The sequence below is a fragment of the Misgurnus anguillicaudatus genome, unplaced genomic scaffold (genome assembly GCF_027580225.2).
Source record: "Misgurnus anguillicaudatus unplaced genomic scaffold, ASM2758022v2 HiC_scaffold_31, whole genome shotgun sequence".
NCBI lineage: Eukaryota > Metazoa > Chordata > Actinopteri > Cypriniformes > Cobitidae > Misgurnus > Misgurnus anguillicaudatus.
Genome location: NW_027395281.1, coordinates 2,965,056 through 3,379,922, shown reverse-complemented (window position 1 = coordinate 3,379,922; position 414,867 = coordinate 2,965,056). Strand labels below are relative to the sequence as shown.

At 37.6% G+C, this 414,867-nt stretch overlaps 13 protein-coding genes, 3 long non-coding RNA genes and 1 pseudogene across 54 annotated transcripts; 7 read left to right on the top strand and 10 right to left on the bottom strand.

Annotated features, from left to right (window-relative positions):
- Positions 1-420: 420 nt before the first annotated feature.
- LOC129453021 (uncharacterized) lies at positions 421-235,240 on the bottom strand. 31 transcript variants are annotated; one of them, XM_073865305.1, is made up of 96 exons: positions 235,140-235,240; positions 226,264-226,359; positions 224,313-224,414; positions 222,723-222,824; positions 221,869-221,985; positions 215,633-215,717; positions 209,068-209,263; positions 206,710-208,510; positions 204,201-204,371; positions 203,256-203,429; positions 202,839-203,012; positions 197,444-197,617; positions 190,326-190,493; positions 188,329-188,499; positions 188,008-188,181; positions 185,933-186,106; positions 184,828-185,001; positions 184,429-184,596; positions 183,367-183,540; positions 181,395-181,568; positions 181,127-181,288; positions 180,712-180,885; positions 171,321-171,491; positions 171,000-171,173; positions 169,577-169,750; positions 168,473-168,646; positions 168,074-168,241; positions 160,792-160,965; positions 160,030-160,203; positions 159,780-159,941; positions 159,374-159,547; positions 159,065-159,238; positions 158,684-158,854; positions 143,714-143,887; positions 134,393-134,566; positions 134,042-134,215; positions 133,694-133,867; positions 120,517-120,690; positions 120,264-120,425; positions 118,852-119,025; positions 118,433-118,606; positions 118,069-118,242; positions 117,592-117,765; positions 116,470-116,643; positions 114,197-114,370; positions 108,730-108,903; positions 103,614-103,787; positions 103,205-103,378; positions 100,761-100,934; positions 100,505-100,666; positions 92,217-92,390; positions 91,782-91,955; positions 89,155-89,328; positions 88,596-88,769; positions 84,711-84,884; positions 82,507-82,680; positions 81,734-81,907; positions 79,657-79,830; positions 79,416-79,577; positions 78,882-79,055; positions 78,446-78,619; positions 76,999-77,172; positions 76,437-76,610; positions 74,874-75,047; positions 74,621-74,782; positions 71,961-72,134; positions 71,155-71,328; positions 70,887-71,048; positions 69,870-70,043; positions 66,837-67,010; positions 60,296-60,466; positions 59,895-60,068; positions 52,997-53,170; positions 52,729-52,890; positions 47,730-47,903; positions 47,336-47,509; positions 46,956-47,129; positions 46,618-46,791; positions 44,491-44,664; positions 40,357-40,530; positions 40,053-40,214; positions 39,477-39,650; positions 28,234-28,407; positions 27,993-28,154; positions 26,879-27,052; positions 26,525-26,698; positions 26,148-26,318; positions 25,750-25,923; positions 25,338-25,511; positions 24,273-24,446; positions 7,375-7,548; positions 4,015-4,188; positions 2,643-2,816; positions 2,320-2,469; positions 1,903-2,012; positions 421-1,709 (listed from the first exon to the last, which is right to left on the bottom strand). In XM_073865305.1, exons 7-96 carry the CDS (start codon positions 209,099-209,101, stop codon positions 1,630-1,632), a joined length of 16,809 nt encoding a protein of 5,602 aa, XP_073721406.1. In that variant the 5' UTR covers positions 209,102-209,263; positions 215,633-215,717; positions 221,869-221,985; positions 222,723-222,824; positions 224,313-224,414; positions 226,264-226,359; positions 235,140-235,240; the 3' UTR covers positions 421-1,629. The 31 variants fall into 31 exon arrangements, with proteins under 31 accessions (XP_073721406.1, XP_073721407.1, XP_073721408.1 ...); XM_073865306.1 differs by having other exon boundaries at positions 190,326-190,490; XM_073865307.1 differs by lacking the exons at positions 39,477-39,650; positions 40,053-40,214; positions 40,357-40,530; positions 44,491-44,664; positions 46,618-46,791 and adding exons at positions 28,908-29,081; positions 31,761-31,934; positions 36,124-36,297; positions 37,275-37,445.
- LOC141362978 (uncharacterized) lies at positions 12,498-16,540 on the top strand. Its single transcript, XM_073865369.1, has 6 exons — positions 12,498-13,320; positions 13,476-13,662; positions 14,787-14,908; positions 15,083-15,311; positions 15,496-15,642; positions 16,123-16,540. Exons 1-6 carry the CDS (start codon positions 12,679-12,681, stop codon positions 16,377-16,379), a joined length of 1,584 nt encoding a protein of 527 aa, XP_073721470.1. The 5' UTR covers positions 12,498-12,678; the 3' UTR covers positions 16,380-16,540.
- LOC141362980 (uncharacterized) lies at positions 16,911-18,071 on the bottom strand. The gene is made up of 2 exons (XM_073865374.1): positions 17,382-18,071; positions 16,911-17,163 (listed from the first exon to the last, which is right to left on the bottom strand). Exons 1-2 carry the CDS (start codon positions 17,826-17,828, stop codon positions 16,981-16,983), a joined length of 630 nt encoding a protein of 209 aa, XP_073721475.1. The 5' UTR covers positions 17,829-18,071; the 3' UTR covers positions 16,911-16,980.
- Positions 75,377-75,493, top strand: LOC141363059 (5S ribosomal RNA; annotated as a pseudogene).
- On the bottom strand, positions 234,487-265,051 carry LOC141362968 (uncharacterized). Its single transcript, XM_073865291.1, has 15 exons — positions 264,928-265,051; positions 263,546-263,620; positions 261,293-261,397; positions 260,958-261,062; positions 252,807-252,911; positions 252,460-252,564; positions 252,115-252,219; positions 240,423-240,527; positions 238,955-239,059; positions 238,605-238,709; positions 235,934-236,038; positions 235,589-235,693; positions 235,365-235,469; positions 235,140-235,244; positions 234,487-234,577 (listed from the first exon to the last, which is right to left on the bottom strand). The coding sequence occupies exons 2-15, from the start codon at positions 263,566-263,568 to the stop codon at positions 234,487-234,489; spliced, it is 1,374 nt and encodes a 457-aa protein (XP_073721392.1). The 5' UTR covers positions 263,569-263,620; positions 264,928-265,051.
- Positions 265,052-270,670: 5,619 nt separating this feature from the next.
- Positions 270,671-278,855, bottom strand: LOC129452682 (uncharacterized). 3 transcript variants are annotated; one of them, XM_055216684.2, is made up of 5 exons: positions 278,468-278,855; positions 272,637-272,996; positions 272,037-272,423; positions 271,297-271,407; positions 270,671-270,896 (listed from the first exon to the last, which is right to left on the bottom strand). In XM_055216684.2, exons 1-5 carry the CDS (start codon positions 278,505-278,507, stop codon positions 270,817-270,819), a joined length of 978 nt encoding a protein of 325 aa, XP_055072659.2. In that variant the 5' UTR covers positions 278,508-278,855; the 3' UTR covers positions 270,671-270,816. The 3 variants fall into 3 exon arrangements, with proteins under 3 accessions (XP_055072659.2, XP_055072660.2, XP_055072661.2); XM_055216685.2 differs by having other exon boundaries at positions 271,297-271,404; XM_055216686.2 differs by having other exon boundaries at positions 272,637-272,981; positions 278,468-278,853.
- A 143-nt stretch (positions 278,856-278,998) lies between these two features.
- Positions 278,999-288,216, bottom strand: LOC129453020 (uncharacterized). The gene is made up of 5 exons (XM_055217083.2): positions 287,883-288,216; positions 281,363-281,689; positions 280,960-281,277; positions 280,741-280,869; positions 278,999-279,933 (listed from the first exon to the last, which is right to left on the bottom strand). The coding sequence occupies exons 1-5, from the start codon at positions 287,920-287,922 to the stop codon at positions 279,884-279,886; spliced, it is 864 nt and encodes a 287-aa protein (XP_055073058.2). The 5' UTR covers positions 287,923-288,216; the 3' UTR covers positions 278,999-279,883.
- LOC141362981 (uncharacterized) lies at positions 283,354-294,408 on the top strand. The gene is made up of 2 exons (XR_012368507.1): positions 283,354-283,638; positions 289,520-294,408. It is a non-coding gene; the product is annotated as an uncharacterized lncRNA (long non-coding RNA).
- A 324-nt stretch (positions 294,409-294,732) lies between these two features.
- LOC129452681 (uncharacterized) lies at positions 294,733-310,351 on the bottom strand. Of its 3 annotated transcripts, none has more exons than XM_073865371.1 (7): positions 310,054-310,351; positions 306,480-306,610; positions 306,119-306,404; positions 303,627-303,956; positions 303,231-303,524; positions 295,181-295,474; positions 294,733-295,093 (listed from the first exon to the last, which is right to left on the bottom strand). In XM_073865371.1, exons 3-7 carry the CDS (start codon positions 306,162-306,164, stop codon positions 294,927-294,929), a joined length of 1,131 nt encoding a protein of 376 aa, XP_073721472.1. In that variant the 5' UTR covers positions 306,165-306,404; positions 306,480-306,610; positions 310,054-310,351; the 3' UTR covers positions 294,733-294,926. The 3 variants fall into 3 exon arrangements, with proteins under 3 accessions (XP_073721472.1, XP_073721473.1, XP_055072658.2); XM_073865372.1 differs by having other exon boundaries at positions 306,119-306,334; XM_055216683.2 differs by having other exon boundaries at positions 306,119-306,610.
- A 9-nt stretch (positions 310,352-310,360) lies between these two features.
- Positions 310,361-312,472, bottom strand: LOC129452680 (SLAM family member 5). Its single transcript, XM_055216682.2, has 4 exons — positions 311,901-312,472; positions 311,483-311,809; positions 310,949-311,239; positions 310,361-310,792 (listed from the first exon to the last, which is right to left on the bottom strand). Exons 1-4 carry the CDS (start codon positions 311,944-311,946, stop codon positions 310,662-310,664), a joined length of 795 nt encoding a protein of 264 aa, XP_055072657.2. The 5' UTR covers positions 311,947-312,472; the 3' UTR covers positions 310,361-310,661.
- An 820-nt stretch (positions 312,473-313,292) lies between these two features.
- LOC141362977 (uncharacterized) lies at positions 313,293-338,085 on the top strand. The gene is made up of 9 exons (XM_073865368.1): positions 313,293-313,432; positions 330,884-331,186; positions 331,292-331,609; positions 331,736-331,852; positions 332,069-332,380; positions 334,494-334,778; positions 334,878-335,183; positions 337,125-337,430; positions 337,586-338,085. Exons 1-9 carry the CDS (start codon positions 313,387-313,389, stop codon positions 337,657-337,659), a joined length of 2,067 nt encoding a protein of 688 aa, XP_073721469.1. The 5' UTR covers positions 313,293-313,386; the 3' UTR covers positions 337,660-338,085.
- On the bottom strand, positions 314,839-321,525 carry LOC129446195 (uncharacterized). 2 transcript variants are annotated; one of them, XR_012368504.1, is made up of 9 exons: positions 321,280-321,525; positions 320,389-320,931; positions 320,109-320,285; positions 318,329-318,388; positions 318,112-318,192; positions 317,892-317,945; positions 317,634-317,720; positions 315,519-315,606; positions 314,839-315,362 (listed from the first exon to the last, which is right to left on the bottom strand). It is a non-coding gene; the product is annotated as an uncharacterized lncRNA (long non-coding RNA). The 2 variants fall into 2 exon arrangements; XR_012368505.1 differs by having other exon boundaries at positions 315,529-315,606.
- A 3,734-nt stretch (positions 338,086-341,819) lies between the features above and the next one.
- On the top strand, positions 341,820-380,830 carry LOC141362976 (uncharacterized). 4 transcript variants are annotated; one of them, XM_073865364.1, is made up of 10 exons: positions 341,820-342,079; positions 342,413-342,472; positions 345,934-346,236; positions 346,341-346,658; positions 346,775-346,903; positions 370,728-371,039; positions 371,165-371,467; positions 379,580-379,891; positions 379,998-380,339; positions 380,539-380,830. In XM_073865364.1, the coding sequence occupies exons 1-10, from the start codon at positions 341,971-341,973 to the stop codon at positions 380,625-380,627; spliced, it is 2,277 nt and encodes a 758-aa protein (XP_073721465.1). In that variant the 5' UTR covers positions 341,820-341,970; the 3' UTR covers positions 380,628-380,830. The 4 variants fall into 4 exon arrangements, with proteins under 4 accessions (XP_073721465.1, XP_073721466.1, XP_073721467.1 ...); XM_073865365.1 differs by lacking the exons at positions 370,728-371,039; positions 371,165-371,467 and adding exons at positions 347,138-347,452; positions 362,597-362,869; XM_073865366.1 differs by lacking the exons at positions 370,728-371,039; positions 371,165-371,467; positions 379,580-379,891; positions 379,998-380,339; positions 380,539-380,830 and adding exons at positions 347,138-347,452; positions 362,597-362,869; positions 362,967-363,284; positions 364,180-364,485; positions 364,605-366,551.
- Positions 355,573-360,175, bottom strand: LOC129453850 (uncharacterized). The gene is made up of 3 exons (XM_073865270.1): positions 359,951-360,175; positions 356,940-359,460; positions 355,573-355,623 (listed from the first exon to the last, which is right to left on the bottom strand). Exons 2-3 carry the CDS (start codon positions 359,310-359,312, stop codon positions 355,573-355,575), a joined length of 2,424 nt encoding a protein of 807 aa, XP_073721371.1. The 5' UTR covers positions 359,313-359,460; positions 359,951-360,175.
- LOC141362982 (uncharacterized) lies at positions 368,813-370,302 on the top strand. The gene is made up of 3 exons (XR_012368508.1): positions 368,813-368,973; positions 369,574-369,876; positions 369,981-370,302. It is a non-coding gene; the product is annotated as an uncharacterized lncRNA (long non-coding RNA).
- Positions 380,831-385,435: 4,605 nt separating the features above from the next.
- On the top strand, positions 385,436-405,697 carry LOC129454074 (uncharacterized). The gene is made up of 8 exons (XM_055218555.2): positions 385,436-385,823; positions 393,230-393,532; positions 393,650-393,967; positions 400,118-400,246; positions 400,467-400,778; positions 403,155-403,433; positions 403,531-403,842; positions 405,348-405,697. Exons 1-8 carry the CDS (start codon positions 385,718-385,720, stop codon positions 405,695-405,697), a joined length of 2,109 nt encoding a protein of 702 aa, XP_055074530.2. The 5' UTR covers positions 385,436-385,717.
- Positions 405,698-406,871: 1,174 nt separating this feature from the next.
- LOC141362979 (uncharacterized) lies at positions 406,872-408,052 on the bottom strand. Its single transcript, XM_073865373.1, has 3 exons — positions 407,732-408,052; positions 407,334-407,624; positions 406,872-407,201 (listed from the first exon to the last, which is right to left on the bottom strand). Exons 1-3 carry the CDS (start codon positions 408,024-408,026, stop codon positions 407,053-407,055), a joined length of 735 nt encoding a protein of 244 aa, XP_073721474.1. The 5' UTR covers positions 408,027-408,052; the 3' UTR covers positions 406,872-407,052.
- Between the last annotated feature and the right edge of the window lie 6,815 nt (positions 408,053-414,867).

The window sequence follows — 414,867 nt, the reverse complement described above, 5'->3', positions numbered from 1 at the left end:
TGGTCCAGGACTGCAAGTAACCAAAGGGAGGACGACTAGTCGACTGCTACGGACCACTTTTCCGCATTGGAGGGAGCCACAGACCCCTGTATCCTGCAAGTTTGTACGAAGAACGACACGAGAGAGCGGCAACAGCTCACAAGGTATTGGAGGACGACTCCAGTATTCTGGGTTTGGTTTGGACACACGCACACGACATCTTTAATGTGGGTAATCGACACGACGCTTGCAGCTTAATAACTGTAATTACAACACCAGCTTTGAGACCTCACATTAATTTAGAAACTAAGATAATTTCATTCAAACAAGAAAGCAGGATAGCTTGGCACAACTGCACCGTGTGGTCCTACCAAACCCGAACCTACAAAGGAAATTAATCAACAAGGGCTCACAACCCCAACTCTAACTGTGCTCAGGGCTCACGACCCCAACTCTAACTGTGCTCAATCCGGAATCATCAAGGGCTCACGACCCCAACTCTAACTGTGCTCAATTTCTTCAAGAAAACTAACTATTTTTCTTCTTTCAAAAATGAGGTTCATGATCATATTATGTGTGTGCATTTTTGCTTTTACAACTGCACAGAACTCTATGTACACTATGGTTAAGGGTAATAACTAGAGCTACGTAACGATGACAGTAAATGAAGTTATGAATAAATCATAAAAAGGGAGGAGTGTAGTGGAGGACTTTTATTATGCTTTTATTTTCATATTATTCATCCTATTTTTCATTTTTTAATTACAATCATAAGCTCATAAATTGTGATTCATATGAAGATCATGTTTTTCTGCTAACGTACAGAATTATGCTCTTTCTGTCTTTTGAGCAAAGTACAATGTCCAAGGACTTAAACATCATGTACTGAGAACAAGACATACGTTTTATGATTTCACTAGATTTGTGTTTAACTGTTTATGTTCTTAATCACTGACAGCTGAAGGCTATCTTCTAAATGACGTAGAAACGGATGATTGTACGTATTTCAGCATCTTACTATAAATGTGTGTTCAACCTTGTGATCGGGGCTCTTGGGTTTAGACTTCTAGCACCAGGGAGTGAGAGCCTATTCTGCAGAATATATAAAATTCAGACAAAGAAAATTCTGTCGACAGTGTGTCTGTGTGATCCTTGACTTTGACTCTTAGTGAGTATTATTTGATGCGGCTAAAATTCCACGACAGTTGAACTAGCAACATATAACATTACAAACTCTACTAGTACATTTTTATCAACACACAGCAAAAAGTGCACTAAAACACACAGACTGTGTATATATCAAATTTAATATAAAAACGTAAAAATAATTAACAGCATGTTACAGGCAACTTAAATACTCCAGTCCTAGTAATGATTTTTTAAACCTCAGTAATATTTATGTGAATGAACTCAACATCGATGTCTGTAAGTATTCAGTGCATGGTTTGTTTCAGCTTTAATGACACAGCAGTAACTCTCTACCTGTTAAATATTCAAGTAATCTAGAGGATCTCAGAATGTTGATGAAGATAATTTAACTATTTACACAGACTCAGTGTCACAAATCTTTATACTGTAGGTTTAATTATTAGCAACTTTAGCAATATGAATGTTCTTTAAATTTTTATAACGTTTTACATTATATATGCATTATACTGGAGTCTCCATATTTTTGTCTACACGTGATTCATCTGTGCTCTGATCAGCTTCTGCTTCATCGTTTGATGTTACTGTAAAGTACAAAATAAGAAAAACAAAATTAATCTGAATCCCATACCAATTTAATTCAATCTTCAATATCAGCCATGTATACACGTGTGTTCCTATTAATGCTTTATATTTGAATAATAAGAAATTCTAGTAACATTTTATTTATTTTTCTGTATTCAAGGGTGTCTTGAATACAAACGCTCAATGACCTACAGTTATTTTGAGATGAAGTGTCCTCCTCTTCTTCATCTGATGATGACTGTTCACCCCAGTTCAACAGAGGCATTTTGAAATTCAATGATAACCAAGCTTTACTTTCTAGACTGTAAGGTTAAACAGAAACAAAATAAAACATTACAGCAATAGAAATAAACATGAGGGTTGATTTACATATTGATCAATCAAAAGTATAACAGTAAAAAATATACAGTAGTGTGTGTTAATTAATATAAGTAAATTATAAGCTGCTATTTTTCCATAAAGACTGCACTACATCTTGCTTCATATGAAACCTTAAATTAGATAACCGTTTTACCCAATATTAACTTTTTGTTTAAGTTTTTGATGATTTAGGTAAATTACGCCTTATAATAATAATAATAATAATAATAATAATAAACCTTTACTCACATGAGTTCACAGTTTAAGCTCTTTAGTACTTCACGAAGCTGATTCAATGATGCGTCTTTTATTTTATTGTTATCCAGATCAAGAAACTTCAAAGTTGTTGTATCAGCCTTAACTAATGAAGCAACATCTGTGATTTTACACTTATTTAGGCTGGAAAGACACAAACAGAGATTTTTTTACTTTCATTAGACCATAAACTATAGAATGATACACAAATATACATGTGAATTCAGCTTTAATCTGAAGAAGCATACAGTGAATTCACTTTCAAAAACAAATCTTCTATTACACATCTGTCAATCAAAGGTTTTTGTTTTACTTACCTCAGTTTCTTCAGTTTGCAGTCTGAATGTTTCAGTAGATTACATAAAAGGTTCAGTCCTGAGTCCTTGATTTTATTCCCACTGAGGTTCAGCTCTCTCAGGTGTGAAGGGTTTGAAGACAAAGCTGAAATCAGTTTATAACGCCTTGTGCTTTTAATACTGCATTTACACAACCTGCAGAGAGAGAGAGAGAGAGAATAAAACTAGTCATGTAGTTATGTCATGTAGTTAACTCTTTACCCTCTGCATATTAAACTTATGTCAGTGTGGATGCACTGGCGCACAGCTGGCTCCGGGGTCTGCGCAAATATGTGTTTCCCCAGTGAGCCTTCTCACACAGACACTTTGCAAAATCAGGGAGGATGAGGACAGCGTGCTTCTAGTTGCACCATATTTGACTTGTTTGTCGACTGGTGTTCTTCTCAATGAGAAAACCCCAGAGAATGCTCTATCAGTGTTATGCTTTCATATCTTCAGCATTGGTTAGAGAGGAGGCGGTCCCCCTCCACCATCAAAGTAGACTGCAATATCTGCATACCACGGTCCGATAAACGGTAGGTCAGTGGGTCAGCACGACCTGTTCATTAGGTTTTTAAGAGGTGCGCAATGGCTAAATCCCGCGGGCCCTCCATCTATTCCTCCTTGGGACCTGTCCATGGTGCTGAAAGCCTTACAGGATGTTCCCTTCAAGCCTCTGCAGTCTGTGTTTCTATTAGTATTAAGTTTCTTACTATGAAAACTGTAACACTCCTCGCATTGGCCTCCGTTAAGAGGGTAGGGGACCTCCACGCATTTTCGGTCGACGATTCGTGCCTTCAGTTGGGGCCTGCTGTATCCAGTGTAACACTGAGACACAGGCACGGCTACATGCCCAAGGTTCCCACCACTCCTTTCAAAGATCAGGTGGTGAACTTGCAAATAATATAGCTGACTTGGTAATGCACCTGCTCTGCATGAAATACCCTGCGCCAGCAGATGCAAATACCTGCATGCCAAGTTCATTGGCGTTTTAATAGTTTCTAAAAGTAGATTGGTCTCTGTGAAGCGGTTTCCAATTTGTAGGTCACAACATGACATCTCTGTTACCTTCCTTCAGGGAATGAGGGTTACATATGTAACCAAGACTTTTTTCCATCTAATACTTTTTTAATTTTGTCAAGTAACTAATTAGATTCTAAGTTTTACTTGAGTACAGATTTTGGGTACTCTACCCAGCTCTGGTATTGATGTTTGAATGATATCTTACTGGTAAAAAGGTGTGTGAACAGCACTTTTTTGTATTTACTTGTAAAGTCAGTCTGGTAAATTCTTACCAAAATTACTGTGTGAAAGAGATCAATAACTTATGTGTAGCATAGTGTATGTTACTAACTCTAGTGTTTCCAGTTTAAGCTGTGAATTTCTCAGTAGATCACAGAGAGGATCAATTCCTGAATTGCCCAGTTTATTTCCACTCAGATCCAGATGTCTCAGGTGTGATGGATTTGAATTTAGAGCTGAAGCCAGAACAGAAAAACCTTCATTTTTGAAATCACACGATCTTAACCTGCATTTAGAGAAAGAGAGAGAGAGAGAGAGAGAATGTTAAAAGAAAATGATACAAAAAGCTGCATCATAAATTAGAAAACCTTTAACAAAATACATTAAAACCCATTTTATCCACCATGAGCCACCACCAGAGCTAATCCTAGACTTCTGGGGGCCCTGGTTAAATATAGTTACATTTATTTGCTGTAAATTATCATTTTGTTCAGGTGATCAGTGTTTATTTCTATGAACCCGGTTCAACACATTTTATTGTATTTCTCTCCACAGCACTGACAATGTCAAAAATACAGTTTTCTGTGGAAAATCTAATTTATTTAATGACTGACTCATAGTAACACCATAGGTGTAGCTTGACATTTGAGCTTGGGAGGCAAACTGGTCTATCATAGAATCTATCCCGGAACATGTGCTATGATTTTACATCGAACTAGATAATTCAAATTAATAACATTTTCGTTGACTACATTAAAATTAAAGCCTGAATGTTAGATAAAAATTAAACATGATAGTGGTTTACAAAGTTTTTTGTAACTGTAACAATGAGGACCATTTTTATTAATAATATTAATAATATAATCAGTGAAATAACTCTCACTGTATCTGTTTTTATTATAAACAGCTATCAAATATTGAGGTATCTTAAAGGAACAGTATGTAAGAAATGTATATCAAGTAATCATAAAATGGCTCTTATATGTCACTAGACATTAGGAAATCATTTTCATTTCAAATACTTATATCACTGACAACAGTGGTCTGGCCAGGATATTGTCATTTAAAAAGTTGCAGCCCTCAACTGATGTTTATGTTGTCATTTTGTGTATTGGCCACAAGTTTTGTGATTGCAATACCGCTTTTGGCCACAATCCTACACACTGTTCCTTTAAATCACAATGAATTACAGTTTGACAGTAAATATAAACAATTTTATTAAAGTTAAGAGGCTTAATACCCTAAATTGCAAGAAAAAAATCCCACGGTTAGTTAATTTTCTTTGATTCTAAAACACAACACTCAGAGTGGCACCCTCTTTATCTACTTTTAAGTTTTTTAAAAAAACCAATTTGTTTGAGCTGGCATATTTTATTTGTATTATCCTGCAGTTGGTTTTAAGTCGGCTGTAATTCCTTTTGTTTTAAATGTTTTTGTTTGTACTTTATATTCTATGGGCCCTATCTTGCACCCAGCGCAATTGACTTTGTCAGTGACGCATGTATCATTTCGTATTTTGCACCGGCGCACAGCGGGTTTTTCCCTCCACAGACGCACGTCGGCAAACTAGGGAATGAACTTGCGCTCCCTGGGCGGTTCAGCGCAAAAAAGTAGGCGTGCTCCGGCGCAAACCATCTCTTATGCTATTTTGCAGTTTCAAAAAACAATTGCGCCACTGACAAAAAAAAACTAGTCTAAAGTCAGTGGCACGTTGCGCGTGGTTCATTATGCTATTTTAAGGGCACATGCTTGACTATAATGTATAGCGTGCACAACGCGCATTGCTTATCTAATCTACACAGATGCAACAGTTATTTTTGCAAATCATAATTTGTTTCCTTAAAAAATATAAGATAAGGGAAATCATTAAATCATAAATTGTTACAATAAAAAATATTAATACATGAGATAAGGGAAATCATTGTGGTGAGCATTGTGGTGATAGTTTTTATTTATTTTGTGTGGCAGCGTTAAACAATTATCATGCAAATAACGATTAAAATATTTTCATAAGTTTGTTGTGTGGCTGTATTAAGTTTATTTTATCTAAATAATAATTAAAATGTTTTCATAAGAAACCTTCATGTATGTGAACTTGATTTGTAAGTGTACTTTGGGGTTGGACCTTGCTTGCGTTTCTTGTGTCCGATTTCAAAGCCCCCAAACCCTTTCAGTGGTGAAGGTGGACGCAGCAATGTCCTCCTGTGTGCCCGGCGTGCCCGTTTTATGCTGGCAAGCTTGGGATCCGCCCGTCTCCTGACATCATTGTAGTGCCTGGCGCAGCTGATGAGACAAGTGCGGCTATTTCCTCTCACGCCTGTTTAACTGACGCTGATTTGGGCGGGTTTCTCCCATCCCCATACAAAACAACTTCTCAGTCTTTGACTGCTCTTACAAGAACGTGGGTCTCCTCGGCTGTGAACCGCTCCTGGCGTGCGCCTGTCAAACCGTCATAATAATAGCAACCCGCCATGGAACTTGCGCCCTTGCGTTTAAAGGGAATGTTGGATAGCGTTCTGATTGGTTTATTTGACGTTACGCCCAAACCACACCTATGAATAATGAACCTACTTCAGACCAACCCCTTATTGATTTGCGCCCGGCGCAAGAGTTATTTCTCCCGCCGGGAAAATAGCAACAGCGCCCAAGATCCACCCACAAAGTCACTTGCGCTTTGCGCTTCGAACTTGCATTTCAGATCGTTAAAATAGGGCCCTATATGTCTATGGTTCTAATGTATTTGATTTTTACTCTTGCTTTATTTTCTATGCTATATTCTTAATGTACGGCACTTTGGTCAGTCTTGTGGCTGTTTTAAATGTGCTTCATAAATAAATTAACTTGAACTTAATTCAAAATGCAAGTATAGGCTATTGGGATTCTATCTTAGTTCTAAAATGTTTTTTCTAAAAATACTTTTTACTACTTTGTTCGCATATTTAATGTAGGCTACAGTTTCCTGTTGCAGATTCAATACCCGTATCTGCAGTGTATCAGATTAAGAGACAGATTTTGATGAATAAGCAATTGTTTGGAGATTGTTTTTGGATGTTTCTCAGTGGTAAGTTTGTGTTTTTTTCAGCATGGAGCTGCAAAACGTAACTGTAACGTCAATAGTAGAGCCAATACTTCAGCCTAAACGTTAGCATATAGCATTAACTAGCATAAAGCGCTAACTCAACAGTCTCAACTTTGTTTTTAGCATTGTAACAACATTGTAATTAATTTACTGTGTAATTTAATATTGGGCTGTACATCTCGACTGTAACGTCACAGTTGGTGTTATGTTAAGATTGGCCTGTTTTCCAGCGGTCTTTTGAGGTTTACATAAGAAGGAGAAAACAATCATGTTTGAGGTGTCATGTCATTACCATGTACACAACTCTTATTATTCAACAAGTCCTAGATGAATACAATTTTACATTCTATGACATTTAAATCACTTTATTGAAATACTGTATATTTGACTCACTTCAGTTTCTCCAGTTTGCAGTCTGAATGTTTCAGTAAATGACACAAGTGTTTCACTCCTGAGTCTTTAAGTTTATTTTCACTAAGGTTCAGCTCTCTCAGGTGTGAAGAGTTTGAAGACAGAGCTGACATCAGTTGAACACACTGTTTCTCTGTAATACTGCAACCACACAACCTGCACAGAGAGAGAGAGAGAGAAGGGCTTTTCACACCTGAAATTGTTAACCCTGGGTTATTCTAAACCCAGGGTTAACGGAATCCTGGGTTATTTTTTTCATGTTTCACACTGTTCAAACTTAACCAGGGGTTAAGAGATAACCCTGGGTATTCATAATTTGACGTTTCACACTGTGCATTCCTAAACCCTGGGTCAGGAGTCTCCAACCCAGATTCAACACACCTGTCTGTAATTATCAAGCCTTGATTAGCTACTTCAGCTGTGTTTAATTTGAATCATAACATTCTAACCCTGCTTCGTTTCACACTGCATGCGTTTGGCACCACAATGCAGGGTTAACACCACAAATGCGGTGCTAACCCTGCTCCAGAGCAGGGTTTCATAACCCTGGGTAAAAAGCGGTGCTAACACCGCTTTCAAATTACAGGTGTGAAACGCTCCTTAACCCAGGGTTAAAAGCGGGGTTTAGAATGAAGATAACCCAGGGTTAAGCGCAGTGTGAAAACCCCTAGAGAGAGAGAGAGAGAGAGAGAGAGAGAGAGAGAGAAAGGAAAATAAAATCAAGTCTGGGGCAAAAATTGACTCTAAAGAAACATTCTGACATTGATTTAACACAATGCATATGGACTAAGATGATGCTTTGAATAATCAGGATAAGCAAATAAACTAAATCACAAAATGAACTTTTATATCCAGTTTTAAATCTTCTGAAGGAATTAACTGACTGCATATATTCACAGATATATATTCACAAAAAATATAAGTGTTTATTTGTGATGTCATGGATGTTTTTATTTAATGCAAGTGACTTACACTGATACAGTAGCTAACTCTGTAGCTATAGAAAAAACTTTAAATTTAAAAAAACTAGATTTGCATTTTTAGCAAGTTATAACTCACCTCAGACTTATCTTATAATCCTGGGTCTCTTTTTACTTTATTTTACGTTTTTATAAACACAAATTATTATTGGCCATTCAGGGGCCTGATCTATAAAACTGTGTGTAGGTTTCTTATTAAAAGTCTACGTACACACGAAAGCCAAAAATGGCATACGCCAAACAATATTCAAATTTATAAAACCATGCGTACGCACATCAACAAGCAATATTCCTTTTATAAATCACAGATCATCTGAAAGTGTGTGTACGTGAATCTGCCTCATATCCCGCCCTGTATATGCCCATTTTTAACCATAAATAATTGATGCAAATCACCTCCTGAATGCTGATCCTTATATTAATGAGACTGGCCAAATCCAATTGTTAGTTCGTAAGCTAAATGCGTCCAGCCAATAAACGCAAGCCATTGTCGTAATCCAGCATTACACATGGGGATCACCGCAGCATTTATATATTTTTACAACAATTATATCGTACACCTTGCCAAAATCACAGCATAAATGATTTAAATTTAAAACATAAATAGTCATTTTCTTTTACCCAACAGACTTGCGTTAACTTGTACACGTGTGAGTAAATATTTATTTTAGTGTAATAGGCGAACACATGTTTTATTTAGGACTATTATAATGATAACATGGAGAGAAATGATTATGGGAGCTTGGCTGTATTTCCACACTTTGACATTTGATGATAAAAATGCACAGTAATTGCACAGTGTTCTGCAGTTATCTAATGGATGTGTATTTGATGCTATCCATCTGTCGGTCCATATCGCGCTCCTGTAGTGGAGAATGTGACCATGAGAAAGCGCTGATTAAATATTTCAAATGATTTTTGATTTAAGATTGAATTTTACAAGATATGAAACAATTATCACCCAGTACAAGCACAAATAACACTGCTGAATTTCATTGTATTGATTACGTGGATCTAATGTGATCGTATGATATAGAGTGAAATTAAATGTGTTTTTGTTATCAATACTTATAATCGTTCTTGTCATATTTACTTTTTTCAATTTGATTTCAGTTCACTTTTTGCCATCCGTGTCGCCAATTCCCATTAATTGTCTCCTGAATGTGCGTACACATGGGTCAGAGTTTGCTTACAGGTGCGCACATTCTGCCATTAAGTTTTCAGCCATGTTTTGTGCGTACGCACGTTCTATAAACGAGGCCCCAGGTCTCTAGACTCATTCTGTTCCAACGAAACTTTCTCAGTTGGTCACAAAGACTTACAATTTAGTCACACCTTTTTAATATTAATCATAATGACCTTGCATATTATACAAAACATTTTAATCTGGTCATTTTCTGTATAAATGCACTCCAGATGTGTTTGACCGCCTGCATCATGCGTCTTTTCCAGCGTCTTGCACATTAAAGAATTTAACTTTTATGTGCAGCTCATCAATGTCCTTTTACAGCAGTGGACCACTCAGAAGTCCCTGAAAGCAGGGCAAGCACTGTAAGCTTTTATTTACAGTAACAAACTGACATGGCAGTATATTTTATTCCAATGAACATAAAGTTGCATTTATGCATTTCCTTTACTATAATATTTGATTCCTGTTCTTTGTTTTCTTTTGTTTGTTCTAAACGTTGTTTGCATGGATCCGACTACTATCTATCTTAAATTTGTAAATGTTTGTTAAATGACACAAATCAGTGCTGCCCTGGCAACTTGGTAATAATTAAATAATTTGTACTGCATGTGTGAAACGTGTCCATCTGTGCGTATCTGCAGTTCAATATACTGAAAGCTGTACGTACATGTGCGTGCATGAGACAGACAAAATAAAGAAAGTATAGACAGCTTCATCGGACCCACGTGCGGTGACGGGATTACATGTGGAGCGGAACTTAACTTCCGGTCTCTGTTTGTTTAATGGTCTGGCTAGTGTCTAAACTGAACTAAAACAAGTCATTGACTTGAACCATCGACTTGTTTTCCGAAAGACGAGGGGAGACGGAGAGCATGGATTACTGCTCTTTGAGGTGAGTTTTGTCAGCCGATCTGTAGTTAATATCGTATAGATTATAACGTACACATTTTACACTGTGTAAGAGCTGTAAGGTGGTGCCAAACCCTGACAGAAGGTATTTCCTGAAGCCAGCAGCAAATGGCTGAATCCACAGGAAACCGCTTCCTAATTCCTGTTGAATTATCATCTGAAACCTTCCTCAAAGAATTCACATCTACCCCCCAAGACAGTTACCCCATGGTGTGGGACAGAGTCACACCCGACCACACTTTCTTGTCCCCCTCTCCTCATGTTCTAAAAGCAATACATTCTACATGTACAAAGAATGTGAAATATGACACATGGTGTTATATGAAGTGTTTTAATGCAAGTGGTACATTTGGGTTTATTAATATGAAACTTAACCTAATGTTGGGAGACAACTCCTAACTTAGACATGTTGACCAATCACCCACTGTATGTATATTAGGCTACACCCCTGATTTTTACAACAACCAATCAGTACCAAACTCCTATATGCTTTGTTCTCTGGTTATTTAAAGGGGAATTGAAGACTAGACAGTCCAGCCTGTTATAATGGGTAATTTATTTCTATTTTGTATTTTACTTGAGAAAAAAATCGAAAATTTGCACGATTTTGATAAATTAGATTGATAGTGTGTTGAAGCGGAATTTTCTTAACGTCTTTTATTGACTCATTTAACCAGAATGCACTGCGCGAAACGGAGTAATTAGCTCCACCCACTAACCGTTGAAGACGCAGCCTTCAGCTTCTTTTGCGCTTTCTACATCGCTAAAATATGACTAGAACCTGCGCATTATGTGGCTGTAAGGACAACAAATCCAGGCCACCGGGAGTTAGTTTTTATAGTTTACCTCAACGCAACCCTCAACTCTGCGCCCAGTGGTTAACTGCAATAAATCTTCCACTTGACACGCCCCCAACACGTTACTCAAAAATTAGAATATGTAGCCAGCACTTTTGTCAGGAGGACTTCGACTACTGTTTTTCAGCTAAGTTTTTGGGAAATGCAGTGTCACATGCAAAAAAATTGAAGCCAGGTGCGTTACCAAGGAACACTACAGTTAGCAGCTCAACCCTGACTGAGTCTCCATCCTTCGACACTGACGTGGAAAGTCTACGCGATGAGCCAACCACCTCCACGCCTCAGAAAGCCCCGCGTACTCAGGTAATGTAAAATGGTCAAAATATCTTAAACATAATTTGGCTTAGTTGTTGTTTGTTTTGTGTAATTACGGTAAACATACTACGTAGAGTAGAGAGGTACAGAGAGCATATTACTGAGAACAGTGTTTCACCAAACATTCGCCACAGATTCAACACCGGTCACCACATATTTTTTATTTTTTTAACGCCATTTAAAACACGTAGCGTATTCGTTCAGCTGCATTTACTTTCCCTGCTCTCCTGTCTCTCTGTCACTCACGCGTTTCACACACACACACACACACACACACACACACACACACACACACACACACACACACGTCACTCACGCGTTTCTTTCTCTCTCTCTCTCACACACACACACACACACACACACACACACACACACATGTCACTCACGCGTTTCTTACACACACACACACACACACACACAAACACACACACACACACACACGTCACTCACGCGTTTCTTACACACACACACACACACACACACACACACACACACACACACACACACACACACACACACACACACACACAACACAAACACACACACACACACACACGTCACTCACGCGTTTCTTACACACACACACACGTTCTCTTGGTGTAAGTCTATGTGTGAGCTCTCTCCCTAGTCGTAACCCTGTGTTACTCTTACATATCTGATTTTTCACTGAATTATCTGCACTTGACATGATATACAATAAAACTATCACTTGTATTTAAAATCAAAACAGCGCTCATAACGCAACAATACATTGATGAGAAAAGCCACCGCAGTAAATGCTGATCACCTCATATATCATATATGTGTGTGTGTGTGTGTGTGTGTGTGTGTGTGTGTGCATGTAATAAATTGACAATGATTTAAATTCATTACCTTCTTTTAGATAAAAATTAAAAGATGTTTACACAGGCTATATCATGTATTATCTGTTTATCACTATATTATCTGTTTGGTATGGAGTGTTTACTGTGTTGTCTTTCTGCAGCAGAGAAACACAGGACCTTCAAGAAACCCAGCAGTGCTACTTTCAGAAGATATGAATATCAGCTTTTCCAGTATTGAGACTTTGGAAGCCACTCAAACCACCTACAAACCAGACACAGACTGTACCTCTTCCGCCAGCAGTGTCACAGACGTGGGGACTGCACAGATAAGCTGGCAGGAGAAAAAAGTTGTAGTGTCAGAGTCCAAGGTACTAGAACTGTTCAGATTCTGCCAAACATGTGCCACCATCATTGAAAAAAGAGAAGTGTCCTATCTTGGGTCCCAGATGAGGGTTAAGTGGGAGTGTGCAGAAGGTCACAGTGGAACTTGGACGTCATGTCCCTCTGAACGTGGAATGCCACAGTCTAACCTCCTTCTTGCTGCTGCCATACTATTTACTGGAAGCACATTCACCAAGTTGGAAGAGTGGGCCAAACTCATTAATCTACAGATCTTTAGCAGCAGCACATTCTACGACATACAAAACTCTTACTTGCATCCAGTCATTCAAGCTGAATTTGAGCTACAGAAAACCATCGTATTGGCGAAGTTGTTCATGGAGCAGCAAGATGGAAAAATGACACACCTTTCTTCTGATGGCCGGTCAGACAGCCCTGGGTTCAACGCAAAATACACATCTTACACTTTCATGGCTGACCCCGGCAGGGAAATTATCCATTCAGAGTTGGTCCAGGTACGTTACATGAATCAAAATTCAATCAATAATAATAATCTTATAATTATTATTTTTATTTTTATTATTACTATAATTTTAAGAAGAAGAATAATATATTTTATTTGTATGTGCTCAAACTTTGTCACTTCTATCCCTTATTATGCCCTTTTTAGGTGACCGAGACCACAAGCTCAGGGGCTATGGAGACTGTTGCGCTCAGGCGTGGATTGGACCATCTACTTGACAACGGCCTACATGTGGAGGTCTTGGCAACTGATCGTTCCACGAGTGTCAAGAAAATAATGCGCGAGGAATATGAAGAGATCGATCATCAATTTGATATTTGGCACACTGCTAAGAGTGAGTACAATCTGCCACTATAAGTTAAAAGCTTGTTATGGGTATGTCGGTATAGCTGTTAACTAGGGATGCACAGATATGGAAATTTTGGCCGATACCGATTTATATTTGGGGGCCGATAACCGATATCTATAGGCCAATAAATATTCATATTATTTTCACAATGAAAAACTCGCAGACCACGGACATCTTGTCTTTGCGCTAGACTAGCATACTCTTCTTAAGCCCACAACACATCATCTTCATGCTATGTCACAGAAAGCACCAATCAAAACTCCACATGGCCAGCAATGAGCAAGTGAAGTGGTTCAACAAACCAAAATAATCCATAATTTATCGGCTTTCATTTATCGGCCTAATTTTGCTATCAGACCAATAACCGATAATATTAAAAATAAGCAGTTATCGGCCGATAACGATATGTCGCCCGATTTATCGTGCATCCCTACTGTTAACCACACTCCTGAATAAAATCCTGACATTAGATGTACAGTACACAACAATTTAATCACAGACTGTAGGCGAGTACTTTCACTACCAGCATGAGCGCATAGTGTGAAATAGGGCTGCAAGATAATTCACATGCGATTGTCACGTGCATCTCCTCAGTAAAGCTGGTTCCTTGATTAGTAGTAAATCGCCATCAGCTGCTTTCAGATGGAGCGGCATTTACTGCACAGAGCCGTAGTTTACTGACAAGCAGGGACATATCGCATTCATAATTGTGGATGAATTGCCTGTCATTATGAACGCAACATTTCCCCGCTTGTCAGTGAACTACTGCTCTGTGTAGTAAAATGCCGCTCCATCTGAAAGCAGCTGATGGCGATTAACTACTAACCAAGGAACCGGCTTTACTGACGAGATGCAGACAATCCCGTGCAATTTATCTCGCAGCCCTAGCGTCAAACAATGTGTCAGAGTAGACATGTACACAAAGGCACTTGTCACTTAGCATCAGGTTAATGCGATTTTTATGCGTTATTGAACTCATAGCCCTTTCATGAGTTCAATAAGTGACAAGATTGTTTGACATTATGCACTTACCCTGGTAGCGAAAGTACCCAGATGTTGGTTGCAAGTGGTCATGTTTTTACTCGTAACATTGTCTTATATTTACCCAGATATCCAAAGCAAATTGATAGCCAAGTCCAAGAAGAGGGCATGTGCCGCGTTGAAACCTTGGATCCGCTCAGTCCGGAACCATTTCTGGTACTCTACTGCCAAGGCAGGAGGAAATGTCAAGGTATGTAGACCACGTTATGGTCTTCTGTACTCTTTATTTCACTCCTCAACTGTCTCACTCTGGAAATGTCAGTCTGAGTAGCTTATATCAGTAGTCCCTTCTCATTGGCAAGGCTAAAGTGTATGTAGTGTTTGGACACGTCCTTGAATATTTTTTTATATTTATTCTTATAAGACACTGAAGTCGACGTGGAATTCAATTCTGCACCACATAATTGATGAACATACATGGACTGAAGGAGGAACTGAGCATAGCTGTCATCACCCACCTCTCACTGATGAAGACCGGGAGAAAAAAATGTGGCTGTGTAAGGATAGTGAAGCATATCAGGAGCTGTCTAGAATAGTCCTCAACACAACACTCCAGAAGGATCTAGAAAACATGGTCCGTTTCAAACACACAGGTCAGTGGTGTTGTCTGCCAAATTTTGTCACAGCTGTTCAATAGTGTAGCTTCCTCCCTCACTTGTCTAAGGGGTGTAACCAGCCCTTATAAACATTGTTGTAGCAAGCTTTGCTATTTTAAGGCTTTTATTTGTTAACAATAAAGGTTATCTAATATATATTACATCTCTGCTGAACAAGCAGGTGCCTTGGAAGTATTCCACAGTTCCCTCTTAAAATATGCTCCAAAGAGACAGTGCTTTTCCTACCAGAGTATGAAGCAGAGAACAAACTTGGCCATCATGCATCACAATGAGAACCTGACTCAGAAACCAAAGCTGGATTCAGAAGGTCAGTGTTAAAATTGCATTTGTGTGTGTGAAAAATATACACTGCCTGTCAAAAGTTTGGGGTCACTCACTCGTTCTTTATTGATATTTTTTTCCATATTGCAGAATAATAATGAACTCGTCCAAACTACGTCATAACACAAATGTGAGAATTATGTTAAAATCAAAAGCATCCAAAATAAATTAAAACTGTTCTTATTGGCTGCTTTTTCTTCAATTTTCAGTGTAAGTCATCTATTTAAAAAAAAAAAAAATTTTAAATACAATTTAAGTTCTCCAATAACAGAAATGAATCTGTTTGGCACAGGTATATTTCTGTCTACAAAAGTAATCTCAAGCTTTTAACCATACACATTCAGATTACGGGTAAATGATTTTTAAGATCATAGTTAACATTTTAGGCAAGTGACACTAAACTTTTGAACAGTAGTGTATATTAAACAGACTATAATTGCTCTCATAATACTTTCATGTCTTACAGGAAAACCTGTGATCATTCAAGAATGGAGCAAGCGTTCAAAAGAATGGTTCACAAGAAAGAGGTATCAGCAAACCACAGTCAACTTCAGAACCAGATTGATGCAGTTGGTGTTGGAGAGGCGGAATGATCCTACTGTCATCTTCAGGGACACATCTTCAACTCTTCTTACACCTGACCTGCCTGCTAACATAGGAACAGTCCCCAAACCATCCAAAGATGATGCAGGCCGTAAACACAAGAGTCGTTTTGCTAAATGATTAACTCATTAACCACCAGTGTCTATTTATAATACAAGCCTCTTGTAAAAATGAGTTGCAATTTGTGTGATTATCTCATTACTGTTTGCTAATGCATCAGTTCATTCATCAGTTTTTTATATAAGCTCTGTATGTGTGGCCATTTAATAAATATTTATTGAACCGGCAATATGTTTCACATATGTTTACAGAAGTGAATATAGCTTAGGTTTACAGTCATGTGTATTTACATGAGTAAAATGGCTTTGGCTTACAGTCATTTGTCCTAGATATAAACATGTGTCCACATTTTCTTATAATTGTATGTAGCGCAAATCCAAAGGTGAATGTGAATTCCTTCAAATTAGAGCTGTGTTGTCAAAAACAAAGGTTTTCACATGTGGGCTAACCTAAAGTTTGTTATGCAGAATGTGTCTTAGTTACTTTTGGGGCTAAAATGACCAGAGATATATAATTAGTGCATTTGCTGACCGATCTCCTGATTATGAAATAACTTTTCAGGTAAGTGTATTAAAGAAAATAAACACAGGGTCCAAAAACAAAATACATTTTTATTAACAGCACCCAAAAAATATTTACATTTGTTGAGCAGTAACTTAGTCTACTCGATTCCTTCTGCTGCCTCTCTCACTTCGAGGAAACCAGTGTATTGGCCGTCAGGGGACGGATACCGTTGCCTTACAGCATCCACGACGCAGGCGGGGAGAACTGCTCGGTTGTGTCTCCCCAAACGCTCGCCTCTTAGCACCCATTCCAGAATTATTCGATAGCCAACCAAACGCAACTGCATAGAAGAAAATGTCTACATTAAACTAGCTTCCTAGCACATTTCCTAGCTGAATTACATTTCATGTCAAAAATTCTGTTTCAGAACATGCATTGTATCACTAGTCTTTGCTCAGGTGGCTCAGCAAGTCGTGTGACGTTAATTGTTTTAATATGGGTTTAGCAGCTAACTACATTACCTATTAGCAATCAGCAGACGAAATATGATTGACTTACTTGTCTATTTGACAGTTGTCCTCCTGGGCCCTGTGATCTTCTCTGTTTCCTCCAATTAATTCTCTCCAAGTGGAAAAACGTTTCCAGGACCCCTCTGTCCAGATGAGCTTGAAAGCTGCTGTGTTGGTTTAGGCAGGACAGCTCGGATCCGTGTTCCATCTCCTCTGCCTCTCTCAGCAAAAACTGACCGCGGTTCCATTCCTGACAACAAAGTGACTCCACTTCTGTTCGTTGTTGTGGGCAATGTTGACAGGAGCACCACCAACTGCTGTCAGCTCGAGAACGTTCAGACGCAACGATGGCGCTACTAGCCAGAGCTGCCTGCTGTTGTTCCCTCCGTTGCCTTATTTCATCGGGAGAATATTCTGGCTCAAATAAATAGCCTTCATATTCTCCGGCATTATTCTCCTCAGCAACCAAAAAACTGCGGTCGGTATCGTCCATCATTTTTTGTGACGCTCACCTGTCAATCATTTCGCTTCAAGACCCGCCCCCATTTAGAACGTTCAGAACTTGTAGTCTTGCATTTTTCTTCCGGTGATTTGATGACGCGTCAAATCACCGTTATTGTAGCAGTTAAAAGCTTTATTTTTTTTATATGGAGTTAGTACATTTGATGGAAGCACAACCAACTATATATATGTGATGAAATATAGTGTTGGAGCATAATGTTGTTTTATGGTGGAGTTCCGCTTTAAGGAGATGTGTAGAAGACTCAGACTGGACTTTCGATATCTAGAAATGCACCCCCATGATGCTGTATCTTTCATATAGCATCATGTATTTCATTTTACTTTGAGGAATCTGTAACCAGATTTCCATCTCCTTACCAGGTATGCAATGGTTTTTCGTTTGTTTCGTATTTGATTTGGAATGAAATTGGCTTCTGAATTATATTTTACCTACCTGGCTAATAAATTGTTAAGTTTGCGTTCATTCTAATTTGCTCTGTATTATTGACTCTTCTAAGTTACTATAAAGTATTACGGTATCCTTTGTTACCACATATCTTTGATCAAGGTTAATTCATGTTAATTAAGTTCTACCTCTAACTAAGTTGTTACGCAGTCTTGTTTATATGTGGGCCATCAGGGTGATGAGTCATAACCTCTAATCCAGTGTTTCCCAACCCTGGTCCTCGGGCACCCCCTCCCAGAAAGTTTTAGATCTCTCCATATTAAGCACACCTGATTTAACTCATCAGCTTGTTAGGGACACGTCTTTACCATTTTGGAAGGAGGTTGATGAGTTGAATCAGGTGTTTTAAATAAGCAGACATCTAAAACTTTCTGGGAGGGGGTGCCCGAGGACCAGGGTTGGGAAACACTGCTCTAATCATTGCCTTTACTTTGATTAAGTTGTATATAGTAATATGATTTAACTATATTCGGCTAGACGGTGCTATGCCCGAACCTCTGGTCATTGTAGAGCTTGAATTAAGTTGTATAGCAGATTGTGTGAGGCTATATGGATACGTTTTAATGAGAGTCCGTACACATGAAGCGGTATTGTTAAAATTGCTTTAGTCATGAACCTCTAGTTATTGCATGGTAGATTAATTATTTAACTTTCACTAAGTTGTTGGGTAATCGTATTTGTATGTGGGCTATCGGAGTGATAAGTCACCGCTGGTCATTATTTCTGCTATAATTAAGTTGTATATAGTAATATGATTTAACTATATTCGGCTAGATGGTGCTAAGCCTGAACCTCTGGTCATAGTGTGAATTTTGTACTAAGTTGTATACAAACGATTGCATGAGGCTATATGTGGACTTTTAGCAAGAGATCGCGGGAGCGGCATTGTTAAATTGTGTTAGTCATAACTTCTAGTACGGTCAAATATGTGTTCGGAATCTGCATAACGGCCGATGTGGACCGATACGACATGGGTAATCGAATGAATGAGTTCAATGTAAACATGAGTAAATAGAATGATCAAATGTTTATCCACATTCCACAATTACATCAATTTTGATTCATATTACAATACGTTTTATATCTTTGGAGTCAGATTATAAAGTTGCATAACGTTAATTTGTCTTTATAAGCGCCGGAAAAGACCGAACGCGCTATAACCCTTCGTTTGGATTCCGTCGTTGGGCCAAACGGATGGATGGGGTCATATTTGTCCCCTTACACACTGTAATGTTAGTTCAGTGTAGTTTTTGATACACTTTACTTATGATTTGAACTAAGGTAATCTACTTCTTGTTAATTTTGCTTGTTATCAGAAATAAACTACTGTAAAAGGACTTTGTTGTTATTGATTCTTAGCCGAGTTTATGGGAAGTTACGTGTGATCCACGAAAACCGTTTGTTTATGTTGTTACTGCTGAAACCGTCTATACAGCATGGAGTACATGTGGCAGCCAGGCATTAAAACAACCTGGGGAACATGACGTAACTCGCTGCTGAATCACCATAGTACGATGCATAGTTAGAGAAACTAACTACCTTGTCAAGACGGTTTCCTGAAAACATAGTAACTTTGTTGCACATTCGTAGTTTGAACCATGTTGGTTTAACAACATAATTGATGATGTCACTACAGCATTATTACTAATAAATCTGTGCAAATTGATTTAATTGATAAATAATGCTGTAAATAACATAAATGGCATCAGAACACTGATTTTGTTACCGTAATTTAGTTCTTTGTTGCGAATGTCTGCATGAACGATGGTTTCAATAAACACCTGAATCGTTGAACAATGTTGAAACGATGGAACTTCTGACCATAGTTGGCTAACAAAGCTTTTTGGAAACACACTGCTGAACATTATGCACTCGCACCAATGCAACTACAAACTGTGTGCATTTATAACATCTACTGTAGAAAAGGCCTTCTTTGTAAACAAGTAACTGCTATAGTAGCAGGGGGAAGGTTATAATCAAGCTTTTAAAATGTAATATTAGTCATCACAAAATGAAAAAGGAATGTTTTTCTTTCAAATCAATTTATTCATATTCAGTTCCATCTGTTTAGGCTGTATTTCAGAAGCGGGAGGAATTATGATAATGTAGGTCATGTCCACATCAACAGGCCCAGTTAGTAAACTGTTGCCTACAATCTGTGTGTTTGTTGTACAAGTCCAAGAAAAGAGATTTGCGTTGAAGACAATAACTTGCTTCATTGTTTACTTTGGGGTTTGTATCTTTTGCATATCTTTAACATGAACTAATACACACTTACACACCAAAGGAAATGTAAAATCCTGAATTGGACCATAGTTGCTCTTTAATACCTTCGCTTTTTCTTGCGTTCCTGCACTTCTCATATGTTGCTGGTACTGTGCCTCTCAGAGTTAAAGCGTCACTGAATGGTTGATCAATAGTAATGACATCACACTACAGGGAGGGGGCACTAAGTGAATTATCAGATTTATCTAAAGTCTATAAGAAGTTTTATTTTTTTCCTAATTTGAAGGGGACCAAGGATGTGTGAGTCAGAACTTCACCAGGATAAAGTAAAAAATGTGTGTGAGCAAATCTGCAACTCAGACAGTGATATTAGTGTGACCATAAGAGGCCAGTACCAGCTGACCCAAATACCTGAGCCGGTTTAAAAAGGTAAACATCTTTTGATCTTAAACATTATGTCGGTGTATGTGCAATAGATTACAAGTGAAATAATTTACCATTAAATGTGATGATACTGTATATCCACAAACTCCTGAGCATGCACGCACGCACACACTGGTTTCCATGTTTTGTGGGGACATTTCATAGACTTAATGGTTTTTATGCTCTACAAACTGTATATTCTATTCCTTAATCCAAACCCCAACCCTTACAGAAATCTTTCTGCTACTTCAGATTTCAAGAAACATCATTCTGTTTGATTTATAAGCTTGTTTCCTCATGGGGACCTCAAAATGTGCACAAGTGATTACTGCAACTTTTTCCCCATTTCAAGCACTGATAATGAGGTTTACAGGACCTTCCCAGAATAAATAACAAAAAGAAGAAGGGGCGGGAGATAGGTGTCAAAACAGTAAGGGTGTCACGATTCGCCAAATCCTCGATTCAATTACATTTTCGATTCTGATGTCACGATTCAATTGATTCTCGATTTTTAAATGCATTTTTTAAGACAAAAAATTATATGCCTTTATTATTATTATTATAGTTTCACATTAACATGCACATTGTGTGCTTTTCCTCGTATGGGGGTTTGTGGGCTTTACTTTACGCGGAGAGCTTGTAGAGAGAGAATTACTTCATGCACGCAGATAGACTTAAGCCGAAAGTATACTAGGGACGTCCGCGTATGCGCGCCGTCAGCATGACGTCATTTTCGTCATCAAGAGGGTCCGCGGACCGTCCGCGTGCAGCCCAAAATTTGAGACCGCGCGGACAGTGCGCGTACGGTCCGCGTACAACAGCGCATGCGCGTGAAAATATTTAGACAGGGCACTCCACTATAAACAATTATACAAAGGAAATAGACAGCATTTGCACACACTATCGTTTTTCTTCTTTAACTTTTACTTCTTCCAAGAACAGAAAGCCCTGGAGCATGTTTGTTTGATTCCTGTTCTTTGTTGTCTTATTGTTTGTTCTAAACTGTGTTTGCAATGGTGGATCAGTTACTTTTCTTCACCTATCCTAATGTTTTAATGTACTGTAAATGTCTCCAAATCAGTGCTGCCCTGACAGCCTGTTAGACTAATAATTTGAATAAGAAATCATTTGTATTGCGTATAGTGTCGAACGCGGCCATCCGCGTGTAGCCGCGGGGACTATACTCGGAAAGCTCGCGCGCGCGAGCCGGACGCGGACGCGGAAAAAAAGTATACCCGGGCCTTTAATGCGTGCGTCTTGACTCCTATTATCTGAAATAAAACCGGTGCGTCATAAGCAGCTGCGCTTCTGTCTCACATGCACTCGCTCTCGCATCTGTCCAAAGTCTAAACATAAACGAAAGTAATAATCCTTACGTATTTGTTCAGTTTTATGCGTTTCATGCGAGCTGAGGCAAACTATACCTTTTGTTTAAAATATAACCCGCTGCATCTTGGCGGCTCTCTCGTGCACGTGCAGAGAGCTGCGCTCTGTCCGAAGGCAGATCACTATAATCCTGTTTATGATATGCATTCAAGGAGTTGTAGCAATACATCCCTCGTGTTTAAAATATAAATCGCCTTCCGCTGGATGGATGTTTTTAAAGGCACTTCTGAGAGTTTATTTTCCCCCGCTTGGCAAGCCGACCGGACGTGAGATGGGGGCGTGGCAGCATCGACGATCCCATTTTTTAATTCGAAGTTCGAGGTTGTGACTTAATTTCGATCGATTTCGATTTAAAATCGAAATCGTGACACCCTTACAAAACAGGAATGTTGACAGGTATGTAAGGATGTCCAAGGCCGCCTTAATGCACGGGCTTACCTGGGCTGAAGCACAGGGGCCTCCCAAGTTCAAGGGCCTCCCAAGTTTGCATTCATGATGAGCTGAAAAGGTCATATTATTTTGTAACTTGACGGGTTTTCTGTCAATCACTCTAATTGGACGTTACGTGGCTGCTGATTGGTCCGTGGTAACTTACCGTGAAATAAAATGTCAGACGTAACAGTCAGATTTTTCTATTCCGTGTAATGTAATTAAGTGCGCGATGTCAACTTGGCATTCCTGTATGTTAGACTGAGTGTGACAGAGAAACGGGAAATAATTTCTGAAATTTCATAATAAGCACCAGTGAGGTGCAGGTCTCTCTCTCTTTCTCGCGCGTGCTCGCTCTCTCTGTGCTCGTGCTGTTGAGAGTCTCTGGCATGCAGAAGTCTCTCCAAACGTGCGCAAGAAACTGTGCCGCTAAATTAAGAAAGGAGTTCCCGCACATAATGCTGTTAGTTGTTATAAAGTTTAAGTTTACTCGCGTTTATATCAGTGACGTGTGCGCAGCTGGAGCGATGTAGTTTGACGCGACGTTAGCTCAGTACACACATCTGTTGGTTTAGAAAGACGAGAAAGAGACGCAACGGTAAAGGTGCAAGTCTAAGAAAGTAAAGAGCGACAAGACCATCTCTAATGATCATCCTCTAATAGCACCATTATAATCTCATTATCTAAAGATCTTATATACATGTATGTTCCCTGTCTGTCTTTTGCATATTCATACTTGGTCGTTTTACATGCTTATGTATGCATAAATACTAAATACAATGCATACTATATCTTCAGTAGCCTACAAAATAAATAACTGATTAAAAAACAAGATTCTGTCTATAACGACTTATCTTTTGTTATCATTAATGCATTTTCACTTTAAAACTAACTTTAACTGTAACTTTAACTTTAACTGTTATATTTTTAAAACTGTGGTGAGCATTTAGTTAGTGAGTGGCAATTTTCTGCAAATTTGTATATTCCAAAAACTACCCTGCTGAAAAATCCAGCATCAAACCAGCATGGACCAGCATGGGAATTATGCTGGTTTGATGCTGGTTTAGCTGGTGTTCACTTGCAAACCAGCACCAAAACACAACATATGGTTTTGCTGGTATGCTGTTTTTTTCAGCAGGGTATATAAACATAAAGCTTATAAACATATATACTTTCACACATTTTGGTTTTATTATCACCACAAGTTGCTGTGTGTGGTTGTTAAATAAAGTGTCTTGTGTTTATGCTCAAGTGGACTCAGTGATATGTTAATGACAATATTATGGTGTTTTCTGGCTCAAAGAGGAAAAACTCACTGTTGTATGTCTCAAAAGAAACTAATGCATTTTGTGATGTAGATTACCTAGATATTACACTTTAAAAAAAAAGAGACTATAAATTGAGGGGAAGGGGGGCCTACAAAACCTCTTAGCCCCGGGGCCTCACATTAGGTTAAGGCGGCCCTGAGGATGTCCGTATACTTTGATCTACATCATGTATGTTACTAACCCAAGTGTTTCCAGCTTGAATTGTTGATTTGCCAGTAGAAAACAGAGAGGCTGAAAATCAGTGTCTGATAGTTTATTTCCACTCAGGTCCAGCTGTCTCAGATGTGAAGGATTTGAACTTAGAGCTGAGATCAGAGTAGGAACAACTTCATCTTTTAAACCACACTGTCCTAACCTATATTGAGAAAGAGAAAGAAAGAAAATATGGAGGGAAAAAACTATTTACTGTGTAAAGTTAAAAGCATAAAGCTGAAGTTCATAACTGAATGAAACACTAAATAAGTTACTGAGTATTAAAGACGGATCAACTGCTCGTGTTAAGTTATAAATCTTTTACACAACTGACTGACACAAATTACAGTAACAGATAATCTGATTTTCATGTATAATTTTATTTATATTTTACATTAAAGTCTGTAAAACAAAGTACAAGTTAAAGCATCAAATCAGACTTTTTATTCAATACTGATGCAGTAGTATTGAAAAAATACCCATTTGAATAGGATTATTTATCTTTTAATAATTATTGCATTTTAAAGATCATCATAAGCCCCAAGAAGCACTGGTTTACAATGAAACAAACTGCAATTTTCTGTCTGGTCAAAATATATTAAAAGAAACAACATTTGCGATTTGTTGCTATTTCTTTTGTACTGAACTGTGACCCCAATACAGAGTTACATACAGAACCATGATTTCTGTACCATAACACCAGTGGCCGGTTGCATAAACTCCTAAAACTAGTCTTAAAAATTAGTCATGTTTATTGTTCTTCCAGACTGATCATAACTGTTTTAAGTATGTTACATAGAAAGGTAGATTGGTCTCATTTAAATCCAAATAATGAGACTGATTAGCTCTAACTTATTGCTAGTTAGTCAGACTCATTCTTAAGATGCAATCTTAATCTTAAGGCTATGTTTATGCAACCAGCCACAGAGCTTGACTTGAGTTGATTTAACCAAAACTAAACTCACTTTTCAGACAACTTAAAAAAGCTACAGTTTAACATAGGCTCTGAATGTGTATGACAGTGTGTTCATTTAAAATCATTTAAAATCCTCACATGAGTTTGTAGAGTCTACAGTGTGTATCCTTCAGTAGATCACAGATCTGTTTCAGTCTTGTGTTGTTTAGTTTATGATCATTCAGATTCAGTTCTCTCTGGAGTAAAATCTCTTTACCAACAACTGTATTCAGATACTGACGAGCTTCTTCTGCTGAACCACTCTGTAATAATCTAGAAACAGAAGTTTATAATATATGATATTATCTGTTTAATAATAATTATTGACTGTCACAACATTATATTGCAAAAATTAAGATTTAAAAAAGTATAAAAGATCTGAACATTAGAAACCTTAAAATGACACATTTAAAGGCTTTATTTAAAGGATTTTTTAAGTTTTTGATATTAAATAGTAAGGAAAACAAACTGATTTAAAACAATTAAACTACATATTATTGAGAATACTCACTTGGCAGTGTTGAGTGCACAGTTTTGATCTTGTATTAAATCATAGATGAGTTTAACTCCTGATTCTCCAGGATCATTTCCACTGAGATCCAGCTCTATCAGGTGTGATGGGTTTGATCTTATAGCTGAACATAAAGCAACATAACCTTCTTCTCCAATACTACAGTCTGAGAGTCTAGAAAACACAAAATAATTATCATCAGTTATTATCTTGCGTGCATTTCTCTTTTAATTCTAGGGCGTGAAAAATAATAAAATTCGTAACTACTGAAAACGAACTGAAAATCTTCTTTCTTTATTTAACTGCATTCATTTACATTGATTTAATTCTCCATCTTTTAAAATCTTAAAATCTTAAATAATCCCACACAGAGTCATATCTTGATGTAATGTTGTTACCTGAGTTTGTGTAGTTGACAGTTTGTATTTTCTAATCCATTGAGAAGTTTCTTGACTCCTGAATCCTGTAGATTATTGTTGCTCATGTCGAGCTCTTTTAGACCGGACTTTGATATTAAAACTGAAGCTAAAGCTGAACAACTTTCTTCTGTTAGACCACAACCACTTAATCTGAAATATTACACAACACAATCATAATTTATACACAACACTCTTATCATGGGTGTGTATTATTTACTTTATTCATAAACTCATTTCAATACAAAAACATCACAACAATAATACACTTCAATTCATCATTTCCTCTTCATTCAAACCCATAATATTAAATGATGTTGTGTTTGTTAAGAGACTTTAAATAAAGATGAAATCCTCACATGAGTGTGTTGAGTCTACAGTGTTTATCCTTCATGAGATCACAGATCTGTAGCAGCATTGAATCTTGTAGTTTATGATCATTCAGATTCAGATCTCTCTGAAGTAAAGGATTTATACTAAGAGTTTCACTCAGATACTTGAAGCCTTCAGCTGCAGCAGAAGTCTGTAAAAATCTTGAGACAGAAGTTTATATTAGCGGATATTATCTGTTATTTACTGTCACAACATTATATTGCAAAAAATATATTGCTTCATTTGAATGCTTTTCAAAAAGCTTTTTTGTAGATTAAATAGTAAGGAAAAACAAACCGATTTAAAACAATTAAACTAAAACAAATATTGAGAATACTCACCTGACTTTCTTCAGTGCACATTTGGGATCTTGTATTAAATCTTGGATGAGTTTAACTCCTGATTCTCCAGGATCATTTCCACTGAGATCCAGCTCTATCAGATGTGATGGGTTTAATCTCACAGCTGAATATAAAGCAACATAACCTTCTTCTCCAATACTACAGTCTGACAGTCTAGAGAAGAGAAATAACACTTTTTATTATTTTAAAAATGTCATTGCTTTTATTATCATCCTGTCAGGATTTACTTTGAAATAACAATTATCTGAACTGGTAAGCATAAATAAATGTTTTAAGAGTGTCTATGGTCAGTGGTACAGTCATCTCTTCGCGTCCCCCCCCCCCCAAAGAAAATGTATTACATTAAACATTCTAAAACTTAAAATTTTATTTTTACAAAACATATTAATTAAAAAACATATTGCAGAGGTTTCTTTTTGATTTGATATGAAGTGTACAGTTGTACAGTTTAATTTTTTCATCTTGAAATAAATATGTTTTATGTTCTGTATTACTCTTTGTTGTGTTTGTTTCCTTTTTAAAAGAAAACTGAGACTTTAAATCTTCTTTACAAAAGCTTTTCACAGCATAAATAGTCCTCACTTTAGATGAGCTCACAAAAAAAGTTAACTGACCACTACTAAATGTTTTATAACTACCTGAATTAATCATGAATTACATAAATGAATGTTTAAATAGTTTATTAATCATTTAATTACACTTCCTAAATTATCTTATGAACAACTGACAACATCTTAATAACTTTTTTGTAAAAAATTTAATGCTTATTTTAGAAATGATGAATTGATCATTAATAAAATATAAAAAACACAATTTTTAAACATATTATATGTGTGCTTATAAATCAAGACTAAAGCATTTGTAAACTACTTACTAATGTCTATTAATGTTTAATTAAGAAATAATTGACTATTTAGTAATGCTTAAATAATGCTTTACTAATGCTTCATAGTGTGCAGTTATTATAAAGTGTTACCAAATTGGGTATTTTGAAGAAACCTACACATATTTGAGTGGTGATAAAAATAGAACAAATGAAGCATATATATTTAGAGTGAGAGTGAGAGAGAGAGAGTGATAGATGTTTCCTCACTTGAGTCTCTGTAGTTGACATTGAGGATTCTTGAGTTTATTACAGATCTGTTTGACTCCTGAATCCATCAGACGACTGTTGTTCATCTCAATCTCTTTCACACAGGAGAGAAGAGCAGCTACAGCTGAACATTGTTTCTCTGTCAGCTCACAATCATTCAGTCTAAACAGAAGAAACAACATCATCATCATCATCATCTGACAGTCTGTACTATACTGTACTGTATGAAGAGTCAACTCACATGATTTTCTTCACTTTACTATGAGAGTCCATCAATAGAGCTGAAAGTTTCTCTCCATCCAGATCTCCCAGTTTATTATCACTCAGATTCAGTTCTTTTACCAGTAATGGATCAACATCAAGAACTTCATTCAGATAATCACAAGCTTCTTCTGCAGCTGGACTCTTCAATAATCTACAAACACAACAACATCACTTTACATCTCAACATCATATTGTTATTGTCTTATACTCTATCTGGTCCAGTGGGGTATGAAGTTAAATTGTTCAATTGTCACTGCAGTAAATGTGTTAATAAGAGTAAAATATTTTCTGTAAAAGTAAATAATTTCAGTTTCATAAGTTCTGTGTTTAAAAGAGTCTGATAGGAGATCGATCTCTGTTTTGTTGAAGATACATTTAAAAATGTAGTTTAAATTAAATCTGTTAAAGAGAAATGTGTCTATTAACTAAAAAAACGTGGAACATGTCAGAGTCAAAACTAATGTCATGAGTTATGTTTGTACTGAGAATTATGTTGTTTCAGTGAAGTTTCTCTGTTCTTTGAATTCAGAAAATTCATTCATCACGACATTTAAAATTCCAGTTCTGGTTCATATATCTCATCTACATACTGTAGTTTCATATGCAGTATCAGACTTTACTGATGTTTCAATATTTAAAAGCTGTGATCACCTGACTTTCTTCAGTGCACAGTTTTGATCTTGTTTTAATTGATAGATGAATTTAACTCCTGATTCTCCAGGATCATTTCCACTGAGATCCAGCTCTGTCAGATGTGAAGGGTTTGATCTCACAGCTGAACATAAAGCAACATAACCTTCTTCTCCAATACTGCAGTCTGATAGTCTGGAAAAAATATTTAGTAGATAAGAAAAATAACAACAGTAACTTTCCAATGCCCGCTTTAGTACTCCCTGCCCAATTCCCCTCAGCTCAGATGGGCAGCTGGCACTCAGCTGGCTATGGGATCTGCACAAGTTTGCCTTTCTGCCAATGAGCCTTACTGCAGAATAATGCTTTTGACAACATCTCCACCCAGCTGATTGCCCAGACATACCCCCAGAAGGGACACAGAGGACCTTGCACGCCTTTCTCCAGCTCAGGTGAACATTATCACTCAGGCTTGAGCTCCCTTTACTATGTCCTGAAGTTTTGCTTTTATGTGTTCTGGTGTTCCTCCTATGGGGAAGACCCACAATGTTGTGCTATCGGGACTATGCTGTCCTTTCTACAGGAGAGACTGGATTACCATCTTTCTACTGTCACTTATAAGGCGTATTTGGCAGCCATCAGCATGCACAGTATAGCTAATAGAACTACATGTTTTGATCCCTTTAGTAGAAATCTCTTGATAGTAGCAGTCGGTTTGGAGTGGTGAGAAAAAATGGGGTAAGGTATGTCATTGGGTTCATCAGGTGGGCACCCGGCTTCATCAACATTTCATTGATTGAAGCCCACAAGTCTCCGTAAGACTCAACGGTGTACCCAGCATCCCAGATACACCCTGCTCCATGCAATACCCTCTATATACCTAATGAGCGGCTTTGCATAGTAAGGGGCCAGTCACACCAAAAGCGTTTATGGCAGTTGCAGGCGCCTTTTTTGAATGATGTTCTATGGGGAGGGCGCGTTTGCGCGCTGTTTATGCGTGGCGAGCGCCTTGCGGTTTTTTGCCGCCTGCCGCGCATGCGTTTTTGAAGGAGCGCTGAAAGCGGAGAAGCGCCCGACGTCATTCGTGTCTTTCCATTGTCCAATCGAATGAGGGGAGAGGCGGGCCTTACGTTGTGGTGAGGGAAGTTTACAGTTGCTTTGAAGAACCGGACTCCACTCGCTCACTCTCTCCTGCGTGTTTGTGCACCTCTCACCCTCAAACAAAGTCAGAGCAAGCGTCCTCTTTTTAAAGTTTCTGCTAATCTGACAGTTAACAGCAAAAGAGCGCTCACGCTTCAATATTTGATTGACAAGACAGCTGACTCGGTGGTTGCTTAGCAATATGAAAAGCCGCGTCACACTGCTCTTTTTTAAAAAAAAGGCAGTGCGTCGCGCCTTGTGTTTGCAAGCGTTTAAAGCGCTTTTGGTGTAACTGGCCCCTAAGGGTGTCCTTCTCCCTGAGTCAGGCTTAAGTCTGTCTGCATACCATCTGTCTCTACCTGGGTCCTTACGCTTGATCCAAAGCCGGTTACTGCTTTTTCAGCAGCACTTGATATGGACTTCATGGCCTGTTGGTAAGAGCCACTTTCCTCCCATTTTTCTCATCAAACTGGTGGTAGATGTTGCAACAAATCCCCTGCATCCCACCTCTACTGGGAAGATGCTGAACTTCCAGTCGTTCTGGGATGCTTCAGCTGCCAAGTCGGAATATTTGTTCTTTTTCCTCTCATAAGCCTAATGCTACAATGTGACCTTTAAGGAAAAAACTCTTGGACAGCAGGACCTGATGGTCAGGTTCCTGAGGGGAGCCAGAAGGCTGAATGATCCTCAACCACACCTCACCCCCTTATGTATTGCTTTGATTTGATTTGATTTGACTTTATTGTCTGTTCAGATTTACTGGACAGAAATTCATCTTTGACACTGGCTTCGACAAACATTCCATAATAACATTACATACCACAATAATAAAAACACATTAGAAATCACACAATACATGATCCAATTAAATTAATACAACATTCACAAAATGGCCCTAGTTAAAAGTTTGGTTTAAAACAGTCACTGCCAATGGAATAAATGATCTTTTAAAAATGTTCTTCTTGGCATATGGTGCGCGTAGCCTACGCCCGGAAGGGAGGACCTCAAAGCAGTAGTGCAGGGGATGAGTCTTGTTTATGGCCGATAATCTTATTTGCTTCATTAATTACTCGTGTTAATTTATTCTTGTGTTTCATTGTTAAATTTCCATACCATGAGACGATGTTGTAAGTTAAAATGCTTTCAATCATTGATCTATATACAGTAATTAAAATGTTCCTTTCAATGTCGAAGTTTCGCAACTTTCTAAGTAGACTTAAACGTTGTCTAGTTTTCTTATGTACATAGTCCACATTATCCTGAACGAGAGTTTGTCATCGATGATTGTGCCTAAATATTTAAAATTTTGGACTTGCTCTATCTTTACACCTTTTATGGTAACTTGTTCATATGGGAGAGCAGTTGTGCATTTCTTATTTTGATTCCCACAACATAATTCCTTTGTCTTTCCAATGTTCAACCGTAGATGACTGTTGTCAAACCATTGTACAAGACTTTCAATATACTCAAAATAAGTGGAACAGTTCCGGTCTGTTTGGCAAGAAATTAAAACCAGATCATCTGCATATTTAATCAGAGCAAGATCATCCCTGTTGCACTGGAGCTCATTGGTATAAACAGAGAAGAGCAAAGGGGATAAAACACATCCCTGTGGTAACCCAGAATGTAAGACTATACAGTCATATATTGCTCTCCCTCCTTACATCAGAATCAGATATCACACAATGCTAGATGAAATAAAAAAATATATAACATAAGCATTGTAATACTTACATGAGTTTGCTGAGGCTACAGTGTTTATCCTTCAGTAAATCACAGATCTGCATCAGTGTTGTCTTGTCTAGGTTATGGTTATTCAGATTCAGATCTCTCTGGAGTAAAGGATTTATACCAAGATTTTCACTCAGATACTCGAGGCCTTCAGCTGCAAAAGAGCTTTTCAAAAACCTGAAGAAAACAGATAGTCAAATTTTATTTCAACTAAACTGAATGCAATTAAAACTATAGAAATAATTAAACACACAGTGCTGATAAGAAACATTTCTTATTTTAAAGCTTAAATTCACTTTGTGAACTTCAATTCAACCAGAGCCGTTCCTGGACTTCTGTGGACCAAAACAAAACTTTGTGGAGGTCACCTAGTCAGTGCATTTATAGAAACTTATGTCTATATATTTTACAAATGTAAACTAAATACACTACTCACATTTATCTTATAGCCGTGTATTATTGCCATATGGACATTACTTTAAAACTCATCTCTACTGATAACAAAATACTTTCATACTATTCATCTGACATTCTTAAAGTAAAGTATACAAACTCTGCCATTTAAAACACAAATTATTTGACATATTATTCAGAATTATTCTCTTATATTTGTATTGAATGTACCACTGGATGACGAATCAAATACAAACCTTAAGATGTCTGTATTGCTTGTTTAGTAACAACATTAATGAAATGATAATGTTTAATAAAGACATATTTAAGAGATTCCGGCCCCCTGTCGGTTCAAACAATAGTGCAACAGCGTGCGGGTCAACTATAAACGCCTCATCCGTTTGTTGAGACGTTGGCGCAATCAGTGGAGGCTCGCAGTGTGAAACAAAGTGCTAGTATACTTGTCTATTTGTGGGGACGGTACTATTATGTATGCCGGGCCAGTGGATGGCCGTGTTGCTTGAATAGGAGAACTACGCGGGAGAGCACAAGCCTATTCTTCTACAGAGCTTTGAATAAACAATCGATACGGAGAACAAATTAGCAGTTTGATGAAGTTGACAATGAGGTAAGTTTCACTACAATTGACCCTGTATTTTAAAGCTCCGATATTTGTAACTTTGGTAGAAAAAAGATTTATAAACACAGAATCGAGGGCAGCACAGTCCTGTAGGCCGCCATTGTTGTTTTGGTCAATCGAACATGCCTAGACTTAACAGATGCGCATTTTCCTAACCCAAACGCGGCATTGACGTGTAAAAGAACATCCGAACTGCATAAAAAGTCGTATACACAGCCACTTAGATCACTACTGCGGTAGTGAGAGCGGGGACTAAATTTACTGATGCTGCAGTGGTATTTAAAATTTTTCCCAGGTTGATGGGGAGAGCTAGAGCTCGTCGTGTGGAGACTTGATTCTGGGAACGGCCGGGGCCAAATGCCAGAAAAAATTGCAGCTGGACGTAGAGGCCTGAAGCCTGCCATATATACATCTATAATGATGATTGACAGGCCTGAATGTTTAGGCTCCTCCCAAACCTACGTTTAGAACTACATATAATGTGGGGGAAAAACAAGTAAATTTTTATGAGTATTGAACGGAATGTTTTAAGTACATTCAAACTTAATAGTCCAAGAGTGTATTGCTAGACAAAAATGTGTTTTTGCGATAACCAAAAGCAGGAAAACCCCTCAAAAATGAAACTGTATATTAATAAAATATTTGTAAGTTCTCACGGGCTAAATAAAATAAAAGGGTGTGCTGGATTTGACCCACAGGCCTTGAGTTTGACATTACTTGTCTACACAGTGATGCCTAGGGGTATCTTTAGTGACTTTTTAGTGACACAAAAGGCATGTCACAATGTGTAATTTTTTGATGCCTTAGAAGTAAGAATGGTTTATGAACAGCTTTAAATAACCATTTACATGTGTATGATGTTTGTGGTAAGAATCTACAGGGAGCAGTGGCAGCCGGTGACTTATGTTCCAAGGGGCGCAAATTCAAAATGTGTTCAGAGCGTGTTGCTTGTCATGTCAAAGTATGTGTTAGTTGCGTCATGTAAAGCGCGTGCATTATGCCTCTTGTCAAATACGTGCCTGCTGCACGCGCGTTTTGTTTATGATAAAAGAGACGCTCACATTAAAAAAATACTTACAAGACACTAACTTAACACTAAACTCTGATTACACATGAGACTAAGCGAGTATCTGGCCAACGTGAGCGTCACTTCTATCATAAACCCCTTCAAAGCCTCTGCAGCAGACACGTATTTTGACATGACACGTGATGCACATAAGTTTACATGAAGCGCAGAACACATATTTTGACATGACGAGCCACATACAACGAACTAAATACATGTTGCGACAAGCTTGCATCGTGCACTCTCGAAAAATAAGTTATCGACCGCCACTGACAGGGATACTTCAGATACAAAACACTGACATGCAGAGGTGTAAAGAGTACCTGAAAGCCATACTTGAGTAAAAGTACAGATTCCTTACTGTAAAAATTACTCCACTACAAGTTACAAGTCACCAATTTAAATACAACTTGAGTAAAAGTATTAAAGTAACCCAATTTAAAAGTACTTAAGTATTTTTACTCGTACTGAATGTTGGCTCAAAGATGCACTAGTCCTCAACACAAAGAGACATTGTAGGTCAGTGAAAACCAAGAAAGTTTATTTATGAGGTTTTACTTCCTAATATAGAAAAGAAATCTAACACCTCAAAATTTTGACCTGGCAGAACAAACACAGATTAAACATAGTCATAGTCTTTTGACTAAAATTTAATTTAGTTTGAGTTATTTTTGTCATCTGAATTCATTTAGTTTTAGTCTAATTTTATTCAACTAAATGCCATGAGATTTTAGTCTACATTAAATTTAATTTAAACCCATATAATTTTAGTCTAGTGTCATTGTGGACTTGAATGTGCCATGCTGACAAATATATAGCCTAACTGTTGTTATATAAATATGGTAACACTTTACAATAAGGTTCATTAGTTAACATTAGTTAGCTACATGAGTTAACATGAACTAATAATGAACTGCACTTATACAGCATTTATTAATCTTTGTTAATGTTAATTTCAACAATTACTAATACTTTATTAAAATCTTGTTAACATTAGTTAATGCACTCTGAACTAACATGAACAAACAATTAAAGCTTAATTTTTTATTAAGTAACATTAACAAAGATGAATAAATACTGTAACAAATGTATTGCTCATGGTTTGTTCAAGTTAGTTAATACATTAGCTAATGTTAACTAATAAACCTTATTGTAAAGTGTTACCAAATATTCTTATAGGCCAATCCTAAAAAAGTTATAATCTAAATATATCAAAAATTCCAGTATTAGAGTCCAGTAGGTTGTTACAGTTAATATACAGTAACAGAAATGTGCATATTAAAAACGTGAAGTTGTTCATTTGAAAGATTAATTGAAAACACATGTAGTAGACGTAACACCACTATCTCACATTAAGTGCACTACATTTCTTCAGTCATGCATTCCTCTTTACAGTAAATACATTACAGCATACTTGAGGACAGTGAAATTGTACACTTATTATCAATCTTAGGCAATCAGTACAGGACATCGCTGGTTTATTTTGGCTTATATAGTAAGTTATATCAACCAGCTCAGGTTAGCTGATAAAGTAGCATCAGAGTATATAAAACATGTGTGCTTGCCTTTGAGTTGCGGGATGACCCTCCTGCAATCGCGCATCACTTTTGTTTTGATTGCAGCATCACATGTTTAACAAAGGGTCCCTTGACAGAAGCAAATGTGATATGCATCCATATGTTTGCGCTTTATCTCTTCTCTCAGATAAGACGCTAACTTTTCTCTACAGTTTATGACATATACGCAGCACGCAGATGTCCCGCTACGGTGGCTCAACGCAAGCCATTCAGCGTTTGACATCAAAGTACCGCGAGACCAGACTTCTCCATATGCATTTGATTCGCTCTCGCAGTACTTTGATTTCATACGATTGCCCTGCGTGGCGCCACATGAGGTCCCTCAGTTGTGTGTGTGCGTCTAACCTCGCGACCACAGACTCTATCCATCATCACCCTCTGACACTTTCGTCTCGTTTTTATTTGACGAATAAACAATGTAGCGAGTAACGTTAAGTGTCATTTCAAATGTAGTGGAGTAAAGAGTACAAATACCCAATCAAAAATGTAATTGAGTAGAGAGTAAAAGTTGCTTATATTTTTGATACTCAGTACAAGTACAAAGTAGCCCAAAAAATACTTAAGTACAGTAACGAAGTACATTTACTTGAGTACTTTACACCTCTGCTGACATGTTAGGTAAAGTTTTCTCAAAATCACATAGTCTCCTATTAATTCAAATAAATGTTTGGGCAACAACACACGACTCACCTGACTTTCTTCAGTGCACATTTTTGATCTTGTATTAAATCATAGATGAGTTTGACTCCTGATTCTCCAGGATCATTTCCACTGAGATCCAGCTCTATCAGATGTGATGGGTTTGATCTCACAGCTGAACATAAAGAAACATAACCTTCTTCTCCAATACTGCAATCTGATAGTCTAGAGAAGACAAGTTTAAATTAATAATAACATCCAGGGCTTGACATTAACACCCACCAAATGCGGGTAGATTTCAGCTGTGGTGGGTAAGACAGCCACTCCTACTAGCCACTTTGGCAGGTTGAATATATTTTTTTGTAGTTTCTTAAAATTCATGTTAAATAATATACAATGCAACACTACAAAACTGCAACTCCCATGAGGCATGGGACACAGTCTGAATTTGGAAAGGGTTTTCAATCTAGCTAAATAATGTAAAATGACTCTAAACCAAGTAAATGTAGCATACCAAAGTCAACATTAATCATATAAAATATATTTTCCCCACAACAAAATTGTGACCAGAGAAAATGCTGACTGACTAGTAACTTTGGAAAAACACTAGGCACTAAAAAAGTCAATGTCAAGCCCTGATCACATCCATTATTTAGCTGATATATTTGGGGAAAAAACAGTATGTGAAAAATAACACAATTCATTTTTAGAATCAAAATATCAGGGTTTTTTTACATTGATTTATTTGTTAAGAAAAGAGAAGGTTTCCTATATTTAAAAAAAAATTTAACTCTTTTGCTGCCATTGGTGATTTATCTCATCAATTAAGAGAAAACGCTTCCCTGCCAAAATTCCTTCACAAACATGAAATTATCTTAGCTTTTTGCTCAAAATTTTGTGTTTTGAGCAAACCTACCCATATTTGAGAGGTGTTAAACCTACCCATATTTGAGAGGTGTTAAATAATGAAGGTAAGATGAACCTTTTATTTTTTTTGAAAGCAGAGGGTCTGTTCTTTCATTTGATATATTGTATGTTTATAAATTTAAAGAAGAACATTTTCTGGAAGGCATTAAACTTTTGTGAAAATCATAAATCATGAAAAATGCGGGCGGTGGCTGGCAACTTTAAAAAAAAAAAACACTGGGGGCGAAAGAGTTAATAATCCCACACAGAGTAATTTCTTGATGTAATGTTGTTACCTGAGTTTGTGTAGTTGACAGTTTGTATTTTGTAATCCGTTGTGAAGTTTCTTGACTCCTGAATCCTGTAGATTATTGTTGCTCATGTCGAGCTCTTTTAGACCGGACTTTGATCTTAAAACTGAAGCTAAAGCTGAACAACTTTCTTCTGTTAGACCACAACCACTTAATCTGAAATATTACACAACACAAACATCATTTATACACAACACTCTTATCATGGGTGTATTGTTATTATTTTACATGATAAAAAATTGTTTTTATTAAATTATTCTTTTATAATAGCTTTTCTTAGGGGTGCTGGAAGCAAGATTTTTGATAGGGGTACATTCAGGAGTTCTTGGGGGTCGTTTACACCAAAAATCAAGGCAAGACTATATTAAAGGTGCAGTGTCTAGATTTTAGCGACATCTAGCAGAGAGAATGTGAATTGCAACAAACGGCTCAGTCCAGCGTTCACCAAAACGCATGGAGAAGCTACAGTAACTTCTTGTCGCCTAAGACAAAATACAGTAGTGACAAAACACACTGTAGAGCAGATTGTTTGTTTAGGGCTACTGAGAAACACAGCGGTGCAAAAAAGTGACTTTCATGTAAGGAGACCCACAATGTATTTATGCGGAAACGCTCATTCTAAGATAATAAAATCAATACAGTTGTTGTATATAAATGCCTTTATACACCACTAATAATATTGTTATGTAGATTATATTGCATTTCTGTTAATAGATCCTTCTACAAGTTACACAATACACCTTTAACCACCAGGGGTCGATGTTATTGCCAGTGATAATATCTATAATAATGTCATTGTAAAAAAATAAAAAAGTTTTAATGTAGCTAGCAACTTTTTGTCCGATTCCTGACCTGAAGGTGTCACGGCTAGTCCGTGACATGTTTTGTGTGTTGCACTTATCCGTTTCACCTCGACTCTCATTGACTCATTACGCCAACACACAACACCTGTCATATGTTTAATTGTCTTTGTATTTATATGCCTTTGTTCTGTCAGCCTGTGCCGGATTATTGTCATTGCCACCCTGTCTGTTACCTGTATTGATGTTCCTGTGTTCCTGTATTCACCATGTCAGCCCTCGTGTTTTTATTATTAAATGTTATTTATTTTGAACTTTGCGTTTGCGACCTGTCACTCCTACCCAGTCATGACAGAAGGACCCAATTCTATAATCGGTATCCATTTTTGATTCCCAACACTAATGACGACTGAATTGTGACAATGATAAATTTCTTGTATGGTTTTGCTACAAATTCCATAGTTTATTTTTGTAAGGGTGCCTAGCTTTTTCAAAAGCTCATGGCAGACTGTCATATGCTGCAATTGCAGTTGCAAGCAGCACGTCCTAATTTCCAGCTTGCCTTGTTGGCAAATTCTTTGAAACTTGTTTTTACATTTGTGACCAATGCAATAACTTCCTCCCTTTTGATATCTTCTGAGCCCTGTTGCTTTAAGTTTTTTCACTTTCTCTGTCATTCACTGTCTGTTTTATCCACGTCTGACCATTGTATCTACTGAGCTTAGACAATACAACCAACTCTGTGATGCCACCGGCTGCAATACTGCAAGATGGCAGTGCCCTTGTAACAAAACCTTATTTTATCCAGTAAATGGTTACATTTAGAGTATTTGTTATTTATGTCTTACTAGAGTATACGTCCATGCACAACAAAACATATTAACTTGTCTTCATTTCACTTTAAATCCATCATTTCCAGTTAATCAATATCTCGAGACTTACAACCCATTAAAACCCATGAAATTATAATTTTAAATAATGTCCTGTGTAAGAGACTTTAAATAAAGATTTAAATCCTCACATGAGTGTGTTGAGTCTACAGTGTTTATCCTTCAGTAGATCACAGATCTGTAGCAGTCTTGAATCTTGTAGTTTATGATCATTCAGATTCAGATCTCTCTGGAGTAAAATCTCTTTACCAACAACTTTATTCAGATACAGATGAGCTGCTTCTGCTGAAGAGCTTTTCAAAAACCTGAAGAAAGAAATTTTCTGTCAGACACCTTGTCTTGTTGTATAACAAACTAAACTACTTGCTTACATGTTTGAAAAACTCAAAAAGAAGTATAAAGAATTTTATAATATCTGTTTGTAAAAATGAATTATTACAAACAAGTATCATATTAAAATTTAATGAGGAAACATTTTTTTTCAATTCACAACTCACCTGACTTTCTTCAGTGCACATTTGGGATCTTGTATTAAATCATAGATGAGTTTAACTCCTGATTCTCCAGGATCATTTCCACTGAGATCCAGCTCTATCAGATGTGAAGGGTTTGCTCTCAAAGCTGAATATAAAGTTTTATAACCCCTTTCTGATATAATGCAGTCTGACAGTCTGGGGAAATTACAAATACTTTTTTATTAGTCTCTTTAAAAAATAATTGAAAAAAATGATGATTAACATTTAAAAGGTTTAACACAATCATGCAAATTATTTATTTACAAGAAAGATTGATGTTTTGATTATTTGACCACTTATTGGACCAGATTCACCAATAACAATATAATTGTGTTGAGACACTTTTACATAATTGCAAAATATATTTTATATTGGCCATATACATACATACATGCATACATACACATATGCATAAAAAGTTTGTCAAATATTATGTCAAATTATTTGAAAATAAAGATATTATTGTTAATAATAGTAACATTTATTTCTTGAGATTTATTATGACTCCTAAGCAGATTCTGACTGTAGAAGATGATGTAATGATGGATGTTTCCTCACCTGAGTATCTGTAGTTGACATTGATGATTCTTGAGTTTATCACAGATCTGTTTGACTCCTGAATCCATCAGACGACTGTTGTTCATCTCAATCTCTTTCACACAGGAGAGAAGAGCAGCTACAGCTGAACATTGTTTCTCTGTCAGCTCACAATCATTCAGTCTAAACAGAGGAAACAACATCATCATCATCATCATCATCATCATCATCATCATCATCATCATCATCATCATCATCATCATCATCATCTACTAATACATCTGACAGTCTGTACTATACTGTACTGTATGAAGAGTCAACTCACATGATTTTCTTCACTTTACTATGAGAGTCCATCAATAGAGCTGAGAGTTTCTCTCCATCCAGATCTCCCAGTTTATTATCACTCAGATTCAGTTCTTTTAACAGTAATGGATGAACATCAAGAACTTTATTCAGATGAACACAAGCTTCTTCTGCAGCATCACTCTTCACAAATCTACAAACACAACAACATCACTTTACATCATACTGTTATTGTTTTGTCATGTTATATAACTTCACATCGAGGCGTCAGTTTGTTTTAAAAAGTGGTGGGGACAAAAGTTCAGATATAAAAAACATTACAGCAGGACGGTAAAAATATTGAATAACGGCGCATCAAAGATGGGCATAGCGTAGGCCAGTCAACAACACAAAAATACTCAGCATAAAACTCTCAACAATGTCGACTGTTGACAATGTCAACAGAACAGTGCCAAAGCACCATACTGTATAAAACAGCAGCACGTTAAGTCAATGATTAGAATAAAAATTCATTACATATGTAAAAAAACACACCATAAGCATACAACGCAACATATGTGACCCTGGACCACAAAACTAGTCGTACACTGCAAAAAAATGACTTTATTTTCAGTAGAAATAACTAAAAATGATCTGCCAATGGGGTGAGAAAATTTTGCTTAAATTAAGTGTTTAAAAAAAAATAAATCTTTTTTTCTCACTCCATTGCAGAGCCGGCGCCAGACCATAACTAACAGGGGGGCACTGGCTTCCAAAGGGGGGGCACACAATAGCAACAATAACTTGCAAAAACAAGACATTAAAACAACAAATACAGTGCAAGCACACACTCATACAACTGGTACGGACTTGTCAGCTCATTTCATATCTAAAGTGCAAAAGACCACAAACTATGCGCTATAGTTTATATAAAACTATTGAACTTTGACCGCAGTGTGTGCGCAAGCTGAGCTCCGCTGCGCTCGCGCTTTGCTCGACGCAACAACAAACGGCCCTCGCGCGGAGCAAGCCATTGAAATGAATGGGTTTCATAGCGCAGCGCATACCGCGTCCCAGCTTTAAAAAAAGCCGCTTTACCATAATCATGTCGTATTGCCTGCGAATGCCCCCCCTTGACGCCGGCCCTGCTCCATTGGCAGATATTTTTGCTTGTTTTAATCACAAATTTACTTAAACTGTATTTTTTTGGTCTAAAAACTAGACTTATTTTCTTAGGTCATTTTGTTCATCAAGAAAAAGCATCTGAATTTTTTTTATATATATTTATACTGAAAATAAGACAAAAATACTAAATAAGAAAGTCATTTTTTGCAGTATAAGTCGCACAGGTATCGCTTGATTTTTCACAACATTTTAACCAAATGCTTTCAAAAAGTGGTGGGAACAAAATCAGCCATTTCAAAAAGTGGTGGGGATATGTCCCCACCGTCCCCAGTGTAAATGACATCTATGCTTCACATACTTCTTACTGATCCAATGTAGTATAAAGGGTATGCACGTGACGTCACCTTTGGCGAAAGTGACTGCAGTTACGCCCACTGAGTGGCAAAAGACAGATCGTCAGCATTTGTGTACAGTGTGAAATCAGCAAAAACACGGTGAAAACGTGTCGAAATGGGAAAAAGCTGTTGTGCGATAGACTGTACTAACAGATTAACAAGAATTCGGAGCTATCATTTACAGACTGCAAAAATATATTATATATTATAAATATATATATTATATATATTAGGGATGTCCCAATCCGATCCGATCACGTGGTTTCAGACTCGATCGGAATCGGTCGTTACCTTCCGATCAGGACTCGGATACATATGCAGGATTTAAATTGGCCCAGGACCGTCCGGGGCTAAGCCCCGGCACACAGACTGAAGGTCTCGCTCTGCTCCGCGCCAGTGTATGCGCTGCGCTGGTGCATGTGAACTGACGCGAATAATGACGTGTTTTCATTTATAGGCTTCACACACTCGTGCATGTGGTGCACCCACAACAAAACCGGGTTTTTACCGCTCATTTAAACGAAACGTTGATCGTTTTGTCACTATATGCTCAGTTAATCTACATCAGTACGCAGCTCCGTGTCTCTCTCAGAACCTCAAGAACGCGCATTCGCGCAGGAGGATCACATTACACATTGTAGAGATGAGAGATAGAGAGAGAGGTAAGAATGGTACACAATGGAAAAAACTTTATAGAAGTCTAGAAACAAAGTATTAAAGTATGTATAACCATGTCAATCATCTTATTACAATATGTTAACTAGATAACTGGATACAACTTATTGTATAGTTTAATAAAATGATGTATTTTGATTATACAAATCAATTACGACCTAACTATAGTGATTGTTTAACTGCTGACCAGCTTAGGGAATCTCTATGGCTAAATTATAAGACATATTGCTGAATCAGTATGTTGTTATTAATAATCGAGTATTTTTGGGTAGCCTATCTTATGCCTAGAATTAGTCAAGGAGGTTAAGTCTTATAACTTCCTTCAAAATTTGATCAATTGTGCATAATGACATGTGCAATGCATATAGGGCGTCAGACTCATAATTTAAAGTTCAGGTTTTAAAGTTTGGGTCAACATGTGGCACAGCTTTAAAGCTGAAACTTATAAAATCTTATCAGAGGTCCAAAATGTCATTGAAACACAACATTGGCTTTGCTGTCATCAGAATAATAATAATAATAATACCTTTATTTTATAGAGCGCCTTTAAAAGTGGCTTTCTCAAAGCGCTTTACAAAGAATACAACACATTAAAAATACAAAAAATATAGATAACGAAAATAATAAGGAAAATAAAATAATCAAGTAAAAGCAATCCTAAAATAAAACTTTTTAAGACGCGATTAAAAAGTCTCTAAAGTATTTGCTTCCCTTATGTCAGCTGGAAGAGAGTTCCAAAGCTTAGGAGCATAGGATGAAAATGCTCTATCACCCCTGGAGCGAAGCCGTGTCTTAGGCACAACTAAGAGTCCACTTTGAGAGGAACGCAGATTACGACAAGGAGTATAAGGCATTAAAAGATCAGTTAAGTAGTGAGGAGCCAGATCATGCAAAGCCTTATAGGTTAACATAAGGACTTTAAAATTAATACGGTACCTGACTGGGAGCCAGTGCAAAGACTTCAAGACAGGGGTAATATGATCTCCAGCCCTGACCCCAGACAGTACTCTAGCAGCCGAATTTTGTAAATATTGGAGTTTGTTGAGTAATGATCTAGATACTCCAACTAAAAGACCAATAAAACTAACCCTAACCCAATTTAACCCCTGAACATATATACTATATTTTCATTCTTTTTTAACACATCAATAGTTAGACTCTTTTGACTCCACACAGAAACAGCAATGCGTGCGGCATGACATAAGGAACATTCTGGATCTGTTTTTTTCCGCTCTTCTTTATTCTTTTTTTATGTATTAGTAGAAGTATCGGATCGGGACTCAGTATCGGCATGACAAATGACTCAGACTCGAGGGCAAAAAACCCTGATCGGGACATCCCTAATATATATCTCCCAAGGGTTTTTTCCTACTAGGACTTTTTGTTCCTCCCTGAGGTTTTTCTCCTAGGGGTTTTTTCAACCCGGCATTAGCTTAACTTAGCAACCTTTTGTATACGAGATATTATTAATACACTCGCTTTTAAAGTTTATTCATAACCACTGTATTTTGCTACTTATATTGTGTGTCGATTTTTCTGTGTTTCCCCTGCTTCTTTTAATGTAAAACTGCTTTGAAACAATTATCAATTGTGAAATGCGCTATATAAATAAAATTGAATTGAATTATTAAATAAATTTGAATATGAAATATTAAATAATGCACAGTATGATTCTATGCTTTAGAATGTAGTGAAGTAATTTTTTTCCAATCCAAACACCCTAATAAAGCACAGATGCCAGGAAAATATAACTAATGTAACTTAGTATTGTCCACCTCTGCTATCAAGTCCAACTAAATTTAATTTAAGCTGATAATAGCCAGTTTTAATGGCATTTTCGCAGCAGCTGCTAGGAAAACCAGCCATTTGTTGAACGTTTGCCACTCAACAGTTCCAACAGACCAAGTTCGAAATACCAGACTTTACATTTGGGTCATGTTAATATTTGTGAAGTGTTAATATTTTAAAGCTGTGATCACCTGACTTTCTTCAGTGCACAGTCTTGATCTTGTATTAAATCATAGATGTGTTTGACTCCTGATTCTCCAGGATCATTTCCACTGAGATCCAGCTCTATCAGATGTGATGGGTTTGATCTCACAGCTGAACATAAAGAAACATAACCTTCTTCTCCAATACTGCATTCAGAGAGTCTAGAAATAAATGAAAAATAAAAGGTATTTACTAATTCTTACATTTAATATAGTTTAATAGAAGTTAAAGGGTCATGAAACCCTGCTGTTTCAGCTCCAGTCTACCTCACTATTGTTTTAAAAAATGCAACTTAAATGGCCACGAATGATCTGAGAAGACAGCAAGGAGTGGGCAGGACACATGATATAATAGGCAATCTAGTGTAACAAATATTAAGATTTACTAAGAGTAGCGGTATTACAGAAATAATTTAATATTTCATTAAAAAAATGGTCAAGTAAAACTGTTATAGTTGAAATAAAAGCATGCTTGAAGATAAGGAAAAGTCCTCAGGACATGGTACTGCATGCTTGCCTAGACACAAACTGCCTTCATAAGCTAGGTCAAGGTCCATCTGCCTCTTGAAGCTTTTCCAAACAAAAAAGTAAGTTATGGCAAACCAGACACAAGCAGACAAGCCGACTCTCCCGCTGGCACATGCATGCACACAGGTGAAACATCTTCTCATTGGATAGGAACACGCAAGCTTAAACAATAATGAGACACAGACGTTGTACTATAGTACTCTGCATCGTCACAGCATGTAATGTTGACACAATATGGAGTTTAAACCGGAAGACAAAAATATCACAAAAAAGCTAAACTATTTTTCTTCTACTGTTTTAACAGATGCCAACATTATCTTCTATGATTGATGTGCAACACAACTAACTATGTTAAAATAAAATAAAAATGTTGGTTAGTGTTTCATGATGCTTTGAGGCCACTTTCATCATATAGTAAAATGATGACAACAACAAGCCTTCAACCTTTTCACTACACTAAAAGTAATTCATGGGTTCATTGGGGAATCACATGGAAACCACTATAAGTTGCTATACACTGTAAAAAGTTGGTTTAACTTAAAAAAGTAAGTTAACTTAAAAATATTTGCTTTTTTTCAACTATCTGTCAACTGTCAACAATTTTTTATTGAAATGAACTTAAAATTTTGAATTAACTCAAAACTTACTTTTTTTACATTAAACCAACAAAAAAGTGTAGGGGCACTGAAGTCTTTAACTTAACTTCTAGAAGGGCAAACAGAACTTTCAAATCTTTGCTTTTTGACTTATGCCATATACCTGTTGCAAACGAACTTGTGCACTTGTAAACTCAGAGGTGAGAGAGAGAACGGGGTTTGATGACATTCAAATTGTTGACATGACATTATTTTCAGTATTTGCCATGTTATAAATAAAAGTACAAGTATTGTAAATTTAAGGCTTTTATCTTATTATTTACAGCAATAATCACAAATTGCATGTCAGTTGTACATTCATGACTATTTTGACGCTCTATAGCAGGGATGGGCAACTTCGGTCCTGGAGGGCCGGTGTCCTGCAGAGTTTAGCTCCAACCTTAATTAAACACACCTGAAGCAGCCAATTAAGGTCTTACTAGGCATACTAGAAACTTTAACGCACGTGTGCTGAGGCAAGTTGGAGCTAAACTCTGCAGGACATTGGCCCTCCAGGACCGAAGTTGCCCATCCCTGCTCTATAGACTGTTTCATTGGACTCTGGAACAAGTACCTCATCGAAAATAACAAATAGTTAAGATAGTAGTTAAGATTGTATACATTATATAGTAAACATTTTACACAATAACATTAGCTTAGTGTAGTTTTTATCCGCTTTAGCTATTTGAACTAAGGTAATCTACTTGTTATTAATTTAGCTAGTTATCAAAATTAAACTACTCTAAAATTACTTTTTGTTATTGATTCTTTGTGGAAATTTACCGGAAGTTATGTTTGTTCCACGAAAGCCATTTGTTTATGTTGTAACTGCTGAAACATCTATATCTCAAAATTAAATTACTTGACTTTAGCTGGGGTTTCACAGATGGTGTTACATTTATATAAGCAGAAATTTACAATAATTTATTTGACCTAAATAATACATATGTACCTGAGTTTCTGTAGTGTACATAGTGGATTTCTCAACATATCAGAGATCTCCTTAATTTCTGAGTCTTCAAGTTTATTTCCACTCAGATCCAGATGTCTCAGGTGTGAAGGATTTGAATTAAAACATGATATCAGATCAGCACAACCTTCTGCTGTAATACAGTTCTTAGTCAATCTATAGAGAAAGAAATCAAAATAAACATTTCTCAATTTATTTCAGACAAAACAAACATCTACATGGGCAGAAGAACAAACATCTTCAACATCTTTCAGTGTCTTCATGAGAATCAGATGTCACACAATGTTAAATGAAATATAAGACAGTATTGTAATCCTTACATGAGTGTGTTGAGTCTACAGTGTTTATCCTTCAGTAGATCACAGATCTGTTTCACTCTTGTGTTGTTTAGTTTATGATCATTCAGATTCAGATCTCTCTGGAGTAAAGGATTTATACCAAGAGTTTTAGTCAGATGCTTGAAGACTTCAACTGCAGAAGAGCTTTTCAATAACCTGAAGAAAACAGAAATTAAATTAAATTAAATTAAACTTGTGGGATGTCTATGATACACAAAAAATGCCTCTGTGTAGCAGAAAAAAAACCATTGATTTTTTCAACCTTGAATTCGCTTTAATTGTGTTTATTATGATGACGTCAAGACTATAATAATGTCTGTATAAAATTATTCTGCATATGTTGTATTTGCATTACAGCTCACCTGACTTTCTTCAGTGCACATTTTTGATCTTGTATTAAATCATAGATAAGTTTGACTCCTGATTCTCCAGGATCATTTCCACTGAGATCCAGCTCTATCAGATGTGAAGGGTTTGATTTCAGAGCTGAATATAAAGCAACATAACCTTCTTCTCCAATACTGCAGTCTGAGAGTCTGTAGAAGAGAAGTCAAATAGGTCATTACAACATACAGTAAACGTTATGAACAGATTTTTATTTAAGAACTCTTTTAATTTAGGATTCATCTTTCAAATAGTCTAACCTAAAATGTTTCATTTATTTGATATTCATACATTTGCAAAGTCATGATAACAGAAGAGGAAGATTCAGTAAAAATTATGTTGCTGGTGTTAAATGTTAATGTTACAGCTCACCTCAGTATTTTCAGTCCACATTTAAAATTCATCAGTCCACCAGAGAGCAGCTTAACTCCTGAATCCTGTAGATTATTATTACTCAGATCAAGCTCCTTTAAACTGATGGAGTCTGAACTGAGAACTGTAGATAGACCTGAACAACTTTCCTCTGTTAGCTCACATTTATTCAGCCTGAAAGACAAGCAACATATAAATATAACTGTGCTATTATCTATGCCAAATAGAGATACAAAGGGTCAGCAGATTACCATGAATTACACACAATGTAGATACTCTCAGTGTTTAATAAATTCTTGAGTATACAGTAATTGACTTTGCCCAAGCCACACCTAATTGCCTGACACATTTTTCATGAGCTGAACTCAAAGACCTAAGACTTTTTCTATGAACACAAAGTCCTATTTCTCTACAATATTGTTCACAAATCTGTCTAAATCTGTGTTAGTGAGCACAGAGATAATCCATTCACCTCCCAGGTGTGGCATGTTAAGATGCTAAAAAGACAGCATGATTATTGCACAGGCATGCCTTAGGCTGGCCACAATAAAAGGCCACTCTAAAATGTGCAGTTTTACTGGACATCTCCTTCTTACAAAGTTGATCAAGTTGTTGTTTGTGGCTTGTGGATTGTTGGTCCACTCCTCTTCAATGACTGTGTGAAGTTGCTGCTTATTGGATGCAGAGTATCCCAAACATGCTTAATGGGTGACATGTCCAGTGAGTATGCTGACCATGCAAGAACTGGGATGTTTTCAGCTTCCAGGAATTGTGTAGATACTTGCAACATGCATCATCCGTGCATCATCATGCTGCAACCTGAGGTGATGGTTGTGGATGAATGGCACAACAATGGGCCTGAGGATCTCGTCACAGTATCTCTGTGCATTTAAAATGCCATCAATAAAATGCAACTGTGTTCCTTGTCCACAGGAACACACTGTGGTTACACATGGTCTGTGGTTGTGAGGCCGGTTGGATGTACTACAAAAATCTCTGAAAAGACTTTGAAGACAACACTGCCTCAAAACTTGTGATCTGTCTCCTCCCCTTACTGAGTGAACGCTGGCGTGTTTGACTGCCGCTGCTCTTTTGGGTCCTTAAGCTGAAATTTTAATATAGTTTCTACAGATTTATCTTCATGGATTAATGACTTTTAAATGTGCCGAAATTTATGTCATACCTCACATTGGATTGGATTGCTTAAAGGAGATTAACATCGCTGCACTCATCGTGACATGAATCTAGGCCGTATGTTTTATTGTGAACATCAACGTGGGACCGGCGTGTGTGGAATTTAAGTGCGACTTTCTGGAGGATTCGGTGAGAATGATCTGTCTCCTGCTGCTTCTTTTGGCCCTTTGGAATTTTACTACCTGTTCCCGCTATTCTCAACATAGATCTCTTTGTTTCTCTGATATGGTCCGATCCTACTCATTTTCGGAGTTGCGGAGCATACTCCTCGCATCGTTTGTCAGATGGAATATACAATCATTGCGCTGCACTTGGAATTGCGCGTCGCCGCTATATTCATCGAGGGTCAAAGCGTCAATATTTTTGCAGCTGGCAGACTGACCAGTCTGATAACAACAAAATACCAGTCATCTGGTCATCATACCGGCGCTCATCTGCTGGCGACAGAAGTTTGAAGAGGGACAATGGCAACATCTGCGTACTAAACCGCACATCTCTTCCTCAGGAAAACACCGATAGCATCAACATTAAAATGGCTCTTATTAATACTCGTTCAATAGCAAACAAGTCTTTTATTCTCAACAACTTTTTTACATCACAATCCTTGGACTTTTTATTTATTACTGAGACGTGGGTTAATCCTGGTGAACAAATGGCCTTGGGGGATCTGACACCACCAGGCTGCAACTTTTTAAATTCCCCGCGAATTTCAGGACGTGGAGGCGGTGTTGCTACTGTTTTTAAAAACTCTTTTAAATGTAAAAGACTGCCTATGGATACGTATTCTAGCTTTGAGGCCCAGCTGTTAAAAATTGAAATGATGATCCCTGTTTTCTGCGTACTTGTTTACAGACCTCCTAAATTTAATAAGGATTTCATACAACAATTTTCGGATTTCCTCTCTGGACTGGTATCTCGTGGTGACAGACTCCTTATTATTGGGGACTTTAATATCCATGTATGCTGTCCATTAAAACACTTGGTAAATGATTTTCTTTTGCTCACTGAGTCGTTAAATCTTGTACAATATGTTACTGATCCTACTCACAACAAGGGTCATACTTTAGACCTTGTATTTTCATATGGTTTCTCTGTGTTTAATTTGGAGATTCTAGATTCGGGAATTTCTGACCATTATTCATTAATATTTGAGTCTGTGTTTACCTGTTCCCGCCCTACATACGTTCAGCCCTCATGTAAATTAAGGTCTATCCACTCGTCTACTGCCAATCTTTTCTCAGAATTCTATCAAATGCATTTTTCGAATGATGTATCAATTGGGCTTGGTAGAGAATCTTTGGTAGAAGCTTTTAATGAGTCTTGTACATTCACACTTGATAATGTTGCTCCTTTTAAAATCAAGAAGATTAAGAGTGTCTCTCAGCCTTGGTTAAATGATGAAACTTGCGCTCTCAGGCAAGAATGCAGAATAGCTGAGCGAAAATGGAAACGAGACAAGGTTCCAGTCTCTTATGGCATTCTAAAAGAATGTTTGACAACATATCAGAAAACTGTTAAGGATGCAAAAGCCAACTATTTTTCTACACTGATCTCTGAAAATGCAAATAGCCCGAAAGTTTTGTTTAAGACAATTAATTCGGTTTTAAATCCAACAGAAAACATTGTTCTGGAAGCTTCTGAAGAGAACTGTCAATTATTTCTACACTTTTTTACTCATAAAATTGAGCAAATAAAATGTGGGATTATACCTGTTCCATTTGATCAACCTCAAACTACTCCAGTTACCAGTTCTCTGACTAATTTCGAACTAGTTACATCAGAACAAATAGCAGACATAGTCGCTAAGTTGAAGTGTTCAAGCTATAAGCTGGATTCACTTCCTACACGTCTTTTTAAAGAAGTTTTTATGACACTTAATGCCAGTGTGACAGCTATAGTCAACAGCTCATTAGCAAGTGGCATTGTGCCCAGTAGCTTTAAGCATGCTATTATACATCCCCTTTTGAAGAAAGCTTATCTGCATCGGCGATACATGATAATTCAGACCGATCTCCAAATTGCCTTTTATGTCAAAGATTTTGGAGAGAGTCGTCTACTCTCAGCTCTACTCCTACTTAAACGCATTTAACATTTTGGATACATTTCAATCCGGTTTCAGATGTTTGCACAGCACTGAATCTGCATTACTTAGGGTCACAAACGATATCTTATTATCTATGGATTCAGGTTCGCCGGTGGTCCTAGTTTTGTTAGATATCAGTGCTGCGTTTGACACAATTGATCATGATATTCTTCTGAAACGTTTAGAATGCATGGTGGGCATCCATGGGACAACCCTTTAGTGGTTTTCTTCACATTTAAAAGAAAGGACTTTCTCTGTGAACATGGCCAATTTATCTTCTGCTTCGTCCCAGTTAAAATGTGGTGTTCCTCAGGGGTCAATTTTGGGACCCCTGTTATTTTCATTGTCCATGCTTCCTCTGAGTTCCATCTTTCAGAAGTATAGCATATCCTATCACTGCTATGCCGATGACTCCCAATTTTATTTTCCTATGAGTATAGACAAGAACCGTGCATCTAACAATGCATTAAATTGTTTTAAAGATATAAAACAGTGGCTGGCAAATAACTTTTTACAATTAAATGAGAGCAAAACGGAAGTCCTGATTCTTTGATCCTCCTTGTCCAGTCAGCCTGGACTAGTTGTCGAACTAGGCCCATTAGCATTGAAATATACAAGACAATGTGAGGAACCTTGGAGTAATTTTTGACTCTTCCCTTCTTTTCAACAACAGATTAGTGCCGTTGTAAAAAGCAGTTTTTACCAACTGAGACAAATTGCTAAAATTAAATCCTTGCTTTCCCCTTCTAACTTGGAAATTGTAATCCATTCATTTATTACATCTAGGTTAGATTATTGTAATTCACTGTAAAGTGGCTTGCCCCAAAATGCATTATCTCGTTTACAACTTGTTCAGAATGCTGCAGCCAGACTGTTACTTGGTTTAAGGAAAAGGGATCACATTACCCCAGCTCTGAGAAACTTACACAATATAGAGTGGATTTCAAAATTCTGATGTTTGTTTACAAAGCATTAGCTGGGCTCGCTCCCAAGTACATCAGTGATCTCTTACATCCTTACTCTCCGACCAGAGCACTAAGGTCCTCTGACCAACTGTTACTGACGGTTCCTTGCTGCCGTTATAAATCCAAGGGTGACCACGCTTTTTCGGTGAGGGGTCCAAAATTGTGGAATAGCCTTCCTCTCTATGTGAGGTCATCTTCATCTTTAGCCATTTTTAAGTCGTCCTTGAAGACATATCTGTTCTCTGTAGCCTTTGAATAGACTACAAATTATGTGTTGATGTTGATAGAATTATGTGTTGTTGTTTTTTAAACTGTTTTTAATATTTTTATTAATTTGTAAAGCACTTTGGCTCAACCTTTGTTGTTTTAAATGTGCTATAAAAATAAAGGTTGACTTGACTTGACTTGTTGCATTTTCCTGTGTGATAAAACTGCACATTTTAGAGTTGCCTTTTATTGTGGCCAGCCTAAGGCACACCTGTGCAATAATCATGCGGTTTAATTAGCATCTTGATATGCCATCTCACGGATTATCTCGGCAAAGGAGAAGTGAGACAAAGATTTAGACAGATTTGTGAACAAGATTTGAGAGAAATAGGCTTTTGTGTACATAGAAAAAAGTCTTTGATCTTTGAGTTCAGCTCATGAAAAATGGGGGCAAAAACAAAATTGTTGCATTTATATTTTTGTTCAGTATATTAATTCATTGTTGTATTTGAGAGTGTAGATGATAATGTGATGATAGATGTTTCCTCACCTGAGTATCTGTAGTTGACATTGAGGTTTCTTGAGTTGATCACAGATCTGTTTGACTCCTGAATCCATCAGACGACTGTTGTTCATCTCAATCTCTTTCACACAGAAGAGAAGAGCAGCTACAGCTGAACATTGTTTCTCTGTCAGCTCACAATCATTCAGTCTAAACAGAAGAAACATCATCATCATCATCATCATCATCATCATCATCATCATCATCATCATCTGACAGTCTGTACTATACTGTACTGTATGAAGAGTCAACTCACATGATTTTCTTCACTTTACTATGAGAGTCCATCAATAGAGCTGAGAGTTTCTCTCCATCCAGATCTCCCAGTTTATTATCACTCAGATTCAGTTCTTTAACCAGTAATGGATGAACATCAAGAACTTTATTCAGATGAACACAAGCTTCTTCTGCAGCTGGACTCTTCAATAATCTACAGACACAACAACATCACTTTACATCTCAACATCATATTGTTATTGTCATGTTATATCACTTTACATGTTTCTCACTGATCTAATGTAGTATTGAGATAAATTATGACAAAAGGTTCCAGTATTCAGGTGAATTTATACCTCAGTTAAATGGTCCAGTCTTAAAAAATGTGTGTCAGTAAGAATGCCAGTTACAAATCAGATAAGTAAATCGTTTAAAAAAGAAAGTGAGATGACACTGAATGATGGCTAAAGTAGCCAAAAGTAATCCAATTCATAGTTTGTAGAAAACGTATGCAGCTTGAACAAGTTTTTTATATATCTAACATTTGTGTCTGATGTGTTACCCATTTATTTAACTATGGCTGAATACCACAGTTTAAATCAGTGTTTCTCAACTCCGTTCCTGGAGGCCCACTGCTCTGCACATTTTGTATGTCTCTCTTATCTGCCGGCCTCAGTTCAGTTCATGGAGATCTCTGCTAATGAGCTGATGATTTGAATCAGGTGTGTTAAATAAGGGAGACATACAAAATGTGCAGAGCAGTGGGCCTCCAGGAATAACGTTGAGAACCACTGGTCTAATTTGTTCAGCCATAGGGCTCTATCTTACACCCGGCGCAATGCAGCGCAATGCGCAACGCAAGTGTCTTTCGCTAGTTTCCACCCTAATTTTCACGTTTAGCGCTGCATTGTTTAAATAGCAAATGCATTTGCGCCTCCTTATGCGCCCATGGGCATTCTGGTCTGAAAACGAGGTGTGTTCAGGCGCATTGTTGGCGCTTTGCTATTTTTAAAGCAACTAAAATAGACTACGCCATTGTCCAACAAAAACCTGCTCTAAAGTCTAAAGTCAATGGCGCAATGTGTTTTATGTTGTCAGGATTTTTAAAGACAGAACCCAAACGCAGGCAGCTCTCAACAAAATGATTTAATAAATAACAGAAAGCCCTCGAGGGAGCAAACAAGACAAAACTTAACATGACAAACATAACCAAAGTACTGAAGACATTGAAAACAATGAACGAGCACAAGACTGAAAACACCAGGACATTAAATAGGGAAACTAATCAAGGTAAACAGGTAACAGGAGTAACTAATAATGAATCATTAATTAGATAACAAGGGGGCGGGGCCACACTCCAAAACTGGGAAACACACATAGCACACACAACTGAGGTCAAAATAGATCCCCCACAAGACATCATAACACAGATAGCAATGCCACGATCCTGTCACAATGAACAAGACACAAAAATACATGAAAGCTGCCAGGATCGTGACATTACCCCCCTCTTAAGGTTTTGTTTGCTCCCTCGAGGGCTTTCTGTTATTTATTAAAACTCATTTTTGTTAAAGAGCTGTCTGCATTTGGGTTCTGTCTTTGAAAATCCTGACATATGTTATTTAAAGAGCGCATTAGTAATATGAGCCTATAAACGGGAGGACAACGCGGGTTTGCTTATCACAAAGTACATGAATGCCCAGCAGCACAAAAATGCTTTTAAATATGAAAGATTAAAGGATTGAATGTAAAAGATTATTATTTAGTCTCTTGGATATAAATGAGGACTAATTATGAGACGTTAGAAGGCGCAAAGAGCTGCTTCACCTGCAGCCTGGTAAGTAAATAAATGCTTTGCTTTAAACAAATGCATCTATTTTTAAATGTTTTTTTTTTTAATGCTACCTCACGGATTTAGTGTATATGATGACTCTGTACCTGTGGATATGGTGAGATGAGAAACATTTGTAAGTAATGCTTAAAAAAACTCTTTGCTAAAAAAACCGCTGTCCAAAGTGCTGAAATGTGAGGAGAGCCGTTTGTAAATTCTTTATCTCCTGTTTGTTACAAATAAAGTATTTTTACAGTACAAACCTTTTCTTACATACTTGTAAATTATTTTTGATGATATTGGATAGCCATACATTTAAAGCAATTACAAGCCTGCTTTTTTACTTCCATGACTAAAAGAAAACGGGTTTTAAAGGTTTTAATAAAAAAATAACAATTTCAATACAAGTGAAAAACAACACAATTATTTAACATTAATCTTAAACTGGGGATCTTTTCAACCTCCGCTTAGTTTTTCAGTTAAGTTCGTCATCTAAATAGGGATTAGACATAGCGCCAGCGCAACTGACTTTTAAAGGGGATGAGAGCTGTGACTCTCATTGGTTTACTGGATGTTACGCCCAAAATACTCCCATTACAATAGGACCAACCCTTTTCGACCATGCGCTCGACGCACAAACCATTTTTCCCGTCGTTAAATTAGCAAAAGTGGATTTGGACACGCCCATTTAGATGTTGCGCTGTGCGCTTTAGACAATGCGTTTAGATCGTTAAAATAGGGCCCATAGTTTCAAAACGAACTGAAAATATTTGTACCCTTCTCATAGGGTGGGTTGCACCAACAAATCTGGTTTAAATCAAAGCTTATTTAATAAATCTGTTCCACTGAACTTTAAACCTGTTTAAAAATAATCCGATTTACATCTAAACTGTGATTTGATCCTTCATGACCAACACGTCTGCACATCTTTTGCATTATTTCATAATATCTGAGCTTCACAATATTTCCTGCAACATCGCTCCATTAATCAACACAATGGATTGCTTTAAAAGATCGTCAAATGTTTTTAAACTAAGTTTTGTTAATCTGTGGTGCAACACAACTCAAATTAAACTCTGCTTAATTTAATCCTTGTTGGTACATCCCACCCATAATAACATAAATATCTCTAAAGTTATGTTTGAGTTGAACATACTTTGGCTCCTCGTTTGTTTTAAATTAAAAAAAATATATTTTGTTTGAATATATGAACAGTTCAGTGAGTGGAAATGAAACCAATTCAAAGTACCACTGCACAAATACAAAATAATGCCACAAAGCGGCTAATTAGCATATAGCATCATACAGAATTCTGTGGAAAATTGGTTGTCCTTTAGACAAGTAAATTTGTCATTAACTTGTCAGGGTAAAAAAGTTACTAGCCCAGAGATAAATGAGGTTTCATACGTGTGAATTTGATTTGTTATAGAACAAAGACTATCACAAATAAAAGCAGTTATTATAATATTGTTTTACACACCATCATTTATTTGATTTTGTTTCTGCCACAACATAAAAATTGACCATCAAAGAGAGATATCTGCACACCATGTTTTTCACTACAGTACATTCACATGACAGGATCTGTACACTTACACTATGATGCATTGCTCACAGGAACTCGCAGGTCGGGTCATTAAATCATTAACTTTTGTTTTATAAATGCATTTAAAAGCAACATGCATTCATCTCTAACATCACATATCTGCAGTTTAAATACCATCTATTGATCATCATTTTTAAAACTAGAAAAACGGACAGAGACACTTTTACATATTCTTCAAATCTATATAACTAAATATTAATTTACAGTATCATAAGTATTTTGCATAAAACAAAGTACGTTGTAGGCTTCTTGTTGTAGGGGAACATTGCATGCATTGCTCTCCCCCCCCCCATCCAAACATTTACTTGTCCCTGACTAGTCAATCCCTGACCAGTGTCTAATGTGTTAATATTTAAAAGAAGAACGCTTCATTTCATTTTTTGTAAGCAATCCTTTAAGTGTCTTTCCTGGATTTAATAGAAGCTGAAAAGGTTTATAAAGAATCTGACTGTGTATTATTATGAGAATACTCACCTGACTTTCTTCAGTGCACATTTGTGATCTTGTATTAAATCATAGATGAGTTTGACTCCTGATTCTCCAGGATCATTTCCACTGAGATCCAGCTCTATCAGATGTAAAGGGTTTGATCTCAAAGCTTTAGACAAAGCAACATAACCTTCTTCTAAAATACTGCAGTCTGACAGTCTAGACATAAATAATAAAGCTTCTGATTAGTTATTTCATTTGTTTAGTTTTCATTTCAATACTAAGATTATAAAAACTGGAATAGATAAACGATGTACTGTAGAGTACTAATATTATTGCATTGTTAATATTTCAGATACTACTTAAAAACTGCCAATATTAAACCTCAACCACATAGTATCTTAAACAAGATTTGTGCATTAATGATTTAATGATTTCATTATAATGGAAAAACACACATCAATATAAATACTTTTTTCTACCTGAGTGTCTGTAGTTTGCATAGTGGATTTCTCAACAGATCAGAGATCATGTTCATTCCTGAGTCTTCAAGTTTATTTCCACTCAGATCCAGATGTCTTATATGTGAAGGATTTAACCTAAAAACTGATATCAGATCAGCACAACCTTCTGTTGTTATACAGCTGTTATTCAACCTAAAGAGAAAGAAAACAAAAAAAGGCACAACAAACGTCTACACGAGCAGAAGAACAAACAACTTCAACTTTCAGTGTCTTTATCAGAATCAGATGTCACACAATGTTAGATGAAAGATGAAATCTAAAAAAAGTATTGTACTTACATGAGTTTGTTGAGTCTGCAATGTTTATCCTTCAGTAGATCAGAGATCTGTTTCACTCTTGTGTTGTTTAGTTTATGATCATTCAGATTCAGTTCTCTCTGGAGTAAAGGATTTATACCAAGAGCTTTACTCAGATACTTGACGCCTTCAACTGCACAAGAACTTTTCAAAAACCTAAAGAAAACAAAAGTCAAATTTAATTTAACTTAATTTGTAGGAAAAACACAGATAATGATAAATATTGAAAATGGTGCAGTGCTGTTTGACATTTTTACTTTTTATTATTTTATCATTATTTACTCACTATACATTGTTCAATTTAACAGAAAGAGGTATTTTGTGTTTTCTGGTTCCAATGAGAGTAGATGGGAATCGCCATTATAGTGCAGGGACTTTAAACTCCTCAGAATCGTGTAAAGATGCAATAGAACTACAAATTTAAGGCAAATAAAAAAAATCTGGATTCATTTAAGTTCAAGCAGATGAGCTTCAGTTTTGCTTTGCGTTTGCATTATGAGTGTTCCAGAATATTTTAATGTTAAAGTGAACTATAATGTCACAGTTCTGTTCTGTGTATCCCTGTCTCATGCCCTGATTTTGAAGTTCTGTCTGTGTCAGCCATGTCTGTAGTTCTTTGTAGTTCTTTTGTTCATTGGTCCGTGTGCTTATTGTTCCCCAGGTATGTCTTGTTATCCCCGATTACTCTGTGTATTTTGCCTTGTCTTGTCGGATTAATCATCAGGATTTTGGTGGTTTGTTTATTCTGTTTTATGTTATTATAATAAACACTGCTGCATGTGGATCCACTGCCTCTGCCTGCTTCATCTCCAACATGTTAGTATGGTACCAGTGGTGTACAAAATTCAAATGAGATCTTTTAGGTCATTGGAAGCTCCTCCCAAAAAGAAAAACTGGAGCCTATATGAACTTAAAGAGTAACTAAACCCAACACCAACTTTTTTAGTTAATGATCTGTAAGAATGGGGCTTTATTAGTCCTGTTCATTAATTTGAGTAACTTTTGGACCTTTGGGTAAAAAGTGTTTCAATGGTACAATAAATACATGGTGTAAAAACATCTTTGTGTGAAGAGTGCTGCCCTCTTCAGGTTGAACGGTGGCTACTACAGTTGAATTTTCCTATTGGTTGTTATAGTACTATGTGACGTACGAGCTCACCCCGCCCTTGGTACGAGCTCAACCCCCCCTTGGTACGAGCTCAACCCGCCCTTGGTACGAGCTATGGTACTTTAGCTGTGTGTAATGTAAGTTTTGTTATTTCTACCTGATTGTTTGAAATATTTTGTTCTTTGCTTATTGTTAAATAATATTAATTTATCTAATTGTTTATTATTGTTTGCATTTAAGTTAAACAACCACAGCACAACCACAGCCATGACCACAGCTGTTTACTCATGATATATGACACGACACCCCATTTGGGATGCTCTACCTACAAACTAGCAAAAACTAAGAGTCTTTTACAAGTGGGGCCTATGCTCATACAAGCAGGTATACTTATTAACCATTTAATGCTTTAAAAACTTTTACAGGGGTAAAAAAAAGAAAAAAAAAAGGTTTCACAGATGTCTACTAGTTTTATACAGCAGATGCTTTTTGATGACAATGTGTATGTTAGAAAATAATGAAAGTACGTCTAGCAATTTTCGTTGTTTTATCTTTAGAATGCAGGTACTATAATCTATGTAGTCTTTTCTACTTGTAATAAAAGCTCAGTTTTGTTATTTATAAATGCTAATTCAGCTGGTGTCAGTCATCTAATGTTGTGTATATATGCATCTATGTTTAACCAGTTGTTTTTATCAAGTTTAATTGTTTGTCTTGTGACTGAGGATGATGTTCATCAGCAAATGCTCAGACAACAGCTGCTAAACCTCTCACCAACAAACACCATTTTATACCTAATATATAAATGTAAAAAATATTAAATGGCAATGCTTTTATATTATTATTTTATATTGATATTGAACTTTATTCATTAACTAGAGAACTGTGAAGTTTAACTGGTATTCGTACAGACTACTGAAATTTTTAGTACGGTCAACTTTATGAAAAACTATGAGAAGGATAATGGCATCATCTCCATGCTACACTTATAATAATAGTAAAGCTTTCCTTTGTGTACACATACAGTATCCTTATAGTATAATTTTAGCAACATTATTTGTTTCCGCTTTGAAAATGATGTTTATTGTCCCCCCAACTGTTAGATTAAATTTAGGCCCATATATCCTTATTCAACATGACTCACCTGATTCTCTTCAGTGCACAGTTTTGATCTTGTATTAAATCATAGATGAGTTTGACTCCTGATTCTCCAGGATCATTTCCACTGAGATCCAGCTCTGTCAGATGTGATGGGTTTGATCTCACAGCTGAACATAAAGCAACATAACCTTCTTCTTCAATACTGCAGTCTGAGAGACTAGAGAAAAGAAAATAATTATCATAAATTATTATCTTGCATGGATTTTTCTTCAAATTCTATAGCGTGAAAAATAATACAATTCATTATTACTGAAAACAGAATCAAATCTTCTTTCTTAAGGTTACTACAGTAGTTTACAGTGATTTTTTTGTTACGAAAAAAGACAGTTTTCTATCTTTTAAAATAATCCCACACAGAGTAATTTCTTGATGTAATGTTTTTACCTGAGTATGTTTAGTTGACAGTTTGTATTTTTTAATCCGTCCTGAAGTTTCTTGACTCCTGAATCCTGTAGATAATTGTTGCTCATGTAGAGCTTTTTTAGACCGGTCTTTGATCTTAAAACTGAAGCTAAAGCTGAACAACTTTCTTTTGTTAGACCACAACCACTCAATCTGAAATATTACACAACATAAACATCAATTATACACAACACTCTTATGGTTCCCTTTCAAGGGAACTTCTATGCTGCTTCAGGAAATGACACTATGGGAACATGAAATCTTAGTACAACTATACGAAGCCCTTATAAAGGTGTGGAGTGATGACGTCATAAGTGACTCCAGAACCAGAAGGTATAAAAGGAAAGTGTAAACATAGCATGTTAGCTTCTGCCATTTCAGTAGGGGTGGAACAATACATGTATTCGTTTTGAACCGAATCGGTACGGGGGTCACGGTTCGGTGCATGAATTTAAACGGAGAATACACGTATGAAAATAAAAAAAACTTGCGTGCAAAATAATTAATGTAATGCGGAACTACTGTTAGATACGCGGGTTCTTTATGGACAGCTAATCTGTTGCCCCGCTTTAGCTCTGAAGCTCTGATTGGCGCCGATGCATCCGAGCTCTGCCTATGTATGCACTCTATCAGAGACCGTCTACATTCTCTAGCACTTCTCTAGCACTTCTCTTGCATTTTTTTGTCATGTCGACGCCGGTCCAGTCAGTTAGTGAGCAGCGATAGCGAGGATGGCAAGTGGTGTTCCACAAGAGTTAGACACTCCGCCAGCCTCTTTAAGATCGCAAGTTTGGCAAAACTTCAGTTTTCCAGTCAGTTACAATAGTACAGGCGAGAGAGTGGTGGGAAAGACGAGGACTTTACGTCGGCGTTGTTCAGCAGTTGTTAGGTATGTGAGTGGAAATACATCTAATCAGGGCTCTCAAGTCTCACGCATTCACCTTGACACGCATTTCAGTCAGTTCAAACGCCACACTTTGTATTTCTCACGCTGAGAAGTAGGAGATAAAATGTCCTGCTATATACAACAGGCATACGCAGGGCAGTTCTGTCGAGTTCAGCTGCTTTCAGTTTTTTAAGCGTGCTCAACTTTACGCAGCGCCATCAGCGTCAGAGTACCGCGAGAAATCTTGCGGAGGAGGCTGATTTCAAATCGCTCTCGCGTTACTCTGACGTCATCCACTTGTCGTTTCTTGCAGCGCCTCGTGAAGTCGTACACACCTATTAATTCATCCTACAAGCCTATTTTTTGTTCTTTAATACATTAATATGAAATAAGGCCAAAATGTCATTTTAAAATGTATTTAGGTAACACTTGTAATACATTTGAACCCATATTTGTATGAAAGATGAGTACAAGATTACTTAAAGTGGTATACATTTTTGAAATACGAGATAGTATGTTAAATGCATTTCAGTTCATAATCATGATATCTCAGAATAACACTGATAAGGACACCTATGTTTTTAAGATTAGCTTAAGTACTAAAAAAAAATGCCGCCTTCATTTTTGTTTTGCTTTTCCCTCCATTGTACCGAAAGTGAATCGAACCGTGGCGCCTGAACCGAGGTACAAACCGAACCGGGACTTCTGTGTACCGTTCCACCCCTACATTTTAGCAAACCTTATTTGTTATTTGTTTGTCTAAATATTGTTTGTCTGTCTTACAAATATGGGTAGTCAGTCATTAGAATGTGTTAGGGGGTGTGCACACCAAAGCTTTTAAACACAGCTGAAAACGCCAGGCGGACACCGTCTGTCAGCTTTCTTCAGCTGAGTGCTTTGATTGCTATGATACTTCTGCTTTGTTTATCATTTGTTGTACGATGCGCCGGTTGCTTGTTGTGATATTTGTCCCGCCCTTCCTCTGTGATTGGGTAAAAAGCTCAGCTCGTCAATGTCAGTTCTTACACGGCCGTCTAAAGTTGAATATTTTAGCACCAAGCATAGAAAAACTGGCAAGCGCCGGCTTTCAGTGTGGAAAAAACTCAGCTGCTGGCTTTTTTGAAAAACAAATATAGGCATGCGGCAAGCATGCTCATAATAGAAGTGGCGCGCCTCTGTTCATGACAGACACCACAGGAGAAAGAAGCTTGTGGAAAGGAGAAAGCGGTAAGAACTGGGCTAATCACAAACAGACCTTTTCTATGTTTAAAGCATTAAACATACTGTTAGGCTGCATTTTTTAATCACCAAGCAGAAAGACGTGTTCTGATAACTTTCACATCTCTGATGATGAAACGAACGGTCGCTGAGGCACACTTTAATAAAATAGGTTAGCTACATTAATATTGAGGAAGGTCTGACTGTGACGTTAGCTCCAGCAACACTGAAATCTCTTCAATGCTTTTATTTGTAGCTAAAGACAGACCTGAGGAATAGGCTACAAGGACAGCGGCCGTTTCTCAATCGGAAGGCTGCAGCCTCCGAAGGTTGCATACCTCATCCAGCTTGGTCTATTTCAGTTAATGAGAATTACATTCGCAAATCATAAGCATATTACAACAATTTACAATTAACTAAACATAATAGTCAACTTTATAATTGTTAATATTCTGAAATATGCAGTCTGCAAATGCGACCTTTGGAAGCTGTAGCCTTCGGATTGAGAAACGTCCAGCATCTGGCCATGTGCATGCGTGTCAGCATTAATGCCCCCCCCCACAATAGCATTCCATTACCAAAGCGCTTTAAAGATCTTTTACGAAATGCCCAGAAAAATTAAGTTTGGGTGTGGCCTTTGCCATTAAGATAACTTTTTTAATAAAATGTAAATAATCATTTTCTGGGTTGTGGAATTTCATTTTCCCCCTAACTTCTACCTTAAAGGGACACCATGAAACCTTTGGCCACTAGGGGGTGCTAGACACGTATTTTTCACTTCTAGCGCCCCTAGAGCCCACAAGCGCCGCAGCACTGTCGCAAAGGAAAGGAACTGGCCAACCTTAAAACTAAACTAAAAACTAAACATTTAAAATGCTAAACGATCAACATTTTGAGACAACAGGGAGAAACGCAGTCATGTTACAACTTTCTGATGAGGAACTCGTCGTGGCAGAAGCCATTTCTCAATCTGAAGGTTGCAGCCTCCGGATGTCTTATTTCTAATACGTCATCAAGACTGTCTTATTTCACAATATTAACAATTACAAAGTTGACTATTATACTTAGTTAATCGTAAATTGTTGCAGTATGCTTATGACTTGCGAATGTAATGCTCAGTTTACCTTAATAAACCAGGCTTGATGACGTATGCAGCCTGCATATTTGACCTCCGGAGGCTGCAGCCTTCCAATTCAGAAACGACCAGACGTATTTCCTTGCCTTTTTCCAAACAAATATTGTTGCATCCTCTCTCTCTCCCTCGCCACCAGGATTTTCCGCAATGGCGCTCGTTATTCCTCTTTTTTGTGTGAAAATCGCTCCAAATCCAAGTAAACCGATGCGTTTAGGTCTGCCGCTTTGTAATACGTCACGCGAGTGACAGCGGAACGCAGCAAATGAGGAAGAGAGAAGAGAGAAACGCTCGGATCTGATTGGTGAATGAATAGGGTTTGGTTTTACACTGTGAGCAAGTTTGAGTGCTATAGCATCCTGGATTGTAATGTAAATATCATAGACACAGTAAAAAGAAAGGTAAATACGTGAACACAGCATCTGAATACAGGGAACTATATGCAATATAATCGCCGTAATTTATAAAGAACATCGCATTTATGTATGAATCAACAGTTTATATAATAAATTGCCTTAAAGGGGAATCGAACCCGGGTCGCCCGTGTCATAGGTCCGTGACACTAAAGACTGTGCCACAGAGTCACATAATAGAAACTGCTCTCTACACTCCTTAAGTAGCCTCCAGCAAAATTCACGTTAAAAACAAATTGTGTGGAGGAAGTGACGTATGCCGTAAAGCAGTCGAATTTTGTAGTTTTTTTTGTGCTCTGGTTACTACCACAAACCCTAAGTTTTAAAATACGAGTAAAAGTGATACAGACCCCGTCAGGCTATGGTAGACATGTCATTCAACCTATTTAAAGTCGATGTACTATCACAAGGGTCTTGAAAATGTATTATGAAGGTTGAAAAATTACATGGTGTCACTTTAAAGCTGAAAATTGACACAAAAGAAAAACATGACTAATCCTGTCTAAAATTATAAAATGAAGGTTTCTGTTTGTGACCAGTTCAAGGTACGTGCTGCAATAATCATGCCTTGAATCTGTTGATGGTATGTCACAATTGTATGTCTCAAAATGTCCATTTATACCCACCGAACTTGCCGGAGATCATGGTTTTAGGGGGTAATTTTTTTTATCTATAATACAACCAGCAATTCTCAAGCTCCATCCACAAGGAAACTTTATACAATAAATAGAGGGCTTACACTCTTCGGTGTAGTGATAGACATCGATCCAGTTAACTGCCCCGTGGGCTTCAGTTTTTGGAATTTCTTCAAAAAAAAAATCACACCAGGTCTTGCACCCTCTACTTTAAAGGTTGCAGTTATTTCAGCCTTTCATGTACCTCTATCTGAGGGCTCCTTAGGAAAGCTCCCTCTGGTTTTATGTTCCCGCTTTAAGGATGAGGCCTTCATCTATGCTAGAGTTCCAAACTAGGACTTGGCAGTAGTTTTAGAATGGCTTTCTTTAGCTCCCTTCAAACCTTTACAGTCAGCTTCAGACAAACGTGTATCCTTAAGCTGACTTTTTTGCTTGCCATTACCTCTCTGAGAAGGAGATTAACAGGCACTTTCTATATCCCCATCTTGTTTGGGGTTTGCTCTGAAAAATATTAAAATCATTCTTCACCTGATATTGGGTTAAATTCCAAAGGTTCCGACCTGAACAAATAAGACCCTTAGTTCTACAGGCCTTTAATCTTCCTCCTCACAAGTTGTTGTACCATGAAAAACTTGCATGTTATGTCTAGTTAGGGCTTTTCAGAAATATATTAATAGGTCTTCTTCGTGGAGAAAAGGCAGATTTCTTTGACCATGGCAACACATGATGTCAGCCGCTGGGTAAAATATGATTGGATAAATGCTCTATCATAAATATACACCACTGGAAGCAGTGCAACCAAGACAAAAGCTATGAAATAAAGATAATAGACATTATGGTATTTATTTAATACACATTCATGGAAAAATATATTAAAATATAAATCAGTGATTGAGATAGTGTTTAGGCAGCTTGCTGGCATGTCCCCATAGTGTCATTTCATGATGCAGCATCTCTTTCCCTTTCTCAGGGAACCAAGGTTACATACGTAATCGAGATGTTTACTTCATTCACAAACTCATTTCAATACAAGACAAATAATAAAACCAGCAATCACATTACAATAATAATACACTTAAATTAATCATTTCCTCTTCATTTAAACCCTTTATATAAAAAATTTCCTTTTTGTTTAGAGACTTTAAAGAGCCACACAGATCTAAAATCGAAACTGACCTGTATTGCAGTGTGTCATGTAGCTGTCCATCAATGTAAACAATGTGCAAAGTAGTTAAACCAAAAAGTGCACGATTAATAAAGTTATTGGCTTCTAAAGTAGGGATTCGACTCTGAATCGCTGAAACAAGTCGTTAAATGGACTGAATCTCCTGCTTGACATTTCCACGTCACACGAACGCATCCACGTCACACGAGATACTAATCTCCGCCTACTGTACAGCCCTGCCCGCGGGAGAAATAAAAACTATGACCTGCCCACAGCTAGTAAGTGTGTAAACATCATATCACGCTGTATTTTCAGTTTGTGTTGTTTTCACTACCAAAGGAGACTTTTTCAAGGAGGGATATACTAAACGTGTCTGGCTGTGAAGAATCAGTGGTTAAAATTAATTTTTAACGGAGGGATTTAGATGTTTGGCAATGAAAGATGGTTCAGTACCCACTTTATTTGGAACAACATGCGTCTCCTAACCACAACCTGTAAGTATGATTATAGCTACATACTTGCTTAAATGAGTGTACAATGTCTATCGTCGTTTTTATTGCTTGGATTAATGATGAATGATATTGTTGTTTAAACTCTTATGCCGACCAATAATATACTGTCATATATTATTCCGGTCAGCATAACAGGCCCGGTCACAATAATATACTGTCATATATTAGCTGACAGTATATAACAATAATATACTGTCAGAGAGTCACGTTAGCAAGCGTTTTTCTATGACCCGGTTAGTTTACATTAATGCTTAAATGGGTGTAAAATGTTAGTTTCTGTTGTCGTATTTATCGCTTGGATTAATGATGAATGATGTGTATTGATGTCGATTATGTCTTCTCAGTAAATCATGTTAGCACTAGGTCAATAAATGTTGCACTATTGTTGGTCTGTGCCACTGACCTCTGAGAAATGGGGTAATTTTAAATTTATATTTTGCGAAAATTACAGTGTTTTTTGACCTTGCATGCATTTAAACCTGTTGTCCGGGACTTATAAACAGTGATAGGACGCTTAAAATTGTCATCTTACTGGCTCTTTAAATAAAGATTTAATACTCACATGAGTGTGTTGAGTCTACAGTGTTTATCCTTCAGTAGATCACAGATCTGTAGCAGTCTTGAATCTTGTAGTATATGATCATTCAGATTCAGATCTCTCTGGAGTAAAATCTCTTTACCAACAACTTTATTCAGATACTGATGAGCTTCTTCTGCTGAACGACTGTGTAATATTCTGGAAACAGAAGTTTGATTATCTGTCACAACATAATATAGTAGATTCTTTGAAAATGGTAATATTTATTTATTTATTAACCCAATTCCAGGGCACCCAGGGCTATTTTCATGGCAAGAACTAATTCATTCATAAGGTGATTGATGAACAAGTTAGAAGAAGCACAATTGGCTCTCCAATTCACCTGCATGTCTTTAGACTGTGGGAGAAAACCTGAGTACCTGGGGCCTCATTTATCAACAGTGCATAGAAAATGTTCTATATTATGTGCATAAGTACAAAAAAATCGGGATTTATCAAACGTGCGCACGAGGTTCATATGCACATCAGTAAGTAATCCTTGATGATAAATCCCACTTGTTCTTAAGCACCATGCTCGTGCACGTTCATGTTCATTTGCATTCCGAAACGCCTCCAATGAACCATATATGGTGACAACACCTCCCTTTATATGTCACGTGGTTGTGCTTTTTCCCTCACCGCAATAATGGCAGAGAGAGAAAAAGAGGAACTTTACAGACACAGAAATTAGTTGTTGGTGGATGAGGTTGAATCCTAATAACACATCCTGTTTGGTTCACTTAGTGCGGGAGGAATGACTAACAACAGAAAAAAATCTGAATGGGAACACTTACAGAAATAAAAAAATGGTTTGAAATGAAATGATCAGTCAAAAAAAACCTGCGTCACAGCACACCGACGTGAAATCAGTGCAACTGGAGGAGAACAGACAACGACAGTAGGCTACTTTCCACATTGGACAGCTGCATATAGCCAGCATCATCGGCGCGATCTTTGAAAACGCGCTCTCGGCGGAATGGATAATTTGCCAAGTCTTCTAATAACACAAAATAAGCCATTGCACTGTGCCAAGCATTTGTCGCAGAGCTTTCATTTATAGGGGTAGACACCAATTTGAGGACAAATCACAAATAAACCATTAACTTCAACACTGGTTTGCTGTTACTATATTGACACGAATGATTTTAATACCTGCTTGTGGATAATCAATACACACTTCTTTACACACTGGGGGCGATCCTGTGTAGTATCGCTATTCTACCACTGGACTCTGTGCGTAAGTATGCTCCGAGGTGTGAATATATTTACACACATTTCTACGTATACATGCAATTTGATAAATTCCACACTTTGCGTAAAACTGTTCCTACGTACACTTTACGCACACTTCTGTTCGTACGCACGCTTGATAAATGAGGCCCCTGGAGTAAACCCACTATGACACTTTATCATTTCAAAGCCTTTTAAAGCAGCAGTTCACCAGAATATGAAAATAATTCTTCACTCAACTATGTGTTAATGTAGTTGTATATGACTTCATGTCTTTACATGAACACAATCCCATCCATTCATTATAAAATAAATATTTACAATAGGTTGATTAATGTTTTCTGAAATTAGGTCTAATATTAATATTTTTAGCTTGTTTAGAAATATATACAATGTGTGTTAATGTAAACAGACAATATGAGTGAAATACACTCCTATGGCACATTTGTACAAAAATGAACAATGCAGTAGAGGTCTTCACGGGTCCACTTAGATCCGAAAACCCGAGGTCCGACCCGAGACCCGATCTGGTTCGGGTCTAAAAGTTTCACATGTGCCTCGGACACGGGTCGGGTACAATAATAGCGGCATCGGGTCTCGGGTAATTTAAAAATGAATGTGTTTTTTCTGAACGGACCCGAGAAGACCCGAACTCTCTCGCCTGTGTGCCTCAATGTCCTTTTCAAACCTCTCATCTGTTTGCCAAGAGCGCTTGCGACATTGTGTGGTTGTCGGAAGGTTCATTTTCGTTGAGACAAACATGTCAGTCAATTATAAATGTACATTTTAGCGGTTACGTTGGTGTCGTCGTCAGATAACAAAGTAAAACGAATGGAGCAGCTCGCCAAATTGGTTGCAAGGCCACCGGAGTTTCTTTCTATCTGACTGCTGCGCGTGGGTCTGCAGAATGCACACACGTCAGTGCCGTTTACATTCGGTTCCAGTCGGGTTAAAACATTTTTTCACTAGTTCGGGTCGGACTCGGGTCTAATTTTCTCGGGTTTGCCTCGGGTCGGGTCTTTCTTTAAAAAAAAATGATTTATGCACGTCGGGTTCGGGTATGAAGTGATTCGGATCATTTCGGGTCAGGTACATTTCTTTGGACCCGAGAAGACCTCTACAATGCAGGTCTATGGAGACTTGTCGTCCATCAAGTATCCCCAAAATGGCAGCTGTAACGATGAGGTATCAAGGCCCCGCCTATTTTCCCATTTGACTCAATTACAGACACACAAATCATGTTGTCAAATAGCATCTAACTAACATAAACCAAACTTAGAAAAAACAATCCTTCAAAGGCACTTGTGTTTATCAGTCTAATAGGTAATAACTAAAAAAACAGAAACCATCTTTGAAAAAAAAAAGATTTGATGTTTAATTTGATTCACCTCACATGCGTTTACATGGAGAGGGTGAGGTTTATGACCTATACAGCAGCCAGCCACCAGGGGGAAATCAAAAAGTTTTGTCTTCACTTTGCAGGATGTGTGTAGCATGACTGGTCAGTTCTCATCAGTTCTTGTGTGCCTTGTGACTAGTTGTAATAGTCCCGTTTCATCACATGACACACAAGAACCAATGAGATAATAAGTGTATCTACATGTGGAGGCTGTGGTAGGATAATATTTAATATAACTCCTATTGTGTTCAGCTGATGATTTTGATTTTTAAGAGAAAACTATAAGATAATTTTCATTTTTTGTAAACAATCATTTAGGTGTCTTCCCTGGATAGAAGCTGAAAAGGTTTACAAAGAGTCTGACTGTATATCATTATCAGAATACTCACCTGACTTTTTTCAGTGCACATTTGGGATCTTGTATTAAATCATGGATGAGTTTAACTCCTGATTCTCCAGGATCATTTCCTCTGAGATCCAGCTCTGTCAGGTGTGAAGGGTTTGATCTCACAGCTTTAGACAAAGCAACATAACCTTCTTCTCCAATACTACAGCATGAGAGTCTAGAGAAGAGAAATAAACACTTTTTATTATTTTACAAATAACATTGCTTTTATTATCATCCTGTCAGGGGATACAAGACCCTCCGCTTCGCTTCGGGTTCTGATCACACTGTCGGGGCTTATTTCCCGATAACTACCGGCTGCCTCTACATTATCCCTTACATATAAACATATACTGTATAACATTGATGTATTGCATATACAGTACGTTGTGACAATAAAATTAATCTTTAACTAAATGCATAGCATAGATCAATAAAATAATAATAATAATGTGATATTTATATTGCTCAAGCTCCAGAGCTCAATGTCGATTTACATTGCAATGACATAGAAAAGGAAAGCACAAACATTAAAACGTTAGTCAAATTTTATAGACAAAATGACAAGATGTTAAGTATTGCTTTAGCCTACATAATTGCTTATCGCTTTAATGTAGTGAGCTCCTCTTATGGTTATAAAAGTTAATTTTTCATAGTTCATATTGCATGGTGATCTTATAGTCCACTTGAAAATATGATACAGTGTTCAGTTTTTTAGTTGCAAGCCTCTATATCATACTGTATTATAAGTTAACAGTTAAATTTAGTCCTGACATCCATCCTGCTGTAAATAAATGTACAGTACACTCACCTGTGAACATGTGCAACAAAATCTTGGAGTACGTTAATATCATTAACATATAACACAATAAAATTGCTTATATATATACTGTAGGTTTACAGTACATGTGATCGGCTGCACAACCACAATGAGCTAAAACACAAATCAATGTCAAAGATAGACTTATTGCAGAATCATTATCTGTAAAAGAAGATGATGTGATGCTAGATGTTTTCTTACTTGAGTATCTGTAGTTGACATTGAGGATTCTTGAGTTGATCACAGATCTGTTTGACTCCTGAATCCATCAGACGACTGTTGTTCATCTCAATCTCTTTCACACAGGAGAGAAGAGCAGCTACAGCTGAACATTGTTTCTCTGTCAGCATACAATCATTCAGTCTAAACAGAACAAACAACATCATCATCATCATCATCACCATCATCATCATCATCATCATCATCTGACAGTCTGTACTATACTGTACTGTATGAAAAGTCAACTCACATGATTTTCTTCACTTTACTATGAGAGTCCATCAATAGAGCTGATAGTTTTTCTCCATCCAGATCTCCCAGTTTATTATCACTCAGATTCAGTTCTTTTACCAGTAATGGATCAACATCAAGAACTTGATTCAGATAAACACAAGCTTCTTCTGCAGCATCACTCTTCAATAATCTACAGACAGAAAAGAAAGTCACATTAGTCTGTTTTTCCTGCCTTTCTTGTTTTATAGTCAAGGTGCATTCCAAATATATTGATACATATATATATATATATATATATATATATATATATATATATATATATATATATATATATATATATATATATATATATATACATACACAATAAAAACAAATTTTTATTATTTGTGATCAGCACAATAAAGAAACTTTATAAATGTAAATGAAGAAAAAAAGTGTATGTTAACTGTTATTATACTATTGATGGTAAAAAATATATTAAATTAATATTCCACTTTCATAAAAAATCCAGATAATTTTCTCACCCCCATGTGAGGTCCAATAAAGTCTATTGAGAAAGTGAGAAAAATCTTGAAATGTTTTCCCCCAAAAAACGTAATTTCTTCTCAACTGAACAAAGAAAGACATCAACATCTTTGATGGCATAGGGGTGAGTAAATTATCTGATTTTTTTTTTGAAAGTGAAAGTAATCCTTTTATATTATTGATACAATCTGAAAGTAAATCTTAAACTTTTGAGAATGATGTGGTACTAATAAAATTCCTCTGATCTTTTAAGTGCATTTCAGTGTCTGATGTTTCAATATTTAAAGCTGTGATCACCTGACTTTCTTCAGTGCACATTTGGGATTCTGTGATAAATCATAGATGTGTTTGACTCCTGATTCTCCAGGATCATTTCCACTGAGATCCAGCTCTATCAGATGTGATGGGTTTGATCTTATAGCTCTAGACAAAGCAACATAACCTGCTTCTCCAATACTGCAGTCTGAGAGTCTAGAGAAAGTACAAAAACATTTGTTATTTTAAAATGATCTTTATAAACATTGCTCTATTCTTTAGAGGTAAAATGGTGTTCAAAACTTTTATCAATTTAAAAAGTCAATATCAGGGCCGTGCAGAGACGTTTGGAGGGGCAGGTGCTTAAAGTATAAAAAGGCACATACCTTACTAACACACATGCACACAATGCAAACAAATACAAAGGCAAAACAGAAAGGAAAAGACAATTTTAAGTGTTATAATAGTAATTTAAAGTATGAATAGTTTTTTAGTCAAATAACAAAGACTGGACTCCTCAAAGCCTGTGAATTGCCTCCCCCCCCTCAAACAACAAGAAGTGAGTGAACATGTATGCATCATTGCTTATATTGTATGTTTTGTATAAACATTTTCTGTAGCTAAAGTTACTTGCATCTAACGTTCTAGAGAGGTTACACACTGCAATATAATCCAAAGCTGTGCATGCTCTCGTTACATCATTCTTGTAAAATAATATGTAGCATACCTCTTCGGTCAATGCGGACTCGAGTGTATCCTCCTGTACTGTGCACTGTGCTGTGGTAAGAGGTCAATAAATCATCCTGTGACTCATTTTTTTTACGGCTAAATTATTATTAATTAATATGACTAATAATTAGATTAAATGGCCTTTTGTAAAGAAAGTGCCAAAAATGCCACTTTGGCCCTCCAGGTTCAAAGGGACAGGAGCTCAGGACCCCCCCTCACATGCCTGGCCCATATATATGGTAATCTTTATATACTAAAGGTACAATTAATCAATAATTATTATGTAAGTTAAATACAATCATGCACATTCTTAAATTACAAAGTTCACTAATTACTGTGTACAAGTTTTAAGACACGTTTAAGTTTTCACCTGACATAAATGCAGCAAGATCTCAAAAATGTATGACATTAGAAACCTTTTATATAAGCCATACAAAACAGGCCTCATCTGTACAGACTCTATTCAACATCAAACAAACTATAACACACATTACATAGAGGTTTAAAGGTCAATTATAAAATCATTTTACATTTATGTTAAATGAAAACAGCAGTCATGGCCTAGTGGTTAGAGAGTTCCCAGTTTGAGGCTCCTGACCGGCAGGTTGCGACTGTGGTGCCTTGAGCAAGCTTAGCCCTAATTGCTCCATGTGCACTGGTATAGCTGTCTACTGCTCTGTGCGTGCACCCACTACTCACTGAGATGGGTTAAATGCACAAGTCACATCGATCTGGATTTTTTTCATCACAAAATCTGGATTTCCGTGCAAGCCAACTGCTCTTGCTCATCTCCACACTGGATCTACTCACCATTTATTAGTGGTTAAATGCGTCATAAAACTCAAAGTTTGGTTCATATAATGTTTTTCCAGTTACAGATTGGATATTTTTTCTATCAGAAAAATAGGGGCTACTGTCGCATTAAGAGCGAGTTCTGCAGGGAGCCTCATATAGACTAATGTCACAAATCCAATTCCAACATGGTAATCCAAGAATACACGTCGAGATTGTTTTGTGTCTATGTGTCATAAAACAACATGAAAAGACATGGACATTTTGTGTGCATTGTCATAAATGCGACCCTCTGTATGCAAGCTTCTTAGTGTGTGCTTCTGTACGTAGCCTGGGAGTATAGAAATACTCAGTCCATACCTCTAATGTTGGGGATATATTTTGTCATAGCAATCCTTGACAATGATATATAAGTTACCATGAGCTTCAGTAAGCTTTGTAACAGCATAGCATCTCCTCCATTAGCTTTCCCCTCCTATCTCCTCTTCTCTGCCTTTTCTGACTTGTTCTTGTCGAGGGTTTAAGACATCACATTTAAGGTTACCGTATTTTTCGGTCTATAGGCCATGTTTGTTTTCATAACTTGGCTGGTGCTGCGTTTTACAGTCAGGTGCGCCTTGTAAGTCAGCATGAATTAATTTTGACATTAATGAGGCAAGAGACATCCGCCATATGCTGCTCCTGTATTTATGTAATTCAATGGATTCAGTAATGTGGAATGATGAGTATGCGAACTTCATGCTAGTTGGCTTGTTCTGTTAATTTAGCCTATTCAACCTTTCAGGTAAGTTCTGTATGCTGGTTTATCATTTAAATAACTGATAATAATACTTTAACGTACAGATATCTATTCAGCCTGCTGTTCTGTCTGCTATTGTTTAGTTGAATAACTTACCTTTCCAGATTAAATGTCTGTTCTTCGGCTTGGATTTTGTGAAATAATTTTCTAAATAAACGTGACGTATAGTCCACTGTGACTTATATATGTTATTTCGTCTTAATGACACATTTTTGAATGATGCGGCTTACTCCGGTGCGGCTTATAGTCCGGAAAGTACGGAAAGCGAGCGTGCATTCAAATGCTATTTAAATAACTGATGCCCAAATTACAAACAACATAAATACCAAACCTGTATGATTGAAAATGAGTGTAGATAATGTGATGCTAGATGTTTCCTTACTTGAGTATCTGTAGTTGACATTGACGATTCTTGAGTTTATCACAGATCTGTTTGACTCCTGAATCCATCAGACGACTGTTGTTCATCTCAATCTCTTTCACACAGGAGAGAAGAGCAGCTACAGCTGAACATTGTTTCTCTGTCAGCTCACAATCATTCAGTCTAAACAGAAGAAACATCATCATCATCATCATCATCTACTAATACATCTGACAGTCTGTACTATACTGTACTGTATGAAGAGTCAACTCACATGATTTTCTTCACTTTACTATGAGAGTCCATCAATAGAGCTGAGAGTTTCTCTCCATCCAGATCTCCCAGTTTATTATCACTCAGATTCAGTTCTTTTACCAGTAATGGATGAACATCAAGAACTTGATTCAGATGAGCACAAGCTTCTTCTGCAGCACGACTCTTCACAAATCTACAGACACAACAACATCACTTTACATCACATCATATTGTTATTGTGTTATACTCCATCTATTGGTCCAGTGATGTATTATGTTTAATGACTAAGGGGTGATTTCCCAGACAGGGCTTATCCTAGTCCCAGACTATAATGCATGTTTGAGCTGCCTAATTTAAAAACATCTTGCAAATACCAGTGTCATTGCCATGCCAGTGTCATTGTTTTGTCTCAAGATGCACAATGGTATTGTTTACTGGGAAAAACTACTTAAATGTCCTAATAAAACTAAGACCTAGTCCTGGATTAATCTAAACCATGTCTGGGAAACTGTGCCAAACTGTTTCAGCAGCCATATCACCCTGTAGCCCAATACAGCTTGCCCACTGAAGCTAAGCAGGGTTGAGCCTGGGCAGTACTTGGATGGGAGACCACCTGGGAAAACCAGGTTGCTGCTGGTAGAGGTGCTCACCCTGTGGTCTGTGTGAGTCCTAACACCCCAGTATAGTGATGGGGACACTATAATGTCAAAAGGCACCGTCTTTTGAATGAGATGTTAAACTGAGGTCCTGACTCTCTGTGGTCATTAAAAATAACAGGATGTCATTCGGAAAAAAAAGAGTAGGGGTGTGCCCCGGCATCCTGGCCAAACTTGCCCATTGGCCTACTTATCATCCCCATATATACTAAATGGTGATATCACTCTATCTCCTCTCCACTAATAAGCTGGTGTGTGGTGGGTGTTCTGGCGCAATATGGCTGCCGTCACATCATCCAGGTGGATGCTGCACATTGGTGGTGGTTGAGGAGATTCCCCATTCATATGTAAAGCGCTATATAAATGTAACAAATTATAAGTTTCACTGCAGTAAATGTGTTAGGGTTCACATTTGTGTCTTAATTGTTTAATTGTGACCCCCTCCTGGCAAATTGAGTAAAGTTCTGTACTTTATTTTCTCATTCCTGCATTCCTAAAACTGAAAGCAAAACATCAGAGGCATGCCCAATGTACTCGCATACTTTGTATTAGGTTTAGAATTTAGCCTGGTACACCTCTCAGAAAATAAGATAAAAAAATTGATAATTTTAGATGTTTAATTACCATTTGAAGCATTTGGGATAGCTAGACAGGGGCTTAATGTACTTATTTCTATGAAAACAGCAAATACAACCAAAATTGACTTTTGCCTATAGCTCATAATTAGACCAAGTGCATTTATATTCTTTTAGACATGATGGGTCACAATTTATTTTCTTTATAAAACATAACTTGTTGTAAGTGATCCCTGCATTCTAATTGAAATTTTCATTCTATAAAAAATCTTTTTTGTCAGCTTGACCAAGTTTCATATACCTGACATCACTTTTGTGTCTGATGTGTTAACATTTTAAAGCTGTGATCACCTGACAGTGTTGAGTGTACATTTTGGATCTTGTATTAAATCATAGATGAGTTTGACTCCTGATTCTCCAGGATCATTTCCACTGAGATCCAGCTCTGTCAGATGTGATGGGTTTGATCTCACAGCTGAACATAGAGCAACATAACCTTCTTCTCCAATACTGCAGTCTGAGAGACTAGGAAATGAAGAAAAGGTTCGTCATTAGCCATGGAATTGGTGGAGAAACATTTTTTCCAACCCTAAAGTTCAAAAGTTAAAAACACAAACATAAGTAAAACTTTGAACACTTGTTGGCAGTAGAGGAGTTTAAGATCTCTGGTGTTAATCAAATGGTCTCTTCATCTGTGTGCCACGTTTCATTATTTTTTTAAATTAAGTGGTTTCAAAGCCAGTGCATAGCATACAACAGAGGTCAAAACGTGAATTAATTTTTTTTACGAAGTCAGAATGTGCCAACCGTCAAATAAGAATGAAAATGCTGCATCAACATCAACAGATTTTATTTCTCATGAAAATTATTATAATTAATTAGATATTTGCACATTTATATAAAAAAGCAGTACCTGAGTGTCTGTAGTTTGCATAGTGAATTTGTCAACAGATGAGAGATCTTCTTCATTCCTGAATCTTCAAGTTTATTTCCACTCAGATCCAGATGTCTTATATGTGAAGGATTTGAATTAAAACCTAACATCAGGTCAGCACAACCCTCAGATGTAATACAGCTGTTATTCAACCTAAACAGAAAGAAAACAAACGACAAAATAAACATCTACTGATCACAGTCAACTAAAGCCCTATTTGGACGGGATAAGTTTTTGTAATGATCAGTCTTGTCTTGGATTTCCCCTGACCATGTGTCTCATTTTGAAGTTCTGTATTTATTGGTCCTTGTTCTTAATTGTAGGTGTATCTTGTTAACTCATGTGTATGTAGAGGGTATGCATTGACTTCACGTTTCCACATGACCATGCCTGAGCTCGCTGGTTGAGTGGCAAAACATTTAGCAAAATGGCTGCAAAAGGCACGGTTTAAACATTTAAAACATTGTGATACACGTAGCACAAAACATGCAACAGCATCTCAACGCATCCAAAACAACCCCAGATAACAGAGGTGTGTTTGACATCATGTGCGCTGTGATGACTGTTCGGTTTATGACATTAACTCATTCCCCACCATTTTTTTAAGTTGCCCGCTAGCATTTGTTGTGCGTCATTGGCAGGGAAATCTTTTCTCTTAATTGATGAGATGACTCATCAATGGCAGGGAATGAGTTAATAACTGCAAGGAAGATTTAAAAGCAAATTAGTAGTTCTGTCTAGGCAAGGTTTAGTTGGAGGTGATGATCCTTCATCCATAGTGAGATGTCCCTCAAGCATGCTGAGATTCAGGCAGAAACTGTTGGACTGTTTGATCATCCGACAAATGTGTGTCATCCGCAGTGGTAAGAAAAGCCATGTTTCCAAATGATAGAACCCAGGGATGTCATGTATATAAAAAAGAGCAGTGGTCCAAGCACTGAGCCTTGAGGTACCCTGGGACTGAGACAATGGGGTTCGGAGACGTCACCTCTTCAGGATACTCTAAATAACCTGTCTGAGAGGTATAGTAGCTCCGTTCCAGGAACACCCATAGCTTTGTGGGGGATGAGGTGAGTATGTGATATTAGGAGCAGTCTGCTCTCCAGTTGCTCTCTGCTTATTGACCTATGCGATGGGAATGATTTCAAACACACCAAAACAGCCATAAACCCATAATACAATGAACTCTAGTACGCATATATTCCAGTTTTCTTCAAAACAATCAGATCTTTTAATGACGTAAGTGTACTCAGGTAAAGATCAAAAAGCATGCTGGATTTTCAGACCTCTACAATCGTACTTGGGTACAGTTAGATCCAGTTTAGTATAATGCGAGTAAGCCCTAAATCTTCATCATGAGAGTCTTCATCAGAATCAGATGTCACACAATGTAAGATGAAATGTAAAAGAGTATTGTAATACTTACATGAGTGTGTTGAGTCTACAGTGTTTATCCTTCAATAGATCACAGATCTGTTTCACTCTTGTGTTGTTTAGTTTATGATCATTCAGATTCAGTTCTCTCTGGAGTAAAGGATTTATACCAAGAGTTTTAGTCAGATACTCAACAGCTTTCACTGCAGAAGAACTTTTCAATAACCTGAAAAAAACAGAAAGTGAAATTTAATTTAATTAAACGTGATTCAAATACAATACAATTAAAATGCAAAAAAAAAAATGTTGCTTTAGGGTACAAGAGCATTGGTGATGAAAAATATTTAGAAATAAACTATTAAAAAATATATTGAATCACTTTGTCAATTTTGGTGTAACAATAGATTATGTTAATATTTTACCAAAATAATAACTATATAATTGTTGTATATACATGTTTTATTTTGTATTGTTTTAACATGACTCACCTGACAGTCTTCAGTGCACATTTGGAATCTTGTATTAAATCATAGATGTGTTTGACTCCTGATTCTCCAGGATCATTTCCACTGAGATCCAGCTCTATCAGATGTGATGGGTTTGATCTCACAGCTGAACATAAAGCAACATAACCTTCTTCTCCAATACTGCAATCAGATAGTCTAGAGAAAAAAAATCAAGGATGCTTTTTTGAATTGCGCCCTCACAACAATTTGGCAAAGAAGTTTAATATATTCACAGTAGGAAATTTATCATGGAACATGATCTTTACATAATATCCTAATGATTTTTGGCACAAAATACAAATCTATAATTTTGACCCACAATATATTTTTGGCTATTGCTACAAATATACAAGTGCAACTTATGATTGGTTTTGTGGTTCAGGGTCACATTTGAACTAACAGTACTGATGAGATATGATTTTCAATGTAAAGACACAAATACAAACTGTTAGTATATACTTATTCTTATGATTGTTGTATTTGATGATGTATATGTGCTGATAGATGTTTCCTTACTTGAGTATCTGTAGTTGACATTGAGGTTTCTTGAGTTCATCACAGATCTGTTTAACTCCTGAATCCATCAGACGACTGTTGTTCATCTCAATCTCTTTCACACAGGAGAGAAGAGCAGCTACAGCTGAACATTGTTTCTCTGTCAGCTCACAATCATTCAGTCTAAACAGAGGAAACAACATCATCATCATCATCATCTGACAGTCTGTACTATACTGTACTGTATGAAGAGTCAACTCACATGATTTTCTTCACTTTACTATGAGAGTCCATCAATAGAGCTGAGAGTTTCTCTCCATCCAGATCTCCCAGTTTATTATCACTCAGATTCAGTTCTTTAACCAGTAATGGATGAACATCAAGAACTTCATTCAGATAAACACAAGCTTCTTCTGCAGCATCACTCTTCACAAATCTACAAACACAACAACATCACTTTACATCTCAACATCATATTGTTTTTGTGTTATACTCAATATATTGGTCCAGTGGTGTATGAAGTTAAATGGTTCAAGTGTCAATGCAATAAATGAAGAATGAAGAAAACTGCTGGATGTTTAAAAGAGAGTCTGATGGCAAATCAATCTCTGAGGTCTGGATTGTCCCCAATTCTAATCCTAAGTATGGGATCCGTGCACCCCTACTGTTAAACAGTATTAAATCTAGTTTAGAGAAATGTGTCTGAATAACTAAGAAAAAAATGTCTTACACATGTCAGAAGCAAAATTAGTCAAAACCATTGACTGTAAAAAAAAAATATGGACTTGATGTCTGTGAGATCACCCATAGATGTGAAAAAAGCTTATTTGAAGCCCAAAGCTGGCAAAGCAGGGTGTCACTCGCGTATAACCAAAAATGGGCAAAAAGACATGCCGTGGGTAAAGCTAATGTGCCTGTTTGCTGAAACCAACCTGCCTAGCTCGCCCCAAAAAATTATGCAGAAATTTAAGGCTTAATATAATTTAATGGGATGTGTTACAAAAAATATAAACATGTATTTCCGCTGTGAAATCGGGCATTTCAACATGGGGGGTCTATGGGATTGACTCCCTTTTGGAGCCAGCATCTAGCAGCCAGTCGATGAATTGCAGTTTAAGGGCCAGATTTACTAAACGGGGCAAATTAGTGTGAGAGCTCAATTCCAAAAAAGTGCAAATGGGAGTTGTAATATATGTGTGTTATTTACTAAAAAGGCACACAGACAAACAGCTGATTTTCAAAATGATCAATGCAATATACCAAGAGCAGAGCAAATTAGTTCAGGGTCACAAATAAGCAGAGCTGATGAGGTTCCAGTTGCATAAAGCACCTTAAGTGTAATTTTCCCTTAAGGAAATAATTTTCTATTTCCAGCTCTGGTTCTTTTGTCTGATTTATATATTGTATTTTCATATATATATATATATATATATATTTTTTTTTTTTTTCAGCTATAAGACTCTTTCAGACAGTTATTTTGGTAAATTAACACGAATTTACCAGAATGACTTTAGTAGTGAATATAAAAATGTGCTGTTCACACAAAAAATGTTGTTTTTTTCGTTATACCAGTAAGATAACATTCACACATCAGTACACATCAAGCTGTTAGCAAGTTCTGATGCCATACATGCTGAAACCAGTAATCCTATTCTATTCTATTGTGTGCGTGTGTGTGTGTGTGTGTGTGTGCGTGTGTGTGTTTGCGTGTGTGTGTGTGTACCTGGTAATTATCACGTTGTGGGGACCAATTGTCCCCATAAAGATAGGAATACCAGTGTTTTTGTGACCTTGTGGGGACATTTTGATGTCCGCATGAGGAAACATGCTTATAAATCAAACAGAATGATGTTTATTGAAAATGTGAAGTAGTAGAAGGGTTTCTGTGATGGTTGGGGTTAGGGAATGGGGTAGGTAAGGGGAATAGAATATACAGTTTATGTGGTATAAAATGCATTACGTCTATGGAATGTCCCCACAAAACATGGAAACCAGAATGTGTGTGAGTGTGTGTGTGTGTGTGTGTGTGTGTGTGTGTGTGTGTGTGTGTGTGTGTGTGTGTGTGTGTGTGTGTGTGTGTGTGTGTGTGTGTGTGTGTGTGTGAAAGACTATAGACCTGATGATGGCTTAGGCCGAAACGCGTCTGTGTGGACATGTGATAAATTAATCGTTGAAATTATATTTTGAGAGTGCAGTTTTTCCTTTTTTATCTTGACACTTTTTTATTACTCGCACCCATAAACTACTAGGGAGTTGAGCGTGTCTGTTCTCAATATTATTTAAAGACTATAGACCTCACATTTGTGTCTGTTGTGTTAATATTTTAAAGCTGTGGTCACCTGACTTTCTTCAGTGCACAGTTTTGATCTTGTATTAAATCATGGATGAGTTTGACTCCTGATTCTCCAGGATCATTTCCACTGAGATCCAGCTCTGTCAGATGTGATGGGTTTGATTTCACAGCTTTAGACAAAGATTCATAACCACCTTCTTCAATACTACAGTCTGAGAGTCTGGAAATAATAAAAAAACTTTTTAAAGGGTTTTGTTTTATTCATGCCAAAATTAACATTATAAATAAACACTGAAATCAAAACCTATTTAGAAATAAATGATGTCAAGTACTATTGTTAATATTAACCTTTTAAGCATCACCCCACCCTACTGAGTTAAATCTACACTCTTGGAGCTTTCAAACAATATACAGTTTGTCACGATTAGATAAGAATTCATTTGTAAACATTGAAGTAAATGTAGTTGTCCGGCTGGTGGGACAGTGACATTTAGCAGAAAATAAATTTTTTGAGGCACACTGTCTTCATAAATGAATCAATTACTCTCCCTACATATTTATTTTATAAAACACTGTTGAAATGTCTATTCTGGAGGCTTAGACCTTTCCAACAATACATAGTTTGTAGTGATAGATTAAAATTTACATTAACAATATTAATGCAAACTTAGGTGTCCCGTATTCGGGACGGTGAGGCTTAACAGTTTTTTAAACATACTGGCAATATAAAATCTCAACCTAAAACAATCTAACAGAAGATCATAAATTATTTTATTATTATTTTATTTCATTGTAAAGTACAATAATGTAAACACATACTTTAGTTTTTCCAGTCTACATTGTGGATTTGTCAACAGATCAGAGATCATCTTCATTCCTGAGTCTTCAAGTTTATTTCCACTCAGATCCAGATGTCTTATATGTGAAGGATTTGAATTAAAAGCTGACATCAGATCAGCACAAACTTCTGCTGTAATACAGCTGTTATTCAACCTAAAGAGAAAGAAAACAAAATAAATATTAGGGCTGCACGATTTGGGTAATTTTTCCCATTGCGATTATTGATGCTAATATTGCGGTGTGCGGTTGCGATTATAATAAAAGGTATCATGAGTCAACTTGATGGGTTTTAAAGAAAATCCACACAGAGTTTAGTGATAATGATAAAATGTGTAAAACTAGAAATGTTTTCGAATTGCCACGTGATGTAGCAACTGCTCAGTGTCAGTAATCCTAAATACATCCTTACAACAGACGTAGAGGTTTTTTTTAGCTACTAGATCACTGTCAATCTCCTCTGCATCCATCTTCGCTCTGGTATTTCCGCGCTGTGCACACACAAGTGACGACGCAAGCCACACACTTGCATGCCACACGTGCACTGCCTTTTTTGTTCGTTTTTCTTTCTTTTTTTAAACAGCAAGGAAAATCATCAAACTGTTATCAGAAAGTTTGTGTAAACAAGTCCACACATTTATTTATTTAATATAATTGCAACATTTTGCTGTCACATAATCGCACAGGCTGACATCGCGATTGCAATGCGATTAATTGTGCAGCACTAATAAATATAAATGTTTTTTCCCAGTAAATTCAGACAACAAACATTGTCTATGAAAAAGAGAATCATCTATGACACATGATAATTATTCCCACACACATGTGCCCATGCACATCATGAACAGACAGAGAGACACAACGCTGCGCTTGCTGTAGTTTTTATCTCTCCATGCCTCATCTATGCTAACCCCCCAGTCACATTAGCTACAAGAGACAGAGCGACAGGCTACCATTAATTTTAATGGAAGTGGCCGTTTGCCAGCGACGAGCTCGCTGCTGCGTGAGCAAGAAGGGGCCAAAATAGACAAGCAGGCTATTGTATGCAAATGCTGAGCGATGTGACAAAGCGACTGCAAATCGGAGTGAAGGAGCAGCGTGACGTAGGTCTGTGGTCGAGTCTGAGAAAATAATTCAAGATGGCGGAAAATGCGTATTTATGTATCTGATAAGTTTGGCATTTTATCTAATATATTTTGTTACTTTTATCAAGAAATAAATACTTTAAAATCCAAAAACACCGTTCTTGTAACTTAACAATACCTCTAAAGTGACTTTTGATACCGCTTTTAGAAACTAGCCAAGGAACGCCCATCAAGGGAGTGCGTGTCGCTCGGTGTCGTTCACTTTTGTAGCTAATGTGACTTTAGGTTAAGTGCTAACACAGATTACTTCAACTCTTACACTCAGTGCTGAATATTTAATTCATACGGAGCCGTCTCATGACATGGTAAAACTTTTTATTTAAATCGTGCCCACGAATTAGCAATTCGTTCTCACGAATTGTTAAATCGTGCCCACGTTTTAGTAATTCGTTCCCTCGTTTAAGCTAAATCGTGCCCACGTTTTATTAATTCGTTCCCTCGTTTAAGCTAAATCGTGCCCACGTTTTAGTAATTCGTTCCCTCGATTAAGCTAAATCGTGCCCACGTTTTATTAATTCGTTCCCTCGTTTAAGCTAAATCGTGCCCACGTTTTAGTAATTCGTTCCCTCGTTTAAGCTAAATCGTGCCCACGTTTTATTAATTCGTTCCCTCGTTTAAGCTAAATCGTGCCCACGTTTTAGTAATTCGTTCCCTCGATTAAGCTAAATCGTGCCCACGTTTTATTAATTCGTTCCCTCGTTTAAGCTAAATCATGCCCACGTTTTAGTAATTCGTTACCTCGTTTAAGCTAAATCGTGGTCAAGTTTTATTAACTCGTTCCCTCGTTTAAGTTAAATCGAGGCCACGTTTTATTAATTAGTGCCCAGAATTTCATTTAAACCATCGGGACATTAACACAATGCTAACACATCTATTAAAAGATCAGATTCACTTTAGACATTATTAATGACGCATACTAAATGCAGTTTTATAAATTCCTGCCAAGAATTTCATTAAAATCATCGGAACAGTGACGCTTATCGCAGCTCAAGGCATTAATACATTGCTATTAAGGATCTAAAAGAGTATTGTAATACTTACATGAGTGTATTGAGTCTACAGTGTTTATCCATCAGTAGATCACAGATCTGTTTCACTCTTGTGTTGTTTAGTTTATGATCATTCAGATTCAGTTCTCTCTGGAGTAAAGGATTTATACCAAGAGTTTCACTCAGATACTTGAAGACTTCAGCTGCAGAAGAACTTTTCAATAACCTGAAGAAAACACAAAGTGAAATTAGACTAAACTTGATTTATGATAAATATTGAAAATTCCACAAGCTGCAATCTGTAACTCTTTATCGCCATCTCTGTTTAAAACACAAAGCTCAGATACTTGTGAAGTTACCTTACATAATAATAGTAATAATAATAATAATAATAACTAGGTGGGTACATTTTCTGAAGAAAATGTGAAGTGGTGCTCGCCATGGTAACATCCACCAGTGAGTCTGAGTCACAAGTAAAACAATCCAATGTCTCTACGATGTTCTAATGCAGACATACAGGCTTTGTTTATTCTGTTGCTGTGGTACTGTATTTGGTTGCTAGGGAGTGAAGTGGCATTGACCAGTGATTATACTCCAAGCCACAAGTAAACAATCCAACCCCCATGTCTATACAAAGTTCTGATACAGAGATATTGGTTTTGGTAATTCTGTTGCTAGGGTACTGTCTTTGGTTGCTAGGGAGTGGCTTGGCAATGGCCAGTGATAATACTCCAAGGTTACTTGCCAGCATGGATGATATAAACCAACCCCAGCGGCGTCGCTAGACCCTTTTTACTGGGGCACGTGCCCCAGTGTAAATCTTTCGTGCCCCTGTGTAAATCTCAAGTTTACATTTTAGCAGTTAACTAGTATATTCCTTTACAAAGACAATCGCGGCAAAACGGATCTATATGCAATATAGACGCATGCACGCCCCAATTCAAGTCCACGCCCCCATTCATGTCCGTACGCTACTGTTTTGCCGTGCGCAGCCGCATACAAAGTACACGCGATTGAGTTGGTTTATGAAAACATGACGAGACTAAAGTAAGTTTATTATTTTCACCCGATCATTGACGCATGTGATGGACATCAGAAATGTTTTGTGCAAAGCAGGAAAAGGGAAGCAAAAATGAGAGATGATGAGTTTAAGGGAGTAAAGACACATAACATCTTACCCTGTCAGGGCGCAAACATTCGAGGAAAAATCTCAGGAAAACCTCTGTCAATAGTCTATAAAGTTGCATTGTTCACATACAAAAACTGTGTTATACTGTATTTTCAGATATGAAATTAATATTTAGTTCACTAGCTCACAGTTAGCAGTAACTAAGATAGATTTTTTAGTAGCAGTCATAAAATGAAAATATTCTTAAAAATAAGCTATTAATCATTGTTATGTAAAATGCAAATGTGCCCAATACAGCTTGCCCACTGAAGCTAAGCAGGGTTGAGCCTAGTCAGTACTTGGATGGGAGACCACCTGGGAAAACCAGGTTGCTGCTGGTAGAGGTGCTCACCCTGTGGTCTGTGTGAGTCCTAACACCCCAGTATAGTGATGGGGACACTATAATGTCAAAAAGCACCGTTTTTGAAATGAGATGTTAAACTGAGGTCCTGACTCTCTGTGGTCATTAAAAATAACAGGATGTCATTCGGAAAAAAAGAGTAGGGGTGTGCCCCGGCATCCTGGCCAAACTTGCCCATTGGCCTACTTATCATCCCCATATATACTAAATGGTGATATCACTCTATCTCCTCTCCACTAATAAGTTGGTGTGTGGTGGGTGTAGGACAGGTGGACAAGTTTTGTTTTTGGAGCTGGACCATAAAACAATAAAAAACACATTCTGTGTCTATTTTTGAGAGACCTGTTGTCTCTCTCCACAGGGGTCACGGATACCCAGGAACTGATCTGTATTTCACCCCCTCTCTCTTCTACTTTAAGGTTTTGGTTACTGGAAATATACTAAACACATGTAACATTGGGTATATCATATGTTGTGATGCTACAAAGGGTTCATCTTCATGTTTGGTGTTGTTTTAAAGGTCATGGTGCGATGGTTAAAAAGGTCTAATTTCTATAATGCTAAGAGAAAGTATATCAAAGTTTAAAACTTAAGACATAATCTGTACTCCTGTGATGGGTGTCAACTCATGAGGAGATCTAGATCACAGATGGTTAACAGTCCCATTTGGTGCTCCTTTAGGTCACGAGAACCGACCAACCAAATCCTGATTTGAGATGTTACTATTCTTTGTCTCATTCTGTGTATATAAGGTGGCTTGGCAAGAGACTCTGGGAAGTATTCTTTAGCAAGAATCTTCCCCACACTTTGGGTGTGTGTATTCAGACATTATGGAAGTATTCTTTAGTAAGAAACTTCCCCACACTTTGTGTGTGTGTATTCAAACATTATGGGAGAAATCTTTAACAGAATCTTCTTACACCATTTTGGGTATATTATATTCATGATGGAAGTACTCTGTAGCCAGAGTGTCTATTGCCAGGTATGACTTTGTAACTTTTGCAACTGTTGATCATTTTAATTAATTGGAATTGAATCAAATTCTGTATGATATTGTTTAATTTATGTTTGAAGCTGAAACCTGCCTGGTATAATAAATTGTTACATTTGATTCATCTGAATTCTTCAGAAATTGTATTGATTTATTTTAATTCTTTCAGAAATTATTATTTCCAGTAGATTAGAAGGAGTCTGGTATTACCGCAAAATAAGTATGTCAGGATATGATCACACTGGTGTTTTGATGTTGAATGGAGCATGGAGCGCATTCACCAGGACTCTCAGATTTATGTCTATCACCTGCCTTAGCAAGTTGCATGATCGTGACTAAAGTAACTATTTTTATGATCGGAGCAAGCATGGGGCGGCCAGACATAAAAATATTAGTTTACCCGGTAACCTCTGACTAAGATCAGAACTGGCAATTTTGTGTCCGTGAGATGTACGCAAACGGCCGGCGTATGCTCTGTGCGATACCGGGTCCCTAATGAACGAATAACTAAGACTATGGGAATGAATAAATAATCAAACATCTAAATTATGATCAACAGATAATTGGAATAATGCACAAAATTCTTAGTATATTAAATTGGAGTCAGATTATAATTTAAACACAGAGATCAAAGACATTAATTTAATCATGATATGGAATTATTCTTCTAGAAGCGCTGAGGAAGGAACGAACACGAGACCCCTTCACCCACTCCACTTGTATCTGTCGTTGGGCTTGTGGGTGGTACCTTACAGGGTGTTCTGGCGCAATATGGCTGCTGTCACATCATCCAGGTGGATGCTTCACATTGGTGGTGGTTGAGGAGATTCCCCCATTCATATGTAAAACGCTTTGAGTGCTTCAGAAAAGCGCTATATAAATGTAACAAATTATAAGTTTCACTGCAGTAAATGTGTTAGGGTTCACATTTGTGTCTTAATTGTTTAATTGTGACCCCCTCCTGGCAAATTGAGTAAAGTTCTGCACTTTATTTTCTCATTCCTGCATTCCTAAAACTGAAAGCAAAACATCAGAGGCATGCCCAATGTACTCGCATACTTTGTATTAGGTTTAGAATTTAGCCTGGTACACCTCTCAGAAAATAAGATAAAAATTGATAATTTTAGATGTTTAATTACCATTTGAAGCATTTGGGATAGCTAGACAGGGGCTTAATGTACTTATTTCTATGAAAACAGCAAATACAACCAAAATTGACTTTTGCCTATAGCTCATAATTAGACCAAGTGCATTTATGTTCTTTTAGACATGATGGGTCACAATTTATTTTCTTTATAAAACATAACTTGTAAGTGATCCCTGCATTCTAATTAAATTTTTTGTCAGCTTGACCAAGTTTCATATACCTGACATCACTTTTGTGTCTGATGTGTTAACATTTTAAAGCTGTGATCACCTGACAGTGTTGAGTGCACATTTTGGATCTTGTATTAAATCATAGATGAGTTTGACTCCTGATTCTCCAGGATCATTTCCACTGAGATCCAGCTCTGTCAGATGTGATGGGTTTGATCTCACAGCTGAACATAAAGCAACATAACCTTCTTCTCCAATACTGCAGTCTGAGAGACTAGGAAATGAAGAAAAGGTTCGTCATTAGCCATGGAATTTGTGGAGAAACATTTTTTCCAACCCTAAAGTTCAAAAGTTGAAAACACAAACATAAGTAAAACTTTGAACACTTGTTGGCAGTAGAGGAGTTTAAGATCTCTGGTGTTAATCAAACGGTCTCTTCATCTGTGTGCCACGTCTCATTATTTTTTTAAATTAAGTGGTTTCAAAGCCAGTGCATAGCATACAACAGAGGTCAAAACGTGAATTAATTTTTTTTACGAAGTCAGAATGTGCCAACCGTCAAATAAGAATGAAAATGCATCAACATCAACAGATTTTATTTCTCATGAAAATTATTATAATTAATTAGATATTTGCACATTTATATAAAAAAGCAGTACCTGAGTTTCTGTAGTTTGCATAGTGAATTTGTCAACAGATGAGAGATCTTCTTCATTCCTGAGTCTTCAAGTTTATTTCCACTCAGATCCAGATGTCTTATATGTGAAGGATTTGAATTAAAACCTAACATCAGGTCAGCACAACCCTCAGATGTAATACAGCTGTTATTCAACCTAAACAGAAAGAAAACAAACGACAAAATAAACATCTACTGATCACAGTCAACTAAAGCCCTATTTGGACGGGATAAGTTTTTGTAATGATCAGTCTTGTCTTGGATTTCCCCTGACCATGTGTCTCATTTTGAAGTTCTGTATTTATTGGTCCTTGTTCTTAATTGTAGGTGTATCTTGTTAACTCATGTGTATGTAGAGCAGGGGTCTTCAACGTTTGTTGTGTCAGGGACCCCTTAAATGAGAGAGGCATGGAGCAGGGACCCCCTAATACTAAATGTGTAAAACAGAGATATTTAAGTAAGCAGTAAGGTACGAGAGGCTGCCTTTTTCGTATTAGGCACAACGCAAAGTGTAATAAAGTACAACTGATGACCAATCAGAATCAAGGACTGGAACTGTTTTATAAATAGAAACAAACCATATTGTCACACAGCCATACTATATTAACATGCATATTTTTTTGTTAAAATAGATTTTGTTTTTGTATTAATATAATAATAACAATAATAATAATAACAATAATGATAATAATATAATAATATTTTAAGGTATTTGCAGTGTAATATATTTTCATTTTACTGTGAATTGGACAAGGGCTTTCAGTTTATAAAGATGAATGATCATGGTGAATAGCACAAAGACTCTCTATTCTGGTGGGGATAGAGGTTGTGCTACTTTATAATTCTGAGGTCTGTTGCTTTTCTCGTGTATCATCATTGTCATGAGTTTGAGTAACGCAGGTTTATTTTCTGCATAGCTTCATATCAGACTCAGGAGAACAACATGCAATGAGTCCGAGCGCATCTCTTTGGGGCAACTTTTTGAAAGACGGATTTCAACCTGACTATGAATCTGGCACAAAGCACCATCACGGCACGCGCTTCATTCATTTTTAAAATCGAGCAATAGTTTTGTCACAGTTTAAAATGCAGACGCGGTGTGGTGTCATTTGCCTGTTGAATTAGCGCTTTAAATTTGAACCGCGTGAAACAGCCGTCCAAGTTCAGAAATATAGATGACACATCATGTCGCAATGATTCTAAAATGACATTCTGAAAGAAAGACACACATAAGATTTACCTGTTTTATGTTGACTTTTCTGTCGTTACTGCTGCTTCCTGAGTGGACATTTATAATCTTTATATATTTTATTTTGGTCCGCTGGCTAAACTGAACGTGCGCCTTCAAACCTATGCGGCCACGCACGTGCACAACTTAAAGGGGACATGTAACGTTTTGTACATATAATTTACGTTTTTAACCAAAAAAATAGCCTGTCGTTAAACATCATTTGGCGGACCCCCTGAAGTTCCGTCACGGACCCCCTTGGGGCCGCGGACCCCCGGTTGAAGACCCATGATGTAGAGGGTATGCATTGACTTCACGTTTCCACATGACCATGCCTGAGCTCGCTGGATGAGTGGCAAAACATTTAGCAAAATAGCTGCAAAAGGCACGGTTTAAACATTTAAAACATTCTGATACACGTAGCACAAAACATGCAACAGCATCTCAACGCATCCCAAACAACCCCAGATAACAGAAGTGTGTTTGACATCATGTGCGCTGTGATGACTGTTCGGTTTATGACATTAACTCATTCCCCACCATTTTTTTAAGTTGCCCGCTAGCATTTGTTGTGCGTCATTGGCAGGGAAATCTTTTCTCTTAATTGATGAGATGACTCATCAATGGCAGGGAATGAGTTAATAACTGCAAGGAAGATTTAAAAGCAAATTAGTAGTTCTGTCTAGGCAAGGTTTAGTTGGAGGTGATGATCCTTCATCCATAGTGAGATGTCCTTCAGGCATGCTGAGATTCAGGCAGAAACTGTTGGACTGTTTGATCATCCGACAAATGTGTGTCATCCGCAGTGGTAAGAAAAGCCATGTTTCCAAATGATAGAACCCAGGGATGTCATGTATTTAAAAAAGAGCAGTGGTCCAAGCACTGAGCCTTGAGGTACCCTGGTACTGAGACAATGGGGTTCAAAGACGTCACCTCTTCAGGATACTCTAAATAACCTACCTGAGAGGTAAGACCTCACCAAAGTAGCACCGTTCCAGGAACACCCATAGCCTTGTGGGGGATGAGGTGAGTATGTGATATTAGGAGCAGTCTGCTCTCCAGTTGCTCTCTGCTTATTGACCTATGCGATGGGTATGATTTCAAACAGACCAAAACAGCCATAAACCCATAATACAATGAACTCTAGTACGCATATATTCCAGTTTTCTTCAAAACAATCAGATCTTTTAATGACGTAAGTGTACTCAGGTAAAGATCAAAAAGCATGCTGGATTTTCAGACCTCTACAATCGTACTTGGATACAGTTAGATCCAGTTTAGTATAATGTGAGTAAGCCCTAAATCTTCATCATGAGAGTCTTCATCAGAATCAGATGTCACACAATGTAAGATGAAATGTAAAAGAGTATTGTAATACTTACATGAGTGTGTTGAGTCTACAGTGTTTATCCTTCAATAGATCACAGATCTGTTTCACTCTTGTGTTGTTTAGTTTATGATCATTCAGATTCAGATCTCTCTGGAGTAAAGGATTTATACCAAGAGTTTTAGTCAGATACTCAACAGCTTTCACTGCAGAAGAACTTTTCAATAACCTGAAGAAAACAGAAAGTGAAATTTAATTTAATTAAACGTGATTCAAATACAATACAATTAAAATGCAAAAAAAAAATGTTGCTTTAGGGTACAAGAGCATTGGTGATGAAAAATATTTAGAAATAAACTATTAAAAAAAATATTGAATCACTTTGTCAATTTTGGTGTAACAATAGATTATGTTAATATTTTACCAAAATAATAACTATATAATTGTTGTATATACATGTTTTATTTTGTATTGTTTTAACATGACTCACCTGACAGTCTTCAGTGCACATTTGGAATCTTGTATTAAATCATATATGAGTTTAACTCCTGATTCTCCAGGATCATTTCCACTAAGATCGAGCTCTATCAGATGTGATGGGTTTGATCTCACAGCTGAACATAAAGCAACATAACCTTCTTCTCCAATACTGCAATCAGATAGTCTAGAGAAAAAAAATCAAGCATGCTTTTTTGAATTGCGCCCTCACAACAATTTGGCAAAGAAGTTTAATATATTCACAGTAGGAAATTTATCATGGAACATAATCTTTACATAATATCCTAATGATTTTTGGCACAAAATACAAATCTATAATTTTGACCCATACAATATATTTTTGGCTATTGCTACAAATATACAAGTGCAACTTTTTTGATTGGTTTTGTGGTTCCAGGTCACATTTGAACTAACAGTACAGATGTGGCCTTTAAAAATGCGCGTCTCTGAGACCAGAATGCCGCGAGCACTTCCGAAATTCTGCGAGATCCCGCAGAAGGGGGGTTCGGTGGGGGACGCAGGAAATACAAAAACCTGTAGATGGCAGTCGTGTTTCATGTAGGCCATACTGACGACAATTTGTGTGCTTGACTTCATGCTGAGCGTATACTGTATGATATTGAAGTAACATGACACGGAATTTCTGTGTTTAGGCGATAGACTTTGATGTCATACAAATGCAGGCTTTTTTGGCAAACATTTCGTTTTTGGCGAAGTTGTCTTTGCCTGTTACATAAACAGCCACATATGCTTCATAAAAATCCGACCCAAACGCGCATCATTTGTCTTATTTTTTTCCGTGTCCTTACAGTACAAGAGACGTGATGTATGATAACTGAGTCTTATAACAAAATAACTCGCGAAGACCTTTCAAGAGACCGAGCGCATTTACCCAATATCATTAACTAGTTTATCTAATTTTACATTTAGTTCATTTTTGCATCTGAACGTTTTACAAGCTTAACATGGTTGTGTTGCGCTTTTCTGCATTACCGAACAGTAGGAATATAAGTAGAAATATAAGAAAATATAAGGTAAGCGTGTTGAGTGTATTTCCTAATTATAAGCTTTTGGGAAATTGCACCAAAACTAAACGTGCATAAAAACATAAACAAGTCATTTAAATAAGCGAAAAATCTTTTTTTATGAGCTCAAAATTTTGAATATAATGTGCTATTGCAAAAATTGCCCATCTCTAATGAGAATATTCATCTTTAAAGTTGAAGAAACAAAAAAGTAATGTACTGATAAGCATTCGTCAAATATATATATATATATATATATATATATATATAAGGGCACGGATAATGGCTTTAAAACGAATAACGAATTCATCCGAATAGCAGAAAAAATATTCGGCCAGACATAATCAAGTGTTTACAGCTAAATTATAAAGCCCTTAAAGCACGCATAATATGTGTGTGAAGTGAATGAGTGTAATCTATAAAATTACATGAATGAATGACATTTTCTGCGCGTCCCTTATTTAGAAACTCGAGATGTTTTGGAATTAGTTTTAAAACGCTCCTAATATCAAGCTTCTTTTAATCCAACTGTAAAAAATTACCATTTTAGTTTTTTTGTTTTATTTAATTACACAAGACCAGAAAACCTTGATAAAATGCTGCACTCTGATAATAAAATATTCGTTAATAACTCCGTGTCTCCGTGACTTCGGTCACAGATGATCTTTTAATTACTTCAAGTTAAAGCCAGATTCATTGTCAATCTAGGTGAATATAAAATAAACAAGTAAATAGATAAAAATATGAAAATGTAACATTTTAAAAGCAAAATGTATACTGAAGATTATTATGACATGAATTGCAATTAACATAAAAAAAGTTAGTAAATAACAGCTGAAACATTTGAATTACATCTTTCTAATTACCTTGTTTAAAATAATTTTGCTTGTTTTGAACTAAGTCAAAACTGACTTTTAAATAATAGAGCATACTGTTATTTGAAATTATAAACGAATATCTGATTATTTATTAATTTAGATGAAGAATAATGAGAGAGTTTTTTTTAAACAATTCGTTCTGTTCGCGCAAACGCTGTAGGCTATGGACATATTTAATAATGAGCTTAACAAGTTTTTTGTAATGCTTAATATGCTTTCGTAAATTCTTGCCAAAACAGATTTTTTTTACTATTCTGTCAGTGCAGGTACTTGCGTGTCTGTGCGTTGCGTTTCGGATCTGTCAGTCAGTACGAGTCTTGTTGATCTTAATAACTTTTTAACATAAATCAGTCCCGAACTTTATCTCTCTTAATAACTTTTTAAACATCAAGAAAGTCCTGCATTTTATTTTCAAATTCCTGCATGTTTTTAAACCGAAACCAAGATGTCAGACATGACATGCATCTTAGTATTAATCATTTCACTCTCAGAAAACGTATTAGATGTTTAATTAATAGAGTATTTGAAAACATCCCACTCATTTAGACAGAATGGGTCACATATGTAATGTGCTGAAAGACACAATAAACGCTTAAAGCGCTCTCAAGTTCAACGCAGATAGGCACAAGCTGTATGAGGGTTTGAAAATTAGAAGTTTGTTTTCCATGCCTATTATTAATGAGAATCAAGTTATTTGTCTTTTTGATAAAAATGTGTAATATTATTTTTAGTAAATATTTACAGTTATTTAAGTTATAATTATAATAAAAGCAAAAATTCATTTAAAATTGTAAAACATATTTAATGCTAACTTTACTTACAAATTCAGAAAATATTTTTTACAGTGTATAAATAAAACGACATTAAGGAAGTTCATTCCAAATTGTAATGCGTCTAGTAGCAGCTACCAGTGACACAGAAAGTCAAGAAATTAAAAACCACCCACCCCCAGGTCTGCCAATTCTTTGCCAACCCCCAATTCTAATCGCCTCTCAGCGAGCGAATCAAAAGAAAACCGGTTTTTCAAGTTTTGACCAGCGTGTGGCGTTTTAATTCCCAACCTTGCAGTTCCTTTGCTTAAACGCAAATCTAGGCCTACTACGCTGTAAGTTATTTTAAATGAATTTTTATAACTAAAATTAAGTGGATATCGGGTAACTTAATTTGACATATGTCAGTTCACACGCCAAACCAAGCTATTTTTTACGCTGAGAAGTAAAATAGAAGTTTTCCTGCTATACAATTAATAAAGGAGGTGCTGGTATACACAGAGAATTCCTGTCGAGTTTAGCAGTACGGTTTTTAGGTGTGGTCAACTTTACGCAGCGCCGCAAGAGCAGACAAGCAGATGACATCAGAGTACCGCAAGAAATAAGGCGGAGGAGGTTGGTTTCAATCGCTCTCGCGGTACTCTGATGTCATCCACTCATGTTTGAGTCTGTATCAGATGAAAATACAGATTTTGAGGAACAACTTATTGTTTGGAGATTGTCAATGGACGTTTCTTAGTGGTAAGTTTGTTTTTCAGTATGGACCAAAAAGTACCGCGAGAGCAAGTCGAAATGTTACAAAATGGTCCGACTTTACCTTTGCTCTCGCGGTACTCTGATGTCAAACGCCGACCAGTCAGCGCCCCACCATTTAAAGTCGAACACACAAAGCGTCAAGGCCTGGGCCCGGTTTCCCAAAAGTACTATGAATGAACGATTACTCCAGAGCACTCGTAGATCTACGATGATTTTCAAGTGCAACTTAAGTTACGAAGCTTTTGGGAAACAGCCCGTAATTCTAAGATGATTCGTACGATCGTTTTTACGATCTACTTAGCCTTAGGATGCTTTTGGGAAACCCGGCCATGGTCATGACTTGCACATTGTGTGTTGCTTTAGTGTAATATAAAGTGCTCATTTGGTTTGGTGTATTTTGAATGTGGCAGTCATTCTATTAGCCCCAATCAATCACAAATCATCGCTTCTCCTATTTCTTAGTAGGTGAACTTAATCTAATCTGCTGTCATCTGCAGTTATATTTGCAGAGACCAGTTTTCATTAGATTTTAAGAACTTTTTTGCCACTTTTAAAACTGTAAAACTAAATAAAAAATATCATATTATATGCCGAATAAGCATATAAACATATGTTTTCTTGTTCGCTCCACGGGTTTAAACGCCGTTTTTTTCCTAAAGAATAATGTTAAAACTTTATTGGTGGTGGTTGAGAATAATTTATATGGCAAAATAATTTTACCGCAATATAAATGTATCATATTGTTATTCTTAATATAAGAGAATACTCATATATTTTTACAACACTTTTAACTTTAAAACATACATATAAAGATGCTTAGTACAATAGCTTTGCTTCTGACAACAAGTTTCTGTAATAAATCAGTAAATCAATCACAAAATGTTTTGACAGTGCCGAATAAAATTCTTGTCAATTCAAACAAAGCTGAAAGGTGTATAAAACCGCTTGAATTAACAATATCTGAACTGTGCTCTTTTGCATACCTCTACTTTTCTCATGTCTTTCGTTATACCACATTTATCTCTTTAAAATATTGCTACTTTTAGAAATAATTTGTTTGCATTTTTTTGTATACTGCACACTTTATACACTTTATATTTTACCAAACCCTGTTGCTGAAGGAGACAGACCGGAGCTCCGGCAAGGTGTGTTGTGGACCCGAGGAGGCGGAGCTGTGCTCCGGCCCAATTTAACCTATCTTTCTGGTACTTCCACTAACTGAGGTATCCGTACTCCTTTGCTGTCTGCCTGGTATGATTTTATTGGTCATCTAGGAATAATTTTCACTTTATTTTACCTAATGGGGCGCAGCGCAAACCCGTTGGCCTGTGACATCACACTACCGCGAGATCTATTCAAAAGCATACTGTAGGCCTACTGTCTCGCGGTGCTAAGACGTCACATGCCATCCGATCGGTCTGCGTGGCGCCGCAAGATCGTCAAACGAGCGCTGAGCATTGAGTCAAATAAGACAAGCGTCAGAAAATTACCGAGGTCCGGACGGCCATGCCCTTTGTTTTGCCTCCAAATGCAGACAAATAATGTTTTTAGTAAGGCATGTTTGTTAAAACTAATTTTATATTCTATTTAAACTAAGGCTTAGTCCTGGCTTACGCTTATAAAAAACCATCCTACAGCTCCTGAGGGGGTGCTCTCACTATTCACATGTAAATAAAATGGTTAGAAACCGGTTTTTCTGGTTCTCATTGCAGGACTGTGCGGGGGGAGGGCATTCCGTTTTCATGTGGAGACACTTAACAAACACATTTGAAATACACCAAGTTCCAGATTACAACAAACACCAAAACACATCACGTTTGGGAGCAGTGCATGTAGGCCCTACTTGAGTATAATGGTAGAGTATTGTGTTGGACACTATTTCAAATTGTCCTTTTCTCCACACAAATAAAACACTGATGTGCATGTCTATAGATCTTAGAGTCATCATTGCTATCATTTTCACTTTTGTGTTGGGTTAATTCCCTGACCAGACCTCGATCATTTTCTTACGCTTGTCTTATAATTTGACTCAACGCTCAGCGCTCGTGTGGCTTCTTCCTGCACGGCGCAGACCGATCAGCATGTGACGTCTTAGCAGAGGTGGGACAAAGTCATTGTTATGCAAGTCACAAGTTTGCTCTAAGCAGAGACCTCTTGGTGATGTCAAAGTACCGCGAGAGCGATTCAAAGCGGATTTCTCCACGTGATAACTGGAATCGCTCTCGCGGTACTTTGCTGTCACTGGGCTGTGGGGTTTTGTAGCGCCACACCAGTCTGCTCCCCAGTCACTTTCGCGGCGCTATAGTAATTTCATATGCCGATTGGATCGCGCAGTTCGGCAGAAAGTCAAACACACCAAATATATAGCCTAATATGTATATGCATTTCAACCCGCTAAAGTAGCAAGTGTAGCATGCTAATGGAGCGGCGCGGCCGTGTGAATTTTTTGTGAAATGGGTCAGTTGCTGCTGATTCTTGCCATAGCTCCGTTGCCCAAATGTGCACGCATACGGTGCCATGTCATCATTGTGTACAAACAGTTAAAGGATCTATTAAGTTTTAAGATAAAGTCAAAATGAAACCGAGATGACCAATAAAATCAAACCAGTCAGACAGCGGTGCAACACAGAGGTCAGATGCGCAGTTAGTGGTAGTGCAAGAAAGATGTAGCCTAAGTAATCAAACGCTGACTATTATATACAGCAGTTTAATGACGAGAAATGTGAAACCGCAGTGACTGTCAAGGTGACAGGACAAGAAACATTACTGAAGTTGAGCACATATGGGTGTCCAGATTTAATGCGCTGCTTTCACTCCCTCCAATCACTTTCCGTTATTCAGCGTGTTTATTAACAAAATTCAATGCCACCCTTTAATTCTTGAAGATATGTTTTTTTTTTACTGTATAATGATTAGATTCACTGTGTTGTACTGGACTGCTGCTAAGCTTGAACTTGAAAACGATGCATCAGGTGCGCGGTACAACGCTTCATCCACCCGTAGTGCGCGTGCACGGAGTTTAAATGTTCATATTTTGGCTTGAACATTTTATTGCATTTAGTCCTAAGGCCTACCTGTTGAAGTCATTAAAGTTAATTAAATAACAAAAGAAGAGAAAGTGTGCAGCAGTGTGCCCAGGATGGTAAAATAATTATTACAATGTATTCCTAATGACCAACAAAAGTTTTCTGCATACTAATATGGTTTGAAATCTATAGGTATTTGATTCTTTGGTTTTCTGATTTATTAAAGTATATGTAGAGCAGGGAAATAAGAAGTTTTTTTCCTGGGGTGCATGCCCTAGAAAATACTTATATGGACCTCGGTATTTATAAAATCATGCAACGCGGCGTGTTTGTCTTTACATACACATGTTATGAAATTTATTATTTTAAACACACATTTCACAAAGTATATATTGTAAGTGTAAATATTCATAAACTCAACACTTCCGAGGCGTTTTTCTAAAGAATAATGTTTAAACTTTATTGGTGGTGGTTGAGAATAATTCCTCTTTCCATATGTAACGCATTTTAGCGCAATATAAATGTATCATATTTTTATTCTTAATATATAAGAATACTAATATATTTTTTACAACATTTATAACATTATATATATATATATATTTATTTATATATATATTTATATATATAGAGATGCTTAGTACAATAGCTTTGCTTCATAGAAGTTGCTGTAATAAATCATTAAATCAATCACAAAACGTGTTGACAGTGGCAAATAAAATTCTTGTTAATTTAAACAAGGCAGAAAGGTGTATAAAACCGCTTTAATTAACAATATCTGAACTGTGCTCTTTTGCACACTTCTAATTTTCTCATGTCATAATTTATAATTATTCATTAGATTTAATAAATACGTTTTGAAAAGTGTTGAATGCGAACGTGTAAGATATCTGAAAGGCGACGCAGCGTGTTTGTCTCTACAGCCACATGTTATAAAATTGATTATTTTACACACACATTTCACAAAGTACATATTGTAAGTGTAAATATTCATAAACTCAATATTTCAGCGGTGTTTTTCGTCCGCAAAAGGCACAGTTTCTCTGTCGCTATCTTATTAGATGTAGCCTACGTCTTAATAATAACATAAAAATATCTGTTATGAGAAGAATTCCTCTTTCCATATGTAAAGCATTTTAGCGGAGTATAAATGTATCATATTGTTATTCTTAAAATATAAGAATACTACTATATTTTTACAACATTTTAAACTTTAAAACATGTCTTTTTTATACCACATTAATCTCTTTAAAATATTGATACTTTTTGAAAAACTGACAATTATAAATATTATGAACAAACAATGAAACGGTGTCAAAATTCGACAACACAAATAATTAAGATATTTATTGTAAATAGAGTCGCGTTTATTAGGCTCACACTAAATTATCTGTTGCACTTACTATAAATGCGCATTGCACGTACAGTCATCTTAATATTTGTATGCGCTGTTATGCTGGCAAGAAGGGGTTGACATATCACTTTGCTGTTTTCAATGTAAAATATTCAGCAATGCCCTTATTAACTTCTGGAAACAACGGCAATGACAATGTTTTTATACGCCACCTGGTGGATATTCTTTGAAGCGAAACACATTAAGGGAAAGGGAAAAGCAGCCCCCCCGAAAGCACTTGCAGAATGCTGCGGGACTCTGCGAGACGAATTGGCGAATGCCGCGGGAGAAAACGCGCGTTTTTAAAGGCCACATCTGTGCTGATGAGATATGATTTTCAATGTAAAGACACAAATACAAACTGTTAGTATATACATATTCATATGATTGTTGTATTTGAGAATGTAGATGTGCTGATAGATGTTTCCTCACTTGAGTATCTGTAGTTGACATTGAGGATTGTAGAGTTCATTACAGATCTGTTTGACTCCTGAATCCATCAGACGACTGTTGTTCATCTCAATCTCTTTCACACAGGAGAGAAGAGCAGCTACAGCTGAACATTGTTTCTCTGTCAGCTCACAATCATTCAGTCTAAACAGAAGAAACAACATCATCATCATCATCATCATCATCATCATCATCTGACAGTCTGTACTATACTGTACTGTATGAAGAGTCAACTCACATGATTTTCTTCACTTTACTATGAGAGTCCATCAATAGAGCTGAGAGTTTCTCTCCATCCAGATCTCCCAGTTTATTATCACTCAGATTCAGTTCTTTTACCAGTAATGGATGAACATCAAGAACTTCATTCAGATAAACACAAGCTTCTTCTGCAGCATCACTCTTCAATAATCTACAAACACAACAACATCACTTTACATCTCAACATCATATTGTTATTGTGTTATACTCCATCTATTGGTCCAGTGATGTATGAAGTTAAATGGTTCAAGTGTCACTGCAAATCAATCTCTGCTCTGTTTAAAATATCTCAGTATAATGGAATTTTTTGCAGTAAAACAGCGTTTAACATTTAAATCAAAACTTAGTTGAAATTTTATACATTCACATAATTGCAATAATGTAGTTTTTAAACTAATTTCATTGCAAAGATTACCTATATATATATATATACATATATGTTTATGTGTTTATATATGTTCATAATGTACTGCATCCATCTAATGTTTTACTTAGACTTGTTTAATCAGATGATTTAAAATACAGTAATTGTATGTGAATGACTTTAACCCAGTAGCGAGTACCGCTTTATTCTGTGAAGTGAAATATATTTATATATACGTTTGTTCTTCACATAAAGCTATTGAGTGTATTAAGAAGACTTGAAATAAAATCAATTAAAATGTTTATGGTGCATTTATAACAGTTTGACATTATTATATAGCTTGACAGTAACAACCCTGGATACTACACAGTATAAGATCTGGATCTGCCCCATTATTTTGATACCCTGATCCAGCAAAAGAGGTCTGGATGGTCCCCGATTCTAATCCTAAGTATGGGATCCGTGTACCCCTACTGTTAAACAGTATTAAATCTAGTTTAGAGAAATGTGTCTGAATAACTAAGAAAAAAATGTCTACACATGTCAGAAGCAAAATTAGTCAAAACCATTGACTGTAAAAAAAATATGGACTTGATGTCTGTGAGATCACCCATAGGTGTGAAAAAAGCTTATTTGAAGCCCAAAGCTGGCAGAGCAGGGCGTCACTCGCGGATAACCAAAAAATGGGCAAAAAGACATGCCGTGGGTAAAGCTAATGTGCCTGTTTGCTGAAACCAACCTGCCTAGCTCGCCCCAAAAAATTATGCAGAAACTGAAGGCTTAATAAAATTTAATGGGATGTGTTACAAAAAATATAAACATGTATTTCCGCTGTGAAATCGGGCATTTTAACATGGGGGGGTCTATGGGATTGACTCCCTTTTGGAGCCAGCATCTAGCAGCCAGACGATGAATTGCAGTTTAAGGGCCAGATTTACTAAACGGGGCAAATTAGTGTGAGAGCTCAATTCCAAAAAAGTGCAAATGGGAGTTGTAATATATGTGTGTTATTTACTAAAAAGGCACACAGACAAACAGCTGATTTTCAAAATGATCAATGCAATATACCAAGAGCAGAGCAAATTAGTTCAGGGTCACAAATAAGCAGAGCTGATGAGGTTCCAGTTGCATAAAGCACCTTAAGTGTAATTTTCCCTTATAGCTCTGGTTCTTTTGTCTGATTTATACATTGTATTTTCATATACAGCTATATCTTTCAGACAGTTATTTTGGTAAATTAACACAAATTTACCAGAATGACTTTACTAGCGAATATAAAAATGTGCTGTTTACACAAACAATGTTGTTTTTTTCGTTATACCAGTAAGATAACATGCACACATCAGTACACATCAAGCTGTTAGCAAGTTCTGATGCCATACATGCTGAAACCAGTAATCCTATTCTATTCTATTGTGTGCGTGTGTGTGTGTGTGCGTGTGTGTGTTTGCGTGTGTGTGTGTGTGTGTGTGTGTGTGTACCTGGTAATTATCACGTTGTGGGGACCAATTGTCCCCACAAAGATAGTAATACCAGTGTTTTTGTGACCTTGTGGGGACATTTTGATGTCCCCATGAGGAAACATGCTTATAAATCAAACAGAATGATGTTTATTGAGAATGTGAAGTAGTAGAAGGGTTTCTGTGATGGTTGGGGTTAGGGAATGGGGTAGGTAAGGGGAATAGAATATACAGTTTATGTGGTATAAAATGCATTACGTCTATGGAATGTCCCCACAAAACATGGAAACCAGAATGTGTGTGAGTGTGTGTGTGTGTGTGTGTGTGTGTGTGTGTGTGTGTGTGTGTGTGTGTGTGTGTGAAAGACTATAGACCTGATGATGGCTTAGGCCGAAACGCGTCTGTGTGGACATGTGATAAATTAATCGTTGAAATTATATTTTAAGAGTGCAGTTTTTCATTTTTTATCTTGACACTTTTTTATTACTCGCACCCATAAACTACTAGGGAGTTGAGCGTGTCTGTTCTCAATATTATTTAAAGACTATAGACCTCAAATTTGTGTCTGTTTTGTTAATATTTTAAAGCTGTGGTCACCTGACTTTCTTCAGTGCACAGTTTTGATCTTGTATTAAATCATAGATGAGTTTAACTCCTGATTCTCCAGGATCATTTCCACTGAGATCCAGCTCTGTCAGATGTGATGGGTTTGATCTCACAGCTGAACATAAAGCTTCATAACCTTCTGCTCCAATACTGCAGTCTGACAGTCTGGAAATAATAAAAAAAACTTTTTAAAGGGTTTTGTTTTATTCATGCCAAAATTAACATTATAAATAAACACTGAAATCAAAACCTATTTAGAAATAAATGATTTCAAGTACTATTGTTAATAATAAACGTACTGGCAATATAAAATCTCAACCTAAAACAATCTAACAGAAGATCATAAATTATATTATTGTTATTTTATTTCATTGTAAAGTACAATAATGTAAACACATACTTTAGTTTTTCCAGTCTACATTGTGGATTTGTCAACAGATCAGAGATCATCTTCATTCCTGAGTCTTCAAGTTTATTTCCACTCAGATCCAGATGTCTTATATGTGAAGGATTTAAATTAAAACCTGACATCAGATCAGCACAAACTTCTGCTGTAATACAGCTGTTATTCAACCTAAAGAGAAAGAAAACAAAATAAATATAAAAGTTTTTTTCCCAGTAAATTCAGACAACAAACATTGTCTATGAAAAAGAAAATCCTCTATGACACATGATAATTATTCCCACACACATGTGGCCATGCACATCATGAACAGACAGAGAGACACAACGCTGCGCTTGCTGTAGTTTTTATCTCTCCATGCCTCATCTATGCTAACCCCCCAGTCACATTAGCTACAAGAGATAAAGACAGAGCGACAAGCTACCATTAATTTTCAATGGAAGTGGCCGTTTGCCAGCGACAAGCGACAAGCTTGCTGCTGCGCGAGCAAGAAGGGGCCAAAATAGACAAGCAGGCTATTTTATGCTAAAGCTGAGCGATGTGACAAAGCAACTGCCAATCGGACTGAAGGAGCAGCGTGACGTAGGTCTGTGGTCGAGTCTGAGAAAATAATTCAAGATGGCGGAAAATGCGGAGGATCCAAGTGCAGTGTTTATTTAACTCAAAGTAAAACAACAGGCAAACATAATCCAAACTAAGGACAAGGATACAAGACCAGGAACAAAGCAAACATATTTAACGACCGACATCAGACAAGGCACACACTGGGATTAAATACACTGGGTAATGAGGGATAACAAGAGACACCTGGGAAACGATCAACACACAGACCAAATACAAAAGAACTACTCAAAACTACAAACATGAACGACCCAGACAAAACTTCGAAATAAGAGTCATTAAATGAGAGACACAGAACGGAATCATAAGACTCGTTCTCTCGTTTAAGTTAAATCGAGGCCATGTTTTAGTAATTAGTGCCCAGAATTTAATTTAAACCATCGGGACATTAACACAATGCTAACACATCAATTAAAAGATCAGATTCACTTTAGACATTATTAATGACGCATACTAAATGCAGTTTTATAAATTCCTGCCAAGAATTTTATTAAAATCATCGAAATAGTGACGCTTATCGCAGCTCAATGCATTAATACATTGCTATTAAGGATAAAATTCATACACCTTATGGGTCGTATATATACAGTTTTATTAACTCCTACCCAGAATTTCATAAAAAACATTGCAGGGACATAACGCATTGATACAGTGCTATATAAGGATCAAATTCATACATCTTGGGTCTTAAACCGTTTTATTCATTCCTGCCCGGAATAATATAAAAAAATCATCGGGACATTAACATGACGCTTAACGCATAAATACAGTGCTATTTAAAGATCAAGTTTGCTATATACCTTATTAATGACTCATACTTCATATACAGTTTTATTAATTCCTATGCAGAATAAAAAAAAAACTTAACACAACCTTAGGGACATTAACATGACGCTTAATGCATGCTAATGCATAAATACAGTGCTATTAAGATCAAAATTACTATATACCTTATTAATAAGTCATATACATATTCTGTTTTATTTATTCCTGCCCAGAATTAAAAAACATATTGGGACATTAACGTGACACAGTAATTAATTAAACTAAATAATTTAGTGGCTTAAATATCACTAAAATAAAATAACTTAATAAAATCTCTTTATGTCACTTGGGTGATTTTTTAGTTAGACAAAACAAAATAAATGACTAAAAAATAAACAGAAAGTTTGTGTAAAATGTACAGATATTTTTTAGGTGTATACATCAAATAAAATAAGTATTTAACTCACAGATTATTTCTAATAAATATCCTTAATATTTGTTGTAAATTGACGCATATTAAATGCAGTTTTATAAATTCCTGCCCAGAATTTCATTAAAATCATTGGAACATGCTTATCGCAGCTCAATGAATCAATATAAAATTCATACACCTTATGGGTCGTGTATATACAATTTTACTAACTCCTGCCCAGAATATCATAAAAAACATTGGGACATTAACGTAAGCTGACTCATTGATACAGTTCTATCTAAGGATCAAATTCATACACCTTGGGTCTTATACAGTTTTAGTAATTCGTGCCCAGTAGGCCATTAAAAAGTAGGGACATTAACATGACGCTTAACGCATTAATACAGTGCTATTTAAAGATCAAGTTTACTATATACCTTATTAATGAGTCATATTACATATAGCCTAGTTTTATTAATTCCTGCGCAGAATTTAAAAAATATAGCTTAATGCATGCTACATTAAATACAGTGCTATTAAAAGATCAAAATCACTATAAACCTTATTAAAGAGTCATATACATATACAGTTCTATTAATTCCTGCCCAGAATAAAAAAATATTGGGACATTAAAGTGAAAAACTTATTAATAAAGTGAGTTGTCCGAGAAATGTTTTTTATTAATATATATATATTAACTTGAAATGAGCAATTATTACAGTTTTAAAAACAAAAAATATATAAGTGTGACATTTTTAAATATATTGATTTAATTTTTCAACATATATTAAGGGTATTTATTGATGTATACACTTAAATAATACCTGTACATTTTACACAGACTTTCTGTTTATTTTTTAGTCGTTTATTTTGTTTTGTCCAACCAAAAAATTCACCCAAGTGACAAAGAGATTTTATTAAGTTATTTTATTTTAGTGATATTTTAGTTTAATTAATTACGTTAATGTCCCAATATGTTTTTTAATTCTGGGCAGGAATAAATAAAACAGAATATGTATATGACTTATTAATAAGGTATATAGTGATTTTTGATCTTAATAGCACTGTATTTATGCATTAGCATGCATTAAGCGTCATGTTAATGTCCCTAAGGTTGTGTTAAGGTTTTTTTTTTTACTCTGCACAGGAATGAATAAAACTGTATATGAAGTATGAGTCATTAATAAGGTATATAGCAAACTTGATCTTTAAATAGCACTGTATTTATGCGTTAAGCATCATGTTAATGTCCGGATGATTTTTTTATAATATTCCGGGCAGGAATGAATAAAACGGTTTAAGACCCAAGATGTATGAATTTGATCCTTATATAGCACTGTATCAATGATTTATGTCCCTGCAATGTTTTTTATGAAATTCTGGGAAGGAGTTAATAAAACTGTATATATACGACCCATAAGGTGTATGAATTTTATCCTTAATAGCAATGTATTAATGCATTGAGCTGCGATAAGCGTCACTATTCTGATGATTTTAATGAAATTATAAAACTGCATTTAGTATGCATCATTAATAATGTCTAAAGTGAATCTGATCTTTTAATTGATGTGTTAGCATTGTGTTAATGTCCCGATGGTTTAAATGAAAATCTGGGCACTAATTAATAAAACGTGGCCACGATTTAACTTAATCGAGGGAACAAGTTAATAAAACGTGACCACGATTTAGCTTAAACGAGGGAACAAATTACTAAAACGTGGGCACGATTTAGCTTAAACGAGGGAACAAATTACTAAAACGTGGTCACGATTTAGCTTAATCGAGGGAACGAATTACTAAAACGTGGGCACGATTTAGCTTAAACGAGGGAACAAATTACTAAAACGTGGGCATGATTTAGCTTAAACGAGGGAACAGATTACTAAAACGTGGGCACGATTTAGCTTAAACGAGGGAACGAATTACTAAAACGTGGGCATGATTTAGCTTAAACGAGGGAACAGATTACTAAAACGTGGGCACGATTTAGCTTAAACGAGGGAACGAATTACTAAAACGTGGGCACGATTTAGCTTAAACGAGGGAACAAATTACTAAAACGTGGGCATGATTTAGCTTAAACGAGGGAACAGATTACTAAAACGTGGGCACGATTTAGCTTAAACGAGGGAACAAATTACTAAAACGTGGGCATGATTTAGCTTAATCGAGGGAACGGATTACTAAAACGTGGGCACGATTTAGCTTAAACGAGGGAACAAATTACTAAAACGTGGGCACGATTTAGCTTAATCGAGGGAACGGATTACTAAAACGTGGGCACGATTTAGCTTAATCGAGGGAACAGATTACTAAAACGTGGGCACGATTTAGCTTAAACGAGGGAACAAATTACTAAAACGTGGGCACGATTAAGCTTAATCGAGGGAACGGATTACTAAAACGTGGGCACGATTTAGCTTAAACGAGGCAACAAATTACTAAAACGTGGCCATGACCTTCCGGTAGCGCCGCCATCTTAGAGTCCTCTGTATTCAGGAGAGAGTATTAGCGTAGTGTACGCACTTTTCTTAGTGACGTATGACAAATTCGGAGGGTGGGGGCACAGAGCAGCAGCAGAGTAACCTCCGTACGCTGCGTAAAGTCTGATCTTGAATGCGGACGCGACTAAGACGGCGGCATTACCGGATGCTAGTTATTTTGGTTTATAAAGTTTTAAATGTGGATATTTCTACAACGAAACTGCGTGGATTACCCTCAGAAGGACTTTGTTTATCATCGTTTGGCTTTATTTTTTGAAGGATGGATGCACACTTTTTGGACTTGAAGGTCGTGGACCCCGTAACTTCACATTTGATTAACTGAAAGATCTAAAATTTTAGTTTTCTAAAATAACTGAAAATGTCATTGTCTGGAAAATGATGGACATATGCCTCTCGGACGGCTTTGGGGTGAGTAAATCATGGGTTTAATATCATTTTTGGCCGAACTATCCCTTTAAAACAATAACCTAAGAGTAAGAATATAAATGCAAAATATTGCTGGTGGTAAATTATTGTTTACTTGTGACCCTGTCTGTGAAACCCAGGCTAAAGTCTCAAAATCAATTTCTGAGATAACAAGCATGCTTGTTATCTCAGAAATTGATTTTGAGACTTCAGCCTGGGTTTCACAAACAGGGTCACAACAAGTAAACAATAAGTTTAGGGTTCCAGCTTTAAGCCAAATGTCAAATTCCTTGACTTTCCCAGAATAAAAGCTGCATTTTCATGACCTATATCTGAGATGTCTTGAGCCTGGATAAAGTAGTCACATCACACAATGATAGATCTAAAAGAGTATTGTAATACTTACATGAGTGTGTTGAGTCTACAGTGTTTATCCTCCAGTAGATCACAGATCTGTAGCAGTCTTGTGTTGTTTAGTTTATGATCATTCAGATTCAGATCTCTCTGGAGTAAAGGATTTATACCAAGAGTTTCACTCAGATACTTGAAGACTTCAGCTGCAGAAGAACTTTTCAATAACCTGAAGAAAACACAAAGTGAAATTAGACTAAACTTGATTTATGATAAATATTGAAAATTCCACAAGCTGCAATCTGTAACTCTTTATCGCCATCTCTGTTTAAAACACAAAGCTCAGACACTTGTGAAGTTACCTTACATAATAATAATAGTAATAATAATAATAATAATAACTAGGTGGGTACATTTTCTGAAGAAAATGTGAAGTGGTGCTCGCCATGGTATCATCCACCAGCAGGGGCGTCATGCACCAATTCTTTTTAAGGGGGCACAGTGTCAACAGCTCACAGAAATTTGTGCATACACAGACATCAAACAAAATATTATAGAGCTTTCAGTCTTTTTTTTCTGAAAACCCCTGCTTTCATGCAAAAACCTCCAAAATAAAAGTGATGACTAACTTTAATATCAAATACTATTCAATCGGAATAATGACACATTTGCATCGAATTTACATCTGAAACGGCATGTTTTATTTATTTAAGTCTTAATGGCTTGTTTAATTGTGTCATTAATGCATTTTGCACAACAACTGCATTATCATATAAAATTAATGCAATTTTAAATCCATAAAGTATATAAACAACGAAAATGACATAAGCTATAGCCACGTGATTGATTTTAATGTTCATCAATGATTTTAAAAAATATTTTTAGATAAAATTATCAGAGGAACAAATTTTTGCATTCAATTTTACCTCATATGTGAGCATGTGAGATTCCGCGCCCGTGTGAACTCTGGCGAACTTTGGCGTTGTGCCAAGAAGATGAATCTCTACTAATATAACGTTGAGACGGTCACATTTAAAACCATACATTTTTTACACAGAGGAGGTTAACTGCACATTACTGTACTGGGGTTTGGAAATGTTGTGAGTGTTTCTAACACGTTTTAATTGTTCAGATGCCAAATGCAGCAGCAAGCCAGCAACAGGAGAGAGCTTGTGAGTGCGCCCAGACACTGATGATGTCTGTGACTGCGCTGACTGTAGCGCCAGCTGCCGGCAGAATAAAAGTAATGTAACATGATCAAACACTATCAAAACGGCGAAAATCTCCGAAAAGTGACAAGGATGCAGCACAGAATGTGTAATATTGTGCATATTAAACAGATTTAAAGTCAAATAACAGATTAATGGACGCTTATTTGATTTTGAGGTTGGATGCAAAATCCATTGGCTCAAAAAAACCAAGGGGGCACGTGCCCCCTCAGTTTGAATGTGCATGACGCCTCTGTCCACCAGTGAGTATACTCCGAGTCACAAGTAAAACAATCCAAGTCTCTACGATGTTCTGATGCAGACATACAGGCTTTGTTTATTCTGTTGCTGTGGTACTGTATTTGGTTGCTAGGGAGTGAAGTGGCATTGACCAGTGATTATACTCCAAGCCACAAGTAAACAATCTAACCCCCATATACAAAGTTCTGATACAGAGATATTGGTTTTGTGCCTCTGGCCTAATCACAGCCGTGATGATATAGAGCAGGGGTCTTCAACGTTTTTTGTGTCAGGGACCCCTTAAATGAGAGAGGCATGGAGCAGGGACCCCCTAATACTAAATGTGTAAAACAGAGATATTTAAGTAAGCAGTAAGGTACGAGAGGCTGCCTTTTTCGTATTAGGCACAACGCAAAGTGTAATAAAGTACAACTGATGACCAATCAGAATCAAGGACTGGAACTGTTTTATAAATAGAAACAAACCATATTGTCACACAGCCATACTATATTAACATGCATATTTTTTTGTTAAAATAGATTTTGTTTTTGTATTAATATAATAATAACAATAATAATAATAACAATAATGATAATAATATAATAATATTTTAAGGTATTTGCAGTGTAATATATTTTCATTTTACTGTGAATTGGACAAGGGCTTTCAGTTTATAAAGATGAATGATCATGGTGAATAGCACAAAGACTCTCTATTCTGGTGGGGATAGAGGTTGTGCTACTTTATAATTCTGAGGTCTGTTGCTTTTCTCGTGTATCATCATTGTCATGAGTTTGAGTAACGCAGGTTTATTTTCTGCATAGCTTCATATCAGACTCAGGAGAACAACATGCAATGAGTCCGAGCGCATCTCTTTGGGGCAACTTTTTGAAAGACGGATTTCAACCTGACTATGAATCTGGCACAAAGCACCATCACGGCACGCGCTTCATTCATTTTTAAAATCGAGCAATAGTTTTGTCACAGTTTAAAATGCAGACGCGGTGTGGTGTCATTTGCCTGTTGAATTAGCGCTTTAAATTTGAACCGCGTGAAACAGCCGTCCAAGTTCAGAAATATAGATGACACATCATGTCGCAATGATTCTAAAATGACATTCTGAAAGAAAGACACACATAAGATTTACCTGTTTTATGTTGACTTTTCTGTCGTTACTGCTGCTTCCTGAGTGGACATTTATAATCTTTATATATTTTATTTTGGTCCGCTGGCTAAACTGAACGTGCGCCTTCAAACCTATGCGGCCACGCACGTGCACAACTTAAAGGGGACATGTAACGTTTTGTACATATAATTTACGTTTTTAACCAAAAAAATAGCCTGTCGTTAAACATCATTTGGCGGACCCCCTGAAGTTCCGTCACGGACCCCCTTGGGGCCGCGGACCCCCGGTTGAAGACCCATGATATAGAGCTATATCACACGACTCCGAGAGCGATATTGCTTTTATACAACAGTTTGACGCACACGTTTGAAAAACGAAAACTAGAAAACAACAACAGAGTTATTTTAAAAGCCTCTTTGTTTGAGAACTACTTCTTTCGCCACGGATTTGAGGGCGGCCAGAATGACAGGTAAAACTTTCGGCTGCTTTGAAGCTCATAACAACTCAATGGACGGAAAAGCCGTTACTTTATATTACCGTTTCTTGGTCACAAAGTGTAGTTTTAAGATTAGTTCAGTCGAGAATGTATATGTATTATATTTAAATCTGCAGTCGATTAGTAAAGATAGCGCCTGTTTGAACGTTTGCTTAGTGAGATTCGGTACGTATGAGAACCAAAGCATGAGCGGACATCAGTGTTCACTCGCCCCGCTGACCACCGCCCTCTCTGGGCTACATCTCTGACAGGGATTCCCTGGCTCTCATGTTGGCCTTGTTTGTTTTTGATCGTCAAAATGAGATCAAATCAGCAGTATTTGGTGTCATGATCAAACAATTACTTGTTTTTTATTCATATTTAGTGTCTTTTGTGTTGTTATTGTTTTGGCGCGAGGTAAAAGTTAATAAAACTATACTTATATAATGTTACTATTGGTTTACCATTTATTCTTAACGTGATACGAGCACTCGGTTATTATTAAACTTCGTGCTTGTCAGTACTATATAAAACTGTTTTTTATAAGTGTCAGAGAGATGTTTTTACATGCTGCTTATAAATATACCAGTGGCGATATCTCATAACATGTTTTAATAGTCATGTCTAGATAAAATAAATGATCAATGTCCACATTCAAAAGCTGCGGTGCTTACCTGCAGTTCCACGGTGTTTTCGCGTTCTGAGAAGAGATATAGCTCCAAAAAAAATGAGTGTTTATATTCCTCTTTCCAAGTGTTAATCGTCCACACGATGTGACAAGACATTAATCCCATTAAGTTTAACGTAACATCCAAAAGCGCTGATCTTTGACGGAATAATAACTTCCGATTGGGGATTCACAGACTGATTTATGAGCTAGTAAACTAATGAGACACACGGAGAATGATTCAAAATAGCGCGTTGTGTGTGTGCGTGTGTGCCTGCAGTTTTCCACTCAGAGATGAGCCTGTTTAGAGGACTTCCATTCACTAGGTGGCGTAATGATACGAAAGGTGAAGCGGTTACTGTGCCGTTATCAGTAGAATATTGCACGCCTCTTAGCCAATCAGATTTGAGAACCAGAAAGAACTGTTGTATAATATTAATGATTACATTTAATTAATCCATTATTAAATAATCATCTAGTTTTAAAACATACAGGGGAGATTATGCCATATTACTTTACATTTGATTACTTCCTTTTTGATTACTACCAATTTCTGTACTTGAAAATTACATTTAGATTAATCTGATAAACCTGAACAGGTCTGTTTATGTAATTTGTGTGTTTGTTCTGTTGTATTTATTTGTGCTGTTGCTCATAATTTGATTATTTGTTCTTATTGTTACTAACAATTTATTTGTCTTTTAATTTGTGACCCTGGACCTCAAAACCAATCTTAAAGGGATAGTTTAAATTCTGTCATTATTTTCTTATCTTCATGTTGTTTTTAACCTGTATGATTTTTGGAAGTCAATGGTTACAATCAGCTGTGTGCTTATCATCATTTTAAAATATATTTTGTGTTTATCAGGAAATAAAATAAATGCATTAAGGTCTAGAACAACGTGAGGATGAGAAAATGACAGAATTTTCTCATCCTACCCTTTAAGTCGGGTATATTTGTAGAAAAAGCCAAAATGATAAATTTTTCTTTTATGGCAAAAATCATTTGTATATTATGTAAAGATCATGTTCCATGAATATATTATCATAAATGTATTTAAACTTCATTTTTGTGAGTGGATGCAGCAAAATCAATAACCTTATTTATCTCACTTTCAGATGATGTATAAACCTAAAAAAAATTACCCTTTTGTGGTCCAGTGCCCGGTTGAATGTTGAATAAAAGTCCTTAAGCTAAGAAATCCCTTAGATATAAGGTTAAGGGTACACTTAATAAAAATGGGTTGCAAGAAAAAAACCTTAGTATTTACTTAAGGAACAATAATCTTTCAATATGTTACCTTAAATGCTAAAGTAACCTATTCCCTTAAGTTCTCCTATGCTTTGGTACAAAGTCCTTAGTAGCCTACCCATTTTGCTTTAAAAACTTAAGGGATTATAACAGGTCCCTTAACGTCACACGTAATGGCTGATTTTATGGTTATTTAAGAAAATTAAGTATTAACGCACATTTCTAATGATCACAATAATACGTTTGAAAAAAGTAATGCACATTTATTAGGAGAATAACAGTTTGATTGTCACTTTTTTTTATAAGTGGGGTAGTAGTTTTGGTGTCATAACCTTATTCATTTCATGGGTTACATAGGTTCTAAAAATAAAAACAATCATCACCAATCATATTATTTTTTTATGCTTTTTGTGATGGAGCCAATTACATTTTTGGCAGGGCTAGTAAAAATCTGAACCAGAAAAAAAACTTAACATTCAGCCTTGAATACTGAAAGAACTTTATACAAATAATAATTCTAAGTATTTATTTTGTAATATTTCAACAATACTCACCTGACTTTCTTCAGTGCACAGTTTTGATCTTGTATTAAATCATAGATGTGTTTGACTCCTGATTCTCCAGGATCATTTCCACTGAGATCCAGCTCTATCATATGTGATGGGTTTGATCTCAGAGCTGAACATAAAGCAATATAACCTTCTTCTCTGATATTGCAGTCTGAGAGACTAGAGAAGAAAAGATTGAAGATAAAATGATATAAACCGATTACAAAAAACAGAAACGTGTTGTTAGTCTCATCTGCTCATCAGTCACTTACACTCTTCATAACAATAACTTATTTCTCATTTTTATGTTTATTTCTAAAGGGGGTGCAAACTTGACGCGGAGCTCAGTGCCGCGCAGCACCTCGCCCTTCTAAAAAAAACCAGAACACACTGTTTTTATGAGTATACGCACACCGGCGCAGACAGGTTGTAAGGACAATTTCTTGAATAATGATAGCTCCTCTCCAAAGAACACAGCATGGGTGCACAAAGGGATGGGATGAAAATTTCACATCATGATTATAGTGACCAAAGTTATCACGGTTATCCGAGGACAAAGAGACAAACAGACCCAGTTCCGGTAAATGTGAAAGTCGGCACACCTCTGATCTACTTCAACGTGATGCCCAGCTGATGCTTGACCAACGATCACCGGCAGAACCCGCTTAGTCTCCTCTAAATTTCCGCTTAATCTCCTTATCCGTTTATATGTGTGTGTATATATATATATCTCCCAAGGGTTTTTTCCCCCTAGGACTTTTTTTATTTCCCCGGCTAAAAAGCCCGGGGTTTTTTTTCTCCTAGGGGTTTTTTTAACCCAGGGAGGCAGCCTTTTTGGGCTTAACTTAGCTTCCTCTTCTAGATGTTACATTAGTAATACGCTCGCTTATAATGTTGAGTCATAGCCGCAGCAAATTTAACTGCTTATGCTGTCGTGTATTATGTTTTGCTATCTGTCGTTTTTATGTGCTTTTCACTGCTTCTATTAATGTAAAGCTGCTTTGAAACAATTAACTATTGTGAAAAGCGCTGTATAAATAACACTGAATTGAATTGAATCAATATTATCATGGTTTTGTTAGAATGAGATGGAAATGTTTAAAAAGAACTGATACACACTGAAAACATTTTTTTTTTTTATTGAAAATCACAATTTAATATTTAATTTCCCTGATATTATTTCTGTGGTAATAAAATAAAATAAATCTGTCTTATAAGTTTACCGTGAATGAATACAATACATTATCCCTTGAATACCTTTTTGTGCAAAAACTAAGTTGCATGTGCGCGCCTGCGTCAAACTGATTCTGGCTGGACAGGTTAACTCATGGTAATCAAACATGGTTGTAATGATAATTACATTTTAAACGATAATACTAACCATCAGGACATTTTATCTTGGTTAATCGTGAAACCGGTAATCGTCCCATCCCTAGGTGCACAGTGAGTGACCGGGAAAACAACTCTCTACGATTCAGGTGGATATAATTAGTGGTCGTTAATCAGCTCCGATGTTTTTCAAGCCAACATAATGGGTATCGTCGTGGATGAAGTTCACAACTTACAAATGGTAAGAGATAGTCTGACTGCATGACTTAGTAAATAACTCACAATGTTGTGATATGAATCAAATGTTGTAAACATAGTAGGTGTTGATAAATGTTTGCTAACTCTGACTTATGCTGCCTTCACGTGCTATGGAAAGATGATAATTTCCGTTTATGAACTGGTATTTACCAGTGTGTTGTGTACTTTTGTTGTCGTACTTTAGGGAAAATGCATTGACGTGAGTAAATTGCTTGACCGCCCATTACAAGGAGATTTCTATTGACTGTAAGCTAGCATCTGCTAACCAAACCAAACGGTATTTGTAAAACTACTTCTTCCAGCATGCGTGCAGTTGAGTTCTGTTGACAACAAATAAGCGTCACTAAACATACGTCACACACTCCATTGCTGACTGGTTGTAGGTCTATCCAATTGAGTGTAGATGCATTTTTTTGTCCTGGTTCGGTAAAACACACCCCAAAATCACAGCCCAATGATGCGATATCAGACTCAAATTCTGACTAGAATTTTGAGCATGACAATGTCAGGCTAAGTATTTCTGAATGACCTAATGTAGGTAGATTTAAATTGAAAGTATTTAATAAACATAGAGAGCATTTGGTTTCAATTTTTTAGAAAAGTGGTGTTTAATGATTTTTGCATCCGAGCTTCTGAATTGCACAAAAAGCATTAACTTGTTTTGGAAACAACAGAGTTCGTATTAGCTTTACCTCAGTGTCTTTAGTTTAGAGTGTGTATTTTCCAGTGCAGTAGAGAGCTGCTTTACTCCTGAATCCTGCAGATGATTGTTGCTCATGTCCAACTCTATCAGACAGCTGGAGTCTGAACTGAGAACTGTGGAGAAAACTGAGCAGCTTTCCTCTGTCAGCTCACACTTACTGACCCTGAATGTGATGAAAAATATATGTGCATTATTTCAAGACATTTTAAATAATCCTTTAAATTATTATTTTACACTAAGACAAGGCAAAAGAAAACAAGCCTAGATATCTTACAGTAGAATTTTGTTAACCCGTTACAAATGTCTATATAACTTGATAGACCAGGGGTGCCCAACCCTGTTCCTGGAGGGCTACCATCCTGCAGATTTTAGCTCCAACCCCAATCAAACACAGCTGAAGCAGCTTATCAAGGTGTTCAGGATTGCTTGATAATTACAGACAGGTGTTTTGGAGCTGTGTTGGAACTGAAGTCAGCAGGACGGTAGCCCTCCAGGAGCAGGGTTGGGCACCCCTGTGATAGACTAATAAAAATGGTGCTGATAGCTTCATGTACTGTACTGTTAATTAAGGGAAAAAATATTTTAGCGGGGAAACAAAGTTAGTAACAGTTATACCACAGGCCTGCACACCTGCTTTGCGTCATGCCACATTACATCCGTGGGTGTGCATTATTTTCGAATAATTCAACTGCCCATCGTCAATGATACCTTCCTTGTTACATTAAAGAGGGATTAATGCAATGCAATGAAAACTACTGTATATGGCACTCTCCTGTCTAGGTAGCAATGAAGCAAATAAAGATGGCTTCTGTAACTAATGGCTCATGCACCCTCAGGACAAAGTGCTGATGATCTTCTGCTTTACTATCCAAAAGCTTGCTGAAGCCACACTTCCTATCTGGCAAATCTGCTAGAACTTTCCTCTCAAAACCTGCTTTGTTTATCAACTACCTTTCAGTATTGGTACACCCATTTGAAAATATCTCAAAGTACTTAAGTCAAATTAGATGATGAGGATATTGGCAAAAGTAGATTTTCAACCTTAAGCTTAAATGTAGATCAAACAAACGTGTTGTAGTAAATATTTGTAAATTTATTCACCAGTGCCCACCTCAGTATTTCTAGTTTGCAGTCTGAATTATTTAACAGAGAACGGAGATGATTGACTCCTGAGTCTCCCAGTTTATTTTCACTTAAGTCCAGCTCCTTTAAGTGTGAAGGATTTGAATTCAGAGCTGAAGTCAGAGCTTCACAGTCATTCTCTGTAACACTGCAACTTTTCAACCTGTACAAAGACAAAATTAATCATATATATATACATACATAGTAATAGTACATAGTCATAGTAGTACAAACTATTAAATATATATATACAAATCACAAAAACTGTATAAAATTGTTAAATTAAACTGGTTTAACAGGTATTGTCATATTAACTTCCAAAACTTTTAAATATATATATCATTCAGGTCTTATTATAGATCACAATGTATTATACAAATAATCTATCAATAGATAAGTGTTAGTGATCAAAGCACACATTTAATAATCAATTTCTCAACTCTTCTATCACAATATATTGACTGACTTGAGTTCCATCAGTTTGCATTGTGAATCTCTCAACAGATGAGAGATCTTCTTCATTCCTGAGTTTTCAAGTTTATTTCCACTCAGATCCACATGTCTTATATGTGAAGGATTTGAATTAAAAGCTGACATCAGATCAGCACAACCTTTTGCTGTAATACAACTGTTATTCAACCTAAAGAGAAAGAAAACAAAAGAAAAAAAAGATATCTTTGTGTATAAAGAAGAATAAATGTCTACATGAAAAGAAGAACAAACGTCTACACGATCAGAAGAACAAACGTCTACACAATGCTATACTGATCACAGTCATCAGAATCAGATGTCACACAATGTTAGATGTAAAAGAGTATTATAATCCTCACCTGAGTTTGTTGAGTCTACAGTGTTTATCCTTCAGTAGATCACAGATCTGTTTCACTCTTGTGTTGTTTAGTTTATGATCATTCAGATTCAGATCTCTCTGGAGTAAAGGATTTATACCAAGAGTTTCACTCAGATACTTGAAGCCTTCAACTGCAGAAGAACTTTTCAATAACCTGAAGAAAACACAAAATCAAATTCAATTAAACTGAACTTGGTGTAAAAAAACCGAAATATTGCTTAGTGAAAATCCCAGTTCTGATGAAAAACATTTACATTATTTTTTCTTTATAAATATTGATAAATACACGTTAAATACACAATATTAGGCAAGTGGTCATAATGTTATGCCTGATCGGTCTATTTATATAAACAATTATCCTGTCTATGATTAATTTTGTATTACTTCAACACAACTCACCTGACAGTCTTCAGTGCACAGTTTTGATCTTGTATTAAATCATAGATGAGTTTGACTCCTGATTCTCCAGGATCATTTCCACTGAGATCCAGCTCTGTCAGATGTGAAGGGTTTGATCTCACAGCTGAACATAAAGCAACATAACCTTCTTCTCCAATACTGCAGTCTGAAAGTCTAGAGAAGAGATTTAACACTTTTTATTATTTAGCAAATAACATAACATTTACAAACTGTAAAAATCGAAATCTACACCATATTCATAAACTTTGCTGTTGTTAATGCTTCTACTGATCAGTTTTTGTAGACCCACAAATGAGGGTTGAAATAACTATCTTGTTAAGGATCTTGTTGTTGCTTTCCTTTGGCAATTGGACTTAACTGGGTATTCAAACATTGGATGAAAAGGCAATCCAAAAAGTGGTGACATTCTGAAATCTGTTATTCCCAGATAAGAACAGTTACAATTATTAACACACCATTAAATTAGTGTGAGTCATCTTAACAGATTCTACCTGTATGTTTAAGTCTTTCATCTCTGAGATTTGGATACCATAACTGACCCCCACATTGTGTTCAGTTTCATCTAAAAATCTACTTTACTGATCTTCCGAAGAAAAATGTCATATACATCTTGGATCGCATGAGGGTAAGAAAATTCAAAACAAATGTTCACCTTCCTGTGAACTTAAGTATCCCTTTTACAAACAAATAAACAAAAGTTGTAAGTATTCTGGGTAAGTGTTAATTATTCAATACATTTTTATACTATGATCATTATGTAAATCCTAAACAGAAGAATTTTACTTAGTTTTTTTCACCCATACTGTTAATTTCAAAAACAATACAGACTGCTAATCCTACATTCATACATCTCCTACCCCTGAGGGTAAATGTTAAACTACATTAATATTCATATTGTTGTTTTTAGGGGGGTTCACACTAACATCAGGGTCAGTTCAGTTAGATGAAGTTAACACTGTTTTCCAAGCTCAAGTGCATACCCCGCAAACCGAGTTCACAAAAAAAAAGGGGGGGGGGTACCATTTCTTGTGAACTGCGGACCTGCGGTACGGTTCGCTGCAGATAGGAACACAATCGAACTAAATTGCAGAAAGCAAATCACTAGTAATGACGCGCGTGGTAATATTTTTGCTCATTACCATTGATGATAAGTACTAGCAGATGTCTGCAGATCTTGCAGTTTATTGCTATCTGGAGCGAGAGTGATGCCCTGCAAAATAATTTCTGTTTGTTTTCTGCTGGCCTTTACAAATGCTAGGAGACAGCCTGCTTTCTTTGGTGCTATTTTTGCTGCAGACAGATGCAAGTGGGTTTCTGTTTTTATTCTTTGATAACAAAACCAAAGGTTCAAATAAAGAACAACTCTGAATATGTGATCAGTGTTTTCTTACCCGAGTATCGTTAGTTGACATTGAGTATTCTTGAGTTTGCCACAGATCTGTTTGACTCCTGAATTCATCAGACGACTGTTGTTCATCTCAATCTCTTTCACACAGAAGAGAAGAGCAGCTACAGCTGAACATTGTTTCTCTGTCAGCTCACAATCATTCAGTCTAAACAGAAGAAACATCATCATCATCATCATCATCTACTAATACATCTGACAGTCTGTACTATACTGTACTGTATGAAGAGTCAACTCACATGATTTTCTTCACTTTACTATGAGAGTCCATCAATAGAGCTGAGAGTTTCTCTCCATCCAGATCTCCCAGTTTATTATCACTCAGATTCAGTTCTTTTAACAGTAATGGATGAACATCAAGAACTTCATTCAGATAAACACAAGCTTCTTCTGCAGCATCACTCTTCACAAATCTACAGGCACAACATCATCACTTTACATCACATCATACTGTAATTATGTTATACTCAATATATTGGTGTAGTAATTTAAATGGTTCAATTGTCACTGCAGTAAATGTGTTAATAAGAGTAAAATATCTTCTGTGAATCATTTCAGTGTAACATTTGGCCACACTCAAAAATTGAGTTCTTGTCATCTGGGTCGTTATCAGCGTCACGTTGTGACCTTAGATTGAGTTTAACACCAGGCCACCACAAGGGTCTGGTCATAACACTTTCATCAGAGATCTTAATCTCCTGATACCACACACTTTCAGACCAAGCCTCTCTCTCAGATCGTAAACTAGGTGACAATCTAATTAAAAAGTCGCATGTCAAACAAGCTTCAAAGAATTCCATTAAAGAGACTAGAGGTCTGGCTTCTGTGAGACAATAGCCAGACCTGACAGAATGTTGACAAAGCCTGTGTCGATCTCAATTCTTTAGTTCAAAGATCATAAGCTGTTTTAAATGTATATATTATATATCCTTGTATGGCATGTATCTATCTGTAATGTACCACCCTCTTGTAACACTATAGGGATGTTTGTTTATCTTGGCATGTCTTATAATTCACATTTATTCGCTTGTTACTTTGTTGGTGTATAAGCTTATATTACCCCTTTTAATTTAAGCGATTCTTAGAGTTCTGATGGTTTGTGCAGATGTTAAACCATAGTGCTATTGCCATTGTGTTACGCTCTCTCTTATTTTTCCATGCTTTCTCTCTCTCTCTCTCTCTCTCTCTCTCTCTCTCTCTCTCTCTCTCTCTCTCTCTCTTTTACGTTTTATTTTTGTTTGTATGTGTAGTTAGTATTTTGTGTTTTCGTAGAGTAACGTTAGATTTTCAAACCGGTTTTGCATTTCACAATTAAATCGTTTCTGTGTTCAATGCTCAGCAAAGTAAAGTCCCTTAATCCACTTTAGATCTTGTTACATGCTCTGAAGTAATAATGTATAGCAGTAAAAACATTATTTTCTAAAGACCATGGAATTAACCTCTTAGAGGCGGAGTCCACGATGTTTGAAAAACGCGTTGGAAAAGGAGACGGGCCGACTACCAAAACACACTTATAGCCAATCAAATCAAATCAAATGCCGGGTTGCGTATGTGTGGGGCGGGTCTATCAACAGAAGGTCCAGATTCTATTGGGGTAGGGGCGTGTTTGTTTAGGTGATTTCAAATATCAACATTGGCTTTCAAACATCGTGGACTCTGCCTTTAAGGTACAATTATGAGTATATTTGCTTTACGAATGCATAAATTAATTGTTATTAATTCTGCTAAATCAGGTAAAACCTTAGCAATTTGTATAATTAATTACCGTTAATTATACTTATTTATTCCCTTTGAGCTAAGTCTGGAAATTCCCGTAGTGTGTTTTGGTGGGAGGTTCAATAAATAAATAAATAACCTTTATTTATTTATTACTTTCCTTCCGCTGAATCGCTATATCAGTTGTATGAGTTCTGTGTTTAAAAGAGTCTGATAGCAGATCGATCTCTGCTCTGTTAAATACACTTTACAGTATGGGGATGTGTGAGGTACAGTAAAACAGCATTGACAAATTAATCAACTAATTCCTGTTTTAATAGTATTAAAGTCTGTGCAAAGTCCAATATTAAACATGTTCTCAGTTTGTTACACCACAATAATAATTAGTTATTGACCACCCAGACAAATTTGAATGACAAAAAAAGCAGCCAAATAAATAACATAAGTTTTTATTTAAAATCCTGGAAAAAATTTGCAGGATTCTCTTCTCAATCACTGGGAAGGGTGTCCACTGTTCGTGCTGAAACCACACCCACTTACTGGAAAGCTGCCGTCTTACTCAACTTTCACATTTTAAATGTGGCTCAGGTGCATCATCAAGGAACCCTTTTAGCCCTGCCCAAATAATCCTTAACTTGGAAATGAAAGTCCACAATCCAAAACTCCAATTCCCAATCTTTGTAACGTGTTTCAGCAATACATTTTTAACATTTAGAATGTATGCAGAAGCAATTCTCTAAAATGACTTTACACGGACTTTAAAGCTAGTTTTGAGAAATGTGTCTAAATAACTGAAAAAAATAAAGGCCAACATTTTTTTTATTCTCACAATGACACTACTGTTTATGTTGTATTAGTGAAATTCTTCTGTTCTCATTCATCACTACATTTAAAGGGCGCCTATTATGCAAAATCCACATTTACAAGGGGATTGGACATAAATGTGTGTTGGCAGTGTGTCACCAGATCCACCCCTCTGATGAAAAAAATCCATCCCCTCCTTGTTTTTAATCCCCATTAAACCAAAGCAGTCTTATTAGACATGCAGTTTTGATTCTCTTATCAATGAGAGGTCACATTAATAAAGACCCACCCACTTACAGTCCTGCAATTCCATAGTTTCCACCTTAAGTAAGTTGTACTCTGTCTACTAGACACTATTGTCTCAGACTGTATTAATCAGATCTATTTGAACTGAAAGCGCTCACTGTTTGTTTGTAAGGAAGCGAGGAGCTGTAGCTCATTTGCATTTAAAGGTTCAGACATTAAAACAACGCGTTTTTGCTCAAACCCAAATAGAGGCTTTTTGGACACGTTATAATAAATGATCTGTGGGTTTTTTTGAGCAGAAACGTCACAGGCACATTCTGGGCACACCTGAGACTTATTACATCTTGTAACAAGGCCATAATAGGTGCCCTTTAAAATTCCAAGTCTGGTTCATTTATCTCATCTACATACTGTAGTTTCATATACAGTATCAGACTTTACATTTGTGTCTGATGTCAGGGCCGGAGTGGGTCCACTTTTCAGCCCGGGAGTTTCAGGCCCAAGACCGGCCCACTTTTTCCATAGTGTTATTCCAAATTAGCACTTTTTCAAATTGGATAAATAAAGTAACAGTCCAGCTCTTACTATAGTTTCTATTAATATCATGGTTAAACAAATAAGGTAAACGTTAAATAATATTTCACTGATGAGAAGTTAACAAAAATATTCCTCTACACTCTAAAAAAGGCTGGGTTATTTTTTACCCATAATGGGTAAATATTGGACAGAACACATGCTGGGTTAAAAAATAACCCAATGTTGGATTGTTGTTATGCAACCATGGATTATAATAACCCAACAGTTGGGTTAAAACAACCCAGCATTGGGTCAATTTTAACCCAGCAGCGTGTTCTGTCCAATATTTACCCATTATGGGTCAAAAATAATCCAGCCCTTTTTGGAGTCTATTCCACAAGAAAAGGTTGATAAATTATTAGCATTGCTAATGCTATGAGGGCTACGATTAATCAGATGCAAACAGAAATATAAAACCCAGTCCTAATTAAAAAAGAAAACAATTTGACAAAAATATTGAATCCAATATTGGGTAAATATATAGCATAACAAGTGATTTATAAGCTTTTTTTTCGGGTGGTCATTTTTGACTGGGAACACAAAAGGTGTTATAGGGTTCTGAACACAACCTGAGGGTTAAATAACTTGAATTCATATTGTTTTCTCATGGCCTCCTCATTTTCAGCGGGGAAATGAAAGCGTCAGCGTAAGTTCTACCAGGAAGCTCTAATACCACGTCATTCATTCATAAAATCGGCTTACCAATCACAGCTCAATGCCGACTATTTAAACGCTGAACTAACACTCTCTCCTGCTGCCCGTAGGTGTCGTAGCTGAAGTTCGTTTGCTCGATGCTTAGTGCAAACCAAACGTTTTCAAAGCGATTGTTACTCGTACCAAGCAGAATCGGATGTCAAAACGCTCGCCTTTCCTCTGCTTATTTGTGAATTCGGTATGTTTACTCGGCCCGCAATGTTTTCGTGCCAATTTAACCTTTTCCCAGGATCTCTCATCCACGATATGCTACTCGTCTCATTTGCCGCTCGTTCTCACAGACTGCAACACAAGGTTACGGTAGGCGTGTTTGACCAGTCCCTTCGAACGCAACTCATCTTTGCCAAAGACCCTTATTTAGGGAAGCTCGCAAACTTGGCACAAAAACGCAAGGAATGAGGCCGTTTCATTTCAATGAACAGATTAAAATGCAATGCAGTCCTGTTAAGCGTAAACTGTAATCGACCATAGCAACTCACTGGACGCTTACACAGGTGTCACTGATGATTGCCTGAGAAGTTCGGTCGCAACAGGTGTCACTGATCATATTGATTGCCTGATGAGTTACGGTTCATGGTAAACACCGAAGGGTGATGTCTTCCTAACTAAAATATCTTTGTCTTCTCATCTAAACGAGAGTCACCACACGAAGGCTCTGTAAAGCAAAGATATATTTTTTTACGGCATTATTCCTCCTGAAAGGCGATCGCGTTTCAACAGCACGGCATTAACGCGTGAGTAAGTTAACGTCAAAAAGACCCGAACGCAACTGTCTTAATTATCTGTGCGTGTTTGTTGTAAACAAATGGTGAAAAATGCGTAAACGACAAAATGGTGTAAAATCATATGTGTCTGCCTAAGAAACAAGGTAAGGTCACTGCTTTACAATATTTCCTGAATATGTCTGTCCTATACAACCTTCCCGATATGTGCCTACCTGTTCCTACCAATTTAAGGGACATATTAAATGTTACCTACTGTATTTGTCAGTTATTGCAGTCTTTGACCAAAATATACAGGATGTCTTATTTTAGTTGTTAATGTCATTGTTAATGTCACTGTTAACATCACTATGCAGCCTGCTCAATACTGACGATAGGCCACATTGGCATACTAACACAGGATAGGGCTGGGACAACGCGTCGACGTAATCGACGACGTCGACGCAAAAAATACGTTGACGCAAAATATGCGCGTCAATTCGTCAGACCCAAAAAGGCGGCGCCGTAGAATACGTCATACCCAAAAAGGCGGCGCCGTAGAATAGTAGCAATGCGAGTGGCTTCAGTCCAAGCCGGTTTCACACAGCAAGTGTGAGCAGTACGTGCGGCGCGTGTTGCAACAGTGCTGCAATCGTTTCTGCGTCGGTTCTGCTGCGCTTCTCATGCCCAATTAAAGTGAAAGTGCTTTGTTTATGGTTTAAATGCTCGTGGATTGATGCGAAAAAGTGTCATTTTACCTTAAAATCATGAATGTGAAGTGTGGTTTAAACAGCCATGACTTTGAGCAATTTAACAGAAAGCAATGAAATATGTCACTGTTGCCAGAAGACTGCGCTTTCATTCACTCTCTGTACAGCAGTAAATGAGTCCTAGTCTATCTTAACAAACTTAAGAGAAAGAGATTTAATAATATATGTGCTTCTTAAGTCTATAATTGTGTTTATATCTGTCATTAAATGGACTAGAACAGCACGAAAACAATGTGGATTAAACAAATCAAGTTATAAAAGTTACACTGACCATCAAAAGGCACATTGAAGAGGTTTTGCTCATAAATGCATGTAAAATAAAGTAATTTGAACTTGAGATTTTTATACTGTTACTACACTGCACAGTATGAGCTGCAAACGCTTTATTGAATGCTACCTCTGACTAAGAATGCAGTATTTTGCACTTGTAAAGTCTTTTTTATTTTAAAATTTTAAGAGCAATGAACATATATTGAAATGTTTACATTCAGATATGTAAATCTACATGTATAAATTGCTATTAGTTAATTAATGGGGAAATAATCGAGAATCGAATCGAATCGAAGTCGAATCGGACTGATAAAATGAATCGTTAGATTAATCGATGCATCGAAAAAATAATCGCTAGATTAATCGTTTAAAAAATTATCGTTTATCCCAGCCCTAACACAGGAATAAGCACGCAGTCGTAACGCTCAACTTGCATTTCTTGCGTAAATTGTGAGTGATTGTCTGGTTATGTCGGTCAAATGTACAATTCAATGTTTCGTCCGACGACCGTCGGAAACGCTGTCACACAGTTGAAATCAATTGATTGCATTTCATAAGAATTGTGGCATTAAATGTACTGTCATTTTAATTTGGTGTGAGGTAAGTTACATCATTAAATTATTATTTTTTTATCATTATATCGCAGCCCGTGAGATTGCCGACACGATAGTACTGGGAATGTGACAATTTATTTCTTCTATTTAATATAGCAATGCTGACATCGCGGGTACGCGCATCAAATAAAATCTGCTTCCGCCCGCGCGGTACTTTTACAATGCGTCTCATGCAATATTCAGTTATCGTCGCAAGGTTGTAGTATGTTTTCACTAAATACGACAATAAATACGTCAAGTCCGAACAACGGAAGCGTTTGATATTGAGTATTCAATTCGGAGGTGTTTTTAGTTCACAGCAACGGTTTAAAACTGAGTGTCACTTTCAACCGGTCGATGTGCTTCCACTAAACTCTGGACAATAATGAAACGTAAATGGACCACAATATATATCTTTTATCTTGGTGCTGAAACATGGTAATGGTATGGAGGAGATTGTATTTAAATAAATCGCGAACATTTGCATATTACGTTTCTTGTTTTAGACTACAGTGAACGTCATGTCAGAACGTCCACTGCAGGCATCATTCTAAAAATAATAACATGGGTCCGATGCCCATTCTGACTAAAACAGCAAATGTTTATAATTTAATTTGAAAGTACTAACAAAGTTTTACCTTCTGTTAAAATTTCATGAACATATCTGATAAAATGAGAAAGTTATAAGCAAAAACATGTAAATAAGCAGCATTTCGGTCACACACATTCCATAGACATCCATATAACTTTCCTCTGATTTCTAATAATAAAAATATCATAACTTTCTCAATCTACAACGGATTTTTCGTCTGCAAACCTCTTAAAACTTTGTTGCACATCACTGATACCTTAGCGATTTGAAAATTACCTTGTAACAGGGAATGGAACTCTCTCTCATTGATTTTAAACCCAGTGTGCATTTTAACCACCCTAGTGCGAAGTCCACGCTACATGCATTACAAGTTCAGGTGCAACGAAGTCAAAGCATTACTCGTTTATTGAAAAGTTTCTTATGAGGCAAATCATGCTATGCATATTGGTGTTGCAACTGCAGGTTATGTAAGAATAGTATGTGAAAATGTTCAGCATAATTAAGTTAAACTTTAATGGATAAACAAGTCAATCGCATGTTGTCAAAGACTTTAGGTGAAGTCTGACTCGCAGTATGGTCTAAAATATGTTCTCTAAAATTGTTTGAGGCTACCGTGTCAACACAATCACATCCCGTAAATGTTCTGGGATCGCTCCCGTAAAGAGAACCTAGTAAAATTGCCGAAAGATGCACGTTGAAAGGTCTCTGTGTGAAACGATGCGTGCTCATTATACGTGCTGCTAAAGCTGAGATCATTCACCTGCATGACAGAGCAGCGCATCACGCGCTCCTCATGATCTCATTTAAAATATGAGTTACGAATAACTGGCGAACTTCAGAAGCGCTTAAAATTCAAGCATGTGCAGGACTTTACATGTATCACATGTCTTTACGGGTTTTCGCAGTAATCATGACTCTGAAAAATAATCGGCAGAATAAATGACCCAAAAGTCTAATGATTCCGGACAAATCCTGGAAGCATTTTCTGTGTAGTATTCATAATCTCTGCGTGAGAAGGGCAATTGATGGTGTCGGCTATCATTGATCGTGGTCTATTGACATAACCTGATCCCGCACCTTCTAGTAGTTTCAGGATTTTAATAACACTCCAGTCAAGACACTAAGCATTCAATTGCGTATTGTTCGTTCACATTTAGTTCATACAGTTTAGATTAATTTACTTCCATATTTTCTAATCTTTCTAGTCTATAATTCAATAACCTTAATTTCTTTGTTTTATCAATTTCATGTTAATGTTATGATTCTGTTTCCTAGGTAATTTTTTTTTCTGCCACCAATACACTTGAAATTTAAAGCCATAGCCAAAATCCCATCTTTTACTACATAAATACTTTGAAAAGTGAATACACTTGAAATGCAACGTTTCATCAGTTTCTATAGCTTTAACTTGTTTGACTCTGTGGACCCTGTACCGGGTCCAGAATTATCTTATTTTGACTTAATATAAAATATTCCTTTCATTTTTAATGGTCTGTCGTGGACCCAGTACCACATATGAGATACTGTTTGAAAGCTTAGACTCTCTAGTTTCTGCAGATATGCATCACTTTGAGATATGTTTTACTGTAAGAAAGTTAGTTACACTTAATTTACACTATCACCCCCCCCCATAATTTTTAATATCATTTAATATTCACATATTTCATATTTTTCAAGTATGACAAACATGGGCAAGTCTTATATCAAATGAAAGCTCTCATTCTCAGGAATAAAACTGCAGTGTTATTTTCGTCCTATTATTATCACATATCCTACAATCGTCGAATGAATAATGAGGTAAAAAATCGTCTTTTGTAAACATATGGGAAACTTGGGTGTGGACTGCCTCAGATAGCACATATAGCCACAAATGATACATCATCTTTTCTCTTAGGTCCTACACTAAAAAATTAGTCCATTCACAGCATTTTCTTTGGTTGTGTGCATGAATAATCCCTTGCTATTTATTATATGTGCAAAACAAAAAATTAATATTTATATGAAAAATGTATTTTCGCACACTTCAGTAAAATGAGAATAACTTTTGAATGCAACATGCTAAAGAGTTCATTCTTTTTTTGGGTGTTTACTGTCTGCTGCTGGTAACAACCAGAACTGTCTGCAGTCTGCTAGAGCACCCACAACCAGAGTTATACACTATCAGAGACAGTATTTATGACATAAAAAAATAAAATTTGGTGTTTTATCATATGAAAAACAACATAAATAACACTATTTGTCACAAACAGCAGCTTTTTATGTAACTTCAAAGTGTTTTCTTTAAAATGATATAAAGCAATTGCATTTATTCCACTGTATGTGGTTATGGGAGCACTTCAAATATTTTTAGGCAGAAATATATATACAAAGTATACAAAAAGCGTATTATTCCTCCCATCAGTTGGAGTAAAATAACTTTTGCATTTATAATGATAGAGAAAAAAATCCTTTTTCCTCTGTAAGCTGGCAATTTCTGGAATCAAACAAAACTGTCTGCAGGTTTCGTTCCCACTCAGGGCCAGAGTTATACACTTTTAAATACAGACTTTAGAAAAAAAACACCAAAAAGCGCCTATTTATTTTTGTGTTTATTAGAGGACTGACAACACATACAACCATGTTGAGCACTTTTAACAGTGTTTGGTGTAATTTCAAAGGGTTTCCTGTAAAATGATACCAAACTTTTGTATGTGCACCTCTGCTTGTGGGTATGAGAAGCTTTTGAAATTGGGTAGGCCAAATCCAGGCGAAAATCCCCAAAATAGCCTCAGAGTGTGATCAAAGTACGATCCAGCAGATACTGGTGGTGGTGTAGGTTACTCAACCATGTCTCATTTCTCGCTAAACTTGTCTGTGGCATAGCGCGCTTTATAGGAATATTGTCGCTTTCCATCACAGCCTCCGACATAGCATACGCAGCCTTTCTCACTATAGGGTATATTGTTGCCCCATTGCATGGCTCTCGTGACCTCCTTGCTGCGTGGCATATCATTGCCTGTATCCAGCATTCGCAGTCATACAGCTATACTGCAAATTGTTGATGTGTATCATGGCCTTCTCGCTAATCAGCATATGGTTACATTGTGTCATGGATACCACAACCGACTTATTACATTGCATATGGTGCCCCGCATCTATCCTCCGCAGCCTTAATTATGATTCAGCATATCGTTGCCCCGCATCATTGCCTTCGCGGTCTTCATGCTACATGGGAAGTCGTTGCCCCGTAACCGTCTTTGTTGCATACAGCATATCATTGTCCCGTATCTTGCCCTTTGCGGTCTTCGCACTAAATTGCAAAACGTTGCCCTGTAAGTGTTCTCCACGGCCTTCTCGCCTATCGGGGCTATCGATCGATGTGGCCTATCGTGGCTTTACACATCACCTATCGGGGCTATCGATCGACGTGGCTTTACATATCGCTTATCGTGGTTTTACACATCACCTATTGGGGCTATCGATCGACGTGGCTTTACACATCGCCTATCGGGGCTATCAATCGACGTGGCCTATCGTGGCTTTACACATTGCCTATCGAGGCTGTCGATCAAGTGGCCTATCATGGCTTTACGTATCGCCATCGGGGCTATCGATCGACGTGGCTTTACATATCGCCTATCGTGGTTTTACACATCACCTAACGGGGCTATCAATCGACGTGGCTTTACACATCGCCTATCGGGGCTATCAATCGACGTGGCCTATCGTGGCTTTACACATCGCCTATCGGGGCTATCAATCGACGTGGCCTATCGTGGCTTTACACATTGCCTATCGAGGCTGTCGATCAAGTGGCCTATCGTGGCTTTACGTATCGCCATCGGGGCTATCGATCGACGTGGCTTTACATATCGCCTATCGTGGTTTTACACATCACCTAACGGGGCTATCGATCGACGTGGCTTTACACATCACCTATCGGGGCTATCAATCGACGTGGCCTATCGTGGCTTTACACATTGCCTATCGAGGTTGTCGATCAAGTGGCCTATCGTGGCTTTACGTATCGCCTATCGGGGCTATCGATCGACGTGGCTTTACATATCGCCTATCGAGGCTATCGATCGACGTGGCCAATCGTGGCTTTACACATCGCCTATCGGGGCTATCGATCAACGTGGCCTATCGTGGCTTTACACATTGCCTATCGGGGCTATCAATCAACGTGGCCTATCATGGCTTTACACATTGCCTATCGAGGCTATCGATTGCTGTGGCCTATTGTGGCTTTACATATCGCCTTTTGGGGCTATCAATCCACGTGGCTTTACACATCGCATATCAGGGCTATCGATTGCTGTGGCCAATCGTGGCTTTACACATCGCCTATCGGGGCTATCGATCAATGTGGCTTTACATATCGCCTATCGTGGTTTTACACATCACCTATCGGGGCTATCAATCAACGTGGCCTATCGTGGCTTTACACATTGCCTATCGGGGCTATCAATCAATGTGGCCTATCGTGGCTTTACACATTGCCTATCGAGGCTATTAATCAACGTGGCCTATAGTGGCTTTACACATTGCCTATCGAGGCTGTCTATCAAGTGGCCTATCGTGGCCAATCGTGGCTTTACATATCGGCTATCGGGGCCATTGATCTATGTGGCCTACCGTGGTGTTACACATCGCCTATCGGGGCTATTGATCGACGTGGCTTTACACATCGCCTATCAGGGCTATCGATTGCTGTGGCCTATTGTGGCTTTACATATCGCCTTTTGGGGCTATCAATCCACGTGGCTTTACACATCGCATATCAGGGCTATCGATTGCTGTGGCCTATCGTGGCTTTACATATCGCCTATCGGGGCTATCAATCCATGTGGCTTTACGCATCGCCTACCTGGGCTATCGATCGTTTTGGCCTATCGTGGCTTTACACATTGCCTATCGGGGCTATCGATCATTGTGGCCTATCGTGGCTTTACATATCACCTATCGGGGCTACCTATCCATGTAAAGCCTACCGTGGCACTTTACGACGAAGCATATTGTAATTCTTATCCTATTCCTTTTGTGTGAATCGGATATTAAAGTGAATGCCTATGCCTATCGTGGCTTTATTTTTGGGGGGTTCCAATAAATAGCTGTTGTAGCTTAAGAAGTCTGATTCCTTCTTAACATTTTTCTTTTGTTTCAGGATTGACATCTCTTTGATATCCTAGCAATCAAGCCAGTTGATCTATTTCACTTTTGGGGGTACGCTCCGCCCCTGCCTTCAACATCAGGCAGGATCTGCCGGACTACAGCTAGACCCGGACGAAAGGCGGGGCATATGCCAAAATCTTATGAGACTCAAGCATCTCTTTTATTTTGAGACTGATTCGAATTTCTGTCTTTTAATTTAACATGGAATAAATGTAATTCAAACGTTCACTTGCCTTCTGAGTCTTTATGGTAGAAATGAAAGCGTCAGCGTAAGTTCTACCAGGAAGACTCTAATACCACGTCATTCATTCATAAAATCGGCTTACCAATCACAGCTCAATGCCGACTATTTAAACGCTGAACTAACACTCTCTCCTGCTGCCCGTAGGTGTCGTAGCTGAAGTTCACCTCCATCCTCCCCACCACCACCAGGTTGTTCCCTGTTCTTTTGTCCGGGGGTAGGCTCCGCCCCTGCCTTCAACATCAGGCAGGATCTGCCGAACTACAGCTAGACCCGGACGAAAGGCGGGGCATATGCCAAAATCTTATGAGACTCAAGCATCTCTTTTATTCTGAGACTGATTCGAATTTCTGTCTTTTAATTTAACATGGAATAAATGTAATTCAAACGTTCACTTGCCTTCTGAGTCTTTATGGTAGAACTGGCTTATCTGCTGCTCAGAAGCTGCTTGCATAATATTTGCAAAGTCTATGAATCGCCATGTACACACAAAAGGCTAATATTTTAACTAAAAAAAAGTTGGCTTGTAAATAGTTTGACAACGGTATTAGCTGAATAATTACGTTGCTAATGCTAATCATTACTAGGCTTATTTCTCTTTAAGTTACCTGTTGTTGTCCTCTTGAAAATAAATCTGTAAGTTTGTCACATTTGGCAGCATCATCCTCCAATGAATTTTTTCTTCAACCTGTTTTTTACGCCCTCCTCCTCTCAGACGCGTATTGTTACGGTAGGGCCGGCCCAGCCTACCGGAGAAAAGTTTGGACGCGCTATGGACCGAACCAACTCTATGAGAGGGGAGGGGGAAACTCCCTCACATGGTACAACCCATGCAGAGGCTGCGCGCTGCAGTGTCAATGCGAAACGTGTGAAGTGTCATTTAAGAGAAGATAGACTCACTAACGTGACAAAAGTAAAAAAAACTAAAAAAAAACTCGACCGGCCCAAAAGTGAAACGGCCCACCGGGAATTCTCCCGGTTCTCCCGATTACCCACCCCGGGCCTGTCTGATGTGTTAATATTTGAAAGCTGTGCTCACCTGACTTTCTTCAGTGCACATTTGGGATCTTGTATTAACTGATAGATGAGTTTGACTCCTGATTCTCCAGGATCATTTCCTCTGAGATCCAGCTCTATCAGATGTGATGGGTTTGATCTCAAAGCTTTAGACAAAGCAATATAACCTTCTTCTCCAATACTGCAGTCTGAAAGGCTAAGAAATAATTAAAAAAATGTATTAGTTATTTTTTATTTATGCCAAAATAAAGATTATGAATGCACTGTAAAAAGTAAAAGTTGGATAAACAGATGATAATCTAACAGAAGATAAATGTATTAATGATATATTGATTATTTTATTTCATTGAACAATAATGTAAACACATACTTTAGTTTTTTGAGTGTCCATCGTGGATTTGTTAACAGATGAGAGATCTTCTTCATTCCTGAGTCTTCAAGTTTATTTCCACTCAGATCCAGATGTCTTATATGTGAAGGATTTAAATTAAAACCTGACATCAGATCAGTACAACCTTCTGCAGTAATACAACTGTTATTCAACCTAAAGAAAAAGAAAACAAAAGAAATGTTTCTCATTTTAATTCAGACAAAACAAACATCTACATGATCAAACATCTTTACTGATCCCAGTCCTCTAAATGTTTTTCATAAGAGTCTTCATCAGAATCAGATGTCACACAATGTAAGATGAAATGTAAAAGAGTATTATAATCCTTACCTGAGTGTATTGAGTCTACAGTGTTTATCCTTCAGTAGTTCAGATATCTGTTTCACTCTTGTGTTGTCAAGTTTATGATCATTCAGATTCAGATCTCTCTGGAGTAAAGGATTTATACCAAGAGTTTCACTCAGATACTTGAAGACTTCAGCTGCAGAAGAACTTTTCAAAAACCTGAAGAAAACACAAAGTGAAAATTTTATCAACCCAAACATTCATAAATAAAATAGGAAAATGCTGCTTAATGAAAACCCTAAAACATTTTACAACAAATTGTTTGGTAAATATTATAATTAGGACTGTCAAAATGAATGCTTTAATAATGCATTAACATAATTTAATTTTAGCGAAACAAACTTTACTAATGATTAATGCAGCATGCAACTGTTTGACCCTTGGCCTAGCCCAATGTTGAATAAATTGAGACGCAAGCCTTAGACTGTAAATAGTCATCAAACATTTAAAATGATCTTCCAAGAGGTGTACTGTCCTAAATGTTAATCTAATACAAATGATGTGTGTCCATTAACTTGCACATCTGAGATTTAGTGCAGAACTTGGTTGATGTTAAAATAGTTATTAAAAAGATAAAGTTATTAAGAGTGAAAAGACTCAAATATGATCTTTCTCATGCTAACTGACACATCTGAAGCATGTACACAGGCATGTGACCCTGATATATGCTCACACATAGGGGCTGTTTACACTTGGTATTAAGATGTGTTTTCATCGATCGGATCACAAGTGGACGAGAGAGACACATTACGTTTACGCCTGGTATTTAAATCCGTCTCTTTGTCCACTTTCGACCGCTTCTGTGCTGAATACTATGAGGGGGGTGGTCTGTGAGACGGTGGGCGAGTCTCTCTGCTGTCATTCAAACCCGAGCGGGAGTAATTATGAGTATAGATGGACGCAAACTAATATTATGTCGGAGTGCACTGCTTGTTTAGCAAGTAAAGATGCTGCACAGTGTTTTGTACATGAGTATGTAAGAGCTTTCTTTGAATTTTCAGCGCAATTGATGAAATAGGATCGTGCAACTTTCACACGCTTTTAAAATGAAACTACGGAGATCAGCCGCTTAGTTTTATCAATGAAAGGCTAAAAATAGCGCTGTTCACCGAATGTTCACGCCAGAAGTCAAAAAAGACGTAAAACTTGTGTTTAATACCTCAGATTAGATAAATGGGCGGAGAGAAGGCGGTCGCGTGTGGCTGTTCAAACACATTCAACCACATGTGCGTTCCGCAACTCCAAAGCGATCCGATCGAAAGTGGTTTCGACCACCTCTGGATGTGGTTGAAAGTGGTCGAAAGTGGACGAGCTCAAAACGTTTTGAACACCGTTTACACCTGCCATTAACGTCGTCCACTTGTGATCCGATCGACGAAAACACATGTTAATGCCAAGTGTAAACAGCCTCATAGACAGAATTACAGTTTAAAAAAAAATGAATTTACACAGATAATCTGTTATCTGTCTTAAATAAATGTTTAGTTAACTTTTGGGAAAAATATCTGATGTGTATAATATTAGTCCTTACATTATACAGTAGATCTTAAAGCTGTATGTCTCAATGTTAATCAAACTATAAAAACGAAAAAAGTTGAACATATATGCATGGCCGGACTTACCATTGGGCTTGAGTGGGCTTGAGCCCAGGGGCCCCGGCCAATAGGGGCCTCCGTGCCGGCTTGCGTTCGTTTGATTTGTTCAGTCGTTTTCATTTTTTATTTTACAGCCTATTGGTTGGTGCTGCATTTAATTTGTTAATATATGTCAGTCATCTTGGTGCTGCATATGACGCGCTGAGTTTACTGCTTTTGAAACCCATAGATGCTAGTATAATAGCGAATACGCGAAATGAGAATCATAAATGAGCTTTACTGATAACGAGAAAGAGCAACGCGAAAATGAAGCGCTGCGAATGAAAGATTACTAGAGTAGGTCTTGTACAGGGCCGGATTATCCAATGGGCATTATGGGCACGTGCCCAGGGGCCCACGCGCAGTCAGGGCCCAAGCGACGGGGGAAAATAAAATGTAAAATCTAATTGTTAATTATTTAGATTAACTATTTAAGCGCAAATAATCCCGCGCTGAATCGAGGCTGAATCGCGCTGGCGGGGATGAAACTTTTGCTGCCGAATACGTCACTCTCATTTGTTGCGAGATGCCGCCAGCATGCAGCCGGCGGACCGACTGCTTAATTTAGCAAAAGCGGCTGCCGCGGCGGTCCTCCGTCAGACCTGTTTGCGATTACGCCCTTATGACGCTTACTGCCGCCAGAGCACCGCCGGTGGTCCGCCGACTCATTGCTATCTGGGGTGGGTGGCAGTAGTCTTCATAGTTTAAATTCGTAATGAGTGAGAAAAGCAGCAGTGCACAGTTGATTTATCAGACAATCCATTACTTTTCTTCATTTATCCTCAATATGTGAATGTCCTGTAAATGACGCGAATCAGTGCTGCTCTGACATCCTGGTAAAATAATCATTTGTATAAGAAATCATTTGTAGTGCGTATGTGTCGAACGGAGCCGTCCACGCTTGTCTGTGGTTTGGAAGCTGCGCGGGAACGCGCGCGCGCGACAAAGACAGACGGGGAAGTTTTTGTCGTATTTGCCCAGATTGCCCTTCCTCCTCTGCATCTGTGCGCAACAGTGAAACACACATCGCCAACAGACAGACAGGTAGGCAGGAGCTCTTCACACAGGTCGTATTCCAGCTGGGTTTTTCTTGACTTGTGGGGAAGTCAGTGGAGATCAAATGACATAACTACCAGTACCTCAGTTTTACAGCTCCAAAAGACAATTGTTGTCTTGCTAACATGACTCATAATACGTTTTCTAAAGTGTAGATAAGCCAATAGTAACAGGTTTTAGTTTAAAGTTCAATACTTTTTGAAACAGTTTCAGTTGCTTTATTTTTTATTTTGTCAATCTATCTGTAGTTTTTTCCCCCACTTTTTTGCAGCATTTTTCCTGTGAAATTAATAATATAGCAGCAACCCTCCTTTTTTAGTTTAGTGTAAAGATGTGTTATTTTAACAGCAAAAGAATTTAAAAGATTTACTACCACGTGCAAAATAAACATACACATTATTAGTGAAACTGTACCCTCTCCTTGGCGCAGTCATTTATTCTAAATATATTTGAAACTAGTAGAACAGAAAACATGCACATTGTTGGCAGTATCATTTGCTGTCTTCTGTTCTTGTGATAAACACTTTGTGTGAACTGATTATTTTGTATTTTGTAGAAATCTGTAGAGTATGAAACAGTTGGGTGTGTGTGAAGGAATTAAAATAAGGAAGTTGTGTCAATATATTTAATCTTTTGTTTAAAAAAGAATTAGGCCTAAGAGAAGTGCCCTTTTTTCACTTGAGCATCTGCCCCCTGTGCAGGTCTCTGTGCAGGTCCCTGCTTGCAACAAAAATATCTACATGTATTGTCCTACAGGTGATCACCGGCTGTAATGTGTCAGTGTAAATCCTGTAAAAGTAGAGGTGTTTCTAACAAAAAGAACCATATAATATATATATATATATATATAGTTTGATTGTGTGAGTGGGGGGGCCTACAAGAAATTGTGCCCAGGGGCCTCCGAATTCTTAATCCGGGCCTGGTCTTGTAACTCTGTTTTTTCTTGTTTGTTTGTAATCTAACGTGATACGCAGCAGGTATACGCAGTATACCCACTAGGAAAGGTCAAGGATTTCCGTATACCCATTTAAAAAAGCGTGAAAATACTTAACAGTGTGTGACAAACCTTTGACACTTTCATTCATAAATTGACATATGAATCACTCACCATTCGCATGCTCCACTTGCTACTTTGGCGGGTTGAACCTCATATACAGTCGGCTATTTGATATTTGGTACATTTAACTTCATGCGGCACTGCGCGATCCGATCATCATATGAAATCAAACTATCACGGCGCAAAAGTGACTGTAAAGCAGACGGGTGTATTCATGTGGTTCAACAACAGCCAAAAAAATGACATCAGAGTACCGCGAGAGCGATTCGAGAAATGACACGGAGAAGTCTGCTTTCTAATCGCTCTCGCGGTACTTTGACATCATCACCAAGCGGTCTGCGTAGCGCCAAATGAAATCCAATCTGCTCGCAGTCTGCAGCTCACACGACACTGTAACCAAACTGTGAACGAGTGAAGCAGAGCTACGAAACATAACACAATCCGGAGAGTTAACACGCACATATGATTATGTCAACATTTAAATCATCAGTCCAGTTTATTACTTCATCTGGAGGTGAGGATTCACTAAATCATGGCCATGTTGATGTCCTGATGGTTTTTGATATAATCCACTAGCTAGCCTAACTTTCCTGTAGTTTCTCTTTCAGCATGTTTGCTTTTGCTTAAAGGGGGGGTTTAATGGTATTTCAAGCATTCTGACTTATTAACACAGTTATAGAGTTGTTTCCTCATGCTAAACGTAGACAAAGTGTCAAAAATGCAGTTGGGCGTGTTTCAGAGTATTTCTGTGCCGAATGCACTTCGCCAGGGTTCGTACAAGTTTCGGCTAATTTTTTTTGATTACGGTTCTAACTGACGTTTCAGGGGTTTTCGATACGTATCACTTCTTTATATGGGCTTCCGCCGGAAAACTTCCCCCGGAAAACCCCGCCCAGCCGTCAGTCAGCGGGAGACGCTAGAGCTTGCTAACAGCTTATCACGCCACTCAGCTTTGTTTAATTTCAAAAGTCAACAATGGCACAACAAGAAGTGTGTTTTTGGATGTAAGGAGAAGACATCCAGCCTTATGGAAACAATGGATATAGTTTATTATCCGGATTAGCAGCGGAGTTTTGCGTGTGTGTTTGATGCGGTGGATTTTCAGAACCGGGTCATGACGAGTGTGGGATTTTAATGTCATATGTTTTATTAATATTGTATTTAGAAGTGTTTTCAATAATCATTATAGTATGCTAAAGTAAAAGATTGTTTGTGTTTGTCTGTGAGAGTGGAAAGCTACCAGCTTGGGTGTGTGTGTGGAACTGCAAGAAGGATTAGCTGAGGAATGTATGTCTGGAAATTGTCAGAGATAAGAGAGAGACCAGAGAAGGAAAAGCAAACAGAAAACCATGTATTAACTAATGCTTTAATATTCACAGGATAAAATATGCAATATATTTCTTACTTAATCAGTATTAATCATTGAATAATTGATGTAATAAAGATATGATGTTGTCTTTGATAAATGTGTATTAACCAATGAAATGAAGGTTGCATACAGAATAACCTAATGGGGGGATGGCAGCTTAACCTTGAAGAACAGAATCTCCTGGGCTTGTTCTTTGTGTGTGTGTATTCTTCCCTAACAGATGGTTTTTTAATAATGATTAAAGTGTTTGCTTAGAAGTAGTATTGCAGTAAAAGATTTAATATGTGTTTATCTATCTAAAGAAGTTAATGTGTGCCTTATTCATATAACCAATTTTACGAATAATGAAATGATGTCATGATATTGAAATGTGTTTTACATAATAATCACTTTTATTTTACAGCTTATGTTTTCTGATGAATAAATGAATGTTTTATTAATGATTTGTTTTTAAGAAAGCATTATTATATTCTATGTGAAGTCAATCATATGTGAAGTGGAGTACTAGGGAGGAGGTGACGGACTGCATGGATCTCAGGGTTGTGTGGAGAACAGTTGGTTTTTTCTTTGTTCGTGTGTGTTTATCTTCGTCTACAGGCTAAAACTGTGTGGTGATGGAGTCAGATGTACGAGGGGAACGGCCTTTGTGGGTGGAGATTCTAAGAAGAAGATCGACGTCACATACTTTATAAATAACTGTTTTCCCCAAATGCTGGCTGTTAGTCGATTGCCTATTGTGGCCTTGAGACTGCCCAGCGCTGTAAAACTTTTTCATATCTGATCAATAAATAGTTTAATTTTAATACTGTGCCTCTCCTCTAATTATGAACATGCAATGGACACCTTAAAGTCCAACACGAGTTACACGTGGTAAGTAAGACTTCTGTCTTATGTTGGAAATAGGCGCGTGTATATTTTATAAATGACACGAACATGTAGTGAATCATAAGTTAAAACAGTGTTGTATAGTGTTGTATGACTCGTACTCGCTCCTCCCGTGTTATAACTCCTCCTTCTTCATTTTTTCGTATGTTATCGGAAAGATTCGGTAAAGCTAATCTTTCTTTTATAAATCTGATTAAACTAAAGACTCTTCAGAGATATAAAGGATGTCATACTACTCTATAGGTACTCCAGATTAATATCAGAAATGCAGAAACAACGTGTGTTACGTGAGCTTTAACAGAATCACAGTTTAAACTTCTGAAAAGTGTTCATTTTTATATCAACGTTCAAGGTTTTAATGTATTACGTTCATATCAGACGCAAAAATTAATTAATGATCATCTTCTCCACTTTGGTTTTTGGTGTCTAATATTACATGATGGTCTTGTCATAATTATTTAATAACATCCTAAAATCTTTTCTTTTGACTGCACAACTTAGGCTATATGCACAAAATACACTTGTTGATTATGTTTATAACATTATATGGTGTGTAATAAGGTGAATGTTAATCAAAACATATCATTCTCTTCTTAAGCTAAGTCTAACACAATGATTTTAAATGTTGTTATGGGGTATTTTTTAATGTGCATGATTAATTTGGATTTGTGACATCCCTAAAATACATGATTTAATTTTAGACTGGGCTTATGTTCTGCTATAAAGATATAGGGGCAGTTTCCTAGTCAGGTCTTATCCTAGTCCAAGACTAAAATGCATGTTTGATCTGTCTTAATTTAAACACAGCTTGCACTGATATATCTTAACATATATCATTGCCATTGTTTTGTCTCAAGACGCACACCAGTGATGTTTTTTGTAAGGTTTGTTTGTAAAAAATAATTGAATGCCCTAATATAACCTATAGCAATAGGCCTAGTGCTAGATTAATCTAAACCCTGTCGGGAAACTTCCCTAAAATGTAGTTCTATGACATTTTTTTTTATTTTAGGTTGTTTACTGTATGTGCACTCTCAGAAGATAATTTACACAAGCTGTCACTGGGTGGTACCCTTTGAAATAGTACACCTTTGTACCTAAAGAGTGCATATAATGGGTACAAATGTACCTATATATGTACCTAAATGGTAAATATTAGGACCCATTTAAAGGGTACCGTCCCAGTGACAGCTTTTGTACCTTTTGTTCTGATAGTGTAGGGCCCAAAATGTATTCAAGCCCAGGGGCCTCCACCCTGTTAAGTCCTGCCCTGCATATATGTTTCCTAAAGATATTGTTTTTGACTTTGTGTGTGTCAAATCTATTAGTTTTACCAGTGACTTAAGGTATGGATGGGATGTTTTTGAACCTTAAAAAAATCATAAACCCATGTTGATTACAGTAATATAAAAGATAAAATACAGTAATATATATAATATAAAATATAGAGCAGATAAAATTTGTGATTAAGTTGCGATTGACAATCATCTGATTAATCTAAATTAAATATTTTAATCTATTGACAACCCTAATAATTATATAAAAATTATTTAAAAAAAGACAATTCTTAATTATTATTATTACTATTATTATTATTATTTAAACAGAGATTGGTAGGTCTATTACTAAAGACGACTTTCTCAATCCTTTTGCATGGCTGTAAAAGTAAAAATATTATTTTTAGGTTCTTAAAAAGCTTGTCTTTTGTCATTTTAAATTTGAAGGCCTATAATGTTCAATGCCAACAATATGGGGATCTCAGTAGCTACGCTTACATGCAACCAAATAATCCGTTTGTAATCGTATAAGTGCCTCAATCAGTTCGAAAAGACTTCAAGTAAACACATTAATCAATAGGACTGAGGTCGATCGGATGCAAATTTCGATTGTATTGTAAGGTGTGCTGTAATAATAATAATAATGATAATACATTTTATTTTAATTCACATACAGTACAGAAGGTTAGGGGACTGACAAAAAAGTGAAGCCAAAGAGATGTGTTTTTAATTTGGTTTTAAAAGTGGATACACTTGTGCTTTGGTGCAACTCAAGTGGCAAGGCATTCCACAGTTTTGGGCCTGCCACACTAAATGCCCTGTCACTCATGGAGCGAAGCCGAGATGTGTGGACTGTTAAGAGGCATGTATCAGTAGAGCGAAGGGTGTGAGAAGTCATAAATGGGGTGAGAAGATCTGATAGGTAGGATGGGGCTAGATTATGTAAGGATTTATAAACCAATAGAAGGTTTTTTTAGTGGATGCGATAGCGGACAGGAAGCCAATGTAACTGCTGAAAAATAGGAGTGATATGATCCCAGGGCCTTGCACTAGTGAGTAGCCTTGCAGCAGAGTTTTGGACAACTGCAGGCAAAACTGCTTGCTGGGCAATGTGGCTCTAAGTGCAACAATGGTCAAAAATGAAATCTGGGTCATCTTGCATGCAGCGCATATTTACTGTATTTAAAGACGAATTTGTATTTAAAGACAAAAAAATTATTTTGAAACCAGAATTTTGAAGAATTGTACGTACTCTCCTTTTGTCAAAACAACCACACTGAGCATAGTGCATTTTAACAATAACTCTCTAAGTCAAATACACTGAAATGGTTAAACTTAGGCACAAGCTCTCAATAATAATATCCATAAGATTCAATACAGTATATGTGTGAGTTTTAAAATAAATTGGATAAAGGGATTTTATAGGACTTGAGCACTGATGGTATGATTACACTACTGGAACAACTTTTCCATTTTACACAGAAAACGACCAGTCTATGTGTACAAATAGTAATCCTGCCATCATTTTAAAGTCGTTATCAGCCCCTTTTGGCTCCATATTTTAGGTGAAATATGTCATTTTAACCCCACATCTTTACAAATCACTGGATTCCTCAGTCAATGTTCATCTATGGCATTTAATATTTTGGCTTTCTTTATCATTTTAGTGTTTGATTAAAATAAAACCCTCAAAATCAAAACAGAAAAGTTTCCAAAATGCGATAGTTCCAGTCCTTGATTCTGATTGGTTGAGACACTTTTGAAGCCGTTGTAAATCATTTTAGGACAGCCGTAATTTACACACACGTAAATTACATTAACATTATTGCAACACTGCATCAGTGTGTTGCTTGTCAAACATCTCACCTCTAATAACTTACACTGCTTGGCTGGAGAATAATATTTTTTATCAATATTATGACATTTTGGTCAATATTATGACATTTTGGTTGCTAAAAACTAAATATATACTCACAATACAACGGTCTTCTGTAGTTTATTGCTTAATTATTTGAATTCACAGCTCACCTGACTTTCTTCAGTGCACAGTCTTGATCTTGTATTAAATCATGGATGAGTTTAACTCCTGATTCTCCAGGATCATTTCCACTGAGATCCAGCTCTATCAGATGTGATGGGTTTGATCTCACAGCTCTAGACAAAGCAACATAACCTTCTTCTCCAATACTGCAGTCTGATAATCTAGAGAAGAGAAGTTTAAATGAATAATCACATCCATTATTTTATTAATATACAGTTGAAGACAAAAATATGTACCCTTGGTAAATATGCTAAAAATATAGAATCCTGTGAAAATAAATATATAATGTTTATCTGTTTCTCTTTTTAAGCACAATGTTTTATTGAAGTAAAACAATTGAAAGTGAGGGGAAAATTACATTATGAAACCTAAATGACCTACCTAAATGAAAATTAGAAACACCATATTTATACTGTGTTTGACCCCCTTTCACCTTCAGAACTGCCTTAATTCTACGTGGCATTGATTCAACAAGGTGCTGAAAGCATTCTTTAGAAATGTAGGCCCATATTGATAGGATAGCATCTTGCAGTTGATGGAGATTTGTGGGATGCACATCCAGGGCACTAAGCTCCCGTTCCACCACATCCCAAAGATGCTCTATTGGATTGAGATCTGGTGACTGTGGAGGCCATTTTAGTACAGTGAACTCATTGTCATGTTCAAGAAACCAATTTGAAATGATTCCAGCTTTGTGACATGGTGCCTTATCCTGCTGGAAGTAGCCATCAGAGGATGGGTACATGGTGGTCATAAAGGGATTGACATGGTCAGAAACAATGGCACTAAGGAGCCTAAAGTGTGCCAAGAAAACATCCCCCACACCATTACACCACCACCACCGCACTGTCCAATTGTAACGAGTGGTTATTTCAGTCAACGTTGCTCTATTATCTTTTTTTTTTTTTTTTGATCAAAGTTTTTATTGTTAGAGAGTTTCACCGTACAAAAGGATTGCCAAGATACAGATAATACTCTGAACAATTTTCCCATTTTCCTTTCCCAAATTGCCCTCCCATATTCCCAGGCGACCAAACCCACCCCATCTCTCAGTGGTTAAATAAAACAATATACAGTATATATAATATATATATTTATATGTAAAATAATTTCTAGGTAGTGCAAGATAAAAGGCATATACAACTGCATGCATAAAGAAAGAAATTGAGCAGTCCTAGACCACCAGGACAAGGTTAAAGTTTTACAGCTGCTCTTTAATTTTTAAAATAACTTCTAACCAGGCTGAAATTGACTTTTGAGAAGCACCATGTAGTCTTGCCACTGAAAGTTCCATATTGGCAATATCCAAGAAGGATTGCATCCAATGGGTCCAATTTAAAGAATGTGGGGGTTTCCAATGTAAAGCAAGCATTTTCTTGGCAGCCGTAAGACCACAGAAGAGCATTTTTTTCTGGGTTAACGTTGCTCTATTATCAGCTTCAATTAGTTGGCTCATTCTCCTCTGACCTCTAGCAAATCATCTTTCTTTTCCATTCTGAGTTTGTAGTTCAGGAGATTGTCTTGAACAGGACCACACCCATAAATGCATTGAAGCTACTGCCATGTGATTGGTTGATTAGATAATTGCATTAATGAGAAATTGAACAGGTGTTCCTAATAATACTTTAGGTGAGTGTAAATGCTTTCTCAAATACACATTAGACAAAATTTTTAGCCCCCCCCCCCCCCCACAACATTTTATGAGTAAAAAAAATTCTGAAGTATATTCCTATTTATATTAATATTTTCTTGCCACACCAAGGTGTCTAAACACATAATGTCGTTCAGTCATGAGTTCCTGTTTCACGAGAGAATAAATATTAAAGGGACACTTCACTTTTAATATGAAGTGTCATATTAAAGTTTCCTCTGAGACGGGAGAAATACTGATTTCAGTGTTGCACTTCCTTCGTTTAATGATGTAAAAATCTTAATTATGTGTCCTTGAAGGAAGGAAATGCTGTATCTTTGTCGAGTGTGTAAGACTGCAGACACTCATTCCTCATTTTTCCAGGAGCGGGCTATTGGTGGGACCCACTCACACTACAGACCTATTACAGATAAGTGGGTGGGACTTACGAAAATATATGAACACAGACGAAAAAGCCGCCATCTTTATGATAAGCTAAGCTAACAGACGTTGTGGAGCAATATGGAAGAGGGTGATTTCACAAGCGTGATGCTCTAATCCGCTGTTCATGATACCTTTATGAGCCACAATACAGCAAAGAGCTGAGGCAGATGTAGGAACAGAAAGCAGAGAAGCCCGGGGAGGAGGCTGCAGTCTCGGCCTCTGCTGTGTAGAAAAGCCCAGACTGGCTTGGGCGGACTAGTAGTGCCTGTACTCTTGCTGTGTGTCTTCTGAACAAAATTTCTGCATCAGATCAGGATATGGACATTTGTGTGGTGAATGGTCCCGGAGAAGAGAGGTACTTTGCGTATGGGAGAGTTTTTTGGATTCAAAAGTGCTCTATATCTACAGTTAAATTAACCTCTGAATCTTTATTGTTGTGAACCTAATTTTGTAACAGAGGTCCTGGATACCTTATTCAGACACATGGCTTCATGGATTATATGAAGCCATGTGTCAGAGTGAGCATCGTGCATCAGAGCTCCGTCGAGTTTATCATCCAAATCCTATTTTCTGACTACCTTGTTCCTATTTATATAATATAACATATTCGTTTATCTCAAGAATACTTTGCCGTGACGACTATTGAGCAGTACTACCACGTGAAACGATTTATCACTGCTAAACACCCAGTGTTAGCATATAGCCCGCTAGCATCAACAAACAGCCGATCTAATGGCGGACTCATCCACTGTATGCTATTCAGACCTGTCCTCACCTGAGCGGGAAGCTGTGGAGCAGTTGATACCCGGTTATCGCAGATCCTACGCGAAGTACAGCGCCCAGTTCACCCAGGCTCCAGACATCCACAAGCGACCGAGAAGTGCAAAAAGCGAACACCCTACGCGGTGCAGCTTCACGGACCGCGCTCGAGGGAACGGAGACGCCATCGCCCAGAATGAAAGCGATCGGGAAGCCGTGGAGGAGCCGCTGCCCGGCCGTCGCAGATTCAGCTTGCCTCACATCACACTGGCTACAGACGTCCGCAGGCGATCGGGGCGTGCTGCGAGTGAGCTTCCCTCGCGATGTAGCTTCACGGACCGCGTCCAGGTGACCGAAGACGCCATCAGCCAACATGAAAGCGGTAAGACTCCGCTTGTTATTGTAACTTGCATTACTTGCCACATGTACAGTTTAGCTTCTTCCATCAGCACAGAGGGGTTTACTTGTGCTAAGTGTATTGAAGTATTAAGGCTGACGGAGAAGATTGCAGAACTAGAAGCGCGCATCCAAACGCTAGTTGATGACAGCAATACCGCTAATGCTACAAACGCTAATACCGCTAATGCTACAAACGCTAATACCGCTTATGCTACAAACGCTAATACCGCTAATGCTACAAATGCTAATACCGCTAATGCTACAAACGTTAATACCACTAATGCTACAAACGCTAATACCGCTAATGCTACAAACACTGTTTCGGGTGCGCCTAGTGTTAAACGTAATACACATAGCTCGGTTCCATCATCTGAGTCAAGGGGGCCGACTAACTGGGTGACTGTCAGGCGGCAAAGTCGTTTCCGGTGCCCACCCAAGACCCCCCTGGTAATTTCAAACAGGTTCGATATTCTAAGCAACACACCGACTGAGACGTCTGTTAAAAGTGCCTTGGTCATTGGAGATTCGATACTTAGGAACGCAAACATTGAGGCACCAGCCACCATAGTCGATTGTATACCGGGAGCCAGGTCTTCAGACATTAGATCAAAACTTAAAGTGCTGGCTAATGCTAAGCGTAAGTTTTCTAAAATTGTTATTCACGCCGGCACGAATGACACCAGACTCCGCCAGTCGGAGATCACCAAAGATAATATTAAAGAGATATGTGAAATTGCTAAAACAATGTCAGACAATGTAATATGCTCTGGTCCCCTCCCCGCCTACCGGGGGGATGAAACTTACAGTAGATTATTGTCTCTTCACGACTGGATGTCAAAATGGTGCCCTCAGCATAACGTAGGGTTTATAGACAATTGGAAGCATTTTCGGGGGAGACCTGACCTGCTAAAGAGAGATGGCCTTCATCCATCTCAGGAAGGAAGTGCGATTCTCTCTATAAATCTGACCAATAGTCTTACTTCGAATACAGTCTGACTATCCAGGGTACAAGTCAGACAACAGACGGATCGGCTTAACCGTCCATCTGTTAGCTGCCGTGATATGTCAAGATCACTTATATCCCAGCACTTCGAGTCAATCTTACCAGAATATCAACACATTTCAACTGTATCTGTTCCCCGAACAAATAAATACAGAGCACCGCTTGCCACATCTGGTACAAATCTGATTAATATAAAATTAGACAACAATACTTTAACAGATGAACCTCGAATGTTAAAATTCGGCCTTCTTAACATTAGATCGCTTACCAATAAAGAACCTATTGTCAATGAAATAGTTACAGACCAAAACTTAGATGCACTCTGTTTAACAGAAACCTGGCTTAAAGCAGACGACTACATTAGTTTAAACGAATCCACCCCACAAGACTATTATTATAAACATGAACCTCGATTAAAGGGGAGAGGGGGTGGTGTAGCTACAATATACAACAAAATTTTTAAAGTAAACCAAAAATCTGAAGTAAAATTTAAATCATTCGAACTAATGTTGTTAAATATGGAAATAACCGATCGTAACCACAAACAGCTCTCTTTTGCCTTAGCTACAATATATAGACCTCCGGGCCACCATGCAGATTTCCTTAAAGAAATAGCAGATTTCCTGTCTGAGCTTGTAGTCACTGTAGATAAAGCTCTTATCGTTGGTGATTTTAATATTCATGTGGATAACCCAAAAGATGCACTAGGACGTGCATTTATGGATGTTCTAAATTCTCTCAATATTAGACAAAACGTGACAGGGCCAACGCATACTCGTAAGCACACATTAGACTTAATTCTGTCACTCGGGCTCAATATTAATGACATCAAAATATCACCTCAGAGTGATGCAGTTTCTGACCATTACCTTGTGTCATACACTGTACTTCTAGATAGGATCAGTCAATCCACAACATGCTACAGATTAGCCAGAACAATAATTTCCACCACTAAAGATAGCTTTATTAGCACTCTTCCAGACCTGTCTCAAATTAAACATGTAGCAGATAACTCTGACGATCTAGATATTGTAATAGAAAACCTAAACAATGTCTGTTCTAACACACTGGATGCCGTTGCTCCCATTCGAAAAAAGAGAATCAAAGAAAAACCGCCAGCTCCATGGTATGATCATCACACCGCAGCACTCAAAAAGGCAACTAGGAAAATGGAAAGAAATTATAGAAGCACAAAGTTAGAGGTATGGCGTGCAGCATGGAAAGAGAGTGTTAAACAATACAGACAGGCTATTAAAACCGCCAGATCTACCTATCTTAGCAGGCTTATAAATGAGAATCATAATAACCCTCGTTTCCTCTTCAGCACGGTTGCAAAACTGACTAGAAATATAGAAATAACAGAAACCAATAGTAAACTTCAACACAATAGTAACGACTTCATGAACTTCTTTTCTAACAAAATTACGTCTATAAGGGAAAACATCGTAGCTACCCAGGCAGCCACCACTCAACCCGTTAGTTCACTTAACACTAGACTACCATACGAACATCTTGATTCATTTAAACCTACTACAATAGATGAGCTCTCTAGACTAGTTACATCATCCAAATCATCATCCTGTATATTAGACCTCGTTCCCACAAAACTGCTTAAAGAGGTATTCCCTGTAGTGTCAACCCCGGTTCTAAATATCTTTAACTCATCGCTAGAAATAGGATATGTGACCAGTCACGGAAAGTAGGGACACAAGTCGGATCTGGGGCATTTTGAGTTATTCATAGATTCTGAAAGTGCAGATTCTAAGCTTTCCAACGATGTGTAACACATGGAAATCTGATAAGATGTGGAGAAGTTGTGGCCATTTGAATGTAACACATTCAAGAAAGAGAATGCTGAGAAATTTGAGAAAGAAAAAAGTTAACACTTTCCCTTTTCCCTGGCTGGAGAGACAATAGGGCTCATTTACATCTCATTTAGCTAAGCCATACCCCCTGTAAAGCCGTTTTGAGATACAGAGGTTCTACCATCATATGTAGTATTTTATTACAGAAGTCCGAATGACAAAATGCAAACATAAACAGGACTTTTAACGTTACCTTTGCGGGGATCACAAGTCGAATCCAGTCTGTTTCAGATGTGTGAATCATCCAATGATTTTTGTCCACAAATGCGTATAATCCGTGAAATATAGATATATAGTCTATTTCGCATGAACTTCTGGTAATACAATATAATATACAATCTGAGGACTATTTACATCGTAACATGTAAGGGTATATCAGATTACACTCCGGTATTTACGTTCCGTTAAACACATGAACCCGCCTTCAAAGTTTGTATTTAAAATAGATAATCCAAAAACAGCACCGTCGAAAACGTGAAGTCCTTAAGAGATGTTACCAATCGCTCGCTCGTTCCTCCATCAGACAATGACTTCATGGAAAATATTGATAGACAAAACATGTAGCCAATTATATAAAGAATACAACGATCTCTGTGTAACTTCTGTGTGTTTGGACAAATAACAGTCAGCCGCATCACTGACTTTATGGGGCGCCGCAGTCGGATGACGTCAGAGTACCGCGAGAGCGAGTCGAAATTAAACTACTCCGTAAGATTTCTTAAAGAGCTCTCGCGGTACTTTGACGTCATCCGGCTGCGGCGCCCCATAAAGTCAGTGACGCGGCTGACGTATATGCGGTTGACTGTTATTTGTTCCGCCCCAGCTTCTTTTATATTTCTTTTGTTTTGTGCGCCCGAGCTTCATTTACAGTCTGGGGAGACGCACGCTATAAGTTTGAAAAAAATAAATAAAACTCAGCAAACATGTCTTAAGGGACAGAGCAGCCACGTCACTACAGTCACGTGACTTCACGCTCGAGCCGGAAGAGAAGACAATAGGGCTGCGTCCGAAACCGCATACTGTATAGTAGGTACTGAATTAGATGAAGTACCTACTTACTTGGCGTTAAAACAGTAGGTACTGTATAGTATGAATCCTGGTAGTATGAATGAGATTCGGACGTACTACATCCGCCATGTTGCTACATCACGTGACATACGTCGTCATCACGTCATGTCATTTCTCACGCGAAAACAGCAGCGTGCCTCTTCTTCGTTGGATAACTCCTCGTCCGGGGCATCATGGGATAGTGAAGCGTCCATCGTATGCACACTGCAAAATCTAACCGGAAGTAGTAGGTCATCCGGGTACTTTTCGCATACTGTTTTTCGAATACTATGTATTCGGACATACTACTCGCCTCGCCTACTGCTTTTCGCGTACTATATAGTATGTAGTAGGCGGTTTCGGACGCAGCATAGGTGTGTTCGACTTCATGCGGCGCTGCGCAGACCGATCGGTGGCTGACTTGAAGCAGTGCATTCCGGTTAGTAATTTTGTCCGACTTAAGCTGGCGCTGCAGGCACGTGACTGTGTCATATGGTTTTTAAGTACCGCGAGAGCGATTCGAGATCAGCCGCCGGAGTCAGCCAGCGCAGCTTGCGAAGAGGAGCTGCACGGGCTGTAATGACGACACAGATGTTTCACGATTGGTCGGATTCACCACATGACAACAATCACGTGTGTTTCGTGTTTCTTTTCACGCCCTCAGTTCCACAAATGCTCACAAATCTGTATTTTTATAACAGTTAAAGCTATTTTCATGTAGTCGCGATGTTATATTGTGTCATCTTCATCAAAATAAAATGGATAAAAAACGTAGACCCCACAACATTGTTATTTAAATAATATATGCTTATGTTGAACTTTATTATTGTAAAAACAGATGCTGTAAGCCTCTTCAGTTCCACTCATGCTCATAGACGGACATTCAAAACAGTATAATTCACTTTTTATGTAGTTTACATCTTACAAATCATGTTTAATGCGATTAAGCAAGCAAACGACACGTGATCAGCCATGCTTGACGTAAATGCCGCGAACTACGTATTTGTAAGATGTAAACTACATAAAAAGTGAATTATACTCTTTTGAATGTCCGTGTATGAGCATGAGTGGAACTGAAGAGGCTTACAGCAGTGTTTTACAAGAATAAAGAGTTCAACATAAGCATATATTATTTAAATACCAATGTAGTGGGCTCTACGTTTTTTATCCATTTTATTTTGATGAAGATGACACAATATAACATCGCGACTACATGAAAATAGCTTTAACTGTTATAAAAATACAGATTTGTGAGCATTTGTGGAACTGAGGGCGTGAAAATAAACACAAAATACACGTGATTGTTGTCATGTGGTGAATCCGACCAATCGTGAAACAGCTGTGTCGTCATTACAGCCAGTGCAGCTCCTCTTCGCGAACTGCGCTGGCTTACTCAGGCGGCTGATCTCGAACCGGTTCGAGATCAGCCGCCTGAGTTAGCCAGCGCAGTTCCCGAAGAGGAGCTGCACGGGCTGTAATGACGACACAGCTGTTTCACGATTGGTCGGATTCACCACATGACAACAATCACGTGTGTTTCGTGTGTATTTTCACGACCTCAGTTCCACAAATGCTCACAAATCTGTATTTTTATAACAGTTAAAGCTCTTTTCATGTAGTCGCGATGTTATATTGTGTCATCTTCATCAAAATAAAATGGATAAAAAACGTAGACCCCACTACATTGGTATTTAAATAATATATGCTTATGTTAAACTTTATTCTTGTAAAAACAGATGCTGTAAGCCTCTTCAGTTCCACTCATGCTCATACACGGACATTCAAAACAGTACAATTCACTTTTTATGCAGTTTACATCTTACAAATCATGTTTAATGCGATTAAGCAAGCAAACGGCACGTGATCAGCCATGCCTGACGTAAATGCAGCAAACTACGGGAACCACAGCGCGTCCGACTTCACGTCTCCGTTTTCAGCTCCTCCCCGCCTGCACGCGGCTAATCTCGCCGATCGGTTACATCCAGCCACAGCCGATGTCGAAAACACCTAACAGGTGTGTTCGAGATCATCTGGCGCTGCGCAGTAGGGGTGGGCGGATCGATCTAAATATCGATAGTATCGATGCCAACACTGGTATTGGTATCAGATCGATACAATTGTAATTGAATCGATACTTCAATTTAAATATCTCTCCTCTACGTTCATTATACTTTGCTCGTGTCTTCTACCTCTAAAATCCTGAGCAAACGCTGCTTTCACATCCTGTCCCACTTTGCTACTCCTCCCCCTCCTGCTGCTCTGCTGTGATTCGTTGTTGTGTCGTCACGTGACTCACTGACACAACGTGCCGAGAAGTAGCGTACTGAGTGAGAGATCAGGATGACAGAGAGGAAGAGAAGCGTTGTGTGGAGCTATTTTACGGCTATAATAATAATACTGTAACTTCATGCGTGTAAAAAGTAAAAATTGTGTGCACTTTATTTGCTTTTAAAACCAGAAAAAAGAGAGAATTTTGTTATTCTTTATTTTTTTTTAAAAAAGATTGTAACAACTTAATTCTACAGTTTCTAATAACTAATAATTTTGTGGACTTAAATACTTTAATAAAAAAAAGTCTAAAGAATTTATCATTCATTCACCTCAGAAATAATGACATAATGCTCTCCCCTACACAAAAGTATTTTTTTAAGTAAAAAGTATCGGATTGGTATCGGAATCGGCAATACTGACCCTTTATGTATTTGGTATCGGATCGATACCAAATTTTGCAGTATCGCCCACCACTACTGCGCAGACCGATCGGCGAGGTTTGCCGCTTGCAGTCGAGGGAGGAACTGAAGACGGAGCCGTCAAGCCGGACACCTGCTGCTTGCCGTAGTGACGTGTGCGCCGTGTTTCCTTGTTTGTAATCGCAAATGAAGTGACTTAGATGCTGAATTTGATAAAAACAAACCTTTTAATAAAAAGTTGCAACCAGAAACATTTTATATCGAATATTTTAATTGCTGCTTATACTGTATACCCGAAAATAACGGGAAACAAGCATATATTATTAAAATACCAATAGAGTTTGTTATTTTCATTTTTATTTTATTACATGACACAATATAACATATTTAAGGATATTAAAGTGTTTTTTCCTGTTTTAAAACATGAAATTATAATGTTTATTAGTGAAACTAAAGGTTGGATTAAACTTGAAACGCACGTGATCGTTGTCATCAATGAGGCGACCAATCAAGTAAAGCTGTTACGTCATCACAACTCCGGGCAGCCGCTCTGGAGGAGCTGCACCGGCTGAGCTAGCCGGCTACTCTCGAAACGCTCTCGCGGTACTTAAAAACCATATGACACAGTCACGTGCCTGCAGCGCCAGCTGAAGTCGGACAAAAGTACTAACCAAAATGCACTGCTTCAAGTCAGCCGCCGATCGGTCTGCCCAGCGCCGCATGAAGTCGAACACACCTAATGCTGAATAAAGTCGTAATTCTTGCTATTTTTGGACCAAACTGTATTTTCGATGCATCAACACAATTTTACTGACCCACTGATGTCACATGGACTACTTTGATAATGTTTTTATTACCTTTCTGGACATGGAAACCGTACATAGATTTTCAATGGAGAAGACAGAAAGCTCTCGGACTAAATCTAATGTTAAAACATCTTAAACTGTGTTCCGAAGATGAACGGAGGTCTTCCGAGTTTAGAACGACATAATGGTAAGTCATTAATGACATTATTTTCAGTTTTGGGCGAACTATCCCTATTCAGTAGTCACGCTGTTCCCTTTGGGGGCGGAGGCGAAAACACAAGCTTATACAGTATGTAAATATACACACAGACAATGACGCCCCCCGCTGCACGCTAGAATCTCCGGAAAACAAGCCTATTTTAACCGCAAAATGTACGCTTTTAAATATACATAAACTGCTATCTCAAACATGGAGAGGCTTCTTCGTGATCTCAACTAACAGATTCTGCAATAAAACGAAAATCACAAATTTTGAAAAAAAAAAACCTTGTTTATCATTTTCTCGAAACTTGTGCTGCCGACTTGTGTCCCTGGTTTCCGTGACGGGTCACATATGTTCCAACAGCTTTCAAACTAGCAGTTATTAAACCGCTGATTAAAAAACTGCAGCTTGATCAGGGAGAGCTTAATAACTTTAGACCAATCTCAAATCTCCCTTTTCTTTCGAAAATATTAGAAAAGGTAGTGGCAAGCCAGTTACGCACATTCTTGACAAATAATAGTACATATGAAAAGTTCCAATCAGGATTCAGGCCCCACCATAGCACAGAGACAGCGTTGCTTAGAGTTACAAATGACCTCCTATTAACATCCGATCGTGGTGAAATCTCAATTCTTATATTATTAGACCTTAGTGCAGCCTTTGACACAATAGATCACACAATCTTACTTAATAGGCTAGAAAACTATGTTGGTATCAGTGGTCAGGCGCTAGCCTGGTTTAGGTCGTATCTAACCAATCGCTATCACTTTGTTTATGTAAACGAGGAAGAGTCATATCACTCCCTGGTTAAATACGGTGTACCGCAGGGATCGGTTTTAGGTCCTATCCTGTTCTCGTTATACATGTTACCTCTAGGAGACATTATCAGGAAACATAACATAAGTTTTCACTGCTATGCGGATGATACCCAGCTTTACATCTCCTCACATCCCAGCGAAACACACACGTTTTCTAAGCTAACAGACTGCCTTAGCGATGTTAGTGACTGGATGGCACATAACTTTCTTAAGCTGAACTCCAATAAGACAGAGATACTTATTATTGAACCGAATCGCTACAAACATAATATGTCAGATTACAAGTTGCACATAGATGGCTGCACTGTGGTGCCATCTTCCACGATTAGGAACTTAGGTGTGATGTTCGACAGCAACTTATCCTTCGATAGTCATATCGCCAACGTCTGCCGCACAGCATTCTTCCATCTTAGAAATATCTCGAAAATACGCCATATACTGTCTACATCTGACGCAGAGAAGCTTATCCATGCTTTTATGACCTCTAGAATAGACTATTGTAACTCACTACTCGGGGGATGCCATGCAAATCAAGTAAACAAGCTTCAGCTAGTTCAAAACGCTTCCGCAAGGGTACTTACTCGATCTAAAAAGTACGACCACATAAGCCCAATTCTGGCATCTTTACACTGGCTACCAGTTAAATATCGCATACAATTTAAAATATCACTAATCACCTACAAAGCTTTAAATGGCCTAGCACCCTCATATCTTAGAGAATTACTATCAGAATACAATCCATCACGCACACTACGGTCGCAAAATTCTGGTCTCTTGATTATCCCTAGACTATCAAAAGTGTCTAAAAGTGGAAGGTCATTTTCCTACTTAGCCCCTAAGCTCTGGAATGATTTACCAACCGATGTCCGAGAATCAGACACAGTCGATAATTTTAAATCTAGACTTAAAACTTTTCTCTTCAACAAAGCATTCGCATAATTTGTCTAGTAAAAGTACTTAACTCGAAATAGTTATCTGTACGGAACAAAGCACTCGCGGTCATAACACAGATCAACCAAATAAATAAATAAAAATCTTATCTTAACCTATAGTCGGATTGCGATTTTGGAACTTTCGTGTTCTTGTGAATAGTATGCCATACAAACCCGTTTGCCACTGAACCTGCATTAACGACGACAGTGGGGCCTCCAGCCTTAGTCAAACGGGTTGGCACGTATGGTTGGGTTGTGATTTTGGCGCTTTCTTTGTATTGCAAATAGTATGCCATACAGACCCGTTTGCCACTGAACCTGCATTAACGACGACAGTGGGGCTTTTGGCCTTAGTCAAACGGGTTGGCACGTATGGTTGGGTTGTGATTTTGGCGCTTTCTTTCTATTGCGAATAGTATGCCATACAGACCCGTTTGCCACTGAACCTGCATTAACGACGACAGTGGGGCCTCCAGCCTTAGTCAAACGGGTTGACACGTATGGTCAGGTTGAGATGTTGGCGTTTTTTCGTGATCTTGTAAATAGTATGCAATATAGACCCGTTTGCCACTGAACGTGCATTAACGACGACAGTGGGGTTACAGGCCTTCAAACGGGTCGACAGGTTTCATTTTCTCTTAAAAATCGGAAGGTGACCCTTAGTTACCATATATATCGTCGCAGTGGGCCCCCAATTTGCAAAATCCTCAACTGTGGATAAAACAATTATGCCTCAATAGTTAGTCTGTCTGAAACTAAGCTGATTAAACCACATCACTGTGTGACACTTGCATTACATGTGAACGGCCCCTACGCTAATATGATTTTGTTTTTCTCTCCCTGTCTCGTCCCTGGGTCCCATTGACCCTGAGGACAAACAGACCCAGTTCCGGTAGATGTGAAAGTCGGCACACCTCTGATCTACTGGTCGTCCTTCAATGTGATGCCCAGCTGATGCCTGACCAACGACCACCGGCAGGACCCGCTTAATATCCGCTTAATATCCGCTTAATCTCTGCTTAATCTCTGCTTAAGCTCCTTATCCGTTAATATGTGTGTATATACATGTATATCTCCCAAGGGTTTTTCCCTCCTAGGACTTTTATTTTTATTTCCTCGGCTAAACAACCCGGGGTTTTTGTTTTTTTTCTCCTAGGGGTTTTTTTACCCCGGGGAGGTAGCCTGCTTGGGCTTAACTTAGCTTCTTCTTCTCGACGTTACATTAGTAATATGCTCGCTCATAATGTCGCGTCATAGCCGCAGCAAATTTGACTGCTTATGCTATTGTGTATTATGTTATGCTATCTGTCGTTTTTCTGTGCTTTTACTGCTTTTATTAATGTAAAGCTGCTTTGAAACAATTGAGTATTGTGAAAAGCGCTATATAAATAAAATTGAATTGAATTGAATTGAAAATTGAAATACCAACAGATATTAAAGTCAAAATCTGATTTGCTCTGCTAGAAATCTTACAATGGGTCATGGTAAAATCTTTTATCAAGACATTGGTTCAAAACAAACATCAAAATCAATAAAAAAGGGGTCCCTGACACAAAATCTGCCATAGCCATCCCAGTTCCCTGACCTGAACCATACAGAAAATGACCGAAGAGGAGAGTAGCGACATATAAAGGGTCTGGAGAAATAATCTAACATCACTTGACATGAATTCTTCAACCTCATCAGGCATTATAAGACAAGACTCCAAGCTGTTATCCTTGAAACTGGAGGTGGCAAAGAGGATTAAATAAAGCATTCACAGCATTCTTTGCTCGTATTTACCAAGGGTGTTAATATTTTTGTATCTGTAAAAACTGTAAGTGACATTTAACACAAATTGTTATTATTGAATTAATTTTTTTACACATTTTTGTGTTATACCATTTAACACATAATCCTTACATAATGGTTTCACAGACCAGGCTTAAGGTTAGTCCTAGATTAAAACAGTTGAAAATAACTTGCACGTACATATCTTAAAATATGCCAGTGCCATTGAATTGTCTTAAGATGCACACAAATGAAGTATTTTTCTAAGGCATGTTTATAAAAAATACTTGAACGTCTTAATTTATCTAAGGCCAAGTCCAGACCTTAGTTTGTGAAACTGGGCATATGTGTCATTTTATCATATTATGTGTCATTTTGTGTGGATTTTGAGTTAAAATAAATAAAAATGGCAACACATGTTGAGTTAAAAGTAACAAAAAGTTTGGTGTCCAAAAAATAACATTGATTCTGCTGTTTTTAACATATTAGTTTTTCGTGTAGTTTACAACATTGATTTATTTGAGAAAAAAAAGTTTATCTATCTTTTTAAATCTTTAATAATCCCACACATTTCTTGATGTAATGTTGTTACCTGAGTTTGTGTAGTTGACAGTTTGTATTTTCTAATCCGTTGTGAAGTTTCTTGACTCCTGAATCCTGTAGATTATTGTTGCTCATGTCGAGCTCTTTTAGACCGGACTTTGATATTAAAACTGAAGTTAAAGCTGAACAACTTTCTTCTGTTAGACCACAACCACTCAATCTGAAATATTACACAACACAAACATCATTTATACACAACACTCTTATCATGGGTGTACTGTAGTTATTTACTTTATTCATAAACTCATTTCAATACAAAAACATCACAACAATAATACACTTTAATTTATAATTTCCTCTTCATTCAAACCCATGATATTAAATTATGTTGTGTTTGTTAAGAGACTTTAAATAAAGATGAAATCCTCACATGAGTGTGTTGAGTCTACAGTGTTTATCCTTCAGTAGATCACAGATCTGTTTCACTCTTGTGTTGTTTAGTTTATGATCATTCAGATTCAGATCCCTCTGGAGTAAAATCTCTTTACCAACAACTCCATTAAGATACTGACGAGCAGCTTCTGCTGAAGAGCTTTTCAAAAACCTGAAGAAAAGAAGAAGTTTACATTATCCATATAATAATTATTTGATAATTATGTGTTAATCTTATATTATCATTATGAAATTTAATAAGAAATAAAATGGTTTAAAACAAACCGTATTTTATCAGAATACTCACCTGACAGTCTTGAGTGCACATTTCGGATCTTGTATTAAATCATGGATGAGTTTGACTCCTGATTCTCCAGGATCATTTCCACTGAGATCCAGCTCTATCAGATGTGAAGGATTTGATCTCATAGCTCTAGACAAAGCAACATAACCTGCTTCTCCAATACTACAGTCTGATAGTCTAGAGAAGAGAAGTTTGTTTTTAATTACTTAAAAAAATATCTGATCTTCAGAGGTAAAATCACTTCATGCAAAATTTTGAATAATTTACCAATGGAAAAATTAATAAAAAAAAAAAAATTATAAAGAAAATAATATTATTTTGATTATTTAAACACTTGGATTTAAACTATACACAGTAATAGTCTTATAATTTGAAAGTATAGATGATGTGATGCTAGATGTTTCCTCACTTGAGTATCTGTAGTTGACATTGAGGTTTCTTGAGTTTGTCACAGATCTGTTTGACTCCTGAATCCATCAGACGACTGTTGTTCATCTCAATCTCTTTCACACAGGAGAGAAGAGCAGCTACAGCTGAACATTGTTTCTCTGTCAGCTCACAATTATTCAGTCTAAACAGAAGAAACAACATCATCATCATCATCATCATCATCATCTGACAGTCTGTACTATACTGTACTGTATGAAGAGTCAACTCACATGATTTTCTTCACTTTACTATGAGAGTCCATCAATAGAGCTGAGAGTTTCTCTCCATCCAGATCTCCTAGTTTATTATCACTCAGATTCAGTTCTTTTAACAGTAATGGATGAACACCAAGAACTTTATTCAGACAATCACAAGCTTCTTCTGCAGCACGACTCTTCAAAAATCTACAAACACAACAACATCACTTTAAATCTCAAAATATTATTATAATTATTTAAAAAGACTAATAAAGTAAAATTTTTAAAGAGTGAAATATCTTTTATACTAGTGGGTCATCTGACATTTGAATTATTGCCATAGTCATTAAGTTTTTTGTCATAATTTGTTTTCCAGTTTTTTACTAAAATGGCAGAATCTTTTTCAATATTAAACATCATTTTGGTTGATGAGAAAGAACAAAATTAATCCAAAATATTTCTACAAACATTAAATACTGTAATTATGATAATGTCGGTCTTTACTACATCACCAATCCCAGGAAGTAAATTGTTGCCTACAATCTGTGTGTTTGTTGTAGTCCAAGAAAAGAGATTTACATTGGAGATAACTTGTGTCATTGTTTCCTTTGGGGTTTGTAACTTTTGCATATCATTAACATGAACTAATACAAACTTGCACACCAAAGGAAATGAAAAAAAAAAATGTGAATCAGACAATAGGTGCTCTAAGTATTTACATATCTCTACATACAGTTTCATATATCACACTTCACACTAATGCCTGATGTGTTAATATTTTAAAATTGTAATCACCTGACTTTCTTCAGTGCACATTTGGGATCTTGAATTAAATCATAGATGTGTTTGACTCCTGATTCTCCAGGATCATTTCCACTGAGATCCAGCTCTATCAGATGTGAAGGGTTTGATCTCACAGCTGAACATAAAGCAACATAACCTTCTTCTCCAATACTGCAGTCTGAAAGTCTAGAAAATAAAAAGTTTTTTTAGTTGAAACAATTTATTGAAGTTATAAGACTTTTTTAAATATGAAAAAAAACAACAACAAAAAAAATAAACAAATAAATATTATTAAGCCAAATAAAAACCCATGTTTTAATGGTAATTTTCTGTTTTTTTCTAGATTTAGGTATGTGTTTAGGAAAAAACATTTTTGTTTCATTCTGTCTACCAACAACATTTCTGCCAAATTCCTAGTAAAAACAATGTTTTTATTTGCATTTATTTACTGAAAATAGAAATGGAGAAAGCATTGTCAAAATAACAAAAAAAGATGCAGTGTTTTTTTTGTGATCTTGAATACTGCAGAGAAAATAATTTCAAATTAATTTCATAACAACAAAATATTAATTTTTTTACACCTGTTTCAGGAAAAAATATTTTGGGAAAAACGTCTCGGTTACGTATGTAACCCTCGTTCCCTGAAGGAAGGGAACGGAGACGTCACGTCGTGACCGACGAATTGGGAACCGCTTCGCGGGTGACCTATCTACTTCGAGAACTATCAGAAACGCCAATGAACTTGGCATGCAGGTATTTGCATAATGCCGGCGCCGCCCCGCCAGGTGCGTATATAAGGCGCAGGTGCATAATACCAAATCAGCTATATTATTGCTGAGAAGCCGAGCAACAGTGCCCGGCCTGAAAACAGCAATGGAATAGCAAACTGTGGCGACGGGACGTGACGTCTCCGTTCCCTTCCTTCAGGGAACGAGGGTTACATACGTAACCGAGACGTTCCCTTTCAGTCGGTCACTACGACGTCACGTCGTGACCGACGAATTGGGGATCCCTACCAAAACGCCACTGCAGCTGAACCCTTCCAGTGCCTGCAAAAGCCCTCCGCCCTCCACATAAAGGGGCGGAACCTAAGGCAAAATGCAGAAGGCCGGTCACTACCTGTTCCTTAACCCACGATAGTGAAGCAGCGAACTAGGGGAAGCGTCTAAACTGAGCGGAGCTAGAACACTGCGGAAGCCATCCCCTAAGAAGGTTAAATGGATGACATAAAAATATATGAAACAACCGACAGGTTGCTCAAAATAAGTCTCTGAACAATACATGGTATGTTGAGAGGTGCAGAGCAGGCTCTGCTAAGGAAAAACGTGGAGGATTAGAACCCCACGGACTATACACACAAATGAACCCCACGTAGGGGACAAATGTGGACGCCTAGCCTACACAGGTTTACAGAGAATACATCAGTGATAGGTTGACAGCGGGTGCTCCGCAACACCAGCTATCAGGGCGGTGGAGGAGAGGCAAAAACAGTTTTTGTGACGTTTTTGCCCCGATTGCCTTCCATATTGGTGCAACTGTACAACACCAAAATAGAGGCTCCAAGCCGACACACGAGCCGACCCTCGGCATTCTTAACTAGTTAGTAGAAAGAACCCGAGTGGAAACCGGTTCGACACGAACACTATAGAATCTTGTGAACGTATTAGGTGTCGCCCAGCCTGCAGCTCTACAAATATCTGTTAGCGAGGAACCGCGAGCCAGTGCCCAAGATGATGCCACACTGCGTGTAGAGTGGGCACGTAAATTAAATGGACAAGGCACATTCTGCTTTTGATATGCAAGGGCTATAGTATCCACAATCCAATGGGACATCCTCTGCTTGGTGACAGCTTTTCCTTTCTGCTGACCACCGTAACAAACAAAGAGCTGATCTGAGGTCCTAAAACTTTGCGTCCTGTCTATATACACACGTAGTGCACGAACAGGGCATAACAAAGCCATGGCTGGGTCTGCCTCCTCCAAAGGCAGTGCTTGGAGATTCACCACTTGATCTCTAAAAGGAGTGGTGGGAACTTTGGGCACAAAGCCGGGCCGGGGTCTCAGAGTTACGCTGGATGCAGCCGGCCCGAACTGAAGGCACGATTCATCGACCGAAAATGCATGAATATCCCCTATCCTCTTAACAGAAGCCAAAGCAAGGAGAGTTAATGTTTTCATTGTAAGAAATGTAACACTCACACTATGCAGAGGCTCAAATGGGGCTTCCTGGAGTGATTTCAGCACCAAGGACAGGTCCCAAGGAGGAATAGAGGGGGGACGCGAAGGATTCAGTCTTCGAGCGCCTCTGAGAAATCTAATGACTAGATCGTGCTGACCCACTGTTCTACCGTTTACGGGTGAATGGTGAGCTGATATCGCAGCGATATCGACCTTAATAGTGGATGGTGACAGCCTATTCTCCAAACGACGCTGGAGATATAAAAGCACAACACTAATCGGGCATTCTCGGGGGTTTTCGTCTCGTAGACGGCGCTCGCGCAGCAGCAATAGTGTTAGATACCTCTTGCGGTAAATCACTCATATCCTCCGTGCCCCGTCCAGAGACCACACATGGAGGTTCCACAGGTCGGGGCGCGGGTGCCATAATGTGCCCTCTTGTTGAGAAAGAAGGTCCTTCCTCAGGGGAATCTTCCACGGAGGGGCTGTCGCGAGGAGAGAGAGTTCTGGAAACCAACTCCTGGTTGTCCAATACGGTGCCACCAACAGCACGCTCTCCTCGTCCTCCCGGATTTTGCATAAGGTTTGCGCAATGAGGCTCACCGGAGGGAACGCGTATTTGCGCATGTTTCGCGGCCAGCTGTGTGCCAATGCATCCACGCCGAGCGAGTCGTCGGCTAGTGAATAGAACAGGCGACAATGGGTCGTCTCTGGGGAAGCAAACAGATCTATCTGCGCTTTGCCGAAACGTCTCCAGATTTGCTGAACCGCAATGGGGTGGAGTCGCCATTCGCCGGGACGCGCAGCCCGAGAGAGCGCATCCACCTCTACATTGAGCGTGCCCGGGATGTAAATGGCACGAAGAGACCTCAAATTCTTCTGACTCCAAGTGAGGAGGTGACGGGCGAGATGCGACAGGTGACGCGAGCGTAAACCGCCTTGACGATTGATGTACGCCACAGTCGCAGTGTTGTCTGTTCGAACTAATACATCTTTGCCCCGTAACTCGTTGCTGAAACGGACGAGCGCAAGATATACAGCCCACATTTCCCGGCAGTTTATGTGCCAATGCAGCTGGGGTGTCGTCCAGACCCCCGAAGCCGCAAGCCCATCGTACGTGGCCCCCCACCCCGTGTCTGACGCATCTGTGCATACTATCGCATGCCTGGAGACCTGTCTCAGAGGCACACCGGCTCGGAGAAACGCACGGTCTAACCACGGAGTGAAAGTGCGACGACACGCAGGTGTAATGATAACACGGTGAATGCCGCGCAGCCACGCTCTCCTCGGGACTCGATCGTGAAGCCAATGCTGAAGCGGTCGCATATGAAGCAGTCCGAGTGGAGTTACAGCTGCGGCTGCTGCCATATGCCCCAAAAGCTTCTGAAATTGTTTCAGCGGGACCGCGCTCTTGCTCTTGAATGTATTCAGGCAAGTCAGAATCGACTGTACACGCGCTTCTGTTAGACGAGCTGTCAAATCGATCGAGTCCAGTTCCATACCGAGAAAAGAGATTCTCTGCACGGGGCAAAGCTTGCTCTTTTCCCAGTTGACCCGAAGACCCAAACGAGCGAGGTGTTTTAAAGTTAAATCTCTGTGATCGCACAGCGTCTGACGTGTTTGAGCTATTATTAGCCAATCGTCCAGATACGCGAGAATGCGCACACCTCTCTCTCTCAGGGGTTTTAAAGCCCCCTCCACTACTTTGGCGAATACACAGGGCGACAGAGAGAGCCTGAATGGGAGGACTTTGTACTGGTATGCTCGCCCCTCGAACGCAAAGCGGAGAAACGGCCTGTGTCGGGGGAGAATCGATACGTGAAAGTACGCGTCCTTCAGGTCGATAGATGCGAACCAATCGTTTGGACAAATGCATGGAAATATGCGTTTGGGCGTCAGCATTTTGAACGGCATTCTGTGAAGTGCACGGTTCAGCGAACGCAGGTCCAGGATCGGTCGCAAGCCGCCGCTTTTCTTGGGTACAATAAAGTAAGGGCTGTAAAACCCCGACCTCATCTCTGCTGGAGGGACCGGCTGGATCGCGTCTTTCGCCAATAAGACAGCGATCTCCGCACGGAGGACGTGCGCATCGGCAGCTCTCACCGTAGTGAAACGAACGCCGGAGAATTTGGGGGGACGGCGGGCAAATTGGATCGCATAGCCGAGACGAATCGTGCGTAAAAGCCAACGCGACGGGCTGGGAAGCTGTTCCCACGCCCCCTGATACCGTGCGAGGGGGACTAAAGGCACGATCGGTGTACCCGCGGCGGGCGCAACGGAGGTGATCGCCGGTGTGTGCGTAACGGCCGCACCGACAGCAGTGTTGTGTGTGATAACACTCACCTGAGTCCGTTGCTGGGTGGTTGAGTAAGGGAGGCTCTGCTGAAGACACCTCACACCACTCGATGCACCCTCTGGCGAAGGAGGAGGGAGACGATGGGTTATGAGCCCGTAGCTGTCTCCTACCGGCTGAGAGCGCGGTGGGGTTATGAGCCCGTGCGTCGCTCTAGTTCTCCTCTGATGAGTCGGAGAACGAGGGGGGGTTATGAGCCCGCTCGTGTCTCCGGCGCTCATCTGAAGACCTAGAGATGGAAGTGGAATTCGCTCTTTTTGTGGATTTGTGGGTGCCGACTGAAAAGTCGGCGAAACAGAAAAATGAAACAAAAGATTCCCCAACCGGCCCTCCTCCGGTGGGGGGAGTGGTGCCTTCACCATCTCCCAAAGAGCGATCCCCTCCATCTCTAGGTCGCCAGTCTCAGGGCCGCTTAGATCTTCTTTTACCACCCTTTGAAGCGGGCTGAGCGGGCGGGGCGGGCTGCTGACGACCGGTTCCTCGCTTCTTAGAAGAGCCCCGGGGAGGAACGGAGGCGGCCGCCGCAGGAAGCCCTCGGCGAGGAGCAGGCTGAGGCGCCGACGTGGATGGGGCAGGCGCAGGACGCTTCCGACGTGGCATGATCTGAGCGATGGCCTCAGTCTGCTTCTTGGCCGCGGAGAATTGCTGCGCAAACTCCTCGACCGTCTCGCCGAACAGGCCGGTCTGGGAAACCGGAGCATTCAGGAGCCGGGTTTTATCGGCGTCCTTCATGTCCGCCAGACACAGCCAGAGATGGCGTTCCTGGACTACCAGGGTAGACATCGCACGCCCGACGGCGCGTGCGGTGACCTTGGTCGCACGAAGCGCCAGATCTGTAGCCGCACGTAGTTCAGAGAACTCCGCCGAGTCGTGACCTCCCGCGTGCAGATCCCTCAGAGCCTTAGCCTGGTGAACCTGCAGCAATGTCATGGCATGCAGGGCAGAGGCTGCCTCCCCACAAGCCTTGTAAGCAGCACCGGACAGCGCCGAAGACTGCTTACAGGCCCGTGAGGGGAGAGTAGGCTGGTCCCGCCAGGAGGAAGCGACACCGGCCGGACACAACTGCATCGCGACCGGGCGCTCCACTGACGGGATACCAGTGTACCCCTTGGCATCTCCACCCTCGAGAGAGGTGAGAGGTGAAGGCTGATACGGCCGGTTCCGGGCGGAAAACGGGGTTTTCCACGACCGCGTCAGCTCTTCATGCACCTCGGGGAAGAAAGGCACCGGGGGCGAGGACTGAGAAGCCCTGGCACCCCCGAAGAACCAATCATCGAGGCGTGACGGTTCAGGTGGGGGAGGTTTAGTCCACTCCAAGCCGACCGCCTCCGCCGCCCGAGCGAGCATGGCTGCCATCTCGGGGTCGAACGCGGAACCCGCAACCTGGCCCGAAGGCGGGAGCGGATCCGGATCGACGTCCGAGGCTGACAACCCCCCCTCCGACGTTACGGTGGACATCGCGTCAGGTGGAGGCTCGACAGAGCGCGAGGACACCGTAGAACACGGGCCGCTCGTCTCCATCGGGACCTCCGCTGGCAACGGATCAGGGCGCTGGGAGCTACTGGACGAACCAGCAGACCGACCCAGCACCGTTATACGGAGGTCATCCTTCGCAAGTTTGGTAGCTGCGCCCTTAGCAGCACCAGACTGGGAAGGCGGGGGCCGTTGCCGGAGGAACGACACCCGTCTCCGCAAATCCGCCATAGTCATACCCTCGCAGATGGGGCATGAGCTATCACGCAACGCTGCCTCTGCGTGCTGGAGCCCCAGACACGAAAGACAACGCGTGTGGCCATCCTGGGGGGCGATGAACACACCGCATCCAGAAACGGAGCACGGACGGAAATCCATCTTTAAAAAGACGACCCCGACCGTGACACGAATGAGTGGCTGTCTTTAAAAAGACACAAAGCTCAAACGTGCTGCTCTTTCAGGGAAATCACTCTTTTGTGCGAGCTGGTGAAACACACAGGGAGAGGCAAACGCACTCACTCGAACTCAAGTCCTAAAAAAAGAGACAGAGAGAGAGAGAAAGGGTGGAGAAAACCTTGCGAGCCTCCGCTGAGGTGTCTTTGCCCAACCAACTTCAGCAAGCTGAGACTTTTCTTCCCAGAACAGGATCTACGAAGATCAGTTTTTAGAAAGCTTCTCGTGAGCAGATGTCTGCTGGCTTCGAAGCAATAAAGCTGATTTGGTATTATGCACCTGCGCCTTATATACGCACCTGGCGGGGCGGCGCCGGCATTATGCAAATACCTGCATGCCAAGTTCATTGGCGTTTCTGATAGTTCTCGAAGTAGATAGGTCACCCGCGAAGCGGTTCCCAATTCGTCGGTCACGACGTGACGTCGTAGTGACCGACTGAAAGGGAAACCCTGATGCTCTCAAGTCTTTTACAGTGCTATTAAGTGAAATTCAACAGACACTGTACTGTAATGATCACAATATATCTAGAAATGATGATTCAAGTCAAAACTGAAGTGATGTCTTATTTTTTTTTAACAGCTGTATGTACATCAAATTGTTAATGTTTGCCATGAAACAGTCTATATTTGGCCAATACATTTTATACGGTAGGTGCTGGGTTAAAATGACAGACTTTTCTAGTTAGACTGTAATAAAAATCATGAAAAAACATCTGCATGTAAAACCATTTAAACTGCATGTCTCCCTGTTTACTGTCCCAGGGTTGGTTTACAGAGTCCTGTTATCTAACCACATACCAATTTTCTTTTATTTATGTTTAGATAACCACATTCAAACCTCAATTCCTGTAGTCCACACTTTCTCAACAGATGAGAGATCTTCTTAATTCCTGAATCTTCAAGTTTATTTCCACTCAGATCCAGATGTCTTATATGTGAAGGATTTAAATGAAAACCTGACATCAGATCAGCACAACCTTCTGCTGTAATAGAGCTGTTAGTCAACCTGTAGAAAGTGAAAAACGTTAAAAACTATTATTATTCAAACCCTTTGCACAGATACACTAAAAGTGTGAAGGGGAAGTGATGCATTGACAATCAAAATAGTTTAACTCATAATTACACACAGCAGGTGAATATTGTGAAAGCCACTGACATTTCTTTTTAATCATGAGAGAATCAGGATTTCTATTCTCAGCAACAAACAAACAAACAAACAAACAAACAAACAACATACTTTAGATCAATCAATTTGCATTGTGGATTTCTCAACAGATCAGAGATCTTCTTCATTCCTGAATCTTCAAGTTTATTTCCGCTCAGATCCAGATGTCTCAGGTGTGAAGGATTTAAAATAAAACCTGACATCAGATCAGCACAACCTTCTGGTGTTATACAGCTGTCTCTTAGGCTGCGTAAACAAAACACAAAGTTACAATTGTATCTAAATATATTTCAAGTGTAAAAGTATCAATGATGTAAAAGTATCATCTGGTGTTGACATATGAACCAAAATCAATATATAGTCATAAAATACAAATACACTGTCACATAAGGGCATGGATTTGGGTAGGGACATGACCCTACCAATATTCAGGGAAGACTGAAATGTCACTAGCAAAAATTTTAACCAAACAATTGATCTTTATTTAATGTCTGTCTGTTTCTTGTGTTTTTTACTAATGACTTATTTAATTTAACATGAATTTATTTAGGAATCATTTAAATGAGATTAAAACTCTTTTCAAATCACGTTCTGTGGTAACAGATCTCATTCTCTGCAATGAGTCCAGCCTCCATAACTCACATCACTAATATGATTGGCTTCGCCTTTCTTGAGTCCCGCCTCTTTAACTTACATCGCTTCATGATTGGTTTACTCGCTAAACGTGCGATGCAGGTGTGATGTAAACAATTTTTTGTTTGTGTTTTTTGTAATGGCTGTTAAATAAATATAATGTGTAATATTTTTTATGCTGGAGCAGATTGGGAGGAAATCTGATGGTTCAGTGTTTTAGTTGCCAGGTCAAAATGTTCACTGGCATCACAAAAAGTAAAAAATAAAATACAAATAAAATAGGCCAATTCTATATCTGTTGTTTTTGACACAAGTATCCTTAATAAATATGACACATAAGATTAATCCTGTTACTGATGTCAGTGTTAACGCCCCGGTTGCTCAGTACTCTCATTCCCCCGAATTCTAACCTGGACTTCATTTCGTTTATTACAATAAAGAGTTGCAAATGGATCCCGATCTCTCTGAGTCATTACAAATACATCATTTACGTCCCCACCAATGTCAAAATCAAAATTACGCCCTCGCTGTCATAATACTTACATAAATGTGTTGAATCGACAGTGTTTATCCTTCAGTAGATTGCAGAACTGTTTCACACTTGAGTCATCAATTTTTTTATCGCTCAGATTCAGCTTTGTCAAGAGTAAAGGATTTTCACTCAGAACACCAGACAACCACTCAAAGGACTTCCCTGCATCTTCAGTTTTCAAAAATCTAAAAAAAAAACAAAAAAAAAAACAAGAGAGTTATACAGACACTTTGCACTTATTATCCACAGATCATTGTTGATCATGTGCAAAATTGTTTTTAATTTAGAGATCACAGTCAATTTCTTTCTAGTTTGGAGTTATTATACATCCTATGTAACATGAGATGTGATGTTTAAAGTTGATTATTTTTGTTCTTATTTTCACTCTTAAAGCGATACTCCAGTGAAAAAATACACATTGATTTACTCACCCTCAAGTCATCCTCAATGTACATGATTTTTTTTAGATGAACACATTCAGAGTTATATTAGTAAATGTCTTTGATCTTCCAACCTTTATAATGATAGTAAACAGGAAACATAGAACAACTTCTGACCCAACGAAGTGCATCCAATCCTCACAGAAGTAATCCACACGGCTCCAATGGGTTAATAAAGGACCTCTCATGGTAATTGACATGATTTTGTAGGAAAATATCCACATTTAAAAGCTTTATAAACCACAATAACTAGCTTCTGGTATCAGCCAAGGTGTATATATATATATATATATTTTGGGCTATTTTGCTTTTATTTTGACAGTGATTAAGGAGAGGACAGGAAAGTAGGAGGAGAGAGGGCCACGGGATCGGCAAATGACCACGAGCCGGAATCGAACTTGGGTCGCTGAAAGTGCGAAAACACCACATGTCATGTTCAACCACACACACTACTTTCCTCCCATGATATGATGTTTCACTCTAAAATACGTCATAACACTAAAGTAAAGTCAATCACGTCTGTGTTGAAGTGGCTTGGGTACTCTTTGACAAGAGTGAGTTAGGTGGTGATAATGCACCTTAATGTTGCTAATCGTGCTACCCGCCATGAAACTAAAAAGCAGCTCAGTGAATGTGCCTTGGCCGATACCTGAAGCTATTTATTGTGTTTTCTAAAGTTTTAAATTGGGATATTTTTCTTACAAAATCGCATTGATTATACCCAAAAGGCTTTATTTAGCCACTGGGGCCGTTTGGATTACTTCTGGGATTGATACACTTTGTTGGGCTTCAAAGTCAGAAGTTGTTGCCTGATCACTGTTTATTATCATTATAAAGTTTGAAAGAGCAAAGACATTTACTAATATAACTCCAAATGTGTTTGTCTGAAAAAAGATAATTATGTACATCGAGGATGGCTTGAGGGTGAGTAAATTATGGTGTAATATTGATTTGACTATCCCTTTAAGGAACTTAATTTATTTGCATATTTCACCTGACAGTCTTCAGTGCACAGTTTTGATCTTGTATTAAATCATGGATGAGTTTGACTCCTGATTCTCCAGGATCATTTCCACAGAGATCCAGCTCTATCAGATGTGATGGGTTTGATCTCACAGCTGAACATAAAGCAACATAACCTTCTTCTCTGATATTGCACTCGGGCAGTCTACAGAAGAGAAACGATGACAAATGAATTAGTTTCTCAATTGCATTTTATGTACAAATGAATTACAGAAATAAGCAGTTTAAAAAAAGAATAATGAATATAAAGAAACCATCTCTAATAGCTTGAATATGACAGACATCAGTTCACCTGAGTATCTGTAGCTTGCAGTTCTTCATCAATCCATCAGAGAGCAGCTTAACTCCTGAATCCTTTAGATTATTATTGCTCAGATTAAGCTCCTTTAGACTGATGGAGTCTAAACTGAGAACTTTAGATAGAGCTAAACAACTTTCCTCTGTCAGCTTACAGCTACTGAGCCTGAAAATAAAATATATTTACATAACTGTTACAGCTCCCATAACACACTGTTTATCTGATGTTAATCTGGAGTACCTATAGAGTAGTATTACATCCTTTATATCTCTGAATAGTCTTTAGTTTTATCAAATTTATAAAAGACAGATCAGCTCTAGCAATTCTTTCTGAAAAGCACAGAAATATTCTGAAAGAGGAGTCATAAGCTGCAAGAGGAGCGAGTCACCAGCCAAGCAACAATACAACATTGGATTACTTATGATTCACTACATGTTCAAGCCATTTACATTATATGAACTTACGCGCCAACATAACACAGAAGTCTTACCGCATGAAACTAATGACTCAGTCGGGACAAACACATACGCAAAACTCTGCTGCTACCCCAGATAAACAAACTATATCCATTGTTTCCATGAGGCTGGCTTCCTTCTCCTTACATTTAAAAACACACTTCTTTTTTCGTGCCATTGTTGAGTTTTGATATACGGGTACATGGATATATTTTGATATATGGGTACATGGTGGTCATAAAGGGATGGACATGGTCAGAAACAATAGCTACGTTTACATGCACACATTTTGCCTCCATCAGATTAAAATCCTTCCGATTAATAAATCCTATCATAGCTTTTACATGAACACTTAATAATGTGATCGGATTGATGTGCATGTTTATATGACACAAGATTTACATCAGATTTGATCATTTGACATGCACAAATTGCACAAATATAGTTTCACGCTGTTTCAAGATTTGCTTTGTGCCTCACTGATTATAAAGCAGCAGCAAAAACACCCATTCACGTGTGCCCAAAAAGCGTATTTTACTTCAGGCGGTGCTGCAGAGACCGTTCGCAAGAGCGAGTCCAAACACACGCGTTTGTGGATCAGAGAATAAATCATGGACTGACCGGACAACGCTGTCTTGTATCACTTTATGGCGAATTGGAAGGATAATAGGAACAAGATTAACAAGACAATCACTTCTTGTGACTTCCTTCAACAAAACAAACTCGAGTTATTTGCATCACATGTCATTACGGCAATTCTACGTCATTGCACGTGTGCATATGCTCCACACTCCCGTCCTGTAGGTGGCGGAAATGCGCCTTTCAGTGGGTTTGCCAACCGCCATTAAAAAAAGAAAAGATGGCACATGCGCAGAGCATCCCAGTTTCAGTTATCCATCCGATCAAGTGTATACATGTCATTTTGAGCGGATTACAAACGGTATAAACCACCCCTAACATGCAGATTAGATTTTTAATCAGATTGGCACTTTTTAGTCCGATTGAGGTGTTTACATGGAGCATTTTTATTCAGATTGATCATTTAAACGGATTACAAATCTCCATGTAAACACAGCTAATGGCACTAAGGGGCCTAAAGGGAGCCAAGAAAACATCCCCCACACCATTACACCACCAGCCTGCACAGTGGTAACAAGGCATGATGGATCCATGTTCTCATTCTGTTTACGCCAAATTCTGACTCTATCATCTGAATATCTCAACAGAAATCGAGACTCATCAGACCAGGCAACATTTTTCCAGTCAAAGTTGCTCTTCTATCAGCTTGAATCAGTCTGCCCATTCTCCTCTGACCTCTAGCATCAACAAGGCATTTGCGTGATAATCCCAGTAACTGGGCAGATGGTGAAATACCATCGTTTCGCTAGATAAGACCCTTATGCCTCATTTGGGATCGTTTATAGTCCTTTGAAACTCCGTTGAAAAAAACTGTTAAGTGTTGAGTTAAGTATTAAATGTTGGGTTCTATTAAAGTCCATTAAAATGAGAAAAATCCTGCAACGTTTTCCTCAAAAAACATTATTTCTTCTCGACTGAACAAAGAAAGACATCAACATTTTGGATGACATGGTGGTGAGTAAATTATCTGGATTTTTCTTTTAAGAAAATGGACTAATCCTTTAAGATCGACAGCCCGAATTCCTGACAAGTTCACCCTACTGTAAAAGCCAGCTTAAGCTGGTGAGTTGGTTTTAGCTGGTCTCCCAGCTTGGTTTTTGTTGGTATTGCTGGTGTTGCAAGCTGGTCTAGCTGTGTTTTGGTCACTTTTTAAGCTGGTCTAGCTGTGTTTTGATCACTTTTAAGCTGGTCTAGCTGTGTTTTGATCACTTTTAAGCTGGGGCCTATACCATAAAGCCGGTTTAAGTGGATAGCCAGGTAAGTTTAAGATTAGTTTGCGCCAACCCTGGGTTTTAGGTGCCATGAAAGTAGCGCGGCTTTAATCGGTGTTCATCGCCATGGTATCTTACGCTGCACGACGAACCTGCCCCGGGGCAGGCTATGTTCTGGATACGAGTTCTGAGACTGCAGTTTGACCAATCAGCTGCGAGCAAAGAAATATATAGGTGACGTAACTACTATAGCGTATCCGCGCAAACTTTATGTATTTGTATTTTTTTATTGAACATATTCAAATTCAAACATTAAGGCATATTCAACAATCACTATTTTCCGTGTTGATTCCGCATTTAAAGAAAAAAATAGGAAAAAACTAAGAAAAAACAAAAAGAAAAGGAGGGTGAGGGACTTAATATTAAACATCCAAAGCAGAAAGAAGTCAGGGGTCTCCACGCAAATTGTTAGAGCACTTCGTAGAAAGAGTTTTTAGTTTTCCCTTGCCCAGTTATTTGTATGAAATACCTAGATTTTCCACGGAAGGAATCTCTTATCTTTGCAAACTTCTAGCCTCACATAAGAAATGTATTACGTTGAATCAGAGCCCTTACTGTACCGTAAATGATGTGTATTGCGTTGCGCTTTTTTGCAAGTGGTACATACTTGTATGTGGTCGATGGGGAAAACACGGTTTGTCGAACCATGCGCAAGGACAGGTGGTCCTCGCACTAGAAAGCCTACATTAAGAGCTTCATAGTGTTCCACGGACATTTCCCGACCATGTCTTTAAAAGAGGGCTATTATAAAATTCCCTGTAAGATTATTAACAAATTTAACAATGTACATTAACTTAAAAAAGCATGTTTCACTTTGGGTACCTAAATATATTATACAATGAAATACATGTTAATGTACATGTTATATTAAAAAGAGCAGAGGCAGTATTATTTCGCTCTTGAAATTAATCTTCATTCTTTTGTATAATTAGCTAATGCTCCTCTGCTAAAAAAATACACTGCTCGTACGTGCTCTCTCTATTTCTATTCCGATTGGTTGTTCGGTGCCGACATCACTCTTTTATGTGCACGCGCGGGTGGAGTAATCATAGCCTAAAGATCAAAGCCTGAGTTGACAGAGAAAGTTGATAAGCCGCTTAATGGGACCAATAAAGCCTGATTGCATCGGTTTGGTTTTTTCAACTCAAAACCAATCCTGTAACCCCGAGTTTGTTCAGCTACCTTCATGGTATAGGCCCCTGGTCTAGCTGTGTTTTGGTCACTTTTTAAGTTGGTCTACACTGTAAAATCAAATAGAATACCTTACGTTAAAAATGCTAGTATGTTTACTTGTTTTTAACTAAAATGTTGAGTTTACTTAAAATTGCTAATTGTTGTTTAAATGTTAAAATATAAAATTCACACAACTGAAGCAATTTAAGTAAAATGACACAAAATATCCAAGACGTTCTATTGAGCATGCGCATTTGATCACAATTCCCCTCCTCCACACCTGTTTCTAAATGGACATTTACCACAAAATGTATCACATTAAATCTCCAGTTTGTGTTTGTTATGGGTTCATTTGAAGTCACCATTTTCGTGATTACTGTTGCCTTTAGTTAGACATTTGTCCCTTGACATTCATTGAACTAACTCTCCTCTTTTAGCAATTGCAACAGTGTTTTAATAAAACCATTTGTTGATTGCTTGATGTAGGAGATAAGCCTGTCAGATCATCTGGTGTTAATTTAAATATATTGTACGAAGTTGTTAATTAAACATTTGTTTATAAATAAATGGTAAAGAAAATAAAGCACATAAAAATGCTGCTCATATGGCACTTTTCCAAAATAACACCACTTTATGGTGTTTTATTGATGCTTAAATGAGACATCATGATTTCTGATACAAATCACAATGATAGTGAAGATAAATGGTAAGAAAGTTGCACAATTTTGTCAAGTTGCAATGCATGATGGGAGCTATGAATGAGAGAGTTAACCTTCATTTTCCTTTTAAGTTTGCTTTGGAAAAATAAGGGCAATCGGTTTCCTTAGTTTTTTTAAGTAAAGTGAACATGTTAGAATTTACAGTGTAGCTGGACTTATCTGGTCATGCTGGAAGACCAGCTGACCCACCAGTTTGACCAGCTTTGCCAGGCTGGTTGGACCAGCTTACACCAGCTACTGCCACCTTAAACCAGCTAAAACCAGCTACCAGCTTATGCTGGTCTTTGCTGGATTTTTCAGTAGGAGTAATCTTTTTTTAGGTTTTGCTGAGGAGATTATTTTCATAGTTAGACACCACACTAGCCAGCAGTGCTAGCTTCATAGTTCCTGATATTAAGAGGCAAGCACTAAGATAAAAAAACCCCAGAAAAAACGAACTAACCTATCCTACCCAAAAAAGTGTGTTACATTAAGTTATGATTGTTATGTCAAAATGTAAACATGTGAAAGGTTGTTAAAGCAGTTACCTCAGTATTAAAATGATTTCAGAATGATTGTAGCCTGTAGCTGCTCAACCCTGCTGAAAAATCCAGCAAAGACCAGCATAAGCTGGTAGCTGGTTTTAGCTGGTTTAAGGTGGCAGTAGCTAAGTCCAGCTAGACCAGCTTAAAAAGTGACAAACACAGCTAGACCAGCTTACTACACCAGCAATACCTGCTAAAACCAAGCTGGGAGACCAGCTAAAACCAAGTTTTGAGACCAGCTAAAACCAGCTCACCAGCTTACTGTATGTTGGTCTTAGCTGGATTTTTCAGTAGGGAATAGTATAACATGCTAAAACAAAATTGTCTATTTTGTAATGAACCCAACATATACAGGAGGATGGTAGAGAAATATGTTTGGCAGCTGGTTCGCTTCGTTATTAGGCGGTACACCAGCTGTCTCTGTTTCCCAGCGGCTTGCACCATCACCCGTGAGTGAATTATACTATTTCACCATTGTGGATTACATTGACTCTATTGACTGTGATTGTCTCTCGAAACAGCTGGTTCGCTTCGTTATTAGGCGGTATACCAGTTACTTCCGGGTGGCTTCATCTACATCAGGATTCCACAGTGGATTACTTTGTCTGAGAACGTTGGAAATACCATCTTCCATCTCCGCCTGTCATCCGCCTTCAGTGAGGCGTGATTCATCCCTCTGTCGCGTGTGGTGATCGTGCTGGTGTTCTCGACGGAGAGCGTGGGTGGCTCTCTCTCTTCAGATCTGTACTGGACTATCTTGTAGTGCCGACTCACTCTCTCCTACTGTTGGGTGTGCTTCACTCCCACTGTAGTGATTACATCCAGAGTGAGTCGAGGGTGTTTGCCGTGTGTGGATCTTACCATTGACTTTGCACTCCAGCTCTCAATATCTCTATTTCTCAATAAACTCTGTTAACTTGCAATTGACTCCGAAGTCTTTCCTGACAGATGAGAGCTGTGACTCTCATTGGTTTACTGGACGTTACGCCCAAAATACTCCAATTACAATAGGACCAACCCTTTTCGACCATGCGCTCAGCACACAAACCATTTTTCCCGTCGTTAAATTAGCAAGAGTGGATTCGGACACGCCCATTTAAACGTTGCACTGTGCGCTTTAGACAATGCGCTTAGATCGTTAAAATAGGGCCCAATATCTCAAAACTGCCCAGAACGCAGATAGAACACTATAATTCCAAGGGGACGATATGGGAGAGTTTTTTGGATTCAAAAGTGCTCTATATCTACAGTTAAATTAACCTCTGAATCTTTATTGTTGTGAACCTAATTTTGTAACAGAGGTCCTGGATTTCTTATTCAGACACATGGCTTCATGGATTATATGAAATACCAACAGATATAAAAGTCAAAATCTGATTTGCTCTGCTAGAAATCTTATAATGGGTCATGGTAAAATCTTTCATCAAGACATTGGTTCAAAACAAACATCAAAATCAACAAAATCACAAAATCTGCCATAGCCATCCCAGTTCCCTGACCTGAACCATACAGAAAATGACCGAAGAGGAGAGCAGCGACATATGAAGAGTCTGGAGAAATAATCTAACATCACTTGACATGAATTCTTCAACCTCATCAGACATTATAAGACAAGACTCTGAGCTGTTATCTTTGCAACTGGAGGTGGTATAGAGGATTAAATGAAGCATTCACAGCATTCTTTGCTCGTATTTACAAAGGGTGTTAATATTTTTGTATCTGTAAAAACTGTAAGTGACATTTAACACAAACTGTTATTACTGAATTAATTTTTTACACATTTTTGTGTTATACCATTTAACACATAATCCTTACATAATGGTTTCACAGACCAGGCTTAAGGTTAGTCCTAGATTAAAACAGTTGTTTAAGATGTCTTATTTAAGCAATATCGCTCGAGTAGGAGTGTGATATAGCTCTATATCATCACGGCTGTGATTAGGCCAGAGGCACGAGGCCGTAGGCAATCACAGCCGTGATGATATAGAGCTATATCACACGACTCCGAGAGCGATATTGCTTTTATACAACAGTTCGACGGCACACGTTTGAAAAACGAAAACTAGAAAACAACAACGGAGTTATTTTAAAAGCCTCTTTGTTTGGGAACTACTTTCTTCCGCCACGGATTTGAGGGCGGCCAGAATGACAGGTAAAACTTTCGGCTGCTTTGAATCTCATAACAACTCAATGGACGGAAAAGCCGTTACTTTATATTACCGTTTCTTGGTCACAAAGTGTAGTTTTAAGATTAGTTCAGTCAAAAATGTATCTGTATTATATTTAAATCTGCAGTCGATTAGTAAAGATAGCGCCTGTTTGAACGTTTGCTTAGTGAGATTCGGTACGTATGACAACCAAAGCATGAGCGGACGTCAGTGTTCACTCGCCCCGCTGACCACCGCCCTCTCTGGGCTACATCTCTGACAGAGATACCCTGGCTCTCGTGTTGGCCTTGTTTGTTTATGATCGTCAAAATGAGATCAAATCAGCAGTATTTGGTGTCATGATCAAACTATTACTTGTTTTTTTATTCATATTTAGTGTCTTTTGTGTTGTTATTGTTTTGGCGCGAGGTAAAAGTTAATAAAACTATACTTGTGTAACGTTACTATTGCATTTATTCTTAACGCGATACGAGCACTCGATTATTATTATTAAACTTTGTTCTTGTCAGTACTATATAAAACGGTTTTTATAAGTGTCAGAGATGTTTTTGCATGCTGCTTATAAATATATCAGTGGCGATATCTCATAACATGTTTTAATAGTCATGTCACGATAAAGTAAATGATCAATGTCCACATTTAAAAGCTGCGGTGCTTACCTGCAGTTTCACGGTGTTTTCGCGTTCTGATAAGAGATATAGCTCCAGAAAAAAAAAAACGAGTGTTTATATTCCTCTTTCCAAGTGTTAATCGTCCACACGATGTGACAAGACATTTCTCCCATTAACTTTAACGTATCATCCAAGAGCGCTGATCTTTGACGGAATAATAACTTCCGATTGGGGATTCACGGACTGATTTATGAGCTAGTAAACTAATGAGAGTGATTCAAAACAGCGCGTCTGTGTTTTTCCATTCAGAGATGAGCCTGCTTAGGACCTCCATTCACTAGGTGGCGGATTGATACGAAAGGTGAAGCGGTTACAGTGCCGATATCAGCACAATATCGCATAGCTCTTAGCCAATCAGATTCGAGAACCAGAAAGAACTGTTGTGTAATTGAAAATAACTTGCACATATCTTAAAATATGCAAGTGCCATTGATTTGTCTTAAGATGCACACAAATGAAGTATTTTTCTAAGGCCTGTTTATTAAAAATACTTGAACGTCTTAAAGGAACACAAGGCAAGTCTGAGTATTATTTCTCTACTAGCTCCCCCTAGTGTCTGGGAGTAAATGCTTTCTATATCTGAGACTTTACGAGACTGAAGGACACCGGGTTGGATACAGCGAACTTGCAAGTGGGGTATTCTTCCTACAGACGGTAGGGAGGGCGAGAGAGTCTTCATTCGTCATGTAACCATTTAACCATATACCGACTTACGAAGATGATTTATTAACATAAAAATGCTGCCTTGTGTCCCTTTAATTTATCTAAGGCCAAGTCAAGACCTTAGTTTGTGAAACTGGGCATGTGTGTCATTTTATCATATTATGTGTCATTTGTGTGGATTTTGAGTTAAAATAAATAAAAATGGCAACACATGTTAAGTTAAAAGTAACAAGAAGTTTGTTGTCCCAAAAATAACACTGATTCTGCTGTTTTTAACATGTTAGTTTTTAGTTTAGTTTACAACATTGATTTATTTGTTAATAAATAGAAAGTTGATCTATCTTTTAAACTCTTTAATAATCCCACACATTTCCAGACATTTCTTGATGTAATGTTGTTACCTGAGTTTGTGTAGTTGACAGTTTGTATTTTCTAATCCGTTGTGAAGTTTCTTGACTCCTGAATCCTTTAGATTATTGTTGCTCATGTCGAGCTCTTTTAGACCGGACTTTGATCTTAAAACTGAAGCCAAAACTGAACAACTTTCTTCTGTTAGACCACAACCACTCAATCTGAAATATAACACAACACAAACATCATTTATACACAACACTCTTATCATGGGTGTACTGTATTAATTTACTTCATTCATAAACTCATTACAATGCAAGACAAATAATAAAACATCACAACAATAACACACTTCAATTCATAATTTCCCCTTCATTCAAATACATAATATTAAATGATGTTGTGTTTGTTAAGAGACTTTAAATAAAGATGAAATCCTCACATGAGTGTGTTGAGTCTACAGTGTTTATCCTTCAGTAGATCACAGATCTGTTTCAGTATTGAATCTTGTAGTTTATGATAATTCAGATTCAGATCTTTCTGGAGTAAAATCTCTTTATCAACAACTTTATTAAGATACTGACGAGCTGCTTCTGCTGAAGAGCTTTTCAAAAACCTAAAGAAAAGAAGAAGTTTACATTATCCATATAATAATTATTTGATAATTATGTGTTAATCTTATATTATCATTATGAAATTTAATAAGAAATAAAATGGTTTAAAACAAACCGTATTTTATCAGAATACTCACCTGACAGTCTTTAGTGCACATTTCGGATCTTGTATTAAATCATAGATGAGTTTGACTCCTGATTCTCCAGGATCATTTCCACTGAGATCCAGCTCTATCAGATGTGATGGGTTTGATCTCAAAGCTTCAGACAAAGCAACATAACCTTCTTCTCCAATACTACAGTCTGATAGTCTAGAGAAGAGAAGTTTGTTTTTAATTACTTAAAAAAAGTATCTGATCTTCAGAGGTAAAATCACTTCATGCAAAATTTTGAATAATTTACCAATGGAAAAATTAATAAAAAAAACTAAATTATAAAGAAAATAATATTATTTTGATTATTTAAACACTTGGATTTAAACTATACACAGTAATAGTCTTATAATAATTGTATTTGAAAGTATAGATGATGTGATACTAGATTTTTCCTCACTTGAGTATCTGTAGTTGACATTGAGGTTTCTTGAGTTCATTACAGATCTGTTTGACTCCTGAATCCATCAGACGACTGTTGTTCATCTCAATCTCTTTCACACAGGAGAGAAGAGCAGCTACAGCTGAACATTGTTTCTCTGTCAGCTCACAATCATTCAGTCTAAACAGAAGAAACAACATCATCATCATCATCATCATCATCATCATCATCATCATCATCATCTGACAGTCTGTACTATACTGTACTGTATGAAGAGTCAACTCACATGATTTTCTTCACTTTACTATGAGAGTCCATCAATAGAGCTGAGAGTTTCTCTCCATCCAGATCTCCCAGTTTATTATCACTTAGATTCAGTTCGTTTACCAGTAATGGATGAACACCAAGAACTTTATTCAGATAAACACAAGCTTCTTCTGCAGCACGACTCTTCAAAAATCTACAAACACAACAACATTACTTTACATCTCAACATATTATTATAATTATTTTATATCTATTTAAAAAGACTAATAAAGCAAAAATTTTAAAGAGTGAAATATCTTTTATACTAGTGGATCATCTCACATTTGAAATATTGCCATAGTCATTAAGTTTTTGTGATAATTTGTTTTCCAGTTTTTTACTAAAATGGCAGAATCTTATTCAATATTAAACACCATTTTGGTTGATGAGAAAGAACAAAATGAATCCAAAATATTTCTACAAACATTAAATACTGTAATTATGATAATGTTTACTACATCACCAATCCCAGGAAGTAAATTGTTGCCTACCATCTGTGTGTTTGTACATACAGTTTCATATACCACGCTTCACACCAGAGCCGGACTTAAGCATCTGGTGGCCCGTTTCAATAACTAATACCCACATAAAACATAAGCATAAGAGAGCAAAAAGCAAGGATTCCTGTTGGTTTGCATCAATGGTATATTATTTTATTACGTGCACTTTCAGCTTCACAAACAGGTAGCTCAACAGAAATGATCCAACCTTATTTAATTAACTATACAATTAAATTTGGAATAAGCCTCACCCTTACTTTTCATGGACGCTAACTTCTCTGCTTAATTGATTTATATTTTATAATCAATTTTCCAAGCCAGTAAAAAATCACACCTCATTTATCTAAAGTTGTTGGTCATTACTTGTATGTTCATTTAATGGAACATTGTGTGGATGTTGCGTTAGAGGAAAATGCAGTCATGCACAAAATATATTAAAGGCAGTCAGTAAATGCAGCACACATGTTATACACATATTTTTTTATACAATTAAATACTGCATTAAGGTTAGAATAAAATCCAATCATATTATTAAAAAAAACATTGAAACCAGCCCCTAAAAAAACTATTATTAAAAAGAATCGCACTTGCACAGCCAAGCCTGATGAGAGAGAGCATGGTCGAATTCAAAACTGCGTTTTTGCACCCTTGAAGGGCACTTCGGGAAGGGAACGCCGCTTAAACTCACTCCAGATAAAATGAAAATGACTTTGTTTTCATTGCTCTATTATCCAAGTATATTTTAGCGGTCACAGTCACGCAATGAGACACAATTGCGCAACTCTCTGCACAGCTCTAATCTTCAAAGGGAATAAATAGGGCATAGGGATAAGTACTTACAATTGGTATTCTCTCCATTTGTGACGGAAAGTTTGTTGGAATGAATGCGCACAGACTAACTACGACAGGTAACACAATTAAGAAATGTCGGTTTTCACAAAAATAAGGCTATTAAGCTCTCGTCTAGTGATCCCAATGCTAAAGAATAATTAAACCTTTAGAATTATCCACATGCTTTTATGTTTTTTATGAAGCACTGTGATGCTGCTGTAAACAATTCTACATTGATTTAAAAATAATTTAAATGACATATATTAAATATTAATGCAGTTCCACAGTTTTATTGTAGACTAAATAAAATACATTCATTTCATATAAATAATCCGATTTCTATCGTAGGCTAAAGCGCGTATGAACATCCGAGAGAAAACAAAGAGCAGACATTAATTGATTTAAAATGAAAGATATGTGATTGCTTAACATCCACTGGCACTGACACTGTAAGCTTCCCCGTGCTGGAATCATAGCCCCCCCGTTCAAACATTCTTGCGCCAGGCTGGGGCCCTCCTTGGAGGGCGGGGGCCATTTCAATTGAAACGGTTGAAACATAGCTAAGGCCGCCTCTGCTTCACACTAATGTCTGATGTGTTAATATTTTAAAGTTGTAATCACCTGACTTTCTTCAGTGCACAGTCTTGATCTTGTATTAAATCATAGATGTGTTTGACTCCTGATTCTCCAGGATCATTTCCTCTGAGATCCAGCTCTGTCAGATGTGAAGGGTTTGATCTCAAAGCTTCAGACAAAGCAACATAACCTTCTTCTCCAATACTACAGTCTGAGAGTCTAGAAAATGAAAAGTTTTTTTAGTTGAAACAATTTATTGAAGTTATAAGACTTTAAATATGAAAAAAACTAAATAAATAAATGAATAATATTAAGACAAATAAAACCCAGGTTTTAATGGTCCTGTTCAGTTTTTTTCTAGATTTAGGTATGTGTTTAGGAAAAAAAATGTTTTTGTTTCATTCTGTCTACCAACAACATTTCTGCCAAATTCCTAATAAAACAATGTTTTTATTTGCATTTATTTACTGAAAATTGAAATGGAGAAAGCATTGTCAAAATAACAAAAAAAAGATGCAGTGTTTTCGAATCTTGAATACTGCAGAGAAAATAATTTCAAATTAATTTCATAACAACAAAATATTAATTTTTTTACACCTGTTTCAGGAAAAAATATTTTGGGAAAAACCCTGATGCTCTCAAGTCTTTTACATTGCTATTAAGTGAAATTCAACAGATACTGGACTGTAATGATCACAATATATCTAGAAATGATGATTCAAGTCAAAACTGAAGTGATGTCTTATTTTTTTAACAGCTGTATGTACATCAAATTGTTAATGTTTGCCATGAAACAGTCTATATTTGGCCTATACATTTTAATCGGTAGGTGCTGGGTTAAAATGACAGACTTTTATAGTTAGACTGTAATAAAAATCATGATCTAGCATTAAAAAAACATCTGCATGTAAAACCATTTAAACTGCATGTCCCACTATTTACTGTAATGACTCAATAATTACTGTAATCATTTAAATTAAAATGTGGGACTTGCATTTCTACAGCACTATATTGAGCATTTTAAGTCCCAGGGTTGGTTTACAGAGTCCTGTTGTCTAACCACATACCAATTTTCTTTTATTTATGTTTAGATAACCACATTCAAACCTCAGTTCCTGTAGTCCACTCTTTCTCAACAGATGAGAGATCTTCTTAATTCCTGAATCTTCAAGTTTATTTCCACTCAGATCCAGATGTCTTATATGTGAAGCATTTAAATTAAAACCTGACATCAGATCAGCACAACCTTCTGCTGTAATACAGCTCTTAGTCAACCTGTAGAAAGTGAAAAACGTTAAAAACTATTATTATTCAAACCCTTTGCACAGATACACTAAAAGTGTGAAGGGGAAGTGATGCATTGACAATCAAAATAGTTTAACTCATAATTACACACAGCAGGTGAATATTGTGAAAGCCACTGACATTTCTTTTTAATCATGAGAGAATCAGGATTTCTATTCTCAGCAACAAACAAACAAACAAACAAACAAACAAACAACATACTTTAGATCAATCAATTTGCATTGTGGATTTCTCAACAGATGAGAGATCGTCTTCATTCCTGAATCTTCAAGTTTATTTCCGCTCAGATCCAGATGTCTCAGGTGTGAAGGATTTAAAATAAAACCTGACATCAGATCAGCACAACCTTCTGGTGTTATACAGCTGTCTCTTAGGCTGCGTAAACAAAACACAAAGTTACAATTGTATCTAAATATTTTTCAAGTGTAAAAGTATCAATGATGTAAAAGTATCATCTGGTGTTGACATATGAACCAAAATCAATATATAGTCATAAAATACAAATACACTGTCACATAAGGGCATGGATTTGGGTAGGGACATGTCCCAACCAATATTCAGGGAAGACTGAAATGTCCCTAGCAAAAATTTTAACCAAACAATTGATCTTTATTTAATGTCTGTCTGTTTCTTGTGTTTTTTACTAATGACTTATTTAATTTAACATGAATTTATTTAGGAATCATTTAAATGAGATTAAAACTCTTTTCAAATCACGTTCTGTGGTAACAGATCTCATTCTCTGCAATGAGTCCAGCCTCCATAACTCACATCACTAATATGATTGGCTTCGCCTTTTTTTGAGTCCCGCCTCTTTAACTTACATCGCTTCATGATTGGTTTACTCGCTAAACGTGCGATGCAGGTGTGATGTAAACAATTTTTTGTTTGTGTTTTTTGTAATGGCTGTTAAATAAATATAATGTGTAATATTTTTTATGCTGGAGCAGATTGGGAGGAAATCTGATGGTTCAGTGTTTTAGTTGCCAGGTCAAAATGTTCACTGGCATCACAAAAAGTAAAAAATAAAATACAAATAAAATAGGCCAATTCTATATCTGTTGTTTTTGACACAAGTATCCTTAATAAATATGACACATAAGATTAATCCTGTTACTGATGTCAGTGTTAACGCCCCGGTTGCTCAGTACTCTCATTCCCCCGAATTCTAACCTGGACTTCATTTCGTTTATTACAATAAAGAGTTGCAAATGGATCCCGATCTCTCTGAGTCATTACAAATACATCATTTACGTCCCCACCAATGTCAAAATCAAAATTACGCCCTCGCTGTCATAATACTTACATAAATGTGTTGAATCGACAGTGTTTATCCTTCAGTAGATTGCAGAACTGTTTCACACTTGAGTCATCAATTTTTTTATCGCTCAGATTCAGCTTTGTCAAGAGTAAAGGATTTTCACTCAGAACACCAGACAACCACTCAAAGGACTTCCCTGCATCTTCAGTTTTCAAAAATCTAAAAAAAAAAACAAGAGAGTTATACAGACACTTTGCACTTATTATCCACAGATCATTGATCATGTGCAAAATTATATTTAATTTAGAGATCACAGTCAATTTCTTTCTAGTTTGGAGTTATTATACATCCTGTGTAACATGAGATGTAATGTTTAAAGTTGATTATTTTTGTTCTTATTTTCACTCTTAAAGCGATACTCCAGTGAAAAAATACACATTGATTTACTCACCCTCAAGTCATCCTCAATGTACACAAATATCTTTTTTAGATGAACACATTCAGAGTAATATTAGTAAATGTCTTTGATCTTCCAACATTTATAATGATAGTAAACAGAAATCATAGAAGAACTTCTGACCCAACGAAGGGCATCCAATCCTCACAGAAGTAATCCACATGGCTCCAATGGGTTAATAAAGGACCTCTAATTGACATGATTTTGTAGGAAAATATCCACATTTAAAAGCTTTATAAACCATAATAACTAGCTTCCGGTATCAGCCAAAGCGTATTCACAGAGCTGCTGCTTCTTCGTTATATATATATATATATATATATATATATATATATATATATATATTTGGTCTATTTCGCTTTTATGTTGACAGTGATTGAGAAGAGGACAGGAAAGTACAGGGAGGAGAGAGGGCCACGAGATCTGCAAATGACCACGAGCCGGAATCGAACTTGGGCCGCTGAAAGTGCGAAAAACACCACATGTCAGAGCGCTGCCCACTACACCATCGGCTCCTTCTGCTTCTTAGTTTTTTTTAATGGCGGGTAGCACCAACGTTAAAGTGCCAATGAAATCAAACTAACAATTCTTATTTTTTTAAAGGAAAACGACAACATTTTTCAGTATTTTACTATGTTCTAACCTCAACTTAACAAATTAATTAATACATACCTATCTTTTTTTAATATGTGCACTTCATCTTTGTACAGCATGTTGTGAATGTGTGCGCATTTAGCCTAGCATCCTTCATTCCTTAGGATCCAAACAGGGATGAATTTAGAAGCCACCAAACACTTCCATGTTTTCCCTTTTTAAAGACTGTTACATGAGTAAGTATATGGTGGCACAAAATAAAACGTGGTGATTTTAGGCGGATATTTTCTGCTTAAAACATTGCCACATTTTATTTTGTGCCACTATACTTACTTATGTAACTACTCATGTAACAGTCTTTAAACAGGGAAAACATGGAAGTGTTTGGTGGCTTCTAAATTCATCCCTGTTTAGATCCTAAGAAATTAATGGGGCTAATCATCCTTTAACCCTGATCCCTCCAACTGTCAGTCTGCTGCCAGTTCCACTTCGCCTACTTTTTATATCCAAGCAAATCACAGTAAAAAACACAAGCCACACACACTATTTTCCTCGAATCATATGGTGTTTCACTCTGAAATACGTCACAACACTAAAGTAAAGTCAATCACGTCTGTGTTGAAGTGGCTTGGGTACTCTTTGACAAGAGTGAGTTAGGTGGTGATAATGCACCTTAATGTTGCTAATCGTGCTACCCACCATGAAACTAAAAAGCAGCTCAGTGAATGTGCCTTGGCCGATACCTGAAGCTTGTGTTTTCTAAAAGTTTACATTTGGATATTTTTCTTACAAAATCGCAAAAGGCTTTATTTAGCCACTGGGGCCGTTTGGATTACTTCTGGGATTGATACACTTTGTTGGGCTTCAAAGTCAGAAGTTGTTGCCTGATCACTGTTTATTATCATTATAAAGTTTGAAAGAGCAAAGACATTTACTAATATAACTCCAAATGTGTTTGTCTGAAAAAAGATAATTATGTACATCGAGGATGGCTTGAGGGTGAGTAAATTATGGTGTAATATTGATTTGACTATCCCTTTAAGGAACTTAATTTATTTGCATATTTCACCTGACTTTCTCCAGTGCACAGTTTTGATCTTGTATTAAATCATAGATGAGTTTGACTCCTGATTCTCCAGGATCATTTCCACTGAGATCCAGCTCTGTCAGATGTGATGGGTTTGATCTCACAGCTGAACATAAAGCAACATAACCTTCTTCTCTGATATTGCACTCGGGCAGTCTACAGAAGAGAAATGATGACAAATGAATTAGTTTCTCAATTGCATTTTATGTACAAATGAATTACAGAAATAAGCAGTTTAAAATAAGAATAATAAATATAAAGTAACCATCTCTAATAGCTTGAATATGACAGACATCAGTTCACCTGAGTATCTGTAGCTTGCAGTTCTTCATCAGTCCATCAGAGAGCATCTTAACTCCTGAATCCTTTAGATTATTATTGCTCAGATTAAGCTCCTTTAGACTGATGGAGTCTAAACTGAGAACTTTAGATAGAGCTGAACAACTTTCCTCTGTGAGCTCACAGCTACTGAGCCTGAAAATAAAATATATTTACATAACTGTTACAGCTCCCATAACACACTGTTTATCTGATGTTAATCTGGAGTACCTATAGAGTAGTATTACATCCTTTATATCTCTGAATAGTCTTTAGTTTAATCAGATTTATAAAAGACAGATCAGCTCTAGCAATTCTTTCTGAAAACGCACAGAAGTATTCGGAAAGAGGAGTCACAAGCTGCGGGAGGAGCGAATCACCAGCCAAGCAACAATACAACATTGGATTACTTATGATTCACTATATGTTCATGCCATTTACATTATATGAACTTACGCGCCGATTTCCAACATAACACAGAAGTCTTACCGCACGCAACTAATGACCCAGTCGGGACAAACACATACGCAAAACTCTGCTGCTACCCCAGATAAACAAACTATATCCATTGTTTCCATGAGGCTGGCTTCCTTCTCCTTACACTGAAAAAAAATGATTCATTGAATTTAATCAATTTTTTTAAGGTAAGTGTTTGCAATCAATTTATTTGAGCTACATTTAAACAAAAGTTTAATATTTTATTTTACTTTACTAATCTTTTTGTTTAAATGTAGCTTAAATAAATTGATTGCAACCACTTACCTTAAAAAAATTGATTAAATTCAATGAATCATTTTTTCAGTGTACATTTAAAAACACACTTTTTCGTGCCATTGTTGAGTTTTGATATAAAACAAAGCTGTCGCGTGAAGTGATGCCTGTGACTTCTAGCGTCCTCAGATCTCGCTCTCCCACTGATTGACGTGTGGGCGTGGTTTTCCGGGGGAAGTGCCCAAAAGAAATTATAAATATGGCCTACCCCTGATTTGTAAGATCTAGTTGTATTTTAGTCGAAAAAACTTTCCAAAACTTGTATTAACCCTGGCGAAGTGCAGCACAGAAATAGTCTGTCACAGGTCCTATTGCTTTTTTGACACTTCGTCTATAGTTTAGCATGAGGAAACAACTCTTAAACTGTATTAGAATGCATGAAATACCGTTGAACCCCCTTTAACTCTAGAAAACAAATATAGCTATAGAAAGTCTGATTCTGAAATCAGCAACTGCTATGACTTTTCGATAAATTATGTTTTAACATGTAAAAATAAGCTAATCAATTGTCACCAGCTGTCTACAATCAGTAATCAACATATCTGCACAATCAGCACGAAGGCAAGCCCATATGTAAACACAGTCAAGCTCACCTAAGCATTCTCCCCAGTCTTCAAAATCCCTCTACCACCCCGGCTCCTCTCACACACCAGCTTACTTCCTAAACCTAGTGGGGATACTCTGCGTTTGGGCCAATTACTAAGCTCAGAGCTCTCTCCCAGGACAACACGCCAAATACGTTTACGTTTTATCTATCCGACTTATTTGTGTGAACTCGTGAAATGTAACATGCTGCATCATTATATTATACTTTTATTCACAGTCTAATATTTTGTGATTCCCTATGGATTCCATGTGACATTTTGCAAAAAGAAGCATTAAATATAGACCAAATATAGCAAGAATATAGAATTAATGCATGCAAACATGTTCAAAAATTGAATTACCAATTTTAATCATCACAACATTAGAGTCTATAATAGAGAAAACCTACTGTGCAAACAGCATATTAGAAGCTTAGATGCAAAAGCTGTATTTTTACATTCTAAATGCAATTATATAGAATAGTCAAGTAAGGATTTTATATGAAAAAGAACCCATACAACAAATCAAATCTGGTTATTTGCCACGTTACAGTAGGTCTTCTTTGAATCGAGTCTGAAAAAACAATAGTCAATAACATATTTTCCAATAGAAATGAAAATAGTAACCTGAGTTTCTTCAGTTTGCAGTGTGAATCACCCAGTATATCTGAGAGCAGCTTCACTTCTGAATCTCTGAAACTAATTTGGCTAAGATCCTGGAATAATGGGTCTGTTTTATCAGTTAGAGGTAATGAATAAAACTCATCTGGTGCTTCATGTGGGTTCATTAATCTGCTGACAGAAAGAACACATTAAACAGTTATGGCAATGACATTTAAAAACAGCTTAGGGGCTGATCACACCAAAAGCGTTTATGGCAATTGCAGGCGCCTTTTTTGAATAATATTCTATGGGCAGGGAGCGTTTGTGCACCTTGAACCTTGCGGTTTTTGCCACCGGCCGTAGCACTCGCTTTTGAAGGAGCGCTGAGAGCGGAGTAGCACCCGACGTCATTCGGGTCTTTCCATTGTCCAATCGAATGAGGGGAGAGGCGGGCCTTACGTTGTGATGAGTGAAGTTTACAGTTGCTTTGAAGAACCGGACTCCACTCGCTCACTCTCTCCTGCGTGTTTGTGCACCTCTAATCCTCAAACAAGGTCAGAGCAAGCGTCCTCTTTTTAAAGTTTCTGCTAATATGACAGTTAACAGCAAAAGAGCGCTCACGCCTCAATATTTGATTGACAAGACAGCTGACTCGGTGGTTGCTTAGCAATATAAAAAGGCAGTGCGTCGCGCCTTGCGTTTCCAAGCGTTTAAAGCACGTTTGGTGTGATTAGCCCCTTAAACAGTCCTATTGTGCTCATAAGAATATGCTTTCCTTGAAGAACATTTTTACAATTTTTTATTGTAATATTTGAGCATATTTTTCTCTTATAAATATGTATTTGCTGTTTATGGTAAAATTTTTGCATGGGGAAAATAAGACATTTAACTTCTTTACAGTGGCTATACGGTGTGGAAATCTATCTCAAATTAATAGATAAATCTGCAGTAAATCTGAGTAATATAAATAGTGCACTGTTCTCTGCACCCTTGCAATTCATTGTATTTAAAAAAAATACAATTTCCAATTCAATGCAAATACAGTAGCTTAAACAATTATAATTTTTGGCATAATTGTGCAGCCTTACCATAAGGTATCTTAATATTATTCAAAAACTATTGATAGGGAACAAATGTTTTTGTCTTTTCCCCTATATTTCTCTAAAAAAAGGTGGGTTTTGAGATTACCTTTTGGGTTAAAAAAGTTCAATCCACTGATATACAATACACAAGCAAGATTTATCAAGTATGCAGGGGAAACAGATGAAAAAATAAAAATCCTTATCTTAATGTTTTAGTACTTAGATCATGTATATTTTGCCAAATAATGTATGGTAGGCATACTTTGTGTCAAAAAATAACAAATATATAAATGGACTTTAAAAATTTCGTTTTACTTGAGAAAACAAGTAATTCATCGAAGACAGGGGTCGGGAACCTATGGCTCGCGAGCAATTTATGGCTCTCTTCCGAATTTTATATGGCTCTCCAATTTAAATGTTGACTTAAACACCCTCGAACAAGATGACAAAATTATTTTTAAACTATTAGCATATTCCATTAATGTATAATTATGAATGTGTAAAATTAAATAAAATATAGGGGTGGGAATCGCTTGGACCCTCATGAATCGATTCAGAATCGATTCTTAGGGTCCCGATTAGAATCAGAATCGAATCTTGACGTACTAATTTGCATATCTGTGACGTCATTACATCACATTTGCTCTCAAAGCCAGGTTAATGTTTGCGCTTTGGCTACTAGTCTCTGAACTGTCATATACTGTACTTTAATGCAACTAAGGGATAAATAATGTCGTTCTTATATATACATATATGTCCTGTTTCTGTTGTAAGACATTAAAACCAGTAAAAATAGTAATTAAATGTGACATATTAATTCTATATGTTAACTGTCATTAACTTTCATAAACTGACTAACGTTAAGCGTCTAGCATCATCATTATACAAAGTGATCGGCAGTATTACTGTATTTATATAATGCAGCGCACCCAGCGACTGAATAACAAACTATCTGCATATTTTTACAGAAGTAACAGTCAGCGGATGGTTTAGGGAAAAGCTATTAGCACAGTCAGAAGAGACATTAAATTTAATGCGCTGTTTCTCCCTGCTGCTTACTCAACAGAGAAAAGGCAGAGAAAGACTATCCCAAAGTGTATCTTGTTTTCTTGCAGTTTAGAATGAGTCAAACAGGGCTGTTATAGATTTTATTTCTTTCTCTTCTGCTCTTGTAAGCTCCGCTACGTGCTCGTGCAGTGCGCGCTCTCTTAAGTTGTCCGTGTGCAGCACCGCTCCCCCAGTTGAGTTCCGCCTTTTGGTTCTGTTAACGTCACGTTATTATTTTGTAAACTAACATTTAAGTATCGATTCATGTCATTTGTGAATTGATTCAGAATCGGCCACGTCCGAATCGCGATTCATCTAAGAATTGATTTTTTGTCCCACCCCTAATAAAATTCAAATTATTTAGGTAAGAGACTCGCAGCTTAATATGATTGACAGTGGCGTTTGGCCTGTAGCTAGCCTACCTGTCAGAGAGCTGAATTTTAATTGGACGACGTGCCTGTGTCATGTACAAATCAAGTGCTGCTAGCATGCACTAACAAAAGCGGGAATTTGAATTCTGCGAGCTTTGCTGGTGCTCTGGAGATTGTGTGGAGTGGGAAACCCTTTACAGATGGAGCTAGGGTTGCCAACCGTTCCGTATAATACGGAATCGTCCCGTATTTGACACATACAATTCTTGTTCCGTATTGAACTGATACGGAACGCAGTTTGTTCCGTATTTTATGAAAATTAATTCAGTGCAAATACATGACAGACACATATAATATGTCAGCCATGAACGAAGACCGCGTCATTTGTATAAGAAAACCCTGAGGGTGCGGTAATTTCTCCATCTGTTTGTCTATGATCAGCGTAGCGTTTTAACATTGCAGCCCCATCAGCTTTTAATTGATCGTTTCAGTCATTGTGATGTCACGTATCATAGCAACGATGACGACAAGTGACAACAGCGGGAAATGTAAAAATGACTGCATCCGAGCAGCCGGCGAAAAAGAAAGGAGCACAAAAATATAGAATTGAATGGGAAAATGACTACCCGTGGCTGAAATGCATGAGGGACAATGAATACAAGGCCAATTGTACCATATGCCGTCGCGTTTTTTCCGTTTGTCACGGCGGAGTTTGTGATATAAAGCAGCACGCATGAGGAGATAATCACAAGAGGAGCGAAAATCTGCGGGCACAGGATGGAGCAATGTCAAGGTTCATTGTCCGTCAGTCGTCTCCAGAGGCTCATATGGTATGTAATTATGCGGATTTTTAAAACTCAAATATAGTTGATAAGAAAGTGTGCTCTCTCTGTTTCTGTGTCCCGCTCCCTCCCGTCTCATAATGTGTCAATCATTTCTGATGGGTTTCTTATTAAATAATTATGGATTTAGATAGCTCAAGGTTTAAAAAGTGGTGGGGTCTTTGAAGAGGGCGTATTATAAACTTAACAAAACCATGGTTCATTGTTGGCAAAATGATCATGATAGCCTTTATATTTCACATCTATGTGGTTCAGTCTTGTATACTTATTAGGCATACTTTGCTGTTCACTAAATATTTAGGCCTAAGAAGTTGTATGAAATATATTTATCTAAATTTATGAATTAGTTTCCACTATTTTCACCAGTAGTCTTCATTTCAGGGGTTATTTTTTTCAAAATTCTCATCCGTGGGGGCATGTCATCAGACCCTGAGCTCTCCAAACTGAGAACAACTTGCACTTACATATCTTAAAATACATCAGTGCCCTTTGTTTTACCTCAAAATGCACACAGGTAATGTTTTTAGTGAGGCATGTTTGTTAAAACTAGTTATATTTCCTAATTAAACTAAGGCCTAGTCTGGATTAAGCTAATCCTGGTCCGGGAAACCACCCCTACAAGTCATATGAACCACCTCAATGTGAAAAAGGCATTGGAAACACAATCTTGTCCCTGCAACAGGCAGTGTTTGCATTTGAAACAAAGCTGGGGCTGTTTATCAGGGACATTGAAAGTGGCCATCTCCTGCACTTCGAAGCATTGCGAGCATACAGAGAGGATGGCTTAGTGAGGGACCCTCCTCATCATTTCAACCTCAGACAGCTCGCAGCCTTCACATCTGATTTACTGATGTCATTCAAATTATGTTTTGCGGACTTCCGCAGACATGTCGAATTTGTTCATGTCGCTCGTCAGCGGGCAGAACTGGCAAAGCAACATAAGTGGGCAAATATGAGAAAACTACAACGCGAAGACAATCTCCTCCTGAAAACCTGGAACGAACTTCCAGCCACTTTCAGCACTTCTGGATAAAAAGGTTCCCGACCTTTTTCCTTTTAGAGGCCGTTCGTATTAAGTTGGGCTCAAGTATATTTTAACTCTAGATGCACTCAAATACGTCGTCTAAAACAAAAAATAATGTTCAACTTCACAGGTGATCCTTTGAAAAGAAGAAAGTGGTGTATCCTGCGTTTTAGATGTTAATGGACCCTATTGCAAGAATTCTTTAAATAAGTGGTTGGGACACAATCATCTTGGGCATAAAGCAGCGGGGACATCTCCCACACTCAAATTACGTGAGTGAGGCTGGCCGCCTAGGGACAGCAACCTTCAACCCAGTGGCATGACAACACCGGCCCTTGTGGCCAAAAAAACAGACCGGGCCACTGGGATTTCTCTTGGTCCTCTCAATGGCCAATCCGGGCCTGCTAGGGGCATCCATCTCCAGCAAAACTTAAAGCAGACACACAAACTAGTGGGCACTCCTGAGAGAGACGGGCTTGCATCAAGCCTGAGTCAGAACCCCAACCACGCACATGTCGTATAGCTGGTGTGCAGACTGTCCTCCTATACCCACACACACAGGTAAAATCCCTCTAAGAAAAAGAGCGCGCCTGTGGCTGGTCAGAACACTCTCCAACCAGACAATATCCAGGAGTAAGATGCGCAGCTGCCCAGTCTTCGATGAGATAGCGATGTGGCCTGTGAACATATGCAGGGCCAAACAAACCCCATCATAAAGCACCGCCATAAGTGTGCAAAACCGCACATGTAGGGTTTCGATGCCAATGGGAACTGTCGCCCTAGGATGAGATAGTAGCAGCTGTACAAGTCATTCCATCCCTCTCGTCAGGCACGTACTTCGATGCACAGTCCCAATATCTGGAATCGCTGCTGACGCACTGGGCCAACTTTGGTGGTCTGACATCAAATAAAAGCGCAATCTTGTAATATAGTAATAAGATTCAGAAATACCCGTACGGCAAGGCTAAAAGGGGATTAAACATTGCAAGGGACCCAAAAGAACAGGTCTAGCAATGGCTCGCCTCACACATGTGGGTGTCCATTACATGCTGTCTGCTGTGAAAGAACCCGCTGCTAAACACAGGCGTGCAGGGTGGGCACTCCGAACATAAAGGGATGCTACGAACCCATGGCAGACTGCAACTTGTGCTGAGCCCGGCACATGTCTAGCACACCACTTGGGAAGACTGGATGCAGGATACAAACGTAGAAAGATCGATTCCATGCACACAGTAACACGTTAGCAATGGACCGCAGCGCACATGCAAGGCGCCACTTGTAAAGTGTGTGAGGAGAAACCATGCTGCTGTGTAACACAGGTATAGACATGTTCTTATGGCAGCACCTGGTCACTTGGACTGAGCCGTGCGCAGAACCTGAGCAGAAAGGAGTGACATATCCTTATGCATTGAAAAACGTAGTAACGGCTCGCAACGCTTGCACCGGGTGCCAGTTACATACTTTAGTGCTGTGAACTAGGAACTATTAGCAATGTGTAACATTTCAAGTACATTAAACATTTTATGCTTAAATAAATAGCTTTTCTTTGTAAACTGACACATTTAACAACAAAATATTTTTTGTATAAACATTTCTAATTTTACCAGCCCATCAAGGGTATAAAAGCATATGGACTAATCTCTTCAGACTAGTTAATGTTAGTTCACGTTTTCCTCACTCCAATCATTTATGTGTTAAGCGCCACCCAAAGGACCCATGAAGAAATGACGCTGGAAAATCTGTTTATAGCATCTATTCATTTATTTATCGATATTTGATGCCAGCATATCAATTCTTGTATCACCAGAGACAAACAACGATACATCGCCATATCGTTGTATTCTCCCCACCCCTAGGGCCTTATGTATAAAGCGTGCAGTTCCCACGCAAAGGTTGTGATTCATAAAAAAACAAACTTGATGGGAGAATGGGCTTGCAGGGTGGGATATTAAGATGATTCATGTGTGCACACTTGCAGGTGATCTGTTTTTTATAAAGGGAACATTGCTTTGTTTTAGAAGTCTTCATAATTTTTGGTGTATGCCATTTTTGACTTTTGTGCGTACGTAGACTTTTAGTAAGGATCCTACGCACAGTTTTATACATGAGGCCCCTAATGTCCAACTGCACTCTAAATTCTGCTGGGTGGTTTTAACCCATGTCTGGGTAAATATTGCATAGAGCACATGTTGGGTTAATGAATAAACATATGATCTGCCTAATCAGGAAGTGTCACTAAGAAATGTTGAAACTTGTAAGCTTAAAGGGATAGTTCACCAAAAAATGAAAATTCTGTCATCATTTACTCATCCTCATCCTCTGATGACCACAGAAGATGATATTTTGAGAAATGATGGTTAAAAACACAGAGGATTGACACCATTAACTTCCATAGTAGGAATAAAAAAATGATGTAATTTAAGGGGTACCGTCAACTGTGTGCTTTTCATCATTTATCAAAATATTTTCTTCATCATTTATCACAATAATTTCAAAATATTTTTTTCCTACTATGGAAGTCAATAAACACTTACTGCTCTGTGTTTATTATAATTTCTCAAATTATCTTATTTTGTGTTCATCAGAAAAAATAAATACATACAGGTTTAGAACAACATGAGGATGAGAAAATGATGACAGAATTTTCATTTTTGGGTGAACTATCACTTTAAACTAACCGTATAGCACTTTTCAAACTATTGTTTCATTAAGACAAATCACAATTAATTTAATAAAACATTGTCTATCCTCAGTATTGCTGTAAAATAATTCATACCCAAGTGTCATCAGGTTACAGGTGAGATCCTTTTCAAAACTAGAAAGAAGCTTCAATCCTGATTGTTGTTCATCATTCGCTATGAGATTTATCTCTGACAGGAACAAGGGATTAATACCCAGAACTGAAGTCAGTGATTCACAGGCTCTCTCTGCACTTTCATGTTTAAACACCCTACAGAAACAAAAAAATTATTACATCACCAAATACAACATCTTTATAACAATATGAAAGAATATGACTAGTCATCAAATTAGTTACAAATTAGTTTTAATGCACAGTGTAATATAAAATCTGAAACCTTTACAAATTAAATATGAAAAAGCCACACAAGCAACGCAGGATTTTTTATCCAAGCGTACTTTGTACGAGTAGGTCCTGTAAGCAGGTACAGGAGAATGTACATAGCCCAGGAGATTAATTGCATTTTTCCCCAATATGAGGTGTGGAAATTATAGAAATCATAGATATTTTTGGCGCTTTTCCACTGCAAAGTACCCCACGGGTCAGGTCGGGTCCGCTCACTTCACTTTGGCTTGGTTCCTTTTTCTGTTGAGTTTAGTATTACTTCGGAGTGAGAGGGATTATAGGCGTGTCGTTATATTTGCGCTGCCTACTGGTGTGACAAAGGATTATTAGGAACACCATACTAATACTGTGTTTGACCCCCTTTCGCCTTCAGAACTGCCACTTAGAATGAAATTGATTCAACAAGGTGCTGAAAGCATTCTTTAGAAATGTTGGCCCATATTGATGGCATCTTGCAGTTGATGGATATTTGTGGGATGCACATCCAGGGCATGAAGCTCCCGTTCCACCACATCCCAAAGATGCTCTATTGGATTGAGATCTGGTGACTGTGGGGACCATTTTAATACAGTGAACTCATTGTCATGTTCAAGAAACCAATTTGAAATGATTTGAGCTTTGTGACATGGTGCATTATCCTGCTAGAAGTAGCCATCAGAGGATCAGTACATGGTGGTCATAAAGGGATGGACATGGTCAGAAACAATGCTCAGGTAGGCCGTGGCATTTAAACGATGCCCAATTGGCATCAAGGGGCCTAAAGTGTGCCAAGAAAACATCCCCCACACCATTATACCACCACCACCAGCCTGCACAGTGGTAACAAGGCATGATGGATCCATGTTCTCATTCTGTTTACGCCAAATTCTGACTCTATCATCTGAATGTCTCAACAGAAATTGAGACTCATTAAACCTGGCAACATTTTTCTAGTCTTCAACTGTCCCATTTTGGTGAACGTGTGCAAATTGTAGCCTCTTTTTCCTATTTGTAGTGGAGATGAGTGGTACTCGGTGGGTCTTCTGCTGTTGTAGCCCATCCGCCTCAAAGTTGAGCGTGTTGTGGCTTCACAAATGCTTTGCTGCATACCTCGGTTGTAACGAGTGGTTATTTCAGTCAAAGTTGCTCTTCTATCAGCTTGAATCAGTCGGCTCATTCTCCTCTGACCTCTAACATCAACAAGGCATTTTCGCCCACAGGACTGCCACATACCAGATGTTTTTCCGTTTTCACACCATTCTTTCTGAACCCTAGAAATGGTTGTGCATGAAAATCCCAGTAACTGAGCAGATTGTGAAATACTCAGACCGGCCCGTCTGGCACCAACAATCATGCCACGCTCAAAATTGCTTAAATCACCTTTCTTTCCCATTCTGACATTCAGTTTGGAGTTCAGGAGATTGTCTTGACCAGGACCACACCCCTAAATGCATTGAAGCCACTGCCATGTGATTGGTTGATTAGATAATTGCATTAGTGAGAAATTGAACAGGTGTTTCTAATAATCCTTTAGGTTAGTGTATTTCTCAGTCCGCCACAAAATTATAATTTAAGTTGCAAAATATGGAATACATGCAGACATTTGCATCGTGAAAGTGCCAGCACAAACCGCAAGTCTGGAAAACACTCGGGGCCTATACCATGAAGCCGGTTTAAGTGGATAGCCAGGTAAGTTTAAGATTAGTTTGCGCCAACCCTGGGTTTTAGGTACCATGAAAGTAGCGCGGCTTTAATCGGTGTTCATCGCCATGGTATCTTACGCTGCACGGCTAACCTGCCCCGGGACAGGTTATGTTCTGGATCCAAGATCTGAGACTGCAGTTTGACTAATCAGCCGCTAGCAAAGAAATATATAGCTGACGTAACTACTAGCGTCTCCACGCAAATTTTATTTATTTGTATTTTTTTATTGAACATATTAAAATACAAACATTAAGGCATATTCAACAATCACTATTTCCGCGTTGATACCGCATTTTAAAAAAAGAAGAAAAAAAACAACATGATCCCACAAAGAAAGAGGGTGAGGGTCTTAATCTTAAACATCCAAAGCAGAAAGAAGTCTCAGGGGTCTCCACGCAAATTGTTAGAAGAGCACTTCGTAGAGAGAGTTTTTAGTTTTCCCTTGCCCAGTTATTTGTATGAACTATCTAGATTTTCCACGGAAGGAATCTCTTATCTTTGCAAACTTCTAGCCTCATATAAGAAATGTATCACGTTGAATCCGTGCCCTTACTGTACCGTAAATGATGTGTATTGCGTTGCGCTTTTTTGCAAGTGGTACATATTTGTATGCGGTCGATGGGGAAAACACGGTTTGTGGAACCATGTGCAAGGTTGTACTCGCACTGTAAGAAAGTCTACATTAACAGCTTCATAGTGTTCCACGGACATTTCCTGACCATGTTTTTAAAAAGGGCTTTTATAAAATTCCCTGTAAGATTATTAACAAATGTACCAATGTAAATTAACTTAAAAAATGTTTCACTTTGGGTACCTAAATAAATTATACAATGAAGTACATGTTAATGTACATGTTATATTAAAAAGAGCAGAGGCAGTATTATTTCACTCTTGAAATACATTTTTTAAGCTTCATAATTTTGTATAATTAGCTCATGCTCCTCCGCTAAAAAATACACTGCTCGAACGTGCTCTCTCTATTTTCTATTCCGATTGGTTGTTCGGTGCCGACATCACTCTTTTATGTGCACACGCGGGTGGAGTAATCATAGCCTAAAGATCAAAGCCTGAGTTGACAGAGAAAGTTGATAAACCGCTTCATGGGACCACTAAAGCCTGATTGCATCGGTTTGGTTTTGTCAACTCAAAACCAATCCTGTAACCCCCGAGTTTGTTCAGCTACCTTCATGGTATAGGCCCCTGGTATGGTGTTCATGAAGCTCAACCAGTGGATGTTTTTCACTGCAAAAGGGAGTTTGGGAACTTACAACAAAGCACAGATTACAACAGGTTTGCTCGCATGAAGGTAAAGCTAATCTTGCGTTTACCAATTAGCATAACGCTCATCAAAATTCTCTCAGACCAATCAGTGATCTACAGTGTTTTCACGTCAGTTTTAGTATCAGCTCAGCTCGCTTGGAAACCCAACCGAGGTGGTACTAAAAAAGTATTGGGTACTATGTACTGTACCCAGTGAAAAAACACCTCAAAAGTAAGCCAACCCAACCCAAACTGTGGGGTACTATGCAATGGAAAAGTGCCATTATGGTCAGAGTTATTAACTGATACCACCAGCGCAAACCATCATTTTGGCTTTATAAAAATAAATGCCAGGATTCATTTAGTGAATCCCAACATTCGTTATTTAACGCCAAAATGGCTTTCATAATTTTCATAATTATCGCTGAAAGGTGTGGTCCAGTCAAGCCAAGAATGGATGAAGACCCCTTTTGAAATTGTTAGTTGTTGTCTTTTACGCCATTGCATCTATGGCTGCTTATAGAAGCGTAAGAAAGTTATGAAATTTGGCACACAAACAGAGGACAGTCTGTATTGTTAACACACCAAATTCTCCACGTCAAACCCTCTAGTGCCACCAACAGTCCAAAGTTTCACTTACGTTTTTGCTTCTGATGTGTACATTGTAGTAACTAAATGTTTTCCTCTGAATTCTTGGCTCAAGACGATTCAATTACACCCTATGTTGTCATTTTCCATATAGAAAATTTTTCAGCCATTTTGAATTATAAAAACCTACTTTTTCAAACTCCTCCTAGAGCTTTTGTCGATTTGTGTGTAGCCTCGAGAGACACTCAGTTATGGAATTTGTGTTGGTTGGCCAATCTGTTGTCGTGTATCTTCACCGAACATATGCATATTGGCACGAAACGTGGTACGTGTAATCACAGTCATCACCTTAAGGTCCATGGAAAGTTTCTTCATAGCACCACCTAGTGGTCTCGATATGTCATAGATACGAAAATGGCTATTTTTGCTTATATCTGCTGCAAATTTAAGTGTAAAATCATGAGCATGATCTTGTTAGTCTTTGACTAACAAAAAACCCACTTTTTTAAACTCTTCCTACAGTTTTTTTGTCAGATTTGAACAAAAATCAGTATGTAGCATAAAGAGACGCTGTCAACGAATTTGACAGAGTGTGCAAAAAAGCAGCATCTTCAGCCATTTTTGCTTATATCTACTACAAATATAAGTCTAAAATCAAGAGAGTGATCTTGTTAGATCCTTGATGCATACAGAGTCAAACAATACTAAATGGTTTTCTGTCTGCCATTTTGCATGTTGGCCATTTTGGGTGTTGGCCATTTTAAAAACCTACTTCCTGTCCGCCATTTTGAATTATTTGAATTATATTATATTTATTATACTACTTTTTAAAATCCTATAGAGTTGAGTTATCTGATTTTCATGAATTTTGGTATGAATCATCTAGAGCCACTACAGACAAGAAGTTATAAAAAGCTTTTTGGTAGATTAATCGTTCTTGATTAACAAATCCATGAATTAGATGGTGAGCACGCCTATAAATGGTTTAAGGCTGTATCTTTGCAAAACCTTTGTGTATTGACATGAAACTTGGTATTGTCGTTATAGTCATTACTTGAGTGTGCTTAAAACTACTGCAAACTTAGATCTATAATCATCCTTGTCATCATGGATGATTCCTTGATGCATGTACAGTCAAACAGTACCCAATGTCGGTCATTTGGCGTCACATAACAAATGGATATGAGGCTGTATCTTTGCCAAATATTTGTGCATTGACATGAAAATTGTAACATGTCATTCCAGTCATGCCCACACATGTTGCATAAACTGTTTCATCACAGCACCGCCTTGTGGTCTTGAAATATGAAAAATGTTGAATATTGTTTCGTTGCTTTCCCAAAGTCATTTTTTATGCATTTGTGTCCTTGTTGGGCTTGACCCCATAATTGCTGCTTGCAGCTTTGTTTCATAGACCCAGTGAGTTTATTCTCAAAATGCAGATGCCTTAACTAAAAAATGCACAAAGGTTTCTTATGGGAAGATCCCCCCAATACTTCACAAAATTCTATAGCAAACACTAAATAAGCAAATGCTACTAATTTTAACTTTTCACCTGACTTTCTTCAGTGCACAGTTTTGATCTTGTATTAATTGATAGATGAGTTTGACTCCTGATTCTCCAGGATCATTTCCACTGAGATCCAGCTCTATCAGATGTGATGGGTTTGATCTCACAGCTGAACATAAAGTAACATAACCTTCTTCTCCAATACTACAGTCTGACAGTCTAGAGAAGAGAAGTCACAAATTATGTACAATAACACATTTTTGAACAGAAGTTCACAATTTTTTTTTTTTTAATTACATTTTTGTAATAGTCTTGTCTTAAATTGTTTCATTTCCTTGATATTCATACATTAGCAAAGTGGTAGAACATGTGAAACACTAGTGCTAGTTTAGTTCACTCAGAAAGCAAACTACAGAAGAGTTAAGAGCTGGATTGGTGTAAAATGTTAATGTTATGGCTCACCTCAGTATTTCCAGTCTACAATTAACATTCATCAGTCCATCAGAGAGCAGCTTAACTCCTGAATCCTGTAGTTTATTATTGTTCAGATCAAGCTCCTTTAGACTGATGGAGTCTGAACTGAGAACTGTAGATAGAGCTGAACAACTTTCCTCTGTCAGCTCACAGCTACTGAGCCTGAAAATAAAATAAAAGCACATCATGAATTCATTACATTCCACACTTTCCTACAACAAATGTACCCCAAACAACTCCAGAAGATTCAAACTTCACCAGCTTGACGGATGTTCCAGGAGCAAAAAAGAGCTTGAAACACCTTTCCATGCTGAAAAAAACAGCATACCAGCAAGACCAGCATATGTTGTGTTTTGGTGCTGGTTTGCTAGTGTACACCAGCTAAACCAGCATCAGCACAGGCATTTGCACCAGCTAAACCAGCACCAAATCAGCATTAGCACCAGCATCCCATGCTAGTCATACCAGCAAGACCAGCATATGTTGGGTTTGGTGCTGGTAAGCTGGTGACCACGAGATAAACCAGCATAATTCCCATGCTGGTTTGATGCTGGTTTTTTCAGCAGGGTTCTCCATCTCTCTATTTCCTACTAATCAGTGTATCAACATCAACTATGCACAACAGTCCCTTTTACAATCTATAACCCAAACATAACTCTGTTGTCATCGTATGAATTACTTTCACTCAAGGACACAAAATCAATTTCCTGATCATTCACTATCACTGTTTCTAACTGGTTTATTACTCTTCCATTTGATCAGCTGCATCCCTCACAACAGTCACTAAAACAAATCTTTTTCACGAGACTTCACAGAAACATACTGAATGATCTATCTACATAAAAAACAATTTCTTCTCTCTTTCTGCTAAAAGCAGTTTTTATGAATCATTTTACTGTGTATGAATGATTTTGTGTTTAGTTTCACACTTACCTCAGGATCTCTAATTCACACTTTGTGTTCATGAGTCCATCACAGATCAGCTTGACTCCTGAATCCTTTAGATTATTATTGCTCATATTGAGCTCTTTTAGACGGCTATCTGACCCCAGAACATTAGCCAGAGCTGGACATCCTTTATCTGTTAGATTACAATCATTTAGCCTACAAAGAAATAAATAACAAAGAATTTTACGTAATAAATACAGTACCATGTAGTTTTTAAAAATGTTTTTAGCTTAGATGCACAAAAAAGGACAAGATGTTGTGTGTCTTTGCTTAAGAAGTATTTTCATATAACTTTTCAATATATTTCATTATAAGCAATACATGCATATAACTCTATAAAAATACTTTTACATTTGAATTGCTCTTCATTGAGCCCTACATTGTAACTGAACCAATTAAAGTTGAAATAACCTGTAAGACACTTTTTAATTTAGCGTGTGCATAAAAAAACGCATTTTAACATCATTTACTAACTCTCATGTCATTTAATATCAATATGAATTACTTTTTCAAACAGGAAAATGAATGAATATATTCATCGGGGTGAATTTAATACAGTGCACATTATAACAAAAGACGACTACCTCGGGGACGGGCAACTTCGGTCCTGGAGGGCCAGTGTCCTGCAGGCTTAAGCTCCAACCATAATAAAACACACCTGAAGCAGCCAATTAAGGTCTTACTAGGCATACTGTACTAGAAACTTTAGGCAGGTGTGCTGAGGCAAGTTGGAGCTAAACTTTGCAGGAGACCGGCCCTCCAGGACCGAAGTTGCCCATCCCTGCTCTACCTGCTCCAGAGAGGGAACGTCTATTAAATGGGTGCACACAAGAGAGAGGGAGAGGGAGAGGGAGAGAGAGACAGAGAGAGAGAGAGAGAGAGAGAGAGAGAGAGCACATGCAGGAGCCCAGTTCTTCTCTTCGCTCTGTTTACAAGTTCCTGTTGGCATGTTTACCGTGTCTGCGCGGTTTGTGACTTGTGCCAGGGCTAGCATTGCTAATCATAGCTTACATCAACTTTTACTAGCAGTGATTTTAAATGGATTTCTCCAAATAGCATGACAAACTTTACCTGTCGAGTAGAAACTTCACGTAGGAAGCCCAACCTGTGCTTTTAGCGCATGCCAGCGTGTGAAATAGTCTACCAAAAACACTCTGGTCTTGTTTCTTTCTTCAAATGCCTTTCTCTTCTTGTCATACAATGCAAAGACACTTTGAAAAAAAACTAGGTGAGAACGCGAGCTTCAATGAATGGTTGAAACGTAGCCCACCACACATATACACGTCAGTTGACGTGCTCCGCTTAGCCTCATTTAAGTTGCATATACATATATAATGCGCACATGCATTGCAACTTATGCCGCTACAAACTGCAAGTCTGGAAAAAATTCTCCTGATTCTCAACCTGTGGATGTTTTTCATCGCTAAACTCATGGGGAACTCATAGCAGAGCACAGACGACAACATGTTTGCTCGAGACAGCGCAAGCTAGCACCAAGGTAAAGCTAATCTTTTACATTATAGCGATGATGCTGGTAGTGATGATTCTCTCAGACCAATCAGTGATCTACTGTGTTTTCGCGTCATGTTTGGTATTAGCTCGGATCGCTTGGAACCCCAACCGAGGTGGTACGAAAAAAGTATTAGATACTACATACTGCACCCAATGAAAAGCTCACAAAAGTAAGCTGACCCGACCCAAACTAAACCACACCGTCCTATGCAATGGAAAAGTGGCCATTATGTGGTGCTAAAACAACACTCTTTGGTGCATCGTATGTTCACATGATGATTTGAGTTCATGTCATGAATATTGTGGCAATTTTACAGTCAGATCTGAGTAAAAACGGTCTAAATATAATCAATTAACTAAACACACATTTAACTTTTTACAGGCTTGGAAGTAAATCAGCATGAATTGGCACTGTATTGAATTCACCCAACCAGATATTCATGAAATTATCTTCTTTTGTGCTCTGCAAGTCATAGATGTCAGTTATGAAACTTACAAGTTTAAAATAAAAGTAAATGAATGATAAAAATTAATTGAAGAAAATAGAAGACTATCAAAAAATTTATTTTAAACAATGTAAAATCATTACTTTAAACCATGGGCATCGGAAGCAAAAAATATGCTATTTTCTTATATTTTGGTGCCTTTTAATTAAACAATTGCTTTCATAGCCTAAAAGCTTTGTTACCTTGCTGTGTTACAGGCGTGCAGCAGACAAAAGTACTAAAACAAGATTACTTTATATGGACTCTAAATGAGGAAGTCAGGGCTGTAGCTAAAACGTGAAACAGAGTTTAATTTATTAGTGCATTCTTCTAATGGAATGGATTTGACTGATGGCGCTCTAACAAGTGAACAGACATATGAGCTAAATTTGAGAAAAAGTGGGTGGGTTAAATATTATTAGTCTAAAAAGGGGGTGGGTCATGTTACACCCACATATAATGGTTCCGACACCCATGCTTTACATTAGATTACTTACAAAGCCTTTTTGGCGGTTTTGACAACTGGTGATAATCTAATGAGACATTCATCTGATTTCTTGAATTTCTGAAGCTCAAATTCCTCCACTTCCTCTTCTAATGTCAGCAACACAAAGACCAGAGCAGACCACTGAGCAGGTGAAAGGTCAGCAGATGAGAGACTTCCTTCTCTAAGATGCTTTTGAATCTCCTTAACCAGAGATTGATCATTCAGTTCATTCAGACAGTAAAACAGATTGATGGATCTCTCTGCTGATGAATTATCATTAAATTTCTGCTTGATATACTCGACTATCTCCTTGTTGCTCCATTCATTGCTCTCTTCTTGTTGTAAGAGACCTCGTAAGAGCGGCTGATTAGACTCAAGCGACAAACCGAGAAGAAAGCGAAGGAAAAGATCCAGGTGTCCATTTTCACTCTCAAGTGCTTTATCCACTGCAGTCTTTAGTAACCCAATCATTGTATTATTGCTGTTTTCTTTGTGCTCTTGAACAAAAGCATTTTTCTTTGTGATGTCCAGAAACAGATGTGCATACAGAGCTGCAGTAAACTCCTGAATGCTCATGTGAACAAAACAGTACATGGTACCAGTAATGATCCCTGTTTCCTGTTTAAAGATCTGTGTGCACATCCCTGAGTAAACTGATGCTTTAGTTATATCAATGCCACAGGCCTCCAAGTCTGTGTCATAGAAGATCAAGTTGTTTCTTTCCAGGTTTTGAAATGCCAGTTTTCCCAGTGAAAGGATTGAATCTTTATCCCATGAAATATCAGGAGAATATTTTCCTTCATACTTTCTTCTGCTCTGTTGAATCTGAAAGCGAAAGAAATGTGTGTACATTTGTGTCAGAGTTTTAGGAGTATCTTCAGATGTTGTGGTTGTGTCATCAGACTGATCGTTTTTCTTCTTCTCCAGAATGTTCTGGAGCACAGTGGCTGAAATCCAGCAGAAGACTGGGATGTGACACATGATGAAGAGACTCTTTGAGTTTTTAACATGATCAATTATTGTGTTTGCCATATTCTCATCAGTGAATCTTTTTCTGAAGTACTCCACCTTCTGTGTATCATTGAATCCTCGTACCTCTGTCACACGGTCAATAAATTCAGGTGGTATCTTACCGGCCGCTGCTGGTCTGGTGGTTATCCAGATTAGAGCAGAAGGAAGCAGATATCCTTTGATGAGGTTTGTTAGGAGAACATCCAGAGAAGCAGGAGATGTGACATCACGCAATATCTCATTACTTCCAAACTTCAGAGGAAGACGACATTCATCCAATCCATCAAAGATGAACAGCACTTTAAATTTGTCATTTCTTGTAAGGTTCAGTCCTTTAATCTCTGGAAAAAACTGACTTATAAGGTCCATCAGACTTTGTTTTACTTTCTCCTTTAAGTTCATCTCTCGAAAAGGAAGAGGGAATATGAAGTTGATATCTTGATTTTCCTTTCCTTCAGCCCAGTCCAGAACAAACTTTTGAGCCGAGACAGATTTTCCAATGCCAGCAACTCCTTTTGTTAACACAGTTCTGATGTACTGGTCTTGTCCAGGTGTCTTGAATAAATGCGTACATTCAATCTGAATCTCTGGTGTTTCTAGACGCCTGGAAGCGGCCTCAATTTGTCTTACCTCATGTTCAGTATTGATTTGTTGACCTTCACCCTGAGTGATGTAGAGATCTGTGTAGATCTTATTTAGAAGCGTAAAGTCACCGTGCTTTGCAATTCCCTCAAATACACGTTCATATTTTTTCATCAGGTTTGATTTTAGTTGTCGTTGGTGAATGAAGACCAGCTCATCTAAACAAACACAGGAACAAATATACAGATATTAATCCTACTTTGTAAATGACTTAGACCTTGTTCACACTGTCAGTCCAAATCCGATTTTGGTGCATATCCAATTGGAATCAAATTACATTTAGAACGTGTGAATGGCCAAAAACCACATGAAATCTGTTTTTTCTAATCCTTTCCAGGCTACATCCAGAGGTGGTTTGAAATCAGTTACAAATCGCATTTCCAGAAATCAATTTCAGTCTGACCGCTCTGATCACATTTGTGTAGCTTTTTGGTAATGCCATGCTGTCACTTCAAGTAACACAACCCCAGTGAGAACTTTGGAACAGTCCATTTCTGGCTAAATGATCCGGGTGTTAGGGAAAGTCCATGTATTGGGGAATATAGTTTCTACAGTGTCAGACATCGAGGCAGATTGTCATAGGATCTGAACAGTTGTGATACACCATATGGACAGTGAGTCTGTCAAATCGGATATGCACCAACATCAGATATAGACTGACAGTGTGATAATGATAAGGTAATAATGAGAGATGATGTTGTCATGAGGTTTTTACCTTCCAGCATATCAGCAAGTTCATCATGCTTCATACTTCTGAGAAAGTAGAGCGTGATATCAAGAAATGCTTCTCTGATGTTGTTTCTCTCCTCTTGAAAGTCCTTCACAAAGTATTGTGTGTTTTCTTTTTTCAATATCTTCTTAAACCTTTTCAACTCATTCTTCAGAAAAATTATTATTTTATTCTCAAGATCCTAAAAGTAAAAAAGTACAAGTTTTGTTCCTAAATCTGGTTCCCACTCATTTTTAGAGATCATTTTCCAGGACAATAAGTAATGTATTCCTTTCTACAAAAGTCTATAAAAAGTCTATTAAGTCAGAAGAACGTCTCGGTTACGTATGTAACCCTCGTTCCCTGAAGGAAGGGAACGGAGACGTGACGTCGTGACCGACGAATTGGGGAACCGCTTCGCAGGTGACCTATCTACTTCGAGAACTATCAGAAACGCCAATGAACTTGGCATGCAGGTAGGTATTTGCATAGTGCCGGCGCCGCCCCGCCAGGTGCGTATATAAGGCGCAGGTGCATAATACCAAATCAGCTATATTATTGCTGAGAAGCCGAGCAACAGTGCCCGGCCTGAAAACAGCAATGGAACAGCAAACTGTGGCGACGGGACGTGACGTCTCCGTTCCCTTCCTTCAGAGAACGAGGGTTACATACGTAACCGAGACATTCCCTTTCAGTCGGTCACTACGACGTCACATCGTGACCGACGAATTGGGAATCCCTACCAAAACGCCACTGCAGCTGAACCCTTCCAGTGCCTGCAAAGCCCTCCGCCCTCCACATAAAGGGGCGGAACCTAAGGCGAAATGCAGAAGGCCGGTCACTACCTGTTCCTTAACTCACGATAGTGAAGCAGCGAACTGGGGAAGCGTCTAAACTGAGCGGAGCTAGAACACTGCGGAAGCCATCCCCTAAGAAGGTTAAATGGATGACATAAAAATATATGAAACAACCGCCAGGTTGCTCAAAAAAGTCTCTGAACAATACATGGTATGCCGAGAGATGCAGAGCAGGCTCTGCTAAGGAAAAACGTGGAGGATTAGAACCCCACGGACTATACACACAAATGAACCCCACGTAGGGGACAAATGTGGACGCCTAGCCTACACAGGTTTACAGAAAATACATCAGTGATAGGTTGACAGCGGATGCTCCGCAACACCAGCTATCAGGGCGGTGGAGGAGAGGCAAAAACAGTTTTTGTGACATTTTTGCCCCGATGGCCTTCCATATTGGTGCAAATGTACAGCACCAAAATAGAGGCTCCAAGCCGACACACGAGCCGACCCTCGGCATTCTTAACTAATTAGTAGAAAGATCCCGAGTGGAAACCGGCTCGACACGAACACTATAGAATCTTGTGAACGTATTAGGTGTCGCCCAGCCTGCAGCTCTACAAATATCTGTTAGCGAGGAACCGCGAGCCAGTGCCCAAGATGATGCCACACTGCGTGTAGAGTGGGCACGTAAATTAAATGGACAAGGCACATTCTGCTTTTGATATGCAAGGGCTATAGTATCCACAATCCAATGGGACATCCTCTGCTTGGTGACAGCTTTCCCTTTCTGCTGACCACCGTAACAAACAAAGAGCTGATCTGAGGTCCTAAAACTTTGCGTCCTGTCTATATACACACGTAGTGCACGAACAGGGCAAAACAAAGCCATGGCTGGGTCTGCCTCCTCCAAAGGCAGCACTTGCAGGTTCACCACTTGATCTCTGAAAGGAGTGGTGGGAACTTTGGGCACAAAGCCGGGCCGGGGTCTCAGTGTTACGCTGGATGCAGCCGGCCCGAACTGAAGGCACGAATCATCGACCGAAAATGCATGAATATCCCCTATCCTCTTACAAGAAGCCAAAGCAAGGAGAGTTAATGTTTTCATAGTAAGAAATTTGACACTCACACTATGCAGAGGCTGGAATGGGGCTTCCTGGAGTGATTTCAGCACCAAGGACAGGTCCCAAGGAGGAATAGAGGGAGGACGCGAAGGATTCAGTCTTCGAGCGCCTCTGAGAAATCTAATGACCAGGTCGTGCTGACCCACTGTCCTACCGTTTACGGGTGAATGGTGAGCTGATATTGCAGCGATATCGACTTTAATAGTGGATGGTGACAGCCTATTCTCCAAACGATGCTGGAGATACAAAAGCACAACACTAATCGGGCATTCTCGGGGGTTTTCACTTTGGGAAGAACACCAGTCGACAAACAGGTTCCATTTAAGCGCGTAAGCCTGTCTCGTAGACGGCGCTCGCGCAGCAGCAATAGTGTTAGATACCTCTTGCGGTAAATCACTCACATCCTCCGTGCCCCGTCCAGAGACCACACATGGAGGTTCCACAGGTCGGGGCGCGGGTGCCATAATGTGCCCTCTTGTTGAGAAAGAAGGTCCTTCCTCAGGAGAATCTTCCAGGGAGGGGCTGTCGCGAGGAGAGAGAGTTCTGGAAACCAACTCCTGGTTGTCCAATACGGTGCCACCAACAGCACGCTCTCCTCGTCCTCCCGGATTTTGCATAAGGTTTGCGCAATGAGGCTCACCGGAGGGAACGCGTATTTGCGCATGTTTCGCGGCCAGCTGTGTGCCAATGCATCCACGCCGAGCGAGTCGTCGGCTAGTGAATAGAACAGGCGACAATGGGTCGTCTCTGGGGAAGCAAACAGATCTATCTGCGCTTTGCCGAGACGTCTCCAAATCTGCTGAACCGCAATGGGGTGGAGCCGCCATTCGCCGGGACGCGCAGCCCGAGAGAGCGCATCCGCCTCTACATTGAGCGTGCCCGGGATGTAAATGGCACGAAGAGACCTCAAATTCTTCTGACTCCAAGTGAGAAGGTGACGGGCGAGATGCGACAGGTGACGCGAGCGTAAACCGCCTTGACGATTGATGTACGCCACGGTCACAGTGTTGTCTGTGCGAACTAATACGTCTTTGCCCCGTAACTCGTTGCTGAAACGGACGAGCGCAAGATATACAGCCCACATTTCCCGGCAGTTTATGTGCCAATGCAGCTGGGGTGTCGTCCAGACCCCCAAAGCCGCAAGCCCATCGTACGTGGCCCCCCACCCCGTGTCTGAAGCATCTGTGCATACTATTGCATGCCTGGAGACCTGTCTCAGAGGCACACCGGCTCGGAGAAACGCACGGTCTAACCACGGAGTGAAAGTGCGACGACACGCAGGTGTAATGATAACACGGTGAATGCTGCGCAGCCACGCTCTCCTCGGGACTCGATCGTGAAGCCAATGCTGAAGCGGTCGCATATGAAGCAGTCCGAGTGGAGTTACAGCTGCGGCTGCTGACATATGCCCCAAAAGCTTCTGAAATTGTTTCAGCGGGACCGCGCTCTTGCTCTTGAATGCATTCAGGCAAGTCAGAATCGACTGTACTCACGCTTCTGTTAGACGAGCTGTCAAATCGATCGAGTCCAGTTCCATCCCGAGAAAAGAGATTCTCTACACGGGGCAAAGCTTGCTCTTTTCCCAGTTGACCCGAAGACCCAAACGAGCGAGGTGTTTTAAAGTTAAATCTCTGTGATCGCACAGCGTCTGACGTGTTTGAGCTATTATTAGCCAATCGTCCAGATACGCGAGAATGCGCACACCTTTCTCTCTCAGGGGTTTTAAAGCCCCCTCCACTACTTTGGTGAATACGCGGGGTGACAGAGAGAGCCCGAATGGGAGGACTTTGTACTGGTATGCTCGCCCCTCGAACGCAAAGCGGAGAAACGGCCTGTGCCGGGGGAGAATCGATACGTGGAAGTACGCGTCCTTCAGGTCGATAGATGCGAACCAATCGTTTGGACGAATGCATGGAAATATGCGTTTGGGTGTCAGCATTTTGAACGGCATTCTGTGAAGTGCACGGTTCAGCGAACGCAGGTCCAGGATCGGTCGCAAACCGCCGCTTTTCTTGGGTACAATAAAGTAAGGGCTGTAAAACCCCGACCTCATCTCGGCTGGAGGGACCGGCTCGATCGCGTCCTTCGATAATAAGACAGCGATCTTCGCACGGAGGACGTGCGCATCGGCAGCTCTCACCGCAGTGAAGCGAACGCCAGAGAATTTGGGGGGACGCCGGGCAAATTGGATCGCATAGCCGAGACGAATCGTGCGTAAAAGCCAACGCGACGGGCTGGGAAGCTGTTCCCACGCCCCCAGATACCGTGCGAGGGGGACTAAATGCACGATCGGTGTACCCGCGGCGGGCGCAACGGAGGTGATCGCCGGTGTGTGCGTAATGGCCGCACCGACAGCAGTGTTGTGTGTGATAACACTCACCTGAGTCCGTTGCTGGGTGGGTGAGTAAGGGAGGCTCTGCTGAAGACACCTCACACCACTCGATGCACCCTCTGGCGAAGGAGGAGGGAGACGATGGGTTATGAGCCCGTAGCTGTCTCCTACCGCCTGAGAAGTTGGAGAGCGCGGTGGGGTTATGAGCCCATGCGTCGCTCTCGTTCTCCTCTGATGAGTTGGAGAACAAGGGGGGGTTATGAGCCCGCTCGTGTCTCCGGCGCTCATCTGAAGACCTAGAGATGGAAGTGGAATTCGCTCTTTTTGTGAAATTGTGGGTGCCGACTGAAAAGTCGGCGGAACAGAAAATTGAAACAAAAGATTCCCCAACCGGCCCTCCTCCAGTGGGGGGAGTGGTGCCTTCACCATCTCCCGAAGAGCGATCCCCTCCATCTCTAGGTCGCCCGTCTCAGGGCCGCTTCGATCTCCTCTTTCCACCCTTCGAAGCGGGCTGAGCGGGCGGGGCGGGCTGCTGACGACCGGTTTCTCGCTTCTTAGAAGAGCCCCAGGGAGGAACGGAGGCGGCCGCTGCAGGACGCCCTCGGCGAGTCGTGACCTCCCGCGTGCAGGTCCCTCAGAGCCTTAGCCTGGTGAACCTGCAGCAATGCCATGGCATGCAGGGCAGAGGCTGCCTCCCCACAAGCCTTGTAAGCAGCACCGGTCAGCGCCGATGAGTGCTTACAGGCCCGTGAGGGGAGAGTAGGCTGGTCCCGCCAGGAGGAAGCGACACCGGCCGGACACAACTGCATCGCGACCGGGAGCTCCACTGACGGGATACCAGTGTACCCCTTGGCATCTCCACCCTCGAGAGAGGTGAGGGGTGAAGGCTGATACGGCCGGTTCCGGGCGGAAAACGGGGTTTTCCACGGCCGGTTCCGGGCGGAAAACGGGGTTTTCCACGGCCGCGTCAGCTCTTCATGCACCTCGGGGAAGAAAGGCACCGGGGGCGAGGACTGAGAAGCCCTGGCAACCCCGAAGAACCAATCATCGAGGCGGGACGGTTCAGGTGGGGGAGGTTTAGTCCACTCCAAGCCGACCGCCTCCGCCGCCCGAGCGAGCATGGCTGCCATCTCGGGGTCGAACGCAGAACCCGCAACCTGGCCCGAAGGCGGGAGCGGATCCGGATCGACGTCCGAGGCTGACAACCCCCCCTCCGACGTTACGGTGGACATCGCGTCAGGTGGAGGCTCGACAGAGCGCGAGGACACCGTAGAACACGGGCCGCTCGTCTCCATCGGGACCTCCGCTGGCAACGGATCAGGGCGCTGGGAGCTGCTGGACGACCCAGCAGACCGACCCAGCACCGTTATACGGAGGTCATCCTTCGCAAGTCTGGTAACTGCGCCCTTAGCAGTACCAGACTTGGAAGGCGGGGGCCGTTGCCGGAGGAACGACACCCGTCTCCGCAAATCCGCCATAGTCATGCCCTCGCAGACGGAGCATGAACTATCACGCAACGCTGCCTCTGCGTGCTGGAGCCCCAGACACGAAAGACAACGCTTGTGGCCATCCTGGGGGGTGATGAACACACCGCATCCAGAAACGGAGCACGGACGGAAATCCATCTTTAAAAAGACGACCCCGACCGTGACACGAATGAGTGGCTGTCTTTAAAAAGACACAAAGCTCAAACGTGCTGCTCTTTTAGGGAAATCACTCTTTGTGCAAGCTGGTGAAACACACAGGGAGAGGCAACACACTCACTCGAACTCAAGTCCTAAATTAAAGAGACAGAGAGAGAGAGAAAGGGTGGAGAAAAAACACTGCGAGCCTCCGCTGAGGTGTCTTTGCCCAACCAACTTCAGCAAGCTGAGATCTTATTTTCTTCCCTTCAGAACAGGATCTACGAAGATCAGTTTGGAAAGCTTCTCGAGAGCAGATGTCTGCCGGCTTCGAAGCAATAAAGCTGATTTGGTATTATGCACCTGCGCCTTATATACGCACCTCGCGGGGCGGCGCCGGCATTATGCAAATACCTGCATGCCAAGTTCATTGGCGTTTCTGATAATTCTCGAAGTAGATAGGTCACCTGCGAAGCGGTTCCCCAATTCGTCGGTCACGACGTGACGTCGTAGTGACCGACTGAAAGGGAACTATAAAGTCAAAAATACATCAAATACCCTGAGCTTCTAGAACTGGTTCCAACAACTGCATGTAAGAGTAGAGAAGTGTAATATATATTTGTAGTTTATTTCAAAGGTATGGGGGGAAAAATTATACTGTGGCAAGACATCAAACTCTAAAGGGTTTACACATCTTACCTGGAAGATCCATAAAAGATTTTCTCTGAAATATTTGTGAAACCTGTAACTCTGGATGCCTGCATCTGATGTCTCAATCTGAACCCTGTTGGCAAAAGATAAAAATAAAAACTTGCCACTAAGACAAAATATAAAAATATCGAGATTTTACTTTTGAAAACTGGTATTTTAAGAGATAAGAATAATCAAATTTATATTGGGTTCTGTAGTCCTACAAAGTTTGCTATAGACCCTTTTACTGTCTATACACAATGATGACGTGGCAACGCATGCGCGCGCATATTGGCAACGGAAGTACGGTAGGAATCAGCAGCGAAGCAACACAGACAGAGAAAGTTATTTTAAAAAGTTGAATTATTAACTTTTTCAACTCAGCCACCAGATCCGTGTACTATAGTGGAGTGGCTAGAAGATGTTAGCAGATGGTCAAATATAAAGTTGCAAGATACATATATACATATATTAGTATATTATATTAGTGCAACCAAACGCAACAACCAGACCATTTGATGCTGGGAAACAGTTTTTATAAAGAGTTACTAACACGTTAGAACTGATGGGGAATAACACCACTTCTGTTGTCAGAATGCGCGGACAGGCTATTTGATCATGTGGGCTGTAAAAGGGTCTATAAACTGCTTCACACAAATCTGAAATATACTTATGGTGGTAGCCGGTGAAAAAAGTTAGTCATAACCCACCGACAAAAAAAAGATCTACTAATTGTAACAAATAACCAGTAATGTGTGACCTAACACAATATTTAGATTTATTGAACATTTACAATAATTTTACATATTTCACAAATCCAACCTCCCCAAAACCTCTTTGCCTTTCTTTAGCTGTACAAAGCTAGCACTGTTTGTCTGATTACCCAGATGAGGTATGTGAGTGCTTTGTTCCGTAAAAAATAACTATTGCGAGATAAGTAGGCTACCTCTACTAGACCAATTATGTGAATGCTTTGTTGAAAAGAAAAGTTTTAAGTCTAGATTTAAAGTTATCTACTGTGTCTGATTCTCAGACATCGGTTGGTAAATAATTCCAGAGCTTAGGGGCTAAGTAGGAAAAGGATATACCACCTTTAGGCACTTTTGATATTCTAGGGATAATCAAGTGACCAGAATTTTGCGACCGTAGTGTGCGTGATGGATTGTATTCTGATAGTAATTCTCTAAGATATGAGGGTGCTAGGCCATTTAAGGCTTTGTAGGTGATTAGTAATATTTTAAATTGTATGCGATATTTAACTGGTAATCAGTGTAAAGATGCCAGAATTAGGCTTATGTGGTCATACTTCTTAGATCGAGTGATGATAGCGATTGGTTAGATACGATCTAAACCAGGCTAACGCCTGACCACTTATGCCAACATAGTTTACTAGTCTATTGAGTAAGATTGTATAATCTATTGTGTCAAAGGCTGCACTAAGGTCTAATAATATACGGATTATGCTACAACATGCTACAGATTAGCCAGAACAATAATTTCCACCACTAAAGATAGCTTTATTAGCACTCTTCCAGACCTGTCTCAAATGAAACATGTAGCAGATAACTGTGAAGATCTAGATATTATAATAGAAAACATGAACAACGTCTGCTCTAGCACGTTGGATGCCGTTGCTCCGATTCGAAAAAAGAGAATCAAAGAAAAACCGCCAGCTCCATGGTATGACCATCATACTGCAGCCCTTAAAAAAGTATCTAGAAAAATGGAAAGAAACTACCGAAGCACAAAGTTAGAGGTATGGCGTTCAGCATGGAAAGAGAGTGTTCAACACTACAGACAGGCTATTAAAACTGCCAGATCTACCTATCTCAGTACGCTTATTAAAGAAAATCATAACAACCCTTGTTTTCTATTTAGCACAGTTGCGAAACTGACTAGAAACAAAGAACAAACAGAAACCAATAGTAAACTCCAACACAATAGTGATGACTTCATGAACTTCTTTACTAACAAAATTATGTTTATTAGGGAAAACATAGAAACTACGCAAGCAGCCACCACTCTACCCAATAGTACATTTTCCACTAGATTACCAAACGAACATCTTGAGTCATTTAATCCTACTACAATAGAAGAGCTCTCTAAACTAGTAACGTCATCCAAATCATCGTCCTGTATACTAGACCCCGTTCCCACAAAATTACTAAAAGAGGTATTTCATGTAGTGTCAGACACGGTACTTAATATCTTTAACTCATCTCTAGAATTAGGATACGTTCCAACAGCTTTCAAACTAGCAGTTATTAGACCGCTCATTAAAAAACCAAACCTTGACCAGGGAGATCTTAATAACTTTAGACCAATCTCAAATCTACCTTTTCTTTCTAATATATTAGAAAAAGTAGTGGCAAGCCAGCTACGCACATTCGTAGAAAATAATAATACATATGAAAAGTTCCAATCAGGATTCAGGCCCCACCATAGCACAGAGACAGCGCTGCTTAGAGTTACAAATGACCTCCTATTAACATCCGATCGTGGTGAAATCTCAATCCTTATATTACTAGACCTTAGTGCAGCCTTCGACACAATAGATCACACAATCTTACTCAATAGACTAGAAAACTATGTTGGCATCAGTGGTCAGGCGTTAGCCTGGTTCAGATCGTATCTAACCAATCGATATCACTTTGTTTATGTAAATGAGGAAGAGTCATGTCACTCCCCCGTTAAATACGGCATACCTCAGGGATCAGTTCTAGGCCCTATCCTATTCTCGTTATATATGTTACCTCTAGGAGACATTATCAGGAAACATAAAATAAGTTTTCACAGCTATGCGGATGATACCCAGCTTTACATCTCGTCACATCCTAGCGAAACCCACCAGTTTTCTAAGCTAACAGACTGCATTAGTGATATTAGGGACTGGATGGCACAAAACTTTCTTATGCTAAACTCTAATAAGACAGAGATACTTATTATTGAACCGAATCGCTACAAACATAATATGTCAGATTACAAGTTGCCCATAGATGGCTGCACGGTGGTGCCATCTTCCACGGTTAAGAATTTAGGCGTAATGTTCGACAGCAATCTATCTTTCGATAGTCATATCGCCAACATCTGCCGCACAGCATTCTTCCATCTTAGAAATATCTCAAAAATATGCCATATGCTGTCTGCATCAGACGCAGAAAAGCTTATACATGCTTTTATGACCTCTAGAATAGACTATTGTAACTCGTTACTCGGGGGATGCCATGCAAATCAGGTAAACAAGCTACAGCTGGTTCAAAACGCCGCCGCAAGAGTGCTTACTCGATCTAAAAAGTATGACCACATCAGTCCAATTCTGGCATCTTTACACTGGCTACCAGTTAAATATCGCATACAATTTAAAATATTTCAAATCACCTACAAAGCCTTAAATGGCCTAGCGCCTTCGTATATTAAAGAACTACTATCAGAATACAATCCATCACGTAAACTACGCTCACAAAATTCTGGTCACTTAATTATCCCTAGAATATCAAAAGTGTCTAAAGGTGGTAGATCCTTTTCCTACTTAGCCCCTAAGCTCTGGAATGATTTACCAAATAATGTTCGAGTATCAGACACAGTCGATCAATTTAAATCTAAACTTAAGACATTCTTCTTTAACAAAGCATTCACATAACATGTCCAATAAATGTACATTTCCCGCAGTAGTTAGTTTGTCTAGAACAAAGCACTCACATACCTCATATGGGTAATATACTATTGCCGCAATAGTTAGCCTGTCTGGAACCGAGCTGACTTGAACCACTATAATGTTTGACACTTGCATTGCATGCGAACGGCCCCTACGCTAATAGAATTCTGTTTTTCTCTCCCTGTCTCGTCCTCGACCACGAGGACCATGAGACAAACAGACCCAGTTCCGGTTGCTGTGAAGATCATTGCATCACTGATCCACTGGCTGTCCTTCAACGTGATGACCAGCCGATGCCCGACCAACGACCACCGGCTAAACCAGTTTAATTCGCTTACCCGCCTCCTATCCCTACCGTTTCTATATATATATATATATATATATATAAATATATATTAATTCCTCCCAAGGGTTTTTGTCCTTCTAGGACTTTTTCCCATTGGGTTTTTTTTCCTAGAGGGTTTTTAGTCCCAGGGAGAGTCAGCCAACTTTGGCTTAACTTAGCACTTTACTGTATACGTTACATTATTAATATGCTCGCTTGTACGGTTTAACCGCTTTCTCTACTTCTTATATTATCTATTGATTTTCTGTGTTCTCCTCTACATCTTCTCATGTAAAGCTGCTTTGCAACAATTAACACTTGTGAAAAGCGCTATATAAATAAAATTGAATTGAATTGAATTGGATTGAGATTTCACCACGACTGGATGTTAATAGGAGGTCATTTGTAACTCTAAGCAGTGCTGTCTCTGTGCTATGGTGGGGCCTGAATCCTGATTGGAACTTTTCATACATACTATTATTCACTAAGAATGTGCGTATTTTAGAAAGAAAAGGGAGATTAGAGATTGGTCTAAAGTTATTAAGATCTCCCTGGTCAAGGTTTGTTTTTTTAATGAGCGGTTTAATAATAACTGCTAGTTTGAAAGCTGTTGGAACATATCCTAATTCTAGCGATGAGTTAAAGATATTTAGTACTGGGTCTGACACTACAGGGAATACCTCTTTAAGTAATTTTGTGGGAACGGAGTCTAATATACAGGATTAGCATTAAACCGTGATTGTTATGGATCCAGTGTTCTGTCGAAGTCCGATTCCCCTATGTTTCCCTTTAGTGCAATGTTTCTTATAGCATTTTAATCGCGTTACGTTTATTTTTTAAATAAATAAAACGTTTAAATGGCTTGATATGCATGTATGTAATGTATATGTATTGTTCTTTTTTGCTAAATCAATTATTTTTTACAGTCTGAATCGCTAAAGTACATATAAAGCAATACTATCATGTATTTTATATAATAACGTTTATTAAATATTTCCTCATTTTCCTGTTTTCTATTATTTTTTCCTTATATTTATAGTGTTTGTTCTAAAACTATTATAAAAGTATTATGTTTACACACAAATTAGGCCTGTTTATATATACATTTCCAGATGATTTCATTGCTCTAGTCTGTCCGTTTAAGGGCTTATTGCAAACATAAACACCTACGTTTATCTTCAAATGTGTCTTCGACGATGGTATTCTATAAAAATGAAAGCCAGCTTTTTTGGCATTCCTATTTGGCACTCAACAGCACAACAGGACATTTTCTAGAGAGTTATCTTGCTCGTTTCACTCGTGTGTAATTAATTTCCACTGTTTTTCTGCAACCACATTGCACGCAGCTTGCAGTGATGTAACTGTGACGTCTACTCGAAATTGGTCTAAGTGTAGCCAAATATCTGTCGCCAGAACAGCCTATTTTGAAAACAAACCATGGCTTTACTATAGTGGCTTTATTACAGCATTTAGCTATAAGAGCAGGGTTGTTGTAGGCGATCCAGACATTTGCTGTAGTTTTTTTAAAAGCAATTTCTGTTGAAGCAAATATCTTCCGTTGCATTGAACTTTGAGCATTGTAACTTTATAGATCTGCTATTTAGCATAAGTGAAGCGTTATTTGTTGCAACCTTTTAAACATTGACACGTTCATAACTTAAATACGAAGAAGATACTTTAGATATTTTCTTATCTTTCTTCTCAAATGTGTTGTTGTACTATAAGCATACGCCCCCGGCAAAGCAACAGCAAACAACAGCATGCAAAGCCGAGTTGTGTGCACTAATACTATATGAGGTCTATGATGAAAGTATCACCTGCACTTCAAATTAAAGTCAGAAATATGGAAGAATACAATGTGATATTGTAATGAACTCTCTCTGTGTCTGCCCAGTCTATGTCCCTTATTTTGATGTCTTGTCATTGTCAGTCATGTTTTCTAGTCTTTTGTAGTTCTTTTGTTCATTGGTCCTTGTGTTGATTGTTTCCCAGGTGTGTCGTTATCTTGTTAACCCATGTGTATAAAGCCCCAGTGTTTCAGTTGTCTGGTGTCAGTCATTGAATGTTAATGTCTTTGTCATGGTTTGTCATAGTTACCGCATCTTAAATAATTGTCAGTGTTACAAATTATGTTACATTTGTTATTTTCAGCATTTCAGCAATAGAAATTTGTGCACAAAAAAATTGAGGAACAAATTATTCTTCTAAGTTTCAACTTAGGATGGTAAATTATTTATGGTCATAAAAACTAAAAATCGTACTCACCTGTTCAGAAGAAAAGATGCCAGTTCTTCATCACTATTTATTTTCTTTTGTTGTTTTAGAGCTTTCCACCGAGTAATCTCTGCACCAATATTTATTAAGATCTCCTGCCCCTGGTTACTGATAAACAAACACAAATCAATAAATCATATGGAAACTAATCCAGTAAAAGCATGTTTATAATTAGCAGACAGAAGGTGGACAGTAGCGTCATCAGTGGGGGTTTAAGGATGACCGAGTACATTGAGCACTGGCATGTGAGGGGCCCTCGACGACCATTTTATAATTATTATGTTTTATTATGTAATAATGTTATTATTTTATATCTGTGCGATCTGTGCACTACTTCTAGTTATCCGTTCGTTTGACACCCATCTAGACGTTGATTCCTTCCACCACGAGTGCAGCATGCACCGATGCACACACTGGACATGATTTGATTGGTTTTCTAGAAACAATGCAAAGCGTGCATTGGCTGTGAGGGAGAGTAGAGAGTGTGCGGGCTCTGTGCAGGGGAGTTTGTGAGTGTTCTGCTGTTGAGAGACGCAATACTCGCACAGCCACTGCACATGATGTCAAAACTAAAATATCTTTAGGTGGCTGCATATATGAAAAAACCCCATCTAACCCTAAAAAATTCTTACAAAAGGTTTCTCAGCTATTTTTTTTAGTATAAGGTGTCCCTAAAAACATACTAAAAGTTTACCAAAGTTTGACCACTAGAAAGGTGTAATTTTCAAGATGGCGTCCAAGACAGGCAGGAAGCCCTTAAAATATCCTAACTCCAAAATTGGAATCGAAATTCGATTCCCAACCCTAGTGACCAGTTATAAGAAAATAAGAAACGCCTGAAATACCTTTTGGTAGCTGTTGATGTTTTCTCATTGACGTTTGCTCCTTTACCTCTGGAGTAGTCACTCTTCACAGACACAGAGCTGGATTCAGATCCTGATCTGTTTCTAATGACACAATAAACAAACAGAAATAAAAATATTTTACTACATAATAATCTGTGCAGAAATTTTAACCAGACAACAGTTAAACTGCAATTTTTATGGCATAAGATATCGCCATACTAGTGGCAGTCTGAGTCATGTGAATTGCCCAGGCGTCACGCGAGTTCTCTGCACTTCTTATTTCTGCTAAAGGGTTAGAATCTGAGTCCCATGAGCTTCCCGTCTTGACTAAGTCTGCTGAGCCTAAGTTTCCTGAATTTCCTGTCATGACCATAAGGCCTGTTTCTATGTTCCCTGAGTTTCCTATAGAGGCTGAGATGGTTACTCCTGGGTTCCATGTGTCCTGTAGGTCAGCAAATATGGTCACTCCCAAGCTCCATAGACTCTCTGCTCTTGCCAAGATGGTCGTGCATGACTCCCATATACACTCTGTTCTACCCAAAATGGCCCACCCTGAACTCTCTGTCCTGCCCAAGAAGGCCGACCATGAACTCTTTGTCCTGCCCAAGATGGCCGACCATGAACTCTCTGTCCTGCCCAAGATGGCCGCCCATGAACTCTCTGCCTGTTCCATGATGGCCATTAAGGAACACTATGAACTCTCTGCCTGGCCCAAGATGACTATTACCGAACTTAATGTTTTATCTGCCTGGAATAACCTGTCGTTTGCCAACCTGGCTATGCCAACCTCTCTCTCTACTGTCTCTGTCTCCAGGTCCAGAGCACCACCAGCGCCATCCTGGTTTCCTGTGCCACATGGATTACTGCGGTCTCCTACGCCTGTTCTCAGGATGGCTGATGCTCCCATAAGTAATTTTGGGGGGTAGCCTTTATAGATCAAAATGTTTTATTTTGTGCCATTACAGCTAACTTATTTAGGAGCTACAAAACATAAACAAACATGGCTAGGCTAGCTCAAAATGATTTTTAAATAATTTTCCCTCGTAATGTAACACCTACCTAAATGATGGCGACTCAACAACAGAAAATGCCTGCAGCCCTTTTACTATAAATGTTGTGATTTGCAATCTGTCAGTTTTTTGCTGTGTGAGCCTTTCTTTTGAAGCGAGGGAGAAGGGAATCTCGCATGTAGCATGTGCCGGGGCTACACTACTGTCGGCGGCGGCTAATGAATAGCACTCGGCAGAGTCAGCACTCTGGATGGGCAACACATTAAACAGGGTGCATTCTTTTAATCCGATAAGGTAATAGAAAAACAGGTGCTTTGCTATATTGCTGGTGACGCCCATCGTGCAACGTAATACATAGTACTTTTTCTGATTTTACAAAATGCAGTCAAACTTTAGAGCACCTTTCACCACGGTCTATTGTGCGAACCGACTAAGTTTTTGAGCGAACTGTGCGCAGATGGCTATAGGTCAGGTGACTCAGGTCTTGGCAGATAACGTAAAATGATGTGATCGTGTGGTCCGGAGAATCAAAACAAGATTTCCAACCCTAGTGACCAGTAATAAGAAACACATGAAATACCTTTTGGTAGCTGTTGGTGTTTTCTCATTGACGTTTGCTCCTTTACCTCTGGAGTAGTAACTCTTCACAGACACAGAGCTGGATACAGATGCTGATCTGTCTCTAATGACACAATAAAGAAACAGAAATACGAATATTTTACTACATAATAATCTGTGCAGGAATTTTAACCAGACAACAGTTAAACTGCAATTTTTATGACATAAGAAAGTGCCATACTTGTGGCAGTCTGAGTCATGTGAATTGCCAGAGTCACCAGAGTCATGCGAGTTCTCTGCACTTCCTATTTCTGCTGAAGGGTTAGAATCTGAGTCCCCTGAGCTTCCCGTCTCTACCAAGTCTGCTGAGCCTAAGTTTTTTGAATTTCCTGTCATGACCATAAGGCCTGTTTCTTTGTTCCCCGAGTTTCCTATAGAGGCTGAGATGGTTACCCCGAGTTCCCTGTGTCCTGTAGGTCAGCAAATATAGTTACTACCAAGCTCCATAGACTCTGCCCTTGCCAAGATGGCAGTGCATGACTCCCATAGACTCTCTGTTCTGCCCAAAATGGCCAACCATGAAGTTTCTGTCCTGCCCAAGATGGCCGACCATGAACTCTTTGTCCTGCCCAAGATGGCCGACCATGAACTCTCTGTCCTGCCCAAGATGGCTGACCCTGAACTCTCTGCCTGTTCCATGATGGCCATAAAGGAACACTATGAACTCTTTGCCTGGCCCAAGATGACTATTACCGAGCTCAATGTTCTATCTGCCTAGAATAACCTGTTGTTTGCTAACCTGGCTATGCCAGCCTTTCTCTCTACTGTCTCTGTCTCCAGGTCCAGAGCACGTAGTGGCAAAAAGTCTTAGCTTGAATCTTCATAAGAAAAAATACTCAGGAGACCAGGTGCCAAAAAAAATTACTTTATTCACTCGAGCCAACAAAGTGAGACAATCCACACCCCTCAAAGAGGTGCTCAAAGATCATCTGCCCTCCTAACATCTGACTCCATTTTTATACAGTAAGATCAAACACTTCTTATCTGAGATGATGTATACTCTTCTAATTGGTCTCGGTGTGCCACAATTAATTTTATTTGACGTAGCAAAAGTGCAGCTGAATCCTTCCTCATATCTAAAATGATATATTCTGCTTATTGGTTCTCATGGCCTTGGCCTAGCTTGCAGAGATAGCTTATAATTAATATAGCAAAGTACAGCTGGACTTCTCCTCAAATCTTAAAATGACGTACTCCGTTTATTACTTTGATTGGCTTTGGATTTCCCTAGCACAACTAACTTATTGTTAATGTAGCAAAGTACAGCCGGTTAACTAATCTAAAATGATGTCTACTTGTTTATCGGTTATTTCGACCTTTTCTCATAATAATCGTGGTGAGAACAATTGTGGCACAGTCGCAGGATTGCACCCTGGACTCTTTTAATTATGAAACAAAAGTTAACTGAGAAAACTAAAGTTTGACTGGGTGACATCATAGGCCTAGTATAATTTTAATATAGTGTATGATCAGTTATATACCCAAAAAACTACTATAAGCACAACCAGCGCCATCCTGGTTTCCTGTGCCACATGGATAACTGCGGTCTCCTACGCCTGTTCTCAGGATGGTTGATGCTCCCCCAAGTATTTTTTTGGGGGGTAGCCTTTATAGATCAAAATTTTTATTTTGTGCCATTACAGCTGAACACAAAAAAGGAGTCTACATAAAAACTTATTTAGGAGCTACAAAACATAAACAAACATGGCTAGGCTAGCTCAAAATGATTTTTAAATAAATTTCCCTCGTAATGTAACACCTACCTAAATGATGGCGACTCAACAACTGAAAATGCTTTTACTATAAATGTTGTGACAAGAATCTTATTCCTTTCTTATGGATTTGATTCCAGAATTGGAATCGAAATTCAATTCCCAACCCTAGTGACCAGTAATACGAAACACATGAAATACCTTCTGGTAGGTGTTTTCTCATTGACGTTTGCTCCTTTACCTCTGGAGTAGTCACTCTTCACAGACGCAGAGCTGGATACAGATCCTGATTTGTCTCTAATGACACAATAAACAAACAGAAATACAAATATATTTTACTACATAATAATCTGTGCAGAAATTTTAACCAGACAACAGCAATTTTTATGGCATAAGATAGCGCCGTACTAGTGACAGCCTGCAACAGCAGCTCTGTGTTTGTTTATGTTATTGTTGGTCTTTTACCCACTTTTTCTAATGTTTACATTGGTATATATAAAGTAAAAAAAATGTGTAAAATGTGTGCACATCCACAAAACAATTTCGGGCATGGGCTCGATCACAACAAAAAGTGGGTACACTGCTAAACTGCTCTTAGTATTTGTTTAAAGACAACGTTTCGACCACACACGTCTTTGTCAGGTCAGACAAACATCAACATTGGTATATTTAATATTATAAAATGGGTAGTTCTGGTCCTTCATTCTGATTGGTTGAAAAGCGTTCTAAGCTGTGATAAAATACCCGGTAACCCCACGGTTCAGACTGCATTACATAGCTTAAGTATCACTGCATCACTGTTGCTACGTACTGATTTATGTAAATAAACACCACAGTCTTAAATCATAATTTAAAAATTTTCAACGCTTGCCCAATTAATGGCAATATCCAGATAAATGCCAATAAATATTGTTCAGTCATATCGTCAATTAAGAAAACGCTTCACTGCCAATGACAAGTTTTTACAGCAGTCCATGTTTCCGCTATTATCCACTAGGTGGCGATCTTACACAACTTATAAAACACTAAAGCATTCACTCAACAATAAAAACTCCATGTAAGTTTTGATCATCGCTCTGAATCTGATCTCTAACAAAAGTTCTTCATAAAAATGCAATTATCTCAGCTTTTTGATCAAAATTTGAGAGGTGATAAAAATATAACAAACAAAGTTAGGATGAAACATTGTTTTTTTTTTAAGCAGAGGGTCTGTTCTTTCTTTTGATATATTGTATGTGTAATGATTCTGTCTGTGTTTTTGCCCTGTGTTTCTGTCTGCTGTTTTCCCCATTGTTGATTGTTTGCTCCGCCCACTTGTTAGTTACCATGGACACTCATTAGACTCATTCATTCCCTCTCGTGTGTTGTCATAGTTACTCATTGCCTCTGCTTTGTGATTGGTTCTTGTTGTACATATATACTCTGTTCACTACCCTGTTGCTAGTCGTTGTTTAATGTTGTTTCAGTTTAGCTCTGTGTTTTTTGCCTGCCTGTCTGTTTAACTGGTTCTTGTTTTATATTAAATTTACTTTAAACTGCACTTGGATCCTCACTCATCTCTGCCTCATCACAACAGAACGACTAGCCACAATGGATCCAGCAGACATTCTTTTGTGGTTGCACCAGGAGGATTCACCCATTGAGGAATATGTGGATTTGTTTCTGGAACTTTGTAACCAAGTGGATTTTTGTGAGAAAGCGCTTAAGGACATTTTCCGCTTTGGATTACAGGACAGTTTGCGCTATTTAATGCCTCGTGGCCAAGAGGTAGGGTCATTTTTGGACTTTGTGAACTTGGCGCTACTGTTAGGCGGATCCTCTCTCACAGTGAGCAGAATTGGGAGGGACGCCGATCCCAAATATTTTTTTTGGGGGGGACAGTAGGCATCGGGGTCCGTGGGATGCCAAGCCAGAGCAGCCACGGACGCCCGAATGCACCACGCTAGTCCTGTCTTCGCCAAGTCCCAAGCCTGTTCACATGATGGCTGCTACACCGGTATGTCCAGTTGAGGCCTGGGCAAACCGGTTGGTCGCGAGCCTAGGGGATACCCCGATGGTGTCGGTTTGGGCGGCCGGCGTCATTAAACCACCTGTCTCCACGACCGGGCCGATTGGGCCAACGGAGCCAGCCGGGCCGATCGGGGCAACGGAGCCAGCCGGGCCGAAAGAGTCTGCCGGTTCAACCAATTTTTTCATTTTTGAGTTCAATGAGTCACCTGAGTCACCTGAGCCGAGTGAGTCACCTGAGCCGAGTGAGTCACCTGAGCGAACTGAGACGTCCGATTCGCCTGGGCCGTCTGCTCTACCTGCACCGCCCTGGCTTCCTGCTCTACCTGCACCGCCCTGGCCACCTGCTCTGCTGACTTCACTCAATCCTCCGCCATTGTTGATTGTTTGCTCCGCCCACTTGTTAGTTATCATGGACACTCGTTAGACTCATTCATTCCCTCTCGTGTGTTGTCATAGTTACTCATTGTCTCTGCTTTGTGATTGGTTCTTGTTGTACATATATACTCTGTTTGTTCACTACCCTGTTGCTAGTCATTGTTTAATGTTGTTTCAGTTTAGCTCTGTGTTTTGCCTGCCTGTCTGTTTAACTGTTTCTTGTTTTATATTAAATTTACTTTAAACTGCACTTGGATCCTCACTCATCTCTGCCTCATCACAACAGTATGTTTGTATATTTAAAGAACATTTGGAAGGCATTCAACTTTGTGAAAATTATAAAAAAGTGCAAATTTATGGTGCCTTGTCAATACGGAACACACCAGTGTCTTAATGAAATCAAAATTAGCCAGTATGTGTGCACCTGTAAATGTACAAAAAACTGTAACACAGAAAGGAATGCATTTAAAAATAGGGAATTTTCAAAAATATATTAGTAGATAAATTAACGTTTGCTATATCTATAAAATATAGTATAAAAACGAATTAATTTAAATAAAGTTTGAGAGATCATGTTACAGTAGTCACTTAGATTTTGTCATTTCAAATCAAGCTTAAATGCCATCCATAACAACTTGATTTTTTTATCCTGTTTCTTGCATTTAGATAGCCTGGCTCCGCCCTCCTACGTTCTTCCGCTTAATTTTCATTTCGCTTCAGAAGAACGTCTAGGACTGCTCTGTAGAGTTTCGTTTTCTCCGGCAAAAATCTGCAGGTCCAATCAGCGAACAGCGGGGAGTGGCTAAGAACGCAGACGTTGAGGTCGTGCGCCAGACTGAGTGACATACCTCACGACCAAACGTTAGCGATTGGTTATGGCAGATTCAGAGTGACTCTGGGCAGATCCAATAGTTTTCAACTTCAACAGAGGACCCTCCTTAACGGAAGTAACGCTTTGCAATGGACCGTGGCCAGACTCTCTGTACAAATGAAATGAATGTATGAGAGTCTGGTTGCACCAGGCTAGCATTTAGAGGCAGGCGACACCAATTCTGTCATCTGTTGTAATTTCGCTTCCATTGAAAATTTTATTTCAGGATTTTTACCCATTCACTGTATTATTTAAAGAAATTTGAATAGAATAGCCTAGTACTTTTACATTTCGAATAATTTAAGGAAAACAAACTCCTGACCATTTATTTTGGGCTTTATTATAGAAATGTGTATGACGTGTAAAACAAAAAAGGGCACAGCTTCATGAATAAAACGTGAACAGTGTGGTTGTTGTGGTTGCTTGTCATCTTCTGTGGTTGGCTTGTCAGTATCACAGTAATCAGAGCCAATCCGAGATTTCTGACGGCCCTAAGCAACTTTGTGACGGGGCCTTGTCAGTTCATAAAAACACATCTACTGTATGTTAATGTAGCTATAAACAAAATTAATAAAAACACATTGTGTTATTTTATAGCTGTTTTATTGCTATAATGGATGTCACACATCAGAAACCTTTCCACTTATAACATTGAATTTTTTTTCTAAAAAGCCCTTAATCTGGTATTTAGAAAACAAGGTCTACTGCCAAATATATTCTTTAAGAGATGCAGAAAATCAAGGAAACTAATAGAAAATTATGGATAAAATAAAACAAAAACAGCTGTCAGAGAACTATAACGGAATTTTCACAACATCTTGCATGAATGAATGTGTTTATTTCTTTAAATCATGTTTGAAAGATTATGACTATTGATGCGTACTGACATTTTATCATGTGACATTTCCAACATAATCTGGAGACAGAGTGTGTAATAAATCATTTGCATGGTAAGTCAAGACTAAATAGGACTTTTAAACATTAATATGTTCTTAATCTTTTTACTTCACCTTCATGGCTCATTTTGTCTTTCCTACTCTGTACTAGAACCAAATCAATCAGGACGCATGTTTATAAGTGCATTCAACTGCATGCTGCGAAGACTGATGGACAAATCAAATTAAAGTATTGTTAGATCGGACTGCATGTCCGATCTCATGCTTTCGAATGGCTCTCACGAAACAGTGATCTCACACTCCAATCGCTCCGTGCAGCGCCACATTAAATTAAGAGCAAGGGGGCCCCCCTAGTGGTGTGTGTTTATATTTAACACTAAAACAAATGTTTGTCTTTATTAAAGTACTGTTGCATTTCACAAAGTTGATTGAATTTGATCACGTGATGTTCGGTTGGAGAGCTTTAGGAGAGGTCACGTGATTTCCGGTAAGGGAGCAAAGTGAGCATCGATGCTTACTGGGTTTTGCGTTGCACTGTGGGAATTTTTAGGGAATTAACGTTCCAGGGCGCTGGAATAATTTTGCAATTGAGACAGCCCTTAAAATGATCAACTCCCTGATCAGCAGTAATGGGAGTACTGTAATTCCACTACTTTTAGCAGTAACGAGCATGTAACAAAGTAACGAACGCAATTACAATTACTGAAATATAAATGAGTTTGTTACTCGCGTTACTCTATTTTGTAAAAAAAAAAAAAAACACTTGCAGATAAGACATTTCTGATCTAACGTCACAGGACCATGGTTGGCGGTGCAATGAATTATTAAACTAATTATGGCCTACAGTGCATAATGAACATGAAATATCTAAAGGGAAAACATACCTTTGTTTAAAAATTGTGCGCAAGTCATAATCCATCCAGTCTCATGTTTGTAAATTATCTTTGCCAAGCAATCCCAGTATGACATTAACTTGCATTTGTAGTCCACAAAAGCAATAAATCTGAGAAATGTGAATATATTGTTAGATGTTTACATCGGTCTTCATGGAAGAGAACGATCCGCAATTGTTGTTTCCAGTAAAATATTCACACTGCGCTGTACACCCGTGTTAAAACTCCATAGTATGTGTGAGCTCGCTTTTAGTTTCAGTTTCAGTTTCACTCGCTCCGCATCCGACAAAACATTGCACTCGATCAGTGTCCGTCCGACAAAACAATCCACGTACTCCGTTTTCTGATTAAATATCTTCCTTTAATCCTGAGTATCATTTAAAACAAACATAAAAAATATACAAACAATAAATGACCAAAGAGCGCACTACCCGCCGCAAGCTTCACAAGCTGTATTTGTCCCAATTCAAGGGCTGTGACCTGCTAAGTATGTGACCTTAAAAGGTGAGCACTCAGTCTTTCAAGGTGGAAGCATCAGAAGTCCACGAAGAGAACTGAAATGAGACGGCCTAACCTTCGGAGGACGCAAAATTTGCGTCAGCTGCTGCACACGCACACCCTGCCTGTCAGCAGGACACAGCGAAGACGTTTCTGACTTATTAAAATAAATATGGAATCAGAAAAATGATAATTTATTTTTGAAAATATGACACGTTGACACAATTGTCTCCAAATTCTTAAAGAGACAGTACACAATTTTAACACATTATATATTTTTAATTTAAACATACAGATTTTTTGTCTAAATGATATACATAAATAAACTAAGCTTACATATTAAAATAATTTCTAACAAAAATATTCAACGGCTGAATCTAAAGCAAAATAGGCTCCTACAGTATGTGATATATTAGAGTCTTACATGTAAAATAGCCCATCCATATGATTTTATTGTTTGACTGTTTACATTTAAAAAGCAGACATAAAAGTAACTTAAAAGTTACTTGCCCTAGTAACTAATTACTTTTGATATACAGTAACTGGTAGAGTAATTCAATTACTTTTAAAAGTAGTAACTAGTAACTGTAACTAATTACTAATTTTCAGTAACTTGCCCAACACTGGTGATTAGTTCCCTTACTACTGAGCAAGGGAGCTGATTGAGACACAACTCTGGGAAGCACAACTCTGCTTTAAGATGTCACAGAGCACAAAAAAAATTCACCGACCCTTAACACAGTCTAAGTTAGGGATGTTAACAATTAATCTTCAAACAAAAACTGACCACACTGTTCAGTGTTTAGAGAGATCCTTTGTAAGTCTTTTTTGTTTTTCATTTACAGTCATCATGTTTAGTTTTAGTTTTCCCCATCATACTGTCATGGACCTCACTGCAGTACAGCTATCGTGCCTGGAGCAGGGAGATCGCTCCCTCGGGGAACATTTAAGTGACTTTTTAGTCTTAACACCACCTTCCCAGACAGCTGCCTCTGTACTTTCCTGCTCGTTGGTCTCAATACCACCACACCAGCGCAGTTATCCGGGAAGGGTCCTCAAGGTAGCTTTGCCGCTAGGGGTGTGCAGCGGAGTCAGTATTTGTATCTGTATTTGTATTTGTAACAACCTCAAAATTATTTGTATCTGTATTTGTATTCGGATGGAACCGGAAGTGGGCGGGTCTTAAACTGGAAGTTTGTCGTATTACATGAAAATGGCATTTTAAATGAAATGTTGCTTTTATTATAATTATAACTTAAATAACTGTAAATATTTATTAAAAATAATTATACACAATTTTAATCAAAAAGACTTAAATAACTTGATTCTCATTAATAATAGGCATGGAAAACAAACTTTTTCAAAATTTTCAAAAGCCTCATACAGCTTGTGCCTATGTGCTTTGAACTTGAGAGCGGATTGACTGTATCACCTTTAAGCGTTTATTGTATCTTGCAGCACAGTTACATATGTGACCCATTCTGTCTAAATGTGTGGGAGGTTTTTTAGAAAAAATAAGTAGCCTACATTAATTCAAATACTCGTATTAGATGTTTAATTAATAGTTTTCTGAGAGTGAAATGATTAACCTAATATACTAAGATTCGTGTCATGTCACATCGGTTTAAAAACATGCAGGAATTTGGAAATAAAATGCAGGACTTGCTTGAAGTTTAAAGAGTCATTAAAAGAGATACATTCGGGACTGATTTATGTTAAAAAGTTATTAAGATCGACAAGACTCGCGCTGACTGACAGATCCGAAACGCAATGCACAGACGTGCAATTACGTGCACTGACAGAATAGTTCAAAAACAACGGTTTTGACAAGAATGTATGAAAACATAATAAGCATTTGAACAAACTTGCTGAGCTTATTATTATCTATGTCCATACAGCGTTTGCGAACAGAACTAATTGTTTAAAAATAAAACTCTCTCATTAATCTTCATCTAAATTAATAAATAATCAGATATTCGTTTAAAACGTCGAATTACAGTTCGCTTTATTATTTAAAAATCAGATACATGATAAACAATAAAGAAATTAGAAAGATTTAATTCAAATGTTTCAGTTGTTGTTTACTTACTTTATTTTTATGTTAATTGCAATTCATGTCATAGTAATCTTCAGTTAAAATTTTGCTTTTAAAATGTTACATTTTTGTATTTTTTTTATCTATTAACTTATTTTATATTCACCTAGATTGACAATGAAGCTTGCTTTAACTTGAAGTAATTAAAAGATCATTTGTGACCGAAGTCACGCGGAGACACGGAGTTATTAACGAATATTGTATTATCAGAGTGCAGCATTTTATCAAGGTTTTCTGGTCTTGTGTAATTAAATAAAATAAATAAAAAAACTAAAAGGGTAATTTTTTACAGTTGGGTTAAAAGAAGTTTGATATTAGCAGCGTTTTAAGATTTTAAACTAATTCCAAAACAGCTCGCGTTTCTAAATAAGGGACGCGCAGAAAATGTCATTCATGTCATCTTAAAGATTGCACTCATTCACTTCACACACATATATGTGCTTTAAGGGGTTTATAATTTAGCGCTGTTCAAGTAAACACGTGATTATGTCTGGCCGAATATTTTCTCTGTTATTCGGATGAATTCGTTATTCGTTTTGAAGCCATTATCCGTGCCCTTCCGAATGACGCATTCAGCTTCGGGCACATCCCTATTTGCCGCATTCGTGGAGTGGGCACTGGTATCTTGGGGATCTTTGAGGGGATGGTATGTGGAGACTGTGGGCAAGTCTCTCTGCTGTCATTAAAACGCAAGCGGGAAAAATGACGGGTTTAAATTGACGCAAATTAAGCGTGTTTTCACACCTGCCTTGTTTAGTTCGTTGAATCGTACCGGAGTTTGATTGCTCAATTGGTGCCGTTCGTTTGTGCAGGTGAGAATGCAGCAATCGAACTCTGGTAGCGGACCAAAAGTGTTGTTGCAGTGTCCACCATCTGTCTGCAGACATAAAATTAGGGTAGATGAAAGTACAGCAAAACACAATGAAAATTCATCATTCGGCCAGGACTTGTAATTTGGCCTTTGTTAACAGCCACACGAGACCGCCTTCTCTCCGCCTATTTATCTAATCTGAGGTACTGAGCACAATGTTTTACATCTTTTCTGACTAGTTTCTGCAGCTAGTTTAGTCCAAAATGCGCAGTACTTTTGCAGGTCGGTTAGATCTCGGATCGTGTTCTCACCACAAACGAAACGATCTAGATTTTAACTGCAGACACTGTACACTGTGTGTTCGCGGTAAAAGTCAGAAAAGATGTAAAACATTTTGCTCAGTACCTCAGATTAGATAAATAGACGGAGAGAAGGCGGTCTCGTGTGGCTGTTAACAAAGGCCAAATTACAAGTCCTGGCCGAATGATGAATTTTCGTTGTGCTTGGCTTTACTTTCATCTACCCTAATTTTATGTGAGCAAAGGGCAGACAGTATAATCAGACAACAGTGCATGTGTACACTTGACACAGTCTAAATGTGACCATCAATTAGAAACACATGAAATACCTTTTAGTAGCTGTTGGTGTTTCTTCACTGAGGTTTGGTGGAATACCAATGGAGCAGTCACTCTTTAGAGATACAGAACTGGATACAGGTGATCCTGATCTCTCACTAATAAAGCAAAAAAAGATACTGTAATAATCTGTGATCAGTTAATATAAGCAGACAACAGTGCATGTGTACACCTGACACAGTCTAAATGTGACCATCAATTAGAAACACATGAAATACCTTTTAGTAGCTGTTGGTGTTTCTTCACTGAGGTTTGGTGGAATACCAATGGAGCAGTCACTCTTTAGAGATACAGAACTGGATACAGGTGATCCTGATCTCTCACTAATAAAGCAAAAAAGAAACTGTAATAATCTGTGATCAGTTAATATAAGCAGACAACAGTGCATGTGTACACCTGACACAGTCTAAATGTGACCATCAATTAGAAACACATGAAATACCTTTTAGTAGCTGTTGGTGTTTCTTCACTGAGGTTTGGTGGAATACCAATGGAGCAGTCACTCTTTATAGACACAGAACTGGATACAGGTGATCCTGATCTCTCACTAATGACACACAAAAAAAGAAACTGTAATAATCTGTGATCAGACATTATAAGCAGACAACAGTGCATGTGTAAGGGATTGACTGCAGACAGACGGTGGACACTACAGCAACACTTTCTCATGTCAATTCACACTGAACTGATACATAACTCTACTGTAAGTGAGACGTCACAAAAAGAAAGTACACCTGACCCTTAACACAGTCTAAATGTGACCATCAATTAGAAACACATGAAATACCTTTTAGTAGCTGTTGGTGTTTCTTCACTGAGGTTTGGTGGAATACCAATGGAGCAGTCACTCTTTAGAGATACAGAACTGGATACAGGTGATCCTGATCTCTCACTAATAAAGCAAAAAATCGAGAGAAAAATATTTTAATACATACTAATCTGTGATCAGACATTATAAGCAGACAACAGTGCATGTGTAAGTGATCGACTGCAAAAAAAAAAAAAAAAAGTGTACCCGACCCGCTCCCTGGCCTGCATTTTTTAAAAGTAGTAATTGTTTAAAATAGTTAACTGGCATATTTATTTCAAACGACCCGACTGACCCCAACCCGAATATCATGAAAAATATTTTTGGATGACTCATAACAACGGGTAACCACGGATGACCGCAGGCACCCGCTTATTTCGGATCAACCCGCGCATCACTGGTCCTTATAGATGCTATAATGTATAATGTACGCTGCAGCTGTCATCTTACCAGGTTTCATTTAGAAACATAAAGTCCAGGTTGTTAGTGGTGATAAGATCATTAACTAAAAATGATTTGTTCTTTAGTTGACGGATGTTCAGAAGTGCTAACTTAACAGTAACTGTTTTTGGCCCTGTATCAATGTCAGGATGATGTCTAAAAGGCAGTAGATTAGATAGAATTGCCATCTATCACATATCAGGACAGAGATAGGGAAAGCTAAAAGGACATTGGGCTCCTGCTTGTTATGTAAATGTTTATGATTGTTACTGCTGTCATAGCGGGGACCCAACACATATCAGTTACCAGTGCTGTTTGCAGATGAGGGCTGGTGTGATCCCTGACGTTGAGGCAGAGGTCGGAGTGCTCTCTCAGATGGAGGGGGAGGGCGGGCTGGGCCCGAAGGCTTTGGTGGTTGAGGAGCCCGCCGTTTCTTGGTTGATATTTGGGGACTCGCAGCAATAGAGTGGGAGAGCTTTGTTCCAGCAGATACCAGTTTCTCCATTTTCTCTGAAAAGCCCAGAAGTGGTGATGTTGGAGAAAGGGAGAGAGAATGTGATGACATCAGCTGTGATTCTGGTGTTCCTGAAGGCTGGGGAGTGTTATCATGCCTTTTCTGGTTGTTATCCATAGAAACGTCCTTGGGTGTTGATTCACAATCCAGCTGTAGCGAGGTCTGTGGGCAGGGCTCAGCCTGAGCTGTGTCTGTGAACAGTAGTTGTTGTGACTGCAGAGTTTTATCCTTGTCATCTGAATGTCCATCCAGGTGCTGGTGTAAAATCCTGTGGTCATTTAGGCCGTTCATGAGTGGATTGGCACACTCAGCTGATGAAGGAAATATACTGTTTTTAAGCCACCTAGCACCTAGTTTGTTTGGGTGGATATCATCTGTGTTAAAAAGTTGCTTTTGACTTCTGAAGATATTGAAATTGTCAATGTAATTCAGTCCTCTCATGGTGCAGCTTTTTGCAGCCATGTATTTAAACTTAGTAGCCGAGAGAACATATTTGTTCCTCGGGCTGGGAGAGGTCCATTGATGAAAGTTTGAACTTTCAGTCTTGCAAGTGTTTCAAAAAGTTCATTGAAATCCCTCTTAAGGAGCTCAGACTGCTCTTTCCGAATATCTTTCTCTTTCCAACATGTATGACAATCTGACTGACAGACTTATGTTTCATCAGAATGTTGCAAAGTTCCTTGTTAACATCAGAAACCATTGCCCAAGGAAAACAGTATGTACGGGTAGCCTTGCTTTCAAAGTTTCTGATAATATTGTCACCCACTATTAGCGTGTTTGGCTCGCTGCTGTCTGAGCGGAGCGCCGCTGCCTATATGATGTTGAGCGTCTGTTAGCTCTGTAAGTTACTGGCTGATGTGATCTGTGTCCATTAACATTTGGGGATTCTTCACCCAAACTCATTAGTGCTTCAAATCTATTTTCAAGCCGTACAGGGGGTGAAAGAATATCAATATTGGCTACTCGAGTTGTACCCATATCTGGGGTAGATGATGCTAATGCAGCAATTTGTGACACTCGTGACAGTCTAATGTCTTTAGCACTTTTGGGTCTCGCACCCTGTTTATGCCATCGGTTTGTGTCCTCGATTACTTTAGGTTTCTCTGAGCTCACTATGACCTGTTTATAAGCATTAGGTTCACAGGACTCACCAGCTTTATGTTGAGAAGGACCACGATGAAGCTCCGCTGTATGTTCTGGCAGGGTCGGCAGCGCCACAAGTAACTTTGTTTCGAGAACTGCAATCTTTTGTAAAAGTCTGTGGCAGTTCGAGCAGCAGGTGGATCCAAAAGAAGGCATTTTTTCTTCTGTTTGAGTGTGGGCAGCGGTGTTGTCCTGTTTTAGGAATGTCAACTGCCGGCAATAACAGACTAGTAGACCGCAATGACAAATTCCCCAAGTTGTTCAACATTCCAAATATCAATAAAGTTCCAGGAATTTGTCGTTTTAGTTTAAGTGCTCAATTGTTTAGTTTGAGCACTGTGCTGAACTGCTGTTAGTTAAATCAAAAGATAAAAGTGAAAAAGCAAAAGCGCAAAGCACAGAGCGCAAGTAAAAGCGTCCGAACATTAGCCAAGCAGGAAGTAGAGAAATTGTTGAGTAAAGTTTTGGGGGTTTGTAAACAAAAAAATAAATTACACCTGACCCTTAACACATGGTCTAAATGTGACCATGAATAAGAAACACATGAAATACCTTTTAGTAGCTGTTGGTGTTTCTTCACTGAGGTTTGGTGGAATACCAATGGAGCAGTCACTCTTTATAGACACAGAACTGGATACAGGTGATCCTGATCTCTCACTAATGACACACAAAAAATAAACTGTAATAATCTGTGATCAGTTAGTATAACCAGACAACAGTGCATGTGTAAGGGATTGACTGCAGACAGACGGTGGATACTACAGCAACACTTTCTCATGGCAATCTACACACAACTCATACTGTGCACAACTCTGCTGTAAGCGAGATGTCACAAACAATAAATTACACCTGACCCTTAACACAGTTAAGATGTGACCAGTAATAAGAAACACATGAAATACCTTTTAGTAGCTGTTGGTGTTTCTTCACTGAGGTTTGGTGGAACACCAATGGAGCAGTCACTCTTTATAGACACAGAACTGGATACAGGTGATCCTGATCTCTCACTTATGAACCAAAAAACCGAGAGAAAAATATTTTAATACATACTAATCTGTGATCAGACATTATAACCAGACAACAGTGCATGTGTAAGGGATTGACTACAGACACACAGTGGACACTGCAGTAACACTGCGTTACAAAAATAAAGTACACCTGACCCTTAACAGTCTAAGGCCCTGATTACATTAATGTGTTTATGTCCGAATCGCTTTCATCTAGACCAGGGGTCTCAAACAGCCATTTCTGAGATTGACATTTCATTGGAGGGCTGCAGAGCTATTTTTGGTTAAAAAAAGTACAATATTTTTGTAAATGTACTGTTTAAATTCTATTATTTTATGTATAATAATACTTGAAAATATATAAGCAGTTTTTTTATCTTTTAAATATACATTATTTTATAAAAGTTCTTTAAATAAGGCCTATTAAAACCTTGCACTAAACTAACAAATTAAATTTCTGTATACATTTATAAACTATTATAAAAAAATTACCACCAGTAAGTGTTTCGGTTTTTATTTATTTATTTTGGATTGTCTTCTGTCATAATATTGACTTTATTATGTTCCATTTTTGTTGTTCCACAGTTTTAATGAATTTGCTATTATATGTGGGAAATTATGAATAAGTAAAAGTGATCCTAATACTTTTGTATTATACTTCATTATATACTTCATTATATATAGCAGTATACATACTTTTATCCTCTGTACGTTTCTCCTTATCTTTTCTCAACCTGGGCACTTTGATGGCTCTTTTTCTTACATTTGTACATGCTACATTAAAGCAATAGAAGTTTATGTAGGCTAAATGCATCACCTCTTATGTTTGACAGAAGTTTGCATTTGCTGTCTTGTATTATAATTCTATTTTTGCTTCATGTATGCTACTGTTTAGCATGGTTTACTTGCATGCTTCCGTTTTGAATCATAAAGACTTTTCTGTTTGCTTAATAACATCAACATTAACCCATTCATCATAATAATATGTTGTGGGAGGGAGCTGGAACAATATAAGACTTTCACAAATACATTTTGAAGGGGACGTCGGTTATCGTAATCTGCAAAATTATTCAGATATGAATTTTTTCCAATATCGCACACCCCTAGGCTGCATATATGCACTTAAGGTAAGCTGTTATTAGAGTAATAAGTTATTTTACACCTTTATGTGCATCCCAGTGTGGGTGGGTCATGTTTCATGTGTTGATGGTTGTATAATGTGGACAAAGACATTTTTTGAAATTCCAGTATAGACAAGGATTGTTTTCATTTTAAAATGCCTTTTAAGAACATTTTTTAAATACAAACGCTCTAATGTAAACACCACCTAAATGTGACCATCAATTAAAAACACATGAAATACCTTTTAACAGCTGTTGGTGTTTCTTCAGTGAGGTTTGGTGGAATACCAATGGAGCAGTCACTCTTTATAGACACAGAACTGGATACAGGTGATCCTGATCTATCACTAATAAAGCAAAAAACAAAGAAAAAATGTTTTACTACATACTAATCTGTGAGCAGACATTATAATCAGACAACAGTGCATGTGTACACCTAACACAGTCTAAATAGCTGCTTTATTCAAAGATGCCTTGCAAGCAAGTGTAACTTGGTGATTACCAGTCTTTTGAATATTTTGATTTGATAACTTTGATTTATTGATCTGTCCTGCCACTGATGCTAGATCTGTCTATGTCAAAAAAAGGTTCATAAATGAGATCACCAGTGAGGTATTTATGAATGTTATATCAATGTTGCCAAATATATCGGCAGACTCTGTTGATGTTCTGCTTGAAAACTTTAACATAAAAGTTAAAGATGCCATTGATGGTATAGCTCCAGTAAAGGTCAGGGTGATCACTGGCAGACGTAAAGCCCCCTGGAGAAACACAACAGCAGTACAGCGCATGAAAAGAACATGCAGAAAAGCTGAACGTATGTGGTGGAAAACAAAACTTGAAGTACATTATAGCATCTATAAGGACAGTCTTCGTTAGCCTGACGTTGTCATACTCAATTCTAGTCAGAATTTGAGTCTGATACCGCTCCATTGAGCTATAATTATGAGGTGTGTCTCAACCGAAAAATGCCTCTGCAGTCGGCACTCAATTGGATAGACCTACGACCAATCAGAGCAATGGAGTGTGTGACGTATGTTGAAATTACGTCTTTTGCAGCCTGATCGAACTGCTAGTTATTTCGCTACAATTATAAGTCTGAGTTAGCGAACGTACATCAACACCTACTATGTTTACAGCATTTCGTTTATATCACAACATGAAGTATTTACTAAGTCATACAGTCAGACTATCTCTTACCATTTGTACGTTAGGTGAACTTCATCCACGACGATACCCATTACGTTGGCTTGAAAATATTGGAGCCTAGCATGTCCCTCCACTTATTCAGCAGCCGCGATTCCGGGCTTCCGAAAAGAAGCTGGCAACGACCGCTAATTATATCCATCTTGTCATGCACGCCGAGTTGCATCGCCGTGATACCCATTTCAGTTGCGACCAACTTTTGCCGAATCCCATAGGAAGGACGCCAAAAACATCAACAAATGCCTTGCTGGCGTTTCTCTGTTCCTCTTTTAAAATCAATGCTCTGTCGATATCCTTTAGAACAGACTCAATGTCAGAATCCACACATCTGAACTCTACAGCGGCAGCCATTTCGTTGTAAACAGTTTGAACACACGCGCTCTTTGGTGAAGTGGTTGATTACGTTACTGTTGATTATCTGTCCATCATCGTATAAAGCCCGCCCTGACAATTTGATTGGTTCGACCAGCTTTGGGTCTAGCATAGTAGCTCCTCAACGCAGAAACCCCAGACCGATCTTCCCGTCTTTTAAAAAGTTGTGGGCGGGGCTAAGATCGGCTGGCACCCAGGCTAAGTCTTCGTGCTTTCAACGTAGAACTAGGCACAGCTAGACAGACCTTCTTCTCCAAAATTATAAATTAAAGCAATAAACCCCAGGAAGCAGTGGGTTACCAGTGCATTTTATAACAGCTAAGGGGTGTTGTTAGGGTAAGATTGCCATCTAGTGGATAATAAAACAACGGAGAACGTTTTCTCTTTATTGACGAAATGACTCAACAATATTTATTGACATTTATCTGGATATCGCCATAATTGTGCAAAGGTAGAAAAATTGATACAAGCGCAGTGATACTTGTAATGCGGTCTGAACCGTGGGTTTACCGGGGTATTTTATCACGGCTTAGAACGCGTTTCAACCAATCAGAATGAAGAACCAGAACGAGCCGTTTTATAAAACAACATAAACAACACTCGCACTCTTTTTGCTACTGTAGAGAGACTAACAAACCCCCCAAATCAAGTTCCCAGTGAAATGCTCTCTGACAACAAATGCAATGAGTTTGCAACTTTTTTCTCTGAGAAGATCAGTAATATCAGAATGACGATCAATACGGCCTCATATTGTACTGTGGTCAGTCAGATATCATTGCAACAATCTCAGAAATTAGCCATTCTCTCAGAATTTGACATAATTGATATAAAAACCTTGGAAGAAACAGTACAACATCTTAAAGCATCAACTTGCAGCCTTGACACACTCCCCACATCTTTTCTCAAAAAGGTACTTAACTGCTTAGAAACTGACCTCTTAAAAATAGTAAATACCTCTCTGATCACAGGCACCTTTCCAGAGTCATTAAAAACAGCAGTTGTTAAGCCTCTCCTAAAAAAGAGTAACCTAGACAAAACCATATTTAACAACTACAGACCAATCTCAAATCTTCCGTTTATAGGCAAGATCATTGAAAAGGTTGTTTTCAATCAGCTGAACAAATTCTTAAAGGTGCCATTTGTAATAATTGAGGTAAAAGATTTTAGAAAATTAGCTACACGCATCAAAAGAATGAGAAGAAATAAGGGCAAAGATGTCATTAAAAAAATGACAAGGTATAGTGCTGCAGAAATATCAATCTGAATTAGCATGCTAAATTACTAGCTACAGCCCGACTGGTGTTGTAATACCAGTTTCGACCATGGGAGGCGGTATGCGGGCCACGCACATAACCGCCAGCCAAACTGCAATACACGAATAAGTCGCGTGTGTGGGACTACACAGAGCCATATCCTTCTATGGCTCTGGCACTACAGCCCTCTACTACTACCGCTGCGTCCGAAGCTGACTTGTTGACTTAAGAAGCATGAAGGCAGCTCAGAGAAATGCAATTCGGACAGCCATGGATTCGGACATGCCTTCCTGCCTTGCAATAGGGTTTTCGGACGTATTTCAGTTCAGGGAAGAGAGCGGAAGAATGGCTAAAGCAAGAGACATTTACCACTACCACAACCATTTGCTGCAGGGAACAACGCGCTCGGATTCACAAATAAAATATGATAAATAAAGGAACCGAACCAGAGTAAATACTGGCACTGCTTTTCATCGCTGGACATGAAAGAAATGAGGTTCGACTCCGAAATGACAACATTTCTTTTCGATTGGTAAGTAAGATGCTGTTAGTATTTCGCTAGAAGTTCACTTATAATAGGCATTGCGATAACCTATGCTCAGCTTGTACATGAACTACGGCTTTGTGCAGTAAATGTGGCTCCATCTGAAAGCAGCTAATGGCGATTCACTTTTAATCAAGAAACCGGCTTCACTGACGAGAAGCGCAATGACTATCGCATGCAAATTATCGCGCATCCTTAGCTGTTAGCGTTTAATAGTTAGCTCTACCCACGGACCGATCCGGTTTTCACCCGTTATCTACCAAGCTGAGGCTAAAATGTAACATTAGCTAAGAAGCTTGAAATGTCTTCAATGATAATGAACACCAAATGGACGCACGAAACGTAGCGGAAAACATTGCAATTTTAATGAGACTGAATGTTTTTTTTTGTGACTAATGATAACTTAGTTGCTAATGTAAATCAAACTTGATATATGCTGCTAAATTTGCAGCTGCTAAATTAAAATAGACCAACTCATTTTCTGGAGGTATACTGCCCCCGTCTGTTTGGAGTGTGGAGTATGAATTGATTTTTTTTTGGCGGATATTTTAAATGGTCCCCAGGGCTCTAGACTAACTTTTTGCACTGGTTGCACTGGTGCGCCTAACATTTTTTCTCAGGTGCACCAGCACAAAAGTTAGGTGCACCCTAATTTTTGACCGCATCGGATTTATAGTTCACCCAAAAATGAAAATTCTGTCATAATTTACTCACTTTCATGTTGTTACAAACCTGTATAAATGTCTTTGTTCTGGTGAACATGAATGAAAATATTTTGAGGAATGTTTGTAACCAAACCATTCATGAGCCCTATTCACTTCCATAGTATTATTTTTTCCTACTATAGAAGTGAATGGGGCTCATGCTTGGTTTGGTTATTAACATTCCTCAAAATATCTTGCTTCGTGTTTATCAGAACAAAGAAATTTATACAGGTTTGTAACAAAATGAGGGAGAGTTAATGATGACAGAATTGTCATTTTTGTCAATTTATTTCATACCCGCCCGTTTTACATAAAGACTGCGACCGGCCGCACCGCAAATCGTGAAGTAAGTAGAAACCTTTAAAGATCTTCATGCAGAACATTGACAGAAATAAGCACAGGACCATGACTTGACAAATATATTAACATTTAATGTGAAACTTTGTGAGGGTCGGCAGATTGACAGCTGATCGGTCAGCAGTGTTTGAACACTGCGCTTATATTTATACCTTTTAAATTGATGATATGATTGCAATGATTCCAAAGGGATGTCCAAAAAAACTCAAGTAGAATGTTCAATGTTTAAAGTTTAATGTATTTTTCTCGCTGCCCTGCGTAAACCCCCGCCGGTGATGGCATGAAACGCGTGATGAGATTGCATAAAAAAGTTTTTTGTGCTGCATCGGATTTGGAGCGCGTCACACAATAAATAAACTCATATAGGCTATAGGCTACTTTTGAATTTGTTTTGTTAATTTGCTAATATTTAAGTTAAACACATTTCATGTAGGCTTAATTATTTTATTATTTTTTTCACAAAAGAAAGATGTAATCATCATGTTCTATTCATTTTAATGCTTTTTGCGCATAAACTAAACCCTTGGGGGAATTATTTATAAATGAATCAACAACGCAAATCAAGGAATTAACTTATTTCTCTATTTAAGACAGTCTGGCAGGGCGGTGATAGCGATAGCCTACAGCAAACACCGAAAAGTTTATAGGATTAGATTTGGAAGTAAGATTATGAAAAAAACAGCGGTCCTGACTCCTGGCTTTTTTCTATACATTTGGCGCACGGCACGCGACATTGCTGTTCGGGGTTACGTTCAAATAATTTTCTTCAAAAGAATTATGCTTTGGCTCTGACTCGATTGTAAGAGGCTCATTACCTAATTCATTCCGTCTTCGGGTTCGGACCTGATGTGACGGGAGGTTGATGTCAGAGCATTGGTTATGATCTTCGGACGGATCAGGCAATCAATCGTTCTTTTCCTCTTCTCTTATCATCCGCGGCTACATCCACTCTATTTATCTGACGGACTCGCCTCTCTCTCTCTCTCTCCCTCTCTCTCTCTCTCTCTCTCTCTCTCTCTCTCTCTCTCTCTGACTGGAGCGCACACGCATTTTTAAACGTACACACACGTAGATCTGGACCATGGCTTTTTCCCTCGAACTCCTGGTCGCACCAGTGCGACCTGATATTTTTTTAAGTCGCACCATTGAGAAATTAGGTCGCACTCTAGAGCCCTGGTCCCTTTAAACTCAAATGGCTATCTGGACAATTTTTAATCTGGTTTCCGTCAGCATCACAGCACAGAGACAGTGCTCATAAAGATAATAAATGATATTTGCTTAAACTCTGATTCAGGTAAAATATCAGTGCTGGTGCTACTAGATCTTAGTGCTGCCTTTGACACAGTAGATCACACCATACTCTTACATAGACTGGAAAACTGGGTAGGGCTCTCTGGGATGGTCCTCAAATGGTTTAAATCCTACCTACAGGGAAGAGGTTACTATGTGAGCATAGGTAACCATAAATCTGAGTGGACACCCATGACATGTGGAGTCCCACAGGGTTCAATTCTTGCACCGCTTCTGTTTAATTTGTATATGCTCCCACTTGGTCAAATAATGAAAAAGAACCAAATTGCTTACCACAGCTATGCAGATGACAGCCAGACATACTTAGCCCTGTCACCCAATGACTACAGCCCCATTGACTCTCTATGTAAATGCATTGATGAAATTAACTGTTGGATGCGTCAAAATTTCCTCCAGTTAAACAAAGACAAAACTGAAGTCATTGTATTTGGAAATAAAGATGAAACTCTCAAAGTTAACACATGCCTTGACTCTAGGGGTCTAAAGACACAAAATAAAGTCAGAAATCTTGGTGTTATTTTAGAGTCTGACCTTAATTTCAGTAGTCACGTGAAAGCGATAAGCAAATCAGCTTACTACCATCTCAGAAATATTGCCAGAATTAGCTGTTTTGTCTCAAGACAGGACTTAAAGAAACTTGTTCATGCTTTCATCACCAGCAGGGTGGATTACTGCAATGGACTTCTTACTGGGATCCCCAAAAAGACCATTAGACAGCTGCAGCTCATACAAAACACTGCTGCCAGAATTCTGACCAGAACCAAAAAATCTGAGCACATTACTCCAATCCTCAGGTCCTTACACTGGCTACCTGTTACATTTAGAATAGATTTTAAAGTATTGTTACTCGTTTATAAATCACTTCATGGCTTAGGACCCAAATACATGACAGATATGCTAACTGAATAAACATAAAAGATAACTCAGATCATTAGGATCAGGTCAGTTAGAAATACCAAGGGTTCACTCAAAACAAAGTGCGTCAGCATTTAGTTATTATGCCACCTCTAGCTGGAATCAGCTTCCAGAAGAGATCAGATGTGCTTCAACAGTAAACACTTTTAAATCTAGATTAAAAACACATCTGTTTAACTCTGCATTTACTGCTGCTTCACACTGAATGCACTTTTAACTCAAGTCACTTTTACTCCTGTTTTATTCTAGGTATGTGACAAAAAATATAAATACTAGAAAATTCATATATAATTATAACCATATGATAGATAATAAAAATAACTTTAACATGGTTTTTAAATTATTAAAATCGGATAATTATTAAGAAAGTTATGGAATTTTTTAACTCGAAAATTAGGGGGCATTTTTGTACCCAATTAAAACGGTAAACTATGAAAAACTGTGACCTCTTCCGCTTGACCAAACACTTTAAAATATCATAACTTTCTCATTTCTTGGTCTATTTGCATAATTCAAACACCACATTGCAGGTAATTAAAAGCCCAACAAGATTAAGATGACATCTGTCATGGTCCTGTCTTCAAGTCACAGTTTTTAAGTCATAGTGACAGGATCATGGCAGCCCAATGTTTTGTGTGAGAGCACTGGCTTTGTTTTTTCATTGCCATGTGCTTTCTGTCTCGTCTCCTGACCCCGCCCCCTTGTTTCCTTGTTAATCATCCCATTATTGTTTGATTCATGTCACCTGTTCCCCTCTTGATTTGCTCCCCTATTTAATCCTCTTGTATTCATTGTCCTGTGCTTGTGCTTCGTCTAAATTACCTGTGAGTACGTTGTCGTGTATTTCAAACCTAGTCAAGTTATTTGTAGTCTAGTTGATGTCCAGTTTTTATTTGTTGTGAGTCTAGTCTAGTCAGTGAATAGTGTATCTTGGTTGTTACATTTTGCCCCCTTGTGGGTATTGTTTTTCTGTTTATTTAATAAAGTTCAGTGTTTTGTTCAACGTTTGTCTGCAATTGGGTTCGTGTTCTGCAAAACCTGACAGAAGCACAAGCCAACAAAGAACCCAGCAGACATGAACCGCCGTCTGGCGAGGAGAGGTCGGGGTTTCATCCTGGAGTGTGAACCGGGTCCTATTTGGTATGATCCTCTCGTTTATGGACCCGGGATTAACTCCAGGCGGAACCCGACCAGAGCTGTCGAGCCTGTGCCCCTCTCATCTATCCCGGAGGGACGTATCATGGGAGTGTTGGCGCCCGGGGGTCCAGAACTTTCTCCTACAGCTCCAGAGATCTCCTTCCCACCTATGTCCCTTCGAGGGAAGCGAGAGAGGAGGATCTCCTGGGAGTCTTCGTCTGGGGGGTCCTCCTCCGAGTTGGTCGCGCCCCCTCCTCCACTCTCTGCAGCTCGTCCACACAAGAAGAGGAGGAGGAGAGGGCTGCCGTCTGCGCAGCCACCGCTGCAGCCCCTGCCGTCTGCGCAGCCACCGCTGCAGCCCCTGCCGTCTGCGCAGCCACCGCTGCAGCCCCAGCCGTCCCCGCTGCCGGCCGCAGCGCCCCCTGTCATGGTCTCTGTCTCGTCCCCGCTGCCGGCCGCAGCGCCCCCTGTCATGGTCCCTGTCTCGTCCCCGCTGCCGGCCGCAGCGCCCCCTGTCATGGCTCCTGTGTCTGCCCCTTTCCTGCCCGGAGACCCTATCTTGTTCCCCATTGTGCCTCCTGTCCTCCCTGCCTCAGCCTTGCCTCAGTCTGCCCCTTTTGCACCTGTCTCACCAACCAAGACCCCCAAGCCTACCCGGACTCCTCGTCCCAAGCCCTCTACCTCCCCCTCAGGACCCAAGGCCCCTTGCCCACCCAGCTCTACCCTGCCTGGACTTCCTCACATGAACTTTGTTGCTCCTCCACCACCCCTTCCTTGTGTGGTGTTTTTGTTGTCACACCCCAACCCTTTTGTTGTTATTGCTTGTCTGCCTCTTTTGATTTTTGTGATGTTTTCATGGTTTTTGTCCTGTATGCAGTATGTCTTGTCTTGTGTCTAGTGTGTTCCCTTGGGGGACGCCAGGTGGCGTCCCTTAAGGGGAGGGTCCTGTCATGGTCCTGTCTTCAAGTCACAGTTTTTAAGTCATAGTGACAGGATCATGGCAGCCCAATGTTTTGTGTGAGAGCACTGGCTTTGTTTTTTTATTGCCATGTGCTTTCTGTCTCGTCTCCTGACCCCGCCCCCTTGTTTCCTTGTTAATCATCCCATTATTGTTTGATTCATGTCACCTGTTCCCCTCTTGATTTGCTCCCCTATTTAATCCTCTTGTATTCATTGTCCTGTGCTTGTGCTTCGTCTAAATTACCTGTGAGTACGTTGTCGTGTATTTCAAACCTAGTCAAGTTATTTGTAGTCTAGTTGATGTCCAGTTTTTATTTGTTGTGAGTCTAGTCTAGTCAGTGAATAGTGTATCTTGGTTGTTACATTTTGCCCCCTTGTGGGTATTGTTTTTCTGTTTATTTAATAAAGTTCAGTGTTTTGTACAACGTTTGTCTGCAATTGGGTTCGTGTTCTGCAAAACCTGACAACATCTTTTTAAAAGGTATATATATATATATATATATATAAATGTTATTATTTTTGATTAACCACTAATTAATGAAACCGAGAGCATCAATCCACGCATATCTTTCCATATGAAATCAAAGCCTTCTCAAATAAAAGCTATATTTTTATATAAACCATTTCAAAAGATGTAAACAACACTGGTCCAGAAGCACTTCCTGTTTCCGTTTTTTAACACTAGATAAACGTTGGGATAAAATAAACCAACAGAACATATAAACCTGAATTAACTGAAGTTAAACAAATATCTTAAAGATAATAATATGTGAAATAAAAAATAACTGTCACAAACTGTAACAGGAAGTGTTTCTGGACCACTGTTGTTTACATCATTTGAACTGGTCTATATTAAAGAAACATTTAATTGTTTCTTTAATATTTCTTAATTAACTAATAATGCTGGCGAGCAATTTAAATGGTCAGATATTATTAATACATTAATTGATGATTATGTTATTTATCATTAATAAATCAATTAATGCATGCATGTTGCATGCATGTATTTATTTATATGTTTGACAAAATTATGCCAATAATGTAATCTAGAGATTCTAATCCTTCGTTCTGTATGATTACTTTGAAATATAATGCACGGATTGATGAAAACTGAGAAGTTTTGGAAGCCAATATGATTGAATGGGCGATTCTGCTTTTGACAACAACGTCACTTGCGGATCTTAAAAAAGCACATGCGAATGTTACAATCAATCCCAAACTTCACCTAATTCAAGTTAAATGTATATTCTATCAAAAGTATTTGGTTTGAAACAAAAAAATACTCGCCTTCATAGAGGATTTCAATGCCAAACACGAGAGAAATTTTGCTTCGCTTATAACCTTCTTCTTACGACAGCGATCTTGGAAATTTGAACGTGAGAATCAACGTGAGGAAGTAATTTATGTCACTAGTATATCGTCGCTGCCCGATGAAACTCACGTATGTCCAAAACGGTTACTTTTCAGGAAGTGAAAAAAACACTGTATTATAAACGCTGTTGAATGTAGTGTTGTCATACTTGGTACGGCATCTTTACATGTAACCATATTCTTGCCAGTGTAATGACATAATCCACATTTGACAAAAATTGAGTTTAAATGGACATATGTGCATATTTTACAGTAACGGTGGTTGATACGCGTTCTTCCGTTCATTAATTAGAATGGCCAAGTCGCGTTTCATATTGACAGATGAATACGCTTTATTAAATAGCCTACGTCTTAGTTTATTAAAGCAACACTATGTAGTTTCCATGTAAAATGACTTACAGCTTCCCCATGTGGTTGAAAAGTGCAACAGTGCCTGGTATCAGACACTCTTCTGCAGGCAGGGGGAGGGGTGGGGCTGTGTGCTCTACCCTCCACTGCCACTTTCAGAGGGTGCTTGTAGCAGCTAGGAGGCTGCTCAGGTTGCAGCAACAGTACAATTTGTCCAATTAAAAGTTGTTCTATCACTGAAATAATTTTAGAGACATTATTTAAAGGTAAAAAAACTACATAGTGTTGCTTTAAATACGCTTAGTTTATTTAATATTTATTTAAAATTTATTAAATTGCTAGACAGATACTTTGTTTGCACAGTCCTACCGTAATTTTGTCACTCCTAGACGTACGTCTGCCGTCAGGTGGGAAACGTTTACCTAGATGAAGGAAACTCACCAGGCTATGTTTATTCGGCTATCCAGTGCTGAGCTTCAAAGAAACTTCACGAGACCGGCGAGATGCTTCCACAGTGCGGGAGATATGGGGAGTGATTGACAGCTTTGACACCAAATGGATATACGTGAAAATCAGATGACATGATTTTACAACTTTTCGTTGGCAATTTAGTTATGTGAAGCATACTGTATACGGAAATAAACCTGGACATTCAATCCGTCGAGAAATCTCAAAATCGGCAAAATGGACATACGTGGTTTTCATCGGACAGCGACGATATGGGCTTTAGAGGTATTCACAAAGCAAAGATATGGCAGATTTCCTAAGTCACCAACGCGTCCGGCGCTGAATACCTGCTGGGAACCCAGCCGTGGGAACAAAGCGCTCGTGCGTATTACGTCATTTTGTCACATACCTATATATTTTTTTAACATTTTAAACTGTTTTTATTAAAATCACATTTATTTTCTTTAATTGTTCTCATGTATCTTTGTTTTTATTTTGATTTTATCGTGTATCTCTTATTTTTACATTTTCTTGTTTTCTCTTTTATATATTGTTTTCTCATTTCTATGTAAAGCACTGTGAATGACCTCTGTGTATGAAATGTGCTATACAACTAAACTTGCCTTGCCTAAATGTGACCATCAATTAGAAACACATGAAATACCTTTTAGTAGCTGTTGGTGTTTCTTCACTGAGGTTTGGTGGAATGCCAATGGAGCAGTCACTCTTTATAGACACAGAACTGGATACAGGTGATCCTGATCTCTCACTAATAAAGCAAAAAAAGAAACTGTAATAATCTGTGATCAGTCAGTATAACCAGACAACAGTGCATGTGAAAGGGATTAAATGCAGACAGAAGGTGGGACACTACAGCAACACTTTCTCATGTCAATCTACACACAACTGATGCACAACTCTGCTGTAAGCAAGATGTCACAAACCATAAATTACACCTGACCCTTAACACAGTCAAGATGTGACCATCAATAAGAAACACATGAAATACCTTTTAGTAGCTGTTGGTGTTTCTTCACTGAGGTTTGGTGGAATACCAATGGAGCAGTCACTCTTTATAGACACAGAACTGGATACAGGTGATCCTGATCTCTCACTAATGACACACAAAAAAAGAAACTGTAATAATCTGTGATCAGACATTATAAGCATACAACAGTGCATGTGTAAGGGATTGACTGCAGACAGACGGTGGACACTACAGCAACACTTTCTCATGTCAATTCACACTCAACTGATACATAACTCTACTGTAAGTGAGACGTCACAAAAAGAAAGTACACCTGACCCTTAACACAGTCTAAATGTGACCATCAATTAGAAACACATGAAATACCTTTTGGTAGCTGTTGGTGTTTCTTCACTGAGGTTTGGTGGAATACCAATGGAGCAGTCACTCTTTATAGACACAGAACTGGATACAGGTGATCCTGATCTCTCACTAATGACACACAAAAAAAGAAACTGTAATAATCTGTGATCAGACATTATAAGCAGACAACAGTGCATGTGTAAGGGATTGACTGCAGACAGACGGTGGACACTACAGCAACACTTTTTTATGTCAATCCACACTCAACTGATGCACAACTCTACTGTAAGTGAGACGTCACAAAAAAATGATATACACTTGACCCTTAACACAGTCTTAATGTGACCAGTAATAAAAAACACATGAAATACCTTTTGGTAGCTGTTGGTGTTTCTTCACTGAGGTTTGGTGGAATACCAATGGAGCAGTCACTCTTTATAGACACAGAACTGGATACAGGTGATCCTGATCTATCACTAATGATGCAAAAAAACAGAAATAAAAACATTTTACTACATAATAATCTGACATGGTTCTTGCAGGTTTCAGTAAGTTAAATTTAAGACCTTTTTAAGACCATTATGAGTAAAATTTAAGACTAAATAATAAGACTGATTAGCCCTAACTAATTGCTAGTTAGTCAGAATCATTGTTAAGATGCAGTCTTAATGTCACGGCTATGTTTATGCAACCGGCCCCTATTCTTATTAATTCAGTTATAGAAAAATATCAAATAAACTCTGTATTAAAACAGATAATCAAAATACATGGAAATATATTATGTTTAACCCTATTAGACCATGAGAAGCAGAAGCAAAAGGGTTGAGATGAAGCAGAGACACGGCTGCCTACACCAGGGCCAAATATGCACTCAGCAAAACCATCCAGCATGCTAAGAGGTTGTATAAGGCAAGGATTGAACAACAGGTCAATGACAAGAACATCAGAGCTGTCTGGAAGGGTCTACAATCTGCCACAGGCTATATAAAGCCACCTCCACCAGCTCCCACTGACCCAAACTTACCAGATAAGTTCAATGTGTTTTGCACTAGGTTTGAAGCATCGTGTGAGCACCCCCCACTCAACCCCCTGGCCCCTCCCATCCACTCCATTAGCTCACCTGCTCCACTGGCTATTAGGGAGCATGAAGTCCGAAGGCTCCTCAAAGGTCTGAACATCAGGAAGGCGTGTGGACCAGACAGGGTGTCACCTGCTTCCCTTAAGCAGTGTGCTAGTGAACTGACCCCAGTGCTCACAGACATTTTTAATTAGTCCCTGGAACTTTGCCGAGTGCCTGCCTGCTTCAAAACCGCTGTTATCATTCCAGTGCCGAAAAAGCCCAAGATCAGCTGCTTGAATGACTACAGACCGGTTGCTCTCACTTCTGTAGTGATGAAAGCTTTTGAACGCTTAGTTCTCTCTCATCTTAAAGCATCCATCGATCACCTCATTGATCCTCTTCAATTTGCATATCGTCCCAACCGTTCAGTTGACGATGCTATCAACATTGCACTTCACTTTATTTTACAACACTTGGACAATCGGAATACCTATGCTAGACTCCTATTTGTGGATTACAGCTCTGCCTTCAATACTATAATTCCCAATCTTCTTCACAGTAAACTGTACCATCTGAACATTAACCCTCTCCTCTGCTCATGGATTATTGATTTCCTTACTAACAGGACTCAGTTTGTCAGGCTGGGCCCATATCTCTCACAGCCCCGCACATGTAACACCGGTTCCCCTCAGGGCTGTGTGCTGTCTCCTCTGCTATTCTCACTGTACACCAATGACTGTACCTCTGGTGACCCATCTGTCAAAATCATCAAATATGCGGACGACACCACAATAATAGGCCCTTATCTCTAACAACGACGAGTCAGCCTACCGCAGTGAGGTTAGTCGCCTGGAGTCCTGCTGTGCAGTCAGTAACTTGGAACTTAACATCAATAAAACTGTGGAGATGATTGTGGACTTTCGTAAAAGGCCCCCGACTCATCCTCCTCTGCTCATTAATGATGCATCCGTGTCTGTCGTGGAGCACTTCAAGTTCTTGGAACAACCATTACCAACTCACTCAAATGGGATAATAATATCTTCCAACTAGTGAAGAAGGGCCAGCAGCGTCTGTTCTTTCTTCGCCGCCTAAAAGGACTACTGCTTAGCACCTCCATCATGGTACAATTCTACAGAGCATTCATTGAGAGTGTGCTAACTTCCTCCCTTACGGTCTGGTTTGCCTCTGCGTCAGCCCGCGCAAAGGCCAGACTACAAAGAGTCATCCGGGCAGCAGAGAGGATTATTGGCTGTCCCCTGCCCTCTATTATGGACCTGCATAGCTCTAGGTCCATTAACAGAGCTGTGAAGATTGCGGCCGACCCCTCTCATCCTGCCAACAGTCTGTTTAATCTTCTACCCTCGGGAAAGCGGTATAGGGCTATTTTGCCCAAAACATCACGCCATCGCTACAGTTTTTTCCCCCATGCAATAGCCCTTCTAAATGACTCTTAACTTAAATTCATTTGCATGTTGTATGTTGTACTGTGTGTTGCCTGCATGGAGAATACCGAACCAACTTCCTAGTATTTGTATACATGGCGAAATAAAGTTGAAAAAAAAGTTGAAAGTTGAGTGTTGGCGCAGACATATTTTACCCATAGCCCTTTAGGAAGAGACTTTTGACAATGGAAGTCGTCACATGATTCATAGAGACTTCAGTTAATTCCAGGAAGCTCATACTGAGCCATTAAAATACATTGAGTTAGAGGCAAAGAGCTGTGATTTTTCTTAATGAATAGTCAAGAAATGCATTGATTTACAATATTTATGTATCACACCAATATGTGTAGGTGGTATTTTTATGTAATTCTATCAACAATTCTTAGAAAATTCTTAGAAATGTGGGCGTTTCACCTTCAAGTTAAAGAAAATATCCTAGTAGAGAAATGAGTAATTCAGAAAACATCTCAACCCTTTTGACCCACTTGTGTGTTACACAAAGATATATTTCTGTCTAAAACATTATCTTTTAAAATTAAGTTTTTCTGAAAAATGGTACTTTCACCCCTGCTCTCGCCTATGCCTGGTCCCATGTTCCTAAAACTTATTAGAATCCTCTCAGAGAGCTCATGAATTAGCTTAAAAACTTCTATGTAGAAGTCTTAGCTTAATAGCGATTTAAGATCTGAGAGCAACTTTGAGGAAGGTAAATACAAAAACTGTTATCCTAGTGAGGAGATGGGGCTGACCCCGTTGCTATGTCTTTTGAAGACTGTTATTGGTTGGTTGTCCAAGAAGGAAGAAAAAGAGTGCTTTTAAGTATAGGATCTATTATAAGCCATCAGTTTCAAATTACATGTATACTTTATGCTGTTTTACCATACTCCCACACACACACGCATCTATCCACCTGTCAACTAGCTTGCTAGTTTTGTTTATACATTTTTTTTAAATACCTTAAGTTTGCTATTCTTGAACAGTGTTGGGCAAGTTACTTCCAAAGTGTAATACATTATATATTACAAATTACTGTCATTTGAAAGTAATTAGTTACAATATTTCTGTCTCTGAACTGTATTGAGTTACACTACTTTTGCGTTACTTTTTAGTTACTTTCATCGAAATAACAGAAGTATGACTAGGCATTATAAAATGTTAAAATGTAGTTTATTACTGCTTATAAATCTAGAAGTTATGTGTTGGCCCTCAAGCTTTGAATAGACACAGTGAAGACTTATGGCAAAATACAGTAACAATCACTGTCAGATTCAAAAACATAGACAAATGATCTGGAAAAAGTCTGGTAAATTATGGTACACATACCAACAGTGTTGGGCAAGTTATTTCCAAAGTGTAATACATTATATATTACAAATTACTGTAATTTGAAAGTAATTAGTTACATTACAATATTACTGTCTCTGAACTGTAATGAGTTACACTACTTTTACGTTACTTTTGAGTTACTTTCATCAAAATAACAGAAGTATGACTAGGCATTATAAAATGTTAAAATGTAGTTAGTTGCTGCTTATAAATCTAGAAGTTATGTGTTGGCCTTCGAGCTTTGAATAGGCACTGTAAAAACTTATGGCAAAATACAGTAACAATCACTGTCAGAATCATAAACATAGACAAATGATCTGGTAAAAGTCTGGTAAATTATGGTACACATACCAAACACAATAGAGCTAAAGCCCACTATAATGCAACCTATAGACTAATAACATGGCAAGACACGCAACCTCTTTTCATTTCTATTCTTTAATTCACTTTTAATTCAGATTCACAGCACAAACCTGGCATGCACTGGGTTCACACAACTTATCAAAAAGTGCTATTGGAGGATTAGGCCTCAAGGAATACAGCTCATTTCAGTACAATATAAGGATTACATGTAGACTAACATATAAAACAGACAAACAGAGGAACACTGCTTTTTGCCAAACAATGCATATAGGCTTCCATACAAAGGCTGGTAAAAACCTACCAGTGATGTTTAAATGTACTATTTAGATAACCATGTTTAAGTCTTCACTAATGTTATGTTGTAGTTTAGGTTGCTGTTTGTAATAAAACAGTAGATAGCATAGGAATAGCCTAGCAATCTATTATGTATATGGACTGTAATCATAGCAAAGCTTACCTTGTCATTGCTGGTGTGATATGGATTTTACTGGCAAGATTTCTAAAAGTCTCTTTACTTCTGAGGTTCAAGCAGCACAGGAGACCGATAGAAACTTTCCGTTTGCTTTTACTTAGTGCTCTTATTCGCAAAATTATGCGTGTGCGGGGCTACCGGACCTGATTGCGACCACTTTAGTGAATGCTTATACAGCCGCGGACTTCCCAGATTCGGCTCTTTAAGAAACATGTCTATATTTGACGTGCACCGCGTCCAAATCGCATTTCAAATACAAAGTTAAAGTAAAAATGAACATGTTGCATACACCACGTGGAAACAGACATACGCTGCGTCCCAAACCGCCTACTTCCGTACTATATAGTAGGCAAAGAGTACGAGAAGTAGTGCTTTTCGCCCACTATATAGTATGAAAGTATGCGGTTTGGGACGCAGCCATGACTATTACACGCAGCTTTTTCATGTGTGGATGCTGGTCGCGCGCATTGGTCAAGAAATAAATAAATAAAAATAACACGGTCTAATTTTTAAATGCATTGTTGTAACGCACTCGTTACTAAGACTGTAACGAGTTAAATATTACCAAAATTTTATTAGTAATGCCTTGTATTACTGCGTTACAGCAAAAACTAATATATTACTGTAATATATTATATTTTGTAATGCATTACTCCCAACACTCCATACCAAACACAATAGAGCCGACTATAATGCAACCTATAGACTAATAACATGGCAAGACACGCAACCTCTTTTCATTTCTATTCTTTAATTCACTTTTAATTCAGATTCACAGCACAAACCTGGCATGCACTGGGTTGACACAACTTATCAAAAAGTGCTATTAGAGGATTAGCCCTCAAGGAATACAGCTCATTTCAGTACAATATAAGGATTACATCTAGACTAACATATAAAACACAGACAAACAGAGGAACACTGCTTTTTGCCAACAACGAATATAGGCTCCCATACAAAGGCTGATAAAACTTTAAACAGTGATGTTTAAATGTACTAAATTACATTTAGATAACCATGTTTAAGTCTACATTAATGTTACATTGTAGTTCAGGTTGCTGTTTGTAATAAAACTGTAGATAGCATCGCAATAGCCTAGCAATTATGCTCTCACTCTCAGAATTATGTGTGTGCGGCGCTACCGGAACTGATTGCGGCCACTTATTTAGTCAATGCTTATACAGGACTTTCCAGAAGCGGCTCTTTAAGATATGCGTCTATATTTGACGCGCACCACGTCCAAATCGCAGTTCAAATACAAAATAAAAGTAAATGAACATGTTGCATACAGCACCTGGAAACAGACATACTATTTTACCTGCAACTTTTTCCTTTCTGGATGTGCTGGTCGCGTGACATTGGTCTAAAACAGGGGTGGCGAACGTCGGTCCTGGAGAGCCGCAGCCCTGCAGTTTTTAGCTCCAACCCTAATTAAACCTCACCCGTCTGAATGTTTCTAGTAACTCTTTAGACCTTGATTACCTGTTCAGGTGTGTTTGATTAGAGCTGGAGCTAAACTCTGCAGGACTGCAGCTCTCCAGGACTGACGTTCGCCACCCCTGGTCTAAAATAAAAAATAACACAGTCTAATTTTGAAATGCATTGTTGTAACACGCGTTACTAAGACTGTAATGAGTACAATATTATCAAAATTTTATTAATAATGCGTTATATTACTGCGTTACAGCAAAAACTAATATATTACTGTAATATATTATATTTTGTAATGCGTTACTCCCCAAACTGTTCTTGAATTAGATATTATTAATATATGAAAAACTGTCTGCCATGATGGTAAACAGGTAGCCTGCACTGTAAAAAAAACTTTAAAAAACTGCCTTAAAATTTTTTGTTGAATCTACTCAGATTTACAAGTCATGTCAACAGAAATTAGTTGTCACAACTTATAAAATATAGTTGAGAAAAGTCAACTTAAATGTATAAGTTATAACAACTCACCAGTAGTTATAACAACTCATCTCTAGTCAAGATAAATAATAGTAAGTTGAAATTACTTGTAAATCCGAGTTGATTCAACAAAAAAATTTAAGGCAGCAAAGTATTTTTTACAGTGTGATGTTTTTACCTTGCATAAACTTTTATTGTGTCGAGCTTGGAGGGCACAATGGTACACAGTGACAGATGCTAATTTCATTTTCTCTTTTTGTTAACATTTAACATTACAGAATATCTATATTGGGAATATTAAACGCAGTCTAGATGTTTGTCAAGACGTAAATGGCCCCTAATGTTTTTTTTCTGCCACTAAACAAATCGTCATTTAAGTAGTAAACACAGAAACCACGGACCACCACTGCTAAATTTGTATCTTAATGTATTCCCTGTAGATGAGCCTGATGTGATGGAGGTTTCTGGAGAGCCAAATTCTACCTCACAGACCTTCCATAATGCCCAAACACAGTGGTCAGACCCAGCAATGGAGGATCACACCTACTCCAAAGGACCTACCATCATATGTGGTATGACAACTGCCCCATCCTCTGAAAGGTTGCTGCCTGTTGCAGATGTTTATTTTGAAAGACGATAGAGATACAGTCTGCTGTACACAGGGAATCCACTACATGAATTCAAAACCCTTGTGTCTTGTTTGCAATGTTTTGCCCCCACAACATCAGCATTGGCAGCAGAGGACCAAATTCTATTCTACTAAGCGCACCCAGGATCTCATTCCATGGCTGCCTCGCAAAACAATAAAGGCCACTTTGCCATGGATTTTTATAGACAATTTTCCCAACACAACTTGTGTAATTTACTGCACAGAAAGTGTCTTGCAGAAGGCTAAAAATCTGGACTCAAGAACTGAATCTTATAGTCGCTACTATGCAAAAAATACTGTCAAGTATCTAGTAGCAACTGCTCCATCTGGAATAGTTATGTACATTTCAGAGGCTTATGGTGGCAAATGTAGTGAAAGATTCATCACACCGAACTCTGGGTTTCTCAACCATTTGCGTGCTGGAGATGAAGTGATGGGATTTATTGAGAACATTGTAAACCTTCCCTTAACTACGCATTAAAGATCTGCAGGTATGTAGACAGAGATTTATCTTCTTCATTAGCCAACCTAGGTAGCATATGTTAAAAGTAGAAATTCTGCAGATGTTGCACTAGTGCATCTGTGTACTTTTTGGTGAACGTGATTTCACCAAGTACGATGTGATCCTGGATCACAATTGTTGGTCCTGGATAAACATTTTCATTAACCAATCAGATTGCAGGATTAGGATTAGTGTGTATGTTAGATTTAGGTTTAGGATTGGGTTAGGGGCTTTTAAGAAATACTCCTCAAACTATTATTTCCCACTAATTTGTGGGTTTAAAAATGGTTAGGGTTTGAGTTAAGGGTAGGTTGGGGTATCTTTGATTAAAACATTGATCCAGGATCAACAAAAAATGTTGATCCAGGATCACACCTTACTTGGTGAAATCACGGCGACCGTAGTTTTTGAAAAATGGAATGTTCAATTTGATGTCCTCACTTGGTGTCCAGATGACCAGCTTGCAGTTTTGTAGGCCCAGCGACATAAATTCAAGCTTCAACTACTTTTATCGGTACGTGTGCACACAGCTAAAAGCTATGCAACTAAACTGGTAGCTGTATATTGATATCGTAGGTAGGTAGACTACAGGTAGAGTCGTCGCAATGGGGTAGACAATGTAGGCCCCCGATGGCCGCACGATCATTTAGGTTGACATCGTCAAACAGTATCAACCACTGTAAACAAACCACCACAGGGAATTTTTTAACTGGGAGCAACTCTTTGCGCTAAGAATTTTTACGAATATGGGCCCTGATCCTTAACACAATGTGACCATCAATAAGAAACGTGTGATATACCTTTTAGTAGCTGTTGGTGTTTCTTCACTGAGGTTTGGTGGAACACCGATGGAGCAGTCACTCTTCATAGACACAATGCTAGATACAGGTGATCCTGATCTCTCACTAATGACACAAAAAGAAAGAAAAATATTTTACTATAATCTGTGATCAGTCAGTATAAGCAGACAACAGTGCATGTGTAAGGGATTTACTGCATACAGAAGGTGGACACTACAGCAACACTACACACAACTGATGCACAACTCTGCTTTAAGTTACATCACAAAAAATAAATTATGCCTATCCCTTAACGCAGTCTAAATGTGACCAGTAATAAGAAACACATGAAATACCTTTTAGTAGCTGTTGGTGTTTCTTCAGTGGAGTTTGGTCCATCATCTTTGGAGCAGTCATTCTTCATAAAATCAGAGCTGGATGCAGGTGATCCTGATCTCTCACTAATGATGCAAAAACAGAGAGAAAAATACTTTACCACATGAGAAATCTGAAATCCATTTTGAAAAAATTCAGAAGGCAAAAACTTGCTCTGACAGACTAATCTACATAGTTACAAGGGTGATACTTAAAGATGTTTAAAAGACCTTTTTAAGACCTTTTAAGACCATTATGAGTAAAATTTAAGACCAACACGACACATTACTAGCAGCATTCGAATGATCTCAGAAATTCTCAAAACGTTCTATTTTTATTGATTCAGTAATAGAAAAATATAAAATACACAGTATTAAAACAGATATTTAAAATACATGGATACATTATGCTTAACCCTATTAGACCGTGAGTGTTGGCGCCGACAAATTCTACCCATAGCCATTTAGAAAGAGACTTCTGACAATTGAAGTCCAACACGCTCGGCCTTCACGTGATTCATAGAGACTTTAGTTAGTTCCTGGAAGCTCATGGTGAGCCATTGAAATACATTGAGTTAGAGGCAAAGAGCTGTGATTTCTCTTAATAAATAGTCAAGAAATGCCTTGATTTACAATATTTATGTATCACACCAATATGTGTAAGTAGTATTTTTATAAAATTATATCAACAATGTTTTTTGACAAATAAAAGCACTAATATGAGATCACTTAGTATGGTCAGCTGCTGGTTAGTGCCCAGTTTTACACTGCCTCATACAACTTTAAAGCTTTAAAATGCATCACACACACTGTGTAGTATGTAAGCTTATATGGGTGGGATTAGAGTTCCAAGAGTTGTCCAGACTGAAAACAACTTGCACTGACATATCTTAAAATACATAAAAATGCACACAAGTAATGTTTTTAGTAAGGCATGTTTGTTAAAACTAGTTATATTTCATAATTAAACTAAGGCCTAGTCCTGGTTTAAGCTAATCCCTGTCCGGAAAACGACCCCATAATGTTTGTGCATGTTTATAATGTTCATCTGACTGTGTGCTGTGTAGGCCTATCTTGTGCCTGTTTGATTTATAAATATACAAAGACAAAAGATCACTTTCAATTATTATTAATCCCTAAAAGCATTAATATATGCATTTTATTAATACAAGTTAAATACAAATTAAATTAATTTATTGCACTTAATTGAATAAACCAGCAGAATCACAGAGCCAAAAACACTTCACCCATACGTTTTATGCATAAATATGCACTATATACAGCCATCACGTTTAATAGCCTCTCTAATTACACAATAACGGATTAATCTGTATTAAGAAAACTACATTTACTATTAAAAGGTTGTTCGTGGTTTGTTATGTGTTTCTAACGTTATCCAATAAGACCGTTTCTCAATCCGAAGGCTGAAGCCTCCGAAGGGTCGCATTTTTAGGCTGTATACGTCATAAAGATTGTCTTACTTCAGAATATTAACTTATAAATTAACTTTAAAATATTGATTTTTATTCTTATTATTCTTCGCAAATTGTTGTAATATGCTTATGACTTGCGAATGTAATCCTCAGTTAAATGTGACCATGCAATCCAAAACAGCACATGGCGCTGTTTCAACTTTTTCAGGCATTTTCAACTAGTCTCCCTGAAAAGCCCTGAATTTTAACTTACATATCACCCCTGACAGTGGCAGCAACTGAATAAAGACATTTCATTTGTCGGGCTTCATTCTGTAAAGCTCATTGAATTTATTGAAAGTGTTAATAACAATAAATGTTTGTTAATAGTAAACAAATTCTGTTTGTCAAGACATTTAATTCAACGTACAATGCTTATCAAAAGATGCAGGATAATAAATAAAACTCTTTGGAACAAGAGTGTGGTAGGGACACCCCATAGGCTATGTTATTTTAGTTTTATTTTTGAGTACATTTTTAACAAAGTCATGCAGAAAACATTTATAAGTGCACTAAAAAAAGTTTTTGTTCATATAATATTACTTATTAATTAAAATTATATCAATAGTAAGCATTGTTGCATGAAAAATAAATACATAATCCACCCTAAAGTAGTTCACCCAAAAATGATCCCCATTGACTTGAAAAGTCCATGAGAAATGGGCACCATTATTTGGGTTAACTGCTCCTTCATTTTCAAAACCTGGCTATGTCCATGCTGCATCTTTTGAAGGATCCAGGATTCATGCAACAACAATCTTACCTCTGTCCCTCTGTTGCACTCATCTCGGAGGTAAAGTTCAGAACTGATATATGTGTTGATGAGGAAAGTCATGACCTGGAGATCACAATGTGTGTGTTAAATACAAAAATGACCTTACAAAAAGAAAATGAGTCACAGATAAGCAACTGGAAATCTAAAATAATAAAAAATAGGCTATAGTAGCCTACATGTATACACAAATATATTGGCCTGCAGCATAACCAAACTAGGTCTTTCCTTCAGATCATTTATTTATTTCAGTTATGCAGTAGACTATACTGTTTGGTTTAACAAAAAAGACTGTAACGTTGATTCCTATAGACACAATTCATCTTTCAACATTTACAGATACAGTTTTAAGGATATAAACTACACTTTTGAAACTGTACGTCGGGGTAATGGTTGTATTTAATTCATTCCACTATAAAAGACAGTACTCACATAATTTGCATATCTTTACTGTTAAATCAGTTTTTGTTTCCTGTCTGATTTTTTCACAGAGCTAACTTCACTTCTTTAAACGAATTGTGGTTTTCGTCGAGCTTCCGCTGTCTGAGGAGATTGTTTTATGTTGCAATAAATGGAGATGTATTATATCTGCCCATATAATGCGAAAATGGCCGCTCCTTGCATACGGCTACAGATAATATAAAAACTACAGCGCGAAATGTTCAGTTTTCTCGATTATGGCGTAAACGTAGACTAAGTGACATCCGAATCACCTCATAATTTCTGTGGCGCGAAGCTCGGGGAGCGTTTGATATGGCGGCGGAGTGATAAGACAAGAACAGAAAGCCCAGTCCCCGTCAGTTCTCTTCTAATCTTTGACTTTAACCTTACCTAACCTAAATGATTTTAGATTTTATCTTATTATTGTCACTTCATGTGGGTCTATTTATTTACTTCAGAAAAGACATCCCACAAAAATGACTTAAAATATATGAACACAAATATACTTTACATCCATATTACATTTTATAACATTAATTTGACCATTAATTTAACAAAAGCTGCTCATTTACTTATAAACGTTAAATTGTTTTTGTCTTTCTGTTGCAGTAGGCTATGTGTAATGGGCAGAAATATACTTTCGGTTTCGGTTTCCCTTTATCAAAACGTATTAGTAAAAAATGAACCATTTTTATTCCATATTTGTATTAATTTTGTTTTGACTTATGGGGTTTGTTGTAATTTATGACAGCGTCACTTTTAAATCGATTAAACCTATTTTAAACCGTAAACCATTTAGGTTTGAATTCGATTACACGTGAGTAGTCTCTGTGGCCTTGATCACGACAAAATTCAAATCACACTAACATAAAGAAACTACGATTCCATAGCCTATAGCCTACATCTGTAATTATTAAAGTACTAAAACTTACTTTTCAGTAGAAGCATCGGTAGAAAATCTGTCCTTTGTAAGCAAAGAAAACAGCAAACATTACAGCGCGGCGGGTTATATAAAATAATAGGCGGTACGTTAAATACCGGGGGTGGGCAGGTCCCTCATCTCAGGGGTGACATCTCAGTAAAACCATGGATGTTATAAATAATATATACTTTAAACAATCGTGTAAGTAGTAAAACAATGTAAATGCAAACGGGGCAAAAATGCGCTTTAAGTTTTAAAACATTTGATTCCCTCCCTCGCCTCACAGTGGTTTAGTCCGCTGCATGATTTCCTATATTTCCCCTACACCGAGAGAGAAGTAGGTAGTTGTTATGTGAACCTCCAGTAAGTATACTGTAAATGCAATTTTATTTACTAAACATACAGTGATTCTCTTCAGTTAATGTCGTTTCATTAATAAATTGGTCATGACCTTTTTTCCATTACTATGAAAGTAATTATAGCGTTAGGCTACCTAGCAAACAGTCATTAGGTTTATTTCACGTTTAATGGTGGCTTGGTGACTTTTACCTGATTCCTGGGAGCGACATTTATCAAGAATAAAAAACATACTTGACTGGGTACTCGGCGAATTTAATTGATTTTCCATGTAGAATGTAGCCTAAATTAAAAACAAACTGAATAAATAAAAAGCACCTCATTACTCGCATTTTCTTTCTAATGGGGAGATTGGGGGCATCTCAAGCTTTCAGTGCGGACACGAGTCAGACATCAGCAGTTGCACTTGAATTGAATTGCACTCTCAGAGTCAGACACATGCACTTCCTGTATCTGCCTGGCAGTGATGTCATTTGAAATCACGACCTGCATTCAAGAGGTTCTAGCACTTAAAAAAAAAAAAAAAAAAAAAGAGGTTCTAACACTTGATAGCCATTGTCACATAATACATTATTTCACACTTGTTAGTGATTATTAGTGACTGGTTTGGTGTAAATGTATATTTTGACAGTTTATAGTAGCTACAAATTCTTTCCTTTCTTTCCATTAGTTCTTTAAAGTCTTGAACCTTCAAAGTCTAACCTTACATTCACATTAATTAGAGCTTATAAAGTATAGAGAATATTCACAGAAATACATCTTACAGTACTGTATATAATATGTACATTTTATCATTGTCAAGAGCTGCTTTATTTTTAAATAAAAAATAAAAACACGAGGCACATGAAAGCAAAGCATATATTGTATATGTCCTATTTGCTTTAAATGTTGCTGATAGTCTCCATATTTAAGTTTTGTCCTTCATCACTCGTCTGAGGAGAACATTGACTCTGTGTCCCATTCCGTCTGGTTTGTGTGGATTCTATAAGAAAAAATGATTAACATAAATCACAGACACACTCATTTTGATGTTTATGGAAGAAAATATTCTGTTTCATTTGTGTATTAGTATTGTGTTAATAATAAATAATGTTTTCTATCCTCTATAAATTTATTTATTTTGAAACATACTTTTTATTGACATGAAACGTTGCACAATAATCACATAAAGTAGGCTTACACGCAGGATGTGTAACCAGTATAACCAGTATGACCAGTAAAACATAAACTGTTACTGTTCTTGTTGTTGCGCCAGATTATAAGAACTGCAACTAAAATTATAAACACTACGATCACGAGAAAAACAAAGAGAGTGGATTCCATAATGAACACTGCTGTGATTCTGTACCTGCTAAAACAAACACACATTAAATTACTGAAGCCATAAGATACTCATAACACAGATAAAATACAGTGAAGATACCCTTTTGATAAAGAAAACCTAAAAGTTAATAAAGGAAGTGTATATGTATTTAATAAACAGCTGCATAATTTAAGAATGTATAATTGATGAATGAGATGTCAGTGATATGTGCACTTGTAGTTGCACAACCACACCAGCAGATGCCAGTGTTTCATAAAGTGTTTGATAAATGAAAGTTCATCTACATCAAAGGTTCTCAAATCAGACCGAGCACTAAATCATGCAAACACTTTTTATCTGTAGTACTTCAATCTCTTCAGATTTGTGGCTATGAGTTTTAAAATGTTTTATAATGAAGGTCTTATATTTAATATATTAACCATTCGTGATCCTGGACCACAAAACCAGTCAGAATGGATGGAAAATGTTTTGAAATTAAGACTTATACATCATCTGAAAACTGAACAAATTAGCTTTCCATTTCCCCAAATCTGGAATCTAAAAATGAAAAAAATCTAAATATTTTTCTAAATATTTTTTAAATAAAAAAAAATATCTTTATGTAACATGATCTTTATTAATGTCCTAATTATTTTGGCATAAAATATATTATATTATTTTCACCCATACAATGTATTATTGGCTATTGCTACAAATCAACCTAATCTCAAGGCAAGTTGTGGTATAGTCACAAAATATTTGATTTATTTATTTGTGTTCATGGACACGATTTTCCACCTTTTTCATGTCACCCAAATTTCTATAAATAGTTTTTGGTGTCCGTAGCACAACTTTTTGTTTCATGTCATTTTATGTATCCTTTTTTTTTACCATTGTCGCTTGGAATTAGAATGACTTTCTTTTACATTTCAGACATCCAAACCCCAACTCTACCCCAACCCCAAGTAAAAATGGTTAAAAAATATGAAGAAAAACACTTAGAAACCTAAACATTAAATTACATCCTAACCCAAACCCCAAGCGACAATAATAAAAAATTAGGAAAAAAACAAGACACGATAAAGAAAGTCGTGCCACAGACACAAAAAACTATTTATAGAAATTTGTGCTGCTGAGTGACATGAAAAACAGCAGAAAATCATGTCCAGAAACACAAATAAATAAATCAAACATTTTGTGACTATACCACGAGATGCCTTGAGGTGATACTGGTTTTGTGGTTCAGGGTCACATATGTCTTACACATATACCTAAATAACAATAATGAATTATCACTGTTAATATTAATATTATTAATAATACAAAATATTATATGTATATTTACTGCTATATTTTGACATAGAACACTAGAACTGCATTTTACAGACACATCTTACTGAGATGAAAATATAAAGATGTAAATATATACAGGTGCTGGTCATATAATTAGAATATCACCAAAAAGCTGATTTATTTCACTAATCCCATTCAAAAAGTGAAACTTGTATATCATTTTCATTTATTACACACAGACTGATATATTTCAAATGTTTACTTCTTTTAATTTTGATGATTATAACTGACAACTAAGGAAAAGTATCTCAGAAAATTAGAGAATATTACTTTAAGACCAATACAAAGAAAGGATTTTTAGAAATCTTGGCCAACTGAAAACTATGAACTTGAAAAGTATACTTAGTTGGGGCTCCTTTTGCCTGAATTACTGCAGTAATGCGGTGCGGCATGGAGTCAATCTGTGGCACTGCTCCGGTGTTATGAGAGCCCAGGTTGCTCTAATAGTGGTCTTCAGCATTCTACTGCCTTAATTCTACGTGGCATTGATTCAACAAGGTGCTGAAAGCATTCTTTAGAAATGTTGGCCCATATTGATAGGATAGCATCTTGCAGTTGATGGAGATTTGTGGGATGCACATCCAGGGCTCGAAGCTCCCGTTCCACCACATCCCAAAGATGCTCTATTGGGTTGAGATCTGGTGACTGTGGGGGCCATTTTAGTACAGTGAACTCATTGTCATGTTCAAGAAACCAATTTGAAATGATTCGAGCTTTGTGACATGGTGCATTATCCTGCTGGAAGTAGCCATCAGAGGATGAGTACATGGTGATCATAAAGGGATGGACATGGTCAGAAACAATGCTCAGGTAGGCCGTGTCATTTAAACGATGCCCAGTTGGCACTAAGGGGCCTAAAGTGTACCAATAAAACATCCCCCACACCATTACACTGCCACCACCAGGCATGATGGATCCATGTTCTCTTTTAGTTTATGCCAAATTCTGACCATCTGAATGTCTAAACAGAAATCGAGACTCATCAGACCAGGAAACATTTTTTTAGTCTTCAACTGTCCAATTTTGGTGCAAATTGTAGCCTCTTTTTCCTATTTGTAGTGGAGATGAGTGGTACCCGGTGGGGTCTTCTGCTGTTGTAGCCCATCCACCTCAAGGTTGTGCGTGTTGTGACTTCACAAATGCTTTGCTGCATACCTCCGTTGTAATGAGTGGTTACTTCAGTCAAAGTTGCTCTTCTATCAGCTTGAATCAGTCGGCACATTCTCCTCTGACCTCTAGCATCAACAAGGCATTTTCACCCACAGGACTGCCGCATACTGGATGTTTTTCTCTTTTCACACCATTCTTTGTAAACCCTAGAAATGGTTGTGCATGAAAATCCCAGTAACTGAGCAGATTGTGAAATACTCAGACCGGCCCGTCTGGCACCAACAACCATGCCACGCTCAAAATTGCTTAAATCACCTTTCTTTCCCATTCTGACATTTAGTTTGGAGTTCAGGAGATTAGCTGTTTCTCAATACCAAGTACGCCAAACTCGGACTTGTGTCCTTCGTAGTTCCAACTTGCAAGTACAGACTCAGAAGAACGAACTCCTGACGCAAAATGCATTCTGGGAAACTTCGCTGTCATAAGTCCACACAAGTCTCCTCTGATGCATCCTCGATAAAATGGGCGGATCAAGAACACATCCGGGGATTTTTTGTGAACTTGGGCTTGATGCGAACTTTAAATTGGAACAGTACTTGGTCCGCGACTGATGACGTTTTACAAGTCCACAAGAACACAAGTACAGACAAGAACGCATATTGAGAAACGGCTATTGTCTTGAACAGGACCACACCCCTAAATGCATTGAAGTAACTGCCATGTGATTGTTTGATTAGATAATTGCATTAATGAGAAATTGAACAGGTGTTCCTAATAATCATTTAGTTAAGTGTATATATATATATATATATATATATATATATAATGTAATAATATTGCATGCATTATACGGTATAGTTTAAATTAAGTAAACCTTTTTGCAGTTATAGTGCAAGATAATGCATGATTTTTTTTCTCAGGCCTTTGTTTGATTAACGTTCACTTTGAGAAGTGCACAGATCCAATAGGCTACTATGCGTTTAGTTTCTCAACTGTTTACATTTTTTTAAGCCATTGACTATGTTTACAAGAACAATTACTGAATTTTAAGAATTTCAGTGGGACACAGAAGGTTCTTCATCAGGGAGTTGCTGGTTTTCAAAGCGTCAACCTTATCAAAATCTCAGGATAGCCATTGTCACATAAGACATTAATTCACACTTGTTAGTGGTTATTAGTGACTGATTTGGTGTAGCTACAAATTCCTTCTTTTTATAGTCTTGAACGGATGACAGTCATTTTCTAAATATGCATAAATAAATACGTTATTTAAAACACACTGTCTCAAAATTAATAAATCAACACAAAGACACTAAACTGACTTCTTAAGGCAGTGTTTATTAATGTTTGACTTGTTCACATGAATGTTGTTTATAGAAATAAGCAAAGCATGTCCAGTAAGAGCGTATAGAACAGCAGTGTATCATACAGACTTGTATTCAACTTAAACTCTGTTTTCTGTATATACAGTCTGAAGGATCGTCACAATCTTCAACATGAGTTTTAATACAGCATCTGTTTTTCATCTGTCTCACACAAACACATTGTAATCTGACATTACATTCACATTAATCAGAGCTTATAAAAGTATAGAGAATATTTACAGAAATGCATCTTACAGTACTGTATATAATATGTACATTCTCATTTATTTATCAGTCAAGAGCTGCTCCATTTTTTTAATAAAAAATACAAACATGAATCACATGAAAGCAAAGCATATATGTTTGACATTTGCTTTAAGCGTTGCGGATGTTGAACAAACTTAAGGTTATACTAAGGAGAACTTTGACTCTTTGTCTCATTCAGTTCTTGTGTCTCATCTTTTGCATTATTCAGTTTTCTTTTTGTGGAATCTATAAGAAAAAAATAATAAACACACACACACACACACACAAAATAATATAATAAAAGACCATATTTCATTTACACCTTTTGGTAAAGACGAAGTATTAAAACTCAGCCAAATGCATTTATTTATAACATAAATAGAGAAAAAAGAAATGATTAACAAAAATCACAAATGCAAAGTTAAACACACTTTGATGTTTATGTAAAAAAATATTCTGTTCAAATGGTGTATTAGTATTGTGTTAAAAATGAATAATGTTTTTTATCTTGTATATATTCTTTAAGTTAAAATTAATTTTTATTGACATGAAACGTTACGCAATAATTACATACAGTAGGCATTCAGTACAAGGATTTATAACCAGTATAACCAGTATGATCAGTAAAACATAAACTGTTACTTACTGTTCTTGCAGTGACAGATTATACCAACTGCAAGTGCAGCTAGACAACCCAATACAGAGAAAACTATAGTGAGTGTCTTCCATTTTGAACACGGCTGTGATTCTGTACCTGCTAAAACAAACACACATTATATTACTGAAGCCATAAGATACTCATAACAGATCACATACAGTAAATATACACTTTTGATTAAGAAAAACTTACACCTTTATATAATACATTTATATGTGTTTAATAAACAGCAACATAACTTGAAAATAAATGTATAATAATTGTTGAATGAGATGTCTGCACTTGTAATGGCAAAATCTCACCAGCAGATGTCAGTGTTTCATATGTCTAGAATTTCCTATTTTGATTAATGTTCATCATCACCAGAGGTATATATAAAAAAATATATATTATGTAATGCTTGCCAGAGGCTTTAATCTCTTTGATTTGAATTTTAAAGTGATTTATAATGAAGATCTTATATTTAACCATATGTCTTACACACATACCTAAATAACAAGAATGAACAATCACTGTAAACATTAATATAATTATTAACAAAATTATTATTTTTAACACATAAGAACTGCATTTTACAGATACATCTGACTGAGATGATGAAAATGGAAAAAAAACAATATTCTGGACATTGATGTTATTTGTCATAACTAAAGGCTCTGAAAAATCTACAATTATATTTAATTTAATATAAAGTAGCATATATAATAATTAGATGAATATATACTTACCACTGACAGTAACACTGAATGCCCTGTAGCGAGTATCATTGTTTCCGCTGATCTGTAGAACATAATATCCGGTGTGTTGAGTTCTGGTATTTCTGATGGTCAGATCTCCAGTCTGCTTGTCCAGCGAGAGATTATCAGTGAATAGCTGATCTTCACCATTATCTAGTGAGATCTCTTGAGTTTCTCCGACCAGTTTGGCTATATCAGTGAGATCGCTGAGACACGGGTAGTGATGGATCGAATTGTACGAGCATTGTTTGGGGGCATTTCCAAACTTCCATAGCATCAGATCATTTTTCTTCACTGTAACATAAGTTTTAAGTTGGACAGATGTTCCCTCCATTACTGACACTGACTTCAGTTGATATGAATGTGGATCAAACACACCTGCGGTACAAACAGACACAGATCAACACGATACTCATGTGGAAGAGACTGGGGCTTCAGTTTTATTATATTTTTGTATAAACTTTTATAATCCTTGATAAAGACTACAGCTCATATGACAGCTGACCTACATTGGGGCATGTTGTCACATTATATGTCACGATAGAAATCTTTTGCATATTTAGTTTTTAAATAGTTCAGAAACATGCTCACCAATAACAGTGACATTGAAGAGTTTTCTGATTGTTCCAGATTTAATGGAGGTCAGCTCAGCTTCATAAAGTCCTGAGTGGTTGGTCCTGATGTTTTTGATGGTGAGAGATCCAGTCTGAGGATCCACATGCAATCTGTTTCTGAATATCCCATCAACACCATCATATAGAGTGATGCCATCAGAGGGCTTTTTATTCATTTCCTTCTCGGCAACACGCGAGGCTACAAATCTCCACCGTATAACATCTTTCTGGATGGTATCCTTAACACACGGGTTTAAAGTGACTGAATCTCCCTCCATCACTGACATCATCTTCGCTTCATCAGTATCAACACCAAATACACCTGCAGACACAAACACTGCTACTCCATTGAAATCTGATAGAATTTCTATTTATCAAAAATGTTTTTTTTAAAGACCAAAACGCATAGAGAAGCTACGGTAGCCACAGAACAACCCTGTTGTCGTCTAAGACAAAATACAGTGGTGACAAAACGCACTATAGTTTGTCCATTTAGGGCTACTGTAGAAACATGGCGGTGCAAAATGGGAACTTCCATGTAAGGACACCTGTGTTGTTTGTAGATAAAAACACATCTAAGGTAATAAAAACAATACAGTTCATTATAAGGTTTTTATACCACTGATGCAGGAAAAAATAAGTCATTGAAATTTGGCTCCCCTTGTGATGTCAAACAGGGATCTCCTTATAATAATACCACTCCTTAATCTGCACCATCAACACTGCCATTTAGTGCAGAGAGAGATAGATAGAGAGATAGATAGAGAGAGTGAGAGAGAAAATAATTGACAGCATAATTGAGTTTCAATTTCAACAAACCACAATTATGGTGATCAGTGTTTGCTTTATCATCAGCTCATTTGCATTTAAATGATTAATCCATTTTCTTAAAAAAATCCAGATAATTTACTCACCACCATGTCATTCAAAAGGTTGATGTCTTTCTTTGTTCAGTCGAGAAGAAATTATGTTTTTTTGAGGAAACTTTCCAGGATTTTTCTCGTTTAATGGACTTTAATATGGACCCCAATACTTAACAGTTTTAATGCAGTTTAAAATTGCAGCTTCAAAAGACTCTAAACGATCTCAAACGAGGCATAAGGATCTTATCTAGCAAAACGATTGTCATTTTTGTTTTAAACCACAACTTCACAACTTTTCTTCTCCCTCTGGTCCTGTGATGCACCAGCGCGACCTCACGTAACACGTCATCACGTCACGAGGTCACGAATGACGAATGTGAAACTACGCCCCAGTGTTTACAAGTGTGGAGAAAGAGAACCGTTCAGACGTTGTTGTATGTGGAATGATACTATTATGCAATTACGTGAGGTCGCGCTGGCTCGTCACACAGCCGGAGGAAGACGAGAAGTTGTGGTTTAAAAGTGCATATTTTTATTTTTCTTGCCAAAAATGACAATCGTTTCGCTAGATAAGACCCTTATGCCTCATTTGAGATCGTTTAGAGTCCTTTGAAGCTGCAATTTTAAACTGCATAAAAACTGTTAAGTATTGGGGTCCATGTTAAAGTCCATTAAAATGAGAAAAATTCTGGAATGTTTTCCTCAAAAAAACTCATTTCTTCTCAACTGAACAAAAATTATAACAAAATGGCCGCCGCTGCATGTGCAGATGCTGCAGGCAGAAGTAAAATTCGAACAAAACCTGAAATCTACCGCACAAATACAGGGAAAATGGTTGTGGAAGATGAGTTTTTAAAGCTCCCGTTCTGTCTGTGATTTTGAAGTTTTGATTGTGTTTATAGTGGGCAATATAACATGTGTTCATGTTTCACGTGTCAAAAAATGCGGTATTTTTCACACAATTTATCTGTTTAGTGCTGTTTTCACTGTCCTCAAAACAGGCTGATGTCTTCCTTGTTCTGTGAAGTCCCTCCTTCAGAAATACGTATCGAGTTCTGATTGTGTAGTTTGTTTAGTGTGGTGTGATTCAATAGCAGCTTAGCTTAGCAGAGCCGTAGGAGCCAAAGCTGGTGACTGACGTATGTGGGCGGAGTTTAGTCAACGACGTCATTAAAGCAGGAAATAGAGGGCTGTAGTCCAAACCGACCGTTTGTTGTAGGCTTTTAATGCGGAATTCTATTGAAGAAAATATATCGCCTGGCAGTGAACTTTGAGCTTTATCATTTTACAGGTATTATTTATGCTATTATAGCAACATTACACACTAACTAGGGTTTAAAAATGGTATCAGGGAGAACGTGACCTTTAAACTTTCTTTCTATTAAGATCAAAACTGTGAAACAGGACGATATTGTTTTGATGGCTGTGGATCATTTTGGATGGGTGCTTTTGAGCAGCCTAGACTGAATCTGGAGAGAGGGCCTATTTTCCAAACCAACAAGCCTGTAACAAGTCAGAGATCGTCTCCTCCACAGGTCTGTGAGAAGACCCAAGTTGGCATGGAGGGCGAGACCAGCGAGAAAGACTCAAGGCAGAAGGTAGAGATTTCCTCCTTGGGCCTGGATTGGCCAGTCAGCACCGCAAAGGGAGACCCTCATGTCACGTGGAGTGGCGTGGCAGCTAGAGGTCTTCACGGGTCCACTTAGATCCGAAAACCCGAGGTCCGACCCGAGACCCGATCGGGCTCGGGTCTAAAAGTTTCACATGTGCCTCGGACACGGGTCGGGTACAATAATAGCGGCATCGGGTCTCGGGTAATTTAAAAATGAATGTGTTTTTTCTGAACGGACCCGAGAAGACAGGAACTCTCTCGCCTGTGTGCGTCAATGTCCTTTTCAAACCTCTCATCTGTTTGCCAAGAGCGCTTGCGACATTGTGTGGTTGTCGGAAGGTTCATTTTTGTTGAGACAAACATGTCAGTCAATTACAAATGTACATTTTAGCGGTTACGTTGGTGTCGTCGTCAGATAACAAAGTAAAACGAATGGAGCAGCTCGCCAAATTGGTTGCAAGGCCACCGGAGTTTCTTTCTGTCTGACAGCTGCGCGTGGGTCTGCAGAATGCACACACGTCAGTGACGTTTACATTCGGTTCCAGTCGGGTTAAAATTTTTTATTCACTAGTTCGGGTCGGACTCGGGTCTAATTTTCTCGGGTTTGTCTCAGGTCGGGTCTTTCTTTAAAAAATTTTTATTTATGCACGTCGGGTTCGGACCTCTAGTGGCAGCTATCCCACCCTGGAACTTGGTTCAGGACAAGAGGAGCAACAGCCGTTGGAAAAAGGTCCCCGAAAATGCTTCATTTAAGGCCAAACCACGTCTGCATCCTCCCAAAGGGAAGAAAACTGGTGGCATTGTTGGGGCTGGTACTGCTGGAGACATCCAAGTCAATAAATCTAAGCTGGTGAGTGTATTTGCAACAAAATTCTCACCTGATTTAAACCCTGAGACTTTGTCTAGTTACATGAAAAATAAACTTGTGCGTGATGTAACTTGTCAAAAGATAGAAACTTTACAAAGCCGAGTGCAAAGAAGTGTGTGAAATGTATAATCCAGAGCTATTGTGGCCTGAAGGCACTTTTGTGCTGCGATTTTATCCTGTTCAAACTATACATGCACAGCCTGTCGAAACAGTTGGGGAAGTGTAAGACAGGTTGTCTGATAGGGAACACTCTGTTAAACCATCTGATGTATGTCCCCAGCACCCCAACTGTTGGGTTCCAGCAGCTGTATGAAATATCTTGGGCACCTCATCACTGACAGGATGGAAGATGATGCAGATATGTATAGGAACAGACGAATGTTGTATGTTCAAGCAAACATGTTAGTCCGGAAATTCCATCACTGTTCTGATGATGTGAAAGTGAGCTTGTTTCGTGCATACTGCACCCCATTGTATGCAGCCCCATTGTGGGTCAACTACAAAAAGGAGACCATGCGCAAACTTCAGGTGGCATATAATGCCTGAGGAAACTGCTGAAAAAGCCCAGGAGTAGCAATGCAAGTGCTTTGGGACTTCAGGGCTAAGCACTTTACAGGCTCTATTGAGGAACCTAATGTTTAAGTTCATGTCCAGACTTGATGAGTCTCAAAATTTTATTCACAAGCCCCAGGTGCAGTTCAGTTAAATATCAATCATATTTGTGGAAACATTGGTATGGGTGCCAGTTAAGACTCTCATGAATCAAAGTATGTTTTTATTAGGGCTGGGAAAAGATTCATCGTGATTAATCGCATACAAAATAAAAGTTATTTTTTGCATAATATATGTGTGTGTACTGTGTGTAATTATTGTGTATATTTAAAAACACACACATACATATATTCATGTCAGATTTTTTAACTTTATATATAATTTTTTAAAATGTATATATAATATAGAATATATATAAATAAATAAATAAATATATACATATATATGTAAATGTTTCTACAATGCATACATAAATGTGTGTGTATTTATATGTACATAATAATTACACACAGCACACACTCATATATTATGCCAAAAAGCACTTTTATTTTGTATGCAATTAATCACGACTAATCTTATCCCAGCCTTAGTTTTTATGTGTTTATGTATTTATTCCTTCTGTATGTCTTGATGTTGGGCCTAGAGCCTGTAATAAAGTTTATATAAAGAAAGACAACATTTTGGATGTCATGGTGGTGAGTAAATTATCAGAATTTTTGTTTTAAGAAAATGGACTAATCCTTTGAAAAGGACACACCTAAAAATGGCACATTTTTGCGCACACATACAAAGTAGCAATTTTAACATTATCTATGTGGTATTTCAAAGTAAAACTTCACATACATACTCTTGGGGACACTTAAAGAGTTTTTTAAACATCTTTAAAAAAGTCTTGTGAAATGTCCCCTTTAAATATAAGTCAATCAAAATAAATTCTTCAAAGGGATAGTTCACTTTAAAATGAAAATTCTGTCATCATTTACTCATCCTCGTGTTGTTCTAAACCTGTATGAATTTCTTTTTTCTGATGCACACAAAAGAAGATATTTTGAGAAATGATGGTAAACACAGGAGTAAGTGACCATAGACTGCCATAGTAGGAATAAAAAATATGATGGAATTTAATGGGTACTGTCAACTGTGTGCTTACCGTCATTTATCAAAACATTTTATTATTCAATTATCACAATACTTCAAAATATTTTTTTCCTACTATGGAAGTCTATGGTCACTTACTGCTGTGTGTTTACTACCATCATTTCTTAAAATATCTTTTTTTTGTGTTCATCATAACAAAATCATACAGGTTTAGAACAACATGAGGATGAGCAATTTTCATTTAAAAGTGAACTATCCCTTTAAAACCAACTTAAAATAAATATGAATACAGAAAGACACATTAGGATCAACAATACAAATAAATAATCAAGATAGAGATAGATATTTAAATCTGCATGCAAATAAATTAATTATTTGTATTATTACTGAGAATAACAAATAAACAAGCAATATAACATTTTTATCACAAGATGAAAGAAAGAAATACAAGAGATTATGTATACATAACTGACAGTAACATTAGATTTTAAAATTGCCAAATCATTAGGCGTGTTCGACTTCAAACACGCCTGCGCAGACGGAGCGGCATCTGACATCACAGAGATTCAAGAACCTACAATCAGATCTCGCGATACTTGAGGTTATTCATCGATCGATTTGCTCTGTATGGCCTCGAACAGTGAACGCAAAATAACCACGAGCAAATTGATATTTGCAGTAAACCTCTGGTTAGACAAATTGATACCAACCCGCCCGATTAGTAGCCTTTTAATATGTTCAAACTATGACAAATATGTAGTACCACGAGTTCAGAATGAAACCGAAAGTGTGAATAAATTAAATAATTTACTTACCTGCAAACAATAAAACAATGAGATGTATTGTTTTCTTCATAATGCAGTAGACTCACTGTATGCAAGATCAGGTCAGGTGATGTTATTAATAAGCTAAAGTCCGATTCTGCTGGTTTACAGTCGAAGCCGCACCGGAAACGCAGAACAGAGAAAAACACTGAAGAGAGATTTTAACTCACTGATATTAATCGAGATCTCTTCGAAAATGAAACAAAACAAATCTGTTTTTAATGCTAAATGAAAAGCGGTTGTATTTGTGTATTGATGTTAAATCTCAGGTAAACGTCAGGTCTGCAGTCTCATCACAGCGACACATAGTGAGGAAACATCACGATACTGTAGCACACGGTCTGTACAACAAATTCGGTTCCTCTGTGCTATTGGATTGTTATCTCGATGTTTATGAATTTGTGTTGTTGTATTTCCCATTTACACGTGTAGTGTAGATATTACAACCCTCACAGTCTCATGAACTGAACCCTTCAACGTTTACTTATTTCTCTTTTTATTAAAAAAACAAAACAAAAACAATATAGAACAAAGATCTTTAATTCGAGCTGAATTATGAGTCATGTATAAACACATGAGAACCAAAAAAGTCAAGGCAATTGGACTATACATAAACAAAAAGGAAACTTAAGGAGTTTGTAATAAAAAGTAAATTTGGCAATTATATTACACAATGAATTTCAATAAAAAATCACTTTAAAAATGTAAACAATTAAGATGGACTGAAAACGGAAAAAATAGGCATGTTCATCGATTGTCCACTAGAGGCCAGTAGTGTATATACATCTCAATAAAGGCCGTTGCTCAATCCGAAGACTGCACCCTCCGGAGGTCGCATTTCTAGGCTGCATACGTCATCAAGACTATCTTAATTCAGAATATTAACAATTATAAAGTTGACTATTAATCTTAGTTAATCCTAAAGTGTTGTTATAAGCTTATGACTTGCGAATGTAATGCTCTGTTAACTTAAATAAACCAGCTATGACGTTTGCATATGCGACCTCCGGAGGATGCAGCCTTCGGATTGAGAAACGGCCAGAGTAACATCAGCATGAATGCAGATCAATTATAACTGAAAACACAGCCTATGTGATACTAAAAAAGCAAAGTGTCCTGGCGTCTTTACATCCGCTCGCAAGACAGTATTTACATTCAGTAGCTGTGACTCAGGAACACAACTACTCATCAAAAACAGCTGCTTATAGGCATTATACATTATAGCATGATGTTTTTCATTAGAACTTTTATATCGGCAGTCCCACAACATGAAGCATGAGCAAGTCAAACACCAACCGATAGACATAAAGAAATAAAAAAAAAACATTTAAATTTTAACATCAGCAATAAATGCAACCGGAGATGCCCTTCAAAAGCACATCTACAGCACACAGCGAGTTGATGTTATTAACCACAAACTGATGCTTTAACTTCACCATCATCCTCATTAAGGACCACTGTAAGAAACCAAAAAGAGTTATAGATGTTAGATAGGAGCAGTGATGCTGCACATCATGTAATCGTCAAGATAAACTCATAATATTAATCATCTTTATGAATGAACATATATGGTCTTACATGCAAAAAAAAAACTCTTGGTATTTTGTCTGGTTTTCAGTACAAATATAAAAAAATCTTAAATTAAGATGCATTTTCTTGATGAGCAAAATTACCTGAAAAAATGGTAAAAGCTTTTAGACAAAAATATCAAAGTTAAGTGTATTTGTGCTTAAAAAAATCTGCCAATGGGGTAAGAAAATATTTATTGAATTAAATGTTTAAGAAAAAATGTAACTTATTTCAAGATATTTTTCTTAGCCCATTTTTGCTTGTTTTAAGCACAAATTCACTTAAATTGTATTTTTTTGTCTAACAACTTGACTTATTTTCTTAGGTCATTTTTGATTATCAAGAAAATACATCTTGATTTAAGGATTTGTACTGAAAACAAGACAAAATACTAAGTAAGAAAGCCATTTTTGCAGTGTAAGCCTACTGGTCCTATAATACGCAATTACCAACTGGTAATAAACCAGAAGAATAAAAAGCAAAAATGTACTTGGGTACAGACCCAACCTGGCTCATCAATATTTATAGGGTCACTTGCTATTGCTTTTGTTTAATATTTACTATTTTTTACTAAATTTCTATTGCATAAATGTTCATTGGCACAGAAAGAACAAACTTATCAGTTTATTATAATTACAAGTCAATAAATTACAACAATACATGTTAAAGCATTATTCACGGTCATCCATACTTGCCTTTGTGTTTTGGTTTAGTTTTGCGGTAACTTTTATTCCAAAAGATCACCACCGCCACCAACCCCCCCACGAGCACGAGCACGACCCCGACACAGATCCCTACTATCATACGTGTTGACGAACCTGACCCTACAACAGATTCACAAAGACACAAATAAATACCTTACGGTCTGTATAAAGCAGATGATTTATTGAACATGAAGATTTGATTTTACTCACCACTAACTATAAGACGATACGTCCTGTATTTGGGAACATTGTTTATCAACTGTAGTTTATAAAGTCCAGCGTCTGTGGTTGTGAGGTTTGTGATGGTGAGATATCCAGTCTGATCATCTAACTTTAGTCTGCCCATGAATTTTCTCTCTAACGGATCTTTACAACACGTTTGGTTGGAGTTCGGATCTCTTTTGATTTTAGCGATGAGAGTTGTTTCATACATCCACCTGATCAAATTGTATTTCTGTACGCAAGCGACGTCATGAGTCACAATAACAGATTCTCCCTCCACCGCAAACACTTTCGGAGGAATCGGATCTGAAAACAAACAAATATTTAACTTTTGATGAAAACCATTCATCACCTCAGTCTATATTTACATAGAAAGACTCAAGTTTCTCACCGAGAACAGTAAGATTGAATTTCTTGTGTTCACGTGTGTGTGTGCTGTTGAAGATCTTTAGATCATAAACTCCAGAGTGTTTGATTCTGGTGTTTCTAATGGTGAGATCTCCGGTCTGACTGTTCAGCTGCAGTCGGTTATTGAATATCCCATCAACGGTGTCATATATTAAACCATTTTTAACTATAGTAACACCGTCAGGGCCACCAAACTTCCACTCCCACTCATCTTCGGTCTGTATTTTGGGAAAACAAGAGTCAAGAGTAACAGACTCGCCCTCCATCACATCTGGTGTCATAACTTCATCTGTAACACAACCAAACACATCTGCAAAACAAACAGAAACATGAAAAACATTTAGATTTAATAAGTTACTGTATGCATATTGACAAACCTCTGTATGTTATTTCTGTATGTTTAATTATAAAGTATTACCTGTGCTTCTACTATAGTAAAAGTGTAGTAACTATATGTTGTTTGGCAGATTTGTTACTTGATGTATAGGCATAGTTTTACTATAATAAAACCATGGTAAATATTCATGAGGAACTTTACAAACTGTAAGACTATTAATACGCTTGCTTGTACGGTTTAACCTTAGCCGCTATGTTCTACTGCTAATATTATCTATTGATTTTCTGTGTTCTCCTTTACATCTACTCATGTAAAGCTGCTTTGCAACAATTAACATTTGTGAAAAGCGCTATATAAATAAAATTGAATTGAATTGAAGTTTAATTACAAATATCAAACTTGTGGGTCGTTAGACAATGTTAAATTTATTGTTACTATGGTTTAAATACAATGGATACTGTAGCAAAACCTTTTTGAATTGCTTTTCCATCTTATTTGCCAAAAAAATAGACTGTTTACTAAAATGTGTTTTGATATTAATATAGACATATTTCAGATGAAATAAATAAATAAATAAATAAAATGTATATTCATATAAAAAAAACTGCACTTATAATGGTAACCACATATTTACCACTGTCTTACTATATTAACCGTAGTTTAATCATTACATTTTTAGTAAAATTAGTAACTACATGTTAACTATAATAAAACTGTGGTTAATTTTAATGAGGAAATTCACAAACTGTAAATGATAAACGGATTAATGGTCAATCAGCAGAATCATAATAAATATGCATATAAATATAATAAAACATTCTTAATATCAAGCTAAGAAAATGGTAAATTTGTGGTTACTATGGTTTTAATACAATAGCAAAGCCATTTCTACCTTATTTGCCAAATAAGAACAAACTAGATTTTTTACTAAAATGTACTTTATATAGGCATATTTCAGATGAAAACAAAAAACAAAATGAAATAATCAAATTTAGTCTTATACAAAATATGCATGTATAATTGTAACCACATATTTACTATAGTAACCATAGTTTACCCACTATATTTGAGTAAAACTATAGAAATACAAATGATTATAAATCCGCCAAAAACACAGTTACTACACGTTTACTATAATAAAACCATGGTAAATATTCATGAGGAACTTTACAAACTGTAAATGATAAAAGGATTAATGCAGGCATAGGCTACTTTAGATTAAAAAAACAATAAACAAATGTATAGTCTTATAATTGTGGTTTTACCATAGTATTTGTAGTAAAACCATGGTAACCACATATTTACCTCTGTCTTACTATAGTAACTGTAGTTTAACTACTATATTTTAAGTAAAACTATAGAAATACAAATGATTCATCCGGCAAAAACACGTTATTACACGTTTACTATAATAAAACCGTGGTAAATTTCAAATCTGTAAATGATAAAATGACTAATGTTCAATCATGATATCAATGCTTTATATATTGCGGTCTCTTAATACAAATGTAATATATTTTGACGCAAATTAATCAAATACAGCTGATGTTTCTCCCGATACACTTATGTTTGATATTCAAGTTCAAAGTGAAATCTCGCGAGATTGTGGAGCGCGAGTAGGGGACGAATGCGGAAACTCCAACGCAACGATATTAAAAATGAAACTGTATGATGGACTTACTGTACTGCTGCTTCACCACCATCGGGATTTAATTTTACTTCAGTTTTAATGTAAAGGATTATGTAATTCGTATGTTATATTATACAGGCAGTTTAATATTGACGTTATGGATTTATATATGTGCTATATTAATGTTATTTTAATGATATAAGTTAGTTCTGTACGTAAGATGCAGTTGCGGGGGAAATACATAATAAAGACGTTTCAGTGTGACGGATATTCAACAAACTACTGTAACCTGGTAAGAGAAATAAGTTAACCTTTTAACAGACTGACGCTGTTTTGAAATGCCCTTTGTTGTCACGTCAAACGTCTGACCTGAAATCTGTCATCCGAAACGTAACGTTAATGTCCTGAATTCACTGTTAAAGTTAATCGTAGTAACTGTATTCGCTTAACAATATAATCGATAACCACAGATATATGTATTAATCTGTGAGTCAGGGGCATTTGTTTGGATATTTACCCTCTGCTGGGGTAGTTGTGGTTTGGGCGGTTAGTGCCTTATATTTTAAATACAAAGTGCCGCCAGGAGGGCGCGCTGCGCGGCTCACAGACGCAAACTCTCAATGTGGAGCATTTCCTCTGTCAGTCATGCTTAAAACTATTGTAGATAAGAAATTATTATTATTTAAACGTATTATTATCTCTGAATACCACTCTTGAAAAAAGCGAAACCACCCCTGCATTGCCTACAAAAACTTGAGTCAAAGGGCACAAACGACTGTGATTGGTCCGTGCACAACAGCGCTAAGAAAAGTAACAGGAAACACGTGACAACCTCGTTTACTTGCCCTCAAGGGCGTTACATGCCGCATGGCTGTTACGAAATGAATAGTGTGTCAACTAAAACAGAGAAATAACTATATGCATAAATCACATCATCCATGTGTATGATTAAAATCGATAAAAATATTCTGAACATCAGTTTTAAGCAATGTAAAGGCAAAGCACTGCAATATCTAGATAAACTAACCAGAATAAAGATGTCACATTTTGAGCCAATTTTGACAGCTGTCAATGAAATGGGCATATTGCATTGTGTCATTGGTAATACAAGATGATATGGGGTGTGAAAATTAAATATAATGTATAGAAAAGAATCACAGAATGTGTCTTTAGCTCTAACGGTACAGCATGATGCTAGAGCTAGAATGCATGCAAATGTGCTAACTTCAAAGAGATAAAAATTACATTTTATTCTGAGATAGTAATATATTTGATAATAAGATGATTACAGTAAATAATAGAGTCACAACAATATGCGTTCGTATGTGCAAATGTTTGATTTCTAAATTTCTGTAGTATACAAGAATTTTTTGTATCTTTTTATTATTATTTTGGATGAATCACATAAACAGATCAAATATACTGCAAAAAAAATAAAAAATTGATACGGTTATTACTGTTGTTTGCTTGGATTATGGCTAAGCCCAACATTAAGCAGCCATTAATCCAGTGTACTGAAGTTTATCATGGTAATGTTCTCATATGGTACTATGATGCATCTAATCCTCCATTCATTCACAACAACAAGAGAAACATCTATGAGTATCTGCTGTGAGAAACGGACTCCTCACGGCTCTTAAAAGCCCCTTTAATGTCTAACATTAAAGACAAAAGACCCTTTGATTCGGCTATTTTCAAAGACAAACCCACATTTAACCCTGTCAAACAACAGTAGAATTGTATCATAAATGAATCTGAGCTTATTACAAAAAAGACAAATTAATATTAAGTTTGTGTTTATGATCAAAGCAATATAAATCAAATTTAAAGATCATCATGACAGTAAACATTTACTGTAGTTTTTTTTTAATTTAATGCAAGCATTTTGAGATGTGAGAGTAGGCTTTATTTAGTGGTTTTCAAACTAGGGGCCCCAGTTTTATGATATTCATAAAATAAATTAATTTATCTCTCATAAATTGTGTGTAATTAAATTTCAGAAAAATAAGGCTACTCAGCAACAGCACTACACTGTATATGTTTAATATGTTTTGCTTAATTCAAATTTAAAGTTTTGTAATGTTTTATGTCATACATTTGCTTTGGGGTCGCACATGAGATGCATGGGGGCGGGAGCCGCATGCCTAAAAGATTGAGAACCACTATTGTGGTTCTGCAGTTTGGTGTTTGAACATGAGTTCAGATTATTTGGTTGTGCCTGAGGTTGCTGGTTAAATGTCAGTCATGTTTGGACACGTAAGCCATTCCTGTCTAATGTGCTCTTAAGTTTAACTCAAGCCTCAGTGTTTCATTATATCCACGTCTATACTGAAATGTCAGTTTATTAAAGAGACAATCTATTAAATATACAGATGCACAGAATTCCTGGCAACTGAAACTGTTTGGTCGAAAAAAGCAAGAATGCATGTTTCACAGACACACTGTCGACATATGTTTGCTGCATTTATAAAGCCACGTGCCTCTCACTTTACACTGTTTGCTAACTGAGCACATTATCAAAAACGCTTTTATTTGGTTAAATTCATTCTGTCTTTTCACTAATTTGGCCAAACAACGAAAGGCTTTCTTTGGATACTTTTTTGCCAAATAGTTTCGGTTGCCGCATCCCTAAAATATACTGCAAGTTGCAGAAGTCTGAATTTTCTCCCCAGTTCAAAAATAGCATTCATTAACACAAATCCTGCAAATAATGCTTATTCTGGAATTTCTGTAAATTGATTACTTAACACGTGACCAGTCAAGTTAATAAAGCCTAATACATGTTAATAGACCTGGCTCATCCAATCCAAGTAAGCTCAGGATTATGTACTGTATTACACATGATTAATATTTTTACTAATAAATAACTGTTAATGTAAAAATGTGGTAGAGTCAGTCAGACCAGTTTATCCAGGCTGTGCAAAATTTTTTAAGCTACAATCATTTAACTTTAAAGTCATAAAATGTTGGATAAGATAAGAGTCTGCAGAAGAGTCTGAGCTTCCTACTTTTAATGATTAACAGCTGTCATTTATTAACAAACATCATCTCATTGTTTCTAGTTTACTCGCTAGAAACGTATGTGATGAGAATACTACCAACCAAGAACCACAGCTCAATACATATCAAACTCCAGCACAGACATGTCTGACACATTAATGACACTGGTGCATATAACAATATCCAGAAAAAAGCAACAAAGCTTGACATGAGAAATCCTATGTATCTTTGCATAGACAAAATTATTAAACAATCCAGTCACACAAGTCTTCATGTTGCTGACTACTAGTTATGCATTGCAAATATAGTTTTCAATAACTGAAAGTATTTCTGTACAAATCGCATGTGGTCCCCTATTAAAAATAACCATGTTTTTTGTTTTATCAAACTATGGTAAACACAAATTAGCCATGGTAAACACAAATTAGCCATAATGTGTGTAGTACACAAATAATAACACTTTTACGGTAATAAAAACATAATTTCCCTACAGGCTGTTTTAATGTAATATCGTACTATTTAACCATGGTAAACACAAATTAGCCATAATGTGTGTAGTACACAAATAATAACACTTTTACGATAATAAAAACATAATTTCCCTACAGGCTGTTTTAATGTAATATCGTACTATTTTAACATTTTACGAAATAATAGTAGTTTATATTAAAATTGATGTTTACATTGGTATTTATTAAAACCGCTACTATTTAATAATATTGGGTATTATAACAAATAGTGGTTTGTAAATATTTCATATCATAGCAAATGAATGACTGTTAAATTATCTTTATAATAGCCAGAATGTTATTGAAATTATCAACGTAAACTCACGTCGTAGGTGACGCAGCAATATTTCATAAAAAGCGCTATATGCACCGATACAGTACATTCATTACACTGAATTACATTACAATATATGCGTACTTGTAGACACATGCAATGGCGTCCAACTATAAACCGAAACCGTTTATCACTTAAATGACGTTGCAATATGACATTTGACCATAAGGGCTATTAACAAAATTTATCAAGGTTATTATAGCCTCTTAAAACAATAACAACTATAATCGGTGTACAAAAATATATCTGACACGTAATATAACATAAAACATAAATAAAATATATTCTACAAATGGATAATAATATGCAAAAACACATCAGGCATGCTGTTAACGTTCATAAACTAAACGATAAATAAAAAAAACTCAGAAATAACGCGTTTATTTGAATAATCCGCAATCATAATACATTCGTGGTTTATTCCCGACATTAAGCGACCTTAGGGTATTTTTTTAAGGCCTGAACTTGAAGCCGATGCGAGGACTAAATATAAACCATAGCTTTAGAAGTAAACGCATAAACATTTCACATACTCTGTAAAACAGGTAAATAAATATAGTCACCATATATACGTTGCGAGGCTAAAGGAATGTGAAAAGACGCGTTTTAAAGACAATGCGCATTTTCTATTTCCGGTTCGATTAAATAAAATTGAAAGTAACGTTACAAGCATAAATTGAACATTTAACTTACCGTGCACGAGTAGTAAGACGAGCAGATATGGACGTATCATGTTGATTGCGTAGATGAAGAAAACAGGTGAAAAACGTAAAAATTGTAGGTATAAATATCCGTATAAATCCGTTTTGCCCTATCAGAGCCGCACCCACAATGACAAATAGCGACAGTTATTAAAAACCACACCGATGAGCGACGAACTGAATTAAATGTGTACGCAGATTTCCGTGAGATTTGTATTTTAAATTGATTATCTTGTAAAAGACAGAGGTGAAGCGAAGAGCACTTGCTCGAAATGGCTGAATCTTCCGTCTGCCAGGTAACGTGACACGACACGAGCTCTAAACGCCACCTAGCGTTCAACACTAGCACATGCGCACCCAACATTCACTTTGTATAACACTGCTGCTTCTTTGAGATCTGCACCGACCTGACCAGACCTGACCTAGGCCTAGCTCACATCCACCACCAGAAAACCGTTAGATTAAATACATTTAGTTAAAGTGTGTCACGTGAAATGTTAAACTGTACTTATTAAATCATATCTTAATTATGAATAAAGTATTATATACATATTTCATATCTTCTTTCTTTCGTGGCAAAATTTTAAAAGAAATCGTCAACACCTGAATATGCTTTTAACCACAGAGATTTTATGTCCGGGAAGAACAGTAGTCAGGTTTTTAGTAGCCTACATACACTACACTTGTCAGCGTAAAAATGTCACATTTTTAGCACACACTTGGGGCTGTAATTCTAGTACTACTACAGGACCTTTGGCCTTCCTTTGACCCCCACAGACCACAACATTCCTTATGGGGGAACTTGAGATGCACGTTGCCAATTGTCGACAGGAGCTGGCCTGCTTAAGCTTTTATCTGTCAGATCACTGCTACTTGCGTTGTGTTAAGTAGGAGCTGTCAAACCTAACGTATAGAATCTGGCATGCCACAAGGCTTTGTCTTTGGTCCTTTGTTATTCTTCTTGTACATGCTTCCTGCCAGGAAACATGGTTTAAGCGTTTAGTGTTATGCATGTCACACACATATATATTTCATCCAATGTTGATTTATTGCACCAAAAAACATTAAAAACTAAATTTTGAAGAAAAATCTGTTATTTTATGGTTTATTAATTGGACTGAGCACTTTTAAGAAGTTTTGTCTGTCAGTCATGGAGTCATGCAGTCAGTCTGTTTTGTCTTACAATGTAGTCTTTATGGCATTCTTGTTAAATTTCTTGATGTATTTGGATATTCTCTTTATTTACAGGTTACAAAACATTGCTTTACACATTAATAACTTAAACACTAGATGATTTTAAAGCAGTATTGCCACAATCTATCAATTAATAAGCTATACTTAAAATCTACTATAATCAGATATGCAGTACAAATATGATCAATAGACCTACTCCACAATAACAGTTAGATTCTGTATAGATACTTACATAAACGCCATTTATTCATTTAATAGAGATTTTTATCAAAAAATGAAAATAATAGTCCAAACTGACTAAATGGTATAGCCTATTGTCATCTCCTATTACTATGATCTATGGTCCTTTTCCATAGAAAAAAGACCTTTAAAATACTTGATATTTTAAATGTCTTATTCTTATGAATATCTTGTTTTTGTGCGTTTTTTTTGCAGATCCAGAGCATCTCAACTGCAGTTTCACTCATCAGGTCCCAATAGCAGCATTATAAGAGATGACTGAGTGAAGATTAAACTGAAAAGAAAGACATTTTAATGCACCTAAATTATTAATGCATGTAAATATATCAGTCTGAATTTCATAAAAGCTATTAAACATATTCCAAGATAGCATGCAACCATTGAAACAATGTTAAAAACAGTTGATTTGTCAAAGTTAATTCCAACGTTTGCACCCTCCATAAATATTGAAAAAATATTGAAATTTAAACAAACCACCATTATTATGATCAGTGTTTGCTTTAGCTGAGTCCTTGACTCTTGACATTCACTAAGTTAAATCTTTCTATTCTTTTTTTTAAGTGTCTGTATGTGTTTATGTTGAAATGCATGTGCATTGGAAAAGAAAGATGTGTTTCAAAGTAGGGCTGCACGATTAATCGAAAAAGAATCAGGATCTCGATTCATACATATATGCGATCCTCATTTTAAATGACGGCGATTCACTTGCATATACAGTATTTCCCTGTATTCAGATTCTGCGTTTACGTGTTCACGTATTTACATTACAATCCAAGAATATCAGTCAAACTTGCTAACACACACTCTTACAGGGTAAAACCAAACCCTATTCATTCAGGTCAGTCTCACCCATATTGACGACACTTGACCATTCGTCAATATGTGACGCGGAGGGTATACCTTTCGCGTCATTTTTTGACGAACTGGGGACTTCAATACTATTACGTCCGTTGCATTCTCTTCTCCTATTTTCTTACCATTTTCGCGTCGGTTTAGGGTTAGATTACGCGAAATTAAACAGTGTACGCGAAATTAAACAGTGTACGCGAAATTAAACAGTTGTCACCTGGCGTTGGGGTTAGAAACAGTTGTCACCTGGCGTTGGGGTTAGAGTTAGGTTTGGGTAGGGATGTCATTATGTAAATCTAACCCTAAACCGACGCGAAAATGGTAAGAAAATAGGAGAAGAGAATGCAACGGACGTAATAGTATTGAAGTCCCCAGTTCGTCAAAAAATGACGCGAAAGGTATACCCTCTGCGTCACATATTGACGAATGGTCAAGTGTCGTCAAATATTGACGACATGGGGTGAGACTGTGTTAATTCATTCACCAATCAGACCCGATCGTTTCTTTCCTCTCTCTCATCTCATTTGCGGCGTTCCGCTGTCACTCGCGTGACGTATAACAAGGCGGCAGACCTAAACACAGTCGTTTACTTGGTGGATTTGGAGCGGCAATTTTCACAAAAAAAGAGAGGATAAACGAGCGTCATTGTGGAAAATCCTGGTAGCGAACGCCGAACGGAGAAAGTGAAGATGCAACAACATTGGTTCCGAAAGAAGGCAAGGAAATTATTTACCTCAGGACCTTTCTAAATCGGAAGGCTGGAACCTCCGGAGGTCGCATATGCAGGCTGTATACGTCATCGTTCATTTGAGTTAACGGAGCATTACATTCGCAAGTCATAAACATACTTCAACAATTTATTATTAACTAAAAATATTAGTCATCTTTATAACGTTAATTGTTAATATTCTGAAATTATGATGCGCATCTTAGAAATGCGACCTCCAGAGAGGCTGCAACCTTCAGATTCCCCATAAAAAAGGGTTTTTAGCATGAGGGGAAGATTGTTACATGTCTGCGTTTCTCTCTGATGCCTCAAAATGTTGATCGTTTAGTCTTTTAAAGGTTTAACGTTAGTGTTTTTAAAGTTTTAAGGTTGGCCAGTTTGATAGTACAAAAAGCACAGGTGCAATTTAACAGCTAACAAATTTTAAATTACTCTAAATTTAAAGAAGTCTAAAATAAGAAAAACAGACTTTTAAGACACGTTATTATAACTGAAAGTCCTGTAGCACGTTTTTTTAGTTAAGTGCATAATAAATGTTTTTGTAAAAAAAGAGAATCGGGTGAGAGAATCGGGATCTCAGTTCAATGGAAAAATCGTGATTCACATTTTAGCTTGAATCGTGCAGCCCTATTTCAAAGTTAAGTTGAAACTGCTTTTTATGAAGAAAGATGATATAAAATTAAGCTGCTTTACATGATTATGTTGATCCATTTTTTTTACCATTATAATTGTTCTGGGGAGCGTTTCCCGAAAGCATCGTTAGCCAACTACTGTCGTAAACTGAAAAAAATTATTCATTGAATTTAATCAATTTTTTTAAGGAAAGTGGTTGCAATCAATTTATTTAAGCCACATTTAAACAAAAGTTTTATATTTTATTTTACTTTACTAATCTTTTTTGTTTAAATGTAGCTTAAATAAATTGATTGCAACCACTTACCTTTAAAAAAAAATGGATTAAATTCAATGAATCATTTTTTTCAGTGTAAGTTTCATCGTTACCGACAAAGTTAAACGATTTAAAGTTCAAACGAACAAGTTGCATCGCAAAGTTATGTGGTTTGAATGACAGCTCTTTACCTGTCATTAGAAGCATCGTTCCTTGTTACTATAATATGTAGACTTATGTTAATCATGCTTTTGAACAAAATAAACAAAAAGCATGTAGTACAATGTGTATCCATCATTCTAAATATATTACAATTTTATTTTATGTCTTTAAGTTTGTAAACAGAATTAAAGCGCTGCATTTGAAACTGCGCATGAGCGCAGCCTACGAGCTTTAAGACTCTGGGGAAATCCCTGGGAGGAGTGACGTAAGAGGGAACTTGCGCGTGAATTAAATTATTTTAAAATTAAACCACAGATCTAAATCACAACTAAATCATGATAACAAAATCAGTCTTCCGATGCAATATATGTTATTTACAGCAGTAATCTGACATTAAATCGATTTGCACAGATTAATTAGTACTTCACCTCCCACGTGACATCATCAACTATGTTGTTAAACCAACATGGTTGAAAGACGAATGTGCAACAAAGTTTCTATGCTTTCGGGAAACAGTTGTGACAAGGTAGTTCGTTTCTCCAACTATGCATCGTACTATGGTGGTTCAGCAGCGAGTTACGTCGTTGTTCGGGAAACGCACCCCTGGTTCGTAAATCCACTGTGACAAAATAAGCAGAAAAATTGCTGACACATTCAGACATCATTACTTATCCTAGAAATCTCAACAATTGTGACAATCATCAAACAAATTCCGATAAAACGATCAACTGCAATGAATGCTGGGAGTCATAAATTAGTTTATTACTGCAATGATATTCTTTGCAGCGTGAAGCTTTCTTTTGTTGATCATCACCATTGATGAGATTCATAGACCGATTCATGATGTCAGTAGTTTAACCTTCTACATGTGTTTTTATAATTCTCAAAATAACAGACCTGACACCTTAGTCACCTTTCCAAATAAAACTGTAATATCCATTTCTTACACATCTTTAACAGTATTTTATTATTATTATTTAGGTATATTTACAAGAATTAAACTACTTGATAACATTAGATCTTTGTTTTCTTCGCAATAGCAGATGTATTTTAAAACACTGCTTCAACAGCCAAAGAAAACTTACCATTAAAACACGAGAGTCAAGGGCCCAACTAAAGCAAATACTGATCATGGTAATGGTGATTTGTTGAAATGTAATATTTTTTTCAATATTAATGGAGGGTGCGAACATGGTATTGATTCAGTGGTATTAACATTGTCAAATCAACGATTTTTAACATTGTTTCAATGCTATCTGGGATTATGACATATAAAAGCATAAACATAAAAAACTATTATGAGTTTGTTGTGTTTGAGCATTCAGTATCAAATTCATAATGTGATTCAATGTTTTCAAGAAGTCCCTAAAGCAATATTTCACCACCCTGTTTCTTTGGGGAAATCCAAGATTTCACAGTTGCTTCACCTGAATTGACTTATTGGCTCCATAAGCTTGAAAGACCTGAATGGGTGTGTCAGATAAATGAGATTTTGGAGAACTTTAAGAAATAGGGCTGTGTAACACTGATCTTTACACAAGATTTAACAAACTGAGCTTTGCCCCATTTCAATTAATTTAATTAAGGAACTAATTGAGGAAACTGTAGTGTAATAATTTTCTATCTTGTGAATATCTTCAGAACTGCTGTAAGCTGTATTGTATGCCCGGGGTTATCAAACCTCCACATATGATACATTTTATAATTAACAAGTGAGAGACCCCTTTTCTAAAATATCCATATTTTTTTATAAAGAAACATTTAAACTGTGTTAGATAAATAGTAAGGATATTATAACAACAGTGAATTGGCTTCACATACACTGCAAAAAATGACTTTCTCCCTTAGTAATTTTGTCTTGTTTACAGAACAAATATAAAAAAAAATTAAGCATTTTTTTCTTGATAAGCAAAGTAACCTTTGAACATAATTGTAGTTTTTAGACAAAAAACAACAACATCAAATTTAAGTGAATTTGTGATTAAAACAAGCTAATGTCTGCCAATGGGGTGAGAAAACGAATATTGAACTTTTTTCTTAAACACTTCATTCAAAAAACTCAAAGCACAAAAAAGCACAAATTCACTTAAAAGCACAAATTCACTTAAATTGTATATTTTTTCTCTGGAAAAAATTATTAATATTGATTTAAGAATTTTTAGATATTGATTTTTTTTCTGAAAACAAGACAAAAGTACGAAGTAAGAAAGTCATTTTTTGCAGTGTAGACTTTTACTTTTTTTTGTCTTTTTTCCCTTAAAATGTACTGTGGACCCCTTAGAACCTTCTAGGGGTCCAGGGACCCCAGTTTGAAAACCCCTGCTGTATCCTACTCTAAAACATTTGTATTTTAAAAGGTGTTGAAATACACATATTGCTTTGTAACACTGTAAAAGTTATTGTTGTACACAGTTCATTTTGTGTTCAGTTTTTTTTAATAAAAGACCAATACTTACATTTATGATGTCTACTTATTTATTTATTTATTGGGCAAAGAGTAAAGGTGTTGACTAGATATCTTTAATAACACTTTAAAGAATGAAAGCTTGTTGTATTGTGTCATATTAGTATATTCATAATTACACTGTACGAATAATAAATCAACATACATTTTAAAATTACTTTAACTTAACAAATAAAGTTAAACAATTTCAACTTGTTATGTCAACTTATCACAAGTCAAAATTTAACAAAATCGGTTTAAATGATTTGCCAAAGTTGTTTTTTACCGTGTATTATTTTTGTATTTTTCTATTAGTAATCAACTGTTAACTGTTAACAATACAAAACAATAGTTAAGATTAAAGTGATAAGTGACTTCCGTCTTAGATAACACAATGAGATAATAGGAAATAAACTAGAAACATTTCTTAACCCTTTCAAAGGGCATTTAAAACAGTAAGCACTACTATTATTAAACAAATGTTTTCTGATCTACACACATTCACTACAGATTTACTGTTTGATCGACTTCCTCAGTGACTTGTGCGTGTGACCAGATTCATCATTGTCTGTGATCTCTTCTGTTCATCTCTTCTGGATCTGATGTCATAAACCAGAAGAGCAACAGTAGCCACGCCCACCAGAACAGAGGCAACCAATCGGATCACAGCTTCGTTGAAACCACAACAGTGGACATGATCTTAAGACACACAGAAACATTAAGAGAGGAAAACGAGTCATAATTTGTCATTATAAGCTGCATGAACATCAAAATATCACAACTCACCTGAACATGGCTGACAGACTTCACTGATGTTGAGATGTTGAGTCTGATTCCTGATGGTATTGTTGAGTACGCATCTGTATGTGTTGTTATCCTGATAGTCCACCTCCAGAGATAGAGAGAGTCTGATGTTGAGATCAGACACACTGATGATGGACAATAAACTGTTTTCTTTGTACCAGGACAGACTCACATCTCTCACATCTTTCACTTTCAACACTGAACACAATAATGAACAATTTGATGATGATGAACATTGTGAAGAAACTCTGCTGATAACAGGGACGGGCAGACAAGCTGGAAAACATAAAATTAAAAACCACACGTAAAGTCAAAATGAATAACTCTTTTAATCTGACATGTTACATTTTTGTCATATCACAATATTTAATATAAGTTTCTTCTTCAATTTTGCAAAACACGCATAAGTTAGAAAGATCCAACTTATTTTATGCATGTAAACGAGCAGACCGGCACGTCACAGTACCGCGAGAGCGATTTAAAAAGTCATTCGCTCTCGCGTTACTGTGATGTCATACACGTCGATTTGCGCGTCGCCGCGTGAAGTCGAACACTGCAGCCTCCGGAGGTCTCATTTGTAGTCTGCATACGTCATCAATTTCAAAATATTTACAATTATTAAGTTGACTATTATTCTTAGCTAATCGTAAAGTGTTTTAATATGCTAATTACTTGCGATTGTAATGCTCAGTTAACTTAAATAAACCAGGCGTGATGACGTATGCGACCTTCGGAGGCTGCAGGTTCGGATTGAGAAACGGGCGTTAAAACATAGACTGGTCATTGGCGGCTTTGGTCCGTTGCTGTGATACGTCAATGACGCTGCCATATTTGTCCGGCTATAGGGAATGTTAATGTACGTCACCGCAGTGTTGCATTATGGGACGTGGGCGCCATGTTTAGAGGCACCGCCGACCGCTATGCCATTTAATTGTGCGTGTGTTAATCTAAAACTAGGTAAAATTGAAGAAGAACGGGAGAAATCGAGAAGTTGAAAGAAAACGAGAAGGGACCCTATCGGGAGAAACTAAATGCTACTGCCAAAAAACTTTATTTGGACAAATAAACAACATAGATCCATGATTTAGCAGCCCAAGACTGGATTACGGATTCAGACGCACTACCTCCGCTTACATATCTGGCCAATAACCTTGTTTTTGCCGGACTTTATTTACACTTTGCAGGAGTTAAAGAGCTATAAATCCTTTTTAAGCTTATAGTAAGATGACACTTCTTCTTTTGAAGTCTTATGACGGTTGGCAAACCAGCTATTTACTGACAATGTGTTAATACTTACATATCTTAATGATTCTATAAAATAATTTCTCCATTGTATTCTGTGCGATGAATCAACACATGTTCATAAGATGGCACTTCTGTTTTGGCCAAGTTATTAAAACAAACAAAATGCTAAATATTTAGCTAACGTTGTGTTATTTAAAGAGTCACAAGCAGTGGGTTTGAGCAGTTGCATTTAATAAAACATATTTGGTACAATCGTCAAAATGGTCTAAATATTTATTTTTATAACTCATGTGTTTAGGGTGATCAGATATGAATGAATGAATCAATCAATAACTTACATTTACAAGTTAGTTTGACAGTGTTAGCATAAAAACAAGACAATTTAAGTGGTTCTGCTTTTATTAATCACAAATTACTGAATGACTGAAAATGCAGCGAACACACTCTCGCTGATGTAGGGATTTTTTTGAAAAGTAGACGTTTTTCTCCTGATTGCAGCAGGCAAACCACGCGATCCGGCGTCTTTTCGTCAGCTCCTGCACCGGCTTCCTTTGTTTTTTCAACGAATAAAAGCTGAAAAAACGTATTCCGTTGTTCAGTTTCCTCCCTGAACGATCGCGTGACCTGCTTGATCGAGCAGTACTGACCCAACATATCGAAGTTTATTAAAATCTCGACAGAAAATACAAAAACAACCTCCAACACATGAACTCAAATACAGCGGGATAGGACGCGTGCCTGCAAATATGGCGGATTACCCATAATGCAACACCGTGTGACGTCAACTCCACATTCCCTATAGACGGTTTCATCGGACGCACGTGCGCATACGCAATACGCGTCTGGATCCAAACTTTACTTCTGGTTTCGTTTTTTTTAATGGTCTGACTAGTTGCTAAACCGATCTCTTGAACAAATGCCCCGTCGAAAATAACAAATGTTTTGGTTTCCTAGGTAATCTATGTGTTGTTTTTTTGCTTGTTATATAAATAAACTATACGTTTAAAGAACTTTGCTGTTATTTATTCTTAGCAGAGTTTACCGGAAGTTACGTGCAGACCACGACAGCAGCTTGTTTATGCTGTTACTGCTGAAACCATCTATAAACAAAATTTAATTGAGGAGCTGTGCTTTTTCTAAATAAAGAGCACAACAATGTTTACATTTGCCATTTTAAATTTTTTTTAATAGCTCAACATTAAACATAGATAAAAGATGACTTGTCTTAAAGTATTGTAAAACCCAAATGCATTGATTTGGCTTATATTTTGTTTATGGAGGCATCCCTAATGTAATATATTTAAAGGGGACATATTATGAAAATCTGACTTTTTCCATGTTTAAGTGCTATAATTGTGTCCCCAGTGCTTCTATCAACCTAGAAAATTTTAAAAAGATCAACCCAATAACTTAGTTTTGGTAAACCATTTTCTGCAAGCATGTGAAAAATAGGTCATTGTAATTTGGCCCTTATTGTGATGTCAGAATAAGGTAATACCGCCCCCTTTATCTGCACTATCCAACCACAGCACAACCATTTAGTATGGAGAGAAAGAGAGAGATAAAATATTTCACAGCACAATTGAGTTTCAATTGCAACAAACCACCATCATTGTGATCAGTGGTTGCACTTCATCCGCTCATTTGCATTTTAAATGACACACCCAAAACGGCACACTTTTGCTCAGACCTATTTTAGACTTAGTTTTCATCTTAAAAAAAATCTCATAATATGTCCCCTTTAAAGTACATAAAATGTACATGGTCACAACACAGTGTTTACTTTAAAAATAGGGTACTACAAAAACCTTTACCACCATACACTGTAAAAAATGTCTGTAAATTAAACAGTAAAATACCGTATAAGTGATACAGAATAAAACCGTATTTCACAAAACATGTGATAACCGTAGGATTCACTGTGAAAAACTTTAATTAGTTTTACAGACTAAGACCTTACATTTAACAGTAAAAAACATATAAAAATATGGTTTATTTCAGTAAAATTAACAAGATACTAGCAATATCAGCGTAATACACTCTAAAAAAATAATCCGTAAAAAAACGGATAATGTCCTGGCAGAAAATTACCGGTACCTTTTCCGTTATGTTTACAGACATTTCCGTTTATTAAAAAACTGAACATTCTGTAGATATATAGAACATTGTCCGTAGATTTACAGAACATTATCCGTAGTCTTTAGGGACACTTCAATCCGCCTATGAAACGCAACGATGGTGACAATCAACAACAAAGCTTCATGCCGCAATGCATGCTGGGTACCAGGATTGTAGAACACTTTCTTAACATTTACTCTCACCATTGTTGAGATTTGTATCCAAAGTGTTGATATCTCTGAAGCAAAAACCACAGCTGACACATTTGCAGCAATCTTATTCAATACAGTGTGTTTTTAGATCAGCATAGAGCGTCTCTTCTATACATTACAGCTCTTTAATCATATTTTATCATTTCATATTTAAACGTTAGGCAGCATAACATAAAAATAACCAAGCTTATATGACATCATAGACAATTCTCCTTCCTCAAGCAACAAACAAGTTGTAATTGCTACAAGCAAAAACACTGTTGCAATGTTAAAAGAGCAGAGTCAGTTTTGGAAGGTCAAGAGACAAAAGCCTAACTAAAGGGAACACTAATCACAATAGTGGTGACTTCAAATGAATCTAAAAGAAACACAAACTCTAGATTTAAAGGGGTCATATGATGAAAATGTTAGCATTGCCACTTTGTAGGTGTGAGCAAAAACAGGTCATTGAAATTTGGCTTTCATTATGATGTCATAAGGATATCTTATTAGAATAATACCGCCTCCTTAATCTGAACTCTCCAACCACTGCACTGCTGTTTAGTGCAGAGAGAAAGAGAGAGAAAAGAAGGACTTGACAGCACAATTGAGTTTGAATTACAACAAACCACCATCATTGTGATCAGTGTTTGCACTTTATCCGCTCATTTGCATTTTAAAAAACACACCCAAAACGACACATTTTTGGACTTGACAGCACAATAGAGTTTCAATTACAACAAACCACCATCATTGTGATCAGTGTTTGCACTTCATCCGCTCATTTGCATTTTAAAAAACACACCCAAAACGACACATTTTTGCTCAAACCTACAAAGTGGCAATGCTAACATTTTCATCATATGACCCCTTTAATGTGATAAATGTTGTGGTAAATATCCATTTGACTTACACGTCACATCAGAAAGAAGATTTGTCTACTAAATCACATGTGTGGATGCTGGAATAGTTTAACACTTGTATCTTGTTCTGACAGCATTTGTTTAGAAGTTAAACATTATCCATGTTAGAAAATAACTCTGCAAGTTGTAATTTTAGGTTTCAAACAGAGATGGTGATAGAGAGGCAAAAGTAATGCAACATGTTATTAAAAAAACAGATAAATGCCTGTAAAACATAAATACGGAAAATTCCTTCATATTTACACAGTATTTTGTCCGTTTTTTTACGGATTTTTTTTAGAGTGTAGATATGGCATTATGCGTTATTGATGTAACATTAAAACTTTAAGAGAATATATTTGTTACCAATATACTGAACCATCAGTTTATATTTTACTAAATCCTTGTTGATAGAGTTTAAAAATTAGAATAATATCAGTCTGCACTATAGTGGTCAGAGGTGTCAAATCCATGTGCCAGGAGTAAAAGTCCTCTCCAGTATTTTGTTCCAATCACCTGGATTTAATTAGCAGTTTTTCAGCAGGAGCTGACCTCCTGACTCGTTGGTGTTTTAAGCCCTCAACGAAGCCTTCAAGGCAGCGCTGCCTGGAAGGCACTCCCTGTGCCCCGAGCGTTTCAGCCAATCACAGCACTGGTGCTAGATATTGAGCCTTCCGCCAGCTTCTGGCAGTATGAGCTCACAGTTGGTCAGGTGAGTAGCGCAGATATGCTAAGATAGGAATGTGACTGTGTTTGAATCCAGCTCGAAATGTTTCGAGCGTTTAAGTGACGTGTTTTTGCGTTGTCACATGTCTATGGCACAAGTTTTTTTGTGGCAGTTTCACATATTGGTTGCTAAATTCTTTTTCCTATTTGCTTGCCATTGTTGCTTGTGATTGGGGTTAGAACAACTTTCTGTTACATAAAATGACATCTTCACCTTAACCCCAACTCCTGGGTTATTCTGTTAAATAAACATATAAACCAATGCCTAAAATGACATCCACATTTATGCCAAACACAACTTTATCCTCGCATGAAAACATTCTAAAAATTAGACGAAAGCCACAAATCTAAGCCCCAAGCAACAATGGTAAAAAATAGGAAAAACAATTGCGCAACCAATACATGAAACTGGCACAAAAAAAATGTGCTATGGACATGTGAAAACGCAGTAACACATCCCTTAAACGCTCAAAACATTTCGAGCTGAACTCAAATACAGTCACATTCCATTCTTACCATATCTGCGCTACTCACCTGACCAACGGTGAGCTCATACTGCCAGAAGCTGGCGGAAGGCTCAATATCTAGCACCAGTGCTGTGATTGGCTGAAACGCTCGGGGCACGGGGAGTGCCTTCCAGGCAGCGCTGCCTTGAAGGCTTCGTTGAGGGCTTAAAACACCAACGAGTCAGGAGGTCAGCTCCTGCTGAAAAACTGCTAATTAAATCCAGGTGATTGGAACAAAATACTGGAGAGGACTTTTACTCCTGGCACATGGATTTGACACCTCTGATAGTGGTCATCATGCAGGCATTTGTCATCAAGTTCCTAATTTTATCACACTAAAATTACTTTTAAACATAAAATTACAATTATTTTCTAAACATGGACGATAAGTTTATAACTGTCAAAACAAGATACAAGTGCTCAACTATTCCAGCATCCACACACGTGATTTAGTAGACAAATCTTCTTTCTGACGTGATGTAATCACAAGTCAAATGGATATTTTCCCACCAAATTTATCCCATTAATTCTCCAGTTTGTGTTTGTTTAAATTTGAAGTCACCATTATTGTGATTAGTGTTTCCTTTAGTTAGGCATTTGTCCTTGTGACCTGCATTGACCTAACTCTCCTCTTTTAGCAATTGCAACAGTGCTTTATTAAGACCACTTGTTTATTGCTAGAGGGAGTAAGAAAAACTATCATGTGATCTATTGATTGCTTGTATGTCATGCATATAATTTTATATGCATAAAATTTTATAGATATTTTATGAACATAAAATGATAAAAGAACATTAAAGATATAAAGCACAAAAAAGTGATGCTCTATGCAAATAACACTGTTTAGGACAAGACTGCTTTAATGCTTTAGTTAGTTTCTTTTTTTTAGTTTCTTTAGACATCAACACTTTGGATACAAATCTCAACGATGGTGACAGTAAATGGTAAGAAAGTTGCACAATTTTGTCATGTCACAATGCATGATGGGAGTTATGAATGAGTTTTCTACAATCCTGGTACCCAGCATGCATTGCAGCATGAAGCTTTGTTGTTGAATGTCACCATTGTCGCGTTTCATAGGCGGATTAAAGTGTCTGTAAAGACTACGGAGAATGTACTGTAAATCTACAGTATTTTAATAGAATTACAGGAAATGTCTATAAACATAATGGAAATAGTACTGGTAATCTATTTTACTGATTTTTTTACAGTGTAGCATTTAAATTAGACAGTTCTGAGCTGTAAAATAGATGGTATTGAACCGTCATTTGTACAACATAAACCTTTACAATAAATAGTTTTGAGCTGTAAAAAATGGTAATGAACCATAAATATTATAATGTTAACCCTTGAATTTGACAGATATAAACTGTTTTAGCAACATAAACATGTTAAATAGACAGTTATAAACTGTAAAAAAAACATTTAAAATGTGTAAAATATACAGTACAATGGGTGCAATCCCGTAAAACCAATAACATTGCTACCGTATTTTTGACGGTAAAGATCTGGCAACCACAGCTGCCGGTTTTCTACCGTAAAATGTACGGTTTATTTTTAACAGTGTAACTGCTTTCCGATTTATTATCTTATATAGGGTGACCATACGTGCCATTCTTCGCGGACTCATCTTGTCCAGGATTTTGGGTGCGTCTTTTGGAACTCGTATTTGTCGACCGCATACGTCATAGAGGATTATTATTATTATTACAGAAAAGCAACCGTTACATTTTAAGTTAAGAATGAAACAACGATTGTATATCTTATGTTTTTAACTGAATGGCGTATGCGGTCAACAAATACGACTTCAGGAAGATGCACCGAAATCCTGGATGGGATGCGTCTGGGAAGAATGGCACGTATGGTCACCCTATCTTATAACAGTCAAAACAGAGGTCAATGTCCACCCTGCTGAAAAAAAAAAGCATTACAGAAAATTCCAATGGTTTACATTAAAATATCAATAGGAACCATTAGCTTTTACCATTAAAACCACTACACTGTAGTGTGTTTTCGGCCATATTCCATTAGAACCAATACAATTTCCAATAAAACCATTAGAATTTCTGTAACGGTGTCTATTGTTTTTTTTAGCAGGGCAGTCTATGTATTTATTATGTCTATGTTGGAGGAGGAGTGCATTAATTTAACTGACATGAAAATGATCCAACGTTGGATTGCCCAATATTTTCCAAAAACAACACAAGGCTGAAAAGATAACCCAACGACTCAAAAGTCTCTCAATCTATCATGTAGGTAGAAACATCTGTTTATCATCTTGTATTTCTGCGAGCATGCGGTTGCACTGACTGTGTACCAAATAAATAAACATCACATGACTCACCTGAACCTGGATGACAGACTTCATCGATCTTAAGATGTTGAGTTTGGTTTGTGATGGGATTGTTCACCACACATCTGTAAGTGTTTGTATCCTGATATTCAACCTCCAGATGAAGGGAGTTGTTGAGGTCAGACACACTGATGATGGACAATAAACTGTTTCCTTTGTACCAGGACAGACTCACATCTCTCACATTCAACACTGAACACAATAATGAACAATTTGAACTTAATGTTTCTTCTGGTGATGGAGTTTGTGGGCAGTGTCTTTGGATGACAGGAACAGGCAGACGAGCTGAAGGATGAATAAATAAGTGTTAGCAAGCAGCACAAAGGTCATGTGTTCAAACCCAAAAAACACACAACTAATTAGAAAACATTACATTTCTCTGCTTACCATAGACAGTAACGCTGAATCGCTTTTCTGAGACTATATCATCAATGATGATCTGTAAATGATAAAGTCCAGTGTGTTCAGTTGTCAGGGGTTTGATTGTGAGAGTTCCGGTTTCATCGTCTAAATCCACTATGTCTTTGAATCTCTTATCATGAGCAGGGTTTGTATCGATGCTTATAGTATTAATACCTAAATCTATAAGACCTATGAGAATCCCCCGAGGTCCAAACCTCCACTCTATCTGATGACCTGTCTGTATTTTAGTAAGTCCAGTGGGTAGAGTAAGAGACCCTCCCTCCATCTCCGACTTCACTTCGTCACCAAACACACCTGCACACACAAACATTATAACTCAAACAAATCAATTTTACTGAAACTTTGAGTAAGACACACTGTAAAAAATATGCTTTTGTCAAATCAACATTTTTATGTTACTTTAACTTATGTCCTTTTTTTAAAGTCAAAACTTAAAATAGTATTGACTTGCAAAACCAACTTACGCTTCATTTTTTTTTACAATAAAACAACCCGAGACGAAATATTCCCTGCAGTTAAACAAATAAATTAGAGAATAAATGAATTAAATTACTGCACTGTAAAAAATTCTTGGCTGCGTTAACTTTTTAACCAACTCATAATTACAAATCATTCAACTTACTAATTTTATCATGACTAGAGATGAGTTGTTATAACTTATAAAATATAACAAATTTTATATGCTAAATGGTGCTAAATAAGACTAAAAATCTAGAGGCTGACACTACTTGAGTACTTTGAGTAAATTTTCCAAGCATCTGTGCTTTATCAAAGTGTTTGTCTTGTGAAAAAATGTACTTTACTAAAAAATGTTCACTATATTCTAAAGCATAGAATCATACGGTCTATTCATTATATATTGCATATTAAAATTGATTTAATACGTAATTACATAAAATTGGGTACTTTCACTTTCTTGAGTAAAAGTACAAAAGTACTTTTTGCTTAAGTTAAAGTAAAAAAAAAACTAGATGTTTAATGTACATAAATATTAAATATAAACCAAAAACTTGAAATTATGAAATGGAGTAAAAATGATAATAATATGCTTTGGAATGTATGTTTACAGAGAAAAACACTGATAAAATACGAATACTTAAACATTTACTTTTATGTAAAAAGTAAAAATCCTTAAGTAGTGTCAGCCTGTAAAAATCGTAATCATAGGGGAACCATTTTTAGTGCTATACAGCACCTCAACCCTGTATAACAAAATTCTATAGTCACGTAATTTTGTATTTTCTGTGACACTGACACGTTTTTGTTACTCATTTTTGTCCTATTTTCAAACCATTGTCGCTTCAATTTAGGGTTAGTTTGAGTTAGTAAGAAGTCACTTTAAGTGTATTGGTTTATACCTTTTTTCCAACTTCATGATTTATTTTTTATAATTTATTATTTTTAAACCATTGTCGTCTGGCATTAGGGTTAGAGTTGGGTTTTGGTAAGCATGCCATTTTATTTAAATCTAACCCTAAACCAAAGCGACAATGGTTTGAAAATAGGACAAAACAGTTGAGTAACTAATACGTGACAGTGACACGTAAACAAATATGTGACATGTTCACGCAAAAAGGCGGAAAAACGTTTCAGTGTCACGGAAAAGACTCACAAATTTACGTGACAATAGGTTAGTAAATTTTGAAATACTGGGTTGAGCACCTACTGTATACTGTATAGCGCCTAAGAAGAACCATACGGCGTGATATAACACCACTTTAGCACCATATGGTTCTACATAGGTGCTATATGGCAGTGGTTCTCAAACTGGGGGCCGCGAGATGGTGCCAGGGGGGCCCCAGTTTTATGAGATTTTATAAAATACAATAATTTATCATGAATTCTGTGCAATTAAACCAAAAAATACAAGGCTACTAACCAACAGCATTACTTTGAACAATTGTATATGTTTTGTTTAATTCAAATGTTACATTTTAGAACAAATTTGTCATAAATTTTCTTTGGGGGGGCTGCAAAGAAATGCATGGTACACAAGGGGGGCCACATGCTAAAAAAGTTTGAGAACCACTGCTATATGGCACTTAAAATGGTTCCCGTATGATTATATGCCAGTGAACCGGTGCTAGTTAGCACCGTTTGTTTTTAGAGTGTTGTAGCAACTCATCTCTAGTTAAGAAAAATAATAGTAAGCTGACTTGTAAATCTGAGCTGATTCAACCAAAAAGTTCTTACAGTGTGTCTTAAGATCTCAATAATAAGTTCACAGTATATTGTAAATGTTTTTATAAAGGAACTGGTGATGGTTTCACCGAAACTATATAAACAGCATCAAGAAACTTTGACCGTCTTTACACTTTAAACATTTGCTCATATCGGTCCATGATCAAGCAGAGATCCTTAATGCAAAATATCATTAACATTTCTAATAATCATTTAAGATTTTATTTATTAATTTGTATCATCTAAAAAAGTGAAATATAAAAGCAATAACTTACCAGTGAAGTACAAACAGCAGAAAACTAACTTAAGAGACATCTTCATATTGGAGATACAGTGATAATGTGTTATTAATACAGGTCACAGCTGTCCTTAAATCTTTGTCGCTGCTGATGTTGTTGTGGTTTCGTCCGTCCACTATCTCATGAGCTTTGCAGTAATGCACAGTTTTCTGTGCATGCACGTGTTGCACTTGCACTCCTGACGCCTTTGTGCTTTATAACAGGGTTCAGTATATGTAGCTTAAAATACTGCAATGTTTATGAATATGCAACGTATATAATACTGCAAGAAATAATCACTGAATTAAAAAAAAAATTGGTTTTGACAGAGAGTGTTTTTAAGATTCACACCTGATACCTCTGGCTTTCTTGGGGTTGGAAAAATGATGTCTGAGGTTCACAGAAACATTCGTTGAAACTTGTGGTTAACACATTTAAGCATAATAATGTCCTACTGAGAAAGAAGCAACTTATCCATCGAAGTCATCACTGCAAAACAGATGATAAATGGTTACAAAACTGTGATGTTCAGCTGTAATGGTCACATTATCAAAAAAGATTATCTCACAAATAAGTAACAGTGATGACAAAAACAATAAATGCAAAGCTTTGAGTAAACTCCAGCATTCTTAATTTTCTTTCAGCTTAATTTAACAATGTGTCTCTTCTACATCCATCTCTGTCAACATGCAAATGACTAGTTTATATTTTATGTCCATTATTTATAATCATCTGGTTACAAATGATAAATATCATAATGCACACGTTGTGTTGGAGGCCTTAAATGTGTCTAGTCTGAATCACTAGTGGTTTCTTATCTGTTTGTTTGTATAAAGGGCAAAAAACTGTGAAATGTGGAGATCTGAAAAAAAACGTGGTTGAAAAGAAATGTGGTTTTGTTTTGATGGCTGATGGATGTGTGTGCGTGCGTGCGTGTGTGCGTGTCTGCAGGTGGTTCTTCCTGTCCTGCTAACATGCACCACAAAATGACTTCCTTTTACATAAACCTTTATTGTTTAATGACTATCAAAAGATATCACATGAAAACTCCAAAGTCTTAATAAATGTAACCTTTATTCAGGGTGGCTTTAATATGGTTTTTAAAAACATGAAAATAAATTTTGATGGATAAAAAATTGTATTTATGTGTGTAAAGTAGTCCTAGTTATTGTGCACAGAACGATTTTCTCACTTTGACCAGTAGATGGCAGTATAAGATATACACACATACGAGTAAAGCCGCGGTCACACTAGACGTTGAGCCCGCAATTATTTGTTGTGGGGAGTGGGTGGGGAGCAGCTCATCAATATGATCTTTTGTTTTCGTCTATTTGAGAGAAATACTTTTTTTTTGTTCTTGTCACAACGCTCCACGTGATACGTGTTCACCACACTTGAACTTTGCTGCGGAGCGACCTGCGAAATATCATCTGCATACGAAACCCAAGGCAGCTGACTTGTTGCCTCATGAAGCAATGAATTTGGAGTAATAAAGGCAGCTCTGGGAAACGCATTCAGACAGCCTTCATAGGCAGCGTAACGTAATTCGGTTTGAAATATAGATGGTTTCATCTGACGCATGTGCGGTGACGCGTAACATATGCGGTCGGAACTTTACTTCCAGTTTCTATTTGCTTACTTGCTAAACTGAACTCTTGAACAAATACCTTGTTGAAAATAACAAATGTTTTGGTTTTCTAGGTAATCTACATGTTGTTTATTTGCTTGTTATAAACTACTTTAAAAAGACTTGTTACTTAGCGGAGTTTAAAGGAATAGTCTACTCATTTTCAATATTAAAATATATTATTACCTTAACTAAGAATTGTTGATACATCCCTCTATCATCTGTGTGCGTGCACGTAAGCGCTGGAGCGCGCTGCGACGCTACGATAGCATTTAGCTTAGCCCCATTCATTCAATGGTACCAATCAGAGATAAAGTTAGAAGTGACCAAACACATCAACGTTTTTCCTATTTAAGACGAGTAGTTATACGAGCAAGTTTGGTGGTACAAAATAAAACGTAGCGCTTTTCTAAGCGGATTTAAAAGAGGAACTATATTTTATGGCGTAATAGCACTTTTGGGAGTACTTCAACCCGCCTGAAAAGTCTGCTCCCCTTCTCCCTCTCATAATGGGAGAGGGAGAGTGTTACTGCGCCGAGTCGAAGTACTCCCAAAAGTGCTGTTCCGCCATACAATATAGTTCCTCTTTTAAATCCGCTTAGAAAAGCGATACGTTTTATTTGTACCACCAAACTTGCTCGTATAACTACTCGTCTTAAATAGGAAAAACGTTGATGTGTTTGGTCACTTCTAACTTTATCTCTAAATAGTACAACTGAATGAATGGGGCTAAGCTAAATGCTATCGAAGTGTCGCAGCGCGCTCCAGCGCTTACGTGCACGCACACAGATGATAGAGGGATGTATCAACAATTCTTAGTTAAGGTAATAACATATTTTAATATTGAAAATGAGTAGACTATTCCTTTAACAGAAGTTATACGTGTTTCATGTTGTTACTGCTGATCGTAACGCCATTGGGACAACTAATCCTATATTTAAAAATCTGAAATAATTTTTTCCCTAGAAATGCAATTAAGTTTGTACTGCCACTAATACTGGAATCCTGTCAGTGCGTTGGACTACAACTTGGCTTGTTTGACTTCATTCCGCGGTGCAAGAACCGGCAAGTGGATGACGTCTCAGTTCTGCGAACGCAATTTGACTCCTCCGTATGATTTCTTGTATCGCTCTCATGGTACTTTGACGTCATCTGCCTGCCAGTTCTTGCATCGCCACATGAAGTCAAACAAGCCTTATGTCTCGTGTGAGACGAGGAGATCAAATGTTAAGCATGCAGCACGTCCGCAGTGCTTGCTGGGACTTGTAGTGCAGTGCTGCGTATTCCAAATTAAAGCAGGCCAAGATCAATAAAAAACGTATATTATTGCACGCGCCGAATGCAAATTTGCAGCCCACAGACCTTGTATTTGACACATTAGTTCTTGATAGAAGCATTGGGAACCCAGTTATAGCACTTAAACATTTAAAGGGGCCACAGCACAAGACTTTTTTAAGGTCCCCAGAGCACATATGTGAAGTTTTAGTTCAAAATACCATATAAATAATTTATAATAGCATGCTAAAATTGCCACTTTGTAGGTGTGTGCAAAAATGTGCCGTTTTGGGTGTGTAGTTTAAAATGCAAATGAGTTGATGAAATTCAAACACTGATCACAATGATGGTGGTTTGTTGCAATTAAAACTCAATAGTGCTTTTCTCTGCACTAAATGGCAGTGTTGTGGTTGGACAGTGCAGATTAAGGGGCAGTATTATTATAATAAGAGCTCCTTATGACATCATAAGGAGAGACAAATTTCAACAACCTATTTTTTCATGTGCATGCTTGCAGAGAATGGTTTACCAAAACTAAGTTATTGGGTTGATCTTTTTCACATTTTCTAGTTGATAGAAGCACCGGGGACCCAATTATAGCACTTAAACATGGAAAAAGTCTGTTTTTTATCCTATGACCCCTTTAAATATTTTCCTCTTTAACAGACACAAATTACCAGGTATCACAGAATTTTTTTTTAACAAAAGGCAGACTTGACAATATAAACATCCCTTACTAAAATCTTTAGTTTTTTGGTAAAAGAATACTAACCTTTTTTTTTTGGTGTCTTGGTTACTATTAGCTAAACCAATTTAACTATGATTTTTGAGTTTAACTATGATTTTTTTTTTTATTTTGTGGTAACTATGGTTTTACTACCATGTTTTTTTAACAGTAGTAAAACCATGGTTAATTTTCATAATGGATGAGACATTAGAAATTGTCATATAAATAGGTAACTAACATAACAAAAACTATAAAGTGTAACAAAGTAGTTTGCAAATAAAAAAAGAAAGAAGAATCACTTACATAATAAAACGCGTTTTGAAACCACCATCCCGCTTGGCTTGGATAGTAATGGAATGGAAAAGCAACCCTTCACACAATACATATACTCAATCATAGACATAAACACAACATGTCACTCAAACCACATCAGATTTATTTAACACATTGAAAAAAACATAATAAACTTTAAAAGAGGAAGAACTACCCATTAAATGTTTTTAAAGCTTTCACTTCTCCAAAATGGTCACAGTTTTGCCTACTTAGCTGCCAAAAAGGGAAATTGAGAAGGAGCTGAGATTGTTGTTTGAAAGCTGCTAAATGTTTTAAGGTCTACACGATTTTTTACACATTAACATCAGTAAATAAAAGAAGCTTTTAGACAATCATATCACTTTTAATAAAAACACAATGATACATGTAATTTTAACTAGGAGTACAAAGCATTTGTTAGCCTTTATATTCATTAAAGTTTAAATATCGCATCAAACATATTTTAATTTATTCAATAAACACATTACTGATAAACTTCACAATAGTATTTGGCATAGAGGACAAAAACAAAGTATAAAGAAACAGCAGAGTATATAAACATACAGTATGTGCTTTCCATCAACTCTTCATCAAATTTCTTACATGCTAGATATGATTTCATAAATCACCACAGCAACAGCAGCCACGCCCACCAGAGCTGCGACGACCAATCGGGTTATCACTTCAGGTACACCAAAGTAATGGACATATTCAGATTCTGATTCTGATGCTGAAGTGGAAAATAACAGGAACAGAATAAATTATTTCAAGAGTTTTATTTAACAATAAAGAGACGTATACAAAATGAGTTGTGCTTTTAACATTTTGGCCACTTTAATAAACGTATTAACTGATCAAAAGCTCAATAATACAATTGTTAACATACCTAAAATTGTCTGACAGAGATGAGTGATGTTAGGATGTTGAGTTTGGTTTGTGATGGGATTGTTCAGCACACAGCTGTATGTGTTGTTATCCTGATTTTCCACCTCCAGATGAAGAGATGCGGTTGATTTAATGTTATACACACTGATCCTAGACAATAAACTGTTTCCTTTGTACCAGGACAGACTCACATCTCTCACATTTAACACTGAACACAATAAGGAACAATTTGAGGATGTTGATGAAGAACTTTGTGAAGAGTATCTGGAGATGACAGGAACGGGCAGATGAGCTGAAAAACAAAAAAATAAATAAATAAAAATTAATGTATTCTATAGTTGCATCTGTGATATTTAAAATATATATTTTGAGGCTTGACGTCTCTGGTTTATCATCATTGCATTCTTGTTTAGGACTACTGTATACTAAAATGTTTTCATATTTTGAAGGATTAGCTGTCACACAGTGAATATTAATAGTATTATGGATATTAATGTCAATAATACCATATAAACAAATATAAGACTCTACTTACCATAGACAGTAAGAGTAAAGTTCTTCTTTAAAACTTTATTTCCAGTGATGATTTCTGTTCGATAAAGTCCCGAGAGATCTGTGCTGATGTTTGTGATGGCGAGATCTCCAGTCTGATCGTTCAGCTTTAGTCTTTCTTCAAATCTTTCAACACCACCATCCTTAAAGATCTCTTTCTGCAATCTGTTGATTTTAGCCAAGTGAATGCTTTTAGCTCCATATGTCCAAAGTATCAGATCATCTTTCAGTATTTCAGTAAGATCTGTGTTTAAGACGACAGATTCGCCCTCCGTCACTGACACTGACTTCATTTCGTCTGTATTTACGCCTAGAACAAACACAGATTCTGAGTCACAAATGATGATACTTTACTACAAGTATAGTTTATATATACTGTAGACTTTATTTCTCAAACTTACCAGTTAGGTACAAAGAAATACAGAAAATAATAAATGCATGAAACATTTTTTCAGTAGTTGACTCAAAGGAAAAAACTTTCCAAAAGTAAAAAAAGTATTTGAAATATGAAATGAGCTTGACAATAAAATGTGACCTTCACACGGACACCCAGAAATAAATAGATGAGACAAGATGAGGTGCAGTTCCTTATTTCGCAGCAAAGCATGCAGAGATGTTTAAACTGAATACAAAACATCAATCATTCAATCATCAGTTTACATCTTCATTTAGTTTAAAAAAATATATATTTTTAATAAAAGATTGTGTCATTGAATTTACTAGAATTCACATATTAGTAATAATTTCAATCCTATATCCACACAAACACAGTAATGAACACTATAGTGGAAGTGAAACAGATAAAGTAAAGAGTAACCAAGTCACAAGCTGAAATCAAGTTTTAGTTTAGTTTTATTTTAATCAGATAACTATGCATGGAGGTTTAATGTATTTTGCCTGCACTGCACATTCATGTAAACACATCAAGAGCAAACTGATTTAATAATAGACTCACTTTCACATACAAGCTTGTGTTACAGAACAAACCTGATTTCTGCAAATAAATGCCAAATAAAAATCATATTTTTAAATCATATCTATATTTCTCTATTTTATAAAAACACACAACAGTATAATGATTCAGTGCAGGAAAAAGAAAACTGAAGCATTTACTCAACACAGTACAGAGAGATGTGAAAAAATAAACAACCTAGACTAGCTAATGACGTCAAAGTACCGCGAAAGCGATGCGCTAAATACTAGGAAGAAGTTTAATTTCGATTCGCTCTCGCGGTAGTTTGACGTCATCCGCACGTCAGTTCTACCGGCGCCACATGAAGTCGAACAGACATGATCACTGTGAACTCTTCACTGCACCTCAACTCTGCCCCCTTCCGGACATTATATAAATATATCGAAATGAAATCGAAACCATAATTTTCAAATAAAATATCGCTACTTATTAAATATATATTTACAGTAGCACGATATATATTGTTTAATAATAATAATGATGATGTGAAAAAATACTGTTATGCATTTGCTCTTTTGTGTTTTGTTGTGCTGCCATCGCGTGTAGAAGCAGTGCCAAGCGCAAGCACACATACGTGGCATGACAGATATTATTTATCTTACCAAAATATTATATGAATGTGTGAAGCAAAAATAAAATGCGTTTGGTTGTCCCACATTTTTTAAATATTCTGTAATAATCGTAATAGATCGATTAACTTTTATTTTGTGCTAAGATACTTCACATGCAAACTGTAGCAGTGATTGATCTTACTAGTCTAACTTGAAATCGTAAACCTGTCAACCTTATAGGTTTGCTGTCATTCGGGTTTAGTCACTCGGTAAATATTTGCTGTTGTTTGTCCTTTTCCTGGAACATCGCTATCACATCGCGTCACTCAGTCGTCTTTCTCACAGGAATGTCTTTACAGCATTATGAAGAAACTGTTGCTGTTTTTCATCTTTATCTTAAGTTTAAACGGTAGGTTTGTTTAGACCTTTTCAGCATTATGAAGAAACTGTTGCTGTTGTTATCTTTTCCTTAAACTTAAACTGTAGTTTGTTCAGACTTTTTCCTTTCGCTTTCACTTTACACCGAAGAAACTTTTAAAGTTCGATGTACCAATCCTCACGCGCATTTATAAGCAATTGTTAAAAAAGACTTTATTTATTTAAAACTTGATAAAAAAATTTAGTCCGGAATCTATGAATGACATAGGCTATGCATTTTATGGGTCTGGCATAGAAAGTTTAGAAGTAGCCTATCATTATACGCACAACCGGCGCAACGTCATAGAATGTCTCTGAACAGGTTCACGCCCACTTTTGGGGGAAATCGCACTAGACGTTCCATTGACTTCCATTCAAAATAGCGGAACAAAGCAACCTTCGTACACAGCCGGCAGGCGTAAATAACTTATGAAATCACTCAGATTAAACATGTTGAGTAATTATCCCAGACAGCAATTTAGCTCTTACCGACGTTGGGGCGCATGTACTTGCCCGACATAAAGTGCCTCGGTGAGATGTCTTATGGAGATCGGTAGCTAATAGGCAAGACATCGGGAAGATGGTGGCATTAGAATGATCGCCGACCGTGAGCCAACGTAAACCCGCCCTAATTATTATGACCTATATGCGGCGCGATCCGCTTCGCTCTCCCATTGAACACAGCTGATTTTCGGCTGCATCGCTGTAAACGTCAAGGCATGCTTATAAAGCAGCTGTTCCAGTGTTAAAGGGAGCGAGGCGTCAGGATCCCACCGTTATATAATTGATTTGTTTAGGCCAGGGGTCTCCATGGTGCCAGCACATTCTATTAGTCTCAATTGTAATATTTATTTATTACATACATATGTTTTATATTAACTTGGCTTGGTTTACGTATGTTTACATATTAAACAATACTAAAACATATCAAAAAGTAAAATAAAATAAAATCAGTAAGTAAAACAAAAAAGTTTTGAGTAGAATAAATAAAAAAGTAGCCCTCCAGATTGTTTTATACATATTGTTGTAGCCCTTGCTCACAATGTTGGAGACCCCTGCAGGCTAACTCATTTCATATTGTGTATCAACAACAATCAACCCTCAATAACAGTTTATGTTGTGTTAATCATAAAATTTCATCCCTAACAATTTGACAAGAGCTAGTGGAGAAGTAGGCAACTAGCCCACTTGCATGCAAGACTCCGTCCGTGGCTGCGCAGTCTGCAGCCGCTTCCTTTTGAGTTGCCAGGTTTTATGACAAAAAAAGTTTAAATTGAAAGTAAGTGATTGTTATGTGTAGGGTGTATTTCATACACAATCTGACAACCTGGTAAATGTCAGTCTAACAGAAAAAAATGGATCAGTGAGTTTTCCAGGAGAAATAACAAAACAGAAGGGCATCTGGAAACATTTTTTTACTTTGTTTTTGCAAAGGCAGTTTCATTTATTTTAACACTCCACAAATTACACTTTGGGGTGGTTTCCCGGACAGGGATTATCTTAAACCGGGACTAGGCCTTAGTTTAATTCTGAAATATAACTAGTTTTAATAACATGTCTTAATAAAAACATTACTTGTGTGCATTTTGAAGCATCACAAAAGACACTGATGTATTTTATGATATGTCAGTGCAAGTTGTTTTCAGTTTGGACAGCTCTTACATTTATTTTAGTCTAGAACTAGTCTAATCCCTGTCCTTGAAACCGTCCCATAGCAAACTGCAACAAAAATAAGAAATTCCCTCCAGAATAAGTCATACTCCAGAATCAGTCCAATCAATTATTTCACTTAAGATGCTTGCTTGTCCCGCCTTTGCCGCCCCCATTCCTGTCTCTGCTCAGACAGCCGCAGCCAGTTTCTCACAGTCATCTTTAAATCAGCCTCAGTGGAACTTTGTAGGCAGGATTTCTTAACACAGCACCTAAAAAATGTAATAATGTAATAAGCAACAGAAAAAAATAAGACAGCACAAAAGTCTATATATCTTCGTGGATGGTTTCTAAAAAGACAATTCAGAAAAGTCAGAGCATTTTGCAAAAAATAAAATCATGTTGTTTCAACACATTGTAGGACTTACTCAGGAGTACCTGATGAATAGGCTGTGATTTAAGGAGAGCACATCCCTTCATCACTGGGTGTGTCTTGCTGCCAATCATCTTGTGGCACTAGGAAATACAGAAAAAGTCCCGTTACACAAAGAACAGCATCACCCAGGTCCAACTAACAGAGCTAAATAAGTGACCCCACAGCAGTGGTTCTAAAACTTTTTCTGTCATTTTTGTCATTCCCCATTTTATGTAGGACTGTGCTGTGTGTGCGCTGTGTATTGTGTGTGTGTGCCTGTCTCAGTGTGTTCTTGATCTGCATGCTAAACAGCTTATGTTCAGGAGAGCCCAGCCCTTCATATTCATCTTCCTGCTGCCAATTAACGGTTGTCACTATGAAATGATAAAATTAGATTGTGAACAGTATGTAGGCTTTTTGCTCTCAAACTTTTCAAGTGCGCTTACAGCCACAAGTTTAAAGACCCAATAGACCCTTTTACTGTTTGTACACAATGGTGACGTGGCAACGTATGCACGAGCAGTTTGGCAATGGAAGTATGGCAAGAATCAGCAGTGAAGTAACACAGACAGAGAAAGTTATTTTAAAAAGTTGACTTATCAACTTTTTCAACACAGCTACCAGATCCGTGTACTATAGTGGAGTGGATAGAAGACGTTAGCAGATGGCCAAATATAAAGTGTCCAGATACATATGAAGAGTTTGGTTCCAAAACCCAATAAATCCATTTTGACAAATTTTGTTAAAAACGTGTTTTCTATACCAAGAAAGTGACAAGATGAAAACCACTATTTTCTGTTACAAACTTTCACATAGCATCTTTAGGTTATAAAAACAAAAAAAAATTCAAATCCATAACTTGATTTTCAAAGATTTATTATAAAAACAGATTATTTTTTCCACAAAATGCAATAAATTCATGACAAGTTTTTATTCAAAATGCTATAAATCTATTGAATCAATAGCCTTTATAAATGTGCATTCATCTTTGCCATGTTATTCATTTAGTTAACTAGTGGTATACACTAATTAAAAATATAAACATTAATGGCATTAATCAAAACACTTACTTTGTGATATTAAGAACACTGTCATTGATGCGGTTATACTTGACGTCGTCGCTTAACGTGTTTCACAGCGATCAGCTGTAAAATGTTTTGGTCCTGCTCGATTTTCGTTGACTTTGAGTAAAATTATGGAACGTTTTTCATAAGATCCGCTGGGGTCAATGTGTTAGCATGACAGAGACTTGATGCTGTCGGCCAGGGCAAACAAGCACCCGTCTCCCGAGTGTCTCTTGCGTAAATTATTAGATGTTGATGGCTTACGTTTCTTTCCCGTCACAGAAAACCATCACAGGTTTATCAATGCTATTAAAGTATTATTTTGTTTTTGTTTGTTTGTTGATCACAAAGTACAAAGTAGATGAGGAAAACTAGTATTCCGTGTACTCAGCGCGCCGCCATTGTTTGTTTACATTGCAATGGTGCGCTGCAAACTGTGGAGCGGATTTATGGCATTCTGTAGAAAAGGAGGAGTGGCGTTTATTGCATTTTGGGAAAAAAGGGAGAAAAGATGACAGAATAACACGGCGTATATTGGATTTTGCTTAAAATTAAGAATTTACTTTTTAATATTGACCTGATATAATACTGATTCTGGCAGCAACTCATTTTTTTTAAAAATGGCGTTTATTTGGGACCAAACTCTTTATATATACGTATATTAGTATATTATATTAGTACAACCAAACGCAACAACCAGACATTTTGATGCTGGGAAACCGTTTTAATAAACTTTCTGAGTTGCTAACACGTTAGAACAACTGGCGAACAACAACACTTCCGTTGCCGAAATGTGCGCACAAACTATTTGATCACGTGGGCTGTAAAAGGGTCTATGCATCACATATTTAACGGAAACTTACATTCAGTACGAAGAAGGTCCTCATTCACTGATGTAATCACTTAAATGGAAAAAACACAAATGGCCCAGATCCAGCTTGATTTTAAAATCTGGCCCTAATTCATTTGCTATTGAATTATTCTGAAATGTATTGTTTTACTACCTCAGTATGATGTTCTGAGTAAAAAGTGCAGATTCATACATTACATGTAAAATATCTTACTATCGTTAGTCCTCTGACGGAGCCCTGGAAGAGGGTGACGTGGAGGCTGCTGCAAAGCACACAGGCCTTCGTTATTATTCGGTGTCACTAGAAAATACAGAAAAACGAAATTATTGGAGTGAACAGTAAGTCAAGTTTATCACAATTAGATAAACTAATGTCAGTGGGCTGAGTAATTGCCACACATTTCTACACACACACACACACACACACACACACGTGTCAGTGTTTTCATTGTCTGCGTTTTAAATGGCTTACAGTCAGGAAAGCCTTCAGTTCTCTGCGCCTCTTTCTGAATATTAACCGCAGTCTCTTGGAAAGACAGAAAACCTTGGTTTACTGATCACACTACTAATATAAACTCAAAAATCATATCTCTGGAACATCAAACTATGGTATGTGCTGTGGACCTGTGGAGTACATTGTGTTTGCTTGAATTTAGGGACCTGATGCATTTTACTATATAGGGTACACTTACCTTCACTCTACAATGATGTGGGATGGGCTGGAGGAGTTAAACAAGGGGTGGGAGGGTTAGCCAGCTTTCTTCTTACTGACACTTCAAGAAGATTAAAAAAGGTTACAACAGAAAGATGATCAAAAAGGCACATCAACCATAAGATTTGCACCTTAGATATCTACATCTGATATTCGCTGTATGAGAAGTGCAGCATTATACACATAAAATGTCTTACTAGGCTTGCTCCTTTGATGGAAACTTGGGTGGGCTAGAGAAGGCTGCTTCCTTTTTGTCACTGTCATGGCCATTTAAAAACAAGGATTAAAATTCGAAAAATGTTTAAACACAAATATTACAAATTCTTATCAGGCATAATTAAAGTATGAGCATGTAATTAAAGGGAGAGTTCACCCAAAAATGAAAATAATGTAATTAATGACTCACGAGTTTGGAACGACATGAGGGTAAGACCTCCGTTCATCTTCGAAACACAGTTTAAGATATTTTAGATTTAGTCTGAGAGCTTTCTGACCCTCCATTGAAAATCTATGCACAGTATACTGTCCAGGAACAGAGAGGTAATAAAAAAACATCATCAAAGTAGCCATTTGACATCAGTGGGTATGTTAAAATGTGTTGAAGCATCGAAAATACATTTTGGTCCAAAAATAACAAAATTACGACATCATTCAGCATTGTCTTCTCTTCCGGTTCTGTTTTGAACGCGCACGAGACTAAAGTCACATGACTGCAGTGACGCAGCTGACGTACAACGTGGCTGATGTGTTATTAGGTGCGTCCCAGCTTTTTTTTGTGCGCCCGAGCTTCGTTTACAGTCTGAGGGAGACGAATGCTGTAAATGTGAAAAAAATTCACAAACATATCTGAGGATAACACGCCATCTGCGTCACAAGACTTTAGTCAGACACATGCGCTACACAATAGACATGGAAGAGAATGCTGAATAAATTTGTCATTTTTGGACCAAGATGTATTTTGGATGCTTCAACACATTCTAACTGACCCATTGATGTCAAATGGCAACTTTGATTATGTTTTTTATTATCTTTCTGGACATGGACAGTATACCGTGCATAGATTTTCAATGTAGGGTCAGAAAGCTCTCGGACTAAACATAAAACATCGGAGGTCTTACAAGTTTGGAACGACATGAGGGTGAGTCCTTAATGACATTATTTTTCATTTTTGGGTGAACTATCCCTTTAATTTTCTAATGGACATATGGAAACTTAAAGGAACACACTGACTTTTTGGGATTTTAGCTCATTCACAGTAACCCCCAGAGTTAGATAAGTGCATACATACCCCTTCATCTCTGTGCGTGCCGTAACTCTGTCTGACGCACCCACCGCTAGCCTATCTGAGCATAAAGACTTGAAGTAAATGGCTCCAGCTAGCATGCTGCTCCCAATAAGTGACAAAATAACAGCAACATTTTCCTATTTATGTGTTGTGATTTGTTTAGTCACACCGTGTACAAACAACAAGGTCATGACACAGCCATCTTTTAACAGTATACATACTGGGAACTATATTCTCAGAAGGTGAAGCACTTGCTACTTGGGGGGAGTAACTGCACAACTCTGACCGAACTCTCTGCTCCTCACCGGGGGTTTCTCAGGTGCTGCTAGCAAATCACTGCACCCAAGTAGCCGGGCTTTGCCTTCTGAGAATATAGTTCCCTGTATGTATATGATTAATAGATGGCTGTGTCTCACATGACCTTGTTATTTGTACATGTTGTGACTATACAAATCACAACATATAAATAGGAAAAAGTTGGCATTATTTTGTCACTTATTGGGAGCAGCATGCTAGCTGGAGCCATTTACTTCAAGTCATTGTGCAAAGCTAAGCTAGCGGTGGGTGCATCAGACAGAGTTACGGCACGCACAGAGATGAAAGGAGTATGTATGCACTTATCTAACTATGGGGATACAGTGAATAAGATAAAAAAATAAGCCTTTAAGGTCAAAATAGTTAATTCAACTTGCCAACTGTTATGTTGTTTCCAGCCATAGGTAGGAGGGAAGGGGGAGGAGGGTTTTTTGGAAGGTTTGTTGTGCGTTTTCTTCTTTTTCGCCTGTGATGTTTGTGGTGCATTTTGGGTGTCTGATGAAAGGCACGATGCAGGGGATGATGGTGGTGATGGTGATCTAAGTCAGGATGGTCTGTAAATGAAAAGTTTTTACAAAGATTAGTTTTCATATTGATCACATCGAACATAGAAAGTACAATGAGTAACATCAGAACAACATAGCCCCCCACTCTCACTTGTCTCATGTAGTATTCAACAAGAGTATTGTTTTCATCCTTTAGATGGGTTGGGTGATGTGCTCTTGAAAAAACTTTGGAGTATTTTGTATGAGTCTTTATAGACCCTTTTACTCTTTGTACACAATGATGATGTGGCAACGTAGGTGCACGCAGTTTGGCAACGGAAGTATGGTAAGAATCAGCAGTGAAGTAACACAGACAAAGTTATTTTAAAAAGTTGACTTATCAACTTTTTCAACACATCTACCAGATCCGTGTACTATAGTGGAGTGGATAGAAGACATTAGCAGATGGCCAAATATAAAGTGGCCAGATACATATATACGTATATTAGTATATTATATTAGTGCAACCAAACGCAACAACCAGACATTTTGATGCTGGGAAACCGTTTTAATAAACTTTCTGAGTTGCTAACAGGTTAGAGAACCACTGGGGAACAACAACACTTCCGTGGCCGAAATGCGCGCGCAAGCTATTTGATCACGTGGGCTGTAAAAGGTTCTGGAGGCCACCAAGCCATGCCTTCATCGTATTTACCTGAGTGAAAAAAACAGAAAAGACATTTTATTTTGCCTAAATTACAAAGGTTAAATAAAGGCTCTATTTTATGAATAGGTGTGTGTCCAAAAACACTTACTTCCTATCACTTTATTACTTAATAACCACTTTGTCTGACTGTCTACAGTGGCTGTGCACTTGTACTAAACTAGCTCTTTGATTGACAGGTCTACTTTTAACGTTACCATAAAAACGCACAACAAGAGCTGCCTTTAATTTTAAGCATGTCACTTAGACAAAATCATTAAAAATGCATTTAGAGTGTTTAGAGTGTTTCTGTCATCCGTTAATCGAAAACATTTCCACAATCATATTTAATCAACATACCTTCGCGCTTACACTGCCGGATTGATGTGGACCAACAACTGCGTAGATCTAGTGAAGAAAAAAAGAGGCGCGGTCGGCATAAAGGTTGCTCGCGGTTCCTCTGCCGATCTCCGGCTGCAGACTCATCGCGCCGATCGTTTACCCACCTACTTTTATTCTGTGTGCAGGGGAAAAACCCCAACCGACACTTTGCCGCTGGTGCCCTCCAATTGCCGACGTCGGTAAGACTGAACGTGCTGTCTGGGATCTGTCCACCCTGCCTGCCATAGAGTGCGAAAGATAAATTAACATATTTAATTTGGTCAATATAAAAACATGTCTCTTTCATTCTCCCAGCATCAAATTTGTGTAACAACGCTCCCTATTGGCCAGAGGTGTCTTACCCGGACATTAAACTCGTACCTCATCGAGTCAACAGGGAAGCAAGTGAATGATTTTACTTTGTATTTGAAAGTTACTTCGTATTTGTAGCGGCTATTTGTCCTTTACTTAAGCAAAACTAATATCAACAAAACTTTTCAAATGGCCACTAAGGCTGCGTCATGGGTAGGCTTTACGCATGGTTAGAGGTACAAAAAATAAACTAATGTCCATAGCCAAAGATGAGTTCGAGGAGGTTTATTTTCACAGATAAGCAAGCTCACAGACATTTCCTGCTGCCTCTCTCACCCTGTGGTAAAAAACCATATGCCCTCGCAGCCTTTCCGGTTCCTCCCACCTTAACCCATTTATGCAAATTAACATAGCACCACGTGACCAAACTATATAGTAAACTATAACTTAAGCCTAAAATAAACAAAGTGCAAAAATAGCTCCAACAACCCAGCCCCTAATTGTGACGGTAAGTTACCCACAATTAACCTTAGCTGTTAACACAAAGGAGCTATAATTATAACCCACACACTAAGCTTAAATCTTGCATCTTCAGATTTTCCATGCCTGCAAAAAAAAAAAAAAAAAATAGATAGAAAACAGATGAGAGAGAGAATGAGATGCATAGTCAATTGCTAGCCTCCAAGAGAAGACAGAGCTTGGTTATTGGTCTGTCCAGGATGCTGGTCTTCGTTTGGACCTTCACAGAGCGAACCAGTCCTCTTGAGTCAGCTGTAGTACTTAGAACTCTACCCATCATCCATGAGCCTCTTGGAGCTGTAGCATCAGCGATTACAACAATATCTCCTGGAATGAAGTTTCTTTTTTGCCTTGTCCATTTTTGTCTTTCTTGCATCACAAGCAAATACTCTGATGTCCATCTTTTCCAGAAAAGCTCCGCAATGTACTGCACTTGCCTCCACCTCCTCTTAATATACAAGTCAGACTTTTCAAACAGACCTGGTGACAGAATGGGCTTGCCTTTTAGCAGAAGAATGTGATTTGGAGTGAGCGCTTCCAAGTCATTGGGATCCTCTGAGACCTTAGTTATTGGCCGGTCATTGAGTATTGCTTCGACCTCACAAAACAGTGTTTGCAGGCCTTCCTCGTCCAGCAGCTGATGTCCAACAACAGAGGTAAGTACACTGCGCACAGAGCGAATCAGACACTCCCAAACGCCACCTTGGTGAGATGCAGCTGGGGTGTTAAAACTCCACGTCACTCCTTCCTGCACAAAAATCCTTTCAATTTTAGAATGATTTAAAGCAGCCAGTGCCTGCCTCAGCTCCTTCTGCGCACCAACAAAATTTTTGCCGTTATCTGACCTCATACTTGTCACGGGTCCTCTTCTGCAGACAAATCTTCGCACAGCATTGATGCAGGAGTCTGTGTCGAGGGAGTTCGCCACCTCCAGATGTATTGCACGGCTGCTCAGACAGGTAAATATCACTCCATATCGCTTCAGCACAGTTCTCCCTCTCCTCACATCCAGTGGTCCAAAATAGTCTACTCCTACATTTGTAAAGGGCGCGTTATCAGGCACAACTCGTTCCTCTGGTAAATCTGACATCTTTTGTTCTCCAAGTCTTCCTCTGTACCTTCTGCACACTGTACATTGTGAGAGAATCTTCCTGGCCGCAGAGTTGGCATTTATAATCCAATACTTCTGTCTTAATCTGTAAAGCATGTGATTGCGTCCAGCATGTCCAAGTTGATAATGGATGTGACGTAATATGAGCTGGGAAACATGTAGATCTTTTGACAGAATCACAGGATGTTTAACCTCCAATGGCAGGACAGATTTAGACAGGCGTCCACCAACTCTGAGAATGCCATCTTTAATGAAGGGGTCAAGGCGATAAAGAGGGCTGTCTTTGGAAACAGTCTTTGGATCGTGTTGTAGTGAGGAAATTTCCGTGCTAAATCTTTGGTTTTGTGCAAACCGAATTATTGCCCTTTCGGCTTCCCTGAAACGCTCTGGTGTCAAGCTGGATGTTCCAAGCGTGGATTTGAATTTTTTAAGCTCCTTTTCCACATTTTCATTCTGCTTGACCACATATTCTTTCCTCTTTCGGCTCAAAAGTAAAAGTCTTTCTTTCAACACCAACAACCAGGCCACTGATGTTTTAAGCTTTCTCCAGGATGAGAAATAGTGAATGAGCCGACTAAGGGGGTTGTCACTGTGCGTTGCGACAGCATTCACTTTAAGTTCCCTTTTTACCTCTGGATCATCAGATGTGATGGACGAGGAGTCCAAGTCAAGTTTTGGCCATTCGGTGGAAGACAAATGCAAAAAGTCTGGTCCCCTTAGCCATTTTCCTTTCCCAAAATCCTGAGCTCTTAGTCCTCGAGATGCTTCATCTGCAGGATTATCCTTGGTATTTACATACCTCCACTGATCTTTATCTGTGGCTTCTCTTATAGTGCTGACACGGTTAGCAACATATGTGTGAAAGCGCTTTGTTTCATTGAAGATGTACTTGAGAACAGTAGTGCTATCAGTCCAAAAAACTGACCTTTGCAATGGCAACTGTAACTCCTTCAACAGCATGGAATTCACTCGAACTGCAAGCACAGCTGCAGCAAGCTCAAGGCGTGGGATGGTTAGTTGCTTTAGAGGAGCAACACGAGCCTTGCCTGTGATGAATGAAACATGCACACTGTCAGCACTCTCCAATCTCAAGTATGAAACAGTACCATATCCTGATTGACTGGCATCTGAAAAATGATGTAATTCTGCTTTCACTTGTGTTCCAAAGTTCTTGGGTTTAATGCACCGTTCCACTTTAAATCCACTCATATGCTGAAGTTCAGAGAGCCACTCAGACCAATGTCTGGAGACGGCACTAGGGACTGGCTCATCCTATTTGAAGTTCATTCTACACAGCTCCTGTAACAATAATTTAGCAGGGATTATGAAAGGAGACAAAAAACCCAGTGGATCATAGAGAGAGCTCACCACAGAAAGGATGCCCCTCCTGGTGTGTGGACGTTCCTGTACCGCAGTCCTGAAGCTGAACGTGTCTCCTTGAACACACCATTGCATGCCCAGAGCTCTTTCCACAGGGAGTTGATCCCTATCCAAATCCATGCTCTCCAAACCCACTGCTCTGATATTGATGGGAATACGTGCAAACACATTTTGGCTATTTGTGACCCACTTTTGGAGATGGAACCCACCTTTTTTTACAGAGAGATGTTAATCCATGTATGAGCTTCACTGCATCTTCCTCCGTTGCAGTGGACTTGAGACAGTCATCCACATAGAAATTTGTTTTGACTGTGCTGAGAATGTCGGGTGAGTATTGCAATGCATTATCCTCAGCAGTTCTTCTCAGTGCATAGTTTGAGCAGCTTGGAGAGGATACAGCTCCAAACAAATGTACGCACATCCTGTTTTCCTCTGGCTCCATTGTAACATCTCCATTGGGCCACCATAAAAAGCGCAAGAAGTTAACATGCTTGTGTGGGACCCGGACCTGATGGAACATAGCGTTGATATCAGCCATAATAGCGATGGGCTCTTCTCTAAACCGGAGGAGGACGCCAATAAGCGTGTTAGTGAAGTCTGGGCCCTGCAAGAGCTGGCTGTTTAATGATGTACCTTTATAAGTACAGCCACAATCAAACACAACACGCAATTTACCTTTGGTTGGGTGATGTACACCATGGTGGGGAATGTACCACACCTTTCCTTGTTTTGGAGCGGGCTCATTTGTGGGAACCTTTTCTGCATATTCTTGCTCCAGCATGTTGTTGACAAAATCAGTATATTAAGCTTTGAATGAAATATCTCTGTTAAATCTCCTCTTCAGGCTTTGGAGTCTTTGTAATGCAATGCAGCGATTATTTGGCAAAACAGGATCTTCAACTCTGAAAGGTAAATTAATACAATAATGTTCATTGTTAAGCACTGTTGTATCCTTCACAATTTTCATAAATTTAATGTCTTCTCTTAACATCTCAAGTTGTTCATCGTATGTTCTTTCAGCAAAGCCATGATTGTACTGCTGCATCAACATATTTTCCAAGTGCTCCACAGATATACGATTAGCAGTTACAACAGCGCATCCTGATTTGACACCAGCACTTCCAGAATCTCCAACACGAAGAGGCCCGTTTATGACCCAACCAACTCTGGTCCTCACTGCATACGGTCCACCAGATTGGCTGTTTATTAGTTCCCATGGCTCCAAAACTTTAGGAGAGTCAGTTCCAATGAGCAAGTCCACATCTGCATCTACTTCATGTAGCTTAATGCTACTCAAATACGCCCACTTGGCAACATCATCCTGACATGGCACATTAACTTTGGATACAGGAATTTCTGTTTGTGTCAGAACAGATGGCAGCTCAATAAAATCCTCGGTATCAAAACCAGACACCTCCAGACCCATTATCACAGTGGTATTTATGGTTTTAGTCTGTCCCATTGTCTTTAATAGAATGTTACAATTTTTACCTGATACTCCCAGCCTTTCAGCCAGACTTGCAGTGCAGAAGGTACCAGAGCTCCCAGGGTCCAAGAAAGCATAAGTATGCACAACTTTATTACTTTTCTGACTTTTCACCCGCACAGCCACAATGGAAAAAACAGCAGTATCCTCTTCACCAGCCCCAATATGACCACACGTCTGCTTCTGCTCAGGTACAATGCTCACAGTTTCTTTGCAGGTTATCCTTGTAGTATCCTCCTTCTCCACATGCAGGACAGATGGGTGTTTCCTGTGACACACTTCACAATCCAAACGACTCCTACAGTCTTTGCTTGTGTGTCCATATTTCAAGCACCCAAAACACACACCTTTCTCCTTTAGAAAGTGAATCTTGTCCTGTTGTGTTTTTCTTTTAAACTGAAAGCATTTTTCCAGAGTGTGATTCGTGAAATGGCAGAACAGGCATTTGAGCTGATTACTATGGGCTGTTAAATTTTCCTTTTCTTTATGTCCATCCTTTATTACATTGATGCTGGTGGCAAAGGTACCACTTTTCCTTTTCTGCTTAACTTGAGTGGATAACTTTGTGTGGCTGGTGGGGGAAACATCATTTATATTTCCAAACAGCGGGTCTGAAACAATTTTGACTTGTTTTTCAATAAAATTTACAAAATCAACAAACACTGCTCTGCTTCCAGTTTGCTCCAGTATATCACATGCCACGTTTCTCCACTTTTCCCTCAGTTTGTATGGAAGTTTCATTAGAATTGTCCTGAGGTTAGCTGGCATGTCCAACTCCTTCATGTACTTTATGTGATGTACTATATTGGCGCAACCTCGAAGGAACAAAGCATACGACTGCAGAGCGTTAACATCCTCGGGTCTTATTGAGGGCCAATTATTGATTTTGTCCATATAAGCAGAAGAGATTTTGTGTTCACTGCCAAAATGTTCAATCAAAAGTGTTTTTGCTCTTTGGTATCCCAGTTCAGAGGGCAGATGCTGACAACTTCTTACAATATTTCTTGGTTGCCCCCTAGTGTATTGTTCTAGGAAGTACAGACAGTCACTGAAATTTTGAGTTTTATCCTCTATACAATTTTCAAAGGCTCTGAGAAAAGATTTAAAATACAGGGGATCACCATCAAATACAGGTATATTTCTCATAGGCAGAGCAGAGGCTGTGTTTTGTTGGACCAACAGGGCAGTAATTTCATTTTGACGCTGCATGATGTTCAAAACGTCCGGAGAATTGCTGGATTGATTATTGTCGTGATCATTTTGCAAAACCAGTGGATGTGTACTTTGTCCTTGAGAAGCAGGAATAACATTAGGTATGGGTGGTTGCATTACATGTTTGGGTTTAACACCAACAGGGACAGAATTTAATAAGCACCTAGGAGAAGGTTCAGAGTTTTCATTGGTGGGCACAAAATGTTCAGCAGTTGGATTTAGTTCATATTTTCCTGGAATTTCTGACCTTTCCAAGTAAGAGTTCATGCCATCTGATGTTGTAGATGCACATTTTGACACTTTAGAGCCACACTTTGAATTTATTTCTAGAACCTTCAATTTTGCGTTTGTTACCTTCAATTCTGCCTCCAAAGCAAGTTGTTCCTTTTCTCTCCTTAAATGTTCCTGTTTCTTCCGTAATTCCTCTTGGTCCTTTTCCTGTTTCCTCCTTAATTCCTCTTGTTCAAGTCTTATTTGTTCCTCTTGCGCCTCCAAAACGTGCTTTTGTTTTAGAGCAGCCATACGCTCCTCTAATGCTGCTTTATCTGCTTGCGCTAATATTTTGGCAGATGCACTAGATGAAATTCTTGACAGTTTAGAGCCAGCTTTTGAGCGTGCTGCAGAACCTTTATTGGATACAATGTCCTCAGGCCTAATATCAGTTTGATTATCAGGCGGTTTAATTGGAAGTTCATATGAATGGCCTGTGTTTAATAACCACCCTTTGACATCATCAATAAAGTTTGAAAACAGTTTTTCCTTTTGTTCAAAATATGTAATCTGTCTTTCCTTTTCATCCTGAGGTATATTCAATGACACAAATGACACATGATGTTGTTTTGCCTCATTAACACATGTTATCATTTGATCCAAAAGAGACTTGACTACACCAATATTGTCTGCAGAATGCATCAATTCATCCATTTGATTCATGAATAATTTGGCTTGTCTGCATTTCTTCGATCTCTTTTCCTGACACGTTTGCATGAAAAACATCATTCCTTTAACAGTAAAACTTGTACGTCTCTTTATCGCAAGCGCCGTGTCACTTGTGGCTTTGGATACAACGTCAGACATTTTTACTTTCTACTGATGCTGGGCAGGTGCACACACAGTTATTTGCAAAGGTTAAATAAAGCACATACCTTGCGGAGCTTTGTTTGTAGCGGTGTTGCCTTTGCGCACGGAGTTGAATGCGTGCAGTGATTGTTTGTTGCGCGCGTCCGTGCGCGCCACCTGTGAAGGCTTTGGGCCAGCTTTTGCGAGTACAATTGTAACAAACATCAAACCTCCATTCCGTAAATGCAGCTCCAGCGCTCCAGTAGCGTCACCGTTATCCAGTACGGTGTCCAAGGAAGCTTTACACAATAGGATGGGTCGGATTACTTGATGTTTGCGCTATATCCAGCCCGCACCTCCGCCACTCCTCCGCCCAGCGTTGTCTCGAGCATCCAGGTAAGTAATCCACTTTCAATGGGGTAATTCAGCTAACAACGAGTCCAATTTTCCAGGTAAACCAGCGATATACATCTAGGGGCGGGTTTTTTACTTTTGTAGCGGCTATTTGTCCTTTACTTAAGCAAAACTAATATCAACAAAACGTTTCAAATGGCCACTAAGGCTGCGTCATGGGTAGGCTTTACGCATGGTTAGAGGTACAAAAAATAAACTAATGTCCATAGCCAAAGATGAGTTCGAGGAGGTTTATTTTCACAGATAAGCAAGCTCACAGACATTTCCTGCTGCCTCTCTCACCCTGTGGTAAAAAACCATATGCCCTCGCAGCCTTTCCGGTTCCTCCCACCTTAACCCATTTATGCAAATTAACATAGCACCACGTGACCAAACTATATAGTAAACTATAACTTAAGCCTAAAATAAACAAAGTGCAAAAATAGCTCCAACAGTATTTATTTATTATGTCTTTATATTTAGAGTAATGAGTGCACTTTTCCGTCCAGCCATACAACTAACTGGCTTAGCGATATTTCCAGCAATCACTGGATGGCGTTGTTACACAAATTTGACGCTGTAAGAATGAAAGGGACGTGTTTTTATATTGACCAAATTAAATGTGTTAATGTATCTTTCGCACTCTATGGCAGGCAGGATGGACAGATAAATACTCGACATGTTTAATCTGAGTGATTTCATAAGTTATTTACGCCTGCCGGCTGTGTAAAAACGTTGCTTTGTTCCGCTATTTTGAATGGAAGCCAATGGAAGCGCTGCTTTTTTATCCCCCGTAAAGGGGCGGTGACGAAATTTACAGTCAAGTTCCCGGATGTGCCGGTAGTCCGTATGAGGGGCCGTATAGAGACAGAGCGCAGCGCGTCATAACCTGAAAACCACGCTCACCGGGGAAAACAATCCAACCGTCTCCATTGACTTTGTATTGCGAGAGGCCGCCTCCTTGTCATTTCTGGCTTATAACAAAAAACTGAATAATGCCTAAAAGCTGCTGTGTGACAATATGTACAGCTAACAAGCCAAAGAACCCAGAAATAAGTTTTTATAAACTGTCGAGCCGTAAAACCCAGCCTTTAAGGAGAATAAAGTGGATCGCCGACTACGTTTCCCACTATTGGACACAGTTTTACTAATAGTAGTAATATGAAAAGTTGCCTGTATCCATTTCTGTGTCTTTAAACGCTCGTTTTTTGAAGTCGAAAGCTTATAAAAACGTATTTGTTTTTTTTGGATTGTTAAATGTACACCTTGTCACACAGCAGCTTTTAGCTATTATTCTGTTTTAAAGTTTAATCTGTAAATAAGGTTGAAATTTGCATAACTGCGCTCCGTCTCTATGCCAGCTATGAGGTCACCACGGTTCGGACCTCGGTTAATTTTACATATACATAAAAGGTCAAGTTCTCCAACCCAGCAGGCATATGACCTTCGACGTTGAAATTTGATTGAAATAAGGTCAGTTGTTTGTTCAACGTTGAAACAACAGTGAATGGTTGCAAAAGGTTAATAAAATGCTTAAAAATCAATGTTGAAATTTGATTGAAATAATGTCAGTTGTTGTTTAGCGTTGAATACATTTGCAAAATCAAAAGGTAATTGATGCAACCTTGTACTTGCCATTGATTCACCATTGAAATGTCTGCTGGGAAATTACTTATTAGTTTTTCAAAACGACTCATATTGGCATCCGCATATATAATTAAGTTTGGACATATTTTATAGTTTAGTGAAAAATGAACTGCTAAAGCGCAGGTGCAGAATTTAAAGTGTTGCCAGATCCCATTATAAAAAATCATCTTTTGACGTAATGTTAGCAAATAATGTGACAATTTAGGATATATAAAGTGATTATTAGGTGTGTACCCCATTCACAAGACGCTGTACAAAGATTAAAAGTCCACGCATTGAAAAAAGATAGGTATGTATTAATTTGTCTATAAGTTGAGGTAAGAACATAGTAAAATATATAAAAAACGGTGGTGTTTTAAAAACTGAGGTAAGCAGTTTAACTGTGGTAAAATCACGGTAACGTCTCTAATAGATTATTGCATCATTACGCGGGTGAAATTTGAGTATCTGTTTTTGTTTTTCAGCTGTGTTTGCTGAGAAAGTTTCAGTGCTGGAGGGAAATGTAGTCTCATTTAAAACTGGAGTTACTGACATGCGTAAAGTTTATCTGATCTGGTTATACAGAGATGCTATTATAGCTAAAATGAATGAAGGAAATATTAATTTGTATGATACTGATGATGGGATATTTGAAGACAGACTTCAGTTGGACAATCAGACTGGATCTCTCACTATCAGCGATATCAGAACCAAACACGCTGGACCTTATCAACTAAAAATAATCACAAATGAAACCTTCATCAAAACATTCAGTCTTACTGTACAGGGTGAGTAACTAAGATAACTAGCAAAGTATTTTCTTATTTGCAGTCCCTGTTATTATTATTATTTATTATTATATAATATTTTTGTGTCAAATGTGTTTTTTCCAGATGTGTTTTTTGCTGGAGTAGAAAACAGAAGAGAAGGAGATTCGGTCACATTGAACACTGGAGTGACTGAAATAAAGAAACACAATCAAATGAAGTGGTGGTTTGGACCTTCAAATCCAGACATCCGTCTTGCTGAAATCATCATAAATGATAGCATCTCATATGATTTTGATGAGAGATACAAAGACAGACTTCATGTGGATCATCAGACCGGATCTCTCACCATCAGAAATCTCAAAACTAGAAACACAGGAGTTTATCAACTACAGATCTCCAACATCAAAGAGACCATATACAAGAGATACAATGTGTTCGTGGGTAAGATCAAATCTTTTAAGTTTCCTGATGACTGAAGTTATTCGTAATATTAACATTCATGATTTTCCATGACACATACATTAAAGTTAACTGTCGTCTATTAATGTTTGTCTATAACCGCTACAGAACCAGGACTGTCTGCATTATATATAGGACTGATATGTGCTGCTGTCCTGTTGCCTATACTGGGAGCTATACTGGCTGTGGCTTTACTATATCGATGGAAATACTCTCAACTCAAAGGTATTCATATTAAACATAATCTTATCATATTAAACATAATTTTATAGTAGAGATGTATGTTCTTTTAGATTGATGTACATGATTGTCTAATTCAAATTTCCTGAAGGGTGCTAACTTTTAGGAAACAATTTAGCAAAATAAAAGTATTTCAGTCTTGTGAGATTCATATGATATCTCTAAAACTGTTCTCGTATGTTTTCTGTTTGTCTGAGACAGATGAAATGAAGACTGTGTCAGTGATGGAGGGAAATTCTGCAACATTGAAAACTGGAATCACTGAAATACAAGACCATCATAAAATAATCTGGAGGTTTGGAGCCAAAGGTCCCATCATAGCTCAGATCCAAAGGACCAATGATGTCGCATATGGTGATGATGAGAGATTCAAAAACAAACTTCTCCTGGATAAAGAGACTGGAGATCTCACCATCAGTGATATCAGAATCAGGATCTCTGGAAATTATCACCTAGAAATCACCAAAAGAACCAAAATCACTCAATCAAAGAGTTTCAAAGTTGTTGTCCGAGGTGAGAAGATCAAATATTTTAATCCCATAATGATTTAAGAAGTTTTTTAGTCTGTGGGGGCCTAAATGTGAAAGCTCAAATTGGCACTTTAAATCCACGCAGGACTTTAAACAGTGTTGTGTGTAAACATATTTGTCATTTCCCTCATTGTATATATTGTGGAGAGTTGTGGCTCTGGTGTGTTAGTTTCTACGCAGCTTGATTTTTGGGCATCGCAAACAAAAAGTCTCACCTAATCTACTCCAAAATTGTTCTGATAAACTTTAGAGGGTCAAAATGTCATGTAGATGTTGTGTTTAGATTATGCTTGCTTTCATTTCAGTGAGCTAGCACAATGGCAAATAGTAGCTGACTTAGCATATGACACACAGTGCATTAAAAACTATGTTTTTTAATATGAATAATTTCTGGGAATCAAACCCATTACCTTAGTGTTGCTAACATGGTCCACCAACTGAGCTGCTGTAACACTATCATCACATATGTGATATATGTATAATTAATGCAAAAGAGAGCAATTGGGGAAGTTAACTTCCGCTACACTGTTAACCCAGATATTGTCTTTACTTAAACAAATTAAGTAAACATAACTTAATATTTTGTGTTTTGAAGCCAAAGCTTAAAAATGTAGTTGATTTAGTTGACTTTTAAGCTTACAAAATCCCTTAAACTAAAACATTCAAGTAAAATGAACTTAAAATTATTAGTTCATGTTGTGATGGATAGCCATAATCTTTGTGCCTGAATATTTTGATTACTTTCTGCTTTTTCAAAGAATAAAAACTGATCAAAATGTTCAATACTTAAATGTTTTGTTGTAAATTATAATTTTGTGAAGTCACCATTCAGGTGATCAGTGTTTCCGTACATGAACCCTGTTCAGAACATTCTATTGTATTTCTCTCCAGTACTGACAATGTATGTCAAAAACACAGTTTTGTGTGTGTTTCTGTGGAGAATCACCTTTATTCAATGATTGACTTTAACCCAGTCATTAATTTTGTATTATAATACCATTTGTAACATCAAAAGTAATATAAAGTGGTAAAAACTAAAGTTATATGCAACGTGTTTCCCTGCAAATTTATAGTAATGTCAACTAATCTGGGTTAAGAGTGCAGGCATATTAGAAGAAATTAAAACATTAAGTCTATTTAACTTAAAATTGTTTTTAGAACAACTTTAAAGTTTTTTTAAGTAATCATAACTTACATTTTTTTAGGGCAATAAGTGTGCTTCATTTTTTGTAAGTAAACTCAACTTATCTGGGCTTACAGTGAAGTTCTCTACATTAATGAACATTGCAGACACTTTTATCCATAGCGACACACAGTGCATTACAAACTATGTGCATTACAAATTATGTTTTTTATAAATGTTATATGTATCATCACATGTACAGTATGTCACAAAAGTGAGTACACCCCTCACATTTCAGCAAATGTTTTAGTATATGTTCTCGAGGGACAATACTATAGACCCCTTCAAGGTTTGTAAACATTGAATAACTATCAGGTGCGTGCGCAGCATGGGGTCAAACTGTTCATACCATCCAGAAAGCCTCTAGTTTAATCTAACAGGGCTGAAAAATTATGAATTACCTGAAATGAAGTGAGCACTACAAACACAAGCCTCTTTGATCTTTGCATTGTCCCAGTCTGCATGTTTAATTGCTTGCAGCCACAGATGTTGTATTTTTTTGTTTTTGAGATTCTCCAGGAATCCCGAAAAACTTAACGTCAGACTTGGTGCGATTTTCACAGCCCACAATGCAAGTAGGCATTTTTGACGATAACGAATAATGCGCAACTCCTGCTGTAATTACTTTTCTGTCCCCGACATGCGCAGTGAGAACCGCCTGTGACGTGAACTGTGAAGGGGTCTATAGAAATTAAATTCTGATATATTTTTGACTAGTTAATGTGCTCCTTAAATTAATGCAAAAGAGAGCAATTGGGGAAGTTACTATAGTAACAGGAAGTTATTGCTGATGTGAAGACAGCACAGAAAGCAGAATTTTGTTTGCAAAATGTTATATGTTTGACTTATGTCAAAATCTCTTCATACTGTATGTCAATATTTCTTTATTTTTGTGTTTCTGTGTGAAAAACAGAGGACACATTAAAGGTCACAGAGGGAGAGTCTGTTAAACTACAGACAGGCATTTCCAAATTACAGGATGATGATAAGATACAGTGGAGATTTGAAGTAAATGGAAAGAGCAATGAGATCTCATTAAATTGTGATGATGAGATATTCGGAAACAGACTGACGCTGGATCCTCATACTGGATCTCTCACAATCGCAAACATTAAAAAATCAGACTCTGGAGTTTATGAACTACAGTTTAAGAACAGAAATGCAACTTCATATAAGAAATTCAATGTTGTTGTCTGGTGTGAGTAGCTCAAATTTTATAATAGATAAGTAATACTGAAAATGTAATAAATGTGACATGTTTACTAATGATCTTATATTTCTACCTGTTGACATGCAGACAATACATTGAAACATTCAGTGGGAGATTCTGTCACTCTACAAACTAAAGTCTCTGAACTAAAGGAAGACCATCGGATACTGTGGACATTTGGAAATAAAAATACCCGTATAGCTGAAATCAATGGAGTCAGCGGTCAGCCGTTTATATATGACGGAAATGATGAGAGATTCAGAGACAGACTGACTCTGAATGAACAGAATGGAGATCTGACCATCAGAAACATCAGCAGAGGACATTCAGATGTTTATAAACTGCAGATCAACAGCAGCTCAGATATCAAAAGTTTCATGCTTATCGTAAATGGTGAGTCACGTGAATCAGTATGTTTACAGGGCTCGCAAAATTTCAAAATGCCTGGTAGCCCTTCGGGCAGGTACTCTTAAATTTTTGGTAGCCCGACAGGAATTCACAATAGCCTCTGAACATCGGGCTAGCGATTTTTTGAGCCCTGGTTTACATGTAACAGAGCAATCTATTTGTAATTGTATTTGGTATGTTTACATGTAACCAAATAATCCGTTGGTTATCATATTGATGGCTCAATTGGATTGAAAAGCCTTCATGTAAACACCTAAATCAATATGATAACTTCAAGAACTCGACGAGGAATGCTGTGTGCAGCCTTGCCAAGTCCTCTTATATCCACCTTATTTTTGATCCTCTATATTAAAATTAGAATTTTTTCTCCTATGAGTTTTTCCAACCCCTAGGAAGTGAGCTAGCATTGGCCTAACTTAGAACTTTCTTCTATACATTACATAATTACAACGTTGGATAGTACACTGTAAAAAAATTCCATAGAAATTACAATGTTATTGCAGCTGGGTTGCCGGTAATTTACCGTAGATTTAAATTTGTGTTATTTACTGGCAAGATTTTGTTCAAAGTTAAATAAATTTCAAATATTAACAAGTCTTTATCTTTACAGAATAAAACTATACAATAACAGCCTCATGCAAAGTATTCTGGGAACCAGAAATCATCATCAACCTTTTTCTGTTTTTTGCTTCAGATTTTGCTTCCCAGAATGCTTGATGCTGTTTTTTTAGTTTTACTCTATAAAGACAAAGACTTGTAAATGTTTCATGCTCATTTAACTTTAAACAAAATGTTGCCAGTAAAACACATACATTTAAATCTACGGTAAGTTACCGGCAACCCAGCTGCAATTTCTAGGCTGTATTGTTTAATCGTAGCCGCTTTGCAACTTTTGTTGTTGACATATGTTTCAATGTTTTCTCCTGATTTTATTACTGTAAACCTGCTTTGAAATAATTAAATAATTGTGAAAAGCGCTATTTAAATAAAATTGAATTTAATACAGTTAATGGTGGAGAATGCGGGCATATTCCCACTCAATGTCAACTCCAATTGTTGAGCCTACAATATAAACCAATTACATTTATTCAGTATTGTTTTCATTTTGTGCAAAATATTATTATATCACATCTTGCACATTAGAGGGATACATGGGCAGGTAATTTGGGAAATTATATACTTTATTAATTTAATACATAACAAAAGTACACACAAACACATTAACAACTAATATAAACATTAACTAATAAGCAGTTTATGTCATATCTATTCTGTACTGTAAACGCTTTTTCAAAATAATATATAATAGAATAAACCAGCTAAATCAGCATATTTTTATCAGCATATTAGTTGTTTTTGAACAATTATTGTATTTATTTATTTGTTTACTGGCAGTTTCTATAAAAGTTTTTACTAGATGGATGTGTGATTACAAATCGTGGATGCACGACGTGCGGCACATCCACATTCAGCTTGTGCGTGGATTTTGGTCAAAACAAATGTTTTGTAGAGATTTACTGTGTTGTAAGAGCTATTATGGCAATCCCTAACTGCACAAAATTTGCCGGTCTTTCAAGATTTTACAATAAACATTAACTAGCCAGTCAAAACAACACACTCGTGTCCCTCGCAATATGACTACCATTAGCTTTAGCGGCTCAACGGAAGTCTTACACAAAGGAGCTTAAAGATGGCGGCACCCACATTTATGTCAAAAATAAGGTAGATAGAATGGACACATAAACTAACATTTTAACCAGATTGCAATGTTTAGGGTACATGTAAACTGTACTGTCATAACCTGCAATCAAATTAAATTCAGTCGGATTGACGAAATTGTGTGCATGTAAACATAGCTGTGATTGATAAAGTTGATCATTTTCAATTTTGTTTTAATTTTTATTTGTGTTGCTGTGAACAACTAAGAGAAACTGGAGTCAGTGATGGAGGGAAAATCTGTCACACTACGCACTGATCTTACTGACATGCAGAGTGATGAAGTAATGATACTGTGGATGTTTGGACCTGAAGACAGTCTCATAGCTAAAGCTGATTTAAACAAGAAGATGCTTTATGATGGTGCTGATGAAAGATTCAAAAACAAACTTGAGCTGGATCAGACTGGATCTCTCACCATCACAGGCATCAACAGTAAACTAACAGGACTTTATAAACTACAGATCATCAGCAACAGAGAGACCACATATAAGAGATACAGAGTTTCTCTCCATGGTGAGATTTTAAAATCTTTTACAATAATTTGTCAATAATTTGACATATTTTTCTTCAACTCATTAGAAATGAATGCATGCAGGTGTTTTAGTGTAGTGGAATTTAATGCAGTTTATAAAAACATGAAATATCAACACTGTTTTGTTTTCTCACAGCTAACCATGAAACAGATGGTGCGGCAGATCATATAGAGGAAGTGTCAGAGGGGATTCCTTTACTTCCCATATAAACCTTACAACAGCAGCAGTAGTATGTTGTCTGTTTATTCAACATTATTTGAAATGCACACTTGTTATACAACAACTGAGAGCAGTGTAAAGAGATGAAAATCTTATCTGATGCTGAACTCCTGAGAGAAGGCGGGGGAGAGGCCAAAACTACGCATTGCTGCTTTAACTATATATTTATTTCGTGAACATAATATTCATATTGAAAGTCACATGTATCTTACATTATATAAATAAAATAAGAAGTGTTGGGATTATATTGTTTGTGAAAAGGGACTCTTGTACTTATATATATTATATTATATATTATTTATTATATTATATTGTTGACATTTTGCACAGTTTACACACCACTAAACCACTATAAAATATACACAGTTTGCATGTATTTATGTGTTGTGATGTGTTTATCATAGAGGTGCTGTTCTCAGGTCAGTGTCTATATCAAATGCATAACCAATGTTTTTTTTAAATAAATATATTAATCTGGACACATGCATGCTTGTTTATTTAAGTTATGTATTGATGTATAAATACTTACTGTACTGTATATGAAATAATTATCAGTGTGTTTTAATATGTAGATTGAGCTGCTGAACTATAACATAACCTGCACCAACTCCCTTATCTACTTACAGTTTTTCTCAATTTCTGAAACCTTGCTCCATTTGAAAACATTAAACACAAAACCTCATCTTCAAGCACTATTTGCAAAACCTCTGACTCTCGTTCATAAACTTTCGCCCCAAAACAGTTTTACCTGTGTTCAAAATCAAACACTGCTCTCAATCCATAAACAAAGTGATCAAAATGGTATACACTATCAAACAGTGAGTAAACACTACACCAAAAAATAGAAAACACATGGTTCAAAACATAGTTTTAATGGAGAAGCACATTTTTAGGCCATATAATTTGTTCATTGTACAGTATACAGCCTAAAATGCACTGTACTACTGTATACGACAGTGAACTAACTTAAATTAAAGGGGACATATTATGAAAATCAGACTTTTTCCATGTTTAAGTGCTATAATTGTGTCCCCAGTGCTTCTATCAACCTAGAAAATGTTAAAAAGATCAACCCAATAACTTAGTTTTGGTAAACCATTTTCTGCAAGCATGTGAAAAATAGGTCATTGTAATTTGGCCCTTATTGTGATGTCAGAATAAGGTAATACCGCCCCCTTTATCTGCACTATCCAACCACAGCACAACCATTTAGTAGGGAGAGAAAGAGAGAGATAAAATATTTCACAGCACAATTGAGTTTCAATTGCAACAAACCACCATCATTGTGATCAGTGGTTGCACTTCATCCGCTAATTTGCATTTTAAATGACACACCCAAAACGGCACACTTTTGCTCAGACCTATTTTAGACTTAGTTTTCATCTTTAAAAAAATCTCATAATATGTCCCCTTTACCAAAAGTGGAATCGGACACGCCCGTTTAGATTGTGCTCCATGCACTTTAGACAATGCGCTTAGATCCTTAAAATATGGCCCAATGACTGAATAGTTAAAAATTCATTTTTTATGAGGGCCTACAATTTGACCATCAAATAAATTCAGTTATTAAAGCAAGCGTTAAATAAATGGTCATTGTCATTACAGTTTTTCTGAATTGCTAAAACACTAAACCCCAATCTTTGAACCAAATTCATAGTGGCTTGAACCCATTTGTCAAATCATGAACTCTTTTTGCAAAACTCTAAACACAAACCTCTCACTAAAACACACATTTCACACTGCAATGCACTTGTTTTAACATGATGTCCAGCTGATGCCTGACCAATGACCACCGGCAGAACCCGCTTAATCTCCGCTTAATCTCCTTCCGTTTCAATGTGTAAAAAAAGTCCTAGGAGGAAAAAAACCTTGGCTTAAAATCCGGGGTTTTTTTCTCCTGGGGGGTTTTCAACCCGGGGAGGCAGCCTTTTTGGGCTTAACTTCTATACGTTACATTAGTAATACGTTTGCTTATAATTTTGATTTATAGCCGCAGTAATTTTAGCTGCTTGTGCTATCGTGTATTATGTTGTGCTATCTGTCGATTTTCTGTGCTTTTCACTGCATCTATTATGTAAAGCTGCTTTGATACAATTACCAAATTGTGAAAAGCGCTATATAAATAAAATTGAATTGAATTGAATTTTATAAATGCTAAACACAGGCAGGCAAAAGTTGAACACAACTGCAACACAGTTATCATCGAGTAAACACAACAACTCAAAATTCTACACACTTTTATCTAATGTTATTTTTACCTATTGTTTGGACTGGAAACAATCTGAGAGGCAGATGAAGAAAAGGACACCAGAGACAATGCAATTAGCAAAATTTGCAGTTGGATTGCTGACTTTTTACAAAATACAGGTGCTGCTTACAGTAATATTGAAAACTTTCTATTTCTTGCAGTACTTACAATAAAGTATTCGCTATATTCACTGAACTAAACTTTTGATTACAGTAATATAGATTTTTAACAGTATTTGTCAAATGTGTTGTTATGTACAATAAACATGTATTTTTCTGTAAGCAGATGTCCTGGATGTTGTGTTTTCCATTTTTTAAGGTAGTGTCTAATGGATGCTTTGTAGTGTTTTATATTATAGACTTGTGTGTGTATGATTTGAAAGCTTAGTTTGATTTTGAGTACAGCTGAAATGGTTTTGAAGGAATTGTTTCATTTTGTCTGTGAATTTAGTTTGACAATTGGATTTGTGTTTAAGGTTTTGAGAAAATGAGTGATGGTTTCAAAAAAATTGTTTTAGCAATTCAGAAAAACTGTAATCAAGTGTTACCACACTATTCTTAACGAAGTACTTATAATTTGGACAATTATCCTGAAGTGAAAAATCATGGTAAGCCAAAAGTCGCAACGCGAGCAATCAAATTAAAAAACAAACATAAAGAAGCGAATAGAAGAAGTCGTCCGCTGGAACAACCCTGGTGCTTGTAACATCAGAGCTTGATATATAAATATGAGGACATGAATAAAACAACAATTTCTTAAATATGTATTTATTAAACAATTTCATTAACGTTTTATACTAAACAAACAGTACAGACATCTTATGATTTATTACTCGTCCAGTGGTTCATTCAATACAAATATATGCCAAACATTCTGAATCATGTAAAATAATTCGTGTTTTAAACTGCAACGTTTCCATACTTTACTTCCAGAGTGTCAGATATACATTGTTTTGGTTGGAATGATCAAAGAGATACGTCACGTGCTTCCCTGCTCGGACAAATCGCCTCGAGTTCGGTCATTTTCGGATGCGGAGCCGCGCGCACAGTTTACAAAAAAATGCCGTGCACACCTCCACGCGAAATGGGGTCTCGCGCACCCAACGCGCACGCGTTGAAGTCATGTTTGCCGCGCGCACCACGCGCCGTTGCGGACGCGGCGAGTATAACATAGCATAGGCTGGTTATACTCGCGCTTTGGTCCGCAACGCAAGCCTCCGCGGATCGCGCGCGCGTCTCACCAAACGGACGAGGCGTTTATAGTTAACGCGCTCGCCGTTGCACTATTTTTTTAACCACCAGGCGGCGACGCGAGCAATAAAGTCAAAAACAAACACAAAGAAGAGGATAGAAGAAGTCGTCCGCTGGAACAACCCTACTGCTTTTAACATTAGAGTTTGATATATATAAATATGAGAACATGAATAAAACAACAATCTTTTAAATATGTCTTTATTAAACATTATCATTTCATTAACGTTTTTACTAAACAAACAGTACAGACATCTTAAGGTTTATATTTTATTCCTCATCCAGTGGTTCATTCAATACAAATATAAGCCAAACATTCTGATTCATGTAAAATAATTCGTGTTTTAAACTGCAAAGTTTCCATACTTTACTTCCAGAGTGTCAGATAAATATATACATTGTTTTGCTTGGATTTATCAAAGAGATACGTCACAGGCTTGCCTGCTCGGACAGAATCGCCTCGAGTTCGGTCATTTTCGGATGCGGAGCCGCGCGGAAAGTTACAAAAAATGCCGTGCACAGCGCCACGCGAAATGGGGTCTCGCGCACCCAACGCGCGCGACCGCCCACTCCGCGTTGACGTCATTTTTGCCGCGCGCACCAACGCGCTCTTGCGGACGCGGCGACTATAAACTAGGCTGTTCGGCTGGAATATAACATATTTTAACGCGCAATAAAACTCAGGACGCATATCAGGCAAATTATCATAATAATCGGGGCTTGCCCTGCTAGCCCACCTCTAGCGCCGGCCCATGGTTTAAAGAGTAAGCAGATCTTGTCACAACAGGCAGACCATTCCACAGATGTGGATCAGATCAACAGAATGTGCGCGTGATCTTTTCCCTTTTTGGAATGACACAACGTCGCTTTGTTGGCATAGTGCAGAAGGCACATCTGTATTAGCGAGTGAAGGTAAGAGTGCTGACACAATGATGGAGTTAAAGGAGAAGATTTTTGAATTTGATGCGAGCTACTATTTCAAATAATTCAGAAAATAGTATATAGTAGAATAGTAGAAATACTTGTACATATAGTAAACATAGCGATTCATGATTTCTATTGAAATCAAGTAAACCTCGGTTTTAAAGGTTTTGTTAAACGTGCCTCTGTCAATATTTGACGTTGTTAGCCTGAAAATCCCCATCTGCTCCTTTCTGGATTACAGTACCGTTATCATGATGTGTGTCAAATGAGAGCTCTTTAACATCTTCACTCAGTCATTTTTTTCACGTGGATTTCTTACAGAATTTTACAGAATTATAAAGAAAATGTTGCTGTTTTTTATCTTCTCGTTAAGTTTAAATGGTAAGTTTGTTTAAACGTTTTCTTGTTTGTTTAAACGTTTTCTCTTACTTTTGCTTTCACTTTGCATTATCTTGCATGACAGTGATAGAAAGCAACTTTCAAGTTTAATGTAACAAATCCTTACATGTGTTTATAATCAGAAAATCATTTATTAAACCTATAAACTTGATAAAACGTGGTATTTGCTCAAGATACCCGAATCTATGAATGATAGCAACCATTAAATCTGGGTGTGTCTCTAGCAGGCCAGCTGACAGTCTTGCCTGGGCCCGGGACAAGATAATCTTAGAGGGCCCCCCACCCCTTACTTTTTACTGGTAACAAGACATTTGGCATTATCAGATTCAGGACCCACGAATATTGCATATTATACATTGTATAAAACATTTAGTTAAAGGTGCAGTGTGTAATTTTTAGAAGGATCTCTTGACAGAAATGCAAAATAATATACAAAACTATATTATCAGGGGTGTATAAAGACCTTTTTATAATGAACCGTTATGTTTTTATTACATTAGAATGAGAAGTTTTTATCTACATACACAGAGGGTCCCCTTACGTGGAGGTCGCCATTTTGTGTCGCTTTGTTTCTACAGAAACCTTTAACGGACAAACTTTTTTTACTAAGTTGTCTCTGACGATGACATGTTTTACCGGTGGTGGCTACTGTAGCTTCTCTATGCGTTTCAAAAGCGAGGGGTGAGTGGATTGAGCCGTTGGTTGCAATTTGCAACCTCACCACTAGATGCTTCTAAAATCTACACACTGCACCTTTAAATGTAGTACACTGAAAAAAAATATTCATTGAATTTAATCAATTTTTTAAGATAAGCGGTTGCAATCAATTTATTTAAGCTACATTTAAACAAAAAAGATTAGTAAAGTAAAATAAAATATAAAACTTTTGTTTAAATGTAGCTTAAATAAATTGATTGCAACCACTTACCTTAAAAAACTGATTAAATTCAATGAATATTTTTTTTCAGTGTACTGACACTGTATACTGACACAAAATATCATAATCACGTATGAATTATGAACAGACTATTGGAAATATCAGTAAAACAACTTCAGCTAATATTATGCCGTGTTTGGACTAAAAATTGAATAAATATTACTCCCCTCTTTAGAAATTTGAAGTAAACATATAAACTCAATCAAAATTTCTCCAAACATGCACGCCTTTGAACCAAAAGCCCAGAGGGATATTATTTTGTAAAGAGCTTTCATGATGAGCATGCATTGCATTTTTCTCAATGAATGCGACTGAGGGTAGAGCCCTGCATTTCAGCCCAAGCCCGACCCGACCTTTTTACATCCCTCAGGTCGGGTTTCGGCCAATTTTAACCTCACAGCTGATACGCGGGCGGACCTCGAGCTTATTTAGGCTTCTCCGTCTTTTTATATTTTTCAATTTAATTAAAATAACATTTTGACAGACGATAATTGCAAAACAAACGTAGTAAGACTTTTAACCTATAGCACGAGTCCGCTATAAGCACAGCCAGCCACACATTTACAATGCAGCTGTTGCGTATTTAACAGCAGTACCGCAGCGCACCGGGAAAAAATATTAATGGAGGACTAAAACCTTGGATACTGCGCATAATCTATGCAAACAGCATCCAATACATAATCTATATATGCATAGCGAAGTTGTAAGCAGGTTGCATGTTTATTCGGTTTCATGTTTATTTCGTTTCGTTTTGTAGCTATAGCCCTTTTCATTTTTATATTTCTGCCCCCGTTGCAGCTGCGAGCAGCAGAGCAACCTGCCTCCGCTTTTAAAAAATAGTGTGTGTAGATAATAAACGTTTAAACTAACACTGTGATATGCTGGAAATATATATTTTATGTAGTTGTTATTAATGACAAGTGAAGTGTTGATTTGAGAGTTCAATTCATCAAACATGTCGTCAACTTGCTGTCGGCTGCTAACCGCTTGTTGGAACAAACAAAAATACTCTAAAATGTAAATAAAAAAAAGAAATATAACTATTTTGCCATTTAAAACAAATCTGAACTGCTTTAATTGCTGCAAGAGTAGTACAGCTGTATAAGGAATCTGTGCAAGGAGTTATTTTTTGCTATTTCTGCGGATTTCTTTTGCAAAATCTATGCGGAATTTTGCAGAATAATTAAACATGTTTTAAGCACATTAAGCACATTCATTTGAGAGAATGTGCGCTGTGAATATTACAAAACAATAAAATATTTTATAATTACATTTTATTAAAGGATTACCCTGAATTAAACTGGACCAACATGAACCAACAGATAATGAACAATGTGCTGTCACGACCATAGAGTTTTATATAAAATACATATATTACTGTCTACAGTGTAACAGTAAAAAGAAAAGGCTTCTCATTATGAATGTAGCCTATATCAAGATAATTTCATCTGTTTAACAATTTATATTTATCTTGTAAACGGATTTGAAATAATAAATAATTGTCGCGTCACTTAGCAATAGAGATCTCGTCTCATTATCTTCTCCGCGGTAAGTTTTATTTCAAATTCAAGTTTTACACATGAAATATTAAATAGTTTGTGCTTTCTCTCATAAAAACCTCACAGAAAACAGCACAGACTTCTAAACACACGCGATGCAGTGACTATATCTGCGGTCACAGATTCCTAATGGGGAGAATTAGGAATTCTATTTTCCTCTATAAGGCCTATATTTTCTTCTTTTCTTTTATTTTCTGAGCACCGGACTTGTGCTGAGTCTGACCGGACATTTTGAGCGTACTGAACTTCAAATCAAATGAATAAAATATTTTCTTTATTTTTAACAATAATTCCATAGGTTCCAGTTCTGGGCCCCCCTCTGGGCCCACCCCCACCCTGGGCCCGGGACAACAGACCCGTTTGTCCCCCCCTGTCGGCGGGCGTGGTCTCTAGTGTAAGTTTAGTACACACTAAGAAAGTAGGCTATGTGTTCAATTTTTACAAATTTTTTGTGTTATGCTATTTAACATATTATGTGTAATTTTGTGTTCAAATAATACACAGGTTGTGTTAAGTAGCACAAAACGTGTTGTTCCAATAAAAACACAGATGTGTGTATTCTGGGACAAAGCATTTAGTGTGTTGTGCCCTAACTAACACTGATTGTGTTGTTTTAACACATCTGTTCTAAGAGTGTAGTACAATAGCATTAATGAAGTTTTATCATATAAAATGCTATCCTTTAAAAGTTGTTTTGTTGAAAGAAAAAATGCTAAATTTTATTGTTGTTGGTAATACTTTGGCGTTTTAACCACCTGTTGCATAAAGATATAGTTTATTGATATATTTTTGCATTTTAAAATGATTTTTCTAGTACTTTACTATACTGGAATATAGATTTTTTTTTAATTTACACTTGTGTACCCACAATCCGTTTAACATTATAAACTGAAGGTAGAACTGTGGTAAACTCACTGTAAGGCTGAGTATCTGTCTTTGTTTTTCAGCTGTGTTTGGTGAGGAAGTTTCAGTGCTGGAGGGAAATGTAGTCTCATTTAAAACTGGAGTTACTGACATACGTAAACTTTATCTGATCTGGTTGTACAGAGATGGTATTATAGCTAAAATGAATGAAGGAAATATTAATTTGTATGATACTGATGATGGGATATTTGAAGACAGACTTCAGTTGGACAATCAGACTGGATCTCTCACTATCAGCGATATCAGAACCAAACATGCTGGACCTTATCAACTAAAAATAATCACAAATGAAACCTTCATCAAAACATTCAGTCTTACTGTACAGGGTGAGTAACTAAGATAACTAGCAATTTTCTTATTTGCACTCCCTGTTTTTAATATTTTTGTGTCATAAAATAAATCTGACAAACATCTGCGTATTTTTTTCCAGATGTGTTTTTTGCTGGAGTAGAAAACAAAAGAGAAGGAGATTCGGTCACATTGAACACTGGAGTGACTGAAATAAAGAAACACAATCTAATGATGTGGATGTTTGGACCTTCAAATCCAGACGTTCGTCTAGTTGAAATCATCATAAATCATAACATCTCATATGATTTTGATGAGAGATACAGAGACAGACTTCATGTGGATCATCAGACCGGATCTCTCACCATCAAAGATCTCAAAACTACAAACACAGGAGTTTATCAACTACAGATCTCCAACATCAAAGAGACTATATACAAGAGATACAATGTGTTTGTGGGTAAGATCAAATCTTTAAATTTTCTTTTTAAGTTTAAGTTATTTATAACATTTTTGATTTTATATGGCAAATACACTAAGACTAACTGTTGTGCATTAATGTTTGTCTCTCTATAGCCGCTGCAGAACCAGAACTGTCTACATCATATACAGGACTGATATGTGCTGCTGTCCTGTTGCCTATACTGGGAGCTATAATACTGGTTGTGGCTATTGGATATAGGAGGAAATACTCTCATCTCAAAGGTAACTGGTGTAATCTACCGATGATTGAGTTTTTGTACTGTACTGTACTGTACTGTACTGTAGAGGAAGTGTTCTTTTAGATTGATGTACATGATTGTCTAATTCAAAGGGTAATTTCCTGAAGGGTGTTAATTTTAAGGAAACAATTTAGCAACATAAAAGTATTTCAGTCTTGTGAGATTCATATGATATTTCTAAAACTGTTCTTGAATGTTTTCTGTTTGTCTGAGACAGATAAAATGAAGACTGTGTCAGTGATGGAGGGAAATTCTGCCATATTGAAAACTGGGATCACTGAAATACAAGACCATCATAAAATAATCTGGCGGTTCGGAGCAAAAGGCCCCATCATCGCTCAGGTTCATAAAAAGACCTATAATGTCCCATATACTGATGATGAGAGATTTAGAAACAAACTTCATCTGGATAAGAGGACCGGAGATCTCACCATCAATGATGTCAGAATCAGGATCTCTGGAGATTATCATCGAGAGATCACCAGAAGAAACAAAATCACTAAATCAAAGAGATTCAGAGTTGTTGTCCGAGGTGAGAAAATCAATTACTTTAATGCTATAATGATTTTAGGAGTGTTTTAGAGTGTGTCCACACGGAGACGTGTTCAGCTGTAAATGTATAGATTTATTTTTATTGAATTGGCATTTCATCCAGACGGATCTGTCGTTTTTAAACTGGGTCCAAGAGTGGATAAATCTGAAACAGACACCCTTTTGGCCTCGTGTGTACAGCCAATCCATATATTTCTCTAACAGATTACAGAAAGATGTGTAAGTTTGCTTATCATCCGCTATTTCTCCCTGGGGAAACCATTTTCTGATCTGATCATGAACTTGCGCATGACGCGTTCTGTTCTATGAAGATTCCTGATCTCTCCATTATTCCAGTTTACAGACATTTCTTGTCGTGAATGGTAATCTGTATTTAACCCCTTAAGTGGCGCAAATACCTTTAGAGTGGGGGGGTGAAATTGTGATATACATCTTCAAATTAATATAACTCTGGCATTTTTTGGTCTAGAGGCCTAATCTTGGTCTTGTTTTAAAGAAGACACCTTGGGGGTTTTCACAGAGGTGAAAGGAGGTGAAAATATTAAATATTTCAATTGTTATAGGAGTTTACATTTGTTTTAATAAATAAAAATAATTCCATAACATATTAATTTTATAAATAAAATTATAAAAATTTAAATGTTTCAGAAAAGTAATAATGCAAACATGAAGCTATAAGTCTCAAGTAGTTCTGATCCAAATTTCAAGTTAAAATCACAAAAAATGAGGTGTGTGTCACACTTTTAGTGGTTTTGCCAACAACGGCCAGTAGGTGTCAACGGTTTGCAGCATACACTTGTGACAAATTATTCAATTACTATCACTGCATTATTATTAATGCAAAAATGTTTTGAAATATGAAAACTACATTCTTAGAGCTTTCCAACAATATATAGTTTGTCAATATTTTTGAAGATTTATAATATGATATTAGAATTATGAATATATAAAATTAATATGCATTCCTATGGGGGGTGGGGTCATGTAACTAAAAACTGTCACTTCATTATTTCTATCATCAAATGACTTTGAAATATGAAAACTACATTCTGAGAGCTTTCCAGTGATATATAGTTTGTCATGATTTTTTAGGTTTAGAGTAGGGTTTTAGTCTTATAAATACGTAAAAACAAATTAGGCCTACCTGTGGCCCCTTGACATTTTAGAAACTGACTCTCATTACGTCATAATTCTTTCAAAATGGCAATGAAATATGAAAACTACACACCTAGAGCTTTCCAACAATATATAGTTTGTCAAGATTGTTTAGGTTTAGAACAGGGTATTAGTGCTATACATATGCAAAAACAAATTGAGTCCAACTGTGGCCCCTTGACATTTTAGAAACTGACTCTCACTACATCATTATTTTCCCAAAATGGTGATGCAATATGAAAACTACACTCTTAGAGCTTTCCAGTGATATATAGTTTGTCATGATTGTTTAGGTTTGGAACAGGGTATTAGTGTTACAAATATAAAACAACAACGTGGGCCCACCTGTATACCAGTGGCATTTTAGAAAATAGCTCTCACTATGTCATTCCTTTACCAAAATAGTGATAATAAATGAAATCTACACTCTTAGAGCTTTCGAATGATATATAGTTTGTCATGATTGGATAAGAATTCATATGCAAAACACTGAAGTAAATGTTGGTGTCCCTCTGGCGGGACAGTGACATTTATCAGGATATAAATGTTTTGAGGCGCACTCTCTTTAAAATTGAATCAATTACTCTCCCTACATAATTTATTTTATAAAACACTGTTGATATATGTATTCTAGAGGCTTAGACCTTTCCAACAATATATAGTTTATTGTGATATACATAAAATTTATATGGAAAATATTGACGTAAACTTAGGTGTCCCGTGAGAGGGACAGCGCCACTTAAGGAGTTAAAACCCATATCAAAGAGCTGAAAGGTACCTTGTTCGCGATGACATGCGTCCTCACTATAAAACGTGACATTGTTTTTGCCATTTGTTCACACCTTACACATTTCTTGGGAGGACTCTTGTGACTCTGATGCTGTAGTTTCTACGCAGCTTGATTTCTGGACAAAATGATTTCTCAAACAAATCATCCTGATCTTCTCCAAAATTGTTCTGATCATCTTTAGAGGGTCAAAATGACATGTAATAACTGTAACTGTCAATCTGCATCTTTTTAGGACGCGTAGAAGAAAATATATTCATGTTCATCTTGTTCAAAATAAACTCATCGGCAAGTACGGCTGCGTGCGATAAAGTATTAACCTTCGCTCATTAAGATACATTACTATGCGTTCGGCTAAACATCCCTTAAAGAGCATTTATTTCATTGCTTGTAAAATCTCTTTAAAACCACTGGTTGGATTGCTGAAGGCTACAGGTTGCTGGTCAAGACAATGATATCTCAAGAAATGTAGGTTTGTTTATTGAATAAGAAATGTGTGGTTCTGAAACAGATTAGCCTAATAAAGTACAAACATGAATATGTAAATATTACAACGGTTAAATAATCAACTAGTAAACAGATTAATAATGAATAACAACTAATACACTACAACTCTGCATTTGAAGAGTTTGGTTCCAAAACGCAATAAATCCATTTTGACAAATTTTGGTAAAAACGTGTTTTCTATACCAAGAAAGTGACAAGATGAAAACAACTATTTTCTGTTACAAACTTTCACACAGCATCTTTAGGTTATAAAAACATAAAAAATTCAAATCCATAAGTTGATTTTCAAAGATTTATTATAAAAACGGATTATTTTTTCCACAAAATGCAATAAATCCATGACAAGTTTTTATTCAAAATGCTATAAATCTATTGAATCAATAGCCTATATAAATGTGCATTCATCTTTGCCATGTTATATTCATTTAGTTGACTAGTTGTACACACTAATTAAAAATATAAACATTAATGTTATTAATCAAAACACTTACTTTGTCATATGAAGAACCCTGTCATTGCGGTTACTTGACGTCTTCGCTTAACGTCTTTCACAGCGATCGACTGTAAAATGTTTTTGGTCCTGCTCGATTTTCGTTGACTTTGAGTAAAATTAGGTAAAGTTTTTCATAAGATCCTCTGGGGTCAATGTGTTAGCATGAGAAGCTTGATGCTGTCAGGAGAACAAGCACCCGTCTCCCGAGTGCCTCTCAGGGAAAATGTTAGATGCTGATGGCTTACGTTTCTTTCCCATCACAGAAAACCATCACAGGTTTAGAGATGCAATTAAAGTATTATTTTGTTTTGTTTGTTGATCACGTAGTACAAAGTAGATGAGGAAAACTAGGACTCCGTGTACTACGCGCGTCCGCCATTGTTTGTTTACATTGCGTGAACGGTGGGCTGTAATATCAGAAATGGAGTTATTGCGTTCTGTAAAATAGTGGGAGTGGCGTTTGTCGCATTTTGGGAAAAAAGGGAGAAAAGATGACAGAATAACACGGCGGATATTGGATTTTGCGTAAAATTAAGAATTTACTTTTAACTACTGACCTGATATAATACTGATTTTGGCAGTAACTCATTTTTTTCAAAAATGGCGTTTATTGCGTTTTGGAACCAAACTCTTCATTTATACTATAATTATAACTACTTATATTATAAACTTAAACACAAACACATAGAAAGTGTGTTATTTATGTGCATGCACAGTTCACGTGCTCGTCTCTGCCGTGCACGTGCAATGGCGCTGCTATTATGCAAAACTTAGAGCGCATGTGCGTTGTTAACATGTAAAGAAGCATTTATGATTTTAAATGAATAAATATAAACATATACACATAACAAGAATGCTAAACGGATAAAGTAATAGTTGATTGGATATCATCGAATCATATTATCATCGAATAATAGTTGGAGTGTAAACATCTGCATGTTATCACACCAATCATAACTATAATATGTAAACATCCTATAAAGTTACTTATATACATATATCTAATTACTTACATCGTGATGCACGCACACGTATACATAATCAATAAACACTTCAATAATTTGGCACTTAATCCACCTGTTTCGGTCTATAAACTATCTACAACGTGCAGCCAACTCCGCTATACGGTTCTCTCTCCCGCTCCGTAACCTAGCAACCCCAGTGCGAACTTTTGGAACAGTCCATTTCTGATGAAACGATAGGGGTGTTTGGGAAAGTCCATATATTTAGCATTTAGTTTCTACAGCCGCCCCCAAATTCACCTTGTGAATTTGATTTATAAAAGTGGCTCATCTTTCTATTAGTCCAGGATGGGAGTTAATCATGGAGAGGGGGCAGACATACTAACTTGGCTACAGGTCGGGTGTAAGTTTTGTCTTTCACCTGTATCTCTGCCGATCTAATTCTCTTATCAGTTCCAGGATGTACCTGAACAACCTTTCCCACCGGCCACAAAGCACGTGGCAATTGCTGGTCTATGATCATAACGGTATCTCCAATCTGCAGATCAGTTCCTCCTGTTTTCCATTTCTGCCTAATCTGAAGGTTTGGTAGGTAGTGACGAATAAAGTGTCTCCAAAAGTGATCAGCGAGGAGCTGACTATGCTTCCATCTTCTACGGCTCAAGAGTTCAGAATCATGGTATGTGACTTGAGGTAATGAGGCATCCCGCCGCCCCATCAACAAGAGGTTTGGAGTTACTTGGTCTGGATCCGCAATGTCAGAAGAGGTGTAGGCAATGGGTTTGGAGTTGAGAATACCTTCTATTTCTATAAGGACTGTTCTCAGTACTTCTTCACTGACCGTCTGGGCACCAAGTGTGACTTGAAGCGCTGCCTTTAGAGAACGTATTTCTCTCTCCCAGCATCCTCCGAAGTGAGGTGCACTGGGTGGGTTAAAGAGAAATCTTATCTGCTGGCTGGCGAGGTGAGCTTGTAACTCAGGATGAAGAGCCATAAACGATTCTCTTAGTTCTCTTTCTCCTCCTCTGAAATTGGTACCCTGGTCTGCCAAAAGCTCAAAGGGTTTGCCGCGTCTGGCTATGAATCTCCGTAGGGCCATCAAGAAGGAATCTGTGTCCATACTGGTAAGTATATCAATATGGACTGCCCGTGAGGTCATGCATTTAAAAATGATTCCCCATCTCTTTTCATTCCTACGTCCCACTTTTATAGTGTAAGGTCCGAAACAGTCTACACCCGTGGAATAAAATACTGGTTGATGGATCCTTAATCTGGCCTGAGGAAGATCTGCCATTTTGGGAGGGTGTGGTTGTCCCCGCCATCTTTGACACTCTGTGCATTGCCGTTGATGACTTTTGACTGCTGCTCGTCCCCGTAACACCCAGTACTTTCTTCGAAGCTCAGCAAACACCCTGTCTGGCCCTGGGTGATGCAATTGATTGTCATATTCTTTGATTATTAGTTTGGTAATTGGGTGGCGTGAGTCAAGGACGATAGGATGAATGGCATCTTCTTCCAGTGGGCTGTATTGACGGAGGCGGCCACCAACACGTATAAGTTCTATGACATCATCGAATTCAGGAGCTAAGCATAACAATCGACTATGTTTTGGCAAGGGTTTGTTTGCTCTTAAGCATGACAGTTCCTCTGCGAAGGAGTCAGTTTGAATCTTACGAAGAGCTGCCAGCTCTGCTCCTTTATAGTCATCTGCTGTTGGTGTATTGTCATGTTGAATATAGGCTTTCAGCAAATCTGTATAGGTTGAGTACTGCTGCAGGTCTGGGGTAGGCACAGTGGAAGTTGTTAAACCACAAAAGGCTGACTTTCTCAGTTCGTTGTCATGATTAGTGGTGGTTAGCGGCAGCATCTCGGGCCAGCTATGAGATGTTTGGCTAAGAAATTTGGGACCACTGTACCATCTGCTTTCACGGCCTATGTCACGGATAGATCTACCTTTTGTGATGTCATCTGCAGGGTTCTCCTGTGAAGGCACATACCTCCAGGTATCAGACTCCGTGAGCTCCTGTATTTCAGCCACTCTGGTGCCTACAAACACTTTGAATCTGCAAGATTGTGACAGAAGCCAGTTAAGCACAGTTGTGGAATCAGACCACAGAGTAATGCTTTGGATAGGCAAAGTTAGCTCTGTTCTCAAAACTTTTGCAAGCTGTGCGCCAGTCAGAGCTGCGCATAGCTCCAAGCGAGGAATGGTTTGCTGTTTCCTAGGAGCTACACGGGATCGGGCGGTGACAAAGGCTACTTCCACTCTACCCTGGTCTTCCGTCCGCAGGTATGCTACGGAGCCGTAAGCTTGCTCTGAAGCATCACAGAAAATATGAATCTGCCTTACACTAGTATGATGATCGAGCTCTTTGCTACAGTAACACCTCGGCCAGTTGATGTTCTGTAATTCGTCCAGCTCATTCACCCAGGCTTTCCATGAGCTTAACAGTTCCTCAGGCAATCTAGGGTCATCCCACTCTCTTTTCTTGTCCCATAATCTTTGCACAATTACTTTGGCTCGTGTAGTAAATGGCACAATGTAGCCAATGGGGTCATACTGGCTGGCTAGAACATGGTAGATGCTCCGCATTGTAGGTGGGGAGTGGTCAAGGTTGCGAGGTTTATATGACAAGGTGTCTGATAAACAGTGCCAGTGCAAACCAAGAGTTGACTCCTGTGCATTCTGATGACCTTCACTAAGCCACTGAATGCTGCTTTGGGATTGAACGTCAGTTGGTAAGTGACTGATGACTGATGGATCATTGCTCGCCCACTGCCTTAAATCAAAGCCTCCCGAGCTTAAGAGGCTGCGGAGTCTGTCTACTAGGTCTTTGGCCATTTCACTGGAGGTGAAGCTTTGAAGGCAGTTGTCAACATAAAAAGATTTCTCCACGGAAACCTGTGTGTCTATGGACTCACTGTGATCCTGAACATGCTTCTGTAAAGCAAATGTAACACAGCAGGGACTGCATGTAGTTCCAAAGGGAAGCACTTGCCATTCATATACCTCTGGCGGTTTATCTTTCTGTAAATCTCTCCATAGGAATCGCAGCAGCGGCTTGTCTTCGGGCAGAAGGCGCACCTGATGGAACATACCACGAATGTCGCTGCTAACTGCAATGGAATGTTCTCTGAAACGTAGTAGAACTGCCAGGAGAGAAGGACTGAGTGTTGGACCAGGTAGCAAGAACTCATTTAAGTTTTGGCCTTTGTATGTGAATGAACAGTTGAATACGACCCTGTTCTTTCCATTATGCTCTACCATATGGTGTGGTATGTACCAAGTTTCCTTGGACTGTTTCACCTGTTCAGGGTTGAGTTTCATGATGTAGCCAGCTTTCTGTAACCTGACTATCTCTTCCTGGTATGCTGCTGCTTGATCAGGTTTTCTTTCCAACCGATTTTCAATTCCCCGTAATTGTGGCAGTACAGCTTCTTTGGGTGCATGAAGGAATGGCATGTTCTTAACACGTAGCAGAGGGGTTGCATATCGCTGGACTCCATCAACGTCTACTCTCACTGTTTTGTCTTGGAGTAGCTGTATGGACTCCTGGTCTTGTCGTGACCTTGTTAGTACTTTCTCACTCTGAAATGGGAGGATGTCCATTTTCCACAGTTTCTCCACATCAGCATACAGGCTGTCAATGGGTCGCAGGCTAGTGAAGAGACAATGCTGTGGGGAAAATCTGGTTGTTATATCTTGTGCTGGACCCTGTAATGTCCATCCCAAGCGTGTTCTCACAGCAGCAGGGCCACCCGGTGGGCCTAGTCTGACTGCCCACTGAGCAAAGCGTCTTAAAAAGACGTCATTTCGACGTCCCATGAGGAGCCAGAATGAAAGTTTTTATGACGTCTTTTTATGACCTGTTCTGAACATCCAAGATTGATGTCAAGGGGACCTCCAAGCAAAGTAAAACTATTTAAAACGTGGCCTTTTTAAACATTATATGTGTATATATTATCTTTATATATGAATAAATGTTAAAAAAATTTGCTTATAGATAATTCCCAAATATACCAGTTCCACCTTAACTGTCTGCGTCTGCAATCTTGCTCTCTCTCTCTCTCTCTCTCTCTCTCTCTCTCTCTCTCTCTCTCTTGCGCTCTCTAAATTTCTTACTCTCTCTCTCTCTCTCTCTCTCTCTCTCTCTCTCTCTCTATCGTTCAATAATTGAAGTGAAGTGACGTGAACTTCACTCTCCCTCCCACACTTGATCTCGCTGGATAATTGTTACGTACATTCTCTAAAACAATGTCATCACCATTACAAAAAGTTTTTTAACAAAGCATTGTTTTGAAGTAGGACCATACTGACTAAACAAACCAAATTCACTCTATTTTTTGTCATTTCTACCTGCTCGTTTTTGAGAATTTACAAGATTCTGATGTTTTATTTAACATGTTTTGTCACCATCATGGTGATCAGTGTTTCCTTTAGTTGGGTAGTTTGACTCTTTGTTTTTATATTGTTGTGTGTGTGCTTGATGGTGTTTTGTAAAACACATTATTATTGCACCAAGTGGTTGTTATCAATGCAACTTACTTGTGGCTTCACATTAATTACATTGATGGTCAGAAGTGATGGTATGACATAACATAACTGAACTAACAACACAGACAAGGCATCATAAATTTTGTTTAAAATTAAACTTCTATCTCAGTTTTGTTTGGAGCTGCAGTGCATACTGCTGCCTACTGTAACTGAAAATGAAACCTCGTGGCTGTAATGAAAAATCTAAAGTCTAGATTTTTTTGACACAGATGCAGACATCAAGAATCAGCTCATGAATCACAATGATGGTGAGTTTTCTAAATGTTGCAATGCATTGCACCAGCGTATTATAAAACTCATGAGTCCAGAGAGTGTCACCACTGTTGTGATTCATGGGCTGATTCTTGATGTCTGCATATGTGACAATGAAATCTGGACTTTTAATTGTATATAAGCGCTTCCCAGTGGTGGTATGAACCTAAATAATAAGTTGGATGTGACACCTCAAATCAACTGAGAAATTGAGACAATACTACATGGATTACAAAATGAATTTACAGACTTTACATATGTGGTATTACTATTGGTAAACTTTCAGTGAAGTTGTAAGATCCACATGTGAGTTTTGTTTATAACAAATTTTCTTTGCAGCAAATAACATGCTTTAGCAAACACTCCTACAAAGACCAAACACTACTATGAAAAGTCAAAGAGTCAAACTACCCAACTAAAGGAATCAATGATCGTCATTATGGTGACAAAACATTTTCAATAAAACGTCAGCATATACATCTCTGTTAATTAAAGAGAGAGAGAGAGAGAGAGAGAGAGAGAGAGAGAGAGAGAGAGAGAGAGAGAGAGAGAGCATTTAAGGTGGAACTTTATCTATGAGCAGTGCTATGTTTTTGAACACTCATTCATATATAAAGATTACATTATTTTATCAGCTTAACAAAATTTTTCTACAAAAATACACGTGATGTTTATGTTTTTTGACTCAGAACTCATAGACCACATTTGTATAAAATGTTTTTGTATTGATTTCCCGAACCCCTTTTGGACGTCTACCTGACGTCCAAGAGGGGTCATAGTCAGACGTCCAGATACTGTACCAGATCTGCACGTTGTATAGACATACAGATAAGGGCCTGGACCAACCGACCTAATATAGACATGATCTGCACGTCGGGGAGACGTCTCATGTTTGGTGGGTGGTTCTATGGGTGTTATGAGGTGAGGGCAGTCAGAACCAATAAGAATCCCAGGTTTCACATTGTGAAAATGCTGAAGCGGCAGACCTGCAAGGTGTTTGTATCTTTTCTGAAGTACCTTGACTGGGTGGGTGTGCTCTGCTAGTCCCAGGCTGTCAGCTGTAAAGGCACTCCGAATCCTGAAAACCTTACGAGGGTTATCCATTGAAGACACTGTGAATGTTACAGCCGCCCCATGAATGGTCTGTGTCTCTTGCCTGACTGTGCGAAGGGCTAAGTCCTCTGGCTGTCCCTTCAGTTTTAGCTTCTGTACTGCATCATTGAGGATAATGGTTCGCTCTGACCCATCATCAAGTACAGCATAAGCCTCCATAGCTTTGTTGCCATTTCTGAGCAAAACTTTGGTCACTTTTAACAGAATCTTGTTGTCACAGGTGGGACGATCAACATATAATACTGCACTGGTCGGAACAGATTCTTCTGTTTCTCTACCTTTCTCATTTACATCATGTAGTGCAACCAAGTGCTTTCTGTTACAGGTTTGACAGAGAACTTTCAGAGTGCAGTAAGCTGCTTGGTGACCGCGTCCACAGCGCCAGCATCTATTCTGGGTCCTAATCCATGTCACTTTCTGTTCTTTGCTGAGTAACTTAAAGCTCTCACAGTTATTCAGGTAATGTCTGTTGTTATCACAGTATGCACAGTAAGCATTCACCCATTCTCTCTTAGCAGCAGTTGGTCTCTGTTGATCAGCTGGTGATACTAAAGCAGCCTTTGGTTTCTCTGTTCCAAGGAAAATGGCAGTGGGTTTGCGGTTTTGCTTATACTCTTTCCTCATCTCCTTTCTCTGAACCGATGACACTTGTTTGAGTTGCGGGCTGTAATCAGTGTGGTCTTCCTGAACCTGAAGCTCGTACTCAAGCCATTCGGCGAAGTCCAGTAATGTAGGAATGGTAACTCCCAGAGGATGTATGTACCTCTTAAAACTGGACCTGAGGTCATGTGGTAGTTTGCTCATAAGTCTGGAAACATGTGATCCACACTCCAGCTCAGTCATTCCATTCTGGCCAAGTTGTTCCAGCATACTAACTAATGAGCGTACATGGAGTCCAAACAGCCGAAAAGCTTTCACATCACCGCTACGAATGTTTGGTCCATCCATCAGATCTGCGATGCGTTGTAAGGCTAACTGGTGGGGTTGACCGTACATTTTGTTTAGTGCTCTCATGGTATTAGTAAAGGGAAACCTTGAATTACTGTATGAATCTGACACAAGAAGTGCCTCCTCCAGCTTCAGGTGGTCAGTAAGTATCTGAAATTTAAAATGCTCGGTTGCATCCTCAGGCAGAATGTTCTCAAGGGCTATTCTGAGTCTAGAGAATTGTCTAGGATCAGCAGATGTTAGAAAGGGTATGGTTGGAGCAGGACCCTTGTATGTTTTCTCCTGTGTAAATGAAGGCTGGCTGACATCTTGAGTCTTATTTGGATGAGCAGGTGGCATTTGCTCATGTACTGGAGTCTCAAACTTTGACTGATGAGATGAGATGTGCTGAGAAGATGGGGGATATCTGGGTTGAAACGGACTGCTGTGTCGTACTCGTGATTGTACTCTTTCGTGAGCAAAGGAAGAAATGTCTAAATTCCTGAAGTCCTCAGTTAAGTCAGTGTACTCGTCCTTTTGAACTGGGTGCAGTGCTCTCATGGAAGCAGGTGGTGGCGCTCTTGTCCGTGGAGCTGGCACTGGATGATATGAGTATGAGGTCTCTGGACTAGCCACTGGAACAAAGGATGCGGGTGGTGGTATTACTGACTGAGCTCTCTGTTCTGCTTTCAGGCTTTGTAGCTCCTGATGTAACATGGCATTCTGCATTCGCATCTCCTGTAATGCCGACATAATCAATGGCAGCTGACTAGTTTGACGACGTAAATCAGCGCTATCATTCTGCACTGTACGTAACATAGCTTTAAGCTCGACATCTTCTCCTTGTTCATCAGACGCATACCACTCATCTTCTAATTTCCATTTCTCATACTCTGCCACCTGACTAATAGGCGAAGTCGATCTGGAATTATCTGCATTGCTTGGGGGCTGTACTCTGCTTCGCCCTGTCATAGGGAGTGACTGTAGATGCTGTAATGGATCACCAAGCTCGTAATCTACCAAATGAGCTGGGGGTTTAACTTGTCGTCGTGGACGTACAACAGGTGCTTCTTTCCTTGGTTGAGACATCTCTGTAGCCAGTCAGCATCCGGCTCGAAGGACCATGTAAAATCTCTTTAAAACCACTGGTTGGATTGCTGAAGGCTACAGGTTGCTGGTCAAGACAATGATATCTCAAGAAATGTAGGTTTGTTTATTGAATAAGAAATGTGTGGTTCTGAAACAGATTAATAAAGTACAAACATGAATATGTAAATATTACAACGGTTAAATAATCAACTAGTAAACAGATTAATAATGAATAACAACTAATACACTACAACTCTGCATTTATACTATAATTATAACTACTTATATTATAAACTTAAACACAAACACATAGAAAGTGTGTTATTTATGTGCATGCACAGTTCACGTGCTCGTCTCTGCCGTGCACGTGCAATGGCGCTGCTATTATGCAAAACTTAGAGCGCATGTGCGTTGTTAACATGTAAAGAAGCATTTATGATTTTAAATGAATAAATATAAACATATACACATAACAAGAATGCTAAACGGATAAAGTAATAGTTGATTGGATATCATCGAATCATATTATCATCGAATAATAGTTGGAGTGTAAACATCTGCATGTTATCACACCAATCATAACTATAATATGTAAACATCCTATAAAGTTACTTATATACATATATCTAATTACTTACATCGTGATGCACGCACACGTATACATAATCAATAAACACTTCAATAATTTGGCACTTAATCCACCTGTTTCGGTCTATAAACTATCTACAACGTGCAGCCAACTCCGCTATACGGTTCTCTCTCCCGCTCCGTAACCTAGCAACCCCAGTGCGAACTTTTGGAACAGTCCATTTCTGATGAAACGATAGGGGTGTTTGGGAAAGTCCATATATTTAGCATTTAGTTTCTACATTGCTAAACAACGTTATTTTGTGTATTTGGTATAATACAATGTGTTTGCGTAGTTATGGTTCAGAAAACACATTATTTTCCACATAATGTAAATTTTTGTAGCGCCAGATATCCTTGTCTTCCTCAAACGCTTTGATTTTGTTCAAAACTCATCGATTTAAAAAGCTCTGTGTCCCTGATTGGCCATCTGTACGTTGTGATTTACCTGAATACCTCTGATGTCAGCCGAAATGTGACTCTCCAGTCCTTACCATGTTTGAAAGATTCGGTCACAGTGCTTACGGGAGTATACTTACATAATGCCATCCGGACATGTAGTCTTTCTCCTTCTTTGAATCAACAGAACAGTATCAAACGGTGGTATGTCGGCCTTAGCTTCTGCTTCCACTTTAGCATTAGCTCCACCACTCATTTGCTTTATTAAGAGACTGTTTACTTACATTTATCTGAAAATGGTCCAGTATCTGCAACAAATCCTGCTCTCTGCAATTCAATCTGTTCTACAGATGATTAACCACGCAATCCTAAACACTACTAAACCAGATGAGAAACTCCTGTGCTGCCAAATACTTCAACTAAGGCATTGTTCTTTGCCACACAAGCACACAATTACGACAACTAACATAAATGTTGAATTATTTTGATAAAGATCCCGGACGAGCCCCCATTAAATGTTACAACCTTTTTAAATGTTGTAGGAGTAATATTTATGGTTGTGGTATTTTTTGTATTTGTGAAGACAGCAAAAGAAGGATGCAGGGACACAAAATTACAATGACTACACAAGTAAGAAAATGTGACAAATAGAGAATCCAAAAGATATACATAAATATAAATCAGAGAGAAGATGAGACACTAGTGATTCCAAAAAATAATAAAGAAACATAACAAAACCAATATTTACTGTTTTAAACCTGACCTAACTAAGAAAAATAAAACAAGAAAAGCAAGTCTTTAGCACCGGGGTTGGTATACTGTACTTCCCTACTTTAATCTATTAAAGAAAAAAAAACATACAGGGGGTGGCGTTCGCCTCTTACCTAATGTATTTAAATATCAAGTTACCTAAATGTGGCACGATGGAAGTCTCATTGGCCCCCCAGTGTGCCCCCCCACCCTTCAAATTGTCTGTCAATCAAGCATTCAAATCAAATCTTTTTTTCTGGCTGGCATTTTGAATTCCACAATTCTTCTGAACGACAGGAACTGCAGTTATCTAATGAAAAAAGCACATGCATTCTTTTTCAATTTACGTTAGCAAGTTGTTGCAGCGCTAGACTTTGGTATCTTCTTTAGTGTTAGGACAAGGTTCGATGTTTGCTGCGACCAAGATAGCTAAACAATCAGGGTTTTCCTGCGTTCAGACTTATTTTTTTTGATCTATACTTAATGTGACACTATACTGTATGATTGCAGCGGATTAATACGCACATTTAAATAGGGGAAGTTTATCATTTGCACATGTTTCAAAGGCTTATTAAGGCAAATGTTAACATTCAAGTGATTTTAAAGTTAACCACAAAAAGGTGCTAAAGTAAGCAACTTTCTGTACGCACGCACATGCAGTTAAATGTCCGGTCCAGCTCCAATCGCACGTGATCATTCCCTGTGTCCTTCAAAGATCAGAACTCTTGATGTGTAGACTATAGAGAGAGTTGCACTACTGTGGCTCATACTGTAGTCCATCAAAATACACTTGGCCAATAGAGCAATGAAAAGCAACATAGCGTTTTTATGTGGAGCGATGTTTATGCTGCGCCGTTTGGGATTCGCCCTCATCTGTGTGTGTGCGCGCGAGTTTAAGGGCTCTCAATAGTGCACACACGGAGAGACGCCTTTCAAAAAGCACGCAAACATAAAATCTTTCTGTACTTGACAGGGCACATACAAACAAAATGATCTCCACGATATTCTTTTTCTTATAAAAACATTTATTTATCTTAAGTTTATGTATATATTAGGCAGAATCCAGTCATGCTTCTCTTAAAAAGACAGTAACCGCAAACCTAAATGTGAAAAGTTTATACAAATTGTATTTGACAGGTTTAATTTGAAGCAGTGAATAAATGCAATTGATTGATAATAAGGTATCTCTGTATTAAATAATGCAGAAATGTAAAGTTCTACATATAAACACAAAATATAAGATTGGTCCCTCTGTATTAGTTGTGGCCCCTCTTGTGCCCCCAAGTTGAAAAAATCCTTGAATCGCCCCTGGTGATTGGCTTATATTTACACCAATGATTTTAAACTTCAGACAATTCCCCCCTCATGAGAAGGCAAACACTTATCAATTACGCTCAGTCAGAGGATGGTATTACAAAGCTGAGTGCTGCTGTTATATATTTGACGCATGTTAAGATCTCTTCATATGTCAATATTTCTTTATTTTTGTCTTTCTTTGTGATATAAAGTGGACACAATAAAGGTTACAGAGGGAGAGTCTGTCGACCTACAGACGGGCATTTCTGAACTACAGGATGATGATCAGATACAGTGGAGATCTGAAGCTAAAGATGCCATCATAGCTGTAAGAAATGGAAAGACTGATAAAAACATGACGTTGAACCATCAGACTGGATCTCTTACCATCAAAAACATTGAAAACTCCCACTCTGGAGTTTATGAACTACAAATTAAAAACAAAAATACAACTTCATATAAGAAATTCAATGTTCTTGTCTGGTGTGAGTATCTCAAATCTTTTATAAGTCATATTAATATTAATACAACATGTTTACCTGTTTTCTTTACTAATGTTCTTCTGTATTCATACACATGCAGTAAATACATTAAAACATACAGCGGGTGATTCTGTCACTTTACACACTCAAGTCTCAGAACTGAATGAAGACCATCAGATACTGTGGACGTTTGGAGATAAAAACACTCGTATAGCTGAAATCAACCGAGCCAGCGGTGAGACTCAGACGTATGTATATGATGGTAATGATGAGAGATTCAGAGATAGACTGACACTGAATGAACAGAATGGAGGTCTGACCATCAGAAACATCAGCAGAGGACATTCAGATGTTTATAAACTCCAGATCAACAGCAAATCAGAGAGCACATGCAAGAGTTTCATACTTGCAATAAATGGTGAGTCACATGAATCCATAGCCTCTTTCACACAGTAATTCTGGTAAATTACCATGAATTTACCAGAATGAATTTACCAGTAAATACAAAAATGTGCTGTTCACACATGCAGTGACGTTCCGTTTTTTTACCAGTAAGACATCATTCACACATCAGTATCAAAATACCGGTAAACTCGGAGAGAAAGCGGAAGTTACCTGTGGCGCGCGGCCGGCGAGCTCCGTCCGTGTCGTATTTGTAAACGGCGGGTTATGACTTAATATCCACGGTCCGTATTTTGTTGTTTTCACATCTGTGGAGTACATATAGGATCTGTGGCAAACGGTCGCAAAGTTGCTCGTGACCAAACAACATTGCGTTAGGCGGCGTCAAACGGAACCTGCGCGTTTGCACATTAGGCTTCACTGATGGTGTGCTAAGGACGTCGGCAATTTGGCAATTAGATGGTAAGCTGTTTTAAACAACTTTGGTGAAGAAATGTGGATGTTAACTTCAGGTGTGCTCGACTTTTAAGCAACATGTGTGTGGAAACGTCCGTAAACAGTCTGGGGGAAACCGCGTCACCTGCATAAAAAACTTTCTGATTGGCCCGCCCGATCTGTCAGCGCGGTCTGACGTCATCTAAATGCCGGTAATGCTATATTTTTCGTTCACACACAGCGCTTACCGGCAAATTACCGTTAATCTTACAACCTGTCTTACTGGTAAATTGGGAGCACTGATTTACCGGAAAGGTTCTGTTCACACATGACATGTTAACTGCAATTTACCAGTAAATTACCAGTAAAGACTGTATGTGTGAAAGGGACTCATGACTATTGAAGTTGATCATTTTCATCGTCTTAATGTTCACGTTTATCTGTATTTTTATTTGTCTTGCTGGGATGAAATAAAGAGAAACTGGAGTCAGTGATGGAGGGAGAATCTGTCACACTACACACTGATCTTACTGACAAACAGAATGATGATGTGATGATACAGTGGATGTTTGGACCTGAAGAAAGTCTCATAGCTAAAGCTGATTTAAACAAGAAGATGCTTTATGGTGGTGCTGATGAAAGATTCAAAGACAAACTCGATCTGGATCAGACTGGATCTCTCACCATCACAGGCATTACCAGTAAACTCACAGGACTTTATAAATTACAGATCATCAGCAACAAAGAAACCAAATACAAGAGATACAGAGTTTCTCTCCGTGGTGAGATATTAAAATCTTTCACAATAACTCAAAAATAAACAACAAAAACATGCTTTATATTTATAAAAAAAGTTATATAAAAAGATGAAGGCTGTGATTTTTATTTTGTTTTCTCACAGGTCGAGAAAGAGACGGAACGGCAGGTCATATAGAGATGGTGTCAGAGGTGATTCCTTTACTTCCCATACGAACCTCACAACAGCAGCTGTAGTATGTTGTCTATTTATACCAACACTATATGCACAGTTATAATACAACAGAGCAGCTGTCAGTGTAAAGCAGGGGTGGGCATTCATGCAAAGTTTAGCTCCAACCATAATCACACCCACATGAATGCCATTTCCAAGTCACCCAGCAGCCTTTGATTAGATTTTTCAGGTTTGTTTGATTAGGGTTGGAGCTAAACTTTGCAGGACAGTGACCCTTCATGTCTGTATGGAACAAGACTCACTCACAGCTTTGACCAAAATGATTTAACAGGCTTATGTTTTGCAATAAACCTCAGTCTCTGTGTTGTGCATTGTAGGCATTTTTGATGCTGCCCACAAGCTGTCTTGCAGTGTTGCCAGGTCCATTTGGTTAAACACTTAACCGTTTGTGGCTTTTGGCTCATCAAGCAATCAAGTTTTTTGTGTTAATAAAGTGAGAAACTGTCAGTGCCAATATTTTGATCTTTGAGGTAAAGCATTTGGATTTATTTTGGTTTTTATATTGGATTTTTCTTGTTCGCTGTTTTTAGTGCAAGATCTGGCAACACTAGTCAGCAAACGCCACGTCATTTTCTGAACCGCACATACAGAAGACTTTTTCCCCTTCTAGGCATTTATTTTTTTTTAGAAGAGAGACCTTTCATGTCTATGGTGCACGTTAAAACACTTTATTAACTACTAGTTGTTCAGTTTGGTTCAATTCGGTTGTCACTACCTGCATTTTGCGGGAGTTAATTCGGTTGTAGAATGCAGTTGTCAGTCCTGTAAATGACTGAACTTTGTGTGTACAGAACTGGATTAAGCATTAAAAGGTGAAGTGCAACCAAATTAATATGCAGTGTGTACGGGCACAATGTGATGCTGAACTCATGAGAGAAGAAGAAACAGAAACATTTAACACTTTCATTCATTTGCCAGTATAATCAAAGCATTACATTCATGTTATATGAATGATAAAAAGTTGTGCAATACAATTTTGCATGAATATGATACACCAGTCCTCCCCGTTTACTTAATACGGTGCATCTGTCGTTTTATGTTTGGTTTCCTAATTTTTTGTACCATTCTCTCTTGGGTTTGGGATTTACTTTAGGCAATTTAATAAATAGGTTTCTTCTATTTATTTGTAAGGTATTTTCCATTATCGCTATCGGCAAAATCATCATACTGGTCATCTAGTTAGCAGTGTTAAATCGTTATCGTTTTAAATGATAATCATCTGAGGGACATTGTGTAAACATATACAGTAAATGTATTACTTTCTTACATAAGGAGTGATCTGATGTTAAAACAGTGAAAGCTCAAACTTTGAAAAGTCTCCTGTTAAAAAGGGGAACTCGTGCCAAAACAAGAACTTATATCAGCAGGAAACAAATGTGACATATATATATATTACTTTTTTACTTATCGGATATATGCTTTTTAGGGTTAGTTTCTTTAAAAATGTATTGCAAAATGATGGTGTTTCCGATATATAGGCGGTGTATGTAAATTTTAGCAACATCTAGAGGTAAGATTGTGAATAGCAACAGCTCACCTCTCAATTTTAAAATGCATACGGCACACAATGCTAACTATATCTGTATTTTGTTTTGTGAACATAATTTTCATATTGAAAGTCACATGTATCTAACATTATTTAAATGAACTAACTAATTGTTTGTGAAAAGGGACTTTTGTACTCATATTTTTATATTGTTGACATTTTGCACATTTACACATATTAAACCACTATAAAATATATACAGTTTGCATGTATTTGTACCCACAGTAAAGTGATATGTGTTAATAATAGAGGTGCTGTTCTCAGGTCAGTGTCTATATGTCAAATGCATGTTTTTATAATAAATGAATTAATCCAGACAAAATGAGGATGCTGGTTTATTGAATTAAATCGATGTGTTGTCACATGAGTATAGCTATATGAAAAAGTTATCAGTGTGTTTTCAATGTTTACACTAGATGGAGCTGCTGAACTATAAAAAAATCCACTGACTGCCTTATCTACTACAACACCTTAATATGTGAATAAAGGTATGAATACCGAAATAGTATAAATAAAAGCTAACGTGTCAAAATATAGGCTTTGTTGAAGACCGCATCAAGGGGGCAAAGGAGGCGCTGATGAGCACACTTCAAAGCGTAAAAATGACAGATGGGAAAGCCTACGGACTCGTAGACTAAGCGATCATGCGCAATTTAAGGCCACAAGATCTGAAAGTCCACAAGAAGTGCGCCATTTGGGACAGGGCCTAAGAATGTTGGATAGAGCGCGAGACTGTGGATACGAGCTGGGGCGTGTGATAATGACGCTACAAATGAGTGACTGTTGGCCATAAAACGTGAAATCTTGTCTCTTTGAATTTTAAATCATTCTGCATTTATATACATTGCTCAATTAAAACCTCAACATGATGTGAACACAACTCTCTAATAAAAAATTTACTTTTTATAAAAAGTGGGTGGGACATGTCCTCCGAGTCCCCCGCGTAATACACGCCGCTGCAGTAGTTACACACAGGGTCGGACAGATACTTTTGTGAAGAGTTTGGATGAGTTTTGATTAACCCAGATAGAATGTACATACAGGCCACATGTGGAAGTTAGCTGTCACATCTAGCCAAGATATGGCATAGCTGAAAATATAAATCCAAACTATCACCAACTTTGTTTTGCTATAACTTAAAAAATGGGAAGAATGTTCTCTTGGTTCACATCTCAGATAATAATAAACACAGGAACTCCAACTGTTTATGACTAGAGTGGAAAATCTTAGCTTGTGGTTAATATTTGGATTAAAATCGAATGTGGCAGATGTCTGTTAACTTACAAACGGCAAGTTTCACTTCTCACTTCACAAGCTTTTAAACTTTCGAGCTTATTTGTTTTTTTATTATTTCATTAAGATATCATATTCACAAAAATTAAGTTTTCTTGTATTTACCTCAGCTGTAACAACAGTTTGCATTTTGAGATGCAGATTTCGTTTGGCTAAGGGTGGGTGGACTGATCGTAAAGTAGGCTACAGATATTTTCTCATATAAAAAATATTGATACTAAGGTGTTTGTCAAGGCTTTTTTAGCATGAAACTTAAGGTTTAAAATAAAGTTAAAAACAAAACTGTCTTCCTCCCCGCGCTGCTGTTGTCTAAATTGTGTAGCTCTTTCAAAAATATATATCTCAATCAATAATATAAGGATGGTTAGATGATGTACAAACAATATCCTCCTCTAAAGAACAGTATTAAATAATTAAAAAAAAATGCAAATAACCCTCTGTCTGACAATGAAACCCACATATGTGGGAACATTGCACTTCTTTCACATTCAAGACGATCTAGAAACAAATCTTAAATGTTCATTTATTGCAGAGATGTGTGTATTACTTGTGTATGAATATGATGCATGTGAAGCTCTCCCTTTAACGTAATAATTGTAATAGATGGGTCGGACATGTTTCTTCTGTGCTGTCTGGACTGCGATATTAAAAAGCACTTAGTTTGCAGAACTTCGACCTAGGGGGATTTCACAGGAGTGATAATGTTACTGTGCGCTGAGGTGGAAGTGTTGCAAACTACTGTAAGTGCTCTTCCGCCATACAATCTAGATCTCATTTTTTATTCGCTTAAACATCCCCACGTTTTATTTTGTGCCACCATGCTTACTCGTGTAACTAACAGTCTTTAAATAGGGAAAACATGGAAGTGTTTGGTGGCTTCTAAATTCATCCCTGTTTGGATCCTAAGGAATGAATGGGGCTAGGCTAAATGCTAACACATTTACGACGTGCCGTACAAAGATTAAGTGCACGCATTGATAAAGATAGGGATTTATTAATTAGCCTAAGTTGAGATAAGAATATAGTTAATAATTTGAAAAACAGTGGTGTTTTCCTTTAAAGGCTAGGAGCAGAGAAGCTTATTTTTTCAAATAATTTAGAACATAGAAAATAGTAAAATATAGTAGGATATAGTATATACTTGTACAGTAAACACAGCGATTCTATTGAAATCACAAGTAAACCTCAGTCAACATGAGATTTCTAATTGGTGTCAGTTGGTTTTAGTTTTGTCAAAACCGCCTCAGGCTTTTTGCTATTATTAGCCTGCCAGATTTTCTGTGCTCCATTTCCTGGATTACAGTAACTTTATAATGTCGCGTGTCAAATGAGAGCTCTTTAATATGTTCACTCAGTCATTTTCTCACAGGGATTTCTTTGAATTTCACAGCATTATGAAGGAGCTGTTGTTGTTTTTCATCTTCTTGTTACGTTTAAATGGTAAGTTTGTTTTTGTTTTCTCTTACTTTTGCTTTCACTTTGCATTTCTTGCATGACAAAGTAAGAAAGTAAGTTTAATGTAACAAATCACAAAAAATACACTTTATTTCTTTATAAACTTGGTTAGTTCCTCAAGTTATCCTAATCTATGAATGACAGATGCAACCATTAAATCTGGGTGTGCCATAGTCACTACTAACTGAAAGAATGCATTAGCATTAGCATTAAATATAAATTTGTCATAAAATGTTGTCCTTTAAGGTAACACTCAACTGTATTGTCATTGGTAATAGTAAGCTGTGTTATAACCACCTGTTACATTGTATATATAATGTTTGTGCAATGTTGCATCTAATGATATAGTTTATTGATATATTGTTGCATTTTAAAATGATTTTCTTGTACTTTACCAACCTGAAATTCTGAGTTGAAGAGAAAAAAAAACATTTATAAATCCACACTTGTGCACCCACAAACCATTTAACATTAAAAACTGAGGTAAACAGTTTAACTGTGGTAAAATCACTGCAAGGACTCTGATAGATTATTGCTTCATTACATAACACAGGTGAAAGCTGAATATCTGTCTTTGTTTTTCAGCTGTGTATGGTGTGGAAGTTTCAGTGCTGGAGGGAAATGTAGTCTCATTTAAAACTGGACTTACTGACATGCGTAAAGTTTATCTGATATGGTTATACAGAGATGCTATTATAGCTAAAATGAATGAAGGAAATATTATTTTGTATGATACTGATGATGGGATATTTGAAGACAGACTTCAGTTGAACAATCAGACTGGATCTCTCACTATCAACGATATCAGAACCAAACACGCTGGACCCTATCAACAAAAAATAATCACAAATGAAACCTTAATCAAAACATTCAGTCTTAATGTACAGGGTGAGTGATAACTAGCAAAGTATTTTCTTATTTACAGTCCCTGTTTTTAATATTTTAGTGTCATAAAATAAATGTGGAAATCTGAATATCTGCGTTTTTTCCAGATGTATTTTTTGCTGGAGTAGAAAACAAAAGAGAAGGAGATTCGGTCACATTAAACACTGGAGTGACTGAAATAAAGAAACACAATCTAATGATGTGGATGTTTGGACCTTCAAATCCAGACGTTCGTCTAGCTGAAATCATCATAAATCATAGCATCTCATATGATTTTGATGAGAGATACAGAGACAGACTTCATGTGGATCATCAGACTGGATCTCTCACCATCAAAGATCTCAAAAATATAAACACAGGAGTTTATCAACTACAGATCTCCAACATCAAAGAAACCATATACAAGAGATACAATGTGTTTGTGGGTAAGTTTCCTGATGACTGAAGTTATTTATAATATTAACATTCACGATTTTCCATGACAAATACATTGAAGTTAACTGTCGGGCATTAATGTTGTCTTTATAGCCGCTGCAGAACCAGAACTGTCTGCATTATATATGTGCTGCTGTCCTGTTGCCCGTACTGGGAGCTATAATATTGGCTATAGCTATTGGATATAAGCGGAAATACTCTCAACTCAAAGGTAACTGGTGTAATCTACAGATGATTGAATATGATTGAGATTTTGTATAGTAGAGGAGATGTACATGATTGTCTAATTCAAAGGGTAATTTCCTGAAGGGTACTAATTTTTAGGAAACAATTTAGCAACATAAAAGTATTTCAGTCTTGTGAGATTCATATGATATTTCTAAAACTGTTCTTGTATGTTTTCTGTTTGTCTGAGACAGATGAAATGAAGACCGTGTCAGTAATGGAGGGAAATTCTGCCATATTGAAAACTGGGATCACTGAAATACAAGACGATCAGAAAATAATATGGAGGTTCGGAGCCAAAGGTCCCATTATCGCTCAGATCCAAAGGACCAATGATGTCCCATATGGTGATGATGAGAGATTCAAAAACAAACTTCATCTGGATAAGAAGACTGGAGATCTTACCGTCAATGATGTCAGAATCAGGATCTCTGGAGATTATCACCTGGAGATCACCAGAAGAACCAGAATCACTAAATCAAAGAGATTTAAAGTTGTTGTCCGAGGTGAGAAGATCAAATATTTCAATGCTATAATGATCTTAGGAGTGTTTTAAAGCAGTGTTTAGTTGTACATGTACAGATTGTTTATCGAATCAGCGTTTCATCCATTTCTGTGTGATATAACGTAGACACACTAAAGGTTACAGAAGGAGAGTCTGTCGAACTACAGAGCGGCATTTCTGAACTACAGGATGATGATCAGATACAGTGGAGATCTGAAGCTAAAGATGCCATCATAGCTGTAAAAAATGGAAAGAGCGATGATGAGATCTCAATAAACTGTGAGATATTCGGAAACAGACTGGCACTGGACCATCAGACTGGATCTCTCACCATCACAAACATTAAACACTCAGAAACTGGAAATTATGAATTACAGATTAAGAACAGAAATACAACTTCATATAAGAAATTCAATGTTCTCGTCTGGTGTGAGTAGCTCAAATCTTTTTATAGTAATATTAATACATAACAAAACCCTCAGCGTTAAATGAACATTCCTGGTATATATATTGTCCCAATTTTAAAAAGAGTGTTTAAAAGTATCACCGACAGAGTCTGTAACTTTATCCTCTCTATCGCATCTCTGTTTGAAACCATTTACATCTTGTAGAGTTCTTTTAGGCATAGATGTTGGCTGTTTCATTTAAAGACACCATTATGGTGATCCGTGTTGGCTTTAGTTAGACTTGATTCTCGACTCCTACCTTGACTAACTGGACAAATTGTACTGTTGCTGCAACCTGAGCAGCCTCCTAGCTGCTACAAGCACACTCTGAAAGTGGCGGTGGAGGGTAGGAAACACAGACCCGCCCCTCCCCCTGCCTGCAGAAGAGTCTCTGACACTGTGCTTTTCAACCACATGGGGGAGCTGTAAGTAATTTTTCCATGGAAACTACATAGTGTTGCTTTAAATGAACACTCCTGGGTATTGTCCCAATCTTAAAAAGAGTGTTTAAAAGTACCATCGAAGCAGTCTGTAACTTTATCCTGTCTATCGCCATCTCTGTTTGAAGCCATTTTACATCTTGTAGAGTTATTTTAGGTATAGATGTCGGCTGTTTCATTTAAAGAGACCATTATGGTAATCAGCGTTTGATTTAGTTGGACTTGATTCTTGACTCCTACCTTGTTTTTTTTAGCTACTACAACTTTTTGTGATTAAGACATGTTATAGAGAATAGAGTGATTATTTGAACTCTTTCCCCTACAGCATTTTTTTAAGTTGCCAGCCAGTGCCAGCATTTTTTTTTATATTTTTCACAAAATTTTAATACCTTCCAGAAAATGCTTTTCTTTAAACATAAACATACGTCAAATGAAAGAACAGATCCTTTTAAGAAACAACAACAAAAAAACTTTCATGTTGTCTTTATTTATACTTTCTATCACCTCTTAGATATGGATTCTTCAAAAAAAAAAAACATTTTTGAATAAAAAACATTTATTAAAGATCAGATTTAGAAAGATGATCCAAACATACATATAGTATTTTGGATTCATATAGGGATGTGCATGTGTGTCATTTTTTCATTTCGATGAATCCATAGGTCTGAAAAACGAGATGCCCTTTTCATTGCCCCGCCCTCAGTTAATCCATTGTAATCCATTGTAAAAACACTCAAATAAAACTTAGTTTTGAAGAAACTGCGACAGAAAAATGATCACATTTTATTATGATTATTAATGAAATAGATTTTTTAACAGAAACCTTTAACAGGAAAAGTTGCGTGATGAAGTGAAACTAAAGGGTTAATAAACACAAACTGATGCGCTTTATATACTGTATGACGCACTCTACATAATATTAAGCCTTATACAACATAAATGTATTATACAACGTGCATCTGCACAAAATGCAAGACTTAAACTAAGTTATGTACAGGAGAGAAAGTTTAACTCCTGTTGTGGATGCGCATCATCAGCACGCTTTTAAACACGTCCAGTCAAAGCACAAGCGCCATAATATTTAACCAGCCTTAAGTCTTTTGCTATCATTTTAGCGATTAACGTTAGCTGTGTCATGTCATCCTCTGACCTGTTCTTAGTCAAGATGTAATGCTCGTATGGCTCTCTATTTCTTGACATTTGATGTTTATGATATTGAACTTGTGACGATGACTGTATTTTCGTTTTACCAAAAGTGAATCCGAAAATCACGGCATCCTTTTTAACCATAGTGCCTCGACTCGAGGTGTGTTCGGCTTCAAAGCGTCACGCGGATCGTCCGGTTGCCGTGACGCGGGCTTCACAGCGTTGCGCGAATCGGCCGGTCGCTGTGGCACGGACTTATCTGTTTGTTTTTGGATCATACATGTTAAATTACTGATGTCATATGATACGCCGGTCTACAACGCTATGTCAAACACGCACCCAGTTTTTAGTACCACAGGCACTTAACCAGACATCCAAATGCGCCATAACCACAGAAAATAAATAAATAAACCCACGAGCGAGCTACCTGCAATTAAGACACGAGCTACCAGTAGCTCGCGAGCGACGTGTTGGAGACCCCTGTTATAGAGAATAGAGCAATTATTTGGCGTGGTTAGGACATAATTAGTATGTTAGTACTGATTTACAAATTTAGTGTTTCCTCACTTTCCTTTTCTGTTAATAATGTGATACTGCAGTGCAAGGTCCACAACTTTCATAGCAGTTTGTCAATCTGAAGGATTGGAGTAGCTCAAATCTTTTTATATTAATATTAATACATAACAAAATCCCCAGAGTTAATGAACACTCCTGGGTATTGTCCTAATCTTAAAAAGAGTGTTTAAAAGTATCACCGAAGCAGTCTGTAACTTTATCCTGTCTATCGCCATCTCTGTTTGAAGCCATTTTACATCTTGTAGAGTTATTTTAGGTATAGATGTCGGCTGTTTCATTTAAAGAGACCATTATGGTGATCAGCGTTTGATTTAGTTGGACTTGATTCTTGACTCCTACTTTGTTTTTTTTAGCTACTACAACTTTTTGTGATTAAGACATGTTATAGAGAATAGAGTGATTATTTGGTGTGGTTAGTACATAATTAGTATGTTAATACTGATTTATAAATGTAGTGTTTCTTCACTTTCCTTTTCTGTTAATAATTTGATACTGCAGTGCAAGGTCCACAAGTTTCATAGCAATTTGTCAATCTGAAGGATTGGAGTATTTTACATCTTGTATAGTTATTTTAGGTATAGATTTTAGGTATAGATGTCGGCTGTTTCATTTAAAGACACCATTATGGTGATCAGCGTTTGCTTTAGTTGGACTTGATTCTTGACTCCTACCTTGTTTTTTTAGGTACTACAACTTTTTGTGATTAAGACATGTTATAGAGAATAGAGCAATTATTTGACGTGGTTAGGACATGATTAGTATGTTAGTACTGATTTACAAATTTAGTGTTTCCTCACTTTCCTTTTCTGTTAATAATGTGATACTGCAGTGCAAGCTCCACAACTTTCATAGCAGTTTGTCAATCTGAAGGATTGGAGTAGCTCAAATCTTTTTATATTAATATTAATACATAACAAAATCCCCAGAGTTAATGAACACTCCTGGGTATTGTCCCAATCTTAAAAAGAGTGTTTAAAAGTATCACCGAAGCAGTCTGTAACTTTATCCCGTCTATCGCCATCTCTGTTTGAAGCCATTTTACATCTTGTAGAGTTATTTTAGGTATAGATGTCGGCTGTTTCATTTAAAGAGACCATTTTAGTGATCAGTGTTTGCTTTAGTTGGACTTGATTCTTGACTCTTACCTTGTTTTTTAGCTACTACAACTTTTTGTGATTAAGACATGTTATAGAGAATTGAGTGATTATTTGGTGTGGTTAGTACATAATTAGTATGTTAATACTGATTTATAAATTTAGTGTTTCTTCACTTTCCTTTTCGGTTAATAATGTGATACTGCAGTGTAAGCTCCACAAGTTTCATAGCAATTTGTCAATCTGAAGGATTGGAGTATTTTACATCTTGTATAGTTATTTTAGGTATAGATGTCAGCTGTTTCATTTAAAGACACCATTATGGTGATCAGCGTTTGCTTTAGTTGGACTAGATTCTTGACTCCTACCTTGTTTTTTTAGGTACTACAACTTTTTGTGATTAAGACATGTTATAGAGAATAGAGCAATTATTTGGTGTGGTTAGTACATAATTAGTATGTTAGTACTGATTTATAAATTTAGTGTTTCCTCACTTTTTTCTGTTAATAATGTGATACTGCAGTGCAAGCTCCACAAGTTTCATAGCAATTTGTCAATCTGAAGGATTGGAGTATTTTACATCTTGTATAGTTATTTTAGGTATAGATTTTAGGTATAGATTTTAGGTATAGATGTCAGCTGTTTCATTTAAAGACAACATTATGGTGATCAGTGTTTGCTTTAGTTGGACTTGATTCTTGACTCCTACCTTGTTTTTTTAGGTACTACAACTTTTTGTGATTAAGACATGTTATGGAGAATAGAGCAATTATTTGGTGTGGTTAGGACATGATATGTTAGTACTGATTTGCAAATTTAGTGTTTCTTCACTTTCCTTTTCGGTTAATAATGTGATACTGCAGTGTAAGCTCCACAAGTTTCATAGCAATTTGTCAATCTGAAGGATTGGAGTATTTTACATCTTGTATAGTTATTTTAGGTATAGATGTCAGCTGTTTCATTTAAAGACACCATTATGGTGATCAGCGTTTGCTTTAGTTGGACTAGATTCTTGACTCCTACCTTGTTTTTTTAGGTACTACAACTTTTTGTGATTAAGACATGTTATAGAGAATAGAGCAATTATTTGGTGTGGTTAGTACATAATTAGTATGTTAGTACTGATTTATAAATTTAGTGTTTCCTCACTTTTTTCTGTTAATAATGTGATACTGCAGTGCAAGCTCCACAAGTTTCATAGCAATTTGTCAATCTGAAGGATTGGAGTATTTTACATCTTGTATAGTTATTTTAGGTATAGATTTTAGGTATAGATTTTAGGTATAGATGTCAGCTGTTTCATTTAAAGACAACATTATGGTGATCAGTGTTTGCTTTAGTTGGAATTGATTCTTGACTCCTACCTTGTTTTTTTAGGTACTACAACTTTTTGTGATTAAGACATGTTATGGAGAATAGAGCAATTTTTTGGCGTGTTTAGGACATGATTAGTATGTTAGTACTGATTTATAAATTTAGTGTTTCTTCACTTTTTTTCTGTTAATAATGTGATACTGCAGTTCAAGCTCCACAAGTTTCATAGCAATTTGTCAATCTGAAGGATTGGAGTATTTTACATCTTGTATAGTTATTTTAGGTATAGATTTTAGGTATAGATGTTGGCTGTTTCATTTAAAGACATCATTATGGTGATCAGCGTTTGCTTTAGTTGGACTTGATTCTTGACTCCCACCTTGTTTTTTTAGGTACTACAACTTTTTGTGATTAAGACATGTTATAGAGAATATAGCAATTATTTGGTGTGGTTAGTACATAATTAGTATGTTAGTACTGATTTACAAATTTAGTGTTTCCTCACTTTCCTTTTCTGTTAATAATGTGATACTGCAGTGCAAGCTCCACAAGTTTTATAGCAGTCTGTAACTTTATCCTCTCTATCGCCATCTCTGTTTAAAGCCATTTTACATCTTGTATAGTTATTTTAGGTATAGATTTTAGGTATAGATGTCGGCTGTTTAATTTAAAGACACCATTATGGTGATCAGCGTTTGCTTTAGTTGGACTTGATTCTTGACTCCTACCTTGTTTTTTTAGGTACTACAACTTTTTGTGATTAAGACATGTTATAGAGAATAGAGCAATTATTTGGTGTGGTTAGTACATGATTAGTATGTTAGTACTGATTTATACATTTAGTGTTTCTTCACTTTCCTTTTCTGTTAATAATGTGATACTGCAGTGCAAGCTCCACAAGTTTCATAGCAGTCTGTAACTTTATCCTCTCTATCGCCATCTCTGTTTAAAGCCATTTTACATCTTGTATAGTTATTTTAGGTATAGATTTTAGGTATAGATGTCGGCTGTTTCATTTAAAGACACCATTATGGTGATCAGCGTTTGCTTTAGTTGGACTTGATTCTTGACTCCTACCTTGTTTTTTTAGGTACTACAACTTTTTGTGATTAAGACATGTTATAGAGAATAGAGCAATTATTTGGTGTGGTTAGTACATAATTAGTATGTTAGTACTGATTTACAAATTTAGTGTTTCTTCACTTTCCTTTTCTGTTAATAATGTGATACTGCAGTGCAAGCTCCACAAGTTTCATAGCAGTCTGTAACTTTATCCTCTCTATCGCCATCTCTGTTTAAAACCATTTTACATCTTGTATAGTTATTTTAGGTATAGATTTTAGGTACAGTTGTCGGATGTTTCATTTAAAAACACCATTATGGTGATCAGCGTTTGCTTTAGTTGGAATTGATTCTTGACTCCTACCTTGATTTTTAGCTACTACAACTATGACTTTCCTTTTCTGTTAATAAACAATGTGATACTGCAGTGCAAGGTCCACAACTTTCATAGCAGTTTGTCAATCTGAAGGATTTAAAAACATAAAACACATAAAAATAACCATTGTGTAAATTAGGCACACAGACATCAAGAATCAGACAAGAAAATGGTGACAAGAAGATAGTAACATTTTTTGTCATTTATTCATTTGCAGTGCATTCTGTGAGTTCTGGATGAAATTTGTAATTAGTTGATATCCAGCATATATTGCAGCATAAAGTTTTCATTTTATTGGCACTATTGTTGCGATTCATACTCTGTGGTTTTATGTTTTGTGTCTACATAATACAGTGCTTACAGTGGTGTCAGTGTTAAAACTTTCTTTAGAATGACAAACTGCTATGAAAGTGCAGGATCTCATATTGTAGTATCACATTATTGACAAAAAAATTGTAATTCTGATGAATGTGCAAACAGTAAATTAATACATAGATTTTCTAGATGATTAGACTTTATTTATTAACCACAACCATAGAATTGGACTGTTGCATTTTCTTTGCCATAACAAACATGTTTTAAACACACAAAGTTATAGCAATTAGAAAAAAACGAATAATCTAAAGCAGGGGTGTCAAACTCAAGGCCCACGGGCCAAATCTGGCCCACCCCCTCATTTCATCTGGCCCGCGAGAGTTTACAGATTATGTTAATTATGTGGCCCGCCAGAGTCTACAAATTATTTTATTGTTATTATAAGTTTTATTTTTTGCAGGTTATTTCCTACATACATTTTTTTAGCAGCCACTAAAACTATAATAATGTTGATGATTGCAGGAGAGAGAACGAGCGGCCCGCACACGTGCACTACTAGAGTGGCCGTGTCTTAATGCGGAGGCTGCAGCCTGCGGAGCTCGCATTTCCAGGCTGCATACGTCATCAAGACTGTCTTGTTTCAGAATATTAACAATTATAAAGTTGAATATTTTCTTCATTTATAGTAAATAGTTGTAATATGCGTATGACTTGTGAATGTAATGGTCAGTTAACTTAAATAAACCAGGCTTTATGACGCTGCATATGCGACCTCCGCATATGGAAACGGACAGTATCTGCTCGTGCTTTCTCTCCCTCTCTCGTCCACGCTCACACGCATCCAGCGGGAAAATGTTTTCCGTCTCGTGTACAGAAATGTTTCACGATGTCCAGCTGGGATTAGTTTACAACGAGTCTATTCCCGCTAAATACGCGAACTAATGACTCATCTGAACCGAATACTTTTACTAAACGATTGAAACTATTCATCTGTAGCCTACAACACTGAACTCATGAGACGCAGTCAATCAGATAAAGCCAGGTAAAAAAAATCACAGCTTTTTTGCAAAGAGGGCAAGAAATGGCAAGCTAGAGTATATGTGTCTAATAAATGCATATTATGGTGGAGATTGTAAAACTCTTTATTAGTATCTTAAAATGCCTCTCATTTTCTTACCTGCACAATGAAGGATAACAGAACATTTTGAGTGTACTCACATAAAACGTGTTTTTGTCACCACAATTATTTTTAAAATAATCTGTAGAATAGTTGTACTCTATATACTTTGTCATTATTTGCCTGGGCTTCTACGTTCAAAGCTAGGTATTAATTGAGTTATTAACAAAACCAATAGTAAGCAAATGCAGAGAAAATTATGCAATGTACAGTAATAAAAGGGTTGGTACATTCATACAGTTCTTCAAATACAACCGGCCCTTTGAGAGCAACCGTAATGCTGATGTGGCCCGGGATCTAAAGAGTCAAGTCCAACTAAAACAAACATTGATCACCATAATTGTGACTTTCTATAAAACAGCCTTACTTTACAAGTAAGATGTAAAATGCAATTTTTGGTTCCAAACAAAGATGGTGATATAGAGGATAAAGTTACAGATTGCAGCTTTTAACTCTGCTTCAGTGTTACTTTTTAACACCCTGTAAGATTTGGACAATATACCCAAAAGTGTTCATTTAACTATGGGGATTTTGCTGTGTATCAGTACGAGATGTTCACCTTCACCAATGTTCTTTTGTATTCATACACATGCAGTCAATACATTAAAACATACAGCGGGTGATTCTGTCACTCTACAAACTGGAGTCTCCAAGCTAAAGAAAGACCATCAGATGCTGTGGACGTTTGGAAATAAAAACACCCGTATTGCTGAAATCAACCGAGCCAGTGGTAAGATGTCTGTATATGATGGTAATGATGAGAGATTCAGAGACAGACTGACACTGAATGAACAGAATGGAGATCTGACCATCACAAACATCAGCAGAGGACATTCAGATGTTTATAAACTGCAGATCAACAGCAGCTCAGACAGCACCTACAGGAGATTCATGATTATCGTAAACGGTGAGTCATATGAATCTATGAATGTGATTGATAAAGTTGATCTTTTTCAAGTCTGTTTTAATGTTTATGTGTATCTGTAATTTTGTGTTGCTGTGATGAAATAAAGAGAAACTGGAGTCAGTGATGGAGGGAGAATCTGTCACACTACACACTGATCTTACTGACATGCAGAGTGATGATGTGATGATACTGTGGATGTTTGGACCTGAAAACAATCTCATAGCTAAAGCTGATTCAAAGAAGAGGAATGTCCTGTTTTTTAATGTTGTTGATGAGAACAAGATGCTTTATGATGGTGCTGATGGAAGATTCAAAGACAAACTTGAGCTGGATCAGACTGGATCTCTCACCATCAAAAACATTAACAGTAAACACAGAGGACTTTATAAACTACTCATCATCAGCAACAAAGAAACCAAATTCAAGAAATACAGAGTGTCTTTCCGTGGTGAGATATTAAATCTTTCACAATAACTCAGAAATAAACAACACAAACTTAGACCAACTTAAGTTACATTTAGGTTTTTATTGACATTAATTTTTCTTCACTGCATTGGAAATGAATGCATGCAGATGTCAATTCAATGCAGTTTATAAAAAGATGAAATATCAACACTGTTTGTAATTTTTATTTTGTTTTCTCAAAGGTAATCGAGAAAGAGCCGGGGCGGCGGATCATATAGAGGAAGTGTCAGAGGGAATTCCTTTAATTCCCATACAAACCTCACAACAGTAGCAGTTGTATGTTGTCTGTTTATTCAACACTTTCAAATAGCCAGAAAAGTGAAAGCTCTGGAGTTCATTGAACTCTTGTGAAATTTTGGAAATTCTCATTTTAATGTTGCAATCCATAAAATTTTTTTACTGATAAAAGTAACAAAAATTGTGTTCAAAATGTCCTTACCTTACCCAATGGTAAGCCTATAATAATGCTTTATAATTTAACCCTTGTGTGGTGTTCGGGTCTGTGGGACCCGTTTTTAATGTTTACTAAAAGAAAAATTATGCAATTAATTGTTGTTTCAACCTCAGATTCATTGGCCTTGGCTCATTTTCTATAAAGAACATAAAAATAAACAACTTTATAATGACTGTACACTGTACACCCACCCTACACATTTATATTACATATGTGGTGTTCGGGTCCACTGGACCCGGAGGTAATAAGAGAGTGAAAATTGAATGTGCTATGTAACTTCACTTTGTTTTTCTCTTATCTGGGACTCCTGTGAGTGCATGAGTGTGTTTGTATATATGTCTGTACATATGTGATGGATGCATGTCAGAGTTTTGTCCTTCTGCACTTGCTGTAACAGCGCAAAGATACAACATGTTATATATCATGCATGAACACTTATCTGCCCCCACTGTCCCAAAAACTTTACCTTTTGTCTAACAGGAACCATTATATATTTTACCATTATATTCCTTACAAAAAATAACCATAGTTGTATTATAGTAAAAGTGTAGTAATCATGGTAAACTGGTGTAATGATTACTATTTGTAAAACCATGAGTTACCACAAAACCTATGGTGTGTGTGTGTGTGTGTGTGTGTATGAGTGTGTGTGAGAGAGTGAGAAATAGGGAAAGTAAAATTTCATATCCAAGCATTTTCATCATTTTAGGTTGTAGCCAAAAGCAACACATTGTACTGCAGTGTGTGTGGACATAAGATGGACAGGAAGACACAGTATACGTCTATAAAATGTAAGAAATGCATATGCAACACAGCTACACAGTAAAAATCTGCTTCTTATGTGTTGTGTAGGCTGACATGAACAGGTTATGTGTTCAGTGTGGATCATGTGTTATGATACCGCATCTGTTCAGATGGGGCTTGTGCTGTGTAGACGGACACAAATGTGTACAATTTCAAACTAAACTATTCAAAGAATTAAACATCAAAGTGATGAAAAACTTATTTGAGATGAAAAAGGGATGAAAATACTTATTTTAGATAAACATCTGGGGGAGAATAGAATTTTCTTCTCTTATTTCATATTATCACAAAATCGAATAGCACTTTAATCTATATATAGTCCTCTACCAGTGGTAAATGACAAATATTAACCATAAATTCTGTCTATATTACTTGCAATGAGGCTAAAGTAATCATCTGTAAACATACATAAATTTGTATGACTGCATTGGTTTAAGATACAAATAATACAGTGGGTCCACTAGACCCACAAACATTGTCTAAGTAACAGAAATATGAACACCACACAAGGGTTAAATGGTCGGGTCTGTTTTTGAAGTCTTTAATTTTTGTGTGATTGTGTGACATTTGTAAATACAAAGAAGAGGACCCTGGTGCTATTGCATGTATTTTGTAGGTTGTTTATACAGTTGTATAGAGTTTAAACTGGTATTCTAGATAGCAGCGTTTAATCTGTAGTTTTAAATGATAATCATCTGAGGAACGTTGTGTCACTATGTCAATTTATTACTTTCTTACATAAGGAATGATCTGATGTTAAAATAGTGATAGCTTAAACTGTGAAAAGTCTCCTTTTAAAAAGGGTAACTCGTGCTAAAACCAGACCCAGCTAACAGAAAAAAGTTCTAAGAACGTTCCCTGAAAGTTCCCAACGTTCCCAAAAACGTTCTGCCAACGTTAAAAGTGTCCAGTTTTCTTGACGTTCTAAGAACGTTTTTGTGTTGTCTCAACGTTAGAGGAATGTTACATTTGACCATTTTTAAACGTTATGACAATGTCATGTTTTAATGTTCACACAATGTTTAAAACAACAACTGTTTATTATATTGACTTGTTTAATTGTTATGTAAATGATAGAGAAACATTGCATTTTATTATATTATATATATATATTATTTTATTTTATTATATTTATTATATATTTTTTAAAACATTATTTCTGAATGTTCAGTAAATAAATTGCTGTAGAAAACACAATTCACTTATTAGGTTTAGATGTTGATGTTTTGTTTCATTTTAAGTCACCATTATTGTGATTAGTGTTTGTTTTAGTTGGGCTCTTGACCCTTGACTTTAGCTTGCTAGTTTTCTCTGGTTGTGTTAACTTTGTGTTAATACACCACGTTTGTTATGAACATGTAAAGTAAATAATATAATTCTGTGGTGGTTGGTATAATTGTAAAGATAATCACTTAATAAATTTACTAATCAAAAGTTAATTTTTTGTCAATAATGTAAATGAGATCCAGCACTTTCACAGCAGTTTGTCATTAAGGAGTTTTAGAAACTTTGGACAAAAAATATCCGCTATTTAATTGGGACGTATAAACATCAAAAATCAGACTATGAATCTCAATCATGGTGACAATTACATGAAAAACTTCATGCTGCAATGCATGCTGGGTATCAACAAATTACAAATCTCATTCAGGACTCCCAGCATGCACTGCAGCATGGATAAATAATTTTTTTTTTTACAATTTTCTTTGTCACCATGGTTGAGATTCATAGTCTGATTCTTGATGTTTGTGCATCCCAGTTGTACAGCAGATATTTTTTGCCCAAAGTTTCTAAAACTCCTTAATGATAAACTGCTGTGAAAGTGGTGTTTCTAATTTACATTATTGACAGAGAATAAACTTTTGGTTAGTAAATTAATTAGGGATGATTTCTTTCCATTATGTACCAACCACCACACCACAGAATTACACTACTAACTTAACATGTTCATAACAAATGTGGTGTATTAACAAAAAGTTAACACAACCAGGGAAAAAACTAGCAAGCAAAAGACAAGGGTCAAGAGCCCAACTAAAACGAACACTAATCACAATAATGGTGACGTAAAATGAAACATAACATCAACATCTAAACTTATATATAATAGTTATATAATATATAATAAATATATAATATATAATAAATATAATAAAATAATATAAATATAAAAAATAAATATAATAAATGCAATCTCTATCATTTACATAACAATTAAACAAGTCAATATAATAAACAGTTGTTTTAAACATTGTGTGAACATTAAAACAGGACATTTTCATAACATTTAAAAATGGTAAAATGTAACATTCCTTTAACGTTGAGACAACACAAAAACGTTCTTAGAACGTCAAGAAAACGGGACACTTTTTACGTTGGCAGAACGTTTTTGGGAACGTTCTTAGAACCTTTTTCTGTTAGCTGGGGAGTTTCTATCAACAGGGGAAAATGTGAGAAATATATTACATTGCTGCTTTAACTATATCTCTTTTTTGCTTTGTGAACATAATTTTCATATTGAAAGTCACATGTAGCTTATATTATTTAAACAAAGTGTTGGGATTACATTGTTTATGAAAAGGGACTTTTGTATATTGTTAGTTTAAATACTGTATGCAGTATATTTTATATTTATATTCATTTGTTGTATGATCACCTGATTGAGTATTAATGGATACCTGCCAAACTCTGTATTTCATTAAAATAGTTAGAAATCGAAGTTGAGTTAAAGTTGCTAAAATACGACATTTTGTACAGTTTACACATATTAAACCACTATAAAATATACACAGTTTGCATGTATTTGTACACACAGTAAACACAGTACAGTGATGTGTGGTTATCATCATAGAGGTGCTGTTCTCAGGTCAGTGTCTGTATCGAATGCATGTTTTTTTTAAATAAATGAATTAAACTGGACACAAAAATGAGCATGGTTTATTGTGTTGTTGACACATGAGTATAACTATTAAATAGTTATCAGGGCATTTTCAACGATTAAACACTAGATGGAGCTGCTGAACTATAATAAAACCCTGCACTGACTTTCTTATTATCTATTTCATAAATGTTTCACTTCTCCCTTTACAATCTTTACAACCTATTAGCTTAGTAGCTTTTAAAAAGTATTTTATTAAGATACCACATTCACAAAAAAATCAAGTGTTTAATGTATTTACATCAGCTGTAACAACAGTTCGCTTTTTGAGATGCAAATTTCGTTTGGCTAAGGGTGGGGGGATTGATTCTAAAGTTTAGATATTTTCTCAAATTAAAATATTGATACCTTTTAATTAAGGTGTTTTTCAATACTTATTTAGCATGATAAAATAAATAAAATAAAGTTAAAAAGAAAACTGTTATACACATGTTGGTCTTCCTGATCTGCTGTCTAAATTGTGTAGCTCTTGTAAAAATATGTATCTCAATCCATAATATAAGGACATTATGATGAATGGATGGATGGATGGATCGATATCTATGTATAGACAGGTGTACAAACCATATCCTCATCTAAAGAACAGTATTAAATTATTTGTGCTCATTCAATTTATAGCAGAGATGTGTGTATTACTTCTGTAAGAAGATAATGCATCTAAATATAAATCTGTAAATGAAGAGTTTCGTTGCAAAACGAGATTCCGTTTTTTTAATTTTTCAGAAATCTCGTTTATTGGTTGTACATTCTAATTAATATCAATTCAACTGCAGTTGGTTTGTTTCATAAATTAAAAATACACCTAAGTAGCACTATAAAACAAAATAATAACATGATAACATCATAATAATCATGTTTTGACAAAAATGTTAAAAACGGATTTATTTCGTTTTACAACGAAACGCTTCAAATATTAATTCATATTTTCTAAATGATTGAGGCAAAATAAAAATGCGCGTGCGCCGCTCTCTCCTATAGACGGGTCGGAGACTGATGCTGTGCTGTCTGGACTGCGACCAACAATTTACTATTAAGATTAATAGTCAAGTTTATAATTGTTAATATTCTAAAGACAGTATTTAAGACGTATGCAGCATACCAAAGAGACAATCCGCCTTCTGATTGAGAAACGGTCCTTTTAATACAGTAACGCTATCATGTGTGTCGGATGAGAGCTCTGTCTTCACTCTCATTTTCTCACAGCGATTTGATTGAATTTTACAGCATCATGGAGAATCTGTTGCTGTTTTTCATTTTCTCGTTAAGTTTAAATGGTGAGTTTGTTTCAACGTTTACTCTTACTTTCACTTTGTATTCCTTCAAAGAAACGTTTGCAGTAGCGTAGCCAGAAAAGAGACTCTGGGTGGGCATCTGAAAATCTGGGTGTGCCACATTAATTTGTCATATTACTGTGCAAAATTATAAACAATAAGCATACAACCATGCTATAATGGCACCATATATTGGATTTTTATTTCTGTGCCCTGAGAATATTAGAATGTGTAACCATGTATCAAAGAAGCATAAATGAATATGATCGCTGATTAGGCGATATTTAGCGTACTTTACATTACCCCACATTAGACAAATATTCCTAACTGCTTGCATTACTATGTAAATATAATGTAAGGGTGAATTTTAAATCTTTATAGTGTATTTCTTACATCTGATTACTGTCTGTTAAAGGGAAAGTTCATCCAAAAATGTAAATTGTGTCATAATTTACTCACCCTTATGTTGTTCTAAACCGGTATATGTTTATTTTATTTTATTTTGACGAACACAAAATAAGATATTTTGATAAATAAGCACAGTTGATTGTAACCATTGACTTTCATAGCAGGAAAAATATTATGGAAATATTGTGATAAATATGTGTGTTCATCAGAATTTTTTTATACAGGTTTAGAACAACATAAGGATGAAAACAATGATGACAGAATTTTCATTTGAGTGAACTATCCCTTTAATAAAGATAAATATCTAACATTAACTGCAGTAAATCAGTAAAAGTTTTTCAGGAAATCTAAATTCATTATAACCTTAAACTTGTTTCAAAAAGCAGAGCTCAACATAAATATGAATAAATCTTTATTACGAAGTTACAGAATTTGGTCAGTCAGGAGTAGTGAGTGATTTTATTTTCTTCTTTTTTTTATATTTAATTAACTTTGATGACAGACTTCAAAGTTAGGCTTGTTATAAGACCGAATGCAATAAAATGTTTATTCGTTTAATAAATATTTTTTGTAAACCAATTGTTTACTATGAAAATCACTAAGACATCTATGCGTATGAGCATTTTAAGCCAAAAAGACGCAAACATAAAGTCGTTTAAGCGCTGTCTGTGCAAGCGCGCTATCGTTGGGTATGACACGTGTCACGCCTTTAAGTTCAAGGTGGCAATCCAGTCCAACTAATAATCATACAGTAGCCTATAAAGATCACTTCAAGAATAAAAACATTGTGTTGGGTTTTGTTGTAAAAGAAATGCAAATTCTGTCCACAAGACAATTACTATACACACATTCCAGCCTATATACGCTGAAATCATGTAGTTGTCAGGATCCTGCCAAGGAGTCTTTTGTTATATTTATGTCTTGTCGTGATGGCAGGGTTCTGGCAGTCCCACGTTCTATGTGGAGGCTCATGACCTTGTGTATCGGGTCATGTGCCTTCGGTGTCTCGTCTCTTGTTCCCGCCTCCTCGTTCTCCTGCTTATTGTTAATAATTAGTTCATTCCCATCACCTGTTCCCTCCTCATTATCTTGATTGGCTTCCCTATTTAATAGGTGTGTTCGACTTCATGCGGCGCTGCGCAGACCGATCGGCGGCTGACTTGAAGCAGTGCATTCCGGTTAGTATTTTTGTCCAACTTCAGCTGGCGCTGCAGGCACGTGACTGTGTCATATGGTTTTTAAGTACCGCGAGAGCGATTCGAGATCAGCCGCCTGAGTTAGCCAGCGCAGTTCGCGAAGAGGAGTTGCACGGGCTGTAATGACGACACAGCTGTTTCACCACTGGTCGGATTCACCACATGACAACAAATCACGTGTATTTCGTGCTTATTTTCACGCCCCCAGTTCCACAAATGCTCACAAATCGGTATTTTTATAACAGTTAAAGCTCTTTTCATGTAGTCGCGATGTTATATTGTGTCATCTTCATCAAAATAAAATAGAAATGAAAAAACGTAGACCCCACTTCATTGGTATTTAAATAATTTATGCTTATTTTGAACTTTATTCTTGTACAAACAGATGATGTAAGCCTCTTCAGTTCCACTCATGCTCATACACGGACATTCAAAACAGTATAATTCACTTTTTATGTAGTTAACATCTTACAAATCATGTTTATTGCGATAAAGCAAGCAAACGACACGTGATCAGCCATGCCTGACGTAAATACCGCAAACTACGGGAAGCACAGCGCGTCCGACTTCATGTCTCCGTTTTAAGCTCCTCCCCACCTGCACGGGGCTAATCTCGCCGATCGGTTACATCCAGCCGCAGGCGATGTCGAACACACCTAACGTCATTGTTTCCTTTGTTCTGTTAGCGATGGGAGAAACGAACCTTTTTGAAGCTTCGAATCAATTGAACCAATTGCTTCACAATTTGATTCAGTTTTTAGAAGCGTTCGAAACACCATACACGCTGGCGACACCTGCTGATCAAAATAGTGTAAAAGCAGCAAGATCTGTTCAAACATTTTACACATTTTACATAAAATAATAACAAAATTGTTCAAAAAATATGTTTTTAAGAAAAAATAATTATTTAATTTAATTAAGACATAATTAAAAGTGCATTCTGTGTTTTTAGTTTTATTTATTGCAAACAAATCATTAAAACAAACTCCCTTTTTAATTATGCACATTTTTGTCATTAAACCTGTTTATAAACAAAAAGTAGACAAAGTGGTAGTGTTTTTAGTCAGAAAGATTAATGTTTTATGAACTTTTATAATAAAATTGACCCGAGTTCACTGACACTGGTCATTTGTGATCAACTCCCCCTAGTGGTGAATTGTCCGATTTTCGAAACGTTTTGAAACAGTTATGATGTAATGAAGCCTCGTTTGCTAAAATCACGTGACTTTGGCTAGTGGAACACTATGTTCTGTTCAGAATCATTTTGTACCGTCGTGTGTTTGCCAGTTGTGTTCTTGTCAAGAAATCTAGTCCAGTTTATCTGTCAAGCTGTTTGTAAAGTTTAGTGTTAAGTCTCTGATAGTTTATATATCCTGTTGATGTGTTTTGCCCCCTTGTGGGCTATTGTTTTGTCTTGTGTTTGTTATTAAAGTCTTTTATTTAACCCTTCATCGTCCGCGCTTGGGTTCTCATCTGAAATCCATGACAGTAGTATTAGCAATGTACAATTTCACTTACATCATTTAAAAGTAGACATTCCAAGCATTATGTAGACATTTATCTTTTGTATGACAAGTATTAATAAAGGAAAAACGAAATAAAGCGAATAGTGAAGTACTACAACTAAATGATTTTATTTTGTATTAATTTGCACTATATATTTAACTTTTTTGTAACATGTTAAATTAGCTTTCCTCTCTGGCCACACCCCTGCAAAGCATGAGATGGGGACCCTCCCACCACTAGTGGTGTCATGTCCAGCACATGCGAATGGCCCCTACGCTAATAGAACTCTGTTTTTGTCTCCCTGTCTTGTCCTCGACCCCGAGGACAATGAGACAAACAGGCCCAGTTCGTGTTGCTATGAAGGTCATCACACCACTGATCTACTGGCTGTCCTTCAACGTGATGACCAGCCGATGCCCGACCAACCAGTGTTGGGGTAGTTACTCAAAAAATGTAATTAGTTACTAGTTACTAGTTACTTCTTAAAATTGTAATGAGATTACTTTACTAGTTACTGCATTTGAAAAGTAACTTCACTACTTATTACTTTACTTTCCTTTTTTTTCCTTTTTCTTAAATACATGGACATGTTTAGGCGGGGTCGGCTGATGATGAGTGACTACTTTAAATGACCGGCCAGGGCTCTAGACTAACTTTTTGCACTGGTTGCACTGGTGCGCCTAACATTTTTTCTTAGGTGCACCAGCACAAAAGTTAGGTGCACCCTAATTTTTGACCCCATCGGATTTATAGTTCGCCCAAAAATTAAAATTCTGTATAATTTATTTGAAAATCAGGTTTGTAACTCTCATGTTGTTACAAACCTGTATAAATGTCTTTGTTCTGGTGAACATGAATGAAAATATTTTGAGGAATGTTTGTAACCAAACCATTCATGAGCCCCATTCACTTCCATAGTATTATTTTTTCCTACTATAGAAGTGAATGGGGCTCATGCTTGGTTTGGTTACAAACATTCCTCAAAATATTTTCATTCATGTTCACCAGAACAAAGACATTTATACAGGTTTGTAACAAAATGAGGGAGAGTTAATGATGACCGAATTTTTTATTTTTGGGTGAACTGTCCCTTTAACACCGCAAGTTTAGCGCCCATGGTGGTTTCATACAGAATATAAACATGTAGGCTATTTTATAATTTTCATGTTGTCATTCCATTTTCCTTATACGAGTCATGCACAGTCCTGTTTGATAACCCGCATCCGCGCGATTAAAATAACAGTTGACCCATTATCCGACATCAGCATCAATTTATTTCATACCCGTTTTACATAAAGACTGCGACCGGCCGCACCGCAAATCGTGATGTAAGTAGAAACCTTTAGAGATCTTCATGCAGAACATTGACAGAAATAAGCACAGGACCATGCTTGTTCAAATATATTATCATTTAATGTGAAACTTTGTGAGGGTCGGCTGATTGACAGCTGAGCGGTCAGCAGTGTTTGAACACTCATAAGCGCTGCGCTTATATTTATTATTACCTTATAAATTGATGATATGATTGCAGTGATTCCAAAGGGATGTCCAAAAAAACTCAAGTAGAATGTTAAATGTTTAAAGTTTAATGTCTCTTTCACGCTGCCCTGTGTAAACCCACGCGGGTGATGGCAAACGCGTGAGGAGCTTGCATTTTGCATTACCTTAAATTACCTTAAATTATGGTCATACAAACAAAAGTAAAACAACATTCAAAACTGTAATGTGTAAATTTATTTATGTAAAGTTACACTCGCAATAATAACAAAACATTGTGCTTTTTTTAAATAGGTAAAAAGTGTTTTGTGCTGCATCGGTTTGGGAGCACGTCACACAAAAAATAAACTCATAGAGGCTATAGGCTACTTTTGAATTCGTTTTGTTAATTTGCTAATTATTTAAGGGAAACACATTTCATATAGGCTTATTTATTTTATTATTTTTTCACCAAAGAAAGACGTAATCATCACGTTCTATTCATTTTAATGCTTTTTGCGCATAAACCCTTGGGGGAATTATTTATAAATGAATCAACAACGCAAATCAAGGAATTAACTTATTTCTCTATTTAAGACAGTCTGGCAGGGCGGTAACAGCGATACATCAAACACCGAAAAGTTTATAGGATTAGATTTGGAAGTAAGATTATGAAGAAAACAGCGGTCCTGACTCCTGGCTTTTTTCTATAAATTGAGCGCACGCGACATTGCTGTTCGGGTTACGTTCAAATAATTTCTTTAAAAGAATTATGCTCTGACTCGATTGAGGTTCATTACCTAATTCCGTCTTCGGGTTCGGACCTCTCGATCCCTGACCGGTAAGTTAAGCAGGATCTTTCGCCACAAGTGTTGTATTGCCATGCTGGGCTTACAAATGCTCAGACAGGTTGCTCATCGCGTTGTCAGCAGTTGAAAGACACTTGTCGTGTGGGCATAGTGTGCATTTCACACGAATATTTTTGTCCTTTCGAGCAATACGCTGAAAGTAATGTGAATATCGCCCCAGTGGCTGAAACCCTCCGTCTTCATTTCCCGCTCCCCTTTGCACCAGCAGCTCCGTCAAATCAATCTCTATGGCAACGGCACACGTACAGGGACACGCATGCACGCACCACTTAAAAAGACAGAACTTTACACCCAGGCAAACACTGCTTGGGTAACGCAGGAACGCGCGTTCCTATAGTCTAGTAAAGTAGTGTAGTTACCAATATTATTAGTGTAATGCGTTACTTTACTTCGTTACCCAAAAAAGTAATGTAGTTACTGTAATCCGTTACTTTGTAACTCGTTACCCCCAACACTGCGACCAACGACCACCGGCTAAACCAGTTTAATCCGCTTACCCCCCTCCTATCCCTACCGTATCTATATATATACATATATTAATTCCTCCCAAGGGTTTTTGTCCTTCTAGGAGTTTTTCCCATTGGGTTTTCTCCTAGAGGTTTTTTTCGTCCAAGGGAGAGTCAGACAACTTTGGCTTAACTTAGCACTTTACTGTATACGTTACATTATTAATATGCTCGCTTGTACGGTTTAACCTTAGCCGCTATCTCTACTTCTTATATTATCTATTGATTTTCTGTGTTCTCCTTTACATCTACTCATGTAAAGCTGCTTTGCAACAATTAACACTTGTGAAAACGCTATATAAATAAAATTGAATTGAATTGAAATGCTCCAATTATAAATTCTTTTAAATTTATAAATACCTAGTAAATTATCTTGTTATTAATGCATTTAATGTCATTATTATTTACATTATAGGTCAAATAATGTATTTGTTGTGGTTTTGATAGCATGTGTATAATCCCACATGTAAAAAACAACAAATATAGAATAGGTTTGTTTTATTTGTATTTTTATTTTGTTACTTTTTTTTGATGCCAGTGAAAATTCTTGACTGGGCAAATAAAATACTGGACCATCAGATTTCCTCCCATTTTGCTCCAGCAGAAAAGAAATATAACTTATTCTGCAGCCATCACAAAAAAATTACAAGCAAAAAATCACAAAACCCAAAGTGCTTTGCCACTTCATTCAGTCCACGGAATCAGTGTTTTAGTTGTCCTGTACATGTGTCGATTTAAACGGAAACCTTAAAATAATCCTTGGGATTTTGCTGATGTTGACCCTCACATAGTTCATCAAAATGCATCTTAATGCGTCTTGTACTTTTGAATAAAACTAGGATGAATGTCTAATGCCTTAAAAAGTCATAAAAATACTTTTGTTTGATTAGACAGCAGCACACATGGATAAGTGCATGGGGAGAGTAGAATATCTGTCTATATATTAATTAACAAAGAATTTCTCTCACTGCAAAGATTACAAATTTGAGTTCAGTTAAAATTCAAATAAATATCAATTTAATGTATATTGGGGCCCATTAGCCTCAATGTTAATATTTCTTTTACATATTTTTTTATAAGCATGGTTTCTTTTATGTATGTTAATATTTTAAAGAATGATAAAACATACCAACAAGTAAAATAAAATAAAATCAACAAGTAAAACAAAATTTGTTTGAGTAGACTGCATCAAAAATGTAACCCTCCAGATTGTTTTATCCATTGTGGTAGCCCTTGCTCACAAAAAGTTGGAGACCCCAACTTCATTAGTAATAGTTTTTAAGTAATTTTTCTAGTACTTTACAAACCTGTACTCTTTACTGCAGAGAAGAAACATTTATAAATCTACACTAGTGCACCCACAATCCATTTAACATTATAAACTGAAGGTAAAGTGTTCAACTGTGGTAAAATCACTGTAAGGCTGAGTATCTGTCTTTGTTTTTCAGCTGTTTTTGGTGAGGAAGTTTCAGTGCTGGAGGGAAATGTAGTCTCATTTAAAACTGGACTTACTGACATGCGTAAAGTTTATCTGATCTGGTTGTACAGAGGTGCTATTATAGCTAAAATAAATGAAGGAGATATCAATTTGTATGATACTGATGATGGGATATTTGAAGACAGACTTCAGTTGGACAATCAGACTGGATCTCTCACTATCAGCGATATCAGAACCAAACACGCTGGACTTTATCAACAAAAAATCATCACCAATGAGACTTTAATCAAAGCATTCAGTCTTACTGTACAAAGTGAGTAACTAAGATAACTAGCAAAGTTTTTTTTTATTCACAGTCCCTGTTTTTTATATTTGTGTGTTATAAAATGAATGTGGAAATCTGACAAACATCTGCATATTTTTTTTCCAGATGTGTTTTTTGCTGGAGTAGAAAACAGAAGAGAAGGAGATTCGGTCACTTTGAACACTGGAGTGACTGAAATAAAGAAACACAATCAAATGAAGTGGATGTTTGGACCTTCAAATCCAGACATCCGTCTTGCTGAAATCATCATAAATGATAGCATCTCATATTATTTTGATGAGAGATACAGAGACAGACTTCATGTGGAAGGTCAGACTGGATCTCTCACCATCAAAGATCTCAAAACTACAGACACAGGAGTTTATCAACTACAGATCTCCAACAGCAAAGAGACCATATACAAGAGATACAATGTGTTTGTGGGTAAGTTCAAATGTTTTAAGTTTCCTGATGACTGAAGGTATTTATAATATTAACATTCAAGTTTTTCCATAACATATACATGTCATGATTTCGGTCTTATTGGCTGCTTTGTCTTTGTTTCAGTATGTGTTGTGTTTTGTTTTGACAGCTCCACACGTGCGCGTCTTCCACCTGGTGATCTCATTATCTCTGACTCTTCTCACCGGCGTCCCACAACTGATCCTTATTATTGCCCAATCCGGTTTGATTTAAATTCCCCTCGTTTCCTTTGTTCTTTGCAAGTTCGTCTTAGTATGTTCGTGCCCGCTAGCTTTGTCTAGTTCTAGTCTTGTCAAGTTTAGAAAGTTTTCTGATTTATATCTGTGCTCTCTGCTGCCTTTGCCCCTTAGATTCCCCGCCCCGTTGTCACTCTATTGTGGAATTAGTTTTCAGTCTTCGCCCTCTATCACTGCTGGATTATTCATCATCTCTGCTGTCTGGTTTTACCGACTGGTGTGACAACAGTCGAGTATTGCGCTCTCTACATCTGTGGTTCTCCAAGCGCTCTCCAATGGCTTGTGCTGACCAGTAGCGTGCGCTGTCCAGCGCTTTCGTCAGCTGAAGACTCTGTCTGCGCTGGGATTCCTGTGTTGTGTGGTTCCTAACAGGACGAACTTGCCAGTATGGATCCCGCGGAGGTTGATGCTCTCCGGTCGGTGCTCGCCCAGCAGGGCTCATGGTTGGGACAACACTCAGCTCGTCTCACTACAACATCTCAGGAGGTTGAGGACTTATCTGTCCGTATGGCTGACCTTTGCTCTCGTCTTGACCAGGTCAGTCATGATGCCACCCAACCCAGTCAGCCGTCACAGACGGAGCCTCATGTTACAGCCCCACCACCTTATGATGGTAATCCCACCTCCTGCCGGGCTTTTCTGTCACAATGCTCTCTGGTTTTTGCCCTCCAGCCCCGCCGCTATTCCCCTGAGCGCACCCGGGTTGCGTATGTGATTACCCTTCTGGTTGGCAAGGCGCGCGAGTGGGCTACGGCCGTGTGGGATGCCTGCGATCCTTGCTGTCGGTCGTTTGATGAGTTTCGCGAGGAGATGGAGAAGCTCTTCGACCGTTCGGTGCGCGGGGACGCCGCTGCGGCTCGGTTGGCACATCTGGTTCAGGGAAGACTCACAGTCACCGAGTACACCATTGAGTTTAAGACCCCAGTGGCTGCCAGCCACAGGAATGAAGCGGCTCTCCGAGCCCAGTTTGTGGAGGGGTTGTCTGATGATCTCCAGGACGAGATCGCTGTCCATGATCTTCCTCCCTCGCTGGATGCCATCATTGATCTCGCTCTCCGGATCGAAGCCCGGAGATTGCCTCGCAATCAGCGACGCTCCATTCGCCAGCGAGTGTTTTCGGACGAGACCACCACTTCCCCCTCTTCCTCATCTTCACCTTCTGCCGAGCCAGAGCCCATGCAGCTGGGGCGCATGCGCCTGTCACAGAGAGAGAGAGAAAGGCGCTTACAGAAGGCCCTGTGTTTGTATTGCGGGAAACCCGGACATTTTGCAAAGACCTGCCCGTTAAAAGCCGCTGCCCACCAGTGAGTTCGGGAGTCCTGGTGGGCGCCACTTCTTCTAAACTCTCCCCTATTTCCAGTACCCAACTCTCCATCATGTTGTCCTTCGCTGGGCGTGATCATCCGTCCACCGCCCTTCTCGACTTTGGTGCGGAGGGCAACTTCATTGACGAAGCTCTGGTTTACGTCTGGGGTGTCCCGGTTGTTCCTCTCCAATCCACTTTGGATGTCTGGTCCCTTAAGGGGCAGCAGATGGCGCGGATTACACATTGCACATCTCCTGTGAGTCTCTCTGTGTCTGGTTATCATCGTGAAGAGATTGTGTTGCATATCCTTCATGCTTCTCTATCTCCTATTATTTTAGGGCATGGATGGTTAGCGCAACACAATCCTCACGTTGATTGGCAGCATAGTATTATTTTGTCTTGGTCCCAGTCTTGTCATGTGTCTTGTCTTGGTTCTGCTGTTTCTGGTTCTGTTCTTTCTCTTCCTCAGGTTCCGGCGGTCGATTTGACCGGGGTCCCGGCGGAGTATGCGGATATCGCTCAGGTGTTTAGTAAACCCCGGGCCACCTCCTTTCCTCCTCACCGGCCATATGATTGTGCTATTGATCTGCTTTCCGGCACTTCTCCGCCTAAAGGTAGACTTTATTCTTTATCGGGTCCTGAGAGAGAGGCTATGGACCAGTATATTAATGATGCCCTGCGTGCCGGTCTCATCCGTCCCTCCACCTCGCCGGCAGGGGGGGGGGAGTTTCTTTGTTGAAAAGAAAGACGGCTCCCTGCATCCTTGTATTGATTATAGGGGTTTGAATGACATTACTGTTAAGAATAGGTACCCCCTTCCTTTAAAGGAACAGTATGTAAAATTTTTTATCAATTAGTCATAAAATGGCCCTTATATGTCACTAGACATTAAGAAATCATTTTCATTTCAAATACTTATATTACTGACAACAGTGGTCTGGCCAGGATATTGTCATTTAAAAAGTGGAGTTGCAGCCCTCAGCTGATGTTTATGTTGTCATTTTGTGTATTGGCCACCAGCTGTGTGATTGCAGTACCAGTTTCAGACACAAGTTTTGTGATTGCAGTAGCAGTTTCAGACACAAGTTTTGTGATTGCAGTACCAGTTTTGGCCACAATCCTACATACTGTTCCTTTAATGTCTACTGCATTTGAGCTCTTGCAGGGAGCGCAGGTCTTTACTAAGCTAGATTTACGCAATGCCTATCACCTTGTGTGTATAAGAGAGGGAGATGAGTGGAAGACAGCATTTAACACCCCTTCTGGACACTTTGAGTACTGCGTTTTGCCGTTCGCTTTGTAACGCTCCTTCTGTCTTCCAAACTCTGGTTAATGATGTGCTGAGAGACATGATTAACAAATTTGTCTTTGTGTACATAGATGATATTCTCATCTTTTCTCCCTCTATGCAGGAACACACTCAGCATGTCCGCCAAGTCTTATGCCGGTTGTTAGAGAATAAGCTTTATGTCAAGGCGGAGAAGTGCGAATTCCATCGTAAGTCACTTTCGTTCTTGGGTTTTGTTGTTGCCCCAGGTGAGATTTGTCCCAACCCAGCCAAGATCAAAGCGGTTGCCGAATGGCCAGTCCCCGAGTCCCGCAAGGATTTATTAAGATTTCTGGGTTTTGCAAATTTTTACCGGCGATTTATCAGAAATTATGGTCAGGTTGCTCAGCCTCTTACTGCTCTCACTTCCACTAAGGAGAGGTTTGTCTAGAATTCTAGTGCTCAGGAGGCCTTTGATAATTTAAAGTCCCGGTTTATCTCTGCTCCTGTTCTCTCACAGATCCGTCTGCTCAATTTATTGTGGAGGTGGATGCTTCGGATGTCAGGGTAGGCGCCGATTTGTCTCAGCGGTCTGCTAAGGATGGCAAGCTGCATCCCTGTGCCTTTTTCTCCCATCGGTTAAACCCAGCAGAGCGAAATTATGACATAGGTAATCGGGAGCTGCTGGCGGTCAGACTGGCTTTGGGTGAGTGGCGTCACTGGTTAGAGGGGACCTCGGAGCCCTTCCTGGTCTGGACGGATCATAAAAATCTCGAATACATCCGTTCAGCCAGGAGGTTATCTTCTCATCAGGCTCGTTGGGCACTCTTCTTTGACAGATTTAACTTCACCCTCTCATATCGGCCCGGTTCTAAGAATACTAAGCATGATGCTCTCTCTCGTGTGTTCGAAAGTCTTTGTTCTGCCAGGGACGAAACCATCCTCCCGGAGGGGCGGGTGGTGGGTGCCCTGCGCTGGGGAATAGAACAACGGGTGAGACGGGCCGGCCGGGAGGGGGAAGTGCCAGATGGGTGCCCAGCGGGTCGATTGTGGGTTCCAGATTCGCTTCACTCCGAGGTCATCCGGTGGGGTCACGAGTCCGAGTTTGTTTGTCATCCGGGGGTTCGGAGAACGTTGGCTACTGTACATCAGCGTTTCTGGTGGCCCTCTATGGGTCCCGATGTCAGACAGTTTGTGTTAGCCTGTCAGGTTTGTGCCCGTAATAAGGCCTCTCATCAAGCCCCTATTGGTCTGCTTAAACTGTTACCCATTCCTTCTCGTCCTTGGTCTCATCATCGCCATTGATTTTGTGGCCAATTTGCCTAGTTCTAAGGGAAACACTGTTGTTTTGACCATTGTTGACCGCTTCTCCAAGGCAGCTCACTTTGTCCCTTTGCCCAAATTACCCACTGCCAAGGAAACAGCCCAGGAAATGATCGAACACGTCTTTCGCTTACATGGTCTGCCCACAGACGTTGTTTCAGATAGGGGTCCTCAGTTTATTTCTCGTTTCTGGCAGGAATTTTGTAGACAAATAGGCTCCACAGCTAGCTTGTCTTCAGGGTTTCATCCTCAGACCAACGGGCAATGTGAACGGGCTAACCAAGATTTAGGTAAAGCTCTCCGCTGTCTGACATCGCAATATCCGAGCTCCTGGTGCCAACAGTTACCCTAGGTTGAATACGCCCATAATTCTCTCCCTGTTTCTTCTCTCAACATGTCACCTTTTGAGGCGTCCATGGGGTTTCAGTCTCCTTTATTCCCGTCCCAAGAACCTGACGCGGTGGTTCCGTCTGCGCTAGCTTTCGTCCATCGTTGCAAACGCACCTGGAGAAAGGCTAGATTTACATTACGGCAGGTTTCCAGACGAACCAAAGCCGCGGCCGACCGTCACCGTAGAACCGCGCCCAGTTTTATCTGTGGGCAGAAAGTATGGCTTTTGTCCAAGGATTTACCTCTCCGTGAGCCTTCTCACAAGCTGGCTCCACGATTCCTTGGGCCATACAGCATAGTTAAGATTATTAATCCCGTGACGGTCAGGCTCAGATTGCCCCAGCACTCGGTCGGGTTCACCCTGTGTTTCATGTCTCCAAGCTTAAACCTGTTTTTTTCCCCACCTTAATCCTGTTCCCTCTGCCCCCACCCCTCCCACCCCTCAGCTTGTAGATGGTGCTCCCGTATATACAGTTAAGTCTTTACTGGATGTGCGTCGCCAGGGTAGGGGATTTCAATATCTTGTAGACTGGGAGGGCTATGGTCAGGAGGAGAGGTGTTGGGTACCGGCCGGGACATTCTGGACCCTGGGCTGATAGAAGATCTCCTCTGGCGACGGGGTGAGCCTCCTCATGGACCGCCCGGTGGCGGTCGTGGGGGGGGGAGTCCTGTCATGATTTCGGTCTTATTGGCTGCTTTGTCTTTGTTTCACTATGTGTTGTGTTTTGTTTTGACAGCTCCACACATGCGCGTCTTCCACCTGGTGATCTCATTATCTCTGACTCTTCTCACCGGCGTCCCACACCTGATCCTTATTATTGCCCAATCCGGTTTGATTTAAATTCCCCTCATTTTTCTTTGTTCTTTGCAAGTCCGTCTTAGTATGTTCGTGCCCGCTAGCTTTGTCTAGTTCTAGTCTTGTCAAGTTTAGAAAGTTTTCTGATTTATATCTGTGCTCTCTGCTGCCTTTGCCCCTTAGATTCCCCGCCTCGTTGTCACTCTATTGTGGATTAGTTTCCAGTCTTCGCCCTCTATCACTGCTGGATTATTCATCATCTCTGCTGTCTGGTTTTCCCGACTGGTGTGGCAACAGTCGAGTATTGCGCTCTCCACATCTGTGGTTCTCCGAGCGCTGTCCAACGTCTTGTGCTGACCAGTGGCGTGCGCTGTCCAGCGCTTTCGTCAGCTGAAGACTCCGTCAGCTAATCTCTCTCTCTCTCTGTGCCCCGCCAGGAATCTCTCTCTGTGCCCGCCAGGATTTCGTCTGTGTTTACGTATCTGTGGATGTCTTACAGCTCGGCTGTGTTTCCCACATTGTGAGCTACCTAGAGGAGATTGTTGTGGTCCGCCTCGCTAGTGTTTTCTCTCCATCTCTTCATCGCACACACAGACACTGAGAGTTTTCTATTATACATATTACTGATTCACCAAGTGTTTTCTGCTATTATACATTTTCATCTGATGACATTGAGTGTTTGTCTACTATACATATTTTGAATTAAAACCTCTGCGCTGGGATTCCTGTGTTGTGTGGTTCCTAACAATACATTGAAGTTAACTGTCGGGCATTAATGTTTGTCTCTCTATAGCCGCTGCAGAACCAGGACTGTCTGCATTATATACTGGACTGATATGTGCTGCTGTCCTGTTGCCTATACTTGGAGTTATAATACTGGTTGTGGCTATTGGATATAGGAGGAAATACTCTCAGCTCAAAGGTAGACTAATAGAGGAGAAGATGAAAGATTTGTTGTTTTGTTTATAGTACATGTACGTTCTTTTAGAGTGATGCACATAATTGTCTTGTTCAAAGGGTAATTTCCAAATGGGTGCTTACTTTTAGAAAACAATTTAGCAACATGAAAGTATTTCAGTCTTGTGAGATTCATATGATATCTCTAAAACAGTTCTTGTATGTTTTCTGTTTGTCTGAGACAGATGAAATGAAGACAGTGTCAGTGATTGAGGGAAATTCTGCAACTTTGAAAACCGGAATCACTGAAATACAAGACCATCATAAAATAATCTGGAGGTTTGGAGACAAAGGCCCAATGATCGCTCAGATCCAAAAGACCAATGATAACCCATATGGTGATGATGAGAGATTCAAAAACAAACTTCATCTGGATAAGAAGACTGGAGATCTTACGGTCAGTGATATCAGAATTGAGATCACTGGAGATTATCACCTGGAGATCACCAGAAGAAACAAAATCACTCAATCAGAGAGATTCAAAATTGTTGTCCAAGGTGAGAAGATCAAATATTTCAATGCTATAATGATTTAAGAAGTTTTTAGTCTGTGGGAGCCTGAAAAACTATAAGGGTTAAATGTGAAGGTCTGAAAGCCCAAACCGGGACTCGAAATTTACTCAGTGATGTGTGTACACATATTTTTTATTGTTTCTCATTGTTTGTATTGTTTAGAGTTGTGGCTCTGATTCTTTAGTTTTTACACAGATTGATTTCTGGACATCTCAAACAAATCATTCCAACCCCCCCCCCCCAAATTATCATTTTTAGAGGGTCAAAGTGTCATGTAGATGTTGTGTTTAGCTTATGTGTGCTTTCACTACATTGAGCTAGCACATTGACAACTATTAGATGACTTACGACACACAGCACATTATATATTTATGCATTTGACAGATGCTTTTATATAAAGCAACTTATAGTGCATTGCAAGGTATACATTTTATTAACGTGTGTTCCCTGGGTTCGAACCCATGACCTTTTGTGCTGCTAACGCTATGCTCTTCCACTGAGCTATACAGGAGCATTACAAACAATATGTTTTTTAATATGAATGTTTCTTGAGAATCGAACGCATTCGCTTAGTTTTGCTAACACTGTTCACCAACTGAGCTGCTGTAACATTATCATCACATACTGTATATGTGCTATAATTAATGCAAAAGAGAGCAATTGGGGAAGTTACTTAAGCCGGGTACACACCAAAAGATAATCGGGCTGATTTTGGGCCGATTTCCCCCCTTCCGACAATCCTAGCTATGTCCCGAGTATCGCGAAGGTTTCACAGATTATCTTATCAGATTGTCCCTTCATGTGAGGTGTGTTAAGAGTGTCCCAACCTGCTCGGAAGAACGTCGGAGCCGCGCCGATCGCGAATCGTAAATATCAACATGTTGAATATTTACGATCAGAAATCCTGATGTGTGTGGGGAATCCCGAGGACAAACGCGAGCACGCTATTGAGATTATCACGTGAAACGAAACCATATCCAATCAGAAAGCGAGATGAGGGAAGACGGAAGCAGTCATGGTGCAGCACAAAGGCCGCTTCTCAATCCGTAGGTCGCATTTCCAGGCTGTATATACGTCATCAAGACTGTCTTATTTCAGAATATATAAAATTGGCTATTATTCGTTGTTCATCGTATATTGTTTTAATAAACTTATGACTTGTGAATGTAATGCTCAGTTAACTTGAATAAACCAGGTTTCATGACGTATGCAGGCTGCATATGCGACCTCAGCAGGCTACAGCCTTCGGATTGAGAAACGGCCAAAGTGAAGTTGATGTGGACAGTAGAGATGGAGGATCAGCTTGTTGATTTGTGGCAACAGCACGAATGTTTATACAACGTGTCTTGTAAAAATTATTCCAAGCACTATCATTGAAATGTCTTCCTGCATATCGTCCACCATGCTTGTTTTGAAGTCTTGCGAGATTTTGTGGGATTTCCTGTGTTCACAGATGAGACTCTGATTAAAAATCTGTTTGTGTGTGGTGTGCTGTCTTTAACACATAATGGCACACCACACACTATAGGAGCAAAACGGATAAATCTAGGATTTTTTATCCTCAAGTTTGTGGTCCATCACATTTTTAAAATCTTATAAGATGTAAAAAATCCTACCCGTTCTCACCAAGATGCGTACAAATGACACGCAGTGTCATTATCGTGCAATAGATACGCCAAATTCCGATTTTGCGTGCATATGATACGCCAGTCCTTCCCATTCACTAATATGGCGAATCGTTTCGTGACGTTTTATTTATTGTTTTCTCATTTGTTTTCTGTTTTTTAAACCATTTTCGCTTGGGTTTAGGGTTAGATTTCACATTTGTTTAAGCAGGTTATTTAATATACAGGTTTCTCTATGTTTTTATCTATATTTAAGCCATGGTCGCTTGGAGTTGGGAGTAGAGTTGGGGTTTGGGTTAGGATGTTATTTTTATATAACAAAAAGTTGTTCTAACCCTAAACCCAAGCGAAAATGGTAAAAAAAACAGAAAACAAATGAGAAAACAATAAATAAAACGTCACGAAACGATTCGCCATATAAGTGAATGGGAAGGACTGGCGTATCATATGCACGCAAAATCGGAATTTGGCGTATCTATTGCACGATAATGACACTGCGTGTCATTTGTACGCTTTTTGGTGAGAATGGGTTGAAAAAATCTTCTGGTGTGTACCCAGCATTAGAAACAGGAAGTTAGTGCTGATTTGAAGACAGCACAGAAAGTTTGTGTGACAGCACTTTGAAAGTAGTGTAGCATGATTTTGAGTAGTTGTGTGCAACTGTTATATGTTTGAGTTGTGTCAAAATCTCTTTATATGTCAATTTTTGTGTGTGTTTCTGTTTGATATAACGTAGACAAATTAAAGGTCACAAAAGGAGAGTCTGTTAAACTACAGACAGGCATTTCCGAACTACAAGACGATGATAAGATACAGTGGAGATTTGAAGTTAATGGAAAGAGCAATGCGATCTCATTAAACTGTGATGATGAGATATTCAGAAACATGAAGTTGGACCGTCGGACTGGATCTCTCACCATCACAAACATTGAAAACGTACAATCTGGAGTTTATGAAATACAGATTAAGAACAGAAATACAACTTTATATAAGAAATTCAAGGTTCTCATAAGGGGTGAGTAGCTCAAATCTTTTTAAGTAATACTCATAATGTTATGAAAGTGACGTGTTTACTAATGTGTTTATGTATATTTATATCTGTTGACATGCAGATAATAAATTAAAACATTCAGTGGGAGATTCTGTGACTCTAGAAACTGAAGTCATCGAGCTGAAGGAAGACCATCAGATACTGTGGACATTTGGAAATAAAAACACCCCTATAGCTGAAATCAACCGAGTCAGCGGTCGTCTATATGTATATGATGGTAATGATGAGAGATTCAGAGACAGACTGACGCTAAATGAACAGAATGGAGATCTGACCATCACAAACATCAGGAGAGGACATTCAGATGTTTATAAACTGCAGATCAACAGCAGATCAGGGGGCACATGCAAGAGTTTCATGCTAATTGTAAACGGTGAGTTACGTGAATCAGTATGTTTACATGCAACCAAATAATAATGCTGTGCGCTGCTCTGCCTTTGCTTTTTGCGGACTTCAGATTTAGGCTACTTTTAGACTGATTCAGCGAGTTGATTTTTGTCTGTGGGTTAAAGATGAAAGAATTATGTTTATTAAAATATATTTGTATTTTTTTTAAAGATAATGTTTATTAGTTATGGGTATTTGAGCTGTGAATAGCCATGCAATGCAATGCTTTTGGGCTAGTTTGAATGTCCATTGGGCTGGTTTTTATATGCTAATCTTGCAACCTTGGCTGTGCGCTTGTACAGACATTTGGTTCGGATTTAATAGGATGTACGTGTAAACGAACATTTTAATCAGATTGCAATGTTTAGGGTACATGTAAACTGTACTACTGTCATAACCTGCAATCACCTTAATTCAGTCGGATTGAAAAAAATATTGTGCATGTGTTTTGGATGTAATAACAAATAGGCGACTAAAATGCAGTGGTAAGATCTGCTAACCTAAAGTTAATTAAATGTTTATTTATTTGTTATTTCGTTTTACCTCAGAGTCTTACATTACTCTAGCAATTTCTTTTTTTCTTTCTTCTTTTAGTAAGTTAACTTAAATATGTGAGAACGAAAATATTATTTTAGTGATTTCCATGAAGAAAATGATGTTAGAAGCTTTTGATTGTTATAAAACCGGAGAGCTATGCGGCTAACGTTAAACTGATCTGTGAACCTAAAGTAAATGAAATTATTTCGTTTATTTATTTATTTTACATTTCGTTTTACCTCAGTATAACACATAGTGATTTCTTATTTCTCTTTCTTCATTTAGTAACTTAATACATGAGAACGAAAATATATCTTTGTGATTTTCGTCTATATAAAGAGATTTTTGATTGTTGTAAATTTTAATAATGGAGAGGCGGCTAAACTGCTTTGGTAAGATCTGTTAACCTAAAGTGAATAAAAAGTTTATATCTGTTTCAAGTCTTCTATATTGTGTTGAAGTCACTTGTTATTTATATATTTGATAAAATACAATGTTATCTAAAAACAATGTGTAATTAAAAATAACCTGTTATAATACACTCATATAATATTTCAGTAATAGAATAATTTAATTATTCCAACGTTATGGGAACGTTAAACTAACTTAAAAATAACCTTTCTTAAAGAAAACTTTCCTGGCTAACCAAAAACAAACCTTGGAAAATAACGTTCTGGAAACTAAAAACGTTAAGGGAACGTTTTGGGAACCGTTGGCTTACATGAAAATCCAGGATTTATCAATATTCTACATTAAACAATGTATTTTTTATTTGGGCTACTTATATTTCGGGCTACCAAAATTGGAGGAGTACCTGGCCGAAGGGCTACCAGGGATTTTGAAATTTTGTGATCCCTGATAACCACTGACTATAATTGATAATGTTGATCATATTCAAGTCTGTTTTAATGTTCATGTTTATCTGTATTTTTATTTGTGTTGCATGAAATGAAGAGAACCTGATCCCAGTGATGGAGGGAGAATCTATTACACTATTCACTGATCTTACTGACATACAGGGTGATGAAGTGATGATACTGTGGATGTTTGGACCTGAAGACAGTCTCATAGCTAAAGCTAATAATAAGAAGAAAAAGAGTAAGGTTCATGATGGTGTCGACGGGAGATTTAAAAACAAACTCGAGCTGGATCAGACTGGATCTCTCACTATCAGAGACATTAACACTGAGCTCACAGGACTTTATAAACTACTGATGATCAGCAACAGAGATACCAAATACAAGAAATACAGAGTTTCAATCCGTGGTGAGATATTCAAATCTTTCACAATAACTCAGAAATGAACAACATAAACTTACACTAAATTAAGTTACATTTAATAGGTTTTTATTGACATTCCTTTTTCTTCACTGCATTGGAAATGAATGCATGCAGATGTCAATTCAATGCAGTTTATAAAAAGATGAAATATCAACACTGTTTGTAATTTTTATTTTATTTTCTCAAAGGTAATCGAGCAAGAGCCTGGGTGCCAGATCATAGAGAGATTGTGTCAGAGGGAATTCCTTTACTTCACATATAAACCTCACAACTCTTGTGAAATTTTGTAAATTCTCATCATTTTAATGTTGCAATCTGTAACATTTTTTAATGTTCAAAAGTAACAAAAAATGTGTTCAAAATCTCCTTATAATTTAATGGTTGGGTCTGTTTTTGAAGTCTTTAATTTCTGTGTGATTATGTGACTTTTATAAACACAAAGTCAAAGAAGAGGAACCTGTTACCATTGCATGTATTTTGTAGCTTGTTTATACATAGAGGTTAAACTGGTCTTCTAGATAGCAGCGTTTAATCTGTAGTTTTAAATGATAATCATCTGAGGAACGTTGTGTCAATATGTCAATTTATTACTTTAAGGAATTATCTAATGTTAAAATAGTGATAGCTTAAACTGTGAAAAGTCTCCTGTTAAAAAGGGGAACTCGTGCTAAAACAAGAGTTTATATCAGCAGGGAACAAATGCGACAAATATATTACATTGCTGCTTTAAGTATATCTCTATTTTGCTTTGTGAACATAATTTTCATATTGAAAGTCACATGTAGCTTACATTATTTAAACAAAGTGTTGGGATTACATTGTTTGTGAAAAGGGACTTTTGTATATTGTTAGTTTAAATACTGTATCCAGTATATTTTATATTTATATTCATTTCTTGTATGATCACCGGATTGAGTATTAATGGATACCTGCCAAACTTTGTATTTCATGAAAATATATAGAAATCGAAGTTGAGTTAAAGTTGCTAAAATACGACACTTTGCACAGATTACACATATTAAACCACTATAAAATATACACAGTTTGCATGCATTTGTACACAGTAAACACAGTGATGTGTGGTTATCATCATAAAGGTGCTGTTCTCAGGTCAGTGTCTGTATCGAATGCATGCTTTTTTAAAATAAATGAATTAATCTGGACACAAAAATGAGCATGCTGGTTTATTAAATTGAAATGATGTGTTGGCATATAAGTATAGCTATCAAATAGTTATCAGTGTGTTTTTAATGTTTAAACACTAGATGGAGCTGCTAAACTATAATAAAACCCTGCACTGACTGTCTTATCATAAATGTAATGTATGAATACAGAATAAAAGCTGTAAATAAAGAGATATATAAGATTCATGCATCATTTAACCGTACAGTATGTCTGATCTCATCCTCTTCTCTTCATCTCTTCTGATTCTGATGTCAAAAACCAAAACAGCAACAGTAGCCACGCCCACCAGAGCAGAGACGACCAATCGGATCACAGCTTCAGTAAAACCACAATGGCAGAAGGCTTGTGAAAGAAAAAAAAAAGCACAATATAATTAAACTATGATCGCAATCCTTCAAACGGATAGATTAAATAAGTTTAATATGGTTTGTACTCAGTTCTGAAAATAAACACTAATAATCATTACAATCATACCTGAACACGACTGACAGACATCATTAATGTTGAGATATTGAGTCTGATTGCCAATGGGATTGTTCACCACACAGCTATAAGTGTTGTTATCCTGATATTCAACCTCCAGAGGTAGAGAGAGTCTGATGTTGAGATCAGACACACTGATGATGGACAATAAACTGTTTCCTTTATACCAGGACAGACTCACATCTCTCACATTCAACACTGAACACAATAATGAACAATTTGATGATGATGATGAAGAACATTGAGAAGAAACTCTGCTGATGACAGGAACGGGCAGACGAGCTGAAAAATTATACATAATAAATTACGTTAATTCATTTAAAATCTTATATCAGATAATAAATAATGTGTCAGATTAAAAAAGTTATTAAAAGTTCTTCTTTACTCACCATAGACATTAATGTTGAATGTTTTGAGTTTTTTGTTTGTCTTGGTGTTGATTAGTTGATAAAGTCCAGTGTGTGTGATGTTGGTGTTTGTAATGGTCAGAGATCCAGTCTGATTGTTTAACTTCAGTCTGTTTTTAAATCTCCCATCAGGTTTATCATCAAATAATCTGACATTATTGTCTTCTCTCATGATTCCAGCTATAAGAACTCCTGTACGTCCAAACTTCCAGGAAATTCCCTCCTCTTTCTGTGATTCAGTGAGATTGACAGATAAAGTCACAGAATCTCCCTCCATCACAGACACAGACTCACTATCACAAAAAACACCTGAAAAATAAACAACAACACTGTATATACATAGTTTTACCCTTTATTCACTGAAAAAATATATTAATTTAATTTACTCAATTTTTTAAGGTAAGTGGTTGCAATAAATTTATTACAGCTACATTTAAACAAAAGTTTTTTGTTTTGTTTTGTTTAGCTATTTTTTTAAATGTAGCTTAAATAAATTAGTTGCGACCACTTACCTTATAAAAAAAGTAAATTGAATAAATAATTTTTTTTCAGTGTATATTATTTTAAAATGTATTTCAGGGGTATACATTTAAATTTTTACAACCCATATGGCAAAAAAATTTGTTTTTCTTGGCCAAAATATAAAAGTTTGTATAAAATAAATTATAATATTGAATCTTTTCCATCCTTTTAGGTTCAATTCGATCTGAATATAAAGGCTTTATATATTTAAAAAAATGGCCAAAAAATATATACCGGTCAAAAATACATTTTTGTAAACATATTTAAAATATTTCAGTACATATATTTATTGGCCATTTTTTATATTTTGAAATACATTTAAAATTCAATTTAAAAATATACTTTGTTGCCATATGTGACCATGGACATTTAAAAGCATGAATGTTATCGCCAGCAATTAAATATATTTGGGCATATTTGGTTTTAGCGATTTAGAATTTACAATATATCTAACACAGATTTCCAAATGTCCTCATTAATATAAAAACTGTCTTTATTACTTCATTATCGATTAGAAAATAATAAAATAAAGCAAATTTTGTTATGTTTGAACATTATCAAAAAGATTTGCCAAGAAATCTGCAACATTACACTGTAAAAAGATTCCGTAGAAATTACAGTATTACTGGCAGCTGGATGCCAGTAACTTACTGTAAATTTAAATTCATGTTATTTACAGACAACAGTTTGTTCAAACTTAAATGAACATTAAACATTAACAAGGCTTTGTCTTACAGAATAAAAATATAAAATAACAGCACCATGCAAAGCATTCTGGGAAACAAAAATCCTCATCAACGTTTTTCTGTTTTTTTTTCCTTCAGATTTTGTTTCCTCGAATGCTTTGCTTGAGGTTGTTATTTTAGTTTTATTCTGTAAAGATAAAGACTTGCAAATGTTTCATTTTCATTTAACTTTGAACAAACTGTTGCAGGTAATTAAGATAAATTTAAATCTACAGTAAGTTACTGCATGGCAACCAGCTGCCAGTAATACTGGAATTTCTACGGAATCTTTTTACAGTGTAACATCACACATTAATGACATCCTGGTTCTCTTACCCCTTAGCATCCATGTAAAAGGCTAAAAAACGCCTTAAATGGACACCAATTGGTTGTATCTTTAAAGGGTTTACTTCATTCAGATAAGAATAATCCCAGCTTTTCAAAGATTTGTGGCATGTTTAAAACAAAGTTATCCAAAATGTATACACTTTAGGTATAGGCTATCTTGATACATTGCCCACTTATAAAGAAATAAGACATCAAACAGGTATGATAAACAATCATCCCTTCAGTCATTTTCCATTAAACTTCATACATGATCTGGCCTATTTTGACATTTTGCATGCATAAATAGTTGTTTTGCATTCCTTTACCATATAAACGTAATTAATCTGAAAGTCTGGCTTTGGAGCTTTATTGTTAGTTAGTAATGTTAATAAAAAGTACACTAGTCAACATTCAAGTGGACCAAAGCCTTTAACAAAAGTTTATATAAAACCAATCCCTAATACCCATTCTTGTCTTAGGACAACTTTGATAAACTTTTTTGATCCATTTCAAATGTTGACTGGTATATTAGTGGTCCATTTTATGCACTCTATGCATCTTACAATTTTCCTGTTTTCTATCATTTCTATCAAAGCGTGACAAGTGCTTAAATAAAAAGCATATATACGCAATAACTTACCAGACAGGCTCCACAAGAGCAAACAGAAGAAAGTCACATAGCTCATTTTCCTTAACAGCTCGCAAAACACATCCAAATAACAATCACAATACTGAAAAGACTTTATAACAAAGCAAACAATGAAAACTTTAAAACAAAAGCGTCCTGACACACGTTCCTTTGACGGGTGAATAAAGCACTGATCTGATCTGACAGAAGTTGCACGAGACTTATCAGTGTAGCCAAGTCTCATTTCAAGGGTTTTACGTGGGTTGTGTCTGAATTAAACGCACTCTATATAAGCATTCATAGGATAAGTAAATAGCAAAATAAAAGAAAATGTCAATAAGCAACAAAGAAAGTTTTTAAAAACAACTAAGTGAAAGAAGAATTGTAAATAACAGCAGGAAATAATAGAATCATAATCTCAATCTATCAGTGATATCTATCAGTCATTAGTCAGAAACATGCAACAAGATTGTTTATATTCTGTGGTTAAGTATAGAGACAGCTGAGCATCTGATAATACACAAGGCGTGTGAAAGAGAGAAAAGTTTGCACAGAAGATAAGTTATAAATTATTAGCATTCTGTTACAAAATCACAATGTTTCACTTGAACATAACTGGAAGGTTTTGGTGGAAGAACTAAAATTGGATGAATATTTAAATATTTAAGGTTTTTCCTCTATAGACTCTTCACCATCTGTCCACTTGGTGGCATCAATGCGCTTTTATGCAGGTTGGTAACAGCCAAGAAATGTCAAAAAACAACAACCGCAGCTTTATAAACTCTACAATGTCCACTTAAACAGAGTTTAACTCCAACCCTGAACTAATGCACTCTCTAACACAAGACATTAATATTAAATATCTGATAAAGGGCGATTTATAGTCGTGCGTAGGTCCTACGGCGTAGCAGCGACGGCGTAGGTTCCGCGTCGGTTTTCATTTATACTTGTGCGTCGCCGTCCGCATCGACGTGCAAACACACGCGAAACCGCTGGTTGGCAGTAATCACGCGTGTAACCACAGTAGCAGCAGAAGTCGTCACAGAAGAAGAAGCTAACCCACAAACGAAGAAGAAATAGCAACTTGTTGTGTATAATTTGAGAAGACCAGCAATGATGGAAGTAAATAAACAGCGACTTATGTTTCAGTTTGAGTTAAATCACTCCTCAACTTGGCTCATCTTTGTTTTCACCGTCTCAAACGGAAATACCTATGACGCAGTTTTTTTACCTGACGGGAGGGGTTCTGGTGGACCAATCACAGCGCTTACGGTCCGCGTAGAGCCGACGCGCTGTTAGAAATTTTGTGAGGTGCGCGTCAGGCTACGCAGAGCTACGCACAGGCTACGGATAGCCTACGCCGTAGCTACGCCGTAGGACCTACGCACGACTATAAATCGCCCTTAAGGGATGAAAAGCAGTGTTCTTCAACCCTGGTCCTGGAGGACCCCCTTCCAGAATGTTTTAGATGTCTCCTTAATCAACATTCTGAGACATTCTGGAAGGAGGCTGATGAGTCGGCTCAGGTGTTTTCAATGAGGAGACATCTAAAACTTTCTGGAAGGGGGTCCTCCAGGACCAGGGTTGAAAAACACTGATGTAAAGGGTATTTGGCACGTGACAGCCGCTATCACAGTCCGCGATCTGAGGTAACTTATAACAATTTAAACCTTTTGGGTTGTTGAGGACATTTTTTATTATTTAATGTCTTAATTTGGTCACAACGTTCTATGTGTTTCAGCAAATGGAATGATTTTTGGTGACAAATCTTATATTTACACATATTTTGAGAAAATGCTTTGAAAATTTTAAAATACTCAACTATATACCGTGGGCAAATTTACTACCCTTTCGGGTTGGTCGTGTACAAAAAAAGCCATTAAACGGCTGTAAAATGTAAAATATTAATATTTTTTCCAATTTTTTTCCATAAATCTGTTAACCCTTTAGTAACCCTGTGCAAAAAAAGCGTAATTTCTGGCTTGTACGTTGTGTTTTATGGGGTATAACAGCATATTAGAGTGGGTGTGTGTCTGGGTCTGTGTGTCTGGGTGTGTGTGTGTGTCTGTGTGTGTGTGTGTCTGGGTGTGTGTGTGTGTCTGGGTGTGTGTGTGTGTCTGGGTGTGTGTGTCTGGGTGTCTGTGTGTGTGTGTCTGGGTGTCTGTGTGTGCAGGGTTAGGGTTTTTGCAATCAAATGTTGTTATATTGGAAGTCAATAGGGGCAAAAAATAAAAAAAGGGAGAAAAAAATTAAAACTGATGCTGCACAAAAACTAAAAATGCATCAAAGCCCATGACTGTGAAAAAGGTTTTTAAAAATCCAGTCCACAATCACTTTTTATATTGAAAATCTGTAATTTTGAGTTTCATCAAATCAGTGACACTTATGAACTTGGCAATTAAAATCATGGAAGCACTTGGTAGTTTTGATCAGTACTGAGGGTGATTAATGGTGCCACATGGTGATCAACAGTAAAAATGACAAATTTTACCTCTTAGCAAAAGGAAAAACCACCAAAATAAAGGATGCATGATTATATGGTATCATGGCTTTGCAATCAAAAAATGTTGTTATAATGGAAGTCAATGGGGCAATAACAGAAAATGAGGGAGAAAAAGAATAAAAACTGATGCTGCACAAAAACTAAAAATTAATCAAAGCCAATGTTTTTACCAATCTTTGGCATGCACCAGACTGTGAAAAAGGTAAAAAAAGCCCACAATCACTTTTTAATTGAAAATCTATCAATTTGTGTTTTTTCCCCAAATCACCACTTATGAACTTGGCAATTAAAGAGTTAAAATCATGGAAATTTTGTAAACATTTGGTAGGTTTGATCAGTACTGAGGTTGATTAACAGATTTATGAAAAAAAATTAATCTGATAAAATTTATACAGCGTTTAAATTGGTGGACTTTTTTGTACACAAACAACCCGAAAGGGAATTGGAACAACCCACAAGGGTTAAATGAAATACTTTTGAACTGTCACACATCATACATACACAGCATACTTTCACCATTAACGTGTTTCAACTGTAAAATACATACTTAAATATCTGCTTCCAGAAGTCCAACAACTTCAACTTCCGTGTTAACATGTTTCTTCATGCATCGCTGCGCAGAAGACAGATATGATCGACTCAGATTACTTAGAAATGAAACAGCTGAATAGCTTCATTGTCTTTACAGATTGCTATGAAGCATTTGATTCATTATAATAACTATGTGTTTTTAAACCCTTACACAGATTTCTAAACTTAATTTGGCTTCAAATCCTTTATAATAACTGGAATTGTTCAATCAAAATTTCCTATTTTTCCTGACTTGTTTTTACTGTATTTAGGGTAGTGTAGTATTGGCATACTGGCGATGGGACCATTATATGCCTATAATTACTACTTTATTGTAATAAATCTTTAATTAAATTCTCTTTAATCAATTTTAATTGTTTTTGAAAAGGAATTACAACAGTACTTTCAAGAGAGCCCCCCCCCCACTCTCTTTCCCTATAATTTTCAGAGTATACAGGCCATGTACACTTGCACTTAATGTATTTATTTTGATACTTTGCAGTTATAAAGAGCTTTCAGATCACCTCATAGTACTTTAATGTCATCATAAAGTTGAACAAACACATTCAACCTAAAGGAATCTTGATGATCTGGTTCAGGTGAGTTTTTGTGAAGTTCTGCAGAACTCAAGAGGGAAGTAAATTCCCCCGGTCAGACCTGATAATCTTATGAACGAACACAACTAATGAGATCTGTTTATAACCTCCACTGAATATCTTCATTAAATCGGTTCTTATTGAAATCAACAGCAGGATGAAGAGGACTTTCATAATCATTATTTTATATCTTGTGTGTGGTGAGTGTTTAGTTTTAACATTAATGCTTTCACTTTCACATTTAAAACAGTAAGCATTTACTAACCTTATATATTCAAGACGACGTACAAGTGACATTCAGATTTGTATAGCATATACCTGTAGCATCTTTTAACAAGAAAATAAAGAAATCACAACTTGTTAATGTTATACATGGCATTATTGTGGAATCCAGTCTGTGGAAAGTATTTTTTTATTTACTGTTTTCTACATACAGTACACTGTAAAAATGCAGTTAAAACAACTTTGTTTTACAAGTCAATTCAACTTACTATTTTATGTTTTGCCTTAAAAAAGTTGACATAACTTATAAAATCAAGTTGAAATTGTTAAACGCAATTTTTTTAGGATAAAGTATATAAATATATATTGATTTGACAAAAATGCTGCACATTTTTTTAGTGTATAACTTACTGTAAAAGATAAAGACTGAAAATGTTTCATGTTCATTTAACTTTGAACAAACTGTTGACCGTAAATAACATAAATGTAAAATCTACAGTAAGTTACTGGCAGCTAGTTGCCAGTAATACCCAGTAATACTGTAATTTATACAGAATTTTTTTACAGTGTAAATTGAGAATATGTGACCCGTGCTGTATAAATAAGTCGGAATGCCCTTGGTAAAATGTTCAACTACAGGGAAAAGTAAAAATGTTGGTTAAAAATTGATTTTTTTATTAAAATGAGTATATAAGCCCAATTCCCCAGAGGTCCCCAACCACCGAGTCGTGGATTATTTTCCACCGTCGCAAGAATATCCTGGAAAAAAATCCTATAATAGCTACGTAATAGTTTAATTTGGTGTTTTGCTCTTTAATAGACGACTTCAGATAACATTGATCATTTCAACTCTTGTACCGGGCCTCTCTCTCTCTCTCTCTCTTTACCAGTGCATTAGTGATCACACGGATTGACGTCATTGGAGTTTGAACATACTTCTAAAACATAATCTATCACAGAATCATTTGCAAATGTATCTCGCAAAACATACATGTTAAAACATGATGTTCAAATCTGTGACATCA

Excerpts from the sequence above, each read along its gene's own strand:
- LOC141362978 (XM_073865369.1), top strand. The coding sequence starts at position 12,679 with ATGAATATCAGCTTTTCCAGTATTGAGACTTTGGAAGCCACTCAAACC. Across the intron at positions 13,321-13,475 it reads TCCATTCAGAGTTGGTCCAG|GTGACCGAGACCACAAGCTC; the intron begins GTACGTTACATG and ends TGCCCTTTTTAG. Across the intron at positions 13,663-14,786 it reads TATTTGGCACACTGCTAAGA|ATATCCAAAGCAAATTGATA; the intron begins GTGAGTACAATC and ends ATATTTACCCAG.
- LOC141362980 (XM_073865374.1), bottom strand. The coding sequence starts at position 17,828 with ATGATGGACGATACCGACCGCAGTTTTTTGGTTGCTGAGGAGAATAAT. Across the intron at positions 17,164-17,381 it reads GACAACTGTCAAATAGACAA|TTGCGTTTGGTTGGCTATCG; the intron begins GTAAGTCAATCA and ends TCTTCTATGCAG.
- LOC129453021 (XM_073865305.1), bottom strand. The coding sequence starts at position 209,101 with ATGAAGCATGATGAACTTGCTGATATGCTGGAAG. Across the intron at positions 160,204-160,791 it reads TGTGCACTGAAGAAAGTCAG|ATTTTTGAAGAGTCGTGCTG; the intron begins GTGATTACAATT and ends TTGTGTTTGTAG. Across the intron at positions 100,935-103,204 it reads TGTGCACTGAAGAAAGTCAG|ATTATTGAAGAGTGATGCTG; the intron begins GTGACCACAGCT and ends TTGTGTTTGTAG.
- LOC141362968 (XM_073865291.1), bottom strand. The coding sequence starts at position 263,568 with ATGAGTGCAACAGAGGGACAGAG. Across the intron at positions 239,060-240,422 it reads ACACCAACAGCTGTTAAAAG|TGAGAGATCAGGATCACCTG; the intron begins GTATTTCATGTG and ends TTGGTTCATAAG. Across the intron at positions 234,578-235,139 it reads ACACCAACAGCTACTAAAAG|ACAGATGGTGGACACTGCAA; the intron begins GTATTTCATGTG and ends TTATGTCTGCAG.
- LOC129452682 (XM_055216684.2), bottom strand. The coding sequence starts at position 278,507 with ATGAAGAAAACAATACATCTCATTGTTTTATTGTTTGCAG. Across the intron at positions 272,997-278,467 it reads CATTGTTTTATTGTTTGCAG|TGTTTGTGTCTGCAGGTGTA; the intron begins GTAAGTAAATTA and ends ATGGAGTAGCAG. Across the intron at positions 271,408-272,036 it reads ATTCAGTGTTACTGTCAGTG|CAGGTACAGAATCACAGCCG; the intron begins GTAAGTATATAT and ends TGTTTGTTTTAG.
- LOC129453020 (XM_055217083.2), bottom strand. The coding sequence starts at position 287,922 with ATGATACGTCCATATCTGCTCGTCTTACTACTCGTGCACG. Across the intron at positions 281,278-281,362 it reads ATTCAATCTTACTGTTCTCG|ATCCGATTCCTCCGAAAGTG; the intron begins GTGAGAAACTTG and ends GTTTGTTTTCAG. Across the intron at positions 279,934-280,740 it reads AACTAAACCAAAACACAAAG|TGGTCCTTAATGAGGATGAT; the intron begins GCAAGTATGGAT and ends GGTTTCTTACAG.
- LOC129452681 (XM_055216683.2), bottom strand. The coding sequence starts at position 306,164 with ATGAAGATGTCTCTTAAGTTAGTTTTCTGCTGTTTGTACTTCACTG. Across the intron at positions 295,475-303,230 it reads AGTCTGTCATCCAGGTTCAG|CTTGTCTGCCCGTCCCTGTT; the intron begins GTGAGTCATGTG and ends TATGTTTTCCAG. Across the intron at positions 295,094-295,180 it reads AGTCTGTCAGCCATGTTCAG|ATCATGTCCACTGTTGTGGT; the intron begins GTGAGTTGTGAT and ends GTGTGTCTTAAG.
- LOC129452680 (XM_055216682.2), bottom strand. The coding sequence starts at position 311,946 with ATGTTTCATGCATTTATTATTTTCTGTATTTCTTTGTACCTAACTG. Across the intron at positions 311,810-311,900 it reads TATTTCTTTGTACCTAACTG|GCGTAAATACAGACGAAATG; the intron begins GTAAGTTTGAGA and ends TGTTTGTTCTAG. Across the intron at positions 310,793-310,948 it reads TCTCTGTCAGACAATTTTAG|CATCAGAATCAGAATCTGAA; the intron begins GTATGTTAACAA and ends TTTCCACTTCAG.
- LOC141362977 (XM_073865368.1), top strand. The coding sequence starts at position 313,387 with ATGAAGAAACTGTTGCTGTTTTTCATCTTTATCTTAAGTTTAAACG. Across the intron at positions 332,381-334,493 it reads TTTCAAAGTTGTTGTCCGAG|AGGACACATTAAAGGTCACA; the intron begins GTGAGAAGATCA and ends TGTGAAAAACAG. Across the intron at positions 337,431-337,585 it reads ATACAGAGTTTCTCTCCATG|CTAACCATGAAACAGATGGT; the intron begins GTGAGATTTTAA and ends GTTTTCTCACAG.
- LOC141362976 (XM_073865364.1), top strand. The coding sequence starts at position 341,971 with ATGTGGATCAGATCAACAGAATGTGCGCGTGATCTTTTCCCTTTTTGG. Across the intron at positions 342,080-342,412 it reads ATCTGTATTAGCGAGTGAAG|AATTTTACAGAATTATAAAG; the intron begins GTAAGAGTGCTG and ends GATTTCTTACAG. Across the intron at positions 342,473-345,933 it reads CTTCTCGTTAAGTTTAAATG|CTGTGTTTGGTGAGGAAGTT; the intron begins GTAAGTTTGTTT and ends TTTGTTTTTCAG.
- LOC129453850 (XM_073865270.1), bottom strand. The coding sequence starts at position 359,312 with ATGTCTCAACCAAGGAAAGAAGCACCTGTTGTACGTCCACGACGACAA. Across the intron at positions 355,624-356,939 it reads TGACCCCTCTTGGACGTCAG|AGAATGTACGTAACAATTAT; the intron begins GTAGACGTCCAA and ends ACATTGTTTTAG.
- LOC129454074 (XM_055218555.2), top strand. The coding sequence starts at position 385,718 with ATGAGAGCTCTGTCTTCACTCTCATTTTCTCACAGCGATTTGATTGAA. Across the intron at positions 385,824-393,229 it reads TTTCTCGTTAAGTTTAAATG|CTGTTTTTGGTGAGGAAGTT; the intron begins GTGAGTTTGTTT and ends TTTGTTTTTCAG. Across the intron at positions 400,247-400,466 it reads GAAATACTCTCAGCTCAAAG|ATGAAATGAAGACAGTGTCA; the intron begins GTAGACTAATAG and ends TGTCTGAGACAG.
- LOC141362979 (XM_073865373.1), bottom strand. The coding sequence starts at position 408,026 with ATGGAGGGAGATTCTGTGACTTTATCTGTCAATCTCACTGAATCACAG. Across the intron at positions 407,625-407,731 it reads ATTCAACATTAATGTCTATG|CTCGTCTGCCCGTTCCTGTC; the intron begins GTGAGTAAAGAA and ends ATAATTTTTCAG. Across the intron at positions 407,202-407,333 it reads TGTCTGTCAGTCGTGTTCAG|CCTTCTGCCATTGTGGTTTT; the intron begins GTATGATTGTAA and ends TTCTTTCACAAG.